General features: G+C 52.1%; 10 protein-coding genes and 1 long non-coding RNA gene across 35 annotated transcripts; 5 read left to right on the top strand and 6 right to left on the bottom strand.

Annotated features, from left to right (window-relative positions):
- Nucleotides 1-17,790: 17,790 nt before the first annotated feature.
- On the bottom strand, nt 17,791-22,448 carry CHEK1 (checkpoint kinase 1). 3 transcript variants are annotated; one of them, XM_066981176.1, is made up of 12 exons: nt 22,320-22,448; nt 21,662-21,885; nt 21,481-21,545; nt 21,343-21,412; nt 21,083-21,271; nt 20,171-20,317; nt 19,999-20,094; nt 19,817-19,925; nt 19,317-19,494; nt 18,447-18,578; nt 18,269-18,370; nt 17,791-18,076 (listed from the first exon to the last, which is right to left on the bottom strand). In XM_066981176.1, the coding sequence occupies exons 1-12, from the start codon at nt 22,388-22,390 to the stop codon at nt 17,981-17,983; spliced, it is 1,479 nt and encodes a 492-aa protein (XP_066837277.1). In that variant the 5' UTR covers nt 22,391-22,448; the 3' UTR covers nt 17,791-17,980. The 3 variants fall into 3 exon arrangements, with proteins under 3 accessions (XP_066837277.1, XP_047919582.2, XP_066837278.1); XM_048063625.2 differs by having other exon boundaries at nt 20,171-20,275; XM_066981177.1 differs by lacking the exon at nt 21,662-21,885 and having other exon boundaries at nt 22,320-22,437.
- Nucleotides 22,449-22,595: 147 nt separating this feature from the next.
- STT3A (STT3 oligosaccharyltransferase complex catalytic subunit A) lies at nt 22,596-31,871 on the bottom strand. Of its 3 annotated transcripts, XM_066981102.1 has the most exons (19): nt 31,721-31,739; nt 31,014-31,101; nt 30,577-30,700; nt 30,217-30,277; nt 29,226-29,347; nt 28,649-28,794; nt 28,331-28,421; nt 27,547-27,653; nt 26,966-27,130; nt 25,992-26,172; nt 25,289-25,444; nt 25,019-25,110; nt 24,126-24,281; nt 23,806-23,994; nt 23,615-23,731; nt 23,438-23,540; nt 23,167-23,355; nt 22,973-23,088; nt 22,596-22,887 (listed from the first exon to the last, which is right to left on the bottom strand). In XM_066981102.1, exons 3-19 carry the CDS (start codon nt 30,662-30,664, stop codon nt 22,849-22,851), a joined length of 2,118 nt encoding a protein of 705 aa, XP_066837203.1. In that variant the 5' UTR covers nt 30,665-30,700; nt 31,014-31,101; nt 31,721-31,739; the 3' UTR covers nt 22,596-22,848. The 3 variants fall into 3 exon arrangements, with proteins under 3 accessions (XP_066837203.1, XP_066837202.1, XP_047919557.1); XM_066981101.1 differs by lacking the exon at nt 31,014-31,101 and having other exon boundaries at nt 31,721-31,871; XM_048063600.2 differs by lacking the exon at nt 31,721-31,739 and having other exon boundaries at nt 31,014-31,255.
- Nucleotides 31,872-33,367: 1,496 nt separating this feature from the next.
- On the bottom strand, nt 33,368-44,347 carry EI24 (EI24 autophagy associated transmembrane protein). Its single transcript, XM_066981103.1, has 11 exons — nt 44,222-44,347; nt 42,066-42,213; nt 39,262-39,407; nt 37,443-37,503; nt 36,498-36,564; nt 35,601-35,725; nt 35,101-35,220; nt 34,851-34,962; nt 34,292-34,403; nt 34,045-34,119; nt 33,368-33,735 (listed from the first exon to the last, which is right to left on the bottom strand). Exons 2-11 carry the CDS (start codon nt 42,105-42,107, stop codon nt 33,576-33,578), a joined length of 1,020 nt encoding a protein of 339 aa, XP_066837204.1. The 5' UTR covers nt 42,108-42,213; nt 44,222-44,347; the 3' UTR covers nt 33,368-33,575.
- Nucleotides 44,348-46,453: 2,106 nt separating this feature from the next.
- On the top strand, nt 46,454-46,807 carry LOC136786725 (uncharacterized). The gene is made up of 2 exons (XR_010826207.1): nt 46,454-46,590; nt 46,670-46,807. It is a non-coding gene; the product is annotated as an uncharacterized lncRNA (long non-coding RNA).
- Nucleotides 46,539-49,332, bottom strand: FOXRED1 (FAD dependent oxidoreductase domain containing 1). The gene is given in 12 exon segments (XM_066981250.1): nt 46,539-46,900; nt 46,981-47,085; nt 47,169-47,298; nt 47,401-47,552; nt 47,647-47,711; nt 47,830-47,931; nt 48,030-48,124; nt 48,206-48,324; nt 48,409-48,519; nt 48,600-48,698; nt 48,700-48,827; nt 49,208-49,332. Coding segments are annotated over 12 exon segments (1,485 nt in total). The 5' UTR covers nt 49,332; the 3' UTR covers nt 46,539-46,645.
- Nucleotides 49,333-49,589: 257 nt separating this feature from the next.
- SRPRA (SRP receptor subunit alpha) lies at nt 49,590-58,586 on the top strand. The gene is made up of 14 exons (XM_066981249.1): nt 49,590-49,782; nt 50,226-50,309; nt 51,642-51,805; nt 52,096-52,256; nt 53,164-53,317; nt 53,776-53,929; nt 54,282-54,388; nt 54,591-54,709; nt 55,038-55,124; nt 55,494-55,666; nt 55,755-55,968; nt 56,051-56,214; nt 56,338-56,436; nt 57,288-58,586. The coding sequence occupies exons 1-14, from the start codon at nt 49,657-49,659 to the stop codon at nt 57,414-57,416; spliced, it is 1,935 nt and encodes a 644-aa protein (XP_066837350.1). The 5' UTR covers nt 49,590-49,656; the 3' UTR covers nt 57,417-58,586.
- Nucleotides 58,587-58,736: 150 nt separating this feature from the next.
- FAM118B (family with sequence similarity 118 member B) lies at nt 58,737-71,677 on the bottom strand. 6 transcript variants are annotated; one of them, XM_066981251.1, is made up of 9 exons: nt 71,519-71,605; nt 70,846-70,894; nt 65,837-65,914; nt 63,390-63,642; nt 62,508-62,735; nt 60,978-61,106; nt 60,129-60,414; nt 59,445-59,504; nt 58,737-59,200 (listed from the first exon to the last, which is right to left on the bottom strand). In XM_066981251.1, the coding sequence occupies exons 3-9, from the start codon at nt 65,905-65,907 to the stop codon at nt 59,187-59,189; spliced, it is 1,041 nt and encodes a 346-aa protein (XP_066837352.1). In that variant the 5' UTR covers nt 65,908-65,914; nt 70,846-70,894; nt 71,519-71,605; the 3' UTR covers nt 58,737-59,186. The 6 variants fall into 6 exon arrangements, with proteins under 6 accessions (XP_066837352.1, XP_047919404.2, XP_013044057.3 ...); XM_048063447.2 differs by lacking the exon at nt 71,519-71,605 and adding an exon at nt 68,964-69,026 and having other exon boundaries at nt 70,846-70,953; XM_013188603.3 differs by lacking the exons at nt 70,846-70,894; nt 71,519-71,605 and adding exons at nt 68,964-69,026; nt 70,210-70,327.
- A 2,105-nt stretch (nt 71,678-73,782) lies between these two features.
- Nucleotides 73,783-77,470, top strand: TIRAP (TIR domain containing adaptor protein). 2 transcript variants are annotated; one of them, XM_048063630.2, is made up of 6 exons: nt 73,793-74,009; nt 74,182-74,271; nt 74,911-74,999; nt 75,718-75,772; nt 76,135-76,740; nt 76,926-77,470. In XM_048063630.2, exons 4-6 carry the CDS (start codon nt 75,766-75,768, stop codon nt 76,970-76,972), a joined length of 660 nt encoding a protein of 219 aa, XP_047919587.2. In that variant the 5' UTR covers nt 73,793-74,009; nt 74,182-74,271; nt 74,911-74,999; nt 75,718-75,765; the 3' UTR covers nt 76,973-77,470. The 2 variants fall into 2 exon arrangements, with proteins under 2 accessions (XP_047919586.2, XP_047919587.2); XM_048063629.2 differs by lacking the exon at nt 75,718-75,772 and having other exon boundaries at nt 73,783-74,009.
- Nucleotides 77,471-78,823: 1,353 nt separating this feature from the next.
- Nucleotides 78,824-103,167, top strand: DCPS (decapping enzyme, scavenger). The gene is made up of 6 exons (XM_066981259.1): nt 78,824-79,153; nt 79,775-79,943; nt 89,305-89,450; nt 95,589-95,702; nt 100,594-100,704; nt 102,712-103,167. The coding sequence occupies exons 1-6, from the start codon at nt 78,839-78,841 to the stop codon at nt 102,976-102,978; spliced, it is 1,122 nt and encodes a 373-aa protein (XP_066837360.1). The 5' UTR covers nt 78,824-78,838; the 3' UTR covers nt 102,979-103,167.
- Nucleotides 103,168-108,365: 5,198 nt separating this feature from the next.
- Nucleotides 108,366-132,473, top strand: ST3GAL4 (ST3 beta-galactoside alpha-2,3-sialyltransferase 4). 11 transcript variants are annotated; one of them, XM_066981256.1, is made up of 13 exons: nt 108,366-108,479; nt 116,113-116,253; nt 120,093-120,168; nt 127,292-127,370; nt 128,775-128,844; nt 129,257-129,337; nt 129,418-129,515; nt 129,901-129,961; nt 130,263-130,358; nt 130,479-130,668; nt 130,799-130,942; nt 131,302-131,445; nt 131,647-132,473. In XM_066981256.1, the coding sequence occupies exons 2-13, from the start codon at nt 116,219-116,221 to the stop codon at nt 131,731-131,733; spliced, it is 1,161 nt and encodes a 386-aa protein (XP_066837357.1). In that variant the 5' UTR covers nt 108,366-108,479; nt 116,113-116,218; the 3' UTR covers nt 131,734-132,473. The 11 variants fall into 11 exon arrangements, with proteins under 11 accessions (XP_066837357.1, XP_066837355.1, XP_066837358.1 ...); XM_066981254.1 differs by having other exon boundaries at nt 128,775-128,856; XM_048063528.2 differs by lacking the exon at nt 108,366-108,479 and adding an exon at nt 108,548-108,663 and having other exon boundaries at nt 128,775-128,856.
- A 1,132-nt stretch (nt 132,474-133,605) lies between these two features.
- KIRREL3 (kirre like nephrin family adhesion molecule 3) lies at nt 133,606-450,636 on the bottom strand. 5 transcript variants are annotated; one of them, XM_066981245.1, is made up of 17 exons: nt 450,430-450,634; nt 238,117-238,194; nt 214,626-214,775; nt 212,454-212,603; nt 180,774-180,931; nt 177,204-177,354; nt 172,602-172,707; nt 156,662-156,810; nt 156,133-156,260; nt 153,602-153,728; nt 149,336-149,436; nt 149,029-149,227; nt 148,123-148,158; nt 144,973-145,080; nt 141,808-141,917; nt 134,711-134,797; nt 133,606-134,285 (listed from the first exon to the last, which is right to left on the bottom strand). In XM_066981245.1, exons 1-17 carry the CDS (start codon nt 450,488-450,490, stop codon nt 133,842-133,844), a joined length of 2,343 nt encoding a protein of 780 aa, XP_066837346.1. In that variant the 5' UTR covers nt 450,491-450,634; the 3' UTR covers nt 133,606-133,841. The 5 variants fall into 5 exon arrangements, with proteins under 5 accessions (XP_066837346.1, XP_013044091.2, XP_066837347.1 ...); XM_013188637.3 differs by lacking the exon at nt 450,430-450,634 and adding an exon at nt 255,368-255,494; XM_066981246.1 differs by lacking the exon at nt 148,123-148,158.
- Between the last annotated feature and the right edge of the window lie 77,717 nt (nt 450,637-528,353).

The following is a 528,353-nucleotide window of genomic DNA, read 5'->3' as shown; positions in this document are numbered from 1 at the left end:
CTCAAAGTCCCCAAGCTGCCAGAACAGAGTGGGTGCGGGCACCTTCCATGGAGAGCTGAGGTCAGGAGGAAATGTTTTTTAGTGAAGAAAGCACCCAAAACAAAGTATGAGTCAGGCGGTGAGTTAAATCACTACACACATGCATTGCATGGTCAGGGAAAGCCGAATAAGCAGGAGATATGGGGACACCAAAAGGCTGGCACCTGCCAGAAGAGCCGAAGCCTCAAGCATCGCCCTGCAGAGAAGCCTCTGCTGGGAATTTGGGAAGAGCCTGGAAGACACCACACTGCTTCGGTGGCCGAGATGTACAACCTCGATCTCTGACACATATTTGATGAGTGGCGAGGGTTAAATACAGGTGGTGAAGATGGCCCTGATGGAAGGTGTTTGTGATGGAAGACGGACATGATAGAAGATGGCCCTGACGGAAGGTGGTGAAGATGGAAGATCATAGAGTCATAAGTCATTTAGGCTGAAAAAGACCTTCAAGATCATCAAGTCCAACCACCAGTATCACCTACCATGTCCCATCACAAAAGTGTGTCCCTTATGCCACATCCACATGTCTCAAATCCCCCTGGGAGTGGAGATTCCACCACTTCCCTGGGAGACTGTTCCAATGTTTGATCACCCTCCTTGTGAAGAAATTCTTCCCAATGCCCAACCTAAACCTCCCCTGGCACAACTTGAGGCTGTTTCCCTGTGTCCTATCACTTGTCACCTGAGAAAAGAGACTGGCAGCCTCCTCGCTGCAAGCTCCTTTCAGGGAGTTGTAGGGAGTGATGAGGTCTGACACGGGCCAGGGTGCAGGCCCTTGGCCCTCTTGGCTGCCTGGGCACACCGCTGGCTCGTGTTCGGCCGGCTCTCGACCAGCACCCCCCAGGTCCCTTTCTGCTGGGCAGCTTTCCAGCCACTCTTCCCCAGGCTGTGTTGCTGCACAGGGTTGTTGTGCCCCAGCCGCAGGACCTGCCATTTGGCCTTGCTGAAGGCCATGCAACTGGACGTGGCCCATAGATCCAGCCTACGCAGGTCCCACCCAGACCCCTCCACAGCGCCCTCCGGCCCTCAAGCAGATCAGTGCTCCCACCCAACTTGGTGTTGTCTGCAAACTTACTGAGGGCACGCTTGAGCCTCTCATCGAGATCATTGATTAACGTGAAAACAAACTGGCCTCAGTACTGAGCCCTGGGGAGTGCCACGTTGACGAGCCACTGACCAGATTTAAGCCCCTTCACACGGACCCTTTGAGCCTGACTAACCATGCACTTGTCCAAGCCACGAGCAGCCAGTTTCTCCAGGAGAAGGCCGTAGGAAAGTGTCAAATGCTTTGCTAAAGTCCAGGCAGACAACATCCAACACCTCTCCCTCATCCACTAGGTGGGTCATCTTGTCACAGAAGGAGATCAGGTTAGTCAGGCAGGACCTGCCCTTCATAAGCACATGCTTATGACCACTCATTTGTCCCATATGTGCTGTGTGACGGCACTCAAGATGATCTGCTCCGTGACCTGCCCTGGCACTGAGGTCAGACTGACAGGCCTGTAGTTCCCTGGGTCCTCCTTCCAGCCCTTCTTGAAGGTGGGCCAATCTCCAGTCAACTGGGACCACCCCAGTTAGCCAGGACTGCTGTAAATCATTGAAATCATTGTAAATCATTGTACAGTGGATCCTGTACAGCCCCATAGACTTATGAACATTCAGATGGTATAGGAGGTACCCTGAGAATAACTGGCCTTGCGAATAAAGACTGAGGCAAAAAAAGGCATTGAGTACCTCAGCCTTGTCTTCATCTTTCGTCACTGTGTTTCCCCTCACATCCAGTAAAGAATGGAGATTCTCCTTAGTCCTCCTTTTGTTGTTAATGTACTTATAAAATATTTTTTATTGTCTTTACTGCACTAGCCAAATTGAATTCAAGTTAGGCTTTGGCCCTTCTAATTGATGTCCCTGATGGAAGATGTTCTTGATGGAAAATGGCCCTGATGGAAGTTGTGCCTGATGGAAGATGGCCTTGATGGAAGATGACCCTGATGGATGATTGCCTTGATAGAAGATGGCCCTGATGGAAGATAGCCTTGATGGAAGATGGCCTTTCCCATAGCAGGATCCAGCAGCCCTCAAATTCAGTGGCTCTAATATAAAACTTCCCCAGTCTAGGAATAAAATAAACACTAGGAATAAGATAAACACCAGGAATAACCTAACCAAGCACTGGTTGGAGGCGCTCATTGTTTTCCTCCCTGATGCCACATGGATGGCCTGGCCTGTTGGGATGACTCCAGATTCCCATTATTCAAGCTGTCGCGGAGATTATTAGAAAGCATTTCCCACTCGTATAAAAACCAGATGCGCTTTGTCACGCTGCAATTGCGCCAGGATTTGAAAACAAAAAATAACAGGGCTCTTGACATCCAGTGGGGATAATTACTCTTTGCGGGGGAAAAACAACAGGGAAGTGAAGGGGCTGAGCTTGGGAAGCAGCCTGGGCGAGCTCGCCGCGTGCCGGTGTGCCCCTGTCACCCCCGCAGCCCTGTCCCACAGCAAAGCCTCTGCAGGAGAAGATTTTGGCGGGGAATGGTAAAATTTGCTCCTTTTCTTCTGCTTTGCCACATCGATGCCCCCTGAGCCCATTAGGGAGACCCAGCTGCTGCCGCAAGCGCTTACATCACCCAAGCAGGAGCTATTTGCATGATAAAGCCCTCTTTGGGGGGGGAATTGCTGCTTAATTACAGAGCAGCAGTCACTTTAATTAGCATGTCTCCATGCTCCCTGGTACTTTGCATGGATTCAAATGAGCTGCTCATTAGGGACTGGTGCTAGGACAAGCTACGCCCGTTAGCGGTGTGCTAACTGAATTAACCTTGGCAGGGCCCTGCCTTGCACCGCTCCCAGGAGGCTTGCAGGAGCGTGCAATAGCTGCCAAAAAGGATGGCTAACCGGAGCCATCCCTAGGAAGGGCTATTTGCACCCAAAATCCTTATGAATGACAAATCAGCTCCAGAGGCAATGATATTTTGCTTTGACAGCCTGGCTCTAGCAGCAGCACCACGCAGGGACCCAACACGGCTTTGCTTGCACAGATGCAATGCACCCACTGTGGTACCTGGTGTTTTTTACACCGGGACCATCATTAGTCCCATAACTGAGTGCTTGCAAAGGGGGAGCAAAATCTGGCTAACATCCTCACCCCTGCCGCCAACTGCTGTCGTCGTACCAAATTGGGAGCAAATCTAATTACTGGAAGGCGGCAGGGCCATGAAAGCGGATGAAGTCATCTGCTTTCAAAGGCGCCGAGTGACACCCGGACAACGGGGCTCCCTCTAATCCCTTCTGCAAAGATGCAAATGGGTAAATTGGGATCCCGCCAGAGGCTGGTGGCTTTGTCTGGCAGTAGTTTTGTAAACAGCCTCGTGGGGACAAAAAGGCCGTGACCCACCAACCTCTGTGGTTTCTTGCCAGGTTTTGGGTGGCTTTGGGCAGCCAAGTCTTCTTGGTGTCTCTCCCTGTTGCTGCTGATGGCTAGGCTTGCATGAAGCTGTTGATTTTACTTCTGTGTTTCCACTTCACAAAGGCAAGTTTTCCTCCTTGCCAAGCATTGCTCTCCGTGCACCCTGCTGCTTTTGCTTTCTCCCCACTGGGGTTTGTCTCTCGCTTCTTACTGTTCCCCATGCCAGCTTGCCATCCCACAGGGCAGAAATGGGGCCTGCGGGCACCTACTGTGCCCCAGGATGCAGCTGAGGACCCCCAAAAAGCCACCTTCCTCCTTGCGGGCCTGTGTCCAACGTTGATCACTTCCAACCCTTCCCCATGGGCCCGGCAGAGGGGACCGTTGAAGGACGGGCAGCCAAAGAGATCATCATTAATGAGGCAGGGGCATGGTGCTGTTACGCAGCCCCAGCATTAGCGGGGGCTCTTTGTTACCCCCCAGGACCGATCTCATTGGCAGCAAGCAGGTAGTTCAGTGTTCGGCATGGCCAGGGAAGGCGTGCCCCCCTCCACTCACAGGGAGGGTGATTTTTCTCTGGCTGCCCCGTAATCTGATCATCTTGTCACGGTTCCCGGGAGCGGGGCTGCTCGAACAAAGCCCTGGAGCATCCTCGGCTCCCGCAGCCGGGGGCTGCAGCTGTGCCTCGGAGCGTGACCGATTGGGAATGAGCCTTCGCAGCGCGTCTAATGCCGTTTGGACAGGGAGCCTTTCATGCACTCGTGGGAGCGAGGCCCCGCCATTGAGCTGGCAGCACCCCGTGCTCCAGCCCTCGCCGCTCCCACCCTGTAGGAGACGCACAGCCGCCTGGCCCCGCAGCGGCAGCATCCTCGGGGTGCCACGGGCAGGGCTGGGGAACGAGGGACACTGAGCACTGGGGGGGCCAGCTGGTGGAGGGGCAGGCTGTGGGTGCAAGGTCAGCATGGGGGGTTGAGGGTGGGAGATGCTCCTTGTTTTCCTGAGCTGGTCCCCAGCACCCCATGTTGGGCCCAAGTGGGTCCCTCATCCTGTATCCCATCACCCTGTCCCCAGCAGGCACCTTGTCCCAGCTCCCATCACTTCCTCGGTGTGCACAAGAGCATTGGGTCCCCATCTCGTCACAGAACCTATCCGTGGTGTCTCCACTCCGCTGTACGCTCTGTACTGTTCCTTAGAGTCAGCACACCAAGTTCCCCTAGTGCGATAGCGTGTAGATGAGTGGTTGGAAAGCTGCCTGGCAGAGAAGGACCTGGGAGTATTGGCTGATAGTCGGCTGAATATGAGCCAGCAGTGTGCTCAGGTGGCCAAGAAGGCCAACAGCCTCCTGGCTTGCATAAGAAGCAGCGTGGCCAGCAGGGCTAGGGAGGTGATTGTGCCCCTGTACTCGGCTCTGGTGAGGCCGCCCCTCGAGTGCTGTGTTCAGCTTTGGGCCCCTCGCTACAAGAAGGACGTCGAGGTGCTCAAGCGAGTCCAGAGCAGGGCGACGAGGCCGGTGAGGGGTCTGGAGAACAAGGCTTACGGGGGGCGGCTGAGGGAGCTGGGGGTGTTCAGCCTGGAGAAGAGGAGGCTCAGGGGCGACCTCATCGCTCTCCACAGGTACCTTAAAGGAGGCTGCAGCGAGGTGGGGGCCGGTCTGTTCTCCCACGTGCCCGGTGACAGGACGAGGGGGAACGGGCTCAAGTTGCGCCAGGGGAGGTTTGGGTTGGGTATCGGGAAGAACTTCTTTACCGGAAGGGCTGTGAGGCGTTGGGACGGGCTGCCCGGGGAGGCGGCTCGGGCACCCTCCCTGGAGGCCTTTAAAAGACGTTTAGATGTAGAGCTCAGTGATATGGTTTAGTGGGGGACTTGTTAGTGTTAGGTCAGAGGTTGGACTCGGTGATCTTGGTTCCATCCTGGTTCCCATCAACTCAACCCAATTCCTAATGGGTACCTATTCCCAGTCCCCCTATGCCCCATCCCAGTCCCCATTAGGCACTTCATGCTAGTCCCCATCACCTTGTCCTCGTCCCCATCAACTCATCTGAGTCCCTAATAGGTACCCCACCCCAGTCCCCATCACCCCATGCCACTTTCCATCAGGCACCTTGTCCCAGTCCCTATCGCTCCATCCCAGTCCCCACTAGGTACCTTGTCCCAGTCCCCATCAGGCTCTACCAGGGAGGGTTTGGGGACCCTGCTGGGAAAGGGAAAGTGTGTGCCAGCCAGGTCCTGTTGCCCCCTGGCTTTGGGGCCAGACTGTTTTGCGGACAGGCAGTGTCTGTGGGGTCATGAGATTTATTGCTCCCACCTCCCTCTGGTTTCAAGCACTTGACACACGGAGCGTTTTCCTGCTGGCGTGAGGCTTCCGATCCGAGACGCGCTGCCCTTTCAAGTCCTCTTCAGCTACATTAAGGTTAACATCAGGGACAGAAAGGTCTGTAAAAGCCTAATGTAATATTTACGTGCAAACAGCTTCTGCGGTAGCAGCAAAACCCTATCAGTCACATCACCGGTGCCTAGAAAAACACAGCTGTGCTCAGATGGTGGCAGAGCGCTGCTGCCGCCACAAGATTTATTGGGGCTTCCCTGTCCCCGAGTCCAGTGCATTGCGGGCAGCCCCAGTGGTGCTGGGGCATGGGGGCCTCTGCGTGCGGGGCTCCTCCAGCCCCCACGGCCTTCATCCTTGGAGGTGGGGTTGGGTGGCATCGGCTAATGGACCTGCCCTGCAGCGGGGTAGAAGCGTGTTGGGGGGGAACTGAGGTGGGGATGGGAGCGGGCAGGGAGATGGTGACAGGTTGTGGGGGGCGTCAGGAGGGAGCAATGTGGGGGCCACGCGTCACCTGAGAGAGGAGGGGAAGGGAAGATGGAGAGATGAGAAAGACAAGTTAAGGGGATAAAGAGAACAGGATGAGAAGAGAGAAGATGGAGGGAGAATAGACCAGTCAGGGTGAAAAAACAGAAGATAAGGAAAAGGTGAGGAGGAGAAGGAGAAAGAGGAGGAGAAGGAGAAGGAGGAAGAGGAGGAGAAGGAGAAGGAGAAGGAGAAGGAGAAGGAGAAGAAGGAGAAGGAGAAGGAGAAGGAGAAGGAGAAGGAGAAGGAGAAGGAGAAGGAGAAGGAGAAGGAGAAGGAGAAGGAGAAGGAGAAGGAGAAGGAGAAGGAGAAGGAGAAGGAGAAGGAGAAGGAGAAGGAGAAGGAGAAGGAGAAGGAGAAGGAGAAGGAGAAGGAGAAGGAGAAGGAGAAGGAGAAGGAGAAGGAGAAGGAGAAGGAGAAGGAGAAGGAGAAGGAGAAGGAGAAGGAGAAGGAGAAGGAGAAGGAGAAGGAGAAGAGAAGAAGGAGAAGGAGAAGGAGAGGAGGGAAGAGCTCAGATACACCTCACCATACCTGAAGCTCTCATGCTGCTGCCCCCCAGGTGATGGGGAGCTCCCCGGTCCCATGCGGGCCCCTGCCGACCACAGCCCCTTCCTGACACACTGGGTTTGGTCACCACCTGCGGAGGGACACAGGGGGACACGGGGGTACATGGGGGGGCCCTCCCGGGGGGGCCCTCCCACAGGCTGGCTCCTAACGGGGGTAAAAGCCGAGCGTCTGAAAGTCTCTTTGCACGTGCCCCAGGGTCCTCCTGTAAAAACAGAGCTGGGATGGAAACAAAGCAAAACCCACTTTCCTCCTCAATTGAGCAAAAACTTCGCATTTTTTTAGGGAAAAAAAAAAAAAAAAGACAAAATCCTTCTGAAGCCAGCATTTGCCTTGGCGGGACATCTTCGCTCCAATGGACCTTCCCCTGCCCGGGGACGCCGCGGCCACGTGCGGTGCTGCGGGAGGAGCAGGGGAAGCAGTCCCCGCTGTTGGCCGCCACCGCTTTGAAGCTCGCGGGGCAGGAAATGAAGAGCTGTCTTCAAACAAAAGCTCGCCTCCTCCGGGATGGGGAAATGGGGAAAAAGGAGACAATTTCCTCCATCTCCCCAGCCAGCTTGTGGGGGGAGATGGGTTTCTTGAAAGGGGATGTGCAGCTTGCGAGCACCTCGAGGCTCCTCCAGCCAGCCTCGGTGCTGCGCCGTTTCTTCTCCTCAATGCAGCCAAAAATACAAATGCATGGGGGGGGGAGTCGGAGGGTGCTGGAGCTGGTTGCGTGGAAGGGACACAAAGTACGCCCCCAGCTCCTGGCCTTGGGGCTCCTGCCTGTCACCGGCCCCTCTGCAGGTGGCGGCTCCTCCTCTCCCTCAGGTTTTCTGCTCATTAACACAATTAGGTCTCATCCGTGCTATTTTTATGGGGATTCACTCTTTTCCCTCCGTCCTTCCCCCCACTGTATCAGTTGGCTCCACAAAAAATATCACAGCTCCCCATGAGCTTTGCCAACCATTCACTTAAGGGGTTAGGTGATTTTCTTGTTGTTTTTTCTTTTTTCTTTTTCTTTTTTTTTTTTTTTCCCAGTGAAAAGTGGCTTTTTGACCCAAACACACATTTTCATAGAGAAGGTTTATTTTGGCTGAAAGCCTTTTTTTTTTTTTTTTGTGTGTGTGTGTGTGTGTTAAAAAGAAATATGGGAAGGCAGCGCTGAGCGGCTGGTGGGAAGGAGGCTGCACGAGAAAGGGTCACTCCTGCAGAACATGGGGGAGGAAAAAAAATGTTCTGTTTGTGCTTTTTCATCAGAAATACCAATGAGGGAGTGAATCATTCCCAAAATCCCCTGTCCTGTGCTGTGTCTGGCCCTGCCCGGCTGCAGCCGCCGAGGGGTGAAAGCCATCACCTTGCCCTTGCTGACGGATGCTGTGGGTCACCCCTGTGCATTTTTGGGGCTTTTTCTGCACATCCCTCAGCTCCTCCGGGTGTGAATTTTGCTTTGGTTTCGCTGGAGGGGGTCAGGGCTTTGTGCTTTGTGATGCTGAGCTGCTTCACCCAGCAGGGTAAAAGGCAAAAAGGCAGCAAGAGAATGGGCTCTCCCTGCAGCAAGCAATAAGAGCACTTGGGTATTAGAAAATATTCTTTTTTTTTTTTTTTTTTTTCCCTTGATTTTTTTACAGCTATTATAGTAGATGGGAAAACATTTTGCCCAGTTTCACTGCATTTTGGCTGTTTAGCTCACAGAGCTGCTCTGGTGCTGGGTACTGCAGCCATAAAATCCTTCCCTGTTTCCTTTTTTTTTTTTTTTTTTTTTTTTTTTTTTGCTATTTTGAGACAAAAGAAATGAATTTGCAGGAATTCGGCTTGCACCAGAACTTGGGGGAGGGGAGGGTTGGCACCCTGGGGCAGAGGCCATGTGCCAACTGCTGGTCCAATACCACAGCTTGCCGGGTCCTGGGGACTTGCCTAATCCCTTCTCCCACCGGTTTAGATTTTGGCCACGGCAGCACGCGGTGACGATGCTTTTTTTTTCCCATTTCCTCATTTCTACATTATCTCCTTCATCCTGATCCCATGGGCCCCGTGGTTTTGGTGATGGGGAGCGAGACCCCCAGGTGGCTGCTGCCAGGAAGGAGCAAGGAACGGCCCCAAAGCAGCGCTGGGTTTCTCGGGGCACTGGGGCTGCACCCACAACGAGCCCGGCCTTGCTGGGGGGGGGGGGGGGGCGACCTCACTGCACACCCATGGCAGGCCCTGGGGATGCCAAAGGGTCTCTGCTGCCCCCACGGCGCACTCCTGCCCCATGCCCTGGCACCTGGAACTGGGCCGAGACTTGCCGTGGGAGATCTCCAAGCCTTATTCCTGGAGGCACTTCAGGAGGGCGCTGCAGGTGGGTTGCCTCCAGCCGCGTCTCCTGGATGTACCTCAGGCCGGCGCTGCAGCTAGCTTCTTCCCGGTCACGTCTCCAGCTCCGTCGTCTGGATGAGCTTCAGAGCGACGTGGGGAGCTTGTCTCCACTCCTGCTCCAAGCCCTTGTTCCTGGGTGGACCTCAGACCTACGCAGGGGGCTTCTTCCTGCTCCTGGTTTCAGCCCATCCCTGTATGGCCCTCGCACTGACATTGCAGGTAGCTCATCTCCAGCCCTGTCTCTAACCCCATGTCCTGGTTGGACACCAGAACTGTGTTGTAGATACCTTGGCCTCAGCTCTGTCTTCAGCCTGGTCTCTCAGACCTCAAGCCAACCATGTAGGTTGCTTGTCTCCACCCCTATCTCCTTGACAGACCTCAGACTGATGCTGAAGGTATTGCCTCTCCATCCCCAGCCCCTGAGGGACCTCAAACCCATGTTGCAGGTTGCTTTTCTCCATCCCTAGCTCCTTGAAGGACCTCAGACTGATGCTGAAGGTATCTCCTCTCCATCCCCATCTCCTGAGGGACCTCAAACCCATGTTGCAGGTTGCTCGTCTCCACCCCTAGCTCCTGAAGGACTTCAGCCCAATGTTGCAGCCCATCTCCACGTCCCCCAAGTTGCCCGGCTGCCCCCCAGCCCCAGCCACCATCTCACCTTGCCCTCGGCGCCCATCCCCGGCTCCGGGCGCCCCGCGAGGGGCTGTGCCGCAGGAGGGGCTGGAGACAGGCGGAGGGGAAGGAGCGCCTTCCAAATTGACAACATATGGCCGTGCCTTATCCCAGGGCCCAGTAAATAGGTCTTTCATGCTGGGCCGGTTGCCATAGGAGCAAACACGCAGGAAATATCCCAGATAACTCGAATAGTGGCGAAAACATATGTTTTGGATAAAACCCGGCAGAAAATCGCCCCATTTAACCCCTCCAAGGCGTTTTACCCGCTCAGCTTTAAACCCTTCCCCCCCTCCCCCCCCCGCAATGCATGTACAGGGTGGAGAAACTGAGGCACACCCTGGGTTGCACTAGGATGGGCATTTTTCTTGCAAAACCAAGCTGCAACTGCTGGCTCCAAGGAGTGGTTTCACTGCCTCCTCCTCCTCCTCCCTGCAGCCGTGTCGCCCCTTATCAAGACAGATGCCTCCACGTGAGGCTCTGTGCTCGCTCCGCACGCACTGCACTTTGATTTGCCAAGGAATTTGCTCTGCTTTTGCTTTTTTTTTTTTTTTTTTTTTTTCCTTTTCAAGCCTCAGCCAAACCTTCTCTTATCACATCTGGTGAGCAGCAGCCCCTCCGAGCGCTGCAAAGGCGAGAAAGGGAGGCCGAGCCCCATCACCCGCCAGGGATGTGGCCAGAGAGAACGGGCCCTGTGCCCCTTTTGCCACTTCACAAAACAAATTTCATCACACATCTCCCTGCTGCTGGCAGCCCTCACCTGCCGGCTGGGCTTTGCACCCACCTTCCTTGCAAAGAGGCATTTTTGGGGTGCTAGCAGGAGGATTGAGCTGGGGGATAAATGGCTGGCAAGCAATGGTGCAGCTGGCACTGGTTCCTATGGCCCCGGTGCTCTGCTTGGTCTCAGGAAGGGGAAAGCTGAGGCACAGCGTGGGGGCAAGGCTGAAAAGCTGCTGCCGGTGTCTCTGGGTTCTGCAAAGTGCTGTGAATGTGTCTGCATGCCTCAAACACCCCTGGATGATGCAAACATCCCTGTGCACTGCAAACACCTCCAAGCACTGCAAGCATCCCCACAGGCTGCAAGCATCCGAGTGAGCCACAAATATCCCCATGCACCACCACCATCCCTGCATGCACGAATGTCCCCGGCACGCTGCAAATATCCTCAAGCACTGCAAGCACCTCCACGTGTTGCAAGCATCCCTGCACGGTGCAAACAACCTCGCAGGCTGTAAACATCGCTGCGCGCTGCAAACATCTCTGCGCGGTGCAAACAGGCTGCAAACATCCCCGTGCACTGCAGCCATCAAACAAAATAGGCTGTGGGGCAGTGGCCCAGCGAGCAGTGGCTGCGCGCATTCGCCTTGCTGCAGTCCGCCCGACCTGGGATTTCTCCTGGTGCTGTCGTGTAAATACTGCTGACGGGAGGAATGTGAGAGCACGGAGAAGAAATCCCCTTCCCTGGTCAGAGCATTGCCCCACTGCTTCCTCCCTCGCAGAAATCCCCCAAAATGCTCCTTATCCCCTCTCATTCGCCTCCGCAATTTTTTCCCACCTTTATTTCAGGACATCCCTGCCCACAGCTGCTCTGCAGATGCAATCCCAACCTCATTTTCCCTCCTCAGCTGGCGCTTTCATTTTTTTTCCCTTTTTCTTTCTTTCTTTCTTCCTTTCTTTTTTTCTAAACGTTCAGTGCATCTCCCGCCGCCTCCTTCCCCCTCCCCAGCTCTATTATGGGTTTGTGAGGTTTAGCAAAATAAACACAGCCTAACCATAACCCTCCTAATGTGCTAAATCACTGGAAAAGCCAAAACAGCTTTGCAGGGTGGCTGAGGGCTCGCGGCAAGGCAGCGGCAGGCCCCAAGCTGCTCAGCCCTCCGAGCAGAGCACGGCAGATGCAATTATTTTTGTGGCTTTGTGCCCCTTCTGCTCCGCTGCCCTGTGCAGCGCAGCCCCACGATGCTGTTGCGATGTGGGTCCTTGGCTGCAGGTCCCCTCAGCTCAGGGGGGGGACCAGAGGTATTTTTGAGCCCCACAGCCTGGTAAAACCAGCAAGAAAATGCTAGATTGAGGAGGGAGCAAAGGAAAGAGAGAAAACCCTGCAGGGCAATAGGGAAAAAATGTATTTTCCCTGCCAAATCTTTGGCCTCGCTTTCCTCCCCATCCCCAGAAAATCCACAGGCAGAGCGTCCCAGCGGGGACCAAACACCCCTTGAAAGCCACTTAAAGCTTGAGCACCCCCCCCCCCCCCCCCCGCCCCCCAGGGGCATTTTGCCTGTTTCTGTGCTGTTTTTGTGCTATTTGTTGCTGTTTTCCCCCCGCTCTCAGCTTTCTTCATGCCGCGTTCAGGTACTGGCCAGGGGTTGCAAAGTGGCCGGGAGCTCTGGATGTTTTTTTGGGGGGCGTTTCAGGCTGCTTTGGGGTGAGAGCACTTTCTCCCCACCCTGCCCAAGAATGTTTCTGCTGATATTAAACCAGACCTGGAGGCACTTCGAGCGAGCCGACTTCCTCGCCAAAAAATGACCTCAGCCTGCATGTTTGGGAGGCTTTCACCTATTTCAAGTGTTTTCTCTTTCCTCCTTCTCCCGCCCATGGATGTGGGGTGCTACAGCAGTGCTGACTCCCCCTGATACTGGGGGATTGCAGCTTTTATCCCACAAAACCCTCTCGGCTGCTTGCAGAAGGTTGCAAGCAGCAAAACTTGCAGGTTTGTGCAGGAGGCTCCTGAGCTGCTTTCCCCACACGGGCTCCCCTGCATTTTTGCTTTTATTAACATGGCTGGGGCTGTGTTGTAGAGCAGGACGCGATGCTGGGTGCTTTTTGACACCTGCAATGGTTTTGCAAGTGTGAAGCCATAGCCTGAGCCTCAGTCCAATCCCTAGGGCACCTCTGTGGTGGGGAGCGCTGAGGAGAAAGCAAGGAGAGAGTGCTTTAAAAAGGAAAATGCTGGATTTGGGTGGTTTTGGATGGAATTGCTTCATCTTTATTTTCGCCTAGCTTAATATTTGCTGCCAAGGGGAGAGCAGCCTGTCTCCCCGGGGAGATGTTGCAGCTCATCAGAGCCAGCGGTCCCCGAGACACCCAGCTGGTGGGGGCAGCTCAGAAACTAGAAGCACTTCTGCAGGAAGCAAACCTGTTGGATTTCCAGTCCCTAAAAGGCTGATGTTAACAGGAATATTCCAAATTTATCCCTAAAAACAGGAGAGGCAATACTTCTGACATTCCCACCTGCCCAAACCTGTGCATCCTCATCTGCAGCTGCCTCCCACACCTCCGCCCTGCACCCCGCAGTTTGCACCCCGTGGAGCAATCTGCTCCACGCATCCTATTCTTGCCTCCTGGATCTGCACCCTATACCCTACATTTCCACCTCTCACCCTGCACCCCATGTCTGCATCCCGTAAATATATCCCACATCTGTAGGCTGCACCCTGCCTCCCGAACTCGCACCCCTCATCTCCATCCCGCAGCCGAAAATCCTGCATCTGCACCCTTCATCCCACGTCCTGCGTCTGCCTCCCCGCGCTGCACCTGCCCCCATATCTACGTCTCGTACCCAGCACCCCGCGTCCTGCACCCCAAAATCCCGCATCCACGTCCTGCCCCCTGCCCTGGCTGGCCACGCAGGGCAGCTCCCGCGGCCCCATCCCAGCCCTCGAGCAGGCGCGCAGTGCGAGTGCCGCGTTCCCGAACCAGCACGAGTGGGGCACGGAGGTTTCCCTGTCCGCAGGGGCTCCGTCCCCCCCCCGCGAATCACCGCCCCGTCACATCTGGCAGACAGATGTGGCCGCACGGGCCAGGCTCTGCTGCCCAGATGGGGGACGAGCGGTGCAATCCCTGTACGGGCCAGGCACACGGCCTGAAAGCAGTGGTGTTTCCTTGGGAATTTACACCTCCTGCCCTGCGAGGTCCCCAGGCGTGGCTGGGCCTGTGCTCTGGTGCCCTGGGGACAGAGCATCCCTGTCCCGCATCTACATGCCACATCTGAATCCTAAATCCTGCTTCTGCATCCCCTGTCCTAAGTCCTGCACCTGGCATCCTGCATCTGCATCCTGCTTTCCACTCCTGCTCCTGCATCCTGTGTCCCACACCCTGCTTCTGCACCCTAAATCCTGCTTCTGCATCCCATGTTCTGTGCCTCGTACCTGGCATCCTTCATCTGCATCCTATCTCCCATGTCACCTGTCCTGCATCCCCTATCTGCATCCCAAACTCTGCTTCTGCATCCCATGGCCTACATCTGTATCCTAAATTCCCCGTCTCACACCTGCACCCTTAATCCTACATCTGGCCTTTCATCCCGTCTCCTCCAACCTACATCTGCACCCAAAATCCCAATTCTGCAGGATCCCCTATCCTATGTCCTGCACCTGCATCCTAAATCCTCCATCCCACATCCTAAATTCTGTATCTGCATGTAAACCCTACTTTCCACATCCTGTGTCCTGTCTGCATCCTAAATCCTGTATCCTGAACCCTCCGTCCCACATCTGCATCCTAAATTCCACTTCTGCATTCCGCATCACGTATTCTGTTTCCGTGTCCTGCATCCTACATCTGTGATCCTGTGTCCGCATCCTAAATCCTGCATTCACATTCTAAATCCTACTTCCCACATCTGGATCCTAAATCCCGCATCCTGAAGTCTCCATCCTGAATCCTCCATTATCACCCTAAACCCCACCTCTGCATCCCCTAACCTGCATCTTGTAATATACCTCTAGGACCTCGCATCTCCATCCTAAATCCTCCATCCCATGTCCGGCATCTACATCCTAAATCCTGCATCATCCATCCCACATCCTGCGTCCTGCATCTGCAACCTAAATCCTCCATCCCGTCCTAAATCCTGCATCTACATCCCAAATCCTGCATCCTCCATCCCCCCCGCCAGGACCCCGCAGGGAGGTCGCAGCAGCCCCGCCGCGGGATGCGCTGTGGCCGCCGTCTGCTTTACAGGCACTCGGGGCTCCTGACGGCAAAGTAAACTGTGGCAGCCGGCGTTTACCCAGCCCAAACAAGCAGCACTTCAGCCTGTTTAACGTTTCCTTCCCCAGAATTAGTGGGGAGGTGCTGAACCGCAGCGAGGGGCCGCGGGAAACCCCCCCCCCTTCCCACTTATCGCGCGGAAAAGGTGCCTTCATCCAGCGTCTGTGCAAAACGAGGGAAAAGCAAAAAGCCAGGAAGGAAGGGGCACGTGGCGGATGCGCTGCCTCGGGGGCCGCGGTCGGGGTTCGCACCCCGGTGCGGGCTCCCGCAGGGAGAGGCGCTGGGGCGCCATGAATTTGTGATGAGCGGCCGCGGGAGCTGCCCCCGCCGAGCCGCGCCGCCCGCGCTGGCGCTAATGTTGGTTTAAGGCATTTTGCACGCTCCGGTGCCTCTCTGAGAGCGCCTTGTCCCCGGCCCCTTGCTCCCGAGCGAGCCACCGCCGCCGGCCCCGCACAATGGGCGCTTTCAGGGGGCCGCTGGCACGGGGCAAGCCGCCTTGCGCACCCCCCTTGCCGCGGCAGCCCCCGGGGGGACGCGCTCGGAAACGAGGCGCTCGGCCCCTGCGTCGCCCACCGCGACGCCCAGCGCACGGGGCTCAGACCCGTGGGACGCCCCAAAACCCTGCCAGCGCCGAGGAGCAGGGCGGGAGGACGGCACGAGGGGAACAGTGCGGGGCTGGGCCGAAGGAGCGGGTGTCGCCGCGTCCTGGGCCGCGGGAGGTGACCCTGGTGCCGTGCCACGGGGACGCCGCGGGGGGAGGCACCTGCCTGCGGCCACAGCCCCCGCGTGGCTTCGTCGCCGCACGTTGGCCACGCTTCCCGGCTCGCGGCCTGCTGGAGAAAGCGAAGGGACAACAGCAGGAAAACGAAGCCAAAAATCCCGGGGCTGGGGGAACAATCGGCGCCGAAAACAATCCTCGTGGGATGGACGGGCCTGGCGAACGCGCAGGGGCAAGGTGGGGCGCGAGCGCTGCGCGCCCCCCGCTCAGCAGCACAGCCCCTCAGCCCCTCGCAGCTCCGGCGGCGGGACGCGCCCTGTGACCCCCAAAACGACCTGTTTATAGCCAAAACAGCGGCACGTAATGGGTGAAAAATGCATTGTCGGGGAGGGGGGGGAAGAAGACTAAACATTTTTTTTTCCCCAAAAAAAGAAGCCAAACTTCTTCCTTCACAGGGGACGAACTTCCCACTTGTGCAATGAGTTGTGTCTGTCCCAACCCCCCAAAAACCTTATTCCCAGGGCGCTCCCAAAGCTTCTCCCTCCCCCCCACCTCCCCCAAATTACAAATCCCCGCCAGGCCCACCAGGGAGCCTGGGGGGAGTGAACCAGAAAACCCTGTATTCAGCCTAATTATCCCCCCGGCTGCAATCTGTGATCTCTGGGACAATTAAAAGTGCTTAATCCCAGCTGAAAAGCAAACAAGGTCGGAGGCGGCGTCTTCCTGCTTCCCCCTCGCCCGCTGCCGGGGTCTCGCTCCTGGCTGCAATATAAATATGCAATTAAAAATCCCCAAAAGGCCTTGCTAATTGCTCTGCCAAAGGGGGGGTTCCCACCGAAAAAAAGAAAAAGGTCTGGGGCCAGGGCAGGGAGTACTAAAAAAAAAAAAAGGGGGGGGGGAACAAGTGAAAAGGGCTTTTTCCACCCCAGTAATTGAAGCCAAGGCAGCTGCTGGGTTTTGGGGATAAATTGTGGTGTGTGGAGACATCTTGGGATGGGTTTTTGGGGGGATGCTTTTTTTTTTTTTTTTTTTTTTTTTTGCCGGGGGGGTGTGTGTGTTCCCCAGGGGTTAATCTCCAGTCCTCTCGCTCCAGTGCCAAGGACCCCTGGCAGCTCTCAGATCATTAACCCTGCAGAAAAGCAATTAGGGAGGCTGGAAAACAGGGCAGCTGCTGCCCTGAGAAAACGCAGGAAGGGGGGGGGTCAGTCCTGAGCCCCCAGCCCCAAGATCTTTGGGGGTGCATTAACAGGCTGCTTTAGGGCCACTCAGCTCGGTGAAGATCCCTGACCAGGCCTGCTGGCTGAGCACCACGGCGCCATCAGTAGGTTTCAGAGTGAACGAGCCTGTGCTCCGCCAGGAAGCTGCCTGGTGCCAAATGAGGAGGGTGGGTGTACGCGGACATCTTGAGTGCATTAAACGCCGATTTAAAGCAAAGCCCTGCGTCACAGGATGCTGAAAAAATGCTGATGGGGCAATGCTGTGAGCAGCTCCAGCCAGCCTGAGCACAGGCTGCTTCACGTCCCCACCCCAGCATTTTTTTGGGGTGATTTTCAGCCAGATCGGTGCCTGGATGAAGAGAGCACATGGAGAGGGACCTGCAGGTCCCATGAGAGCTTAGCCTGCAAGGGAAAGGCTTTTTTGGGGGGTGGAAGACATGCAAAAGCAGCTTTCCTCACTACAGGGAAACCCCCTCCCTGCTGTTTGCATGGGGCTGAGATTCCTCCAAATGATCCCAAAAAGGCAATATTGCACCCAAACCACCCCCAAAAAGATGGAATAAATATACTGCACCAAGAGCCAAGCTTGCAGAGCGGCGGTGCAAAACAGCCCCCGACCCCAGAGAGGATTTTGGCTGCAACTCTCAGGGACAGGGGAAACAACTGATCCCATGACTGGTTTTTATTGAACCCATTTCCCTGCGCTCTGCCAGAGCCAGGGACTTGCATGGATCAAATGCGGGGCTGTACAGACGAGCCCCCCCCTTGCACTTTAGGGACCCCCCAGCACCCCATGCTGGCTGTGGCTGGACAGGACCCATCGCACCCACACCGATCCGGCCCCCTTGGCAGGGTCTGGCCCCCCCCTTGCACTCACCCAGCCAAGAGGAGCCGTTCTGGGTGCCCACCGCCTCGCAGCCCAAACGCAAAAGCACTGCGATTTTGGCCACTCTTTCCTAAATCCTTTCCAAGGAGCGCAGCCGCTCGCAGCCAGAGGAGCTGCTGTTTGATCCCCAGGCTTTATTGAACCTTTAAAAGCTGCGGCCGGCACAGAGCCGTGCTGTGCCCTGCAGGCACCGTCCCCAAGATGCTCGCAGCGTGGGGCCCTGGCGTGTGGGTGCTGGGGGGCCCTGCAGGAGCCCCCTGGGCGAGGAGGAGGAGGAGATGGAGGAGGAAGAGGCAGATGGGGCTCAGGTCACAGGCAGCCACACTTTCTGGGTGCTGACAATGTCGCTGAGCTTGCCTTTGATTTTCAGGAAATGCCGCTTGAACTCCAGCCCGTCGCCCTGCGCAGGGAGAGACGGTGGCTCGGTGCCTTGCACCCACTGTGCACCACCCTGCACCCCCCCGTGCACCACCTTGCACTCCCCGTGCAACAACTTGCACCCTCTGTGCACCTCCTTGCATTGCTTTGCGCTTTCCTTGCACCTGCCACGCACCCGCTGTGCACCCACCCCGCACCCACCACCAGCGCCCACCTTGGAGAGGCGGAAATCCACCAGAATCTTGCTCTCCATTTCCACGAGGTTCACCTTGAAGATGAGCTTGTTGTTCCTCCTGTCCGTGGTGGAGATGGTGACCTGCAGGCGACAGTGACGGGGGGGCCGTCAGGGCGGGCTGGCAAAGGCCCCCGCCCCGCCGCGGCCCCGTCCCCACCTGGTTGGTGCAGCTCCTCTTCCAGCCGTAGCCCATCTTCTCGCAGACCTCCTTCAGGCTGCGGTAGGAGCCGTCGGCGTCCAGCTTGGTGAAGAAGCGCGTCATCCTCTTCACCAGCCGCTGCCACGGGCTCTGCGGGCACAGCGCATCCCGGCGTTACGGGGGCTGCCAGGCAGCACCCCCAGCACCGCCGAGCTGCGTCCCCACGGGAACGCCGCCCAGCTGCACCCCTGCGCCCGCGCTCCCCCCTTCCACCCGCCCCAAACCCCGGCCTTGCTGCCTGGCTGCAAGCTGGTGCACCCCCCTCCCCGCATCCCCAAAAGTGCACAAACGCAGCAAAGTTGCATCCCCGGTAGTGCGAAGTTGCATCTTTATATGGGAAATGTTGGCAAGCTGCACCCCCTCATGGCAAACGTGGCGAGTTGCATCCTGGCACACTAAATACCGCGAAGTGCAATCCTGAATACTGCAAAGTTGCAGCCCAAACACTTTAAATAATGCAAACCTGCACCCCTAGTGTTGCAAATTTGCTCCACGCTACTATAAATTCTGCAACATTACATCCCAATTATTACAAATGCAGCAAACTGATACATATATATGCTGCAAAGCTGTACCTCCCGGTACTACAAAGCTGCATCCTGGCAATACAAACACTGAAAAGCCGCACCCCCAGTATTGCAAAGCAGCATGCTGATACTATAAATACTGCAAAGGTGCATCCTGAAATGATAAATATTGCAAAGCAGCATCCCCAGTCCTGCAATGTTGCACCTTAGTACTATAAATCCTGCAAAGCTGTATCCCAAAGATTGCAAACTTGCATCCCGATATTATAAATACTGCAAAGACGCATCCCAACGGCAGCACCTGCGAGGAGCCCGGGGTGCCGAGGAGCTGGCTGTTGACCAGCATGTGCTCGGGGCAGGCGGGCTGCGAGAAGCTGATGCCCTGCACGAGCTTGTCGATGCTGCCCGTCCCGCTGTCCCAGAGCGCCGCGCCGGTGCCAGGCTCGGGCTGCGATGTGGAGTAGCTCGCCTTGTCCTCGCTGAAATGCAAGCAGAGATGGCACGTTAGTGCCTGTAGCTATCGCAAACGGTGACGCCAAGACTGCAAAGGGGATAATACACGACTGTGGGAACTGCACCAATAGGTTCAATTTATATTGTAGGATTTTGCAGGACTGTCTCCGATTGTGCTTGCACAAACAGGATAAGTAGGGGTCCACACACGCGCTAGGTTGGTTTCCACCACACCTCCTGCTTACAGAGTTACAATACACACAAGAAAAGCTCCTGCTCGCACAAGGGTGCACGCGTTGCAAGGAGGTGACATGTGGCAACTACACGTGTGTTTGCAAGCTCACTCACCCGAGCACACCCTTCACTGGTGAGAAGTCCATGTCGGAACGGACGTGCTTGGAGAAGGCGCCGGGCGAGTCGGTGACACCGCCCGAGGACACGCGAGCCCGCTTGACACCTGCCAAAGGAGGAGAAATCCAGTAATGTGCCCCAATCTGGGGCGGAAAGCACGTTTTCCCCGTGCCCCTTACCCTTCTTCAGGGGCTTGCAGTACCACCGGTCCTTCTTGATGTCGGAGATGGTGATCCTCGCCGTCGGGCTCTCCGTCAGGATCTTGTGCAGCAAAGCTGAGGGAAACGGGGCAGAAATAGCAAACGCTGCGTGGCACCGGGTGCTGGGTCCCGCTGCCTGCCGGCTGCCTACCTAAGGGCGCCGAGTCGATCTTCCTCCAGGGCGGGAGGTAGGTCTTCCTCTCCTTCCAGTCGCTGTACTCCTGGCAGCTGTCGCTGGGCTGGTCCCAGGGCAGCTCTGCCGGCAGGGCAGACCCCGCTGCGTTAGGGCAGCACGGCCCTGGCCGGTGCAGGGCAGAATCCAAAGGGGAGAAGCAGAGGGAAGGCCACAGCCAAGAGGGATTTGCGCAAAGGGCTTTTGCAAGGGAGCGTTAATAAATGCGCTTTCCAGTGTGCTTTTAAAAGGGTGTGACGTGCAGAAGCGCACAGCGTGTAAAGAAAGGCGTTCCAGTGTGCAAAAGCCCTGCAGTGCGCAAAAGCCTGGTACAGCACCAGATGCGACACCACAGCGATCAGCTGCACGAGGCATCGCCGCTCTGCTCCGCGCAGCGGGCGCTGCTGGGCAGCTTTTGCTTCTCACAGGAGTTTGGGGTGAGTGCAGCACGGCCACCCACCAGCCAGGTATGGCCGCAGGTGCACAAAAAGCTGAGAACTGCCCCGTGCAGACGGCAGCGCTGGGCTGCAGCACTGGCATCGGGCAGCTCCCAGCTCCCCTCTGCGACCACCTCTCTCCAGGCGCTTCGTCCCCTTCCCCTCTGCATTTCCTCCACCTCGTATGCCCACCACTTGCATCTCCCCACGCATCTCGTGTCTCACCCTAGGCATCTCGTGGATGCCCCCGTGCGTTCCATACCTCCCCGACACGTCTCGCACATCCCCCTTCTGCATCTCGCGCACCCCTTGGTGCATTCCGTACGTCTCCTCTATGCACCGCGCACACCACCACGCGTCCCCCCCGTGCATTTCATGTGTCTCCTTCTGCACTTCCCGCGCCCCCCCTGCCTCCCACCACTCCCTGCGTGCTCCGTGGGTCTCACGTGCCCACCTCCGGCCAGCATCGCTGTCAGCACCACGCCGCACGCCCACACGTCCACGGGCTCGGCCCTGAACTCGGGGCGCCGCAGCAGCTCAGGGGCCACGTAGGGCAGGGTGCCGCACATCTTGTTGAGCAGCCGCTCGCGGCCGTTGTGCTTGAAGACGGTGGCCAGGCCAAAATCGGAGATTTTCAGGTTGTCTGGGCAAAAAGAAAAAAAAATTGGTTAAAGGTGGGCAAGTGGCGGGCACCACGCTGCCCCTGGCACGCACCTCGTTCGTCCAGGAGCAGGTTCTCTGGCTTCAGGTCCCGGTGGGTGATGCCCATGCTGTGCAGGTAGACCTGGGGAAGGGGAGCAGGGTCAGACGAGGCGGGGACGTTGCTGCTGCTGCTGCCGCCGCCGCACTCACCACGCCGGCGATCAACTGCTGGAAGAAGCGCTGTGCCTCCGGCTCTGGCATCCCGATATCTGGCTCTGCGGGAAAGCAACACCACGGGGATGGGAATTTCAGTTGCCAGCTGCGCGAGGGACAGATTTTTTAACGCAGGGCTTTAAAAACATGCAGGTACATTTTGGAGCGTGCGGCGTACCGATGCGGTCAAAGAGCTCGCCGCCGCTGCAGTACTCGAGGAAGAGATACTGCGTGGCACCCTCCCGCCGGTGCCCGTAGAACTTGACAACGTTCTCGTGGTTGAGCATCTTGTTGATGCAGATCTCCTTCTTGATGTTCTCTGGGCAGTCGGCCGCCCGCTTCATGTCCACAATTTTGACAGCCACGGCTTCCTCAGTGCGGCGGTTCACCGCCAGCTGCACCCTAGGGGTGGGAGTCAGGGGTGGGCGCAGAGCAGCGTGCAAGGGGTGCAAGGAGAGCGCACGATGGGCGTGCAGTGGGTGTGCAACGCAGCCACAAGTGGCAGGCAGGTAACAGGCAACGCGCGCACAAGCAGCCAAGCAACAGGCACACAGCGGACATGCGGTTGGCATGCAACGGGCACGCAGCAGGCGTGCAACAGCCGAGCAGCAGGCACGCAGCAGGGGCGCAGGGGGCACGCAACGGCTCAGCAGCAGGCAGGGAACGGGCGTGCAGGGGGCGTGCAGGGGGCGTGCAGGGGGCACGCAACAGCCTCGCAGCAGGCAAGCGGGGCAAGAGGCCGGCGCGCACGGGGCTGGCCGGGGGCACGCAGCGGGCGCGCGGGGGCCGCGACGCGGTGCGCCAGAACCTCCCCAGCCCGGCCCGGCCGCACTCACTCCCCGTAGGCGCCTTCGCCCAGCGTCTGCACCAGGTCCCAGTCCTCCACGAACGGCACCGGCCCCGCCATGGGCCCCGGCCCGGCCCCGCCGCGCGCCCCGTTCCCGCCGGCGCGCCCCGGCCCCGCCCCGCCCTGCGCGCGCAGCGCCCGCGCCCCGCCCCCGGCCCCGCCCCCCCCCCCAATTTCCCGCGAAATGCCCGAGAGCGGCAAAACCGCCCCCGGCCCCCGGCCCCCGGCCGGCAGCGGAGTTGGGGAAAAAAAAGGCAAAAAAAAAGGCGTTTTGGTCGTTTTTCTGTAATTCCCCTTTAATCAGCCCTGGCGAAGCCGTTACTCCTGATTCGGTGACAGTATAAAAATCCCAGCCGGGCACGCTGGGCAGCGCCGGCCCGGCTCCTCCTGCGCGTATGAACGGTATAAAAAGAAAAAAACAAAAAGACAACCCCCCAAAAAAACAGAAAATCAAAAATATTTCTGCTTCACAGGCAAAGGCTGGGTCAGTGCGGTGGGCGGCTGGGCCGGCGGCGGCTCTACGTCCTGGACAAGCCGCGGTTATCCAAATCCTTCACCTGCAAGAAAGGAAAGGCTCAGCTGTGGGAGCGCCGGGGTGGAATTCCACCTTGTCCCACACCCGGGCTCGTTCCACCACCGTACTTTGTATATTCGGACCAGCCAGTGCTCTGTGGTGTACGCCTCCTCCAGCACATCCAGCTCAAAGTCCTTGTTCCCGATCTCAGCGTTCCTCACCCGGTCGTAGCCCGGCGGCCGCTCTGCAAGGGACAAGAGGCAGCGCTGTCCCACCACGTCCCCAAGGCCTTTGGGGCACGGCGGTGGCACCGGGGACTTACTGGCCTCGGTGTAGACCTGCCCGAAGCGGTAGTAGCACATCTTGTACATCAGGCAGTTGAGTAGCACTGGGGAGCCCTCTCGGTCGACGCGGAACTCCCCCGTGGGGGTGTAGTAGTCGTGCTCCTTGATGTGCCTGCCCGTGTCCGTGCTGCCCCCGATGCGCACCATCCACAGGAACTTGTTGATGTCTGCAAGGCGACGGGGGACGAGGCACTGGGGGTCAGAAGCCAACAAGACACTGGGGAGGGGGAGAGCGCTGCGGGACCTTACCGTCGGAGGAGTACCCGGTGAGGCCACCGAATATCACCAGCACGTAGCTGACATCCAGCTCCCTCATGATCTCGTAGGCTTTCTCCTCCGTCGATGCCATTGCCTGGAAGGGACGCAGCGGCTGTCGCGCCATGCGGAGCCCCTGGGGCGGCGGGCAGGCACAGGGCAAGCACCTACCTGACCGACGCGGGAGATGTGCGTGTTGTTCCAGGTGTTGTTGTCCACCAGGATGGTTCGGTTGGCCATGGCGGTGATCTGGTAGCCGTAGTCCCACCAGGACATCACCTTGGCGTCCTGCACCCAAACACCACGCGTGCCATCAGTGCCTCGGCAGGTGCTGCCGCCCACCGAGGCTGACGCGCGGTTACCTCTGGCGTGTTGTGGCGCAGCCAGTAATAAGCCTCTCTGAAGTCATCGAAGATGATCCTGCTGCCGTCCCCACCGCGGGCGGACAGCACGATGGACGGGGAAGAATACGCCTCGCTGGTCACCCAGGTCGAGTGGAAGGTGTAGGTGATGAGAAAGAAAGCCATGACCAGGATCATGCCGCTGGCAACCTTGTAGAGCAAACTGGCATCAGCACCCCAGGGAAGAGGCCATCAGCCTCCGGCACTCATCCCCACCAGGACCAGCGGCCGCTTTCCTCTCCCCCGCAGTTCTCCCCATCACGAGCTGGCGCAACACTCACTTCATTTTTGATGGGGTAAGTGGAGTCTTGCTGCTTTTTGCTCTTCTTGTCTGGTCGGCTGATATCCAAGTTCTTCATGTATGTGGACAGCACCTGAGAAACCCCGATGCCGGAAAGGATGCACATCACCGGGGCCAGCACCAGCATCAGACGCACCTGCGGGCAACAGCAGGACAGTCAGCGCCTGTCGGAGAGGAAAGCTGGGCAGAAAGCAGAGGAACAGAGAAATTACATGCAGTCCCTCATCCTGCACCTCAAATTCAGCGGTAACAGCAGCCTTGAGAGAAACCCTTGGGTGATTTTCTTAGAGGACACAGACTGGAGGACCAGAGCTGCTGCAAGGGAGGTTCTCTGAAGTCCTCAAAGTCAGCCAACATGCAGAAATGACCTCAATTTAACAGCCATGGGCAATCTTTAGGATTATTATGTGGAGCCAGGAATTAACAGATACCTCCACACACAGAAATCAACTTGTATTGAGGGCTTGGCAAGAGTGATAACGAGCTCATAAGCAGCCGTTTGTCTTCAGTCCTGCCTGGACACCTGGAGAATTTGTTTGGTTTTGCAAGTCAGCTATGGGAGACCAGGAAAAGCATTCACCCGCTCCTCCCAAGAGCGGGTCGTAGACCGCAGTGCTCAAAAGGACACGCATTAATGCCCAAAACAGTAAGTTTTGCAACGTCATATTCCCTCACTGCACAGAGGGGTACATAAACCAGCTTTAGGGAAGGGAGAAAAGCCTCATGAAAGTTTCAGCTGCTCAGGGAAGAACAGACATTACCAACAAATTCAGAAAAAAAGCCAACTCCATTAAGACCATCTCATCATCCTGCTCGTGCCCTGGTCACACCCGTGACAGCAGATACCGACACTCCGCAGGCAGCAGCCCTCACCATTACGGCAGAGAAGTACATGCTGGTCACACCGTACATGATGATAAAAATGCGGGCATCTGAGAGGTTACTGAAGCAGTAATAGAGACCAACTGCAAAGAGAAAACAAATAGGTGAGATTCGCCTCAGCAATCTGCTGCCTGAAACAAAACCCAGCTGGCAGAGGCAGGCAGCACACCATGACCCGCTTCTGCTCCGCATGGCTTTGTACAGCGATTTAATAAACCTGGGGTATGCCCGAGGGTCCGACCACAGCAGCACTGGGCTCACCTGGGAACATGAAAACGAGGAGCTGTAGGTCAAAGTAATAGGAGGACCAAGTGGTGGGCTGGTGCTCCGAGACAGAGGCGATGATGGGAATGTTGTTCTTTGCATAGGAAGGATCCAGCAGGGAGTAGAAACGTCCCGTCCACGGAGAGATTTTCCCTAACAAACAGGATAAAGTCACGATCAATCCCAGCGCAGCACAGCCAGCAATGCCCATACGTTCACTCCCAAGGGAAGCATGTGCAAAGCTGAATGAGCAATTCTCATTTAACACCTCCGTTACTCAGAACTGTTCTTTTAAAAAGGAAATAAAGTGCAATTTTATCCTAAAAAGACTCCTCCCTCATCCAACCAACACTTTGTAGCATCTCTATTACTACAGATCAGCATTCAGCTTCTGAAGCATCAGCTCAGCAACCCCAGTGAGGTCTGAGTCACGGCAGGTTTCTCTGCATCTCGCACCACCTGGCACCCAGATCTTACGGCTGCATTCTAAATATTTTCTTGCTAATGAACACACTGGGGCAAGTCCCATCCTCCACGTTAGAGAAGAGCTTGCAGGCACTGAAACCACAGTGCAAGCAAATAATGCAAAATCATGACCAACAGATTGCACGCTCTTCAAAGTATCGAAAGGAGGCAAAGCCGGCAGTGAAACGCGCTCATCATCGCCACGAGCGGGGCCTTGCCGGGGAGCTCGGGCTACCTGTCAGCATCAGCACAGCCCCGATGGTGAGGAGGACAAAGCCAACCAGGGAGATGACGCTCCTGAAGAGGATTTCAAACTGCTGCGGGTTCAGCTTGCTGCGAAGGTAGTCTACAAAGGCATGGATCTGACACAAGCCAAAGACGCCAAGGGCAGCCATGTGCTCCGAGGAGAGGACAGGCTGCAGGCAGGGGAGAGCATAATCAGACACCGTGCAGAACGACAGCTGAGTCGCACTCGATACCAGCTTTTTTTAAATATATAAACAAATCACTTCTCAGCAAAATCACTGCTTAAGTCATAGGAAGCCATCCCCTTCCCGCAGACAGTGAATGGCACAGCTGGTGCGAGTCACTTTCTTATGTCAGCTGTAATTCCCAGATAAGAATTCACAAGCAAAAAAACTGAGAGCTGAACCTCATGCTTGTAACCTCTCCTCATGTTTAATTTTTTAAGCCCAAAAGACCTGGATTCCACACGCCAGGCTGGTAAAGGTGAGCAACAGGCACTACCTTAAACTGGTTCTCTTGAAAATGCAGATGACTGCTCAGAAAGAGCGCGCATTTTTCCTGCTGTACTAAGATGCATGCTGGCGTGAGCATTCCCTGCACTGAAAATGGAAACTTCTTCATGAAAGACAGCCAGTGCCAGGAAGGTTATCAGCAGCTTATCGCTTTTAAAGTCATCCAGCCTGCCCTAAATCAACAATAGCAGTACAGCCACGTTCTTCTCACTCTGAAGAAAGGCTGCATTTCAAAGGCAGGCAGGCACCACCAAAAGCTGGTCGCTGCGGATGTTGCTGTTTGTTACAACAAACCTGTGTAACAGCGCCTAGACTTCGAAAGTCTGTCCTACCCACTTACAAACTCCGTGGCAAAGGCAAGAAGAGAAACCAGGTGCCAATTCACAGTTGTTCTGCTACAACCCACAGAACTATGACCATCCTTGCGTCTCCAAATCCTTCTGTTCCCCACCTGAAAGCCAACAAAGGAGATCTGCATAGAGAGGATCGTTCCCAAGCAGTAGACAGTGCAGTAGGCTACGTAGATCCTGTGGGAGAAGCGTCCGGTCAGCATCAGCACAAGAACGTGCAAGGGGATCAGGTTAATCAGAAAGACGTAGCCGCCCCATGAGGAGACCTGGCAAGAGAAAAAAAAAAAAAATGCAAGTTCCAGGGCTGAACACACTGCGTGGCAGGGCTCCAACAGAGCATGTTTGATTTTCCTGGGGTCACACGCAGGACTTTCACTCGGCTGTAACCCTGAGATCCGCTCTCCCCAAGGAGGACACTGTTGACAGTCACAGCTGTCAGAAGCCCAGATTTTTCAATGCCATTAATAAAACCTTGCACAAAAAATGTTACGGCATTCAGTTTTGGTGGGTGGAAATTAACGAAGACAGCATTCGTTTCTTTTTCACACTCAGTCCCGGACAGAGGTTTAGTTCCCTGACTGCACAGACATGAGAACTGCACGCCGTACGCTTTCGGTCACCGTACCAAGAGCAGTCACCCCGGAGTCAGAAATACCTCGGTGCCATGGAAAGGAACACTCACCATGTAGAAATAGGCAAGGGCACACATTGCTGCCCAATAGATAGAGCCCGTTTTTACAGCTTTGATCCACATGTAGTAAGTCAGCAGCATACAGAATATGGCGATACCTGGGTGGAAAGACATGGCAAGGTCAAAGCAAGCTTACATCTGCCCTGAAATGTCATTTAATCCCTGGGGCACACCAGAACACTCTTATCACATTAAAAAAAATACATCTATCTTTTCGCTGTTTCGCCAGAACGTGGAACAGCACACCTTGCACAAAGAGCCAAGGAAAATGGTTTCAGTATCTGATTTCCAGACTGAAACACAGCGATGTTTGTGTCATACTCTAGGTAACAGCCTACGTGGCCTCTTCTGTCTATACCAGCTAGCCCGTCTGGACACACTGACTCCTCATGTGGTCCCGAATAGCTCAGCTAGGGGAGCGGAACCTGGATTTTCCTCTGCCCTAGGTGGCAGCAACAAGATTGCTGCCTCTGCCAGTCCCAAAATCATTGCCAGAACCAAGACAAAAACCTGGGGGAGCTGCTGAACAGCTCTAACGCTAAGCAGTTTGTGGAGGTGGCAAAACTCTTTTTGACTTGCAAACAAGGATATTTGCAGAACTGGGCGTGGAAACACTCTCCCTCTTCTCAGCCGAGAACAGCCACCCAGCTCAGAGCAGCGCAGTTTGGTTAGCGCATCACAGCTCTGGCACGGTTCCTTGTCACACGCTGCAGCACCTCCAGCAGCAGCTCCCAGCACACAACAGCCATTACAGGTTTCCCTGCCACAACCTCACCTTCATTATCGTAGGACCCAGCCACAGATCGAGAGATGTATCCAGGCACAACTGCGATCATGGCAGCGGCAAGGAGTCCTGCCCCGGCATCCTGGGAAACAGACAGAGGGTAGGAAAAGCCGCCAGCCTTTACGGTTCCGGTTATCTACGCACAGACGTGCCTCGAAGGAATGAACGGAAGTTGAGCGTTGGAATGAAACTTCAAAACAGATCTTCCATTTTCCAGGAGCTGTCAGTTCTGAGCAACAGTCTCCTCTACAACAGCTAGCAAAAAGGCACACAGCCCGCCCCCAGGGCACACCCAGACCTTCCCCGTACCTTGAGTTCTTTGGTGAGGTGGTAAGTCACTATGGTGGTGAAGGAGGAGAAGAGGGGTGCCAGGAACACGCAGACATTCCGGATGTCGATGGTGATGTGGAAGAAGTGCAGCACGTGGTAGATGGCCGCCGATGTGATCATCAGGCCTGCGGGACGGACACGACACCGTCAGCAGAGCACGGCTGGCTGGCTCGTGGCACCAGGGTGCCATCTGAGCAGGGCAGACAGAAGTTTTGGAGGGACGGAGCAGAAAGGAGCTGCTGCCTGGTGCACCTTGATGAAGGGCAACCCCAAACCGCCCTCCTCTCCCAGCTGGCGCTCTGAATGAAACCCAGATGCATTTAAGTGGAGCGTGACGCCACCCAACTGCCTCCGAACGATGGCAGCTCTGCCTCGCTGCGATCAGAATTGCATTTTGCTGCTAGCGGGTGAGCGAAGGAGCCTGACGTGTTGCTCTCTGCACAGAGCAGCTGCAGGCACCGCTCCGCTCCACGTACTCTAAACGCCGCTCCCAAATCTGCACCCTGACAACTCTGCATTGCACAAGGTGTGTTTTAGCAGAAGCCTCCTGGCTTACCTGGATAAATGGTTCCACCGATAATCCTGCCCAAGGGGTACCATGCTCGGTCATCAAACCAGTTGTGGAATTTATAGAAGCCCTCCTCTGCCAGGAATCGGGTCGTGCGGTAGTTAAAATACCTGTAACAGCAAGAAGCACTGAGCACCTCCGCACCCAGGCACTGGTGTGCTGACCGCTCACGGCGCCTCAGGTTACAGTCTCAGCTCTTCAGGAGCGTTCAGGAAGCGGGGCAGCTGTGGCAGGCCAAACTGCGTGCCCAGCACTTAGCGGGTTATAAGCGAAACTCCTGATCAATTAATGGGGAAAGGAAACCGCTGCGCGTGCTGTTGGTGGTGAATGCTGCCTGTGCACCTGGTGTTTCTGCAGCAAGCCACGTGTCTGGGCAGCCTTCTCTGAAGTCTATGGGTAAGACAGCGCTCTGAGGGCCGGCCACGCATTCTCTGCGCAGATGGAAGCCTCTCTGCCTCCAGGCAACGGCACTTTGCCACACGCCTTTGTTTTACTCATACTGAGACACCATCAGAAAGAGCAGGGCCACAGGGGATCCTCCATCCATCAGCACGGGCACGATAATTTTACTCCATTTTGCCTCTGCTGCAGAGTATCGCCTTTGGTCCTAGCAAGTTTAAAAGTCATTTTGCAAAGGTGGCATTCTCCCTGGCTTCTGATTTAATTGGCAACAACCCTGGGACAGCAACGCAGGTGGTACTAGGAGCCCTCCCTCCAGGCTCAGCTAGAGAACATCCCCAGCCCAGCGTTAAAGCCGTGTCGGGCGATCGCCCTGACTTAGATCCAGACTCCAGAAAGAATCCTGGGATCTGAGAAGTGAATTTTGGGTCTGGAAAACTAAAAGGTAGCTGTTTGTACTGAACAAATCCTCCATCCTCAAAGGGGAACAAACTGACACCAGCAAACAGCACTCAACATCCACGTGCTCCGTAAGAGAAAAACCCAGCAGGTCCCACGGAACCAGAGAGAAGACACTTACGGGTCAAACTCATGGATGACACTTTCAAATCTTAAGACAGAAAAAAGCCTTGTGGAAAAAGCTGCAAACACAGAAAAAAAGACAGAATGAATCTTCAGCATTTGCAGGGCCAGAGTTGCATTAAGTTTATCCGCTTTGTCGCTGGATAAAAATTGTTTCTGTCTTAAATCGGTCATTAGAAAGACGCGGTTTCCAAAGAGCAGGTACTGAAAGAATCACAACGTTCACTGAAATCGCACTTTAATGGCAGGCGGGAGCTTGGTGACCTATGAAAGAACAGAAGGAGAAGCAGAGGCAGTTCCCCCCCCCCCCCCCCCCCGAGTCCCAGCAGCCACCCCGTGTGCCCGGAGGCAGACTCACACAGCACCGCTGCCATCGACAGGATGAGGAGCTTCAGCAGAGTGTCCTGCTTCTCGTAGGAGAGCCGGAGAAACCCCAGCTTGGTCATTGTCACATTAAAGGCAGCGAGAGGACGCGCGAACACCTGGACAAGAGCAAGGGGGGCGATCAAAGGGCGAGCCGACCGCAGCCCCAGCACACCCCCGGGAGCGCCACGACCCCCGGCCCCAAACGCCCCGCTCCTGCCGCGGGCCGCCAGCCCCCGTTACCCCGCCAGAAGCCTTCACCGGGCCGCGTCCCCCGCCCCGACGCCCGGCCTTCCTCCTCGCACCCCTCTCCCAGCCCAGAGCCGCCTCGGCACGCGCAGGACCGAGCCGCAGCCCCTCATCCCCCCCCCCCCATCCTGCCCGCTCCCCTCGCGCCCAGCTCCAGCAGCCCCCGGAGCAGCCGCTGCTCACCCGGCCAGCTGCCCCGGGCCTCGGCCGAGCTCGCTGCTTCCCGCCGGGCACCGGGCGTTCCGTCGGGGCAGGGGCCGCGCTGCTCTACCTGCGCACGGGACGCGACCCAGGCGCGAGCTTTCGGCGCCGGCACCGACAGCGCCCGGGCGGCCCCGGCGGAGCGGTGCGGGACGCGCAAACCCCGCAGCGACCCCGAGGCGCCGGCGCTTGCCCGCCGTTGCCCTGCAGCCGGGCTGCGCGGCCCCTGCCCGCCCCCGCCGAGTTCCCAACGCCCAACGCGTCCGTGCCGGGGGCCCGCCGGGCCGTGCCGGGCCGTGCCGGAGGAGCGCCGGGGCTTTGGTCTGACCTCCTGCGGCCGGGGGCAACCCGCGGCGCCCGGCGCTACGGAAGCGAAACCGCGGCACAGGCGACGCCTCCCTGCCCCTACGCGAGCACAGCCGGTCCCGTAACGCGCCGCCTCCGCCCAGCCGGCCCGGGCCCGGCAGGCCCGCCCCAGAGCCCCCCGACGGCCCCGCGCCCCCCGCCGAGGCCGCCCAGCCCCGGAGCCCACCGCAGGCCCGGCGCCGCCCTCCCGTCCCCTCCCGGTGCCCGGGGCGCAGCCGGCGGCCGCCCGCGGCCCCGCGGGCCCGGCCCCGGCGGCCCTCGCTCCCCCCCGGACCCGGGGCCCCGCAGCCCCCGGCCCCCCCCCCCCCGCCCGCGGCCCTCACCCTGGCGCCGCGCTCGGCCCCGCCGCCCCGGCCATCCGCCCCGCGCAGCCCTCCCGCCCCCTCGCGCGCCCCATTGGCTCGCCCCAACGCCACTCAAGCGGCGCCGCCGCTCATTGGCCGCGGGGCGGGGCGCGTCGGCGGAGGGCGAAGGGCGAAGGCGCGGCCGGGCCGTTCCGATTGGCGGAGCGCGGGGCCGCCGGGGGCGGGCGAGCGCGAGCAGTGACGTGTCCGTCCCGGCTCGGGGAGCCCCGCGTCACGTGGGCGGATGCGGAAGCGGGCGGCGGCCGCCACGTGGGTGCCGCCACGTGGGGGAGGCGGGGCCAGGCCGGGCCGGGGGGCAGCGGGGGCGCTCTGAGCCGGCGCCGGGAGCCGCCCCCGGCTCCGCGTGGCCGAGCCCTGCAGCCCGACGGCCTTTACGGACCTGCAGGGAGGGTGCCCGAGCCGCCTCCCCGGGCAGCCCGTCCCAACGCCTCACAGCCCTTCCGGTAAAGTTCTTCCCGATACCCAACCCAAACCTCCCCTGGCGCAACTTGAGCCCGTTCCCCCTCGTCCTGTCACCGGGCACGTGGGAGAACAGACCGGCCCCCACCTCGCTGCAGCCTCCTTTAAGGTACCTGTGGAGAGCGATGAGGTCGCCCCTGAGCCTCCTCTTCTCCAGGCTGAACACCCCCAGCTCCCCCAGCCACCCCCCGTAAGCCTTGTTCTCCAGACCCCTCACCGGCCTCGTCGCCCTGCTCTGGACTCGCTCGAGCACCTCCATGTCCTTCCTGTAGCGAGGGGCCCAAAGCTGAACACAGCGCTCGAGGGGCGGCCTCACCAGAGCCGAGTACAGGGGCACAATCACCTCCCTAGCCCTGCTGGCCACGCTGCTTCTTATGCAAGCCAGGAGGCTGTTGGCCTTCTTGGCCACCTGGGCACACTGCTGGCTCATATTCAGCCGACTATCAGCCAATACTCCCAGGTCCTTCTCCGCCAGGCAGCTTTCCAGCCACTCATCTCCCAGCCTGTAGCTCTGCTTGGGGTTGTTGCGCCCCAGGTGCAGGATCTGGCACTTGGCCTTGTTGAACCTCACACAGTTGGCCTCAGCCCATCGGCCCAGCCTATCCAGATCCTCCTGCAGAGCCTTCCTTCCCTCGAGCAGATCGACACACGCACTTAGCTTGGTGTCACCTGCAAACTTACTGAGGGTGCACTCGATCCCCTCATCCAGACCATCGATAAAGATACTGAACAGCACTGAGCCCTGGGGGCACCACTCGTGACCGGCCTCCAGCTGGGTCTGTCTCCATTCACCACAACTCTCTGGGCCCCGCTACCCAGCCAGTTTTTAACCCAACGAAGCGTACGCCAGTCCAAGCCACGAGCAGCCAGTTTCATGAGGAGAATGCTGTGGGAAACGGTGTCAGAAGTCAAATTTCCCCCGAATTCACCCCAAAAACCGCCCCCGGAGCCCGCTCACAGCAGCCGCCAGCCTGGCTGCGAACAAGCTGCCGCCCGGCCGGATTCCTCAAGTGCCCCACGGGAACGCGGCACACCGGGGCTTGCGAACCGTCCGTCGAGGGGAAGGGAGAGATGGCACTGGGAGGACGCACACAGAACTGCCCGGGGAGGGCAGCGACGCCAGAACACAAGCACAGGGAGCCCGGATTTTCCAAACTCACAAAGGTGTTAAAAATCCAGACTTTTCCCACATTTCCCATCTGCATGCTCACGGGGGACACCGCACCGCCACGCAGGCAGGGCTTTGGGCAGTGGGGGACGTGCGGGCACCGTGGCAGGCTGCGTCCTGCCAGCCCCGGGGGCCTTCCTAGCAGCCGAGGTGAAGGCCGTGCCCCGTCGCACCGCCGGCTGCGGCTCAGTGCCCCAGAGCAGGCTTGTGTTTGGCAGGAGATGGCTGGGGGGACAGCAGCCGGTCCGCGGAGGCGCTGCTCAGGGTGGACTGAAGGTAAACGGTCTTGTGGAAGAGCCTGTTGCTGAGGAAAACCACCAGGGAGAAGAGACGGAGCTGGAAGTGGCTGGAAGGGAACGGAGCCGGTGAGCCTCCCGCCTGCCGACAGCCCGGGCTCTCCCTGATGCCACCCCCGCGCCGGGAAGCCCCCTCCAGCCCTTGCGCTGCTCGGGGCAGCAGCCGCCCAGCCTCCCTCTGGGGATAAGGGGAATTGACCCAGCTTTTAGGTGGGTACAGGAAGCCCAGCACCGCCGTTCCTTCATGCTTTCGCCCACCGAGCACGGGCAGTCTCTGTTCTCCCTGCGCTGCTCCCTATTTCCCATCCGTCTGTCCTGGACCTAACACCAGCACGGAGCTTCCCCGGGCCGCTACTTACTAGGTTTTGCCAGGGGTCTTTGCTTCGTTGGCGCTGATGATGAACAGAGGGAAAAGAATGGAAAAGAGGCAGCCACTGGAAGAAAAGAGAAAAGGCAGCTCGGTTGCTCGTGGCCTCAGTGAGGACCTCTCTGGTGCTGTGGATGAGGGTGAAGTTCTCTGATGCAGGAAAGGAGGGGAGAAGCGTATGGGCTCTGGGTTGGGAGCAGGCGGCTCCCCAACAGCAAAACACCCTCCTATAGACTCACCTGATGATGTAGGACGACTGCATCGCAGTGAGAAAAGCCAGTGGTAAGCCAAATCCAAAGTAATAGGGCCAGTTTCTCTCGATGTTGGATAACCGTTGGTGCATTTCAATTCCTGGTGAGAAGAAAATCCCACAGAAATCAACCCACAGAGTTATCACGAGGGGAAAAGACCTTCATTACGCTTCAGCCCTTGTAAAAAAAAAAAAAAAAAAGAAGGAAAACGAACAGAACAGCAAGCCTTTCTTTCCAGTCTACTTCAAAGAGCACGGAAATACTTATAACGGTTATCCAAAAGAGCAAACGGACAGGGAGAAAACAAACCACGCCGTAGCAGCAAGACAGAGAACAGCAATAACCAGCAACAGCGACTCCTGTCAGCTGCTGTGGGACTGCAAAGCAGCTTGCTCGCTTCTTTGCCACACGCAGGGCTCCTGCAGCTGCACCCGTCCTGCTGGCGGCCCCCCCGCGTGCCGCTCGAGCGGGGAAACGGCCGCCTAGCAGCAAACGTTTCGGCCCCGTCGGCCTCGCAGGCGGTGCCGAGAGCGGGGGCAGCACTCACCTTTGTTAAACCAGCGGTACTCGAAGCAGTAGAGAGAATACAGCAGCGACATGTGCAGGAGGCTGATCAGCTGGCCAATGATATCGATGGGGAAGAGGCTCACTATCATCCCCTGGGAAAGAAAAGAGCAGGTGAGCGAGGGGTGCTCAGGGCCCGGGGGGAGCAGTGCGCCTGCCGTTGCCCCAGAGCACGGTGCGGGGCGGCCCAGGCAGGCGTTGGGTTGTTTTCTGGTTCCTTACTCTGGTCTCACCTGGATGAGGAACAGTGCCTGCAACAAGAGGTTAAACAACATGTCAGCAATGATTTTACTGACGCTGGGAAAGGGATGAGGCTTTCTGCCAGAAACTTCAAAAGCTAGATCTGCAATGTCCTGCAAAAAGAGAGAAGGGGACTTCAGTGAAAAGCAGTTAAGACGACAGACGACGCTGGTGAGCTGTGGTTGCCCACTGAGAACTCCCCCGCGGCCCCTTTTCAGGACGGGATTTCAGATTTTCTAAGATTCTTACGGCCAAACCAGGAATTTGCCCCCCTTCTGTGCAGAGATGCCAAAACGGCAGGTGGTCCACACAACTGGCTCGTGCCATTTCTGGGCCTGACGCGCAATGTTTTATCTGGAGCCAAAACGCCGTCCCCCTACCACCAGCAAAAGGGGCTGCAGGGTGCCCTGGGGATTTACTCCTGACTGATCAAGCTTTAACGAGGACGTTCCCATCGCTCGCACGACACGCGGTCAGTGTTCCCGTCACCTACCTGAAACCAGATGGCATTGACAACCTTACTGAGCACAAACAGGGGAAGGACCCAGAGGGCGCTGAAAATGGAGGTGAGAATGAACTCCAGCCAAGACCAGACATCACCGTGTAAGGAAGGGTCGCCTTTGAGAGATGGACAGGGAGAAAGGCACATTAGGAACCCCGTCATTTCAGATCACAAACCCAACAGGTCCCTGTCAAAGCTTCCTGGCACAGCCATCTCTGCCATTGTGAAGTACTCCTGACTGTAGCACTCAAGGAAAGGAAAAAAACATTTCTTCCTCCACCCACTTGCTTTTTATTTGTTTGCAAAAATATTCTGCATCTACTGACAACTGTGGGTACTGGGTGGCAAAAGCAGCGGGCTAGATCCTAGCACAAGAAGGGTTCAAAGGCTGTTGTCAGCCCTTCCAGTCTGTTAGCAGAATTACCCATCTGTCCGATTTTCTATGGAACAATTAAGCACAGCCCTGCTTAGCGCAGCCTCTGTGTGGTTTTCAAGCCTCATCCATACATTTTTGCAGTTGATGACAGAAGAAAAATTTCCTTGTTGTTTCAAGAAAACCAACGCGCCCAAGTCCCCTCAGGAAGGGTCCTTCCTAGAACCCACCCCACAAGTTGGCCTTAGTAAAACTTCAGGTTTCACCAAGATGTGAAACGGAACAGGGGAAGGCAAACGGAGGGCTCGGCCCAACCTCGAGACAAGCTGCGCTCTCCAGTCCTGCCGACCGAGGAGCGTGCCATCAGCGGGGTGCCCGGCGGGGAGAGAAACAACGCAAGGAGGCAAGCACGAGGAGCAGCTCACAGGACAAAGCCTCAGCGCTTTGGGATGAGCGCTGGGACTCCCACGGACTGCCGAGCACCCCTGAACGTAGAAACCGAAAAAGGCACTTACCAATGATCTGTGCTGTGACTGACTGAAGTACGGGTATAAATACTCGGTAGAACAAGAAGAGACTAAGCTACAGGGAGAAAGAAACAACAAGAGTTCTCGGTGAGCCTTCGCACGTTCATTCTTGTGCTCTTTTCTGCCACCCGGTGCAGCGAAACCCCAAAACTTCCAACTACGCCCATGGCAGCAACGCACCTAAAGGCACTGCAGCCCCTCCTGGTGCCACCACGACTCCAAAGCCCCGCGGCCTGCCTGGCAGACAGCTTCCTGCTCGGCACCTAAATGGCTCAGCCTCAAATGAAAGCTTTATGTCCACACATCCTGACAGCAAAGGCTGTGACTGCTGATCTGAAGGCAGACCCTCTGCCTGCTCCACGCACGCCTTTATACGGGCAGTGATCCATCGATACACTGGAATCTGTTTAAATGCAGCCAAAATCTGTGACTGAGCGCTTTCCTTTTAACATTTCCACACTGACTCCTCATACCCTGCCACAGCCTAATGGAAAAATGCAGCTGGTGATTGAGTAGGTTGCAAAGTGTCTGCTCCGTTAAGAATTAGCCTCCTGAAACGTACTGACAGCCAGGGCAGGGTCACAGCTGAGGAAATGACTCGAGATAACAGTATTCAATTTGGTAAAGCAATATCCCAGGCTGCAACAGAGGAGGAGTTGAATATTCAGGGAAAAAGCAGCCTCAAGGACCTGGAAAAGCAGCTGGGGTTTAATACACAGGTTTCCCAAGAGAGCCCACCACTTCAGCCCTATGCTGCGCCCCTTTAAATACAGCGTCGGGACCCGGGAGCGTAACGGCTCCTCTCGGTCCAGCCTCTCCTACGGCCTTCCAGCCGCAGGGCAGCCAGGCACCACTGGAAGCTTACGAGCCCTGGAGGAGGGCGCCGGATTCCACAGCACGTGAACACAGAAAATAGCAAAGATACCCACTTACCCAGAACACGCCTCCGTTCCAGGCACAACACTGAAATATCCGGCTCACAATCCGGGGTTCACTGGAGAGCGACAGGACAGAGAGAAGTGAGAGAGACACTCAGCTCCTGGGATCCGGACAAATGGCAGCTGCTTCGGCCCCGAATTTTGGGCACCGACGTAGCAGACACCTGAAGACATTCCTAAGATACGCAACTCGATGCCAGCAGCACACCTGATTTTATCTGAACGCTGGAATTGTGCAAGAAATCCCAGCACAGACTTGCAGGTTTCAGCCAGCGTGTGAGCTGCAGTTCTACAGGTCTGCACCAGGCAGACGTTCAACCTTTAAGAATTCCCCAAATTAAATAAAATCCCCCAAGTAAATGAAATAAAAGGAGCCATGCTTTTATTTGGGGTTTCTTTAACGTATCCTTGGAATGTCAAGTTAGAGAAACAGAATTTTAAGCATTTATTAAAGATCTCGAGCTTTGTTCTCCTCAAACCCTTACTGCAAAAATATTACAGATTTTGGGGTGCTTTTTGTTCTTGGAAGAGGCCCCTTCAGCCGAGGGTGGTTTTGGCTTCTCTCTCTGCATATGACACATGTCTACGGATACACAAGAGAGAGAGCAGCTCCGTAGGACCCTATAGTGGAGTTTTCCAATCAGTTTCTGCTACCAAAGGAATATTGTTACAAAGAAAAAACAGCAAAATAGGACTGCTCTGTCCCCCTAAAATAAATATTAATCCTCAAGGGCAGCACCTATGCAAGAAGGCAGGAACCTCTACGGTCGCAGGAGGGGTAAGCTGGTCAGACATTGGAGACTTCTCCATCATCTTTAGACAAGGTCAAACCACCACTGAGCCAGGCAAAACAATTTGTAAATAAGTCTTGAACGGCACGTTACCACCCAAATGCGACTGCAACAAATGCCAGCCCAACTGTAATCAGGCCAGTCGAGAAACATCTCAGTGCAGTCTGGGAGTCAGCCACAAGAATAGATGCTGGTTTGCTCCCACGCGGATATAATTCTGGCATTCCCAGCCTTAGTGGATGCAACTGTTCTGGGTGGCTGCAGAACACAGCAAGGCTGGGAAAATGTGAGGCTTCATCTGCCCCGAACGCGTTACGTGGATGAGAGACGTGCTCTGAGCAGGCTGCTGCTGCTTCCCAACTCCGAGTACCACCAACAGCAACCGTCTTTGAGAGGCAGCAAGAGAGGTCAGTGTTCAGGAAAAAGAGGAGGCTTAGAAATCCACGTTCTTTTGGCTTGGACAGCTTCACACCGCAGAGCACGTACCTGCTATCGCAAACTGCCCGCGGCATCTTAATTCTCCAACAGCATAAGGAGCCATCTTACCTCATGGTACGAGCTCCAAAGTTTTGTTACACGGAGTAGAAACAAGGGCATTTCTCGTCATGGTTTTCACACTTACTGGTTTTGCACTCAGTACAACTGGGTTTATGAATCGTGTTTCTGCTGCGAGCCATCTGCAGCCGTCAGTAGTTCAGCTTTTGCTGACGCTCGGGTTGCAGGTCTCCAATGGTTCTGACACTTTCACGGAGATCTTCACGAGTGCGGGCAAAAATAACGGCTTTATTTCTTAAACCCCACTTACCTCAACTTCCCTTTCAGCCAGCCTACTGGGATATGATGGGCATTTTGGAGAAAAAAAAGCAGAAGCCCTGCCAAATCACTACGACTTGCAGAGGTTTTGCAATTCAGGGGGCTCTTCAAAGCTCTGGGCAGTTGCTCTCTCTCCCCGCCCTCAGTAGCTGGTAGATGAAGAGGAAACAAGCAAATTATCCGATCTGTGTCATCAGGCCCCATACTCACTTCTCTTGCTTCCTCTCTTCCATGTGAAACCTCCGCTGGGCGAGCGCGCTGTTTGCTCTCCTTCGCCTCTGCTCCTCCCTCTTCTGCTGGATCCGGGCATCCAGCTTGGAGATGGTGCATATGCCCCAGATGGAGTCCTTGATTCCCTGGGGACACGAGGAAAGCGCGTCAGGCTCGCCGTTCCCCAGAGGGGGCAGGAGCGGGACGTGGCTGACCCTGGCCATCCAAACCTCCTGGTTACGGAAAGGGACACAAACGCGTGCCGAAGGCATGCGCACAGCGCTGCACGGGTGGCTGCTGCTTTAGCAGCTCCTCTGTCGGGGAAGGGCTGGCAGCCCAGTACAGAGAATTAACGGAGAGAGCTCGTTACAGGACAGGGAGGGGGCTCACGGCACAAGGACGGAAGCGAAAACGCTCCCAGGACAGCAGTGCTGTGACGCATCCAGATAAAGCAATCCGGAAACAAAGCTTTTCTTTCAAAGAAATGCCAGCCGTGCTCAGCAACAGCAGGAGAGAGAAAAGATAAACGGATCAGACTCCAGCTCAAAACCAGCCGTGTTTTACGCCAGCCGCTCCTCGCAGAAGACTCTGGGCTCTCACCCTTGAGAAGACCGAATAAAACCTCCTCCCAGCTCCTCCTTAGGGTCGAGGTGGATTTGCATCAGCACTGCCCTCAGCCCACACTCCCAGCCGAGGCTGGGGAGCCCTCAGGCCAGCAGGACAGGGATCTGGGGGGAGAGGTGAGGGAGCAGCCCCCCGCTTGCATCGCCCGTCGCCCTCAGATGGGAGAAGGGCGAAGGCCGGTCGCGCTCCCCGGCGAGAGGGGGAAGCCAGCGCCAAGGCTCAGGCCAGCAGCTCCGTCTGTTCCCCACAGCCCGGTGACCTGAATCACCACGCGTTCCAGCAGCTTTAGGAGCAGCACTGGAAAGCCTTTTATTTATTTATTTATTTATTTATGGGTCTAAAGGTGCGATTTCTCATCAATCTCCTCTATTTATAACCCTGGCAAAAGCCAGAGTCAGAGCTTTCGCAGCCCATTTGTTTCCTGTCTGGCACACTGCACTTCTTCCCCTGCCAGCATTTCTAAGGCCAATAAAATATAATTACAGAATACTTAGGATGTGCAAAGTCCCTGCGGCCTGACTGTACGAGCTTGATGCTTATTCCCTTACAAATAAAAGCATCTGTCTTTGTCTCAGAAACATTCTCACATCAGCCACATCCGTGCAAGGCTCTAGGGAGCGTCTGAAAAGATTTCCAATGCCATTTCTTTTTCTTTTAACGACAGATTTGCCACAGCCGGCAGGGTGACCGCTGTGACTGTTACATGCAGGTGACTCTTACTGCTGCAGCGACGGCTGAGCCCTGCGCACATCGCTGGTGGCTTGAGGCCGAGCTGCCTGGAAGGACGGAGAGGGCTGGGAAGCGGACGAGTCGGCAGGGCTCCCACCCCAACAGACATCGCGGGCACCTTTCACAGCCTTGCTGCCGCACGGCAAGCAAAACAAAGCAAACTGTTAGTAGAGAAGCGCCCCAAAGTAAGTCTCTGCCTCGCTCCTCATTTAAAAGGCTCCTCTCGCTACCTTCTGGTGCTCCTCAGGCAGCTGGCTCCAGCCCCAGCAGGTGTCACTGCCACCATCACCAAAACCTCACACCAAAACCAGGACCGTGAGGACCCCAGGGGTCCAGGAGGGCGCCACTGCCTGGGCGGCTCACGCACCGGTTCGGTCTGCGCAGTCCTTGACGTGACGGCGCAGGCCTTGGAGCCACGCACACGCCTGACAAGCTGCAGAGCAAGGCGCTGCTCGTACCCGGTGAGGCAGGAGCTCGTTACGCGGGTCGCTCTCCCCGCCGCCTACGGACGGTGCGAGAGCACCCCAAAACGACACGGGCCCTGCTGCCTCACGCGGTGGCCAGGGCACCGAAAGCCTTCGCTCGTTTCAGTGACGGGTGCCTGAAAGCCGGCTGCGCCTCGGCATCACGTCACCCGGGAGAGGCAGCGGCACGGGGCAGGAGCGCTGGGCTCCCGCGAAGCCTTGCTGCCGTAGGGCAACCGCCCCGTTCATAGGGGCTACCAGGGTGACTTCTGCCCGAAGGAAATCTGTCCCAGGCTCGGCCTGCCCTTTGTAACAGGCGCACAGCGGTCACCGGGGGAGGAAATTATTCTAGAAAACACTTGCTAAATAAAGCCCAGGGAGCAAGCATCCCGCAGCCCCAGCGCCACACCAGCTCTACCTGTCAGCAGCGAGCAGAAAGCTCGCCCACAGCACCTCTGCCTTACAAAATACTAACCCCGTACATCTTTCCTTATGAAATCGGGAACGGACCGATCGGCCTGCACATACCGGGTGATTTTGGGTAGGACCCACTTATGCCATGGAAAAAAGAACATCAGGAGAGCACACAGCACACCAGTGCTGGGAATCGAGAGCGGTCAGCTGCGCTGTGCTCACCTACGTGTGGCAGTAACTCCCCAAGCCCACGCTGCACTCCTTTAGGACGCTGGCACTGTCCCAAAGCTGGCACGAAATGAATCCTTCCTGGGACGTGGGAGAGAGAACCGCTTCCAAGAAGCCGGGCAGCCAAAATGACATCAGTAGGATTCTTCTGACAGCATTTTCCAGGGTATTGCACAGATTACTGAAGATGTCTTCAATTAAAATACAGCTGGAGCCCCCTTGCTTTCAAACTCTGTAACGTCCCCTCGAGTACGGCGGAGGGAAGGCACTCCCTGCTGCAGACCCACCACCCCCACAGCAAACAAGAACGGTCCCTGCGGCGCGGGGCCTGGAACGCAGACTTACCCTGACCAGGTCATGAAGGAAGGTTTTCACACTATCTGCCATCTTGACTCCAGCATCACCTCTGGTTCCCAAACTATCAGCTACAGGGAGAGGGGAAAAGCCGAACCCAAGCCTCTCTCATCATGGAGAGGTGGAAAACGGATGGAGTCTGTGGAGAGAGAAAACACAGGACTGTGGCAGGCACAAACACCGCATCTCGGCTGACGCGTCAGTCTGAGCACAGTAATTACAAGCCAGATCACACCCCAGCAATCCTCAACAGACAGAAGTATTTGGCCACAGCAGCAGGACGTTTCACCCTCCTGTCGGCACGTCGCCTGCTGTTTTCTGATTGAGAAAGCACTTGAGCTAGAAAGCACAGCCAAACAGCCACACGCTGCGGCCACCGCACAAGCACCGGCGGGAGGAAACGACGGGAAGGTTGAAAACACTTCACAGAGCTGAATGTTTCCTCCCAAAGGCTGGACAGTCGCACGACAACCCCAGCAGCTCTGCTTTACGCTTCTACAGAACGATCTACACAACGATCAACAAGCCTAAGCTAAGGCGCGTGGCCAGGAGAGGCAGCCGATGCTGGAGTGGCGTGCCACTGTCTGAAGCAGGAAGAAAATTCCCCGCCTGCAGCTCACGCCCTGCAGCCTCCTGAACCAGCTCTCTGGCAGATTAGCAGCAGCCTCACCACCACCGTCTCACCTCCATCAGCTCCCCTCGGCGGGCTGCAGCGCACCAAAACCTCGGGCACGACACCCGCCCGAGCAGCCCCGTGCACACCCGACCCCAACGCCGGCTCCTGAGCGCCCGGCTCCAGCCCTCAGCAGCATCCCAGCGGGCAAGGACCCTGAGGCGCGCGGCGCAGAGGGGATCTGCCCTGGTAGTTTTACAGCACCGCACGTTAACGACTCGTCCCGCAGACTCCGCGCTCCTAAGCGCCAGCACCTGCCTCAAAACGACACGCCGTGCTGCGGGGTGCTGGAAGGGAAAGCTGCCGCGGCCAGGCGGGGGTGAAGCCCACCGGGGAACCGCGTCCCGCACGGGGAGCAAGGGCCCCGCAGCCGGTGACGGGTGCCTCTCGGTGTCAGACATCAGGGCCCGGCAGGAAGAGCCAGCAGTAGAGCAGCTACGCTGCAGGTGGTTCGGGTTGTCAGCTCGGCGCGGAACAAGCGATCTCAGCAGGAACGTGCGGGCTGAGGACGGCTGTGAAACACGCGTGGCACTGCTGGCTGCCCCAGGAGTCAGGTAGGTTCACCGGGACAAGGGGCACGGGGGTGCTTTCTGTCCCAGTGACACGAGGCTGCCGACCCAAGGGCGACACCACCGCAGATGCACCTCTTTTCCCTTAAGCGCATCCCCTGTGCACGGCTCCTTTAGGGATTCTGTTTGGTTATTTTTAAAAGCACCCAGGCGGGATCCCGAGGAAATCCTTTCCGTGCCTCGTGACACACGGCCCCCATGCTCTTACACAGGCTTTTACTACGGACGTCTCTTTGGACAGGTACAGAAGCATCCTTGCTAAACTCGACACAGCAAGCTTGAATTTAAGGCCTTACATCTCCGTGCCTCCTCTTCCTCAGGGGTAAAGAATTCAAGGTCCACAATGCGAACCCGACAGAGGAGGGCTGCTCCCGAACAGCCCCAAGAGCCCCTGCTGAAGGCACAACCCGCCCCAACAGCCGCCTGCCAAAAACGCACCGAGCCCTGCGCTCCTTTTAAAGCGCCGCACGAGCGCAGGAAGCACCCGAACTGCGGCCCGAGGAGAAAAAACCTTCGCGGCCGACAAAACCCGATGCTGGAGCCCCCCCCCCCCCCGGTAACGGCCGGAGGATCCACACCCGGCCTCTCCCCAGGACACGGCCCCGGTCGCCACCCCCCGCGACCCCCCGCCGCTGCCCAACGCCGCCCGCGGCCACCCGCGGCCCCGGAGCGCGGCCCGGGGGCGCAGTCTCGGGCCAGGGGCCGCCAGGGGCCGCCAGGGGCCGCGCTCCCCCCGTGAGGCAGCGGAGCCGTGCCGGGGGGCGGCCGGGACCTCAGCGCCGCGGCCCCAGGGCCCCAGGTTACCCCCCCCCCCCGGGGCTCGCACCCGCCTCAGGGCCCCTCAGGGCCCCTCAGAGTCCCCCAGGGCCCCTCGCGGGCCCCCCGAGTCCCCCCCCCTCACTCACCGCCGGGCCGGGCCGGGCCGCGCGGCGGCGGCAGCAGGGCCCAGCTCGCGCCGCCCCGGCCGGGAGGGGAGGGGTGCGCATGCGCCGCGGAGGGAGCACGGGGGGGGAAGGGGGGCGGTGGCACCCGGCGCATGCGCAGTCCTCAACGCAGCTGCCCCGGCCTGAGGCGGGGGGAGGCTGGGGGGGGGGGGGGATAATGGGGGATAACGGGGGGTAACGGGGGGTAACGGGGTAATGGGGGATAACGGGGGGGAATGGGGGATACCGGGGTAACGGGGGATAAGGGGGGTAATGGGGGATAACGGGGGGTAACGGGGTAACAGGGTAATGGGGGATAACGGGGGGGAATGGGGGATACCGGGGTAACGGGGGATAAGGGGGGTAATGGGGGATAACGGGGGGTAACGGGGTAACGGGGTAATGGGGGATAACGGGGGGGAAATGGGGGATAACGGCAGTAATGGGGGTAAGGGGAGTAATGGGGTAACAGGGTAATGGGGGATAATGGGGGGGAATGGGGGATAACGGGGGGTAACGGGGTAACAGGGTAATGGGGGATAACGGGGGGGAATGGGGGATAACGGGGTAACGGGGGATAAGGGGGGTAATGGGGGATAACGGGGGGTAACGGGGTAACAGGGTAATGGGGGATAACGGGGGGGAATGGGGGATAACGGGGGGTAACGGGGTAACAGGGTAATGGGGGATAACGGGGGGGAATGGGGGATAACGGGGGGTAACGGGGTAACAGGGTAATGGGGGATAAGGGGGGTAATGGGGGATAACGGGGGGTAACGGGGTAACAGGGTAATGGGGGATAACGGGGGGGAATGGGGGATAACGGGGGGTAACGGGGTAACAGGGTAATGGGGGATAAGGGGGGTAATGGGGGATAAGGGGGGTAATGGGGGATAACGGGGGGTAATGGGGGGTAACGGGGGGGAATGGGGGATAACGGGGGGTAATGGGGGATAACGGGGGGTAATGGGGGGTAACGGGGGGGAATGGGGGATAACGGGGGGTAATGGGGGATAACGGGGGGTAACGGGGTAACAGGGTAATGGGGGATAACGGGGGATAACGGGGGGTAACGGGGTAACAGGGGATAACGGGGGGGAATGGGGGATAACGGGGGGTAACGGGGGGGAATGGGGGATAAGGGGGTAACGGGGGATAACGGGGGGTAACGGGGTAATGGGGGATAACGGGGGGTAACGGGGGGAATGGGGGATAAGGGGGGGAATGGGGGATAACGGGGGGTAACGGGGGGGAATGGGGGATAACGGGGGGGAATGGGGTAACAGGGTAATGGGGGATAACGGGGGGTAACGGGTTAATGGGGGATAAGGGGGGCAATGGGGGATAACGGGGGGTAACGGGGTAACAGGGTAATGGGGGATAACGGCAGTAATGGGGGTAAGGGGGGTAATGGGGTAACAGGGTAATGGGGGATAATGGGGATAATGGGGGGGAATGGGGGTAACTGGGGGGAATGGGGTAACAGAGTAATGGGGGATAATGGGGTAATGGGGTAACAGGGCAAAGGGGAATAACGGGGAAATGGGGGCAGTGGGTAATGGGGTAACAGGATAACGGAGAGCAATGGGGGCAATAGGGGAATGGTGGGGAATGGGGGATAATGGGGATAACGGGGGAAAAGGGGAAATGGGGGATAACGGGGGCAGTGGGGGGCAAGTGGGAAATGGGGTTAAAGAGGGAATGGGGCAAAGGGGGAATGGGATAATGGGGTAGTGGGATAATGGGGGGCAATGGGGTAACGGGATAAGGGGGGCTATAGGGATAATGGGGTAACAGGATAATGGGGGCCAATGGGAATAATGGGGGGCAAATAGGGAACGGGAGGCAACTGGGTAATGGGAATAATGGGGGGGGGAAGGAGCAATGGGGTAAAGGGGCATTGGGGCAACAAGGGCAAAAGGGGGATGGGGAAAATGGGGTAACGGAGCAATGAGGTAATGAGGGGCAACAGATAATGAGGGGCAAATAGTAATGGGAATGAGGAAATTAGGGTTATTGGGGGACAATGGGGGAAGGGGGTAATGGGGTGTAATGTATGGCGAATGGGGTCAGTGAGGGGGGTGGGGGGCAATGGGGCACTGGGAGGCCACAGGCAGGAGTGGGGCCGGACACTGGGGGCGATGCAGGGCCCTGGGAGGTGACGGAGGCATCGGGGTGATGCGAGTGTAACGGGGGGGGTGGGGGGGGGGGGGGGGGCAGGGGGCAGCTGCGGGGTTCGGGGCAGCGGGGAGGCCTCAGCAGGGGACACGCAGCCCCCCCCCGTCACCCCACGCAGCCGCACCGTGCATCTCTTTATTTCCACCACGGGCCCCGCAGCGCCCCTTTTTGAGGTGGGGGGGGGCTCCCGACACCCCTTTTCTTTTTTTGGGGGGGGGAGCTCCCGGCTCAGACGATGGCCGCCTCCCGCAGGGGCTCCCCGCCCAGCAGGCGGCCGGGCGCCAGCCTCTCCACGTCGATGGTGCCGCAGCGGCCGTGCAGGAGCAGCTCGGCGGCGGCGCGGCCGGCGGCGGGGGCCTGCTGCAGCCCGTGCCCGCTGAACCCCCCCACCACGAAAACGTTCTGCAGGCGGGGGTGCCGGCCCAGCACCCCGTTCTGGTCGAAGGCGTTGTAGTCGTAGTAGCCGGCCCAGGCGCTCCTCAGCTGGGTCAGAGACGGGGCGTGAAGAGGGGTGCGCCCCCCCTCCCGCCCCCAAGTTTATTTTTGGGGGGGGGGCGCCCTACCTTCAGCGTCTGGAAGGGGGGCACGCGGTGCGCCAGCCGCGGCCAGACCTGCTCCTGGAAGAAGCCGTGGTCCACCTCCAGGTCCCCCGTGTCCGGCTCTTCCCCCTGCGCGGGTGACACGTCAGAAGGGTGTCCTCCCCCCCCCAAAAAAAACCAACCCACACTGCCCCCCCAGCCCCGGGACGCACCTCGGGGGGGCTCATGCCCCCTAGGAAGTTGCCGGCGATGCCCTCGCGCCGAAAATAGGCCCCCGAGGTGTCGATGAGGAAGGGGCACTCCAGGCCCGGCCCGTCGGGGCAGTGCCACACGTAGACGTACCTGCGGGCGCAGCGCCGCGTCCCCTCTCCGTTTCGGGGCTTCAAAAGCGCCCGAATAGGGGCGGCGGGGGGAAAAATCCCAACGTTCGGGGCCGGCACCGACCTCTTCCGAGGCTGGATGGGGAGGGGGGGTGGGGACCCCCCCGGCAGCCCGGCGGTGGCCGTTTCCAGCAGCTCCCCGGTCCAGGCGCCGGCGGCAGCGACGACGATGGCGCAGGCGACGGGCTGCTGCTCGGGGCTGTCGGGCAGGCGCACCTGGGGACAGCGGGGACAATGGCGGGGGGGGGGACGGGGTGGACCCCATGCTGGGGATGGTGGTGGCACTGGGGGGGGGGGGGGGCACACTCACGTTGACGTATTTCACGCGGTCCTGCGCCATCAGCGGCATCTCGTCCTCGGCGGGCATGGTGAACGCTGGAAATATGTGGGTTTTTTTTTGGGGGGGGTGCGGGAGAAGGAGATTACAGGCGTCCCGGTGCCCGGCGGCGGCGGCAGCAGCGGTGACCGCGGTGTCACCGCGCCGGGGGCTCACATTTTGCCTCCCCGACGCAGCTGAGGACGCCCAGGGACATGGCTTTCCTCCGGAAGGCGTTGAGGAGGGACCAGGGGTCGAACCAGCCCTCGTTCTCCAGCCCTGTGGGTGGGGGGACGCACAGGGGCACACAGCCGGTGGCACCGCTGTCCCCAAGCCCCCCCCCCCCCCGGCTGACACGCAGCGCGGCCCCCCCTCACCGTAGGACGCCACAGCCACGTCCTCCGTGTTGATCCAGGGGAACTTGGCCTTCAGCTGGCTGGGGGACAGCAGGGCCACCTTGGCGCCTTCCTCCCTGGGGACAACGGGCATCGTGTGTGTGTGTGGGGGGGGTGACAACACCACGGGGGGGGGTCGGGGGGGGGCCAGGCCTCACCTCTGCAGCTTCACGCCGGCCTCCAGGGTGGCAGCGCCTCGCTGGGAGGCCAGGAAGAGGTACCCCGAGGGCTGGAACTGGAGGTCAATGGGGGGCTCGTTGGGCACCCACAGGTAGTCCTGGGGGGGGGGGGACACAGCCTGGTGAGCGAGGTGTGGGGGTGAGCCCCCCCCGCCGTATCTCCCCCCCCCCCCCAGACTCACGTTGATGTTGCGGAGGAAGGCGGCGGAGAAGAGGGACAGGCGGATGTTCTCGGGCAGGGAGAACTGCTGCCGGATGCCCCCCACCGACAGGACAGTGGAGGCCCGGGAGTACTGTGCGGGGGGGGGCACACGGGGGTGAGAGGGGGGTGCCTGTGCCCCCCCCCCCGCCCTCCCAAAAGCCGGGGTCTCACCGTGGGGTCCCGCTCCACCACCAGCACCCGCATGCCGTGCCGCCGGTTCTCCAGCGCCTTCAGCCAGTAGGCGACCGCCCAGCCCAGCACGCCCCCCCCCCACCACCACCACGTCCGCCTGCTCCGGGGGGGGGCAGCTGTGGGGGGACCACGGCGGGTTCCAGCCCCCCGGCCCCGGCACCTGCCCGCGCAGCGTCCGGCCCAGGCGGGACAGCGCCGGCCCCAGCTCTGCGGGGAACGGGGGCCGTGGGGGCGCAGCGCACGGACGCCCCCCCCCCAGCCCCCAGCCCGTTCGGAGCCCCCCCTGCCCCCCCCCCCAGCCCCCCCTGCACCCACTGGGACCCCCCCGTCACCCCCCCCGTCACCCGGCCCCCTCCCCCCCTGCCCCCCCCAGCACCCCACGTGCAGGTCCCCCTGCCCCCCCCAGACCCCTCCCCGAGCCCACTCCGCACCCCCGCCCCCCCCCCCCCCCCCCCCACTCCCCCTGGAGCCCCTCCGGGCCCCCCCCGCGCCCCGGCTCCCGCCCCCGTTTGGGTCCCCCCTGCTTCCCTGCGACCCCCGCCGCCCCCCCCCGGCTCCCCACGACCCCAGCTCCCCCCCCCCCTCACCGCGGAACACGTCGGAGCTCCGCGGGGCCGCGACCTGCAGGGGCCGCCCGGGGGCCGCCCCCCCCCGCGCCCGGGGCCCGATCCCGGCGCGCAGCGCCCGCAGCGCGCGCCCCCCCGGCAGCATGCCGCCCGGCCACGCCCCCTCCCCGCCCGGCCACGCCCCCTCCCCGCCAGGCCACGCCCCCTCCCCGCCCGGCCACGCCCCCTCCCCGTCAGGCCACGCCCCCTCCCTCTAGGCCCCGCCGCCGCCGCCGCCAATCCCCGCGCGCCCCGCCCCGCCCCGCCATTGGCTCTCCGCGCGGCCCGCGCCCGCCTCCCCTCCCGCCCCGCAGCCAATCGGCGGCCCCGCCGGCTGGAGGGGGGAGGGGAGGGGTGCCTTCCGGCGGAAGTACCCCGAGGGGGGCAGTGCGACGTGTGCGCGCAGCCGGGCCCGGCGCCCCGCCGCCGCCATGCTGGACTTCTTCACCATCTTCAGCAAGGGCGGGCTCGTCCTGTGGTGCTTCCAGGGCGTCCGCGGGCCCGCCGCCGCCGCCACCGCCCCCGTCAACGCCCTCATCCGCTCCGTGCTGCTGCAGGTCCGGGGGGCGCCGGGCGGGGCCTGGGCAGGCCGCTGAGGGGGGGGGCGGGACCCCCGGGACCCCCTCCAGACCCCCCCCCCTGGGAGACCCCCCGTCCCCCCTGGGGCCCCCCCGGGACCCCCTCCACCCCACCCGGGACCCCCCAACCCCATTGGGCCCCCCCCGCGCTGCCCCCTCCCATCCCAGTCCCCTCCGCCCCCCCCCATGTCTGTGCACGGCCGGGTGTGCGGGGGGGGGGGGGGGAGGCTCTGCCCGGGGGGGGGGGCACCCCCCTAGGGTGGTGCTGGGCTCGCCGGGAGGGCGGCCCCGCCTGGCAGCCCCCCGGGGGGGGTGGGGGGCCCTGCGCAGGCAGCGGGTGCTGGGGTGGGAAGGGGGTTATCGGGGGGGGGGGGGGCCCCCGCACGCAGTCAGGCACTCAAGTGGCCGCTTCCTTCCCGCAGGAGCGAGGCGGCAGCAACTCCTTCACCCATGAGGCCCTCACGCTCAAGTACAAGCTGGACAACCAGTTCGAGCTGGTGTTTGTGGTAAGCGGCGCCCGCGGCGTGCCCTGCCGCCCGGGGGGCTGAGGGACCCCCGGGAAGGGGCCGTGCTCAGGCTTGGAGGGGAACAGGGACGCTCGGGAGAGGTTCGGGGCTCGCTCAGGAGCTCCGGGAGGGCTGGAATACCAGCTGGCGCCTTCCTGCCGGGCTTTCTGCTGCCCACCCCAAACCTCCTGAAGCCCTCGCTGGGTGAGGAAGCTCGGTCAGGCCGGCATGGGTGGCAGCTCGCGCTTCGGAGTCGAAGCTTTCCCTGGGATGTCCCGTCCCTGGCGTTCCTCCCGCTCTGCCGGTGGCACAGCGCTGTGGAGGAGGTGCTGCCCGTTGGGAAGTGCCGCAGCTGGGCCAGGCGTTGGAGGGAGCACCCCTGGGATGCGGCGTGAGCCCTGCGGGGCACCCAGAGGGACGTGGAGGGCGCGGGAACGGCCGCATGTGGGGCACGGGCAGCTCACGCCTCCCCGCCAGGACAGCAGAGCCCGTGCACATGGGGCTGGAGAAAAATCATCCGCAGCAAGCTGATGCTTTTGGCACACACCGCCGCGGTTCGACTCCCCGGATGGGGTTGCTTTTGGTTCTGGGGTTTTTGGGACGAGAGAGGCTTCCCCGAGGGTGCTGGCGGTGTCCTGCCCGAGGGCCGTGTGCTGTAGGGTTTGGTTTGCTGGGTGAGGCCCGCGGGGTGCGACGCGACTGTTTCTCCAGCCACGCGGCGCTGCGGTCCTCGTCGGTTTATTTCAGTGTCTGCGGTAGGAGTGAGACGTAAGCGCTGCGGCTGGGGTGGAAGCCCCTCGGGGCGTTAGGTCCTAACGGAGCTGCAGTGCAGAACAGCCCCCTGAGGAGCCCGCTGTGACCGCACCTCCTGAAGGGAAGCCAAACACGTGTGTTCGTTCTTGCGCTTTAGGAAACGTTCTGAGCTCTCTCCTTTAAGCGCTCTCGGCCTGGCCTCAGCGAAGCCCCACAGCCTTCCCCGGGCGCCTGCGTTAAGCACAGGGCTTCCTGGTTTTTTGGTGCAAGTCGCTGTTGCTGTGGAGCATCCAACCCATTTTTATTGGTGTCACGCTTCAGCGTGAAGCTCTGCGTCGTGCCACTTCTGCTTCTTCGAGGGCACGTTAAAAGCTTCAGAGGTTATATTAGAAAAGGTAGCCTGAAGCTTGCATCATCTGGTTGCTGAAGTGAAAGAACCTCCTGCCAGGTGCCCTAAATCTGGGAGAGGTCGTGGCCTCCTCCTCGCCAGCTGGGTGTAAGGGCGGTTAAGATTTCTCGCGGAGTTTCTGCGTGTGCCGCTTGCGTAGGGCGACCTCTTTTCCCTGTGCTTTGTCGCAGGTGGGCTTTCAAAAGATCCTGACTCTAACCTACGTCGACAAGCTGATAGATGACGTGCACAAGGAGTTCAGAGACAAGTACCGCAACGAGTTTCAGCAGAAAGGCACTCTGGGCCTCCTAAACGGCACCTTCGATTTTAAAGATGACTTTTTGCGTCTCCTCCGGTAACGAACTTCCCTGCCGCTGCAAAGCTTCCCCGGGCTCGGTACCGCGCTGCTCGGCGCGGCGGGGGCTGTGTCCGCGTGGCTTTCGCTCCTTCCCCTGCTGGAAGTGAAGGCAGCTCTGCGGGCGATACCCGGGGTTGGGAGATCCGTTCTGCTTTCGTGCTGCCCGCTGGTGAATGCCCTGCTAACTGGGAGGGGCTGAGCCCTTTGAGGTTGCCGTCCAGAGCAGAGGTGGTCGTGGGGACGGGGGCCCAGAGCTGGAATTCGGGCTGATGCGCGCTGTCCCGCAGGGAAGCGGAGGAGAGCAGCAAAGTCCGAGCTCCCACCGTAATGAAGACATTTGAGCAGTCTGTGAAGTCTCAGAAGACCGTCAAGTGTATGATAGAGACCCGAGGGGAGAAGCCAAAGGAGAAAGTCAAGACCAAGAAGAATAAAGGTTCCAAAAAGGAGGGTGAGTTGATGGGAAAGGTAAAGCGTGCGTGTACCTGTGGGGTGTAAATATTCCACGGCTGCGAAATGCGGGTCACGCGTGTCCCAGCCTGCGCTTCGCTGCTCCTTCCGCATCCCCGGGGCGCTGCTCGGGGGCCTCTGCTCGCAGCCGAGACGGGTTCGTGAGGGGAAAGCCCTGCTTAGGAAACCTGACTTCTTGTCGTGACTGAGCCTGCTGGAGTTCAAGCGGCGTTTGGACAGCGCTCTCAGGCGTAGGGTCTGGGCTTTGGGTGGCGCCGCGCGGACCCAGGAGCTGGGCTCGGGTCCCTTCCAGCTGGGGATATTCTGTGATGCCGTGCTGCCCCGCTCTGCGGGAGAGCGGGCGCGGTGCAGCGGGAGCCTTCCCCTGGGCTTGGCCTTGCCGAACTGTCCCGTCGGGGGAGGAGGCGGCTCGGTGCCCTTCGGGAAGCGATGCAGAACTGCCAGCAAGACTTTAATTGGGTGCGTCTCGGCTCTGCCCTCGGGAAAGGAAGCGGGGAGCACATTGAGGAGGGCTGGCGGTGTGAGATGCAGCCCCTCCGCTGGGACAGCGACAGGCAAAGGCCGTTGTGGTGGAACGGCGCTGTCGGGTCGCCTGTGCTCTTGGCTCTTCCGTGGGGAGTGACGTGTGCGTGTTGTACGCACAAAGATGTTTCGGGAGAGCCGGTTGCTCAGCTGCCAGTCTTGGGAGGACCGTATCCCAAACGCAGCCGCCTTTGGGCCAAAATAAGGTGCTCCCAGTTCTTGAGGCTTCTGAAATCTCAGAGGTGAGGCTGGAGCAGGCCTCTCTCTTGACAGAGGAAAGCCTTGCGTGGCGTCGGTGCGATGCTGGGTGGTGGCGGCGTTGCCTGTTCTGCAAGGCTGAGCTTGTGCTGGGCTCCGTCCCGCAGGAGCGGAAACTGTTACAGCATCCAGTAAAGCAGCCCCGGGTGAGAAGCAGCCCTCGTCAGCTGGGGACAGGGAGGAACTGACCAAGGATGAAATACTGCAGAAGAACCGGGAAGAATTCTTCAAGAGACACATGAAAGCAGGGGAGAAGTCCAGGTGGGTAGCGAGGGTACGGACAGGTCGTGGCGAGCCTGCCTGGGCTGCGGACCAGCTCCTTGCTGGTGGTGTGTACAGGAAGCTCTGTGCCATCCCTCAGCCGTGCCTGAGCCTCCCCTTCCCTTAGTGACCCCGAAAGTCATCCCGCTAACCATCAGACCGTGCTCAAAGTACAGTTTAGAGTTCAAAGTGTAGACCTCGTGTGCAGGTCCAGGTCTCTTTTTGGCGAGGCTTTCCCACTGTGAGTAAAGGGCGCGTTGGTGCCTGGTTTGGGTTAAAGCGGCCTGCATCAAGCGTGATACGGGACTAAAGTTCAGATAAATAATCTGTGGGGGCCTGGCATCGGCCAGTTCTAGCTTCGGCTTCTGCCTTTTGGACGCCTGGGCTTTGAATTTTCATGGCTTCTAAGGAGGCGTTTGCTCATTCTGAACAAAATGTGTTTCTGGTCTTTGTTTTAGCAAGTCTCCGAAGCCCGATGCTCAGAAGGAGAAGGGGAAGAAACCCCGAGTGTGGGATCTGGGGAACTCTAATGCCAAAGTGCTCGATTACAGTGACTCCACTACCAATGGGAACTCGGAGGCCTGTCCCGTGGAGGAATTTGACCCTGATGTGGTAAGAAGCCAGGTCGCGGTGTCTGCTTCAGTGCATTGTTCTCGAATCGGCTGGGCATCACGAACGCAGCCTGGGCTCCACGGCTGGCGGAGAGCTAGAAAAGGGGATCGCGGCGCCCAGCCTCGTGAGTGTAAAGCAAAGTCTAGAGAACGTTTTCTCCTGCTGCGACAGCAGCAAGCAGCACCAGTTAGCGCACGCTGGGTCAGACAGCTGAGCCCTTCTGACGGGGATCTGCGTAGAGTTGCTTCTGCTGCTGACTGTAGTTGGCGTCGCTCCTGGTGGCGGTGAGGGCAAGCCAAGAGGACACAGTTGGGCAGCTGCCGCTTCTCAGTGCGCTGCCTTCCCCTTGCAGGCCCTGGGGGATCGAAATCGGGAGCCCGGCCGCCTCTATGACCTTGAATACGAGAGCGATGAAGAAGCTGAAGAGGAGAAGGTTATTCAGAACACTTCAAAACCCAGGTAGGAAGCTCCTACGGCCCCTGATTGCTACGCACTCCTCGTTTTCCCTCTCGTAACTCATCTTCCAGTCTAACCAGTAACACAGTGGAGACAAACGGGTGTGTTTGTCAGCTGCGTGACAGGCTCGTGCGTCTCCCTGCTGCTGGCAGTTGCACGCACCGCGCCGTTCACACCCGAAGGTAACTACTGTGCTTCCCTGCAGCACAAAGAAGGGGGGCCTTGGAGGCATGTTTGGCATGCTGAAAGGCCTGGTGGGCTCCAAGAGCTTGACAAGAGAGGACATGGACCCGGTTCTGGAGAAGATGAAAGACCATTTGATCGGTGAGTGTGGGTCTGCTGCGTGTGGGCTGGGCTGGATGGATCAGGCAGGCCAAGCTGGTTCCCGAGCCCTGTGCTTAGGGAGGGCTCCAGAGGGTCGGGCAGGGCCCACGGTTTGGGGAGTTGCTGCTCACAGGAAATGTCGCAGGTTCCTGCCTTGCCCCTGGGGGAGTCGACAGCAGAAGACGACAGCAGTCTCGTCTGGAGGGGGGACCCTGCCGCTCAGCCTTCCCTTGATCCATCAGACTGCCGGGGCTTGGTGGGACGCTGGTGTCCAAGCGCGTGGCACCTGTTCGGCCCCACTAACCCCGATCTCCTCTCTCTCCCAAAGCAAAAAACGTGGCGGCTGAGATCGCAGTCCAGCTCTGTGAATCCGTGGCTAAGAAACTGGAAGGGAAGGTGATGGGAACGTTCACCAGTAAGTGGCCGCACTGCACTCCTTGCTCTTTGGTGTGGGAGGCTTGCTGGCCTCCATCTCCTGCTTCTCTGACCTGGTGCTACGTGGAATTGGGCAGTCCCGGCAGCTGCTGCAGCTGTGCTGCTGTTGAGTTTTCTCTCAAATAAGCGTGGGAGGTCCAAGCTGCGCGAATAGGCTTGACCCCAGCTACTTTGTAAAGAGGGGGAGGCCTGTGCCTCCTGCCAGCTTTGTTAAACTGAGCAACCATCTACGGTACTTTGGAAGCCCCCTGGTGTCCTCCTGGCCTCCTAATGTTTGGGTTGGGGCTCAGGGCTTCCCTGGACTGCTTTCCAGCCGTGACAGCTTCTCTTTGTATCTCCTCTTTCCCAGCGGTGACCTCAACAGTGAAGCAGGCCCTACAGGAGGCTCTAGTGCAGATCCTGCAGCCCCAGCGCCGTGTGGATGTCCTCCGCGATGTCATGGATGCGCAGCGTCATCGCCGGCCCTACGTGGTCACTTTCTGTGGTGTCAACGGTGTCGGGAAGTCCACCAACCTGGCCAAGGTAGGGCACGGTCCTGCCGGCTCCCTGGGACGGGGCTGCTGAGTTCAGGCCACGGCTGCTGACGAGGCTTTCCCGTTGCTGGCTGCAGATCTCGTTCTGGCTCATCGAGAATGGTTTCAGCGTCCTCATCGCCGCGTGTGACACCTTCCGCGCGGGAGCGGTGGAGCAGCTCCGCACGCACACCCGCCGCCTCAACGCCCTGCACCCCCCGGAGAGCCATGGCGGGCGGACCATGGTGCAGCTCTACGAGAAGGGCTACGGGAAGGACGCGGCGGGGATCGCCATGGAGGCCATCTCTTACGGTGGGAGGAAGCTGGGAGCAGGAGGGGCTGTCCTGGGGGCCCTGGGCTTCCTCCTGCTCATGCTGCCTCCCCCTCTTCCCAGCTCGTAACCAGGGCTTCGACGTGGTGCTGGTGGACACGGCGGGCCGCATGCAGGACAACGCCCCGCTGATGACCGCTCTGGCGAAGCTGATCGCGGTCAACGCTCCCGACCTGGTCCTGTTTGTTGGGGAAGCTCTGGTGGGAAATGAGGCCGTGGACCAGCTGGTGAGTGCCGAGGGTTTTCCTGCAGGGCAGATGGGGGCGGGAGGTGTCCGCAGGTTTTGTTGGAGGAGTTGTGGACAGCGTCGGCATCACAAGCGCATTTCTTGGATGCGTTCTCTTCCTCAGGTCAAGTTTAACAAGGCGCTGGCTGATCACTCCATGGCCCAGACGCCCCGGCTCATCGATGGAATCGTGCTCACCAAGTTCGACACCATCGATGACAAGGTAAGGAGACCGCTTTGTGCCCCAGGAGGGATTTCCTTTTAACTGGAGCCTTGCAGAGCTGGTGTGAGCACCCGTTGGTGATGGGAGGAAGGAGAGATGCAGTCAACAACCGGGGCGTTTCTGTGCTGTCCTGGATGCAGTTCTCTGCATGTAAATGCACTGCGATCACCTAAACAAAATTTAAGCGTACTGACTCCTGTGCCTCTGGAAAAATGGCTGTGAGGCATCTCAGTTCATAAGCATTCTTGCAGCGGGTCATACAGGGTTGGGACTGTGCGGATCTGGACAACAGGAGGCGGCTGTTTGATGTGGTTCCCTGAGGAGGCAGCACTGGAATAGCTGCAGCAAGCAGAGGGATCTGCAGGGAAGAGCACCGCAAATCGGGCCTTCAAACCCCGGATTAAATGCCGTGCGGAGTAACAGCGCTAAAACCTCGTGGCAGGGCGAACCTGCTTGTGCAGCATAAGGACTGAAATCCAGAGAAGGAGAAACCCTGGTGGGAGGCGAGCTGTGGCTGTAGGTGGTACCGATACCTGGCTCGGCGATGCGTGACGCCCCACGGGGCCTGCGCCACTGGGAGCAGCCTGTTGGCAACGAGCAAAGCAGGCTGAATTGGCTCTGCGTCTGCCTGTTCTCTCAATTCCAGCGTTTCAGGCTCAGCAATTCTGATCTTTGTTGCGTTCTCGGGCCCTTATTTTCCTTCCATGTCATGGTGTAGGGTGAACTAGAACTAGTTCTCTGGAGTAGCAGGCTCTGTACAAGCGGGAGGAGTGGGGCTTTTTATTTTTATTTTTTATTTTTTGGAAATACAGCCCCAGTTGGCCCTGGCTAAAGATGCTTGTCCTTGGCAGGTCGGCGCTGCGATCTCCATGACCTACATCACGAGCAAGCCCATCGTTTTTGTTGGTACTGGACAAACCTACTGTGATCTGCGTAGCCTTAACGCCAAGGCTGTGGTCGCAGCGCTCATGAAGGCCTAAAAACAACGATTGCACCAAATTGCTGTCCGCAGATGTCTCAGAAGAACATGCTTTACCCCGTGACTGACTAGTCTTTCCAGTGTAGTGCAAAACAGAATGAAGGGACGCGGGCGCGAGCGCTGTGCTTCCCCTGCCTGCCTGCGCCTCCTTCCACTGGCTGCGTGAGCGTGAACTAGGACGGCGGTGTTTCTGGTCGTTGTGCTTACTCCAGTTAGCTCCGTGCTCTCCTGCCATATTTATTGACTACAGTTTATTTTTGGATAGAAGCTGTCTGCTCCAGCTGGAGCACTCGTACCTGGTCAATGCCGGGGCTTCGCCCAGCGCCAGCCTTTCCCCGGGTCCCTTCATTCTGTTTCAGTGACTCGGCCTCCCTCACACAGAGGCTGAGACCAGAGCTTTGTATTGTTCATGCTGTACAAGTGGCAATGCAAGGACTTGCTGTGCTTTGGGGCTGTCCAGTTGTTAGCAGCAGCTGGGGGCTGTCTGGGGGGTTGGTGGAGGTGCTTACTGAGCCTGGGAGCTCTGCTTCTCGTTTCTAGACCAGCTTAGGGAGGATGCAGGCTCGTTTGTCAGGCTGGAGGCAGGCACGCGGCCCTGCAGGCTGCGGAACAGCAGCGTTAGACCATCCGACCCGTCACAGTGCTGCTAGCTTGATGGTGGCAGCTCACCAAAGTTGATAAACCAAAAATTGCGACAGCCCGCCCCTGTGCTGGGCAAGCAGGGGCTAGAGGGGGGATGTTAAATTGCCTTAAGGGGTCCCGATTTCTGTTGTCAGTGGGATTCTGCCGCAGGGCACCCAGGCACTGCATGTTGTGGCAGGAGCTGGGGAGCTGTGGCAGCTTGGTCTGATCATCTGAGTTGTTCTCCTACCAGCCAGAGGGCGACGAGCCCCTGCGTGTCTTCTGCCTGCTGGCCTCAGTGTTAATTGCTGCCTCAAATACGCTAGCAAAAGGAAAAAAATACTGGAAGACAAGGGTGGCTGCTTGCTGCTTCCCTGCGCCCTTTCTCCCCCTTTAGAGTGCCTCTTGATCCCGGTCTAAAGTGCTACACTGAATAATACAAAACTCTCTTACAACGTCTTGTAGCTCTGTCTTGCAGATGTGCTATAGTGCAATAAATTGAATGCTGTCTGCTGAGAGACATAATTTATAAATAAACTTCATAATTTGTTTTCTGTGTATATATAACTTGCCTTCAGCAAGGACGCTTTTCTCCTCACGGGGGAGACAACTCCTGCCTCTGGCTTCAGCCTGCCGGAGTCCAAGTCCCCGGCGGGCTCTGTGGAAGGTCTGAGCACAAACACGACACCAGCCCCCGGGGTAGCTGAACAGGCCTTTAATACGAGCTTCGACATACAAAATACTGTACAGTACAAAGGAAGGACTAGAAAACTAGAGCTTCAAGTAAAAAAAAAAGCTCAAGTTTCATTTTAAAGTGAAAGTACAGAATACAAAAGCACTAAGTGTGACATTACAGGAGGCTGCAGTTGAGGTGGGGAGAAAACAGTCCCCAGGCAAACGCACCCTTGATTAAAAAAAAAAAAGACAGTTACTACATTAAATCAGGCAGCAGTCTGAGGAACCGGCCCAGCCCTCTGCCTCGTGCCTGATGCGTCTCTGCGAGTCTCAGTGCGTGTGGGCGAGAGCAGGAGCTCTGGACGGGGCTTTGCTCCTCCCCTGCACTGACCCGGGAGGCTGCAGGCTTCCACCGAGCTGCCGGCTCCCGTCCCGGGGAGGTTCTGCGGCACTGCTGCTGGGGCACGGCCGACGCTCAAGTGCTGCGTCCTGTGCGGAAAGGCAAGGCTCCGTGAAACCTGCACGGGGCATCCTGGGCTCCCCTGGCACCTGGGGAGGCTCCGGCTGGGCGGAGTGGTGAGAGGGCGAGGGAAACGCCGCAGGGCAGGCGGGACCTCCCTGAGAGCCGCGCACCGGGGCTGGCTCGGGAGGGCAGGTGGCGGTGCCCAGCTCTGTGCCCCAACACCCCGCTGCGGCCGAGGCTGCTCGCTCTGAGCTCGGGGGAAAACCTTACCTTTTATCTCGTCGTGGGCAGCGGCAGAGCCGTTCAGCTGCTGTCCCTCCTTAAGCAGACCTAAAACGGAGCAGAGGGTAAGCACCAGGCGGAAAGGTGAGAGCATCAGAGGTGCCGAGCCCGTGTTTCTCTGGGAAGGCGGAGGCGCTGAGAGCGCTTCAGAAGTGATCGGTGCCAGGGATCTGAACGCAGCACTTAGTGCTGAGCAGTTTCACGTGACAGGCTCTCCTGCCTGGGTTTCACCTTCAGAACACGCACCAGCAAGGCTCTGGCTAGCAAACTTGTTTCTTTTTTCGGATTTTTATGATTAGTGAGATCTCTCATATGTAAAAGCATTAGCTTGGTCTGCACAGCACGCAGGTCACTGAGACCGAACTGTGAGACTGGAACGCTCTTTCCTTTCACTAGAAAGGGAATAAACAACATGAGCTACACCTCAAAAATTGAGTCTGGATGTGTTGGAAGCAGTAGAGCTGTTTTCACTGTATGAACATAGCTGTGATTGTGTGAAAGTAAGCCCCAAATCCAACTGCGGTTGCAGACAATTCGGAAAAAAAAATCTTAATGAGTAATATAGCACAGAGAAAAGGGGTCACGCTGCCTGCACTCCAGACATCACAACGACCATCAAGAACCGTGCTGCTGGGACAGGATGTCACCCGGCACTGCCTGCAGCCCCTGTACCTGTCCGACCCCGCATGGCGATCTCACTCGTCAGCCTCTCGAAGTACTCGGGCAAGTCTGCGTAGTCATCTCCATAGGAAATCACTTTAATCCCTTTGTCCAGCATGTTCTCACGGAGCTTCTTGAACTCATCCACGTCTCCTCGCCGCACAAGCATAAAGTGCTCCAGGTCTGACTTGTGCTTCACAGCTTCTAAAAACAGGGCTTGAAACGTGGTGTCATCAACAGTCCAACCACAGCCCAAGAAGAGGAATGACTTATTTTCATACAGCTTCTGAATCTCTCGCTTTAAAAAAAAAAAAAGAAAAGAGATGTTCTTAGTAAAGGCAAGTTTTATCTTCACAAGGTGAAAGACAGAGTACTGCTTCTAATTTAGGAGACTCTTCAGGAGTGTCACCATTCCCTCAGCCCACATGCAAATGTGGCGAGGTGTTTTTGCAGATTAGCTGGCTACAGCAAGTTGCTCAGGACTTTGTCCCCTTTGTTCTATTTAAGAAAATCCAGGATTCTGATCACCCTGCGTGAGGCCCGGCTCTAAACTCATGTTTTACGCTCAGCTGAATCTTTGCCCGGTTTACACACAGGCTTGCCAGGGGCTGGAATGGGAAATGGAAGATTTGTACATGCAGAGTTCTTAAGATATGTAACCTCAAGTCAGCGAGCGCATGTTCGGAGGAGCTGCAACAATCGCGAGGTTTAGCGAGGGGCAGGTGACTGCTCTGGCAAACACAGGTTGGGGCAGGCTGGAAATTGTTCCTCGCTTTTTGACCCAGTGAAGCTAAAGGAAAAAGCAAAAGGAGCTTGTCCATCCCTGCCGGTGTGCCGCGCAGAGCCAGCGAGGTGCCTCACCATGACCTCCGTGTTGCGCAGCACGTTCTGGTACCCGGCTGGGTGCAGCACTATGCCGCTCGGGTTCGTGTACACGCCGTGGATATGCAGGACGCTGAGCTTCCTCTTCTCTTGCGCCCACTCCAGCACCTGCACAAAACACGTGCCAGAAACGTTAGCGAGAGCAGACAGCTCAGCTTCCACCAAGTTGCTACGGGGATATTCCTTACTCAGGTCTCCTGCGTCTCCTGTTCTAGGATTGCTTCCTACCTCTTCAAGCGTTGAATTATGTGCTGTCAAAAAGACAATTTTGAGAAGCTTCTCAATGAGGCAGCTTCTTTTTCGTGTTACATCTTATCTCCTCAAGGGGTCCCGAGTGCACATCACAGCCTGCAGCGGCAGCCTGTTGCACTTGTTTGGTTCAACGCTTCAGCTGAACGGCTGATGCCACAGGAAGAGACCCAATCAATACACCGGACTCAACAGAAAAACGGGACAAACTCTAAATGTTGTGTCAGCATGTTTCACGGGACTACAACGTGCATTTCTTGGCCCCTCTAGGCTCTGGGAAGATCTGAGAAAGCTCAGCAGCTGACCTTCATTCCAGAAAGCCACTTCCGTGGCTGTCCGCTTACTCCTACAGACTGCAGCCCATTTAAGCTTGCAATAATTAGAATGCTTATTTGTATCGCTCTAAGTCCTTCCAGCCATGTAGGTTAAGAGGTCACACAGGAAACGCGAAGCACAGAAATGAGTCAGAATGGAAAGAGACTAACAAGTACTTCACAGCACCCCACGGTGCGTGTGCACCAAACAAAGACACCGTGCTCTCCACGAAGAAAGCCCGCAGCGTGAGGACGAGGTGGGCAGGCGGCGGGGAGCGCGGGCTGTGCTGTTCCACGCTCTCATTTTCTGCCTGACCGCAGGCCTGCGGCCGCTGGGTAAGGAGGGAGGTTTGTCCGAGGCGAGCAGCTACAAACCCAGCAGCACGGCGGAACAAGCTGCAGCACAGGGAGGTACCGCACACGGAGCCACTCGGCCGTTTTGGGAAGAGCAGGGAGAGTGGGAGGGATGGGGGAGGATGAAAGCCCCCAGGAGCTGTCTCACAGGCTAGGGCCCTGAGAACGCTGTCACGACAAGCACTCATCGGTAAATGACCAAAATAGGCCGGCTTTGTTTCTCACTCGGGGTTCCTGGGTCAGTCAGACCTGTCAGTCCGAGCCTTATGTGGAAGCAAGGCTTGCGATACTTCAGCAAGGCCAAGCCACAAGTTTCGGGGACAGAGATCAAAGAAACGCCTGGCTCAAAGGCTCCTCCTGAGCAACGGAGGTCAGCCAGTGAGCGCGGCACTTCAGAAACAAGCCTGCATCTTCATGCCTCTGCTCGCTGCCCCCAGCTGTCAGAGCCTCTACATGGAGTTCGTCTAACAGCACGTAAATTCCCAGGGACAGCACAACCCCCTTACACGGGCATAACAGCACACCCCGCCGCTGCGCTGCCCTGTGCTGCCCCAGCTCAGTCCTGACTTCAGGAAGAACCGTCATCTTTTACCTTCTTTTCATCCGTCAGGTCGAGAGACTCCAGATGCTTCCCCTGGTGCGCCGCATACAGTTCCAGCAGGTTATCAAAGTTCGTGGTTAGCACGAGCGCCCCGTTTTCCATTAGGTGAAGCACAGACTGAAGCAGCTGTTTGCCAGAATCTTCCATTTTAGATTCCAGGTCATCAAACACCTCGTATAAACAGTCTTTGAAAAATGTTGAGCGAACATTGCTTGTGCGCTGAGAAGCGGAGAGAGATTAAGATCAGAGCCTGGTTTCTGTTAATATTTCATGCCAAATGAACACACACAAACTCCCCACGTTTCTTGAAGGACTCTGCAAAGCTAGAGGGCCTTGCAAGGCAAACACAGTGCACTTCTATCACATTTTTTTTCTTCAGGTTGAAAAGCAAGACCATGAGAACGTTTGAAAAGAGACATTCATCAGAGCACTGCTCCATCCAGACTCATCAACACAGCTCTGGGGTCAGAAATAAAGGAGCGTCACTCTCCACAACTGACCGCTGGGATTTCCTCTTGCCCTCTGGAGGCTCCCTGGCACGCTCATCATTACATATCCAGAAGCTGGTATGCACAGAGCCTGAGAACGAGACCTAAGCAGGCACAGGAGGGCACACGGCTGTTTAAGGGGACACACAGGCGCCTCTTTGTGCTCCCGTTTGCTCCTGACGGTGCATCGGCCGTGCAAATGCAGATGTGGCTCAGAGTCATCAGGCCCAAAGCACCGCCCCAGGAACCCAGCGCAGTACGAGCCCTTGCTCGGTTCCTTGCACATACGGTGCTCGCCGGAGGACTGGCGGATTTCCAAAAGCCAGTTCCTACGACAGGGGTGGGAAACTGGGACATTTACGTACCCTGCTCTAAGCACACTCACCGGAGACAGCTTCTGGATAAGGTCATGGGCAACGTGAACCAAGTTCTTGTCTTCGTGGAGACACTTCTGAAACCTTTTGCTCTCTTCATCTTCCAGAAGATCAAAGTCAATAGCAGCATCCAGGAGGGCCTGGATCAGCCCCTTCCAAGACTTCAGTGCTGGGACTTGGGGAGCGACCGCTGCGCTAATTCCTGTCCCAATCACCAGAACAAGCTCCCGAGGCTTCTTGGTTTTTAGGCTTGGCAGCAGCTTCCTGCAAGAGGGGAAAGCAGCACAGCTGGTAGCATCACACACAAGGGGATGTCCTGGGTCACGGCACATGCACACCAAGGACAAGACTGCCTAAATTTTGCATCAGCACGTCCACTGGGGTTCTCCGATAAACAGAGGAGAGGCAACCCGGTGTCCCCTAAAGGCGGAGCCCAGCTCCACAGGTCGGTGTCAGATGCTCACGGCTGCACGGTACGGAAGTGCGACGGCACAGGGAGGGCCAAGGCCGCGCAGCACAACTTCGGAAGCACAGCTAAGTCACTTGAGTTTTGCAGGTCGGGAGGGCCAGAAGTCTTGTGAATGACTGGAAGCTAACAGAAAAGCTGGAGGCACTGCAAAAGATGCAGCAAGCAACACAGAAAGTTGCTCGTCGATGTAGGGGCGCTTTTAAGGCATGGGCCGGTTTAAGGCCTCGTCCCGCATCAGGAAAGCACACATCAGAGCCCTGTGAGAGGAGCGAACGCAGCCGTCACTGTGCCCAGCCCAAACAGGTGCCCGACACCACAAAGCTTCCTCTGCCTTTACGCGACAGGGGCCAAGGGGGGGCTGAAGACAGCAGCCCTCTTTAGAGCAGCACAGAAAAAAGGAAGCGGGGGCTTCCTCCCAGCGCTCTGCCCTGGAAAGGCCCTTCCCACACCCCAACCCTCCTTGCTGAGAGGACTGCTAAGCCTGGGCGCTGCTGTGCCAGAAATCCCTTCCCTGTTATGTTTTCAGTGTCAGCGGGACACCAAGGCCAATCTTCTACAAGGCCACGTCATAAGAAGAGTCTAATCGAAGGGCTGCCTGGCTATATGCTCCTTACCTGCTCCTCCTCCGCTCTCCCTTGTTCCTGGCCTTACACCTGCACCGTGCTTTTAAATTTGATGCTGTCAAACTTCCCTTAAGTGGAGGTACTTCTCCCCATCCTGCTGTGCCTAAAGGCAGCCTGGCGGCGAGCTGCTTTTGTGAAGCGGGGAGGGACTGCAACTTCCCGGAGAACCTCGGCCTTGAGCAGAGCAGCAGCGCGGGGAGGCAGCTGGCTTGGAAGGACTGCTTTTATCTGCAAACATGTGATCCTCTGCAGGAATGGGAAAGGAAACAGACACCCCGCAGATGGAGCTTTGCCTTTTCTCCTCTACCGCCTAAGAAAACAAACGAGTTAACCTTTTCTTCGGAAGGACTTCACCATTAGCTGCTGCGAACCAGTTCTAGATTTAGCGGGTTTTAGTCTGGGGACTGCAAGTCTCGCCTCCAAACACAGTATTCGTGCTAATGAACTACTATAAAAACACAACTAGAAACTTAGGTGCTGAAAGCCAACGGGCAACACATACCCAAGAAGAGACATTCTTTTCCTGCGCTGACAGACTCGTGATGTCCTGAGCAAGGACAAACGCCCGCCCAGCCTCTCCTGCTCATTTCATTCACTGGGCCAAACTGGAGACAAAGGCCAGAAGAGACAGAAAGTGTATTCCAGCCCTCCGGAACCCATAAATAAACCAGGTGCGTGGAAGACAACTCCCTAGATGAATCAGCCTCTCCTTTGCGGGTGTCCACCATCTGCAGGTATGTCTTAATGCCAGAGCCGAGCCCATCACAGCAGCCGCAGTAACGACCTTGGCTGGAGAGAAGCGGAGGTACGCCCGGAGTTAGCGCCATGCTCAAAATGGAGCAGGTCCCCACGCAGAGCACTGCAGGATGACCTACTTATCAGCACAGGCCGCCTCGAGAGGGGAATTATTTAGCCCTCACGTGCAGCGAAGTCCAAGTAATTTGAATAACTGCCAGCCCTCCTCGGAGCCACCATCCAGGCGGGGTGCAGGAGCACAACTGCCACAAAGAGGCCTGGTGCTGGGGGTGGGCAGCACCTGAGTGAGGGTTAACACCAAACAAAACTGCGGAGACAGCGCAGCAGAAGCAAGCTTTCTGTGCAACCACGCATCCTGCCTGAGGGGTTAAGAAAACAAGCAGCAAAGCAGTTCCTTGGCACATGCTTGGCATTAAGGCCTTTGTTCCACGCAGGGCAGAAAAACACTCGTTAGAGGGCAGGGCTAGAGACAGCGCACAGCTCGGCTCAGCAACTGGAACGGAACGACTGCTAAAGCTTTGTGCCAAACATCATTCTCTTGAAAGAATGATGCAAGATTACAGAAAAAGCTCTTAGGAGAAGAAATTCGCTGGAGTACAGTTAAATTTACCTGGGCTTTTTTGCAGGTGGCATCCCATCTTCCAATAATGTGTCTTTACCCAGGCTCACGGTAGAAGCCATCCAGTTTCTATAGTAGACAAATCACCACAAGCAAAGTCACTACATGCACGCAACCCAACGCGGAGCACACCGCAGGTTTTTGTTCGGCCAGCTCGGAAGGGGCAGGTAAACACCCAGCTTTGTTATCTTTATGACACCGCCTTTGGGCCAAGAATCGCGCTTCCTTGGCTCTGCACTTTGCACGTCGGCTCTCGTCCGCCTCCTCAGCTTCTTTTACGACCAGGTTTGCTGAGAGCGCCTGGCCGCTCTGTCCGCAGGGCGCCGGAGAGCCGGGAGAGCCGTCCCGCGGGCGGCGTGCCGCTGCCCCTCGGAGCCCAAAGGGACGCCTCCGGCGGCGGCAGCACCCCCACCTCGCCGTGCGCAGCGCTGCCAGCCCCGTCGAGGGCTGGGCGCCGAGACCCCGGCGTCCGTCGTGTGCCGGCACCACGCTCCTGCCCCGCACGCCCTGCGCGCCGCAGGGCCCCGCCGTCACGGTTACGAAGGCGGCTGAGCGCGCGCCGCAGCCTTCGTTTCACCCTGGCCGTCCTCCTGTGTCCGACGGCCCCGCACCTGGGGGCGGCGCCGGCCCCCTCCCGAGATGCTGCGTGCTGGAGAACTCGCTGCCTCAGGAGCGGCAGGAGGGGAGCAGCACAAGATCTGCGCTGGCTACAAAAGGCTGCCGAGAGGACTTCATTCTCCAGCGACGAGGGAAGGATTATCAGCCCGCCGTACCGCTAGACGCGGTGGGGTCCGACCTTAAAGCCGACAGAAGGGAGGCCACGTTCCCAAGAACTCTTCCAACAGCCCATTACATAAAATACAGAAGGCCTGCCAGCAAACGCTCCTCTCCCACTTGCTTCTCCAAAATAAGTATTCAAACGGAAAGAAAGCAGAGAGGTCTATTCGCCCCTATCTGTTGTTCCTGCCAATTGCAATGACGAGTCCAACAACAATTCTGGTTTCTGTTAAGCCAGCGGCAGGCTTTTGCCAAATGGGAAGGTACAAAAGCAAGCGGCCTGCAGTGCCGGCCCCGTCCAGGTACTGCAGCCTCTCGCTGTCCCGCAGCCGCAGGGAGAGCCGAGCGCTTGCTCTCCACACGATGCACCTGCAGCCTCTTCACCAGCTCCAGGAGCAGAGCTGCAGCACTCAGACGTAATGCACAGGAAAACCCTACCCAGGCAGGAAACCTCGGCCGGGCTGTAAGCGTGAGCAGGAATCACGTAGGAGATTGCCCCAGGCATCTCGGTAACTCGTCTTTTCGCGCTGGATAATGGGAACGGGACGCGCCGCCGCTCACAGGAGCAGTGCTGACAGCGTGCTCGCTGGCCTGCCGTTTGTCAGCCCTTCCGAAAACCTGCACCGCAAGGCAACGCCTGGCGGAGGGCAGCTGGAGAGCCGGTCGTGGCACTCTGCCTCCTGAACCCCCACCCAGCACACGCTGCCCGCCACCTAAATATTCACCTTCATTGTGCGTTCAAGCTCAGATTTAAGAGCAAACTTTTAAAAAGCACTCGGCAGGTGAGGAGTCAGGCTCCAGCCAGCCGGGCTTACGCACCCCACACTTGGGAGCTCCTCCACCGCACACCCTTCTGAACGTTGTACCCTGCGTTAAACCCATGGCAGGGCCCGACTGCACCTTTACGCTGTTCCAGGAACCCCGACAGGAGGCTGTCTCCTGCTGTTCACCCCCCGTGCCCCCCCGACACCCACCCGGGCAGCCGTCGGGCCTTGCCGAGAACTATTTCGGGGGGCAGCTGCCAGGGAAGCCCACGCTCTGAGCGGCGCTGCCTGGTGGGCGGGAGGAAGGAAGCGGGGACCACGCACACGGGCACTGCTCGGGCAGACGGTCGGACAGGCAGTGACGGGGAGCTCACCGCGAGCGGAGGCAGCCAGGGCAGGACACAAAAGACCGAGGGGAAAAAGCCCCGTCAGGAGGGAAAGGTCTCCCAGTTTTGCTCAGGTGATCCTTCCGGAAGGACAGATTGCTTCGCAAAGCCAGCCAGGTTTTAATTAATGGCGTAAAGAAAGAGCAAACATTTCAGATGAGCTAGGGACTAAAGCACAGGCCCGTCGTGAACTCGAATATTTAAGGAAGTTTGTACAAAGCGACACGCAGAGCTCCCAGCGCTGCCCGCGTTTGCCCTCGCTTCTCTCCTAGGCAGCACACGTATCAGCCACGGGTAAAATCCTCCCCAAAATACCCGTTCCTCAACTGGTTGGGTTTACAGATGTAATTCACCTTTATACTGGCTTTACGCTGCAAATTATCTGTTCTCTGAGACTCAAAACCCAGGCCTAGCTATAAATCCCTACCCGGGCCGCCCCGTGTTTTGCTTGCTCACAAATTCGCTAACCCCTTGCCCCACCACCGCTCGCATTTTGCTCCTCTTACACGTACGCAGTATTTGGAACAGCACAGGGCGGCTTAATTTTTAAGTGACTCTAAAGCATTGAGGACATTTCAAAAGTCATTTTGAACTTCGGAAAAAACATCCCTTAGAGTTACCAAGAATTAGCTTTCTAATACCATGAACTTCAGTTTTCATCTCTACTTACTGCAGATAACCAAAAAGAAAGAAAAAAAAAACAAAACACAAACAATGTCTGGACTTCTCCTGTCTCCAAAAAAGTGCTGTTTGTTCAGAGCTTTAACAACAGCAAAGCTCTTCCTAGCTACAGATTATTTCTCTCAAGATCAAGTCTTGGAAATTCAGCCAGGAAATGTAAATCTCCGGATTTGCAGCCTGGGAGAGGGTCTGCTCTCCTGGGGGACAGATCTCGCAAGCACAACCACGTTCTGGCCAAGGTAACTAAAATTAAATAGCATTATCTCAGAGCACGGCACCACTGCTGCGTGGAAAATCCTGCACAGGGCACCTGGCAGTGACCGACTGTGCCGTGAGCGTCCCACGGAGAGGACGGAGACGGGATCTTGCAAGACAAGAAGCACTTCTCCAGCTTCCTCCTTGAAATGTCCAGAGCTCTCCAGGTACTTAGACTGCAGTAAGCTGGAGGCAGCACAAACACCGCCCTTGGCTCTCCCTCCCCCTCCGCGCCTCGGAAATTTGTTAATTTACCTTAGAGCCTCTGAGGTACAGCTAGCTCCTGCTGACTGTAGGAGGGAGTTTGCTGATTCATCGCTAAAAGCAAAATAGCGGAACAGAAGGCAAGAAAAAACAGTTAAGGAAAAAAGAGAGAGGGTATAATGTCACTTCCTACTTTTTAATGGAAACAAAGGACCGTGATGAACACTGAATCGATGCTCTGTGCTCCCGGGACAGATTTTCCCAAGGAACTGTTATCTTCAAATGATACGCAAGCTGCCGGCACTGAACAAACCTTCTTCCACAAAAGAAGCTTTAAGGACAACAATTCCATGTTTAATACAAAGACGCATCCAAGGAGACAGCTGTGAAACACATGAAACACAAAGACCTAGCAGAGGCTGTGCCAAATTAACGCTGACATTCGCAGGGTATTTATGTACAAAACACCCACGCTAACTCGATCAAACAAGTGGATCGGGAGGGACCACGCTGCAGGAGGGACCACGCTGCTCACTGCTCGGTGTCACTGCTCAGTGTCTGGCCCCTGGGCGCAGAGCCACCCTGGAAGATTTACGAGGTATTTTCTCTCCGCACGCAGCACCTACAGGATGGGCTGTGGATGCCCTCTGTTTGCCTGCACACTCAGCAGCCAGTACACAAGTCAACTACACTTGAGGACCTGAATATTTAAAGTTTAAGCAAATTAAAAAAAAAAAAAATGTTCTTCCAGCTCGGTGCTCTTCAGTGAGGAGCTGTTCCGTGACAGACTCACGCTGGGCAGCATCCCCTAAGGGTGCTGCTGCACGCAGCTGACAAGATATAAACACACAGAGCCCTGCTGATTAACGGTATTTTAACACCATAAGGTATAACCAATCGCTTCCTATCCATTCTAGAGATTGAAAAGTTGAGTTCGTGGCTGCGAAGGCGCAGGGTAAAGCAGGAGCCCTCCAACGTTTTTGGCTGGGCCCAGCCGCCAGCAGCACACGCAGCAGCAGGGAGCAGACCCGGCTCCTTCGATGGGCACGCCTCACACTCCTGCCAGCCCTGCATCTGTCATGGGCTCGAAACTCCGGCGCTGCAACATCCACATATTAATCCAACAGAAACGCTCAAAGTACAGAGCTAATTAGCGAAGCAAGTACAAATCCTCTGCTCATCTATTATTTTTAGCTCCTTTGAGAGCCACCAGCGGGGGCCCAATTCAGAACTGCTTTCTAAACTAAGCTGCTTTAAGACGCTGGGAATAAGGCAAATATTATAGTTTAAAACTCGCCATGTTTCAGGTAGGAGAACCCGGAAGGAAGTCAGCGAGCTGTCCTTGGCCGATTCCTGAGCACTGCCCTTCCACACAGGCGCTGCGGTTGCAGCAGGCTCACGAGACCCTTCCTTTCCTTCTGACACCCATGGCAGGGTCAGACTGCAGGCGCAGCGGGGACCTGCCAAGCGAACAGAACAAGCCCTGCTCTGCTTGCACCGACGCATGAACCCTCTGCCTCCTCTGATACCAAGTCAAAGCGACACCCAGCAGCCGAGGTCTTAATTAATAGTGCAGTTCTTCGCATGAGTCGAATTCCCCCTGGCTGCATTAAACGTCACCGACTGAAGCCTTCAGGAGGTCTGTACCCTAACAACAACGCCGCACGGGACAGCGGCTGATGGGCTCCAGACGAAGGCATTCAGACACAGGCTCCCCGTCTTGGGGCTGTGCCCAAGGCCAGGCTGGATGGGGCTGGGGGCAGCCGGGGCTGAGGGGAGGTGTCGCTGTCGCTGCCCGCGGGACAGGGGGGGACTGGGTGGGCTTTGAGCTCCCCCCTAACCCAACCACTCCGTCGGTCCGCCGGCCTCGGGCAGGACCCACCTGGGGGCTGGGGCTCGCCCTGCCGCAGAGCCCCCCTGGCAGCCGCCTCACCTTTCCTCCTGCGTCGCCCCCTCCTCGCCGCCAGCTGCCTCCGCTACACCTGCGGGGAAAGGAAAGGAAGAAGTTCTTTTCAGCGGGTGGCCGCCCTGCAGTGTTTTCAGGGGGAAACACTGAAAGGAAAACAAACAAAAAAACCACGTTTTGTGCGGGGGGGAGGGGGGGGGCAGAAGGCTCTCAGAGCGGGGCGGCTGAGGTGCGGCACCAGGATCCCCCCTGGCCCCTCAGGTCCCCCCATGTCCCCTCAGATCCCCCCCAGTCCCCTCAGATCTCCCCCCGGCCCCTCAGGCTCCCCCCCAGTCCCCTCAGGTTCCCCCCCCCCCCATCCCCTCAGGACCCCCCCATCCCCTCAGGTCCCTCCATGTCCCCTCAGATCCACTCCCCTACTCCCTCAGGACCCCCCCCGTCCCCTCAGGTCCCCTCAGATCCCCCCCCCCCCGGCCTCTCAGGTTTCCCCCCGGTCCCCTCAGATCCCACCCGGCCCCTCGGGACCCCTCGGGACCCCCCCCTGCCCCCCCCCCCCCCCGCCATGGCGGCCCCGGGCTCCCCTCAGCGCTGCCGCCCCCCCCATCCTCGCGCGCGACCCCGGCCCGCCGTCACCACGGCAACGCCCGCGCTGTCGCCATGGCAACGCTCCCCCCTCCCCGCCCTCCCTCCCCGCACGCACCTGGCGCCGCGCGCCCGGCCCCACGAGGAGACGCCCGGCCGCCGCCGCGCCCCGCGCAGGCGCCCCGCGGCCCCGCCCCCGGCGAGCTCCGGGGGCGCAGAACGGAAAGCGATTGGCCCGCCCCCTTCGCCACCGCCATTCCATTGGCTCGTAGAGAAAGGGGCGGGACTTTCCTCCTGGAGGGGGGGGGGGGAAGGGGGCGCGTGCGTGAGAATTAGCTTTGTTCTCACGAGACTTCGAGGAGGCCTAAAAGGGGCACGCGCATGCGCATGGCAGTTGGGCTCTGGGCACGGTGCGGGGAGGTTCGCTCTTGTGCCTGTCCGCGCGAGGGAGCTGGGGCCGGGTGGGGTAGGGGGAAAAAGCTGCCAGTTGCTGGGCACCTCGCGTGCTGCTTGGGCCCAGGACGGCCCCGCGGGTGCTGGGTGCTCCTTCGGGGCGTGCCGGTGCTCGGGGTTTGCAGGTGGGGCTGGTTCACGCAGCCCGTGACTCACCGTGCCGCGGGGCACGGCCTCGGGCGTGGTGTGGGGCCTCCCCGCCGCGTGCTGGGGTGGCAGCCGCGGTGGAACCACTGCTCCCAGGTCACGTCTGAGTGAACACGTTTTTAATATCATTAAGTGTTTTTAAAATTTTACTGAAAGTGCTGTTTAAAGTAGAATACTAGTAAATATTTTTCAAGATACTGTGGAGCTGAATAGCCTCTGACCTGGGTTATTCCATAAATAAAGGAATGGAAAATTCTCATTTAGAACTCATGGTGTTCTGTTGTTGTTGTTGTTTGTCATTTTTGAGGAGAAAAAAAAAAGGTTTAGTAACGGACCAAGCGCTGCCACACAACCTCTTTTCCTCTTGGAGGAATCCCGGCAGGCGTTGGCTCCATTTCAGAAGCCTTTGAGCGTTCCAACAGCAGGAGGGCTGAGCGAAGCGGCGCGGCGTTAAAAACCTCGCCAGCTGCCCCGGAGCGCGGCTCAGCCCTGGGTTCCTTCCATCCCCACCCGCCCCGTGCTCCGCGGTGCGAGGGGCAGCTGGGTGCCCGCGGGGCTCACAGGGAGGCGTTTCCTACGGCACGGGGCAGCGGCTGGGGGCTGCCCCCATCGCCCGGCGGGCGTTGTGCCCGCCGATTGCACCGGCCGGTCTGTCCTCTTGCTGGAAGCCTTGGGTGAGTGGAGGTGGAAATACTGCTGGAAGAAAGCCCTGCCTGACAGCTCCAGGCGGTTGCCAGCATTGCGGAACCAGCCCACACCCAGCCACAGCTCCTCGAGGACCTGAGGGGCGATGGAGCTCCTCGAGGCGATGGAGACCCTGCGAACTGGGAGGGCATGGCGGGGCAACGGGGGCCGGCCCTGACAACCCCCCTGCTCACCCATTCTTGGGTTGCTTTGCAGGTGGAAAAGCAAAAAAATCCCCCGAGCACGGCTCCTCACCCCCCCGGTAAACCCCTTCGCCCCTTGCAGGCTCCACCAGCGGATCGGAGCTGACAGGTGCCTGAATTTGGGGTAGGGGCTGAGTGGTTGCTGCTGAGGGGGCGCAGCAGCCCCAGGGGCCGGGGTGTGCACGGCGTCCGTCGTTCCGCTCCGGGATGAACGGCGTCAGAGCTGCTGAGCCCCTGCAGGAGCTGCAGGGCTGTTGTGGTGATGCTGAGGGCGGAACCGTCCCGCGCTCGCCCCAAACGCAGGGGCCAGGGTGAAGATGGGGCTGAGGCCGTCGGCTGCTGCTGTGCAGATGGGGGCCTTTGTGGGAGCGGTGTTGGGAGCTGTGCTTCGTGGCGGGGATCAGCTTAGCTTGGGGCTGGGAAAGCGCCAATTTAAGCGTTTGGAGGTGGGCTCCTGCATTGCCAACATGGGGGTAAACACCCCAAAAAGGCACATGGGGGGGGACATCTGTGCTCTCCCCACGGCAGTGTGATGATCTCAGGTGGGATGTGGGGATCTCTAGTTTGTGTGGGGATTGTGGCGGAGAAGCACCTTGTTTGCTGCCCTCAGCTCCTGCTTTGCGCAGGGCTGCTCTGCCTGAGCTTGCTCGCCCCTGCGCAGCAAGCAAGGCAGGGGATTAACCCCCCCCACACCCCCCAAGCATGTCTGTAGCCCCCCCACGTTCCTCAAGGCGAACGATTACAAAACCTGATGTCAGGCAAGGCAAAACATGCCTGAGCTCGCATCTGTCTGGCCGTGCCAGTTTTTGGCACTTGGAGCCAGGGACAGGAGAAGGGGGGCTGGGGAAATCGGGGCCCCTGGGGGATGCGCGGGGGGACGGAGGCCGGCTGCCAGCCCCGAGGCGCCGTCCTCGCCTGTGACCGTGCTGGCAGGGATGGCCCCGCCGTGGCGGATGTGGGAGGGAGGGAGGCCCCGGGGAGGGCTGGCCTCCTGGCCGAGGATCGCTGCCGACTTCCCCTGCCTCCGCTTCCGCACCTGAGCCGCCGGCTGCTCCGCTCGGCAGCGGCGCCCCAGCCCCACGGCGGGCCCCGGCGGGACGGGGCGGCTCCTCCACGCTGCCGGTGGGTGCCCCTGTGCCCCCCTCGGGGCGGAGGGGACGGGACGGGGCCTCCGCCGGGGACCACGGAGGGGCGAGGAGGAAGCTGCAGGGATCGCTCAGCCTCGCTGTTCGCGGTGGATCCCATTAGGCTCCAGAGTGAACGTGCCCTACCTGACTGCTCCTTTCCCACCTAGGTGATCCTGCTGCCTCCCGCAGGCCATGCTGCCGGCCCGGGGCTGACGTATCCCCCTTCCCTGTGCCGGTGCCTGTCTGCTGCATCCCAGGTGGGTGTCCCCAGCTCCTGGCCCCGCTGAGCCGTTTGCGGTCTGCTCTCTAAAGCTGCGCTCGCGCTTTTTTTGCTATTACTAAGCAGGGGCTTGCCTGGGGAGTGTGGTTTCCGTGGGCGAGGTGGTGCGTGCTGCACCACTGCTGCTGGGGCGCTTGTGGGACCGTGGGCTTTGCCGGTGCTCACCCAACACCGTACTCCTTTCTTTTTTGGGGGGGAAAGGCTCTGGTGTGACTCAGGGTACTTTATTTCGGAAGAGGTGATGCAAGCATGGAAAACTGCAGAGCGAGGGGAGGTGTTGAAATGAGCAGGGGCATGCTGGCTCCTCGTGCTTGTCCACCTCCTCTGGCTGCTGCTCGCGTGCACGGGAGCGTGCCCCTCACCTGGGTCGCTGCGGGTGAGCCCCAGAGCATCCCCGATGCCTCTGAGCCCTCCCCTGGTTTTCATCCTCACCTGGTGCCCACTGGGCACAGGGAGCCGCCAGGTTCAGATGTGCTTTTTTTGGGGGGGAAGCACCCATCAGGCACGAGGTGCCGGGCTGAGCATCACTGAGGGTGCGCAGATGCAGACCGCAGAGAGCAGCGCTGCCATTCGAGGGGCATGCGGGGGCTGATCCCCTCTTCTCCTGTCCCTACAGGATCCTCTCCCATCCTCGGACTCTGTCTGGCCCCGCTCTGGGAATGAGGGTCTCTGCCGCCCCTCAGCTCTTGGCATCGCGCGCTGCAGGTGAGGGTCTTGCCCGGGGAGGGTCCCAAAATGCGGTGCTCGGGAGCAAAGCCCTGGGAGGGCAGAGCTGGGGGGGTTCAGCGATCGTGAGGGCTCACAGAGACGCTGCTTAAAGGCGTGTCTGGGGCCAGGTCCCAAGTGTTGCTCTGCGGGAAATTTTGGGTGAGCGTGGGGTCTGTCCCCGCGGGGGCTCAGCGCCAGCACAGGGAGCGGTGCCGGTGTTTTCTAGGAAGGCTCGGCTCGAGGCTGGAGCCTGGCCGGGTCACACAGCGCAGGCGCGGAAGCATTGGGCAATGCCAACGCGTTGCTACGGCACGCGCCAGCGGCAGGCAGGGAGGCAAAAGCTGGGGCTCCCCTGCTCCTCGTCCCGCAGCAAGGAGTTTGGGGCGACAAATCGAGCTGACCGGCGGCTGCCCCGGCTACGTGCCCCTCCCCAAGCCCCCTTTTCCCACCCGATCCCCCAGGCTGTGGTGAGGCACCCGTGTGCAGCCTGCGCTGAGCACAAGGGGAAGTGAGCCTGTTCCTCTGTTCCTTTCGCTGAAGCGTGTTTAGAGGAATTGGTCCCCTGGGGCGGGTGCTGCGGCTGCATCCCAGCACGAGAGCAGCCCTGCGTGCTTTGGGGACGAGCCCCCCGCAGCTGCGCCTCTGTGGGGTGCCACCAAGCTGAGCGTCCCCGGGCGCATCGTGCTTTCTCCCCCCGCCCCGTTTCTGCCTGCAGGAGAGGTTTCATGTGGGAGATCGGCGGCTGAGCGGCACGCTGCCTGTTATGGCTGGTGAGCGCGGGGTCGGTCGCTTTGCTGGGACGGGGGGGAGCTGGGGTGGGGGGAACCGGCCCCGTCTGTGTCTGCTGGCCTGGGGGAGGCTTCGCTGCTCCGCCGTGGGTGAGGAGAAGTGGGGAAGAAGCCCCGTGGCTCTCCGGCAAAACGTGGGGATGCCCGGAGCCCGGCAGTCGGGTGGCGGATCGATGCGAGAGCATCCAGACTTCAGCCGAGTGCTTCGGGGCGTAAGGCGAAGGGCTGCTCGGGGGATGCGGCTTGGGGTTCAGGGTGGCTTTTTGGGGCCAGGCTTGAGGTCTGGCACAGCTCTGAGATTTCCCCCCCCCAAGAACCTCCCCGCTGTCCCCCTGCCTCCACAGGGTGGTTTAGGCGGCTCCTGCAGAAGCCCAAGCAGAGCTCCAGCTGCACGGGGAGCGGTCGGAATGCCAGCACCGGGTGTTCGGCTTCCTCATCACCCTCCTCCTCCTCCTCGGCCAGGAGCTCCAGCTCCTCCGCCGGCGCTGCCGTGGCTCGGGCTGGCTGCCCGGCACCAGTGGACATCAGCAGCTCGGGCAGCGCCCGCTGGGCCAAGAGCTACGACGTGTGCATCTGCCACAGCGAGGTGGACCTGGAGTTTGTGGAGGAGCTGGTGTCCTACTTGGAGAGCCAGCCGCAGAGCTTCCGCTGCTTCCTCCAGCTGCGGGACGCCGTGGCGGGCAGCGCCATCGTGACGGAGCTGTGCGACGCCGTGCAGAACAGCCACTGCTGGGTGATGCTCATCACCCCCAGCTTTCTCCAGGACCCCTGGTGCAAGTACCAGATGCACCAGGCGCTGGCTGAGGCCCCGATGGCCAACGGGCGCACCATCCCCGTGCTGAAGGACATCGACAGGAAGGACTACCCCAGGGAGCTGCGCAATCTTTACTACATCTCCACGGTGCTCAAGGAGAACAGCTTCAGGCAGATCAGAGACACTGTCCTGCACTGTGAGTACCCCTCGTACCGTGGGAGGGGACGCTGCCCGTCTCCCCAAATATCCCTTAGATGTGGAGTGGGGAGGGAAAGGCCACAGGAAAGGGCTCGGTACTCGTGCCCCGTTCTTGTAATTTGTTCACGTAGTTTATCGGAGATCCATCAGCATGCTGACAGGGCCTGTCCACTGCCTCCGCAGACCTGGAAGAGCTGTGCCGGAGCTCTGCGAGCGGGACTGAGCAGTGACACTGAGGACACGGGCACCTGGGCGAAGGTGGAGGCATCTCTGTGGGCATTTCAGAGCCGTGGAAGTCACTGGGCACGGAGCTACCGGAGCCTGGGGATGAAGCAGCGCCGCTCGGGGCAGACCTGGGACCTGAAGGCGGGGAAGCCCCCGCACCCATGGGCCAGCAGCAGCTCAGCGTCTGCCACGTCCCCATGACGCTGCCAGGCTGCCGTTGCGCCTGCGCCCTGCCCTGCTGCCCCGCCGTGGGGTTTGGTCTCAGTGGGGACGAGGATGGGGACAGCGCGTTTCTTGAGGTCACACAAACACTAAGCTCCCACCTAGGGTGGGTTCAGCACACGTGAGGGGTCCTCAGCATCCTCCAGCGTCGTCCCCCAGGGGTGAGGATGCTCGGGGAGGTTGGACACTCCTGTACCCTGCATGAGCTGACATCACTGGAGCGTGTTTGCACTGGTTGATTCAGGTTGCGCGTGGAGAAATGCACAAGTTTTATTTTTTAATCCCTGTCTGATGTGTGGTGTTTTTTTTTTGTTTTCTGTTGTTTTGTTTTTCTTCACGTGGGGGTCTATAAGGAGCCCTGGGTGGGTGGCTGGCCATTGCCTGGGTTGGGTAGGGAGGCCCTGACACCTCCTCGCACCCCGTGGGAGGGAGGGTGCTGTGGGTGCTGGTGGCTCCTGCCAAACACCAGTTGCAGGCACCTGCAGGTGCATGGGGGTCTGGGGCCACGGCTGTGGGGCTGTGGGGCCACGGGGGTACAGGCTGGGGGCTCTAAGGCCTGAGGCCACAGGGCCCTGGGGGCCATTGGGCTGCGAGGCCTGGAGCTACAGGGCTGGTGCTGTAGGACTGCGCTGATGGGGCCTGGAGGCACGGGGCTGCGGGACTGTGGGGCCATAAGGGTCTACGAGGCTGGAGATGTAGGGCCGGGCCATGGGTCTGTATGTGCCCACAGCCCCGTGAAGCTGGAGCTATAGGCCTGGGATATGGATATTCATGTGCCCAAGGAACTGTGAGGCTGGATCTATGGGGCAGGGGCTGTGAGGCGTGGAGGTGTAGGGCTGGTCTGTGGGTGTATGCGTGCCCGTGGCCCTGTGAGGCTGGATCTATAGGGCAGGGATATGGGTGTATATGGTCCCACGGCCCCATGAGGGTGGCTCTATAGGGCAGGGATATGGGTGTACAAGGGCAGGGCTATGGGTGTACATGGTCCCATGGCCCTGTGAGGCTGGATCTATAGGGCAGGGATATGGGTGTACATAGTCCCACGGCCCCATGAGGCTGGATCTATGGGGCAGGGGCTGTGAGGCGTGGAGGTGTAGGGCTGGTCTATGGGTGTATACGTGCCCGTGGCCCTGTGAGGCTGGATCTATGGGGCAGGGCTATGGGTGTACATGGTCCCACGGCCCCGTGAGGCTGGATCTATAGGGCAGGGCTATGGGTGTACATGGTCCCACGGCCCCATGAGGCTGGATCTATAGGGCAGGGCTATGGGTGTACATGGTCCCACGGCCCCGTGAGGCTGGATCTATAGGGCAGGGCTATGGGTGTACATGGTCCCACGGCCCCGTGAGGCTGGATCTATAGGGCAGGGCTATGGGTGTACATGGTCCCACGGCCCCATGAGGCTGGATCTATAGGGCAGGGCTATGGGTGTACATGGTCCCACGGCCCCGTGAGGCTGGATCTATAGGGCAGGGCTATGGGTGTACATGGTCCCACGGCCCCGTGAGGCTGGATCTATAGGGCAGGGCTATGGGTGTATATGGTCCCACGGCCCCGTGAGGCTGGATCTATAGGGCAGGGCTATGGGTGTACATGGTCCCACGGCCCCGTGAGGCTGGATTTATAGTGCAGGGGCTGTGAGGCCCGAGATGCCGGGCTGGCCGATGTCCCCCCCTCACACCCCCGCAGCTCCTGGGCCGGCTCCGGGGCGCTGCGGGGAGCCCCCCGGCCCGGCAGGGGGCGCAATCGCCGGGCGCGGCCGCTCCCTTTCGGCGGCGGCCATGGCGGAGGGCCCGGAGCCGAAGCGGCGGCGGGCGGAGGCCGGGGCCGGGGCCGGGGCCGAGGCCGAGGCCGAGGCGGGCGCGGAGCCGGGCCCCGGAGCCCCGTTCCCGCTGGGCTCCGTGCGGCTGCGGCGGCTGCTGCGCGACTCGGCGCGGGAGAAGGCGGCCTTCGTGCACGGCCAGGTAGCGGGGGGAGCCGGGGGGAGCCGGGGGGAGCGGGGGGAGCCGGGGGGAGCCGGGGGGACCGGGGGGAGCCGGGGGGAGCCGGGGGGAGCCGGGGGGAGCCGGGGGGACCGGGGGGACCGGGGGGAGCCGGGGGGGACCGGGGGGAGCCGGGGGGAGCCGGGGGGGACCGGGGGGAGCCGGGGGGAGCCGGGGGGGACCGGGGGGAGCCGGGGGGAGCCGGGGGGACCGGGGGGAGCCGGGGGGAGCCGGGGGGACCGGGGGGAGCCGGGGGGACCGGGGGGAGCCGGGGGGACCGGGGGGAGCCGGGGGGGACCGGGGGGAGCCGGGGGGGACCGGGGGGACCGGGGGGAGCCGGGGGGGACCGGGGGGAGCCGGGGGGGACCGGGGGGACCGGGGGGAGCCGGGGGGACCGGGGGGAGCCGGGGGGGACCGGGGGGAGCCGGGGGGAGCCGGGGGGACCGGGGGGAGCCGGGGGGACCGGGGGGAGCCGGGGGGAGCCGGGGCAGCAGCTTTAAGCTGGCAGGAGGGGGGTTAGGGCCGGTATCGGGGGGCTGCTCGCCGCCAGGCGTCCCCGCGGGGCTGCGGGGAGCTCCCCGTGCCGATTTCCGTCCGCTCCAGGTGACCGGCCCCTCGGGAGAGGACACGGACGCTGTGCTGATCCTGGAGAAGACTCCCTTCCAGGAGGAGAAGATCGAGGAGCTGCTGAAGAAGCACACCAAGCTGGAGCTGCAGATGTCCAACGACATCTACAGCACGTACCGCCTCTACCCGCCCCCCGAGCTGAGCGGTGAGTGCGGCCCCGTGCTGCGGGCCCCTGGCCGGGCTTGGCCCCCGAGCTCTTCCCTGCCGGCCTGCAGGGACCCGGGGCTTGCGGGTGCGCTGCCCGCTGCCAGCCGCTGCGCTCCTCGGCCCGCGCTGCCCCCGGATCTCCTGAGGGCCTCGAGCCGTGCTCTGAGGCAGCGCAGCTCCCCCCCGCCGGTGCTTGCGCTCCCCGAGTTTCCCGGTGCTTTGGGCACCGCGGTGGGCTGCCAGGTGGGCAGCTCTTCGATCGCCTGCCGCCATCGCTCTGCACCTTGCTGTAAAGCTGAAGGCGGCCTCGTGTGTCTGGAAGTTGCCTGTTCTGTTTGAGATGTCGGGTAATCTCTTAGCTGTCATCCCTCCCCATAAGGTATGCTTTGAAAACATCCTCTGCAGAACATCTGTGTGAACTCTTCTCGTTCCAGGGTGTCATCTCCTGTGCTGTATTTTCATTGCCCGGTGTTGCCTTGTAAGGACAGGCAGCTAATGTGATGGGAATGGGAATTTAAGTGCTGGTAGCCCCTGGTGTCTGATGCGTGCAGGCAGACACCTGGTGTGTCTCTGCCTTTCAGGCTGCTCCCTGGTGATTTCACACATCCCTGCGTTACAAATTCCTGATTAACAGCCGAGTATGGCGAGGTCAGATGAGCAGGTTGAAGACATCATGGGACGGTGTTGGCCTGTGAAATGGATTTTCATTGCCATCGAAAGTCTTCTGTGGCTGCGGCACCCTTCAGCTGCTGACGGAGGGGCATGCTTTCTTGGTTGTCCTGGTGCTTAGATTTAATGCTGACGTTTGTTTTAACTCTGGAAGTGCAGTGATTAATTATGTGTCAATGCTGCTGTAAATGTGATGATAACCAGACAGGTTTAACGTAGTCAAAATTAATCAAAGTGGTAGTCTAAAGTAAGAAGTTGTTGTGGTCCCAAATCAGATTTTCAGGGCAATGCACGTGTCTTCCCCCAAATACTGCTATTTTTAGTGCAGCTTCCATTGTGTTAGGTGGAAGCACTGTCTGGCTTTGGAAGCTTGCGTTTTTCTGCAGGTAGCTTGAAGTTGGAAGTTTTGGCCTTAACCTTCCAGCGGCAGGAAACTACGGCGGTGTGCTGGCTGCTGAGAGTGCCCTGGGCCGTTGACAGGATTGTGGAGCCGAAGGCTGGCAGCAGCTCCCACGAGGTGGCATTGCAACGCTGAAATGCCGGGACCTGGCTCCAGCCTACAGAGAGCACTGGGTGCTCGTGGCTTGCTTGCGCTGTCTTGTTACAGGGCTGCACGACTCCGTTGTTGCTCTGACAGCAGAAATGCTGTTACAGCTTGATGTCAGGCCAGCAGCCGTGCGTTCGGGTGCTTAACAGCGTATCTGGGGAGAGTTAACCTTCAGCCACCCTGGTAAAAGTCACTTTCCTCCTGTGCCTGGCTTATCGGATGTCTCCTCCTGATCGATGCAGGTGCAGTTATCTGGCTCCTGACCCCGTGGCGAGGCTGGCCCTTCCTTGCAGGGTGTTGTGATGCTGTGTTGAGTTGCTTTTGCAGGTATCTCGCTTGAGATGCTCTCAGGCAGCTGCGCTGGCACCCCAGGACACTGAGCACTGGAGGAAACAGGTTTGGGAGAAGAAGGAAATTGCCCTTCTGAGTTGAGTCATGGCCCAGGAAGGGAGTTGACGCAAGGAGTAAAGCTAATAAACCTTAAAATGAAGGATGAGGAATTTCCTCTAAGGCTGCGCGCAGTGCCAGGGCTTGTGAGAAATCCCTGGACATCGTGTGGAGACCTCGCAAGACCTGGCTTGGGGTCTAACTTGGTCTCTTGGCTGTGGTGTTAGGGTTTTACCTCCTGGCGTTTGCGGGTTTGCACTTCCGCATGGTCTGAACGCAGTACCTTGCAGAAAAGGTCAAACTTTGTTCTCGCCCAGTTCCACTGAAAAGCCCTGGGTCGCTGTGTCATGCAGAACAGGAATTTGCCTCGGGGATTTTGCGGCTTCCCTGCCGAGGGCAGCCAGGCCCCCAGACCGAACTCCTTCCTTTCCGAAGGTGGGGCGAAGCCCCCTTACAGCAAACTGCCTGGGCCGAGCACCGGACAGCTGCCGGTGGCCGGTTCGCGTCTGCACCCAGGCTGGAACGGGGCGCGCCGACGGCGCAGAGCAGCTCGTGGGAGGAGCTGTCTGTGTCTCGGTTAGCTGCCTCCGGGTCTCCCGCTTTGTCAGAGCACATCTCTCAGTGTCGCCTTCGTGGTTGAGAGACCCCGGGAGACTCCGCGTTCAGCTGGGGCTTCCCGATAGCCGAAAGCGGATATTTTCATCACCCTTTTCCCCCCTTGTCGTTTAAGCCACTCGGCTGCTGTTTCGTCCAGGGACTAAAGCTAACGCCAGCTCCGCGTGATGAAAGCTTGTTTTGTCTTGGTAGTAAAAGAGCCTGCAAGGCTGGGCAAGTCTCTTTGTTTGCACGGCCCAGCTTTGAGGGGAAGGTATGGAAGAGGCAAGCTAAGAGATGCAAGTCACCTCGAGCAAGCGGCTTCCCTCTGCCCTGGGAATCAGAATTTCGGCGTGCGGCAGCCGCAGCTTACGGACGAGCTTTCTGGGGCTGAGAGTGTGCCAGAGGGTCCTGGCTGGGGGGCGCGTGGAGACAGAGCTTGTGTTCGTGCAGGAACAGGACCTCATCCTCAGCGTGCTCTGCTCACCAGGCTTACTGGCCGCCGGGACAGACACTTGGTGGGCAAAATGGGAAATAACGTTTGAAAACCAGTTTGGTGACGGTGTTCGTCTGAAGCGCGACCCAAACCCACCCCGTTAAGGAGAAGATAATTTGTCAGTGAGTTTGCTGGCAGGGCCGGTGGGAAGCCCTCTAATCATACCTGGTCTAATAATGAAAAAGGAAGTGTTTTAACTTTGTTCTAGGCAAGCCAGTGGGTGCTGGGGGCAGCTGTTTGGAGATCAGCTGTGTGGGTCTGTGGGGCAGAGCTGTAAACGCTTCCCCGTGTTTGCAGCACAGCGTAACACAGACTGATGGGGAGGGCGAGGGAAGAACGTACCTCTTGCTTAAGCTCTTGCCGTGCTTAAATATCAGTGCGGTGCTTTCCCTGCCCCTTGCTCCTGCCTGGGTTTAACAGGCAGCTGGTGTCTGAAGGCGTGAAATGCTGGCAGAGGAAACCCCGGCCCGGTGACCAGCGGGGAGGGCAGGGGCTGCCTTCGTAGCAGGGGAAATAGGGCTTTCATCGCAGTGCCAAAGGAGCGATTGCAAAAGCTAGATGCTTTAAGCAAGGCGTTCCCTAAGAGCATCCAGCTCCTGGTGGTGCGTTTGCCCAGCTGACATCTGTTCGGGAAGGAGCGGCTGCGTTTTCCAGCGCGGCGCAGCCCCGTTTGGCCTGGCTGCTGGCGGAGGTCGTGTTCGTGGCACCGAAGCCGCGCTGGCGTGATTCAAGGGCTCTTGTCAGCCCTGCGCTGGAAGGAGTCTCCGTTTGCCGCACGCGGCGGCGGCTGGCAGGTGTGCAGCTCCCTGTCACTAGCCTTTCCACAAGCACAGCCCGTCCCCGCGCTGCAGACTGAAGCTCACCAGCTCATAGTCTGAAAATGAACGCACTGGGAGACGCTCCGGCTCTCCGACACAGGGTGGAGAAACTGTGGGAGAAAGGGAAGAGCGTGGAAGGCGGTGGGGAAACTATTCAGTCATGCAGGAAGTGATACATATTCCTGCATTCCTGAGCCCAGAAAGCGTCTGGTTTCAGGCAGCAGGAGCTGGAGAAACTTGCATGAGCTGCACCGGGAAGGTCTGCGTCTCCTGGCGTCTGCAGCGCTTCCAGTGGCCGTGTTTGCACCCCCTGCCCGCCCGCGGGGCTTGCCCAGCAGAGCGAGCCGCCCCCTTAGGGTGTAAATATCAGTCAGAGCCTGGAGCAGTGCTTGGGCCGGAGGGGGGTGTTGGGTGGGTGCAGAAGAAAGGATAGAGAAGGGAGGGCTGGTGCGGGGGGCGGTGGGAGGCGTTACCGTGCTTTGCCCCAGTTTTCAGGAGGTGGTGACTTGGAACTTGTCTCCTTCCCACGCTGTGACTGCCGCAGCCGGGGCCCGCCACGTCCTCCTCCGGCCGTGGATGAGAAGCAGAGGCCGGACGACCTCGGCAGGAGGCCCCGGCAGCGCGCTTGGCTTGCCCTGGCACGTGCTGGCCCCGGAGACTGCGTGAGCTCTCGAAAGCCTCGTCCTCCGTGAGCGCCTTTGTGGTGTTCTGTAAGGGAAACCCCAGGCGTCTGTGAGGGAGCGAGGCGGGACCCGGTCAGGGGGAGGTTACGGCAGGTGTTCGCCTGCAGCACTGCACAGCGGTGATGGCAGCCAAAAATGAAGGATGTTCATGCAGGGGGGAAAGGGGGAGGCTGTACGTCGTTCAGTGCGGGTAGGTCTGAGTTAAAAGGAGGAGCTGGGGACAGTGCAGGGAGATGTGTGCAGCAGGAAAGACGTCGCAGAGGAAAAACCTGCAAGAGCGCAAATGCAACTTTCCCTTCAGCTGCCTGTGCTGGGCACTTACCTTGTGTAGCTCGTAAACCAGAGCACCACCTCAGCTCGCTTTTAGCGAAGGGAAGAAACAAGTGCCCCCACCCAGAAACAGAATCAGGTTGTTCCTGCCCCACGTGCTTCTCTCAACTCCTCAGCACACTTAAATTTATTTAAAACACCCCAAAAATAAATTGCAATGGCCCATTTTAATACTGCCTCTGAGTTTCTTGAGCGAGATGAGAGAAACGAGCACAAATTATCTCCGCGTGTCTCCCTGACCTCTTCCTCACTGTTTGCACTGGTGTGAAGTCTCAGGACAGCTTGAGCCATGCAGCTGACTTAGCTGGTTCACTTTGAAAGCACGGAGAACCCGGGGCAACGTGTTTTGTCCTCTGCTTCTGGCAACAGCTCTCTTCAGTCCCTTTTGTCTGTTAAGATTCCCAAATTGAGCTGGCTAGCTCTTTTTTCGTGTGTTTGGTTTTGTTTGTGTGCTGGGTTGTGTTTTGCTCTCCTCTTTGGCAGGGGAGGGGAGAAGTTGTTTGGTGCTAGTCCGGCTGAGCTTCGTTTTCTTGTGGGCAAGGAGCCAAAAGCACGGAGTATTCCCTCAGACACCCCCTTTGCAGGGTGAGCTGCCCAAACGGCTGTCGTGTACCACTGGAGTACCTCTGGCATGCGTTCATTCAGGTTCCTGCAATTAGACCTCTTTTTTTTTTTATTATTATTTTTTTAGGTACCTCCAGCTAATTGCCAGGCAGTCCTGACTTCCAGAGTAAGCCACAGACGTTTTGTGGCGTCCTGGGGCTGGCATTCAGGAACACGCTGGCTGACGTGACTCAGATGCACGCGGAGACAATCGCTGACCCTCTAGCAACCTAAAAACCACACGATGTGTCCAGTGATTTTTTTTTTTGCCCTCTGTTTCCTGGCTAGTTTGTGCCCATACGGCATCGTACGTGGTATTTTAATGCATGTGGAGCCTGTCAGGAGCAGGGCAGCTTTTAAAATGAAGCATGAGCGCGGTTGGTCGCCCGCAAATGGAAAGACTTAGCAGCGAGCGAGCGTGGTCTCGCTGGCATCTGTAGCGCGGATGCTTTCTGTGGCCGAGCGGGGCTGCAGCGTTCGCATCCTGAATGCGAGTGCTTGGGCCCCTAATGAAAGTCAGGCTCCGAACATCTTTCAGGCAGCTTCTCTGGCCTTAGTCACTTATGTTAATTAGCAGTGTTGGGGCGTTCCAGGGCTGATGAGACCTCTAGAAGGGAAATAATCATTAATGAACCGCAATTTCTTCCCTCTCTGCTTTTCAAGACATCTGCTGCTCGACCACAGCTGTGCGTTAAGGGTTCCTCTGATCTCGCGCTGTTTTAACGCACATGAAGTGGCCGTCTCCGCCAAGAGTGGCCGCCCCCGGCCTGGGCGGCAGCAGGGCCTGCTCCTGCGGGACGCGGGGGCGATGCCCGGCAGCGCTGCGGCAGCGCGGGCGCACGTGTTGTATTCGTCGCCAGCCCCGGCGTGCGTTGGTTCGCTGGACTTCCGTGCTCTGGCCTTGTTTCGGGATATAAAACTAGCTTGTGGAAGCTTCAGCTGAAGGCCGATCTTGGCATTTTGTCTCCTGCCTTTCTGTTTTTCCCCCAGTGCTTTTTTTTTTTTTTTTGTCTTTTTTTTTTAAGTGAGGAGTGGAGGAGCTGCAGCCTCGTCTTCTGCTCTTACATCATCCCACTAGAAGTGCTAATCGAGTCCTGGAAAACAACCTTGTTTGAACATGTGTATGGTGGGAATCAGACCAGACTGCCCTTGTGGTTTGCATTTTCATATTTCATGTTACCAGCATTTTCCTGTGGATTTCATTAAGCTGGGCTTGGCATGAAATGAAAAGGCAGTCTCCCAGCTTGTGCAGCGCTGACCTTAAAAAAACCAGAAACCAGAAAACAAAAAAGATTCCACCCTGATCCTGGCTTCGAGAGCAAATGGATATTTACATTCAGTGTCTGGCTAACGTATAGACGTGTATAAAGCTCGAGGCACAACTGGTTGGTGCCCCGGTGAGCGGCTTGGTGGGTGGTGCGCGGCCCGCGGTCTTTCTGACAGCGGCAAAAGCCGTCGCAGAGCCTGGGCAGAAGCTGGGAGCCGGGGCCCGTTTGCTCTGAACGGCGGGACTCCTGCCCCTTGCTGCACGCAGATCTGATTGCTGCCCCGGCTCTGGTTCGAGCCGCGAGGTGTTTTTCGCCTTCCAGCATGACATTCGCTGCCAGCTTTCCGTCGGCTGGGGCGGCGGAGGCCCCCGTCGGTGCCGCGGCAGGCTCTGTCGCGCACCCGGCCGCGGGCAAAGGGGGAAAGTCTCCGAGCGTTGTGCCGCCACGCGAGGCGTGCCGCTGCCAAGGTCAGAGCCGCTGGGGCGGGATGCAAGAGCGCCCCTCGCCGTGTAACGCCATGGAAAGCACATCTCCAAGCTTTAATCTCAAGGCAAACAGAAATTGTTTTCCTTCTGTTAAACAGCTAAGCGCTCTCCGCTGGGCGGCTGGTGCAGGGGAACGAAGTGAATCATCCAGCCCTCTTCCCTGAGCTCATCTGGCCACGCTGATCAGCCATTGTTTGCTCCAGATGGGTCCCTCTGTCCTCGGCCTTCTGTCCTCAGGGCTGAGCACCCGTATGGCCGGGAGCTCTGGAAAAGGAGCGGTGCCAGCCCTTATCTTGTCCGCGTGCTCCCGGGAAGTCATCAGGGTCTCCTTCCTCCGGAGGGACGCTGCGAGCCGAGGTCTGTGCCGAATGAATGCTGCCAGTCACCCTGCACAAGGAGGTCTTGTTCCCGCAAGTCGCGTTTGGCACAGGGCATGGGCCAGCGAAGAGCCTTGCCTGCGGGGCAGGGAGGATGGCCTGGCTGTCATACGGCTGCTCACGAGAAGTACAGAGCTGTCCCTAGCTCCGCAGCTGAAAGAGGCTTTCAGAGGAGATGAATGGTCCTTTCCACGTTACGTTTTGCATTATGAACGGAGGAAGCTTTCAGGACGCGGGGGCAGCAGCCTGCCGCGAGCCTCGTAGCCTAAGCTGGGTGCGGTGGAGCAGGGCAGGGTGCTGGGGGCCGGCTGGGGTCAGGGTGTGATCGCCTGTCATGGCAGAAGTGCCTATTTCTCCTACTTCTCTCTTCCTGCATCCCTTCTGCTGCCTGCTGTGCACACCGAGGGTGGTGCTGCTGTCCCAGCTGCTCCGCTGCTTGAATTCACGAGGGGCTGATGAGGTGCCTGTCCTGTTCTTTCTGCTTCAGAGCTTTTTGTTTGTTACCCAAATGGAAGAAACTCTGTCCTAATCTTGTTCTCTAGAAGCAGACAGCCGTGGTGTGCTCTCAAACACAGCGTGCATGTGCTCAGAAGGACCCTCCAAGCTGTATCAAATAGAGTTTTGGCTCTTCGACTCCTGCAAAATGAGGCTGCATCATTTTGGAGCTGGCTGGGGAGCCGAGCTGCTTCAAGTCTGTTTGCAATCAGAAAGCAGCTCTAGCGGCCTCCCTCTGCGGGAATTTGGGCAGCTGGAGTGAAGCTACGCACAAACTAAAGAACAAAACTTTTGGACAGGTAGGAGCGGGTCCGCTCCGGGGCTGCGAGGCCCCGCTCCCTGACATTGCTGGGGTCTGTCCCTGCCTCCGTTAGGGGCAGGAGCTAGGGGCTGCCATGGGGTTGACTGCTGGCACCTCAGCTTTGGTGTTTTGGCTCGGCGCTGCAGCCCTGAGACAAACCCTGCTCGAGGCAGTTGCAGCAGGATGGAAGCAGGGGAACAAAGTGGGTTTCGGGCTCCCCCAGGAGAGCAGCTCTCCGGTGCTTGAGTAGTTCAACCACCTTCCAGTCTGCGCATGGCCGCGCCGCCGTCTCCCCAGGTCTGGCTTTCAGCTGCCGCTTCCAAGCACGCTGGCGTGTCCCCGGACGGCTCAGGAGGCTTGGCCAGCTGCTCCGCTCTCCTGGTGGCCCTCTCGCTGCGCCTGAGCTTCCCAAAGACCTCAGGAGGCTCCTGGCTTCGTCTGGAAAGCGCCTGCGTCCCACGGCGTGGGTCCTCTCCTCCGCCAGCGCTTCTGGTTGTGCCCAGTTCCCTCTCCCCATTTTCCAGCCGACTGCAAGCGCGTGGGGTGGGCTGGGGGCTGGTTTCCCTGGCCGCGGCTGAGCCGAGGTGGCGCAGGCGGGCGTGCTGGCGTTACGTGGGCCGGATCCAGAGCAGGCTCAGCTCCATCTTCTCGCAGCCTCGGCTCCCCTGTCCCGGCCTGCCAACCCCGCCGGTGGCTTTCCCGAGGCGGTCCCTGGGGACGGCGGCTGCCCCGGTGTTCCCAAGCCTGGCGGCTCCTCATGCCAGCCCCTGGCATAGCCCCGCTGCGTGCAGCTCACGTGGTGTCTGCTTTGGTGGCTGGAGAAAGTTGCAGAGTGCTTGCCTGATAACATCTGGTTAGCTTCAGATGTAAGAATGAGGAAAATGCCCTGGGTAGCGTTGTTGTGCGCTGTTTCTGTCCTAGTTGACTGCACACAAACTCTTCCCTGGGAGCCCCGGATCTGTGCTGATGCTGCTGATACGTCTGAAAAGTGAGCGTGGGAAAAACCTTTTTGCACAGAGTACCCTTCCACCTGAACTGGAAATACAGGCTCTGGCTGTGCCGTCTGCTGCTGCTCCTTGTCTGCAGCTGTACCAGCCTCCTCTCCTTTAGAGCAGAAGGAGCCCTGCAGGTTAAAGCACTTGCCTGCCTCCTGTGTCAGCTCCCCCCTGCTATTTTAATGGTATCTTTTTGAAATGTGTTAGTGTGGCATTTATTAGAGGGGGGAAAAAAAGGATTTATCAGGAACTAAGGGGAGTAACTTGGCTTTCACCTGTGATTATAACTCAGCAAAAATGTTTATTTCTAGAGATAAAAACCACTGTGGTGTACCCCGCCACAGAGAAACACCTGCAGAAATACCTCCGCCAGGAAGTGCACCTCATCCGTGAAAGCTGGGAGGATTACAAGAACATAACGCTGCCCTTCATCCAGTCCCAGAGCTTCAGCATCCAGGTAGGGGCACTGCTGCTTCCCCAAGTTGCTGTGGCTCTGCATCCCTCTGCAGAGATGGAGGAGTCTGAAGGAAGAGGTGTTTCAGGCAGTGGTGTGTCAAACACCATTTGACAGCCTCGACAAGGTGGGTTCCAGTTGTGCTGGTGCTGGAATGGGTTTGGATGGTGGGAATTGAGGGCAGGAGAAAAAAAGCTCAGTTCTCAACCTGTTTTTTTTCTTTTTTTTTAGCAGTCTTGATTTTGATATTCTTGTCTGCAGCCTGATGGCTGCTTCCTGGCACCACAGCCGCCAGAGGCTGTGCCTGCAGGAGCACCAGCAGCTGCTCAAGGCCTCGTGCATTGCAGTTGTGGCATGCTGCAGTCTCCGATTCCTGTGGCCAAACCAGAGCTGAAAATGTGCCTTGAAGTCAACAGATTCTGCAAAGCCTGACATTTGCAGGAGCCTTAGGGACAGGGGCAGGGCTCTGGCTGTCTTTGGTCTCCCTCTTTAACATATTGGGCTGTCAAATATCTCCTCAGAAGCCCATACAGTCGTAGAATGGTTTGGGTTGGAAGGGACCTTAAAGGTCATCCAGTTCCAACCCCCTGCCATGGGCAGGGACACCTCCCACCAGACCAGGTTGCTCAAAGCCCCATCCAGCCTGGCCTTGAGCACTCCCAGGGCTGGGGCATCCACAACTTCTCTGGGCAACCTGTTGCAGTACCTAACCTCTCTCTGAGTAAAGAATTTCCTAGAATTGTAGAATCATTAAGGTTGGAAAAGACCTCCAAGATCACCTCCCCGATCCTGCTGGCTGCACTGTTCCTGACACAAGCCAGGAGGCCTTTGGCCTTCTTGGCCACCTGGGCACACTGCTGGCTCATGTTCAGCTGAGCATCAATCATCACCCCCGGATCCTTTTCCTCTGCACAGCTTTTGAGTTACTCTGCCCCCAGCCTGTAGCGCTGCATGGGGTTGTTGTGGCCAAAGTGCAGGACCCGGCACTTGGCCATGTCGAACCTCATCCCTTGGCCTCTGCCCATCGACCCGTCCTGCCCAGGTCCCTCTGCAGGGCCTTCCTACCCTCCAGCAGGTCAACACTTCCCCCCAGCTTTGTGTTGTCTGCAAACTTAGTGGGGGTGCCCTCAATTCCCTCATCCAAGTCATCAATAAAGATATTAGAGAGGACGGGCCCCAACACCCACCCCTGGGGAACACCCCTGGTGACCGGACACCAGCTGGATTTCACTCCGTTCACCACTACTCTCTGGGCCCTGCCATCCGGTCAGTTTTTAATCGAGCAAAGCGTGTACCTGCCCAAGCCACGGGCTGCCAGTCTCTCCAGGAGAACACTGTGGGAGACCGTGTCAAAGGCCTTGCTGAAGTCTGGGTAGACGACATCAACAGCCTTTCCCTCATCCACCAGGAGGGTCACCAGTCATAGGAGGAGATGAGGGTGGTCAGGCAGGACTTGCCTTTCGTGAACCTGTGCTGGCTGGGCTTGGGGGGTTTATTCTGCTCCACATCCCAGATTTCCAGATGAGGCTGAGTACCCCGAGGATAACCGGACTGACTATTAAAGATAAATGTGAAGAAGGCATTAAGAACCTCAGCCTTTTCCTTATCCTCAGTAGTTGTGTTCCCCACCGCGTCCAGTAAAGGATGGAGATTCTCCTTGGTCCTCCTCTTACTGTTAATGTATTTCTAAAAACGTTTTTTGCTGTCTTTTACCACAGTGGCCAGGTTGAGCTCGTGCTGGCCCCCAGCTTGCTTAGCTACCGTACTTCCTTGAGGCAGTCTGACCTTCTGGGTAAGCTCAGCAGTGCTAAGCCAGGCTCTTTCCCCTAGGCTCCTCCAGTATAGCTCTCCTGTTCTGTGGCATTTCTGCACCATTACAGAAAAACGTTTCCCTTGGAGGTGTATCCGAAGTGTGTTTCCCAGGGTTTCTGGAGGCTTTCTGCGTTGGGATGTTCCTTCTACAAGGGTGGTTCCCTGGGTGTTGGTGCTGTTTGCTGGGCCTTTCACGTGTCTCTTGGGTGTTGTGGAAATGCGAAGACTGAGACTGTGCCTGGTTTCCTGCATCACAACTCGCTCGTAGTGCTTTGCATACAGATACTCTGCCTTTCAGTCCTCTGGTCCATGTTCCATGGGGAGAAGCTGAATTTCAGTCTGCTTCTCGCCCCAGGCAGTGGAAATGGACTTGTTTCTTCTTTCATCTCCTTTTTGACCACTCCTCTCCCTACCTCATCTTTTGTCTTTAGAAGGAACACAAGTCTGTAGGGACCAAATCATGCCAGCCTGCGCAGCCTGTAATGCTAGGCTTACTGAGTAATTGATTACTGCTTTTTCAGTGCATTAAAAGAAACTGATTGCTTATGTATCTAATCTGTGCAGCCACTGCCGTGAAAGGGAAACCAGGAAGCAACCTGAACAGCTTTTAAAGCCAGACGGTGGCTTCTGCGTCCTCTCCCCTGTGATGCTGCCTCTGCAACTCACTGATGAGGGAAGCGTGTGCCCTCTCCAGCTGACTGCAGGTGAGGGTCTGCTGAGGCCATCCATTAAAAATAAACTCCTTTGTCTCAAACAAAAGCCAAACACCAGGCCTTGGCTATCCTCTCCCTACACCTTTGTTCTGCTCTCCTGAACAGCAGCAGAACAGTTAACGGGGTTTGCTGTTGTGATGCCTGTTCCCTAATCACTTGCAGATGAGCATGAATCTTGCTTTCTGCATCTAGTGCCAGGAGGCACCTTGCAAACTGCAGTGTGCACTCAATTGCTCCTCACCGCTCGCTTTTTTTTTGCTCCATCGTTCAGCTTTCTTGCAGCAGTCAGGCTGCAGCACCAGTGATGTACAGGAGGCATTTATTAGCTGGAGAAACAGGAGAGTCCACTTGCACCCGACAGCAGCTTGCACAGATGTTTTCTCCATGCCTTTGCTCTGCAGGCTGTGAAGTTCCCTGACGTAGCAGCAGCCTTCAGAAGTTGCTTGAGCTCTCTCTCTGCCCATTCCACCAGGTGCTTGTGAGCTGGTTTCTGTGCTAGGTAGGTGCGTGGGAACACGCTCTGGTTACCACTGGGAGCAGCTGCCTTAGCTGCGCTGAGAGATGTCGGTCAGCATGGTGTGACCATCAGGCCTTGACCTCTGTCATTTGGTAGTGCAGTTTCTTGTCTTTAAGTGGTTTTGAAAAGAGGCAGAGGAAATATGAAGGGTAGCAGAAGTACTGGAGGACTACAGAGGAGGCTCTGTTTTCTGCCTGGAGAACGCAAAGCGTGGATACTTTCAGCATAATAGTTTTATTGTGGTCCCAGCTTCTGGACATGTGTTGTCCTCCCCAGGCTTGTGCTGGAAACAGCAAGAGCAGCCAGCTGATCACTGCTGGTCACATGAGGCAGCACTGGTGTAAAATTCAGCTCATCTGATCAGCGAGCTTATTAAGGTACTGATAGCTTGGCACTTCTCAAAAGAGGAGGCGTGAAAAAGTAAACGGCAAACTTTCATTTCCTGCAGAGCTTCCTGCCCTGCTTTTCTTCTAGGGTCACAAAGCACAGCGATCTTGTGACATGCTTTCCAAAATCTCTTCGAGGATCTGAATTTCTCTAAGATGTTATTGCTAGGGAGAAAAGACCAGAAATTTAAGCAGAAAAAAAAGGATCAAGGGAGGAGAGGTTCGTTTGTCCCTAAGGAGATGTATTCAGGTCAGTTCACAATGATCCTAAGTTTTGATTAGATTAATTAAACTCCTGACAGTTCCCAAAAGGGCTGTCTTTTATCCTGAGCATCTGGCATGCACAACAGCCACTGACCCAGCTCGCTTGGTGTGTCTGCAAGACTGGCAACGGCTCCGTTCTTCTGTACCCGCCTGGGGTAACAGAAATGTTCTGTACCTAAGCTTGACGGGAAGATGAGCGTGGTGGTGATGAGTGTTGTGTCTGGTTTAGACGCCTGTCCATATCCTAAACACTCCCTAACACTAAAACAACTGGGGGTGCTCTTTCTACAACCTAGTTGTCTCAGTTAGGATTTCTTTCTTCAGAGACTGACTGGGGGAGGAACAATTGGCGTTTCAAACTAATCTCAGCTTTCAAAGCCTAGCCATTTCCTACCACCTTGCCCTATCTTCTAGAGACCTGGTTAATGTTGGAAGCCTTCAGTAAGACCCCAAGACTGTTAGCAATTAGAGGAAACCAAGTCACAGTGCTCTCTGTAAAACTTTTCATTTGGCAGGTGATGTTTAGAGCAGGTGGGCAGCTTGTTAGCAGGAAAAGAAATCCAGATATAAAGATGTTTTCTGCCCATCTTACTTTGCCATTTATTCCTGCCCTCTTCCATTTCATAGCAGAAACTTGTCTTGCCTCTGGATGGTGCTTTGCTCTGAAGGTACTGCTGCAGGGGGAAATATTTCTCTGTGGGGTCTGAGGTCCCACGTCCTTCTGTTCTCCTTCCCAGCAGCCCAACTGGAGCTGGTGAGGAATGTAGGGGGATAACCAGAGCAAGGATTACAAGCAATCTGGAGGTTGAAGCTTTAAATATAGAGACAGAAGAGTGGCAGGCTGTTTTCTAATCAGTCAGGAAACCAAGAGATGTGCATTGCCCAAGAAAACACAGGCCTTTCGTGTTCACCCAGAGAGTGCTGACTGCCAGCAGCAGGAGCTGTATCCAGCCTCAGGCTTGCAAGCAATGTGCTGCTTCCTTTCCGAATGGAAAAATCAGCTGAGTTTCCTTTCCAGAGCTAGTTGTAAAGGTTTCAGCAGAGCGTGGGAGGTAAAAGGTGTAAACAGGCCCAGAGCTGCATGCAGTGCCGTGAGAGACGTCTGCGGAGCCCCAGACGAGCTGACTTCAGCCTCTGTCGATCTCGCTAGGGCCTGGCAAGCTCCAGGAGTGGCGTTGCTCATGCTGGTGAGGAGCCTGCTCTGTCTGAGTGCTCGTGCCTGTTTGCTGCCAGATGGGGAGCGCGGAAGAGGAGAGCTGCTGCCCCTCCGGGGTTTTTGTGCTTGCAGCGGTCCGCAGCTGTCTCCCCAAGTGGAGAAGCAAACGTGGGCACGTGTCCCAGTGGCAAGGGAGAGACCTGGGCTCTGGGGTCTGCGCCGGGCTCTGCTCTCGGCTTGCTGGGGTTAAACCAGCCAGGTTGGAGCCCTTGGCTGCGTATTTCCTTCTGGGTGCTGAGTCAGGCTGCGCCCCGCTGCCCCGAGGTAAGGTTTCTTCACCTTCATTGCTGGAAGGAGGAAGCCTGTGCTGCCTGAGCTTGCTCAATGCCCTAGCAAGCAGCGAGCCTGGCTTCCTTTTCAGAAGTCTGTTCTTGTTACAGACAACCCATTAATCAAAGGTGCTAATGACAAGCAAGACCATCAGACGGTAATTTGGCACAACCTGCAGGAAGAGCTCAGGAAGGTGGTATTGCAGACGTTCGTGTAGCAGGGAAGGCGGCAGCACGATGTGCTGGCTGGAGAGCTCAGCTCTTAGCCAGCTGAGTCAGCCTGCGGGGCTGGAGTCAGGCTCGCTTAAAAACATTTAAAACCATTTTTGGTTATGGAAGAAAACGGGCTGTCCGAGCAGCAGACAGTAAGTTCTGTGTGTGAGCGTTCCCATTTAGTAAGAATTTGTTTAGCGTTAGAGCTTGGGGTCGGAGCCTGAGTGTTGGGCACCTCAGACCGAGGACCCGCTCTGGGACCTGGCGCACGCTCAGGCTCTGGCCAAGCAGCCAGGTCTGGCTGCAGGATACTGGACTCGATCCTGTCGGGAAGAATCGTCTCCAAATCCTCTTACAGGCAAATGTAACAGTTTTTATACTGGGCTAAACCGTCCCTGTTCAATACCTCATCTCCAGCTGTGGCCAATTCTTAATGCTTGAGAGGAAAACAAAAATCCCTGAATAATTTAGCTAGCCAGCAGCGTAGTGCCATGCAGTGGGGTCAGGGGGGTATCTTTTGACTGAAGTGCTCGTAATCGCCTGGAGTTTGTTGGAGTTTTTTATGGATAATTAACTACAAATGTTGTTGGCCAGGAATTTATTTGGTCTTTTTAAAATCAAGTTGTTGATTTTTTTTTTTTTTTTTTTTTTATATTCTCCTTGCAGTAAATACAAACTAATCCATGAGCTTGGGTTAAATGTGCCTGAGTTTATTTTCTCTGCTGGTTTATAAATCACGTTTCTCTTTCAGTGGGTGTATAATATCCTGGAGAAGAAAGCTGAGGCTGATCGAATCATCCATGAAAACCAAGATCCCTGCAACGGCTTTGTTCTAGTTCCAGATTTTAAGTGGAATCAAAACCAGGTTTGTTTGCTACTCTTGTTTTTGAAGGGATGCTGCTTGTTTAGAGGTAGTACAGAGGAAGTGTCCCCTTTTGTATTACTAATAGCACGTTAATGAAAGTTTTAGTAGGGGAATGTATCCTTCCTGTTCACACCGTCATTAAGCAGTGATGCTGCCAGTGACTCAGGGCCTTGTATCGCACGTGGACACTGCACTGCACAGACTGTCCTCACTCCTGCTCAGTGATTTATTTATTAGCTTCACTTTCTCTTCCCTGTATTGGCCTGAGTATTGTCATGATGTGTTTGAACCTAAGTCCAGATGCCTGTTTGTTCCCGATGAATTCATTTGTTTGGGTTTTTGTAAGCCTAAATGTGAGGCATAAATCAGTCGGATGTGTTGTTGTCCTCCGATTGTTCCCATTAACTCTCCTGCACACGATATCAAACAGATGGTTGTTAGCTTATGAGCAGCTGCTTAACCCCTCGCTGGAGTGGCCACTTGTTGAGATTCAGAGGTTTTAGCCCAGGCTATAATCCTAAATTGAGTGGCTCATTATTTCCTTTGACTCTGGCTCAGCTCCTGCAGTACCTCCGTGGCCTGGAGACATCAAGGGCCACGGCGTGCCTGCGGAGATGAAATACCCGACGCTCAAAGAAGCAAGGCTCCAAGCCTGCACCCGTTGACTCGCTGGAGTCAAAAAGTCCTTCATGTTTCTGATCCTCAAAACTTTTCCGCGGGTGGCAGCGAGGGAGCGTTACCGTTTGATGGAAACTTAGAAATGGGAACTGAAAATAGTCCTGCCTGTGAGCTGTTACCACAGTGCGATTCTGTGCTTCTGCGCTGAGCGTGGGCCAGGGGGAGGCCGGGAGGCAGGGGAATCATCTCTGGTCTGCTGCTAAATTACTTGGGGGAATGACCAGGTGGGTACACGTACGTTACCGCAGGGTAGTCCGTATACAGGGAGAATTCCCCACACATCAGCTATTCCAAAAATCCCTTGCCAAGTTGCTGTGAGTAACTGAGCCTGAATTTCCACCTGTTCCCCCAGAGGTGCGACCTTCAGCGTGCGAAGCGGGCGCCACGCTGCAGGCTTGCAGCCTTGCTCACGCCGTTCAGTGTCTTTACTTGCAGGATGGTGACAGCAACACTTAGTGATCCCAAAAAGTTAATTTGCAGCAATGTGCCGTCCTTTTCCTCGCTCTGAGCAACGTCGTGGTGTAAATTCTCACTCACTGGGACCAAACCGAGTGGTTTGGATCAGCATTGGAGGCAGGTGGGCTAGAGGTTGTACTTTAGTTTTCTCTGCTGTACCCAGGTCTCAGAGCTGGTATGGTTAGGGAGCACTTAGATGGTAGGATTTGTCTTTAGGGGAGGTTTATCCATGCTGCTGTTTGCTTTTTTTTTGTGAGCCAAACAGGATTTTCTTGGTTTCTTCCCCGTGGCTGCCCTCGCCGCTTGCCCTTGCTGCCTCTGGAGCAGCACAGCAGCTGGCCCTGGGGCAGAGCCTGCCCTTGAGCCCCGACTCCTCCAGGCTCTGGGGGAGGACTGGGGAGGTGTCAGGGGGTTCAGCGCGTTACACGTGGGTACTTTCTTCTAGGTGATGGGAGTTGTTGATAGCTGGGTGCTTCCTGTGTTTTAAAAAAACAGAGGCGTGGACTCCTGGATGATTTTTGTGATTCTTTACCCTGAGAGAAGGGCTTGGACTTTATTTTCTATGTCCGTGGCGTTCAGGATTTATAGCCCCTCATGCTGAATGTCTCTTTCCCAGGCAGATGAGAGAGCGTCCCAGCAAGGGGTGTTGGCTTCTGTCTCTGAGCCAAGATATTTCTTCTTGGCTGCGGGCAGCTCCAAGCCACGGCTGAACCTGGTAGCCTCGAGGTTTGCTGCGAGCACCGGTTCCTTCCATCCTCCTGTTGGATCCCACCAAACAAGCAGGGCTTGATGTCGCTGCTCGCAGGCAGGCGCAACATCCCACGCCTGGAAAATGCAAACGGGCCGGTGAACTGCTGAGCTTGCTGTTAGCCGTATACAAATGATTTTAATTTGAGAAAAATGTTTCTGCAGCAGGGGAGTTCCTTAAGGAGGAGAAGCTGCGGAGTAAGAGAAGTCTTGTTTGTGAGCTCTTGGTACAGGCTTTTGTGTGCAGCCTGGCCTTTCGCGTCGAGCAGGGTACGTGCATGGCTCCCGTTTGGTGAGGCTGCCGTCAGGAAGACGAGGACTGTTTTCCCTACCTTGCAGGAAGCTGGGTGTGCGCTCAGCAAGGAGGGTACGGCTTTTAATTTAGTCATCCGCATAAATAAATTGTATTCTGACAGACGCTGAATGCGTTCGGGTCCAACGTGTCTCAAGTCCTAATGTATTAGATTAAACGTGGGACCTGTCGGAACAGATCTCATCCCTGCAGCTGCTCTTCAAAGCCCTCGGATGTTCAGATTTCGACTCATCTCATCAGCACGCTCTGCCGGCGGCGGCTCACAGCCGTAGGCTACTAAATTAAATTAGGGAAGCGAGATAGGGCTCCCAGCAGGACTCGCCGAACCTCCGCAGAGCACGGGCTTAGAATTCTGTTCGACAGTGTCGCCTTGTGCTCTGCCTGCAGATCCTGCAAATGCACCTGTAGTTATTTCAGGCTGATGGATGGGAGGAAGGTTTTCTGTTTGTGTTTTGAAGTCTTCCCGCTTGCTGCTGACCTCCTGCAAGCGGGAACGGCTGCTGCTAGTCAACCTGTCGGTCCTTGGTGGCACTTTGAGTTTTCTTGGGTCTTTTTTTTTTGCCGCTTAGCAGCGCAGCGTTTGCCCTCGCCGATGCCCGTGAGTGCGGGTTCGGCCCCGCCTGCAGGACCAGCCTTGCCTGGCGGGGTCCAGCGAGTGCTCCAAGCTGGAGCGTCCCTTCCTGCCTGGTGCCTGCCCGCAGCAGTGGGCCGCGGGACAGGCTTGCTCGGCTGCCTCGACCTCCTCCTCCTCCTCCTCGCCTCTCGGTGCCTCTGTCCACCGTTGAGCCGCAGGCTAGCGGGCGGCTGGCCGGGATCAGCCGGCCATGCTTAGCATGGGTAAGCTGACACCTAAAAAAGACTGCAGCAGCGGTTTGACAGCTTGGCCTGTGCAGAGGAATCAAGTTCTTGTTAAACATGCGGCTGGGAGGCCGGTTTTAGATCCCTCTAGCTTTTTTCCTCTTCTCAAACCCGCAGGAGCCCTGAGGCGTTGCCTGAAATGGTGCCGTGCATTACATCACTGAGGGCCTTTTTAGCAACAGGCTTATTTGTTTCAAACAGTAACATACAGATGTTGTTCTAAGGAGAGGGGATGTTTGCTTTTCTCCTGCGAGCCAGCTCTGGTTTGAAGAAGGCAAACTTGATACGCCATCTTTTTTGGAGCTGTGCACAGGGCTGCTCTGAGAATCAAATCAAACCATGAGAATTGCTTTGTTGGCTGGATGCAAATAAAAGCTTTGTATTTCGAGAGTCCCAAGACAGGGTTCTGCAAGCATCTTTTGGCATAAACATCTGTTTCTGAATAGCCAGATGGGTTTCTTATAACCCTGAAAAGATCTGCTGGGTCTTGGATATCTAAACCCTTTGCTTTAGTGTTTATATCGTTAGAAAACCGCTAAGTAACCTGAAGGAGACAGGGATTAAATGCTGCAGAGAGGGGTTGTTTACCAGGAGGATTCAGTTTCGGAAACAGAGGCAGCTGAAGATGTAGCCTCGGGCAACTGCTTGCCAGGACACAGCACAGCACAGAGAGAGCACAGGTAGATTCAGGCGCGGGTGACGTGCAGCTGTGGATATTGCTACAGAGCATCTCTGTTACCAGCGGTGCGTGAGCCTGTGTCGTGTCCTTCTGGCGGCCTCTGCCTCTCTGCACGGGCCGATCCCTATAAAAGGGGCTCCATCTCCGTGTTTGTTATCCCCTGTGCAGCAATGCCACACGGTGATCTGACTGAGCGTTTGATTTTTATTTATTTTTGACATACAGCGATCCACGACCCTGTGTTCTGTTAAACATTTAATTCGGTAAGTGCTTCCGGAGGTGCCAAAGGTCTGGCTGGGAGCTGCTGCGCGGCCGTGTGTCACGGCAGCGGGGCTGTCAGGTGGATGATTAGATCCTGAAAACGGTTATTTACAGAACGGGAGCGACTGGAAAGCGGCCCACTGTTTGTGCAGTGGAAATATAGGAAGCTTTTCATTCAGAAAAATCTACAGTCACAGTTCTGGCCGCTGGCATGCAGCGTAAATCCTCGCCGGGGCGCGGAGATAAGCTCCGCAGAAAGGCTGCGCTCAGCGCCTCGGGCGCTGCAGCCCCGCGCAGACCTGGTGCCTCTCCTGCCCTGTGCTGGGGTCTTTAGTCTTGCTGCCTGCTGGGACAAGTGCTCCTGAAACGCTCGAGGAGATGCTGGAAGCGGGTTATTTCTGTGGAAGGTGGCGGTACTTGGGAAGTCTGAAACGTGGGGAAGCAAAGGGTAGAGGAGGCTCGGCGACTGTTTTAGTCTTGGAGCAGTGAAATAAAACCCAGTGACTACACGTGCTGTGTTTACGGTAGAAGAAGTTTGCTTGATCTGCCTTTAAAACCGAGAAGACATTTGTGATCGTGTTGTGCATTGTCTGGGAGAAAGCTCCTGTCCTCTGGTTGTTACTGTTCCAACAGCTGAAAAAAACAATTTGTCCAGAAGGGGTTATTAAAAACACGCGGGGTTTGGGGTGAACGCATCTCGTACCGGGGTTCTCAGCTAGGATTCCTCCCAGCTTAGACGTTGGTTAAATAAGACAGCAGGTAGTGAGCACGCGTGTGTGTCTGTGTTGTGACACAGCGTGGAAAGCTCAGGTTAGCGTGTCGGGGCCAACGTGCTCAAGCCTCCGCTGCTCGTTCTGTTGTCAGCCTCATCAGCATCCTCTGTCTCTGCTTGTCCGCAGCTGGACGACCTCTACTTGATAGCCCTCATTCAGCGCCGGGACGTTAAGTCCCTTCGGGACCTCACAGGGGAGCACCTGCCTCTGCTGAAGAACATCCTGCAGGAAGGCAAGGTGAGTGCAAGGGCAGCGGGCGCCTGGGCTGCTGCTCTGCTCTGGTCCCTGCCTGAATTCCCCGGCAGTCGGGGTGGCTGCGAGCCCAGACCTGGCAAAGAACCGCCTGCAGACCAGCAGCTGAGAGATGCTAACGTTGCCCTCCCAAGGTCCTTCCCGTTATTTTGCTGCAGTGCGAAGCCCTGTGCCTACCAGGGGCCATCCGTTAATAGATGACGGTGACTTTCCTTGCAGCCGCGTGCGGCAGCGCTGGGAGCGGAGGGGTGCCTGGGGACGCTGCTGTGCTGGGCGGCCACCCGAGGGGGGGCACGCTGTGCCGCAGCGGCAGGCCGGTGGGTCTCCCTGGGAAGCGCTGAGGGGGGAATGGAGCACTAAGGAAAAGAGGGCGCTTTAAATCCTGCTTCGTGCTCTGGCTTCTGTGCCCTTGAGGCCGGATACATTACCGGCGTGCTGGGCTGCTCCAGGCACTGACCAGGGCTCGGTGCCTAGCAAAGCAGCGAGTCTCCGTAGGGCCATGGGAAGCGTTTTCTGGTTTCCTTTCCTCCTCGATTTAGCCCCTCTCATGGGAGATGGTGGGGGGGAGGTGTGAATGCCTCCCTTGCCTCTTTCCCTTCCTGAGACCAGAGCAGAGCCTGCCCTGTGGGCGATGCGCTCTCTGTTCGCCTTACAAGGGCCTGTCGGGTTGGGAAACCCCTCCCAGCAATGCCCTGCCGAGCCTGGCCGTGCTGCCCTCCCTGCATCTCTTTCTGGAGACCCTGGTGGCTTTTCTTTCCTCCCGCAGCCACCAGACACCCGTTTGTACGTCACCGCGTGGTGCTGAGTCCTGATGTCGGAGCTGAGGCTCTCCTCCGTAGCTCGAGAACAGTGCTGCCTTCATATTGCTGCCTTCGGCCTCACGCTGTTATGTCCCTGGGCTTGTGTGCTGGCGTGGCGCGTTCCAGGAGAAGGAAACATCTTTCTGGAAGGGGCCGGAGAGGTGGTGGATGTGTCTGGGAGACCGCCCGTCCCTTTGGAGCAAAGTCTTGCTCTTCTTTAAGAAGAAAACACCCTCTTCCTTTTGGCAGCCAGGCTGGGAACAAAGTCTGACCGCTGCCTGCCTTGGAACTGGGACTGCTTCCCGCGGGCAGTGAGCGCCTCACCGCTCCCCTCTCGGGGGTGCTGGATATTGCTCTGCCCGCAGCGCGCGTCAGGAGCTGAGCTTGTCCTCCTGCGCTAACAGCTTCCTTTCTGACCCCTCGGCCATTTTCTCTGGCCGGTGACTTTTCCAGCCCAACACCGGGGCATGCTTGGTAATGGGCCGTATAGATCGGTGTGTGATAGTTCCTCTTCCCTTCACTGCATTCGAAATTTGGAAACTAATTGCACTGGGGAAAACAGAGATTAATTAAGAGATTAGTCAGGGGATTGCAGCGTGCTGAGCAGCAAACCAAGCCGGTGTGTTGGAGTTCGCTGTTGCTGTTTATAGCTTTAATTACACTGGCTGGTAACGGGATCCTGTAACTTGCTGAGCGAGCTGAAGAGATAAGGGAGGAATGGAAAACAGCGAGAGCGGAGAGCACATGCCGGTACGGAGAAGTGGGGCAGCCGGAGGATGAGGGCTGGCAGAGAAGAGCTCTGCCCTTCCGAATTTCCCCATCTCTCTTGCTGGGAGGATGGAGGAAGCAGAAATTGCTCCTTTTTGTCTTTCCTCTGCCTAACAGGGCTCGGGCTCCCCTGCTCCTGGCTGCCAGACAGCAGGGCGTGTGAGCGGGGCTCCCCTCTTGGTGGGGTGTTTATTTAACAGCTTCCTTTGATGTTTTCACTGCCTGAACCTTCTCCACCCATTTCAATCCTTCTGCAGACTCATTACTAGCCAGGGAGTTTGCCTGTAACTCTCTGCCTTTCTCTCCTTATTTGTGGCAACTGGGGGCTCTCCTTTCCGTCCCTTTGGGGTCTTTATTCCCACCTGCTCCCCGTCACCCATGCCTTCGCTGCACGTTGCCCTTCCTGACCTGTTTTCCTCCTCAGGAAGCCATAGGAAAGCGCTTTGGTGTGCCTGGATCCCAGCTGCGAATCTACCTGCACTACCAGCCCTCCTACTACCACCTGCACGTGCATTTCACTGCCCTGGGCTACGACGCCCCGGGCAGCGCCGTGGAGAGAGCCCATCTCCTGGCAGACGTGATCGACAACCTGGCGCTGGACTCGGCATACTACCAGAAACGGGCCCTGACCTTTGCCCTGCGGGCTGACGAACCTCTGCTTAAGAAGTTCCAGGAGGCAGGGAGAGTGTGAACTGGCAGAGCCAACGCGGAGTTGCTTTTGTATCTTTTTATCCTAATAAATGCGTTGTGTCTTTTTTTTTTTTTAAAGGGTTTTGTTGCTTTCTTTTTATACTTGGGTTTTGTACAAATTGGGGCCGACAGCCCATTGCTATGGAAACTGTTCCTTCTGCTTAAGTCAATTAAAACCTTGATTGAGTAAGCCTGTTGGTGTGGTGTTTTTACCAGACACGTAGCAGTGGCCTGGGCTCCTCCGGGACTGCGGGAGGGAGTGGAGGGATTTGGGCAGGAGGGTCTGCGCACATCCATCTTCTCCACCCAGAAGACTGGCCAGCAAATGCGGGGCTGGTGACAAAACCGAAGATGGTGCCAAGGAAGGCCACTGTCCTCAGAAGGCTTCGCTTCTCTCCCGGGGGCTCACCCCCGGGAACAGGATTCCGGCTTTCCTGGGGCTGGGAGGGCTTTATTGCTCCAAGTGAATGACTAAACCGAGTCCTCGCCCCTGCCGGCCAGATGCAATGGGCTCCGTGGAAGGCAAATGTGACTTGCCTGATCCTTGGCCTTGGAGCCATCACTTCTAAGCTGCTAATTAATCATACGTACAGCTTAAATGAGCTCACTTGAAAGGGCAGCCCCTCCCTGACACGGGCTGCTCAAGGGTTCGCTCAGATTGCTCAGCACGCTCGATTGAAAAATCCTGCTACTCCTGCTCCTCCTCCCCCGGGGGGTGAATCCCTCCTGCAGCCACAGGGTCCGGGAAAGGAGCCTCCGGGGACGGCCACGAGGCCAAGCAGAGAACCGGGCTGGTGTCCAAGCTGTGGTGATGCCGGGGGGCCACATCCCCGCGGGAAGGGCTCCGGGAGGAGCTCCTGCGGGTGAGGAGCGTGGGGTGCGAGCTGCTCAGCCTGCCCGCCCAGCCGCCGGCTTCTCAGCATCTTCACTGCCGGGCACAGAGCTCGGAAAGCCTCGCGAGTTCCTGCTGCCCGAGAGGGCTCTGGTTTCTGGTCCGTGGGTAACTCGGGAGGTGATTGCAGGAATCGTGTTGCTGTCTATCCTGGTTATTTACTCCTCGCAGCACACCAGGGAGGTCTCAGGTTTGTTGTTGTTATTATTTTTCTCACCCCTTACCTCTGGGGGAAAAAACAGATGCAATTTGTTGTTCCCAGGACTGCTCTGTGTGCCACGGCGCTGCCTTGCAATGGGGTGGTCCAGAGCCTGATTGCAAGTAGCGTCACAAGAGATGCCCAGGGCTCTGTTCTCATCTGATTCATAAAAATTCAGGTCAGGCAGTTCCCTGGTACCTTTTAGCAGCAGGGAGAAGCAAAGCGTCTGAATGCAGCCAACTCTTGTCAGATTTGCTTATTCCTCTGCAAAAATGCGGCATGTGGCGAGAAAGCCAGGGTGAGCTCTGAGGGGGGTTTCCTTCGTGCTACACACGGATCCACCCATCTCCTGCAGCCTGGGCAAAGCAGAGCACGTCTCTACCTGGAGCAGAGTTGATTCAGGAACCAAGGAGCTGCCGCAGCAGCACATCTGGAGATGGTCATCGTGGCTGACTGTCCCCTGGTTCTTTGCATCCCTACGTTTCAAGTTGTTAAGGAAAAGGGATGGTTTTCCCCCTTGTGTTTTGGACACCAGAGCACTTTCTGTTCCAAGATCGAGCAGCTCTCAGTATCTGTGGGTCAGGGAACACCGCAGGCCAGCGCAGGCACGGAGATGGTTAACCAACAGACGGGATGAGCCCGTCATCCAGGAAGCATCCCTGGGCTCCGTTCTTCAGGTATTAAAAAAAGCTGCCTTGAAAATAGACTTGGAGGACTGCGACAGACGACGGAGCAGCCCATCTTCCACAGACCATCTGCCTGCTCCCGCTGGGGGCGGAGGTGGCGGCGAGCGGCGGTGCCTCGTGCTCTGGCGGGCAGGAGCTCGGGGCAGAGCTCGCTCTGCGCCCCGCGGCCGAGCCGGGACGGTGGCGACGGGCGCCTGCGTTCCTCCCGCTGCCGCCCCCGGCTGCGGGGCCGCGAGGGGCAGGCGGCGCGGGGACAGAGCTGGATTGTGCCGGGCATGAATCGCCCCATTCTTGTGCGTCTCGAGCAGATGCCGGGAGCCTGGCGGAGGGCATCTCCCTCCTGCTTCAATAGATCCGCGCTCGCCGGTGCGCCCGTCTCCCCAGATAGATTGCAGCGTCTCCTGCCTGGTTCCCAGCCCCTTAGCTCCAAGCCTCCTCTAACCCCACAGGCGTGCTGAGCCCAGAGCTGTGATTTCAGGGTCCAGGCTGGCACGCCTGCACTTGCACAGCCTCACGCATGCTTGGACTTTTTGGGGTGTTGAGGATGAGGTGGGGTGTTCCCCCCCAGGGAGCAGCAAAGCTTTGGTTTGCGGGCACAAGGCACAGCTGCGTAGGATGGGGAGGTGCTGGTGGGGGCGGTGGGCAGCAGCTGTGGTGCCAGAGCTGTCCCCCTGCCATCCTCCAGCCCACACGTCTGCGGGGCAAGGAGAAGTCTGGTTATTCACAGCCTCAGCCTGGGCATTTTCTAAACCCCTTTACTGATGTGATTTCCTCTGGACCTTTGAACAGCTTTGAACTGGGTGGTATGGAGCACACTACAAATTCACCTTCCCAACAGCCAGGATTTTATATTTTTTTGCCTTTCTCCTTTAAATTACTCAGCACTGATCATGCTGAATTAATCTAACTGGCAATTTATCCTTTCCGCGCTTCGTAAATTAAATATTAGGGCAGGGTGCAGTCATTAGCAATGACTAACTACCCAGCAAACACTTGTGGCATTCTGCTAACCCAGCAAATCCGTTTCCAAAAACGTGTATTTTCTAGTGGGAGAGAAGCACTGCACGGTGCTCCCAAATGATGGTTCATGTTTTATTATGACAAGCTGGCTTTAAAACGCATCGTCTGCTGGAGGCAATCGCTGCTCCCTCGGGTTGCTTCGGCTGGGTGCTGCCGCTAACACCCCGCTGCTCCCTGCATCCTGTGGTGTCCGGGTGCAGACGCTTTGGCCAGACCTTGCTTTTGGGTGTCCCCAAGGGGCTCTCCATCAGGAGATGCAAGCGGGCAGCACGAGCAGCCCCGCTGCCCTGCGGCGTGCTCTGCGGGTGCCCCGAGGCTCCGTGGGGTTTGTTGCTTTGTAGGAACCGGAGCTCTGGCTGAGGGCTGGGCGCCAGGCGGAGTCCTGCAGATGAAGATCCTCCTCCTTGCAGGAGATACACCTTGGTTGTGCTAACGTCGCGCTGCCAGACCAGATTATTCCAAGGAAAGGCACGAGATGATAGGACGAGAGCTCCAGATGAGCCCCTGAGGTCATGCTGCACGGTGCTGGCGGTCCCCAGCACTGCATGGAGCCGTGCGTCCGCTCGTGGCTTTCCCAGCACAGCCGTGCTCGTGCCACTCATGTCCCATTCCTGCTGGAAACATGAGGGCCCTTGTGACCCCTGTCCCCCCCAGCGCATCCTTCACCTCCTGCCACTGCCTGGCCAAAACATCCGTGCTGGCTGCAAGGGACAAGGCAGCTTTTTCATCTCGTCCAACATTTTGCAGTGACCTGGCGTCCCTTGGGGGCACATCGTGCCGCTGCCTTGCCCCTCGGCACAGGCGAACTCGCCAGGAACCAGCGAGGGCTGCGAAGCGATGGAGAAAACCTGGAGCTCAGCGTCAGCACAGCTTTTCTCCCAGCCTCAGTGAAGCCTCATGCACGTCAAGATCCCAGCACGAGAGCACAGCAGCCGAATGGGACCACATTGCCTGTGCCGAAATCAGAGGCTGCTGCTGTTTCTCCTCCCTGGACAAGGCGGCGCCTGCGGACCGAGGCCAGCACGCCGAGAAAGGCCCACAGCCACCAGCATCGGGGGGATGGAGCTGGGGACCGGCAGGCTTGAGACTATCCTGGGAAGCGAAGCTTTGCAGCCGTGATGCTCTTTTAATATTCTGTCTTGGGGGCATGGTAAAAATAGACATTTGGGATGCATTATTATTGGTGGAGTTTTATTGAACGCTGTTTATTGTTTTCAGATGCAATAAACCTAGCAGGGGAACCCAAGAGACTGATGGATCTAAATATCCTTCAAGCAAGTCCCAGCTCCCCCGCTGAGCTGCGGCCCCAATAATTACCCCCGGATCAGCTGCAAGCCGATGGTAATTAAGGCACAAGTACGGATGGCTTGGCTGTTACCATTGGCAAAAGCCTCTCTGGGTGAATCCACCTTCTTGGATCGATTCTCACCACGAAGGTAACCCCATTGCCACGTATGCCGAGACACGCGGCATGCGGGGAGTAAGTGGCTCAGGGGACAATGCACACGTCCTGCCAGAAGTTACCTGGGTGCTGCTGGGCTCCGTGGAAGCAAGCACTGCTGCTGATCATCAGCAGGGAACCAAGGCAGCCGTGGTGGCTGCAGCATTTGGCGGCCACATCTTTGTGGTCTATTAATTCATTCCCCTGCTGTTCCGTTTTCAAAAAAATTGTGTTTTTTTTTTTCTTTAGAGCTTTGCCGTTGGTGTCGGCTGTTTTCTGAGACAGCAGAGAACGAGGCAAGGCTGCTCTTCAAATATCGATGCCGTTGCTCAGGGAGCCCCGGCAACATCAGCGCCGTCAGCTCAGCGGGTGTTTTACCGGGGGGCGCGGTTGGCCCCGGACACACGGGTCTTCGGATGGAGACGTTGCCCTCCAAGCTGTGGCCTCTTTCTGGCCCTTGCGATAAAGAGGAAGAAACCTGGCTGGGCTGCGCCCTGCCTGCAGCGGGAGCTGCCTGCTGCCAGCCCGCGCTCCGCAGCCGACGGCTCGGGTTATTGCCCGGCTGGAGATCAGCATTAACATCGCTGCTCGTCTCGGGGATTAGAGGCCCGGCAAAACCGACCGGCGCAGGAGGATGGCCTTGGAGCCTCGGGGGGACGAGCCCCGGGGGGCCGGCCGCCGAGCGCGGCGTGCCGCGGGGACGAGGCGAGGCGCGGGCGGCCGGGACGGAGCCAGCGGGCGCCCGGTGCTCGGCGGGGCCGCCCCGGGGCCCCCCGCACCCGACGGTGCGCGTGTGGCGGGGGAGCCAGGCCGGGCCGCCGGCAAAGGCAGCGGGCGGCGGCCGGTTTCGAGCCCCGCGGAGCCCCCCCCGCTCCCGGTGCCCAGCGGGTTTGGGCACCGCCGCAGACCCCGAGGGCGGGCGGCCCCGCCTGCTGAATTTTCGGGCTGCTAACGGGGTGTGTGTGGGGGGGGGGGGATGAGCGCACCCTCCCCTTCCTCAGGCCACCCCCAGAGCTTTCGGGGAGCCGCCCGGCGCCTCCAGGCGCGCACCGGGAGCGCCCCGCGGGCAGCGGCCCCGCACCCCCCCGCCTCTGCCGGCGGCCCCCCCGCCTTCCCCCCGCCCCTTCCCTCCCTCCGCCCCGCAGCCCAGCCCGGCTCTGTGCGCAAGCGTGCCCGGGGCCCCCCCCGCAGCCCGGCCCCGGCTTAACTCCGCTCCCCCCCGCCCTGCCCGCTGCGGAGCCCGGCACCCCCCGGCCGCCCCATGGTGAGTCTGCGGCGGGGGGCGTTGGGCTCGGGGGGGGCACGCGCTGGGGCTGGGGGGGGCTGAGGGGAGGGGAGATCCCACCCGGTCCTACCCCCCCCCCCCCCTTTTCCTGTGTAAAAGCCCGGCGCTGAAGGCGCTGCACAAGGCTGCGGCTGAGCCCTGCCCCATCTCGCCGGCTGGAGAGGTGAGGGGGGCCGGGGGGGGCGGCTTTCGGGGTGTGTGTTTGGGGGGGCGGTGCAGGAAGCCCCCGCCGCTGCTGGGGGGTGCGCGGGCAGCGGGCGGTGCCGGCAGCAAGGGCACAGCAGCCCCCTGGGCGCCGGGAGGCGGCTTTGTTGGCTTCGTTTTTCAAGCCCTTCCCAAACCGCTTTCTCCTCCGGGACCCGGTGCCCGAGCGTGGCGCGGCGCCCAGGTGCGATGGAAGCCGCATCGCGTGCCCGGCGCCGGCAGCGGGGAGGGCGAAGCGGGGCCTTGCGCCCCCCGTGCCCGGGGCAGCGGCCCCCGGCCCGCCGAGCAGCGCCGCGCCTGAAAAGCCCCGGCCGGGCTCTGGATGGATGTCCCGACGTGCTGCTTCCAAGGAAAACGAACAAACAAACCGACCGACCGGCCCTGGACACCGCGAAATGTCCGTCTGACATCTCCGGGCGCTGGTTTCCGAGGGCGCACGCGGCAGCGATGCCAGGGCGCTTCTGGGGCAGGTCCTCGGGGTCTCCGTGCGAGCGCACAGCCCGTGCTCTGCGGGTGAGGCAGCGTCTGGGGGGCTCTGCTTCTCACCGCCCCCCAGCCGGGCTTTGGTGCTGCTCCAAAATGCTCCCGGCTGCCCCGCGGAGGGGAGGACGGAGCTGGCACCCACCCGACACGCTGGGGATGGAGAGCTCGGTGCCGGCCCTGGGCTTTGCTCTGCCCGTATTGCTAGCGCAGCGGCGTGGGCTGAACGGGATCTGTTTAGGCAGCAGAAGCCTTTTCCCACCCCTCGGCATCCCCCGTCCGCGGAGCCTGGGAGCTGCGGCTGGTGGGTGCGCTCCGGCAGTGCCTCCCGCCCGGTGACCCCAAAGCCGCATCCCCGTGCGCCCGGCCGGAGCGTGCCCCGGGCACCCTGGTGTGGGGGGGCTCGGATGTGCGAAAGCCCATCCCGCCCCATCGCGTGTGCCTGTTCTGCAGGGAGGGCTCATTCCCATCGGGACGTGGCGACGCTCGCTCCAAAGGCAGCAGAAAAACAACCAGCGGGACTTCTGCCCACCGAGCGTTCGCCATCAGGTCGTTTGCCGCGTGAGCCGAAGGGGTTTCATTGTTCTCAGGGGCCTGGAGTGGAGAACAAAGGAAATCTTCCTCCGGGGGCTTTTGTTTGTGCTCCTCCGTGGGTTGCTTCGCTGGGATGTGATGCAGCCGGCCCAGGAAGCCTCGTGGCATTGCCTTGCTTTCCCTGCCCGGGTCACAAGAGCCAGCGAGGGGCCGATGCTCGGTGCGTGGCACCTGGCCCTTGGGCTGCTGGTGGCTCCCGTCCTCCCCTCATCATGGTACACGGTGCGGGATGAGCTAATTAATGCCTGCCGGCGGCGCTTTAGGGAAAGCCCTGCTGAATTTACCTGTCTTCTCTGATGGGTGGCTCTGCCGGGATCTCCCTCCTACAGCTCCCCAGGATAAAGAGGCTTTCAGCCGAGCAGGCAGATTAAATCACAGGCTCTGTCAGCCGCCTTCGTTGAGGCTTCACGTGGTGGCAAGTGGCTGGGACACAAGGGACGCCCCACGCAAACCCCTGTCCGGCTGCAAAACCGACGGATCTGATGGTTTAAGGACACGTCCGAGCTGTAACGAACTCCCGGCGTCATTAGGAGCTGTGGCTTGGGAGCAGCGTGGCTTGCTGGACTCTTCCTAACCCTTGTGCTTAATTATCTACATCATTAGAGGCTGCTTTCTCCTCCAGCTCCGGGCAACAATTTAATAGCAACTGCTACAGCAGTGTGCCGAATCCCACAAGGATAGAGGGTAATGGCTCTGTAAATGTAAATACGTGAGGAGGAACGCTGTTGGCACAGGCAGGGCTCTGTGTCGGTGCTAACATCGCCTGCAGGCTGCCACAGGGATCTGTGCGCGGGGCAGGGACTGCCAGTGACCGCAGCGTCCTTCCAGCCCTGCGTCCCTTCCGTCCGTCAGGGGAAAGCCCCTGTTTAAGCCCTTTTACAACTTTGGAATGGCCGTACTGATGTCTTCGAGCCTGGATTTTTCCCGCTTGTGTCTTTCCCGTGCTTACAACCCGCGGGCACGGAGGCGGGAAGCCCGGCGGCTCCCGTCGGGATGAGGAGCCCTTCCCGCGGAGGTGGCTTTGGTACGTGTCCCCTGCCAGAGCCCGGTGATGCTCACCCGCACGGTACCACGTGGCCCGGCCCCGACGTTGCAGTGAGAAGAGGAAATGATTTTACCGGTCACACCACTATCTGCAACTTCTCGTTCTTGTTTTTCTTTGAACTCAGCTCCCCACTTTACTCTTGCGCTGCTTGGATGCCTTGTGCAATTTCTTTCCTTTGGCTGCAGCCCCCGCGGAAGCGTGCGTTTGTTGTGTGTTTTCTAGGAAAATCCTGCGTCTTCTTGGAGGTGGGGGGGAAGGGCCAGTTCCTGCTGATCTCTTGTGCTTCCAGCTGCTGACCCCTTGCGTGTGACCCTGGATGGGGCTGGAGGTTTCCTCTGAGAAAGCAAGGGGCAGCCGGATGCGGCCGTGGCGGTGCCGCCGGGTGTGCTCGGTGCAGGAGCGAGCCCTGGCTGCTCTCGCCGACCTTGCTTTGGACTCGCTGCCGGCTGGGGCTTCGCTGAGCGAAGCCGAGCGGCTCCGACCTGCTGTGGGTGAAGGAGGCGCGAGGAAGGAGGTGGAGCAGGGTGCAGGTGGGGTCAGCATCACTTGTGAGATGCTTGGGGTTTTCCGAATGCCCAAACCACCGCTCTTACGTGCCACTTCTTTCTGTAATGTGGGCGTGGGTGTCAGCACAGAGCCAGGCGTTGTGTTTATTTTATTATTAATTTTTTTTAAGGTGCATATTTATGTGTTAGCCATGCAGAAAGGCACGATGGAGGTGCCTTGGTGGGTGCACTGAACATTGGCTGCTCCGGTGGGGCTGGGGCCCCCCCTGAGGTGCAGGGACCTGTGCCGGGTCCTCTCGTCCCCCGCGTCGGTCGATGCCCCGAGGTGCTCAGGGGGTCCGGTGCTGCCCAGGGACGTGGGCTCGCAGCTCCAAGCCCTGAGAGCGAGCTGGGGCTGGAGGAGCAGCCGGCAGGACTTCTGCAGGCGGTGCCATCGCCTTCGGCTGTCCTAAGGGCTGGGAGCCGGCCGCCTTGTGGGAATCGGGGCACCCTCGCTCCTGGTGCAGTCACGGTCGTTTTAAAGGATGCTGAGCTGGGGGAGGACCCTCTGACACCACGCCTGCAAAGTTATGTCAACAAGTGCAGACTTCTTCCTCTTCTTTTCTTTTTCTTTTCTTTTTTCTTGGCGGGCAAATCAGGGAGCACAGAACCGCCCCAAATCGCACCGCTGCGTCCAGGTAGGAGTGAGATGGGCGCCGGCTGCCTTTTGTAGGGGTTCGTTGCCGTTTGCAGGCATAAAACTGCGCGAAGCCCTCTTGTTGCTGGCTCTCTGAAGGGGGCTTGAACCTGAGCTCACGCCGTTGGAATTCCCCGCTGTGCCGGGAGAGGCTCCTCGCCTCCAATCGCTTCCAGATGCCGTTTCCACTCCTTCAGCTGCTCCTCTTGCAAAATGTCTCCGGCCACCCCTCCCCGAGCTGCCGGTGGTGCTGGGGCCGGGCTCAGCATCCCCGGTGTGCAGGGACGCCTTGGCTGAGCCTGGCGTCGAGCTCCCTGCCCCCGGCTCATCGGGGTGATGGGATGAGCCCCTTTGGGCTGTGGAGCCCGGAGTCAGACCCCGCTCTGCGGTTTGTGCCAGGGCTGGGGCTGTGAAGCTTCTTGCAAAATTTCTGTCTCCTGCTGGGAGCGAGCGCTGCCGAGGAGGGGGCTTTGCTCCGCTGGGAGGTGCGGGGTTGGAGTGCGGAGCCGCCGGCGTCGCGCTGGGTTTCGCAGCCCCAGGGCGATGCTGTCCCCTTCCCTGCGCGCCCACCGCCGCGGTGACGCTCGATGGGCGGCGCGGTGCTGGCGGGGACGCAGCTGAGTGCAGGGAGAGAGCCAGGCACCCTCTGCTAAGTAAGTGCGCCGGGCATGTTCCCAAAGCACGGAAATGCGGGCAGGGGCTGTGATCCCAGGCTGGCCGAGCCCTCTCCCTGCCGGCCTGCCAGCTGGGCATAGTTTTAATTTCCTTTTAAAAACACGAGCTGGGCTGGAGGCCGGGGCTGGCGGAAAGCAGTGGTCTGCCTGCAGCCGAGGCGCCACGGCCGGGGCCGGCTGCGTCCCTGCTGGGGATCTGTCACCGCAGGGACGCAGGCACTGGGCTGGGGACTGAGGCTCTGGTGGCGTGCCGGGGCTGGGGGCAGCACCGCGGTGCCTGCCCCAGGGCATTGGTTGCGCTTTGGGGGACAAGGGGAGGGCGGCTGGGGAGGACGAGCGTCTTCCCATCTTGGTGGGGGTGTTTGGGGCCCCCTGCCTCTGCTTCTTGCCGTTCTCAGCCCTATTTCAGGGGAGGGAACGATGGCGAGGGAGAGGAACCAAATCCACCTTGAGGGGCTTTTTTTTGGGGCACCGCTTTGAGGGTTTGCTGGGGAACTGGAAGTTTCGCAAAATGGAGAAATCCTCCTGGGGGTGGAACTGACTCCCCCAACCCCTGCTTGTCCAGAAACCAGGCTGAGACCCCCTGCCTGCAGGGGGCACGTGCCAGCCGTGCCGCCAGCCCGCAGAGCTTCTCCAGCCCCGCAGCGGGGCAGGGAAATGCCAGTGAATCGTTGAGGATGCCTGATTTGGTTCCTCGTCCTGATGCAAACTTGCATTTCTGGGATTTTGCTGATGGAAAACGCAGCTCTTGGCCTTTTCCATCTCTCTCCTGGATTTTCCTCGCTGCGTGGTGCCCGAAAGCCTTGAGCCCTGTTTGTTTTGCTCTAAAGCTGCAGGCGAGCCCTTTGCTTCTCGGAGGGTCGAAGCACCACCGATTCCCCGTTTGCTTTGGGTTTTGTCCCACGGCGTGCTCTCCCGTTTCGAGAGCCAAGCTGAAGAGCCCGCAGCCCTGCCAGGGACAGTTAAGCTGCTAATAAAACAGTCTTTAATTGTGGTGATTGTAAGGAGATTATTTCCCTGGCCCACGTTCAGCTCGGACAGTTGCTTTGCGTTGTCCCCTTCCCTTGCAGCCAGGTTTTCCTCCCCGGGACGTCGGGGCTGATTTTCCCTGGGGCGTTCCCGTGCTGGGTTTATCTCTAGCTTTGAGGCGGCCGCGGTCCCTGGTTCCTCCGTGGTGTTTGTGGCTTTTGGGGTGCTGGCTACCCGCAGCATCCGTGCTGGCCGGTTTCTCCGTCCTCCGCCCTGCCTGCACGCCCTCCCCAGGCACGTGGAGCTGGTTGAGCAATGCCATCGGCACTCTGCCTCCCCGGGGCAAGCCCAGTGTGCCCGGAGCTGGGTTGGCCCTGCTCTGCGTCCCCTTGGGATGCCGCGATGCTGCTGGCCCGGGGTCTCCCCCATCTGCTCCCCGCAGGGACCTGAGGGCCCCAGCATCCCTGGCCGGGAAGCACCTGAGGGTGCCGGTGGCGCTGCTTGTGTCCACCTGCGGCTTTTTGGAGGCGGCGAGGACCGTCCTGGCCACTTCCCTACCGCCGGGTCACGCCCAGGTGTATCCTCGGAGGGTGTCCAGCTCCTCTCCACTTCCTTCCCTCCGTAGGGCAGGGGACATGGGGACAGGCGACTCCCCACGCCAGGCTTGGGAAGCTGCAAGCTCAGATTTTGCATCGTCCATCCCCGAGCGGCGCCAGCGCCTCCTGCTTTGTCCAGCCTGGGGCGTGCAGATGTGCGCGGAGCCGCCCGCGCCCGGCGAGCACCAGGAGCTGAGCAGCTTCACGCAGCGCAAGGAGTGAGAGGGACTGGGGCGAGAGTGGTCGGGAGAACTGGGGGGGCCGGGGGAGAACGAGAAGTAGGAAAAATGCCCTGAGAGAGGGGATGCGGGGGCATGCGCCGCCGCCACGGACTGTCAAAAAGTGGAGAATTAGAGAGATGGAGAGCACGGGGGTCGGGTGGGCTGTGGGACGTGGAGATGGTGCCAAAGCTCAGGGGAGTGAAGGGAGGCGGGGGTTAAATGGAGCGCTGCCTCCTCGCTGAATTAAGCTGGAGAACAAGGCGTCAGCGCAGCCAGGAACTGCGCCAAGGGCTGGAAAGTCCTCGGGCCCATCCCTGTATGATAACTGCTGCGGCTTCCAAAAAAAAAAACAAAAAGGAATCACAAAGAAAGGCCTGGCTCCATCCCCCGAACGTGTTGTGGCCCGGGCTGGTACCTGGGCTCTGGACCCCAGCCCGCGTTCCCAGAGCAAGGCGCAGCTGCCGTGGAGCTGGGCTGCAGCTCTCCAGGCCTCATCGCTGCGTAATTAACAGTGTAGCTGCTTGATTCAATCTGCATTTACAAGTTAAATTGACAGATTATCTGTATTATGTAAATGCACATTTAAATCTTAATTATTTGCCTGGCTCTCCTCAATGCGTTGGATGTCTGGAAATCAGCCGCTTTGTGCTCGCTGGGTTGGGGATGCTCCTCTCGTGTAAGCACGGAGCTTTTCTAGGAAGCATCTGCGTAGAAAACAAAAATAGTCTTTTTTTTTTTTTTGGTAGCAAAACTTAATTTTAACCCCGGTGCCATGCTCAGCTGCTGCTCTGAGCGGAGATTTTTGCCTGATGTGGGGCACTGCTGGCTGCTGGGCGATGTTACGCATTGCTAAACAGGGCCGACTGCACCCTGACTGCAGTTCCTTGTGCCTCTTCCTTCCCCGGCGATGCTTTTTTGGGATCCCCGGCTGTCATTACTCCTGCGGCCGGGAAGTGGCCAGATGCTATCCTTGTTAAATAGCTGCTAAATGAATAATCTCCTGGATATCTCGTGCGCCATCATCGCTGTTGCCTCCGTCGCGGGGCGATAGCGATCGGGATGACGTGACGGATGTGCCGGGCTTGGAAACGCTCCTGCCGTGCCAAGCAGAGCAGCGGTGTCCGGGCGAGGATGATCTCACCTGGATCGTGTTCCCCTCCCCGCGCGGCTCTTGCTCTCCCTGGGGAGGTAATTTTAAACGAGGGCAATGGCTCAGTGAGGGTCTCGCGATGGCGCTGGAGCACGGACGGACGGACAGACAGACAGACGTCTGAGTCGGTTCAGGTCTGGCCGATGCAAGGAGGAGACTCGCTGGTGCTCGGGCTCCTCTTCCTCAAGAGGTTGTTTGGGGGGGGGGGGGGGGGGGGGGCGGGGGGGGAAGCAAAAACATTTGGAGGTTTTTTGGCAGGGGCTGTTGAAAAGGCGGCGTGAGCGCGAGGAAACGCGATCCTTCCTCCCTGCCCCTGGGAGACGGAGCCGAGCCCGGGGGCAGCGGGGGTGGCACCGGGACTGGGTGCCCGCACAGCCCCCGGGGGGCCGGCACCACCGCGTGCCGTTTTCCTTCCAGCTTGGGAGCGCCGTGGGGAAGAGCAGCCTCACGGGGCGTGCGCTTCATTGTTTGATTTTTGTTTTTGTTTTTTTTTAAAGAAAGCTACTCGATTCGCGATGAAGAGGGAGCGCAGTTTCCAGGAGCAGCTTGTCCTGACGGAGCTGGGGAGGAACAAGCAGTCGATGAATTAAAGATGGGTGGAAAATGAACAAGGGAAAGTGCAACCATCAGCTGGACGGGTAGGAAAACACCGAGCCCGTTCAGGGCTAAACAAATCATTAAGTGTGTGTCTCCTGCCAGGCACAGCAAGGAAAGCTGGGGTTGGGTTTATTCTGTAGCATCTCTGAGGGCTGCAGGCTGGGCATCAGCTCGTGCCAGCACTGCAGAGGGCAGAGATTGCTGATTTTAATCTTTAAAGCTGGGCTGTGCTGGGGAGGTTTTGGGGCAGTTGAGCTTTTGGCTCCCCGGGGGAGGCTTCTGCACGGCGGTGATGCCGTGTCCTCCGGTGCTGGCGTTGGTGGGTTTTTAAATGTTGTTGTGAAACTCGAAGGTGCAGGGAAGAGCAGATGATGTGATGAGAGCTGCGGTTTGAGTCAGTCAGAGGGGTTGTGGTGCTGCCTTGAGAAGGCAGGAGCCGGAAACCACCGGCCATATAAGCCATCCGGAAAGGATGAAATACGTGGTGGGGGGTAAGGGCGAGCTGCCCCTCCGCACCGCCTTTGGAGGTTGTTGCTTGCACGCGGCATCGCTGGGAAGCACTCAGCACCCATGGGGAACGGGCGCGCGGCACAGCCTGCTAGTGCAGAGCCCAGGGAGGAAGAGGAGCAAAATTCGGCTCTTTTTTTTTTATTTATCCCCGCTGTTGTCCATGGGGATGCTCCCCCCCCCCGTGCAAGCTGTAAGGACGTTCATTTCCTGGCCAGGTTAGCTGCGATACTGGGTCACGTCGCCTGCGGCACGTCGTGCTGCCGGGGTCCCTCATGGCATGGCATGCCGAGATGGTAGCCCTTGGCCGGGGAGGTGCCCGAACAGTGTGTTTTTGCCAGACCTCAGGCTGGGAACAACTAATTGCGCTGGTTAACAATGGGAAGCCTTTGAGGAGAGGAGGACGCCAGGAGGTTGATGCAGGGAGCCTCCTCTGGCCCTTTACACCTGGATTTCCATGTGTGAGCCATCCCTGCTCCCTCCTGGGCTGCTCAGGAGGTGACGCAAGGATGCAGGACCCCGAGCAGGGCTGGAAAACGCCACAAAGTGGTTGTCCTGTGGGGAGAAACGATCATCTGCAGCTTGCCAGCATCCACCAGCAGTGATTGCTCCCGGCCCTTCTTGTTGAGCTGGAAATACCTGATTTCGGCAGATCCTCCTGGAGCCCTGCTCCTGCTGAGCAGTTTGGGGAGGCTGATGAGCCTTAATGGGCTTTGATCTGCTGTTACGAGCCTGCTTTGCTATGGGGTCTGCCATCCGGACGGACCCACCGGGGCTACTGCAGAGGAGGAGGCAGCCCCTTGGCCCCCCTCGCAGGTCCGAGCATCCCCGTCCTGGTGCCATGCCACGCCGTTAAGTGCTTTAGCAGGAGCTCTCAGGGGGGAGTTTAGCCTCATTAACAAATCCTATAATTCATGGTTCTAAATAAAAAGACTCTGGCTGCTCTGGTCCTGGCTCGCCTCCCTGCATTAGCTGCATCGCCCTGGGGCGCTGGCTCACGCCTGCTGCTCTCCCTCCGGCCGGGACATCACCGTCTGGTTATCCCGTGCTGTTTCCTGGGAAATGCAGGCGTGCCCAGCTGTTGCACAAAGCTGCTAATCCCCCAAAACACAAAGTCAAATCTGTGGCTGCTCAGGTGAATGCAGGGCTGGTTTGGCTGCTGGAAGGACGCTTGGGCAGGAGGGCTGCTTGCTAAACGGTTTGGCCACTTGCAGCGTGGCCCCAGGTGTGTCTGGCTTGGCTGTGGATTGTGGCAGGCTGTGCTTTATGTGCTCCCCGTACAGAAATGCAGGGTTTGCAGCTGGGTGAACCCCTGGCTTTTGCCAGCCCACCTGGGGACACCCCCAGGCCATTTTCTGTCCCCTCCATCCATAGGAGTGCAGAAAGGGGCTCCTGCTCACCCGGAGGGGACAGCATCACGGGGAGCATCTCCTCTCCTCCCATTCTCGCTCTGTCAGGCGCTCTCGTTGGTGGGGAAAACCCCCTCCAGCGGGGCCGGGGAGGGAAGCTGCACGTCCTTGCGCCGGTCCAGCCTTGCTCCCAAGGGCATCTGTGGAAAGCCCAGACCCGCTCCGCGCTGGGAGATGAGCACCGAACCCTGCTGGTGGGAGAAGCTGTTGGTGATTTCCTTCCTTGCCTTAGTAAATACACTTTCGCTTTCCTCTAGCTGGGATCTAAAATTAGCTGGGAGTTGCGCAAGTGAGCAGCGTGCGGTGCTGCGCCGCCTCTCCTAGCCCGCGTGCCCCAGGGAAGCGTGGCAGCGCCGGCGAGCACCGCGCCTCTCCCATCTGCCTTCCCCAGCTGCAGGGAGCTGGAGATACAGGGTAGGAAGAGCTAAGAGGAGCGGGGAGAGGACGCGGTGCCCCCCCGGTTACCCCTGCACAACCCACGGGGGCAGAAAGCCGCGCGCTCACCGCACCAGCGAGGAACAGCGGGGGCGATGTATGGGACGCGCTCCTGGCGCAATGCGTCGGACTTAGCCCTGGTGTCCGCGGTGTGTAGGAGCACAGGTAGGAAAGCAAGGAAGATGCTTTGCAGGGGGGTGCCGGGCACTGGGAGTTTTTCAGCCCCCGTAATCCCAGCACTCAGCATTTCCCCTCCGAGCACGGGCTGGGGCGTAGCGCGGTAGAAATCTTGGCTCCTTCGGCAGAGGGAAGACGTGGGACGGGCCCCACTCGCAAGCAGAGGGAAGAAAGGCCCTTTTGTTCGGTGCTGGTGAAATGGGATGTTTCGTCACCACTTTTTTTTCTATTTTTTTCTCTTTTTTTTTGTTGTTTTCTTTTTCCCCTCCAAAACTGAATTCTGCCAAAATCGCCTTGATTTTTTGTGAAGCGTTTTGGTTTTGATGGAATGGCGTTATCCAGTGGAAAACCCCAGGGTAGTGGCTTCGCCCCCTGGGACGGAAAGCTTTCCTCTGCAACCTGGGCCAGCTTTGCCTTGCCCCGTGCGAGCAGCTGCCGTCTCGGCCCCCTCTGGGACCACCCGAACCCCAGCCTGCGCTCAGGAGAGCGAGGCTGGCCCACGCCTACCCCTAACCGAGAGCTGAGGGCGGCGGTGGGCTCATCCCAGCCCTTGCCGCAGGCTGCGGCTGGCCCCCTTTCCCCCTTCACCCCACCTGGCTCCTCATTAGCTGGGGTAATTAAGCCAGATGCAGAACAGCTGTCCCTGCCCTGCCGCGAGGAACGCGGTTTCTCTTTCCAAAGCGGCGCAGCAGAAGGGTTTTTGTGCATGGAAACTTCTTGCTGGGGGTATTTTTTTTTTCTTCCCCAAACTGCCTGCGGTGGCAAGGATGCTGGTGTGGCGCCGGCGAGGATGTGGAAATTAGAAAGTTTGGGAAAAGCGAAGCTGGCCGCGAAGCCATGGGGCTAGAGAGAGCTGGAGCAGGGCGGTGCGTGGGGAAGGCACCCGAGAGTCCCGGGGGGCGGGCAGGGGCTGGAGCCCCCCCTGCCTTCTGCAGGAGGAGGCATCACTGGGGACCTGCCAGGGTCTCTGTCCGCTTCCTAAAAGGCCGGGTGAGTCCCCAGAGGGGATTTCAGCAGGAAGGTTCAAGAGGGCTGGGGAAATCCAGCCGCCCCCTCGGTGGGGATTCCTCTGTAAAGCAGCCCAGAGAGGGGCCCGTGCCGGCGCTCGGGGGCGGGGGTGGCTCTGTGGCCGTGCTCTGCCGCACACGATGGCCTGCCGGGGCGGCTCGGGGCAGCCCCGCGTGGCTCCTGCACCCTCGTAGCTACACAAGGGTGGGATCAGCAGGACCCAACGCATCTGCAGGCCGTCACTGGGATTTTTTGGGTGCGTGCTCCCCTGAAGCCGAGTGCATCCTGAGCGTCCTTTGCCCGCTGCCGTTGCGCTAAGGCTCTCCCCGTTTTTCCTTTGCCAGGGGAAGAGAGGATGGACCCGTAGACCCCCAGCCCTCGGAGACCCTGTCCCCTCTGCTCGCATCGCAAGGACGGACCGTAAGTATCCACCGCCTCCTTCCTGCTCCGCGTGGTCCCCCCGCAGCATCCCCGTGCGGGGGGCACCCGGTTCGGCCCCTCCCGCTGCAGGGGGGGCACCCACTGGGGTGGGCTGGGGCCAGGGGGCCGTGGAGCGAGGCTCTGGGTGCAAACGGACGGGTGGGCTGCAGGCGCTGCCGGGAGGGTTACAGGGCACCCTCCACTGCCGTGGGCGGCTCCAGAGAAGGGAGCGTGCGTGGGGGGTGCTCAGGCTCCCCGGTGCGTGTGGAGGAGTGGGACCGAATCCCCCCAGGTGCTGCATCCCGGAGGCAGGGCTGGAGGAACCGATCAGGGAAGCTCCTGCAGGGGTTCTCTTACCCCAGCAGTCGCTGTTTGCCTGCACAGGACAGGATGTGTGTGCCGGCACGGGGGGAGCCCCCGTGGAAGCCGGGGGGCAGCTTGGCGGGGGGCTGAGGTGGCGCTCGGGGGCTGCACGGGGGTGGGGACACTCGCCCTCCAAGGGCACGGCCCTCCCGCTTCCCACGGCTCGTTTCACCCCTTTTCCCCCCTTGCTGTGTTGCCACGGGGCGCGTTGGCTGGGAGCTGCCTCCACCTCCCTGGTGCTGTGGGGTCAGGGTGAGGCAGAAGCCCTCGAGGCACCCGCCGGTACCCCCCTGTGGCTCCCTGTCTCCCCCAGCTGTCCCCAGCTGGCGGCCCGCCAGTGAACGCAGACGGGATGCTCACCCGGAGCATTTTATTTTTGTGTAAAATAAGAAAAGAGCGATGAAAGCCAACGATAAGACCTCCTTGCTGCACAAAGAACCGAGTCGCGGCACTCGCCAGCCTCAGGCGTCATCGAACAAATCCGAATGGATCAGACGGGAGCCACTGCTGTCCTGCAGACAGCTCTGTGCCCCGCGGTGTGGAGGATGCCGGTGGCTGCAGGAGGGTCAGGGCGCGAATTTGGGGGAGGGGGATACCCCAAAGGCTTCAGGTGCTGTGGTACAGCCGCTTGTTACGACTGAGTTTGAGCTCCCGAGCTGAAATCTGGCTTAAAACCAGCAGCATGGAAGAGCGAGTGGGTGAAACTTGTGGGAGGAGCAGCCTGGGCTGCTTATTTTGGAGACCTGCAGCCATGTGAACGCTCGTCCGACCCGAGCCTCTCCCCATGGGGCTATTTGCTCTTCTGGGAGAGGTCTCAGTGCTTTTTGTAATCGTGCTGAAGAGAAAATTTTGGGTTTTATTGACCCTGGATGTGCCATGGGCAGCCAGGGCAGCCCAGGGGTGACCTCTAGGTGCTGTTTGCCAGCTTCCAAATTGCCTTTGTCACAGGTAAATATTATGTTAACGCTCATCTGCCAACAAGGGTTTTTTCCCTATCATAAATCTTTGGTCAGTTTTTTGTTGGGCTAAGATACCACGGGCTAAGAAAACACTGCCTTCCCCATTAGAAAGCTATTGAGATTGTCACAAAGAGCATTTAAAACGGTCTGGGGCTCTTAAAATGTGATTAGTGGTATCTGCCCCAGACTTGCGGGCTCGTGGTGGTGTTCAGCCTCCCAAGAGGATCCCTGCGTTTCCTTCCCAGCTCGGAAAAACCCCGAAGGCCCTGCAGAAGCCGGCTGTGCTGCCGGTGCGTGATCGCAGCCTTTCTGCGGGGTTTTGCCGAGGTGCGCTCGGGATCCCACCAGCAGCTTTGAAAAGCGAGCAGCCCCCGGGGTGCAGGGCGCTCCCGTGCGCCCCATCACCACCTCCGTGGAATTTCCCTCCGTCCCTCCTAGGAGCCAAGCCTAAGGGGACGGCTGCTGCTGTCCCAGCTGCGTATGGGGTGCTGGGGAGCTGGCTCTGCAGCAGGGAATCTCCCCATCCCTCCTCCTCTACCCGTGGCCGGGTCGGGGCGAGCAGTGGGAAACAGCCTAAAAAGCAGCGTTGCCTGGCGGGGAGATGGCTTTTCTCACACTTGGGGCTTCTTCCACCCGAGCATGGGGTGCAGAGGTCTCACCATGGCAAACACCACGCTGCAGCTGGGTTATGTGGCTGGTTCGGTGCCGTGCAGCCGTCTCCTGCACCTCTTTTTGGCAAACCAGCTTGCATTTCGTGCACATCCCCTCGTCCGTAGGAGGGACGGGCATCTCCTCCCGGGTGGGAGCTTCTTGGTCGCAGAGCCGGGCGTCGTGGGGAAGCTGATGCAGCGCGGGTTTAATTCAGCCTGGATTTAAGCGGCAGCCAGCAGCGCTGGAGGTGCGCAGGAATTACAAGAGCAACTCTTGAGCCGTTCCCTCTCTTGTTTCAAGTACCGCAGGGGGAGAGGTCTTGGCAGCGAGGGTGCTGCCCAGCTGCCAAACGCCCTGGCAAGCTGGAGAGCCGGGGGTGCCGCCTGTCGGGTGGCCCCGCCGGGAGGGGAGGGCGCGGGGGGCTGCGGGGGCGGCGATGGAGAGGCCGGGGCACGCAGAGGCAGCGTGCCCCCAGCCAGGCTGCGTGGGGGGATCTGACATCTGACGGATTCCTCTGGTAATTGGGGCCGTAAATCCCGCAGAAAGCTGTTTGATTCCGGATCAGCGCCTGAGCGCTCCCCTGCACTGCGATGCGCGCGCCTGCTGCTGCCAGCACCTGGGGCTTGCGGGGCGGTTTCTCGTTAGCTCGCCTCTCCTGGAGGTCTCGCGGCGCAGCTGAGGAGGGGGGTGAAGAGCTGGGATCAAAGCCCCCCCACGTGGGTTTGTCCCTCTGGGGAGGGTGCGGAGCTGTTTTGGGGCTCGTGGTGGTTCAGCGTGCGGGTGATGGATGGGGGAAGTGATGGTCCAGCTTGGGGCTGGGGGGTTTGTGCTGTCCCGCGTGTCTCCGTCAGGTCTCCGTTGCTAAGTGTGAGTCCCTGGGGGCTGCCAGCGCATCCCTTCCTTGGTGTAATCCCCTCCAAATCCACCTCTGCTCCAGTTTCATAAAACCCCACGTGTTTCTGGGGTGACCTGCTGGGGATGCTCGTTCGTGTTTGGCAGCACAGGGGAATTTGGAGCAGGAGGTGCCCCTGCTCCCGCCGAGGCTGGGGACAGTGGGAGGTGTCCTCTCGCCGAGTCAACCATTGTTTTCCGAATTTCTGGGTTACCATGGTAACACGCAGGTACGGTGTGTTTCTTGGGGTGGTCCTCGGCTGCTGGTGGGATTGCGTGGCGCCGGGACAGGGTGAGGGCATCACACTCCCTCCAGTGCTTGAAATGTATTTTTTTTTTTTTTTTTCCCCAAACGTGGGCTGGGAGCAGCGTGGCCAGTGCCTGCTGCCGCTTTGGTATTTGCAAATCCAACACAGCAGAAAAACGCAACCCTGGAAAGCATCTGCTTTCCACTTTGCAGCTTGCTGTGGTGCTGAGCCCATAAATAAGACGCCGGGGTGCATCCCAGCCCAGGCTCCAACAGCTGGGTACCCCAAACGTGGCGGGGGAGCAGAAAATCGTGCCAGGCGTCACCCGGGAGGTGCAGCCGCAGGGATGTGTGGGGGCAACCGCTGCAGCCCCGAGCCCTCCTCCTGCTCTCGATGCTCTGAAATCATTAATCGCCTAATTGCGGTCCGGGCAGGCGTAACGGCAGGCAGTGAATCGCAGCGTGTCGTGACAGCAGCAATAGCTGTTTTGTGCCCGGCTGCTGCAGCTTGCAGGGCGCAGAGGGAACAGAGCCCCTTCGCTTTGTGTCCACAGGGGAGTTTGCGTGCAGCAGGGGTCTGGCACTGTGCATCCACCGGGTACAAGCCCCACGGGGCTTCCTGATCCTTGCAAACGTTTTGCGCTTCCCTTGTGCTCTCATCCGTTTGATCCACGCTGGTTGCTCTTTGTGCTGAGTTGGGGCAAGAAACCCTGCGCTGAGGTTTTAACCCGAGGCGAGGGCGATGCTGGCGTGGGGCTGGGGAAGGGGAGACCTGGCTGCGAACGCAGGCGATGCATCTGGCGGCGGCAGCGCTTTCAAGTAATCCGAGCGGCGATAACGTTCAGCCTGGGGGTGTTGTGGAAGTAAGTTGTGCAGACATCAAAGAAGGGGGGTTTTCAGCTGCCTCTTTGAGGAGAAGCCCCAAATCTCGCCCCGCCGGCCGGGGATGCTGTGGGGCCAGCGGGATGCTGGAGCATCCAGCCACGGGACGGGACGGGGGAGCTGGCTGGGTTCGCTCACACCTCCACGCTTTGGGGAGTTTGGGCTGCGGATCTGGCACTGCCAGGCTGGGGGAGGCTGAATTATTACCAGAGCCCCTCCTTTGTGGCCTTGGCTGGGCGTGCTCTGTTTTGCTCTGCATTCCCCAAACTGCTTCACTGAGCAGTGCTTGTTTTCCTCGGAACTATTTAGTTGTGTTTGTCTTAGATTAGCTTTGCATAAGGCCCAGCTTGTGCACACAAGCCTGAAAAAAGGATCATAAAGCCTGGAAGGGGAAAAAAAAAAAAAAAGTATTTCAAATAAACCATTATGTAAAAGCAAACAGTGGGGGTGAGAGCTTGCTTTCCCGGTGTCGGAGCATCTCAGGCCGGTGGGAAGGAGAAGCCACTCGCTGCACGGCTCGGCTGCCTGGGTTTGGTGCTGAGACAGAGCTTGGAAGTGGATGGTGTGTGTGTGTGTGTGTGTGTGTGATCAATTCGGGCCACAATGCCCAGCCCTAGGCTATAGCATTGGTGCGGGGGCACCCGAGGGGCATCCTCAGCCTCCAGCTGCACGTTTTCCCTCTGCGATTCGGTGGCTGGTTTTTGCTTGGAAAAATAACCCCAAACAAAACTCTTGCAGGCTTTTTACTTTTCCTCTGATTTAAATCTGTTTATTTTTCGCAGTCACAATGGGGGAAGTAGTGAAAGCTGGGAGTGCTTGCTGTCCCGATTGCTGCCTGGGTCCCTGGGAGGCTGCAGCCTCCGGCAGGGTGCTGGCCCCACTGGGCTCTGCTTGGCCTCAGAGCCAGGGGATCCCTTCGCAGGGGACACGCAGGGACTTTGTCCCCGAGCAGAAGGCATGCGTCAGGCTGGGACCTGCCATCTTTTCCTCCCTGCTCGCTCTGGGCCTGGGGATGCAGCCGTGTCCCTCTCCCTCCCTTCAGATTCCTATTGCATCCCTGCTGCTCTTGCAAGGAGGGGTTTGCAGTCCTCATGGGGTGGGATGGGTTTTCCAAGTGTGCGGGGACTGCTGGCACTGTGAGCTGGGGGCATCCTTGGTTTTCTCATCCTACCTTCTCATCCTACCTATTTTTTTTGGGGGTATTGACACCAGGTGTTATCCAACAGTTTATCTGTATTTTGTGGAGGAGATAAGATCCAGCACGAGACAGGTAGTTTCCCAAAGCGCAACACCTCTTGTTCTCATCCCTTATCACCAATATCGAATGCAAATAGTTTTCTGTGCTTTATATCCTGCCTTGTTGCTTGCAGCACCATTTAGTTGTGCTCACTGCTCTTTCTTTTCCGGTGCTGCTGATAAGGGAGGTAAGAGCCTGGCTCCTGCGGGTCCATCTTGGACCCTGCTTCCTCTTTTCCTTCCTTTATTTTGCTAGTGATGCCCCGAAAGCCCCAGCAAACACCAGCTGCACCATCACTGCTGCGCCAGGCGGGGGCCGGGTGATGGGTGGCCACGCTGGCGCTTCCTGGGGCAGGGAGGCGCGACGTGCCCTTGAGCGGCGCTGGGTGCCCTCCCGTGTGACTAATCCCTCAAGCGCCTCCTTGCCCTCTTCCGAGAGGCAGCTGGAGACAGGCCGTGCTCGTTGCGGGGTGCCCGAGCCGAGCCGTGCCCGAGGAGCTGCCGGGAGCCCGTCTGCGTGTCGCGGGTGGAGCGGGAGCCGTCCCCGGGGAGCGATTGATCGGGGAGCGGGGCTTCCTCCGCGTCCCCTGCTCGGCAGGTGGTGCCCGAAGCTTCTCCCTCCTGGTAAGTTCATTCTGCGTCCCCGCAGCTCCGTTGGCACCAGTGGCCAGCCCCGGTGTTTGCGTGGCAAAGGGGTGGCTCGCCCCGCTGCCCGGGAGGGGGGCTGGTCCCTCCTGCCTGCTGTCACACTTCCATCTTTACGATACGTCTCTTTTACAAAGCCTCTGGGCTTTCTCCAACACTGGCTGTGATGCTGTGAGAGCCACTGGGATGTCCAGGGGCATTTGGGGAGCATGGCCAACACCTGCCAGCATCAGCAAGATGGAGATTTTGACGAAGTATGAGTTAATTAGGGGGCAGTGTCGGGGCATGAGCCATCACCGAGCACCCAAGCTGGTGATCGGGGCTCGCTCCGCTAGCAGGCACCCACCCCGTGGCAAGTGAGCATCACACACCACTGGGGAGGGCCTTGTTAGTCACTTCAATTAGCCACAGGAGGTGGCTAATTAGGGAAGCCTCCAGCTGAGATGCTCCCGCATGACCCGGGACTGGCTTTGACCACAGCCGTTTGCTGGCTTCTTCTAGGAGCACGAGGGTTTGGAGGAAGAAAAATTCACCCCGTTTCCAGTGCTGGTGTGTGTGCTAAGCTTACGGCCCCCCTGCCACGGGGCTTCCCCGGGCTGGGATGCTTGGATCGAAGGCGTTGGAGGTTTCCCAAGTATGTGACGTGCTTTGCTCTGGGGCTGTTTTGCTGCTTCTGTGCTTTCTGCTTGGCTCGGTGGGGCCGGGCTGATGCAGTGGTGGTGCTAGTTGAGAGCCCGAGCTCAAAATTCCCCCAATTCCCCCAAAGTCATGTGTTAGCGAAGGATGTGCTTAACCTCCCCCAGGGTCATCGCTGTGGGCACCGAGGGTTAGAAACTAACCGAGTGTTAGGGCACGTTGTGGTTCTGCGATGTGAGCTGCAGGCACAAGCTCACTTTTCCTCTTTAACTCATTTTTCTTTCTTAATCTCTGCGTTCATCCGTACGGTGGAGGCTCCTCGGGAACCTTTTTTTAATCTCTTTTATAAAATCCGGGTGAACCAGCTATAGAAATGAAACCCTTGATGGATGTGGGTCAGGGAAACCCGTATTTAAGTGGGAATAACCCAGGGGGCAGCCGCCTGTGGGGAGGTGCGGATGGGTCCCGCTCCTCCCAGCTGGAGGTGGTAGCGCCTTGCGGCGTGGGATCCCCTGGTGGGCAGGGGGAAAGCCTTCCCCATGCTGTTTTTTGGGGAAAGGCCTGGTTTTGCCTGGCAGGTCTGACACAATGCTTCTCTCTCTCCTTGTTCCAGGTGACCGGCGGCAGCCGCGATGAGAGCTTCGGCCCTCAGCTGATGCCTGCCCTGGCGATAAAGATGATCAACAAGTCCCGTGAGTTCCTGCTGCATCCCCCCAGACCCCTGCTGTGTCCCCCCCCCCTTCCTTCCCCAGCCTGCGTGTGGTGTCGAGCCCTTCTCCTCGGGGATCCCCAGCAGGGATGGAGTCAGGGGCCCCGGAGTTTGCACTTGAACCCAGGCCCGTCGGGGGGCAAGGTTGCTGTCGGCTGCAGCTCTCGCAGGGATTTTCTTCGGGTGCGACGTGTGTCACCGGCACAGCCGCGGGGGAGTGAGCGCCTCAGGGTGGCCTCCGCGGCGATGCCTGTGCCGTTTGGGGACAGGCTCACGGGGCTTCGCTGGGGGCTGCAGCCCCTCCGTCTGGCAGGGGTGCTGTTTGGGTGCTCCCCCTTCTTTGCCTGCAAACACAGCCCCGTACCCACGCACGCTTGGTTTTCTTTTCTCTCCCTCCTCCGCCTGCCCTGCCACCGGCCCCCCAGAGCCCAGCACCTCTTGGCACTGGTTTGGGGCTGGGGGTGTGTGCCTGTTTGTGGCAGGCTTTGCCCTTCGCTCGTTTGTCCTTTGCGTGCACCGTGCCAGCATCCGCGTTGCTCCTCCAGGTGTCCCAGCCACCCTCGGGTCAGTGTGAGAAATACGGGGTGGAGCGCGGGTGCGGGCACCAGAAAGAACAACATGTTTGTGTCGCTTTTGACGCAAACCGTGCCAGTCGGCACGAGGAAGAGAGGTGGTGAGCTCTCGGCCTGGCCCAACAAACCTTTGTGGTTTGGACTCCTGCCCTTGGAGGAGCCGCTCTTCCTGGGGACTGTGCCAGCAGGGCCCCCGCCGCTCCCTGGGGACGTGGCTGGGCACGGAGAGAGCGCGGCATGGAGGGGGGCGTTGGCCAAAGTCAAACCATCTGGGTGATGGGTCTGCCAGGACGTCCTCAGAGCCCGGGGGGATGCCGCCGCATCCTCAGGGCCTGCTGGTCCTGGTTGTTTTGTCCCCAGGGGCGCGGTGCCGGCTGGCTCCAGGGTGTGAACATTTGGGAGTGCGGCACACGAGGCCAGGAGCACCTTGTGCAGCACGTGGCTGTGGCGGGGACTGCAGGCGGGCGCAGAAACTGAAATGTTTCCTAATGCTGACATCCACTGGCCATGCTGAACATTTCTGTCAGGGGTGCTGGAAAGCCCACGTGCTTCATGCCTTCAAAGCTGGGCAGGTTGTAGCTGTGCAAAAACCTGATCGAGGAGGAAAATCCCTTAGGAAGGGAAGAATGTCCTGCATATCCCAATTTTCCTTCTCTTTCACCCTTTTCCTTGCAGCCTTCCCTTGGTATTGCCACATCCTCCTTTCCCTGTTTCCCTCCCCGCTGGGGGGGCGCGGGGCCAGGCAGGGTCTTGTCCCCTTGCCAGTCCGCAGCAGCCTGATAACATTTTCTGTTCCCCTCTCTCCCGGCACACAGGAGGGAAGATACTTGGAGTGCTGGCACTGTTTCTGGTGATGGTGTGGTACTCGATATACCGGGAAGACAGGTACATACAGCTGTGAGTGTATTTTTTAAAGTTTAAGGGCCTCCTGCCCTTTCCTTTGCTCTTGGGGCCAGGAGCATCTTGGTCCCCGGCAGACCTGGAGCCCGTCCCTCGTGGGGGACAGCTCGCTCCCCACGTCTTGCCGTGGAGACAACTGGGAGAGGCCCGAGGTGGGGTGGCAGTGCCCTTGGCCCCTTCTGGAGGAGGGGGGCAGATGCCAGGTCCCCCTGTAGTCCCAAAGGTGCCCAAACCCCCGTGGGCTGGACACCGCCAGTATCCTGCCGGCAAGGACGTGGGGTGTGATGTGCCCCACAGCCGGGGTCTGTAGCCAGTTCTGGTGTTTTCCGAGCTTCTGGAGATGGGTGACAAAGGGAACCCTTTTAACTGGCACTTCTTGTAACTACTTCCCTTGCAGCTTTTATTTCCCCATGCAAGAAAACAAGACGGTGTGCCCTGTCGGAGAGGTGGAGAGGAAGGCGGCACAGCTCATAGGGAAGTGAGTAACGGGGAGGGGGCCTGGGGGCCGCGGAGCTGGGCCCACCCCCTCGGTCTCACTGGCCCTTTGCTCCTTGGCAGCTACACGAGGGACCACCCGCTCTTCTTGCAGCTGAAGGACTACTTCTGGGTGAAGACGCCGTCGCTCTATGAGCTGCCCTACGGCACAAAGGGCAGCGGTAAGAGCTGCGCGGCCGCCTCGGTGCCCGGCGGGCCGGACATCTGTCCGTCCGTCCTGCCTGCCTGTCTGTGGGCTTCAGCTGCATGACTTGCTTTGGGGTTGCATTCACATGCATATCTGTCCGTAAAATCACCTCCAGGTTGATCTTTTTGGCTGTTTTTCATTCCGAGCAAACTGTGTCAGCTTGTGTTGAGACTTTAGGGTGTTCCTGCTTCCCCACGTGTGTGTTCCCTACAAAAGGAGGGGTACATGTTTTATTGATCCCTGCTGAAGGATGGTCCGGGGGGCTGGGATTAATGCCCATATAGAGCCTGGCGGGTATGGGGCAGGCACCAGGGCACTGAGGTGGCCATTGTCACCTTCCCCTTGCCATTGCTTTGCAGAAGACGTCCTCCTGCGCTTGCTGTCGGTCACCAGTTACTCGCTCCCCGAGAGCATCCAGAGGTAATGCTGGGGAGGGGTTGGGGTTTTTGTGTCTCTTTCCACGACTGCTCTCCTCGAGGGAGCAAATTTGCATGCACTGTTGTGCGAGGGGTGAACTGTCCCCTTCTGGCTCTGCTTGCCTGGTGGCATCACCAGAGACCTGGGGACCAGCTCAGTGACCTGGGGACCAGCAGGCACGCAGGGATGGTGAATGGAGCACGGGAAGCTTTGTAGTCTGTGCAGCACAGGGTCAAAAACCCCTGTGAGGGTTAACGACCTCTTGTTGAACACATCTGGTTCAGAGGGTGCTTTTTGCTCACAGCCTGAAGTGCCGGAGGTGCGCGGTGGTGGGCAACGGGCACCGGCTCCGCAACAGCTCCATGGGGGAGACCATCAACACGTACGACGTTGTGATCAGGTACAGCCCTGGGCGTCTGTGTGACGTTCACCCCTGCCCAGTGCCACCCGCAGGTGCTGAGCACGCGTCGCTTGCTGCCCGATGTCCCCACGTCCCGTGTCGTCTGTCCCCGTGCCCCAGGCTGAACAATGCCCCGGTCCACGGTTACGAGCAGGACGTGGGCTCCAAGACCACCATGCGCCTCTTCTACCCCGAGTCAGCCCACTTCAACCCCCGGACAGAGAACAACCCCGACACGCTGCTGGTCCTGGTGCCCTTCAAGCCCATGGACTTCCAGTGGATGGAGGCCATCCTCAACGACAAGAAGAGGGCAAGTGTGATGGGGACCTGGGTCCACCATGCCCCCGACCGTGCCAGGGCCCAGCTCTGCCTGGATCCCGCCCGCCGCAGGGGGTTCAGCCCTTAGTGGGAGGGCAATGGGCATCTCCATCCTCTTGCAGGTTCGAAAAGGGTTTTGGAAGCAGCCCCCGCTGATCTGGGATGCCGACCCGGAGCAGGTGCGCATTCTCAACCCGTACTACATGGAAGTTACTGCTGCTAAGCTGCTCAACCTCCCCATGAAGCAACCGCGGAAGGTCAAGCAGGTGAGGGGGGTGGCTCCGCATCTGTTGAACGTCTCGAGCGGTGCCGAACGCAGGCTGCTTTGGGGTGTGTGTGTGTGTGATCATTAACAGGCTCAAACCTGACAAAATGACGCTTTGTGGACGCTCCAGCCCTGGGAGTGCTCAAGGCCAGGCTGGATGGGGCTTTGGGCAACTTGGTCTGGTGGGAGGTGTCCCTGCCCGTGGTGAGGGGCTGAAACCAGAGGATTTTTAAGGTCCCTTCCAACCCAAACCAGCCTGAAATTCTGTGCTGCACCCTGGGGGAGGATTGGGTTTTCCTAGAATCATAGAACAGCTTCTGGTTTTGGGGCTGACCCAAAGGCTTCTCCGTCTCCCTCCAGAAACCAACCACGGGGCTGTTGGCTATCACCTTGGCTCTCCACTTCTGCGATCTGGTGCACATCGCGGGCTTTGGGTACCCCGACTCGGCCAACAAGAAGCAGACCATCCACTACTACGAGCAGATCACGCTGAAGTCCATGGCTGTAAGTGTCCCCCCCTTTCCACTTCATGTCCGTGACCTCCCCCCCCCCCCAGTTTTACAGCCCTGGGGAGCGGGAGGGCTCGGATGAAGGTGTGGGGTCAACTCAAAGCTGTCCTGCGCTGGGGGGGCCGACAAGGCGGGGGTGCTGGGAGGAAAGGGCACGGCTCCCCTCGGGTCTCACCACCCTCCCGGTGTCCCGCAGGCTTCGGAGCACAACGTCTCGCACGAGGCGGTGGCCATCAAGCGGATGCTGGAGCTGGGCCTCGTCAAGAACCTCACCTACTTCTGACGGCGCTGGGGCCGCGCAGGGTCACGTCCCCGTCTCCCCCACCTTGCAGCCCCCCAGCGGTGGCCCTGGAGGAGCCGGGGGGAGGGGGGGGGGGCAGAACATCGTCACCACCTCCCCTGGACGCTGGGAGCAGGGTGCAGGGGGCTGGGGCCGCGCTGGCTCGCGGGTCCCCGGGGGCGCAGGGAGCCCCTCGGCTCTTCCCCCCCCAGCACAGCCAGGGAGGGGACGCGGGGACGCGCGTGGCACCGCTGCCAGTGACTTTTCTTATGGAAACACTGAAGATAACGAGGACCTGAGGGGGGAGGGATTTTGGGCGTAGGTGGGGGGTGGGGATGAGGGCACGGGACCTCCCTCCCAGCGGGACTGGGGGGCACACAGGAGCCCCTCTCTTTAATTCCCTCGTATTCGGACGAGGGCCCTGAGGAGGGGCTGATGTGGGGGTCCTGGGGGCGTCCCCTGGGTGCAGGAGCCTTTGGGGGCTGAGTTGCTGCCTCCTCCCTGCCCTGGGCACCCCAGTATTTAATTCCTTCCCCCCCCTCCCACTTTTTTATTTTCTTTTTACGTGTTGGCCCAGCCCCGTGCCTTAGTGCTGGCGCGGGGGCTCATCCCCGCAGCCCCCCACCCACGGTGCCTGGTGTCGGGGTCCAGGGTGGCCCGTGGTGGGGTGAGGGGGACGGGACACGGAGGTGACTCGGTGCGCATTAATTTAATTAATTTAAAAGATTATTTATCGTGGGGCCTCCCCAGGTGCACTTCTCCCAGTGGCCTTGGGGTGGGGGGGGTGCTTTTGGCTCCAGGGATGCTGGGATCAGGATTTGGGGGCTCCCCCCCTCTCCCAGGGGTGCCTTTCCCCACCTTGCTTGCCTGGGGCCCCCCCTGTCCCCGGTGAGGCCGGGTCCTGCAAACCCCTGGTTTGGGGGGGGGGGGGGGGGCACCCTGAGACCCATGGACCTGGGGGTGCCGGGGGGCTCCCGCTGGCTCCCAATAAAGGTCCTGGTGAGTCCAGGCTGGGTCTTCCTGTGCCAGGATGGGGACAGGGGCAATGGGGAGGTGAGTGGCACCCCGGTTGTGTGCAGCCCTGCTGTGTGCCCCTGGGCCATGTCCTGGTGTCCCCATGCCCGTGTCCAGGTCCCCGTGTGTGTCCTCAAGTGTCACTGTGCCCAGGCTGCGTCTGCGTGCTCGTGTCCCCGAGTGCCCCAGCCCCTGTCCCTGTGCCCACAGGCACCCCAGCCCATTGCTCCAGGCTCTGTCCCCGGCACCGTGTCCTCAAGTGTACCTGGGGGCCGTGTTCCTGGGCTCGTGTCCCGGTGAGTGTGTCCCCAGGCGTCCCAGCATGTGTTCTGGGATCCTTGTCCCTCCCCACAGAGGGCCCTTACCTGCTGTGTCCCTGCTGTGTCGCCCCACGTCCTGGCTCCTGCAGGGACGGAGCCGCAGGGCCCTGCCAGCGGCCGCCCCCGTGCCTCGGTTTCCCTGTGCACCGAGCCCCCGCCGTGGGGTCCTCACCCCCACAGCCTCCCCACCCTGGGGACGTCACCGCACACCCCAAGCTGCCGGGGGGAGGAGGTGTCACAGCAGGAAGAAGGGGCACGGGAAGCGGCAGCATCCTTGTCCTCGTCCCCTCCCGGCGCGGCCATCAGCCCAGGCGTGCCACGAGAAACACCTCTTATATTGCCCGCGATACAGCGCGGCGAGGCCCTTCCCGGGGGCGCTCGGGGGGTCCCCGTCCCCGCTGGCGTGTGTCCCCCCCCACCCCCCATCCCACCACCACGGGACCCCCCCGAAACGGACTCTATAATTATGGACACCGAACACCAAGAAGGAAGGAGAGGAGCCGGGGGCGAGCGGAGCGGGGAAGCGGAGGCGAGCGGCTGGGTGGGTGCGGGGGGGGGGCGTTCGCTGGGACGGCGGCGGCCCCAAACCCCCCCCCCCCCCCCCCACCTTTTGGGGATGGCGCCGCATCCTCGGCGGGGTCGTGCTCAGCGTGCAGTGGTCCCGTTCCCCCCTGGCACGGCCCTGCCCTGGGGGCCGGGTCCCGGCTCTTCCACCACCGGCGTGACCGTCCTAGAGCGGAGAGCCCCCGGCCCGCGCCCCGCGGGCGTCCCCGGGGTTCAAACGTGCGTCTGCATCCGCCTCTGCAGGGGCCGGCTGGGGTCCGAATTTTGGGACGAGGACTGGGAATGGTGGGAGGAGGACGCGGAGGCTTTGCTGGCCTTGTCAAACTGCACGTAGCCGTCCTGCTTGCCGCTGCTGCTGATGCTGCTGTCGCACTGCGTGTCGAGGAAGGAGCTGCTGTCGCTCATGGAGCCGCGCTGGAACTCGCGCTCGCACAGCTCGATGGAGCTGCTGCCCATGCCCAGCACGAAGCGCTGGCTGTAGTCGTAGAGGCGGCTCTGCCCGCTCAGTGTGCTGTAGATGTTGGTGAAGGACATGCCCGTGGGCACCCGCTGCTTGCCGGCAGGGCGCAGGTCCGCCGGGCAGCCCGACAGCGAGATGGTGGGCGTCGAGTGGTGCTCCTTGAAGGTGTTCACGCTGTAGTAGCCGTTGGTGGGGTCCTGCAGGGGTGGCGTGGTGGTGTTGGTGGGGATCAGGGGCACCCCAAACTCCCTCCAGCTCTTTGGGGTAGGACGGGGATGCCCTCCACCACCCAGCCTGGCTGCAGCATCAGGGCATCCCCCTGTGCGGCCAATTCCCCCTTCTTCCCCCCCCCATCCTGGTGCACACCTTGATTTTTTTTCTTGTCCCCAGAGAGTGCTGGGACCAGCAGATGGCACCGGGGGTACCGCAGCATCCCTCCTGGCAGGGGGATGGAGGTGACCCCGGGAGCCAAGGGGTGGCACAGGGCAAGGGAAGGGCTGATCCTGCCCCGCGGCTGGCACAGGGCCACACCGGCACCCGGGGGACACGGAGGCACCTCTGTCTGCAGGGCTGCGGACGGAGGGTGGCCGCTGTCGAGGCCGCGTCCTGGGGCCTGGCTCACCTTCAGGTTCTGAAACTCCTTCTCCTCCTCCTTGAGCACCTCGAGCTGCTTCAGCACCGAGTCCTGCTGGAACTCCCCCCGGTCCATCTAGGAAAGGAGGCAACCGGGCGTGAGCACCCCTAGCCCCGCTCCCGGGGGTGACTCCAGGAAAGACTTGCCCAGGGCCACCCCAGCAGGGCAGCGTCAGCACCTCTGCACAGCTGATGCTCTGCTCACAAGTTGCTTTCTTCCCCTCCGGCCAGGACCGAAAAGGCTGAGCTGATGCAGAAGGTGAATTATTCACAACCGTTGTGGCTGTGAATTGCTGACTGTGACACCCCTGTCCAAAACAACCCCCAAAATGTCTTTATTTATTTATTTATTTATTTTCTCCTCCTTTCCCATCCTTTCCTCCTAACCTGAATTTGGCTGCTAGACAACAACTCAGAAAAAAAATAAAATCCCAGATGGGTTTTGGCATGTCCTTAATGCCATAATTAATGTGAAAGCCTTGATTTTTTTTTTTTTCTTAAATTCTTGACTTTGGCTTCTCTCAAAAGATTTGAGGCCCGGAGGCTTTACCCGGCCTTGCTGGGACTGGTGCCGGCAGGGACCGGTCAGGAGCCGACACCTTGGGGTTGATTTCTGCTCGCTGCTGCTCTCGGGATGGATGCTGCCGCCTGGGCGCACCGGCCTCACCAGGGCAGCCCGCTCCTCCCCGCATCATTACTTCTTCTTTTGAAGGCTGACCGCGACTGGGGGCAATGTATGCATTAATTAGAATACGACTTTAATTATCCGTACTTCAGGAAGGTGGGTCTGTGCAGACGCTGAATAATTATCGGCCAACCTCTCAGCTGCCTTTTAGCTCTGCCCGCACGGATCGCGCGGCTCTGGCTCGTAGAGGTGCCGAGCCCCGGCCCGCTCGCAGACCCAGGGCCGCACAGCCGGCCTGCCCGACTCCTCCGTCTGTGCCTGCTCTTTTTTTTTTTTCCTCTCTTTTCCCTTTTTAAAATGGTAAGTGCTTGTGGAAATTCACCCTACAGCGTTTTCTGTTCATCTTCTGAAAGCCTTTGATATGGCTATTAAATGCAATAAATTGAAGTACCTGAGTTTTTCTGGGAAAAAAAAAAAAAAAAAAAAAAAGGCAAGCTTGTAAGAGCCATTGATTTAGTAGGGTAAACACACGTGTCACCAAGCACGAAACTCAGGGCGGCTGAACCTGCAGCAGGAGGGGCCCCTAAATCCCTGCAGCCTGTAGGACGTCTGCAGGAGGCTGCACGTGGCCGTACAGACCGTGCCCAAAGGATTTCCCAGGTCCCCGCTGGAGAAACCCCTTCTCCTCCCACATTTTGCTAGGGTTTGGTGGTGACGGGGGGCTGGAGCGGGGCAGGACAGCACGCCCGCCAAGGCAAGGTCCCACTGCTGCCTTGCAACACCAAAGTCGCGTGGTGGCAGGGGTTTGCCGGGGTCTTCTAAGGCATTTCATGGTGCCTCTTGCCATGGTGACTTGGGGCGCCCGTGGAGCCCGTTGGGGACCTGTCCGTGCCCAGGGCTGGGGGTGCTGGGGGCCCCCCCCGGGGTGCGGGGCTGCAGTGAGCCCCTGCACCATCAGAGGGCACTGGGTCCCCGCGCAGCACGCGCAGCCGTTCATTTCTAATTCCCAAATTAAGCCATTCATTAACGTGACCTTTATTAAAGCCCGCGCCACGGCTTAGCTCAATGCAATCTCACGCTGTCAATTAGCGGGCAGCGGGGCGCTCGTTTGCGTTCCTTCCTCTCCTTTTGATCCCTGGGTAAACAGAGAGCTCGGGAGTGCCTGACCACGCTCATCTCCATCCCGACATCCGACGGGCACCGGCCAGGCCCGTGCTGCTCCGGGTCGGCCGGGAAATCAGCCAGAGACAGGCACGAGCCCTCGCCTTTCTCCATCCTCGGCTGGCAAAGCTCAAGCACGACCCTTTAACCCAGACCTGGGCAGGAACAGGCAGCTCCTTCCCAGCTCGCCCAAAGCGAGTGTCTTTTGCTGCATCTTTTTATTTTATTTTATTTTATTTTTTATTTTTTTTCCCTGCTAAATGGCTTCTGTATCTTCTCCATCCCTCTGAGTACAAAAGGGCATCTGCTGCGGAGTGGGCAGCGCTCGGAGTGCTGCGTGACTATCGAATGCCACCCGAGCTGCTGTACATAACTAGCTTGTTAATGAGGAGGCTCCTCAGTCAAACAGGTGGCTACACGTCAATACGCAGAGTGGGGACAAAAGTTAACTCCATCACCGCTATTAATAAGGATTCTGAATGCACAGACAGCAGGGGAGGAGGAGGGTAGAGAAGAATGGCCAAAGCAGAGCAGGACACGGGGGCACCAGCTGGGTCCCCATTTCCAGTGGGTCCCATCCGTGCCCGGGGCAGGGCAGAGCTGGGCTTGAGTCCTTCCCAAGTGCCGACGAGGGCCCAGCCACCCTGTGCCACCTGCAGGCTTTGTCTGGTGCCCGGCTGCCCTCCTGACAAAGCCACCAATATGCTGCCGTCCTTCGGCCGCCCTGCTGCCGTGCCGATGGCTGGTGACAACGCTGCGCGGAGCCTTGTTGGAGCTGAGTGCCTGCCAGCCCCTTCCTGCCAGTGCTGCTCGACTCAAGGGCATGGCCAGATCCCGGGGACAGCGTGCCAGCTCCTAATGCCGCCTGGCAGCACCGGGTGCCAGCAGCCTTCAGCATCCCAAGACCAGGGTGCTGCGCTTACCCTCTCCCCCTCCCCAAAGCCTCACCGGTCCCTCTGGACCCACGTGGCTGCGGGGTGCGATGCACGGCATCCGTAATCATTTCGTGCCTCAGTTTCCCTTGCTGCAAAAGACGCCCCACTGCAAAGCAACATACCAGGTTTGCTACGCTGGTTCCTACAGCCATCAAGGTGACTCCTCAAGGCCGTGCAAGGCAGAGAAATGATTCTTAAATATTAAAATCCCAGGCTGCTCCCTTTGCTGGCAAACCCGCCTCGCTCACCAGGCTGGGTGTGCTCCAGCACCGCGCTGCCTAATCCTCCGCATGCTGAAGCTCTCCCTCATTTAGCTCCGCAAAATGAAGCCGCTTTCATCTGGGATGGTGAATTCAACAGACCGGATATTAAATTCTTTGCTTTCATTACGGGAGACAATATGTTTTTAAAACGGGTCTCCCTGCGGAGCCCCCAGCTGGGTCCCAGCACAGAGGCAGGCGATGAACCTGTCCGTCCAGGCTGGCGCGAGCCCTGCCTTGGGGGGCACCCCCCCTCCTTGCTCTGGGTTTAATTATAATGTTTCCTGCTTGTTGGGTAATTGGATGACACTCAGGCTTACTTTGAAACTTGCACAGGTCAAACCCTAACGGAGGCAAGGGACGCTGCTTAACAGATTCCTGAGATGGCAACTTCGGCTGCTGCCGGTGGGGAAACAAGCAGAGGAATGAACAAACCCTGCTGGGATTTCTGAGCTGATCAGCCCGTCCCTGCCAGCCCGGTGCTGCTGGTGCTTCCCAGTGCGCCGTGGCGCTGGCCGTGGGGTGCCTGAAGCATTTCTTGGGGAGAAAGGCAGAGGCACGATGCCCTGGCAGCTGGGCTGCGGGTAGAAATGAATCTTGCCCTTAAATTTCTGTTTTTTTTTTTTTTTTTTTTTTCTCTTCGACGTGGACCTGAGCTGACCTCCTGAGCCAAGGATGTGTGCGCTGGTGGCTGCGGGTGTGACCAAAGTGGGGATTTGTCCCATGGAGCAGGAGGATGGGGACACAAAGTAAGTGGAGCAAGGAGAAGGCCACCGGCCTGGTTCTGTTGTTTTCACCATTCTGCCTCCAAAGCGATGCCTGGGCCCACCTGGCTGCACCGGACCCCGCTTGATTTGGGATGCTCTTGTGTGTCGGTCCCTTTGGGCTCAGCTCTGTTATGCGTATCCCTGGCAGCAGGGACGTCTCATCCCGCACCTTCAGCCCCATTTCACAGGCGGGGAAACTGAGGCACAGCCCCTAGTCCGCCAGAAGTAGCAACCCCGTCACCGAGCCCTGACAGCGGATGAGGCTGAACCGCATCGGAGCTGACGGTGCCTCGCTCCTCTGCTGCCCCTCAGCGCGGCCAGGCAGCGGCGGAGCCGAACCGGTGTGCTGCCGCCGGGCACCCTGGCACGTCGGGGCTGAACGGGACAAGAGACAAAGCTGCCGCTGCAGAAGGCGTGCTTTTTTTTTTTTTTTTTCTGGGATCACACGTGTTAACGGGAGCTCTTGCCCGAAGCTTCTGGTGGCTGCTTGCTTGCTGGCCTCTTTGGGCTGGCAGCCTTCCTCCGTCTGAGGGGGGGGGGGCTGTGCTGAGACAACGTGAACATATGCAAATCAGACAGCATGACGTGTCTCCTAAGGTGTTAATGAATTTACAGATGCATGAATAATTATTTGTGAAAAGCACAGAGCACTGTGGAGGTCACAGATGGCTGCAGAATAACAAATGCAATAACGATTTTCAGGAAAAACTAGGGGGAAAAAAAAAGAAGAGTCGCTCTGCAGCCCCAAACACTTCAGCAGAGCAAAGCCCCATCCATGCCACAGCTGCACCTCCACTCCCGCAGGGTATGGGACTGGGGAAGGGGCTGATGTGGAGCTGCCTTTCATTAACATCTGCATTAATGATCGCGCTGCGCCAGCGCCTGGTGTGCTAATGCAGTTCGCAGTTGATATTAAATTGCAAGGTGTTAGGAACATTGTTGAGGGCAAGGAGATAATTTCAGGTTCCACCGTGGGCAGGAAATATCCCGGTGAGCTCAGGAGATGCAAACGAAGGAGCAGCAGGGGCCACGGTGCTGGTGCAGGGAGGAGGGAGAGCAGGAGGGGATGGGGTGAGCAAGCAGGGCGCTGCAGCGCGTTGCCGCCGCTCCTGCCAGAGGGGTCTCGTCACCCACCGCTCGTTAGTGGGTGAGTTGTGCAACTTCATGTGCCGGTGACAAACGCGGAGCCCGGTCAGGAAGCTGCGCAGCACCTGGGCCGGGGCAGCTCACGGCCCGAGGAGGCTGCTCCCGGCAGCGAGCAGAGGGAGCAGGGCGAGCACCCGAGCAGGGAAGGGAATCTGGGGAGTGTTTGCTGGGGGTGCTCTTGCCGAGGGCAGACGAGGACAGGGAGGCTCCGGTCCATGCAGTGGAGGGGTTTCGATGTCTTCTCACCTCTGGGGATGTCCCGGTCAGTGCCAAACCCACACAGAAACTCAGCATCAGGCTCAGAGACTTTAGGCCGTCTCTTCCAGCCTGTTGGACGATGTTGCTCTGACAGGGCAACATCAGCTCATGTGAGCTTTCAGCTCATGTGTCTCCAGGAAAAGCCCCTGGTTTTGGCCATGAGAGTGGGGAAATCTCCTCCTCCCCGCAGTCCAGCAGCCAGACACGCTCACTGCTACGCTCTGTCATTTTGTACCTCACCGTGCTCGATTTTGCCTGCCTTGGTTGCGCTCAGATAGCTCAAATACAGCATGCTGCAACCAAATCACCTCTCAGAAATCTTTCTGATGAGCTAAAACACATGAGCTCTCTAAACCTCTCCCTGTAAGGCATTTTTTCCTGCTATCAAATCAATGTTGTCATTTTTTTCTGCACCATTTCCATCCTGCCAGCATCCTTATTGAAACGTGCTCAGTGCCGTGCCGCGTTGCTCCGGTACCAACCTCATCAAGGGCACACGTGGATGCAGAATCGCCGTCTGGCTCTGGCAAATGAGCCAAGCAAGCGCTGCACCCTGCTCGCCCCCGCAGTGTCCTGCAGGCTCAGATCCTGTCCCTGGCCTCCCATCACCATCCTCATTCCCATTTACCGCTCGTCACTGGTAAGTGTCACTCATCTGTCTTCTCTGCTGAGGCTTCCAGCGTGTTGATGGAGCAGCAATTGGGCAAATTCGAGCATTTGAGCAGGATTTAAGCAAATCTCAGCCCTTCCTTTGGAAGCTCCCCGACAGCGCTGTACAGATGGTGACACAGGGTCCCACGCAGAGGAAACTCCTTATTCCCCATCATCTCTGCAGCACGGTCCGAAACCAAAGCCCAGCCTGCTCTGCCCTTCTGCTGAGCAAAGCTGCTTGGCTGATCTAAAAAGGACCCCCCACAACTTTGCAGACCCCTTTCCTTCTTCCCTGCCTGGAAAGCAGAGATCCCACTTGCAGAGGTCACCTCTGCCTCTGCTGGTCCCTCCTGGGCAAAGCCCCTCTGAGGATGAAGCTCCCAGCACAGAAACCTCTGTGCTTGGCTGGCGGGCTCCATCTCCTCCTGCATCCTCGCTTGCTGTACATGTGCACTGCCCAGCAGGGCATAGCGATGCTTACAACTGCTGCCCCAAAATCCAGAGGGCAAAAAGAACCCAGCAGCCTAGAAAGCAGCCCCCGCTCTCTTCAGCCCTTTCTCCCTCTCACATCTGCTCTTTTCTCTGACCTTTTACAGCTTCCTGGCTTTCTTTGGCTCGGCTCTCCTCGTCATTTGTTCGGCTTGTATTTGTCACCTACGACATGACACCAGCAGGCAGCAGGTCGGCCTCGGATGTGGAGAACAGAGGTGCTGGCAGTGAGGGGAGCAGCCCTCTCACTGCCCGTGGGGATATGCCAGTCCTGGGCCGAAGCTGAACTCACCGTGGGGATGAATTTCCTGCTCATCAGCACCCTCCCCTGCCACTTCCCCAGCGGCAAATCCACGCCACGCTGGGCTGGCCACACACCGCTGGGTTAGCAGTCTGCAAACCACTGTCTGCACGTGCTGCTTTTGCACTTATTAATATCTCAAACGTATCCAGGAGAGTGCCGTTCGTGCTGGCTAATTACTTTATTATTATCCTGTGTTCACCTACTGTGTGCCTGCTTGCAGTTTGCAGCACTTCCCCCCGCGCGAGGTGGCAAACTTGCTTTGCAATTAGCCCCACGGGCAGCTGGGCTGCTGCAATCAGCCTCAGCCCGTCCGTGCTCCTCATTAGCAAAGTTTCACCTGAGGAGCTTTTACTGCATGGTACCTCAAGAGGAAGGTTTTTGGATGAGCATCTTTGCCCAGAGAGGGGATTATGGCGCCGCACTGCGTGTGCCTGCGCTCGTTACCATCAAACCCGTTAATTGCTTGCGGGGAGGGGAAGGAAACCCTTACCATCAGCTGCTTGATCGTGGGGTGCTCCTCCGTCTCCCTGCCTGAGGCTGGCTCCTTGTGCACAATCTCCACGCGGATATCGTTCTTGGCAGAGACCACACCTTTCAGATCTGGGCAAAGAGGGAGACGGAGAGGGAGAGGGGTTAATGAACGCAGCCGTGCTCAGCACCCCCAGGGACCGGTCTCAGTGCACCCCTAACCCCAGCTCAGCGAGTGCATCCAAGACTGGGGAGAGCGATGCCGGACTACCACAGGGTGCAGGCGTGTGAAACTTTCCCCAGCAGGGAGCTCAGATTTCTAGTTTAACTCCCGTGGGAGCTTGGTTAGTCTCTGCTGGGCCGCATCGGGAGCCTGGGCTGCTCAAGCAGTCAGGGGATGTTTGTCCAGACTGATGGTCTACAGCTCGAGGAGCACACAAACCACTCCCGAGGGGCCCAACAGCTCTTCCCGTGCACTGGGAAGCCCCTGAGAAAAGCCTTGGGGAGCAGCCACCAAAGGGAAAGGCCAAGCAATTAACAAAGACGAGGCCAGGGCTCTGGGAGAGATGACAAAACCGCCCCGGCCGCTGCACCAAGCAGCCTGTTTTCATGCAGGGCAAGGGGAAGATAGAAAGTGTGTGGAGAGACTCTGGCTTCCCTGAAGGTGTCAGGCATGCTTTGAAGAAGTCATTTTAGAAAAATTAAACCAAAGACGGCGAGCAGCGGGAAAAGAAACGGCCGTGCGGATCTGAGATGAAAAGCAGAGATGGATGCAAATCCGAGCAGCAAGATGCCAGCAGCTTGTGGCTTTGACGCGGGCGCTCGGGCCCTGGGTGCCACGCTGGGCTCCTGCTGCACCACCCCTCCTGGCCCCAAGGGGCCTTGGGGCTTTCGGATCCACCACGGCGTACGCAGCTGGCCCCTGCCTTGGGGCTCCATCCTTGGGCTCCATCTTCTCCCCTTGGCATCCCTCAGCCTCGGTGCCTGCAGCCCTGCTGCCACCCGCGGGCACCTCCAGGCTGCGGGGCTTTACTGGCAGGTCTTTATTGCTCTTTGCTGTGGCTCCTTATTTCTTTCTTTATTTTGGCTGGGATGACATTCCTGGTACGGGAGCCTCCATATTTAATCACAAGGAAAAGCTAATTACTGTCTTGCACATCCTCCCCCAAGAGTGTTCCCCCTTAAATAACTCTGGGCTGTTATGCCACCGAAGATACAACAACAGATGTGCCATAAAGTCTTTTTTCCTTTCTTTTCCAGAAAACAAACAGCCCCCAGGCTCGGTCTGTCTGTGCTTGCTGCCGCTTTGCTCTCCCCAAAGCTGGGGTCGCCTCCCCCGTGCCACGGGCGGTGCAGGAGGTGCCTTCCCCGAGTCACTGCTGGGTCACCTTGTCCCCTCCGCGGGGAGCCACAGGCTGCGGGCTTTGTTTGCCGGCTGCTGCTTTAAACGATGCCACCGCGCTCTCGTATTTGTCCTGGGAGACAAATCTGCAGTCATCCAGGTAGGAAATGAGTCCCTTGCCCTGCATCAAAGCGCTCTGCTGGGCCCATCAGTCCTCAGCTGGTCTCTGTGATACCTCTGCAGGTGTCACGCCGCTAAGTCCTCACCTCCCCTTCCCGGCACGTGGCCAGAGCTCCCCACGGGTACCGGCCGCAGCGTCGCGTGCGCGATCCCCCCAGTGCAAACACTCCGGCAGCATCTGCAAAAATTGCACACCCCAGCAAGTCCTGCCCTGCCCGCTGAGGGGGGTGCAGGATGAGTCCCTCCAGGGCTGGCCGGGGAGGTGGGAGCTGGGCAGCCCAGCACCCCCTGCTGAAGACCTCCCCGGGGGGAGCTGCACTGGAACCACGGTGGAGGAAAGGGGCTCGGAGCACTGCCACGCCACCACGTCCCCGGTTCCCTCTTCCCCATGTTCATGCTCCCATCACTGGGGAGGAAAATGCCTTCTATTCCTGATTCAGCCTGGGAATCTCCCAGGGCCATTTTCAAACAAGCTCGTGGAAGGACGAGCGCCGCTTTGTCCCCCAAAGCCCTTCCCTTCCTCTGCGTGCATCCAGCCTGTGAGTGACCGCTGCCTGAAACCGCCGGCGATGGCTCCCAGAGCTGGCACGTGCACCACGTCTCTGATCTGTTGTCATGGCATTCGCGTTACGCCGTGTGTCCTGCAAAGGGCCCCGCACCATCTGGTTACAGCCAAAAAGGGGGATATAATGAACCGCATGCTCTGAGCACCGCAGGGTGCGCGTGTCCGCACCGCGGGGAGAGCACGGCCGATTGCAGCCGAGCACTGACGTGGTAACACGGCTTGGCCTCCTCTTCCAGGCACTCGAATTGCCCATCATTGTTGAATGAGCTCAGCAAAACTGAATTGGCAAGGTCCTAGCATCACTGCTGCCCGTCAGCAACCCTTCCCAAAAAAAGCAAGATTAATGACGGGCCAGGTTTTAATTTGTTAATACTTGCACAAGTTGCTAATGCAGTCTGCAAGAGCTCAAAACGTGGGGAATTGAACAGGGAGAGGCATCGTTACTGCTCTTAAAATTAAACACATCTCTGCTGTGGGAGGCTGTGCATTTGTACCCAAACCCAGGAGGAGCCAGGGCTCTTTGATTGCTTTGCAAATGACGGGGAGAAAGAGAAGGGGAAAGCAAGGGAAGAAAACCCACTCTGTTTCCTGCATGCGTCTCCCAGGCTGGGAGCATCGTCCAGCACCGCGCGCTCTGTCCCGCTGCCCGAGATGCTCCGGATGCTCGCACTGCTCTCCCTCATGGTTCCAGGCCTTTTCAGTTAGCCAACAATCGTCCTTTAATTTCCTGGTTTCTTTTTAATGAGGCAACATGATGCCGCTCTGCTTACCTCTCCTTCCCTCTGCCTGCGTCTCTAACGTCCCTTTAGCTTGGACTCCCACCGCAGCTGGGCGTCGAAAACCGCGTGTCCCATGCAACACCCCTCAGCTGCCCGTAATTCCCCACCCAGAAATACACACTTTATGTCAGCAAATGCACTTGAAATAGAAGCAGAACGAAGAAGGTGCAGCCCGAGGAGGCTTTTCAGCAGTGGCCTGGCACACCGGGGCGCAGGGAACGTCTCCCTCCTGGACAGCTGATGGCTCCGGGCTGCTCAGAGCGGGTCTGGCACCAGCCCTTTGCCTCCAGTGGGTGGGATTTGCGTTCGCCCCGCACTTACTTCGCTGAGAGCGGGCGCAGCAGAAGGCGACGATGGTGGCCATCAGCACCAGGAATGCCACGCCGGCCCCCACGGCCACTCCGATGATCACCGCCATCGGCACCGACTCTGCAAGAGGAAGGAGAGGGCGGCTGACGCCGTGCCGAAGGCAGTGGGGTGGCTCTCCCCCTCTGGCGAGCCCCCCCCCGGATATTGGCAAGTGGCTCAGTGGTGAACCTGGGGGAGGGTTTTGGGTCCTTCCCCGCTCCCCCCGCAGCTCTGCATCCCTTGTCCCTGCGTGGCACCGTCTGGGGAAAGGGACCGAGCCTGGCTCGCTCCCCCAGCCCCAGCTTGCTGCTGCTGGCAATGGGATGGGGAGGCGAGACCTGGTGCCGCCGCGCTCCCTTGGTCCAGGGAGCAAAGCTCATAGCTCTGCCACTGCCGTGTGCTGCAGTTCGGGCAGGCTCTGACCTCTCTGTGCCTCAGTTTCCCCTGGGTGGAGGGAGGAGGAGGGAGCCAGAAGAGCTAATTGCGTTCAGTAGTGCCACATGGCTCAATGAATGAACAGCTATCTCTAAAGGGCTGTGGATGGAAAGTGCAAAAGAAGCCAGCCTGTTAATATTATTGAGAAAGAGAAATGGCATCAGAGCCGGCTGGGAGAGAGGTTACAGAGCAGGGCTGGTGAAATACAGGGGGACGGAGACCAGGCACCGTGCCCGCCTGCCAGAGGTGACAGCTCAGCTCTGCGGAGCAGTGCTGGAAGGTGCTGGCCGTAAAGTGTCTGGGGATGGATTAACCCAAGCGCCATCCGTCACGGCCTCTGCCTGCTTCGCATCCCAGCCTCTTGCCTCCTCCCTCGGCTTAGCAAGTTTGGGAGGGAAGGAGGGAGGGAAGGCAGCCCACAGGGGGTGGGCAGGGCCTCCCACCCCACAGCCTGGGGGCAGGGGTTGCTGCTCGCCGCCTCCCGCCTGCGGCAACTTCACCGCTGGGCTCCCAGCAGGGATTTCAGGTGCAGCCCAGCCAGCAAAGCGGATTTATTTGCACGGATCCAGGCTCGTGAGGTGTGCAGGGAGGGGAGGTATGAACTCACACCGATGGCGGAGGGTCGGGTGCTCAGCCCACGAGCTGTGCTCCCTCCCTGCTCGGTGCCGCCAGGCGCTCTGCCTGCTCTCGGGGTGGCTGCCAGCACCGGCACCAGGTACCGCAGATTGCCTTCACCACCTGCCTCACTCAGAGACCTCCCCGAAAGCAGCAGATGCCTACAGGGCCCCTTTTCCTGTTATTTCTAAGCACCCCTTGGCCTCTTGTGAACCCGCTACTGCCCCAAAAGGGGGAACCCTTTCCATCGCAGCCGGGTGAGCCCGCAGGAGCCATAACCTACCTAGTGGGGGGTTAAATCTGTGCCCTGAATCACACCTAAGGTGGCACACATGGTGCCTGGCAAAGCAAGGGCTTTCATCCACCCGCTGCCCTCGATCAGTGTGAGACCAGAGCATCCTCCCTGCTTTGGGGAGCTTTAGGAGGCAGGAGAGGGGTCAGGAAGCACAGCGTGTCCTGCTCTGAGCTGCTCCCTCCCATGGCAGCGAGCTGCTCCAGCCCGTGAGGGAGCATCGACGGCTGAGCGTGCCCTCGCCACCCTCCGGCCTGCCTCCAGCGCAGGCTTTCTGCTTGGCCCCTCTGCCTTGTGGAAGGATGGGGTGAATTTCGGGAATGGGGGGAGGTGGTCTGGCAAAGCGAAGCCCAGCGGCTTGCTGGGGGACAGAGCTGGGTGATGAGGAAAGCATTTCATACTGTCCTTCGGGGTGGAGCTGGTGGGGAGAAATGGGAGAAATGAGCTCGTCTGGCCACCTGGAGGCACGGAGAGGACACCAGCCGCCCTTCTGCTGAGACCACTGGGACTTTCTGGGCGGCAGGTAAGGCGCCCTCTCACTTTTTGACCACAAATTCACCCAGGACCTGATCTCAGCACCCTGATGGGTCTGAGCCCTATCTTGAGAACTGCCGAGTGACAAAAAACCACGCTGCTTGAAGTGAGGCTCTTCTGCTCGCACTTGGTCTAGAAGGAGCCTTTCGTCTTCCCTGCAGAGCTTGTTTAAAGTGATGAAATTTGTGGTTTATACTGAGGCTTTTCAGTTTTTATCTCACTCATGAACTTTCTGCTGGGCCTGCCTGTTTCTGGATTTGTCACTTGTCACCGCGGCTGGGCCAACAGTAGCGTGGCTCCGGCAGCACTTGTTCTGCTCCCTGGTCAGCCCCCCCAGCCTGCTGACCGCTCACCGCCACTGCAGGGCAAGAGTTTCCCTGGGGCCCCCAGGTGCTCTGCGAGCCCAGGCTCGATCCGCAGATCCCCAAGGCGCCCATCCCCAAACCCTCGTCCTACAAGACACCAGCTGACTCGCAGCAAGAAGCCTTTGGGCCTTTCTTCTCCTGGTAGCCCGATGCCGCCTGCCAGGTGGTGCTCCTGACAGAGGGGGTAACTTGCTGCAGGATTTTGGCAGGTTTTTTTTTTTTTTTTTTTTTTTTTCTGCCTTGGCTCTCCCAGGGAGATGTGGGGCAAAAGGGTGAGGGGGCAGGAGGTGAGCAGAGAGCTTACTGGCTCTCGGCTTTAGGGCACAGGATCTGCAATTCAGAGCTGAGCGAGCATGAGCAGTGATGGTGAATGATGCCACTTGAGGATGATGGAGAATCATGCAGGGGATGGGGCGGGGAAGGTGCCTGAGGCTCTGCTGGGCTGCAAAAAATGTGACTGCAAAGGGCCAGAGGCAGGGCCCAGTGGCTGTGATGGCAAACCAGAGCCCAGAGACAACAGCAGCGTGACCCTCCCAGCAAGCTGAGCAAAGCTGATGTCTGCAGACAAGCCTGGAAACTTGCAATTCCCCCTCTGGCTCGCCCCATAACAGCATTTATGCGATCCCTTTAGATGCAAAACATGGCTGCGTAACATTATCCCCCTCTCAGCGGCTGGGTGCTGGGGCACAGAGAGGCAGGGCGGCTCGCCGGGGTGCACGGAGCCGAGCGGAGACCGGAGCGCCCCGCTCGCCAGCCCCTGCCCGCACTGCCCTGCACCTTCCCTAGGCCCTGCCTGCCCTGCTGGGGGGAGGACGCCGGGTCCTCAGGCGTGGTAACGGCTGGGGACAGTTCACATTCACCGTCAGCTCAGGATTTCCGTACCTGCTTGAATACCAGCTCCTGATTTCATTTCCGTACCTGTTTGAAAATAAAGCAAGTGTCCACAGCCGTGCACAGCCCAAGCGCCCATGCCAGCCTTGGGAGCGCTTCCTGCTCCCAGCGCAGGTCCCCCTGAAGGGGATGTCCTCTGCCACCCCACAGAGTCCCCTGCCTGGGGCAGGGACGTCCCCTTGCAGCAACACCCAGGTCTGGGGGCTCAGGCGCTGCCCGGGACCCCAGCTGGCGGCCGAGAGCTCCCGCCGGCTGGCAGCCGACCTGGAAAAACCACTGGCTCTGTTTGCATTGGAAGAAGCCCAAGGCTAATTTTAAGGGGTTCATTTAGCTCTGATTTAATCTGGACGGCAGCCTTGCCTATAAATCACAGCTTAATGAGAACAATCCACCTGCCTGCCCTGGCATTTAATAAAACAGAAGAGGACTGGAGTCCCTCCAGGAGCTAAGTGTTCCTTGCCATGGAGAGCCCCGAGCCTGGAAATCCCCCGGCCACCCCAGAAATCCCCCGAGGGCAGTGGGGTTCGGCAGGAGCATCTGTTCCCATCTCTCTATGAATATAAATGATCCTGCAGGCTGCGGCAGGGGCATCGCCTTGGGCTGTGGGGCAGGGAGCAAGGGGTGCAGGACTGGACCATGCTGTCCAGCATCAGCAAGTGGAGCTACGCTGGGTGGCAGCGGCTTTGCAGGGCTTTTCCCACCTCCTGCCCCTCTGCCAGGAGCTGGTACCCTAAGGATGCAATCCGACACGGCTGGAGTGCTTTCTCCATCCTTCCTAGCTTCCTCTTTGACATCCCAAGGGCTTTTCGGAGCACATCCTGCCTCTCGCGGTATCTCCCCGCTCTTGCAGCCCGGCCGGGTGCTAACCTCCGGCAGCCCCCCGCCAGCGATGCCCACCTTGCTCTTTGAGCCGGATGATCTCCGTGTCGGAGCCGAAGCTGTTCCAGGCAGTGCAGTTGTAAATGGTTTGGAAGTCGGCCCGGACGATGTTGCTGATGGTCAGCGTGGAGATGACGCCCTCGTCTGTGCTGACTGTCTCCACCGTGTAGCGCCCGGAGGTCCCAGACTCCAGGACGTTCTCCTTCCAGGACCAAGCCTGCCAAGCAAGAGTGGGGTCAGCCTGGGGCAGGTGCTTCGCCCACCTGCCGGGCACCCTACGGCACAGACAAGCCCCACGGGTCGCTGCTCAGAGGGTGCTACTCACAATCCGGTCTGGCGGAGGGGTGCTGCGGATGAAGCACTTGATCTGCCCTTTCTGGCCGTGCAGGGCGTGCTGTGTCTGCGTGCTGGAGATGATGGGGGGCCCTGCAAGAGAGAGGAGAGGAACGCTGGCTTCACACACGGGCAGCTGGCGATGCAGTGCGCTGCTGACAGCCGGAGGTGGCAGAGCTGCCAAAGGGCACCGGGCACGGGGAAGGACAGAGGAGCAGCTCCCTCACCTCCCGTGGTGCGCTCAGGGCACGGCTCATGGCACAGAGGGGGCTTTGCTTTAAAGCACTGCTGTTTTTTTTTTTTTTTTTTTTTTTTTTCCGGCAAAGAGCCCTAAAAGCAGTAGGGTGTCCCTATCTCTGCTGCCGCATCCCTGGTATTGGACTCGAGCACTCAGTGGAAATCTCCTTGGCAAACCTGGCTGCTTGCACCAGGAGCCAAGCAAGAGCCCAGCTCACGTGGTGTTCCCCTCCTGTGAGTTTTTTAAGCACAATTAGACTAATTGCTCCCCAGGGGCTTAAGGAAGCAGTAGGGGGGTAGGAAGTGACAATCACTACAATTACCCCAAAACCCCAACCTGCATTTTTTAATGCACTGCAGGTAGATGTGTGTTTTTACTCTGAGGTCCATAGATGGGTGGCTCCTTGGGTGTGATGCAAGGACGGTGAGAGCACAGGGGTGTGCTGACGGGGCATGCTCAGCCCCAAGGGAATCGTCTGTGTCCCTCCTTGGTGGAAGAAGGTTGGGAGAAAAGAGGTGGGAGATGAGAGCGGGCTTGGAGGGCATTACCCGGAGGGAGCAGCAGCAGAACTGCAATCCTAATTGCTCTTTATTAGCCTCCTTAATTACAGCAGATTTGCACTTCTATGAGTGGCTTTCTGCTGGCATCAAGGTGGGATGCAGGCAGGGAAAGCGAGGCGGCAGGGGCTGCCAGCCCTCCCCATGCCCTGGCTTGGCTGGTTGGGTGCTGGTTGTGGGCTGTGGCCTTGTTTGTCAGCCTGTCCCTGAGGTTATCAGCAAGCACCAGCATCTCATCAACCCCCCCCGGACGCAGGTGTCTGGAGTGACGCTGGCCATGTGCAAACACTCTGCAAATGCTCTCGGGCTCTGTCTGAGCAATCCCGAGTGGAAGAGCTGTGGCAAGAGTGGTGACAGGAGCCCGCACAGGGAGGCCAGTGCAGTGCAGGATCAGGCAGAGCCTTGTCCCGAGCCCAGGTCTCCGTTCAGTCAGGGTGGGACAGCTCACAGTGCTTGTTCTCGCTCCCATCCATCAGTCCTTTGTGGATTTGCAAAACATTTCCCTTTTTTTTTTTTTGTTTTGGACCCTGTGGCTGATGTGTTCCTCTAAGAAAGTCTCAGCGTGTGGGGTAAAGTGGTGAGAAACAGATTTGTCCTGGGCATTCCTGTCCTGTGCCCCTTTTTATCTGTAAAAAAAATGACATTTCGTTGCTGCTTTCTGCCCAAATGGTCTTCTCAAAGAGGTTCTTCTTGGCACACGCTCTCCTTTATCCACCTCCGAAAACCTTAGAGGGGCTGGCCTGGGTCTCTGGAGAGTCTGCCTTACCCCTTGCTTTGCCAAGATTTTAACAAATCCCTTGGGGCTTTGGCGGCTTCTGTCAACACGCAGCAGGACCCCGCCATACACCAGGGGCGGCACAGGGCGCGTGGTGTAAAACTCCTGGCTCCCTCACCTCGTGCTAGGTGACGCTGCTCACCTACACTGACGGCTGATGAACCCACAGCCAACGGTACCAAAAGCAGTGATGGGGTCTGTATGCCTAAATTAATAAAAAAAGCTGTCTTCTTTCTATTTCAGTCATTGCATGTTACTTACAAATTCTGTGAGTGCTCCAAGACTGGGTGACACTAGAGAAAAATGGCTTAATAATCATAAAAAGGATCATTTTCCCCAAGGAGAGTGGATTTTAAATGGCACAAATGCCAACGGCTTTGGGTTTTATTATTGCTTGAGGAGTTCAGAGTCAAAGGCTTATCATCACGATAATAGCAGATGACTAAAGACCATTTGTGAGATGAACATGCCCGGGAATAATAGCACAGAGCTGCAGCCTCGTCGCGTTCGTGGCTGGTGTTTGATTCTCCACTGGGCTCTGGCTCCCTGTGAAAGCTGCCAGTCCCTGGCTTGGCATGGAGCTGAGCTCAAGACTGCCTGCCGGCAAGGAAAGGCTTTAAACAATGTTGCTATGGATATAAATGGCGGAGCTATTGGTTGCGGTTATTTTTAGCGTGCCGGTGCCAATTTGTTTGCGCCATCCTGGAGGCACACACAAAGGAGAAGGCGGCTTGCTGGCTCAGGAGCATCGCAGGATGGCCGTGACTTCTCCATCCTGCTCGAGCCCATGCGAGCCGAGCCCTCCCAGTGCTGAAAATGGTTTGATGGGAAGCGTGGCTTGGTCCTGCAAAGCCTCATGGCCAGGAGAATGGAGCGGCTTTGGCATGCGCGGGGCTGGAAGTCAGGCTGCTGCTGATTTATTGCAGTGCCACAAGCTCCTTGCTGCCTTCTTGCCTCTGTTGCTCCAGCCCTGCCAAACACAGCCCGTTTGCACAATCCTCCTGCCCACTAGCGAGGCTCTGAATCCTATCTGCATCCTTTCACGCTCGTGGCCTTGTTCCCCGCTCCTGGGGGAAGGTGGCTCCGTGCTGCTGTGGCCGTTCTGGGAGCGGGTGCGGGTGCAGCCGGGCCAGGCTGGTGGGCTCAGGGTGCGTAGCTGGGTGGTGGGATCAAGCTGGGTGGGACGGAGCCCCACCGTCTGCGTCCCTGTGCTTCAGGACGGACCGACCCGCCAGGCTGTGCCGCCAGCCCAGACACTTCCAGATCCCTAACCTGACCGTGACGAATCCCAGACTATGGGGAGAGGCACCCGATGGTCTCGAGACAATTGCATCACCCACTGGATTTAAAATCACGTGAAAATAGGAGGCGTTCAACTTCCCCTCTCAAATCGTAGTGCAAATGGCTTTCAGAAGGTTTCATTAGCAGGATTGGATGTGCCGTGCCGTGAGATGCTCCGTTAGATGCGCTGTGCTGTGCTGACGGGGGCTGCAGATGCTCCTGGCCCCGGGACGGGCACCACACCTGGGGACAGAGCTCCAGGGCTCTTCTCCTTGCCTGGAGGGTCAGGAGCCCACGGCGGCCCTGAGGCATGCGGCTGTCCCCTGGGGGTTGCAGCAGCCCCTGCCAGCAGGAAGGGGTGCTCCCGAGGGGCTGCCCCACGCCGTGCACCACGAGCGGCCCCCAGCCCGCCGGGCGCCTCGCTCCGCGCTCACGGCAGGCAGCGCCTGGTAGGTGCCGGGAAAGGAGCAGGTTCTTTGTTTGGGCTAATTTGTTGCTTTGTTTTCTGCAAGCTATTTTAATTGTAATTAAAACCCAGCAGCCGGCAGGGAAGGAGCATGCAGGCGTCGAGGATCTGAGTGGAAGTCGAGGGAGTGGTTGGGTTTCAGCACCCCGCTGCGTTGCCCTTGGCTTCCCTCCCTAGCATTATCTGCATTCAGAATTAACGCTGTGCCACTTCCCTGCTTATTTTCCTCTCTTTGTGACAGTGAGCGGGGACTGAAGCCTGCCAGTTTGTCACGCAGGTGAGAGATGATGCAAAATTCATTCTCTGTTTATACCATTTGCAGCCCGCCCGGCTCCTTCCCTTCATGCAGGACACATCCAGGCTGCAATTCGTAACCGGCTGCTGCGGGGTCCTGGCCAGGGCGCCCTCAGCCTGCAGGGCTCTGGGGTGCTTCCCAATTCCCCGGCGTGGTGAGGGAAGGGCCCGCTCTTGGCACTGTGCCGGGCCAGCCCCATGCAGCCACGGGGGGTTCGTGGCACTCTTTGCTCCCTTGGGTGCTCCGAGCGAGTGATTATGCTGCCAGCCTCAGATCCAGGCTCAATTCCCAGCTCTCTAGCTGTACAACAGAGACAACAGCGCTCTCCGACCTTGCAAGGGTTTTGCAAGATAAATCTATTAAAGATTTAAAACGCCAGCTCCCAGCTACTCAATAACCCCCCGTTGATAATACGGAACCAAGTGGGTCTTAGCTAATGTTTTTTTTTTTTTCTTTAACCCATGAATCTCCACGGAAATCAGTGCAACCCCCAAACTGCTTGTGCTGCCCACAGGGCTGGAGCCTCCCTGATCCCACCCCTACAGGATTTGTTCCCCAAGGGACTATCCAAGGGGGTGATTCCACATGCACCGCCGCAAGCTGGTGAGAACACCGGGAGGAATAGCAAGAGGGAAGCCAGAGGTACCGTTGACAGTGAGCGTCACCTCGCGTTCCCCTGCGCCGACCCGCGGCACCACGGCTCGGCACACGTACTTCCCGGCGTCTTCCTGGCGGACGGACTTGAGCGTCAGCTTGTTCTCATTGCTCAGGACCTGGAAGAGAGGAGGGGGCTGCTTTCAGGGTGGGCGATGGGAAGTCGAGCAGGAGATGTGGGTTACAAGCTCAAGGCAGCTCAGGGAAAACGGGGATAAGTGCAGTTTTAAATGGCGTGGAAATAGCGCTGCTGTTGACAAAGGAATAAGGGAACTACCAAGTCTGGGGGGAAATACAAGTCCTGATCCATTCACCTGAATTCTTACAAGCTCCACTTTCGCAAGAAGTCCCACAAGAGCTCAAGACACAAGAGAAAAGCTTTGGTGCTGTTTCCTGGGAAAGCTTTGGCCCAGCCGCCTTGTAACCAGGAGCAGAAAAGCCTTGCAGAGAAGCGTGCTCCACACTCGCAGTTCCATGTTTGCAGGGGCCAGGCCTCATTCAGGTGCAATTTCAACCCCAGAAGTGATGGGGGGGGGGGGGCAACCTGGAGAGCTGGCAGCCCCCTGGATGGCCAGGAAATTTGGGCTGGGTGTGGTGAGCCCCAGCTGCATGGAGCAGACCGGCTGCAGCCTGGTGATCAGCCACCCTGCCCTCCTGCCCCAGCCATGCAATCAGCAGATTCGTGAAACCCTGGCAAGTGCTGAAGCAGAGGTATCTGGCTGAGGCCATCAGCAGAATCCCTGCACTGGTGGCATTTAAAAGATGTGGCTTTTGAGCAAGTGCTTCCAATTCCCATGCTGGAAATGCATGCCCCGGGGGCTAACTCCTCCTGCTTGCTCTCCTCTCCCAGCACTTTGCAGGCGTGCAGGCTGGGGCCAGCCCCTCACCTCCCCATCCTCCCCAAACGCTGCAAAGTGCTCATGGCCAAGGGCTGAGCTGGAGCTGCTCATCTTCAGTGCGGGCAGAGCAGACACAGCCTGCGAATGCAAATGTTCCTTGGGAAAGCGCTCTTCCTGTGCTCAGCGGGAGTGCAACAAGGCAGCAAATGATCTGGGTGACCCTGCAGCAAGGAAAAGGGGACCCGGCAGTGGTCAGAGCCTCAGATCCCATCTGAGCCCACTGGTTTAGCACTGGTTATGCAGATACCCATGCAAACGACTCCAGATTTGCAGATCTCTGGAGCAAAGGCCTTGCTTGGCCTCATCCTCTCTTCCATCTCTGATTTGTTTCCTTCCTGGAAAGGAGAAGGAAGGGTGGGAATCCTGTGGCAGGCTGAAAGTGGAGGGGCTGGAGAAGAGCAGCCCTGACCCCACACCTGACAGCCAGGGCTGTGAGCTGGGGGGGTTACAAAGCAGCACCTCCTGCCGGCCTCCCCAGGGCTGATGGAGGTAGCTCTGCTGAACAGCACCAGCGGCTCTGCTGTGCTAAACCAGCTGGTCCTGAGCCCCGAGGCTCCAAGCCAGCATAGTTTGGCCACGTGGAAGGGGAGAAGGCAGCGCTGCATGCTGACGGACAGGCCCTGGGGCACAGCTGGGGCTGGGCAGGGTCAGGAAGCCCCCGTCCCCCCATACACGGCTCCTTCCACTGCTCTGTGAGTTCCAGCAGCTTCGAGAAAATGAAATAGCAGCTTATGGCGTGAGGGCACTGCCTGCCTTCAAATAATGGTAACAACCGAGAGAAACAACAGCCACAGCCGAGGGATGGGAAGCCACCCAGGGATTACGGACCCAGTGGGATTCCTTAGCTAACTCAAGCTATCAGCTCTCCCAAGTCTGTGATTGCTTCCCGGGAGATATCCTTCTCGGAGGTCATGGTGGTTTGGGAAAAGCACGCCGGCAGTGAAGGCAGGCGACTGCCTCATGCACGCATGCAGCATTGGTGATGCCCGCTCTGCACGCCAGGAGCGGAGGCGCGGAGGCACAGCCCGTGCACCTCACCCGGCACTGCCTCATTGCTTTCGGCACGCATCTGCCTGGATGAAGCTGAAAGATACTTTCAGACACAAGGCTGCGTGCCCCTCACAGGTGGGTTTCACTCCTCAGCCCTGCTTTAGCTTAACGGGCTCTGCTCAGCCCTCTTGTTGGTAAAGCGGGGATCAGAGCCTCTCGCGCCTCCCTGAGCTGCGGTTAGTATTTGCAAAGCTCGTTACACTTCTCAGGACAAACAGGACGTGGAGAAGCCTTCCAGGCCAGACCCAAGTGAGCAGAGTTGAGCACATCGGGATGGGGTCTCCTGGTCTTGCCTCCTGAGCCCTGAGCAATGTCACGCTGGCCCTGCCAGGAGCACGGCTGTGGTCCCCGCATGGCGCTCAGTACAGAGCGCTGCCAGAGCAAGGGTGAGTGATGCTCTGCCCTCTGCTTAATCCTGGTTCAGTCCAGCCTCTGCAAACCCACCCTGTGGGCAATGACCCCAGGACGGGGCGGCAGTGATGGCACCCTGGCAGAGCTCCGGCTGCCCCTTTGCCCTTCCCACCCGGGTGCCCCGCCAGCCTCGTGCCCCCAGCGCCCCGGCAGCGACTCTCACCACGCCTGAGCCCCGCTTCATCCAGACGATGGTGAGGGAGGGGTTCCCCGTCCAGGCGCAGTTGAAGACGGCGTCTGAGCCCAGGTCGACGAGGAGGGACTGCGGTTCTGTCGCCATCCTGGGCCCGACTGTGCAGAGGAGACCGGCGTTACCCCCGGCGAGGGGCTGTGCCACGCGGAAGCCCCCAAAGCACAGAGGTCTCGGTGCCGCAAGAAGCAGGGGAAGGTCTCCACACACCCACAGGCCACAGCCATGTAAAGCCCCCAAGTGCAGCGCATCCGAGACAGGAGCTTGCTGCAGTCCTGGCACGGCCAAGTGCCCGAGGAGCCCCCAGGGCTGTGCAAGGCAGGAGGAGAGCATGGCCCCACCAAAAGAGCCTTTACAAAGCCAGAGCTGCAAGGGAGCCCAGCGAGTCCCGGTCGCCCTGGGCCTTCTGGAGCTGCCCCAGGAAGCTCACATCCCCTTCCCGTTTGTTTTCAGCAGCTCTGCTGGCCCCGGGAAGGCAGCCTCAAGCTGGCAGACTACTTACAGTAGACGTCCACGGTCCTGCTGATGTTGGTGCTGCCCAGCGCGTTGGTCACCTCGCAGGAGACGGGCTCGAAGAAGAAGGTGTGGTCCACAATGGTTTCGTAGAAGTCACCGGATGCTTCCTTTATCACCTGGCCTTTCTTCGCCCACCTGTCAGACAAGAAAGAGCAAAGCGGGGTTGTGGTCTCGTGCTGCCTGCCACTTACACGTGAGTGATGACGGAGACCAGCACACAGCAGCCCGTGGGGTGCCAAAGCTGCCCTGGACTGTAGGAGGGGTGTACCCACAGCCTCGACGTTGTCCTCATCAAAGGACTTCGGGATTACAACCACAGCTCCTGGAGAGGAGACACCAAAGTAGTGTGTATGTATATCCCTACTGGAAGCTTTCAAAAATCCACCAAAATTGCTATTTCCCTGTGAAAACCTGTTTGACTGAAAATCCACCTTATTCCTTAGGACTGTGGGCAACGAAGAGTTCAGTGACAGGAGGGGTGGGACAAGGACAGTCTCTGCTGATAGGGAGCACAATGTCAGTGCCTTGCCAACCAACACTGCTGGTCTTCCCACACCAAAACCACGAAAAACCTTTTCAGCTTCCCCCGGCTTTCACCTTCTTTCCCCTTTTCTTCTTCCTTTTTTTTTTTTTTTCTGTCAAAGAGAACTTTATCCCTTGAAGGCAGCTGAATTCGCATCACCCTGGAAAGCCAAGCTGGCATTTGCAGCACTGCAACTCGCAAATTGTCTTGGAGAACAAGCTGTCAACTCAGCACTTGAATTAAGCTGCTGTTTGCCAAACCATGAGCAAATGTGACCGAATGGGGCACCACCTGGCAACCTGCCACTGCGGCGCGGTGGGGAAGGCAGGAGATGCTGTCAGGCAGCGCCAAACTCCAGCCGTCGTGGGAGGAAGGGAAAGCAAGCAGAGACGCAGCCTGCGGAAGACATAGCGAACCTCCCCCAAGGACTGACAGGTAAACTGGAGGGGGAGAGGATTTCCCCGAGGAATCTCTGATGCTCTCATCCCGGTGAGGCTGTCCTCTGGTGGTGCTGGGTGACGTGGGGTGCTCAGGGAAGGTGGGGCGGGTTGGGGAAAGAGGCACAGACTGTGCGGGGTGGGAGCCCAGCGCCAGCACTTGGCACGCTCTGGTTGTGCTACCGGAGCAAATTCCCCCTGCACCAGCTAGCGCGAACCTACTTGGAGCAGGGAAGCCAAGCTGCAGGCTTCACCCACCAGCTGACGACACGAGCATTTCGGGAGGGAGGCACTGGCGGCAGAGATGTGAGCTGATCTGTACGCACTTATCTGCTCTCTCCTTTCATTTGTTTTTGCACCTCTAACGGATGCTGACCGGCCACTGCAGCTTCCCTACCCTGCCTTCCTCCACGGATTCCCCCTTCATTAATGAACCAGGAGATGTTGCTTTGATCTCTGGGGCCTGTGCTTGACGAGGGAAGCTCCCTGTATCAAAAAAAACCACAGCACAAACAACACCTTCCAAGTGCTGCTCCATAGGGCTGGACAGTCCACCACCTTCAGGTGATGCCGTTCTCCTCCCAGAGGGACCAAAACCCAAGCCTCTGCAGTGGCCCAGGAAAACACACGCGAAACGACCCTGCGCGATGCTTTATGTGCGTGTTTAAAACCCATCGCTTCTGCAAAACCGGCTTTCCCAAGCGCAGGGTTGTGTCACAAACAGCAATTTTTCGTGCTTCAGCAGAGATCAAGGTTCTTGCTCCAGTTTTCCAAGGCTTAGTACTGCTAAATCGATGTGGCTGAACAAGCGGTATGGATCTTTTATAATGTCAGATCGGTTTTTAATAACGATGGCTGATAACCCTCCTGTAAAGCTGCTCATGATGTGCTTGCAGACAGCCAGAAGGTAAGGTACTCCTGGTTTTAACAAGCCCATAACATGCCTTGCTCACCTATTAACCTCTCAGTAATTATTTATAAGCAGGATGTAAATAAAATGTAGCCAAGAAGACGCAGAGAGTGTTCAGGTCCTGCCTGGGGCCAGCCACTCGGCGTGGCTGCACCGCCTCGCCGCCTGCTCCCCAGCAAGCATCCTCCAAACCCACCCGGGGAATGCACAGGGGGGAACCCGGCTTCCCCCTGCCAGTTTTGTTCCTCTTGACCCCCTTGCACAGCTCATGGGCTTGCTAAGCCTTGAGGGCAGCGGTCCTCAGCTTTGATTTGGGGAAGGCAGCCTGCAATTTCCACCTCTGCTACCTCTTCATCAGGCAGGAGCAGTGCTGGTGAGCCTGGTTCAAAGCCTCGCAGGCGATTTTCTTGCTTGATCTTCACCTGCCATGAGACCCCTGGTTGCTGGTAGCTTGCTCCCTTTGTGGCCGTGCTGGGATGGTGCTTTGATGTCCAGCTTGGCTGGGCATTTCGGCCAGACCCCGGCCCACTCCCCTGGCCCCCTCCCCTGCTTCACCTCTTCACAACCTCGTCCCGACATCTCCCCAGCCTTATTGCACCCAGACTGGTGCTCCCTGTTCCAGCACCCCTGGCCGCACAGCTTCCTCAAAGGCATTTCCAGTTTGCCAAACGTGCCACCACGGGTCCATTCCAGGCTATACAAATTTACCTCCTTTACTCTCCGCGTATTACGTACCCACTAACTCAGCTGTCATTTCTGTTGCTGCTTTTCTTCCACATTTAAATCCACATTTCAGAGGGGTTATTACAGGCAGCAATAAAAACATAGCGGTTAAGGAATAAAGAAAAAAAAAACAACACACCCTCCTGGGTCCTTTTAACATTTAAATATAAGGTGGGGGGGCTTTCCTAAGGAGGTGTTCTCCAGAGAAATTGTATTTTTCTTATTCCATTGATCGCTTCCCAGCTAGGAGTGCAGGCAAGCAAATAGAAAAGCCCAGTTTGGGACATGATATCTCACGAGCAATGCTGTGGCTTTGCTGTGGCTTCCATAGACCAATGTGCATTTAGCGACCTCCCTGGTTTCTGAAGGAAACCTGCTGAAAGATGGGAGCCCAAGCTTCTTCCCAAGGGACTTTTACCCAGCAGCTCCACTGCTTCCCCGCCAGAAGCGAGGCCTGTGTTTCTGCTGGGCTCACGGAACCTGTGATGAGCTAAAGAAGAGCATTACATGCCCTGTGGCTCGCCGGTATGTAGAGGAGCAACACCAGCGAGCACTTCATCTGGCTGAGCTCGCCGTAGCAAAGAAATTCCTGTCTGCAGCGAAAGGACTTGTAATTCTTCAGTGAATGGCATGTGTGAACAAGCTGTTTAGGGGAATTTGTAGCCCTGTCATGTCGCAGCCCTCCCGAGTGAAACAGTACTGGCTCGGTGCTGCCTGGATGAGTGAGGCTTTGCCGATGTGAACATGCAAGCCTGTCTTCTTGGTGTTTTACCTGCTTCCCTCCTCTGCCCCTGAGACCCGGCCACCTCCCTGACCCCTCTGGCCAGTGATGCTGTAGGGAAGCGAGCTCTGGCTGTGGCAGAATCGCGTTTGCTCCTTCCAGAGTGCCGCCCCCATCAGCACCGTGCTGGCCGTCACATCAATTCCCCTGCTGCCAGCCTGCAGCCGTCCACACCCATGCAGCAACACTTCCATCCCTTCACATGTCCCTCTCCAACATGCCATTTCCAGTCACGACTCTGCACAGACTCAACTCATCCGTGTGCAAGAAGACCTCCCTGAGCCCCATCCAGCATCCAAGGTGACGCCTCGGCCTTGCAGGCAGCTGGGGGAGCAAGAGGTTGCAATGATGCAGCGCAGAGCTGCAAGGAGAAGTCCTGGAGAGGCTGCAGGACTCATGCACATGCTTATTACTGCAGGCCGTGAGCATCCTTGCAGGCAGGATTTGGCTCACCACTGCCCTCCAAGCGCAGCCGCCAGCAGCGCTCGTGCCCCTGGGCAGCTCTCCCTGCAGATGGGCCGCTCCCATCAGGTGAAGCCCAGGCAGGAGGAGTGTTGTAATTTTTAACTAACAATGCAAAAAAAACCCAAAAAAACAAAACAGTTGCTTGCCATATAAATTGTGTTTACTAAGAGTGACTTAAAATAGATAAATATTTTCTTGGACGCGTTTTAATTGCTTAATAAAAGCACCGAGAACACCCACAAATACCTTAAATAAATGCATGGCTCACGGAATGAATTAATTAACATTTCATTCCTGCGAATGGCTATTAATTGCTACAAATTGCTCAGAGAATGGGTTTTGTTGTTTGATTACCAGCAGTGCCGTCAATTGCTAGGCTGTAACGTGGCAGTCCCCGCTCATCCTCAGGCAGGAGCTGTCCCCCCGCGTGATGGCTGCCCACGAGCATCGCCCTGCGTCTTTCTGCAGCTCTCCAGAGCCCTGGCGGCCCCTGGGGAAGGACCTGTGATGGGGTGGTGGAGGCGGAGGCTTTTCCATGGGTGCACCTCCTGTGAGTGACAGCCTCGTGAGAAATGATTGAGTGAGCAGCGGGGCTCGAGCAGCCTCACACTGCACCCCCCCCAAACGACCGTGGCGTGATGCATCGCACAAATTATTTCTTTATGAAGAGCAAATTTCCATAACGGTGCTGTATGGCGTTATTCCTCTCCTCATGCCTGCTCCCTTCCTAATGAAGACGTGTGGGACCGAGTCCCACTCAGCCGTGTGCTGGCCGTGCTCTCCCTGTGCCGACGCGCGGGTCCATTTACCAGTAGCAGACCAAGCCCTGGTGACAGGAGGGGGACAGGGGAGTCCTGGAGCACTTGGAACAGCCCAGCATGGAGTCAAAGGAGTGGCTGCTTGCACGACACCCATCCTGCAACCCCTGGAGATCACCGTGCCAACTGTAGATATAGATATACTATTCTACAGCGCCAGGTTCCCTGCTATGCTTGGGTGAGTCCATTTTCTCCCAGGTGCAATTAGTAATTAACAGCTCTGCTAAAGGGCTCCAAAGGTCTCCTTCTGGGGTTTCACTAAGCAGCTGGCAGGCGTAGTTCCCCTTATTTCGGAGCTCACAGCAGAAATGCTGCTGGAGTCATTAGCGGCAGCCCCGGGAATTCCTTGTCCTGGGTTCCATCCCCGAAGACTTCCCAGCTGGAGCTGGAAGCAGCGGCGATGCTGCACCCTGACGCTGAGCTGAGCTCGCTGCCAATGTTACTAATCTCCCTCTTCTTCAGAAACAAATAAACAGCGAGAAAAATTGCCACCTTTACCCAAATTTCAGGAGTGCAGGATGTCAGGCTTCAATTCCAGACAAGGACATGTTTGGTGTCTGATTGTGCCTCCTGCAATACAAGGGTTGCTGCTACCAGGGTCTGATTGTTTTTCAACACTCCGGGGTTTTGATGATAATAATAATACCTCGCTGTGCGGAAGAAACCTCTGTCTTGATTTCCTGTCTAATCTCAGCTTTGGTGTTCCCCCTCCTGCCCAGCTGGCGATGAGCCTGATTGCCGATCAGATGGCTTCAGTCTTCAGCTGTCTCCTCGTGGTCAGCGGGATCCCAGGGTGGGAAAAATCAGTAAGGGGCCCCCCAAAACCCCCCTACAGGTGGGCACGCTGGGCTCAGCTCTGCAGAGAGCCCGTGGTGCTGGTGGACGGGCTGCGCAGAGGCAGTCTCCAGAAGGCATCTTGGTACCAGACTGGAGATGGGCAGGAGCACCTCAGGACCCCGGGGTCCTGGGGCACGGGGGTGCAGAGGAACCGGGGCGAGGAGGGGGGAGGAATCTGTGTCACTGGAACAGCTCATACATGTTGCAATTCACTTTGGCGAGAAAACAGTCAAAATAGATGCTCGCTTAGCTTGGCGATGAGGACAAATCATGGAGGGGAAGACATGGAAAGGCACGTTGGGCAGACATGGAAAAATGACACCTGACATTGATGCCATCTTTATCCTCAGGCTTAGCACAGAGTGAAGGTGCTGTGCAGTGAAGCTGTTCGAACCTCCACGGTCCTGTACCTGTTATTTTCCACCTCAAACCATCACCTATCACACCTTCACAGCTTCACTCAGGCTCTCTGCCTCACTGTGCAATTCCTTTGGGGCTTGCAGGAGAAAACAGTGGTAAATGGAGACAGAAAACCCCAACCCTTCATCAGCGTAAGAAATCTGCTGCTGGGGGCATCTCAGAGGCAGGGGGAGGACCACATTTCGGATTGCTGAAGGCGCCTAATCTACATGCTTTGGGGCAGATGTGATGATGGGGCGGGCAGGAATGGCTCATGCTTCCTGGGCATGGGATGCTCGCATGGCTGGGGTTTTCCAAAGTGACCAAATCCTGAAGCTCCTCTGAAGGCTTTTCCCTGAGCTTTATTTCTGGGAGGTTTTCAAGGGCTTTGTGGTTTCATCTCTGTAGTGTGAGAGGGCTGCAGCAGCACACACCAGGTTTCGCTCTTGCTGGCACTGAGAGAAAAAGGACCTCGGGACAGGTTTACACGAGGTGGTCAAGCCCAGGAGGAGGGTGACCAGCCTCGGAGGTGCCCAGCAGCCAGGCGATGGTCCCCGATGGCACACGGTGTCTGCCAGCCCCTGCTGGCTCTCCAGCCCCAGCTCCGAGCAAAGTCACTGAGCCCCCTAAAGCCCCACGGCAGCTGCTGTTGCCACCCTACTGATTGGGCTCATGTTAAATTTTGACATATCCTCAGGTTGGTGCAAGGCACAGCTCCTTGTCAGGTCCCCAGAAGCCCTGCCAGGGTGGTTAATTTGTCAGAGCTGAACTGTGTCTAGATCAAATGGTGTGGGTTAGGATTACCAGCAGAGGTGAGTGTGCTAGGAGATGTGCGCCCCAGGTGAGGATGGGGACTCCTGATTACGTGGACATCTTCTCGCAGTGATTTCTGTGTAATCCGACATGGGCTCCCACTGGCTGAACCCGGGGAGCTGGCAGCTCATATGGAGGAATAATAAATGATATGCATTCCCTTTGTACTAATGCAAAAATACAGGCAACTTATGGGCGGAGAAGTAGAACAAAGTTGCAAATTTAACAAAATATCTTCTCATTTTGTCACTATAAAATTTCCCTACTTTCCACCCATCCATCCATCCGCCCATCCATCCATCCGTCCGCCCATCCATCCATCCGTCCGCCTGTCCGTCCATCCATCCATCCATCCCCATCCCCAACTTATTGCCAAGTCATTCTTCTCAATGCCTCTTGAGTCCCCTTAGAGCACCCTGGTAACGACACTGCTCACCTGAGCCTTCCAAGTCATGAGAAATCAATCCAATGTGGCAGCACACTGATAAAACGGACTGACCTGTAAGGGCTCTGTGATTACCTACCGACTTCTGTATAAAGCTGCAAGAAACATTTCAAGGAAAAAAAAAAGAAACCTCAAAAAGCAAAAACCATTAAGTCCTTAATTACACACTCCAAAAGCAAAGCGGAGCTAAGCAATAAGCATTGCGTGATGCTTTACAGACAAATGGCTTTATAATCCCGTGCCGACAGCTTGTGTTCTTCCTTTGCTTTCATATTTACCGACAGCTTCCAGAGAGTTTGCAGAGGAACAGAAACCCAAGGATAACTCCAGGACCTGCAGTTAGCAGACTTACTCCATGGCCTGACACCGGGTGAGGTCAGAATCCCTTTCCAGTGGGATCCAATGGGTCTATTTTGGGATGTCAGCATCCACTGGGGTTTCTCATCCTCGTGCCATACAGCTCCGATGTTGGGCTGCATCTTGTATCCATCCTGTCAGCTCGTTTAAGCAGAAACAGCATTTCTAATGAGGCTGCTTGGGGAATTAGCCTAATGAATAACAACTGATGCCAACCGCAGTCACCAAAACACCCGCACCTTTAGCAAAGCCCTGTCCCCATCCCTGGAAGGACCGGGATGCTTTCAGCACACCCTGCCTTGCCTGACCTGTGCCATGTTTCCTACCCCTGGCATTGAAGCAGAAAAACCTCAAAGAGAGCTGAAGGCCTCTTAAATCAACGTCTTTTCCAGCTCGGAAGCTGTAAGAGGATTCATTATTTATATGGCAGAAACACAAAAGCTTAGCATATTTTAAGCTGTCTGAAATGACTTCAAGGCAACTCGTCCGCTCTCTCTTTTTTTTTTTTTTTCCCTAACAAAACACATTGAGATGTCTCCGAATTGAGCAGTGGGAGGAAACCCTTCAGAAAGAGAAAACAGTGCAGAGGGATTGGGGGAGAGAAAGAAAAAAGCTGTGATCTAGATGGGGATTGCCAAGGAATGCCCACCGGGGGTGTTCCCTGTGGGATGCTGGCATAACCCTTAGGCAGACTCCTTGCCTGACACCACATGGAGATTACGGCAGGCAGGGAAGCATCCCTGGTACTTCACCGAGTACAAGCACACATGGCCATATCCTTCAGAGGCAGCAGGTGAGGAGGTGCTGAATGCTGGGTGTCTTTTCTTTTTTTTTTTCTTCTCCCCGTTTTTACATTTTCAGTTTAGTCACAGCATCTCTAATTTCCTTAGATCTGAAGCCACCTCGTGAGACTGGAAGGGAACGATATAGAAGAAAGATGAGGGGAAAAAAAATGCCAGTAATCTTGTAAAAGTCAGTTTTGAAAAATCAATTTTCTTGTGTGACAAGATTTGCTTAAGGCTTTTCGTTCTGTGAAATCAGCCCATCATCCTGCGGGAACACATGAAGGAAGTGGCAAGTGTGGTTTGGAATAACTCAGATTAAAGACTGCTAAATTAGGCTTGAGGAGCTCCCACCTCTCCTGCAAGGATGCGGCCGGCACAGCCAGCGATGCTCGCTTCCCAGTCATCTCCCAGTGCCCAGCAGCCTGTCCCGAAGGAGAGGAGACCAGCGGGCCCGGGAGAACTCAGCTCTTGGCTCGTCCCGAACAACGTGGATGTTTAGAAGAAGTGTTCGTAACTTGGCTTGCTAAAAGACATGGGCTTTGCTAACGCCCAGAGACCTGGGTGCACAGCATGCTGGAAATGAGATGCCTGGGACACCTTGACCAGGAGGTCAGGGCGCCATCAGAAGTGATTGCCCAGCCTTTAAGCCATCGCAAGGCTCTTTGGGCTTCCTGGACCAGCCGGCCCAGGACCCACTGGCCTGATCTTATCCATGGCTGTGCAGTGAAAGGCTACAGCCCTGCTCCTGCCACGTGCCAGCGAGGAGAGCCCTGCTCAGCCAGAGGAGATCCTGCACATGCTGCTGGATGTCTCCTTTCAGCTGGAATGGACCAAATCGGTTTTTGTTTCGTTCCCCCTCCTTGATGTTACTCTCCCTCACTTCAGGAAAGCCATCGTGTTTCTCTCTCCTGTTCATTCCTGCTGGTGGTCCTGGCTGGGATGGCCACAGCCGTGGCTCACCCCAAATCCCAAACCTCTCTGCTCCGGCACAGCAAGCCCCCAGATCACATCAGCAAAACCCCTCTGCCAGCCCCTGCATCACTGAGGCTCCACCCAACAGCAGTTTGGGCTGGCTGCTTCATCACTCATTTAATTCTGTTCCTTTAATCACTGCTACATCAGGAAGCGATGCTCAGAAGTACAAAGCACTTTCTTCCCCCCCCCCCCCCCCCTCTTTTTTTTTGCTTTCCATCAGATTCTCCCTCCTCTATGCTCTCTCCTCATTAGTCTGAGCTGCCTCTGAGCGTCTCCCACACACTTGTTCCCATTACCCTGACAAGGCAGGGAAGGGGAAGACAAATCTCCCTGTCCCCACACCGTGCGAGCAGAGGGAAGCTCCACAATTCCCAGTGTCACCTGCAGCCACCACCACAGCAGAGTCCCTGCAGCAGCCCAGCAGCAGAGAGATTTGGGCCTTTTATTTTACTTTATTTTTTTTAAAGCCTCTCTCTCCCTGTCAGAGGGAGCTGGCAGATGGGGCTGACGCGTCATGGAGGAGATCTGAAGAATTCATTTCCCGTTACTTTTTTATTTCCCCAGCTTTCATTTTCACTTCAGAGCAAAGGTCCAGTTGTCTGGGAGGAAGCTACAAAGACAAACCCGGGCAGGAAAACAGAGATAGCCAGGAAAAATGTTACTGTGCCGATAACTTGAGACCTCCGTGTGCTTTGCATTCATTTCAACTCCCACTTCAGCTGCATTTCCCTATGTCTATAAATTAGATTTACTCTGTCGCTGCTGTGAAATGCCTGAGGGCCCCTTCCCCACGCTGTCTTCTCCTGCCTCCCTTGCCGTGTGTGGCTGTGGGAGGCAGCAGGAGAGGTGGCAGCCCTGCCGAGGGACAGCGTGTGGCTCGCAGCATCCTGCGCGGGACCGCTGGTGGCTGTGCTCTTCGGAGGAGGAGGGAGCAGATGGGAGCATGGCAGCTGGGGGAAGGAAGGCTGCAAAAACGAGGGGCTTGGGGGGATAATCCTGTGTGCTGGTGTGAACGAGCAGTTTCCCCAAGGTGGTTTGAGGGAAGAGAGTCCTAGCGTGCCACAAAATGGCTGCAAAGACAGAGTGGCCCGAAAGGGCAGCACTGGGATGCTTTCTGCCCCGATGGGTGCAGGGCAGCGAGCCCGTGGAGCTCACACCGTTCCTGCTGCCACCGGCTGCTCTGCAGTGTGTTTTGAGCCCTTGGCAGCCCCTTTCAAGTATTAATAGAGATGTGACTGTCATTTAATATGAGCTTAATATTGCAGATCTCCCTTAACTGGGGGGACAAAAACAGGTGCCAGTTATGCAGTGGTCCCAGTGATAAGAAGCCCTGGGGAAGGCAGAGTACGGGGGGATGTTCATGTTTGTCTTGGGCCCCTCATGGATGGGCAGCGGAAAGTAAGGAAAACAGCAAGCTCTCCAACTCCCAGAAGACATTTTTCAAAGCCACCTGAATCCGCATGAAAATATAGGCAGGTCTTCCAGTGCCAGAACAGGGAGCACAGCCCCTGCTGCGGCTTGGCTGCAGGCAGCACCAGGCGTGCCCATTAACTGGGTCGTTTGCCACGTCTCCATCAGAAGTTGCCAATGAAATGCATCATCCTGAATATCTGCATCAGTTTTCCATGATCCAATAATCCCTTCTGGCCTTCGCAGCTTATGGATCTGTGAACATATTCTGCAGCAGCTAAATAGAAGAGGCAGCGACAGCTTTGGTGTGATGGAGGAGCACTGAACTTAAATCTGCCTTCCCTTGGGCTTTCACCTGGGACCAGAGACGTTGTGCACACCCACCCAGATGCCCAGCTGGCCAAGTCAAGGATCACATGGACAAAGGATGGACCAAGGATGGAGAGCCAGCTGGAGCAAGATCTGCTCCTGGTGCCCGGGGTGATTTCTCAATCCAAACTCCAGCAGGCCTCCCCCTTTTTCCCCCAAGACCAGCAGCCAAACTGCTCAGAGACCTGCATGTAGGCACAGTGCATGACACTCAGCCCTCCAAGCTGCAACACAACAGACCTCAGAGATGCCTCCTTCTAGGCAGCCAGCTCCCTGCGCACCTCTCCAGCAGAAGGCAGCAGGGTCTGGACTGCCCTGACCTCAGCAGAGCAGCCCTGCACGCCTGGCACTGGCACACTCTGCACCGATTCCTGGCTGCACTGCCTTCCCCCTGCTCCCAGCTGCTGGCTTCTCCCAAGGCAAAAAGCGAATGCCAGCAAGACCCCCAGAATGGGGTCAGACTGCAAACACGCAGGCTGCGGGGTGTCGCAAGCAGCTACAAACTGCTGCACAGCAAAATGCATGGCAAACATCTGGGCTCACAAGCAGGCTTGCCCGGGTTTGCAAGACTTGTTCTCATTCTTTCAATGAGCGATCAGAATTAAGACAATATGTGTCCCTGCAGGAAGGGACCAGTCCAGATCTGCTGGAGGTACTCGGACTCTTCATCCTTGCATCCCCCCCTGAGGCCTGGGTGGGAAATGCCCACCCTGCATCCCAGCCAGAGCTGGAGGTGGGCTGCGGAAGCTGGATGTTTTCCCTGCTTGCCCCTTTGCAAACGCAGCAAGCACATCTTTTTGTTTTCCCTTGCGCAAGGCAGGACACCACCTCCCACCAGGTGCGTTGAAGCCCCACTGCCTTTAAAGAAAAGCTCTTAAGAAGCAGCTGAGTTCAGATTAATATTTGATGAGTGACAGCGTGCTGTTGGTTCAAAGATAAAGCAGTGTTTTCCAAACACGGATGTCCTTTCTGCAGTGCGGAGCCCGCTGGGCGAACAAACATCGCTCCCTGCCCGCCCTCTTGTCACAAGCTGGGGCATGGGAAATGGAAACCCAGGCGCTGGTGTTCCCCACGCTGCTGCTGCAGAAAGGTCTGCGCCCCTTTGGGCAGCTGGCACCTTTGGTTTCAGCCCAGCGTGTGCAGGCGGAGGTTGCTTGGACTGCACTGGATGTGGTCCTGGCTTCTGCTGTGGGGTGGGGAAGAGGAGCTGGTGGAGCTTCCCTCGGGGGTCTCTTTAAACAGCTCCTCCTGACCTCTGCTTCTGCTGCAGCGTCGCCTGGATCTTCTGCCATGCCCCGTGCAATTATGGAGAGGCGTGGGTGTTTTTAAATGGCATGTTCGCTCTCTCTCTCTTTCTGTCCGTGCTTGTCTGTCTGTCCCTCACCCCCATGCCTGGGTATTGCCCTGCAGCCCGGCTCTGTAGCTGGTGCTGCAGAGTGGCTCGAAACGTCCCGTTCCCCCCGTGACTGCAAAGATAACGTTATTTGCAAAGGTCTCTGCTAGCCTTGGGGATGAGAGCACTGTATCAATGCGCCAGAGTGAGGTATTTATTATTGCCCTGCCTGTAGCAGTTCCCCATCTCACTGCAAAAATAATCATCATCAGAGGAGCCCAAAAGGCTGAGGGACTCTGCCTCTTGCAATATTAAACTTTCCCATTTTCTTCTGCCACTTTAAAGATTCTCTTTCTTACTGCAAGTGATAAATAATAACAGCAAAAAAACACCCCACAGACACACAACAGACATCAAAAGCCAAGGGAAGATTGGCAAATAGAGAGATCTGAAGTGAGCAAAGAGGAGGCCTGGTTGTGAGTCGGTTCACGTCGCCCTGACTTCTGTTGCTTTCCATTAATTTCACCCGCCATCACAGGTGGCAGAACAACGGCGACAACTAATTACTCTCTCTCGCCTTCCCTTTCTTGCCCGTTTGCTTGCAGCAAAAGAGAGTCAGTGAATTCCCCGATGGCCTTGGGGCTTGCTCCCCACAGATGGGGGCAGGTCGGGGAGGTGCTGCCCAGGCCCCTCAGCCCTGCCGCCGCGCGGGTGCGGGGTGCGCAATCCCTGGGCCACAAAAAAACCAGCCTGAGGCTCAGCATGGCTTGTGCACCCATGCGACGCCTCGCCAGCCTCGCTCGGCTTGCTTTCGGTGACAGTGGCTGCGAGTGACAGCGCAGGTGACGCTGCAGGTGAAGGCACCTGCACCAAAACCCTCTGGGGGAAAGGATGCTCCTCGTGCAGGAGCTGCTGCTGTCCAAGGGCAGGGCTAAGAGGAGCTGAGGAGCCGGGTCTCTGGAAAGCAGAGCCCAGCCCTGCCTGCACAGAAGCACCCAACGCGCTGAGACGCCCGCAGGTTTTATGGCAGAGGGCTTCTGGCTTTTCCTCCCGTCGGACAACGCCACTGAGGCCAAATGGAAACGTTTCACGGAAACCTGTCAGTCTTGACAAAAGGGAATTAACCTCTCCCAGAACAGAATATGCTGTAACTTTCCACTGTGACTCTGCGAAAAGATCACTCATTTCTAAACAGCTTTTCCTTGTGTTGAAAAAAAAAGAAGTATGCGATGCATTATACAAGAGAAAGCACGAACAAAACCCCGTGTCCTGCGGACGGGGGGATGTGGCAGTGGCATTGCACGACAATGCCATGGTGTCGTGCAGATGCAGAGCAGGGGGACGGCTTGCTTGCATATTCATAGCAGAGACAGCTCCACGGAGCTGGCTGTGGGTTTATGTCCAGAAAAGGGGATTTATGGTGTTTAGACATTTTCCTTTGTGTTCAGAGCTGTTTACTGACAAACATATTGGGAGGTATTAAAAATAAATGTCGGCTGCCGACCACGATCTGATATTTCTGAGGCTGAGGGAAGCCATAGGAAATATATCAGCATGTCTCTCCCTGGGGAGAAAAAATGCCACGCTTTCTGTTTCCAGTCTACTTTCTAATCTTTGTTTTTAAGGCAGCGTAAGTTCATCCTGGCTCACGCTTTCCACCCTTGCAGCTCCCGGTGCAGGAACAGCAGGCTGTCCTCTCTCTGTCCTCGCTGGGATGCCCTCAGAGCTTCCCACATCCCTGTGCCCAGACGATGCTCCCGGAGGTGCACAACACCAGACTTTTACACCCAACGGTGCCGCTGAGGCTGCTCGCTTACTCGGGTCACCCTGGGTGCTTCAGAGACACGGCTTTGGTTAATTAAGGCACACTCTTGGCATTTACAGAGACCCTTTCTTGCTGCTTCAGCTCCGGACAACCTCTGTTCCTAAACTGAAGCTCAAAATCTTCCCAGCTGGGATATCCCACTCCGAGCTGCAGGGCTGAGACGTCTGCTGCCTTGACATAGCTACTGGAGAGCTCTGGGATCTTTGGGAAGGGAAATGAATCGCCCCGATCAATCAGAGCCATTAGACGGAAGGAAGCCCCGCCGTGTGCTGCTGAATCGTGTTTGCTTGTCACAGTGGTAGGGAAAAAGCCTTGTGTGATGTTAACATGTTAAGGGAACTTAAGAAATGAAAACCCCAAAGTGCTTGAATTTTTCATGCCTCTTTTTTTTTTTTTTTCCCATAAATATAAAAAAAAAATCCCTTTCATGAGAAAACATAACCCGAGAAAAACGTGCAATTAGCTTTGCTATAAAAGTCCCCCACGAAAGGAACGACAAAGTGCTTTGCAGCAAGGCGGACGCCCCTGTGGCACCAGGATCAGCACTGCCCAGGGAGGGTGAAAGGATGGGGCCGTGGGGTGGGAGGAAGGCACGGAGCGGGCTGCGGGCGGCACGAGCAGCTCCGCGGGGCTGGGACCCCCCTGTGCCCAAGTGGGACACGCACCCGGCCTGCCACGCTCCTTTTCTTCCTAACTGTAAATATGGGAACGGGGCTATTTGTATCTTTGACATTAATTGACTTCTGAAATTAATAACTCCTCCGTGTAACCAGGAACGCAATTATGACTTTGTTGTGCTGATAGCAGATATCCAGCCGGAAGGAATCGTTCCTACCAGCAAACTCGATTGTACTAATTAAGCTGTACGAGCCTAACAGGAGGCGGGTCGTGGTAGCCTGTCCCCGGAGGTGCCTCCTCTGTTATTACAAACCGAGGCTGTTGCACAAACACCACCGACTCCCTGCGCGTGCCCGCACCCAGCTCCGAGCCCGGAGGGGCTGTGGTGGGACCTGGTGTACTGCGAGATGTCTCCAGGTGGGATCAGGCCCCCGAGGAGGGATGGCAGCCCCCCCTGCTTCCCTCTCCAACGAGGCAGGTGCTGGGACACGGCACAGCGAGCCCTATGCTTACAGCCCTGCTCATCTCGCCCTGCGCAACCTTGGTGGCTGCTGCTTGGGAGCGACCAGGTGCGGGCACGGAGCCTCTCCTGCCCCGACCTCCCGTGGGTTCTCCTCTTCCTCCACCCCTTCTTGCCTCACCAGTGCCCGGCTGCTGCCCAGCCCCTGCAGCTCCAGCCCACGGCCCCCTTCTGTGCCCTGCGCTACGCTGCTGGGGCTGCATGTGGCTGCTTAAGGGTTACACAGCGATGGCACTGGAGTGGTATTGTTCAAACCATAAAAGAGCGTGCACAAAGAGAAGGAATTTTCCAATTTTCCCCATAAAAGACTTTTCACTCGGCACGTTTTGCTCATTATGTCCCCGAACAGATGGCTCCGCTAGCTCTGTGCCAGGCCTCCAAATCCAGCCCAAAGCACCCGTGCGTCCCTGACTGAGGGCTTGCTGCGTGCATCAACCTCACGCAGAGCACCCGGAGCCTCCTCACCTGTGAGCCCCAGCAAGGTGAGGACAGCTGGGGGGAGCTGGGCAGCGCTGGCGAGGCTGTGCTTTGTGCGGGGCTGGAGGGGGATGCACGGTGACAGTAAGAAGGGAGGGCGCCTTACCTGTACTGCGTGACGGCCGGGTTGGCCTTGGCAGAGCAGTGGAACTTGACGGTGTTGTCCTCCAGGACCGGCTGAGGCTCCACGGACAGGTTCACCAAGGGGGGGTCTGCAAAGAGACAGCGACAAGGTCACACCGCCAGCCAAGGTGGGCGCAGCAGCCCTGTGCTACCGCGCTGCCCGCGGCTCCTGAGCCTGGGAAGCAGAAGGCAGGTGTGGGAGAGCACGGCAGAGGCTCTGAGGCTGCTTCGTGCCGTGATTGAATCCTCAGGGCTTTGTAAGGCTGGCTGCAGGCTGGTGCTGTGCACAGAAAGCGCGAGCCCTGGGTGCAGATCTGCAACATCTGGGTGCAGCCTGCAGGCCCCATGCCTGCCCCACAGGGGCTTGGACACCACAGAGGCGTGGGGAATAAAAACCCTTTGGGCTAGAGAGCTGTCCTCCCACCAAGACAGCAGCCAGAGCTGGTTTTCGGCTCCTCAGCAGCATCCGATCCCTCCTCCAACCAAGGATGCTCTCCCGCTCGCTGCAGCCCAGCGCCTTCCCTGCTGCCACGCCACGCACACCGCTCGGCGTAGCAGCTCACTTCAGAGCCATTAGCGCAGGCTCTGATCCCCGTTTAAGGAAATAAACTCGCCTGCTTTGAAAAGTTCCCATTTAATATCTTGCTGCGTAATGACGATCTTTTGTCTACCCGCTAACTTGAAAGTGGCGTTTCTGCTCTTTCATCAGCCTAATCATCTCTGCCAAGTCCTTATTGGTGTCACAGGCCTCTCGGTTCTCTCGGCTGCTGCTCTGCTTCTCTTCTCCTTTTACATGATAAGCATCTGAGTGCTTTAGCAGCAAACAAAATTTAGAAGAGGACGGATGAAAGAAAGTGAGAAGAGAAAAGGGTGCAGTGTTGTGGTGGATAATAAGAATATTCAGAGCGGTTTTAATTTTTCATGATGTCTCAGAGGAGGTGCTGGACATCCAGCTTTAGGTTTGAAGAATGAGACCTCATCTGAGGGAAGAAAAAAATCTCCAGGTGGCATCTTGGAGCTCTCCTGTCTGCCGAGGCACCTGTTACAGGCCACCGTTAGACACTGCAGTGCTAGAGGAACCTCTCCAGCCTTGCCAAGAGGCTTTCCAGAAGGTGGAAATGGTGCTGAAGGACCAACCCCTGCAGGCTGCTTCGGGGCTGCGCAGAGGAGCTGAGGGGCCCCCTTGTCCTTAAGGTATGAGTCTGATGCAGCGTGATGCGAAAATGCATTCTGAACTACCTGCTATCTGCTGCCTCTCTCCTCCTCCTAAATATCTCAGCGACGTCTCTCCCAGCTGGAGCATCCCTCCCATGCTGCAGCTTCACAGCCACGTGTCCCCCGAGGGGAAAACAACGGCAGCGAGGGGCTGCTTCACTGGGAGCCTGGCCAAGCTGGGGTGGCACGATGATGGTCAGCGTGCTGCTCGGATGCCGTGAAGCCACAGCTCTAACACAAGCCTGAGCAGCTCTGCTGTGTTTAACCACGGAACCGCTCAGGTTGGAAAAGACCTCTAAGATCAAGTCCAGCCAGGGGTGAAAGCTCCCCTGCCGCTGCTCCCTCTGCCAGCATCCTCCCCCAAACACAAGACAGGGTCTTGCTGGGGAGATGGGGCTCTCCGGAACCAGCTCAGCACCTTCGCTCGAAGGCACAGGCTCTTTCTGGGCATCCAGAGGTGACAACAGCTTGACCGCCACCTCTCCTCTCCGTCCCCATCCCTGCAGATCCTGCCTGCAGCGCTGGGTACCACGCTGCAAAGCGCAGCCATCCCTCCTCCGCTGCGTCCCCACCTCCGCTGGCCCCGTGCTATTTACACAGCCAGAGCCCGGCTTTGTCGCCAGCAGAGCCACCTGCCTTTTTGATGGGAAATTATGACGGGAAATTATAGGTATTTTCAATTTACCCTAATCTCATTTTAAAATGTGCAATTCAAATGACAATAAAGATGGGCGCAGTTGGGAATATAAATGAGCTTCACTAACATAACAGCCCAGAGATATATAGTGCGCTCCTAATTCATTTGCAGGCATCCTGACACTTCCCCATTGTTATACAACAACAGCTAATCACCTTCCTTTGTTAAGTATGAATCACACTTCTCTTTAGTAGCTTCCCCATTGTTTGATGGTTTAGTAGCTGTGCCTACGATTTACAGAGGAGCCTCTTTGTATTAAAATGAGCCCAGCTCCCTCCTTGCACTCAAAATAAAAAATGTAGATTAAAAAGAAAAAGAGCAAAGGAAATGAATTAAAGTCTTTGATCTTCCCTTTCGCAAATGGGATTGGGCTTCCGAACGTTGCAGGAAGGCTGGTGAGCTTCCCCACGAGGCGGCCGGTGCTGCGAAGAGCGTGGGTTTGTGTGTGCGAGCGTGTTTGGGGGTATGTTAGGGGAAAAAAAAGACACAAATTGTAACTCATCAGGATGTAATTCCACATGCTTACAATTATAATTCCTGCCTGGCTTCTTGTAATTAATTTGAGATGGAATCAGAGCTGGAGGAGAGCATGCATGCAAGTGCTGGCTGGCGCAGGTACCGCGCGTTGCCGTCAGCAAGCCTCCTAACTCAGCACCTGCAAAATGAGGGCTGGCATCGCTGCGGGGCGGAAAAGCCTCTTCGGGGTGGGCTCCGGAAGCTGCGAATGAGCAGGGATTAGGAGCTGGAAGCAGGCTCTGATGCCTCTTCAGCTCTGGGCTTTCACACTCCCCGATGGGAAGCATAAATGGGAACAAAACGCTGCCACGCTGCAAGGACCAGCACAGCACCTCCAGCGGAGCGAGGTGGCCTGCGGGTTGCTCGTCACCCTGGTCCCCAGCCTGCCACTTCTGTTCTCATACTGCCACCTCCTGCAAAAATATGGATGCGGTCAAATCCCTTCCTGCCATGAAACGAAGGTGTAAAAATGAGCAACTACACATGTGTGTGCAGAGGCTTGGAGCAAATGGCTTTGGATAAGCAATAACCCTGCTCCTCCCCATCCTGGCACGCTGGATGTGAATTTCCATAGAGCCACTGGGCTCTGGCAATATAAATAGTTTATGGCATATCAAACTATTAAACATGATTTTAATCCCACTTGTGATGTTCGGCGCGTAACTCACAGGAGGCTGACTTTGATGTGGCTGGTGGAACAGAAATCACATTGAACAGATGTTCCAGCTGGAGTCGCTTAGTGTTTCCATTACAGACTCTAGCTTTTTTTTTTTTCTTGGTTTCTTTCCCCTTGCCTTTTTTCTTTTCTTTTCTTTTTTTCTTTTTTGGAAGGGGATAGTGTTTATGACTCAGCTGTCTCACTGCTGCTGAGGCTAAGACTGGCAGGCAGGTCCTGTGCCCACACGAGACTGATGGGATCCAAACTCGTGCTTCGCATCAGCTGAAGCAAGCTGTTCCTGCTGCCACGAGTGCAAGCACCTCAAACACCTGCACAGGACACAAACCCTGCCTGGGTGCTTCTGCAGAGTACAGGCTGCTTAATCCATCTTGGCATTTTTCTATCCCTCCATCACCCATCCAGCCCTGGGAAATTGATATCCTCATTAGACCCCATTAAGAACAACATACTTTTAATAGCTGGATAGGATATTATTATTATTACTTTCACAGCATGGAGTATTTAATGGCTCGGAGTGGAAATCGGTGCTCTTTATTTGGTCTTTCTCTCTTCAGAGCAGATCCCATCAGGATCAGGGATGCAGCTCACGTCCCTTGCCCCGTACTGTACAGCACGGAGTAATGATGTCTCCGGCTTTGCGTTGTTTGTGAGAACGTGCGTGCATCTCCAGCTATTGTAACTGTTTGCTGGCTGTGAAATAACCCATGCTATTATCTCATTTTATCTGGCTGGTTCTGTCAGGACATGCTATAGAGCGACCCAAGAGCCTGTTAATCTTCCGGCAGCAAAAGCTGGGAGTCTTAAATGGTGAATTTTCTGCTGTGCTTGAGTTTGTTCAGGCAGTTTTAATTGGACTCTGGAAAGCAGCTGGCATGCTAATATTGAACACCCTGCATTTGCAAATTGTTGGTAAATACAGCTGCAGGAATTGTGTGTGCAAATGAAGCCCGGCTGGAGAGAGGTCAGGATGTGCCTGAAAGCAACAGCTATTGCAGAGGAGGGGAGAGATCTGTGAAATGTGAATTTTTGAGGAAGGAAGGTTTTCCTTCATGGTTTTACAGAGAAGTGGCATCGCTCCCCACACACCTGTCCCTGCTGGGTGGTGGCTGACACCAGCTGGATGTCACAGGAGGGAGGGCTTCCACGGAGCACTTTGGTGTGTCTAATGTGCTATCTAGATGGAGAACAAGACAAAAACTTACCCCTGAACAACTTGCAAGCCTGGAAACACGTATTTGTCCAAGAAATGCGTGCCAGCCAGGCAATGCATGGCTCAAAGAGATGGGCACAAGATGCAAAAGCTGGGAAGCAGCTGGGTGTTGTGTGCATCAGGTGCCCCAGGGAGCTCAGGGGAGATGAGCCCTCGTGCCTCTCTGCACCAGTACACCCCAGCGATGGGGAACGCCCCGCTTGGCGGCCCCGGTGGAGGCAGCGGGGAGGCTGGGGTGACACGGGGCTGCGGTGGCTCAGGTACTCACGCTGGATGTCGATGGTGACCGAGGTCTCCTTCCCGCTGGGAATGGCTTTGTTGGTGGCGCGGCAGACGATGCTCTCTCCGTTCTCGATGTCGGAGGGGGCGATGAAAAGGGTGCTCATGATGCTCTCTCTCTTGCCATCACGGAGAAGGGTCTGCAAGGGGAGACAGGGAGATGGAAGAAGGAGCTTCCAACAGGAGAGCGGCCCCTTCCCTGGTCAAGAGTCACACACACAGCCAGGCCTTGCTGTTACGAGTTCGCCAGCCAGTCTGCAGTCATGGCTCCTCCAGCTGGAATCTGCCAAGAGCCCTTAGGGGAATTGCACAGGCACATTTTGCTGCGCTTCCCTGGGAACTGGGCACTTAACTCCCATCTGCTTCCCTCCAGCCCTGCTGTGCCTAGACCTGAGAGCCGCAGCTCCGGTGACATGCACGTCACCCCCGGCCTGGGAAAAAGGGAGCCAGGGGACAGACACGGTAACCGCCCCCTCCAGCCCGCCGTCACCTGCTGCACCTACACCAGGCAGGTGCAGAAGCAGCCTGGGCTGGTCGGGCTGCAGCTCCCAGCCACTTTGTGCAGGGATGTGTGAGTGGTGGCAGCTGCTGCCAGCAGCACGGGGTGGATCCTGTGCAGCTTTGATCTGCTGGCGCAGGAGCCCTGCCTTATCCTCAGTGAAGTCCTAATCCTCATTTAAGTCCTTATAGACTGATCACATCACCCTGTCACCTCGTCTGTGGTAAACCAGACTGACCAAGCCCTCTGAGCCTCTGAAGATGCTGCACGGTTTCCAATATTTTAATCACTCTCTGACCCCTCTCTGGTTTATCAGCATCCTCCAGGGACCAGAAATGCCAGAAACATGACTTCACCCAGCCATTGATAATAATGGCAAATGCCCAAGGACACACCCAGCCGATTCTGGACTTTTCCAAGCAGTTTTTCTCCCTTAAGTCTGTATCCTCCAAGCTTTCACTTCACTGTGTAAGGCAAGTGCTTTATGGAATTATAAATAGACAGCAGTGAGACTGATGTTTTCACCACTTGGGCTCAGCTGGATGTAGCCCTCTTGCTATAGGTTTGCACCTCCGTCAGGCAGTGGGCAAGGAATGGTGCTGACAAATTGACACCATCAGCTCAGAAGCTGGACAGACGCAGCACCAAGACCTATCAGAACAAGATCTTTGGGATCTGAGGGCCCCAACAGACCTTAATTATCCTGACAAACCTCATCTGGGGCCTCTATCCCACCCACAGGTCTAGGAGCTGAATTTAATCTCCTGCTCTAGCTCAAGCCATGTTTTGGGGGTGCTGATGTGGACTTCATCTCCTGGCTTGGCTACAGCCCTGCTTCATCTCTGCGGGCTTTCTGGTGACTGCTGCACTGTGGCTGACCCTATTATGGTCATACAAACCTGCTCTTCTTGTGCCTTTGCTGGTGAGGGTGCTGCCTGCCTTGCTGTCACCCTGCCTGTCCTTCCCCTGCAGAGCAACCCCACTTCTGCTGCTGAGGGTGCTGTGAACCCCAGGCTGAGCACTGTGGGTCCTGCCTGTGCAGAACTCACCCCCACAGCACCCCAGAGCTCTGCTTCATCTTCAAACCCTGCAGGATCCTACAATACCCCCTACGGCCATAGGGACCATTTCCTGTCCTCTTCAAGAGGGAGCAGGGTGAGGGTTTGGGGTTTTTAAGTCAGATCTGGCTAATCCGTGCTGCCTGGCTGTGACTGCAGTGGGGCTGCATATTAATCAGCTGGTGGATTTGAAATTCAGAGAAACAAAGGAATTATCACTCAGTGCAAATGGTTTCAGGCAATCAGTAACCTGAGCAGTATGTCTTCTTGGTTGACTGGAATATCTGGATCAAATGAAGTCTGGGTTGGATTTTAATTTTATTAGAGAATAACAACAGAATAAAACTGAGGCCCAGACTTAAAGGGAACTTCAAAAGGGAGAGGTTTCTTGTACGTCCCAAATCAAAACATCACATTTCATAAATAGCTAAAACTGCCCATTAGCTTTTCTGTGGGGTCTTTTTCTTTTTTAACATGACAAGGTTGAAAAGGTCTCAGAAATGCTTGCTGTGCTCAAGCTGGGATTTCTCATGCATGCATGGGTGGATGCGGTGATGCTCGAGGCGATGAGCACTGATGCAGCCCACACTGGCTGACCACCTCCGCGTGCCCTGCCCTACAGCTGCACTTCCCTGCTCATGGCAGGGAATTATTTGTGGAAGGTCCTCCTGGAAATCTCCGGTGAGTCAGGAGAAACTGGGGTTCAGCATCCCCAGATCAGCCAACACCACCTCTGCCCCCGGAGAAGGGGCTGACGTCCTTGCAGAGCAGGACTTGCCACCCAAACCACCCGACAGCTGCTTTAGATGCCATGGAAGTGCCTGTGTGGCACGTGAGATGGAGCTGCTGCCTGAAAGCTCAGCTCTAAAAGGCTTCCAAAAAAATCTTCTGAAGAAAAACAAAGAGGAGACACCCTTCCTTCTGTGCTACCCACTGCCTGGGGGTCTGAAAGGGAAATGCTGGCTCCCCAGGGCCAGGTCTGCACAGCCTGCAGCGCAGAGCAAGGCTTGGGTTGGATGGAGTAAGTTACAAACAATTGCACGTCAATGGCCTGGATTTTAATTAATTTCACTTGAATTAAGAGAGGGCGAGGTCAGCTGTCTCTAGCTTTAATTAGCGCTGCCGCTTGCATAGCGCACAGGGTGATGGGGGCAATTCTGTTCATCCCCACCAGATACGAGGAGGCAGCTCAGCTTCAGCTGAGGTGTCCGCGGGCGCTGTGGGGCAGCAGGGGGGAGGACGGGGATGCTTTGGCTCCTCTGCCCTTCCAAGCAAGCTGGGATGAGGCTTCCCAGTGGTAGAAGAGGGTGAAATGTTTATTAAAAAGATCTTCAGGAGCTCAAGAGGAATGCCTCTGACTCTGAACTTTGAAGTTGCTTGCATTACAAATGGCTGTAAACTGACCCATTTTGTGCCTTGAATTTTGTGCTTTAGAAATTTTCATTAGAAATGTCAAGTGTTACTGAATCTTTAGCACTTACCAAGCATCAGGCTTTGATAAACAGGAGAACATGTGGGTACCCATTCCGAGTACACTGCCGATTGCTCTTTGATGTTTTCCTTTATGACCCAATAAAGGCTTTCCATTTAAATTAAAAAATGCCAACAACCCTGACAATTTTTCATGGAAAACTGCAGTTAGAGGCAGGGACGTATGCCACTGCAAAAAAACTTCTGCCTCAGAGCTTCTGCTGCAGCCAAGGGCAGTGCTGGCTCTGCTCCTTGAGCACTACGAGCGTGACACCCAGGTGGGATTCCTGGGGGGAGATGCCAGGTAATTCAGAAGCTATGTGAGGGTGCAGAAAGCCAGCCAAATTCCAAGCAGAGCCTATTTCAGTGACATCTTCCTGACTGTTGGATGCTGCACGGGGTGATGTGGGGTGCGAGGCAGCTCTGGCACTGAAGGCACAGCCCTGGCTGTTCTGGGGCTGTGAGAAGGAGCCCAGGCCCTTCCCAAAGCAAGAAAGAGCACGGTGCACATCCCCACCCCGTCCTGCCTCACCTTGGAGTAGGTGGCTCCGTTGATAACTTCTCCGTTCCGCATCCAGATGATGGAGGCAGCCGGCTTGGCGTTGTCTGCGTGGCAGGTCAGGTTGAGGGGGTCTCCCGCTCTCAGGCTGATGATGGGTCCCCCCATAATGACGGGGTCGTCTGGAGGAACTGCAAGGCAATGGCATGAAGGAGGCAAGGTCACTCACTAGCATTAAACCACCAGGACTGGACCGGGACCTCTCACACCTCCAGCGGGGTGCGATGGGGACAGGGGCAGCCCGCCACCCATCGCACCGTGGGACGGCTTGCAGGTAAGGGCTCTGCCCCAGATTTGATCTACAGCAGCAGAAACCGGCTGATGTTTTAGGTCACGGAGGGATGGAGAGACCATCGAGCACCTTCTTGTCCGGCTTTGATCTTCCTTTTGCTTTCGCTCATCCTCTGTGCCACCCTCTGGCTGCACAAAAGGTGAAAATCCTCTCATTCGGTCAGAGACTCCCTCTCGCTGCTGCAAGTCTTTTAAGCGTCTCCCTCCATGAAAGCAGGTTTTGCCGGGGGTATCGAGGAGACATTTAATATCTCAACCTGCCTTTGAAACTGTCTCGGTCTGACAGCCTGTGCGAGGCTGCATCCTCATTACAGGACATGGCTTTGCTGGCATCGCAGCCGTGGACATCCCTGCTTTGTGCCAGAGAGGGGTGGAAATGGAGAAGCAAGAGACAAGGAGCATGGTGATTTTTTGGTGTCTAGCCTGTGAAACCTGGCATCTGTAAACACCACCGGCACGGTGGGAAATGGGGCTCTTGGGGGCTCACACAGCATTGGAAAACCCGCAGAAATGCAGAGGTGGAAAAGCATCCCCACTGCGGCCCCTTCTGTCCAAGCAGAGGAGCTCATGCTAGCCAAGGGTGGAGAAAAATTGCTGCTCCAGATCCAGGTCAGAGGAAGGTAAAGCACCTGCAAGAGCCTCCTGCCCTCTCCATCCTTGCAGAGGGGATGCTGCTGGGTGAAAACTGCCCTTTTTTCCACAAAAATGGAGCTGCCTGTCATGGGGCTGTGCTCTCCGAGCGGGCTGGCACCGGGCTGAGCTGCACAGCGCCAAAGCCCTAACATCCCCGAGCGGGGCTCTGCCGCTGCGCCTGAGCTGCTGCTGTTAGCTGGCCGGGGAATAGTCTTCAAAACTCCTCGCTGGCTCCTCCAGCATGGGCCGAATTTGGGAGATGGAAGGGGATTATTTTCTCTGACAACTCAAAGGTGGCTGCCCGCGTCGGCGCAGGATTTGCAGGCGAGGCAGATGTGCCGGTTGCACACAAGGCTGGTCACATACGCATCTGCCAAGCACTCTGAGTAATGGGATTTTTCAGCTCAGTGGGTGGAACCCAAGAACTGGAGGAAAAAAAGCGTTTCTACATGGATCCAGAATGTACATTTTTCAGGCTACAAGAGTGAAAAATGTGAAAATCCGTGTTTTGGGTTAGTCAAGATACATCAGCCCCTGGAATATGAGAATGTGGAAAACTCGACTTCATTCTGATGCTGTTTAGCTGTTAAGGAAGCATTTTAACTTTAAAAAAACAGCTATTTGATTGAATTCATTTATATTGTTTTCAGAAAAAAAAATACATGTTTCTCAGCAGTTTTTTTTTTCCCCTCACTGACGCTATTAATTGAATTTGACCTCAGCTTGTGAAATATTGGAAATTCATCTTGTGGAGCTGGGAAGAGGCCCAGCCCACAAGCCTTGCTCTGAAGAGCCTTTCAGAATTAAACGGAGGGACTTTCACGGGGGCTGTTTAATATTCCTGGCTGGTCCCACCAACTAGCTAGAGCCTGAAGCGTCCCTTGGCATCCTCTGGCATCACAGTGCTCCCTCAAAGCAGTGCAGCTGCCCCCCAGCTGCCCAGTGAAACCTGGGGGGAGGGACAGGACAGGGGACAACCCCATGCAGGTATGTATGGGACCACCTGACTTCCCCGTGCCAGAAAGCCTTTCCTAACCTGTGTTGCTCCTGTTTCACTCTATTGGATCAGCAGCAAGACCTGGGGAGCTGCTGAAGGAGATGAGAAGGAGAGAATAGGTCCTGATTATGTCTTCCCAAGCAGGTGGTTATCATCCCCCGGTTATTCATGTGGCCATGAATTATTGATTGTCTCCAGGCTCACTAACCAGGGGATCTGGCTGGGCAGGAGAGGGTCTGATGAATAGAAATCAGCAATATCTCTCAACAGCTCTAACTTCTGCAAAATGAAGGATGACGATGCCTTCCCCACTCAAACTCCAGCCTGGGAAAGGAGGAGAAGAATGGAAGATGAAAAGAGAGGAAGAAAGAAGGGGAAGCAAGAAGCCAGTAGCATAGAGCCATGATCCATTATTCATCCCCTGCGCTCCCAGGATTGGTTGTTATTATAAGGCACCACTACAGAATCCGGTCTCCTAATTTTTAATCACGTAGATGTAGAAGTGCTAGCCTTTCTGATTAACGCAGGGATATAAATAGGAAGGGTTGTTTGGGGTTGTGGGTTTTTCATTCCTGACAGCAAAGAAAAGGGAGTTAACCTTCACATGCCTGGAAAACTTAAAAAGGGAAAAAGAGAAAAGGGATGGATGAGCAGGCTGTCACTGGTGGCTCAAGCCCATGAGACCAAAAACAAGCCAGAGAGGTGGATGAGGCATGGGATGCAAGCCCAGACTGATCTCCAAAGAGACAATGCGCTGAGACCTCCTGGGGTGGGAGGCAACCCCAGCAGATCTCCTCTCTTCACCGTGCACTCAGGACTTGAGCTGGGGAGCTGTTCTTTGCCTGACCACAGACAAGGCTTTCTGGAGGCAACATAACTAGCTTTCCATCGTCAAAACCATGGGTTTCTGTCAAAACACAGGGTTTGCTGAATGTTTTGAAGCCCACAGATAGGCATTAATCTGTTCTCCACAGCTGTGGGCTGCTTGGATGAGTACAAACAGCTTGGGGTCTCTGCTCCTTACCCTTTGAAGTGCTTTGGGAGAAGCGTGTTTTACAGCACATCAACATAAAGAAATATGAATAAATGCGTGCTGCTCTCGGACTGTGCGCTCAGCAACTTCTTCAATTAGTTGGCTAGTTAGAGGCCTTCCTGCATACAGCCCTACCCAGCAAGCTTTAATAGTCTGATTAATCAACGAGACCATGCAGAATTATTCAGTGCTGAACTGGTACCCCAGGCTAACACTGCAGCTCTGACTAAGAAATAACATAGATGTCTCTAAATACTCCTGGCCGTTGGACAGCTGGACGGCATTGTGGCAAGCAAACAGAGCTCAATTATTAGCAATATTTATTGAGATAACGGGATCCTCCAGGCAGAAGTCTTCTTCTGCAAGCAGAGAAAGCAAAAAAAAGCCCTCCAGCTGCCAGCACCTCTTCCTAATTAACACTGGCTGCTTTTTTTGTTGTTGCTGGCACCTCCTTGCCGCTGGGTTTGTGGACGCAGGAAGCCTCTTCTCCAGACAGCGTTAACATCCAACCCTGAACGCTCCCTGGTGGGGAACGGCCACCCAGCTGCCGGGATGGAGAGGCAGATGCTGAACAGCCCCTGAGGACTGCTCTGAGCAATATAGTGGAAGAAACGTTTGGCTGATGTGAGACGAGTGTCCCCCGAGGCGTGTGAACACCTCCCTCGGGTAAGGGATTGCTCGTGTGTTGCTTTTCTCCCCTAGGGGGGTTGCAGTTTCCGAGGCTCTGGGCTCATCTCCTGTGTTAGGCCAATAACAGAGTCCGGAAGATGCTCTCAGTGATCACAAACCACCGGGAGGTGGTTGCCAGCCCCAAAACTGAGGGTCCAAGCACACAGTGGAGACCTAAAAGCATCCCCAGCCCCCTTCAGGGGTTTGCTCGCCCTCGCTGCTGGGGGTGCCACCATCTTCCCAGGGCCCTGCCCGCCTTGGTGGCAGCTGGAGGGGTTTGGGAGCTTTTCTCCGGCATGGAAGCATTTGCGTATTCAGATGCTGCTTCACAGGCTTGTCAAAGAGGCATGTTTGCCTCTTGTAGACAAGTCAAGCTTATGAGGGCATCAGAGTACACTTGCTCTGGGTAAGCGTACCCAGGCACTGTCCTGATCTGCATACAGCTGCTTGCTGTGTGGAATATTTTGCAATACGAACCCCGCAGAGTATTTTCCTTTGCAAATCCAACCTCTGCTCCCTGTTGGGGTGTTCTGAGACCAGGTTTGCTGGCTGGCAAGGAGCAGGCTTTGGCCTCAGCCTCCCCCGGAAGATGCTGTCTCTCTTCAAAACAGGGATGTAGCAAGACTGCTGGGGTGACTCTGGAAATCAGCTCAGTGTTGATGATATGTTCAGCAAACCAATGAGTTAATTAGCTGCTGTATCATCTCTCGTCTCTGCTTGGGACTGGCACGTCCTGATGACCGCAGGGGCTGCCTCCTCTTTGAGGCTGATGCCTGTCCTCCAGAGCGCCAGGGGCTGTTTTGCAGAGGCTGCTGGCGTTGCTCTGCGAGATGCTGGGAGGGTCGCAGAGGGCTTTGGCCACATTTGGGGATGTTGGGCTGAGGATGCAGGGAAAGGATGGGGGGCTGTTCAGAGGAACAAAGCTGCTTTCCTACCAGGTGAGATCAGATGGGATCGGCTTGTTTCATTTGGCAAAGTGAAGGCTGGGAGAGACTATGCCTGGCTGCGGTGGATGAACTGGGGGAGGCTGGGAGAAAACAAGGGAATAAGCAGGAAAATCTGGGCACTGGGAAAGAAAGAAGGTTCCTTGCTTGATCAAACATCCAGAAGAGCTTCCCAAGAGGAGGAAAAGGGGCTAGAAAACTGCTTTTAGGATGGAGCTTGCTGCAATGGATAAGAGAATCCCCTTATAGGGATTGTGTTTCTGGCAGTAGGTTTCCAGCAGACTGCCTGGGGTCTCACTGTATTATCAGGCCCGAAGAGTACAAATTGTGAAGACCTAAACCACTGCAGAGCAGCTTACAGCTACATGAATGTTCAGCTTTTCATTTATCAAGGCTTTACACATTTAGGATTCAGATTTCCAGCAGCTCTTCATGGCTAGGAAGGATATAAACAGCCTCTGAGGTTTTGTCCGATGCTCAAAGGCTGAGATTTTGCCGTGTCTGAGTGCTGCTGAGGGTTATATTTCTCAGGGCAGCACTGTCATGAGGCTTATGGCAAAACTGTGGGGCTTGGTGACCTGAGCTCTGGAGCAAACCTAATCTTGCACTGCAACTGCATCCTCCCCTTAACCTTCACGATGTCTGTCTGCTCCACCTCTCCCCTTCCCTTGCACGTAGGATTGCAATTCTTTTGCAGATGAGAAGCCTGGCAGGTAAGGAAAAAAAAAGACACGACAGAGCAAGAGACTGCTCTGAGCCTGCAAACAGGGTCAATTGTAGGGCTGAGTCTTCTCGAAGCATTACCAGACAGATTTTCCTGTGAATCCTTACATCTGCGACCTGCAGACCATTTCTGTCTGCAAGCTGCTCAGCAGGATGAGGCTCAGCTCTTCTGTGAGGAAAACAACCTACGCCAAGCCGCCTGTGTCCTCTTTCCCTATGTGAGCTCTACTGAAAAAAAAACCTCAGCCCATGTTGTGCACTGCCAATTTACAGGGGCCATGCTGGCTACAGTGCAAACCTTGGCATCGCTTCAAAGCATTCAGCCCTGTCCATGTGCCACCAGCCTCTGGCCCTGCTGAGACGCGTGGGATGGATGGGCAGCGGCTCGGAGGGTTCCTCCACATCTGGCAGGCAGGCAGGAGCCCTCCGTGCAACAGATGGCACAAAATCCTCCCCCCGTGCCAAGCACCCCAAAGACTCCGACCTTCCCCACGCCCCTCCTGTGCTGGGCTCTGGGAAGGGTGGCGATGGGACGGGGCTCTGGACAGCCTGAAAAATGCAGGGCACCCGCGGGTGCCCTCTGAAAGCTGCCTGGCTGCTGCGGAGCGAAGGAGGAGAGGAAACAGATGCAGGCAACCAGCACAGCCTGGGGAAAACACGCTAAAAAATAAATCAAAAGCAACAAGGGGAGCAAGGGAGAAAAATAGTGATGAAAGTTTAAATAGCGCATCTCTTTCTCGGTCCTATTTGTCTTGTGGCTCTTCGTGTGTGTGTGTCTGAGCCGGGAGAGCGTGGGCGGGTGCCAGCAGCGATGCCGCCTCTCCATCCCACGCAGGGGACAGGGACATGGAGACCCCCGCCAGGAGGACGAGAGCTCCGCACACCCTGCATCCCCGCTCCTCTCCTGCTGCACCTGTCTGCCCATCTGCCTGCAGCCGAACGCGGTGCACAGACCCCCCTCACATTAAAAACCTCACCGGAGGCAAACGGTGCAAATACCATTTTTCCCCCCCTAGTTATTTATCTCGGTTTTCATCTAGCCCTGCATTTCCCAGCTTGGTTTGGGTCCGCAGGCTGGGTTTGTGGGGTGGGACAGCACTCTGCTGGGGTGTGCGGGGCCATCCAGCCCCGGGGCGCTTCACAGCCCTGGTTTTGCCCAGGTTCTGTGGAGCCCTGAGCGGTGAACGGGGAGGGCAGCCGCCGTTGGGCACTTGGCTATTTCAGACCGAAGAGGTCTTCAGTCCCAGATTCTTTCAATTTTTAAATACTGCATTTTTCCATCATGCTGGAATTAAACCAAATTTCAAAGTTCTGGAAGTGAGAGCAGGCTCTGGGCAGCACGAGCTGTTGGAGGAAACACGAACAGGTCTGACACAGGATAAGTGAGCATTTGTATTCCACTGAAAAATCTTTTCTATGAGAAAAAATTAAAAGTTCTGGCAAACCCCTCTGAGCTCTAATATACAGCCTGATGCTGTGCGGGCAGGCAGGTAGCTGGCCCGGTATTGATTGCTTACTGGAAAGATTCTCTCCACAAAGAGCAAGAAACTTGAAATTTCCTCTTCCAGTTGAAAAGAAAACGTAATCCCAGCACGCGTATCGGAGTTGCCGGTTCCTTGTGCAATTCCCCCTGACCAAGGCACTGCTTGGACGGATCCTGCCCAGCCCAGCCCCAGCTCCCAGCATCATTGCTGAGCGCAGCCGAGCCTCTCCACGGCACGGGGCTTTGTGCCGGGCTGTTTCGCTTTGCTTTTCCCTGAGAAGAGCTGTCCTGGCCCCCAGACTGTCCGGCTTTAAGCCGCAGGGTGTTCAGGAGGGAGGTGGCAGCGTGACCCGCGGTGACAGTGAGTAATGGCTCCAATTCTGCCTGCCAGGGATGGAGGCCGGTCAGGGTACAGCATGCCAGAAGTGCCGGGGGGATGACGGAGGGAGGGAGCGAGGAAAAGTTGTCTGCTGTGTCCTCCTCACCATCATAACACACCCGTTCACTACTGGGATCCCCTGACGTGCGCCCGCACCAGCTTGGGGCCGGCACTCATCCCAACGAGGGGAAACTGAGGCACAGCCATGGGGCCTGCTTCAGCCGCGCTGCAGTCACTGCCACCCCCGGCTGGCTCAGCCCTGCGTCCCCTGAGCCCAGGGACACCAGGGGTGGGACACACGGGGGTCCCTGAGCACGTCCCTCTGCCACTGACACCTTCCACCGCCTCTCAGACAGAAACGCAGGAGGAAGCCCCCCCGGGACTGGTGGTGCCCTCCGCTGCAGGGCGTGCCTGAGCCTCCTCCTGGCAGGGGGGCTCCGTCACGTCCTCACCCACGGGATGTAGGCCAGCACCCACTGCCTCCTCTGCCTCCTCCTCCTCCTCCTCCTCCTCCCCCCCAGCAGCACGGCTCCTGGGTGCAGCCTGACAGATCAGAGAGAGCTGGCGAAAACCTGAATTCATTATTTTTCCCGCATGTCATCTGTTTTCAAGCTGTTTAAAAAAGAAAGGGGGATTATTATTGTTCGTTACAAAACCCCCACCTCGCCGGCCGCCAGTTTTGCAGGGGGAATCCTGAAGCCCTGAGCTTCAGCCCAGCACCCGGGTGATGCTGCTCTGGCAAAGCCAGGAGGTGCCATGGAATTACTGGGATGTTATCGGGGTACTGTCCGGCCTGCAAACCTGCAAAGCAACGAGGCTGAAGGGGAAGGACCCATCCCAGTATCAAGGAAAAGGCACCTGTAACTCCAGCTCTCCTGCCGATTTTCACCACCGCTGCCCCTTCTGTAGGCCTGCAGCTGACGCAGGGGTTTTTTTGCTTTGGGTCTGGGAGGATCATTATTATTATTACTTTTTTTTTTTTTTTTTTAAGGTAAAGGAATGCTTTGTCTTTTCCTCTCCTTGCTTTCCTAAAGGCCACAGCTTTATCACATGCTCTCCCTCAAATCACGTCCGCCCTGCAAAGCAGCTGGTTATCACTGCTTTCCTGCACCGCAGCCCCACACTGGGGAAGGGGGCAAAAGGCCTGGATCTGGCCACCGGGGGGGATGAAGACGATTTACCCCCCTTCACTTCAGGATGAGGTGGCGTGCAGGGTCTTGGGGTGGCGTGCAGGGATTTAGGGTGGCGTGCAGGGTTTTAGGATGCTGCCCATGCTGGGCTGCACCCACCGGGCAGGCTCCGACCTCACCTTTGATCTGGGCAGCCACAAGAGGAGGAGGGGTGCTCTGGGTTGTGCTTGGGCACAGACACGCGCTTCCAGGCGCTGAGCGAGCTGTTTTCAGCACAGATTGAGTGTCTGCCTGTGACCTTAAAGCACGTGCTGGAGATGGGCTGGTTGCAAGCAGACGAGGACAGCTGCAAAGCTGGTGGCAGCTGGGTGAGGGGTGCTGCCTGCAGCTCATCCCCACTTGAGGCTGCTGAAAATGAGGTTGAGCCATGTCTGATCCCTCGTTTTCAAGCATCTACCAGCCCAGCTCAGGGCAATACTCCTGTCGGCTGTTCAGCAATCAGAAGTCCTTGGAGCTACCTTGTTCCTAGGTGGGGATGGGCTGCACTTCTTCCTCGTGCTCTTTGCATGGGAGGTTCCCACTGGGATATGTGGCTGGGGTGTGCAGGAGGAACCCAGGGCAAGCTCACAGCAGGGAGACCACCAGGAGATGGAGATGTGTGGCTTGGTGGTGGTCTTAGGGTAGCACCTGGACAAGGTCAAAGTGTTGCTGGTGGGGTTCAGGCATTTCCCGGGATGCTGGAGGTCTCGCAGGGCTGGAATCTACGAGCCCTGCGGAATCTACTGGAATCTGCTCCAATCTGGAATCTACTCCAAGATCTCCCATCAGGGACCAATTTCAGCTTTGCCATGGATTAGCCAAGCTTGCACGCCAGCACAACACTCGTTTGGCTCCAGCTCTGCTTCTGTCCTTCAGCCACAAGAGCAATAAGGGCAGAGCAAATCGTTACGGATGTAGCTGGGAAGCATCAGATGGGGCTGATCAATGCATGGCGGTGCCTTATCTCTGACACTGGCCGGGGCCAGATGTTTTGAAGGAAACCAGAACAGCCCTTCCACGATCAATCGCAATGTTCCCAGCACTGACACATGTCTCGCCCCCGCGGAAGCTGGTTATCAGCCGCAGCACAGCTCAGTTGCACACGGTTTGGGAAAGGTTCGGTCTCCCAGCCGCAAATTTCAAATGCCCTTGTCTGCCCTCCTGCCCTGAATCCCTTCCTGAGATCATTCAGCCCTGCATACACTGCTAGCAGATCCCCTTTTTAAGATAAATTACCCAATTCAAACGTCTGTTTGGAGGGCATTCCCCCCGGCTGCTGCTCGCTCTCAGCTCCCTCCTTTGAGCGTGTCCCCACGGCACCAAACCCCCTAATTCAGCTTGTGCTGGTAGCCCGCAAATTGGATGGGGGGAGGAAGATGGGGTTGCAATGGCAGGAACCGGTGTTTGCTCAGAGACACAGCAGAAGGACCCTGAGGATAATGGCTTTGACTGCTAGTTTGCTGCATCCTGGTGTATTCCCGGAGAGGAGCACAAAGATACAGGTGTCCCCTTCCTGGAGGACTGGGGTGCATTTGGGCAGCACCTGGCAAGGCAGGGGGGGGTTCCCTTGGCTTCAGCCCAGCAAAAGCAGCAGCAGAAACGGTGGGGCAAACAGAGGAAGACAGCCAAGAGAAAAGGGACTGGAAATAGCGTGAAGGAAGAGATAACAAAGCCAGCTGAGCCAAAGCAATTGCAGCGGAGAGCAGAGCCAGGCTAATTGCGTCCTCCCTGCAGCAGTCTCCTCCCAGCCCATCACGCCTGCTGGACCCCGATGCTCACGGAAGAAAAGCGCACGTTACGGTTCCCTGCCACCCCCCGATAAACTGAACCTTGAGGATGCTCTCTTTATGAGCAGTTTACAGCTTGACAACTGTTAATAGTAAAATATCAAGATGTGAGAGGTGCTCCGAGGCTCACTGAGGTGAGGACATATAATTTATTAGGTACTGGAGTTCTCTGCTTGCTGTGGGACGAGGAGTGTCCTCTGCTTGCCCCTACCCTGGGGAGGCTTGGAGGAGGTTTGGGACCCGTCCCTCTCTCTGCCACCAACATACTACCCAGGGCTGGTCCAAAATCTGCTCGTGAATGTTGTTTTTTTTTTTTTCTCCTAAATAGGATATTGATTTTTTTTTTCGTTTTTTGACTGATGGAGTGTTTCAGGGAAAATGTGTGCTTTGGTGGAATTTTATTCCTTCTTAATTAAGAACTCAATAGCAAAAAGGCAACAACCTGTCAGCAGGGGACACGCTGTGGGCAGGGACTCTCACGATCCTGCTCCTCTTTGGGAGCGAGGCTGGCGGAGCATGGCACGGGTTTGGCCTGAGCTGGGAAATGAGGCGAGGAAAGAGGAGTGAGCACAAGGGATCTCTGTGACAGCTCCTGTGAGCTGCTGCGGCAGAGCGGAAACAGCTGCTTTATTTCCTTCTGATTCTTTTTCTCCCCTTCAATTCTAGATATTTTTCCTCCCCCTATCATCCCCGAAATGCCATGGGCTGGAGAGCAGCGTGTCCCCGAAGTCTGCTCTCCTCCTTAGACCGCCGACGTGACCGCTGCCAGGCGCAGTGCTAACTGCGTCTCTGCTCCCCAGACAAGCTATCTGTCTGCTCACCGAGCCCGCGCTCAGTTTTGTCACAGGTCCAAGCAAATACGACCCCTGTCAGCCATGGCAGAGCAGTCTCAGAGGACACAGGACAAGCTGCGAGGCGATGCTATTTTTGTTGACGGCGTACCAGCTCTCCATCCCCTGGGGGACCCTTGTTTTGAGGGGCTCCATCAGACCTTTCACATCATTCCCACTCTCCAAACAGACTGAGCACAGCTCTCATTTAATTTGACCCACAAATGGCTCCCGGAGGTATTAATAAAAGCTGGCGAAAACAATAAATGCCAACGGAAAAAATCAACACAAGCAATGGAGCCCCGAGGCAAGGCTTGCAGGATGCTCCAGCATCTGAGACGATTTGGATGCCTTCTTGATAAGGCCAAAGACAGTGACGGCTGCTGTAGGTGTTGATATGCTCAGCGTGTCCCAGGACACGTGCGGAGGGCTGCAGGAGCCCCCGTTACACTGCCATAGCTCTGGTGCAGCAGAAGATGGATTTCCCTGGCAGGGTGCACAGATAGAGACGCTACCGGCATTACCAAAAGCATCCATCAAAGTCCCCCTTCTGCCGCCTACGGTTTTAATCACTCGGGCCGCTCACCCTCGGCTGTGGTCGGGCGATGGGGAGAAAGAAAGGGGAAAAGGAGATGGGGAAGAGTGAAGTCCGTGTATTGGAGGCAGCAGCTGGATGCGCTGGGACGGGTGTGCAGGTGCGAGGGTTTTGTGCCTATTGATGTTCAGTGGCCAAAAGGAGAAGTTCAGGGTGTGCTGGCTGGGAAGGGAACACGAGGAGAGAGGATTTTGTAGGGAGCAGAAAGGGGAAGATGTGCTTTGGGCAGGTTGGAGAGCTTTGCACCTGGTGGGAAGTGTCTTGCTTTCCATTCTGGTTATTTCCGAGCTTCTTAGGAATTTAGGTCAACTTTGTTGAACAAAAAAGTGCTGGTTTAGAACAAAAGGGGGATGGCTGGCACATGTCAAAACAGATGTTTTGGGATTTCCCACGCCTAACCTTTCATCTCAGGAAAGCGCACATGAAATGTGTGAACTCCTTCTCGAACGCAAATCCCCTGCTGTCCTCTTCCAGCCAAAGCTTGCTTTGCCAACTTTGACTCACACAACAAATTACTCCAGGTGAATTTACCGGTGATTGAAAAAAAGTCACTGAGCTCCATGGATGTTCTGGAAAGCCGTGACTTTATGAACTCTCAGTTTTGAGGATAGCCTCTCTCTCCCAAGCAGAGGATTTGGAGGCAGTGAGACGGGCAGGGTGGGTTGGCCTGGGGGCAGCAGGCTGGGAGATGGACGGCGAGCAAGAAGCTGCAGAAAGCTGGGAAAGTGGGGACCCAAGTGATGTCGGGATGGGAGTCGGCAGGGAGTGATATCTAATAATTAACTGAAAAATTGATGAGGTTCTGAAGCAGAAAGGCAGCTCAGAGGTAGGTGAGAGAGGGCTGGGGAGGGCTGGGATGGTGGGAGCAAAGTTCTACCTGCTGCCAGAGGGGAGACCCCAGACTGGGCTTGCACACAGGGCGTGCTGTCCCGGCGGGATGCTGGTCCTGCCCATCCTCACACCGTCTCCGGGGGATGCAGTGGCACAGCAGGACACCAGTGGCAGGGGATTGGGGAGCATGGGTTTCCATGAGTGGCAGGTGCACGTTACGCACGTTTTCCAGCCTGGAGTGCCATTTCTTTTCCCAGCACACCATAACGGAGTGAAAAGTCACCCGGGCAGAGGCAAAAGGTAGTTTTGGGTCCGCAGGGCACGTATCCATGTAACGCAGGAGAAAGGTTGGCCACCTTTGCCTAAGGGACTGGGAAGTGGTGAAAAGCAGGAGGCACGGCCGTGCTTTCCCCAGACACAGGGCTCCTGCTCTGAGTCTGCGTGGGGAGGAGCTGAGGTGGCCAAAATGCATAGGAGAGGAGAAAGTCCCATCTTACCCAGCTGGCGACAAACAAAACAGCTTGGCTTGTGAATATCTTCAACGCACTCCAGGCAGCAACAAAAGAGTTTGTTTGTTGTTTACCCACTCAGAGAGGAGATAAGGTCAGGAAATTGCAGTTGGCTTGCTGCAATCCTAGAGGGGAAAGCGAAACTAAATCTGGCAGATGAATTACTCGCTATCGACTGCTCTCCTTCTCAATTATTACTCCATTTTGTGAGAACCTCCAAAATACATAAAAAAAAAAAAGTCCCACCAGGCCAAAGTGATGCTCTCTTGCAGACAACAATGCTGCCTCGAGGGGACTTTCAGTACAGCCAGGGCAAGGCTGCTCCCAAGAGCTGGTGGGAACCCCCCTGGGGAAGCCCCAGGATGATTTTGGAAGCACGCAGCTGCCATCAGCCCTGCGATGCAGGTGGGAAACCCACAAATGGAGATCCTGGGACTGCCCCTAGGCTGCCTCGGTACAGCTGGATGCAAAATGCCATTTGCATTGGGTTCAAGTCTTGAGTACATTGAAATCAAAGGAACATCTGCTGCTGTTTCATTAGGCGCTTGTTGCACCAGAGCAGGGGGACGGGAAGGGGCTGCAGAGGGGGACGGGGCTGGACGCAGCACAACCTGCCTTGCTCTCACACTGCCTGCGGGTGTGAGCCCTGTGCTGCTTCCAGGATGGTGGCACCTGGCAAGCTCTGGGCATTTTTGGGGCGAAACTACTGTTTGGGTGAAACAATCACTCCGGAGAGGGGGAAAAGAGCGCAGATGTCCACCTAGCTGCTCCTCCCCTCCCCAGAACGGGGTCCATCCACCCTCCAGGAGAGCTTTCGGGGGCTTTGATGGCTTTTGGGAGAAGACACATCTTCCTCGGCTTCTGCTGGGCAGAAGGGATGGGCAGCGAACATATGCAGCTGCCTGAGTGCTACCGAACACGTACCAGCTGCACCGTGCCTGTCGCATCATTTCTCACTTTTCTTTCAGCCCAGCTCCTAAATCCATTTGAACAGCGGAGGACCAGAGCCTTTCATCAAAGGAAAGCCAACACATTTCTAGTCTGCAGCACGGCAAAGCTTCAGAACATGACCCTGGGATACTCCACCAATAACAGCAGCAAAGCATTTTTATTTTTGCTAGAAATTCCCTCACTTCTTCACACCATCTCAAGGCTTTGGGGACCTGACATGTGGCTCTGGAGTGCCTCTTGTGCAGCGCAGCCGTTTCTAAGCCTCCCCGCGATGGCATTCATCCACTGCCTCTGAGCAGCAGGTTCACAAACAAACCCTCGCCTCAAATAAAAAAGGTTATACACATCTGTAAACAGTCAAACACGCATCAGAGGCTGTTTGGGGATTGTTTGTGAAGAGAAAACACGGAGGAGGTTTTCTTTTGGGCTGCCCAGCTCTGGGCTGGGGCACGCGCTCTTTCTTAGCCCACCGAGGGCGCATCCCCTCTGCTGCACCCTACCCGGGCCAACACCCCATGGCCCGTGGCGGAGTGGTGGCAACTTCACTTCACTTCCAGCCTTGCAAGTGAGAAAAGACCCGATCTGTGTAGGAAATTTTGGGCTGCCATGAACACTGCCTTTGGGTTTTTGGGAGCACGGACCCTTGATGGAGATACGGGCAGGACTGTGCTGGGGGCTCAGAGAGCTTCTGCAGGCAGAGCTGTCCTGCTGGAGCAGGGACACGAAGGGCTTGCTGGCTGAGTCCCAAATCACCTACACACGTGGACTGTGCTGGCACCACGTGCGGGCGAGAGGCTGGCAAGTGACAGCTGCCACCTCAGCCCTGATATCGGTCACTAAACCGCAGCCCTCCCGGGTCAAAACAAGCACTGTGACAGCCTGCAGCACGGAGACCAGCTTGCGAAGAGAATGGGCTCCCCTCCCTCCTTCCCTGCTGGCCTGGGGGCTTTGGGGGACCTCAAAGCACAAAAGCATCCTTCCAAGTTCTGCATTGCCTCCACCAAGGAGTGGTCCAGCACGGGCACAGCGCAGCCTCCTTGTTGTCACCCTGCTGCCACCCTGCTGCCACCCTACTGTCACCTCCCAGGGACCCCCACAAGCCCATTTTCCACCCCTACCCCACCCCAGCCAGTAATTAGCTTGTAATTATTTCTCCAGCTATTCATCTGCAACTAAAGCATGGTCTCGCACCCCAGATGGAATGGGGATGGCACAGCCTGACCGCTCCTCGCCGTCCCCTCTGTCCCAGAGCCATCCCCACACGTTGCAGAGGTGCGGCACTGAGCTCTGTGGGGTGCCCGGTGCCGCGAGCATCCTGAAAAGCCAGGGACTGCTACACCGATTCCTACATCCTCCTTTGCTCTGTTCTTGCAGCCTCGCTGACCTGTACATGCTACGGGCCTGAGCAGAAGGCAATTAGGGCTGACAATGCACTACAAAGGCTGGCTGGAGATCCGAACCAGGAACAGGGTGTTCAGCATCGCGGAGAGGTCAGGACAGCAGCAAAAGGAGCAGGGGTGTGTTAAGACAACATATGATTCATTACAATGGAAAAAAGGCTGCTGCTCCTGCCTTGGGCTTATTTCTACCAATTTCATTAACTCTCTGTTGAGCCATGTGAATACAAAGGTAGGCTGAGAAATGGGGCAAGGAAAAATTGGCTTCTGTTGTGCCTGGAGTGGGGTTGGTTTCTCCTCTTTTAGACCCTCCATGAAGCCTGGGATGACCTGAATTGGTTTAGAAACCCAGCTTGAAATGGCTTCCTCTTCCCAACAACCCCTTGCGTGCTTTTTGCAATTAAAAAAAAATCATTCTTGCCAGATTCTGAAAACGATTTGCAAGGAGGCATTGTCCCTGAAGCAAGGAGCATTGTTAATTTTCCCCTTCAGTGCAAGAAGGCTGCTGAAGGGGTGAGGAAGCGCTCAGGAAAGACATCCTGGCCCAGCCCATAGACATAGCTGGCTGATTCCCAGCTCTTCTAGACATTCGGGTGTGATGTGAATTGGAAGCACTTGTTCTCCTTCTCTGGTTCTGGATTAGGATGATTAGGAATTAGGATAATTCAGCTGCCTATGTGGGAGGAGCAGATGTGACCCATCGCACACCACTGCCACTTCTCCTCATCGCCGACTGGCTGGATATCTACAGAGCATCAATGCTCCCAGAAATCACACTCGGTCACCAGGAGTTCAGTTTGGGCTGAAAAAAAAAAGCCTCATATCACAGAGTCAGAGAACATCCTGAATCGGAAGGGACCCACACGGATCATCGAGTCCAACTCATCATCTGATGATTATTTTGTTTGGCCCAGTGCTATTAAAAACCCACCACACTCCTCGTTGCGTTGTCACTTTGTAAGTCACTTTGGAGTTATTAAGGCGCCGTAAGTAGGAGCGAGTGCTGGGTTTAGCATCGCTGGGGGAAATCCACCCCCCTTGATATTGCGATGAGAAATCCTACTCCCCGAGCAGGAAGCCCGTGATGGGCGCTCCGAGCCAGCTTGCCGCACAGCAGCGTGCGGGCAGAGCCTCTGTCATTGAAGGGGGCTGCAAACGCCAGAGCTTCAGTGCCCAGCCAAAGGTGTGGGGTGGGCCCTGCCCCATAGCAGAAGCAGTGGGGCAGTGGGAGACGGGAGGAGCACAGGAGGGAAAGGCGAGAGCCGGTTTCACACAGGGGCAGACCGGAGCCGGGCGATGGTTTGTCACCACTTTCAGTATCATTTTGTCCGTCAAGCGACGCAATCAACACGGAGCATTAGGAGCGAACCCAGAGGCAAAAAAAAAGAAAGGGAAATAGATGAAAAACCTGGTATTCTTAATTTACTCCAGTTAATTTTAGCCTAATTTGTTCTTTTGTAAATATCGGCCCTTCTTTAATAAGTCAGCGTTTGCCACGGAGGCTGCGATTGCAATGCAATCACCCAGTGCATCATAAAAGACTTTTCTCTGCTAATTGTTAGGAGGAAGCAGAGCTATTCTGCGGCAGGTATGGGATTGCAGAGAGAGATAATTATAACCAGATCTAATTAGTAATTATAGCAAACCTCTGCTAGAAATGGGTTTTAGTTAAATATGCCCCTGGTTCTCCCCGCAGCCTCCAGTGCCGCCGCCAGCAGCACGAGGGGTGGGTGTTGGCTCCCAGACCCCCATCCTCACCCCATGCTTGGGACCCCAGCGCGTGACAGTGAGCCTCAGCACCAGCTTCTAACGAGGGAAGCAAGCTGGAAAAATGCAGTGCAGACAGCTGAGACAGGAGAGGGTGCTCTCAGCGCAGCAATGGAGGCACAGAGAGGAGTGGGGGTCCTGCTGCTGGGGCTGGGGGGAGCCGCACCCCACGGAGGTGCTGCATCCTCAGGGATATTTTCTCCCAGAGTTTGCAGCATTAGTGGGAATTGGGAAAGATGTAGAGGAAGGGAAGAATAGCAGACAGGTGACCCAGAAAGCTGGGAGATGGGTGCTAATGGCCGATTTAATTTCTCAGCTAACACAAAACCCCCAAACCTCTCCTGTGGTGCAACACGTGCCCTGCCTGCAGCAGAGCCTGCAGGAGAGCCTAGGACCAAGGCACCCCACAGCACGCCACGGGACATGTCCAAGCCCACGGAGGCAAATGTCGACCTGCACACCCAGGGCAGCAATTTTCAAGGCAGGTGGGCTGAAAATCAAAGGTTTCACTCTGGTGGAAACCTTGCCCAAATCAGCTTGCTTCCAGCTCAACTGCAGCAAAACCCTGGGTTCCAAAAGGGAAACTTTTCAAACCTCTGCAGTTTTATTCCTCCAGCCCTCTTGCTTCCTTTGCACCAGTCAGAGGTGCCTCTGAGCAGCGCTTTGACACAACGCACCTGGAAGCCCCGCCTGGGGAGAAAGCCACAGAGGAACGTGCAGCGAGAAAATGGAGCAGCCTGATCCAAGGAGGCTGTGCAGGGAAATCATCGCTGAGGATCTAAGGGGAGGCTTCCCAAGGCTGTGAACCTTCCTCCAGCCCTCCCAGAGCAGTGGTTCCCTCCCACGCCACCGCTGGTCCATCTGCGAGGGCAGACCTGGCCTGGACGACCCAAATTGCTTCGGAACAAGGAAGGAGATGGGGGAGGAGAAAGACATGGGAGGATTTAAAAGGAGCACCCAGGAAAACTGCCTGCCTCCCAGGATGGACCATCACCTACCCATGTTAGCGACAGAGGCCTGGGAGGAGATGTCCCAGCACAGGCACTTCTGAAAGGCAGGGCTGCAAGCAGCAGAGTATTTAAACATAGCCAGCAGAAAGACTGCCCGGATAGCCTGAAAGGATTTAATCTCCGATATCTAGGCTTTAATTACTGGGCTGCAGCCGTTCTGGCCCATAGGAGCCTGAACTGCTGCGTTATTTCTGAATCTAGTTATTTCCTCCCCAGCAGAGCCATGACAGGGGCTCGCCGGGGCACTGCGCTCACTCACAGCTGGGGCCGGGATAACTAGGGCAGCTCCGTGGGACGTCGGCAGGATCGTTCCTGCACATCTCAGCATCACTCCCAGCAGGGAACAGGCACAGACGCATGCGTCATGCTTGCGTGTGTTGAGGAGGGACAACGGTGTGAGGAGCGAGAGGGACGTGGAGCGGGGATGTCACTGGGCAGGGGGACGCGGGGCTGGGGCTGGGCTCTGCAGCTGGAGCCTGCCTGGTGGGAAGGGGCTGAGGGAGGACGGGGATGTGTGTGCCCGTATGGCGAGGGTGTGGAGAGCCCCAGCAAGGAGCGTGCAATCACAGCGCAGACTGAAAAAGAAGTTGTGGAGGTTCATCCACCCCTTCATGCTGCTGCGTTGAGAGGGGTGCTAATCCAGGAGATGGATTAGAGAGCAAGCTGCTCCAAGAGCAAGCTGCTGCCCCAAGCAGCAGAGATGCCTCTCTCCTTCACCCGGATTGCTGTCTCTGCGCTGCAAGCCCCCCGCAGCACGTCGCCACAGCTCAGCCGCTGGCTCCCAGCACGTGCAGACGAAGGGACCCGACGTTTCAGGGCACACGTGGCCGGCAGCGAGCCGTGGTGCTGCTGCGGCTCCCACCTCTCTAATCAGGGCTCCTCGCCCCCCGACGGCACCGACCTTGATAGCTTCCCAGCCCAGGCTCTATGGCAAAGTGATTCAATTAAGCCCTGGTTCACAGAGAGTGCTAAAAAAATAATAAAAAAAAGAGAGCGAAAGAGCCCAACAACAACAAAAAAAATGCCCCCTTGAGAATAATTTTCTTCTATGGATTTTTAAGACCAGCGGCTGGAGAATCACTTTCTCGTTTTTGTGCTGTCTCTCCAGTCAATAAATAAGGGGGAAATAAAGGATTTCAGAGAAAATAGAATGCAGTCAAAAGGTAAATTGTGGTCTTAAAAGCCCCTAAGAGACTGTCACAGACTTTGAAATGTTTCCTAGTTTGAGACCATTTCTTCCTGACTACATGGTTTCCGCTCCTCAATTTGCATCTCTGGGAGGTAATCTTTAAAACTGATTTTCCCCTGGTTGCATTTCATTGGCAAAGAAACTAAACAGGCTGCTGCATTACAGTAATAACATCAACATTTCAGCCACCTTCGCCTTAATTATTTCTCTGTCTTGCCAACAGGACCAGTTAAAAAAGATTTATAGTTTGGCGAGGAAGGAGGGGAGGGCAGGTTTGTGTGTGTGGATGGGTAAGATAATGTGGAGAAAACGGTTTCTCCCTTGTTACGTGTCACTAGTAAAAAAAATAAAAAAAATCAGGAGGTAAAAGGTTTGGGCCATTTAAGAAATAATAATGCCAGCATTTCACCTGCCTCTTGCTTAATTATTTCCCTCTCTCAGCTCTGCCACCTGAACCAGTTTAGATAAGATTTTGGCGTGGATAAGGAGGAGGAACCTGTACCTTCTGAAGCAGATAAGCTGCTTTTCCAATGTAAAGAAACAGAATACAGCACTAAAGCTTTCCTGCTGTCTACTCCAGATTTATCAACAGCTTCTTCGCAAAAGTCTTGGGACTAAAATCTTGTGAAGTTTTGTAAAATATTACTGGAAAATAGCACTTGAAAAGGAATAAGAGGGAAGGCAGGGCTTGGAAAGCACCTGGCTCTGGCCAAAATCCACTCAAGATCACCCAAATTACTGCCAGGGGCCAAGGGGGGGCTGGCTGGTTGCTGCGGGTATGTGAGGATGAGCCCGGGTGTTGGGAGGGATGCTGCTCACCGAATGAGCAACTGGGAGTCTCTGCTTCTCCCCGCGCGCACTGCACAGTCTATATTTATTACACAATTTTCACCCTTCAGTGGCTCGGATGTTTTGCCTGCATTTTGTTGCTGACCCTCAGGCCAATCCTCAAAACAATATTTGCTCAGGGTTTTGTGTGCGCGTGTAGCTTTTTTTTTTTTTTTTAAATAAAAAATAAATTCCAGGCGGGTGGAAACTTCCCTTCTTGATTTCTACCAGCACTCTCCTTTATCATCTCGAGCTAATGGGATGCTCCTGCTTCAGACCACTGCACTGGGGCTGGATTCGGCCCCTCAGAGCTGCCCTGCCGCCTGCTTACGCTGATAAGCTCCTCCAGCATCCCTCTGCCCGGCCGTGCCTCCCCACCCCGCCTGGCGCCTGATTATATTGGGTCTGCATGTGTAAGTACAGCCTCCTGCCATCCTAATCATCTAAAGTGGCTATTTGAATAACAGTTGTTGGTGCCTGTAGTTTCCTGTAATTTCCAAAAGGAAACAAATCCATGCAGACTGCAATTTTGTGCCTATGAATTTTGAATGAACGTCTCGGAGAGCCTTGTGCAGGGACTTGATTTCTCTCCCCCTTCCTGCCTCTGCCTCCTGGACCCAGCCCGCTGAGCCCAGGGGCTCGGTGGAGCGGCTCCTTGTAGGGCCAGGTGTGGGGCCAGTGATGCTTGATGTGGGAAGGAGCATGGAACAGAACAGCCTGAGTTGGAAGGGACCCACAGGCACTATCAAGCCCAGCTCCTGGCTCCACAAATGACGATGAGATGGTGGCGCTCATCCAGCAACGCGAGGATGGTGGCGGGATTGTGCCCAGCACCCTGGTGTTCAACAGGACCGATGGCGCATGGAGGCAGGAGCATCCCTCAAACCTCAGAGATTCTGCCAGGTGCCACCTCCAACCTAAGCTTGGGAGGTCGTCCTGCACCCACAGCCTGGAGGCTCCTGCCCTGCCGGAGATGCCACCGCCAGCCTGGCTGTCGCTGGGGCAGGCTCTTCGGCTTCCAGGCCTGAGCAGCTATCAGACATTTCTCCTCCAGAGCAGATTTTCACGACAGCGACGATCCCTATTTATAACCTTCTCCCTTCCGCCTTCCCCTCCTGTTCTGCTGTGTGCAGCTTTATGACAGCGAGGGTTCTCCTTTTTATGACATTGTTGTTTTTAAAGTGTTTTTATCACCTGATTTTATTACAAAATTACCGTACAGCACCCCAAGTACCACAGCAGTGGGGAGGGAGAGCAGTGCTGGAGATGCAGCAACCCTCTCCTGAACAGCTTGCTGCCTCGCTGGGAAGTGGCTGTGATTTGGTGATGGATGGAGTGCTTGTTATCCAGTATATTTTTATCCATAGATATATAAAGCACTTTGTGATCCCAGTGGATACAAGGAACTATATAAATGTAAATCATTATCATTATCATTAAATACCTTCTGCATCTTTTAAACCTACCAGTTGGAATCAAACACGTATGGGGCAGCTGGTGTCTGGGCTTTAGCCGGTGAACCAAATGCAGGAGGGGTGATTTTTTCCTTTGTTAGCAATTAAATGTGATATCATAAAAGACTTTATTTTCCCTTTGCAATTTTTCATGCTGCCTCTTGATTTGAAAGTCACTTCTCGCCCACTATGAGAAATCTGTGCAAGCTCCCCTAGCAACAACCTGAATAAGAAGCAGCTGCCTCGGCTCCACCGATGCTCCCGCACTGCTGGGACCCAGTGCCAGCTGCATCCCGCAGCATCACCGGGGGGTGATGGCCATGAGAGCATCCTCCCCACGAGGCTGGGCCTCAGGGAGCAGCGCACGATTGCCTTGTGATTTACGACTGGAAGGAGAACAGAGACTCTCGTGTCCAAAAGTATGACTCGGCAGCATTTCTGCTTGGCTGCTGCCCAGCCCCAGAAATAACTGACCGCACGAAACCGCCTTCTCTTGGATGCCATCCATGTTGCAGCCATAAGTGCAATGAACGCGGGGCACAAGGCAGATCGTGTTTATAACCCAGAGTTTCCTGTTCTGCTTTCCCCCAGGCCTTTCTTCCTTTCCGTAGGATCTAAGCCTGAAGGACTTGCTCAAGGTCGCACGTGGAGCCCTTGGCAGCACAGAAGTGAACTCGTGTGCTTCTATCTGGGCCATAAATCATTGGATTCCCTTTCTGCCCACACCACCAGGACAGCACACAGGGTTTTCCCACAAGTGCTGAGCCCGTATTTTGTCACCAGACCCATTGTCCTTCCTGCATCTCCAGCCCTGCTACCTGTGTGCCTGGCCATCGGCTCCTGGCAGCTGCTGCCTCCCATGACCACCTCAACAGGAGCTCAACCAACCACTTCTTGGGTTGCTTTCCAGTCCCAGAGAGCCACACCAATGCCCAGGAGAAGGACAAACCCTACAGAAGCAGCTGCTGAACTGCTGGGCAGCAAGGGATGGATGCTGCGGTGGTGGGGAGTGTTTGGGGGTGTTTGGGAGACAAACGCTGAGCTGAAGCTCGCAGGCATGATGGCACTCCCCAGGGAAGGGTGTTCTGCTGGCATGTCCCAAAGCGAGATGGTTGGTGCAGGTCCAGGCTACGCTGGGTGCTGTGACAAAGCCCCCTGAGCCCCTGAGGACCAGCAACCCATAATATTTCATTGTCCCTGATCATGACAAGCAGGAGGGATGGAGTTGGAAAGCTCTGATGTGTCATGGGTTTGAGCCCTGGCCTTTAGCCCATGTCCCTATTAACCTGCAAGCAGCAGCTTGCAAAAGTTCTGCAATATTTAGTTAAAGGAAACAAGTTTTTACTAGTTCTTGTTTTTCTTTTCCTTATATATATATTTTTTTTATTCTCCCCACTGCTCATAAGTTGCAGCCTCCTGATGCCCAGGGGAGATCTTCCATTTAGCTACCTTTTCCTTTCTCATTTCATGCTGCAATGGAGATTCATCATAGGTGTTAAATCCACAATTTGCCGCCAATCCCTTGTCTCACCCTGCGGAGGTCGGGGTATGGGAGCCCAGCAGCGCGGCTCCGCCAGCCACAAAACCGCGCGCTTACCACGGCTCTCGCCTCCTCCGCACCGCTGCAGCTCAGCACCCGCATCCTTGCCCCGCATGGCAAACCTCAGCCATCTGCTAACGAATTACCAAAGCACTCATCCCACTGCAGCTCTCAGCACCTTGGCAGGGGCTGCGGGGAGCCTGGAGCCAAAACTCTTTGCTCACCTCGGTGAGGAAGCATCCGGGCAAAGGCAGACTCTTGGGAAGCAGCGGGGATGTTGCTGCTATCCCGGATGAACCTGAGGTATCTGCACGGTCAGCTCCTGATGTGAGCACCCTTTAATGTCAAAAAGGGACTAAAAGCCCCTTCCAGAGGGCCATTTGTCCAACCTCTACTACAGCATGAGGTGAATATCCTGGGGGAGAGGTTATTTGCTCATCAGTTACAAAGGACATCCACAGATGAATCATTAAGAGACGGTTATCCAATTTTGAAGGCCAAGTCTGGCTAAAAGAGGCTGCTAAGGATGCCACAGCCCCAGAGCAATCCCTGTCCTAGCCTCGGATGGGAAGCTGACATCTGTCAGCCTCTCCAGCAGGGGCTTCAAGAAGCAAACACTACTCAGGAATGCCAGGACAGACAGCACTGCAGTGGATCCATAACAAAACCAGAAATTTATCCCTGGGTTCAGCAACCCAGTTCCCTGGGAGCCAGAACCACACCAGTACGCACGTCCCGCTGGGCCAGCCGCAAGCAGCAGTGTGGGGCTGGCAGGCAGCAGGAACGCCCAGGCTGCTGCTGTCCTGCACCCTTCTCCCGAAGCCTTTTCTCTGCTTTCCTGGCTGTCCCTGCCCCTGCTGAGCCTTGGGCTCATTTTTCATCTAGGGGATCGATAGGAAAGCGGGGGCTGTCGCTCAGGTGATGTCACGCTCCGAGGGCCTCATTCTTCTCTGCCAGCTGCCGAGGGAGAGGGAGACAGTGCCGGTGTCAGGTCGCTGGCAGCCCCCCGGCTCCCTGCAGGGACACGTCCCCACCCAAGTGGCCGCCCACGGCCGTGACCCCACGCACGTGGCACTGCAAGCTGCGCCGTGCCGGGAGGGGCGCGCTGCACGCCCGAGGCCCAGGAGGTTTTGTGTGTGTATGCCTGGTGCAGATGCAGGGCAGTGTGCGCAGGATACAGATGGGGGAGTTTCGTCTCGTTGGCAAGAGAGGGAGGAACGTGTGTGGGTGTGCGAGGCAATGGGAGCTTTGCACATGCACACGCTTGGTCTGTGTGATGCAGCACGCAGCGCAGCAGCGGTCCAACAGGGCACAGTCAGGGGGGAGCCCACCACTGTCTCCATGTACCTGGAGGGAGGGTGCAAAGGAGGACCCAGGCTCTGCTCGGTGGCACCCAGGACCAGGCCCAGAGGCCCCAGGCCCAGCCTGGACCCCCGTTGGCTCCCCCTGCCCCTCGTGAAGCTCCCCAGGCCCTGGGCTCCGAATAGAGCAGGAGCCATGAGATGCTGTGCGATGCCAAGGGGGTGGCAGAGGGAGCGCTGCAGACTGGGGAGGATTTGGGGTAAGACGCAGAGAGCAGGAGGAGGCACGGCGCAGCAGCGCATGTGGTCAGCACGTCAGGATGGCGGGATTTTGACACGCAGCAGGAGGCCTCTGCTTTTCGGCCTCTTGCTTTTCTGAGCCTGACGGCAAGCAAGAGCACCCTGTTAAAATGATGTGAAATTGGCGGTGCTGGAGCCCTTAATTAGGTTTGCTGCCCATTGAGGCGCACACCCGGGGCCACGGCTGCTCGGTGCTGCAGGCTGCGCAGCCTCACCTGGCCCAGAGGCTCCAAAATGTCCGCGCTGGTTGTGGGCCTCATTAAGGTCTGCCAGCCTGGCCAGCACAGAGCAGCAGCGAGGTGAGCGGGTCCCCAGCACCAGCTGCGGACACCTCAAAAGACGTTTGTCCCACAGGCAGCACCGTGCCCACAACATGGGCTGGCGTCACGCTCAGCCACCCCAGAGTACAGACAGACCTGGCACATCATGCAGAGAGGGGGGACACATTAAATGCTCCCCCCCCCCCAGTTTCATGGCATCTTCGGAGCCACCAAGGCATCCAAAGAGACTGAGGATGGGCTTTTATCAGCTCTATGTGCTCTGCATCCATCAGCTCAGTACAGAACGCAAGACTCACCATAGCAAAGCCAACCGCTTCGTGCTTGATAAAAGCACGGGTCAGGCCCTCCCTGCATCGAGACAAGAAATCTTAGATCGGTGCAAGAATCCTGACATTAATCATTGCTAAATGCCTCTGCTCCGATTTACTCTTTGGTCGCTCGCTCTTCAGCATGTGGGTAGGAATGCTGTTGCAGTGCTGAGGACAGAGGCGAGGTGAAGGGTGACAGGAGAGGTGGCATTGCCGCTCGGCCGAGGGACGGAGTTCGGGGAACACACGAGCCTCCAGGCACACAAATCTCACTTCCTCACCCAAGCCCAGCCCTGCGGCACCCAGGACTAGACGTGTAGACCATGATGGCTTCCACAGCATCGACTAACCCCGGGGCTCAGGGCTGGGAGAAAACCCGAATTTTGCAAGACTGCCCCTAAAATGTCGTGAACAGACCACATTGAGCCTGGGGCTGATCGAGCGGCGGCACTGTCTGCTCAACGCTAGGCTACTCACTCCCAGTTTAATGGTGCGATTAAACACCAGTCACTGCTAAGATGCAGTCCTGCCCTGCTGGGAAGGAATATATTCATCATTTTAAATGGATTTGATTTGATTTGATTTTTTTTTTCCAGTTCCTGCTCACACAGTGGCAGATTACCCATGCTTCTTTATCAGACTGGGACAGGCTTGATGCCCACCATGGTGCTGGCAAGAGCAGGGCACAAAATGGGCTACCAGTGAAAGCTCCAAATTTCCCAGTATCACAGAATCGTCTAGGTTGGAAGAGACCTCCAAGATCATCTAGTCCAACCTCTGCCCTAACACTAACTAGCAGTAGCTCCTGGTAAGGTCCCTCCAGCATCCTTATGGCAGTGGCTTTTCACATTTTCGTGGCTACTGGAACCCCGAAACGTGTACGTCGTGCTCTACATCTGCGTGACAAACACAGCAGAAGGGCAGGTGTCCCTTTTCTGTGAAACCAAGCCCTTCATGTATTTGCCACACACGTAATTAGTAAGACATTATTCTGTGCTAATGAAGGCAGCAGAGCCCGAGGCCAGTGGCTATGTCCCCCATGGCACATTGACCCAGCACCACAAGATGGGCTTCCCAGGGATGGAAGCCCTGAAGGTTTTGTTCATTCCCTTCCAAGCAAGGAGAGCAGAGCTGGTGCGGATGCTTGCCATCTTCCTCCTCCTCCAGACAGGGTGCTTGGCACCCAAGCCCCTCCAAAAACTGCATGGACACCCATGCGAGGACACCTGTCCCTCCACCGCTAGCAAGAGGAGCCAGCTGAGTGCTGTAAACTTAAGCTGCTCAGACACGGCATCAAACATTTAAGTTATTTGGGATTTGCACTCGATTGTTTGATGTTGCTGCCTCATTCTCAGTAGAACCGGTTACTATTTCACCACTGAAAATATTCCCAGCAGAAAAGGTCTTCGTGAAGACCAAAAGCGTTTCAAGGTGAAGAGACAATCTGGAAGAAAATGATTGCATTTTCATCCCCCCCCTTTTTTTTTGTTCCACATTGACATTCTGACTCTGCATGCTGTTTCAGGCTGAATTTTGCATTCAAAGAATTTAATTCTGTTAAAAAGTACAGAAAAATAGTTGAGATAGTTCCAGGCTGGACCGGTTCTGGCTTTGAAACATCCCCTATTCCACATTTTCTCATTGCAGCTTGGCATTACAAACTGATACTGAAAAATGGCCTTTCCCAGGCCATAACCTCTTCATTTTCTGATCAAACTCTGCTAAAGAGCAGGAAAGCTGGGAAACGCAGATGTCTCAAGCTGCCAACGATCATTTTGGTAATAGAAACAGCTTACTCTGCTCTGCAGGGGAGGGCTGGAAAGACTAGGCTAGAAAGAGACATTAGAATAAAATAAGAAGGAAAAAAAAAAAAAAAAGAGGAAAAGGCTTGTGATTGAATGGGAATGCACTTGGCACCCAGGTGACCTTCCTCTTCTGTCCCTGGCTTGTGCCATCTTATAAGACAGGAGCTCTCACTTCAAATTAACTTAATCTGTAGCATTAAATAATTCATGTTGATTTAAGAAAGCTTCATTTCTAATGGGACACACATGAAGGCAGAGTTAATATTGGAAGAGGCTGGGGGGGGGGGGGGGGGGCGAGAATTAGACTATTAAAGGTGAATGTACGAGTTAATTGCACATCAGTTACTCACTCCTCGGTCTCCGTCCTCACACCCCTGTGGTCCCTTTGTCCTGACTGTCAGCAGGCTCCCACCAGCATCCCTCTGGGACCGACCCTTTCCCCACGCCGGGCTGTGGAGCCATACAACCCCTGAGTTTTGGTTCCTGCAGCCTTTTCCTGGCTTCCCGGCACTGCCGGACAGGCGCAGCGAGCCAGGGCTCACCTCTTCCCCCTCTTCTCCTCCCTCCAACACTGCCTTCCAAGCTTCTTGCTTGGTTGCGTTTGAGAGCTGGGAACTCAACACTAATTAACGTGTCTGCAAATCCCAGCTCGGCTGGCAGGGCCTCCAATTCGTTCACGGTCCCCCGAGTGCAGAAGGCTCCATGAGCTAGCCCTCTGGCACCTTCAGCTACACGGCTGGCAGATGCATATTTTAACAACACACATCTGTTGGCTATATAATCTCTTGTATTTGCCCTCGCTGCTCCCAGCTTTGATGGAAGACCGGAGGGAAGTCTCCGGTGGTTACAGCCAAAGTGTTTGCTTTGCAATTTCACTCGATTGCTGTCTGATTTTATTTTCAAATTTCTCCAAGTCCTAATCAGGCTCTTACTTTATTTAATTAATACCCCAGCTTGGTTAAATAGATCATAAATTAAGAAACCCTGCCATTAAAGATGTGCGAGGTAGCAGAGAGCCCTCCAGTGGCTTCTGGAACCAGCCAAACAGCCCCTGCCCTCCCAGCACGTGGTCCTGCTGTGGGTCCAGGGACTCCCTGAAGCTCACGGTGCATCTGAGGGGCTTATCCAAGCAGCCTTGGCAGTGCTGGATGACCTGCCAGAGGTCCCTTGGTCCTTTTGTGAGGCACGTGGATGCCTCCACATCTCCCAGATCCCATCTCCTCCCTGTTACCAGCTGCTGCCTTCCTTGCTGGGGCCGGTGTCCCCAGGATGGAGAGCGGTGGCTCTGTCCCTGGGGCAATGCAGGCAATGGGAGGATGGAGGACAAGCAGGGAATGAGGCTCTGCACCTGGAGAAAGGCGCTCCTTCTGCTTCAGGATGGGTTAGCCAGGTACCCCAGCAATATCTGTGCCTGAAACTCTACAAACACAAGACTTCTCCCAATGCTGATGACACTAATAAGCTCATCTGCTTGAGTGTTTGGACTTCTGAAGCTATGGAATGATCTGTTCCACTACATTTAACCATGTAGATTTGAAAACAATGTGACAAAATCTTTAATATTTAATTAAAATATGGTGTAGCTCTGCATCTGAGCAGGGGAGTAGGAGGCAGCAGACCCGTAAAGCTGTTGTCAGACATGAATGACAGCAGTTGGAAACCGAATTTGGAGGCAATATGGGATTTCTTGATACCAAGAAAGTGGAAAAGCTGGCAAGAACGGACAAGGCAGCACCAACCCATGCAGAAAAACAGGTGAGCAAAGGTATTTTTCAGAGGACAACGTTTGGGTGTGACAGAGGAGGATGGGGTGAAATGGCCCAGCACAGAGAGCCCTGAGCCAGCTCCACACTATGGGCTCTGAGCCACGAGGACCTCACAGCTCTGCAAAAGGCTCTCAAGGAAACTGTTTGCCATGTTGAGATGTGCATGGTTTGCATGCTGGGGAGGTCTTGGGGATCCCCTCCTGCCCATGCAATGCCTAGGGTTTCACCAGCAACCCTGGGTGAAGCTGGGCAGACCGCAGTGATGTGGGCTTTGTTTCATGTCAAAGATGAAGCGTGAGAAGTCCCGGTGTGGACAGCCTGGGCACCTGCAGGAGGATGCGGTGCAGAACGAGCTGGAAGGGCTCGTGGCTTGGCCCAAGGACCTGATCCTTTTTGCAGAGCTGTACGTAGCTGTGGACACAGAGCTGCTGATTATTTGCACAGCGGTGTAGCTTTACAGCGGCCACGTACACTGCTTTATTGCATAATAAGCCAGGTAACAGCCACAGCACATCGCCTCCTTCTGTAAATGCTGCAAGAACCCAGGTGAATAAAGAGAAAGCATTCCCACCGCAGGGGTTACGAAATCATTGCCAGTCCAGCACCGTGGGTGGGGGGCAGCCGGCTGCTTCGCTGGCAGAACCGTGAAGCTCCACTTCCACACGGATCCTTTGGAAACGACAGAGATTCCAGGAGGGGGGTCTCCATCCCCTCCACCTGTCAGGATGTTGGAGGTGTGAGCAGCATCCTCCGAACGGGGGCTGCTGGAAGCCCAAGCCCAGCTCCCCTCCCCAGAGGCAGAGAAGGGTGCTGGGGCTTGCAGGAGCACGGCCTTGAGTTGGGTTGGGTTTTGAGCAGAAGACTTTTACAATTCTAAGGAAAACCGTCCCTCTGGATTTAAAAATCAGCCCTGACAGCAATCAGAAGTGGAGAGGAACACCCCACATGCGACTTCTTCAGACGAGACAGATGATGGCATCTGCTGCATCGCTCACCTCCCAGGCAGCCAAAACTTTGGAGATGCACATCGCTCTGGAGACACCTGCTTCACTCACAACCAGCACGGGCTCCTTGAGCCTGCACACCCTGATCCAAACTGCAGAAAAGGGTGCTGTGGTGCCATGACCACCCACAACATGCATCCGGGCAGGGTGCTGGAGGCATCTGCCCGTGACGTGCCACCTCCCACACCTCCCCGGCCAGCCTCCAGCTTCACCAGAACATCTGCACAAGTGCAGCCGGAGCGAGAAATGGGCTACCAGTGGGTTGCAAACCCCGTTTTCTCATTGATCGGGTTTAAATTGAATGTGCTGTAACTTTAATTTTCTTAAAAGGAGAGCATGCTGCAAACATAAGTTGCTGAACATCTTAGGTAAATGTACCAATTAGCAGCTACCATGTATATTCACATAAACATTAACTACCATCTATTCAACACATTCCATAACCCCAAAGATAATAACGATTTCCTTTTGATCCACAAAAACATCTCTCTGCTCAATCAATGCTCTGCAGCAGCTCAGAGCACTGACGTACGCCTGTGCACCCTGGGACTAAATTAGTTTTGAAATATTTAGCTCTAATTAAATAACATTATTTCTTTTGTCTGGCTCCAGCAACGTCTTCCGACTTCGCAGCAGAAGGAGGCAGCCCCGGCGAGGGAAGGAAAGGCGGCACAGCTTGTGGAGGTTGATGGCAAGCGAGGAAGCCTCACCGGCAGCCCTGCGTCGCTCTCCCATTTATTTCCAGGCTTCGCTCACGTAGGGATGCATGTCAGAACTCGGAGCTGCTGAGAAGAGTTCACGGAGCAGAAGGATGGATCGAACAGAAATCGTCACCATCGGTGGGGGCAGGGAGGGAGGAGGCGGTGGTTGGGGGAGTCTGGGGACAGGGAGCTGCGCAGGGTGGCACAGGGAGAAGACCGAATGGAGGGGATGCTACAAACCCTAAGTTACAGCTCATTTTCTCGGCAGTGCGCAGACTCCTGTGAGGTATGCCTGCATCCAGCACTACATCCTTAATTCACTTCTTTGGCTGCTTAGCGCTAATTAGCGTTGAGCTGACTAAAGCCACTAAACCTCTTGGTTTGCATCCTATGATATTTTCCCCCCAAAATTAACTAAGAAAACGACAACAGCACCAACAAAACAAATCCAAACTTCCATTTTAACAAACCTAAAAACCATCAATACTTTCACTTTGGACTTCAGTAATCAGGATTTATATCTGGAGGCAATACAGACAGAAAACACTGTTCTATGTTCAGGATTTTCAAGAAAAACAAAATTGCATTCATTTCTCTGAAGCCACGTCCATACTGGGAAGTTTCACTGGTCCAGCCTGCCTTTTCCCAGCACTCCTGAAAAGCACCCAACGCACTTTTCCAACCCGTCAGCAAAGCCCCTTTTCCATCTCCCACCCAACAAGGGGCTTTGTAAGATGCTGGGAGCAGCCCCCTATTTGCAGTCCCATGCTCCATCCCCCTGTGCTGCTCACAGGAAAGATTAATCACCAACAAGTGCACAATGATAAAAGATCCAGTAGGAAAACCAGCTTTTCCTCCTGGTCCTGCACACAGCAGCATCACAGCCAGGGCACAGCATAACGCGCTGATGCCCCTGACACCCCTCATGGCCTTAAATGTGTGTACATGCCCTCCTGAAGGGACACCTGGATTTGGAGCTGCAGTACCAAACACCGTGCCTGTCCCAGCACTGCTCTGCTCCCTGAACACCTCCCTTCGCTGTCGCTCCTGAAATCACGAAGCATTACTCTCACAACGGGCTCTTTTCCAGTCATCTTGATTTAACAACACAACATTTCGCATCCGCGAGGCAGGAAAACCCCCAAATAAACTCTGAGTGACGGTGAGCCTGGACTTACCGAGAACAGTCAGCCGGGCAGGTCGGGATCGGATGGCTGCTTGGATGGCCTGACATTCGTAGACGGCGTCATCTTGGAGATCAGCTCTCAGGATTTTCAAGTGATGCTCTCCAGACAGATGGTCTCCTACGACCAGATAGCGTGGGTAGCCTGTTGGACACAAAGCATGGGTCAGTGGAGCCCAAAAGTGAAGGGCAGACAGTGTGGGGGTAGAGCCCCAGCCTTCCCGTCACACCAGCAGCTTCGTCCCCTCTGTGGCAGCCAGCCCAAACAGACAGAGAGGCCTCCCAAAGCCCAGGGAGAGACTGTGGCTTTTGCCCTAGCTGTTCAGAAAGGAAGCACTGATGATGAGCATTAAGCTGAAATCCCTAGCAAAAGGACGGGATTTGCATAGCCCGGGGTTTGCCTCTATTTTCAGAGGGGCGACGTGCCCAGCTGCAGGTGGATCAAGGCTTCTGCTGGGCTGCGAGATGGGCCAGACCTGACCTTGGGCCACCCTTGCAAAGCCATGCGACAGCTAAAACTCAACGTGCAAACATCAGCCTGCTACTGGGGCTGCTCACCGGGATGCAAGCACAGCCCATGCTTCGGGGCCAGCCCTTCCGCCACCTCCGGCTCCTGCGAGCCATGCCACGGCATATCTCAAATTCCTTACGCCAGGTTTTTACGCACATGCTCGGGTTGAAACCCTGAGATATTTCCACTGTTATGTCTGTGTAAAGGTCGGGCAGGGGTCTCCCTTCACGGGGGTCAGCGAGACACCCGACGGGGCTGGGAAGGATGCTGCAGTCAGCGCATCCCTCCGCCTGCTGGTGATTAATGCGCTGGGGACCGCAGGCAGCCTGGCACACTCTCGTGTTTTTGTTGTTTCGCAAGCTATCAACAGCAGGATTTGCTCTCCTGAACCGCGAGAAATACAAATGATGGGTTTGTTTGTATTTAGCTAATTAGATGACTGGCTGAGCTGGTAGCGTGCAAGCTGGCAGTTCCTCCTGCTAAAGCAGCCCCAGCTCTGTTAATTGTGGAAGTCATTCACATGAGCCACGTACTTCAGTGGAGCTGTTGTCACCCGTCCGTGTTGCAAGGTCTTGTAGGGAGAGATCAGCTCTCTAATGTATGGAAAAGTTGTGGCACTGAGCTTTGAAAAACATTTGAAGAGGGGACTGCTCACTCAGTCAAGTCTGAGAAATGAGTAATTATACATACAGAGAAAAAAAACAACAAAAAACCACAAACAAACAAGCAAATAAAAAAAAAAAGGAAAAAGCAGGCATTGCACTTGAGAGAAGAGCAGGGTCCCTGGAGACCGAGAAGCCTGATTCCTCCCTTGGTTTCTGGCTGCTGCTGCCTGACGTGCTGCATACCCTCGGAGCTTCCCCAGGCTCTGCACAGTCCCTGCAAGGGCTCAGTGCCCTCGCTTCTGACTCTCGAATGCCCATTTTCCCTTTGTTTTGGGGAATATTAAAAAAAAATCAGCAAAACATATAGAATTAACTGGATCCCTTCTCCGTGTTTGCTTCAGGCTTCTCCAGGTGCAGTAAAGCCATTCATCACAACGCACGCGTGGGATTAAGTAACAAGAAGTCTGGGGAATTTTGTGACCAAACTGTAATTTGCCAGAAGTACTGCTTAAGGAAGCCACAAGTGCTTGTGGGCTCCGCTGGCTCTCAATAAATACATTTATCCAAAGCAAAGGCTTTTGTTTTGAGAATGTCAAAACAGGCACTTTCAATGTTTATGAAGCATTTCAGACTGCATTTTGGAAACAGGACATTTGTTTCGAAAAGCCAACCCAAACCAAAGCAAGGCTTTCCAAAGGTCACACCTGTGGGAGACCAACTGTTTAGCTTCAAGCCGGAATAAAAGTTTTTGTTTATTCCAAGTTTTGACACTTGTGTTTGGGCTAGCTGGAGGGTTTTGCAGTTCAAGTGAAAACACTCATTATTCTCAAAACAAATATTTGTTCTGAAGCTGTTAAAGGGAAACTGAAGCCGGTTTTCACTTGCTCCAAGCATTTATTTTCTTTTTCCTTAAAAAGAGGTGTTCTTTAACCAAAATATCTATTACACTCGTAGTGTTTTTTATTTAATTATTACTTTGGGGTGGGGGTAGCAATGATCTGCTCTACCCAGGCAGCTTCTGCTGCCCCAGGAGGGCAGTGCCACGACTTACTTGAGAGATCCCGTCCGACTCCAAGGGCGAGCCCGTCTTTGATCCACAGCACGATGCCATTGTACTCGGGGATGGCGCACAGCAGTGTCACGGGCTGCCCGGCAATCACCACCTGGTCCTGGGGCTGCTGCGTGAAGGAAGACGCTTGACCTGGAGAGGGGGGCGAGAGAGCGGGACGAGGCTGTCAGTTCGCCAGGGGTGGGCTCCAAAAAATTTACAGTGAATAAAAAAAGGGGATAAAAAAAGCCCTGGCAAAGAGGTGCCAGGCATTTCCTCTAACCGTGTCATTCAGGATAGCTACTAGTGTACTGTAGCTGTCAAGATCTAAGGACAGAAGGGCAGCAGGTTCTCAGGAACCAGTGATATTTTGTATTACACCTGATACAAGGGGACACCGGTCCTCTGCTCTCCCCTTCCCCTTCATGTGCTCCCTGAAACCAGGATGCACAGCGGAGAACCTGCTACAAACCACAGCGACTCGGAAGATCTGCCTGCTGCTCTCCCCTCTGCTACCAGGCCCCCAGGCGAGCCCCTGGTACGTGTCAGGGGCTTCACACACATCGGGGGATGAAAGGACGCGGCAGCAGAAGTTTCAGCTTCAGTCTCCCAAGACACAGAACGCTAAGCAGCCGAGCTCTTAGGGATGACAACCCCCAAACGCAGTGGTTTAGCACGGCTCTCCTCTCACTTCCACACCCTGAAGGAGGCAGTAACAGTTCGAAGCCCTGAGGACATCTCCTGCCATGGCCGAGATGTCTCACCCCTCCGAAGAAGGTGAAACTTCTCATTTTCCACGAAAAGCATGCCGATTCATTGTAACCTATTTCACGTCAGGGTGTGCTAAGTGCTGGCATTACGCTTTATTTTCTCTCTTTGAAATCCATCATCATTCCTTGGCTTTGTCATGACTGAAAACCATTCCAAGTGTCAAGTCCTTCTGTTTTTTTTTCCCCCAGAACAAGCGCTCCACTTTCCAACCAGGTGAGGTGTAAACCCAGGTGCCCATATGCAGCCCATCCCTGGTGTTCGATGCAGGCTGGGGCACGTGTCTTGCAAAGAAAATGGTGCAAAAGCAAGAACAAATGCTGGCAAAGCAACCCTAAACCAAACGTGGGCTGTCTTAGAGACAGCTTGAGCGCTAGCACAGGGATGTAGTGCTGCTGTCTGATGCTGGAAGGCCTTAAACGCAAAGGCAATTCAGTATGTATTCAGTTATCAGTATACATCAATCCAATATCTGCTCGTTGGGGTCTCCTTTGTGTCAGCTATTTGATGAGCATCTGAGAAGTGCTGCTGCCTTGCCAGTGCTTAAAGTCCTGCTCTTACTCTGGACATGGAGAGATCTGAAAAGGGAGAAGTTGGGAGAGTGGCCTGACTGGACTGCAACTCGCTGTATTGCCCTGGGGGTTTTAAAGATCAGGAGACTTGCTGCGTGTGAATTATCGCCCTGAAACAGGCACAGAACAAGAAGCCCACACCCGCCAGCTGAAAGGCAGCTCAATACGCTGCGTCGCGCTGGGCTGCAGAAAAAGTTGCTCTTTAAAATCAATGTGTTAAAACCAGGACAGTCTCCACGTGAACCACCCTAAATCAATTCAATCCTAATTTACATTAACTCAATTTAATCATTCACTGATGATTAATCCTAAACCAAGGTTAAGTGTGACACAAGTTCTTGCAACTAAACTTGTTTTCAAATGAGTTGTTAGGCATTGCCTACAGGGCAAAACTGCAAAGCTCAATCATTTTCTAACTCGTGCAGTTAAACCAATGTAAGCCCCCATGTGAATGCTTATATTTCATTTAATTTATTGCAGCTTAACTTAAACGTGTTCCTAGACAGCTGAAGATGTGCAGGAAGGAGCACAGGCATCCTTTCTGGATTTCTACCCATGTACATACAACTGGTTAAAAAGCTCTCCGGATATCTTGGCAAATCCAGGCAGATGTCGAGCACCCATGAAATCCCAGGGATTTCAGGAGCCCCATCCCCTCCAGCACCCACATACTTGCAGAGAAGTCTGATTTTCATCACCAGTGCTCCAGTAGGTCATGGTCATGCATGCTCAACAGGACGGGTCTGCTGCAGAGCGGTACCCCACAGCAGCAGCCTCAGGAGATGCCACATGCTGCAAGGCACGTGGACCTCCAACACTAGCAGAAACGCTTGCTCTTCTGAACTGGGATTTAGAAACATCATAGGAAATATTAATCAGCTCTATATTCTATTCAGACTCACAAGGACAGGTGCTACTGAAATAATAGGAAAAGCAGGGATGGGAGAGAGAAAATTAGGAAAGGAAGCAGAAAAAAGTGAGCATTTTGCCTTTTTTATTTTTTTTATTTTCCGCCCGCTAACTATGTTTTCATGGCTCACTCCGTAATCTTGACAATTCTCAAGGCAAGCTGGGCAAGCAGGGACAGTGCCAGAATGCAGTAATAACCAAAAAAGATTGTTTTATCGGCGAGAATTATCAGGTTGTCAGCTGGGAGCTGCAAGAGTTGTAATGAGAAAGCAGAAACACAAAGTGGTGTCCATGCCCTCTGAAAATGTCCATTAAGCAGAGGTTTCATTCGGTAATTGCTGTTGGAAATGAAGCCCCCCCCTTTTATTTTTTTTTCTTTTTCCTTTCTTGATCTGTCTTAGAGAGCAGCTGATGACCATGGAAAATTAGAGCGAGAACATGGCATATGTCTCCTGTCTTTTCCTTCCCTCTGTTTGTTCAGTGTGAAAAATTGTCACTTGAAACCCTTTTTAGTCCAAGGCTCCATCTCGGCTACAAATGTTACAGGCTCAGCCTTGGTCACAGGGGAGGAGAGAAGGGGGTAAGGACGTTAAGAGCATTACCTGGCCCAGTCCCTGCTCCACAGCAGGATCACTGCTCCCTAAATCACAGATAAAAAAGCTAAAAAAAAAAAAAAAAAAGGGTACCAAAAGGCAGAGCTTGACTCACTTTCAAATCAGCTTAAAGTCTGATTACTGGGTTTAACTGGGTTTGGAAGATCAGAGACCTGTTCACGTTACAGCTTTCAGCAGTCTTATATCTTAATGTCAAAGGAGCAAGTAATTTGCAGAAAAGTTTTAAGGGAGATAAGACACTTGACAGAAAATAGCTGAGAAGGGGGAAATTGGGAAAGGATGATTTACAAATGCAGGTTGAGTGGTTTCAGCTACGAGAAGCACTGAGACACGTCAGTTTGTCGGTGCTTTGGTTTCAAAGCAGGGTTCTGTGACTCCAAGGACAAAACAAAGCAAAATGAGCATTTCATCATCATGCAATGCTATGGGTCCACAAGAAGATGTATTTTCCAGAGGGTTCCCATACACTTCCTGGACACCAAATAGGGCAGTAGCCAAAAAAATACAGTCTTAAGTATAACCCCAATCCCAATTCAAATCCTTGCAGAGGAATTAAGAATTGGAATTGGTCCAATTGAATAAGAATTGGTCTTGGAATTAAGACCAGAGCACTTGTGGGCGAGCCACCAAACACTGCTCTCACTGGAAGCACCCTGCTCCTCCCCAGTGCCCACGGCTCTCCATTTCCAGCCTCCAGGAGACATCTCCACCACCTTAGCCCAGTCTAGAGACCCAGTTTACTTCCACACCTCGTCTTCCTTTGTTCAAGAAGACCAGCAGACTTCCAAAGGGGGAAACAAGCCCACGGATGCTCAGCTTCCGCGAGCACCGCGGGTAGAAGCACGGCGCCGATTCTGCCCCCCAGCAGCATCCACGCTTGTGTCTTCTGCTTTTCAGGGGAGATGCACTGAGCAGAAGCAAATATTAGGACTCTGAATTCATTGTTGATTTTTTTTTCCCCCTTTTAAAAAAAGCAAAGAGACATGCAAATAAGATGATAACCGTGCCTCCTGGCCGTGTTCCAGTGTGACGGCAAAGCCGGAGCCTGCCGGGGCGGGTTGTCAGCAGCGGGGCGGTCTGCTGCTGGGGGGCTTTGGTGCGAGAGAAGGTGCAGGGGACTTGATCCCCGAGTCTCATCTTCTCCTGCCTGCTGGCTTTGCTTTGCACCCTGAGGAGCTGTTTACAGCCCCAGCACACAGCATGAGCTGCTTTGGCTGGCCCTGCGGTCTCCTCCTGCCTTCCTGGAGGAAGTCTCTCTAAAACAAAAGCAGGGGGCACTTCTGCAGCTATCGTAATCCTAAACGCCAGGAACAAAACGGAGAATAAAGGACCTACTGTGAACAGCGGGCAGGCAGTAATGCTAACCCTGCTTTCAAAAATCACAAGCGGGGCCTTATGAAGTCACAAGCATGTCATAAAAGTGTAAGAAAGAAAGAGAGAGAGAAAAGAGAACCGCTTTAGAACTCTTTATATTTCCTTAATGGATTTTGCACCTGTGGCTCCTGCTTTTCAGTGTTTCTCTCTAACGCTGCCTTGTTCTTTCAAACAAAAGCTGAGGCTGTTATGTTTGTGACTTCCAAGGGAAATCGCGCCACCACTGACGCAGCATTTCCAGAGGAGTCCCAGTGCCCCGCGTGGTGAGAAGGACCCAAATCCCAAATCCCATCTTACAACCCAGAGGATTCAGGGAGGCACCTGCACGAGGACACCGCCAAGACCGTCCACGACAGAGCAGGACCTTGAAGCTCCTTCAGCACCAAGGCCCAGAGCAGCGACCGGCTTTCTAAGCCCTCTGAAGACTCCAATCTGTTTGCACGAGTTCTTGCCTGAATTATTTCAACTTGCAGCCTCCTGTGTAAAAACCGGCCTGCCTGCAGACAACGTGCTGCAAGAAGAGAGGAGGCAAGTGGGAACAGCAGATAGTTAAATTTTCATTACCCAAGAGAAGTGAGTATTGTAATAAGAAGCAAGGGACTTAGAGCGGGAACAATGACTCATTAGAAACGGAGACACCATGGCTCCTTTTATGTAAGCGGAGCTTTGAATTTCCATTGTGTTTTGAAAAGAATTATCTCTTTTTGTTGAGGAGGGGATGGAAGTGGTGAAGGAGGCCTCTGAAGTGCCTGGTAAAGATGCAACTGTTTAGAAATGATTGGGGGTGACTGAGGGACGTTGCCCTTGTCCCACTGGGCTGGGAGCTGATCCTGCCCTTGGTGTGGAGCTGCAGGACGTGTGGCTGGAGGGCGAGCACGGCGCTGGCCTGCCCCGGTGCAGGGGAGCTGAAGGCCGAGGACCACACCATGAGGCCCCTCTTTGGGATGTAAGGGCATCATGCCACCAAGCACCTGCCTGGAAGTCACGGCGTTTCGGCCCATCGCAGGGTTGGTTGCTCCGGGACAACGACACGACGCCTGGAGCTGGAGCTGTCTCTGGAGCAGGGCTGCAAAGGCAGGATGGCTGACCAGGGACTGTCTCCACACCTGCCCCACGCAGCTCCTGGTATCGATCCTGGGACAGATGGGCCGGTTCTGCTCACGCAGATGGGTCCTCCTCTGGGAGCCGAGGACAACAGACTCCCTGCGTCAGGCCCATCACGCTTTAAAACACACGCCTGTATTGATTTTTAGATGGCTAGGAAAGGCAAGCAGACAAAAGCGGTACATTATTTACAGTGCTCTCAGGAGTCGTCAGTCACGGGGAAGCACGGCGCGAGCAGGGAGAGCTGCGCGGACGCCACGGTCCCTCATCATCACCTTGCCTGTCTCCAGGTCCCCCCCAGCGCAGTGCCCATGGAAAGCATCCCCAAGGATGCTCTGGGGCACAGCAAGGATTTCCCCAGCCGGGGACCAAGACAAGCTCTTCTCGCACCTCCAGAGGAGCTCCCCAGGCAGGAGCAGCTGAATCCCACCAGTGAAGCTGTGGATGCAATCTGGGGCAAGGAGACCTGGAGCAGCCCCCTGAGGGAGGGCCACATGCTGGTGATGGCCAGAGCCATGTCTTGCACTTCTCTGCTGCTTCCCGGGAGGAAAACAACCATAGCTCGAGCTCCTCAGTTGCATAGCACTTTCCGTTATTTTATTTTGTTTCCCGGGGGAGGAGGGGGAAGAGGAATCCGCTGGAACAAAAATGTCAGTTTGGCCTTTTTTAGTTTGACTACAGAAGTCCAGCTCACGTGGCTTCAGTACTCCCGATGTTGCTGAATTATTCAGTTTGAAGGAAAAAACCCACCCCCCAGCCAAGGAATGAATCAGCTGTGCGGAAAGGCAAGCAGCAGCCTACTTCTCGCAGGCCAGCCGGGACCCGGTGCTATTTGTGTCCCCTCTCCCGTGGCCACGGGTGCCAGGCAGGGAGCTGGGCTTGGTCCCTGCTCACCAGCCAGAGAGGTGGCACCCGTCTTCCCCTCGGAGTGAGCACAGCAATGAAGGGGCTGCAAAGCCAAAAAAAAGCCAAGCCGGGTGAGGGTGCCAGCGTGGAGTTTGGGGACGACGCTCAGCTCATCAGCTTTGCCTCAGCGTAACCCTTTGCCTCCCAGCTCCAAGCCAGCCTGAGCTCATCCTGCAGCGATGTCAGATATTTCCCTAACGCTGCTTAGAGAAGAAACATCAGCATCCCACTGTGTCCACTAAGCAGCTTCAAACAGGAGACAAAGAAATTCTGAATAAGATAGTAGACCTTTTAGAAATCTTTTTGTCTATTAGTCACACAGGCGAGAGATCTGAACTATCGAGTATTGCACTTGCTTTGATACCCACACGAAATCCCAGTACTGCTTTCAAAGTCACTGTGAGTAGTTTGATCAGCCATGCAGAAAGGGCTTAAATGTCATCGTCTGCTCTGTTATTAGCTACCAATTGGGAAAGGTGTAAGAGTATACTTACCGAGGGATATTTATTGGCAACCTCCTCCCAGCACCAGCTCTGAGAATTACCTCTTGTGAGATTAAATGCCTGTTCTTGGTAGCTGCGCTGATAGAAAACAAACTAATGGGCTGCATCGAGGAAGGAAAAATAAGCTGTTCCCAAAAAGCATTGTTCAGGTGACCTTAGGGACTAGATTGCACTGAATATTCAGGCGCAGGACACGCGGCTCCTGGCCCTTCTGCTCCAACAACCTGGCAAATACCTGCTGCCCAGATAAAGCAGGGCCCATAGGAAGAACTGTTATCTTCTGTTAGACAAGATGACGGAGCTGGGAAAATAAGAAAGAGATGAGCTTTGGGGCACGAAGGACTTTTGCTGGGTTGGAGACAGAAGCAGCAAACTGAATTAGGTGGCGTTTTGCCACTGGGGCCAGCACGCTGCGGGATCCTTGTCGTGGCTGCCTTGGAGCTGGTTCGCTCCTGCGGCAGGGGATGCAGGGAGGCTTTGCAAGGGGCAGAGCTCACTGCTTTACCAAAGCTAACAGCTGAAAGGAGAGGTGCATACGCAGTGCAAAGCGCCCTGTCTTGCTCTTGTTAGCAGAGAGGAAGAGATTTCCTCCCATTGATCCACCTGGAGGCTCCAGCTCCGGCTGAAAATTGCCAGCGACTCCACGAAGTGTTTAGTTATCAGTGCTCCCGAGGGGAATAATAAATTACCATTTGCTCTTCTGTCAAGGTGTAGCTGTCCTGGCACGGCTCCACAGCAGCTGTACCGACACACGAGGGAGGGAGCCGTGAGAAGAGGTGACGCCTCGGTACCCCCTGCCAAGCCAGCTTTCTCCTGGTACCTACGGATGCTTTCCTGATGCTCACCACATGCAGCTGACCAGCGGGGCTTGCTGAGGGGCCAGCAGATGCTCAGCTACAGGAGCCCTGCCTGGATACAGAGCGAGCTCCCTACAAGCACCACTTTAATGCACAGGAGAGAAAAAGGGACTTTTCCATCTGAAATAACAGCTAATGCCCAAAGTGTCTCTTCTCCCCAAACCTTCCTGATAAAATCCTTTAGGATTTTATCCCATGTGACCTGATATGTCTCACAGCCCTGGATTACACCCAGTCAAGGCGGGTGTACCTCACCTTAGCCTACCCTCTGCTCCCAAGTCGGGGCTGCTCTCTTGAAATACAGCCCCATAAATCTCGTCTCATCCTCTAGTTAGAGGGCATGCAGGACACTTGTCCGTAGGACAACCAGAAGGATGTATAATCCATTTCACAAATGATTTGGAGATTTCAAAGCCTGGCTCAGCTCCCACAAAGAGCAGAAGCGGAAAGTTGTGCAGTCTACAGGGCGGAAAATCAGACCAAAGAGCTTGCCCTGGGTTGCACGATGTTTCGCTTCCATCCTCGCCTTTCACAATCAGTTATCAAACGCTTTGAGTAGCAGAGAGAAATACGAAATGAAGAATCACTTCAGAACAGAAAATGCAGACATTTAATACCAAAACTACTGCAAGATTCTCCTCCCGTCTTCCACCTTCTACTCCAAACTGCAAGCCTCACAATGAAATGTGGAGAGGCAACTCTATGAGAAACTTTGAGTGTGTTGCTTCTGGGGGCTCCTGGCCAGCCCAGCCCCGTGATATTACAAAGGCATCAAGGATTCTCTCCAGCTCCCTGCTGTTCAGCTGAGCTGAGAAGCTGGGTGAGATTGCTTCAGGTTGTGCTGCGTGAATTAGCAAGTCTAACGATGAAGTGGAGTGAGAATTAGCAGGTTTCTGCTGTAATTATTGTTTGTTTGGATTTTTCCGAGTGGAAATGATTGTAAATATGTGCACTTTCTTCTTCTTCTTTTTTTTTTTTTTTTAAACACAACATTCATATTCAGGCTGTTCTTTAGAATAATTAGTTTCAACTCTAAAATTAAGCACATGCAACACACAAAAAAAAGTGCTGGGGAAAAGAGAAGATAGGAGATGCTGTGATGAACAGATTTGAGCAGAGCATCAGCCGCGCAGGAAATGTTTTTGTGCACATGGCTATCCTTGTTACCCAAGGAAGGTGCTTAAAACTCATGCACTTTTCTATCTATACATGAAGGCCTACGAAAAATTGTTCCCTTCCCTGAAAACCATTGCTGCCACAGAACCCCTAGACCCAGGGAATGCCTAAAGAGTGCACTTATCCCCCAGCTTGGAGGGATGAATGGCATTTTCAGGGGAAAACCCAGTGTTATGGAGGAGGGCGGTGACCAGCACCAATGCCTACAACAGCCGAGTCCTGATTTTGACTGGGATTTACCCAACACAACCAAGCTCCACAAAAAGAGAACAGAAACATGAACTCAGTCAATATTTATAGCCCTGCAACTGCTCCATCATGTGCACCCTTGGCAGTGGCAGGGGGACGTGGCACTGAGCACTGCTGTCACCGTGACTGCTCTGCTTCGCTGCCGCAGGAGCCGGGACCACGTCGGAAGGGGCCTCAAATGTATTTATACACAAGGCTTCACTGTTTGTTTTTTACTGGCTCCTTTTCAACGGTCCCCACTGCAGAGTCAATGGCTTGCTTGTGCAAAACCCCAGTCCAAGTGAAGATGAGCACATTCTGGCCTGCTGAGTTAATTAGCAGGTAATGAGAGATGCTCATCAATAAACCCAGCTGCTTCTGAACCCCCTCCTGGGTTGAGCGCCATGCCTGCAGGACAGAGGAAGCTCTCCATCCCCTGCCAAGCTCCACGTGGCTCGCTTAGCTGATGATGTGCTCTCTCCCCAGCCGCCCTGCAGCAGACAAACCCCCTCCCGTATGCAGCGAGGCAAAGCTTGGCGAGAGCTCACACAACCAGCACGACAACAGAACCGTTTTTCACTCAGGGATTTTCTGGGCGGGAGATGTTTTTCCATCTGGTTTACTGGTAGAGGATTCCCTGCCTGGAGTTGAGAGCAGGTAGTGTAAAGCTGGGAGTCGAAAAGAAGGGAAATTGATTAGTGTAATATTACGCTCCCTTACAATGGAAAATTCTCTCCAAGAATCCCCCCTCTTGAAACCTCACGTGTCCACAGCTGAGGATAGAAACCTCCAGGAAAAAATAATAAAAAAGCCTCTTCTGCACGTCCATCCACAGCAAAACCCCAATGCGGGTCCCTCCTGGGGCTGAAATCCCAAGGAACAGGCACAGGAGAGTCCCCAAACGGGTAACAGCCGTGTGGTTAGCCAGCGCCGCCTCCCTTTCTGACTTGAGGGAAAGCTTCCTGCCTTCGATGAGGCAGGGACGTAACCTGGTTAAGGCCTCAGAGGCAGACACATAACCATCATAATAATTTTTAAGAAGCAATGTGCAACACAGCGCCTTACGGACTCCTATAAATTACTCGGCACCCGGCTGCCAGCTCAGCCCAAGCTCGATATTGCCTGCAGTAATTATTTGGATCAAATGCAGTTTATCTGCTTCATATTTGTGTTTCTGTGCTCTCCGGTAACTTATAAATGTCATTGCAGTGTTTATTTGTTATAATGAAACTTAATGACGTTTGAAACCAATGGCTGCGGTTGTGGGCTGCAGGTTTCAAGTAATCTCTTCATCTCAGGAGCAGGAGGCCCAAAGATAACATTAAATTACCCTGTAGGAAAGGAAGATGCATGCAGACAGATATTCAGGCCGGTGTATTATTCATTGGAGAGATGACTAGCAATGAGCCACGGCGCCGAGGGCTATGGGCTTCCATCACTGTCACCCAGCGGAGGTGAGCGCTCCTGTCCGAGGGGAGCGCGCTGCCGAGCCGTAAGCCCAACCCCGTCTCCATCGGTCTGAGCAAACCTTCCTCGGCACAGCTCGCGGCCAGATGCCCGCACAAATGGCTGGCGGGGAGGGAGCGAGGTGCTGCTGCTGCCACACAGCCGAGCTGGGCAGGGGAGGCTGGATTCGGGAGGCTCCGAGGGGAGCGGAGCACAGCAGCGGTGACACCCTGTCCCCACCGGCCAGCTGGCCCTGAACACCTTTCTCCTTCCACATAAGACCCAGAATAAACTTTTCTTGCCTCTGCTTGAGGCACAGCTCCCTGTCCTCCCTCCTTCTGAGGCCATGAATAATTTCCTCCCTTTGTTTCTAGTGCTGTGTGTATTTATAGACTCTGGTCGTGTCTCCCCTCGAGCTTCCTCTAGACTATATAAATTCACCTCCCCCAGCCTCTCCCCTTGCTCTCTGGTCCCTGGGCCACTCCTGCTGCCACCATCAGCATCCTGCCCAGCTTTGCTCCCTGGGCTGCAGAGACTGGTGCCGGTCACACCGCAGCCCACGTGGAGCTGCAATTACCAATGCCTTATTACCTCGGGATCTGCTGAAGCAAAATGCCCGTGGCAACAGCTGAGAACATCTCTCCCTCATCTCCCTCTTGCTGTCAGAAATGCCATGGCACCCAGGACAGCCAGCACCAAAAGAGCTTTAACCCCTGCAGCACAACCCAGCTCCAGAGCATCAGGTTTATGAGCTGCTTCCCACCAAGCGGGCACCGAGGGCTGATGCTTCAGCATCTGGCCAGCAGAGGCTCAGCACCTTGCTGTTTCCCTGCTCCAGAGCAATGCAGCATTGTGAGCTGTCTCTGCAAGGGCAGCGAGGCAGGGGAGAGCAGGCTTTCAGGGAAACTGCACCTCAGCTGCTGGTTCAGTGAAGTTTGGCTTTTTGTATTTGCCTGCTTCTCCTACACGAGGTCGGATAGGTCTGGAAACACGCTGTGCTGTGGCCAGCTGTCCTCAGCGGCACAGCCTCTTCCTTCTGCTCTGAAGCTAAGCTGAGAGATGTTTCTCCTGCACTGCCGTAGTCCTCTCTGCCTCCCAAAGCTGTTGTGCAACCCAGTCCAAAACAGCCGCGGGATGACTGGGCTTCAGTCATCTCACATGGTTTTAGGGAAAGACTGTTCCCACCAAAATACTCCTTTGGAGGGATGGCAGACAGTGCCTATGCCACTTGGTGGTCTCCGCACCCTGCCACCAACTCAGGGCCCACCCTGCTCCAGCAGGTGCTGCAGGGGGCTTGCAGCACTGGGAGGTGATTTCCGGAGAGGTCAGGCACTGCATCCCAACGCCTGTCAACGCATTATTCAACCACCAACAGGAAAGAAAAAAAGAAGTCTGGGTAACTTATTTGATTAACCTCGTTTGACCATCTGGATTAAAACCAGAAGGTATTATTGGCAGATGTGTTACCTGATGACAACTGACAAGAGAAATTAGTCTTCATTACTCACACTCCTTATGCGACCAGCTATACGGCACCTCTGGCAGGATGTCACCCCGACAGCTCACTTGAGACCTCACCTCCGAGCTCAGCAGGAGCAGAGAGGACCCCGGTGCCCCCCCAGCCTTTCCGGTGGGAGCGCTGCAGCTGCACGCACCTGCACAGGGCTCCTCGCAGCACCCAGACTCCTTCCAGAGGCCTCCCGGCCGCAGGCAGGCTGGATGTAACCTTGCTCAGGAGCTCCGTGACATCGATTAATGGGGAGGAGAGGATGGTGCAAGGCCACCTGCAATGACCTTGCCTGCGCACCCTCGCAAAGGGAGCTGGCTCTGGAATAATGCCACAGCTCGGCACGGGGGGGCTGCGGGCCCTGCGGCTCCTGAGCAGCTATCGAAACAAACAAGTTGACAAATGAGGCTGCTTCTTAATGAAGCTGAAGCCAAAGTCAATACTCGGCCCTTCTATCAGGGCACAGATCAAAGATGGTCTCAAGGGCAAGCGACCTTGGCGGGGGCGGGACAGCTGTCACTCGGGGAAAGGGATGGCACGGAAATGAGAAGGAGCAGCTCTGGAAGCTGCTGCTGGAGAGGAGACAAGGGCAACCTGCAGAAAAAGATTTAGAAGAGGAGAAATACAGAAGGCTGGGGGAAAGCCTTTCTTCCAGGCCTGCTATGCTCTTTCAGCAATTAAATCAGGTTATTAGGATCCCGGTGATCTTGTCCTCCACCAACACTGCTGCAAATGTGGAGCAACATCCTTCTAACAAACCCACATTTCTGGTGTTTTCTCTGCAGAGGCTTTCCTTCTGCCCACCACAGCTGTCCACATAACAAAGTGGGGAAGGATCAAGTTTTCCCCATCTATTTTCAAGTATTGGGGGAGGTTTAAAATTTCTACTTCAGGTTTGGTATACTTGGGGCGATTTTCTGCTTTAGGAAGGACAGGGAGGGAACCACAGGCAGGAAGTGAGAGGAAGGAGGAAAACAGAATAGTACAGAGAATTATATTCCACAGAAATATAGCAGGTCTTCCTAGGTGTAACCCAGCTAGAGCCAGCCCATTACAGCAGAGAGGAACCCATCGATGAACACTTGCAGAAGGAGCCATTTGTTCGTGCTAGAGCCAGTCCTTGCCAGCCAGATCTGTCCTGCAGCACCTTTGGCTCCACCACTGTCCACTGCATCCTCTGGGCCACTGCTTTAGGAGGGCCCCTTCCCAAGCAGGGCAGCCTTGCAGCAGGGAATGACTGCGAAGACAGGAGCTCTTCTGAGGACGGTGCGTGAAAGGACTCACTTGGGACACCCCAGGTCTGCTCCCAGCCTCGGTGCTGGTGTGCTGCGGACAAGCCCCATTGCTGCTCTTCCATCCCTCCTCTGTAGTTGGCTCGAAGCACAGATTCCCTAGGGCTGCCTCCCCGTTTGCACGGCACTGAGCACAACGCTGTCTTCACCATCTCCAGAAACCTCCACCGGCTGCTCCGCTCCCCCTGCTTCTCTTTGAAAGCTCCTCAGTTCAATGCTGGTCTAAGCTGATGGCAACAAAGACCTGGCATATTTATCTCCAGGTCAACCTAAATATTTCATTTAGCTTCTAAAGAAGTCAATTCCTTTCTCCCTTTCTTCCTTCCTTTATTTTAAATCTCGAAATGCATACCGTCTCTCATGAATATTGATGAGGATCATTAGTCACTGAACATTTCACTTCCCTTCTCTTTTCTCCGTCTATATAAAACCTTCATCTTTGTTAAAGGGGAAAAAAAGCCCATCTCACATTATATCTCTGGATGCGTGTTAAGATTAGACCCATTAATACATTTATAGATTGGGTAAATACCTATGGGAGCAAATACTGGGCATAAAAGGATATGTACATACAGGCCGTGAGATTGCTACTGCACTGGAGGTAATTGTTAAGGTTGTGGTTTAAGCTCATTTCTTTGTGAAGGATCACAGTAACAGCCCCGGGTGCTAAATAACCATCGTGCTGGCTGCCTGGCCAAGGGGAATTTCTCTCATTCCCCTGCTTCACTCATGCTCTCTACCTCTCCTGCAGGTTTTTTTGACCATGCCTGTTCCTTCTGTCTTCATCAACCTCACCCTGAAGGCTGCTGATGGACTTCAGTTTTATTTACTGAATACAGATGGCAGGGTTTGGCTAGATACAGCAAATAGCTCGGGGTGAAAAAACAGGACTTGCAACATTCAGTTCAATGCTTTGCAGCAATATTTCACTATTTCCTTATGATAAGGATGGATTTTTAGACGGGCTTAAAAGAAAAGCCAACCCCAACAACACAAGGTACTTTGTTGGGAGTTTTGCAGTACCTTTCAGTCAATGCCAACCAAGTCCCACTTCACTGTGAAATGGGAACAGGTTCATTGCGTGTTGGCCTGAAACCCACAGTTTCCCCCAAATTCATCACTGCAGAGTGAAATACAGCTGCGTTGCTCTGATCCACCTGGCAGCTCAGACTGCGGAGCAGAGGTGATGTTATGGGACCTAGCGACACACGGGGAAACCAGGGCGTGTGACCAGCTTTGTCACGACTAGTTCTCTGAGTCTTTTCACAGCACGCCAAAGCAACAGACTCTTGTGCTTGCAACACCAGAGGGGTTTCATCTCCTCAGTAACCTCACTGAGCTCCCACCCTGCAGCCTGGCTTTGGCTGGAAGCACCCTGGCCATGGCCACAGCAAGTTTCTGTCCATAACTCCACGGTAGATTTACTTCTGTTGGCTTGAGAGCTATTTTAGTGGCAAGCCTAGCTGTTTATCAATACAGAGCACGTGTCTCAGAGAGGGACTTACAAGGCTGCAACAGTTTTAATTGATATTCTAAGCTACAGTAACTTGGTAGTGCTTTGTTGCTCCATCGTGTGAATCTCCAGCCCCAGCTGAGCCTGCAGAAGCACACAGGACCTGCCTCCAGGAGAGGACGGTTGGGGATGCAGACCAGGCAGACAGGGATGAACCCCACGTTTCCTTGCAGCGCTGGGAAGCCTCTCAGTGCCTTACAGAGAGCAGTACTGCATTGCAGTGCCTGTGCGCAAGGAGGACTCCTACGAGAGGCAGAAGCAAGCTCTTCCTTTCTCCAGGCTTGGGTAGGGACATACTGACACCCTCCTGCCCTCATCATGCCGTCGTGTCAATGCCAGGAGAGCTTACAGGAGGATTTATGGCATCATCAGAACTTTACTTAATGGTATAGCCAGGCCCGCATGTCCAGGTTCAGGTCTGGTGGACACCATGTCAGCGGTGTGACCTGTACTGCTTATGAAATACAGCCTGCCAGCAACCTCTCTGGCAGGGTCCCTATGGACACCGAGGGAGGAAAGCTAAATAACAGACCCCCGGGCTGCAGCAACAGCTCTGCAGAGAGGGAGAAATTATCAACAAATACACACGCTCAAAGGTAAACTCTGTGGGTAGCCTGGAGGCAGCGCAGAGATGAGAAAGCTGGAGTCACTGCCTTCAGAGCGCTGCCTTGCATCTCCTTTAATTCATGCTCCCTCTGTCCCATCGACGCTTTAAAAATAAACCACTCCAAAGCCAACAAAGACAGCAAGCAACACAGATGGCCAGACTTCACAGGGTAAAGCAAAGCACAAACTTATCCCTGCCCTTTTCCATGTAAATCTTACTGGACGAGACTTTTCCCATTAAGGACCTGCAGCGCAGCACAAGGACACTGGGATATTCTTCACCCCCCTTAGGTATCAGTCTATGCTTACTAACAGCGAAGATCCCTGGAACACCTTCAGCAGGGCCTCCATCCCTGCAGGACGGCGCTCAGCCTCCACGCGGTGCCCGGCTCTCCCGCACACCCCGCAGGCTCTACGGGACGGGAATCAGCTACGGAATTCCTTACGCCAGCACGCGGGGCGCGAGGAAGTGCTGTGTTCATTTATTTAAGATTGCACAGCAATAGCTTTCCACAGGGGACTGCGACTCGAATCAATAGATAAAATTACACCCCTAGCCCATTAACTGCTACAACCCCACCGCTACCATACAACTCACAAGGCTGGTGCCAGATCTATAACCAGCGGGGCTCTCAGCTGCGTAGGCATCAGAGGGTGGTACCCAGCTCCTCTCCAACCCGAGAGCACTGCAGCAGCACGTGGAGGAACCTGGAGGCAGGAGTTTCCTATCCTGTCTGAGCAGAGCCGTGCAGGGCACGTGGATCCCCCCATGGAGCATCCCTGTACGTGTGCACAACGGATCTTACCAGAGAGGATTTGGCTCACAGCAGTGCTGAGGTCCTGCATTTTACACAGTTCTCCAGCTGGCCTGACCAAGGCAAAGCCTCCCCTGACACCAGACAGAAGCAGCTTGTTTGTTGTTTTTTTCTTCAGGTTTAACTTACATCCCTGCCTTGTTTAGCTAACAGACACACAAAGCACCAGAGAGATGTCAATGAGACCTCTGCTGATAACAATGCATCTTTAACAACTTCTGCGGAGCTTGCTCCATCCACTCACCCCTTCCTTCTCAAATGCCTTTGTCAGATAAAGAACAAAAGGCTCAATGCAGCTTATATGGGAAGAAGCCTTCCCTAATCAATTGCGATTGTGTCTTCGCGGGCAGACACGAGTGACAACGCTCGGGGTAAGGCGAGCTTTCCTATCACAGAGCTGCCAAGCCCTGCAGGAGACAGCACCTTTATTGGCAATGACAGCAGAGTTAGCAGTGCAAAATGTGCACCAGGCTCCACGAGGAGCTTTGGAGATCAGCTGCAGTGGGTTCCAGTAGATTATATGCCATGGATCCCATGGCTTTTAGCAAAACATTTGGGGAAGTCCCATTTCCAGGCTGCAGACTGGTGCCAAGAGGTCCTGCTCATTGCCCAAGCCTCAGAGGGCGAAGTGGGAGGAGATGCTGGGACCCCTCAAGTTGTTTAGGGGCTGATGAGCCCTATTGTGTGCAACAGCAGGCTGAGCCAAAACCTTTTATTTATTTTATTGATTTTTTTTTTTTTTACAGGAGTGATGGGGGTTGGCTCCGATTTATCCTCGAGACTGAGAAGGATTTGTGCTCAGCCTGTGCTGCAGTGGGTGTAAAGTCACTTGCAAGATCCCACTTCAGACTATGTGTCCCCATAAATCCAAGCAATTCTGAGGCAGCAACTGCCTCGCTGGGCTGCTAATGGGTGGCATGAATACGTCATTGCATCTCAGTGCCACTCTAATAGCACGTTTTCCTGGCAGGAAACGTTCACTGAACCCTCTTTGAACTACTGCAGGCAGCAGAAGTGGTGTTCAAGCAGAGACATTTGGAGCAGAGAGACAGCAGCTTCTCTGAACAAGCCATTTTTTCCCAGAACAGCAGGGACTCCATCCCAGAGTCCCAGCTGGTTTCTCTCCAGGCAGCAATATGGGGCCTGACAGAGAAGAGCTTTGAATCAGACTGGCACTGAAAGGATGCTCAGCTTTTGGGAGAGAAAGGCACAGAGTTTCTCTGCTTTCCCCTGAAGAAGGGCACGGCGGTGCAGCTGGAGCAGGGTGGGACTGAGCTGGCCGCAGACCCACACCCAAATGAGAACGATGCTTCCATCCTCTGTACCTACCAGTATGCACCAGGCTTCAATATTTAGGACACATTATAAAGACTAAACCCTATTTTGGGTTTAAAACCATCTTTTTTCCTCCTCTGCTCTCTATCCTTCTTGGTGTTGGACTCTCCGCATCTCCCGTCCCAGCACCCTGCCAACCCAAACGCCCCCCCAGCACAGGGCTGCTACAGAAGTACCCGCAGCCTTCATTCTTGCAAGAGCTGCAGATTCCCTCTGAGAAGCTATTAAGAAGCAGTCGAATAGAGCAACCTTTCATTGACAAGTCACTCGGCCCTTTAAACGATCTCCAAATAGTGTTTTCTTTTTATTGCTTTCTGCAGTTTAACAGCCTTGATTTCAAGTTACTTTGGCTTATGATAAACTCCAGATCTATAGCGCTTCTATTCTTTTCCTCTTTGGTCTCTCTCGCCCACTTCTTCTTTATGTTTTTATTAAAAAAAGATCCAGGAAAACAGATAGCAGATTAAAAGGGAAACAAATTGAAATGGGTCAAATGTATCTTGCTTAGATGACAGCCACCCCATTAGATACTTTTAAACAGGACAAATAATCTGTTCAGCAGCACAAGTGGGCTTTTACATTTATTCTAAATTACAAACCAAATGATTGCAGCCTCAAATGGAAGCAGTGGTTAATTGCACTAATATCTCACTAATTCCAGCACCAAGGAATGGGGAAAAACTAACGATTTTCACCATTTTACCAATTATTCAATTTAGACCAAGGTACATTATGCAAACCCTGGGTTGAGCTTCCTCTCCATTTTGTGATCTATGACAAGGACTGGAATTCCACTTATTAATAATGGAGGAGCTACAGTTATTCTAAGGATGGGTATGAGATAATTATAAGCCATAAAAAACAGCTTTCATATGCACACACAATTCTCTCCCTGCGCCTAGCAGAACTGAAACCTATCTGCAGGCTGGAGGTAGGCAGGAGCTGGAGCCCATAAGCCCCATCCAGAGACACCGCTGGATGCTCCCGAGCACAAAGGCACAGCTGGTAAGGCAGCAGAAGCGGGCTGCATGGAGGGATGAGCTGCCACGCGTAATGGAGCCCGGGGGTGGCTCTCCTTCCTCCAAGCATCACTGTCACTGCCTCGCTGGGCCAACCCTGACCTGCGTCCTGTACTTGAACCTGAGCTACGGGGATCAACACCACCTTTTGGGACCTCTGCCTCTCTCCTCCCCCTCCCCAGCAAGAGACATCAGACAGAGCTTTGCTTAGTCCCAGCACCCTTAACTAAGACCCCAAACCTCCTCAGCAAGGGGGCTGAGGGGAAGCTCGCAGTGTGGAGTCCAAAACTTTTAAGCCGTTTGTAATTCCCCAAAACCTGGGGTTTGCCTTACACTAACCATCAGCCCCACAACGTTCTTGTCATCCTTAGAGAAAAATCTCTGGCTGCGGATTCAGACAGCCCCTAGCTGGGCAGATTTCTGGAGCCATTACCCCACGAACGGGATTTGCTAAGCAGCGCCCTCTCCCAATTAAACACAGACCAGCTCTCGCTGCCACACAGAGCTGCAGCCCTGCAGCAACAGCTGCTGGCATCCCAGTGCTCTGCAAAGCGCACGGAGACACCTTGAACACAGAAAGCTTCTGAGCCCCGGTTCTGCTCCCAGCCACGATGCAAACAGAGGGGTGCTGCTGCCAGCAGCTCCAGCACCGAGCCCTCTCCTTGCACAGCAGCCAGCACTCCCAGCCACAGCGGCTGAGCCCAGGGAAGATGCCTGCAGGTTAAGGTATAGATTTCAGCCTCATGCTCATCCCTGATTGATGGCATGGATGTAAGCAAGGCAGAAAGTAGGGACATCAGCCAAGCAGGGAGGTAAAGTTGTGGCTTTGTCCTTCCTTGCACACAGACCATTATCCAGAGCAGGAGGATGCTGCTGTGCCAAGCCCTTTTCTGTCCCATTTTCCAGCCATGCCCGCTTTCACAGCCTCAGACAAGGATGAAGCACGTCCTTCCCTCCATGCAGTGACAAATCTGAGTGTGGGGCCACCCTGCAGAGATGCACGGGAGGACCCCAAAGCCACCACCGTGCCCAGAAAGGGAGGTGAGAGGCGGGGAGAGGCTGCAGGCACCTCCAGCAGCCGACGGCTGGTGGGAACAGGTGGCGAAGGAGTAGGCTGACACCTCCAAGCACTTAATCGTTCCCGTTAGTAGCTTTATGAATGGCAGCCAAAAAGTGCCATAATTGCTGCTGCAACGCTTGCTAATGACTCGTGTTAGATCTGGCGAGAAGTCAAAGGCAGGAGAGAGGAAGAAAAATAGCAGGAGCAGGATCAACGTGTGAGCACCTGCCTTCGGCCACCCCAGAAGAGAGCAGAGAGCCCAGCTTGGAGACTGCAGCGATGGAAGGGCAGGGACTAAACGTGATGGGAGAGCAGGGAAGGGTTTGCAGCACAGCCCTTGCCTCCATCTCCAGCTTTGGGAAGGGAAGATGGCTGAATGAGGTGGGGAAACAAGGAATTAAAAAAAAATAGTCCCAATTTTCAGGTTAGTCAGACGCTTCTTTTCTTGGGGGACTAAAGCATTGTCAGCTTTCTGCTCCAAAAGTCACCGTGAGGCAGGGGAAATCACCAAACCCTGGGGAAAGCAGGGCAGCTCAACGTGCCACCAGCTTCAGCAGGAACCCCGTTTTCTGCTTCGTGCTTCGAGACGTCCTGCCCAAGGTACGGCTCCCACTAACCCACCACTATGGCCAGGGGTGGAATCCAGCCCCGCGTGCACAAACAGCATGCTCCTGCCGATTATGTATCTGTTTCTGAATGTTAACAAACAGGCGGCAGCATCTGATTGAGTGGGTTATTAGCAGAATGAAGACAGATGGCGGAGGATTAACTCTAAAGCGTCTTTATTGCAAGGCCGTCACTGCAGACAGCTCTACCTCTCTCCCTCTGTCTACAACTGTCACCGGCTTAATTCCACCCTACAACTCACAGCCGGCACCAAGCAGCAGTCCCAGCACGCCAGCAAGGAACCGTCAATCACAGCAAAGTGATGGGCACGTCGCAGCCACACTGGAGCAACACCCTCCTACACCTGCCCCCAAAATGCACCCAAATCCAGCCTGCTGTCCCGGCTCATGCTTTGCAGCAGCGATACAGCATGAGGCAATTGCAGCCAATGCAGTGCAGCAACACCAGCTGTGGGGGGACTGCTCAAATCAATTTTGCTTTGCACATCACCACCAGGAGCACCAGAGGCTATGCTGTTGCTTTGCAGCTGCGAGAGATCCTGGCACCTCCTCCAGACCTGTTTATTTTGGGACCCAGGTTGATATATGGCAATATGAAGAGCTGATGTGCGTTAACTAACGCTAATGGAGGTGAGTTCTTGGACATTTATTTTTGCTTCTCACCCTGGAAGACAGCTCAGCCAGAAGAGCCTGCACCTGCAATCATGTTAACGGATGTGCATCGCTTGCCAGCTGGGATGCAGACAACATAATGCTAGCAAAACCCCTCACTGGGCATGGCCACAGAGCATCCATAAGACACAGCATTTATTTTACCCTGCTGGGAGAGGTTGCCACTGCGGTCTGCAAGTGCCCAGCCTGGATCCTGTCCATGGGGACAGCCAAGAGTAACGTTTGCCCACCAGAAGGGCTTTAAGACCAGCCGCTCCCCTCCAGTTCCTAGCAGATGCAGCCCAGGATGGCTCCGTACCAGGCCTGCAGCCGTACAGCGCGGTGCAGCTCCTCCACACCGACAAGACCTCCGTCTAAGTCCTCTTGTGCTTCTCTACCTAGGAGCCCATTCTGTAGATGTCTCCATTAAGTGACAGCAAGGTTCTAATGATCCCTGTAATTACCCATTTCCACTACGATGGAGACCCCACACCTCGTAATTATCTGATTGCCCCACTGCCTGCCTCTGCTTTCAGCTCCTTCAGCTGCCCTGTCATTATTAATAGGGCTATTCATTAGCACCATAATGCAATAAAAGAGGAAAAAGTCTCACTTGGCAAAAACACGAAGGGGAAGCTGTCTCACTCCTTATCCCTGCAAGGTAACTGGCCCAAAGAACCTGGCTCAGGTACGTTTGGCAGGGAATACCTCTGGGATGACCAGACATCTGAAACCCCCTTCTGCTCCCACCAGCGCTCAGCCCGTGTTCTACAGCTTGAATCCGTGCTGAAATCTAAAACCCAGGAGGCTTGAGGTCTGCAGTTGTCATCCAGAACCATTTCCAGTGAAAACACGAGTCCCAGGCGGTCTTTGTGGCCATGGAAATCCCCTGACTTTGTGTTCATTTTTTTTTTTTTTGGCAGATTGTACCTTTAAACATAATGGCCCTGCAGTCTGCGGGGGCCAGAAACTCATCTCGAGGCAGGCACGCTTTGTTCCCTTCCCCACACAAAGGCTTTACTTTTGGCCTTTCATGTGTCTTTGTTCTCTCTCCACAAAGCCATGTCAGGGCTGAAAAGGGGGCTTGCTCTGTAGGTGGATGCAGGCTTTGAATCCCAAAGGATGGGCTGGGATGCCCACGCGCAGCACCTGTGAACATCCCAGGGGCACAGCCAGGCAGCCTTGGAGAGGCTCGAGGAACACAAAAGCAGCCAGAGATTGCACCTTCCCACAGCACTCGGATGAGGCTGTGCCGTCCTTTCTCCCAAGGGGCAGCCCCTTCCTATTAAAAATATTCTAATCAATGTTTAAAAAGCACAGGATAATTAACAAACATGAGGTGAAAGCTTGTGAAGTGCTTTCTCCATGTTATCAGCTCGGTATCAGGACCCCTGGGGAACAGAGGGAACCTTTGATCTTCTAACTGATATTCAAGCCATAAGTTTGCCTCCACTGGAGCTTCACCCCATGCAAGCTAATGCACCTTTTGCTCTCACGAAGGCAAGGCTTCCTGCAGGAGCAAAGACCCCTATGGCCAGTCGCTGGGCATTATGCCATCCCACACACGCAAAAGAAAGCACAGCAGGCAAGTCAGCCCACCTTCTGCCCAACCAACCCCCAAAACAAGGACTGAGCCCAACTCGGACCTTTTTGGGTTGAGCTCGCCGTCCCCAGCAGCAGCCCCACTCTGGTACACATCCTCAGCATGCACCTTCCGACTGGCCCAGCCCTGGGACCTGCACCCCCCTCGGATCCAGCATTACCCAGAGGTGGGGCTGCACCAGGGTCTGCTTCGGAAAAAAGCAGCCAAGCGACGAAGCTACGAGAAGCAAGGATGCCGATCCTTCCGAGCATAAATAGTTTTTGTTTAGTTATTACACTTCATAATTATTTATGGTATTTCTATGGATTAATCAATGCTCATAAAATACCTGGGGGATGACTAGAATATAAAACAGGGAAACTTTAGCGAGATCTCTGCCTCAGCACAGGGGTTTGACAAGCAAAGCAACTACGCTTTTGAGAAGGCACAGCAGCCCTGATCTCAGGTGAGAGATTTATCCAAGCAAACGCCGACAGCTTTTGAACACAGCAAGGCTAAGCCTGACTCTAATTGACTTTTGTACCTCTGCCACCAATTAGCCAGACATTTGTTTGGCAAGGAAGTCCATGTAAGCTCCAGGATGTTGCAGCTTTAGGGATATTAGGGGTGAAGGTAACCAGAGCATATCCCCACTCCTCTCCAGTGGGGTCAGACGCACCAGCTGAAGACAAGTGCTTTGAAGGTGTCCTGGTGAGGCACCACCACCCAAGCAGAATAAAAGGACTAGAAGCAACGATTGCTGAAAGAGCTTCCTGTGCGACAAATCCCTTTCACAGGAAAAGACAGTGGATTTGGGATGAATGGAAGCAATAAGCTCCTGCTCTTCTCTTGCTACTTCATGCAGGGGCTTCCCCTGTCTGCTTGCCCAACAAGACGTTTCAGAAATCAAAGAGGAAGCAGGGTTTTCCCCTTGGGGCGAACAAGAAGTTAGCGTGTTCCTAGCAATAGTGAATCCTTGTGATGAGACTGCTAAGGAGGAAGGATGAAGAGAAGGTGGGGAAACCGCTCACCTTCAGTCATCCTGCGGTACTTCTCCTTGTACATGAACCCCAGTACTAGGCAGCATCCTCTTCCTGGGAGCCCCAGTTCTGCAAGAGAAGAGAGAGCCATGTTAGAAGGCTGGGGACAAGAGCAAAATGGGGATGCTGCAGGGAAGGAGTTCTGCCAGCTGCTTTGCTCAGGGGAAGCACCAGCGACGTGCAAGCCGCTGGTCCCAACCCAACTGCATCCAGCTGACTGCTCTGCTCAGCCACACGCAGCCAGAGGCAGGAGGGTCACCGTCCCCTCCCTGTTTCTCGAGCGCTCCTTTCTATTGTGCATAGGGAACAAGCTGCATCTTCCCATGCACCAGTGTGCTGCAAAAACACGGGCTCTTTAATCCTGGTCTCCCTTGGCAGGCACGGCAGCAGATGGGACGTGGCCCTCCAAAGGGAAGACAGAGCTGGCTTGAGGCACCTCGCTCTTCGGAAACAAGCGGGTGACCCTACAAGCGGTAAAGTGCCTGAGTCCAAGGAGGCCTATGCCTTTGATGCCTTGATTCCTTAATGGGGTTTTCTGACTATCGACAACCAATAGAGAAAGATCTGAGCGTGGCTTCTCCAGAAGTAGGCTGCGTGCACGTGTGCTCTCCCTACACGCATCTCAGAGTGGCAGAAAGCTCCCCTTCTTCAAACGCATTCTGTGTCACAGCGGAGAAAATTAAGGTACCACGTCCCCGCCGCTGCCTGCCTGCGGACCTGCCGTGCTCCTCGGGGGCTGCCGTGCTCCGCAGGGCCCCGCTGATCAAAGCCCCTTTGATGTTTACTTAATGCGGCTGTGGTCTCCTCGGAGCCCGCTATCCGAGGATGGGGCACTCGGGAGCATCGCGGAGCCGCGAGCAGGAGGGGAAGGCAGCAGAGCAGGAGCGCAGCGAGGGCTGCTGGCAGCCTCGGCTCGAGCCAGGCAGCACCACGCAGGTTGGGCTTTGGGCTCCATGCCACAGGCTAGGGTTCGCGCTGCACAGCTGGACTGCGTTGGAGCAGGAAGGTTGCTCACCACTGTGCGATGTGCAGGGAAGATGCCTGGAGTCACACAGCACTGCGTATGCAATATCCCTCCCTAGGGCTGCTAGCTACTGTGGCATTCTGGCAGAAGAATCATCCTCCTCCTCTAGCGTTCAGCACCTCGGGGCAGAATTGGAGCCCAAATCCAGAAGACACCGATGACTTGTGACCCCCATGGTGCTCAGGGTACAAGCAAGACAAGTTAAAAACGTTTATCTAACTTTAACTAGGATCCATCTTGCAAGAGCTTAAGGACCAACAGCTCCTGATCCCATGACAGAGGTCATCAGCATCTAGCCAAATAAATGCTATGTTCTGTCCCACTAAAGGAAATGGCCATACAAAATGTCTATCAAGATGTTTAAAGTAAGCCAAAATCTAGTTGTCCCTTAAATTCACAGTCACCTAAAGTCAGACCCCAGAGGGAAACGGACATCCGTGGGCAGCGACACACTTCATCTATCGGGATGATTTTGGAAGTGCTCATAATCCTCTCACTAACTATAAAATGTGGTGACCAACTCAGGTGTAGATGCTTAAAGATTAGACCGTTCAAGACAGGTGAACTGACCACCCACATTCTCAGCAGTTGCTTGAGTCAGAGTCCTTACCATCAGCACGAGGCAACCAGCAACCTCCTCCCGGCTGCTGCCGAGGTGGCAGCCAGCCCTCCTGCTCCTCACGCTGGGGGTGATGTGATCCGTGTCACCCCGCACAGCCTGCTCTAGGGCCGCAAACACACCCAGAAAGGTGTCAGCTTGCAGAGCGTTGTGTTCAATACTCCCCGTTACTGTTAAGCCTGCTGGTTTTAGGTGAAGGACATTCAGCGTGGGCTGCCTTGGTTAGGGCTAGCTGACAGCTAGAATCAATAAGACCTCGCTGAACTTCAGGTGGGTTTCCATAGAGGACTGCATGATACCGTGAGGACGAACACCCTGCGTGCATCAGCTGCAGGCTGCCGATAACCTCCCCAGCCTCTGGGGCTGTTGACACAGAGCCTGCAACGCATTTATGCCTTTATTGATGGAAAAGACAAATGGCATCGATTCCTATTGAGCTTTCAACGAGCACCAAGCTATCAAAGTGCAATTAAAACAACACAATTAGATTAGCGTCACACAAGACAGCGCAGTCCACAGCGGGATTGAGCAAGCCAGCATTGCTGTCTTGCTAATTTCATCGTGCATCGTACAGCCCTGCACATGCACAACTGTTTTTTTTTTCCCCCCCAGACTTGGAGCCCTGGCATGGCAAAAGCTGCCATAGTCTCTGCAGCCAATAAACAGCTGCAAGAGCATCCTGAGCCAAAACTGAGGGGAATGGAGCTGGGACAGGGGCAGCAAAAGGTGCAGCTTACTTGGGGGGATGAAAGTCAACCCAGTGCCCAAATTCAGATGTCCAGCTCTCATCTTCCAGGTGCAGGGAGAGAAATGCTCCCCAGAAAGAGCCTGTGCTTTAGAGGTGATGGCAAGGGGCTACGACTGAAGACAAGGGCTGTGGTACCCAGTGCCCCAAGCACAACTTCACCCTTGCAGGAGGGAGGGATGGATCCGTGAGATCGGGGTTGTCACCCATCCAGAGCCTGGATGAGCCCCCACTGGAATGGGTGTTGCTGGGCCGTTTGCCACCCTGAAGGGTGCTATAATTAATGCTTATAAAACACTTTGATATCCCATGATGAAAGGAGCTATACAGGAGCACTACATTATAATAATTCATACCATAAATTTGTGAGAACATGCAAAAATCTTTATAGCTAAAGGCACCTTTAAATACTTGAGAGTGCCTTTAAAAGGTAAAATACTTCAAGATGACTCTGATGCCTACGGATGTCTCACCACTTCACAGCGTTTAATGGCTATCTAAAAGCTTAAATAGTGAAGCAGATACCCCAGCATTTTAAATGTTCTGACTTTAGGGGGCTGCTGAGATACCACTGAAAAAAGAACATTTTAACCCATGGATGTGTGGCACCTACCTCCTGAAACAAATCCCATCCACTTCCATGCAATGACAACCAATTTTTTTCTTAGCATAGTAGGATGAGTTACAGCTGAGGTTTGTCACCCTGGCCACTTAGAAAAAGTGTGAGTTTAAGTATTGTGTTTGGAAAATACACGGCAGAAGTACATTTTGACTCAAAGAAGTATCTGCATTGATTCATCCCAAAATCTGTAGAAGAGCCACTTAGACAAAGCAAAAGCAAGTCCAAGCCATGTGTTGTCAGCATTAGGGGCAGCAAGTGACAAAGAAGCAAAATCCAATGCAAAGAAACAAGTTCAGAGAATGAATCAAGTTATGACTTCTAGGAAGTGACCTTTATGTGCATCTTAGGCAACAGAGGAGGTCAAGCTGGCTTTGGGAGAGAGATATCTTTTCCCTGGCCCAAACTATGGAATCCTGCTTTTTCTCTATTTCCCCCCTTCATTTGGGATTTCCTTACTCACTCTTCAGGCAGTTCTCCCAACGAAAAGTCAGAAAGGGATCCAAGTTTCTGATCAACCAGTGCATTAAAGGCTAACACTGCAAAGAAGTAATAAAGGTTTACTAACACAACTATAATGTGTACTATTGTGTAGCTGTATTCCACCAGGAATGGTAATAAATGTTTAATAGCTCAATAATACCTGTTTAATAATTTTTCAGCTTATCCCGTCGAATTGCAAGTTTATTAAAGAACGATAAACTTTATAATCACTGTAAAGGCATAATTGCGATTCCATTGCTTATTTAATATTGAGTTAATTATATTACAACTAAGTTATATTTTCCCATACATATTAAATATCAATTAGCTGTTTTAAACTATTGATTTGTATTTAATTAACTATGCTATTATATACCAATTAAGCTCTTAGAAGAGAAGCAGAAACAGCTGGTCTCTTAAATTAAAATTTAAAAACATTGTATTAAAATAAATATCACGTTTCTATTTTTTCATGTTTTCCTTCTGCAGAGATGGCAATTTGCTATCTGTAAATATTTTTTCCAGTTGCATGTTATATGTATGAGCTTCGTTCTGACCTTTGCCTTTCCAGGATGGGAAGGGGCAACTTGTGTGGCAGACGGCCACCACGTTTGGGAGTGGCTGACACTGGGATGGGAAAGGCAGAGGGCTGGAAAAGCCCCCTCTCACCTGGGGATCTAAGAAGTCAAGAACTTGGGTGTGAGCTCCTGAAAGAGCATGAAAGGCCTGGAGGAAAGAAGCTCCACACCTTTCTGGTGGTTCCTAGTTCAGCTACCAAGGGCGGTAGGAGAAGATCCTATCACCAAATCCAAGAGTTCTGCATTACTTTTAAAAACACTTTGAGAAACCACGTGCTCTTGCTTAGAGGTATGCTGTCCTGACATGTCAAGTCATCTTCTATTGAATTCCTTGCTAAAAACAAAACCAACCAAACAAAAACTCATTACAAACAAAAAAACCTAATTATTTCCCTGGTCTTTTCTGGAAAGCCCTAAGTCTTCCAACGTTCTTGGCTTCACCAAGGTAGCAATGATTCATCCCAGCAGCTAGAAGAAGTGTGTGAAGGAGCATTTTCTTCACTTTTCAGCACACTGCCCTCCAGGTTCAGTAGCCATCCTGCTTTGCTCATGGTTTAGATTTCTTAGGCGTGCCCATGACCTCTTCTTAAGCAGTCTTTGCTCTGGGCACCGACGTGAGCTGCATCCTTCCCCTCCAAGTTCTCGTTCTGCCACAAGGATTGGCTTCGAGCTTCTTCCCTCGCTGCCCTTTGCGTCCACAAGCACTGCTGAGCAATCCAAGCCACTGCCTCGTTTCAGCAGAGAGCAACTGGATCCTCCGGCATCCAATTTGTATGTTATACCATTAAGTCTGCAGAGCAATCCAAGGTCCTCAGAGATGAAAAAGCTATACAAATGCAAGTTGTTATTAAATCTGTGCCTGGTTAATTTATAAAAATGTATTAAAAAAACTAAGAGGCTTCCCAGATGAGAAAATGGGCACATTACTGTTTGAAATATGAATGAAGTAGAGATCAGTGTTAAATGCTGTGGTGATATTGTATTTTATTCTATAGTGCTCTGCAGAAAAGTTGCATTTATAAACCCATTTATTGTGTTATGTACTTGCAAACCACCTTGTCATCCATTTATTGCACAAATAAAATCTTAAAAGCAGAGGATTAGTTGAGTGTGTCCCCTTGGGACCACAATCTGACTTTAAAAGGATCCATCAATGAAGGAAAACAGATGGAGCAGAGGTGTTTGCCAGCTCATTGCTCCAAGACGTAAAACGCAACTGCGCAGAAGGGCTATCCTCTCATGGGCCCCAGACCTGCAAGTCCTGCCCATATTAACGAGGGAAAACACGTACAGCAGAGCTTGCAGAAACCATGGCCCCCCTCAGGAGCCAGGGCTGGCCAAAGATTTCGAACAGCAAAGTCTCCTCTCTCGCCACCATGCAAAGGTGAAGACCACCTTGGGGAGGATGGTTTGACTTTGCACAGTCAAGGAAATTCCTCAAGACTGAAAACTGTGAAATCTCTCTGTAAAGGTCTAAGTTTCCTTTAAACAATACTAGAGAGAGGCGTGTATCTATACCAAGGACACAGCAGGAGCACCAAAACAAGCCAGCCCTAGTGTTGTCTTACCTAAAGGGAACTTCTGGCAAGTGTAGTTCTTGAAGACCCTCTAAGGCTTCTACCAACCATGCTTTTGGGTTAATAAACCATAATAGAAAATGACAGGATACGGGTGGGTACACTTACTTTAACTGATCATATTTCAACCCATTGAAAAAACAGAGCCTCTCCCAACCCAGGAGCTTCTCTTGGACAAAGTTTTGGACAAGCGCACACCTGACACACCACAGTACGCTGGCATCCAGCTACCCAACATGCCCCGGAAGATCCCAAAACCAAGAGAAAGACTTGCAAAATAACAGTAGTTTCCAAGTAAGAAACCTCTTATGCAGTGTGATCTCCAAGAAAGACCACCAGGAAGGAGCTCTGCCCTGGTATCAGGCAATTAAAAATTACTTCTTAGCAGGAAACAACTGGCAGAAGAGGAAAGAATGAAGAGGGACTCATGCTGCTAGGCAAAGAGACTTATTTCCCTCTATTCCCTGGCTATCAAAGGGAAGAAAGGCAGCTCCAGGTTGCAACTCAGCGTTGAAGTGTTTTGAAGAGGTTTTTCTCTCTAGTGGCAACGTGGAGCTTTTGGTAACCCAAAGTTCAGTAAACTGAATTAGTTTTTATCCCCCTCTCTCCCCACTAGTCCCCCATCGTTGATGCCCCTTGTCTGAACCTCTTACAAACCTACTGTACGTGGGGGGGCACCAAGCAAGTGAAAAAAGATCCTCGCAAACCTTGAACCCAGTGATTCTTAGGATTTTGTTTTTCCTCTCTGAAATAAAGAGGTCTGAAAGAGGAGCTGCTACAGGAAAAAAAGTTTACCCCAGAGTAAGAAAGCCTTCAGTACCTGAACTTTCTTGCATAAACAGGCTTTCATACCTTTGTACGCTCAGGTATGCATTTGCACTAGTCAAATCCTGTTAAATGCCTTGCGTTGATGAGGTCTTATGGCAGCAAATCCCACACCTTAACTACACCTAGCGTGCAGGAAAAGTACTGCGTTTCCCCTTGTCAAAATCATAACATTCATACAGTGTTTGTTTTGTTCAAAAGAAACAAATAAAAGGTTCTGTAGGAACAGATGTTCTCTTTACCAGCAACAACATCAGATCATCTCCTGATTGCTCTTCCAAGAGCACTGCTGGTCGGAAAACCAGTGCAGCGACGTCACCCTGCCAACATCACACGTGGGCATCGCATGAGGCTTGTGGGGTTGCCCACAGTCACAAACCCTCCGGCAGTATGGGCAAGAAGCCATAACCTGCACCTTGAGCTTGCCACTTGCTGCCTGCACGCTCTCCTGCTCAGAAGACCACCACGGGCATGCAGCCATGCCCACAGCAATGCCCCCACCCCATGCTGCGTTTTACCATCTCACAGGCACAGTTCAGATGGTTCCTCCCAACCTCCTTGGCTCACGCTGTATTTTGCGAGAACAAACCGGAGCCCTATCCTGCTGCCTCCCCCATCCTTCTTGACTCGCATGCTCTGAGGCTCCTCTGCCTGCTGCACACCCAGGACCCAGCCCCCTAGAAATACATCTGTTTTTTAGTGGGGCTAGGCCAACTCATCTTTATGACAGACTGAACCGGTACTTAAGAGCTTCCTGGGGGTTTAAATCTGCTTTTGACCAAAGTCCATGGCGTCCGCTGCTCCGTTCAAGCCACAAGGAGCAGCTCGTGCCTGCAGGCAGCAGCTCGTCACAGGAAGGTCAGAAACAAGACTTCTGGAGAAATTTGGGCAATGCACAAGCACCTCCCCACACACTCCCCAGTCTTTCCCAGATCAGCCCCCAAAACCATGACACCTCCCATCCACACCGTCCTTCCAGGAGGAGACGTGCAGACCACGTTTGCTGACCCCAGCGAGACTCTGCCTCTGTCAGGGCCACCAAGGCCACTGGAGGACAGCCAGGTGATGGGGACATCTGTCCTGGTTGTACCAGGAGACATGTACCATACAGACCTTCTCACGTCCACTGGGGCTCAAACAGGGAGGGCAGAAGAGGAAAACAGAGTCTGAGCCTCCTCCCTTGCTGTCTGCCTGCTCTGCCACCCCCAGGCATCTCCTCTCGCAAGCCCAGGGCACAGATGGCCCCAGGCTGTCTGTCACCAGCCCCCACGCTCCACTTGGCAGCAAAGACCCAAGCTGGCAGTCACCTCAGGACACGTCTGATGGGGCCGGTGGTGGAACCAATTCAGCATTACAGCCATCTTCCCCCTGTGCCCCCCACGAAGACAAGAATTGCACATCCAGCTCCCCAGAGGGGGACAATAACTGCCCTACCAAAGAGGTAAGGAGGGAGGACCGGTCTGAAACCTATCACAGCCATCAGGACAGCAGAACTCCTTCCTGCAATGCCTCTCCCATTGCACTCGATGAAAGAGGCTCCCCAGGGAATCCAAAGACCCTTCTTATTCTGCCTCCAGCAGTTGCACTGGCTCCTGGATGTGCTCCTGCTCTCCAGGAGGGCTTTCGTAGTCTCTAAATCAGTCTGAAATCCGAATGAAAAAGCTCAGAACAAAACAGACAGGAAGAAAGATGCAAAACCAGGGTATTTCGGTTCCTTGGGAACAGAGTGCTTTATCTAAAGACCTGATTTCGTCTCCAAGCACTCTGGTTTCTCATTTCATCAAAAGCCACTGCACTGTTCCTTGCCTCTGCTGTAGGACCCCTGCACATCCCATGGCAATCCAAGGAACATTAGCTACACACACAGCACAGCATCATCCTGAAGTCTGGTGAGAGGATCTCATACCGAAATAAACAACACACCCAGTGCTCTCCTGGCACAAAGAGAGCTTCATTTACACGTAGGCCCAGAGATCTGCATAAAGCAGGAGGCACTCTAGCCTTACAGCCCACCCAGATCATCCCGTAACATTTCTGCTCAGCTACAAGGAAAGCTTGGCACTGGAAACTCTTTGCAATGAGCCCTTAAGTCCCCACGTGGGTCTGACAGGTTGTGGGCACACTGGAGCAAAAAATAATAAGAATAAAATCACAGCACTGTAAAGGTCACATCTATTATAGCGCTATGGATCAGCAATGGCTCCTTGCACATCCCACCTTGAAGGCATTTCTGGCTGAGCCATCCATTTTAGGAGGCTAGAAAGACAGGGGAGAGTATAGGAAAGCACAAACCTTGGGAACACCCAGCAAACAGAGCTATCCTCTGCTTGACCTAGAAAACCATCATCAAACCCACCTGCCCTGGATCCACCAGACCCTCCTATGAAGCCCACTGCCTCACATCTCCAAATCCTTCACATGCAACCGCCTGACACCCTGGACAACCACACTGGCTCCCCCAAGACCAAGTACTGTGGCCCTTTAAACCCCTCTGAAGGCAGGGAAAGCACCGAAGTGTAGTTGTGCTCTCATTTGAAGATGAGACGAGAGAGCCAGGGAACCCTGCAGTCCTTCTATTACTGGGAAATCATGCTCCAACCTCGCAAATGCCATTACTCCTGTGTATCTTATAATTAAATTGTATTTGCCGGTTACCTCACAGCATGTCTGCAATTCTTGTGCATCCAAGGCTTTTTTTTTTTTTTTTGATCTTCAGCTTCTATTTTACTTTCCCCTCCTTGCCAAGCCTCAGCAATTTCAGAAAACTCCTTAACCTGCCTCCTGCTTGTGAGGTGAGAAGGCGGGCAGGAGGCACGCTGTGCAGCACTGGTCTGCGCTAAGCCACCTCCTCGTGGGCCACCCAGCTACACGAGAGCTATGGTGTGGCCCCAGTTACCCGCCTGCTCCCACCACCAGCAGGGTGGTCGAGTCGAAGGAGACCAGTGATGTGAACAACCCACCCTGAATCAGATCTGCACACACAGGTGAACCCCTCAAGTTATTTAAGCTCCCATTTAAATCATTAGGAGGTTGAAGCACCTAAATATCTCGGGAAACCTCACCGATGGTGGTGTAACTGAACTTTTGGAGGTGAATAACTTGGCCAAAGGAGCAGGAGATGGAGAGAGGAATCCCAGCTGGGGGTGCTTCTGCAGAGAGCGCTGCATCAGCTGGCAGCACCTCGCTGCAGTCCCCGCTCCTGCTCTTTGCCTTCTGCTAAAACTTACTGAAAGAGCGCGCGGTGCTAAGCTGCAACAGGCAGGCAGCAGGAAAACAGGTCCCTACCCCCTGGCAAAAAACAAGATGCCAATTACAGGGCAGGGGAGGAAGCTGCAAGACCGAAGGGATCAGCTAATCACTGCGCCTCCATCCCTTCCTGCGGACGGCTGCTTTGATTGGGGTATTGAGGCTCTGCAGCGTGCTGGCGGGGAGGGCTTTGGTCACATTCAGCAGCAGGAGAAAAGAAAACAAGTGGGCAAATTTCGGGCTGTGGGAGGCTGATTGCTGCCCTGCCTTGACCACATTCCTTCAATAGCCCAGCAGCAGCAAATTCGGGCCCGTCGGGAGAAACAAATCCATCACCAAGACTGCCAGGCCACGCAGACGTCCTGCCACAACTGCGGCTGCAGACAGTGCTGCTCCTGCTGCCGTCTGCACCAGCCACCTTGCCTGGACCCAGGGAAGACACTGAGCATCTGCAGCTCTAGCTGGAGCATCCAGCTAAAATACCAAGCCTGCAGCATTTACTTTCTCTCAAGACCATCCCAGCTCCCCTTTTAGAGCACTATCAGTTTCCCTGATAATTGACCTGAAAGCTCACCATTTCTGCAGCCGGCCCTACCGGGTGCATCCCTCCACTTGCCGTGCTTTTACACTGCAGACACATTGCTAGTGGCACTCACCAGCTTCAGCAAAAAGGCTGGGAGTTCACAGAACATTAAAAACTTCCTCTGCTCCTGCAGGGGTGATTATTACAGGCAAGAAGAGGCAGGAAGGTAAGCCAGAGGAAATCAGTAGGGGAGGGATTAGCACCCTGCTCGTGCCCTCATGCATCATGAAGCGCGCATGAGCAGCAGGGATCTCATACACTGCAGTCCCCCCCTCACTATGTGCCTTGTCTGAATCAAGCCCAAGCTCACAGCTGATGCCCTTTATGCTTTCACACACCTTCCTCCCTGCTACTACACCTCGTACCCACTGCCAAGCCCTGTAACTTATTGTGAGCAGTTTGCCTTCCGCTGCCAGGGGGGCATTTTCCTGGTGTTGGTCATAAGGCAAATGATATGTGAGAACAACTCCCCTGCTTCCCCCGGTGTCAGCACGCTGCTCCCGAGTGCACACTCTCTCCATCCCATTAAAAGTAATGGGGTGAGATTGTCCAGCCCATTACTTTCAATGGCTTAGTTTCAGTCAGACAGCCTAAAGCTCCTGTATCCTCAAAATAGCAAGCAGAGTGGCTCCAAAACTCTGCTTCATTATCACGTTGTGTATTCCTGCTTGCCAGAGTTTAATTGGAAAGACAGCCAAGCCCGCGTTTAGGTTTGTTAATTGCTGCAGGAGACACAGGAGTATGCCTTGCACCGCTGGCAATTATCTCCTTGCTCAGCAAATTTTGTTTTTAAGGGGATGACTTGCAAGGTGTGAGGTTTTACAGAAATACCCTAAGTTCTTTTAAAAGACGAAGAGAGAAACATATGCAAGCACAGCCACGGGAGAGGCACTTTATGCAATGGTTATGTGCTCCAAGATTCAGCTGGTCCTGCTGCTGCTGCTGGAGGGAAAGTACATTTCCAGGAAAAGCTGGCTGGGGAGAAACACAGCTCATGCAAAAAGCCAAGTGCAAATCGTATATTTAAGATGCATCACGGGAGCTGTAGTTTAGTTCTGAACTGTAAGTCCAATAACATGCTGAGGGCAGAGACAGGCCAAAAATCAAAGCACTCTGCTTCCAAGACAGTTGGATATTGCAACAAGCTCAGAAAGCCACACGGCAAAACACCAGGGGAGCCTGAGAAATCCCATTTGTGGTCCCATTTTTGACCTTGCCTTCTGCTCCGCTTTCATTACAGCCTGGCAGATCCTGACCACACAAAGCCCTGTGCTTGCTTCTCACCTGGGGACAGGACCCATTAGGTACCCATCCATCTATCAGGGCGCTGAAATAACAACAGCCACCTCTATACCTAGAAAAATCTGGGAGGAACTGACCAGGTCGATGGTCAACAGAAAGCTTCCTCCAGCGTTAGACAGCAGGAAGGTGCTGAGGTGACACTTCTAGGCAGGTGGCAGAAGTTTTAAGCACGACATGGCTTTCTTTCTTGCCGCTGACCTCACCAAAGGGAAGACTCTAAAGTGCATCTCTGCTGTACCAAACCCGCACGAGCTCTTGGTGTGGCCTCTGCGGATTTGAGGCCGTGCCCTGTTGCATTGCTGAGGCTATCAGCTGCTGCTTCAAAGATGTTAACATCTTGATGCTCACAGCCCTGTCCAATCCAGGACAGACGGTAATAAATTTTTCAGTGGTCGGAGCACAGTGCAGTAACTGTGTGATTAGCATCTTTTTCTCCACTGCACATTTCATCTGTAAACTAAGATTAAATACCTGGAAGAAAAAAGCCGCAGGAAAAGGGAACTTGAATATGTTTTCACTGCAGAGCTCACACGAGTGAGCGAACAGCTCAGATCTGAGGTCAGGGGCAGCTTGTTGGGGACAGCTTTCCCCACTCGCCGATTTGAGAAATCCAGTTTTCAAAGAGATGCTCTTTCTGTCAGCACAGCAGCACCTGGAAATCCTTCTGACCCGGCAGCCGGCCTGCAATCCCCTCAGAGCGAACAAGGGGAGGAGAACCGCTCCATTTCCTGCCTAGATTTGAACTCTCAACTCATTTAAACCAAACAAAACCTATTGCAACTGCCTGTCAAGCCTCAAGAACCTCACTTTCCTCCAACCTCAGCCTGAGATAAAACAAGGGAATGAGTTTCGTGTATTGCACGGGAGATTAGGAATGGTGCCAGATGTTGAGAAAAGGAAGAAATCATCAGCTACAAGGGCAGCAACCATCGAAGCACCGTTCTTCATCACTGCAACGCAAGTACAAGCCCAGCAATGCCAATAAGGGACCCCAGCTGGCAAGCAGTTTAGATCACCGTTAAAAAGCACACTTTGTTTTGGAGTACAGAGTATTTAGAGCTAGAAGATTATTTTTACGGGTTGTAAGCCCTAAATCACCGAAACCTTCCTCGATCCCTACAGATCCAGCTCTCTACAGAGTCAGCAAGCTGTTGTGTGCTTGTGCACCCTGCACATGCTGTGCTCGTCTCTAGCACCACATTTTAGTTCTGCTCCCACATCCAACGAGGGGGTCCTGCGTACAAAACGCTCTTTTTGGTGCAGCCCAAGCACAAAGCGAGAGATTCACTTGTGCTGAGAGGGAAAGTCAACGCGATTTGAGTCCTCTGGCTCCACTTGTAGGAAAATCTTCTCTTGAGCACAGAGAATCCAAACGTGCTCAACAGGTTAGACTTGGGGTCAGGCAGAGAAATATCCTATATATCCTACTGGGCCAGAGACAGAGCATGACACAAGGCTGTCACTCGCCCTTCCCCACAGGTGGGGCAGCCCCTGGTCCCCGTGCTGACGGATGGGCACACACCACCCGCCTTCCAAAGGACACCACGCGCCACCATTGTGATCAATAATGTATTATTCCCTGGTTTGTGTCTTCGTGTTTATTATGTGTAAATAGGGATTTACAGTGATCTGCATGCGTTCGTTTAACGCGGCTGACACCCAGTGCGTGAGATCTGCCAGCCACCCTCTCAGGACCTTCGGAAAAATGAAACGATGCTTCCCTGACAAAGCCACCTTCGTGAGTGAAATGGGGAAAGAAAGAAAAAAATGAAATAGAACAAGGACAAAGTAGAGAGATCAAAGACATAGCATGTGTGTGGAACAGAAAACATAGCAAGAAAGCCAGTGCTGGGATTCGGAGTCATGCCAGCATTGTTGTGAAGGGAACATTAAACAGCGCTCTGATCTCGAGTCCGAGGTGCTACTTCTAGGAGGAAGAGGTTGGGGTGGGGGAAGAAACTTTTCCTTGAAAGGCATTGGCACACCTATGCAAAGTTCCTTCCTGTTTTATCTTCAGCACAGAAGAGCAGAACAGACACATATCACCCTTTGCAGTTAAAATGAAAAAAAATAAAGAAGTCTTTTATCCCAAATCCATTTATCTGAAGAAATAAATTCCGCTGCTGCCTGCAGCCAGTCACTATTTTCCAGGTGGATAGCTTTCTTGCTGGAAAAATGAGCAGAGCAATCAAGATAATTTGCTAATTCATTTCATACAGTTTTTTTTTTTGAAGTCTAAATTGCAAGCTAAAACAAACCCAAGTAGCCTAGTGTTTTGTGTCAACATTTTGTTCACCAAATATCAAAGTAATGCCGAAATTCTAAAGCAAGTTGCTCATAGCGGGATCTGAAAACGCCCACCTCCAGAAGCTCTGCAGAGCTTCCCAGAGGAAAGCAGCACCGTGGTTGCACCTAGCAGCCCGCAGTGCCTGAAGGTCTCACGGCCCCGTCCCAGCAGCACCGCTCTGGTGCCTTTGCCCGACTCGATGCCAGCGCGCAGCACGCTCATCCTGGGACATCTGGGGGAGGTGAAGGGGTGACACCGCTCCCACCCTCCAGCTGAAGCCACCAGCCAAAATGCAGCTGCTTGGCTCATCCAAGACATTGTTCTCGGTCACAGAAACCTTCAGGTGCAGACCCGCAAGGTGCGAGCAGCCGCTGTGCGCAGGTTATCCCAGTACGCCCAACGCCTGTGCCTTTCCTAAGCATCCACTCAAGCTCAGCTTGGTATTTCCATTTCAAGAGAAGGAAACGCATACCTCCACACCATAAATAAGCCTCCAAGCCAAACATCATTCCTCCCAGCTCTGCCAAAAACTCCTTGTGCAGCCTCATGTGTGGTTATTTGCTCATAGCCTAGCTGGGAAAGAGCAGCTGCAGCATTCCCCTGCCTCCGAGAGGAGGCAGGAACCTCAGGTTTTAGCATGCACGAGGCATCCCGAAGCACTGCTGGGCTCCTGTGCGCTGTGAAACAGCTGCCACGTTCCACCTCAGGACTTCTGCAACTCAGCAAAAAAGGAGCCCTTGCACAAAAATAGATAAATACTCTAAATACTGTAGAAAACAGACCGGCACCCATTGGTCAACAGCTGCCTGCTGCTTCGGCATTGCCCCTCGCTAGAAGGGGCTGCATTAGAGGAAGCAATGATCATCACCATTAAATGCCTTGATGGAAGTCAGGCATCTGGTTTTTGGCATTTAGTTGATGAAACAAATAAGGGTGCTTCTGGCAAACACAGAGGGAACAACCACAATGCGATCGGAGAAGCTGGAGAGGCTCCAGCTTCCCTAATAGCCCTCCTCCTCTCTGCCAGCTCTGGGGCTTTCCACGGGCGAGTCCTGCAGCACATCAGGCCACTCGTCACCCCCAGTGCCATTTTTCAGGAAGGCAAATCCCCTCCGGAAGGCAATTCAGCCCTCCTGGGGTGGGAGGAGATCTCCACCAGAGAACGACAAGCACACAGAGAGGAGCAGCCCCCCGGCCACGCACCCCCCCTGCAATCTGCTAAGAAAAACTACGGCTGTCCAAGACACGCTCGCTGCCTGAGGAACCTTCTCCAGCTGCAGGTGTCCCCTGGGGGACTCTGCTGTCACCTGCTGCAAGGACAGAAGGCAGAACACCTCCATCTCGACGCGAGGCACCTCATTGCTCCATTACCTGTCATCCCTCCCATCACTCACGTCTCAGAGACGCATCCCTACCCAGCGCAATCAGTTTGCATAAGCCACCAAACGGGGCCATTCCACCCATTTAAAGAGGTGTACAGCCTCAGAGGTGTTCATTTAACATATTTCTGCCTTCTAGATAGCTTTTACTTTTCACTAAACTGAAAGCACAGTACAATATATGTGACTGATTAGGCTGTGTAATACAGTTCCTGCACATTTAGATTAGGAATGATTATGACTTAAATAAAATAGCTGAGCACAATTCTTATTGCCATCTATTTCCTCCCCCCCACCCTCTTCCAAACACAAGACAGCAAGTGCAGAGCAAGTCTAGAGGCAGGAGAAAGATGCCAGGATCCTGCTCTTGCTCTACATCTTGTGTGAGAGCATTCGAGGCCCAGGAGCACCGAACAGGAAAAGCATTTAATTAGCGTCAAGACTGCATCTTTCACCTAAACATTCCTTGAACATCCTCCCAGAGAAGCCACTTTTCTGCAGCGAGGGGGTACCCGCAGCCCTACGGCCCTCCTGGGTGTTCCAGCACAAGAACCATTTGGGGAAGGAGGAGGCAAATGCTTCCTAGCAGCTGGCAGCTTCCCAGCAAACATCCAGAAACTGGGTGCTGCAACCCCGCATCGTACCGGGCTGGAGAAAACCTGCCCTGGGCTGCAGGATGCTACACCACAGCATCCCAAAACCTATATCCTTAAAGTAGGTATTCACAGCTAGCTTCTATGTCTGAACTTTTTATGCCTGACCCTAGTACCTTCCTGCTCTCTGGCCCACCGACAAAAGGAAGGAAAAAGGCAGGCACTGCCTGTTGCAGACAGGGTGCTCCCTCCATGTCCCCAGAGAGCCACCCACAGCCTCCCCCAAGGGAGGAGATGGGGGCTTCGGACACCTGTACCCATCAGACTTTCAAGTGCTGGCAGCTGCCCCACATTGCAGCTATGCTAACCCTGAGGGAACAGCAAGGTCCTGAGCAAATTTAGGGCTAGATTATAGCCTGGCTGACTGCTACTAACCTGCTGAAATGAAGGTCGGCGCTGGTACTTCAGGGTGTGATTTTGTTCCATTTATTTCTTGATAGGAAAGTGATGGAGAGTGTAATTACTGCTGTACTACTGCTCACAAGTTGCAAATGTCCTAGCCCAGGAAACTAAAGAAGCGCTGTAGGAAGGAGGAAGAGAGGGAAAGAGGGGTGTGGGGCTGCCCTTGCCAGCTCCCCCTCTGCAGAGGGAAGGGAAAGGAAAGGAAGGGTTACCCCCTGCCTCCAGCAACTCATGCGTGGGAGATGCTGGAGGGGGCACACAGCACCTGGCTGCTGGGGTCCTCTTGGTTATAGACACCAGCATCCACAGCCTGCTCTCAGCTGTGCTGGTGCAAGCCTGCCAGCAGTACACCTTGCATCTTCCACACCCTCATCCCTCAGCCTGCTTGACGCCTCGCTGCTTTGTTCCACACCTCAGCCCAGCACACACCCTACAACACTGCTCCTGCAGGGTGTAAGCACAGGGGCCACGCAGCTGGGTCCCACTCTGAAACCCCCCAAACCCACCACCAGCCCCTCCCTGGTCAACTAAAGCAGCTCCAGCAGAACTCAGCCAAAGCCTGGCTCTCACCTCCCGGCTACTGCACAGCACAAACTCCTAAGCGAGCCTCCAGGCTCAGGAAAACCAAAGCCACCTGCTCCGAGCAGCAAAAAGAGGTCCAGGAACCTCCAGCAGAACAAAGGCTGCTTGAGCTGCTCCTGCTGGCATTGCCCTTTACTGCCCCATGGACCAGCTCCCAGCGCACACCTACACCAGGCCACAAAAACCTGAATTACTGAGCAGGCACCGTCAGCACGAGCCACAAAGAGAAAAACCTGGCTAGAAAAGCTGCTTCCGCTCTGGTCGCTCATGGACACACCAAAATAACCACAGATACATTGAATAACTCTGCAGAGAAGAGGTTATCATGCAATACCTACCCTCCAGTGTGAGGTCATCATGCAATGCAGGTCTTGGGCTCTCATCTCATCTCTGCTCCTCACAGCACCAAAATATTGCCCCAAATAACAGCCCTAGTGTCCCCAGCACCAGAACGCTGCAGGAGGAGCAGGAAGACGGAGCCGCCTGTGGGCTCTCATTAGCTGAGTGCCAGCACCTGGGTCTAACGAGCACCTCCGCGCATCCTACCAGAACCTTCCACCCCCCTGCGTCATTTTGGGATGCAGCACCACCTGCCCAGGGGCACTGCCTCCTTGTGCCCTTCCTGTGCACCCAAACACCCCCTGCACCCCATCATCTGCTGGAAGTGTTGAATGGTGCTGGGGCAGCCCTGGGGACGATGCCCATGGCCCCAGGAGAGATTTCCCTAAATCTGGAATCTGGGACCACACACTACCCCACGCAGCAGAGACGTTTGCTTCCAAGGAGGCTTCCCTTCCCTTCCACTAGCCCTTCCCTTCCCTTCCCTTCCCTTCCCTTCCCTTCCCTTCCCTTCCCTTCCCTTCCCTTCCCTTCCCTTCCCTTCCCTTCCCTTCCCTTCCCTTCCCTTCCCTTCCCTTCCCTTCCCTTCCCTTCCCTTCCCTTCCCTTCCCTTCCCTTCCCTTCCCTTCCCTTCCCTTCCCTTCCCTTCCCTTCCCTTCCCTTCCCTTCCCTTCCCTTCCCTTCCCTTCCCTTCCCTTCCCTTCCCTTCCCTTCCCTTCCCTTCCCTTCCCTTCCCTTCCCTTCCCTTCCCTTCCCTTCCCTTCCCTTCCCTTCCCTTCCCTTCCCTTCCCTTCCCTTCCCTTCCCTTCCCCTTGTATAAAAATGAAGGGACAGATAAATTGAGATTTATGGAATGCCAGAAGAACTGTTTCTCCCCCCCCTCAATTTTTTATTTTTTTTTCCCCTCCTGCAGCAATTGTTTGAAGGCTGCAGATGGAGCGCTGAGAGCAGCTGGGATCTCCTTGGAGAGAGATTCAGTAACAGCAGGCTGGAGGGGTGAGGATGTGTGTGTGTGTGTGTGTGTACAGCACCACCATGGCAGGACCCACCGAGGCAGATGATTGCTAATTTTCCTGTTCTTTGTGTCCATCTTACCCAGCAGTGACCTTCCTCATCCTTCTGCAGGTAGCACCTGAGCGTGGTCCAACCCAGTTTTGGCCATTCGAGCAAGGAATACAGCTCCGTGCATGGGGCTGTGTATTTCTAACACTGTGTACTGGAAATCTAAGGGACACCGGGAGTGCTGGTGCCCTCTTGATGCCAGCTCCCACAGGGTTTTCTGAGGATGCCAGGCACAAATGGTAGTCCCTCACCGTGCTTCTGTCCTGCACGTACGGGGGATTCCCACTGAGAACTCTGCAACCCGTCACTGCATCCACCTTCCTGGTCCTAATTCTGGAGCCGGTGTGCCCATGTGTCTGAGCACCCTTTCACAAAACCCTTTGTCCCTGGCCAACATCGGTGTCGGTGCCAGCACTGTGGATGCGTGCCAGCAGCTCCCGTGGCATTGCCCACAGGTGCCCCAGCCCCGCGTGGCACCGCTCTGGCTGTGAGCACAGGTTTGAGCAGCTGCACGATGGCAAAGTTGAGATCAGTTACCCCAAAAACTCCTCCAGCAGGTCTCAGCTCTTTGAGGGAGTAAATAAAACTCTCATTTTTCTCCACCTCAGCTGTTTCATCTTGTCTTGGTCTTTCTTCTTTCACTCACTCTCATTTTTTAAGGATGGCAATTTTTTTCAGAAGGGTTTTGCCTATTTTTTTATTCTCCTATTTCCTCCCCCAGACTGTCTAAATTTAGCTGTCACTTTACACTTAGCTCAGTGTCATTTGCCCACATCTCTACAGGTTCCAGAGTTTGCAAATAAAAGCCTTGCCAGTGCAGACAGTGCTGCTTACACACTTCTGGGAGCAAGCACCCTTCTGCAAAGCAGAGACCTGGGGTTCTTACGGGGCCGAGAGAGGGACCGTGGTCTCCAAGCTACCATTACCACAGCCCCATAACTTCACATCCTCCAGCATCCCGCTGTGCAAACAGCCTCTGCATGCAGCAAGAGCGCAGACGCACGCCCCGTGCCCATGCCAGGGATGCCTGCAGAGGACAGCACGGACACGACCACGTCCCTGTGCCTGGATGCAGGCACACACAGGGGAATATGTCCGGCACATGCTCCTGGCTGCACATACACGACACTGCCTCTATGGGCAATACCTACTGCCATTTCCATGAAGCGTGTACCTGTAGTCAGACACGCACTGCTTACATGGCAAGTGGCCACAAACACAGGAATAAATCTATTTCATGAACATGCTCCTTGTTCAGTCCCTGGTTTCTGCCTTTGCTGGGAGTCACAAGCTCTTATTGCATTATCACACTGTATTTTCTATATTGCTTTTAAGCTGTTCACTGGCTTCACTTTCCTGTGGTTGTCTTACACCCCCCAAACCCCATCTCTCTCTGTAGTTTCTCCTTTTTGTGTCACCACTCAGTGATGGGAAGCTATGTTTAATATCACATTTTTCCTTCCAAACATGCAAATGCCCAGAACGGACCTGAAAACCGGTGACTTCTGACCAAAGCAACGTGATTAGGAAATGCAGATTTCCTTCTCCCTGAAGTAGCAGTGATTGGAGTCAGGTTCGTGTCACCTCCGCAGACTGGCTCTGTCAAGCAACTGCCTTCAACGTTTCTTTTGCAGAAGTCTCATTGATTGATTGCTCCCTGCCCTCGCGGTGATGCTGCTGTCACGCCAGCCCGCTCTTGCCAGCCTGAGGATTATGGCAGCAGGGTTCAGCCCACGCCAGCCTGAGGCTTGTCGCTCAGCTGAAATCTCCTACCTTGCGGTGCAGATCTGCAGCACGAGCAAAGTGACAAGTTTGAGCTGCCGTCAGCAGAGGAGCCGCCAGTCTCATCTGAATAACGGTGCCCAAGTTTAGTTTTTAATTAAGCCCTTGTGGGTTCCTTGAAAGGTTGGCGATGACACAGTCGCCTCTGAAGCTGGCCCGGGGAGACATCCGGAGCCGGCACCAAAGCGTGCCTCCTCCTCCTCCCAACGTGAAAGCGGGATCCTGCGAAAGGGACGAGTTCTGCAGAGGAGCAGAAAGGGGTTTCTGTGACTCTGGGGGATGCCAGGAGGAAGCCCGGCTCCTGCTGTGCCTTGGCTGTGGCGAGGAGCTCATGGCCCTGCCTGCGGAGACGTCGTCCCCACGCTGGCCGTCCCTTCAGGGTATCGCAGCCACGAGTGCCATGCTTCATCTTGGATTTATCGCTGCGGTCTCCGCAGATGCTGACAGGGGAGTGCTCTCCCTTGCATTTACGCCGCAGGATACACAGCTGTCAACTATCCTAAATTAATAACCCACAGCTACTGTCCAATAAGTCCTAATATGCCCCTACCCATGTAAATCCTAACAGTAAACGTGCAGCTTCCCCTCCCCATCCTGCCCCACAATATTATATTTTAGTACTGACTGGAAGATTTCCATCAAACAATATAAACGCATTTGTCATAACTCTTCACAGTGGCTGGTCTTCTCCGAGGAAACAATTGAGAAGGAGCGATGTTTAATTCCCAGTTCAGTGGGATTCACAGCGTTGTGTTACTCGAGCTTTGTTTCCTGCATGCTTCCTTATCTGTTTTCTTTCTTTTTAGGTTGGAAAATCCCCCAAGCGCGAACATTTCTACCTGGATTGGACTCACCTCTAAATGAAATAAAAAACTCATAGTTTTGAACTGTTTGATCAAAAAATTCAAACCAAATGATGACAAAGGATTTTTTTTTTAATTTTATTTTTCTATTTTTTTAAGAAGGGATTCTGCATAGGGAGAATGCTTTTTCTCCAGTTCAAACGAGATGAAGACTGTCCATTTTCCCTACCAGTACTATTGCCATCTTAACACGAGGGTAAATACATGGGGAAAGTGGGGAGAACCAGGTTCTTGGCCAGGAAAATGAGACATGAGGGCCCCCTGGGAGGAAGCATCACAGAATTAGCACAGGAAAGGGGAAGCACAGCAGAGCCTGAGGGGTGCTGCTGCTCGTAGAGAAAGCATCAAAAAACAGAACCCATTGCCTAGTGGCAGTTTGGGTGATGAAGATGGACAGAGGAGGAGGAAGGCTTCTGCACTGCACTGACAAAGGATGGGTGAAGGGCTGCCTGAACACCGCGTGTAAGCGATCTGCAGCCGCTGGTGGCCGTGGCTGGTGTCCCTGCTGCGACATCCCGCACCTCTCACCCCAGCCCTGTGGCACTCCCCGGCCTCCCCCGCTGACAAAGCCACCCCGTGCAGCCTCAGCAAGCCTTGCAGGGACCGCGTGGGGTGGGAACTGACCCCCAGCACCACCTCCGGGGCTGTGGCCGCCGTCACAAAGCCCGAGAGCGCTCCTCCAGCACCTCACGCTTTGAAGAGCTCTCGGCATGGTGCACGGGTTCGGGTCAAGCACCCTCACTTCCCACCTGTCCCTTCGCTCCTCGGAGGGGACTCCGGCTGGTCTCATCCTCCGCCAGATCTCTCAGTGTCTTTTTTCATTCCTACTTCTCCTGTGCCTCCAGCCAACCATTTTAAGGGGCAGATCAGAGGATGCAAAAAAAGGCCTAAATCCTGTTATTATTTACACACCGCCACTACAAGAAGTTAAAAAAAGGAGAGGCTCAGGTGTATTTTTTTCAAAAGAAACTATGAGTTGTTTTTTTTAGAAACAGAAATAAATAGCAAACTGCTTGTATGTCCTTTCTATTTGCTCCCTGGCTCTGCAGAACGCAAAGGTTATGTTTTCCAAATTTTCTCTGCCACATTAAAGACCAAATAGTCAATAGGAAAGAAAGCGGAGCTCCTCGCTTCATGCCGTGACTCCAGGAGCTGGGGCCTTTAGAAAAGCAATAAGAATCACGGGACGGATGCTCTTGAGTATTGGCAAGATTTGTGAGTAAGTACAGAACTTTATGGGCCTTGAGATCCATTTGTCTTAGGATCCTTCAAAGGGGACTTTTTGTTATCCTAAATATAACTTGCTTCTTTTTTGGAGTACTTTTTCATCAGGCAGGCTCAGCTTGGCTTGTGCTAAAGCCTGGGCACAGGGCACTGCTGTACATACGCCCTCCCACACTGACAGGGCAGATCTGGAGATCTGTCCCTCTGCTTTCTGTGGCTGTAAATGGACACCCAGCGATGCCCAGACGCATGTGTCTTTGTGCGGGGCTCACAGCCACAGCTCTCTGCATGCCCCAGAGCTGTTTCTGTTCCCTTTCTCCTGCAGTGGGCCAAGTGCACAGAAGAAGGGCTCCAACCCCAGGGGATGCAGCTCTTGGGATCCTTCCAGCAGGGAGCAGATGGCGACTGCACATGAGCGTTTCAGACATCACTGCGATTATGGATGGGCTCACCTTAAGAAAACAGAGAAACCCATTTGTCGTCCTCCTCAAACCCGTGTCTGTTCTCCCAGCTGACACAAATCAGCCTTCCCTCGTCGGCATGCACAAACCCCCATCGCTTCGGCTCTTTGCAAGCCTGAAGGTGAGCACGCTGCAGGGAGGATCCCAAACATCACCCTATTACTGCCAGGCACCGCGCTGGTGACTCAGGCCATGCTCTTCTACAGGGGTCCTGTGCAGTCCTGCCCAGCTCTGCAGTCCCACCAGACCCTCACCCCATGGGGACTGCTCCCGCAGGCAGCCCACGACCACCTCGCCAGCCACCCCGGCCTTTCATTAGGAACCAAAGCCATTCCCTTCACCCACTGCTCGCTCTTATTTCCGCTGCCTTTCAGCAGGGAGAGATTTAGGATCCATTCCCTTGTTTAGTAACATCCATTTGTAACAGCGGGATCACTGGGGAGCAGTCAATAAGCGCTACGCCGGCCCATCCCTGCTAACTGTGCAGCAGTTTGTGCAGAATATGAAATATATATGGCTGCCTTCACCTAATCTAAAACTGTATCAAATGGCTCTTAACCTTGCCCGAATGAATTCAATTTGGCTACCGGATGCGGATCCAATTCCTTGGGCTAGAACAGAAAAATCACTTACTAACGCAGTGCTCCCAAGGGACTGGCTTCTGAAAGAAAACTCTGAGAGATTTCCAGTTCGCTAATCCCGTGATAGCTCACGCAAGACAAATCTGGAATGATGAGGTCTTTTCGTCAAACACAAGCAAACTCCAGGAAACATGGGAAGAGCATTACAAGTGCATCGGGGTGGGGGGTTGTTGGCAAAGCTCAGGGGAGAAGCGACGTGCTAGGAGAGAACATTGCATGGGCACAGGACAGCGAGGTGGCACAGGAGGATCTTTGCGTCTGTGCTGAGATTTGGCAAGAGAACTGGAGAGAACAGGGTGATGGGGAAGCAGACTTCTCACAGGTGAGGGGGACAAAGCGTGAGAGCCCCAGCGAGGTTGCTGACTGGGGTGGGCAGGAATGGAGAGCTGTCCTCAGCACGCCCAGACAGCTGCCTTGGCTTGGGAGACAGCAAAAGCATCACATCCCTTCGTGCTTTCCCAACTCATCCCAACACACAGCTCTCTGTCCCTCTCTCACAAATAGTGCCAGCCACCAGGTCCTGATGGCAATTCCAGCTCAGAGAGGACCTGCCCCAGGCCTGCTGTCCAGCGGTGAGGAGCTGCTGCTCCCCCAGATCCTGTGCCACAGTCCCTCCTACCCACCCTCATCACAAGTGTAGTTCTGCCCCTCCATGTGGCTCTCCATTAACCTCATTCAGATCTTGCCTCTTCCTTCCTTTTATCCCACTGGTTGGCCTGGGGTGCAGGCAGCTATGGAAAACCCCATGACTAGCATCCCTCTGTGGGCACACCTGCCTCTTGCTGGCGAGGGGTGCTCCAGGCGATGCTTTCCTCTCCAGCATCCCTCTCCCCCATGCCAGGACCTTGGCAGGCAGGAGCCAGCACCGCGGTTTGATTTCCCCGGGCTCGGGAAGCACCGCACAAGCTGAGCCGCGCTATTGACTCTGCTCGCCGTTAATTGAATTGTCTTGTACTACACTTTGTTTAAGCCGATGAGCGATGGCTCCCACTCGAGTATCCGGCTTGTGGTGAAATAAGGTCAGAGACAACATGCTCATTGTCAACCCCCTGGCCTCCCAAAAAGCTGGGGGGGCCCACTGTCAGGTGCTGGCAGGAATCGATGGCTCTTTTCTCCCCGTGTCTCCCCATCCATGCAGCGATGCTCGGGCGCTAAGCTGGGATGGCTGCAGTGGGGATGTGACGGTGGCGAGGAGGAAGGGCACAGAGAGCTGTTGCACGGCAGGAGGAAGGAAGGAGGTGGCTAAGGGGAAAAGCAAGGAACAGCTTCATTTCTCCAAGGCGGGCTGCCCCCTCGGCACAGCTGGGCTGTAGCTGGGCCGCTGCCGCGCGGCGCTGTGGCTAATGAGGCATCTGCTCCGTCTGACAGGCGGCATCTGCTGCCGCTCGCCTCCTCCTGCCAAGCTCCCAGCCGCCGCCGCGCGGGGCTCACCCTCGCTCCCGGCCAGGTGCTGCCATCCAAAGCCACCTGCGCTGCCCCGGGCATCCCCGCAGCCGGACAGGCAGAGAGGGGAATGCTGCCGCTGTCGAGGGAGCGAACACGGCAGACCCTCCAGGGAGAGGCGGCGGGCGACTTCACTCCAAAACATACCCATGTCCCCCTCTAATTGTTAGTACTGAGCCACAAAATGCTATGTTTACAGTCTCTCCTTTTATGTTTTCTCCCTGTTTACTGTCACTTTGAGTGGGTGGCTGGGGCTGCGGTTAAAATACAGCATTCAATTAATGCGGGAGCCCCGGGCGGCGTGGGGGCGATGCTCTTGCAGCCAGGGGAGGGGGCACCCACTGAGCGCTGGCTCCTCACCGAGCTCAGACTTGGCAGCTCAGCCACGGACGGAGCGAAAGCAAAACCCGAGAATGGAGCAATCTGGAGACGAGCAGAAAATCTGGATTCGGATCTGGCTGCTGTAAACCAGAGCAAGGCCCTGGGAAAATGGGCTTTTCCTTGGCAAAAAGGGGTCTCTTTAGTAGCGGAGTCTCCTCCCTGCTGTGTTTGGGGGCTCTGTGGTGCAGGCCAAGTAAAGAAGTTGCCAGGTTTTGTCAGTAAGATGGAGGTTAGCCATTATTTTTTTGATGGGAACCTGTTTCAGTGCTGCCGGAACCTGCTGTCCTCTTCTGAGCCACAGAAGCCCCTTGCTAAGGGATACTAAATTATAAAGGCAAAAAGCTTTAAATCAAAGTCTTGATCGCTCCTGGTCACCGATGACCCCGCAAGTGCTTTTGTAATCACAGAAGTGGAAATTCAGTATCTAAATCAAATCCCAGTTAATTAAATTCCCAGTCGACACTCGATATTTTCGCCTCATTCATTTCCTGACCTGCACGGCTGTGCAACCGTGCTGTGGTGCACGGGGGCCAGAGGAAGCTGCAGCACAGGACGTGGGTAGGGTGTTGGGGCCAGTGGCTGCACTGGGCTCCCTGTGCCTGCACCCAAAAGGGGGGTCCGAAATCCGCTCATGAAGTTCATTAGGCACTGAGAGATTCATCAGAAGTGAGGCGAAACGGGCAACATAAATCCAAGGGCAGTTTGAGCATCTTATCTGAACAGCAGCGCTCCTGCTTCATTTTTGCCGTCTTTAATGAAAAAATATGTGTTTCAGGGAGATACTGGCATGTCATTAAAAGTAACGGAGTGAATAATGCTGAGATAACTGGGTCAGACGAGTGCTGGGTGTAAAGCCAAAAGGACCAACTTGATTTCCATACGGGAACACAGGACATCTGGGCTTTGCTCCAGGCTCTGCGACTGAGGCTCTTGACTCTGGATGAGGAGTTGCTGTCCCTGTTCTGCCTCAGTTTCCCCACTTACACAGCAGCACTCCTTCCCATTGATACCATTTAATTACTCAGCTCAGCCTTTCATAGGCAACAAGTAGGACCTAAGGGATGATGCTTAGCACTCCCTGAGTGCTCCTCAGCTGGAGAAGCCCCGTCCTGTGCAGCGTGTGAGCACTGGCTCCACTTCACACAAGGGGTGAGTACGGAACAGGTGAACATAACGCAGTGCCCGAGCAGAACAGGAGACAGAAAGCAGACCTGGACGCCCAGCCTGGCCTCTCATTGCCAGCCCTGCAGTGCAGTGTTATCTGAGGACCTCATGCAGCTCAGCCCCCACCCCACCGTGATGTGCTCTATACCTACGTGATGTCTAACGTCACAGGTGATACTCAACACAAAAGCTGGCAGAACATATGGCTGGGCAGGGGATGAAGCCTGGTTTTTACTGCATTTTAATCCAGCCCAACTCTTCTTCTCCGCCAGGATCCCACGCAGCATCTCCTCGCTGACCGGGTCCCCATCTGGCTCGCCTCCTCCCTGGCTCTGCACCAGCAATACGCCTGGCCATTAACTGAACCCACTAGTCTCTAAAATTGGGACTCCACCGAGTAATGTCTTAAATCTGAGGCCCTCCCTCAGTATTTCCATATTTTGGAGGTTTAATGCATTGTATTTAATGTACTCAATTTGGAAGCCAGCAGGCAATGCAATTTTCAGGTGCATGCAATGTGAATAATGAAAGCCTCTCAGGCCCCGGCTCTCAATCCACCTGAGTCCCTGGAACTGCATTAGACAAGGAAGAGAGGAGACCTGTCCAAATGAAACTCAGCAGCTGAGGGAGAACGGGCACAAATGAGTCGAGGGCTGATGGATGAATTTCGGGTGTCCCAGCCAAGCTGGAGAACACGCTGTGCCGAGCACACGCTGGGCACACCATCTCCGGGAGACATTTAACTGGCCTTAATAATGTCAGCATCCCTTAATGAAAATAGTCTGTTCCACTTAGTAAGTACAACGCACTCCCCAGCCATCAATCTGCCTGGCGCGGGGTTTTTGGGCAGGCAGCGCCGGGCAGCCTGGGATCTCTGACTGCGCTGACCCCGCCGGCACCGCAGAAGCTCGTTAGCGAGGCGGCAGCGAGGGGCAGAGGCATCGGCAGGCTGCAGGCAGCCTCGGAGCTGGGCAGAGGAGGGCATCCTTCCCTCCTGTACCTCTCCAAATTAACCCCAGCTTCTACAGATCGCCCAGTCCGCTGGCAGTGTGGTTACCTGTATTACTTACGAGCGTCCCCCCAGGAAGATGGGAGAAGCTGGTGCTGAAGGCTGGGCTCATGCAAAGCCCTGCAGCAGGTGGGCTGCCGTGCTCACATCCCATTAACTTCCGAGCCTGCAGGAACCTGCTCTGAGGGTGAAAGCGAAGCTGCTTTCCTTGCACAAAATGAATATTAATTTCAGGCAGGTATTAAACCCATAGAGACAATTAACTCCATTGCAATGGAGTGGAGTAAACATCTCGGGGCATTATTATCTGCATGGGAACCTCATCCCCTGGTTCTCTGGGGAAAGAGCAAGAGGCAGAGGAAAGTACTCTCCCTGGGAACACGTGGGCTGAAGTGAGAGAGAAAATCTGGGGTGCAGAATGAGCCAAAGATAAAGGGCTTGCAACTGCTGGAGAGGAGCAATGTGGGAAACCAGTCACCTTGCACAACAGGACCGCAGCCCATAATTGGGACTGCCAGGCACTAACTTAATAATGTCGGTAACAACAGTGTTAATAATGGATTCGGTAGCGTGGGATCTGCCTTTGCTGTGCGATTGGGGTCCTTAGGAAAGCACCACCAAAGGGAAATTGAAACTATTGAGCAAAGCAATAGTTGAAACTCCCCCGTAACTTCCTCGGATATCATGATGTAACTTGAAATCTGCTTTAGCAATTACATTCCTCACAAGATCTGAAGTGGTGGAAAGAAGAATTATAATGATAATATTAATATACAGTATCTTCCTAGCGAGAGTAAGTCATTAGGCGGAGAGCAGAAAAGATGCATAGACAGAAACAGATGGAAAAAGAGCTACATCAAGAGTTTAAAGGGAGGCTTATAATAAAGAAAAAAGCTGCAAATTCTAAGTGGATTAGTGAAGGCAGGCTGCAAAGGGAAAGTGAGAACTGCTCCATGCCGCGCAGGACAAAGCTGCTCGTGCGCGGCGTGGGAGAGGGGGTGGATGGTGGGAAGATAAGCGTTGGGTGGCCGGACACGCACACTGTGGATGGGCTTCACCCATGTTATTTCAGCTGCTAAGACGCTCTGGGTTGTCCCAGCTCTTTCTGCTCAACACAGACCTCTGCCGGGCGAAGCATCCTGCCTGCAGCCCCCGATGGAACGAGCTGGGCGTGATGCGTCTCAGCCTGGCAGCAAGGCCCATGAGGATGCATCGTGTTTGCTGAGGGGAATCTAAAGGCAGCGTGGCCGAAACGGTCAATGTCATTTCCACAGCACCCTGGGAGGACACCTGATGGACTGTCATCCAGTCCCAGCAGAAAGGGGGGGAATCCGAACACTGGAAGGACACGGGGCTTTCACTCCCTCCCTCCAAAGTACAGGCACGTCTTACTGCTGGCCCGCGGCCATCAACCCACAGGTGAGCTCGCTAAAAGCATTGCTCCTGTCTTTGTCTTCATGCTGCTCTTTGCACCTCGCTGTGGCAATGAGCAGGCCAGGCACCTGCCAAGTGCCTGCTTTTCCTCCTCCTCCCAGCTGGCAGGAGCCTTGATCGCACACACGGACACACACACACACGGCAATGAAAAATGGAGGCGTTGGGTTGTCCACAGTGCTTGCAATGCTTCCTCTGTGCTCGGCGCATGGACAAACACAGCAGCAAAACGAAGCTGTCCCATCCCCTGCCCTCCAGCCTTTAGTGATGTGACCAGGGGTATGAAGCAATGAAATTTGGAGCTTGCCTCTGTATTCTGCAGTGTGATTTTAATGATTTTGGGATTCAGTCCTGGCCCTCTCTTCTTCCCTGGCTGCCCTTGAGCAGCTGTAAACCTGGCAATTTCACCACCTACTCACAAGAGCTGGGTTCACACTGAGCCCCGTGCTCATAACGGGCTCAGCATGCTTTGGAAAAGCAGGCGAAAAACAATTGCAATAAGTATTTGTTTCTTCCACTCCTTACTAAAGCAGCCCAGATGACTCACTATACATAATACACATTAAGGACCGCAGTCTGTACCTACCATGACCATCAAATCCCGAGCAGTGGCCAAAGAGTTCAGCCAAGGCGTCTCCAAGGGTGGCTCACCATGGCTTTGGCTACTTTCTGCTCTCATATGTCCAATAATCAAATCGAGATGCTGAGCATCCCTGGGAACACAACTGCTAGAGGAAGACACAAAATACACAAAACACACAAAAATCCCGTCTTCTCTGCACCATTACCCCCCAGCTCCTGAGTGCACGGTGGCACGCCTGGGGACAATTACGCACGAAGATGCCACTGCCGCAATCAGGAGCTCCTCTGTGTCCCTCCAGGCCAGCCCCTGTTGATTTTGGAGGAGTAGATACTGGCAGGGTGCAGCGGGCAATGCTTCACTGTACGAGCTGAAGGATGGAGACCCCCTCTGCCACGCAATCAGCTGTCTTCATTTTTCAACCCGCTCCGCAATCAGCCAATTGATATGCAATTATCTGCACAACACTTAGCTATACGTTACTCCGTTATTGTTATCTTACTTGATGTTCCTCTGCTGTTCCATGCCAGATAACCTTAATTTTTCCCCATTTGTTCCAGCGTATAATTATTTGTTTGCAATCATTGCCTATTAGGTAGACGAATACTGCAAAGAAACAAACATTTTCCCTCCATAATGCAGTCCTGAAAAGTTCTAATACGTTATTTGATCAAATAATCTTCGCCATATCAAAGCAATGCTATTTTCCCTTCAAAACTATGCATTTATTAAAATGTAAAGTAGTCTGATCATATTGGGAGTGAAAAAATAAAAATAATATGATGGTCTTTTGCAGGAAAATATTGCATATTTATTTTGGATGACTTCCCCAGAATTTTAATTCAAGCTTTTATTTATTTATTTCCCTTCCCTGCCAGCCAGGGACTAAACCTAGGGGGTTGCTTTTTCTTTTTTTAAAGCCCTGTGTTCGGGACTTTAATTTCACTTTTACGAATTGCTTTCAGCTTTCGATTTACGGCAGAGAGCCTTTTTTTGCAGAATAAGATGCACGCAGGAAACAGAGCGCATCCTTCTGCTGGAAATGGAGGGGCTGACACCGGGGTGGGGTGGGGTGGGCAAACTGCTCAGAGGAAAAAGAAAACTCCGGGCATTTAGGTGGCGGCTGGACTCCTGCCAGGGCTGCTCAGACCTGGGCTCTCTGAGCAGCACTGTGTTAGATGGAGAAGTACATTTTAAGGGGCTTTACAAGCCTTAAGCGTCCATTGCTCTCTGGCTCCAAAGAGAAGGGAAGAGATGGATTTCCCAATCCAAGCGCTCAAATAAAATGTGATTTATGCCCCCACGTCGTGGGACTGGCATAAAACAAATAAATAAAAAATCACGAGCACTTTTAAAAAAGTAAATTTTAGTGCTTTCTCTTTGTCTCCCTTCCAAGCTTTGAGCTTTTAAGCGGTCATATTTTATAGCCTTCCCTCTGCAACTGCAGGGGGAAGTGCGGGTGCCCCTCGGCTCCTGGGGGTGTCCCTTAGGGACAGCCCAAATGCAGGGTGGGCAGAAGCAGGGGCATGGAGAGGATGAAGAAGCCCAGCGAGTGCCTGCCCCACTGCTGCCTCTGTGCCTGCTCCCGACCACAAAGTCACCCCAGGTCCCAGCACCCCACAAGATTAACAGCTGCCCGCAAGGAATTAATATTTCAGGGGGATGCCAAAACCACGAGACCTGGGGTATTCATAAATCTCCCTCTATCGTGCCAGTTCCAGGCAAAAAGGCTCTTTTTCATTGCACAGATACTCACAAGCTGAAGCTCCGCTGCAAATGGACTAAAGCCCTCTTTGCAGGGCGGTTGTTGCGTTGCTTGAGCACCATGCCAGCACAGCCAGCCCTGGGGCAAGACGGAGGGGCACAGCACGGCACAGAGCAACAGCAGAAAAGGGCAAGGGGTCCTCTGGCTAAACTGAACGCAAGGGAGGGGTTTAGGCATGGCCACACTCCATGCTTTTGCAATTACACTTCTAGCCTGATGCACATTTCCCTGGGGGCTGCACAGGAGCACTGCCACTCAGGTCTGACGCACACGTTCAGCCTCCAGCTCAGCACCAGTCTCACCAGAGCCTCATCCCAGCGCTCGTCAGCACAGCAAAGCAGCTGCATATGTCTAAGTAAATGGGTGCATTCAGCTCTGTGCTCCATGGTAAGTAAGAAGAGATGTTTGCAACAAAAAGCTGCCTGGTTTACACCAAATAAGCACTCTGCTTGCTGATTTCCCCATGTAAGCTCCCCCACTGCAACTCCCCTTCTCTCTGCAGGAGCTGCTGTGCGCATCTCGACATTGCCTGGTGGATTCCAACCATGCAGGGTGCAAGGGCTGCTTGATGCAAGATGCTAAATGGTAAGAGGGAGTAAAATGTGTGGTTGGTTTTCTGGATGAACACAGCTTTCAGTTTCTTACAGCAACGCCCCATCACTGTTTTAGTGCATTAATAGGTTGTTTAACAAATGCAGTGGGGGGCTTTTGATCACAGCTTTCCTTGCACAGGCTGGAGTGCCGACGGCTGAGGAAATATTACAGGGGAATTAAAAAGACTCCAGCGTGAAGGTTAGCCTCGTAAGAGGTCAGCCCTGTGGGATGGGAAATGAGATGCTCAAAGGCAAAAGCCCTGCAGTGGCTCACACAGGGGCACTGGGCAGGACGCGTCACCGCAGAGTGCAGAGGTCCCCTGTGCCAGGCCGGGCTTCACATCAGGTCTCCACCTTTGGCAAAGTGGCTTCGAGGACTGGATAAAGGCACGTGAGACCACGAGCAAGGCATTTGCTGGCAGGAGCAGGTAGTTACGGCCTGTCCCCAGGATGCTGCTGAAGGGGCAGGCAGCTCCTCCTTGCACTTACCCTACTTAACCTGCTCCTCAGAACCTGCACCGAGAGCTGGGTTCCATTCAGCTGCACAGGAGCAATTCAGAGAGAGTATATTAAATTAAGGTGGTCCGTTTTAATATAATGCACCATAACCTGGGGGAGAGCAGCCACTCTTTTGATTCCACCTACTTAATAGGTAAAGAGAAAGTCATGCAAAATATGCTTATATTTTCTAAACCACCATAATATCTTGCAATTAGGGTCCAAGTACATGAAAGATCATTTTTAGAACTGAGACCCTCCAGGAGTTTCCATAAGTGTTTGCTTTTTGCTGTGGTGGGGAAGATTGCTTGGAATAATATAATTTCGTGTGTTCAAAGACTCAAGAGTAAGCTGAGTGGGGAAAGGGAAAAAAAACCCACCAACTAATGGTAAATGATATCTTAAAAGCATGGGAGAGGTTGAAAAAGTGGATCCATGCAGAAAATAATATACTATTATTTAAAAAAGTAAATTGCTAGAATGACACTCTTCTGCAATTCAGTCTCCACAAAAATCATCCTGGCTGAATCCTTAATGTACAAGGGTTTAGATTTTTTTTTTTTTTTTAGTGACATGATAAAACCTGCAGAAGTATCTTAGTTATTTACCAAGTGATTAAACCACAGTAATTTATGATGGTTTTACTAGAACACTGTTTTCCTGGTTCTTCCAGGGTTTATTGCCTCCAATATAACATACCCCCCCTTTAATAAACCCCATTGCTTTGACTCTATTGCCTTATATTTTTAGATTTCTTTTAGCGTTTTGCATAAAATTCCAACTCTAATGGGCTTTATAAAATGAGATGTATTGTCATGGATCCAAGCCCTTATGAAGATAATTATCTTGTCCATTTGTGTTTTCATTATGTTGAGAAATATTTTTCCTCTCCCCCCGCAACATTTTATTCCCTAGCCCAAATCACAAGGGTCTTTTATATTTTTATCTTCAAATCCTTTTGCAATGAAAGAAGGAAGCCCAGCCTCCCACCACCATCCGTTTCTGTTTGATGGAAGATGGTCCCTGAATCCTAGGGGGGAAAAAGCTTGGAACAGGGACATTTGGGGAACGTGGGGGAGGCCGTGGTTGGGCAAAGAATGAGGTGAGAAGTGGGAGGGAGGTGAGAGCCGGCTGATAAATCCGGCTGATAAATATTTCGACTGTGATGGGCTCAAGCTTGCACGAGCACCAGAAGCTGTAAGCAACTCAGTGAGGTCCAGCAGGGCCCCAAACATCTCCAGGCTGCCAGAGATGGCCTTCTCCATACGAACCACTAGCTCTGTGAGGGTGAGTCTGTATTTGCATGTACACTTGCACAGTGCCTGACCCAAGGGCATGGTGGTTGTCTATTTTGGGGTCTTTATTTACATATGAAAAGGGTTGATACCGACAGCTAGGTGCCCCTCTCTTGTGTGCTTCCAGGGGCGACTTGTGGCTCTGGGGAGCCAGCATGAAACACGAGGCCATGCCAAGTGCTACGCTTCGGAGAGATTTTCTCCTGGAGAAGCTTCACTGATTACCCATGACAATCTGGGCCTTTCTCTGGCTTTTTTTTCTTGAAGCCCATGCATGTTGTGCAGAAATGGGAACATTTCTTCAAGAGAAGCTCCCTTGGAGCTGGAAAAAGCAATCACGTACACGGGAGCTGGGGATGGCAGCTGTACTCTTGTGCAGAAGTAGGCTTGGGTATGTATTTGTACATTCCTGTAAAATAGGGATGTTATTTCCACTTGAGATACATCCGAAACTCCTTGCAGAGCAATGACAATTATTGTACAACAACAACGTGCAAGCCGTACCATTCACCTGTCTAAAAGGGCCCATGTGTACAGTCCAAGACGAACTGGGAAATAACTTCCATCGATTCAGAAGCACATTGCCAGCAGGAGTCATGGAGACAATTGTTGTTTCAGGACCAGACCCAGGGAATTTCCAGATTTTTCCCTGATTTACTTGGGTGCAGTTACACCAAAGACAAAGATGTTTCTGGTCTTAAAACAAAGGAGCCCGATGTCTGGGGCTGAGGCAGATTTTTCCCCAAAGGTAAAGCACTGACGATGTTACTTAAGTCACCCTAACAGCTCTGCTGGTCCCATTAGCGGTGCTGAAATTGTGAGGAACAACACAACCCGCCCCAAACCACATAGCAGGGAGCAGCAAGTGGCCCTTGCAGGTCTCACAGCTCCCCGTGCCCCTTAGGGCACTCGTGGGCTGTGCCGATGGCACCACCAGCCCTCAGCACAGGTTCTCACCAAGGCAGCTGGTACGGGGATGGCTGAAAGCGCTGCCTGGGCCAAGGCAGAGGAGGTGAGCGACACCGGGAGGAAAGCCAAGCCTCCCACCCCTGGGGATGCTCGGCCCCAACAAGACACCCGCATCCAGGTGACAGCCACCCCATGGGGGGGTCCTTCCTTCAGGGAGGACAGCTGGCAGAGCCCGGGCTCTGGATTTGCTCGCAGGAAGGGGAGATCCCTCTGGACCAGCCCGGGGACAACAGCCACAGACCTTGAACATGCCAGACACTTGCAGGGGCGAGCGGGGCCCGGTGCTGTCAGCACACGCTTCCTTCTAATTAAAAGCCGTGGGAGTGCCCCCCCCTCTCTGCTGTGACTGACGGTGCCAATTCGGCCGTGCTTTAGATGTGTCATATCGTGGTACATCACATCCTAATTAACACATCTTGTCAGGTCCGGCGCTGGCTGCAGGAACACGCTTGCAGCAGCTGTCACTGGGACCCAGCGGAGGGACCAGGGCCTCCTGCTCCGGCAGCAAGGTGCTGCACTGGTGACTTTCTTTAAGGGAAAAAGGGCCGAGCAAGGGTCTAAACGCAGGATTGCAGGGCGATGGTGGCTTTCACCCTGGTGGCCACCTGCACTCCTAGCATGAGGTCTGGGTAGGAAGAGGAAAGCAAGCGTTGCCACCCCATCCTCCCCCTGCATCGAGACAAAGGCAGCATCCCGGAGCGTCGGTCCCCTGTAGAAGCCCTGCAGGAGGGATGGAGAAAGCGTCTCGGGGATGGGAAGCAGCCACGTGGCCCAAGGTCACTGCCGCCTCGGAGGCGCTGAGTTTCCAAAGAAAGCAGGCTTGACGTATGCAGGATATGAACCTGTGCACCCTGACTCCTGCCGCTCCGCTAATTATTAGGCAAGACAGCTTGGCAAGCGTGAGCACTGAACCCAGGTGTCCCGGCCTCTCGGCTCTTCTCGGGATTAAACATTTAACGATGCTGGAGACGGCGGCTGCACGCAGCCTGAGTGCTGGCCCTTGCGTGAACTGCCTCGTGCCCCTGCCCGGCCTGGCATCACAGCCAGCCCCTGCAAAAAGCAGCCAAAAAGGGGGGGGAACCACAGAAAATGAGGCTTTTGTTGCCTGCTTTATGGGCTTTCTTTTTATTCTGGATCTTAAAATACATCTGGTTTCCTTGCAATGAAAACAGCACGTATGCAGCCCAATTTGGAAGGGATCATTAGCACTTTAATTGAAATTAAGGCACGGACCGGTGGCTGTGAAAGGTCCCGTGGCATTTCTCAGAGGAGGGTTTGGGGACCCAGGCACTGCCCAAACCCCACCCTGCTGCAGTTTGTGGGGATCGGGGACGGAGTGCCGGGAGCACAGAGCCAGGCGTTCACTGCAGGATGCTCGTGGGCTCAGCCAGGAGTCAGCAGCCCTACAGCTCCAGTGAAAACAGTGATGTGTGGTGGGAAATGCAACCCTGCACGCACCCCACGTGCCATCCCACCCGGCCAGGTGGGTTTGCTGTATTGGAAACCAAACTCACAGCCAAAAGGGGACTGTTCAAGTGAGTGCAGGCACCAAATAGCTGGAATTTGTAAATCTTTGATAACGAGTGTTTAAAGGGTGAAGCCTAATGAAGACATCCAGAAACCAGCCACAAATGAAGGCGGGATGTGGCTTTTTAATTAAAACTCTGATGCCTTTTTATCTCCTTCCCTCTCCCTCGCTTTCCCCCCTGCCGATGGAGGGGATTTCTCAATCTGAGGCCCATGCTGTACAAAAAGCTCAGCTTTAATATTCTCTTTGATTAAGTGGGATTTTTCTTCCTCCTCTTCTGGTGGGTGCTGCTGTCATACTCTTTGGTTAGGACTTAAAGGAAGAGGGGCCCTGCCAGCAGTAAGGCGAGTACCTGCAGAGAGGAAAGGAAAGCACGGGGCCAGCCGTGCTCCTGAGAAAATTAAAGCTCGGGGGTGCCCACGTGCCTTTCAAGTGCCAAATGCCACTTTTGGGTGACAGGCATGACCCAACGTCTCTCTCTTCAGCATCCTCTCCTACCACTGAGCAATATCTTGTCATTTAAGGGGTTAAACAGAGAGAAGATCAGGCCCATTTGAAGGGATGATGAGATGCTCTAATTTGATTGATTTTTACTGAATTCATGGCACTTCTCATTTGCAGTTTCCCTCCTTTTAATTAGCTGATGCTTGTAGCAATCATATTCGATTCTCATTACTTAATTAAATAAGGTCCTCCACCTTTAGGCAGTACTGGGAGACGGTGGAAGAGACTGGCCGGAGGGAGGGCTGGACGGGAAGGGGAGCAACCTCCAGGCCCTCCTCCTTGTTGGCAGGTGGCTGCTGAAACAATGAGGACCTCAGTGTAATATCTATTGTCCAATCCCCTACTCTGGCCGCAACCTGCTCGGCAATACGGGTAACTGAAGATTAAAAGGGAACAGAGCCCGAACTCTCTGTTCAGCCCCCAGAAGGTTTGCATCTGCTCCAGGTGCATATTCGGGAGCTGGGCTTGATCGTTGCATCAGCACCAGTGGGATTCAGATCACAACCAAACCACAGGAACATCAGTGTTTTTGCCATCCCTGTACTCAGCTAAATTTCCATCAGAAATAGAGCACACGTGGCTATTCCAGTCCCTGACACCATGGCAGCAATGTGTAGCTGCAGGAAGAGCTACTAAAAAAGTGATGAACTTAAAATACCTTTAAAACAAACAAACAAAACATCCAGCAAACTGCCTGTAAACCAAAGCCTATTAACTAGTGCTGCAATTAAAGGATGGCATTGGCAACGTGGCATTGCTTCTCCTTGGTAGGAAGTAACCAGGACAGACGCATTGGCAATCACACCAGCTGCATTTCTCCTCCTTCTCTGGTGTTATTTCCTTGCCACGTGGCTCCCTCTGCTTTATATAACCAGGTTTTGACATTTCTGTGTATGCATCCTATCTCTGACATAGGGTGCTCGATGGTCTTGCCTTTGGGGTCACCTAAAGGAAGCTCAGCCCCATGCACTGGGATGCTGCTACAGGGCCAGCCCAGAGAATAGCCACTCCAAAAACACGCACAAATGCCCCGATACACATATTTGCAAATTCTTAGCAGCAGATCCTGGAAATGCTCCCTGAATGACAAGTGCAGCCAGACACCTGGGCATCTTTAGCCCACGTCCGTGGTTGTGTTGGCACCTACTAAGCATCACTCGCTTGAATTTTGGTATATGCACATAGACAGGAGCTGCATACATCACAGGCACTTGGGGTGCTGGTGATGCTCCGACAAGGGGACAGCCCTCAAGATACAACTCATGTTAAGTTTGCAATAAAGGTAAATTTCGTGTAAAAGACTCCCTGGTCTCACAGGAATTTCTGAGGGTCTTGGTTAATTTTCTTAAAAGTGCTTTGAGATCTGGAGATGAAATGGGCTACAGAAGTATACTAGGTTATTATTATTACAGATTTCCATTTGAGTCACCAGGATTTTCCCTGTTGGAGCATAATATATGCCGTCAATTACAGGAGAGCAGCATGAAGCTGAATAGGACCCTGATAATGAGGGGCTCTTTCATTTCCCCCGCGCATGCACAGACCAGTTCAGAGGCTGATAAATGAAGGTCTCCCCCTCCACAGATGGCATTTGAGAATTCTTTCAGCAGAATAATTTTATGGTTCTTGACTCAGGAAGTCGGTTTGAACTTTGGTTTTGGAGATAAAAGGACTGACAAAGCATCCCCACAGGACGCCCGGACTCGTTTGCATCCATAAATGTACAGCCAGCACCACAGCCCTCTTCCGCACGCCAGGAATTACCTTCGCTCAAAGGTTTTTCTATATTCACTTATCATCTAATGAGCAGTGCAAGAAACTTCATTTCTAGAAGGAGAGAAGGGGTAGGAGGATAAAAAAAAATAAAGTCCCCTCTTGGTGGATACCTCTAAATGGGATTCGATTTCTGTTGCTTTTTCACATCCTGCAAAAGTTAAAGAGGCACAGAGATGATGGCAGCGCCGGCCCTGTTAGGTGGAGATAGGTTTGGAGGGAGCGCAGGCGTTGCAGAGTATTTGGGAGGTGGGAACAGGCAGGAGGGACCTGTCCAGGCTGCCAGACTGAGGAGGAGCAAGGGGAGGAATTGCAACAGGGGGGGAACGGGCGGGGAAGCTCCGTCCCCTGTTCCTAACCTCCCTGCAGAGCCCCTCCTGCTTTCTGCTGTGCCCGCAGGTCTTTCGCATGGCAGTGCAGAGGAAAAAGGGGGTCCCAATCAGTGTGAGCTCTGGGGGGACACCACGGTTGTTTCCACTGGCCATAAGCATGGACCCACCACCCGAAATTAACCCCAATTTGTACTGCCACAGAGACCTGTCCATCACCAAGGAGCTCAGTCGCCCCAGGCAGAGACAGGCAAGGATTGTGGCCATCGGCATCCTGCTGGAACAAACCTGTGCTGACTCCTGGCTTGAGCTGATGAAAATCACCAGCCCTCAGTATTTCAGGGCGAAAAAAGCGAGGAAAAAAAAAAAAGGCAAAAAGTTGGAGTTTCATAAATGCTGAGCTTCTGTGCATGCCAGCTTTCTAGTAACTCAGACACCAGTAACCACGTCTTCAGACACTGGTCAGTGCTCAAATCTGGATGAAGTCAGAGGCAGAGATTGCCCAAATGGGGCAAGGGATTTAGCACCAGTTTGAGCACTTGGCTTCACTGCCCTGCTTGTGAAAATCCCCCTCCATGCTGGCAGTTTTGCTGCTTCTTTTCTTTTAAGAAAATTTAAAAAAAAAAAAAAAAGGGCATAAGCAACCTCCTTATCTTGGGGGCCTGAGTGCATTTTGTCACCACTACACAGCATCGCGGGGCAACAAGCCTTCCTCGCCAAGTTTTAGCTCAGTGGGCTTTGTCCTCCCAAGGGAGCTTGTGTAGGCGTTGCTCTTGGCAACTACCCATCTTCTAGCAATAGCTGTATAGAGACCTTTGTCACTTTATTCAAGGGAGACAGGCTATAGCCCTGAACTTACCCGCACGCATCCCAGGCTCTGAGCACTTTAGCTGGCAAAGCAACGAATTACAGTGATCTAACATAGCCTTCATACATTAAAACTCACCCAGAGTGCACCATTAATCTAATTATCCAGAAAATATAAAGGGAAAAGGCTCCTTTACACTGCTCCTCAAGGTGAAGAATCGCCAGCACTTAATTTTGGTCCTGCAGTAAAGCAACTTAACCGTGATTTTGTCTGAGTTATTGCCACAGTTATGGAAAGCACGGGAGCGGTGAAAACATGGATTTTCCCATTTATCCATCCCACGATTGCCATTTGCCTCTCTCCAGGCTCTGGGGGGCTTTGCTGGAGTTGGCCCTTTTGATTTCTCTGATGTTGACCAAGCCTGGAGCAGATGTGGGGACCCGGAGATGTGGCAGCTCTAGGGGACTGTGGGGGGACTTGATGCACAGAGGCTCAGAGCTGCAGCCACAGCCCCCTCTGAAACAGCTCCACATCCCATGGAAAACATACTCCTGGAGTTTGTCTCGCTGCCTTTTAAGCTTAGCAAAAGACTCTCCCTGACCGAGGCTGTTATTTTCCACAATTCTATCTAAATCCCTTAAGCTCACAGGCCCTGCTGCCTCCCGCTTCCCAACGTGCACTTAACTTTCCAGGTCTGCCTCCGACCTGATTTTGCACAGTCCTCGCTCATTCTTGACATTTTGGGGTGGATTATGCCTCTCGAGAACAGCCAAATTACTTGCGAGCTTAAAGGTAAGCACACGCTGGAAAGCTCAGGGGCATCCAGACCTTGAGAGCAAACTGCAGTGTAGTCCCAACAAAACACAACCGGCTTCGCAACTCCTGATCCTGCGCCACTTCACAAGGCATGAAAAAGCAGAAGCCCAGGGCGATATTTTGATTCGGTTGGGGGCTTGGACACCAGCAACCTGATCTACTTACCCAAGGTTTGCTTGAGCAGCAGGTCTGTGCGCTCAACCAGGCAGTAAAATTAGTATTCTTGGCCAGGCTGATTGCGTTCAAATATATTGCTGACATCAATCACCTCTTCCCAAACTCATCTGTCTGGATCAGTCAATTACAAACTTATTTTCGAGCCGTGGATACTCTTATGAGATAGACTTAGGGAAGGAGCTAAACTCATTTAGGGGCTGACCTCGCTGGCGAGCTGTTTGGCAACATGGTTTAATAACTTCTCCGGTCTGCCCAGCACACGGCGGGCTGAGGCCACGTCCCGAACCCCTGTGATATAGGTGCTCAGTGCATTGCAGCATGGCTCCTATGGAAGGAGCGTGCTGCAACGTCCGCATGAATACAAAATAAATTCATTATGGTCTGTTCCGTGTCCATGAATATGAAGTGAATTTATAATGCTAAGACAATTAACCTTCTACCTTTCCGAGCCTGTGGATGACTTGCAGCATCTTTTATTACCTCCACCACACAAAACGCAAGCACGAAGGATGGTTTTTCACCCAATAAAAATGTTCCCATCCTTCTTTTCTGCAACCCCCCCCAAGTCAAAAAATGCCATTAGTGAGGCTGGCCTTGGTTTGTCCGCCTTTTTCTTACTAAGAGGTACATAAATAAAATAATAACAGATGATTAATAACACCGAGAGCTTTCCAAATATTAATGAATTGATCTTGTTGCTCGAGAAGAATGGGAGAGTTTTAGATTTAAAGCTTTGATAGATTTTCTCCTGAGAAAGCACTGTGATAAATACTGAGTTAAAATGCTATTGTATCTGTGTTGCTAATATTAAGTTCATGTGTTCATAGATTTGAAAGCACAGAGGGAGAATTATGTCACCTGCTCTGACTCATAATGAAGGCCATCGACGTTCTCCCAGCAAAACCAGCAGGATTTAGTAAAACTGAAAAGGCGCATTCCCGGGGAAGGACTCTCGAGGATGGACAGCAACCCCATTCTCACACATCCTCCGTTAGAGACAAGCCCACAAATGAGCCCGTCAGCTCCGAGGGAAAGGAAAAGCCCACCAGCCCTCCTGTGCAAATCCCCAGTGTTGTCCCAGCAGGGCTGGGCTCTTGGCGGAAACCAACTCCAGCTTTTGGGTTGCCTTGTACAATTACTGCTCTGCAGAGCTGAGCACCTGGTAGCTGGGGAGTGCCATGAAAGGACCCTTAATGCACCCCCAAAATCCAGACCTCCGGGTTAACAGGGCAGCAAGTGCCACGCTCCTGCAGCCCAGCGGACACCAAGTCCTCTTTCCGGGTGAAAAACAACTAAAAGAGGGACTTCACAATTACGCAAACAAGACAAAGGTCTAAGCCTGCCCCTGGAAAAGAGCTTGCTGCGTCCTTCCCTGGCCCAGCAGTGTGCAGAGATGATGCAAAGCAGGGTCCCGGCTAAATGCACCCAGACCTTTCGTGGCAGCGCTAATGCCTGCGCATACAGTAATTAAGGCTGAATGTATGAAGGTTGAATATTGAACTCTCAAGTCCGTGAAGGTCAAGCTGTATGCTACCAGAGAGGCAATTCATCCTAGATCTGTAATAAGGTCTCACATCTGACCTATTAACTGAATGTTACATGATATTAATAATCTCCCTACAGATTGGGCAGAGACAAACAAAGGTAGAGTCTGCAGGCTGATTTGCTGGACATGAGTTAATCTGCAAAGATAGAGCTTAATGCAAGCACTCTAAAATGCACAGTAAAACTGATCATTTTTTAACTGAATATGCTTTTCTTTGATGAAACTGTGTGTGCCTCACACTCTACACATGCCTTTCCATGTAATAAAGATCAATGAATTATTCATGCCAATATTATTAGTCCTGTATATAGGACATTCTCCTACAGATGGGCAAGTTCCTTCCAATCAGAAACCTCATCTGTTGAAAGCTGAAGAGTCAGGTAATGCCCCCAGATTGTTGACACCTGGTTTGAAACACCTCTGACTGGAAACACTCATACTTTTCTATGGGAAAATCAGGGAAATTTGGAAGGTTTTGTCTCTGCTTTCTCAAAGCAGAACATTTGGATTTTTTTTTCTCATTTGAGATTATAGATATATATATTTAAATTTACTTAAATTTAATGTAAAGCTTTTAAAGCTTTTTAAAAGCTTATTTATTTATTTATTTATTTATTATTTTTTTAAAGCATCACAAGGCAATCCTTAACATCCAAGCATTTCACTTTAGGTTCAGAAATATGCTTCATTTTAGCCAAACCCTAAATGTTTCTTTTTCATGATATCAAAGGGCTTTGATTTGCTTTTATTGTTTTATCTTAATAATCACGATGCCATAAACCAGGAAGGAAACATGCAGACCCTATCAAAGCAATGGGTATATTGATACAGCAGTAAAAGAATTGTTTTTTTTTTTCTTTCTTCTAACAAGCATTTCCTTTTGCAAGAAATGCCAGCTCAGGCAAATGGCGCTGTGTTGGAGCATCCTACAAAAAAAATAAACGCCATCGTTCAGCGTGCTCTGTCTGGGAGGAGAAATCTCCCTGGCAAGCAAAGTGCCCGGGCTGCAGCAGAGCTCTGTGGGCTGCAAGGGACAATTGCCTTGTCTGTCCCTTGGATGACTCTTGGCTCCTGCAGGTTTCTCTCCTAAAACTGTGAAAGGCATTGCTTGCACCCAGCTCTCCGGGTTAAGAGCAAAGCCTTCCTCCCTGCTCCAGGGGAGGAGAGGATCTCTCATTTGCACTGGCCCCCACAGATGCCAGAAGTGATGAGAAATGCTGCTGCCTTTGTTCTGGGTGGTCACCTGAGCTCCAGCACAGCACGGTGCTGTGTCCTACCAGCAGGAGGCTGGAGAAAGCCCAGTGGGGATGGAGCACTGCAGGGAGAGCCTGCACCCCACCAGTGCCACCAGCCTTGCAAGGGGCAAAGCAAGCGTCGGTGATCACAAAGGTTTGTCAGCCAAGAGATTGGAGGCCTTGCAAAGTGCAGACGATGTTCTGGGATGTTCAAGCAGAAGCCCTCCGTGACTGCATGCGAGTTGAGCATCTTGAATCAGGCCGTGAGAAGGGGAAGCCCGACAGTTGCAGGGCTGAGACATGCCAGTGTTGGCATTCAACCAGCTCGGCTCCAACAGACCCAACCTCTACAGCAGGGCAGGTGTCCCAGCGATGCTTTCTCTTCCGCTTCAGCAACGCTACCGCTCCCTGCAAAGCCACCTCTGATATCTCCGCCCCTCACTGCAATTACTGCAATGCAGATATGTGCTTCATTAGCCAAAGACACCACAAACTCACCCAACCTCTTTATGGCCAGCCACTGTGCCATATGAACACTGCATGGACAGGGCAGGCATGCGCCTTCCACACCTGCTTTATTTCCAGCTTATGTTCTTAACTCCCTCACCTCTTGCATTGGAGGAAAAGTGACAAATCGATGGCTTGGGTCCACGGCAGCCTGAGCAGAAAAAAGATTTTTTTTTTAAGCGGTTTGATTTTCCAAAGAACCTGCCCTCAAAGAGCTTCAAAAACAGAAAGGAAGAAAGAAAGGAAAAAAAGCTCTCAGATGCCAGAGTAGAAAGAGGAGCTCAGCGCCTTGTACAACATGATGAGCTTCCCCCTGGCCATGGTGTGCAATAATCACACGTCAGAAAAGCCCGGCGCTGACAACCTGCTTGAGCTCAACAGCAAAGGGGAGGAAAGTCGGAGCCGCCGGGGACAACGCTGCTTGGGCAAAGGGGGACAGAGCACGTGTGCTCGCAGTGCTGGCTCCCGGCACTTGAGATGCCTGCAGCCCCCACCGGTTCTCACGCCCCTTTCTGAGCTGCCACTCACAGGACTTACACAGGAAAATGGAGTCTTCCACAAAAGAAGAGGGTTTTGTAGTTGTTCTGCAGCTCCAATCACAATCCTCTCCCTGAAACATCATTAAAACTGTTTTACAGCAACCAGAGATATCTTCAGCTTCCTGCCAAGGTCACTGAAGGCTATTTTCCATGCTGAGCATCTCTGGCTCCGCTCTGTATGACAAGGGTGAGGAGGGCACTCTGCTTCCTTTAGCCCCAGGCTCGCTGGGCTGAAATGCTTTTCTAACAGTGGGGTTGTCCTGGAGCCCACCGCCTCTTTGCAGACCCAGCCCATCTTCTACGTCCATCGATTCAATCCCACAAACAATCCTGATTTTCAGGGACAACCAGATTTTCATGGGACAACCCAAACCCTCTCCTGACACAGCCACTTGCTCCAGCATGGGGTGAGGATGCCCTTCCACCAGTGGGAAACAACTCTGCACCCAGCTGCTCAGCGTGCTCCTCGCTGGTCCCTCCGAACTGGGGCTTGTGGCCCACAGAGGAGGGAGCTTTGTTAAGTCTGTGCTTGTGGGCAGGGGAGTTAGGTGTAAAAGCTGGCTTTAGGAAATGGGAGAAAAAAATTACAGAAAAAAAAAAAGAGCTGGCACACAGAGACAGCTGCAGCAGCGCACGCACGCATGCCAAGAACACCGCTTTTCCAGAAAATGAGGTTTTGATTCCTTTTCAATTTTGTTAAAAAATGACAAATAAATGTCTTAATATTAATAAAGAAAAAAAATAGATCTTCCCTCGGTGTGAATATATAATGCGATTTGACATACAGAATGGAATTAAATTAGCGAAATACAATGGGCTGGAAAGAAGATCTGCTTTCCCTTAGAAGATTGGCATCGGCATGGAACCAAAGGAGGGCATTTCACGCTGGGATGCAGCAGACTATCGCTTGTCTCAGATCCCCATCAGCTCCGTGCAGCGGCCAAATCCTCAGGTGGAGTAATTTGGCATGGGCCCCTGGCCACCGGTGCAGCAATGCTGGCTCCTGCCAGCTGAGGATCCGGCCAGCAAAGCAAATTGCTAATGGGGAGATGTGATCACATTCCCTCGGATGGAACAACACCGCTCTGCTTATCAGTTTGTCTCAGGCATGGACGTGGGAGGTATTGGGAGCCTTACGGGTTGAAATCTCCAGGTGCAGAAGGTAAAAGGGACCTGAGTTCAGATGGCCTTGGAAAGTGGCACTTCCTCATCATTCCTGGAAGACATCAGGGGTGGAAAACAGCCTTCAAGGCTTAACATGAAGAAACTGCTAGAGAAAAGATGACTTGCCCCATAACCTGGAAGGCCACCCGGGGCCAGGGGACTGACCTGAGAACTCTTGCAGAGGTTTTGGTCATGAAGGTTGATATTAGACCTCAGTGGGCAGTTTTGCATTCATCGGCGGCTGTCCCTTCGTTGCGTTTATACTGGTGCCTGTTTCCCCTACGGTACTCATTTCCAGAAAGTCTGATTTAAACGACAAAGCAACAAAAGGGTGAGAGTCAAAAACCACGCAAAGGGAGTGGTGAAGGCATCTAACGGTCCTTCCTTCTGCAATTCCGAGCCTCTGGAGTTTGGTTCCTCTGGAGTTTGGTTCGTTGCTGCTGCACCAAAAGCCACTGAGTGCCCGTGATGTTCTCCCAGCTCGCTGCCACTGCTGCCCAAGCCAGCACCTCACTGTCAGCCCGAAGTACCCATTCCCTATGACCTCGCAGGCATGCTGCATTGTTGCAGTTTGTAATAGTGTATTGATTAGCCAATCACTCCAAATTTTAGTACTGTGCCTACCAGATAATTAAATTATCTGCCTTTGTTTAAATTGTAATTTTATTTACTCTTGATTCTACTATATAAAATTCTGCAGGCTTACGGAGTGTTATGCGTCTTATTAGCGCTTAACTCCGGTGCTAATTTTCAATACTCCATCACCATGAAGTATTAAGTAATTGCTACTGTTTATTCTTTGTGATTGCACCGCACTTTGGATCTGCACACAGCATCGCAAGTACCCAGCATGGAGTGCAGCAGGCACCAGCCCTGCTGCTTGGTGCATCCAGCAACAAGCTCACGCGCTCGGCGTGCGCTGAATATGATTTCCCACTTTGTTTTTCTTCTCTTAGCCTGGCTGGCACACGGTTAGGAAAGATTGCATTGTCATGCACGCACCCTGGAAGGCGCAACCAAATCCCTCAATTTATGTAGCCGGGTCCTTGAGTGTAGTTACGCACTAACACGGGGATTGCCAGAGGCGCAGAGCTCCGGCCCATCCCCAGGGGCTGAGCAGCCCCCAGCACCCCCAGCCACTCGCAGTGCCAAATCCAGCCCCACTCAGAGCAGCAATGTGGGGCAGCTCTGCTGCACGGAGGGGAGGTGGTGCAGGTAAATGTTGGGTGAAGGAACTGGGAAGCCTTCCCCAGGGCGTATTGCTGGCTGTGAAAGCAGCTGGTGCTCTCAGCAGCGATGGTTACTGCAAGGGGAGGGTTGCACCGTGTGGAGAGGTGAGCAGAGCTGCCTAGCCCGGCTGTTTGGAGAAAGTGTGGGAAGAACTTGGAAAAAGGCAGCCTGCTGGCCCCTGGCCCTGGGGCGAGCACAAGAGTGATGCAGCTGCCTCCAGAACGAATGCAGAGATTTTTGTGGGTTTAGATTGGTGAGACATGAATTATTTTTCATAATTAACAAGAGTGTTGATTTTACATGGTAGGTGTTCAGGTACTCTGGTGATCCATGGCTGTTAAACACCCAAAGGTAATTCTAAATGTTGTTGATCTATGTCTATTCTCAAGGGATGACTAATCTACATTTCTCTTCTCCCTCTACAATTAATCCCTGGATAATCTTATCTGCAAACACAAATTCGGTACCTGGAGGCAGATGATTCACAGATCTGCAGCAGAGGTTCAGTTCAGAGATGGAAAGCTACCTCTCTCTGAGATGTCTCACTGTCAGGTCGAGCCCACCCCAGCTGCTGCAGAGCTCGTTGTGACCATGCCTCCATCCCCGTGGACGTCAGCATCGTGCTGCAACCCCGTGTCAGCATCACCCTGGTCCCACAGAGCCCTTCTGCATCCCTTGCTGCCACCTCATCCTCTTCTCTGACCTTTGCAAATGCAAACTCTCCTTGCCCACGTCCAGCCTGAATCCTACTGCAAAAAAAAAAATCCATACTGAAGCATGCTCTGCCCTCCCCTCGATGCCCTTCACCTACCCCCCCCTTCTGGAGCCCACTGCACCGCCCCCGTACACCCGCTTACTGCTGTCCCTTTCCCTTGTGCTGGTTGATGCTGCACCTCCCACCACCCTCCTGTTCACACCTTTGAGTGCCCACCTCAGGGCTTCCTTCCATCCCTCCCATCCCCGAACAGCAAAGCAAAGCCTTCTCCTGCTCTCCCTCATGCTCAAATACCTCTCAAACCTGCTGGCTGGCTGGGACTCCACAAAAAAACAATGACCCCCCGCATCACCTCCTTCATCCCCTGTGTTTTCCGTACACCGGCATTCCCCCTGCCTCCTCTCTCTGAAGCTCTGTGGCCAGCGGGCTGCTTTACCTCGGCACCGGCACCGTGCTTTGTTCTGCAGCACGCTGAACAAGGAGGATGCTGTGCTGCGTGAGCCACCACGGTCACACAAAAAGAAATAATTATGAAAACTATTAATGCACTCGAGCTGCTGAGTGGTGAAAAATTAGCTAGTCATAGGGGTAGCAATGGTACACCTTAATTCTGGAGGGGGCAGGCACAGAAATCTCCCGGTGCAGTCAGCCTTGCAAGCGGGGCAGGCTGTTATTGCTGAGGCCGGGCTGTGATAGCCCGTCAGCATCCCGCCGTGCTGCGAGCGTGGATGCCCTCGTTTCTGATCTCCTTAAGCACAGCCATAAATCACAGCGGGCCTTGCCGAAGCCCTGTTTAACAGTGGCCGATTTTACAAGGCATACAATAGTGCTTCCCTGTGCCTCAGAGACCGTAATTGAGTCCTTAGGATAAAGCCAACTACTTTGGTCGCACTTTAAAATAAGTGTCAGTAGTTCATGCCTAATTACTCCTGAATTAGCTAGGTGATTCATCAGGTCTGATTATGAATGCATAATGAATTTACCAAATCTACATGTATTAGTGAGATATTAATTCCATATGAAATCCCACAATTCATTCATGTGCCATTTGTTTTCATTCCCTTCTTTTAATAAGCTAATTAGTTCAAATTATTTGTACTTCACTAAAGGCTCGAAACACATATAAGGAATGATTAGCTTAAAACTCAGTAAATGGGCAAGTATGGAGCCTACATTAATTATGACGGAAGGTTCATAAAGAATTATTATCTCTCAGCCATCTCTGTTTTCAGTAATAATAATAATGTTTAATCGTGACAAGTGGATAAAACATTGTGAAGCCCCTAACTAATGCAGCTCTACATGAATTACTAAAATGAATATCTTATAGCTCGACGTTTGCCTTTGAAGTTGAGCTCAGCAGAAAGTTTTGTCTCTCACTGGTGGAAAACAAGACCACAGCTTTGGGGTGGATCCACCCATTTCCCTTGCTGAGTCTCCCTTCTGTACCCTGCATGCAAAAGGCAAAGAAAAGGGGCTACAGCAGAGGCAAACCCCCCACCAACAACCTTGCCTACAACAAGAGTCGGGTGCAAACACCCTGCTTGCACCCCCCTCCAGAGCCATACAGGTTTGCCAGGGATGAGAAGGGCTTTGGATAAAAGGGAGGAAGAAAAAAAAAAAAAGAGAGAGGATTAATCCCGTTCAGGGGGAAATTTTTTTCCCAGTGTCAAAGCTCCTTCACAGGAAGATTTCCTCTTTCTTCTCTCTTTATTTTCCTTCTCCCATTTATTTTTCTTTGAAGGGAGAAAAAAACCTCCTGCCGGCTACTGCTCTCCGAAGTGGGTCACAGGGAGGCTTCCAAATGAGTCCTGCCAAAGTGTTAAATGCCTCGGTTCACTGGAGACTTGCGGCCTGGCAAACACTTTGTTTGTTTTCACGCAAACTTTGACTCGCTGAGAAATGTCACCCGGCCACCCCCCGGCCATCCTTCTTCCCCTCCCTCCTTTTCTTTTTGAAGCCAGGCAGCGCTGGCTCCTCTGCTTCCTCCCTTCTCTTGCCGCTTTCTCCTCTTGCTTTTTTGCAAGGCTGTTGCGAAGGATCCTGCCGGAGCCTGGAGCTGCCGACACCCCCTGTGAAGGACGTGGGCAGGGACACGGGTGGATGTGGGTGTGTGTGGCTGCGCGCATGCAGATGACCTGGTATTTGGGGTTGTATACGAAAATGCATTTCAACCCCAAAGATCTGCTCTGCTGAGGGCCCCTGGGATGCACAGAGCCCACCGTGGCTGCAGCACCACGCCCCAGCTGCATGTCCACATAGCCAGGGGTTGTGCTGGGAAGTCTGGGGCCTGGAGAAGGGCCGGGCGTGCGTGGGAGCCGCAGGCAATGCTCGGAGAGGTGGCAGAATGGGAACCAGGTCTCCTGGTCCTGTTTGCAGAGTTAGGATGAGAGCGACTCCGATGCTTGGGCTGAGTTACGTGCCCTTGAAGCAACCGACTCTACTACATGGCCGAGCCTGAAGGGATGCTGAAATTCCCAAAACCTAAGCAGGTAGGCAATGCAAGGCCATCAAGGAACCCATAGCCATCACTAAAGTCACCCTCGATTTGCACCAGGCTGCAGAGGCTGGGAAAGTCCTCTCTGTTTTGAAGTGAAGATTACTTTCATGGCATTGCAGGCCCTTGGGCCTGATCCTGCCCCAGTCCTCCCTCTGCTCTTTTGCACTGGAAAATTGCAACGTACCTAGTGCTACCTGCTGAGGGACACCTTCCCCCCCCCCTGTATCCTTTCAACATTATGCACAGAGAGTTTTGGAGATGAACATATATATTTTATTCATTCACACTCTAAAATCCAAGCCTAATGTCTTGGGGGAGAAGAAAATGAAAGTGTACGGGGAAGGCAGGGGGGAAATGCAAGTAATTGATTGATCGACTTCCAGGTACTTTGCTCGGTAGCCCCCGGAGGTGAAAGCCTCCCTTTGACTCGCAAGACTCAAAACCCATCGATCTCCTCTTAAAACTCTTTCTTCGCATGCACAGCATAGGTAAGCATTGCTGTGTGCGATGAAAGATGTACAACACGGTGATCAAAAAGAGCACCCCTGTCTATGGCAGGAGAACCATGGGCTCAGCGGTGCGGGGCCAGTGACGTGCGCTTTGCACTGGGAGCCAGCCAGCACAGCACCGAGCAGACATCAGGCAGGAACAAAGCTGCTCCGGCTCCCAGGAGGCGTAAAAACATGTGAGGCTTCAAGGGAGAGGGGAACAAAGGGAAATACGGAGGTTTCTGCAGGACAGGCTGGCTCCTGGGTCATTTGCTTACTCTTTTGTTGGAACTTATGCTTACTGTTTTCTGCAGAGCAGGAACCCGGGCTTCCGGAGACTTACAGCAAAAAAGTGATGGGGAGCCTTGACTTCTTAGAGCCTGGAGGTGACGGCATCCTAATCAGCAGGCAAACCGTACTGCAAGCTGCTCAGTGCAGTTCAACAGTATGCAACACAGAAACCCATACAAGCTGTGTGTATCCTACAAACACCGCGCCAAGGATCCACATTTAGATCTTGAACCACTCTTCAGAAAAGGCTGCAGGTGAGGTGAACACGACCGCAGTATTTAAGCATCTAAAATGACCAGGATCGGGTGATTTGGGTAGAGGTGGGCAAGACATCCAGCCCCAGCATCCACCACCTCCAGTCTAAGTGGGTAAGACGGCAGGATTTCTGCCCAAAGAAACCCTGCAAGTGCCACCTGGGGTGAGTGTGTGTGCGAGACAAGGTGGTGGTGCTGGGTTAATGCTGAGGGTCCTCAGCAAACTCTAAAGCCAGCCTGCAGTGAAAACAAACAGAGCTTTGTTTTCTTCATTAAGTTTCCCTTTAATGACCCAGTTGTTTAGGGCAATTCAGATCAGCATACTGCGGCCTCGGGAAGCTGCGCCTTGCAGCACTGCGCTCTCAGAAGTGCCAACACGTGCTCCTGTGATGGCCCTATGTGACTGAGGCAAGCAGACTCAAGTTTGGTCTAATTAATTCTTTTGGAGGGGTTTTTCTTAGGGCTTCCCCCCCTTTTGAAGAAGACCTAACAATCTCAGCAGCTGTGCAGGGTTAAAGGGTTTTAGGAGCTCTCCGCCAGGCAATCCTACAGTGACACAAACCCAAGGCTGGCATTACGCGACTGCAAACCCACCCCCGAGATAGGGGCCTGCTGCCCCCAGGACCCCCAACCTCACAAGGGTTGGTGCGGCCACGCAGCGAACCACAGCAGCAAACACATCCTTTGATGGCCAGCCTCTTCCAGCTGCATCCCCGTGCGTTTTGGGGACACAGCAGCGCTTTGCACAGGGGGAAAACTGCAATAAAATGGCAGAGTGCAGCAGCTTGCGCTTGCGCCGGGAGCTGGTGTTCCCTGTGATGGATTTCCCAGGGGCAAACAGCAGCAGAGTGACTGCTGGACATCCCAGTTACCTCCATGAGAGAGCAGAATGGCTTGGGCTCTGCATTTTTGGGCAATCAGGGCTCCCAGCCCTTGCGTGGACGCAGGGCAATGTGGAAAGCCAAAGGGAATTATAGCTTTTTCTGCAAATGCTCAGAGCAGCCCAAGATGAGATAAACAAGATAATTTAATTTGTCAATATCTTCTCTCACTTCCACTCCTGCCTGTTCAAACACAAGCAGCATGTGGCATAAAAGGCACCCAGACGGATTACCCTCCGTTTTGGGCTGATTTCCTTGACACCCCTGAAATAGCAGTGCAGAATCTGGCCAGCGCAACACACCACCACGGTGTATAAAATATTCCAAGCAAAGAAAAATGTACAATAGGAGGTTAAAAGGAATAAAAGCAATCAGGCAGTCTGCCATTAATGAATTCAATAGCAGTAAAGCCCATTTCCTTCTGCTGGTTTTCTATAAACAATTTACAGAATAAATGTATTTTTGAGGTATACAAATTGGTCTGTATTAAGATGCTTGATAAACAGTTTCTGGGTAAAGACAGGCTATGAAAGCCATCAAGTACTTCCTGAAATGCTAATATATTTGTGCGAGCCCTCACTTTTAACGGAGACAAACCACTTGTGCTGAGAGTGAGTTAAAATCCTGGGTGAGGTTTGCAGAAGAGAATTACGGCGGAGCTGGAACGAAATCGAAAAGACTGTATATAATTAGATGGAGACACACAGTGCCACTTGGTTCAACACTACCTTGTATTTGGAACTTATATATATGTATTACTACGTATAAGAGAAGACATTAATAACAAAAAGAGCATGGTATCCAGGCAAGAAGTTTTTCCAAGATGACCTGGCAAAGTTGCACTGATTTCATCGCAGCTTTGGCGTTCTTCTCCCGGTACGAAGTGGTAAAATGGTTTCACTATTGTTTTAACAAAAATTACACTTAGACTACTTGAGGCTCTGTTGCAGCTTCAGCCCCTAAACAGTGAACAGTGCTTTTCTTCTCCCACCTGGCTTCCAGGAGCTCACCCTGCAAGAATTACTTCCCTATAAGAAATCGCTCTCTCTGATGCCTTTCCTTTCCCTCGGAGAGGTTTTGAGAAGTCTATAAAGCAGAAGGCGGCAGTGAAAGCAGCCCAGGAACACAATGAAATTCTAATATTGGAGCAGCTGTGGTGGGAAGAGCAAAGGACATTGCTTAATGTGAGAATCATGTGCTGAGCCTGCAAAATTCAGGCTGCCACCATCTCCGGGAGTGGCTGGTGTTGGGGGGGCATGCTGTTGGCAGCAGGACATTTACCAGGGACTGGAGCAGGAGTACACGAATGCACCTTTGGCAACCTTTAACTCTTAAATCCATCATCTCTTGAAAATACGATACAGCCTCATCGTGTTTTGATAACTCTGTGAGAGCCTGTAGACATTATGCTAATTCCTAGGGAGCGCTGTGAAGAATAAGGCCAGGACACTGAAGGCAGGGAGTTTATAATTGCTTTTTAATATATTTTCTGAATTCATTGTGCATGCGCTATCTGTCCCAGGGGCTGAGCTGGCAGAGGGGACAATGTCAGGTGGAATAAATAGGATCTCATAACTTTAGTCATTCTGTATTAAATAGCATTGAGCAGCACAATAAACAGAGAGACTGGGAAGCACATGCAATAAGGAAATAATTCAAACACCGTGCATGCAAATCTTTCTCTCTCAGATCACCCTCATTAATCACCTCATGCTCATTTATACACTTAAAGAAGCTATAAACAAAGGCAGAGATGGTTCCTCTCATTATTAGTTTTTTTTATTGAGTTAACTTCCAGAATATTTTATAATAATAGTCACGGCTGGTGATGGAGTTGCCTGCTCTAACCAGCTCATAAAGTTCCCTCTGCTCCTCCTGTCTTTTTGTGATATAGGTAGTTATACATGATTATGAAGCTTATTGAGTAAAAGAGGGAGACATGACGGCAGCTCTATCATTTCTCCTGCCCCTGGCGTATTTGTGGCTCTAACAGGCACTAGGGGTTCAACATTTTGCTATAAAGACAAAACAGCTGGGGAGAAAGAAGGGGGGAAGATGGATGAAGCCCCAGGTTCAAAGCCAAAGCCAAATCAGTTGTTCGTTCGTGGAAACTCCCTGCAACCTCTGCGCATCTCTAGCCCCCCCCCAAAACTCAGAAGAAATATTCGGAACTGAGCAACCCTCTTTTTGCCTTTGCTGAAAGACTTTGAGCTGTTTTGTTCAACTAAACAAGAATTTAAGACCATGCCAGGACCACAGCACAGAGTGTCTATGACCAGACAGTGACGTGGCGATGACTTTCTGCAGGCTACATCGTTAGAGGAAAGTATTTCTGATCTTTGGTGACACTGCCAGTGTCACGCAACACACTCTGCTCCCTCTCCAAAGAGGCCATGACTCATGTTTTAATTATTACTTGCTGCTGTTATCTTTGTTAACCAAAACCCACCTGCATCTGAGTTAAAAACACAACAACAACAACAAAAAACAAGAAAGAAGCTGCAGACGATTGCTGTGTCCCTTTGGGGTATCAGCAGAAGTAAGGGAATGGCTGGGGCGTGGGGAAGGGAGGGCAGCCCCTTCCTGAGCCCTGACCCCCCCTCGCACTCCCTTGGCATGGCTCACTCCCTTTGCGGTCCCTAAATCCCGGCCAACACATCCTGGAGTGCCTCGTACATAACTCTGTCAAGTAAGAAGATTAAGTGATGTTAACTTTGTCTAATATGAGGCTCGGCAATAAATTTCATTAGAAGCTGCTGGAAGCGGGCAACTGCGCCGCTGCGGAGTGTCAGGTGGTTGGCAGCGCTAACGTATATCTTGGGGAACTTATCATCTAATTATAAAGGATAAAGCATATTTTTTCAGTGTGGTTACATGCGGTAATGAAGCATGCAGAAAGCCACGCAAGATAGATGGGCACTTTCACTGCTGAAGCTGAAAACTTGCTTAACTTAATAGTCTATTTATTACGTTTATTCCCTGAGCATACATGGCCTGGCTAATGTCTTCCAGTTCATCCCGTACTGTGCAATTAAAACTACAGCAATGTGTTTGTATGAAGGGGACCTGGAGTGGTAGGGAGCAGGGTTTAATGCACAGGGAATAAGTAGAAGTTAAAGGAGGGTGCTGCAAACCACCATGCAAGCCTGCAAGGGTTATTTTGGGTTATTTTTGTGCTGCCCAGCACCAATGGGAGCTCCTGCATGGGCATCCTCAGCTTTTGGTGCAGCAGTTTGCAGCCCCAAACAGCGATCAATGCAGGGGGCATGGGCCTTCCCACCATCCCCTGCCCCACATGGGAAATTTCTAGGCAAGCTTGACTCCCCTGGGTAGAAAATCCTGCTGAAAAACAGTTTTGACGGACATTTTGCAACCAGACCTACTTATCCTCTCTTAATCCATTTGTCACAACAATTGCCGGAAAACTTTTCTCTCCAGCGCCTCCAGAGCTGAGAGAGAGGGATGAAAAGTAAACTTATGCAAGGACAGAGGTTTAAGCATCCCATTAAGATTAACTTATCTGCAGTAATTGATTTAACTAGGGGATTTTTAATGCTTTTCAAAGTTTTTCAGAAGACGGTTTTGCAGCAGCCAGCAGGAAAGATGCTCCTAAAAGAATATGTATAGCACGAGAAGTCCATAGCTAAGACTTTCTAAGGCACTGATTCCAAGGGATTTAATAAGAATGTAATTTGTATAATTAACCATTCATCACTGTCAATTTCATTAAATGAATGCCAGAAATATTACCTTCACCAGCACAACCTAACAGGATTGGAATATATTATACAAAAAATGAACACTTAGTAGGCTTTTTCCTCTCTCTCGCTTTCCCTGCCTGGGCTCTGTCTGTCACAAGGAGATTTGCAAGGCTGTGAAATAATTTAAAACACTAGTAAATGAAACCGACTAAAGAAAATGTGTGCATTTTGGTAACTAACCCTCATTACTATGTATGAAAGTTCAAGTCAAAATGTTTTCACTTGTTAAAAGAAAAAATATAAATGCCTGGAGGAGCTGCCGTCTGCAGGGCTGCGATGTTTCTGAGCCATCTGCTGAGGTCCTCCAGGCATCTCCTGCAGGCTGGAGGCAGCTGGCTCAATGCCACAAGGGCAAGAAAGGGCTTTTTGGGGAAAAAACACCTTCCAAAAAGTTAGTTTTGGTCACTTCCATTTAGAGGGACAAATGACTAGTGGTTTGGGGAAGCAGCATTATAAGAATTTAGCTTGCACATCTCATTCACTTCTGCTGGGTAGGGAGCAAACCTCCTCAACCTCCATCTCCAAAAGAGAGATTATTCTCTTCCAGGCAATAACAAAGGAAGATTTCTTGGGCAGGTCTCATGGTTTTCCCATTGATCAGCCATTAGAGGGCAACATCGCACAAATTCATCACAACATCAAAGCAAAACCAAAAAACACACCAAAAGAGGATGGGGGGTTGCAAGCATCCAGGGGAAACGATTTCCATTGGAGGCATGTGGAGAAGGATTGAGATTTTTACCTTTGGACATGTTTAACAACCTCCTCAGATGTGAGAAACGGGGAGGAACTGGGAAAGCGAAGTTGGCCTTTTTTCTTTCCTATGGGTTTCTGTGCCTTTGTCTCGTTTGAAATGCAAACGAAGACTTTGTGAAAATGTTCATTTAACAGGTCTTGGTGGCTGAGATCACAAGGAGAGGAAAGAAGCGGTGAAGGAACAGCTAGACAGACAGATGGGATGCGGGAGAGATGAAAGGATGTTTGCAGACCAAGAAAGTGAACGTTTCTAGATGCTTTTTGGGATAAATTCACCACTAGTGCACAGAGGAGACTTCAGCTTCATTACAATTAAGAACAAGTAATGAAAATAAATACCAGTGATATTTAAAGAAGGTGAAACCTCAACACATCTACAGTATCACGCTACTAGCGGCGCCAAAGAATGGTTGATAACAAAAATTGATTCCTCCCCCTCCCAGCCTTACAAAAATGTCTAGCTTTCTCATGAAAATTGATAAGTGACCTTTTTTGTTGCTTTATTTATTTATTTTTTAATAAGATGCAAAGTTAACTCCTCACTTGCAGAAGCCGAGTTCCCGTGTTTCTCCCCAGAGAGCTCCGCAGAGCCCATGGGACTGCCCAGAAGCAAGGTGTCCCCTCTTTGTCCCCACATGTCCTGAGAGGCCATGGCTATTTCTCACGACAATTACATTTTTTTTTTCTTTCTTTTTTTTTTTTTTTTTTCCATTCAAAACAACAGTGTGTTGCTGCTCTCTGGCTTAAAAATCCAGAACAAATCTACATTTCCAGTCAAAATGTCAATTCAAAACAAATGTTTTCATTTAATTTCCTGTTAAAATATCATTGCTGCTGGGTTATTTTTGGTTGGGGAGAAGGCTTTGAAAAACAAGGGCTTGAAATTAAAAAATAAGTCCAGGTGAGAGGTCTGTTTCCCATGGCATTTCTACATGTGGTCCTGAGACAAAAACACTCGTCCCAAATCCCCTTAGACTTGCAACAGCAAGAGCTCGAACTGGAACGAAGATTCTCTGCTTGAAGCTTCTTCTGGGAAATCTGTGGGGTTTCCAGGTGGATTTATGTCGCCTGCTAAAAAACAGGGGGATGCTGATGGGATGCCCCATATGGGGACCCTGCTTGCCTGCTCTCAGCAGGGGCCTGAGCCGATACATGGTGGCAGGGTGAGGGGTCTGGGGCTGGGCGTTGTGTCCCCAAGGAATGGGTCCTTATCAGGGTTGAAGGGACGAGGATTGGTGGGACAGCCCCGATGCTTCCATGCAGGCACATGCTTATGTGATTTGTTGAATGCTTAAATACCATAAAGGCGGTGCCAGTAACAACCCAACCCGACAAATGGCACTATTTATCCTGTACCCCCAAGGGATGCAGCGTGACAGAAGAAGGGCGGGAGCTGTCAACCCAGCTCCTGTGAAAACAGCTTCACTGCCTCCCCCCCGGAGAAGCTGGCAACCCATGGCTTGGGCAGGTAACATGCTTTGCTGGGTTAAAAACTGGCTGGATGGCCGGGCCCAAAGAGTGCTGGTGAACGGAGTGAAATCCAGCTGGTGTCCGGTCACCAGGGGTGTTCCCCAGGGGTTGGTGTTGGGGCCCATCCTCGTTAATATCTTTACTGACGACTTGGATGAGGGAATTGAGTGCACCCTCAGTAAGTTTGCAGATGACACCAAGCTGGGGGGAAGTGTTGACCTGCTGGAGGGTAGGAAGGCCCTGCAGAGGGACCTGGGCAGGACAGGTCGATGGGCAGAGGCCAAGGGATGAGGTTCGACATGGCCAAGTGCCGGGTCCTGCACTTTGGCCACAACAACCCCATGCAGCGCTACAGGCTGGGGGCAAAGTAATTCGAAAGCTGTGCAGAGGAAAAGGATCCGGGGGTGATGATTGATGCTCAACTGAACATGAGCCAGCAGTGTGCCCAGGTGGCCAAGAAGGCCAACGGCCTCCTGGCTTGTGTCAGGAATAGTGCAGCCAGCAGGATCGGGGAGGTGATCGTCCCCCTGTACTCTGCTCTGGTGAGGCCGCACCTCGAGTGCTGTGTTCGGCTTTGAGTCCCTCACTACAAGAAGGACATCGAGGCCCTGGAGCATGTCCAGAGAAGGGCTGTGAAAGCTGGTGAAGGGCCTGGAACACAAGTCTTATGAGGAATGGTTAAAAGAGCTGGGGTTGTTTAGTCTGGAGAAGAGGAGGCTGAAGGGAGACCTTATTGCTCTCTACAAGTACCTGAAAAGAAGCTGTGGGGAGCTGAGGGTCGCCTCTTCTTGCAGGTAACTAGTGACAGGACTAGAGGGAATGGCCTCAAGTTGCACCAGGGGAGGTTTAGGTTGGAAATAAGGAGACATTTCTTCTCAGAAAGAGCTGTCAGGCATTGGGACGAGTTGCTTATGGAGGTGGTGGAGTCACCGTCCCTGGGGGTGTTTAAGGGAAGGCTGGACATGGTGTTTGGGGACATGGGTTAGTGGGTGATGGTGGTAGGTGGATGATTGTACCAGATGATCTTGGAGGTCTTTTCCAACCTTAATGATTCTATGATTCTAACAAGCAGCACCCTGGACTCCAGCCCCCACATACACCCCAGCACCTATGGCACTTCTGCCCGCTCGACTTTCTCAGCTCCCCACCACTTCTTTTGCCAGGACTGCTGCAGACCCAGCCAAGGGCTTGAAGGCCAACCCTATGATGAGCACACTTGGCACCCGCCTGCGGCCCGAAGGTGGGCCCTGAGAGGAACAGGCCCTGTTGCACACAGATTGGGTTTGGGTCATCTTGGCCATCCCTGTGCTGCCCCATCACGCCATCCAGAAGATTCCAGGCTGCCCCCAAAGGCACAGCCTTTTTACAGGCACTGCCCTTTGCCCCATACCGCGCAGAGCCAAGCAGGAACACGCCCTGCCAGCTCCCTTCCCTGCTGCCGTGCTGACCACGGGCCCACCGGGCTCCTAACAGCCGTAGTAATTCACAGCACTACACAAGACAGACAGTAATATCGAGGTTGCTATTAAAATCTTTATGATTTTGCCATTGCAAGAATACACGTTGATTTGCAAGATGATTATTATTACCACTATTTTATTTCCGTTTTAAATCCAGGAGGGAAAGCGAAGTGAGGCAGAAGTTGATCATGTCAGATAAAGCGCTGAGGAGAGAGGAGCAGAAAGGAAGATTGGATGCAATGTTTATGAGGTCTGTCTCTTTTTGTTCGCCGCTTCCCATGCCTCTCCGCTGTCAGCTCCAGCAAGCCAACCTTTTGATTAAAGACGTCAGCCGAGAGAAAAGAGCTGACAGCAGAGCAGGAGCATCCAGAGCATCAGAAGGGTCCCCCCCACCCCAGTCTGGGCATCACGAGGCGGCAGCTGCCATCCCGGGCAGCAATTAGTACACAGCAGACGAAGTGACACGGCCGGGACACAGCACGCGGGGAAGCTCACAGCACCGGCTTGTGGGTGTTTGTGGGGCAAGCAAGACTGCATCTGGGAACGGCCCTGCGTCCTGCTGGTGTTGCTGCAGGAGCTCAACCCTTCCCCGAGGCTGATGTGTGTGGGACGGGTGGAGGGAAGCAGGGGGTCCTCCCCCGGCCCTGGCGCCAGGGGACGAGGGAAGCTGTGGCTTCATATTCACCAGTGAAGGATGGAGTGAGAAATAAATACATAAAGGGACAGGAGAGAAGGATTTACTGCCTGCTAAAGGTGCAAAGCATTTAAATTTGAGAGATAAATAATTTTATTTATGTTGATGCCAAAGTAAAGAAGATACATGACTTTCTTAAGAATAACTCCCGTCTCCTCGGGCTGGTCAATGCTGAAAGGCATGTAATGATTTTTTTTTTATTATTTTGATTTTTTTTTCCTTATACTTGAAGATGGATGTGCACTAACGGCTTCATATTGTCACAGCTGTAAATTAGGGGAGCAGGGAGAGATCATTTCGTACCCATCTCTCCACCTCCCGAGCTGCCTCATCAGACTTCTTCCAAACTCAGGCTGCAAGCTGCGCTTCTCCTTCCAGAGAAAATCCCTCTCTCCGTTAAAGACGTTCAATAAATTCCCCTTTTCCCACTCCTATTGTGACTGTAAGCACACCATGACATAAGGGGTATTGACTGCTAAAGGTTGACAGCATGTAGGTGTAATAGATAGGGAAAATGGGGAAAAAAGAGGATGGAGTGGAACCAGGGGCAAGGGGAAAAAATACATTCAGAAAAAGGAAAAGAAAAAGATTTGTGGATTTAACTGCCTGGAAGTAGCAATATTGTGGGGATTTTTCCCTGCTGGGCTCGGCAATGCCAACAGCTCATTTGTTGTGGAACTGGGGGAAATGACAGCAAACAAAGTGACCAGGATGAAAAAAAAGAAAAAGAAAAAGAGAGAGAGAGAAAAAAATGAACTGTGGTTGAAATGATCAGTGGGGTGAATACAATCTCGCCTGCCTCTCCGGCCTTATCTGGCAGCACCACTCATGCATCTGAATCACAATTAAATTGCAGAGAGAGAGGTTTTAATGTGGTCCTGAGAGAAAGAAGTGTGAACTCAGGGAGCTGGGGGCAAGCGCCGTGGTGCTCAGGGCTGTGGCAGCACTGGCACCAGGAGGCTGCAGTGTGAGGCGAGAGGAGGTTCCTGCTGGAGAACCACGATGGGGAACCCCTGCGAGGGCTCCCGGCAGCAAGAGGAAGGGTGGGAGAGCTGGAGAGCACTGCTAACCCCCCTGGCAGCCTCGGCGTTTGTTTTGGTGAAGCACCACTTAAAGAGCAGCGGGTTTGCGCGCGAGTGCAGCAGCGGGCGCCGCAGCTGCCATTTACAGCGCGAGGCGCAAATGAGTAAACACCCTCCCACGTTCCCTCTGCGCCTCTTGGATTGCAACGGGAGCCGAGTGGTGCCAGAGCACATCACGCCAAAATAAGCCTCGTCTGAGAAAAGATGGGGATAGCCGCTTCTCCGCCCGCTTTTCTCTTCGAGGGCTTCTCAAAGCCGCTTCTTATGCAGGGAGAGGAGACACGAAGGGCGTTGCAAGCTCTGCAAGCTGCCCATGTCCTCTCTGCCTTCCCCAAAAAGGCAGATATGACCATGCATGCTTGTCGCAGCCTTAAAATAATGTGAAGACATTCGACCAGCCTGTTGAGGAGGCAGAAGAGCCCCTAATGCTGGCCAGCCACCCAGCCCTCACATTCGCAACCCTGGGACCAGCAGCAAAGCACCGCGGACATCATGTCATGTTTAGATTTCACACCGCCATGATTCCCTACCACCGCTTTTGCAGATAGGATGAGCAAATGAAGAAAGACAGCTGTTCACTGCAAACCCGAGCAGCACCCCCGAAAGCCAGCTGGGAGATGGGGTTTGTTAAACCCCCGGTGCTTCTTCTGCCCCACTTGTTTCTCCATGTCCCTGGTGCACACCACGGACCAATGCACGAAGCTCCCTGGTCTTGTGGGATGTTCCCCCCGACTCTTCTGGCTATTGCAGGCTTTATTTTAGGAAGCAGAAAGGTCAGGGGAATGCATCTGAGCATACAACAGAAATCTCAACTTCTGCTACTGCTGCACAACCAGGCAGACACCCCAACCTCTGGGCACCTCCGAGCAGCAAAACCTGCCCTGAGAAGCAGCATTTCAGCTCCTCTGCTCCCCAAAGGCAGGAGCAAGAGGGAAATGAATGTCCCCTGTAGCAGCAGCAGCAGCAAGCACGGGCTCCTTGTTATGAACACTGCAACTTCATCAAGCGATGTTCATAAATGGTGAATTCCCTTCCCACGTCCTGGATTATTGGCTGCTCCCACTTTCCAGACTGTGCTTGCTGCCAGCATAATTTGATGTCAACTTAAACCGTGCAGTTTACTGAATTCTTATTTTATTTCTATATCTCCCTGCGTATATGTATTTATGGGACAGAAAGGAGTCCTCAGACTTGGGTAGCCTCCTAAAGTCTGGGTGGGATTGTAGCAAAGGGTTTTGACAGGGCTTTTAAGATACAGCAGGAGGAGAAAAACATATACACATACAACCCCAAACCCAGGCTTGCGTGTCAAAATCAGCTTTCATTCAAAATATGCTGGCATTCCAACTTGCTGTGTGTTTGGTAAAAAGCTGAGGGGAACAGAGCATGCAGTACCTTGCACGGAAGCAAAACTTGGTCCCAAAATATCAGGTTTTGGGTTCAGATTGACAGATGCCCACCCTCCAGTGCCCTCCTGTGCTCCTGTGCACCACAGCGGAGCAGGGGTGGGCACCGTTACTGCGGCAGCTGGGCAAAAGCTTTCATGCAATTCAGCCTCCTCTTTCCCTGGGAAAGAAAAGCTGACGCAGTGTTTTGTGAATCATCAGAGTACTCTGCTTTCAGATTTATTTATTTTTTCCTAATTCAGAAAATTCAACAAATGGCCGGTGGCAATGTTTTCAAAACGAAGCGACTGTAACATGAAAAATAAACTGTTGAGAAATAACCCCTCAGTGCTGACGTGAAATGTGCTAACTTGGTTTAAAAGAAAAAAAAAAAAAAAGGTGTGAGCCATCCAACATAATTCCCATTTAACCCTTCAGCACATCAAATACTCCAAACAAAAACCCAATCATCACAAAAGCAATGGTTTGGGTTGAAATTCGGTTGCAATTCGCCATTCCTTTTGCTGATGTCCTTGTGAGCTGCCTGCCCCCTACAGCTGCCGAACATACTTGAAAATGTCCCCGGCGAGTTGTCGAAACCCAGAAATTGCCAGATCTCACCCCAAAGCAGGCTCCCAGGAGCTGCTTCCCCAGGGACACCCCCACGCATCCCCGGCTCTCCCTGTCCCAGCAGCAGTTTGCCTCCTCTTACAAGGGGAAGGCGTTGGAGCGATGCAGGTAAGATCTGCGCAGCCCGGCCGTCATTTGGGCAAAACAGCGAACAGCGCAGCTGAGGAAGGAAACAGCATCGCCAGCGTAAAAACTCCTCAACGGCGCGCAGATGGGAGGGAGAGGGTAATCTTCTGGAAAAGCCTCTAATTGTCTGCCCACACTAATAATTTCTGTGAGCGCTTCCCCCCTTCCCCCTCCCGCGTGTAATTACACCACTCCATCTGTCTATCAGCAGGTTTTTTACAGCTCCTTACGGCAGCCGGGCTCTCATCCTCACAGCCAGACGAGGTTTTTCCGAAGATTTAAGGACGCTTCTGACACGCGTCCCAAAGACAAGGCTCTGGGGAGTGCAAATCCCTCTCCCAGGCCAGCTAAGACTCTATTAAAAAAAGTCATATAATCGCTACAAGCTCCATTACGGTGTCAAAGCAGGATGCACGAGAGGTGGAGGGGGCTCTTTGCTTTCCAGCAGTTTGGTATTTTATTTTATTTTTTCCTCAGGAAACCCTCCGTTTCTCCCTTTATTACCCTCACCGTACCCAGGAAATCTGGCTGATGTACAATAGCTGTGGGAGCTGGTGCATTATTACAGGAGCATAGAGTCTAGAAGCATTGTTTTATGGGTAGAGCGTGGTTTGGTTCATTTTCTCCCTTTCTTGTGCCCCTTCCCAATGACAAGAGGCTGAGGTTGAGGAGATCTGGCTTCACTGGGTGGCCTCTGCATATGTGGGGCCCCCTTTGGCTACCGAGAGGGAAAGTGTGGGGCCTTTTGGCCCACAAACTTCAGACAAATCCCAGCACCGAGGACTCAGCTCCACCTTGCTTAGAAATAACCCAGCAAAGGCCACGTCCAACCTGAAACAGCCTTGGGAAGCGGCAGTCTGTGTCAGGATGTCTCTTCGTGAGAAAAATAAAAATACACGCATATGCATAAAACCACAGCGCACTGAGCATAAAAGGTCTGTTTGAACAAGGCATAGTTAAATTATCTCCGCATATTTCAATCATTTCGCAACAGCAAGGCTCATTTTTCAACATCATGGTCCATTTTTAGGATAAATGAATTGCATGATTTGGTGGTGGTGGTTTTTATTTATTTTTTGACTCCCTTCCACAAGGAGTCTCTTGATGAAGCATGTCAAGAGCTATCCATCCGCCCATCTACCACGCAGGCAAGCCCCTGGGAAGGGAAGGGAGGCAGCCAGATTTCACTAGAAATTAGGCTGTGCCCTCAAACTGCCATTAGTGGGACAGAAAAGAGGGGTGCATCGCTTCAAATCCACCCCAAGATGCTGAAGGAGGGAGCCAAGGGTGCTGCTGCCCCTGGAGAGGTCGGGGCTCTGCAACCAGCCCCTGGCAGAGCTGCACCACTGATATAAACCTGGTTTGGGTTTGTTCTTCTGTCCCAGACTGACCTAGCTGTATCAACACAATAACCACAGGCAGACAGGGCAGAATGCATGGCGATACATCGGTTTAAGGACGCCCAGGAAATATTTAATTTGAAAGAACTGGACTGGAAGAAAGTGCAATTGTTACCATGTTTGCATCGACTCAGACTTTCCAGAATCCATTTGTTTTACCCCTGAAGGTGACTGCACTCCCACCAGGGCTGCATCGACACGATGACTTGACAGAGTCCCCTCTGACTGGGCTTTTTGAGGGCTTTCTTTTCATCTAAGTCAGTTTATTCAAGCTTCCACCTTCCCCCCTCCCCCCCCATTTTTTTTCCAGGACAGCAAACTTCAGAAGGGATTCTCTTAATCCATACCGCTAATTGGATGCAACAGCTCTCCCTGACTGTCAATAATAATCCCAGCAGAGTCTAGCAATCTGATGGCAGCGTGATCTAACACTTTCTGGCAGCAATGCTGGGACAGCCCAGGAGCTCCCAAAGTTTCAGGGCTGGACACGACTCTTTCTGGAGACATCAGCTTGTTCCTTCCCAGTCCTGTGAGGCTTGGTTAGACCCCAGCCCCTCTCCTCTTTTTGGAAACCCTCACCTAGCCTGGGTGGTTTGGTTTTGTTTTGTTTTGTTTTTTGGTTTCCTCCAGGTTGCTAGCACTGGTGATTAACTACTGTGGAGCAGGGCTGAGAGGAAAGGGGAGCTGGGGAAGGGAGGCTGGAGGCTGCACCGAGCAAGGCAAGACCAACGCTGGTGTCTCGCAAGTTGTGTGGGGACAACATGAGAACAGTGGGGAGATTGGGCTGAGGTCTTTGTGTGCGGGATGTGGGAGGGAGAGCGGAGAAAGGCATCAGGCAGGGGGTCTTTGGGCAGAGATGGAGGCTCTTTCCTCATTCCCAGCAGGATTGCACATTCCCAGGTAGAGAAAGCAACACAGACATTCCCCACCTCACTTGATGGACCCCTCTATGCACCCAGTCACCACAAACCCTTCCCTGAGGCCAGTTCCCTCCTCCATTTCTTTTCGCCCTGCCTGAGCTGCTTCGGCCGCCAGGCATCAGGCAGACACCCAGGCTGGCTCTGGGGCACGTGTCCTGCCCAGCACCCTGACCCCGGCGGCAGACACTGGCAGGGCAGCCAGGCTCGTGCTTCTGCCGATCTGCCCTGCATTTCCCCGGCACGGCTCGTCTCTGCACGTTCGGTTATAAAAAGGGGCTTCCTGCTTGAAAGCATCACCTCTGCCTCCCCGCATCCGCCTCTCTCACCGGGGGTGGCAGGGGCCCATTAACCTGCAGCAAAACAACCCTTAACAGATGAAAATTGCACCTGTGTGTTCTCAGCCTCCTGGAGAGGCCTTCATGCAAACAGCAACACACCCATGTTCCCCCGAGGCTGCAGGGAACGCAGTGGTTTTCTTCCCTTTGCCAGCACCCCAAGAGCAACCCTGCCCTGCTCACCCCCAGCGCTTCTCGGAGGGAGCCTTGGAGCACGTCCCGATGATGCCAGCACCCCCCTACGGATTTGCACAACTACAAATGAGCCCAGGGAGACGGAGGAAATTGTTCACAGCCTTTGCCACCCTCCCAGGCAAGACACAGGGCAGCACACTGTGGGGTGCGAGGCAGGAGCAGCCAGCGTTCGAACACCTGGGTCCCCTCCAGCGCCGTGTCCTGCAGCTCCGACACCATCAACTGCACTCGCACACCCACCCATCTCCCCAGCCCACAAATATATATATATATGTATATATATGTATACACACACATTTATCCCTGCAGTCGTCATGTTGTGTTTTTTTTTTCCTTCCCCCCCCTTGCTAATGTTTATCACATTTTCTCCTGGCAAATTGCAGCTCTGCATTGCTTTTGAAAGGAATAAAATGAGCCTGTGAAGTCAAGCATCGGAGAGTATCAAAAGTCTGAAATAAATAATATCAGAATAATGATCCTCTAATAGCACAGATTGTTTGTTGCTGTCGGTTACATTTTTTTTTTTTGGCTGTTGTTGTTTGTGCTGAAAGAGCACCCAGTTGGGATCCTTGTTTCCTTTTTAAAAGCTGCATTAAAAGGGGAAGTAATTAAATTTCGATTACAGCCAGCAGTCACTCCCCTGCCTGGCCTCCCATTTCCTTGCAAGGCGAAAATGTACCCAACAACAACATTTTAAAAGATGACGCTGACCCTGGAGGAACCAAACTGTCTGGATAATGGAGAAGGGAGCCTTTTGCCTTCGGAGCAGCAGAACAAAACTTCAGCCAGAGCAATTGCCGTGGCTTTTTGCGAGCGGCACGGCCTCCTCCGGGAGAGTACCGCAGTCACGCAGATGCTTGGAGGGCTTTTCTTCCCTCCTGTGCATTTCCAGCACTGCGCTAACAACTTTTCCCAGCACTAAACATGATTTCCAATGAATAATCAAGTGAAAGGTGAGGCTGGTAATTCTCCTCCTAACGCAGGGGAGCAGGATGTTCGGTGGCAGCCCTGGGATGGAAACAGGGCCGGTACCGGCAGAATAGCTCGCCCAGCACGCCGGCTTTCCCAGTGAAAGGAGAACGAGCCCTTAAAGCTCCAGTTAGCGTCAGTGTGGATAGGAGCTTGGGGAAATCGTTCCTTAAATGGCACTCTCGATGAATAACCATCACCTTTCATATTTATTAAGGCACAACCTCCTCCCCCGAAGGCTGGAGATGTGGGCTGGGAACTCCCAGTGTGCCAAGGAAAGACGGGTGGAAAAAAAATAACCCACATGTAATTAAGTGTCTCAAGTAAAGAGTTGATTTAGATTTAATAAGAATGTTATTCTAAGTCAAACAAATGCCAATTGATTATTAAGAACCTCATTACTGGAGTGTAACACCTGTCACCGCCAGGTTTTTTTCTCCTTTTTTAGCTGCAGACTTGTTAAATCTCAATAAATACCATTTTAATAATTAATTAGCCTCTAATTAATAGACAATAACCGTTGAGGAAGGTTGGTGTATCCTCCCGCGCTGAGCATGAGCTGCTTGAGTGCTAAGGCATGATGCAGAGCAGGCGTTCAACGCTTTGGTCCTGCAAGGTGCTGAGCACCCGCTGCGCCTGCTCTGCTCGGGGTGGGGGACGGCTGAAGCGTCCCTTGGGATCGGCCCTGGGAGCCGGGATGCTGCACCTCGCAGAGGCACACGCAGCTCTGGAGATGCTGGAAAGCCTTGTCAGAGCCTCACCAAATTTTCCGGAGCTTGAGGGACTACCACTAGAGCAGCCAAAAACAAACAAACCAAAACCCAAGAAATTATAGAGATTTGTTTTGACACTTCAAGAAAAAATAACAGGGGGGCCTTTTCCCCCTTTAGTTTACTTTTCATTTCAAAATATCCCTCACTGTTAGTGAAACCTGTACACAAACACTCGTTGCTAAGAGGGAACATTTCATTTGGGAGTTGAGCAAAACGCTGCATTTGATCTCAACCTCTTTTTTTTTTTTTTTTTTTTTTTTTTTGACTAGTTTGCTGAAAATCACACAGAATTTTCCTTAGACTCAACGCACGGCAAATTCCTCCCTAGCCTCATCCCCGGTATTTTTACAACCTCCAGCAACCTGCAAAGCTGTTCCTCACCTGTTTCCATCTCCCCCTGTACCCTTGCACGTGCCTGCTAACGCCGCGCCTTGGTTGGCTGAGGCTTCAGCCAGCTTTCACCCAGGGTTCAACATCAGTGCCAAAAAAATTGGTCTTCGGCTCTCGGGTCCGGGTGAACATCCTGACCACAACAACAAAAGCTTTGTGGATCAACCCGTATTTACAGAGCACACAGTGAGGCCCTTCTCTTCTTTCTCTTCCCTGTTCTCCTGTAAGCCATAGGAATGAAGCAGATCCCCAAAAGCCCAACATACCTATAAACATACTTATAAACATACCTATAAACATACCTGTAAACATACCTATAAACAATGACAGGGAGGGCAAAAGGCTCGTGCACACCAAGTGGAGCTCTTCATGCATGTGAAGTACTCCAGCTGCCCAAGGAAAAGGACATCTGAGGCATTGTATGGCAGCCCCAAAATGCACAAGGGGCTGGCTCCTTTGGGCTTAAGGGGTCTTTCCATCCTTCCTGGGGTGACGTTCTGCTCAGTCCTTTATCCCCAGGCAGATAAAGGACCTGGTACTGGGCGGAGATGCCCTCAAAGGCTCTGTTCCCCACCAGGTCCTGTCCAACAGGTATTGCATGGATTTGGCCAGCTAAGGGTTACCTCGTTATTTCCTTCCTGATTTATGTAAACTCTTGCACTGCGTCCTAATAAGAAATCAGTTCCTGTCATCATCTTTATTTCTTATTCCAGGCTGCAACACTAAAACACTTCACGGTGATTACAAATAGCAAAGTTATTTTTTGCCAAGCCTTCGCATCGGAACTTAATAGCATGGTGTAATGCCACCCCGTGCTGATGTGTGGCATATTTAATATCCATCTTTCTTAGAAATAACAGTGTTCTGAAATTAGAAGGGACTTTAGCAGCGAAATAATTAATGTGGATAACTATCATAAATGCCACAAATGGAACAAATACAGATGGCAGTGAACCATGATTGCTAATACTCTAACCTGTTGTGACAGATCTTAAAATATTGAAACCTTTTTACCTGGAGGTCAGTGAAAAAGAAAAAAAGAGGGGAGTGTCTCTAATCACCTTGTCCCTCCTCATTATCAGCCACCCAGCCCATAAGGCACACACTTTACGTGCCCTCCCAAGCCTGCTGGACCCCATTAGCATCATGCCCTCGTTAGAGGCAGGTTTATCAGCACTGGAATATTTGTGGGTTAGCAGCAGATGTAGCAGCAGAGATTCCACACGGTCCACTTTGCACTTGGACTTCCACACAGACATGGCCAGTATTAAATTGAACCCACCCCATACAGCCCTTTTTCTTGAGACAAACCCTTGCAGCGTGCCCTCGTCAACCCCTCTTTTTGGGAAACATCCCTTCCTGCATCCATTTGGTGGGTGCTCTTTGGGCCAGGTAACTTCGAGCTCTGAGCAGGCACTGGGGGTTTCAGTCCTTCCCCTGACAGTATCTTCCTTCCTTCCTCACAATCATCTCCATTAAATCAGTAGCAAGGGATCTGAGGGATTTTCTCCTGCATAGCCCCATGCTAAGGCAAAAACTACCCTGACCCTGAGTCGGGATGAACTCCAGGACGGACGGCAGTGTGGTCCTCGTCCCAGCACATCGCGGCGCACGGGGCAGCGCGTTAGACGCGATACAACGCTGCATCATGCACACAGTGCTCCCGGGCAAGCACGTTACTGCGACGCTTGGGTAAATCCTTCAGGTTCATTTCCCCCTCACCAGACTCACCGAGGAGACGAGGGAGCCTGTGATGGGTGACAGCAGCGATATGCCCTGTGCATTTGCATGGTGCTTCTGAGATAGAAGATGTGAAATCCAAGTTGTTCTGAAATGACATGCAAGGCTCAGCTCCCCTGTGCCCCAGACACAGTCATTGAACAGCACTTTGTACTTCAGCAGCACCAGCAGAACCACATGAATGCTTGACACAAAAGTGATGGACCCTGGACTAATGAAAAGTAAAAACATTGCAAATTCCTCACCTCCTGAAGCCCCTTCAACCCCACGCGAACAGCAGATTGCATCCCCTGGGGTACGTCTCCCAGAGCTCATATTCAAGCATCTCCAAGACTAGGACTTCCGCTGCTGCATGGACACAACCTCGTGTCAGGCCTGAGAGCTGAGTCACCAAGAGCAGCAAGGCCACCACAGAGCACCTGGACGCTGCTCTGCATCCCAGGTACCCGCTGAGCATCCGACATTTCAAGCTTAAATGGTGCTCAGTGAGCACGGATACGTTCGCCCCTAGAAACCCCTCATCTGGTGCATGCAATGCACCACCGGTAGGTTGCCTCAAAACTCCCTTCTTCCCCCGCGTGAGACGGGGGCTTTGCTCCCGCTAGCAGCCCACTGGGGCAGGGCAATGCAGAGGCTTTAGAGCCCCACCTGAAGCCTTAACAAAGGTCAGCCCCATCTGGGTTTTGTGGTAGCTGCTCCTCATGCAGCGGCACGGTTTGCCCATCTGCTGAACTCCCCCTGCTAGAGAGCAGGGACGGTGCTTTCACACCCAGCCAGCCCCAAACAGACACTGGTCTCCTTGCCTGCCCCTTGGCAAGCAAACAAAGAAGCAAAGAAATGTGCGCCGAAGTAAAAGCCAGAGCAGAAAGCAATTTTCCTAACTCGTTTGCCTAAGGGACTGGATATGAGCTGCGCTAGGTGGCAGATGGGTACCCTGGGGGCACACCGCTCTGCTGTGCACGCTAAGGTGTCCTGGAGAAACTCCCCGCCCTGCGAGAGAAGAGGAATAACCCTTGCAAACCTTCCTCCGAGAGGGAAGCAGGGCTGCCTCCCGTGAATAGCCCAACAGCCGCAGAAAGCTCCCCTCCTCTTCACTTCCAGAGAGTTTCCTCGTTAAACTCTCCGCACACACCAAACAGGAGAGCAGAGCTGGCCAAGGGTTATTTATTGCGCCAGCGTGAAGTCACTGAGGCAGGAGGCGAGTGCGAAGCATGACATCTTGTGATGTATGGGTTAGGACAGCTTGGTGCTGAGAATGCCATGAAGTATTAATCTCAAGGAGATGCTACTGAACTCGAGAGAGACTTAACATCAGCGCGGAGAGATCAAAGATATGATATCTCTGGCAGAGCGCGCTATCAGAAGTGATCATAAGAAAAACAAAGGGGTCATTTTAGTGCCTTGTGCATTAGCAGAGTGACTCGTAGCCTCCGGGCAGAGGCAAACAGCAATTTTTCCTGAACCAAACCAACGTGCACATGGGATTTTTTGACATTTCTTTACATCTCATTGTGGGCTGCCAATAAACAGAGGCATAATAACGTCAAATCAGTTTTCCTTTGTAACTCGTGAGCTGCCCTCGCTATTTTTTCCCTTTCAGAGCTTTCCAAACAGCCCGTGGTTCAAACTCTTAAGACCTCTAAATGCAGAACTTCAGCAGTAAACGAATGCTTAAGCATTTGGGTCAAAACAACATCTGCATGCTGGGAAAACTCTGATAGGAGGCTTTCAGCCACAGAATTTGTGAGAGGGAGAAAAAGGAAATCCTGCCCTCGCTAAACAGACAATTATGTTGAGAAAGGGCTTCGCATGGTATTGAATTTTCATCTAGGCACTAACAAATTGATTATGGTTACAGCTAGTTGTTTCCAAAAGAAAATTACGTTTTTCCTTATGGAGGGGCAAGGAGTTTGGCTAAGAAAGAAGAAATTTGCTCTTTCACTTTCCTGACTGCTACAAAGCATCAATACTCCAAACGCCTGCGGGCTCAGCCTCAGTCTCTGCCCCTTCAGCTGATGTTCACAGTGGCAGGGGGGTGTCAGCGAGGGACCAGGGCTGCGCCCCCCCCCCCCCCAAACATCTGCACCAGCAATACTTTGGGATAGCTTGCCAGAGGATCCAGGCCACCACAGCAGATCCCAGCCATGTTTGAAATCCTCCTCTTGCAAGGGGATGGGGAGAGGTCTGTCCGTCCGGCGCTGGGGACTGAGGTCTCTGACTGCCAGCTGCTGCGGGAAGGAGCGGCAACGGGGACATTTCACGGGTGAAGCTGTGACGAGGCTCACCCCAGCTGCCTGCGCTGCTGCCGGGGGATTTCTTGCCTGCCTGGAAAGCTGCAGTACCCTGCCCAGCCTGACGTGGGGATGGGAGGAGGCGTGCAGTTGTTCCTCCTGCGCCGTGCCTCAGTTTCCCCATCTATAAAGCAGGGTTACTGTCGTCCTCTGAACAGCAGCGTGGGATCTGCTGTGCAGAAGGTTGCCGATGAGTTTGCTATGAGACAACTGGAAAATCTGGAAACTCAGACTTCTGGAAAACTAAACCTTGTAGGAAGTCAAACCTTCATGCAGGGAAGGGACCTCCCAACCTTGAAATATCCAAATAGCGCCTTATGAAAATACACAATCCAGTGATAAACTAGCCTGCCTACAATTTTCTGCTCTTTCCCTCATGCCTCATCCCCTGCCCAGTGCCCACAGGGCCTCCCCTCCTGTGACCACATGAACCCACTGTTGCATGGAGTGAAGGCATCCGACCGTACCTGCACCTCTCCGCAGCCCGCCTTTTAACTCCCCAGTTTTGTCTGTAGCCGCCTGAACTTTCAGGGGGTCACTTCCCAATGCTTTTTAATTGCTTCCATTAGGTAACACCATGCCCTGAAGGCTAGTCAAGGAAATCCTCTGTAAATCACAGCATTATCAGGACTAAGGAGAATTCGTCCTCCCCAAGGACAGAGCTATTGTAGTCTTTGTACAGGCGAGGGCAAATGGCACAGGGAATAATTAAGAGATTTGCTCTATAGCCCAAAGGTGTTCAGCACTGGAGTCGAGACAAATCTGACACTGATTTCTGGCCCTTAATTCAAGCCATGCTGCTCTGCTGACAGCGATCGGTGTGAGCAGAGCCAGGGCGGGGAGGTGCTGTGTCGTCTCCGTCTCAGGAAGGAGCGCAGCACCCATGACGCTGCTGCTCAGCTTGTTTCGTGTGGCCTGAGTCCTGACCTGAGCTTTCCAATTATGTGATAGGTCTTTTGCTATATTCAGGCATTAACACAGCGGTACACGTTGGGAGTGAGCGTGCTGCAGAGTAGAAATGGAGTGGCAGGCATCGCCAGGAGCAAAGGGGTGGCTGCAAGCTAAGGGGGGCCCATGAAGGTGGCGCTGATGGTGATTTGTGCTCAGGACCCAACCCAGGTCATTTAAAACTTACTTGGGCAAAGCCAGGGGAAGCAGAGAGCAAGGTACAACCTGGGATTGGTTTCAGGGGGCAAAATCATGGTGACCACTGCCACCTAATTGATAGGGCTGCAGTCCCACCATGGGGATGAAGAACTGCGCACATCCCTGGAGAGAGGAGAAGCTCCATCCTTACTCTGGCTTCTCTCTCTCCAGAAAGTCTTCCCAGAAAGAAACCTGCTTTTCTGGCAAGATCCAAGCTCTCATCAGCTTCCTTATGCCAACAGCCAAGCACGAGTCCGGTGGCCTCCTGGATTGTCACATACCATAAAGACCGAATCACTGCTGTTCTGCTTCCATCATCATTAATATTCTTAAAAGGTTCCTGGAAACACATTTATACATGGCTACATGAGCTGTTTCTGCATTGACTTGCAATTTAAATGCGAGTTTTACCTAGGCTTTTGATGTGCTGTTTACTTTAATTATTGTTCTACCCCTGTCCGTGTCTTGCCACGATGTCATTTAATATTTTATACATCTCCCCAACTCCCCTTTCTGTCCCCAATGAGCACGACTCCACATCTTCCTCCGCCTCCATCCCACCCCACAACTTGCTCTTCTAACTTTTCAGGGGCTGGCTGTAAACAAGATGTGGCATGTCGCTGAGATTATCCTCCTGTGGCGACTGCAGAGGGGATAAATAAACCAGTAAACAGCTGCTTCCCAAGCTGGCACGGCGACCTGATGCCAGCTAAATGCAGAGGCTGACTGACAGGTGCGTGCTCCTCACGCTGGCAGACAAAGGCACTCAACAGCCAAAGGGAGGGTCAGATGCAAAGGCAAGGGGAAAAAGTGTCCACTCCCCATGCATCTCTCAAGGATGCATTGGAAAATGCAGGAAATCCACTTTTCTCATGCCTGGCAGCAGCTCTGCCCTACCAGCTCGCTCCAGCCACGCAGCTACGCAACCAGTTCACATACAAGGTGCCAGAAGATGGCACTCAAGAATGCGCAGCTCTGTTCCCGGGTTTACCAGCCCAATAAAGCTGACGATGTCTCCCTCTGGCTGCTTTTATATCAGCTCATTACGCTAGGAAAACTTCAGCCTGCGTTCTGCACGTTGCTAACATTAGGGCTGTTAATTAGATATTCTTCCTCGGTTCTTTAATGGCCAATCGAGGACACCTCTCCACGGGCAGGTGCGGGGGGATGCGAGTATTTCCGTCTCATTGCTGAGCTGCCCGGACACAGCTCCAGCTGCTCCAGCTGCCCTGGAGCAGAAGCCGTACGGGACCCCAAACTGTGCTAGGGCCAGGCACCATGCTAACGTAGCAGAGGAGACCCCGGCGCCCTGGAGTGCAGACAGAAGTTTCCACATCCACCTGCCTCCCTCTCTCTGGGCGTGCTGGAGACCCATCACTCCGAGGCCAAAGCATATCTAGCATATTAGGATTGTATTTTCAGCAGTGGGACTGCAAATAGAGCAAGCCAAGGGGCCCTAATCCACAGGATAAAAAGGGAGCCACACAGGGCCGTGATACCACCTGGCCTCTGATAGCCCCTGTGAATTTCCCCGGGAGGAGCAAGGTGCAGGAGGCAGCCAAAGGACAGCGCAGGGAAGAGCTAAAAAAAGACTGATGGCAAAACTAACCTTAGAGCATCCTGCCCTGTTCTGCGGGCCTGTTGGGACCGGCGCTTTGTTCACACCTAATACAGGCTCCAGGCCATGGCCGGGTGAGCAATCAATAACGCTGCAACGCAACGGAAGGCTAAAAAGTCTTGAGGGACAGAAAACCGATGCTGAACTCCAGGTAACATGTACTAAAGGGGGGCGGCGAGGCTCTGCCCAGGCAGCTGTCAAGCCAACAGAGCGAGAGGTGAGACTGAAATAACTCACTGCAAGACATCCTGGCTGGGTGCCGCGCTCTCCCCCTTCTCTGCTTCTTCTGGGTGAAACTGCTGCCAGTGCAGTGGACTCTGGATTTGTGCTGTCACTGCTCTGCTAGGCTCCTGTGCAAGGCATGCCTCCCCCAGGTTTTGGGATCATGAAGTCCTTCCCCAGGCCCTGATAAATGTGCCCTTGGATTTATGCCTCTGCAGGAACTTAGCGCTGTCAGGGCAGCAAACCGGGAGCAACACCAACGCACCCCTGCCACCAGGGTGGGATGCTCCAAGCCTTGCCAGAGCCCATAATAAGCATTAGATGAAGCGGATGCAAAGGCTGGGCTTACTCGTTTTGCTCAGCACTTGATGGGAGGAGCACCTAGCATGTCCAGCACGAGTGCTGTGGCTGGCGTCAAACACAGCGGCCAAAGGGAATCAGCAGGCTGGAAGAGCCTCATGGCAAAAACGAAGGAGGGAACGGAAAGAGGAGGAACATCAGAGCAAGTAAGGGCTGACATGCAACTGGCCCACCATCACCAGCAGAGTAGCATTATCTGCAGGAAGGTGTAGCTTCATCTCCAGATGGAAGAGTAACATTAACACCTTGACCCGACTGGTCTCATCCTGACATCCGCAATTTCTAGTGTTTTCTGGATGCAGCAGAGCATCGTTTTGGGCTTTCCCTCATTAATTATTAACCAATTTCTCTGCTTTCTCTTTACACATGGGCATACCTTACCTTCCCCGGCGTGCCCCGCTCCTGCATGGCTTGCTCTGCATGGGTGGGAGGAAGCTGGGCTCCCACTCTGCCTTCAGCACACTTGCCCACGGTTCTGCTCAGTAATTCTTGGAGCGTTGGACAAATTAATTTATCACTCAATAAAATTGCATCGAGCATTAATGAAGCCATTTAGTATTCACGCAGAACTTCTCTCCATTTCCACAAGTGCTCCATTGTAGTTCAGCATTTGTTGGGCAGTAATTAATGGTACTTAATCCTTAAATCCTTAAATTGTTTCTAATTTGGTAAGCAGTAGAGTTGCGGCAATCCATTTCTTTGCTGCCTTCCTCCCATCCGCCTGCAGCACCTCCTGACTTCTGTGTGGTTGTTGCAGACCCTCCTCTGGGTTAACCACAGTGTGGAGACCCTCGCCAGAGCCTGTCGGAGACTTGCTGAAAGATGACTTCATCTCTTTTATACCCGTTTCCCCATTTGTGTAATGAAGGAAAATGCTTATTTTCCCTTACGAGGGTTAGTCGATAGCACAAAGAGTTTGGAGCTCCTAAACCAAAGTAATCGATGCCTGGGAGAGCAGAGATTTTCATCTTTCGATCTCGAATGTGTGTACAGAAGGAAGCTGGGGGACACTGAGGCATGAGGCAGTAACACCTTCAGTAAGAGAGGGGGAACCTTTCAATTCTTGCTTTCCACGCAGAAAGCGCTGCCTGTTCAACAGGAGATGAAGCAAAACCTGCTGCTCTGCAAATTTTATGGAAGTTCAGAGCACATCTCCACGCAGCCACTGAAATAAATAAATCCTCCTAGAGAGAGCAAACAAGCTTCCCCGATATGCAAGCATATGCAAAAGCCATATTCTTTTATTTCCCTGTGTTTTTCTTTGAAGACAAGCGGAGTTTCATGTCGAATGGCAAAGCAGAACTAATAGCGATAGAAGTAGCTCTTGCAGACGCAGCTTTCAGTAAATAAGAGGAATGTTGGGTCATTCTCTGTGCCACACCTCCCCAGGGACTGCATAAAGAACAGGTAAGCAAACCCCAACAGATATTTGCTTAACCTGCTCCTAATGAAGCTGCCAGCGAAGGAGAGTGCCTAACACCCCGAGCTGCCTGTTCCTGTGCTCCGGCACCCCAACAGAAAGCATTTTTCTCCCCTTTGATAAGCAAACATAAATCTTTCTTTCTGAAAAGAAGTTGATTTCTTCTCATCTTTTCACTGCTCTGAGTGGAAAACAACTGTTCAGCATCTAATCTATAACAACTTCTTTCCTCGAAGACCATCACGTCTGCCCTTATTTCCAAGGCTTTGCGAAGCCCAACGCACTCAGCTCCTACTCATTGACAGCTTTTAAACATCTTTCTTTTCTCCTGCTCTTTCCTGGGTTTCTTTGCATTTTTCTTGCAGTGCAATGTCCTGATCGCAGCCTTCCTGAATGGTTGAAAACACCCCGTGCCAGCTTCCTCCAACAACTGCCAAATATTTGGTGTTGCTGCTTTGTTTGGTTTTCTTGTCCTCCAGTGAAAGTAAGCAGGGGAAAGAAAAACAAGAAGGGAGGGGAAATACCCAATATTGGTATTGGTATTTCCCAATAAACCAGCCGTCATTTACTTAGAAAGCTGAACTAGAGAAGCTGAACCAGCCCTTTCCCACCGCCTTTTCTTGCCAGATCTACCCTAGTCCTGACCCCACCATCAGGCAGGAGGGAAAAGATGACATTAGGACAGATTATGTACACACGTACAGACAAAACCGCAACGCTGAGGACAACGTATTTTAATTTTAGGTGCCAAATCCACAGCCTTTGTGTAAGTCACCGCTATGGGAATTAGATGGAGAAACGCAGACGCATTTCTTGCACTGACTCTTTCAGCAGAGGTAACCTCCAACCATCTCCAGAAAGGGACATGAAAAGGTCTCTGGTTTGCAGCCGCTAAGGGGATTGGATGAGAAGAAGCGCTTACAACATTTTTTGACACTGCACTTTGATCAATTTGACGGATTTAATATTAGAGAAATATTTCATTTTTCAATGCGGATGGGAGAAAAAAATCTAATCATCCATCCAGCAGGCCTCTATATTTGTCATAATTCACTGGAAAGAAAAGAAAAACTAAAATCCCCGCAAACCTCTGATTTAAAATACAACTTAACCTGAGGTAATTTCCATCATTAGTTCAAACTGTGCGATTTTCACTCTCTCCTTATTTTTAAAGCCTTTGTTCTGTTTTTCAAGGTATTATTTAACCAAAGCAGCATCTAATTGTGTTTTCTCTCTGCATTCATTTTTAAGGAGGTAATGAACGCTACGGGGGAAACAGCACAATTGATTAATGCCAGGGAAGGCAGATGGGGCAGAATCAGAGGCACACAATAAAATAGGTTTTCATAAGTATGAGTGAAGAGGAAGAAAAAGAGCCACTGAGAGAACACCAGGGAGAGCTTTCCAAATGCCACCTCCACAAGGTGACACCGAGCTTTCCTGGAGGAGGCACCCCCTCAGTAACACCAGACAATTAAGGAATTAATGGGATGCTGCTCGATTCCTTGGGAGGCAAACCAGGTCATGGAGACTTGAACAAAGCCAGCTCTAATGAACTCGATGCATTCATCAGTGGGATTTATACCAGGAGAGACTGGCTGAGCTTTGTAGCATTTATAGCACAAGTCAACTTATCTTTTGAAGGCATAAAAGATGCTTCTCAGTATCCAAATCTTGTTACTGTAAAACATCTTAAGGAAAATAGACCTGATAATGCCTTGCTGGCCACGTCCTCCACCAGCATTAATCGACTTGGATGCACCGGGGGCAAGAAGATCCATCTTACTAATCCGGGTCTGAGATCTGCTTTGAGGTGCTTGCTCTGCCGAGAGGGGACAATGCCGAGGTCGTGTCCTCATTCACTTCCTTATGAGAAGGATGCTTGCCCTCGCACCCAAAACTTTCCAAAATGTTCGCGTTTGTAAGGTCTCCTCTGCATTGTCAGCTGCAGCCAGCACCACCCCACTGGATGGGAGCAAGGAGAACAAGGCCAGCTTATGCTCAGCTCTGAAGGCAGTCAGAGCTGGGCAGCAAGGGAAAAAGCCTTCACTGCTTGCTTCTCGTCAGTTGTTCATGGGACGGAGCAGAGGTCTGAGAGCTCTTCCGAAAACATCACGCGGCCCTTGGTGTCTCCTTTCTCCTCCCACTCCACTTCTCATTCCCTTGTGTCTGTAAAATGGAGGATGGCTGGGGAAGAACAGCACGACCATTCCTGGAAACAGGGCAGGTTCCCGAGGACAGGTAGAGCCAAGCATTGGCCATAACATGCATTGAATGGCTGGTTTCTGTTTATCTAGTTTCTGGTCTCTCTTGGCAAAAAAAAAAAATAAATATAAAAAAAAAGAAAGTCAAAGTCTGCTTGAGAAATGAGGTCAACAGGAGAAACACCCAATTAGTAGTGTTTTGTGGCTGGATGTGGTGTGCCAGCTGGGATTTGGGGAGTTGCAGCGCCTCAGGAAAAGAAGGGAAGCTTAAAATAATAACATCTCACACTCGGATAGCATTTTACATCTTCCTGGTGTGACATGAACTTTAATTAGCTTGTGAACTGAGACATTACTGGGCAAGCAGCGGATCTCCACGAGGTGCTGTCGGTGCCAGGAGCTGGGAGCATGCGCGCAGCTGCAGGGCCATGCACGGTTTGCAGGATGGGCACCGCCAAGTTTGCAAGGTGGGGAGGGAAACTCCTGCCAGGGGGACGGCACAGCGGTTTGGGCTTTGAAGGGGTGAGCGCAGCTCTGTGGCCAAACTCCAAGACAACACGGCTTTGGTGGATGGGAGCTCACTGCCTTGGAGGGTGTAAAACAGCCCGGGGCTGGCAGGCTGAAGCCATGGGAGGTGCTGGAAACTCGGGAGCTCAACCAAGAGAAGCAGCCAGGGACGTACTTTTGTCTTTCACTGGAAACCAGTCCGAAGGAAATTTCCAAAATCGAAGCAGGGGAGGGAAAGGGAGAATGGTGGTTTTCCCTTTAGAAACATCTCTCTCCCAGAACTGTTTTGTGTCAGAAAATGTCATGCCTTGTGCGATTCCTGACCAGCTGTAATAGTAGCCAAGAGAAATTAGAAGGCTGGGCAGTTGATGAGGTCTCTCCTCATTAGCAATCCAATAATGTGGCTAAAGGCTTGTTTATTCCCTACATCTGCGCTACTACCACATTTATCATGTTTTCTGCTTGTGGCTGGTGCTCAGAAGAGTGTAAGAGCTCATCCTGATAGGATATGACAACGTTTCTCTTGGAGCCCACGAAGCTACTGCTTGTGCTTTTAGTACTGATGGCCTGGGGTCGGCTCCATGCTGATAATTTAGGCCAAGGGGGCAGCTACATGGAACCAAAACAGAACCCTTCGGTACAAAATCCAATTAGGAAAGCAAGTGAACAAACCCCTTCGTGCTGGCAAAGCTGCTGGCAAGGCCGGGCTTGGAGCCGCTGCATCCCACGAGTGATAAGCAGCGTCCACAAAAAGACAGTGAAGGTCTTGGTGTGGAGCCTGATGGAAGGGTTGATGCCCAACCTCAAAATCAATAATTAAATTAATGTAATCAATAATTAAAGCTGGTGGCAGTCTCTACGTAGGCCAAGAGACGGGTGAATAAGAGAATTTATCCCCTCTCGCTCCTACCTCCAACGCTTCCAGCACTCAGAGGTACCTGGGCTGGAAGACACCTGCCTGACCAGTGAGCAAGCACCCGGTGGCTGAAATGACCGACAGTAAACCTCACGAAAACATCCTATAGTAGCTAAAGTGATTAGCTTGGCTCTAATGAGTATCAGATCAACCAAAACTGAAATTGCCGTCCAGCGGGAGAGTCAACATCTGTTTTTAACCCGAGTTACCGAAACAATGATACGAAAAATTAACCGACGAAAGCATTATTTGGGAAAGGGCTTCAGGTCATGGGGACATTAAAAGTGAAAGAAAAGAGAAGGGCATGAGCTCTGCTTAGCTGTCACAGCTCCTGCCTCCTGGATGCTCAACTCTGTCAAGCTTCTGCCCTCATCTGCTAATCTGCTCACTTCCCCAGTAACGACCTGGTTTTCTTCTACTGGAGACAGCTTTAGCCCGGGGAAGTTGTGGGAAGCAATAAAAAACTAAACTGTTTCTGGGTCACCACCAGTTCCAGTCCCTGGGGGGTTATTTAAACAACAATTTCTTCCTTGCCTCTGTGAAAGACAAGCCTTGGTCCCCAAAGGTTATTCCATCAATAACTCCTAAACCATCTTAAGGGTAGCAGCCTTATCCCCAAAGGGCTTTTGAAACCATGTTGAAATGGCCTCGTAGATCACAGGTTTTAGCTGTGCTGACGTATGTAAGCAGCAAGAGCTGATGCTCCCGAGGTCAGGGCAATGGGACCCTGCTCTGCTTGGGGCAGGGTTTCATGCTGTCCTACGCAGCAGGCGTGACCCCAAAACTGGCTGAGCAGCAGCCCGACCACCTTTGAAGATCTGGGTGTGTACAAGTGCCTTTTCTCTTGGCTTCACCTCACCCAAAGACGCACAGAAGAAATGCTCTTCGTCACCTTCAGCTGAAGGCTTTTCCTTGGGTGGTCAATTAACCTTGGTGGCAACAGCTCATTTTGAAAAAAGCAGATAACCACAGTAACACACAGCAAAATTCATCCCGAGAGCAAGGAGAGAAAGTTTTTGCTGAGCTGCGATGGGACGAAGGGCACCGTCAGCTGCCTTGGCCGTGGGGCCAGGCAACAACATCCGCACCCAGCAGCCGACACCTACTGCAGTCCCCCCCCAGAGTGGGGATCCGCATCCCTGGGAAGCCCGGTCCCATTCCCATTATTTTGGCTGCTGGAGGCCAGAATTCACCTTTTGCCGAGCCCTTGCCCTTCTGTTGAGACTGTGAATAATTGCTTGCATTCGTACAGCTTTTCTGCAGGTGTTTATAGACATCAGCTATCTCCCCTTGCCTTGGGTCCTGACTGCATGCCTGTACAATCTTGAGAAAAACCTCCGGCAGCACACGACTCCATTCCCCTTCTATAAACCCCCAAACACACCTCCCTCATCAGTTCCTTTTTCTCACAAGCATCGGCTCTTCTGAGCGAGCATGGTGACCTGAGGAGGGTCCAGCGCCTCGCCCACGTGCTGCTCGTGGATGCTGCTCAGGCACAGGAGGAAAAAAAAACAGCCAGGAGCAGAACCAGGCTCAAGCAATCTCTTTGTGACACGATGAGTTTGCTGAGAGACATAACACTGCTGTAGAAATAAAATAAAATAGAATGAAATAAAAGTAGGGGCATTGTAGAGCATATTGTGTCCTGACAAACTTTTTGATGACTGGCAAAAGAAAACGAACAGGCTGCAGGCTCAGGGTTGGCTGCGGAAGGGCATCTTCTTGCAGTTGCTTGCAGTTTTTAATTTCCAGCACATGTTTTTTTCCAGCGCGCAGCAGCAGAACAGGTGATGCACACATCTGCTCACAGCAGGAGTGCTGGAGAACAGGGACCTCTTGCAGCAATTACTTTCCAAAGGCCTGACCCTGCAAACATGGCCCGTGAGACCACAGGCCCACACAGGGCCTCGTTGCAGGAGAGGGGGCTTGCAAGGAGAGGTAGTGAAGCCAAAATACAGCCAGCACCGCCGAGCAGCAAGGCTTCCACTGCTGCTTGCCCCATCCCCCTGCACGCATTGAGCAACGGCGCAGTGCTTTGCCTCCCATTTTCACCTCCCGTTTCCAGGGACGGAGAGGTCCCGAGGGAGGGAAGATAGTTTGACAGGTCAACCCCCAGGCTGAGATGAGAAGAGTAAACTGCTGGTTTTCATCTCCACAGCAGCAGCAAGATGCAATGGAACACCAAGCGCTGTGGCATGCTCTATGCACTCTCACAGTCACGCCAACTCACTGGGGTTTGTTTCCCTGATAATGTCCAAAGGGCCACTTCAGTTCTAACAAGGTTTTCGCACTGAAACCACTGGAAGCGCACAATCGAAACCAACGCACTGGAGCTTCAAGGTTAAGATTTCCTGGCTGCCTTCCTCACTGCTGGTGAAGCACTGAGGAGGAAATTGCTTTCAAATGAAAAAAAAAAACAAAGACGAGTTAAAAAAAAACAACGAAAATCCTGATACAAAACCTTCAAAGTGCAGTCAGATGTGCCCGTGCATGAGGCTGCAGCCCAGGCGCCTCTTTCAAGGGCACAAGCCAGGGTCTGGAGGCCGCGTGGCTCTCGCAGACAGGCACTTCGTCCTTCTGCTGGCTCCGTTCTCCCACTGATGGAGATGAGCTGCAAACTGGAGGTGGGGGCTCTAACTCTGACTGCAAGCCCTGACCCCAAAATTGCCCGTGCATTCCTCCTTATGTGAAAACTTTTCAATCTAAGTGCTTTCCAGGATGGAGACGTCCCATGGTGCCTAAAACTGGCCGGGGAATGGCCATGGTTCAAAAGGCACAAGCTTGCAGCACCAGCCTGGCTGCTTGGCTCCACTCCTTGCTGTAAGACCATGGGGGCATCTAAATCCCATGTTCCCTAAAATGCTTTAGGGCTGTGTGTTATTCTGGAACAAGCCCTTGCTGGACCTGAAAAATATTATGAAAAAACAAACAAAACATACAAACCAAAACCAAAAACAAACCACAGCGCCTTTCCAGGGGAAAAGAAAAAATACATGTGTTTTGACAAATCTTCCCTTGCCCATGACAGACTACTTCAATGAAATGGCTTTGAATTGGCCCAAAACAGACATCTGTGAAGACATGTCACGCTGGGACTCTCGCCCCTGAATAGCCTAGCAAATCCCAAAGCTGGGAAGACAGCAAGGCCGTCTCTGACTCAGCACTCAGCCTTCCCCATCAGGACAGATCCTACGTTCTCATTTGTCTCCCATACATTCGTTAGCAGACTCACAGCTCCATTCTGTTTAGATGATATTTATATTTCTCTAATCTACTGCTTGTGATGGATGAGAAAGAGATTTCTCCTTACAAAACCATTTACAATCGAAAAAAGCCACAAGCACAATATAGAAGTTTTGAGTGTGTCGCTTTAGACAAATAAACATATCTTCTTTTTCTAAAACATCTAAACATCTTGTATAGGAAATATTAGATCTCAGTTGACTGGAAAATGAAACTAGTTTTATGTTCTCTTCCAAAGCCTCTTGTGATATTACCAATATTTTTTTCCCCTGTCGAGAATAATGGCTTTTCTACAGGCCAGCAGATAGGAAAGTGCTTACATATATTTCTAGATGCAAACGCTTCCCTGAATTACCTTGTCTTAATGTACTTCAGACTTTGGTGCAAGTTCCTTGATGATTCCGGGTAATAAGAGCCGGAGGAGAAAAGCCATGTTAAATAAATCAGTCACTTCAAAAGCAGTATAAGATGATGATAAAGAAATCCCATGGGAGCCCATGCAGGTCTTGGGAAGCAGTTGTTTTAGAGCTGTTACAACATCAGTAACCCTATGCAACGTGGGCATGCCAGCAGAGGCAGAACCATTCGGGTCTGAGGGTTTTTATTTTAGCAAGTTCTTGCAGATTAGGGATGAAATGCAATGGGTCTGCTCCAAATGCAACAGAACCACCTAAATTCTGCATGTGGCTAAAGCTGTATCTGCTTGGAAAGTGTGGAGATTTTCCCAACTACGCTTTTGGCAAAATTTGACTTTTTGTTGGAAAACTGAGAATCCCAAGCCATTGGCATTAGCTGGCAAGCCAGCCTGGACTGTGTAGGTTTCCCGATGTCTCCTCCCTGTGCTACACAGCTTGGCATGTAAAAATCACAGTCCCAAACAAAGCACCACTATTTTTCATCTGCAAACTGAAAAACAGCAAAAAAGTAGTTCCGTAAAAAGAAAATAAAACAAATCCACAACAAAAACTTCTCAAAGCAGGGACACTATTTTCTTAAAATCATGTTTTGAAGAGCATCTAATTTTCAGCCATAAAAGGTTTCAGTGGAAATGCTGGACTAACCACACAGAGAAGCCTCTGCACAAGGAAATGTTTCAGTTCCCTTTAAGATGGCAATTGCAAAACAAAGGGCACAAAAAATCCTACATTGTCACTACTTATCATTCCTGGTTAACAATATAAGATATATGATAGGAGCAAAACAATTTGGTGGCAGAACATCATAAATGAAGTCTGTTTTCCCTGGAAACTGCATAACCATTTGAATTAATTTAATTTGAAATATCAAATTAAATTAAACTGTAGAATAATCCCCAAGGGAAAGCATATTTCATTTACAATGTCTTCTGATAGAGTATTCCCTGCCAAAAGTTTTGCTATGCATCTGGCTTTGGATCTAAATTTATTACATTAGCTCTGGGAAGACTTTTAATAGAAAGTGAGATTAAAAGGGAGAAAAAAAAAAGAGGAACTTCGGATGGAAAAAAAAGACCCCAAGCCTGATAAAGACCGAAAGAAGTGCTGAACATGGATGAGTCAGGCTTGTTGTATCTCACCTGGCTTTGCTTGCATTGGTTTCAACCTCCCATCAAAAGGGAACGAGACGTGCCATTAAACAACTTTAGTGCTGAAATTGTGTGTATTTATATGCACAAATATGATATCTTCAAAACTACCTGACTAGCTACAACATCTTCTTAAACTTGCCAGCCAAGCTAAAAGCAACCAGCAGGGGAAAAATACAAAAGGGTCAGAAGATGATGAATGGAGAAAGATTATGTGCTTTCTAAATCAGCTTTGAAGGGCAGAGACATGAAGGAAAGCACTTTCCTGGTCAGGTGGAGCCAGAGCAGGATTTTCATTTCTAAAGAGAGTAAAGGGGAAGAAAAAAATCTAAACCCAACAGAAGAACAGTGTCTTATTAGTAATAGCTACCTTGCTTTTTAAATAATCTCACAGATAAATACAATCTAGGACAGATCTCAAACACTCGCTGGTTCAACAGGTTGGGAGGAGGGAGGTGGTGACCCCATCAGTTTTCAAAATATAGGTCACACACAAAAGCAGCACTTACAAAATGAACGGTCTTGCTTTTCACGGCAAGAAATTGAAGAAAATTGCAGCCAGCAGCCGCCTGTAGGTTGATGCAGTGGGAATAATCTCTTTCTTTCTTTCTTTTTCTTTCCTTTTTTTTTTTTTTTTTTTTTTTTGAGTTTCCCCTGCGAGCAAATAAAGAACAGCAGATGGTGGCATGGAAGAAAGGATTTACTCTAAACAAACAACCCACACCCTCTAAGAAAACCCCCAAACCAAAATCAAGCACCTGTACCCCTGTCCTCTCACTTCTCCTGGCCCCCTCAGACAAGTACCTATGCTCAAAGGTATCTTAATCAAATCAAAAAGCATTAGGACTTTAATCTCCAGCACTTTAGTAACCTCCCAGTTTGTTTTAAATCTTGATTGGAAGAATTATCCTGACAAGAAAATTAGCAGTAAGTCAATAAACCTGTAGCCTGGAGATAGAGCTGTGAGTAACCAGCGAGAGAATTCATTTGATCACGCACTCAGACGCGCCTGAGACGATGGACTGACTTGGCTGGCAAAGTTCATTATGATTTTAACCATGAAACCATGAAGTGCAGGTAATCATATTTAAAGAGATAAGAAACACACAACCAGAGCTGGCCTTAGCTGTGACACAGAAATTCTCATTTACAGCAGTCACGGGTGGAAAATCAATACCCACTTTTGGATGCAAAAGGAATGTCAGACTTGACAAAGCTTCTTTGGATTTTATTCCCTCCCCACCCCCTGTTGCTTCTGAACTCAAAACCACGGTGAGATTTGCGTGCTCGCTGCATCCAAGGCTCCCCCCAGCTTGGCTCACAACTCCTCGAGATTTTCTCTGGCAACAACCTCATTCCATCTATCCTTGTCAGAGCACATCTTCCTCCCCATTCCAAGCAAATTGTCTTCATGCCACTTACTTGCAATTCTCCCCTGCCTCCCTTCTCCGTGCACATAACTGTATCGTACTCCATTGCCTAGAGGGGAGTTCATATTTGCACTCAAATTGAGGAAGCCTGCTCAAAATATACATTTTGGGAAGAGGACAGATTATTCCCCAGCTTAATACACTTAGAAGGTGATAGGGAGGAGATTTCTGTGGTGCTGTTTTTTTCCTTTGCCCTCTGTAAAACCCCACAACGGTGAATTATTTGCAGCAAACTGTTCAACAGGCTCTGACGTTTATGAACTTACCATGCTCAAGCCTAGTTATTTATGAACTGATTCTTTATGTAGCATTCTTTGAGAAACGGTTGATGCAAACATATTTCAGCCTTTGGGTTGCTCGCAAATGATTCACTGTGATATCGCTGAGGGCACACGCATTCCCTTCGCAAAACGGGTCTGCCTTTGATACATGGGCTCAGGGTGATTAAACATGAGTGGTTCATTAAGAGAAAGAGCTACAGCAGGAGACAGAGAGAGGCTTCCATGCAGCTTGGGTGCCAGCTTACCAGAAAACACCCACAACCTCGTACAACTCCCCCTCTTTGGCTGGTACCTGAGATGGAAAGGTGTCCTCACGCCTTCTAAACCAGGCAGGGCTCCTACCACTGCTGACGTGGGTGGCTCCCATGTCCCCAGGGACCTTCCAAGATGCCTTCACACGCCTTGCTGACATGCGCAACAGAGCCGGAGCACGTTGCAAGAACAGCCAGGGAGCAAACGAAATGGTCACAAGCGATTCATGGTCAGTCCACGCTCCCCTTATTTGCCTGTATGAAAATGGGACTTGGCTGTCGGGGATTCGCTGCTGACTCCAGCAACAGCCAGTGACCTGATGGACTCACCCACCCAGAAGGTGGAAGGGCCAGGTCCAAGGGCTTGGTACAAGCTGAGCGCAGCAGCAGCCAAGTGAGAGCCACGGGAGCTGGCTGCCATGGGGCCGGGCCGGCTCGGGCGCACCTCGCCCCGTGCTCACAGCTGGGAAGCAGAGGGACGATGCTGAGACGTCCTGCGGGCTTGAACCGCAGCTTGCAAAGGCAAGCAGGGTGGCAGAATTTAAGATGTAAACTCTCCGAGATGGCCGTCAAATTACCAGCAGGCAGAGCGGTGTGATCTATCTTTCAAGTAAGATTCTCGTATTTTTGAACACCACATTGCACGCACCGCTTCTGACTCGAAGCCCCGCGCCTCTCTGAGCACCAGCAATCAAGCAGAAAGTTCTGGGGCAAGCTGTGAAATCTCTGAAATGAAAATCAATTCCATCTCCATTTCACAGGGACTAATGTGGCATTTACAACATAAACAATCGCTTCTGTTAGGGAGGGAAATTAAAAGCTGCGCTACATAAAAAGGAACAATGTTTAAAGTTCTGGTGGAAATGAGCAGTCAGACTGGAGATAATTACAAAAAGGGTGCCGGGCATGCAAGCACCGGAGGCGAGGAAGGCAGTGATTTTAACACACAGCTTTGCTGCCAGCTGAGCGAACTGCCTCGGGGTCAGTGCAAGGTGGCCCTAACACCAACAAAAAAGAAAAGCTGGTGTGAGGTGTGCTGGGGGGAGACAGAGGATGGAGCTGAACTTCACAGGACAGCCAGGCTGCACGAGGAACTCTCATCTCAAATAATTAGCAGCAAGCTCCTCCTTCCCAGCTGGAGGTAAGCCTCGCAGGGTTTGAAAGGAGCCCAGGCTAGAGCGATGCCAGAGGCTGCGCCGAGCACTCCACTCTGTGAGTCAATATTGCTTTTACCCCTGCCAGAGGGACAATATGGCTAGAGGATGCAGGCGTCTCATGCAAACTCCTCGTACTTGATTACCAAAGCGTTTCCCTTTCTTTTCATCAAAGGGATGAGATGAGGGCCATGAGCTAGTCCTGGCTGGATCTGTGCTGCCATGTGAGCAGATTTGGGCTGGAAGCTGTGAGTGTTTGAACTGTGACAAGGATGAAGCGGTGGACGAGCATCTTGAGAGTACGGCTGGGTGATGCTAGCTAGGATTTTAATTAGCTTTAGTACAAACATCGGGAAGTACACAAACACGGTCATGAGAGGTGGCTGCCTGCAAGAGAGGACTGAACATGCCCCAGGAGGTCTTTCCTGGTGCTACGCGTGCAGAGTCTCATGACCACCTCCAGTATACACAGCGTTTTCTAACGCAAGCTGCAGAAGGATTCAGGGTATCTTTTCCCTTCTGAAGACTTTGCTCTTTCTTTGCACACAGTCAGGTAGGACCTGTAAGAGCCTCGAAGCAATCCTTGCATTCTGCGCAGCCCTGATAAAGCAGCAGCCTGGTTTGCAACACCACACATGAAAGGAGATGGGGATGAGTGTCCAGGTGACAGCAGTGACAATGCCTAGAGGAGGAGGAAACACCACCAGAGAGGACTGAGTGAGCAAACTGGGGCTGTTTTGTCTGCAGAAGAGACGGCTGAGGACAGCCACAGGAATAATCTTCCAACATAAAAAGCCGGTGTCAGAAGGGAGAAGAGCTAGTCTCCATGTCCACAGCAGATAGGATAAAGAATAATGAGCTTAAGTTGCAGCAAGAAAAAGTTAGGAAAGACATGAGAAAAAACTTTCTATGGAAAAGAATAGTTGGGCACAGCCTCCGGCTTTACACAGCCCCCACCACTGCAGGCCATTAAGTATGGCTTAGACAAACCTCTCCCAGGGATGGCAAAAGTGCAGAAGTCCCCACCTGGTAGCAGGCAGAGGTGCTTCCTGCTCGGCTGAACAACTTCTGTGTGCACCCACAAAAACTTGGCTTAAAAGAGCACCCACTAGCATGGCAGCATGGCGAGGAACAGCAAAGGCTTCAAGGCTTTTGGTCCCGTACCTCACCTGTGCCGGGAGCAAAGCTTCTCTCTGCAGGATGATATTTAATCTGAGCACAGCAGAGACATGATGCTTTTCTCCCAGGATTACTCTGAGCCTTATTTGCGCACCCTAACATGCACTGAGATCTCCTGATGAAAGAAGCTTATTCTCTCTTATTCTCTCTGGTTGAGGATAACCTATTTTGTAGGAAAAAAGGTCTTTCTATGCAGAAGGGGAACAAAAAAACACAAAAACACCAACCACACCGCCACCCAACAAACAAAACCACAAGGTCTTAATTTCACTGGGAATGTGGAATAGCTTCGGGCATGATTGGCTCACAGATGACACCAGATCATTAGACTGGATGGCTTGATTTACCTTGATCAGAACAGCAATTTAGTAGACATTTCTTTCCAGAGAACGCTAATCACTTTTTTCCCCTTTCGTGTGCACAAAATAAGATTGAAACGCAACGTACAAATTGCTTGCCACAGTCCAAAAAATGCTAATAAGCTGCAAACATCTAAATCATGGCTCGAGACCTGGCATGATAAGGTAAGAAAACAGTGTTGGTGCATGCAGAACTATTATTTACCAGTGTCAGAAATAACTATCGCATTTACATAGCTGTGAGCCTGCATGACAGCTTCTTCCGGGAAACTGCTTTAGCTGCAGAAAAAGCTGTGACTTGAATGAATTGGGGATTTTTTAAACAGCAAGAAAATATGAACCAGGACGCAAGCTCTTAACCTTTCAAGGTCTCTGCTCAGTTATTAATCCATGTTAAAATGGGGAGAAATGGTTCTTTACCAAACAAACAAACATACTTTTCAGTGCCCTCCTAGGCTGTGCTAATTTCTGCCGTATTATTAACTCCAAATACAGATGGCGGCACGAGCTAATTGAGCTGATCAGAGCTATTATGGTTTTTATGATAGCAAGAGTTCACTGGGAAGACCACTGATGGGAACCTTTGATGTCAATGGTCTCCTCCCTCTCTTTGCTCCATGTAGGTCACAAGCTCTGTAGCAAGCATCGTCTCTTAGCTTAAGGCTTCCTGCTTTCTGCACCAGGACCTCCAGCCAGGGTGGCAAATTGCTATTGACCCGACTGATGCAAAACCACAGATCGGAGACCAGTGAGGCCTGAGATTAGCAAGACATGCTCCCCTCATAGTCCCCCAAGCCCTCAGTGCCTTTCCCCAGGATGGAGGAAATCCCACCCCAAGCCCATCTGTAAATTAAGGTCGCCGAAATGCTGCTGGAGCAAAATGCACAGGACGCACCGCTCGGCCTCCCCATGGGGTTTAGGGACGTTTGGTTCAGAGCAGCTCCTGGAGCGAGGGCAAACAGTGATATGCCATGGTGCCCACTTGGGTGGAGAAGTGTAAAAAGCAATGGGAGGCCTGAACATGATCAGATCCCCGGGACACTGGCTTTTAGCAGATGTGCAAGAAACACACAGCTCTGCTCAGCCCCAGCTGCCAGGGGGGGTGATTGTTGAAAGAACCCAGACGCCAACCTCTCCCTTATGCCATGGGGAGTTTTCTATTTCAATGGAGCTGGCAGACCAGGAGAGGAGGGGAAATCGAGGCATGAGGGACAGGAGCGGTTTGCTCCTGTGCATCGCTCCTTGGCTGGGAGCAGCACCCAGTCACTGGGAGGGAGCCAGTCTGGGCCATGCCTCGCGCCGCTTAAATCAGCGTTTGGACAAAACCTCCTCTGTGGGTCCAGCAAAACCTCCTCTGTGGGTCCAGCAGCGGCAGGAGCACGTGCTCCGCAGAGCCTCAGAACCGCTGCCAGCTGCTTTCCCTTCCTCCTCCCCAGCATCCCCTGATCTTTGGGGAACTGTCCTGGCTCCCAGGGCATGCTGTGGCCGCTCTCCCAGCCTTTACGACACCCTCCAGGCCGGCAGCTCCAGTTAATGCTTAGATTTATATTTTCCTGCGACAGTTCTGTTGAGAGAGAGGCGGGGGGGGGGGGGGGGGGGGGGTGGAAATGCCATAGTGATTTGCATTACCCTAGGGAAATAGTGGTCAAGTTCATGTATAGATTTACAAGGCTGGGAGTATATATTGACTCAGGCTCTCCAAGGGCTTGGGCTTGGGCTGAAGGAAGGGACAGCAGAGGACTCTTATCGCGCTCACGTTACTGTAAAGCCTGGATTGGCTCTGCTGAAGCCGAGTGAGGATTTACACCCCTACAACCAAGATCAAAATCTGGCCCTGACTCCAGTAAAACCAAGTGAGCTACTGCGGAGCGGGGCGCTGCCACTAACTGCCTTCTCGCCGCTGCAGCCCAGTGGAAATACCAAGTCGTGGAGCAGAGCTGGTGGGAAACGCTTCCAGGTCAGGGGAAACCCGTGGTGCCACCCCATCCACAGCAAAGGGAACAGGGGAGAAACACCGGCTCCAGCCATGGGAACTGTTTCCTTTCAACAAGGAGGAGGAGCAGGGTTTGTAAGGATGCAATGGGAGGAACCAGGATCTTCCTTCCCTCCCAGCAGACAAAGCAAAGCAATAAAGCCTTGGCAGGAGCTGGAATAAAAGGGTTTCTACACGAAGGTGATGTAAGGGTAAGACAGACCCTGGTTTCCCTCTTGGCAACGAGCCCCTTAACTCTGCAGATGAGTTTTTTGAGCAGAAACACCACCTGAGCTGTGGTTTTGCTCCTCGTTCCCCCAGCCTGGAGAAGACAGTGAGACCTCCCGCTCGCCCGCCTCACCAGACCTGCGGACCCTGGAGGGAAGGACGACTTCCCAGGGCAGCTCGCTGGGGAGCGAGAGCTGGTGGAGAGACGCTGGGGAGGCTGAGGGCATCGCTGCCTGCACCTCCTGGACTGGGCACTGCTCCACAGCACACCCCTGGCTGCAGCTGAGCTCGCGGCATCTCCGGCCACCCCCTCTCCGCTCCCCCGTCTGCTCTGCCCCAACCCTCTGCCACGGGCAAAACGAGGTAAGGCTGTGCGTATGCTCACTGATATTTCAAATCCCCCAATTAACAGGAAGATAATTCGTGCGTTTAAGCATTAAAAAGGTACTTAAATCAGATTGAATTCCGCTTCGTTATTTTCCAGGATTCAACTCCCGCTCCCACGGCCGGAGGAGGTTTAGCAGGCAGCCACCGCCGATAAGCCTGCTCCTCACCCACCTCTCCTGGCCACCAGAAGCCCCGGCCACCCTGCGCTTGTCCATCAGTGACTGGCTTTGTGAGATCAAACGATATCATCCCATTCCATGTATTCCAACCTGATATCGCAGCACAAGGTTTTTAAGCTAATGGCAGGGGTATGTCCCTCCACACATCAAGCATCCCTTTCCCTCCACCTCAGCTAGGCACGATACTACAGAAGGGAGAGTTAAAAGCAGCAGAAAGAAGGAACAAACAATTCTGCACGCATTACCTTTTTACAAAAAACATTTCAAAGGCTAGCTGTTTTAATCTCCCTTATAGCAGGTTTCTATGTTTCTACAGTTTAACAGGTTTGTGGCTTCTGCATTTAGCACTGGAATAAACAATGATCCAGAAATTGCCAGGTCACTGTTATTTACTTCTGCCTTTAAAAAAAACACAACAACTTTCCATTCAGCTGCCTTGAGTGGGCTATACTATAATTTTCCTTACTGTCTCACACTAATGAAGGCAAGAGGGCAGGACCATCGAGTCAGATGGTGGGAAAAGAAGCCCAACAGCCCTGTAGACTTTTGTCACAATATTAAAACTAAATCCCACCTGTAACAGATTAATTTGCCTGGTCTTTGGCAGCCTGACAGGGAATAAAGACAAATGCTAGAAATCCAGTGCGTCACTGCTTTTAATTACAGCTGTTTTTCTCAGCTGGCCTGGTGCAAGGATTATTTCCCTAACTGTATGTTTTCCATGCAATTTATGATGAGCAGATAACAGGGACGGGACCAGTGCAAGGGATGAGGAGGGGAAAGCAACCCAGGTGTGTTTGTGCTGCCCTGCTCACAGCCAGTGATCTCCCCAGAGCTGGGATTTATTATCTATCGCCTTCTGCGCAATGGGTCACTGGTGTCCCGAAGCTGCCCCCAAGAAAAAGCGATGTGCATCCTCGCAGGACAGCTGTGAGCAGCGGGAACCGCAGCAGCCGATGCATTAGCAGCTCCCGACAGCTCCGGTGCCATAGCAGTGACCTGCCAAGGCTGCACTGGCAATGACAGCTCGTGTCAAATTAGCACACGCTGGGACGAGGGGAGGAGGCAGCAGCCGCATCTGGTAATCCTAATAAAGGGGGGGAAGTCCCACCCGACGAAATAAAGCCAGACACAAACTGTTCAAAATCCCCAAGACAGACAGACTTCCTCAGATGGCTTTGACAACATGCTGGAGCTTCCTGCTGCCGAAATCAGCACCGAAATGAGTTAATCGCAGCTGGATAAACTGCTGCAGCCCTCTAGCCGGGGTCTGCTGACGTGCTCCCCACGCGCTCGTCGTGCTGTGAGAACCAGGGCAGCAGCGAAGCTGCTGGAGGGGCTGTGGTCAGGATGTCTTTGACAAAATGGGGCTGCATTGGATTAGCCCAAGGGCGCCTTCCCTAACCCTGGCCCTTCCCCAGATTTTGGGCTAAACTGTTTCCCGTGTCGAGAGCCTCCAAGACAAACGGCTGCACCATATTCCCTGACCCTCCTAAACTTGTGCCCTGGAAACATCCCACTGCCTGTCTGCTCCCCTCAAAAAACTCTTGTTTTTCTTGAGTTAGAAGAAATCCTCTCTATTTTCTTGCTGTGAGCTCGCACAAAGATTTATCCAGACCCTGCCCGGGAAGAGGAGCAGAGCTGCACATCCCAGGTCACCCGGCAGACGCAGCAGAGAACGAAGCCCATGCTCCAGGCTGAGCTTCTGAAGAGTGCACAAGAGTTCGCAGCTCTAAATTTAAGCTCTTTCTGCAGGTTGAGCTATTAATTACACTTCTGGAGTGCTTCATGACAGTGCCTATTCACTGACTGATCTCTGCCACGAGGCACTGGAATAGCACTGGATAATTCATGAACAGGGAGAAGGAATGAACATTTACAGCTAGTTGGGAAATTTGCTTCCACGAGAAAGCTCAGCAAAAAGAAATGGAGGCGCTGAAGATTTTACTACATCAACAGTTTTTCTGCAAGTGTTTTGCGGAAAGATGGTAGGTCTCAAGAGCAAAGAAACCTTGGTTTAAACACAAGGCATCAAATTTTGGCCAGAATTAGCAATATGTTCTTTCCCTGATATGCTCAAATGGTTGATTGAATGCAGACAGTTCCTGCTGAAAGCCTGTGCTAAAAAATATATATATTTTCTGTGGGAAAGGCAAAAAAAATACAAAATCTGCTATCAACTCAACTGATATTATGGGGGGAAAACCCTAATTCCATTTGTGCAAGTGTACTCAAACATCTATATTACACATGCGCAGGGTGGTTACAGGAGAGAGATGTGAAAAGTCATCCCCAAAAACTTGTTCCCCCCCACCCCACCCCTTTCAATAACAGGAACCAGGCAGAGCAGACGGGTGCTGGGACCCCAGAGCTCTCCTCATCGGCTTCTGCCTTTGCTCTGTTTTCTGCCCTCGCTGCTTGGCCTTGCCCTTGTTCCTGGCTAAGAATGGCTTCAAAAGCCCATGGAAAAATCTGCTGCTGTTGTTGCTCCACGCGTCTCCAGCGCTTTTCAGGGATGGTGCCGCAGGTGTTTCTTTTGGGTGAGAGTCCTGACACCCGCTGCAAATATTAAGGAATCTGCACAGAAGCTACGTTCTGACCGATGCAATCAAAGAGGTCTTGAACCCCCAGACCATTAAAAGTAAGGGAGCGTGTGCCCAAGAGAGAGAGAGGAAAAGAGAAAAAAAAACGTCACGCCTCGCACTCCTTGCAGGAAACAGCGAGGACGTTTCATTACAGGCAGTTTTGCACAAGTTGATGTCTTAAATTTTTTACGGCAGCCACGGGCATGGCAGGATCTGGCAATATGCCACCTGTGATCAATTTGCTACCTGCAAAGAAGGCACCTTTCTGAAAGGAAAAAGAAGGAAATAAGAAAAAAATAAAGCGATGTGTTTAAATGCATACGCTTAAAACATGCCTTCGGGTGTCAGCACGCCGTCCTGGCTCCTCCGGCTAGCTACACGCCGCGTTGTCTCACACCCAGCCAGGAGATGCCAAAAGCAGGGCTCGATGAAATAACGCTTCATTAAGGGCCTTGGCCGACTCCAGAGCACCGGCACAGCAGCGTGCCCGCCGTGCTGCTGCCGGAGCTCCGCGTCGGATGAGATACGAGCCGGCACCTTGTACATTTGGGTTATTAGAGTCAGGAGAGCACCTCCGCGGTTATTGCCACGCTCCAGACCGACTCTGCTGCTCTGCATATTTCGCACTTGGCTGCAGGCTTTGCTGCCTCGCGTTCCCCTTCCCGTGCAGCCGGTCGTCCCTGCCGAGCCCCTGAAGTGGCTGCGTTTGGTCATGACAAAAAGCTTGCGTTTTAGCTCCAGTTTGTTCCATCATGTCGTAAAGTTTACAGCCTGCTTGAGGGCCCTTTTCACATGAAGAACGAGCGCAGGAATGCCGGATCAACGCTGCCGCGCGGCAACGCACACAATAGAGAACACAAACTCCAGTTGAGATTTGCCAGAGATGATGGGGAATTTAGCCTCGCAGCTCCCATTAATTTCAATCACAGCTGCGGTGATGTCAAGCACATGATTTATCGTGACTTTCACAGTGGTTTATATTACTTTTCAGAGTAAAATATTGCCGTTCTTTTATCTAAAAACAACCCCCTCTCCCCGTCCTAGCCCTATCACTGGCACATTAAGAGCATTAATAAAAGTGATCTGAGCATTAATAAATTAACAAGTACCTCACACGCTTCATTATTAAAAGAGATGAGAAATTACAGGGTTGTTCAAGATGTTCGACCGAGTGGGGTAATAAAGACCCGAAGCCAGCTTTGGGAACACAAACTGCCAAAGGGGAGGGCAGGGACAGGTCCCATAACTGCGACTTTCCTTCAGTCTGGGTAAATGCACCAAGTGTGGCTGTTCCTCACACGCGTACCGCCAGGCTGCCCCTTCGGCTGGTTGTGTATCGATGCTGAACGCTGACGTTTCTGGCATTCAGCTGTAATGCCACAACCCGATTCCGGGTTGTGCTGACACAGAGGAAGAAGAAAGGAGACCTTCAGGAACTTGCTTCTGGAATAACTTTTATAATTAAACCAAGCATCGGGTGGAAGCTTTTCAATAGCAGTAACTTTCCATACCTATTGGGTCCTTCTAAAGAGCCCATTCATCTCACCATCTAAATGACAAGGTAACTGTTTGCACTTATCTAACTTCTTTACACTCAGAAGGGTCCCAAAGCGCTTCTCATCGCCCATCTCTGGGATTCATTTGCCTAGTCCTGAGCCACACTGATTCTGGTGCAGAGCACAGCGGCTCTTCAACCACGAGAATTCAAGGTGGGAGGTCAAGAATAACTCAGCCACCTGAAACTGCAAAATAGGGGAAAAAAAGGAATTTAGGGAAAAGTGATGCAGTTAAAATAATATAAAATTTGACCCGAGTCCATGGGCACCATCTCCAATCTTCTGCCAGAGGTTCCTTAGACCACGCCGTGGCAGATGGTTATTTTTGCAATTTTTAGTTAAAAACAACCCCACACATACACCAAAAAAATCCCATTATTTGCTAGGTACAACAGGAATGGAGAACTACCACCCCTGTTGGTCAGCATCTTGAATTTCCTGAGTGATTTCCCAGCCAAGCTGCTGAGCAGGGAGGACCCAGGGGAACTGATGAGGACTGCAGCCCCGGCTCACGGAGCTCCCACCCCAGGAGCCTGAAAGGGAGCTGCCAGCGTGAAAACTCCCAGTGAACTCGAGCAGGTAGGAGAGGAAAGCTGACTGATGGACTTGGGAGACTGCGTGGGAGAGAGGGTCAGGGTTGTGTGTGTGCTTTATTTATTTATTTTTATTTTGTATTTCTTTAAGTCAGCACTTTTAATTACTGCCATGGCTCAAAATAAACGTCAGCCCTAGGTGGGGAAGCTTGACAGAGCTCCTTTGTATTTTGTGTTCGCTGAGCAACCCTTCCTGCGCCGCTCACCTGGTGGGGAAGGTTTGCTCGGACCAGAGTGACAGCAGATAAATCACCAGCCTTGCTTGCCATCTTTGAAAAATGAATTTTGGGGTCCTGCATTTCTCATCAGTGCATCTCTCTTCCTGGCTGCCTCCTTGCCAGCACAGGAGGGCTGTAGGCTATTTTAAATGGAAAGCCGTAACAAATCTGTGGCTGCATTCATCCAGGCAGCACTGGACAGAGCTGGGCAGCTGCTGGGGTTAAGGCAATAGCTCCTTCCACGTGGGATGATGTGAACGATGTAGCCAGGCTCCCTGGAGAAAGCCTGGGCATACTGACAAGAGCTGCTGTGGCCAGCAAGGTGCTGTCACCCGAGACGAACTGAGCTCGATGGGACGGACCAGAAACCAACAGGCACCACCAGCAATACGGTCGCCGACTGCCACGTGTGCGCCACGTACCTGCCCGACTCTGCGAGGCATGCACGCCACCGTACTAAAGAAAGCTTCTCGTGGGGTTCCCAGAGGCGAAGCCAGCAGGTGTGGGATCTGTTCGGCTGCGCGCATTCGGTCCGACAGCCAGGCTGCAGGCACGGGCACTGCCTGTCTCCCCCCCGTCCCCACCACACCAAACCACCCCACACCAGCCGGACCCGCTGGCGAGGCTGCAGCCAGGTGTTTGAAACAAAGGCTAGGGAGACCAAAATTAGGTCAAATCTGCTGACGAGAGAGGAGTAAATAACAGCTGCTATTCCGGGGAGCTTTTGTTCTCTCTAAAAGCAGAGCAGGTATCTCTGCAGATCCATCTCCTCTCGTTCCTGCCGAAGCCGTGGGTTAGGCATTTTCGTGGGAGCAAGGAGGCTGTGGGGAGGAGGGGATTTCAATGCACACACTCGTGGAAATACGTAGTTGAGGCTATGAACAACTGATTAATGGAGCCAATCAACGAACAATAGTGAGAATTTTATTGAAAGTCTTTCCTTGCAAGTGTCTGGACACGAACTGACAATGTGGAAGTGTACTGCTTCATAACTGGATTTTTTTCTTTGCTAGCGTAATAAGAAAGTGGCTAATAATAGGAGGGAGAATATTTTCAAGGTGTGTTTTATTATCCACTTATCTCTGATGCTTGCCAAAAGAGGTCTGAATATTCCTCAGCACATTTGAGACTTTCTGGCAGGGGAAAAAGACTGATGAGGGCTATAAAGTAGGTAGCTAATGAAAGCAGCTACATCTAAATGCAATATCTGGGTCCCACAGTAGAAATTTTCTGCAGGCTGGCATCGTATCCCTCTGTGGCTTGGTGACTCCAGCTAAGTGGAATGCTGCTCTCTGCCACCAGCTGAGAAAGGCCACAGGAGGTGGGTTTAGCTGAGTATCATTGGCAGCGTTGATCTAACTTTCTGTTAAAAACAAGTTCCATAAAGCTCCTCTTTTCCAGGGGGATGCAGGGGCAGGGAAGGCAGCAGCCTTCAACAACAGTTATTTGAGGAAAAGAGAAAACAGACAGCTTTTTTTTTTTTTTCCCTTTTTTCCACAGGAAGGAAAATAAGGTACTATAAATGCTCAGTTACACTTATTTTCTCCCAAAACACCCAGGAATTACCTGAAATCCCACAGATACCAGCAGCAGCCCACATCCATTCAAGCAGTGATGAATATGTAACAGTGCCCTATGAGTCCCCCGCACAAAGGGGAAATGGTGTTTTTTGGCTCATTTCTGTTCTCACAAAGCTACCTGCCACACGAGCTGAACATGCAGAAGCCAGAGATTTGCTTTATATGCTTTGTAATACCAGCCGACAATTGATAGAGATATATACTTATATATAAATAAATAAATCTCTCTCTATAAAAATCTATCTATCTATATACAAGGCGTCCAAAAGAATTACTTTACTGAAAAACATGGGAGATGTTGATGGTAGCAGAAGCTGTCATTATAAAGGCACAGAGATTTAGCACTGCTGGGCCTTAAGAAATGCTTTTCCACAGTTGCAGCCTCCCTGTGCTCAGCTCTATCTCTTCCCCTCGTCTGTGCAGCCTTAGAGCAGATGCAAGCCCTGGTATCTCTTAACCCTCCTCGCACATCATTCAAATTCAAGTAGTTCCTCTGTAACATGCTGAGCAAAAGCTTACCACCTCTTATCCAAAGCTTTCAATCTCATAAGAAATATTAAAAGGCAAACATGAAAATTACAGGAAAAGTAACCAGAGGATCGTAACCTGCTGCAGCAATGGAAAATCCAATTGGTCTTGAGTACAGCTGGGCTGATGCAAAATGAAGAGGAAAATAAGTGTTGCTTAGCCCTGTCTCTGTTAAATGCTGCTGTGCTAGGGCAAGAAGTGGAAGGCAAAATCAAAAGATAGATGAAGCCTTTTGTTTGCAAAGTTGCTGGATGCACCATGCACTGCAAGGGGAAGGTGCTGGGTCCATTTATCCCTGGAAAGAGCAGGAGGATCTTAGGAAATTGCAGAGGTAACTGGCAGGGAAGGAAATGAAGGTGCCTGAGGGGCCACTGGCAGCACCATGGCCCTACGAACACCCACTCCAGGTGCACGTCCCGAGGGACCATCCCCAGCTGGAGCCCGAGGTCCTGCTGACAGCCTTACCCCGGGTCGGCTGCATCAACCTCTTGTGCCTCAGTTTCCCTCTCAGCCAAATCATTTAAATGCTGCTTCTTTCTCATGCAGCACTTCAGATACCCTCAGTCCTAACCCGAAGCTCTCCTTGCACTGACACCTCCCCAGCCAGTCCCAGACCCACCAAACCTCCTGCCTCAGTTTCTGCCTTACGGAGCTAAGCCAACAAACCCCGTTTCCAAACACCGCCGCTCCCTTTGCCACGCACGGGAAAACGACTTGCCCGTCAAGCTGTGCAGTTGCAGTTATCAATTCAGCACTCCGATACGCTGCACCACTTAGACGCATGCAAGGTCTATTAGTGATAATGAAACCAGGGAGCCTAATTCCCCACACAAATGAACTTGGGGAAAAGGGGATTACATCTCCTGATATGCACAAAGTTGAGGTTCTGGCATCAACAGCTCTGTTTAAGAGGCTGACCTCATTCCTGCCTTGTAAACAAGTTTCGAAGTATGAATAATAATATAAAAAAACTCATTTTTCTTGCAGAATGATTATATTGTTTTATTATTTTTCTATTCATGCTGCCAATAATAAATCACATTACCCAAGATGTTCACATTTATTATACTATTTAGAGCTCAGTGTAGCTGGCGTGGTTTTGTATTAGCACTGTGTTACCAGAGCGCAGATTTTTGCTAATAACTTTGGAGTCCCCAGCACGTACCTTTCATAAACCAACTCATAATGAAGAAAACACCCCTGCATTAATAACGCCATCCAAAATCTCAGTGTCCTGCAAGGGTCAGCAGGGTGGCTTTGGGCTACAGAGCTACTGCAGACCTTGTTAAAGGAGAAGGAAAGACCGGGAGGAGGGATACGGCAGAAAAGGGGCACACACAGCCCCAGGGGCATGCTTGCCTGCTTCTCCGAGCTAAGCCAAGAAGCAGCAGAGAAAGCTGAATTCCTCCAACGGTTCCTCTGCCCACTTAAACTGCCCCTTCGCTCTGAGCAACGTATGTACCCGTAACAGTATTACCCCACGACCCGAAGACCCGCTTACAGTTGTGAACCCCGAGAAAGGGTGGAGCTAAGTGAGCTAGAGCAGACGGCACAAGAAACCAGGAGATGAACTTCTACCAAAGCCTACATTTCCTTTCTGATAAGGAGGCTGCCCTCTGGGCCACAAACAGCTTTAACAGTGACGCACAACATCTCACCCATCTGTCTGCACTCACACAGCCTCCTCAGAGGATTACCAACAGCATTAAGAGGTGAACATGGGCTCACTCAGCCCTCAGCAGGAAGACTTTCTCCAGAGGGCAGTGGAAAATAAGTTGAGGTACCAAGAAGGAACTTACCCAGTAGTTAGCAGGTATAAAGAAAACGTGTATACACAAATCCAGTGTCTTGACCACAGTATCAACATCCCTTGGTGCTAGTGCGGTGGGCTTTGGGGATGTACCTTCTCTGCTTTATTAAAGTGCAGTTTAGCACTTCGGGTTTGTCTCTGCACGCTCAAGCCCAGGGCTCGCTGCACGATAAGGGCAAGCAAACCTCACAGGGCAGCGGTGCACTGCAGCGAGCAAAACAAAACCGAGACCTGGCTGGTGCATGCGAGAAAAAGGGAATCATATGGTTGAAGAGAAGAGTAATTGTAGTGGAAATTCAAAATCACTTCACTGAGCCCATTTCATGCCATCATTCCTGCCCTTGTAAATCAGCAGCAGCAGCAGCAAATTTATTCCTAAACAACAACAATCCTGAACGGGGAGGAAAATGAAATAATTGTGTTTTGACCAGCTTGAGACAATTCCTCTGCATGTAGATACATATTTATAAACATGGGTGTCAAGTGTAAAGCACTCCATCACGCTCATTATCTACTTCAGCGTGCCCATCACCAGCGAGAGCCGTGCAGCACCGTGAGGGCAGCAGGAGCTCCTCCTGCAAAACTTTGCCAAAAATTTGGTATTCACATCCAGTGCTCACAGAAACCAGAATAATTAACCAGGGGAGCAGCAGTGTCAGAAGAGCCTGGGCGGAGCGTTGCCCGTGCACCAGAGCCCCATGCCGGGGCTCTCCTGGTTTTGGCATTTTCCTGCGCTGGCCCCAGCAACTCCAGGCTCATTCCTATGCATTTACCTTAGCTCTGCCAGGTCACCTCTGTCTCTGCTTACAGCAGTCCTTACTTCACACCCCTTGGGCCATGCACCATATGTTGCGTTTCTTTTAACCTCAAATATCCACGAGGCAGATGCAGCCTCTGACTATTCGTCCATCTGTAGCAGGAGACGCTCAGCCAGTCCAGAAGGAAATTTGCTGGAAGAGACATTGCTCAGACCCGCTCCAGGCTCCCCAGGTCTTTACAAACCTCCGATTCATCCAGCTTTCAGGGGACGTAACAACCTGTATTGCCTTTGGCTACCTCATACTCCATCCCTTGATCAGAACACAATCAATTGGTGGAAGAAATCCGACATGAAATCACTTTTACCATCCCCAGGAAGTATCCCCGTCAATCCTTCTCACACGTCACTCTGCAAGTCCCCGGGTGATTTGGGGGTCCCCTTCGCCTCCACGTTACCTCACTAGCAGCACTGACAGCCTGCGCATTGCAGAAGAGAGAAGCCAGCAGCGAAGACCGGCTTACAGAGGAAAGCAAAGGTATAGTACATTTGAATGACAACTCTCGAGGTACATAAATCAAAGCCTTTTCCAGGGGAATATTCTGCTTTTTTTCCCCCCAAGTATTTGGCATATGATGAAAACAATATCAAACTTTGTCTGTCTCAAAGTTTTCTGCAGCACACCTCAGCTCCTTCCCTAACAGTCTCTACTCCAGGTGCTGGATTGCCTTTATGATCCCCACTAGGTCTAGCAGCCGGAAAGCCTTCCAGCCTTTTTCCTTCTTATTGATTTCACTAATTATTATCTTCAGTTTCAGCATTGTTTTCTTAATCTATTTTGACAGCCTCGTTGGTCCATCAATCAGCGTCTCCTAAGTACTTTTGAATTTCTTGGCGAATCTCAACCAAACTTGACAAGGGATGATGAGATTCACTGTTGGGGGGGGGGGGGGGGGGGGGGGGGGGGGGGGGGGAGGAGGGGAAAAAAAAAGGAAAAAGTGTCTGGGTGAAGGGAAGTGAGCCTTCCCTCTGCAGCTGAAGAAATGAAACATACCCTACCTCTTCCCCCCTCGGCACAAGTTTCTTATTCCTGCACCCTGTTAGAAGGGGGAGCGCGGTGCTCTTCCCAAAACAACAAAACAACATTGGCAACAAGATGACGAGAAGGAAAATTCAACTGAAATAAATGGAAAGAATTCATTAGGATGTTTGTTTGAAAAATATTATACAGATAGGAAAGAGCTGCTGGGGGGGAACAAACATCATCTCGATTAGCATTCAGCTGTGGTGGAGTATCACAAACATGCCTCCTATGAGAAGTTTGCCCTCTGAGCCTGCTGTGCCCAGAATCTCAAAATAGACTAAAGACAATTCCAATTTTTTTTTTGTCTTTTCTTTCTTCAGCTTGAAAACATCATGCAATGCCACTCTGACCTTCAAGTTTTACTTCCACTATAATGAGCCCCGCGCATCCTTTTAGCAGGGTCCATTAGCGGATCTTTGACGTGACGCTTGTTCCTCTGGCCAAGGAACTGGGGCATTTCCTTGCTTTTTGCAGGCACTGTCCATGGAGCTCCTCTTCCCAGCCTTCAGCGCCTGGCTGCGTGGGCTTGATCATGTCCAGATTTAATGAAGCAATGGACTCCGGAGGACCAGGGAGGTCTTCTAATTCCACTGAGGATGATGGACTGCTGGAAAAAAACACCTGAGCCCACAGTTTGCTGGTGCAAGCTTTGGGAAATGCAAGTGGCTGTCATTTGGACTTAGGTGGACAAATGAAGTCAGGGCACTGATGATATAGGAAATTTTAAGAATAAAAATTAATGCCAGTTTTTGCCTCACCAGGTCGCCCGGTTCAAGTAGGTGGTGCAGGACAAGAGGAAAACTCAGCAAAGAGCTGGGGACTGGGGCGATGCGAAGCAGCACTGAGACAAGCGAGCAGGACAAGCAGGCTGCTCTCTCCCATGGCAGAGATGAATTGCTGGACCGTTGGAAGCAAGATCCTCCTCCCTAATTAATACGGTAACACACATACTCCTGTTAAAACCGAGCCCTCTGCTGCCATCATGACCTGGTCAGATGACATCTGTGAGAGGCTGCTTCTGAGCACTCTCACCACCCTCTTGTCCTCGCATTATGGCTCCTGGGGCTGTTTCAGTCTCTTTTCCAAGGTGTCGAACATCCCTGCACCGGACGGAGGGCTGCAGCTAGCTGTGATTTCTGTATTGCATTTGGGGGCCAGATGCAACCCACGATTATCTGAGATGGTTTCACTTCACGTACTGCAAACAAAACCTGTGCTCCTATCTCCTGCTGCTCGCCTTCAATAAAGGTGAGAACACTAACAAACAAACACATCGTTGTATTATTGCTGTTGCTGTTATTCAATTATTAAGATAATTACTTTGCCAGCTCGGTCACAACAGTGGCTTTTACCAGCTAGTAATGCTGCTTGCTTTACAGTTGCAAGGACAGATAAGTGGGTGAGATTTACACACAGGATGACAGTCAGCTACATTACCTGACCTGATAATTTGCACTTTTGGAGCCCGACTGGAGCAAAAAAGGCCACTGCCTCTTTTCCAGCCTGCTTGTTTCACGTTCACTTTGGTTTCGCTATCAACTAAATGCACTCATGGGTAAAGACTCCTCAGGGACCTGTGAAACGTTGTTACAGCAAACACAACATCTATATTTGTTGCCACAGTGATGGCTAACGGCACTGGAACGGAGCACGGGCGCTTTGCAGCAGGACACGGCAGGCTGATGCATCTGCAAAGCGGGACACAGCGGGGGCAGTGGGAAATGCAGTCCCAGGTCTGCCGCACCCAACGCAGGGGTTTTAGTGTTGAGGAATTCTTGCTCTAATAAGGAGACACCAAGGAGAAGTCTGCATCCCATCCAGGCTACAGTGATGATGGAGACACCCGGCGAGCCTGAGCGCGGCAGTGCCGAGGTCCCTGCACATGGAAGAAATTTTGGCTCGGGACCATGCAATTCCCATCCTAGCCATCAAGACTAAGTTCTGCAGAGTGCAGAAGTCTCCAGGATGACCTTTCTTAGACAGATGCTAGAAACCTATTACTGAGCGTAAGCCAATTTGCTCTGCAAGTGTAAGTGGCAATTTTCTTTCTTAAATACATTACAGCCGAAGGTAAATGGCTATAAACAGAAAGTTACTTCTCACTCCCTCCTCAGAGAGCTCTCCCCGTGGTTATGAGCTATGATCTTAAAAAATGTTGTTGTGAGACACCGGCAGCACGGGACATGGTTGTTTTCAGGTAGTGACTTTCATGCCTAGTTTTTATTAAGATGAAAAAAAAAAAGATTAAGTGATCATATCCGCAGGGGGCAACGACTTCTTAAAATATCCTTATGCAGCAGTTTTCACAGGGAGTGAAAAATTAGGAGCAAGGCGCAGGTCTCTTGAATTTTATTCTGAGTAGGTGCCCTAGCTGAGGAACAGCAGCTTGCAAAGCATCTCATGAAAATTCAGCGAGATTGGGTCACGATCTGAAGATTACGAGAACACTTCAGTACCATGAGCTGGGGCAGCGGGAGGAGACACGGAGACCGCCACGTGCTGCTCTGCAGGAGGCAGGGAGTGGAGGGACACTGATGGCATGGAAAAGAGAGGTGGGTGCCACGGTAGAAGACCAGCCCTGCCTTCCCACCACCTCGTCCAGTCCCAGGAGAGCAGCTTCTCCCCATCCCCACCTGGGAATCATGGTGCCCAAACTAAGGTGTCTTCCCCTCCCAGCCTTTCCCAGTGCTTCCTTGGGATGCTTGGCAAACAAACCTGGATTAACCCTCCTAATTAGAATCCCTTAAAAGCGGTGTGGGATTCCCTTCCTTTCACTGAGCTCATTGGTCTTTCCCACCCAGCACCTTCAGCTATAGCACGTACCTCCAGACAACCTAACAAAAAGGCAGGGTAATAACACAATACACCTCAGAGAACATAATCCTTCTCATCTATTATTTTGGCCTGACATTTCTGTTCATTAGGAGCACACTGTACACAGGCACCGTACATCTTCATTGGGAACCCACCGTTTCTATTAAATGTAATTATTTCTCCCTGCGGCTTGCATGCTAAAGATGGTTACTAAAAAGCAAGTGGCGGCTACAGAAAGGTAGCACAAGGCTCTCTCATTATAGACGTATGCTGCAGCAGTGTCCACAAGTTACCTGAGACCAGATTCACGGATTTTCTAGGTTTGCAAGACTACCGGGATCGGCTATTTTGGACCCCAGCCTCCGCAGCACATCAGGGCTTCCTCGTGTTCTCGCCCGCTTGAACTACAGCACCTGGACGCCAGCAAAACATCTGGTTTGCACTGAAAGTTTGCCAATAACAAAGAATCTACCATAACCCCTGACACACTGTGCTGAGTGCTAATTAGCCTCCCTGTTAAACAGTGCAGTGTTTACTTTCCAGTCTGAATTTGTCTGGAAGCTTCGACTTCCAGCTACTGGGTTTTATTACACCTTTGATGGCCGGACCAAAACAACATCTTCCTAATCATGCTCTCCTGCGACAACAAGGAAAGCTGTCCCTATCTTTCAACCTCTGCTGTGTATTATCCAAGTCCAGAAGCAGAAAGAAAATATGGGTAAGCCAAGTCCTAACCAGATCTTTTTCTTTTTATTTTACGTCCAAATGACTTCCTACCATGTAACATTATTTTGTCTGAAGCACTTATTTCATTTATAAAACCACTTCCAGCTTGACCAAAACAGGAAACATTTACAAAGACATTTTCATAGTGGTGGCACATCCTCTTCTGGCAATTCCGTATCAGAAACTTATGCTGTCTTCCTTTGAAATGAAATGCTGAAATGAAAGACTGCAACCACTCTGAGTTTTATTTTGTTATTTTTATGTTTTCACAACATTTCAAAACACTGGCATTTTGTCATGTTTGGGGATGTAATTGCTGTTCTTGAATAAAGAGGGGAGCCCAGATAAAGTGTTTCAACAGGAATTTAAGATGGTTAGGGTTAGATGAAATAAATTTCACCCTTGGTACCAGCGATGGTCAAGTGAGTAAGAAAACAGCATCCATTAGTAGCTCTCTGGCACTGGGACTCGTCTGAGCCTTTTCAGTTCCCAGAACCTCAAAGCTGGAAAAGCAGTTCTACACTTATTTGGTGGAATATCTTTATTCAACCCTAAATGTAGGCAATCAGCATTAGCTTGATGTATTCCAGCCAGCAGCGACTTGGGGGACCGACTTGAACAGGAGACTTCATGAATATTCCACAGACTGACATTTGTTTGCAGTATTTGAATATTTCCTAATAACCAGGGAAAAAAATGCATACCAGGAGGCCAAGCTCATGAATGCTTTATAAAGTCAGGTCTCCCCAGAAATATCATAAATGGCAAACATTACTTGGTACACACAGATATGCAAAAACTTTCAGGTTTTTCGCTACCTTCCCTCCACTGGGAACCCCTATTTGAGCCGGGTCTGACAGGCAGCATCACCCACCCCAGCTCCCCTGGGTAGGACGGAGAGGTGGCCACAACTTCCTGACACTTCTGACATCCTTACAGGTTGCTTTTTAGTGGAAACATAAAATATATGACTTACAGTGGCTTGGTATCCCACTGGTAGCAGCTTTTCCATGGATGGAGAAATCCCTTCATTAAGGGGAACTCTTATCTCTGAACGTCAGCCCTGACGCAGCACTGACAGAGCATTTCATTCTCTGGCTGCTCTGTCTTTTCTCTGTGTTCATAAGTTTTGCCCCACAAAATACAACTTTTTGTCCATAACATCCTGAGTACTTGACCGCAAGGAAAAAATACACACAAGGCAACTGCAGTCATTAAGGCTATATATACATATACCCTCTAGCTCCTCCTCAGTGACCCATATTTAAAAAGGACTAATAGTTCATCATTTTTCCAACCCTGCCCTGTACTTGTAGAGGCCAGCTAAATAGATTTTCATTTACTACATAGTTCTCTCCAACCAGTCAATCTTTCTGGCCTTATTTATTCTTTTACAAAGTCAGATGATCGCTATCTAATGCTAATATTTCTTTGTGCTGAAGAAGTACAGGGATTACTCATAAAATCTCTGCTACTGCATATTCACAAGAGTAAAGAGTAGGATTTTCAAAACCTATTTGGCATCGGCCTAAATCTGCCTTTCAGAACTCTTTCGTGACCAAACTGGTCCTCCAAAACACTTCTTGTTGCCTCAGCAGCTTCACAATTACGATTGTGCTGCCCTGTTTGAAAGAGATCGTTTCCAGCTCCATGGTTAATCTAGTGACCTACAGTGAAGTCAGGAAATTCAAGACCTCTTAAAATATTTAAAAAAAAGCACTGAAAAGCTTCAAAGTGGTTTGAAGAAAACAGGACAAGAAAGATTCATTCACCTGTAGATATCTCAAGTCAGACACTGAAGAATGAATCAGTCACCTGAGATTTCCTTTGCAGTCAAAAAAGAGAAATGAGCGCTGTTAGTAGGAAGTCTCCTCAAATGCCTATTTTCAGATGAGACAAATCATCCTCTGAGGTTGCCTGTTTCTATCCATTGTCTAGAAAAAAGAAAACCAACAACCCTTGGACTACAAGCTTCCTAGCTCACACGTAGCTTCCCGACTTTCAGATCCCACCCGAAACATGAAACCACCTTCAGTAACACCAGCATGAAACACTAACAAACCGTGGGGGATGCCTGGCACCAGCGCTCTATTTCATATGTTTTCCCTGCATTCAAGTGATTCCCCAGTCCAGCCAAGGGCTTATCAACTGCCCCGAGCTGTTATCAGCAGACGTACCTCTGTACCAAACTAATGCAACAAGTCAAGGATTAAGTCACTCCTGGCATGCAAGCTTCATGCCATAAAATGTGTTCATGCATCCTGGTAAGGACGTCCCAATGGACTCTGCTGCCATGGAGGGCTGTGAAGCAGAGGAGGACCAGCATGTATTTTACTGCTGTTGCTGCTGCTCACTCCAATTTTGGGTCTGACTTTTTCCACTCTCTTCCACTTGAAAAAAATTGACTAATTAGAAGCTCAACCCTGAAAACTTATTCAGCAAAACCCCTACAGCATCTCCAGTAGGAGATCTGAACTCAGTGACCCCAAGTACCGTGCTCTGCAGGTTGACAATATGCTGAATAAACAGGTATTTTGGATTTCTTCTCCTTTACTTATAAATCAATTTTAATTACGGTGACGACAACATCAGCAACAAAACTGAGCCAAACTGCCGGGCCCATTCTTCTCGCACACTAACTATCACAAATTAAACGGTGAATTGTATTGCGCTCAGGGTATTGTCATGCAAACGAAGAAAAACAACTTGCTTTCCAATTTCCTCATGCAAATATAGACTGAATTGTTGAGACACAGAATATATTTTGCCATCTCAGTGGTTCTGCAGAAGATAAGAGGAACAGCAAAAGTTTTGCAATTTGTAAGCTGGCAGCTTATTAAATAAATAAAGAAGAATACTGCCCTGCAAAACCAAATGTTTAAATAACATTACAAGTAAACTGTCAAGGTCAGCAAATAATACATTTAAACAATCTTGTCTTCCTTTTGCCTTTCTGCAAAGACTATGCTATAATTTATGGGTTTATTTCCTTTTCAAAGAAATTTCTTGATACAATCTCAAACTATTAGAATATTAACCACTATAAATAAATAAATAAATAAATAAATAAATAAATAAATAAATAAATAAATAAATTGGAGTTAGTAAAACTTTCCAGCCTGATCTAGCATGAATAGTATTGCATGGGTGGAACGGTGCTCTGCTCTCACAAAGCCAGTGCCCATACCTCCGTACCGTGATGTAGGTGGCACTGGAACAGCGTTTTCTGTGAAGCTCAACTCCTCCTCAATAATTGTGTTAATCTGGAAAAGGCATGCAGACCAGGCCTGCACGTGCAACACCCACCATAAGAAGAAACAAATGTCTGTAGATATTCTGAAGAGCCAAAGGCAGGAAAAAAAAAAAAAAAAAGAAGCAACTCTCATTCTGCAGTGAAAGCCCAGAACCAGCCATTATTTTTACCTTTTCAGGACTAAATGAAAGCTTGGGAACAATTGTACAAAAGCCTGGGCTCTCCTCCCAGTCTCCTTACATGTTTCATCTCCATGGCTCCAATTCTCAGTCTTTCCCTTTTGTTCCACATCCAAGAGCAGCTCTTGCTCTTACAGGACTTATCTCTGTGCTCACACAGCCTGTGTAATTGCTGCACTGCAGGATACCCCTTGGTGGGTGCGTTTTCATGGTGTCACCCACAGCTATGGACAATGACACTGTGTAATACCACCCACAGCCGTATGTCGCCCAGAACTAGGTGTTTTCCACCCTGAAGTCACCCCACACCTATAAACCCAAATCCCCAGTGCCACGGACAGCAAAAGGTGCCAAACCCTCAGAAAAGAGACCCAAGGGGCAAGGAAAGGAAATGCTTCCTCCTCCCCTAATTGCATGTTCGCTTGCTCCAGCACGCCGTGCCACTAGGAATAAATTCATGTCTTTCTTAATAACAGCCCCATCAGGTTTGGTAGGAGGGAGCTAGCACCGAGCTGCTGACCGTACATGGTGCATGGATAGAAGGAGCAGAAGGAAGGTTTCTGCAGAGCAGCTGTCAACCCCGTTTGTTTGCCGGGGACTAAAAGCATGTAATTCACAACTTCTGCACGCTGGTGAAGTTATCATTTGAAAGTTGTTGCTCTGCAGTAGCTTGACAGCCTAACAATACAAAATAAATCTATCACGCTGCTTTGGCGAGACCAAATCCTGGGAATGTGCCGCAACAGCAGAGAGCAGTGATAAGTTCTCGTAACTTACAGCAACTCGGTGCTGTCCTCATTACCATATATTATCTTACTGCACACACAAGAAACCTTTCCAATGGACTTCACTGTTGCTGAGCTTTTATTCCTTCCTCTGCGCTAAAGCTGAAAGTACTTTGTGCAAGCCCAAATCCCTCCTGATATCACTGGGTTTGAAGTGATGGAAAGCTGCAGTGCTTTTGCCGGTTTTCTGGCCAGTGCATTGGTGTTAGCAGCAGTTTCTGGAGTCTTGTGAAGAGGATTCACGACTGGATGTTGTGCTCTGTGATGCACCGGGTCTTAGCGCATCGTCTCCTGCTGGTCTCACCACGTCAGGCCAGCCCAGATAGGCTTTGTAGCAGAACAGTGGCTAAAAGGAGGGGGAGAAACTCCTGCATCAAGGGGAAGAGCAAAACCAAGACAAATGCACAGACTTCAGAGACAGGGCACCAAATTAATCAAAGTGGACAGGGAAGGGAAGAGTTCTCCGTGTATTGGTGGGATCTTGGATGCACCACTGTGGATGAGAAAGGACAGCAAGACGTCTTCATTTCACCTGCTCATGGAGACAGATGCAGCGCGTGCCAGTATGTATAGTATGGACTTGCGCTGAGATACTGATGCCAATAAGGATGCATCCAGCCTGTTAGCAAAGCCTGCCTGATGACATTTGGTGCCTAATCTCCTGCAGCTTGTGCAGGATGGGGTTCTGGAAGCGTGTGTCCATGCCCACTGCTCTGCCCAGAACATAAGCCCTCGTCTGTTGGCTAAAGCAGATCTGGATCTCAACTTACAGATATCAGCAGGCAATCATGTAAACAAATTTGGCTCTGGGGCCTTTACAGATATAAACATACCGTCTTTTAAAAACTGACTCTGGTTTTCCAACTCAGGAAAGCTCCTCTTCAAGGATGCTGAGCCCCTGGCCAAATTAAAGCACCTAATTTCACCCCCAAAAATGAGCTGAGTTGCTACGGGAGCTGCACACATCCTCCTTGTGCTATTCAGCAGAGACAGCAACTAGCATGAAGGGTACACGAGTGATTTTCTTCCAACCAAAGGACATAAATGTACAAGGCTGAAAGCATTAGACTCAACTGCTTGATGAAAAAACTCTGCGTCTCCCCCATGAAACCTGTTTTATGATCCTGCTTCCTCCCCCTCAAGGTGAATTTTGGTTCTAGAAAGACGTTCCTGGGAGCCAGGACCATCCATATATGAGTGGAACAAGGATAGCACAGGCAGGACAGCACAGGCTTCCCACCACCCTTCTCACATGCCTCGACTTCAGAGCTGCAGCACTCATCCAGTCCTTCAGGCCAATTTTAAGTGAAAGGCTTTTTGAGGTTTTCTGTTTGGGATTTAGGGTTTTCTTTTGTTTTTCCTTCACACAAAGACTGATTTTACCGGCACACGATGCATGCAGAACTTGCTGCCTTCCTCAGGGGATGGATGAGCATCTTCAGGGACCAGGAGGCACCATCTCCATGGCCAGCTTAGCAGATGGCATACCTGCAGGACAGCTACATGCTAGATGTGGTTTTGTAACACAATTTTTTATCCACCTGGAACTGAAGACTTTCAGCCTTTTCTTTTGCCCCTAAACCAATTGTATGACTCCAGCAACTCTCAGTAAATCCGCATTTAAACTTGATGTTTAAGTGCCTTTCCCAAACCAGAGTCCAGGACTGAGAGGTTAGATTAAGTTTAACTCTTCTCCTTGTTCCAACAAGGCTAGAAATCACCCTGCCAAAATCCAGAGCTGCATCTCTCACAAAAAGCTGGGAGAATCTCACCCAAATTCCCTCATCCTCCAAAATCAAGCTGTAAGTACTTGTTTCTGTTCACATCTTCTGCATGAGCAAACCTTTGCTGCTCTTGAAGAACCCCAGTTTCCAGAGATTCTAGCCAACACAGACCAAGACGTTTGGTTTGCATTTAATTGAATGGAGTTTTCTGTCCTTGATTAGGGGATCAGCATACGGCTAGTGATTCCCAATTTATTCCTATTGCTGGATGCTCAGTAAGCAGGTGACAGCCGTAAGCATTTCTTGACAGGTGCTTGGAAATCCAATGCTCCGCAGGTTCTGTTTCCCTCCTCTTAATGGGATGCAAAGCTCTGTTTTCAAAGGAATACGCTAACATTTTAAGCTCTTTTTGTTAGTATAAATGATAATGTAGTCAACACAAGGGCCTCATCTCTCCTTGAAGTGAATACAATTCATATTCACTTTAACACACATGCATCGGGCTCAAGAATAAACCTTAGACCATGGAAGATCTTGTGCCCAGAGAGGAGCTGAGGAAGGAGCACCTGAAGCTGTCCTCCACTGGTTAATGACGGACTTGAGGCCTCTTCAGGAAATCATACAAGCGAAATCAGCTCCTCCTTTAGTGCGTTGCAAAATGAAATCTTTTTGTTTCAGTAGATTTTTTTTTTTAAGATGAAGTATGCAATAAACGATCTTAGTGAGGCAGAGTGGTCAGGGTGCTGTCCTGGAGGTGAAGAGACCTTTGTTATGGGCAAACTATGGGGAAAATTCAGAGTAAAGTCATGAAAGACAAAACCTTTGGGTCATTAGGAGCATGGACCTCTCCAGGTCCTTTTGTTATCATTATTTAGGCTCCCAGTGCTTACCCAAGCTTAAGGAGCTGAATTACCTGGCTATGTTGGCCTCTCTCACAAGAAATTCCTTCTGCTGTCTCTAAAAGACATTCAAGGAAAATATATGAGAGATGCTCAGATACAAGAAAGAGTGGAGGCGTAGAAACCCTACAGGTTTTTCTCCTTGTGAGGTTTATGAAACTGCTGTTCTCCTTGTTTTCAGCGCACGGGTTCCTTATCACACCTGGTTTACATACAACCCACTGACAGATTCAGAAACAAACACGTCTCACTGCTCTGGGATTACAAAGGAAGGATCAATTCCATGCTGTCAATTCCTCCGTTTCATTAGCGACTGATTGGGAGGCATCAAATCCTGTCTTCCAAGAGTCAAACCCGTAAACAAGACAACATTGTTAAAAACAACTGCCAGATGCCAGCGATTGCTATGAGACCGCAGCGCGAATAACAATTTTGGAAATAATTGAGCTATTTCTGTTGGCGGTGAATGGCATGCCCACGAGCAGGCTGAAGCCTGCACCCCGGCAGGATAGGCAAGAAAGATTTCCAAAAGTTATTAAAAACCTGGAAAGATGTTTTTCCTTACTGGGTAACAAGGAAAAATGGTGCTGGAAGGAGAAGAGGGGAATCACTGGGAAAAAATGTTCTTCCGTCCTAAGCTTTTGATACAGCCTTGCCATTTCCAAAGCTGGGGAGATGTTGGCTAGGTTCCTCATGAAGGAGTAAATTCACCCATGTTTTTCCCAAATGCACCAACTGTCATGACTGTCAATTCGGCTCGCTTTCATGGAGATTAAAATTCGTTTGTAAAAGAAGAGAAAAGCAAAAAAAAAAAAAAAGAAAAGAGAAAAAAGAAGAAAAGTAAAAGAAAAGGTATTTAATTGGCAACTGAATTCCTCATGAAACAAAGAGATGGATTCATGCAAAGAAGAATAGGGAGAGCTGTTTTGATATCTGAATTTTAATGACTCCATGGCATCCCTATTTGTTATGTATCTGCTTTCGAAATGTCACGGCTGGCTCTAGTGGTAATTACTGAATTTCAACATTTATAGAAAAGCAGCACATACAGTATGGAGATAATTGCCCAGTTGGATAGTTATGAAGGATCCTTTTTTTTTTATTCCTTTCTCCTCTTTCTTCTGTGACTACAGAATTTTGGTAATTATCACCAGAGCCACTTGTTAAAAAATCAGAAAGCAGGTAAACAACAAACACCAATGTAGTTTATTCATTAACATTCAAACAACACATCATCATATTGATCTTGAAATTACAAACTACTGCATCCTGCAGACAGCACAGCTATGCCAACATTTAGTATTGCTGTACATCATAACACAAGACATTTTCTTGATGGGAATTGTTATGTAATAAACACTATTGTGTGCCATTTGCAGGTAAAAATCAATACATAACCAGGTTATAACATCAGCAATGATCAGACCATGAATCATAAGACTTGGTGTGGATCAGATGTTAGCATAAAGCATGGACTCACAAGAAACAAACCCACCATGGCTGCGGCTCTCCAAGGAGCAGGATTCTCTAAAACATTTTAGGTGGTTTCCTGTTCATGTTCTGGCATATGCTCTCTATAGGTGTAATCTCTCTCCGACATGTTCCTGCATCCCTGTTGTGCCAAACCACAATAGATAAGGCAGCTCAGTTCCTACTTCTGCCACTGCTTGTCCTCTGCCATAGCTATCACCTGAGTAAATTTTTCCTCTTTTCTTTGCAGGAAATATTATCTCCATCTAACAGACAGGAAAATCAAGACATGCAGCCGTAACAAAACGCCCTTTATTTCATTCAGTGCATCACGATGAGGGCTGTGGCGGCATTATATTCTACATCTTGCATGTGCACCACCTGAAGAGTCACAGTAGCATTTCAAAGCAGAGACAGAAATGTTGGCTCAACGCAGAAATCAGGCTCAGCTTCAAAAAGCCAAAGGCTTTGAGCTTTCAAAATGCGGGATTTTGGCATGTCCCCATCTTTAATCAGAGTGGCACACAAAGAAAACCTACCTGCTTACCAATAGATGTGTGAGAAGTAAGGGGTATGGGTTCAGGAAGGTAAACATACACGTATATAATTAAAGGAGTAAAGAAAGCTAATGATGGAGATTCTCTTGGCTTTTACAAAAACAGGAAAGGATCGACCATTATATATACACAGGAGATAAGTGGATACAGCACAGATAAGAGTGACAGAGGGAAATTGGAGGCAGAGGAGGATAAGAAGCTGACACTGACACTTACAATATTTACTTTTGCATCTCTGTTCGCAAATGAAGAGGATGAGGATTTGCCTAAGTCAGGGATCAGATCCCCAGGGAAAGGAGAAGAGGAATTAGGGGGTGTGCAGATAACACATGAAATGGTCAATAAAAGCTTAGGGGAACTTAAAACTGTCACAAAGCATTACAGACTGGATGGTAACGTACACACGTGGGATTTAACAAATAGGGGAAGCCATGACAAAGCAGGACTTCAGCCTTATGGATTTCCCTTAAAATGGGTAAGACGGGGAACACAGAGTGCAAGCATTTGGACATTTATACAAGAACCAGTGATCTCTCAAAGACCCCATTACTCCGACATCTCTTTCTTGGCGTTGCTACAGACAGTACGATGGATTGTCTAAGTCACTAACAGCAATGTTTTTTTTTGTGGGAAAAGTCACTAATTTCACTGCTCTGAGCGCTCATCTTGAAATGCTCTTCCCACCTTATTTTTGTAGTATTTGAGCCTCTCCAGAAGAAAACCAAAATCCATATGTTTTCAGATGGGTAGCAAACATCTAAATCTTATATATCTTTCAGAAAAATCAGTTATGAACCTGCTTTCTCAAGCCATCACTCAATGAGACAGTCATAATCAAATCCATCTTTGTTTAGGACAAAATGTAAGCTTTTGCTTAAATTAAAAAAAATAATTAAACACCACCAAAACCAACACATGACCATCACTCAAGCTGAAGAAGTGCCTCCTTCAATCAAAATCTTAATGCATGCTGGGGATATATAGACAGTGAAGGAATCAGCTGCCCATCGACTGGGAGAAGAGTACTTATTTAGAAGCTAATTTTTAAGGGGAAGGAAAGGCTTGAAAATGCCCAGGTTCATTAAGAACAGTCAACATGATCTCATGAAAAGCAGATCAATCCTTATTAACTCGTTAGAAGTCTTTGAAGAGATTACTTGACTCAGTGGGCAAGTGAGCATGCAATTGGCATGCATCTCTCAGATGGACTGGGAGCGTCTGATAAAGTCCAGCCCGTGAGGCTAATACTAATGGTGAGCGTCTGAAGTGCCTGATGATGAAGAAAATGAGAAAGTCAGGTGTAAGGTGCAGGAAAGAAGATCCACAAGGACATCTCACAGGGTCACAGACTGGCCCTGCGATGCTTCATGAGGCACACTAGGAGGTAGGTGAGAAGGAGCAAGTTTTATAGCCCCTACTGCCCACAACCTATAGGATAATTTAACCACTTTATCATCTGGCCTAGACACACATTTGTACTGTAACACCAAGCCCTGTCCATTTTATTATGCCTTCTGGCTTTCTGTCTAGCCCGCAACTCATCTATACGACTCCTTGGAAGGACTAAGCATCCTTCTCCTGCTGGTATCAAAGCTAAAACTTCTCCTGGAGTCAAGAAGACAAAGGTCTGGCCAGAAATGCTGACAAAAAGGCTGGATTTGAAATATTACGCATACTAGCCAGGACCCTAAGCGTGGACATCCTTCTCCCTTGTCTCGCACCAGCCCAGGTCTAGCAATGCATGATGTTTTGGAAATACACCCTGGTGTTATTCCAGAAGGAACTGGGGGTGGGTAGATAGTAATCAAATAACACCGCAGAAACTTAATATCACTCAGCCATCATTAAGGATGAACGCTATCCGGATGAAGCAGTCAAAGGGGATAATGAGGTGTGCAGTGGAGGAGGCTGGGAGCCTGCCAGACAGTGGGAGGACGCCATTTCCTATCATTTTTCATTGGTAGAATTGATAGATTATGCCTCCAGCCTCTCCCCCAATTACACATTAACCTCAATTAAGGAAACCTCAACCGATCTCCTCAATGAACGAAAGAGTCATTGGATTTAGCTAGGATGGAGGAACTTTGCCTCTCTTCCTCGCCCCAGCTGATGCCCTGTTTCCCCAGGGCAATGAGCACAGACCATTTCTTGTGTCACCACAGTGCTTTCACTGGGCGCACGAGAAGCTGAGCTTGTGCCTTGCCCCCTCCCTCCGTGCAGCCACGTTCCCATCCCTGCAGGGAGACATCCACACCCTGCAGAAAGGGCGATGGTCCAGCCAACCCCCCCCTTCCAACGGCTGCTAAAATCCCAGGCAATGCCTAGATTGTGCCTGCGTGTATGGGTCACGCATAAACCCCTGTGAGACAACGGCAATGCCAGTGATGGGCACGTGGTGGGACAGAAGAAAACAGAGTTCTCATGCGTGCAGCTCATTAACTTGACTTCAGAAGGTACGTCCCTATAAACACCCCGCGGAGACGCACTGCGCTGCCAACTCCAATCGTACTAGACAACAGAGACTCCCCTCTCTCACACCTGAATAAATACCCTAATCACAGAAAAAGCTTCAATCAGAGCTTACAACAATCCCGCAACACAAATCCATACAACGCCAGCTACATTAATGCTCGCAGTATGACTTGTTATCCACAAAGGAAACACTGCTGTGTGATAATGAAGGCATTCGATTGGGATTTCTAGATGAGCAACAAGAACTGCCTGCTTACTAGAGCATGACACTCCAAGGCGGGATGAATAAGCTGTTGATTGCTTAGATCTAAGTCACCTGTGGCTCCGTGTAGGAGTCTCCCCTTGCCCACCACCACCGTCTACTGGCTGGGATGGCCGCAAAGCCAGAGCAGTGGTGACTTCCTCATGTTTTTCGGCCAAGACCTGGGTTTTCCAGGCACGGGAATCATGACTGCATTAGCACCACTGCCATGAAATTCAAAGAGGTCGCAGGATGTAGCAAAGCAGAAGTGCTCACTGAAGAGGACCATTATCTTGATTAATTGAGGTGAGATAAGAGCTGTATGGGGCAATTTTTACCCATTCTTCTATCAAGAGGAACAGCTCACCTCCGCAGGCTTGCGAGCAAGCATTAATGCTTTTTTTCCCCCTGCTTAGGATTCTTCAATAAACCACAGTGGCATTTCTGCCAGCGCAGGGTCAGAATTACACTGCACAGACTCATTGTCTTTGCGAGAACAGTGTGATCTCTGCAACAAAGGCACTTTTCGCACTTGGAGTAAAATTATGGAAATTCATGGTTTTGCCTGACGTGAGGCTGGCAGAGAAGATGACATTGTTTGACTTGACCTCTTCGCTGCTGGCTGCAGCTGCACGTTAAGAGACAGGCCTGCCTGTGCACCATCAAGCATCGGTGTTTCATCTCACCTTCCTGGCTTGGGATGTAAAAAAGCCCTCAGTGAGAGTAGGCTGAAAAAAGCCTAATAATTCTCTTGGCAGCTGGAGTCCGGGCTGGAAGCCTTATTTCATTGTTTTCCTACTACCTTTCACTCGGAAGAAATGGAAAACGTCAGAGAAGTTTGAAAACCCTCTTGTTTTCATGTTCTCTAGCATAGAAAGAAAAAATGAACTTTCATCTTCCTTCGAAGTTGATTTTAGGTTAGCTTTGCTGGGGCAGTTCAGAGCACCAAAAATACATACATAGATAGCTATATATATGACCATCGCATATATGTGACCATCATTAACAGGGAAGAATTTGGGGTTGAGTGAAAGCAGATGAAGGAAGCAGTGTTTCTCCAGGCATCAGTCTGCCACCCACGGGTTTTTCTTACTTTCTCGGCACAGATGTAAAACATTTCAAAAACCCAAGGGACATGTTTGGAGATGGTCTCCATTCACTGCCTATGAAAATGGGATGCTTCTCCCCAAAACACCAGCTCACTTCCACCAATGTACGTCAGCAAGAACATGACCTCACTTCCTTTTTGGAAAGAATGAAATGTTTACACAGGTAAGGAGGGTGGGGGCAGTCAGTGCTAAAAAGGAGCAGTTTGGGAAGGACAACAAAAACTTCAGGCATTGGGTCTTAGAGCAATTTCTAATAATTAAGAGTTAGAACTAGACCCGTCCGGAGAGTAGATGACCCTCATCTCCACCTGCTGCAGGATTTTCTTTGGTCTTTCTTATAAATATCTAACACGGGCCACTGGCAGCAATAGGACACGGTGCAGGGGCAGCTCCCGGAGAGCACCATACCTGCCTCTAATTACCTACCTGACTCTAATTGCTGTCCTCCCCGGCACCTTGGCACAGAGGGGAGAGGGCTGGAGGGGCCATCACCAATGCCCACCCTACCACCAGCAGCAAGCCCAGTCCCAGTGCCTCGGTGTGGTAGGGTCACTCTCCTGGGGTTTCTTTCCCCAAAGCATAAAATGATACCCCCCAAAGGTTACAAACCAGAAGAATGCCGCTAATGCACTTGGCATGCATGGCTACATGGGGTAAAATGCACCTGTAACTCCGTACTGTACATTGCTCATGCAATTAGCCAAAATGTTTCCTAAAAGCACTGAGCTTTTTAGGAAGGACCAGCTGAAGAGCCGACAGGGGCTCTGCACCATATACCTGTAGGTGCTTTACTCCCCCTGCCCCGCCCTCGCCTTTCAGTATCATCACTTCTTTAAAAATAAAATCAACTTGACACTGATTAAAGCTGAAAAACCCCACCAGACCAGTCCTCCATGTGCCTGACTCCAGGGCCCCTTGATCAAATTGTTTTCCCTTTCCCCGCCGTTCCCGCGAACTCCTCCACGCAGCTCGCTGTGCCCACGAGGGACAGGGCTGGAAATGGAAGCACAGGTTTCCCCCCGGCCCCCAGCTGTCAGCGGCGGCTCCGCGAACACCAGATCCACGCGCCTGTCCTTTAGGAGCCAAAACGCAGCTTCAGAAATGGAAATGAAAGATTTCCTTCCTCTTCCCCTTGCTCTCCCCGCATCTTTCCCCTGCCAAGCCTGCTACAAGGCAGGGACTGAAAGCAGTAGGACTGGCTGAAAATAGGAGAAAAACAGGCGATGCTATTTCAGCTGAACCAGTCTGAGAACGAGGAGGGGAGCCTCTCCAACAGGACGCCTGGCCCTGACCCCAGCAATAATGCCTCGAAAACAGGGAGGCTATTTCTCCCACAGGAAATGAGTCCTGCCTCAATTAGTAGATTTTCCAGCCCAGATGGAGGAGGATTATTATCTACCATAACCATCAACGCTGCCTTCACCTGCAAAAACCCTGTCTGGTTTTAACCCTTACCTCTCCTTTCTTGGCATGTCCCAGCTCTTTGGGCTCGCTCCCAAAGCGGTAGCGAGCAATCGTGCTGCTTGCAAGAGCATCCCCTGTGCAGGGGCTGTGTCACCAGGATGGTAGTCCAGCTACCCATGTGCCCCCCAGGTCAAGGCCTGTCCCATCCGAACTGGGCAGCACTTTGCCTGCAATCCTACTGCCCTCTGCAGGAGGGCACAGAAGTGACTTTGGGAGGGTCAGTGCAGCTGTGCAGACAGCACGATGGCTCCAAAATGAGATTCAACCCGGCACTTTAACTACCAGACCAGCAGCACCATGCAGGAGTTATGCATCTTCTCTGCTTTCTGCTTTTTTACCCACCAAAACTCCCAGAACCCCTCATCAGATCAGTGACACTCCAGGAGGGACGTGTTAGTTTTCACTGTGCCCTTTGTAATTTGGAAACTCTCCATCCAATACTTCAGCAGGTCCTTCTCCTTTCCAGGCTGATCAGCCCTGGCTTGTAAATATGGTGAGTAGCTGCAACAGTTGCTGCTTTATGAGCTCAAGCCTACAGCTCCTTTAGGAGGTTGGGGGAGAGAGGGGAAAAATAATACATTCTGCTGCCACTGGAAACCAGATTATTCCCCAGCCAACACGCAAAACCCGCTCATGAATTAACCACCTCTTGCTAATCACTCCCACTTGATATTTATCACGGGTATGTTTCACGAGATGAATCCTGTCACCAGCCTTTGCAGGCAGTTGCCAAGTCCCAGGAGCAGCTGCAAATTTTCATTAATAAAATTTTTGGGTTCGCTTTGTTTGGGCTGGAGACTGCCACTTCCCATCCTGCCACCCAGTAAGTACGAGACAGCATCGTTACCGAAAGCCGCGTGCGGAGAGGCTTGGAAATTTTAAATGAAAGCAGATGTTGAGAAATGCCATTATCCAGCACATGCTACAGTAAATAGCATTAACATTTCTAAGCAATGGGCCCTGGAAATTGGATGTTGCGAGCATCACGTTTGCAATTAATATAAGGGACTTCTCCCGCAGCCCTTGTACAGGTGGCGAGGCGGTGAGGTCTCGCCTGCCGCCGTTAGCACGGAGGTAACTAGGTGTGAGGGATGGAGGCTAAATGCTCATCGCCTGCAGCCTCCTGCACGCCAGCAAGCAGCAACCGCAGCGGTCGCCTCAAGTGGAGCAACCTCTGCAGCCCCACAAACTCAAAAGCCAGGTATGGAGCCTCGCAGAGGGGAAACGAGCCTGTCCCAAATACATCAAGAAGCTTCACTGAGAGAGTGGAATGTCTTGGCGAGGGTTTGGTAGCGGGGGGCTGCAGGGGTGGCCTTGGTGAGCAGAGCCCAGCAGCTGCCCCGTGTCAGATCTGAGCCAGCTCCGGCTGCTCCAAAAGGGACCCGCTGCTGGCCAGAGCCAAGCCGTGAGCTACGCTGGTTGGGCCTCTGGGAGAGCAGATTGAAGAAAGGGGGGAAGAAAAAAAACAACAACAACAACAAAACCCACACCTGCTGTGCTCCAGCAGCTGGGAGAGGGGAGCGACAAGTGCAAGAGAAAGAACCCTGCAGCCACCAAGGGCAGTGCGGCAGGAGGGCAGGAGGTGCTCCAGGCGCTGGGGCAGAAGTTCCCCCGTAGAGGCCCCCGGTGCAGCAGGCTGTCCCCCTGCAGCCCACGGGCACCACGGAGCAGATCCCCACGCTGCAGCCCGGGGAGGAGCCCACCCAAGAGCAGGGGATCTGCGGGGGCTTCTGCCCGTGGGGGACCTGTGCTGGAGCAGTTTGCTCCTGACGGATGGACCCCGTTGTACAGACCCATACTGGAGCAGTTCTTGAAGAGCTGCTGCCTGTGGGCAGCCCCTGCAGGATCAGTTCGGGAAGGATGGCATCCCGTGAAGGAGCGGCAGATGACAAAGTGCTGTGGTAAGACGTGTTCCCCATTTCTCCTTCCCCTGAGCCGCTCGGGGAGAGGATGTAGAAGAGGGTGGATGGGGGGAAGCTGTTTGTAGTTTGCTTTTAGTTCTCACTGCTCTACTCTGTTAGTAATAGGCAATAAATTACATTAATCTCCCTTACACTGGGCCTGCATTGTCCGTGGCTGTAACTGGTGAGCCATCTCCCTGCACTTATCTCAATCCACTTTTTTTTTTCCCCATCCTATTTTCTCCAACTGTTCTGTTGAGGAGGGGGAGTGGACTGCACGGTGGTGCTGAGCTACCTATTGGTGTGAAACCATTACAGGCAAAAAAGCTAACGAGTGCAGAATATGCTCCTTTTGCCATTCCCAATGCTCCCTTTGCCATTCCCAAAACCCAACATGAGGGCAGGGAGCCAGTACTGAAGTTGGCTGTCCCAAGCACTGTCCCAGGGCAGTCAGGAGGGCTGGGCTTTGCTCTGCACATGGTTCACTTCAACCAGGCTGAAATCCTGGCACTGAATCCTCCCAGGTGCTGGCTGTGGATGCTGAGCCATTAGCTGAGTGCTAAGGGAAGAGCCCGGAAGCTCAGGTAAAGGTTTCGGTCTGGATGAGCGCTTTGCACGTCGGGCTCACGGTCACCCTTTCAGGAAGCTCTGCTGTTTACAGCAAGAGCGTCCTCATGCAATAGATCAGTTCCTTGGAGAGGTCAGCTCTCACCTGTTGGGTCAGCTCTCTATTCTCCTCCTGGCACTCAGGATGTCCATGCTTTCAACAAGCTGATTCCTTTACAACATGCTTTATTAAGCCCACTAGTGCATTTCATTGTGCCCATGTGCGTGGAGCAGCATCGCTTTTAACAGGGATCTGGGTGAATAGCATCCTCTTGCAATACACCAAGCACGCTTTGTTAGGGTCTGAATTAAACCAAGGGAATTCAGTTTAAAGTCACAAACGCTGCCTTTAAATCAAGGTAATGCCTGTACGTGCAGCCAGGAACCATCTCTTCCCACCGCAGCTACCCCGATAATAGGATTATTCGAGTGCTCTTATCAAGCCTCCTCGACGCTTTGTTCCGACCGCTTCCACACAGCAACCGTTTGTCACAGCACGCTGCTCCCTCCTACGCAGCGGCAGCACTGCTCCTGCAGAGCTTTGCCCCTTCCCTTCCCCACCAGGAGCCTGCTTTGAAGGCCCATATGATGAGTAAGACCTGGCCTATATGATGCAAAGGCAAAGGAGAAGAGGCACGAAATGAGGGGGCAGCATGAGCAACTGCTGGAAGCAAGCACAGAAATCACAGCTCAAGCACGGCTTGAGTTGCCTCACCAAAGCACGCTTCCCGTTGCTGTCTGCCAAACACTAGCAGGTTTTCTCTTCCTACTTACAAGTCAAAATGCTGGAAAATTGAGGAACAGAGGAAAAATATTTGCTCGTTATCCAACCAATTAGTTGGTGGTAAAGACAGTGAGCAGAAGCTAAGTCTCCTAAGCACCACATTTTTCCTTTAAGTGCTGTAAGCAAGCTAATGATTCTGCAAAGTGCTAGAAAAAAATATTGTAAGCTACGGTATTTTTGAAACTGTGAAAATAATCTGGAATGCTCTCTTGTTTGTGGTGTTTGGTTTTTTGTTTTTTAATCTGAAAAGAAGTGATAGAAATCTCTGGATTCTTGGCTACCGAGCTTTGGGAAAGACATCCCAAAATGCTTTCCTCTGTGTTTCCTGCTAGTTGTAGCAGGCGGACCTTCATGGAGAGTGCCCCATAACACCTAGCAACCTCTACAGGCATTGCATATTTCACACCATCCCTGCTATTTAAGGGGTATATTAATATTCCTCGTGTATTGGAGGGATGAGATGACCAACTGCCCTGCAAACACGCGGGGGGTCCCCGTACTCCCCAAGTGCTATCTCAAAGTGGGAGGCACCTGAAAATTCTCTTTATGTTCACCAAACTCCTGATGTGGCAGTGGTCACGTTTAAGAATACTGTGCACACACTGCACCACCGATTACCCAAGAGAGAATTTGGTTTGGGGTCATTATCTGTTGCACAGGGTGGGAAAGCGCTTCATTACCAGGTCCAGATTTGATACCACAAACCTCCTCACTTTTCCCACAGGTTCTGACCGAAATGCACACCTAGCACTAACACATCATAATCCTGATGGCTTTATATCATGGGTGTCACATAGAATTCAAATTATTTATTTCACTATCCCCACATCCCTCCCAAGCTGCTTCTGTCCCAAAATTGCCTCTTATATTTTCTGTATACAGATAGTAATAACTAAAATAACCATGTGGATGGATATCATGAGCCTGGAAGGTAATAAGAGGCAATGACTCCAGTGACTGAAATGAAGGAGAAAGACAGTTAATGAAATAGAGATGCCTACCAACATGTTTTAAATCAATTCACAGAGGCAATTTAAACAGCCGATCCTGTCATCATGTTTAAAATATGTCAATTCTGCTACTTTTTCCCCATTTCCCTTTTGGTGTGGTTTCTTTCGTTTTTCCCTCATGATTTAAACAAAAAATAAATAAATAAAAAAAGAAAAACTCACCTCCTTGGGTTCACAGCTTCAGCTTGCAGAAAGACAAAATCTACTGGGACACAAGAGAAGTAACTCCAATGACAGAGTGCCCTGGTTAGAAAATTCCTAATAAATCACCAAAAACAATTGCTGCTCCAATGCCACGTTTGACAAATTGAAAATAAATTGCATCAATTGCATGGGAGCCAGGAGAGCCCAGTTCAATATTTTCTCCCTAATACATCTACAGGTGCTAGGGAGGGGAGACTTTTTTATTTATTTTCAACTCCAATCAATAGCTTATTCTTCTCCAATACACCATGCTCAGTGATATTTAGTAAATACTCAGCCCTCCTTGTTATTAACGTGTCCATGCATACCAAAACATAGCATTTCCCCTGTTCTGTGCGGTGCAACCATTGTGCCATTCAAACACACAATTATGAGTTTTAAGTGAAATAATTTGAAACCTGAAGTTTTTATTCAAAGATTCTTCTCCACAGGAGCACCTCCACACACTCCCTCACCTCAACTCCCCTCAGAAAAGAGCAAAGTCAACTTCTCCAGAACCCACTCTTGAGGTGTGCTGGTTTTTCACCCGTCCAGCACTGCCGATAGCCTAGCACCACTGATGCTATTTCTTTGCATTTCTGTAGCTCCAACAGGCCCCAGCTGTTGGGGCCAATGTATATATTGGCCATGATTTCAAACAGGAAAAAAACAAACAAACAAACAAAAAAACAACAACCACAAAACAAAACACAAAACTCTTTTGGACCCTACTGATACATCACCATATTCCCACCTACGCCCACTGTCATACAGGAATATCAGGTGAGGTCCAGGTGCAAAAGGGCAACAGAGTGATCAGTCCTACATAAAGAATATCATACCCAAACCTCTATGCGGACACAGATATATAAATTGAAAGGTCATGGTCAGACAACGTGATCATTCATTCTAAATTAATGGTTGTTGAAGTTAAGACTAGTAAAGCACTCCTTATGCATACTTGTTAGACCATTTCATTTCAGGACCTACAGCTTGCACACAACAGCCTGTTCTCCCTTAATAAGGAGACGTTGGATATTGTGATTTCTCTTTGCTGCTCTCTGGGTGGCCCCAGGCCTTATTTTGCTGCATGTTATTCATAGATGGGATATTAATTTTCTCCTGGGTTTTCCTGTGGTGCTCATCGCTGCAGCACCTGAGTGCAAGCAACTCATTAAGCAAATACTGCCCCATCCTGTGCAGGGAGCAAGGGCACAGTCCTGTGGAAAAAAACAAATAGGCTGTGATCACGTAATTAAGCTTCTGTAATTAGAGTCTCTTATAATGCAAATATAGACTGCTTTCAGACATAGACACCTCCTCTCCCGGCTGCATGACCCTGCAGGTTGCATGGAGAAAAGACAGACCCTGCTCCAGTCGACCTGGCAGCCTTAAGGCTGCGCGGACAAGGGACACATGGGACATCCCAGGACAAACTGCCTCCCCTGCGGGTTTTGTCAGGCAAATCCAGGCAGTTTTGATTCTTCTGAGCAACCCATTCGCATTGAATGTGACAAACACATGTGATTCTTCTGAGTATCACACTCTCAACACCAGGCCCAATGCAGGGAAGAGATTTTTCTGATGTGCAAGGATTTTTCCAAGGTTAGAAAAGTATTTTTGCAACCCCATAAAAAGCACCAGTCCCTCCCCCAAATTGCTCAGTGTCTGGAGCTATGCATAGGTCTTTTTTACAAAGCCAGGGAAGATGTATTTTCCCCCATTAGCTTCAGCCTTGGAAACTATCAAAAATATTGGCTATGATTTTAAACAGGAAAAAAACCCAAAGCACAGAACAGCTCTGCTGGCCCCAACTCTCCTCTTCTACCCCTCCCTGCAGAACAAACAAAGCCTGCGAGCCTGAGGAGGACATCTGGCCATGGAAATTTCAGCCCAAACAGTTACAGCTTGGCATGGTTACAAGCAGTGGAAAGCAGAATCTTATGTGAAGTGGCAGGCAATCTTAATAACAGGTTGTGCGGTAACGCAGCCGTACACAGAGAGATTTGCATAATGTGCAAGTCCTTGAGATATCTGCTACTACAGGTTTCATACCCTAGATTTCATACATACAATTGCAAACATTTAATTCCTGACTGGGACCTGCTAGAAACAATTTTTGACAGTGCTAAAAGTCCTCGCAGTGCTATGTCAGTGCATCTTGCCCGGCTGCCAAATGCATAACCCCCCAAAAAACATGGTGTCTCCAGCCCTGAGCCCTCCATACGGTGCCATCGTCCTTAGGGCACGTTATGGTCCCAGATCTGCGGGGAAGCCAAACCCGGTCCATCAGAGCCTGGCCCGATCTGTAGATACCAACTTGTGCAGCTGGTATCTGGAAAACAGGCTACAAGGTGGCCCTAGGGAAAGGGTCCATTGCCCACATCACTGACAGGGATGCGGGGATCAGTTGGGGCAAGCAGCCCCAAGAAGGAGCTGGATGCAGATCTTGCACTCCCCGTTGATGGCACGGAGCAGGGAGGGCTGCTCACCCCATCTTTCCCCCAGGAGCTGGTAAGCTGCCCTGCTACAAATCCACCCATGGCAATGAGCTCTGACTTGCTCAGAGACCTCAGTGAACCAGACCAGGGCCCCCCAAGGACAGAACGGTGAAAAGGCTGCCAGCAAAGAGCTCCAGCATCGCTACGGTTCCTGCTCCAAGAGAAGTGGGCTCCACCACGGCCCCGCTGAATAGCTGTGCCTCTTCCATTAAGGGAAGCATAATTCTGAGTCGCTGAATCCCCGGCAACAAGCCCATGCAATTGTGTTTGTGTCTCTACTCAGGGTAAGAAATTAGTTATCTGCCTAAAACAAGCAGGCAGTTTCAAATGCTGTATTTGTGTAATTTGCATGCCTCAATAATGTTTTATGTATTATGCTGCTTATAAGCTAAAATGTACATGCACGCTCCTGCAAATTTAGGTAAATTATGAATAAATTAAATCTTATCTAAATAAACAAGTGTCTTTTTGAACAGAAATGCAAGCTGTCATGAATATTTAAGTGGACAAGGATAAATCCTCTTCATACAGTGTTACTTCAAAGAGGATTTTAAAGCTTCCTGATTTTTAGTTAGGGGAAAGTAAAGAAAAGAAAAGAGGAGGGGAAGGAAACCTCAGGCCCAGCTCTTCTCTGGGGAAATCACTATTGAGAGATCTGGCCCTGTGGAGACAGGCAGCGAAAGCTCTTTTCAGGAGGCCTGTGAGGGCTTTGCTGCTGCTCTTGTTTCGTGCTAGGGTTTGGTGGGATTTTTGGTAATTTCCTACTAAAAGAAGACTTTGAGACTGTTTTTGCAGAGAAGAAAGCGTGGTGGAAAGCAGCATGGAGGCTGGTGGAGAAGCAAGGCCAAGCCAGGAGGAGCGGGGAGCAGCCTGGGCAGGAGCAGCAGGGCCGTGGCAGGCTCTGTGCGAGGGCAGCAACCCCCGGGGTCCCTTTCCCTGGCCACACAGTGGAGATCAACATGCGAATAAGGTATCACGGAAGAGCCAGATCATCTATCTTATCTCCCCGCCAGAGCCGATCCCTCCTAATTGCTAGTCCGCCCGTGCTTAGCCCTGGTCTCACCCACGACACCAGGGGGCAATGTGAGGCTTAATTAACTGAAGTCTGTAAAGAGCTCGAGATCCTCAGATAAAAGGTGTTATGGAAGGGCAGAGTGTTATCAGCTGGAAATAAACCCTGGATAATCTTCTTTCATCCAGAACTAGATGTCTCTTAATAATGCCCCGTCGGCACTGCGGCGGCCCTGATTAAACCCCATCTGGCGCTCCAACAGGAGGTGTGCAGGAAACCAGGGGGCTGCAGCTCTCAATTCATACTACTTTCCAGCACTCATATACATCCCCTTGCTGTCTTTGACCTGGGAGCCTTAAGACAGCTCACAAAAGGATGGACACGGGCACACTGAGGACAAAAACTTGCAGTACTCAGCTGGTGAGAGAAACACCACCAGAGCACCGAGCCATCGGCCTGCCACCGGCACAGAGAAGCAGGACAGGACGCCTGCTACAGGGGAATATTATTCACATGTTCTCAGGAATGACAAAGGGAAAATTGCTCTGGGGTTTTAGCTGGTACCTTGGAGAAATGCAGTCAATTTTATTCAGGGAGGAAAAGAAAAAAAAAGAAAGTAATAAAGGACCTGGTTAGCTAGATTCTGCTTTAGGATGTGGAGGTTTGCTTGTGTTCATGTTGGCTCTAAAGCATTGAGGACTGCAGGACCCTCGGGCACATGTGAAATAGCTCTGGGAGAGCTTGGCCTGGCACCCACCAAATGCCCAGCTCCACCTCTCAGCACTAAGCACCTCCTGGGGAGCCTGGCCAGAGAGCTCCTCGCCGAGCCACAGGTGGCCGTGGAAAATGAGCAGCTGGTGCTGAGGGCTGGGGCGCAGCAGGGACCCCATGGGAGCTCCCCCGCCAGCCCCCCACGGCTGTCCCCAGGCTGCCACCGCAGCTCTGCGGGGCCCCTTCACTCTGCACCTGCACGGGGGCTGCTGGCCACCCCTCTCCCCAGCGGCAAAGCCACCTTTCCCACTAGCACCTGATCCTCCAACATTATTTTGCATGTGAGATGCCCGCCTGTCACTGTGGTAGTTTAAGAAACAATAGTCAATAAGGACAAGCTAAAAACACCCCTAATGAGCCATTTCAAAGCACACTGGGGTTGCATATATTAAGCGAGTGTGTATGGCAGGGTTATCATTTAAAGGTGTAGAATAAGCAAGCTGGCTTAATAATTAATGCGTGTGTTATTAGGAGATAATGGCAGTGGCACTGGAACGTGCAAAGCAACTAATGCCATTTCAGGCTGAGCAACAGTAACACAGAGACACTTAATGAACTGCTAAAAGACACTGCTCACAGTGCACCCCAGCACCAAAGTGGGGTAAATCATCACATCAAATGACCACAGCCCCAGCGCCAGCACTCCCAAGACCACTTCAAACCCTGCGCTCTCCTTTCCTCGTGCTCCCCTTCCTCATGCCACCCATTCTTGACACATGGGGTCACTCATTCCTCCCTTGCCAACAGGCAGGGATTTTGCTGTGCGACCGAGCAGAGCGGGGAAACCAAGTCCTTGTCCAAGCACCGAGTCCTTCAACAGCAGCAGAGGGGCAGCAGAAAGTGCATCCCTGAATGAATTCCTTCCTCCCCCCAGCCCTTAGAGATGTTCTCATCTTTCAAGTTTTGAACAAACTGGGAGGAAAAGATGAGGGAAAAGAATAGATCTTTCTTTAAGGCCTGTTGGCTTGTCAGATCTTAGCCTTTAAATCAAAGCAATTTTTGGAGTCATACGAAAGCAAAAAGGCTTATGAAATTGGTACAATTGGATTTTTTTGTTCATTTCAGTGCATTCTGCATTCTCACAAGTTACATGGATTGGTTTTGTTTCGAGACACTGGATAACAAAACCAGAGGCCACTGTCTCAGCTCAGCCTCCCAGAGAAGTCGTCAGTTTTGTCCTTCCTGAAGGATCTCCGAGACTCATTTACAGAGGTACTTGGTGGCCTCCCACCTGCGCTATTTCAATTCCACGCTAATGAATTAGTCCCAGTCCTCGTTCAGCCCCTGGGGAAACAATCTCATCCTTGTTTCAGCTCAGCTCTTTATGAAAGGCGTAATTACAGTTCTAGCTGGGGATTTTAGTCCCGAGTACCTCTCCGCAATACCCATTTGCTTCCACCCCTGCAAGGAGACAACAGCACATGCCTAGAAACAGCAGCTCAGCGCAAGCACTGCAAATCCCCTCCTGCCCTTCAAAACCGAGCGGCTGTGACACCCTAGGAGAGGCTCCTGCGTGCAAGCAGACAGGATTTGAGCTCGGTCTGGCCCATCCTCCAGTGGGAAGGCAAATTGTTGTGGTTAGCAGATATACAACCATGCCTCTGAATGCAGGGCCATTGCTTTCCTGCGTGTCACTCCTCACAATGCATGCAACGCTTCCTATTCCCATTAACTCTCAGCAACCTTACACAGGAGGTACCAGCAGCAGTAGCAGCATCTGCTCTCTTTGGAGAAGTCAGGGCTCTGCCAGGCAGTTCTCCATGCCACTCTGCTATATCCAGCCATAAGCCCTGAGGAAGAGAAGTTTGATAGCAAAAATGCTGATGCAGTCGTAGCAACAGAGCAGCACGTGGAATGGGTCTCTCTGGAAAGCTGTTGAGATAGCTTCTGCTTATCCGGTTTTGTCCCCCCATGACATTTAATCAATCAAGCTAACTTGGGAGCAGGCTTGGGGGGGAAATCATAAAGATGTGTCCCATTTGCCTTCCTCCCAGCTTCCAACAACAACAAATTTACAGCGGAGGGAGGGCAGGGGAAGATGAATGAAATCACCTAAGAGAGGGAAATGAGCAAACCCAAAAAGGCAAGGCCTTTATTTAAAAATATATAGTTGAGAAGTCTAATCACAGAGCACTCAGCTGTGAGGTCTATCCATTATCAAGAGACTGACAACACATACCAGTAGCCAGTCTGGGAACTTTACTTAATAAATCAAAGCTGACAAGCACTCCCAAACTGATATAAAAAGGCTCTTTAATGTCTGTGACCTGCATAAGTTTTATTCATTTTACTTTCTAAAATAATAGATGAATAGCAATCGAAAACAATCTATTCTCCTCAAGCGGAAGCCATACGTCTTTATTTTTCAAGTGGGTAGGGAGGCTGGTTATGAACAAAGAAAAGCCCCTGGGAGGGGATGCTCACGATGGAAAGGTGCATGTGCACCATAGGCGCCTGCGATGAGGACAGTAGGCAAATTATCTTGCAGCCTAATGAGCACAGGGGCATTTCTAGCTTTCTAGGGAGGAAGGGGGGCGCGGAGCCACAGCAGGAGCCTGCAGGAGGGTTGGTTTAGCGGACTCCCTGAATGTGTTAGGGACCAGTCCTCAGCCTTACTGAGCCACCCATCAAAACACAGCGAGCACTGCTGAATTTGACCCTGCGGTGAGGAAGCATTTACCCAAACCATGCAAGGTGGATATGTAAGGAAGCACTGCCAAAGGGGGGCTCCTGGGCTGGAAAAAACCTTGAGGTCTCCCCATCCTGCTGCCTCAAGGTGGGATGAGCACTGCACGCCCTCCCAGTGCTCAATCAATGCTTGTCTGCATTGAGGAGCTCAATTAACAGCAACCCCCAAAATCTCTCCCAGATGACTTTATGGAAAAATGGGACCCTATTTTCACTGATGTCTTAAACACCTCTCTAACCGGCTCATGTCCTCCTCCAAATGCAGCGCACCAGTGGCATTTCCAGTTCAGCGTCAGCGAGGGTTTCGTCACACGCAGATCAATAAAGTCACCAGCCAAGGACAGTTTATTGCCTTAGGAAACAGCCGTCTGTCCCTTCCCCAAACAACCCATTACGTTCAGCTTTTCCTCCCCACAACGTAGATCTCTACATAACCTAACCCTCACTGAAATGTCAGCTTTCTCCCTCGCACAACAATTTTCATCTCTCACCTTCCCACTCCTACGTACATGTGCAAGTCAAAGTTGAAACTGGTTTTAATTCTATCACAAGAACCATCGGCTAAGCATATCCCAGCCTGGGCTACAGAGTCCCTGTAACATGCAGAGAAGCCAAGCCCTCGGCTCGGTAATGAAAAAGGCACAGGGCAGAGCTCAGCTCCTGGTTTCTCCCCACATGCAGATGCTCCGAGGACTCATTTTCCTTCAGACCACCTCTCTGACCCAGTACAGTTCTTTCCCCCTTTCTGAGCGAGTTAGCAGCTACCAGTAAACTAATCCAAGTAATTGTTATTGACATGTTTCAGGGGCTGGTCGGCTGCTCAGCTCCACATATCCCACAGCTGGGCTAAAATAGCTCCAGATGCAAACAGCATCGCTGACGCCTGTCTGAGCACCCAGCTGGGGACCAAACGACGTGACAATCAACAGGCTCGACATTTTGGGTTCCCATCCAAGCCTGCAGCTCCCCCCTTTTCTGCCAAGCAGGTCTTAATGATTCCATGTTGCAGTGCTCCTGCCAGCATGTATCCCTGCCGCACGTAAAGGATGCTTTTATATCCTACGTTTCCAGTGTCAACAAAGTTTCTAGGAAAGAGTAAAGAGCTTAGACAGAAGTAATGAGCATCCCCAAGGGTACAGATGACCATCACGCCTCCAGAAGACAGATGCTACAAATGAAGGCACCCTGCTTAGCTAGAAATGTTGCTTCAAAGAATAGCTACTACTGCTTTGGAATTAGTAAAAACTCCCTGACAACTTAGACTATCAGCTTCCTTGCATTGTTGTTGTTTCAAAAAAAAAAAAAAAGTTTCTCAACTGCTATCAATTTCGATCACATTATGTATATTGCAGCATGGCAAAAAGGAGATTTGAATTGCTGCGTGTACGTCTCTTCCCCCACCCCAACTCTCGGCTTTCAGAAGAAATAAGGTTTGATCTTTTCAAATGTAAATTAAGCAATTTGCAAAATATGTATTTTGGCATATCGGCAACTTGGCTTTCAAAACAAACTGGGGTTTTATTGATTCCATGAACCACCACCAGAGTTATCTGCGGACCATAATTTTCAGCTTTAATGAGAAGAGATGCTTTTCATTTAGAATAATAACTGCCGTGCTCTTATGTTTTGGCCCATGCCCTCCTCTGCCATCACTGTCTAGCTCCAGGGACGCGGTGCAGCAGAAGCATGGAGGGATGCTCCTGATAGCCTGATCCAGAAACCTAGGCCAGGCAGAAGGGAGCCTTCCCTCAATGTTAATCATCCTTAATTCGCATCATGGCTACAAAGTGGTTGGGAGGATTGGTTTGGAATAAATCTCTATCTTTCCCTGAAAGTTTGATCAACTTCCAACCAAACCAACTTTCCAGTGATGAAAGGGACCATAAAACAGCAGCGCTACTCACCGTGTTATTTTTTCCATGGACTCGTGCTCTGCTTAGCTCGGGGAGCAGCACTGCCGTAACGCTGACTACTGCATCTTTCTTCATCTCTGCGCCTATAAACTTTAATTAGTCCCCTCTCTCCACATCGGGATGGGGAGAGCAGATGATTGCCCATTTAACAGGCGGTAGAGCTGTACGGGGGGGTGGCTATGTGATGCGCCCCAGGTTCCCCTTCCACTCCTAACCCTCTGTGTGCCCTTGCAGTGCCAGCAGGACAGCCCTCCCAAGCCCTGTGCTACAAACGTGCTGCGACCCACGTCGTGACACCACGGGAAATGCCTGGCACGGGGCTGCCATGCACAGCAGCGCAAAAAAGAAAACCAAGTGCCCCGACCTCAGTTCCCCCAACGTAACAAACGTGAAAAAGGCATTTTCAAATATTTTTTTGCCAGAAGTTTCCATTGTGCTGGGTGACAGACCCCCATCCTCGCCAGATGCCTTGCTAAGAGAGAGTACCTGCTCCTAAAGCACAGCTTTAACGGGAACAGGGAAAGCTGATTGACAGGAGGGGTCACCAGGGAAAATTTTCTCTACCTATGAAGCGAGAAGAGCGATTCTGCTTTTATATCCCAGGAACAACAAGGATAAGCTTCTTAACAACCGTGGGATGCCCAATGCTCCATTAAGACAACATCCCAGCAGACTAAAGGATCAGACTGAATGCAGGAGACCAAGGAACATATTGCGCTGAAAATAAAATCCAAAAGGAGCAGTTCACAGTTCAGCAAGGAGTCTTGGGTCAAACTCAGCCTTTTGGGACATTACATCCTGCCCTTCCACAAATGTTGCAGCGATCAAACACTCCCGATGCACAAGAACACAGGTGGGAGCAGCAATGAGAACAAGAAGAAGCCAAACCCCCTGAAAATCAGGGGATTATGCATGGTGGGTGTCCGAGATGGATACACTGCGCCGACGGCGTTTCGGCAATTGCCTGCCTCCCTGCTGATCTGCAGCCCAGGAAATTAGGCTGCGTGATGACAGCTGAGATTCAGAGCTTTATTAAACATGATACCGGGAGATATTTTCTCTTCCAAACTATCTCAATTATTGAGTTATTTCAGGTTTGCTCTGGCCAAGCATGGCACAGAGGCAGAGTGGAAGTGGCTTTCGCTCCAGCGAAGCTCCCCCAGGAATTCACTGTTAGGTGAGGCACGAAGCTTTTTGCAAAGCCAGGGCAAGCTGGAAAGGGCTTGGGAAGCGGTTTCAGCAGCCTCGCTTAGAGCCTTGGCACCAAGCATCTCAGAGCTGGGAAAGGCACTGTGGCTCCTGCTTCAGTGCCGAGGTAAACTGAGGCAGGACGAGTGTCATCCTTGTCCTAAAGGAGAGGTGACGCTCCCAAACACGCATGAGTTCCTTCATTTCTCGTCCCTAACACAAAGGGCGCCCCAAAAACACCGTGGGAGGAGAGGTGTGGGGTGAGCTCCAAGCACAGCACATTGGATTTCCAGAGAGCCCCGGGAGCTGCAGCTGTGCTGGGAATTGCTTGACTTGGGCTCTTTCTCTGAGGAGCTGCAGCACCCAGCCCAATTCCAACCGAAAAAGTGGGCAGGATATAGAAAAATGCACAAGCTAAGGAGTTGGAGACATGAAAAATATTTGTGAATGTAAACAGTGCCAAGCAACTAATGGAGTTTGCTTTGTTTTTTTAAATCCAAACATTTTAGTGTCAGCACTTCCGAATTAAAGTAATTTGACGTTTTAGAAATAAATTCCTTTCGAAAGAGCATTTTAAATTCAAATTATTCTAAAAACAGAACGCTAAAGCAAACATGAGGGTTAAATAATCCCAAAACCCAAAGCAGAACATTTTGCATAGTTTTACAACAATCTGCTTTAAAATTTATTTTGTGAAAAAAATGTACTGGAATGCTCCTGCCGCAGTTTGACCCATGTTATTAGTTTTTTCCTCCAAAGCTTTTGGCTCAGCCACAGACCCGATCTATCCTCTATTTAGAGAGACTGACATAGTCAAACCTCCCGTGGTCAGTGCGTACCCTTTGCCCAGGCATAAAAGAGCCTATTTTCAGCTTGACCCCATTAACACGGGCACAGACCCCCCCACCTCCCCACCCCAGACTTCTTCAATAGTAACATGAATATCAATAAAGCATTAATGAGCAATTTTCCCAGCTTCACCGGCTCTTACTGGAAATAAAACCTGACATCCCTTATGTCATTGACTACCTCTCATTTACCGGCTCGCCTGCGCTGACAGATAACCAATAGCCTCTTGCATTCGTTCGCCTCCCAAAATAGCAGGTTTTCACCATGGACCTTAAGCTGTGTCTGGGCTTCAGCTCACACTTTGGCCAATCTCGGATGATCTGAATCCCAGCCAAGGAATATTCAAGCGCTTTCCTTTTTCTAAGGGAGCAGCTAAAGGCTCGCTGATCGCTGCCCCGGAATGCAGGCAGTGGCCAGCTCACCGCTGGTCCCTGCTGGAAGAAGGACACAGCCAAAAAAAAAAAGGATGGGAGATAACAGCCTGATGCAGAAACCAGTTGTATGCTCTCAAACCAAGGATGCCAGCACCCAGAATGAGCAGTCTGCAACATCATCCACCTCGATTTTGGTTTGCAATTCGCTGCTAAGCTTGCGTCTTCCTATGCTGATCTTAACCGCTGAGCTCACAGCGGCTGGGGCTCAGGTGAGAAATAACAGCACCTGCCTGGCGAGATGGTCACGTCCCCGGACAGCATCTCCCCCTCTCAGAGACCTTCCCCTCCTGAGGCGAGACCTGTGGTGGTCTCTGATTCCCAGAGAAGCCAACCCAGTGCTGCCTAGCTCAGGACTTCGAGCAAGACAGATGGGTTAGATGATGCCTCCGGGTTCCCTTGAGCCAGTTTTCTTATTCTGCATTTCTCCAGGTCCAGGAGGAACTCTGCTTCCAATAAAAACAGCTGATGTGTGTCTAAGCTTCCCTAAAGCCCTCCAGGGATGGAGGGCTCACATCCTCCCCACATAATCTGTCCCAGGGCTTCTCTTTCCTCACTGAGAAAAGGATTTTCCAGATGCTCAAGCTAAATCTCCATGACTGCAATTTAAATACATGCCTACTGCTCTCCCCCCTCCATGGTCACTCACGATTCCCCTCTGCTTTGCAGCAGCCTTTGGCTGCTCCGTGCTCGGCTGCTTGCAGACCACCCCGGAAAGCAGGAGAGAAGGTGTTTTGTTGGCATAGGAGCTGCACGACCTTGCAAAAAAAAAGAAGAGGGAAAAGAGATTTGGCTTTTAAATGCTATACAAGAGTTTCATCAGCAGGGGGAATGGGGTGGTCTGGCAGGGTGAAAGCACTGGTTGTGGCTGGAAGGTTTGGCTGGCCCCGTATGGTAGCTGGGTCTGGGGAGGACCTGGGAATGCACGGAGAAGGCTGTTCCCAGGGAAATAAGATATTAAAAAGAAAACAACATCAAAACATGGGAGCCAGGGACCTGTTCTCCTTTTTGAGTCAAAGGTTTCTGGTTGAAGAGATTTTCCTGCTCTGTCATTACAAGAAACGTCTGCAAGAAATCTCCCCCAGCGCAGAACCATTTCCTGCACCGAGACGGGATTTTTTCCCTTCCCCTTCCATACATCATTTACAACATACTGCAGCGATTTACCAACGTCAATTTAACTCCCTAACACGCAGCAAAAGAAACAGCTACAGATGCGTTTATTCTTCATTTCTCCGAGAGGCAAGCGAGCATCTCAGTCTGCGGCCCCCAACCCTGCCACGAGCGACCTTCCCTGCTGCAGGCAAAGGGAGCAGCAGCCCTGCCGCAGCCCTGCGGACCCGGTGCCACGGGGCCCATCGGGGCCCCCGCTGCTGCCACAGAGCTCTACCCCCCTGGTTGTGCCCGTGCTCGGATGCAGCCCTTCCCTGAGCCGTGCAGCGTGCCGGGATGAATACGCTTAGATCTGCTTTACTCAGCACGGCGCGCCACTTCCACTGAAGGCAGGCGTCACACCGGCCGAGTTAAAGCTGGAAATCCTACGTGTACAGCTCCGTGTGCTGTCCGCCTTCAGTCCAGCAAGTGGGGGAATGCAAGCCAAACGCACACCCACCTGTGTCCCAGCCCAGCTCCTGGGGGCAAAACTAAGCAAGCCGGGGGTGAGACTGGCTTTGAGCTCCGATGCTGCCCTTTGTCCTCATCTATCCTGCCCTACAAGGGAAAACCAAATGGCACGGCCCCCCGAGGATGCAGCTAGCTCCTCAAGCCGACAAGAGCCCAAGGGCGAGCTGCGGAGCTTCGTCTTGTGAGAAGAAATCCACAGAAGTCAAAATTTCTCAGAGCAAGAAGGCAGTTTTGACACAGTTTTCATTTAGAGAACTTTTTTCCTTTTGCAAGGGAAAACTGCTTTAAAAATGTCAAAACACTTGATTTATTTATTTATTTATTTGGAGCAAAATGACATTTCACTTTGAAATGTCAGTTAATTTTTAGCTTTGAAAGTTTTACAAGATGAAACAGTCGAACTGATTTATTTTTTTTTTTTCTTTTGACAATATCAAGGCGTTCTCAATGAGCCTGGCTGGAACCTGTTTTTGGAGGGAAGTGCACGGTTTGAAGAAAAAATAAAAAAAATCAGTGCTATTCCAAACCTTTAAAACAACGTTAGAGAATAACAACAACAAAAAAAAATCATTTGGATTCTCAGAAGGCAGAGGAGAAAATTGCCTGCTAGACCGTGCTTTATGCCACTTTGGTATTTACAAGTTTTACTTGCAGCAATTAAACTTTCTGAATGGATTTCAGTGATTGCTAGCTCAGAATAGAAAACCTAATGCTGCTTCTCCGATTCTCTTCGCCTTCTTAATCCGAGGAGAGGCGGGAATCGTTGATGCTGCTGCAGGAAGAAAACAGGCTCTGGAGGCGGGGGCTCACAGAAAAACATCCCCAGCTCACTTCGGAGCTGTCGAGAGCCCCCCGCCAGCGCTGGCAGGAGGACACGGGCAAGCAGATGTGTCCCTTGCCTTGCTGCCAGCACAGCCAGCAGCCCCCCGCCTCCTGGAGCCCATCAGCCAGGACGTCGATGGCAGTGCAACGAGTGCTCAAATCGCGGCCGATCCATCCCTCTTTCGCTGTTAAATAGGAGGAAAAAGACCCAAAGAGATTCTTCTGGCGCCAGCCCTGGCACTAAGCCTGGCCGTCAGCACTGTGATGAGGGGCTTTAAAGGACAGAGAACTGTGGGCTCCCCAGGTCGCTGGCCCAGCTCTCTGCAGAGACCAGGGAGGAAAGGAGCCCTTCCACATCCACAGGCTGCGTGGCAAGCTGGGGGTGTTTAAGATAAGCACGTGGCTTCCCTTTTCAAGTTCCCTCCTTCAGATTCCCACTGGGCAGATGAACAAGCTCTCCCGAAGTCTCCACCAAGCCCAAGGTGATCGTTCCTGCTAACTCTCAGCTCCACCAGCCCAGCTTGGCTTGTTTGGGTCCGTGTTTCACAGCAAAACTCTGTGTGACACAGCCAGAGTAATGCGGCCCCCCTCTGGATGCCCGGCCCTTGGGACATCCGAACCAACAGCTCCACTCGTGATTCGCAGAATCGCAACAGTTGGGGAAAGGCCTGGTCCAACCACCCCTCAGCCACCAATGTCACCCACCAAACCATGTCCCCAAGCACCACGTCCAACCTCTCCTTGAACCCCCCCAGGGACGGTGACTCCACCACCTCCCTGGGCAGCCCGTCCCAACGCCCGACCAAATTCCAGCTAACAGGACCCACTTCTGTGCGCGAAATCACTCGCACAAATCAGGTTTGTGATTCAGCGAAGCACTTAACTTGCATGTTCTTAACTCCCATTGATTTCGAGAGCCAAATGGCTTTGCTTAAGTACTTGCTGAAGATGTTTTGGCCAGAGCGGGTCCTCTTAAAGCACTGGCAATGACCCTAAGTGGATTGCAAGGTGGACACGCGCGCAGGAATGAGATAATGCTGTAAACTATGACCCTGGGTAAAAGCCAAGCAAAGTCTGCAGAGCTCGCTGCCTCCTGCCTACAGCTGCTCTCTGGTACTCTCAATTACAATCCCATCAGCCCTGAAAGCCACGTAAACGCTGCACATAATAATCGCCATAGAAATTTAAAGCCGGCAAGCTTTGTCAATGAATAAGTGTTCCAAAACAGTAAATTAATAAATTCCCCTGAATCCATAATAGATACATCTTTGTTCAGCCAAGGAGCTTTGATACAAATTGTAGCTTTTTAGGACTGCACTGTCAGAAGCGTAATGTATCACCCAAGAGTGGATCCGAGTTCAAAAGTACATATAATAATATAATTAAGATAGCTTGACAAGAATGTATTTTAAAAGTATAAAATACCTGCAGGTATAATGGCTTCATAAAGTCTGTCAGATTTACTTCTGCTGTGAGGAAATTTAAAATGGTTTACTCTAATGCAATGCAAATTAAGCCAAGGATATTCATATAAAGCAGTCCCTAAAAAAAATCCGGTGGAGAGAGAAAAGAATCAGGAGTCAAGAGCAGCCCAAACAAGGCATTTAGCTTTGGAGGCGACGCGGTTGCTCAGTGTATCAGGCACGACCAGGCAGGACAGTGTCTAATGCATCACTTTCCCACTGGCTGCAGGTAGGCACAGCAAACTGATGATCCTCCTTACAGGTTTTTCTTATTATCCCAGATTCCTCACCTAGCATTACAGCACTGATGTGTTTTATATAATCATTTGCAGGTGGAAAGTGATTTTCCTTTTTTTTTTTTTTTTCCCCCTTTTCCCTTGCTGCACCGAAAGCTTGAAATAATAGAAATGTGCAAGTGAGAAAGAGCGTGCAGAGGATGGAAACGGAACCCAACCTTGGAAAAGTTTCAATACTTTCATCTTTGGGCATCTCCTTTGCAGTGGCAGGCTGGGGCTCAGTGTCAGACACTTCATGGCACTGCATACCAGACCCCTGCTGCCCTCCAGACAGCCTCTGCACCCAGCAACTTAAAGCAGAGTAAATATTTTCCTGATTTCCAGGAAGAAAAGCCATTAAGAAATCAATAGCAGAATACTAATAAAATACTTTTCACTTCTCAATTTACTTCTCTCCAATGGTTGCGTTCAGGATTTAACTCTGAAGCTCTCCTGCCATGCACAAATATCTCAGATATCACAGCCAGGGAATGACTTCTCCCACCTCCTCACTTTTCATCATGTTGATTTTTCAGCATTTCACTCACTACAGACGACATGAACTAGTCCAATTGACTTTCTGACTAGAAGATGATGTGTGCAAATGCCGCCATGTACAGCACATGAGACTTGGCTTCTCTCCTCTTTGATCAAAATGCTTTTATGCCTCAGTTTCCCCCCTCATACAACAGAGACTTCCCACCTCCCAGACCCTGATGAGATCTGTTCAATAGAGCAGCTAACAGCTTTGTAGGAGTCTTTCTTCCCATGCAACAGAACTGCTTTGCTGCGGTTTTCATTCATTTTCCCATCTCAAAGAAAACATATTTTTAAGCTTTAATATAATGCTTTAGGGTGTCTTTATTTTTATTTTTTGCTTCACCATTTTCTTGGTGAAAACAGATTTACGTTCAGTAACCAACTCCAAGAGGTAGGGCTTCAAGAACACAAGACGTTAAATATTAAGAAACTCGCAAGCACCAGCAGTGCCTACGAGCGTGGAACAGCCCCACTCTTACCGCCGTCTGGAACGAAGTTGCACCTCCCTCTCTCTGTTCACTCTCACCCGAAGCTCTGCCTGCCCCCATGCCTCTCAGTGTGCCATAACCAGCACAGTTTTTTAGCCAAAACGGCTGAAGAACAGGGAACCTAAACATTCTGCTAACGCTGGGAAGAAAGCAGAGAAGTGTGGAAAAGAACCAGGCACCCAGCATAAAAAGCCAACAGCCTCAGCACCCGGCCAGCCCTCTTCGCTCTCCTCTTTTATCCCCAGCTCTCCGCGGCGATGCCGGGTGGCTGAGGCACAAACCTTGCCTCGCCGTGCTCCCCACCGTCCGGCACAGCCCGAGATGCGAAGCGGTTCGCAACAGACAGGGAGGGAACGGGCTCGTCCCTGTGACAGGTGGCAAAGTGCTTCGCTGCAATCGCTGCTGTTAAGTCGCAAAAAAACAAAGATGTCAAGAGTCTATGGGGAGAGCTGGGAGGACGCAAATCAAGATACATTTCCCAGAGTCTATGCCAGGTGGAAAAGGGAAGTGTGAGCTGATTAAATCTGTGCTCGCGTCAGATGGGGAGAGGGCTCCTTCCATCTGTTAGCTCACCAGCGAATCCCCTGGCTGGTATCACCGAGTTATCGCGCTTTGGCAGCCACAGGTTAGCAGAGACTGTGTTTGGGGAGGTGCACGTGTGTCTGGACGTGTACGTTTGCGCACACCTTCCTCTGCGTAAACAGCTCTTATCTAGTAAATTCAGAAATGGAGAGAGAGAAAAGCACACTGATCCCAGCTTGGGTGCCGAGATTTCCTGGATTCCTCTCTTCCAGCTGGCCATGGGATGATTTCTCGCCTGGGCTGGGCAAGCCCCATCTAGGCAAGGCCTTCCACAGCTCGAAATCTCCAAGTCCTTCCTTTAACACGGTGACGTTTTCCATTTCCATCTGCAGAGCAGGAACATGGATGCTTCCCTCCCCATGGCTTGACGGTCCAATAAAAGTCTAAGTGCCACTGAAACCCTCGCAAAACACTGCCATGGGATAAGCAGCACTGCATTTCCCCTCTCCATGGCTTTGGGAAGGCAAAATACCTCCTGGGACCACAGTGGGAGTCCCATAGAGGCAGCAGCAGTGACACAGCAAGCAAACAGGCACGACAGCGATCGATTGTCCCCCGTCTGTGTCTACCTTAGAAAGCATTGGCAGTAAGAAGAGACACAGCGGCCCTGGCAGGAGGCGGCAGGACCACGCTGGTAACCCCCCAAGCTTGCTGGTTTCACGCACATCGCCATGACCCCACGTGTCCCCCTCAGGCAGCCCGGTGAGGGCAGCCTGCAGTCGGCTGCTCGCCAGCTCTCTCCCAGTGCTACCCACACCACGGGCTACAGGGACCGGTCCAGCTCCATGCTGTGTGCACGCCATGTGATGCTTTGTTCCTCCAGCTGCTGCCTCAGTCTTACCCAGAGAACTAGCCTAGGTAGCTCCCTTTCTCTCTCTCTTTTTTTTTTTTTTCTTTTTAAAATTTTTATCAGATAATTATCATGCTCCGGAAGTCAATGCTTTATCAACAGACTAAAAATATACTCTCTTTGCATTTGAGGATCTTTTCTGCTGAGCGCTCAGTCTGACATCGCTTTCTATGAGGGTTAACGCTAAAAAAAATGCTTCCCTCTATTTCAGCTTTTATTGGCAATCCATTCTCATTAAGCCAAACACATTTGTCTTCATAACGTGTACTTCACAATTACAATATCAAAGGGTTCGTATCTACATAATAAAAATGATCTATAGAATAATACAAGGGGAAAACATCATAACATAATGTTGTTATTAATGAATCCAATGGGACGTAGGAAAGTGATATTCCCATGGGGCAACTCCACGCCCTTCGCTACAAGTTATTATGAACTGTGGTAGGCTTCCAGATTGGCACCAAAGGGTAAGGAACAGAAGATGGAAAATAAATTAAACCAATAATTCCCCCAGTGACAGATGGAGAGCGGTGCATGCAGGAGCAGCATCTACGGAGGGCTGTCTTCAGCGAGACTCTGCCCACAGCACCCGAGGTGCAGAAATAGGTGCACTCGCCCAGAAGCAGCACCAGCCCTCTCTGCAAGTCCCATGCACAAACCAGGGTGCGGTGATGCTCCTCTTTGCCTAGAGAGGGGCTTGGTGGTCCGCAGGAGCTGCTGTTTGCTGTGGGCTAGTGCTTGCTGGGCATGTTTTGGGAGCTAACAGTCCGAAAATATGGGAGCAGGGACTGGCAGAGCCACCAGTCCAGGCTGCTGCCATTACCCAGCAGCTCCGTCCCGACAGCACTCGGTGCTGCAAGGGGTGCTCTTATGGAGCCAACAGCAGAGGCAGGGCAAGGCTTTTCAACACCCGACTGCTTAAATTCCTTTGTGTCTCCCAGACAGGATTCAGCAGAGAACCACTGTGTTGATTAAGCTGTATTGTACGAGATCACAAAGAACAAGGAGGAATAGAAGGGGAAGGTTCCTCCAGCCAGCGAGGACGTTTTGGTCCACAAAAGTGGGGGAGGAGGAAATAACCCTAAGCAAAAAAGCCAGTAAGGCAGAGCTCATCTGCGGTAAATAGGGAGACACTGCAGAGATTCAGAGCAAGAAAGGGGGATTAAACTCCACAGGCATGTAGCAAGCAGAAATAATAATAATTAATACTAACAATAGCAGGGAAATGAGAAAAAAACCAACAACATAACAAGAGATTTAAGTCAGGGGTAAAACAAGACTGAAATGGGCTTCTTGATGTACCCCGTCCACCCAGACCTCCACCCAGAGCAGACTGCACTGTGCTGCCCACCCAAACCTCTGCAATTGTGTCCCCGAGGGTCTGAGCAAGACGGTCCCCCCTCCCTGACCAAGGCTTGGGAGTCCCCTGGCTCAAATTTTAGAGCCAAAATAATAATATAATAAAGAGCTAAGCCTCTGAGCCAAAGTTTGTCATTCAGTATATGTGGTCCCATTTGTTTTCCAGCAAACCGAGAAGGCAGATTTTATATAAAAGGGCATATTATTGACTATCATTGGCAGCTTCACGCAAACTCTAAGAGCTTAACCAAGATGCATGGTTGTCAACATCAAAATACAGCTGGAGAAAGGTTTCCTTTTTGGAGGAATCAAATATTTTTGGAGGTATCAAAAATACTCATGCACTCAAATGCAAAAAAAAAAAAAAAAATCAACACCAAACCTATCAACATTTCAGAAATAGAACCTAACTGGAAGAAAAACTTCTGTGAGATTAGACAATCAAGTCAGTGACAGCAATTCTTCTCAATAATTCTGACACACTGCATGTCTGCTGCCTGCTTTTTTCCCCTCCCCTCTTCAAAAAGACCAAACACAAACAGCATTTGAGAGCAGCCATTTCAAACTGCGAATTGGAATTTTGGACGTCAACAATGTCAAACCGCAGCGATCCAGCGCTTACCAAAAGTCTTGCTGCGTGACAAGATGAAACTGATTTTTCCTGCAAGCCACTTGCACAGGGAAGAGGCAGCTGGTTCCGCGCTCCCTCCTCGCCAGCTCTCGTGTGCGGGCAACGCGAAGCACGTTGCCCATCACCAGCAGCCCAGGCGAGGGAGAAATTCAGCCACCGAACCCGGTGCCTGGGAGCCTCTCACTGTGAGCTACTGCTTTTTTCACAATATTCATTTTATTGAAAAAGGAAATTTATATAAATATCCCTCCCTCACAAATTCTGTTTATAATCTAGGTGAATAACTATTGCTTTAGGAGAGTAGAACTGCTGACTCCTTTATTTTTGAAAAATGTATTAGAAAACCTTCTCTTTATAAGAAAAAATGAGAAAAACAAAATCGATAGAGTATGAAAGAGCATGAAAAATGCATTTTAAACCACTTTTTCTTTTTTTTTTTGGTCCAATGTTGCTTTCCTGTAAAGCTTCTGCAGAAACACATATTTAAATGTAAATGTCCTGAAAGTAAATGGGTGAGGGCTGAAAAGATGAATAGGAATCACGAGCCACTTGTAATGGCTCCTTGGAATAAGTAACGGGATAAACCGTGATGGGGAGGCTGGTGCGTGGGACTCCCCCTGCTCTGCCTTGAGCAGGAGGGTATCTGCACCCGCACCCTTGGAAAACCACGGAGGGGCTGCTACTGCCTGAGTTTCTCAGTTCCTCAGGTGTATGAAGCTGCGTGGCACTGGGAAGACACCCCGAGGCTTCTGGACAGAGCAGCCTGGCCTGAAAGCTGCGCTTTGCTCACAGCATCCACAGGGATGGAAACGATTAAAACCCAGGGAGCTGCTCCCCACAAAAGGGGAGAAGGCAGAAGGTTGAACGCAATGCCAGAAAGACCCCTCTGCGTTGCAATCACAACTTCACCCACGCAGACAGCACTGGGGGGTGACAGCCGCGGGTCCGCGCATGTCGTCTCCCCAGCAGTCGCTGCAGAAGCCAGGGGCCGATGCGGCGCTGCCCTGTGCCACCCCGGAGCGATGCGGAGACCCTCGGCACGGCCCGGGATTGCTCCTCCAGCCGTTCGACTTGGCCTTGGCAGCAGGGCGGGGAGATTAACCTATCCAGGCTGCACTAAAGGTGTAATAGCAGATCTCATTTCATAGATACTGTATGTAGGCCACAAGCCTATAATCATAATAATACAGATGTTGGATACAGATGTTCCAGGCGCAAGCCGGGGTGCATCCTGTTAGCGTATTTATTCAGTCTAGTGCTAAAGCTGAGCTAATACCAATCTCCTTAGAGGATTAATAGACACTAACATCGCATTATCAAACCATTAAACACACTTGGAAACGCGCGCCATTCTGTCCGCCTTTAATGCTTCTTATAAAACCCCTCCTCCCAGCAAGGCCAGCCACGCCAATCGCCCCAGCCAGCACCTGGAGCTGTGGCTCCTGAAGCAGCGATGGGTGGCCGAGCCCCTGGAGCTCCTGGAGCTGCTCCAGGACCCCTCGGACCTCTTGCTACCCACCGCTCACCGGCGGCTCCTGCAGAGAGGCTCCCAAGGGGCGCAGCTTTCGCAGCTCCCAGCCCCAGCAGGTGCTGGCTTGCAGCGGTATGGTCTGGCACCGCTGGCTGAGATGCCAGCAGTCCCGGGGAACAAGGCAGCTGGCTTTGGGGGAAAGCTGATGTGCTCGGGTGGTGGCAGCTATAAGGTGGTGCAGCTCCTGTCCTGCACGCAGTGATGGGGTCAGAGCCGCTTCGAGGCAGGCTAGTCAAGGAGAAAATGCTTCCACACATTACTCCCCTTATGTGAAGCTGAAGAAAGGAGAGAAAATTTGCTCCTACAGAGGGAGATGTTTCCCTTTGGAAGTGGAAGCCATGATGAAGGGCAGAAGACAGAAGATGGGAAGAAATGACTGCTAAGGCCATTTCTCACTCTTTTTCCTTACTGCTATCTGACAAGAGAACAGGCATCTCAGAGGGTTTGGCCACAAAGCTCCTCTCATGAACAACCCTGAGAATTCTTCTCCTCTCCAGCTGAGGCATTAGAAACACTGCCTGCCCGTAGGGAGGACTGGGGTTAAGTACATTATCCCACCAGAACCGGGGACACAACCGAAAACTTGTCATTCTAGAGTCCAGACGAGCACTATTTGAGTGAAAGGAATAGTCCCATCAGTCACCAGTAGAATGGGCTCATATTATCTGGACTTCCCAGCAAGGAGGAAAGCTGACTTGGCCAGCACATTGCATCTGAAATAACCTGAAAACGCACCACGGCTAGCAATTGTCTGATTGACCACTTTCACCTGTTTTATTGTCACACACATGGGTTTTTTTTCTACCTTTCATTCAGGTCTTTCAGTGTCTATCTCGCAAGATTTATTGACTGAACATCAATGAGACTCTCTTCCTTACTTGGCTCCTAGGAAAGGAAGAAAAAACCTTTGGAATTATTTGTATTCTTCCATATAATACCTCTTTCAGAGACACATCAGAAAAGTCCTTTACAAGCGAGGAAATAGCCAATATTTTAGAATCTAGAGCGAGGCGCTTCAGCTAGGCTCACTTTATTGTAAAATTAGATGTCATTGTGAGAAGTACTGATATAAATATAAGTGCAAAAGGACCCTTCTGCTAATGCAAAAACCAATGTAACAATGTGCTATTTCTCCCAGTCATCAAAAACTTACCTTGATAGCTTAGCCCATATAATACACAACATATTTACATCAAGCATTAAATAACTATTATGCAAAAAGTACTGCACTCTAATATCCAAGCATATTTATGGAAAGCTAAATTATATTGCCAGGTTTATTTTAGACCAAGAAAGCCCCATGGGGAAAGGATATTGTGCATCTTAAAAGGTAAATGTAAACTCTTCAACAGAAAGGAGCCTTTGCTGGAAGCTGCACATTGTACCTGGGTAAATCTTGGAGCAATTACACAGCAAAGTTTTCTTTGATGAGGCAGAGATGTGATGACATGTAATTACTTTTTCAATGCTGCACTGTGTGTTTATCAAAATGTTAATGCAAGCATAATAACAGGCTGTATGTTTGTGCCGAGAATGTCAGAGCCTCCAGATGTCAATCACATCTGAAAATAAAATTGCAAATAAGCAGGAAGGCTTGATGGCACAACTGACAGCCCAATACTCAGGCGGCTGACAAGCACGCAGCCTCCCGCTCCCTTGGTGCTTTGTCACTGTAATGCACCTAATAGAACGGATATTTCTTTTATTAACCTAAATGGAATAGGCTGGCACTAAAATGAAATAAACCATGCATATCCATGTACAGAGGGAGTCTGTTAATAAGCACTTCTGTAGGCAAAGTTTGATGGACTTCTAATTTCCCCTTGGCCCTCTCATTCTCTTCAGGCCACGGGAGATGCTACCGGGCTTCTGCGGCTGCAGAAACAACCTGGAGCACCTGCTTCCCATGGAGAGGAGCAGAGCCTCAGAGAAACCTACAGCCACACCAAGAAGCAACGGCCTTGTGCGAGCCACTGCTGGCAGCGATCCCCAGCCACAACACAGCCACAGATTTCCTTTTCTTTCTTTATCTGCCTCCCCACACTCTGCCCCGTCTTACCTCCTACCAAAATACCATTTTTTTTTCTCTGTAAGAAGAAAAGAATACAACACAACTAGAATGCTTTTACTGGCTACAAGGGGCAATGCTTGGATTTCCAGCTCCCATATGCCCAGTGTCAAAGCATGTGCTGGAAGGACAAATTGTGAGAGCCAGGTGCTCCCTCGGAGCCTAACCAGGACAATAATCAGCGGGGTAAGAGGGCGGAGAGCTTTGTGAAAACACACTAATAAAGCAAGCAGAGATAAGGGTAGAAGTGGAAGAATGCTCCCTGGCCTTCACAAAGCCCTCTGCCTGGGGAAGCAGTAATCTTGCAGAACGTAGCGGCAGCATTTGGGCCCCAACATCCTGAAGGTGGTAAGCATCTTCGAAATACAGCTGACAGTTGCTTGGCAACTGCGGTTACAAAAAGATTTTCAAAGTAAGCAGTAGGCTGAGGCCAGCGTATGGAAAGTTTAGCATCACAAGCAGTCAATAATCCCGGGTTTGCTTCTGATAAGAGGTGCGGGAGAAGAATTTCAAACAACTCCCCTAAACACAACGAACTCCTAACATGGCTTCACACGAGGCTGTTCAGTCAGAAGCAACCAACGACGGTCGTTGGGACAAGGCAGTAATGGGCAAATCATCTCCATCTTTTCCGAGAGGTCACTAGCAGAGGCGTTGTGCTCAGGACCGGGTGTCAATAGGACACCGAAGAAGAGGCTGTTTGCAGCCCCACTCTGCAAACACACAGCTGTGCAAACCAAACGCACGCTGCCAACCTGCTCACCTACCTGGCTTTGGCTCAATACATTCAAGAGTTACGGATCTCAAGGCTTTGTGCATCACAGCAGCGGTGACTAAAAGCGCCGCTTCAAGAGCAGGAGGTTTCACGTGAGCTCCTGCCTTTCAGGAGGGATGGAGCAGTTAGCTGTGAACAGCAAAGTATGCAACCAGCTCTGCAACCAGCCTAAACAATGCTACTTGAAACCATCAAAAGAACCAACATGTCTTATGACACTTGAGCAAATGGGATACTCAAAAAAAAAAAAAAAAAGAGAGAGATAAGAAATAGCAAAGCTCAAGTATTTTCCATGGTAAGTGGCTTAATCCTCAAAGGAAAAAAGTGAATAGCCACTTGTTGAGGGGGGAGATGGTGAACTGTGCCATGTGCTGATTCCAGGTTGGACAAAGCATTGAAATATTGGTTTCATTTTTCTTCCAGCACAGTGACAAAATTGCTTAGCAGAAAATTATTGCCTTCAGAGGGCTGATGGTGATGGCTGATTGAGCTGATGATGTGGAAATCGCACCTTAGATCGGTATTAAAAAAAATAAAAGAGCAGAATAGAATAAGGGAGAAAAAAGCAGCTTTTACTCTCTCCTTAGCTGTTTCCCTTTTCCCCTCCCTATACCAAGAATGATTGGCAACAGGCCTTCAGCGGACCACTACACTAATACCTGGGACATCTAACCTTTTATCTGTGGCTGTGGCAGCTGAAAAATGAATCCTAATTTCTATTTATGCATTTATTTTCCTCCAAGAGGCTTCAGAGCTGACAGCAAATTGTGTCATTTGGACACTGACACAAAACTTGCAGCACCGGAAGAATTCACCAGGGCCTTGCAAAGCCCATCATCATCATCATCACCACCACCGCCGCTGCCACCACCTCAGGAGCATCCGATTTAATGTTTGGAATACTGCTTAATTGGCTCCTTGCAGGTTGAGCCTGCAACATGACAGCCTCAATACCCTGACTAAAAATAAAGGATAGAGGTTTGTCAAATGAGGTCTTGCAGACGCTTCTAGGAAGCTGCAGACACTAAAAGGGATCTAAGAACTGTCTGACAAGGCACTTCATCTCTTGCTCGCCCATCTTGCATTCCTTATAGCAAGGGCCTTACAATGCAAAATGTATTTATATTTTGGTGCCGCTCTCAAAAGCAGGTGTTAGATAATTCAGTAATTAGTATGCACATCTAACTTCATCGCAGCCTCTGTTGATCTCTCAATTATAGTTAGCTGGGTCCTCTGAAGTTTGCAGTAGTTAATTAGAGCATTATTGAACAGGCAGGCTCTGCAGGCAAGCTTCACAAGTGGCTGACAGCTCAGTCCCACGTAGTCCTTGACCCACACGCATCCGGATGGAGATGCGCAGGGACCGGTTCTGACCCTACAGCTGGGCATCCCCCATCGCAGCGAGCCAGATCCAAACCAGCAATAAGCAGGCCAGCCTGAAAAGCTCTGTGTACTGGTTTGCTGCTGTTAAATTTAGAACATTGAAAAAAAAAAAAATATGTAAAACCCACCAGCACCAGTGAGACAAATTACGGATGAAAAACATCATCCATACATCATTCTGTGCAAAATCTATTGCCAGGTCCCATACATGGGAAGAACGTGGTGCAGGGGAGTGTGGAGAGGGAGAGCTGAACAGCGGGACGCAACGCAAAGAAAGTTCAAAACACGGACATCGCATCTGAATTGCTTTGTGTTCTCCTCAATACCTTAACACCGACAAATTGTTGCTGGCAGGTTGAAAACAGTTACTGGTAAATAATTGAAGGTGTCATGTTATCTCCAGCATCAGAAATCTGTTTTTCAGAAACTCATGATAATCACTAAAGTACAGCTTAGCATTTATCCAATAAATATTAGAGAAGGTGTGTGTACATCACCTTAAATTCAGACAGCAAGCCTGTTAGCTGAAATTTAGGGAAATTCACGTGAAGAATACATGAAGTGTGGGGAGGGTACTCTGCAATATGATCAAAACCAAGTTTTTCAAACACTTCTCTTTGCTCTAACACTGGCTGATGATTTTTACAAGAACTTCCTGCAGAAGCACAGGCCTCTTGGGACTCTGCAGAAAGTATTGTCCAGGTACAAGGTAAATAAACAGCCTAAAAGGCAGCACCTGCAGGGATCTTCAGGAAACTCCAGAAATTCATTGCAGAGGATCATGGTCTTTGATACTGACGCACAACAGACCGCGAGGATGTACAAATGCTTTCAAGTGAGGAAGTGCAGAAACCAGCAAAAGTGCAGTTTTGAGGCAGTAAAACCCCCGCAAACCTCAAGAAAACAGTCGACGTGAATGTGAAGGAAGCTCCCAGCCACGCTCCCAGGGCTGCTTCCCGAATTACCAGCGTGGCCCTGCCTTCTCCACCGTCACGTGGAGGATGCCTTCAAAGCACATTTCTGCGGAGAAGCACCATTACAGCGGACAAAAGGCCCACGTGGCACATTAGGAGCTCTGACACCTGCTATCAAGAGAAAGTACATTTCCAGGTGGCTTTATCGCTGACCTCCATATGGAGGTGAGCTCCACGGCAGCCTCTAAGCAGGGCTGAGGGAAAGGCATAAACAAAAAGCCATGTTTGGAAAAATTAAGAAAGCAATTTAGAAGTGGGTAATTAGATCTCCGTTTCGTGCTGCACTGGGAAAATTAAATTACTTTTTTATGAAGGTGTGTGTATCAGCTCTGAGAGTGTTGTGGGGAAAGATTATTTTTCTAATATTCTTTTTCCCTCCCCCCCCCCCCCCCCCCCCCCCCCGTCCCCCAGCTCTCTGCTCCTTGCGCATCCGAGGAAGTGGCACTTCTAGCCTTCAGCTGTGGCAGGCGTTCATCTCCAATAATTGCATTTGCTGCATAAATTGCCAGCGACATGGAGAATAAAATTAGTTTAAAATGAACCCAAATGGCGAATCTCAAACAAGCATCAGATGGAAGAACTCATTAATCCTCATTTCAGAAGGGGCAGGCACCGGGCCCGAGTAGGCCTTGCACCCAGCAGGAGGGCAGGCTCTCTGCAGATGGTGGTGGTGGAGCTGCCCCCCGCAGGGCTCCTTCTGCCCATCTTCTGCATCCAAAAACCCCTCAGAGGAAAAGACAACCCATGGGCACCCTGCTCCGTCCCCATTTCCCCTTGCAGCACGCTTGTTTGTTTTTTTTTGAATGCCTTCCTTGTCCCGGGCTGAGGAAGCCGAGTGTCGGTCCCCCCATGTCCGTTCTCCACGTTGGATTTCTGTGCTGCTTTTGCTGACTTTATTTAATGAGGTTTATTGTTTGCGCTGCATAATTTTCAAAGGCATGTCACCCACTTCAAGATCGCCTTCAGATCTCCAGCTTGGGAAAGGGGGGAGGGTCCTTTGAAGGCGCATTCATTAATTCAGTAGCTGGTTTCTGCATTTAACAGCACACGTGTTTGAAGCACACAGAAGCCACTGTGGAGACATCTAAAAGGTGTCCCATGGTACTGCACATTAGAAAGAGCGATTATAAAACTGCTAGGCCTGCCATCCTTCCCCACTTTGTAACTGCAATCCAGATATCAAAAAAAGAGTCTGGAATATCAAAATATCACTGTCTGGCTCTGATGATGACTTCCTAGGACTAGAGAGCACATGGAACAAAGATTTCATTTTAATTATTTGCAGTTCAATGTTTCCTAACCTGGTTATTGCTACAAACAAACAAGCAAACCAAGGATCCCCACCAGGACAGCTGGGAAGCAGAGGTGGCACAGAGCTGAGAAACGAAAAATTGTTCCAAAGGCAGCAGTTCAGGTATGCATAGCCATTTCCAACAGGAACGTTTTGTCTGCACCTGTTCTTGCTTGCTGTTCTGAACATGGTCACAGCTGATTCTCTCAATGTTAACCCACCACCTCCCCCTGTAGATGCACTTACGGTGGAAACAAAAGTACTGGTGCATAGAGACAGCATCCTGGTCACACCAAATCTTTATCTGCTCCTTTCCTGTAGCATCTGCCCACTTTCTCCAGCTTCCCTTACACTACGTGTACTGCTCACCAGCAAGGCAAGTTGAAGAGAACATAGTTCTCTTTTATTCATCCAGTCATTAATTACCTGAATATATGAAAAAACAGCCATTCCCCACAGTGAGCACAGCCTCTTGCAGAAATTATTCCTTGGTCAAGCCATCACTTAGCTTATTTATAGAGAATTCATACTAAGATCTCTATCCCCAAGAACAAACTTCTAGGTTTGGGGAGAGGACACACAGGGATTTGGGGTTAAAAACCTCAGCACTTGCTTTCACTTTTTATTGACAGCACAGGAGACCACTCGGATCCCAAATCCACAGCTGTAGCCCTGTGCCAGGCACTTGGATCAGCCGCTTGGCAAACCCACCACCAACTACTACCTATACTTCCCCATCCGCTTTCTCTGATGTTCCTACCCACAAGAGGGATCCAGTGGTCTGATTCCACCTTATGAAGGGCCCTGGTGAACCCTACAGTCACAACCCACGTACAAAAAACTTTGTCACATTCAGGCACACAACAACAGCTGCATTAACAAGGTGCCAACAAAGATAACTAAATTACTGTAACTTATTATCCCCATGCTTTTGTCTTCCTGTTTAAAAATGGGGGCTAGCATAAGCGTTGGTGGGACCTGCCATCAATCATGCATTTATTTTATATACTTCAGCAATATGTAGCAATTAGTAGAGGTAACACTAATTAGATTATACATTGTAATGCAAGTCCCTCTAAACTTAAGTCATAACATACCTAGATTCTAATGACTGCAAGGTCATTTTGATATTCTGCATAATAGCTTTGATGCTAATGAATACATTTGCTATGCATGGGAACATCACGTTTTCCCTGGGTAGTTTTTACCATTTACCAGTGGACACTTGGTTTAAATTGCTGCTGAGCACAACATGGTCCAGAAGAAGCCACCTAAACACCTAGACTAATTGCAGCGCTACATAGCTCCCAAGAAAGCAAGACCCCACAACAAACCTGCTCCAAGGGCAGACATATGCTTGTTTGAAGGGATTAGCTTTAGATTAGAATGGCATGAGACTCCAGGAGGCAGAAAACTTAAATTTGCTTTGTGCTTCATAATGGAAAAAGCTGGAAGACAACAGGCTTACAGTCAGATCAGTGCTGTTCCTGCGTCTTGCCCATCGTATATGACAATCTCCTTACAAGACAGCACAGCATCGTGCCATGTCAGGAACCAATGGTTCATTTCCCTCAGATACCACTGCTGGAGCCAAATAAATCAAAAAAAAGGTGGCATTCAGCAAAAGTAAATTCATCTAAAGATTTGAAAACAATGTTCATAGGCTTTATAGTTAGCTTTTTAATTAATTTCCTTTTCTCCCCTAATTACTATGCAAGCAAAGACAAATTCTGCCAGCTATAATGGTTTTACTGAAAGCAACTCGATTATTCCAAGACTGATACCACCCATGGTTAAGGGCCGGGGATTTCTGGGAGTTCCAGGCTTGAACCTGTCGATTAGGGAAAAATCACGATGGTCCCCACGCAGCTGGGCTCGGAGTGGGCTCTGTTACATCTCGTGCACGGGAGCATCAAGCACCGCCACTGGTAATTCAACCAGCTGTGCAACACTGGTCTACCTGGGACACACCTTGATTTCAGGGAGTTTCTTCAAAAAAACTAGTAAAACAAAATCTGCACCCTGTCTTCAGCACACCATGGAAATGCAGTGGGAAGCTCTGCATCAAACCAAGAGAGCAGGGGAGCACAAGGAAGTTTTGAATTGCTGGCTGGAAGCTGGGTATGGCAGGCCCTAAAATCAGAGCAAACAAATATATCCTTATGACACATCTATTGAACTTGGGTCAAAAACAAAAAACAACAACAAAAAACCAGCCACTCTGTGACTCATTTTACAAGCCCTAAGAATCAATGTCTGCAGTAACTAAAGGACTTTACAGGTAGTTGCTACAGAGTTCAAGACTACACAGCGTTCAGTCTTTAAGCTCTGAGCTTTGCTTTCTGACAGCATGGCCGGATGGATCACGCCTGGCTGCTGGCCACATGGGTCAGAAAGTCCACGTTCTGCAAAAGCTGGAGGTATCTCCTTGCATAAGTCAATGGGCTTGAACTTGCTATGAGAAACGTGCCAACAAGAGAAAGAAAAATACATTGAAGGGGGAAAAAAAAAAAAAAGGAAGAAATTCTTCTCTATCCTTCCCCACCCCGACTGCAAGCTCCCTGGGGCAATGATTGGACTTTCTGATTTTAAAAGCAATTTAGGCAGATCTCCCTACCCATCTGGATAGAAGATCAAGGGCAGGTAGACAGCTAAATCCTTCAGGCTGCTTTGTGAATCTCAACCCATGTCTTTCAGTGTGACTTAAGCCAACACTCTGCGTACATTGCAAGCACCAAAATAATCACGCCAGCAGGATTTTGAAATTCAAAGGAAACCTTTTTGCAAGCCGCAGACCTAAGGAAGTTTAGAGGCTGCTCTGCCGCCTGCCTCTTGGGTTTGACGCATTGGGGAGAGGGTGCTGCAGTGGATTTGTTGGCTGAGCGAACAGTCTATTCTCATGCTCAGATAATGCAGAAATAAAGTGCATTTGTAACAGACAACAAAAGGATTATCCCCCGTTCATTTCAAAGCACCCTTCATTCCACTCAGGGATTACATTTTCCTTTACTTATCTTGCAAATGGTTTTTCATAAGAGCGCGTGGCTTATGGCAAATACCAAAATGTGGTTGGGACAATGAAAGTGTGTACTGCAGGAGAGATATCCCATTCAGCAGTACACACTTATGGCTGTAATCTACTGCCTCAGAAGGGCCTCTCTGCTCAAGAGCAGAGGCACCGAATGGATCAGCTTCGAAACCCCCAGCACACTTCACATTTGGGGGAAGTTTGTTACAAGTGCATCTTCAGCTTTCACATCTCGTCGTAGGATGAGAACAACAGCACTTTGCGCTTGTCTAGTCCATCTGCCCAGAATGTCAAAGCACTTCTGCAAACATCAATCCCATCCAGTAGCAAACAAAATAACAAAAGCATGCTTTTGGGCTTGCTGAAAAGTAATAGCTTCATCACTTTTCCACATCTCAGAAACCTGTGCACCATGGCAAAACTCAAGGGCCTACCACACACGAGGGAACACAGAGAAATGGAGGCAAAGAAGCCTGAGAGCCTGGTGTAACCACCATACATCTCCTTTCTGCAGCTGAATTAAGCAGCAAGAGGATTCAACAGGAGCTGTGCCCAAGGGAGAGCCACGCTTCAATGACCAACATCAGGCTAGAGACCACTGGCAAGAGCTTGGCCCACATGAGTGGGCCAAGATAGGTGCAGCTCACCCAGCTCAGCCTCTGGTTACAGCCAGCTTCTTGCTACACTAACAATAAATCCAGAATTTCTAGCAAAAAATAACAAATAATAATAATAAAAAAAATAACATGGGGATGTAGGGAGCAGGTGGTTTCATGCTGTCTGTAAATCAATGAGTCTAAGAGAGTTATGATTGATTTGGAACTAGGGAGGAGACACCTTTCACGGCTCTGAACAGGATAAAAAACATAGCTTCTGCTTATCCCATCCTGGCTTACCAAGCAAAAAGGGAGAAAAACAAGACACTTGCCATTACATTGCCATTCAGCCAAAAACCCTTTTCTGTTGGTTCCCCCGCCATAACAGAGAGCATTCAGTTCTCTCTCCTGTCCTGCTGTTCCTGATAGGGTAAATTACAGCATCATCGAGGAGCTGTACGAGCAACCCCGCTCCTCACTGCTGCTCCCTGATGATTTATTCCCTGCGGTTATGTGCAGCACCCCCCCAAAAAACAGCCTGTATTGCCATGTCCTAAGAGAGATAATAGGGGCATAGGTGTGTAAATAATACTACTTTCTGCTGCGAGAATTTACCTTTCCCAACAGCGCGTGAGATGCTCCCTTTAATAACTAAGGGCAACTGGAGGCAGCACAGAGTGGCACACGGTGCACGGGAATAAGGAAAAGTGGGAAAATGTCATACTGCAGCGCACACCTGGTGGGCTGCAAGCAGCCCGAGCACCGCAAGCTCGTCACCGTGCTCCCGCACGGCAGCACTGATCCTAACAAGCCCTGGCTCTCCAGTGCAGTCCATGAGAACCGTAATTCCAGGCTGCAGCTGATATGCAATTGGCCCCATTTGCCTTATCATTGATTAGACGTTTTGTGCTCTTTGTTTATGCAACTGTTCGGTCTGGTGTAAGAGCTATGGGTCGTCCCCCCCCCCCCCCTTGATGGATTGAAATTTTTTCAAAGAAAAAAGAAATCCAGACAATATGACCACACTCTGCAAATCAATGCATCTTGTGGATAATAACACTTGAGATTTATGTAACACTTAATGTTTGCTAAGTGCTTCACAAAAAAATAAATTAACCTTCAGAACTGCATCGAAATAGGTAAGCAACATTAATACAGCTTTACCGCAGGGAGAAACTGAGTCAAAGGGATTCAAATAGCAGAAGAAAAGTGCCCGATACTGCTTTAACCACTGGACTGTATTGTCATGAGGACTCTACATCAATCTGTACAACCTTACAAGTTGCACAAATTAAAGGTTATGCTACAGATGCCCAGTGAAACTGTTTTAAGACAAGAGACCTAGGTTTAAGACATGCTTCGGACTAAAGCCATGAGAAAACATCTGAAAAAGTAGAAGCCTTGAATGACTCAAGACACCCCTGGGTCGTGGCCCTGTTTATAACCATCCAGGCATAGCAGGAGCAAAATGACAAGCTCAGCTTGGTTGATTTAGCCGTAGAGAAAGACGGAACCACAGAGGAATACCAACACAAAAAGTGCTCAGACCATCCCTCCTGGGAGGCAGGCTCCTGCGCTCCCCACGCAGTGCTTTAGGAGAAACAAGATCTTGCACCTTCAGCACAGCTGGCGCCTCGCTACAGGTCAGGGAAGGAGCAGCTGGAGCATCCACACGCAGCCGGGGAGATGCTCCATGGCCTACAGAGCCTACAGGTACAGAGGAGCCTGAGCCCTGGGCACAGGGCCCTGCTGCCTCCGTGCTCCCCATTAACGGAGCAAGAGGAAATGTGCTTACACCAGGCAGGGCCCTTTAGAAAGCCACGGTATCCTGCATTCCCGCATGCAGAGCTCACTGCCCCAGGAGAGACAACAGAAGAGCACTCTCTTATGCAAACATGAGATCAACTGTGCTTTCCACAAGACGGATTGTTTGTGCAGATGTTGGTGCTCTTCAGAGGAGTTTCTACTTGAAGGTGAACAGCAGCACAGCTCACTTCGGCAAAAGCTCATTTAATTCTCATCATTACCAGGTCTCTAACGTATAACTGATCCTTAGCTCATATGATAACTCGGGCACCAACAGCTATAGCTAAAGGGACAGAGTCCTGCCTCCACCCCAGAAAGCAGAAACCAATTCAGGTGAAATGGGAAAGCCACAGCCCAAGACAGAGGACATCTGGAGTTATTTCTCTTCCCGCAGCCCTGGGGCAAAGCCTCTGCTCTTCTCTGCTCCAGTGCCCCACACATTTCACAGTTAAGTACACTAACATCCCAGTGCTCTGGGGAACCGCATGTTGCTCTGAACTGAAAAGCTTTCCTCAGTTTTGCTCATCAGTCCTGCAAAAGAAAACAAACAAACAAACAAAAAACCTGCTGCTGCTGCAAGCTGACTTTGGGTTATGTTTCTGGCCTAACTCAAGGAGCTGTGTGTGATGTAATTCAAGGCAAGACCCATCCCTAGGGGGGATTAAACCCAAGGTAAGACTGATTTTTGAAGCACAAGCATGAGCACAGTGCAGGCGTCAGAGACATACCCAAAAATTCAAGGTGGGCTGAGCTTTAACAGGAAGCTCAGAGGCTCCCTGCTCCGGTGGTACATCATGATACCCTGCATGTAAAATGCATCCATGGACAAGTATCCACCCCGGTCTGTTTTTTTTGTTGTTGTTGTTTGTTTTGTTTTGTTTTACAGCTAACAAGAACTCTGCAAAGCAGAACTGGTCTGTGATGCGGATGATTTTCAGATGGAGGCTCCCATCCTGTAGTCGTTGGCTAATGTTGAGAAAACACAGGACTTTCCTATCCGATCTTCCAGCTTAGCCAGCACACACCCACATCAAAGCACAGCACTGCATAACGTGAATGGCTCTAGTTTTTTGCAGAAAAGATGAGCCCACAACTTGCTGATCCTGGAGCAAAGCAGGCCCAGAGAAGGAGGGGTTGGAATGCACGCCAACCACAGCACTATCCGCAGAGCAACACGAGACATGACCCCTCACCTCCCCAGCCTCTTCTTCCTCCGAAGGGTTAAACAAGTCAGTAATTAAACAATGATTTTGCCATAAGTACTGGACTTCAGAGGCCTACTTTTTCCTTTTTTCTTTTTGTAAAAGTAAAAAAAAAAAGGGGGGAAAAAGAGATTTAAGATAATGGCCTTTTTCTCTTCAGAATAAATTAAGCTCAAAGATAGAGAATCCCATTACTAATGCCTTTTAGCAAAGCCCAGGCATTCTTTTAAAGTCAAACTTTAAAGTATAATGTGCAGTGATCTCGTTGAAATCTTTCCTGTAATGATATTTAAGTGATGGCCAAGTATATCAGTGGGTTCAGGAGAAGTATTGATTGCATATCTTCAAGGGGATGAGCCACTGCAGAGAGCTGTGGCAAAGGGAACGCACGCTGATGATTTAAAAGATGCCTTTAAAACCACACACGCACAGTTGCTAGTAACTAATTATTCCAGGAGTCATGACAGAAAAAAAAGAAAAAAGGTAAAGAAGTGAAATCAAGGCAAAGGATCCGCCTCAAGGTGGGGAATGTGGGACATGCAGCTCTGATGTGATAGGAAAACTTGCCCCCATCCCTTCTGTGCACCCTTCCCGAATGCAATTTAATATTCTTTTCAAATTCTTCTTCCCTCTTTTGAGGTGGAGGAAAGCTGACAAAAGCACGATCTTCATATCTGCTTGAAGAAAGAAAAAAAAGTGCTGGGGGGAAGCTTTCAATCCCTCCTGTATATGCTTGTTTAAAAAAGAAAAAAAAAAAAAAAGCCCATCCCTCATGAAACCCCAAACCCAAGAGGTATCATACCGTGCACAAACAGGCGGGGTGGTCTCACCTTGCGCACAGCTAGATTTGGGGGGTACAGGCTCAGAGCAGTCCCTAAAGCTGCATATGGGGCAGGCGGACATCAGCACTTCCACCCAGTGCACTGGGGACCAGGGCTGCAAAATCAGAGCCCCCCCGTGCCCCATCCAGGTCTCTAAGGGCAGGTGCCATGATTCACCATGGAGGAGAACAGCCCAAGCAGGAGGCCGGTGCCCCCACCGTGAAGCGCTGGGAAGAGCCGCCTGCCGCGTGGCAGCAGCCTCTGAGGGCACGGGGAATTTATAGCGATGCCTCCCCATCTGCTGCTGCCTCCGCAGCTGAACCACCGCCCCGGGGATGCAATGCAAGATGAGCCCCCTGCGACTTTAAAGGAGCAGGTTTGTTGTAAAGCTGGGGGGGGAAAAAAAAACCCTCCGCCTGCTTGCTCTGTGGTTGCAGTTCCCCATCCATCCCCTCGTCCCGAGGGATTCAGGGGGTCTGCTCCTAACCCCTGCCCAACTTCGCAAATTATCAAAAGGGAAAAAAAGCAGATAGATAAGACACAGAGCTAAAAACCTTGAGGTAAACAGCCCAACTAGATAGGCAGGCCTAGCCGTACATGCTGTAGAGCTTTTTGGCATGCACTATTTTACATGGATGCAATCTTGACCCACACGTGTGTCCTCAGGCTTAAATGTTTTAGCCAAAATCTTTCTAACCAATCCCAGATTTTCTAAACTGAAGTGTAGCACTGGTTTAGTCCTGCATCACGTGTACACATCAATGCATCAGCTGTAAACTTTTGCTTTCTTAATGCTTTTGGCCTTCTGTAAAGCAGTTGTTATTACTTTAGGTAGAACTCTAGAAGAGGTTAAAGAAAACACGCATCCACAGGTAGGGGTGAGGTGTAATCAGCTGTGCTTCTGCAATTAAATTTGAGCAATTTAGGCGTTACTGCCCTTCCAGAGGCGGTGTGATCCTGTCTCAAGCAGTTTGCTGCTCAACCAGCAGTCCCTAAAAGAAGCAGCAGAATAATGTGCCATGTAATAGCTGCTCCACCCTAAACATACACCCCCTCCCCCAAATCACTTTCCTTTGTAGGCCTCCTGAACACAGACACAACTCAAAACTGTAAGAGAAATTCCAATGTCTTTAGCCCGCTATCAAGATAAACCAACTCATGCAATGGGGAGTCAGCACCTGCCCTAGCACCATTCTGTCCCCACAGGAAGAGGATACCAAGCTGTCCTGAGAGCTGAAACCAAAAGGCAGCGCCTCTCCAGGCATTAATTACCGCCTTGCTGCCTGACAGGCACAGAGGGGCCTCCCCTCCCTTCTTCTGAACGTGCTTTTGATTTAAGAAATCACCATTCTAGAGATACTGAAAGCCTAACGGTCATCTACTGTGCATTTAAAGGGGGAAAAAAAAAGTGGAAGTCTCTTTGGCAATTACCATTCCCTGAGAACTTCAGGCTCTCACTTTTTTCTGGTTAGCAGTACAGAGATCAGAGTTACACATTTATTAAGAAGAGGCCACTTATGTTCAGCTTGGCACAAACACGCTGTCTGTGGTGGTGTTTAATTAGAGATTAAAGCCAAGGAAGTGGATAATCAGGCCTGCTAATGAATCAGGAAGCTCAGTAAGGCGAAGAGATGAAGATTCTGCGGCTTTGCTTTATCCATCTTTACTTCCTGCTCCTTCAGCCTAGAATTGCAGGCTGGGATGCCTCTGAGCAGAGCGACACCAAAGCTTTACTCTGCCATATGGTCCAGGTGAAGGCAGAGAGCCTCCACGGCATCAGGGAATATCCACAGCATGCTCTGAGACACCAAAACAAACAAAAAATACATCAGTTATTGCGTTGCTTCCAGGGAGCCCCAACAAAGGGGGAGAAGTTTAGCTTCCGTAGCATGCTGCCAGCAGGAAGGTACAATATTTAATGTAATTTTTATTGGTTGGACACTGTATGTCGGATGATGCATTTCAAGCCTCATTTGGCACAAAATTGAAATGGTTTAAGTCAACATTCAAGGTAAATGTCTGAATTTTTATGGCCAAAGGCCCCAACTTATTATTATTTGCTTCTGTGCTGTTGGTTAAATTGAGCTTTCGTATATTTACTGCATCAACCTAAACTCTAATCAGACTGATTGCTGGCGGGGATATTATGGCTGGGAAAATAGGTCTTTTGCTGAGGCAATAACAGGGTAACAGACTTTCGCTTGCAAAGTCTTTCATAAATAAGAGGTCATATCTAATAATATTTGCTTAAAACTTCTTAGCAGAGCTTCTGTTCTCAGCTGCTACTGGCTTTTTCGTTTCAGCTTTAAATAAATACGTGGGTATATATTTGCTGGGAAGAACAGAAATAATCCCCCTCTCCTAAGCCATCATCTGTTCTACCACTGAGCATACGCAGGAAGATTGGGGCTATTGAAAGAATAATGAGACAAGAAGTCAAAGTTTATTCAAGGAGGTAACACAGAAAAAGTTCATCATCCAAAGCCTCCCGGAACTGGCAGCACCCACTTCTCGCTGTCCATCCCCAGACACATCCCCACCTAGCAAGCGCATGCATGTACACACGGGACATCTCCGACCCCAGCTCGTGTCTTCCACCCTCCTTCTGCAGAGGTAAAGCCACTGCTACTGCCCAGATTGGTTTGGACACATGAGAGCATGGTCTCAAGGAGCACTGCTCGCTCTCTCAAGGAAACGGAGCCAGATGAGCAATTCTGGGCACTACAACTCCCTATTCTAATCAAAGCCCGAATGCAGTGATCATGCAGATGTTGATGAAGAACTATCATTTCCAAGAAGAGGCCAGGTGGGTTTTCCAGACCATCATCTGGCCTCTGGATTCAGCAGTGATACAAGTAATCAGTCCAGCCAAGTGCAAAGGATACATGACTTCTGCACGAGCCAGGAGGTACTGCAGGAAATTGCAAGGATACACAGCCAGATAGACCTATCAAATGAAATATTTCCAGAAAACTGAGAGAGGACCTTGGATTCAGTGAAACACACACAACAGACTGAAATGGAAACAGACGACAAGGGCCAGCACCCAAAGCTTTTTTCATCCAGAAGAATGTACCACTAGAGCGACATCTGCGAATTACTCTTTGACATCACAGAAACAGAGCTAACTCTACTCAAAGACCTGTGGCAAGCTCCTGTCCCCCAGAGAAGGAAGGAAGAAATACTTATAGTGCTTCAGGCCAGATCCAGCAACCAGCCCATTCCCCCAGCAAGCAACTGCTAAAACAGCAAGTCAAAAAAGATGGCAAAAGTCTTTAAAGAGGTCGTGGCCAGGAGCCTGCAGTTGAGTGCAAGCACCAAGTCAAGACGCACAAGGACAGATGCTGCCTGACTTCTGGGGAGAGGGAGGGAAAGGGGCACTGAAGCAGAGTTTCCTGATGCAAACACGTAAATGTCAGTAAGCAGCATGGAGATGAAACAGGCCTGACAGATGGAGCCATCCTGGTTTTTGTTTGTCTCCAAAGTTGTCAGTTCAGGTCTCCAGGTCAGAAATCATTTTATCTGTTAAACCATATGCTTTGTAGAACAAAACGCCTGGCAGACTTCAAGGCATATGTATTTTAAGGAGCACAGTAACATGCTGAACATCTCTACACACTTGCTTCCTATTTATTATTACTGTGCTACAGAAGAGGTTTTCTCCTCTTGCCCTGACTGTAGTCTGCAAATCACTGTGAGAAAGAAAACCACCAGTTCACCCCACTCTAACTTCACCATTTATAAATATCCTGTTCTAAAAATCCAATATATAAAAAACCCCCGCAGCATTCACCACAAAAGCCTGTACATGAACAGCAGCCACTTGGAAGCAGCAGCAGAATAAATCCAGCACATGCCCATCCCAGGATGCCATCCCTCCTCACGACCATCAGGCATTTGTGCAGTTGAGGGTTGTTTGCTTGCAGCAGAAACCTTGGTTTCACTCAAGGTGGTGCAACTTCATACAAACCCCAAGTCAGGAGAGTAATTTCCAGTCCTCAGCTCTCAGGGGATAAGAAGCAAGGTTTTTGTGTTTGGTTGCAGAATGCTTCTCCAGAAACCCCACAAAATACAGTGGAATTTTTCAGCTTAGCGTGACCCTTATTGAACACACAGCAGGGTCTGAATGGGACAAAAAGATGCCTCATTCTTTTTGCTTTGGTTCATGCCAACCCCTTTCTATGAAACACCCCTTGGTTTATTTTAGGCTGCTGCAATCCTGCAAGGTCCGAGCCAGACACTGCTTTCTGACACTGCACTGAGCTGCCCACAGAGTCCAGGCAACACATTTTCCCTCTCCTAAATACAAATAAATAAAAATAAATGATGGACAGTCTATCAAACTGATTAGCCAGACACAGATAAAGCATCCCCAGGAGTCAGGTTCATGGCCATCAACTTGGGTGCTCAGAATAGATGTCCAAGACAAATCTCCAAGTACTAACTCACTGCCACGCTTCAGGGCCAGGGGCTCAAAATGCACAAGGGATTTGGGGCAGTGTAACAGATGCCGCTGAAGGTTGCTTGATGAAGTCACATTAAACCATCTTTATTTTTCTTCAGCCAATAACGCAAAGTCTTTAATCCCAGGTTCTCGACAGCCTAATTAAGTAAGTAGAGAGGGATGGATTTTCACCAGACAGATCAGTAGGGCTTCTCACCCCACCCAGCCCAAATCTATCCCCCTTCTGATGGAGGAAAACCACTCCGAGCAACACCCAAGGTTATCGTGGCAGGGCAGTGGAGGGATTTAATCACCCTCTGCTGCAAAGACATGGCTTATGCTTGCTGATGTGCCTGCCTGGAGCAGGCAGGGGCTCACTGCAGGGGCTGAGGGAGTACAGAAGGGCAACTGCTGCTTCGCACACACTTGGGTCTTGGTGACAGAAAAATGCAGTGGCAGGTTTTCAATAGAGATAATCAACTTCCTACAATTTTCTGCTGAAAAGTGGGATTTGACTGACAAGCAGACTTGTGCTAAAGAAATTGGGTTTTCTCCCTCTCTTCACCCTTCCCCCCCCCCCCAAAAAAAAAAAGAATCATAGAATCATCAGAATGAAAACATTGACAAGTTGGACTTTCTTTTGTCAAGAAGGAAGCAAAATCCTGAACTATTTAGCTGAGAAGAAAGGGACTTTGATATGCTGCTATGCTTTATCCCCAGGACTCCTAAAAGGCTTACCTCCTATCTGCTACCTCTTACCTTTAGGCTGGCTGAGACACTTGCCAAGTATTGTGCCTGGGCAGGAAAAGGCTCAGGGAATGGGGTACTCAATATCACAATAAAACACAAGAAAAGAAAAAAAAAAAAAAAAAATAAAACAAAATGGCTCAGACTGTCTATCTTTTGCTTGAGCTGCCTGTAGGGGAACAAAAGCATCTCTCAGAACTGATTTATGAAGAAGCACATTAGACAGCAAAGGAGATTTTGGAGACCATCACAATCTGACCCCAAAATAGAGACTGACATGGAGTTGGCCTGCACTCTGAAACCACATAAAGCTTTCTCTGCATACAATACAAGATGTGTGGAAGACATGCAGCCCCAAAACCACACAACGTTCCTGGAGAACAGAAGCATTTGGGGGTTTGGCTGAAGTATTTCAGTGCCTTGCTATTATTAAATGAGTAGATTTCCGTGGAGATGAAAAATAAACAGTACATTTCCTCACTCCCTATCTCATCGGTTTCAAATACACACTGCAAATAAAATCCTATTTCTAGCAGTCTCTGTACTTACCTTGGACTCTGTGACATCTTGTTGCGTACATACGTAAGGTGATGCACCTCATACAGCAAGGTGACATGCTCAGTGGACGAGGGAAAGGCTGTGGATGCGATCTACCTAAACTTCAGAGAGGCTTTGGACACTGTTTCCCACAGCATTTTCCTGAAAAAGCCGGCTGCTCAAGGTCTGGACGGGCGTACGCTTTATTGGGTTAGAAACTGGTCGGGTGGCTGGGCCCAAAGAGTCGTGGTGAATGGAGTTAAATCCAGCTGGAGGCCGGTCACGAGTGGTGCCCCCCAGGGCTCAGTGCCTGGGTCAATTCTCTTCAATGTCTTTATCGATGATCTGGACGAGGGGATCGAGTGCACCCTCAGTAAGTTCGCAGATGACACCAAGTTGGGTGGGAGCGTTGATCTGCCTGAGGGCAGGAGGGCTCTGCAGAGGGGTCTGGATAGGTCGGACCGATGAGCCAAGGCCAGCTGTGTGAGGTTCAGCAAGGCCCAGGGCTGCGTCCTGCAGCTGGGGCACAACAACCCCGTGCAATGCTACAGGCTGGGGGGAAGAGTGGCTGGAAAGCTGCCCGGTGGAAAAGGACCTGGAGTACTGCTGAAGATGAGCCAGCAGTGTGCTCAGGTGGCCAAGAAGGCCCACGGCATCCTGGCTTGGATCAGAAATAGTGTAGCCAACAGGACTAGGACAGTGATTGTCCCGCCGTACTCAGCTCTGATGAGGCCGCATCTTGAATGTTCAGTAGTGAGGGGCCCCACACAAGAAGGATGCTGAGGTGCTAGAGCACGTCCAGAGAAGGGCAACAGAGCTGGTGAAGGGTCTAGAGAACAAGTCTTATGAGGAGTGGCTGAGAAAGCTGGGGGTTGTTTACCTTGGAGAAAAGAAGGCTCAGGGTAGACCTTATTGTACTTTACAGTTACCTTAAAGGAGGCTGTAGCAAAGTGGGGATCAGGCTCTTCTCCCAAGTGCCAAGTGATAAGACGAGGTGAAATGGCCTGAAATTGTGCCAGGGGAGGTTTAGGTTGGACACTAGGTCAAGTTTCTTTACTGAAAGGGTTGTGAAGCATTGGAATAGGTTGAGTCACCATCGCTGGAGGCCTTCAAGAAGTACATAGCTGTAGAACTTAGTAGCATGGTTTAGTAAGGTTAAAGGTTGGACTAGATGACCCTAGAGGTCTTTTACACCTTGAATGATTCTATAGTTCTATATATCCATTTCTAATCCTCACTCATCTCTTGGAGTTTTCTAAGACTCTTCTTCCTTCCCTAACTGAACTTATTTTTTAGTATTAGAAAAAATACAGAAAAAAATGGTTATTCCAAACTCAACAGTAGAAGTGAGATACTATCTCCCTTATAAACGATTCCTTGCAATCATCAAGAGCTCCCCAGACAAAAAGCTGATGCACACATACAGCCAGCCCTTGAAGGATCTGCTAGCACCCAGCCTGTGGAGTGCAAAATCAGATCCAACGTGAACCACATTTGCTTCACACCTGCATAGCCACGTGAAGTCTGTTAAAAGCCATTTGCAGATTTGCGCCCAAAGCAACAGCCGGCTCCCTGGAGACGCCAGCCCTCGGGCAACCCTGCCTTCGCAGCAGGCATCCCGCAGCAAGCTGCAGAGGGGCCACACAGCCACACGAATGCCACAAGCTCATCCTCATTGCCAAGACCTCAGCAGCCCTGCCAGCTGAGAGGGCATGGATTAGGAGATGGCAGACCCTACCTGAGGCACTAGCGAGTTCAGGAGCAAACCCCAGGCAACCAGCAAGCCACAGGCCTTCTACCACTCATTTGGTGAGAGGTTTCAAGTTGACAGAAGTCCCCTGTAACAGATCCATATTGCACTGTCTGAGAGGCCCTGTGTTTCACTGGCATGCAGCAAAACAACGTTTGGGCTGCTGTGCCTAACACTAGCAGGCTGTGGGGCTGGCTTTGTGCACGCGAGGTTGGGGCAGACTAAGAGTATATTTTTTCCCCTCTTTACAGGCTCCTTTGTGCTGACATAGCTTTAACTAATTACCAGATTGCCTTTCACAGGGCACTGTCATACCCTCTGAATGGATAGCCTGTTAGGACCAGAAATACTCATTACTGTAATAAAACACTGCAAGCCATCATCTCGTAGGTGGTATATCTGCACCTTGTAGAACATCTACGGTGGCATGGATCTGCATTTAATGTGGTATTTTATCTTGGTGTCATCCAAATCTCCTGCCTGCTGAGTTTTCAGATACCAAAGCGAACAGTGAGGAACATCCATTTTTCAAGCAGCAGAGATGTTGCTCCTAGCCCCAGAGGCAGCAGCACCCAGAATGCATGCCAGCGCTTGAGAACAAGCCTGGATTGGAGGTTTCAATGCCATCGCAAGCCTTACACCAAAATCACACCTTTCAATAGAGCTTAAACCCACGTTACATCTCAGATCCCAAATTAGCTTAATTTTTAGGGCAGAAGGCTGGTCTTGCAGTTAAAAACTCAGGGCTCGAACACAGCTGCTGTGAATTGAAGTCCTGAGTAAGATTCACTGTGACCTCAGACAAATTATTTTCCATTTTCCATCATTAAAAAAAGATAACACTACCTTATATCAAGAGAACGCAGAGATATTTGCCAGATCCACATGCATAGCAGTGATAAAAAGGATATCGGGACCCTGATAGAGACATTCACATGGAGATTTTGAATTCATTCCAGTCTGAAATTCAAAGCACAGCTGCCCCAAACTGACATTTTCATAGAGCTCAGGTTTTTGAGGGGGTTTTGCAAATAAAGAGGTAGACAGGGGGGTAGACAAGTAATTTTGCAAATCCGAGCTTTGTTTGGACAACATCTTCAGCATTTTTACATTTCATTGCAATAAAAAAAAAAAGTCCACATTTTGGGTTTCTTTATGATTTCAAAAGTAAGTATTTTGTTTATACTAAATGCAAGAGATCAATGTGAAACTTCATTTTGCTTTGGTGAAAATAAACCAAGGTATTTACTATCCATCCAAAATAGATTTCAATTCCCCCAGGGCCCTCAACCAACTACCAAAACAGAAAAGGCCCTAATTTCAAAAAGCTATGCATTTTACCTCAAAAGCTTTACTGCTAACATTTAGTGCTCAAGGAAAACAAACCAAAAACAATAAAACCAAAAAACCAACTACCAGTGGGATACAGAAACAGTCCTAGCCTTTTTACTGTAAAGGAAAGAAGAAGAAAAAAAAAACTTCAGACACTCTTCTGCATACCCAGAATTGCACGGCAAGTCTAAACCTGCGTGCTAGCACATCCAGACAAGAAAAGCCCTGAAGCACGAATTAACTCCAGGGAACGTGAAATCCCAAAGCTGGAGACTGACGAGCAAAGTCTGGACACGGACATCGATTCCTCTGTTTCTGAGGTGCTTAGGAAGACGCACATTCATAAACAAGATGTTTCTTCCAGCCACAGTGCTGAGAAAAGGAGGAACACGTTTCCCATTGATTGTCCTGCTCTGCTTTTACAGTGGTGTACAGAATCTCCCTCTTCTGTAAGGAAAGTGGTGTTGATGTTTTCACGTCTCATTCGTCTTACTAAGCCATCAATCAACAAGTCAATAATTGGTAAACATGCTTCAACTTTCAACTTTGGCTTCCTTGAAGGAATAGTTTCACTAGCAGCTACTTCAAAATCCGTTAGGCAACTACTTCACTGTTTCTTTCACATGTTCATCACTGTCAGTAAGCAGTTCTAAAGCATTTTTGCTGTGCCTTGAATTCAGTTTCTTCAAATTGGTCTCTCAAGTATTGCATGTATGAGTTCAAAGGCTTGAGATGTTAACAGCAGCAACACATCTTGGCATCCTTCTGTACAGTCTTACTTGAATTTTTTTTTTCCAAAGAACAGAAACTATTTCTTAACAAGTCTTCCTTTTCTACTGACATGAAGCTTTACGCTTTGTGCCTCCTTGCTGATCTTGATCGCCGGTCAAAGAATCAAAGCCTGGTTCAGGCACTTCCCAGCCCTTGCACTGCTGACCACAGAGCTGTTAACAAATTTAATCCTAGGGAAGGAGAAACACTTTCCAGCTGTCAGCAGCCAAAACAAAAACGTGCACCACTCGCAACAAGCCAAAACGAAAAAACAGTTTGTATATTGTGTGCAGAAAGCCAAAAGCCAGCTTGGGTTAATGAGAGTCCCACAAAAAAGAAAAAAAAAAGGAAAATCTAGAAACACAAAGTTTTCAGCCACCCTGCAAAACTGCACAGGGTCCTGCTACTGTGTGTACTTGTTTACACACCTGACCTGCAAGCAGCTGATAAACAGACACCTTTGCTTCGCAAACACCTTATCTCAGGATGTGCAACTCCAGAGCTGCAAACTATGAATAACTGCCAGGATTGTTCTGCCTGGAGCTTCATCGTTGCTATAACTCAGGGTAAGATTAAGCTAATCATCACGGCTAGCGGCAGGTTTGCAGCCCAGCCTCAATAAGTAACGTGTTACTTCAACTGTTTCAAATAAACGCAGACAGGACTCTTCCCTCATCAGCGTTGTCAAGCACTTACAGATAAATAGGAATCCCTCCACCAGCATTTTCCCGTTTCCTCCTGTACTCCTCACAAAATGACTCAGGCTGGCTAAACAACTCTGGAGCTCCAAGGTAATTTTCATTGTACTGTGATCTGACCGTCTCCTCAGAGCAACGAGACCTCTCAGTGCCAAAATTTAACAACTGCAACAATTCTCCTTAACACCTCCTGCCAGCATTATTGTTCATCGCTGAATTGCTTCATTAATTCCAAGTCGATACAACCAGCTTCCTTTTGTCAATCTCTGTATATTAACATATAATTTCAATGTTTGGGACCATTTTCAGGCTTGGAAATGAGATTAGCTTGCAGTGATTACAATAAGTTCTCCAGGCTGGGCAAAATAACTAGTTCACAAAAGCTATTGATTGATCTTTGCAATGGTAAATATAACCACCATTCCCAAATTACAAGTTTAACGTTACACCACTCATTTTTGAAAGCTGTTTGCTTTCAATATCTTGCTTTTGTTTTCTCACCAAATAAACATAGGCAGACTTCATAAAAATTGCAGTCCTGTTTCCAGAGGGTTGCAAAGCCTTTACTGTATCAGTAGGAATGCAATTCCCTGCTAATGGGATGTCAAAACTGGCTATGTTGAAGGACATGAAGTGCACGGCAGCTGAGAAATCCTCGCAACATTTGCTGTTAACATTCCCTTCACCACTTGCTGTTGCAATCACACGTGACATCATCAACCACAATTAATGAATTAGACTTGTCAGAAGGAATATTTTTCAGCAATAGGACTGGTAAGTGACGCTCCCTGCGGAGCCGGTTCCAACAGCAAAGGATTGATTCAGCTGGGGGAGATTTATGAGCTTACCCTTTCCTTCGGAGGCTCTCCTGTGCTGCATCACTGCAGAGGAGGGCTTCCAGAGGGCACACGGCAGATACAAAATAAAACACAAGAGTGACCTGGTGGGACAGTGGCAGTAGACTGAAGACTGCTTCGCACGTGGAGGTTCAAGTCCAAAACGATCCAGTTCATCAACACTTGCCAGGCAACTAGATGCAAGCGCACGCTGCCATTGAGCATACACGGAGCTTCCTGAAGTGGGTCGTTTGGTTTTTGATAGTCATGCAACCAGAGCTCAGCGATCTTAATTGCGCACGTTGTCCCTTCGACATCGCCTGAAGGGCCTTCAGAGTCTCACGTGGCCAAACTGTGAGGTGGCTTCATCTCTGGGACCTCACTGATCGACAGCATCAACAAGAGGAGCTGTAAAACCCCAAGGTCTGCAAAGGGGGAACTGCACTGGGGACTAACACCAAATGCCTCCTCAAGGGGTGGGAGAGATCCAAAGACAAACCTCAGGAATCACACGCTTGTCTCAGGGATACGTAAAAATCAGTGAAATCAACTGACAGGGAACCAGAAGTCAGGGCTTTATGGAGAGAGAGGAAACTACTAGTGAAGTGGAGATCAAAGATGTGCAACTGACAGAGCTGCTAAGGCTCATTACGTCTGGAGTGAAATCAATGCCACTGAGCTTACTGGGCGTTTTGCTAGGATCTCTTGAAGTTTTACCCAAAGCCCCAGCTCCATGGGTCGGGTGAGCCCAGTCCTCTCGGCTGTCATTTTAAAGTTTTTAATTCTCATGAGTGAGAAGTGTAGAGATGTGATCAATCCCCTCCAAAACAACATCAGGAGGAAAAAAGGCTGAGAGCACCCTCAGTATGGACCAACAGAAGAGCTGCACATAGACCTCGGCTGCAGTGTGGTTCTGCACCCTCTGTACAATGGGGAAATAGCTCGTGCTCCCTCCCTGGAGATGTGTTTATATACATGCATTTGTTGTTTTAGTGCTCAGGTCTCAGGCAGTTCCACGCAATCTATTTCTCCTTTTGTTTATAAAAACAAAAAGAGCATGAAAATAACAAACCAAATCAATAAAATCATGAGTTTCGTTCCCTGTGGAGCTCCTCTGACAGGCATTTCTTCCCACCCAAATCAACCTCTATTTTTCAACCTCCAAGCGAAATGACAATGCTCTGCGTTATGCTCTCCCCTCTCCATCAGAACCTCCCCCTTTGCCCACCCTGCTGTCCTTCCCAGCACCATCTCCAGTGCCCCCGTGTCAACAGGTCCAAGTCTGAGCAGCGTTACTGCTGGGGCATCACCAGAGCAGGCTCAGCAGGCATCACAAGCAAGCCCCAAGCTCCCCTCCTGGCTTTCCCTGCGAGCAGATTCACACAGCAGCTTCCTAGGGCAGACACAGCAGGGAGGCAGGGGTGTGCCCTCCTTGCTCTCCCCTATGAAGATGCAGGCACACGCAGTAATTAAAGATAGCTAGTGCCTGGTGATTCGATCCACCACCACCCCAACAACAGGACTGAACAGCGCCCTACAAAGTGCAGCAAGTTGTATCAGCACCAGGTTAAACAGCGAGGTGAGAGAGAAGGTGTGAACGTTTGGCAAACATGAACCTTCACTCCTTCTGTCCACAGTGATGCTGAGCATTCAGAGCTACCTCCATCCACTGACACAGAAGAGAGCATGGAGAAGGAGATCCCCCAGGAACAGGTACCTTGAGCCCGGTGATACAGTCCCAGATCACTCTGCCCCGTGGACAACAGGGTTGAGCAAGAGCCATACAATAGGAGGCTCTGATTCTATATCCAAATACAGCCCAGTGCTTTCCAAATCCAAAATGCAGAGTTATATTTGCACGACGTTGCCTACTCATCACCGTAGAAGCGTCCTCCCCAGGTTCCAACCCAAAGCCAGCACTTGGGCAGCCCCAGCGACTCCCCCGTAGCATACCAACTCGGCTCAGCAAGAGAGATGGGCCAGAGCCGAGGGAGCTGGAAAGGTCTGCAATTGCTACAACAAGGACAGACGGAAAGACGGACAAAAGGAAGTACAGCTGCCCTGAAACATTTTCCTCCCATGGGCAATGCTGTGGCCAGCAAGGCTGCATTGAGATTCCTCTCGGTCCCGGCGCGGCCGTGAGCTGCTGCCTTCTCTCTTTCGTGCCCGAGGCAGTTACGGCTCAGAGCCTTTCCCTTTCATGTTGGAATGAAAATATCATGATGTACAAATTATTATTTTTATAATTAATTATGCAGAATAACTAAAGTGAACATGACTTCAGCATTATGACAGCTTTGAAATTTACCACTTTGTAAATTAATAAGTAATGAATCCTGCTTGCTGGGTATACATTTAAACTAAGCGAAGGTTACCTAAACAAAAAGAGAGGCTTAAGCTAATTTGGCTATAACAGAGTGAGAAGGAGCCTCATAATTTTTGTTGGCAAGGAGGAGAGAGGAAAAGGCACCTCTTGCCTTTTTCCCTTTTCAAGTGAATGAGAAACACTGGCGGGTATGAGATAATCCCACTCCACACAACTTCTCTTAACCAAGACTGACTCAAATTCCCCCAGACTTGGCAAGAACCTACGGCCTTGCTGCTGCACAGCCAAAGCCGAGAACAGCAGACAAGGTAATGCCTGTAAACATGATTTATTTAAACAAGGCAGCCAGATTCAGGAAAGATTCCCGTGTGAGTGATTTCCACCCCCCTCTCTCTGCGTGGCTGAGCAGAGCTGGACGCTCGCTGCTTTCCCATCTGCGAGCTGAGCCCCGCAAGCCAGACTTTGACACCGCAGCCTTGGGCTTGACCAATGCTCTGAGCAGACAAGGTGCAAGGTTATGAAGGTAAACATCCATCTGCAGCACTTAATGCAGTGTTTGTCGCTGAGCTCCTGCCACCCACCGCAGGGACACCCTTCAGCTCTCGTGGCCCTGCAATATGTGGGCTGGGGGGCATGGCCCAGCCACCTCAACAGCAAGCCAGAGCGTGGTCCATCTCAGCCCTGAACTCCAATTCCTTCCCACTAAATCTGTTAGAGACCAAAGGAGTATCATTGTGCAAGTGCCAAGTTTTGGCATTGCAATAGCACAGTTCTGCAATGCACAGACCATATTTTTTTTATATCCCCCTCCCCATCCCATCTGACTGAGTGTCATTTAAATCACTCCTGCTAAACTGGCAGGGCTGTGCCTGAACAGCAAAGCCTGGAACTACAACTGAGAGATGACCTTGGCAGTCCGGGCAACAGTAATTAGAGTAATTAGCAACACATCCCTAGATGTCAGCCTGTGAGCCAAGTATCTACGGGACACCTGTGGTGCAGGATGGCGTAAGTTAATGACCAGCCGCTCTGGGGGGGCATTTTTCCCAGGCTCTTGCTGCAGCTATAAATCAGTGTGCATGCAAGAGAAGGCAAGCAAACAGCTAGTGCACGGCCCCACAAACAGCAAACTCTTCCTTTCTCCACCTGACAAGCCCCTGCAGTTCAGGAGTACTTTGCTTGTAGCACTAGGCAGGTCCAATATAACTCCCAGGGCACACAGAGCTTTCCACTGGTGCCAGAACACACAGTTATAGGGGACAAGACAGGCTACATCTACGTGCTTCCCCAACAGCAAAATTGCCCGCCTAAAAAAATGTAAACACAGCCCTGAGCAATGGAAGCAAACGTTAGTTTCACTCCCAGAGATGCCAGAGCCATCTCTTCAGCAGGGCAACGTGTTTTCAGGAGTCACAAGAGGTTCAGAAGAGGCTGCCTGGTGCGGTATCATTTCCAGTCACTTCTCTGTGCCAAGCACTGCAAAGTCAGCTAATCTGCGGAGGACAGAAGGGGAGAGAATCTCTAGAAAAATCACACTCAAGAAACCTGGATATTATGTTCAAAAAGTGCTGGTAAGATATTTTGCAGTAGCCAGCTGAGTTGGTTATGCAGACTCAATTATTGACAACGTGCTAAAGAGACGACAGGTGGCATCTCGGCACGTGGCACATGCCAACGGGTTTCAATGGAAAGACTGTTAGCGGAGTTCTTCCTCCTCCCTAAGGACCTCTCATTTCCTTAAGAGGGACTGGGAAATAGCTAATATAATCTGCCTGTCTCTGAACACTGCTGCATCACTCCGTGATTTGCCTGGTGGCTTCTGAGTACTGTCTCAAGGAACCTGAGCAAGTCCCAAGGACTGGCACACACGCATCTGAAAATGGAAGTGTTTATAACAAGCTGCATCTGTGTGTTCCTTGGGATGCAAACAGCCTTGCAGCAACCATAGCTATGCTTCTTTCCTCCAAGTAATGGCCCTCTCCTAGCAAGCACAAAACCTGTTATTTTCCTGCTCAGCCCAATGCAGGACGTGCAGCCAAGTCCCCATCATCCCCACAGCACATCCCTCTGCTGAAGGACGACAAAGGCTGCCTGCAAATCCTTTGTCTCCACGTAAAGTTTGGATTTCAAGAGACTGACATTTCCCAGAGGAGAAAGCAGCCTCGCCCACTAAAGAAGGCCCATCAGCAACTCTCATTTTGTAATGGAGAAGGCAAAGACGAAGCGACATAAAACCGGGTCAAGAACTGCAGCTGTGGAGCTGCGAAAGAGCACAGGTCAAGCCCCAGCGCAGCATTTGGACAACCAGCCCCAAGGGGAGAAGGCTCCCCCTTATTTTCACTAACGTGCTTTGCCATCACCAGACAGGGACCGCAGCAGCCGAGGCAGAAGGCTGGATGTGCAGGCTGCTTGCCGCCCTACAAACCAGCTGAACCCCACTGCCTCTCAGGCAGCAGTTGAGAGCTGTTCATCCCCACTCCTCTCAGCATCTGATGCTTGTTTGATTAATTCACATCTGTGCCACTATCAGCCGGGTGAGGAAAGTCATCAGCATTCGACAACAAGGCCAAAGTCTCATTTGGGCTGCATCATGCAAAGCAGCTGCCTCCCTCGCCCTGCCACGGAGACGAGCCAGCAGCCGGCAGAGCTGGGCAGGCAGGCAGATTGCACAGAGATGAAGTTTAAGGGTGGGTGGCTGCAGCAGATCGGTGGGATTTAAGGATTAGGGGGAGCGGATTGTCAGCTTCGAGGAGGGATCAGCGTGAAGGCTGAGCGCACGAGCAGATGTCGGTGATTTCCCCCACGCTGCTGCTCCCCACCCCAATGCCCTCCCCTGCACACGTTATCCCCTCTCAGCATCACAGATCTCCCCTCATCCTTTTTTCCCATTCGCCAGCCTGGCTCTACAGAAGCCAGCTGCACTCCCCCAATCCACTCACAAAAAGACTTAATGTGAAAGATTAAAGGTGTCTATCTGGTTGCCTTCCTCCGATTCTTTTGCTCTTTCTCTGTAACGCAGGTGCCCCCGTCACCCCACCGAGACTTCCCTATCCCCACAGTCTTGGTGGCAATCTCACCCGCACAGTCATCCTCCTCCTTGCCCAGGGAATAGCAGGTCCTTAAAATGGAAATGAGGAAAGGAGGTCCTTCCTTTCTTGCTCTTAACCTTTCCCACCCAAACCCCACGAGTTCTGTGGGGCTGCCCACTCTCCTGCTCCCAGAGCATCCCACAGTCTCAGGGAGTTGCAGCAGGCACGGCGAGACCCGTGACGCCAGACTCGTGTGTCTGTTTACATTTAAAAGCAGATCCACAGACAATTCACTCCCTGCAACATTGGCAGCAGATAATGAGTCCCCAAGGCCCCTTTTTTCCAACAGTTTCCTACAAAACCCCCACGTTAGCGGCTTTCACAGTTTGACCTCTCTCCCTCCTTGCTGAGCAAGCTGGAGCAAACATGGTTAATGAGCCAGCCTTCTGCAAGGGCGCTCGGCCTGGAGCTGAAAGCATTTCTGCTGCAATCCAGAGGACAGGACGCATTCATCACTAGGCCAGGTAGCCCCAAGGCTGGGATAAGAAAAGGCATGGAAGATGTGGAAATAGCACCAAAACGCCTGCGATGAGCAGCAGCACCGTGAAAATCAGGGAGCGGGTACCAGGTCAGCACAAGACATGCAAAATGGAGAAAGGCAGGGGGAAGGAGCTTCACAACAGGGCCACCTTGCCCCAGAAGTCTTCAGGCGGGGGTGAGATACCAGCTGCACGCCACGGCAGTTTCCCAAAGGAGCTGAAGGGGATCCAGCACTCACCTCACACCCTGACAGCGGGGAAGACGGGAACGGCTCGGTGCTGCGCGAGGAAGGGCCCTGGAGCTAAGTCACGGCACATAAAGCAACCAGGCACAAGTTGCCAGCGTCATGCAGAGGTAGAAAAAAATAATGCTTAAAAAATAGGATGGCTACCACCCATTCCTATGGCTGAACCAGGTTCCCCCCTGGTTGAGAATTATAATTTAAGGGGAAAGAAGGCAGGACAAATAAACAACTCCGAGCCTGTGTTGCTTATACAGTAGACAAGATTTAATAGACAGAGTGTACGGAATCTTATCAGCACAACTCACGCTCAATAGTGCAAGGGAGGGCATCATACATTAGCTTGCTTTGACCTGCAGGGTCCTCAGTGGGAATTTTCTCTACCACACTGACATTATGTTGTTTAGATGCTATGCACATCTCGCCTGCATGGAAACATGCTGACACTTTGGAGGCTTTTGAATACAGAGAAAGAGCAGAAATAAAAAAAAATGTCTGGGTCGCAAATGTTTCTCTAATAGTTATAGATTTAATTCTATGGTCTGGAGGGAAGAGTAGGAGAAGCGATTATTCCTTCCCCCCCCCCCCCCCCCTCCCTTCTCAAAACATGGAGGGGAAAAAAAAAAAAAGCAAATTACTGCCCTAGCCTGCCTTTCTTCAATTCTCCGGTTTTGCTGTAGCTTTCTTTCCTTCTTACCTCCATCAACATATAAGGACCCAGCAAAGATCTAGCCAAAACTGTGGAGAGTTTAGCTTGGATATGACATTCCTGGGCACCCCTAAGGAATAAGTTAACATTGAATCTCTCAGTGTAGAGAGCTGAAAAACCAGGCAAATTATTTGCCCAGCTGCCCTGGTGTTTTACATCCTCCAGAACTGGGTTATATCCAGACAGGAGGAGAGGTTTACATATACTTCCACCAGAAACTGCTTGTAGTCCCTCAGATTGCATACTTCCCAGTTGCTTTCATCTTGAACTTCAGCACCCAAGTTGAGGTGAGAAGAAAAAAGACGGTAACTAGCAGGACATCTTTGTGTTTCCTCTCATCATGCAAAATTGACAAAAACAAAATCCCCTACTGTCCCCAAATGCCATCAGAGATGGGGGGAAAGAAAAATTGGGAGTCACAAGTTGGGCAGTCTAGATAGGGGGCTCATTTTTTCAAGAAAACCAAGCCTCATGCTGCTCCCCTAAGGCTGATACAGGAGGAAACGTGACCAAGTGGAACTGAGCTGAGAAACTCATGGGATGATGACTGCAAAGCCTGTGCAGGTTCAAGAAGGGCCCTTTAAGCCAGAGAAACACCTGCATAAGGGGAGCATGAGAAAAACCCAATGCTCCCCAGCCCACAGGCAGGCAGCAAAGAGGAGCTCAAGGTCTATGAGAAGTGAAACCATCACCGCAGCAAGTCCGCCGGGCTGGGGGAAGCCCTTTGAGTCAGTGAGCAGCACAGTGCCAAGGCAGCACGAGGAGGAGGAGGGTTTACAGAGATACCCAGGGACTGCTACCACCACATTTGTCAAGCGGGCGGATGCCAGGCGCAGCGCAGCCACACCAGCCCTGCAAACAGAGGAAGCAGCAGGCAGGTGTCTGGCACTGCCGGGGCTCTGCAGGGAGCCGTAATTGCAAGCAGCCACCTGGGAGCAGGAGAAGAGCGCCAGGATTCCCTGTGCCCAGAGGTAGCCTCGTTCATCTCCATCAGGCACAAATGGGCTGCTCAACCTTTAAGCGCTTAATTAGTTTCCTTTTTGTTTTTAAAGGCAACATTTGGGTGCTGCTCTCCCCTGGAACTGGGCATGATGGATGGGCTGTTTGCGTGGGCACAGCAGCCCAATCCTTCAGCCTCAAGCAGCCAGCGTGGTCCCACACACAAGCACTTCCGATGCCAGAGATCCTCCCTGGTGGCAACTGCCCAAGTGGCTGGACTTCACCCCCACTGCTCCCCAGGGCAAGCAACCGGTCCCAACCACCCCCAGCATCCCCCTGCTCACGTTCGGTCCCTTACACAGGGCACACGGCACTTGGCTTTCACACTAAGCAGGGGAGCAGAGACTTCTGCTTCCACCCTCAGCTGCCCAAACCGCAGGTCCTGGTCACTGCTCCCTGCAAGCTCCCTGCTCCAGCCCTCAGGACCCACCTTTAAAAGAGAAATCTGCCTGTGCCAGAAAGGTGGATGAGAGCTGAGGAACAAATCTGCTTCAGCTTGGGTCACGGTAGGTCAAAGTGATAAAAAATAGATGTCTGAGAAGCCACCAACTGGAGATTGAATTGATCTTCTGTGCTAGCTCCGAACACCCGGGGAACCCAGGGTAGGCATGCTGAATGCCCACAGATCGATGCAGAGAGAAGCTCTCACACAAGCCCTCAAGTAGCTGCATTGCTACCCCGCAGTCCTCAGCACTCAGTTGTTTTCTTTCCTGCTCAATTCCTCATAACTCATTTCCAAGACCTCCCCCCCCCACACACACACCTCCTTCCCCATGCTTTTCCTCTTAGATAAAAACAATGTGGCTTTTTTTTTTTATTCCAGTGGGGTTCCAGCTAATAAAAAGATTTATAATTAAGCCAGTAGATTTCCTTTTGCTATGCTGTCCTGGATTATGAGAAAGTATATTTATATGCAATTATGAAATGAACAGTATTTCTTACCCAAGTGAAGCTTTAAAAGTCATTATGAATCCATTAACTCAGCAGACCTTACAAAAGGCCTTCTCTGCTCTGGATTTATTTTAATTTAAAGCAGATAGGAAACTTTTCCCCTCCCTATTTTTTAACCCAGCTTTTCTGCAATAGAGTTGTACCAAAATGAAAAAGATGCATCAAATTCCGCAGTAAGGGGCCAAACTCTTGGCAGGCACAGCTCCGTTGGGCTCGACACCACTTCAGCTACATCCAGACTCTCTGCCCTGCATCCAACTGCGCTGCGGCCCCGAACACACCACCTTATTCTGAAACATGGGAAACAGGTAGGAATTGGAACCTTTCCTGACTGACCCTTCATTTGCTTAAATGCTGCCTCAGCATCATTGCATGCATCTTTTTGAAGCTTCTCTCCATGGTATCAAAAGGGAAAGAGCATGCTGCTACACACAGGAGCTAGCTGTGATTTTTATTTATTTTTTGCTTCCACTGCAAAACATCACCAAAAAGATCGCCAGTTAAGTATTTTGTGCCCAGCAGTCTGGGACACTTTAGAAGATTTAGAAGAGCCCAACTCAGAGCTGGAAGACAAGAAAACCCCACTGGAAAAAAACAGAGAGGAAAAACTGCTGCAGGGACCTCTGGTCAGGGAGCTGCCCCAGCACCTAGACTTGGGTGGAGAGAGGCAAGAGAGCTTTAATTAGCATGTGTGATCACAGCCAGGGCTTCACAGCAGCTGTGACTGGCAGCAACCCATTGCTCCCCAGCACCATGCTGGGGCACTAACTCATCCGGCCCTGGCATGTCCTCAGCTCTGTTCACATCCCCGGCAAAGCTCCGGGAAGGGAAGCAGGCTCCTGCCCTCCTGCTGCTTGCAGCCCTCCTCCACCTGCAAGCTTCAGTGATGGAATTGGGCACTGCTGGGGGTGGGCGTAGCAGCACTGCCCACGTGAGGACAGTGGGATGTGCAAGCACAAGCACAGGTTTCAGCAGCTGTGGCATTAATTATAGGGAGGCCTTCTTTTGGCTCCCCAGCATGGAGAGGGTTTCATCATCCCCATCTCTAATGAGGTCCTTAGTGACCAGGCTCTCAGAAAGTCCTACCTGTGCCATCCGTACTGCTGCTTGACAAGAAGGGGCTGTCTTTGGGATTTTAAACAAGTCATCAGGCAGAAGAATGGCAGGCGCCCAGCAAAATATGTTCAAGCCGCAGCCATCTTTCACCATTTCTTATCTACACACAGGATGAGGATGGCTCATTTTACTCACCTTAAGAGGAAATCCATCTTCAAGTCACAAAAAAGAGGCTCAGTTACTATGGCCTTTTCATTAACATGGTGGCAATAAAGCACAGCAGCATCCCCTGGCTGTCATATTAAAAGGATCTGGGAGGAATATTAAAAGGGAATTTGCCTGCAAGCAGAGGCAGGGAAGAGGGCAACCCCACGGTGAGGCACCACTCACCGCTCCACCACCTGCTCACACTCCACATGGGGACTGCCACCAGCTCCTCACACACCCGCAATTTCCCACCAGCTCCTATCAGCCCAACAGAAGATTTGTTGGAACCTCATAATGTAAGAACTGGGTTTACACATCTACCCAGCTCCTTATTGCCCCGTCTTCCTTTTACTTGCAAAATACAAATCGTTACTGGCACATGGGAAACTGGTACGGATGGAAAGTACTTGGTCATGGGTGTGTTGCTAGAAGTCAGAGACACCCCAGAGAAGACAACATAAGCATGACAGGCTCCAGCTGAATTTGAAGGCTCCTTCACAGTGGGTTTGCAGAGACGGAGCAGGATTCATCCAGCATAGCTCTGGAAGCAAGATCCTTTGTTTGTCAGTAACTTTAGGGTTTATGGACCAAACTGTGTGCTTTTTCGTGTCATTCCAAGACAGGTCTCCAAGCAAGGTTAGATAAGCCATGGGACACAAGTGTTCCTTCCCACTCTGTTTGCATGTTTCCTCGGGGTCTCTCTCACTGGAGCAAAAACCCACCTGCTGCCAGGCACTTTTTCAGGGCTCAGGACCCACAGCCACACTGCTGGATGCTAGGAGGAAACCCCACGTTAGCTCCAACCACCAAAAGACCCTTGAGCTATCCGGAGGGAACAACCCTTCACAGGGGACACCAAGAGTCCCCTTGGACATCGTGGTTGGCCACTGATGGGGCTCGTTACCCCAAGTCATACAAGATCCTCCCAAGCTGGGCACTTCATCGGCACCTCCAACCTCTCCAGGCACTCACCTCCCTGCTGTCTGCTCCAATCACAACAAGGCCGTGAGTGTTTTCAGTCCTCAGACGAATTAAATCTCCCTGACAGCCTCGATCTGCCTCTAGTTCTCCGTGACGCTTTCACTTCCAGTTGGCTCCATGAGCGACAAACCTGCTTTGACACCTCCACTGTTTCTCAGTCTCATTTTCCCCGTGTGATCTGCTTCCCCCTGTCTTTGTCATGCACTGTGTGACTTTTTGCACTGACAAAAACGTTCTGATCTCCTCCTCCTGCACCACCCGCCAACAATTCTCCATCTATGCTGTTCTCTGGCCTTTCAGATATTTAATAAAGCAGTCATGTAGTAAGAATAAAAAAATTAACCAGGGCCAAGGAGTTCTCTGCAAACTGACTGCTCTGGATTTAATTTGGGGAATGTGGTCACAGTTAGTTTCATTTGGCTTGCCCCTTTGCCACATAACACTTGTTTTCTTAGTGGTTTGTTTGTTTGTTTCCCCCCCCCCCACACACACACTATTCAGCTTGAGCAAAATTCTCCATGTGCTTTACAACATGAGGTACAGGGCCCTTCACTCTTGCTACCATTTTAATCCCTGTTTGCAATTTACAGAAGCTTTGGCTAAGGGCGAAAGGTTCTGCGTTTCATTACGATGGCACACAGGGACCTCTGCTAACCTGTGCTGTGCAGCACTATCTTGACACAGCACGGCAGCTGCACTTAAAAAAAAAAAGAGTTCGCTATCTCAGATATTACCAGTTCTAACATCTATTCCCTTATGTTAGCCGCAAGGAATAGCAATAAGTCCATAATGAACTTTAAAGAGCAGCCATGTTTGCAGGTATTCCGGCCACAGGTACTCTCACCACACTCCATCCCCAGCTCCTGCTCACCTCCTGGGTCTCAGGGTCTTGTTTGCTTCCCTCCGTGATGCATTTCCAGAAACACCGAGTAACGATCCACAGGAAGAGATTCTTGCATTCTTGCACCTCCTTTTTTTTTTTTGTCCTGCAGCTCTCTGATCACTTCAAAAGGAAACAAGCTTTGCTATGTCCATGCTGCAAAAGGGAGAGCTCAATGCAGAACGCAACGTCTGGTGGAAAACCACAGGCCCCAGGCAGGTAGGTGGCCAGCCAGACCCGGCTGCTTCCAACAATCGATGTGTCTGCGCTCTCACGCCCACCTGAGGAAAATCTTTTTTACCTTCTACATATGTCTCTGCCTACAGACGTAGGCAACCTTCTTCTAATAAAAAATACAATATGCTCAGAGCACAAGTTCATATTTAACAACACAACCCACACCTTTTTATAAATCTACTTCATTGTGCTGAAGTCTCAATATAATCAGAGATGACTTAGTCACCTGTTAAACAACCACCACCAATACTGCTGTGACTATGAATCTTCGTGAGGCATCTATGGTGCAGGCACACGCTCCTGTGTGCCACCTCCTAACACTCTTCCTTGCAGTTGCCCACTAACAATGTGAAAACACGGTTTGTTTAAAAGAAAAGGAGGAGGTCAGGTAGCTAAAAGCTCCGAATTTGACCCCTCCTGTCCCATTCATAGCATTTTAAAAAGAACGCCGGCTTGGAAATTATGCTATTAGCAAGAGCTACCGGCTGTTAGCCCTGAAAAAAAAACATTTGCTTTCTCTTGACAAATCCGACGGCGTGCCAAGCAGCGTCCCTTCTGCTGCTGCAGGGCATTAAATGAGTTCAGGCACCACGCACTAGTCAGGGTCAGGATGCTGGAGCTGCAGCCACCAAAGGAAGGGCTTCAGAAGCAGGAGCAAGTTGTTCGCCCGCTGCTTCCTACCTCGGGTCATTGGCAGGAGCAGAGTCCAAAAGCTCTGGCTCGGAGGCACGAGCCCTTGTGACTGCTGGGGACTGACAGAAAGTCCAAAGCAGGTCCCAGGAGCGCAGGGGCTGGAGCTCGGTGCCTTCCCAAACTGACCACAGCCTCTCCCGGCTCTGGGGGCACTCGTTTAACATTTAACAGCCTCAGCGGTCCACCCCTTCTCCAGCTCACGTGTGCACAGAAGAGGAGTTTGAGCTTCTCTGTCTGAAGTTCGGTTTTAAAATGCAGGTGGCGCTCCGCTGGGTGCTTCCAGAGGAAGAGATTTACAAATCTTGGCATGTGTTACCTAAGCACTCCCTGCTGCACCCAGCCAGGTTTTCTCCCATAGATTTTCCTAGGTAGGCAATAGTGAGAACACTGGAGGCAGAAAACACATCTTTAAATTTCCCCAAGCTGTCTCCAGGACAGACAATCCCTTTAAGTGAAGCGCAGGGACCTGAAGCTGTACAAAAGCAACAAGGTGAACCTCCTTAGCACAGGAGCCTGACAGACGAGTGCAAAAGGCTAGGATTTAACTCCAGGTAACACAACAGACTTTGACGCGTTACTGGAGGGTGAAATGCAACCTCTTTTAGCGACCTGTTGCACACAACCAGTTGATCTCCCAGCAGCTAACAGAAAATGCATTTAGACTTTGCTCTCTAAATGGTAGGACTTCCTTTCTATACAGTACAACAAACGAGACAGATATGAAACAACATGCACAAGGTCACCTAAGGAATTAGTTGCAGAGCAAGTAGCAAACCTGAATCCAACCATGAAGCCTACTTAGCCCCAAAGCCACTAGTTAAAAGACATATCATTTATCAACTTCTATCAAATTAGGCAATCAGAACACCATAAAGTCATGCTTGTGGAGCATTTTTTAAAATGGCAGGAGAGGAAATGCAGCTTCTGAGAGCATCTCAGAGAAAAGGCAAAATAGTGGTATAATAAAACAAACTATTTAAAAAAAACACCTCATCTAGTATTTATCTACGACTCGACAGTCTTCCTAAATCTAAGTGCAACACGGTGGTAATGGGTATCTTAGACATAATTTAAAGTGTTGCTGAAATTTCTTACATGCAGAAAATCAGCTGCTGAGATCAAAGGCTGATGCATCTAGCGACTCTGTCTGTGACAAAAGAGAGATTTCTAACAGTGAATTACAGTGTTAAACAAATTGGGCTCATCTCCCCTAAGAACGCTTCCCTTCGTACTTAAGAGTACAAAGTTTGTTCTATATAGGCTACTCACAAAAAATAATGGGCTGTCTGTGCAGTGACTCATACCTAAGGAAATACCTTAGAAGACTGCTGAAAAACAAGGAGGAGAAATACACCAAGAAAACAGGTGAAAAAAACAGCCTTCCTCGCTACTGCAGCCTGTTGCAAGGCTGTGGCTGCCAGACAAGAAATTAGGGAAACCCTATGAAGTCCTGGAAAACTTCCATAAACATGCCTAGGTACCAGAAAAAGCCGTACGAGTCATCTCCACCCAGCCTCTACACAAACATCTCCTACCCCAAGGAAATATCTGCCCTTACAGCTAAAGATGGATCACTGTGTCCCTCAAGAGATGCAGTGAAACCTCAAGAGAATTAGGAGACCACTGCAGCATCCAGAAATGGCCACGAGGGGAAATGTCCCATCTCCAGACACGCTGTAATTCAGCCACTCGAGAGGATATGACAATGTCCCTCCACAGGGGTCACTTTAAAAGAAAGTTTTCCAGTGAACATGCGAACTCCCAAGTCCTTCCCCAACAGCACAGGGGTCACAGCTGGGCACATCCTTGCTCTTTGGAGGTTCCTCCCCTCCACCTCCGTGTAAATAAATAAAACCAGCCTCCCCCTGCACGCAGCACAGGTATGGTGAGGGGGGATAAGCAGAAGCATCCCCTACAACACAGGTACCTTCCCTGGCTTGTGGATGACTTCTGCTACCTGAAGGCAGATCCTTTGTTCCCTTCCAGGCTGCAGATGGCACTTACTCCTCCTGGCACTTCCTGGCCAAGTCTGCTTAAACAACAGAAGCTGTGGCTTTTGTTGCAGGTTGCACATATCTGGAGAATTGCTCCCCCCCCCCCCCGGCGTGTTTTTCTGAACCACAGGCATATTTGTATTAACAATATAAGGAATTCTTTGCTGGGTTTTCCCCACCTGCTTCTTACCCTGAATATCAAATAAACAGGGTGAAACATCCACGCCTGCCACCTACACGGATGCTCCAGTTCCTCCTATCAATAGGAGCAGAGTAGGCTTGGTTTCATTTATTTTCTTTACAGAATAACAAAGCAATTCTGAGGCGTTCTCTGCAGGCAAAAGCTACCTTCAAAGCACGACAACCAGTGAAACAGTGCCGTCTCGGCTCTTTGAGGAGGGCCCATGCAAACAGCAGATGGCAGGGGGAAATCCTACCCCCTATCACTGCTGGGGGCAAAAAGCAGCAGGTGACAGGAGCAGACTGAGGTAGGAGTTGCTCATCCAGGAGAAATCGAAGGTAGAAAGCTTTCTCCATCCCTGAGATGCTCACGGGGTTATTTTTGCACTCTACCAGACATCAGGGAGGCTTGAGTTAGCTAACAGCTTTCTTCACTGGGTTGTAGAAGGATAGGCAGGGAAGGAAGGCTCTTAAACAACCTTACAAAACCCTTCTGGGATGCCCAGGGGCAGGAAGAAAAAAATAAATACTGCTTTACTGCTCCCAAACTTAAACCAAGGCAAGATCACGGACTGCCCTGCACTGTCCATGAGACTGAGACATCCGGGTCCTCCATCCTCACCACTGCTTCTCACTCCATTCACTGCTGGAAACTGCTCCTGTTTTTCCTCTGCCTCTCCACCGTCTCAGCCTCCCTCACCCACGATGCCTGCCTCCACGCCTCTGTCAATTCACATCCCCCGACCCGTTCAACCTCCTCCTATAGCCATATCTTTCTCTTTGGGTTAGCGCTGCTAACGTCAGAATCATTCCATCTGACAAGGTCTCCGCTCGTCTGCATCTCCCTTGTCTCCTTGAATCTCTGTCAAGGCCTTTTCCACATGTCTAAGCATTTTAATGACATATGGTGCTGGAACTTGGGGGAGGGAGAGAGGGAGCGTCACTCAGACAGGAGGAAGAAAAATTTCTGTTAGGAACTGGACAAAATGCTAGGGCTGAGGGGAACATCCTGGAAGAAGACTGGCCAAAGGAAGCACCTGAAAAAGATACTCTTACAGAAAGTGGGTCCACCACATTATTTGGTTTGTCTATCAGCTTGCCCACAGTAGCTAATTGTTAGCCCAGATAAAATTGCACCTTTTGAGGGTTTCTCTAACTGGAAAGGCCGATCCTGCTTTGCTCCTCTGCTCCAGCCCCCTACTCTGCAGGCTATGCACTCACACTTGTCCTCTACAGCATTCCCCTGGCGTACAAAGCTACCAAAAGCTGAATCTCTGCAAGAGCTGCTACCCCAGGTTTCAGGGCCCGATCTCCAAGCCCAAGCGAAGAACAGTCCTGATGTCGCCTCCCCTCCAGCAAGCTTCTCCTGGTGCTGTGCACTTCAGATGATTTTTCTCAAAGCCCAGTCTTAACAGATCCCAAAGATTTCAGATGGCTAAGAAGCCCCACAAGTCCCCTTAAGATACGGTATTTAGCGGAATCCTAGAGGATTTGTCCCTAAGTAACTGCATTTTGCCTTCTTATAATCCTCATGGGTTTTAATTCTTCTCCACTTGTCATAAACCAGCGAGAGCCGTGGCAGTTTGCTAAGATGGCAGCCTCTGTGCTTCATGCGAGCACTGACCACGCTTGTAGCAAATGAAGTGATCTTGTCTCAAGGGTGTTTCAGTACAAAAGACACCAAAAGACCAAAAAAAGGGCAAGAAAATGCACTTACATCCAGACTGCTACACCAGACACCCAGACTCTTGCTCCAAGACGGAGGCGACAGTAACACCAGCTTTTGAAAATCCTTGCCTCTTTAGGAGCCCTAATCCTATTGCAAGCCAGCTGAACTTCAGCTCTTAAGTATTTTGGCAAATCCCATCCATGGCAGATTAGTGAGCAAGCCAGTAGGAGTCCTTCACACTATCCCGTTTTGGGAGGAAGGATCAAGAACTTGAAAACACAGCTGCACAGCCCTGAACACTCCTGCTAACCAACGCAATGCATGGAAGCAAGATGCGGAAGAGATGCATCTCACGTGTATGGATGGGTTATGCCTTTCCACTTGTATTCGGTGACACCGCAACATCTGTTGCTTGTTCTCCATTCCTGGCATATTCCTGGGGTTTTGGGAAACTTCACAAGACTTTCTATCTACTACAACTGTGAACATGGCCCACACGGTCCCAATCTGGCTTTCACATCTGTAAAACATTGGAATAGAGGGAAGCAAAAGTAAACAGGTGCAGGCACACAAGGCAGGGTCCAGAAATGTGACAGTAGGCACCGAAAGTTGACTTGGGAGAAAAAAATATTATTTTTGGTAAATTGAGCTTTTAATCTGCAAAGTATCCAATGAAACCAGCATTATTAAAAACCCCAAGAAAGCACCCCAGTTCCTAGACTCAAAACACGACCCCCAAAATTCTAAATAAGGTGCTCCTGCTGCCTGGGTCCTTCGCTCACTGTGACACAGTTACATTAAAAGCAAATAAGTCAGTAAGAAACACTAGACAAAACCCTCATTTGTCAGATGACAAGAGGGAAGGATAAGGATCCTCTCCAGGAATTTATCAAGGAAATGTGTTGAGCTGTGCAACTTTTTTGAGGAGGATGCTGAAGATAAAGCAGCATTCCACTTGAACGCATACACTGATCAATGAAATATGAAGCAGAAATGACCCCTCCCTTTAACACCCAATATCTCCTAGCACCTGATTTACCATATCTGCCAAGGCCAGGAAACAGGGATCACGGCCAATACTTTGTCCTGCACAGCTCCAGTAGTCACAGGGAAAATTGCTCTAACCTTCCGCATTATAAAGCGAAACCCAGAGCTCCCATATACTTTTCTAATACAGCTATCTGCCTGCCTTCCTCTTGGGGGGGGAGGGGGAATATTTTCAGAGTGCTCAGTGTCGAACAAAGTTTGTTTGAACTAGACTTAAATCAACAGCAACAAGAGCAGCGCTAAGCCAACCTCAAGCACTTGTGAAAACACTCTGCTTTAAATAGTGACTCTTCAAGCTTTAACATCATGTAAAGCTCAAGAAGATTTTATGGGCCACTGAAAGCATCTAAAACCTTGGCATCCCATTTGCAATCCAAACAGCTTTGCACTAGCAGGACTAAAGTAGTTTTTAAATGCAAGTGTGATGCCTCAGAAGCAGAGCTGGAGCTGGCAGCATTTTCAGCGAGGAGCCCTGCAACAGCCCCAGTCCATACAACTTTCCTGCAAGCCAAGCTGGAAATCACCTGCACGTTACCCTAAAGAGAGGTACCCTATGCTTTGTCAGCTTGGACGTAAGCCTACAGGTTTCTGGCCGTATGGCGACTTCTAAGCTGGGTGTGGAGGTGCTCCGCGTGGTACTGCAGCTCAGCAGTCCACCTGGATGCTGTTCCTATCCGTCACTGACACAGGCAGGCTCAAGATGCAGCACTGTGCTGGGCTAAGCAGGCACTTTGCATGCTCCAAATTCATTAAAGTCAAATACTCCTAAGACTTTTACACATGAAAAAGCAGATGAACGTGAGACAGAGTGGTTCAATGCAGTACAGCCAAAGTTTTTTTAATGAAGGTATATTTACTCAGCAGAGCTGAAGGGCTGCTTCTTCACAGCAGGTCAGAGGCTGCTATGCAAATAATAATAAATACTTTGCACTTTTCAAGCACGCTTTACCCAAGAAGTGCTCTGCAAGCATGAACTGCACTAAGCCTCACTGTATCTGGAAGGCACAAGAAAAAACAAGAACAGCCACTTTACCCAAGACAGAAATAGAGAAGCCTCTTGGGTGGAAAGCACAGACCTTTGATAGTACCAACAGCTTTCCTGGCTCCCCTACGAAAGTGCTCTTCCACAGCTAACCTCACATTCGTGTGGTTGGCAGCTTTCTAGAAACAGCAGCTCAATATCGATTCAGAAAACAGTCTTGTGCGGTTCATTACTCCCAACAGATTTCATAAGGGTTCCTGCCTGATGCCTCAGCTGCTTGTAAGCCAGCTAAGCCTGGAAGATCTGGTGCTGGTATAAAATAGTAAAGCTTCTTATGAAGCATCTCATAAGAGACAAAAGCCATCACAGGGACAAGTTCCTCAAGCCTACAGAGATTCATGACTTAACTGGCTTTCCAGGGGGCCTCCCCGGGATGGAAAGCAGGGCACTGGGGACCAAAGCACACGAGGGGATGAGGACAGCCCCGACAACTCTGAGGAAACAGAGGCAGCTGAGAACAACTCCACACGCTGCAGCTCCACAGACGTAAGAGAAGAAAAGCAGTAGCTAAGGAAGGCTGTGGTCAGGGTAGTGTTACAGAAAGACACAAAGGTTGTGTGAAGGTCTCATAGTCTCCAAAAGACTCCCACATTGGGAGCCCTGTGCCTCTGTAACGTGCCAAGAAAATCTTACAGAAACAGAAGGAGCAGTTTTCCTTCTTTGCCCCCAAAGACAGACAGGAGGGTCGGGACCCAGTGGCCACAGGATGGAAGAGGAGGGAGATGGGCAATGCCACGCTGCAGGGGTTACCTCTGGCGGGCACCGAGCAGCGATGGCCAGGTAGGTTTGCTCCACAGGACACAAGCACGGCAGTGCGAGTCTTTGACGTGAGATGACAAAACGTAGCCATACAAGAAGGTTCCTTTTCACTAAAGTGCCTTCCAATTCCCTCACTGGAGGGAGAGGTTGGGTTTGAGATACAGACAAAATCCTACAGCTGACTATGGAAGTGGCAACCCACAGATATAACCCGCGGGGAACTGAGATTTGTATCTCAAACAGCAGCAGAGCCCCGAGCTGCCTACTGGAGCCAGAATCACCGTACTTCTAGGATACAGACTTATTTTGAGATCAATACCAAGATTTATTGATCCAAGAAGGAAATACTGACTGGCAAGAGAGCCTCGTCAATAACAATCCCAATGGGTAATAACTTTTAACAGACTGAAACAAAATTCAGTCTGAATTTTGTTCTAAGGCCAAAGCCCAGTTGTCTTTGCATGCTGATTATTGTAGCCCGGGAGCAAGCCAGGGACTCTGCTATCGTGTCGAAATTCACACTGACCATCTCAGATGCCAAAGTCTGGGACAGCACATCACTGCTGAGTAAATGAAGAGAGAAACCCTATTAGCTGTTAACACTGATCTGTCTGGCACAGGACAAGCTGCTAATATAGAATACCTTGAAAATCATAGCAAGAAATTCAACCTGCACAGTCAAGGCCAGATTCAGGTGTGTAACATGGTGATGGCAGGAGTTCAAGTACTTAAAATGTCTTTTCAAACCACACAGCAAAATTGTGCTGTCCCCTTCCTCTTGGAAATGGACTCTACTGAAAACTCAAGGCAAGGAAAGGCAAAAAAAAAAAACCCTCAGCTTTGCTTAGCTGAGGCTGGGAGAGTTGGTTACAACAATTTCCCTTCATTTGTCAGCAAAATCATCGGTTGTATAGAAACACAAAAGGGAGTTTAATTACCAAAAAGGCATCTCCAATATTGGGATAGGGACTGTGGAGAGATTCAATACCACACTTTAAAAACTAAGAGGCTAATACATTGAATCCAATATTTTGGAGGCAGCAAAATCTCACCTTCAATGGCACTTTGCTGCTTCAGGGAGGCAGCAGAGATTTCTAAGGTGCTGCAGATCCATAAAAAGCACCGAACCCTGCTGGCACCAACTTTTATATATATGTATGTACGTATTTTTATTGTGCAGGGTGAATGGCTTGCTTCGACTGGGCAAAAAAATAACACTGCTTCAGTCAACCACCTCTCAGATCCAAACCACCAAACTGCAGAAGTGCCATCCTGTAGCTTCAGGGAGCAAGGAACAGCTTCTGCACTCAGCAGTACAGCAGGTCTGACCTGTGTTTACAGGCTTCTGGGGAGCCATCATCTAAATTCTCCCTTTATTCCCTTGTCAATACCCGTAAAACAGTTTTAGAAGAACAAACAGCTCTTTCTGGTCCCACAATACTTTGAAGAGACTCAGGCAGTCCAATACTGCCTTGGGATACCTCATGCTGAGCTTACCCCAAGGTACCGAGGAGCTGCAGAAGGAGGTGGGAGGAGAGGTTTGGAGAGCAGGGGTTTTCCTCACTGCTACCACCGGTGTCCGGGCTCAACACTGCCAGCACCCAGGGAAGCAACTGGCACAATACGAGAGCCCTGAAAGAAGGTAATAGGGCATACAGCACTGCGCAGACAAACTGTTTACCGGCTTTAATATTTAATTGTGCAAAAATGTAGAGAGAGAAGCTGGGGACTCGGCGCTGCAGACAGATACGTACACACGTCAGGTGCTCTGAGCCCTCTGTGCCGAGCTGTGCACCTCAACGAGCCAGAGCACCTCCCAAGCACAGGCTTGGATGTGCTCAGGGTGTTTACCACCGCCGGGCACAGCACAGAGGGAGCTGCAACGCCAGCCCCGTGGGACCTTTGCTGCCTCTCCCAGGCAGGTGCTGCAGCCACGCAGGTCCCAGCACACAAACACACGTAAGTGCCAGCTGCCTCACCCTCTGCACCAACCCAAAAGTTCAGTTTGTAAAGCAGACAGAGCACTGCTCATTTGCAGGATGGCTTTGCTCGTTCACAAGACACTCCTTTGTTCAGGGCCTGGATTGAAGGATTACATGCAAGTGGGTTCCCTCCGCCCTAAAAATCCCAGTGGCTGAGCCATTGGGTCCTGTTGACTCTGCTTAAAGTCATTCACCTGTTCCCAACAAAGGGCTTTCCACTAATATCTGCCTTTGGAGACAGCCTGGAAGAGCACAATCGCTGTCAACAGACACTCAAAACCTTTCTTTCCCCTTTCCAAAAGGGAACCCAAACAGCTCCAAATAAGTCCCTGAACAGCCCTACAAGCGCAGCGAGGGAAAAGCCTGAACTATTGTGTGACTAAAGCTGCTGTTTGCATTATATCTCTGCATATGGTCAAACTCTGCATGGAAATTAAAAGGAAGGCTGGCTCCATAAATATTACAGTGTGAACAACACAGAGGTCTTCGCTGGATTATCACCGCTAAAAGGAACTGCAAAGCATCCAACTACACAAATGAAAGATGTTAATAGAGCAGTCCCAGCGGAGAGGAAGGCTGTATATTATGTGGAGCTGCTTTCACATCCTGCAAAATGTGCAGATTTAAATAACGTTCCCCTTTCACACAGAATAAATCTCAGCATTTTCCATGAAGAAGCGCAGTGCTTGCCTACCCCAGCCTACTTCAGTGGGCAGATGGCTTAAAGGAGACGAGGGTGATGGATCGAAGACCTGACATGGGTGTCTCATTTGATGCAACAGCACTGAATAGCTCCTCCAGATGAGGCTGGGCTACAGCATGCCTTCATATGTTATCTTCCTACCAGCGGTACTCTTTAAATGCAAAAAAGAGGGGTTAAGACAGATTTTTCTCTCCAACCTTTTAATTAAGCCATTAGTCTCTTCCCCCTTAACCCACACAATGAAAGGAATGAGAGGCCTGTCTTCAGAGGAGCAAATGATTTCCCTGGAGTAATGAAGATGCATTATCATACAGAAAAAAATCATTAGTTGCTATGTCCAGGCCAACGTTACTGCTCAATTACTCTGCTAAAACAGAGAGCGCCCTTCCCAGCACCCCAAACACAAACTTAGAAGTGAGGCATCCAAACGTACGTGCGCAGAGAAACATCACCTGTTGAGAGAAGACCTGAACCACTACAGCAGTACAACTCGAATTATTTTTACAAGCCTTTGCTCACTTCACCTATAAGGCACCACAGCAATGGGCAGCAGATCACGGGAGGATTTTCCCTAAGTGCAATATAGCAGTGACAGAGGGCCTGGGGGAGTTTTCCCAATAACACTGGGAAGGTCTCAGATATTCTAGTAAGGATTCACCAGAAATCAGCTCCCAAATCAGGGAGCCAAACGCAATGGGAAGCACTAGAGTGCCTCTTGCAGCAGGAGACATTTAATAACAGGAAGGAACCGCTGATGAAAGATGATCAACAGCAGTGACCCGGCATGTCGCTGAGTCGCACCATCAAGGAGGCCTCTCCTGATGAGAACAGACCGCGTTAGACTCAGGTTCAATGCCAGGGCTGACCCAGCTGGATTTGTTGCAATGCATGCAGCATGGATTGTCAGCTTGGAGTGTTTTTTTTTTCCCCCCCCTTCCCCCCAGAAGCTCTAGGCTAGCTGCAAAATACTATTCACCCACAACTTAGCAAATCAGGATGATCCAACTCAGAATTTCCACTCTTCATCGCCCCCAGGATGATTAATAATAAGATTTAGTCATCTAACTAGGGCCCCATTATTCCTTCAAATATATAATTTCAGTCCTTCTCTCACCTACCGAGATACCCATTAGAAAAATGACTCATTAGCTCTTCCCCCCGCATCTTTGGCGCACTACTCCCAGCATACAGATGTGGGTCAACTGATGCTATTCACAAACTCCCATCAAACCCATTCAGTCGTGCAGACTGAAAAGGGGTGGTGGGGGTGTCAAAAGCAAAAGTGTTTTATTTAGACATTTTCCCCTCTACATGAAACATTTGGACTTTTTTCCCCCCCAAGACATTTCCCAAGTAAATTTACTTTAAAAAGGTTTTTTAAAGTCTGAACAAAGAACATATCATATCAGATGAAATGTTTTATTTGACCTGAAACAAATATTTTCAGTCTTGTTTTCAGCTAATCTAATATAGCATTTCTTCACTTTTTCAGTTCAGACTGAAAAAAAAAAAATCAATTTCAGAGCTCCATACACAGCCCATTCTGTAACAGTTGTCAAAAAGACTATAGCTTATGTTAATATTAAAATACTGCTTTAGTAATTTATGAACATTATCTGGAAAGCTAAGGCACAAATTAGCTGAGATGAAGCAAGTTACCCAAGATAATGCATTTTGACATTAATGCCTTTCTATTGTTCAACTAATTTTAAATAGATATAGGTTTACACTGGAAAAAAAAAGTGGAAGAAAGCCTGATGGCTTATACAGGTTAGATATGATTCCCAAAAGTGTTTCCACCCATTGGTGGGCAAAGCACACGTCTGTGCTAAAGGTGCTGCCTAGGTAATTTAACACAGCGTTTTTCAAACCAGGGCGACCATAAGGAGGTGTCTAAGGCAGAAACACTACTCCTCCTAAAAATAAAAGCAGCTTTAGAAAAAGCAGGTTTGATATTACCTCCTGACCAGGGGACGAAGCTGCAGCTGATAAGTACTGCCACAGTCTCATAAGGTACCATTGTAATCTCACTCCACCCGGTGTGCAAACCACCAAGAGCGGTATTGAGAGGAGCCAGTGGCTTGGAAAGCTTTGGAAACCACCTGAAATGTGCACTGGTGCCGGATAGCTCAAAGGTCACGTCTTCAGCTGACCTCTGGACCGACTGCATTCAGACGCTCTGTACAACTTCCTACATGTCACACCAAAGGTCATCCCAGGAGTTTTGAACGTCCTTAACCTGTGGAAGTCATGCAAAAATTGAGTTCCCAGACTTGACTACTGCATGCGTCAATTCTTTGCACGGCAAGACTGTGATACTCCACTACTCGGAGAATACACAACACGAGGCTGGTGACCTCCAGGACCACCTGGCGATAGCTGCCAGGGGTTCACACACACACAGGATGGGTGCTGAGCTGCACAAGGAGCATCCCGCATTACAGCAGCAACGCAGCGAGCAGGTATCACGGCTTAATTTCAGGCACTGATGCTGCATACGGCAGTTGCTTTAGTTAAATGCAAACTAGCAATCTCTGCCTTCACATATGACAATTGCCATGTGATTTCTGTCTCATTAAGCTCTGAAATGTAAAACAAATGGGATTTATGTGGCTGCTGCTTGGTGTTCACTTGCACAATGTCAAGTCTTGCCTCTAATGACTCTCCGGTCTCATCTCTGTCTTGAGATCATTTCTGTTTGGCTTGTGAGCACACAACGCCTAATGGTTTCCCATCCCAGGCTGAAATACAACCTGGGGAAAGATGGAGATGGGGCAGTTCTGGCAAGGAAGCCCCCTGTTCTCTCCCCTCCTTCCCCCCCTTGCTGTGATACAAACCAGCACAATCTCTGCCAAAGAATTCTGTGCCTCAGTTTACCTTATCTGCCACTGTCAGGTGCCCAGAGCTTATTCAGCTGTCAGCCCTCAGCCCATCAATCTAGCATACTTCCATACAGCAAGCTGTATCCTGCATATAATAACAAGTTCTGAAAAGCATTTTTTCATAAGGCTTGGATGAGAAGAGCTATGGACAGCATTTTGGAGGTATTGTGGATGACTGGGGCCGTAGGAGCACTATCCCACACACAAAATGAAAAGAAAGTTAAGGGTTGGTTACTGTGCATTCAGTTCCAGCAATCCTTCACTGCGGTATGGAGAATACACCCAGCACAGCCCATTGCAAACTCATTATTTCTGGTAAATTTAACAAGTGGCACAGGTAATACAGGATGACCGATGCTTAAGACACGAGGATTCATGACCACAGGACTCTAGAGACTTGGCTCTGATCCTTTTCTTCCAATTACAAAGGCCAAACACCCTCTGACACTCCACGGGCTGGCAGCGCCAGCTAAGTCTGCTGTTAGACCCAGAGCATCCGCAGCAACACAAGGAATCAGCACTTGTCCCGGAGCTGGGCCAAGGGGATTCATTAAACCTCAAGATTTAGGTTTACGTCTATTAAAATGTTAGAGAGCACCAGCCTCCACTTAGAGAGGAAATGCAGCAGCCTGGAATTAATGCTGAATTTTGCCAAAAGCAGCTAATATCTTGGATGCCCAACCTCAGCCACCTTAACATGCATCACATTTAAGTATTGGTGGATTTAAAGGTGGCTCGAAGCACCCTGGATCAGGCACCCAGAGGAAGAAGCATCTCCAAGCTCTGGTGGCTGCTGAGTCCTCCAGCCCAGCACCCAGATCCCCTGCCACAAGGCCACCTCCACCCACAAAATGTTGTCATCTCGGGCACAAAACACCTTGCCAGGCATGCAGAGAACGCGTGAGAAATTATGATGCAGGTGGCACAGTACGGCACAGAGGAACTGTAATATGGAGAGCCTGCAAAAGCAGGGAGAAACAACAACAAAATGAGGTTTCTATGGGAAGCACAAAGCCGGACATTGTTTGGCACAGCCCCGCTCCACAAGCCGAGGCAGAAAACCTCATACAAAAGCAAGAGCTCCCACTGATGCCATTGTTAAGCTCTCAGAGCAGAGATTTGTCTGGAAGAAAAGCAGACCCTGTGACAATTATTTATCACCACGCAAACATCTTCGTCCTCGTCTTTTGTTGGTGCAACACAAGCCACATGTGTCTCGAGCCAGGGGAGAAAAGCTACCAGCAGGATCAAGGAAGGCTGAGATTAATCTGGTTTCATGTAGATAAACTCGAGCAATCGGTTTTAAAATTAATATTAAAGTTGTAAGTCACCTTTGACTATATTAAAATATAAACTGGAACATACAATAAGCCCCAAATAAGCCCCACTGGCAGTAAGAACAGCTCCCTTATCAACCTCTAACATCCCCCGTACAATAATAACTGGATGCCAGACTGCTCGGAGAGAAGCTCGCTCTCCTGGGGCAGCACAATGTGACCCAATTCCTCCTGCCACTTCTGATGCCCTCGCTTGGCCGTTTTTCAGCACGCCAGCAGTAAACTCAGCTGCAGCAGAAGTCAGCTGGGGAGGGAGAGCTGGCACGGGAAGGCTGAGCACTCAGTTTCTACAGTGGGTGCATCTGCTGCAGAGAGCGGCATGGAAGGGGAACGCAGAGGAACGTGGGGCTGCGATTCAACAAAGCAGCTGGGCTTTGGTGTGGGCTTTTCCTCCCCAGTAATGGCACGTAGTTTGGGGAACCCGTTTTCCCCTCGCCCTCTGCTTCCCCTTCTCTACCTGACAGTTTCTCAAGATTTCTAAACTTTCTCCTCTACTGCTGCCTTTGACGGAGGCCAAAATGCTCTCATCGTGGGAGAAGAGCACGGGCGAACCAGAGCAGCTCCACATGGCAGGAGAGCAGGACTGATGGGGCATCACCAGCAAAGCCCATGTGCAGCACCCCGAGGGCAGCAGGTAGCTGAGGCCAGCAGTGCCCCCACCCCCCCGAGCACTACTGCAGGGTCAAGGAGAGGAGGAGGGGGGCAAGCTCTGCTCATTCTGCCCACGGAGCCACAGCCAGCATCAAGTGGTTGCTGCTGCCTACAAGCGGCTCCGACACGGCTTCACCTCATGGCACATCGGTGCCTGCTCCCAGCTGGCACCAGTGTGCTCTCAGAGGCACTTCTGGCTAGTTAAGGTGACACCTTACAGCCTTTGGTCTCGATGGACAGCGCAAAGGGTTCACGAGGGCTGAGCCAAGTGCTGCTGGAGCAGGGACCAGCACGGGAGAAAGTCGGCTTTGGGGAAAAGTGAGGGTCTTCGTGCTGCTGTCATTGATGGAGCTGCACAAGTTGCTTCCCAGCATGCTGCTGCCTGCCTGAGAGGGCTCCAAATAAATAAATAAAGCCAGTGCCTCATTAGCATGCAAATGTATTCAAGCCCCCATTTCAATTTGAATTCTATGCATATGATCAGAGTGCAGAATGCAAATTATACAAATGCACCCATATGAAGAAACGAGCGGAAGCTCTGCATGAAGGGATTAGGTCCAGACTGCTTCCCTCCAAAGATTACAGCGCTGGGGAGGGCTTTTGTCAGGGCCCATCCTTTAATGGCCACTGGTCACGCAGCGCTGAACTTTGCCTATGAACTGCTTTAAAAAGCAGTGCTTCTCTGGCTTCAGCTGGTGGAGCAACGCCTTGCTAGAGACGAGCTGCAGGGGACAGGAGGTGTGTGGACAAACAGAGCCCAAGAAGCAAGGCTTCAGCAACGCTCCAGCAGGGCACTCCCAGCCAATTGGTCTGTCCAAGGGACCAGGGCCCATTCGTGCTGGCCTGAGGGGTCTGGAGATGCATCTCACCCTGCTCCAGCAGCACCCAAAAAGGCAGCAGCACCTCCCCAGCACCTCCCACCTCTCCTACCAAGAAAGGGCTACGAGCCAGGGGAGGGAGGTGGGTCTGAAGCAGCACAGATCACTGGGAAGGCCATCACCACTGCCCATCCCCATGATGCTAGCATCAAGGGAGATGATGCTTCCCCAGTCTTAAAAGGCTTAACATCTTCCCCAAGAGCTTCATATAGAAAAAAATCTGCAAAGTGTAGGAGGAGGAACAGCAGTGCAGCTTGGAAGGTCCTCTGCAGTCCAAGGTCAGACGAGAACCCAAACGCACCCCAATTTCAGCAGGTTACAGCTCTGAGCTCTGCTCTAACACAAGCCTCGGGCTCTTTCTCTGGGCTTCCTGACCCACTGACCCCATGGTGTGGGAAATTGTGCTCCTCGTCGGCCCCACAGCTTGGGCAGAGCAGATGGGAGTCTGCTTGCGCTCGCTTCTCCCTCCTACGTGCGCGAAATTCTCAGCCCACCATTTATCGTATTACATTTTCATTTTAAAGTAAATATCTGTTTTCAATTAGTACTTACTGTGAGGGGCATGCATCACTGAGAACACTTATTTCTCTTCCTTTCATTATTAGATTAGAAGTCGCTCAAGTTTAACTACATTTAACAGCAGCGGGGACGTAACTGTTCTGCAGACGCTAATCCGCCTCCCACCTCCGCCCCCCGAAGGGCCCGATCCAGCCAACGCAAGCTGCAGCACCAAGCCCCTGCACCAAGGTGCTGGTGTGCCAGCCCGCCGCAGCCCTGCTGAGCCTTGGAGCCTGCCTGCCAGCTCCCAGTATCCTGCCTCGTTGCTTTCCCTTCTTGCCACAAAACCCGAACCCCTCGTGATTTGGTCTGTGTAGCCACGATGCCCACGTGGACGTCCATGGGGCTGCATAAAGTGACTAAAACCCAGAGCAGCAGAGGCTTGCCCAAAGCCACACAAAAAGGGATCAAACCCCACGTAGCCCAGACTGGCATCTACCTGCTCATTCATCCCACCTCCACTGGTAAGCAGGTGGGGACGTGGCTAGCCAACATTTTTTTTCCAAGTCTCCCGAATGTTCCCAGCCTCATCTTCATCCAGCCAAAGCCTTTCCTGCCCAAAAGAGCATCCCTGCTGCCTTCTCAGCTCTCAGCCAGAGCACTCCCAAGCATAATAGTACTATTAGACTTTGCTCATTATGCCTCATTTTTATTACATGGCCTCATTAAGCTAAGCCTCTGTAATTTAACTGCATCTCTTGGTCTCCACACGGGGGCTCCAGCTGCGTTTGTCGTCAATCACTATTAAAAACACAGGACAAAAATTACTATTACGCCCATTACTGCCCATCAATCTCTTCAATTGCCTCTTAAGGTCCTGTCTTTACCTGCTCAATGCACCAGGGCCAGACGAATATCATTGGCGCCTTTTTAATATTTCCATATTTTCTAACAATTACAAGCAGATTTTAAGGGGCTTTTGGTGAGGACCAAGTAGGGCCCGTACAGGTACACGACGTCCTGCTGGCGCACAGAGCATGGGTAGAAAAGCACACAAACAGACCAAGGGAAATCAGCTGTGTCAAGCCAACACCTAACTGCACTGAACCTACACAAGATGCTTTACAGATCAGGTTAACACTGTCCTAGCATTACGCGTGCTGTGACAACTCAGCATGCCGTGCAAGCTATCATGGTGGGTTCATCGGGCAGGTCCAAAGGCAAGAAGAGATTTATATCCATCCTATTTCCAAACCCCAGGGAAGGGTGGCCAGGAATCGTCAGTCAAATAGCTTCTTCAACAGCTTCCCACTCCCCTTCACCCATCAGACAAGTGGCACTCGCAACAGTCAGTGCACTGAAAAGCACCTTGCCAAGCTCAGTGTTAAGACTGCAAATATCAAAGCGCAATATTTTGACAAGTCCACCTCAAAGTTTCCAATCCACAATTCTTGGACATCTCCTGTTCGACAGCAAGTTTCAGAAACTTCAGCTTTTCTTCCTGATTTCGAATGAGAAGCTTCCACTGGGACAGCAACTCTGATCCGCTCAAGTCAGCAGCAACTTGCACAGGTTACAAGCACTACATGGATTTCTGTGCATGCCTGGGAGAAAGCCAAACCGTAGAAGGAAACCTCCCTGCTGCAGAGAAATCAAGGTGGTGGATGAAGAGTTCCCTACAAGCACCGATGCACAGACCTCATCAGAGAGCATCCAGCCATATGGCACATGCACAGGGCACTTCTCTCTTGAGCAAACGGATATGTTTTACACTCTTCCCCTACTTGCTCCCAGAAAAAAACTGCTTCGCCTGGTCATCAGGTCCCCCTTCTGGTTTGCTTCCACCACAGAAAGTGGGGGAAAAAAAGGCAGATTTGGGAGATCACTGATACTACACAAGAAGCTGCACGAGCGAAGCAGACACCACCTTGACGCAGTCGGCAGCTCCCAGAGAAGAAGGGGAAGGTGAGAGGTGTTCGCTATTCAAAGGGAAACAACCTCAGGAGGAGGCTTGCATCCAAAGCGTGGCAACGCGAGCGCCCTGCCATTTGCCTCTCTACCCAGCCCATTTGATGGAAGGGGGCTTTGAAGACTTCAAGGGGCACCGTGTTCCCTAGCTTATCACAAGTGTCGATCTTAAACCAATATTATCATTTTAAGTATGACCGGAGCAAGAAGAATCTTCAGAAACTGTTCCTGCTGCAGGAGATAGACGCAAGAACCAAAAAAAAAAAAAAAATAATCCCTCAGACTTACAACACCAAGCAAGACCCCAACTCGCGCTCAGCCCAGCAGTACTGCTGCTGCCGCTATCATCACAGATCTGTCAGCAGGTGACATTTACACTGCGCTGGGCTTGACAGAAAAAGGCCCTTCTGCTCTCCCATGAAGTTTCCCCCTCCTGCCCTTTCTGAAGCGTACATCTCAGCACCATTGACACTAAGCCCCTACGCTGCAACCCAAGCGAAGGGGAAGGAACATTTTCCAAGGGGCAGCAGGCAACACAGACAGCCATCATCTCTTTCAAAAACAAAGAAAAAGACTCCTACATTCACCTACAGGAGAAACCCACCCCAGAAACCACATGGGGTAGGCACCCACCCCACCGACCAACGTACAGACTTGACCTCCGCATACCAACCAAGCAAAAGCACGTGGTAAATCCTCCACCTCTCCAAGGCGGGAGCAGAGCACGGTGTCCCCGATGCGGTGCTCGATGAGGACAGCTTTGGGCACCCGCAGCCTGCGATGGGCTGCCGCAGTTATCCCGGCTGCACTCGGGAACTGGGTTTGTGCAAGTCAAGGCTGAGGGACAGCAGGGCTGAAGATATTTCCCTTGGGGAAGCTTGTGAGAAAGGGAAAACCTTGCCAGTACTGCCTCTCAAGTACTGACAGAATATGCCTATCTTGAGGTTACCAGGCAATTTCCATTATTATGAGTACAAATAAAGGAAATCACAAGAAATCTACCCTCTGCCAGTAAGGCAGGCTTCAGCTTAGGCACAAGGAGTTAATTTACAGCCACTCAAAGCTTTGATATCTTAAACCTTTCCAGTCTCTGGACAAGACGAGGAATAAGCATAGACAGTGTCAGACTGTGATCAGGAGGACAAAACACTGCAAACAGCTGTGCCTAATTTTAGCATCTGTTGGTGCTGTTTCTTCAGCACTTGGGGAGGGATGGGGGGGGGGGGGCAGCCCTGTCACTCCCAGCTTATTAAAGACACAGCCAGAAGGAGAGAGGAGTGTTAAACCTCACCCTGAGATTAGCTCATGGAAAAGAGTAAAAGAGTAAAAAGCCACCCAGCAAGGCACCGCTGACCAGCGATGGCATCTGCTCACTGCAGGAGGTCGCCCCGTGCCCCCTCACCCCCCACTGTGCGTGGGCTGTTTGTCACCTCCGTCTGCCATGCCACCAGGCTTGGGCACAATTGTCGCTGGTGGGTCTGGCACAGCCCCTCACTCCCTTCCTACACCCTCACCCCTTCTGCTTTTTGAGCAAGGTGAAGGCACCTCCACCACTGCTACGTGCTGCTCCCTGCGAGGGTCACCCCACGATCTGCCCTATTCCTTAGGGATTGATAGGAGACATGTCCAACCGTGCTAGGGGGCGACCAATGCTCTTCTCCCACCGCATCCCCAGCAGCATCCCTGCAGCCCAGGACGGGGAAGGGACCGGGGTGCCAGACACAGGCTTGTTGGACCCACCAGGTCTCCTTGTGCCTCTCCAAAGGAGCCCGGCGCTGGCAGGTCGGAGCTGGCTGCATGGCTCCATGCAAGCGCTGCTGCTGCCACCGCCAGGCTGAACCGAAAAAGTGAGGATACAAACTGCATCAGCTCTGCCAGGTGACCTGCTTTGGTATTCTAAATACTTGGGCACTCCTACCCCTGCGGACCCCCAGTGCTCCCTGCCCGCGGTCTGAATTTAAGACACCCCACACGTCCACGAGCTGCTTCTTCAGCGCTATAAACGCGCAGCCTAGCGAGGCGAGAGCCGCAGTTAGACACAGCTCCATGGACCAGCAGCAAAGCCTCCGACTGCTCACAGGGGCTCCTAGGACACGACTGCGATCTCTGCTCAAGTCACCTGGAACAACAACGGCCAGCCATTAAAATACACACTCCACAGGGTAGCAAGCCCACACGGACCGGAGGCAGAGAGGCACTAGAGGAGCTGATAAGGCTCATCTGGCTGCTAACGATTTTGTCTCCAGTTATTCTCATGCAGCTGGGAACAAGCAACTGTAGTCAGCTACTTGCCAGCTGGGGAGAAAGCAGCAGTTCTGCACTGCTGGGGATGGAGACTTGTCCAGCTCAGCCCCCCACCGTGCTCCCACATTTTCTCTCCCCGCTGGCAGAAGGCACAAAGCTTGCCACAGACCCACTAAGTCAGCATCCAGTGACATCTCCGGGTGACTAGTGGAGATGCAAAGGGAGAACTGGTAAAGAGCAGGGCTTCTTGCACGAGCAGCTTGAGAAAAGGATTTGAGCTTCTGCTGACAATGAAGCAGCACCTTAATGTGCTGGCTGGATTTAGTTCCCTTTAAAGCAGCCAGGTCCCCTTGCCTGCTTGGCAGAGAGAAACTATTGCAGCTGAAGGTAGAGCAGCCAGAGGTTACCATCTCCCCTCATCTATCTTCACATGCCTAAGCCTTGCCAGCACGGACTAATGATGGCCCGCACCACAGCAGCTTTGGGAAGCCTTCAGCCATAGGCAAGTGTGGAGCTTACAGGCGGTGCTCAAAGCACAACACATTCCCCCCTGCAAAGCAGACAACAGCCAAGCCTCAGCTCTCAGCCCCACTTCCCAGTGACAGCAAATGGCAGCCAAGCAGCTCCCAGTTTGCACTGGAAATGGCAGAGGCAGATTCATCTGGGCGCTGGTGCCTGGGCACATCTGCACTGGGGTACACGTGCTGCGCCAGCATCTCCACCTGCCCGAGCCAACATCGGCCAAACCAAGTTTTCTGCTGCGGGCTGCCAGCCAGCGTCAAAGAAAGGCTCTTTCCAGAGCAGACCTGCTAGCCTGGAGGGAAGACATCTCATGCATCCCCTAGCTCCCCATGCCGTCACATCCCCAGCTGGAAGGGGGATCCGCAGCCCCCATCTCTATCCCCTGGGCACCCAGGTACCGTCACGCAACGCGGCTCCTTCCAGCCCAGGCTCGCAGCAGAGGCGTGTGAATTCCCTCCTGTTGTCGCTGCCACACCGGCCATTACGCAAGTTTGGCTGTCTTAACTTGTTGCAGAGCACACAAGTGGGGCTGACATTTATTTAATCCTCATAGTAATGTTGACTGTGTACTTACTGAAACACCTCATGCTTATGGAAGACATTTGTTTCCAAGCAGCTTATGCTAAATTGCAGTGATATAAAGGAAACACTTATCCAATATTGACATTTACTGACTGGCAGCATACAGCTTGAATACTCATTTATGCTAGTGGAGGGGGGCAGGGTAAAGCCTGAGAAGGAGAAGCATCTTCTCTCTCATCTTTTAACGAGTTAGGCAATATTAACACATGAATACCTACCCAAAACATAAGGTGGGACTACAAACCCAATGGCTTCTCCCACTCACTCCCTGCCTGGGGGAAAATAAAGCAATACTGGACCCATAGCACAGAGCTTTGATCCTTCATCCGACAGTAAGTTTAAGAAACTTTATCCCTTCCACCCTCAGTGCACATTTAATCTGTAATTAGCAAGGTTCCTGTAGCTCACAGCATGTGTCCTGCTCAGTGGCACACTTCCAAAAAAAATTACTGAACTTTTTGTGTATTTCCCCTCTCACAAAGACAGGGTTGTTCACCCAAAGAGCACCTGAAATTTTTAGTCCTTAGGTGCTGTAGCATCCAGCCAGACCCTGGCACACCCAGACAAGGCGTACACGACATGGCAGTGCCACGTGCCATACTGAAAATGACAACAACGGGCCCAAGAACGTGAACTCACGAGTACCCAGAGGTGAATTATCCACGAGCTGACCACATACATATCAAACCTGTGCAGCAATTCCACCAAGCACAATGTAATTGGAAAAAAAAGACAGCATCTACTATCCTAGTTGAAAGTCCGATGTGCTTGCATCAATGGTTAACGAACAGCAGTTATGGCAGAGCCCTCAAAAACAATTATATCCTGCTCCACCACGAGAGCCCCAAACGGTACAGACCAAAAGCTTGCTGTAGCTTCCATTGCAAGTGGGGGCGTTGAACGAACACACTAAGACAAGATCTCATCCTGAAGTTGGCATCTGAATTTAACAATGCAAGTGTTCCACCTCCTACTTGCATAGCATGTGACAAAAAGAGGCAGGAGCCTAGAGCCCGCTGCCAGAGGTACAGCTCAAAGATTATTTCGGCGTTCAGCTGCTTAATGCAGCACAGTAAGAGGAAGAGCCATGTAACAGCCCAGTGACCTACAGCTCCTCCTGGTCCACTTTGGAGGCTGCTACTGCCTCCAGGGAGAGGCAAACACGATCTGGGTCCCACCAGCAATGCAGCAAACAACCAGCCTGACCACACTCAAAAGGCATATCCAGCTGGCAGGCCACCGTTTCCAAGACCAGAACCCAGTGCTAACTCTGTCCCACCACGACCCACAGATCAGAAGTGGAGGTTCTCCTCTTCCCTCTCCCAGTAGCCTGGAGCAGAGGCATGCCCCAGGGTGCAGTGAAGCAGGGGAACAGAAACGCTCGAGTTCTGGGTGCATGTCAGAATCCTGCTGTTCAACCCTTACCTGGAAGCAGCATCTCAGTCTTTGAACTTAGTTTCTCCCCAGCCAAAAGAAGTCCTGTGCTTTTCCTGGCATGTTTGAAGGTAATCCCACGGGCCATGGACTCAAACCCCCCTGCAGGAGCCGGGACCCCTGCCAGCCCCAAGGCAGGGCAGACCACCTTAAAAACTTGCAGCTTCCCCAACTGCTTCAAATCCCAGCAAAAAAGCTGGAGACTGATTTACAACCAATTTGTTTCACTACCTATTGATTTATAAAATAAGCTTGCGCACAGTCACTGCTGTTCCGTGTCTCTCTGTCCAGAAGCAGCACCCAATGAAGTCATGGGAAGACTGGCGTTGCTCCTGAACAGAAGCTAAATTAAGGCCTTCATCAATTGTTGTTATAAATTCGCTGGTCTTAAAAATAAGTTAACAAAAATAAAGGAGAGAGAAAAGCTGTTAAATCCTACTGGAAGGAGCTGGGAAGCGATGTAAAGCCAGTTCTCCAGCCGCAATTTCATCCGGCCCCTCCACCCAGCATGCTGAGGAGCTGAATGCCAGGAGCACGGCACAAACTTACAAAACTGATCATTAAATCAGAGGTTTGAAGTGAGCCACGCTCTCCCTCACAGTCTGCTTGTAAGAAAACAGTTTATTCAAAGACCTTGATCCTCAGCCAACTCACAACCTAAGGTGCACGTCAGCCTCTCCCCTTTATTTACGGCTACAAAAGAAGGAAGAGCATTAAGCCTTTTTATTCTAACATATGCAGTCCGACTACAGAGAGCCTGGGAGCTGGTGACACGCAGCGCTGGTAACCTGTCAGGCCTTTCAGCACACGCTCCTGCTCTGACTGGTGTCCCTGTAAAAGGACAGGAAAGCCCCGAACTGGCCGCCACCTGCCCAAAATGTGCTGTGCAAGGTGTGCAAACTGCCCTGAGACGTCCACGCCACCTCAGAAGGGGAAGGCGGTCGGGGATGCAGTGTTAGCATCAGGGCAGGTGTTTCTCCTCGCTTTCCTCCCTCTGGCAAAGGGCACCTGAACAAAGGCACGGCTCCTCCCTCGTGGGCTTTTCAAATCTCTGAAACCTTGCAAGAAAGCCAGCCTGAGCAAAGGTGGCTGCGGTCTGCCTGTGAATCTCGCTGCAGGAGGTACAGAAGTCAAATGAGGAAGCATGCACGAATTAAACTGTGTTAAAATAGACATCGGAGGAGGCAATCCTGCACTGTTCCCCCAGGACAGAACCACCTGGATGGCACTTCAGTACCACCCGTATGCTTCCCTACCAGCCCCCCAGAGTGGAGATTCACCTGCTGGGTTTCAGAAATGGGCTGAGGCGTTTCCCTTGCAAACTTACCCTGCTCTCTGCAGGGCAGGGGAATCAACTTTAAGGAGGGATTGCCACCACAGACTTCTTCGCTTCTCATTAGCAGGCTCTGCTTTGGCCCACGGTTGCTGAAGGCAGAAGAGCCCCAGGTGCCCCTTGCACTCTCCAGGCTCAGTGGGGAGCAGTCACCAGCCCTTGCACACGCACCCACCTCCCCGCAGGCTGGCATTTTTGTCCCCTGAAACCTTCCTCAGGCTCCCCTGGCCCCAGGTGCTGGTGGTGGGTGGGATCGGTCTGGTTTCACTCATCAGCTTAACTCTGCCTTTCTCACCTGGGGCCTGGTGACAAGCCACTAAAGCCACTAGGAAGCTGAGCTACTGCTGCAAATAACGGGTCCCTCTGACAGAAGATCCTGGTTTGATTGCCAGGAATTTATTTTATGAAAGAACCAAGCGATCTGTGGTGGAGGAAATCTTACCCTGCAACACCCAGAGAGCTTGGTCTTCATCGCCCTGAGGGAAAGCAAACATGTCTTTGGAAAGAGTTTCCTAGACAGGCAGGAATATTCCCATCCAAGATAAATTTCAGATCCTGCCAAATTCATCTAGGTTATTACAATGCAGGGCAGCAAGAGGAGGTGGCAGCTGTGTGTGTGTCTTCAGGGCTGCTCCTTCCCCCAGCCCTCACAGCCAGGCCACTTTCCCCACCCAGTGGCTTCCAGCCTCACCCAGTTTGGATGAGGCCGGAGCACCAGGAGGGCAAGCGATTCACCAGCCAGAGGTAAGGGCAGCTGGCTTCATGGCAGCAGCGATTTCATCTCACAGAAGAAGGGGCACCACACGTCTTGTCCCAGCAGGAGGAAAGTCCTGCTGCGACTTCATCTCGCTTTGCACCAAAGATGTGCTCCAGGCACGGGTCCTGGGGACCAGGCAGAAGAGCAGGTAGCACCGAGGGAAAGACAGCCCTGTGGGAAAACCCCAAGCTGGCAACTTTCAGAGAAAGAAATCAGGCTGCTTCAGACCACGTGCAAGGATGAAAAACACCAGAAGGTCCAGGAAAGGCACTTGGTTCTTCCTGCGTCACCTCAAGAGAGGCACAGAAGCCAGCTGCAGGAGTTCCTCCGCCCTGACCGATGCTCGTGCTCAGAGCCCGGCTGCAACGGCACAGGGCAGGGAGCCCCCAGCACCCTCCCTGTGAGCTCAGCACCAGCCCAAGTTTCTGCCTGCAGGGCTGAAACAGCAGGAAGCCGGCGTGCCACAAGAAGGCACAGGGCCCGTGAAGTACGAACCCAAGGGCACAGATTTGGTGAAGGAAAATGCCCTTCTCACAGAGGGGCTTTGGTGTAAGGGAGGTTGTTGGGTTTCTTTAAGCTAGTGTCTGGACCATGGATCCTGCGAGAGGTTTTCTACAGAGATCATCCTCCCATCCAGGCTGCCCTTGGCTCAGAGGATTGTAAGTCCTGCCTGCCTTATTATGGCAAATCCCTGTAAGCCACTTTGCTTTTCCAGGCAAGCAAATGCAGCCCTGCCTACCCCTTGCTCACAGAAAGGAGCCACTGAAACTCTTTATTGGCAGGGTCAAGCCATTTTAATTATTCCTTCAAGTGAGTTTTGGCCCACCAGCTCCCTCCAGAGCAGGGCACAGCCACCCTCTGGATGCACACATCGCATCCCCTCCTGCAGCCCCCGCTGCTACAAGCCCTGTTGCCCCCCAAAAGCAAGCGCCACATCAGGACACACCAGGGGAGGCAAACACAACATATGCTACAAAATAAGCTTCCGTTCCTACATCCAGGCCACCCTTTCCCCAAAGAACCATGTGGTTTAAGGAATCTTTTGCATTTAATCCTGTTGGGGATCCTTTGCATGGCTTCACCCCAAAGGGAAAAACCACAAGGCTGCCGACAGCCCCCTTCTCATGTACTGCAAGAAGCAACTCCTCAGAGATGCACTCGGTTCTTCCTGCAGGAGCAAACAGCCTGAAACGCTCGCCAAGGCACCGTCTCCCTGCCTCGTAAGCCGGCATGAATAAGCAAGGTACCAGATGCATGCTCCTGACGGTGCAGACGGGGAGACAAATCAACTGAGCTCCAGCTACGCGCAGCAGAGCCGAGGCAGCTTTCGAACACAAGCACTATTAAAAAGTGCATTAGCCCTTATTAAAAATAACGGCTGCAGAAGGGAAAGGGAGGGGGAGAAAAACAGAAACAAATCCCCGCTGGATCTCAGACAAACTTCTTCGGCTCTGCTAGCAAACTGCCATTTGACCTGCAGGGAGTTGAGTTATTCAGGGGAACAGGGAGAGAAACAAGAAGGCCAGGCATAAGCTTCCAAATTGCTTCTATCCCCGGACCTGCTGCTGCCCTGCTGTACCAGGGAGAGTTCAAATTTGTTCAGCCAGAAATCTACATGGAAGACACAGTGGGTTTCTTTTGTGCAGAAGCAAAGGCGAATGCAAACACAGCTTTCTCCCTGAAGGAATATTAGTACAAGCAGAGAGAGGGAAAGAGAAAAGGGGAAGGGAGGGCAGAGCAAGAGCTCAGCATCGCAACCAAGCCAAGGAAGAGAAGCAGTAAGGACAAGCAGAAGTGCAGCCACCTCTAAACACGGCGTCCCTGCCCAGCGAACAGGGGGGAACGCAGCGTATGGTGGGAAATGTTCAGCAGCAGTGTCTGGCTGAGCAAAAAACCAGCTGCCCGCTGAGAAGCTCCACTCTCTCCAAAAGTTTTATCCTTCATTTAATCAACAGATGGACTAGCTGTGTGGGTTTTTTTTTTTTTTTTTTTTTCTTTTTTAAAGCAACCCCAAACCGTACCCTGACAAAAGCAGCCCTGGCTTGGGGACCACGGCAGCGTGCCACAGATGGCATTTGGCTCCAGCACGGCGAAGGGATGAGCAGCAGACAGAAAGGAGCTCGGCTCTGGCTGTAGCTCCGCGTCCTCCACAGGTGACGGATCGCCCAGGGACAGGCACGCAGCAGCACAGCGGATACAGCTGCCCAAACGGCCCCCAAAACCCTTCTTCTTGGGGAGAGGACAAGCCGGCAGCAAAGTTACCGGGGAAATTCCTGCAGATTCCCGAGCTCCTTCCCCGCTCCTGTGCTGCCGGGGAGGTGGGAGCTCGATGCACCCCCCCCCCCCAACGCCCCCAAAAAAATAAAGTCGCAGGGGTTCCCCCTTCTCGGCTGGCTGCTTTCACAGCAACTGTCCCCCCCCCCAGGAGCAAAGCGCTCCCCAGCCCTGCAGCCAGCGGCAATCCCGGGCTGCAGCCGGCCCCTGCTGCCCCCAAAGCCCCCAGCATCGCCCCCCACACCCCAGCATCGCCAACGGGGGGGTGGGGGGGTGGAAACAGGGGGGCTGTTGCTGAGCAATGCCGTGTTTACACACAACCACGATCTAATTAGCGGAGCTGGAGCAGAAATAACTCATTTGCATGCTAAAGATATATTTTTTTAAGGCATGGATGCATGCAAAAAAAAAAAAACCACACACACAAAAAACTCCGCAACCCCCCAACCACCCTCCCCCCCCCTCCGTCCTCCCCCCGGGCGCCGAGCACCAAACGCACCCGGGGGGCGCAGGGGGACCGAGGAGGGGGGGCTCGGAAACTAAAGTGCGGCGCCGGCTCCTACCGTGGCTGAGGAGGAAGCAGGCGAGCAGGAGGAGGAGGAGGTCTGCCTGGAAAGCGCTCATTCCTCAGGGTGGGCTCGGCGCCGGGGGTAGGGGGGCCCCGCTGCTGCCGCTGTCGCCGCCGGCGGGGGGCTCAGGCCGCCGCCGCCGCCCGCCGGCTCCGCTCGCCCGGCTCCATCGCTGCCGCCGCCGCCCCCCCCCCAGCTCCTCCCCCGGCAGCGCTGCCTTGAGTGGCCCGGCTCGGGGAGGGAGGGAGGGATGGATGGAGGGATGGATGGGGCGAGGGGGAGTAACTTGCGCGCAGCCCGGGCTCGCCCACCCCCTTCCAGGCTCCGGCTTTGGTGGAGGGAAGGGGGGGGGGGGGAGGGGGGGAACGTAAATCCCCCCCCCCCTCCCCCCTCCATCCAATAAAATTAAATTCAATTAAATCGCGGTGGCTGCAAAGTTGAGGTGGTGGTGGGATTATGCGGAGGCGGGCGCAGGTATTTCTGCAGCACAATAAGGGAGCAGCGATGCGCGCAGCTCTGTGCCCCCCCCCCCCCCCCCCCCGAATCCTTTAACTTCAAGGGGGCTGCCCCTCAGCGCCCCTCCACCCCCCTACAGGGCAGCCCGTGCTCCTCCAGGTGTGTTTGGGGGGGCTACACTGAGCTGCCCCCCTCAAATCGTGCCCTGGGGGAGACCAAAAATCCCTATCCCCTCCCCCAGGGGACCTCCTCTGCCCGTCCGCTCACACGTGCTGGGGGGGGGATCTTCCAGGAAGGGCACACGGGACTGCTGCCTTGTCTTTTAAACGACCGCTTTTCATCTTTCGGCCTCTTTTTTTTTTTTTTTTTTTTTTAATAGCTAAATTTTTACCCAGCGAGAGTTTAGGGACAGAAAATCAAAATAAATAAAAGCATTTCTTACCACCACGCTTCGCACAGCTGGGGCACCCCATGCCTCCATCTCCAAGTCCGAAAGGGGCATGTGGGCAGCTGAGCGCAATTAGAGAAATGAGCGTTAGAAAGTAATTACAGCTGTGGACTCTAATTACTTACTGCTGTGCTGAAAGGTGAACTTCAAAGGGGGCTGGCACAGCTCTTCGTGCTGCGTCTGGAGCTTCTGCGAGTGCCTGTCTCAGATGGAGCCTGGCTTTGTGGCTACCTGTGCTAAATGGGGATAACTTTCCAAAGCACGCCTGTGTTAACAGGCTAAACCGGGTTAAAACTGCTTTGGGAGCAGCGCAGACCTGGGATTTACTGATTGAAGCTGTGGGGTCTCAGCCTCGTGTGTGCATGCTTTGCTCTCTGTGGGGGGATGCAGTCACCCTGGAAATGATGGTGGTTTTGTTTCTTTGATAATAAATAATTCAAAATAAAATCTAAGAAGTAAAGCCTATTTGATTTTTGTACATGCACGCTGCTTTTCCCATCCCTCCCTGCCTGCGTACCTGCCAACTGCTTTGAGAAAGATGCAGAAGCGGGGAGGGGGGCTTGCAGCCATTGTGTGCCTGCATCTTCCCCTGGGGCTAACAGGGCCGGTGGTACCCTGGGGTGCATTTTCACTATTCCCCAACTTGCCTGGGACAGGTCCCTTCAAGCTCCCACCCTGGCACGGATTTTGGCAGTGGTTGTGGCCACCAAGACGTTTCTGTGTGTGCCACACGAGGTGTCAGGCAGGGCTGGGGAGTGGCGGCGGTGTTGTGTTTTTCTGGCAGCAGTGCTGATTTAAATGCACGTTGAATTACAGGCTAAAATGCTCAATGCCTGATTTCAGTGGGAATTAGATTTCTAAATAATTCTCGGGCTTTCCTGTTGTGTTTTAGTTTAATCTGCAAAATGTTGTTTGCTTGCAGACTACGGGTAGTAATGCGTATTAAGGCTGCTACGCATGTAGGACTTCACTGCGAAGCTTCAGAACTCCATTAACGTTTTCATGGCAATTTCTTTTTCTTTCCCTTTCCACAAAGAATATTATTTCTTGTCTGCATTAAAAACAGCTGAATTTTTAACTTCTAGGAAAAGAGAATAGTTTTCTTTTTATTTCCTCCCCAGTGAAAACATTTCAGCTGGAAAATTCTCATCATTGTAATACTGACCTTTGCAAAGGGCTTTAAATCCTTGAATGAAAGTAGCATGTAAGTGCGAAGTTTTATTAACTGATTATCTCTGCGGTTTTGACTACATTGGTAGTCAAATTTGATTTAGAGGACTAGGCAGTTGTACCGTGCATGTAAAAATCAGGCTTCTGACATAATTTTGGTTTGCTGGAGCAGAAAAAGGGCTGGTGCCCTCCGGCCGCACCTTGGAGCGGATGGCTGCCGGCGGGTGGTTGCCTCCATGTGTGGCTGCAGGAGACAAAACCACATGCAGACGGATCATTTCAAGGCTCTTCTTGGGTACCTCATTTAGATCTGCTGTGCTTTCCACGAGGAAATGAACTGTAGAGGGGTGAAGGCCTTTGGGTGAACTGGTAAGCTGGGGCTGAACAAACCCAACCTCATCTGTGGGAGAGGTTTACGTCTGCATCAGAGCCCCGCGCTCGGTCCCTTTGCATCACCCTTCTTCCAGACCTCGTTGTGGTGGGGCCACGAGGGCGTCCTCCCCTCTGTCGCTGCAACCTGCCCCGTGCAATGTCTAACTTCAAAAAGCAATCCTAGAAACCGGGCAGGGCAGCTGATCTGCCTTCTTTTGAATTCTGAAAGTCAAAGGGGACAAACCAGGCGTGTTTTTTTTCCTCTTTTTTTTTAATTTTTTTTTTTTTCCACCGGTATTCCACATTGAAAAGTGCAGTAGATATGAAACATCGCAACAATGAAAGCAAATACTTTTCACATGCCTTTGACTCTCTTACTTCCAGGCTATTTACCGAGAAGTGCAAGAAACAAAATGTTCTGAAATGCTGCAGCAAAATGGAAAAAAAAAAAAAAAAAGGAGGGAGAATAATATAAAACACGCAAGCAACTTGATAAAAATGAAGCAATATTGACAGAAAGTGGAGTTTTAAACAGCAGGACAACAGCAACTCAGATGGATTTCATTCTTGGGTATTACAACGCTAAGCCAAGCACCTGGAAGAGAGTGGGGGGAGGGAAATAATCACACATTTCCCTGCTTTATACAGTCTTTTCCTTGCATTTTAAACATACACATGGCAAGTGAAGTCTGTGCATGGTCCTGCTGTTAAAACACTGACCGGGACTCGGAGGCTTTCCCTGCTCTGCTGCGAGCTTTTCCGGTGGCCACCTCACGCTGCCTCAGTGTCCCCCCCCCGCACAGTGCTGCTCATGTTTCTTGCTCGTTTGCAGGGGAAAGGCTTTGAAGCATGTTCTGGCGAATAGTTACCAAGCTAACTTATTGGGATGGTGGGATGGAGAAGGGAGCAGTCATCCAGATAACAGCTCCTGGAGCAATGCACAGCCTTTGTCACGATTTGGGGGGCTTCACAGCTCCTGCACCACATGTTTTGGGACTGAGAGATGCTGTAGGGATGCATCAGAGGGCAGCCACCTCCTCAAAGCCCCTGGCTCTGCAATCCCCCGGGGCTCGAGGGGTGTTCGCGGCATTCTGGCACCGCATGCAGCTCCGGTTTTATGGGTGACCCCATCCAGAAGGTGCCAGTCCCTTCCCACGGACCCCCATGGACCCTCCTTGAAACCAACCTAGCAGGGGGCTGGGGACGTAGATAAGGGGCAGTGCCCGGGCTCTTTTTGCCACCTACTTCTTTCTCTCCCTGCCGTGTGGACAGCTGCCAAAAATCTCTGCTTGTGGCACTTGATAAAGCTCTTGTACAGCAGGTCCAGGAACAGCCCGGGGAGAGGAAGGCAGGCCCTGCCAACAGCCGGGGGGGAGAAAGGTGCTGAGGCTTTGGGGGTTAAATGCAAAAAATAAAAGCATTTCGATGACATTTTTGTTTCATGGGGAAAAGATAGGCGGCTTCGATTACAGCTGCAAACATGGCCAAATATCCTGTCCTGTGGGTGCCTTGTTAGGTTTGCCTACCATAATCAAGTTCGGTCCCCCAACCATCCTCACAACACTTTGATGCAGCCTTTTGTGCAGGTTGTTTAATGCTAAGTTATTTTAATGTCGTGCTTTGCATTCAGCCGGCTGTCTGCTTTTATGTCAACGGTCCCCGCGATGCAAGGTTAAAATAGCTGAGTTGAGCCACTGCAATTTTGTGCATGGATAGTCTGAATGCATCTCAGCCTGTTTCTGGAAGCAGGGGGCTGTGGGGCTCTGCAGAGGGGTTTATATTCAACAAACGGGCATTGCTCCCAAGCTCCGGGGTGAAAATGCACTTGGTGCATCCAGGGCCCCCACGGTGATTGGCACCATGTGCACACTCTGTGATCTGAACAGGCACAGCGAGCACCAGAAATCCTTTAAGCAAACCTGTTCCATGAAATTTTCAGCTCCTGTGTCCAGATGTGCCCATTTTTTTGGGGAATCAGCTCTGTGTCAGGCTGTGGGCTGTTATAAGAGGAATGGGGCCAGGTTTTGCCCTGGGCAGTTTGGCCCCTCGAACCTCTGGAGCAAGGTGTCGTCCAGATGCCTGTTGGTGACGGACACAGGGCACTTGCTCGGAGGTTCCCATCCGATCCCGACCTTTCCCAGGCCCCATAAAAATTCCCAGCTCAGCAGGGCCTTGGGGCCAGCCGGGAGCTCCACAGCTCCTCCCGCGGTCTGCAGGAGAGGAGCTGCCTGCAGCAGGATGCCAAGGAAACTATTCAGCGGAGTGCTGGACACAGGCAGACCCCGTCCTCTGTGCCAGTTATGGCTTTTAACATCCTTTTGTGCTGTTTTCATCCCACAAGCTCTTTCAGAAACCTGGCCTGGACTTTGTGGCTATAGAGAAGACTGGCGGATGTACAAAAAAATCCCCTGAAAATGAATGAGTTGCAAAGAGTTAAACGGAACATTTGTATAAAAACAATGAATCCCATTTTTGCTTGATTGGCACTTAATTAGGCCCATGTCCTTTTGCTGCCACTGCAATCAGATTGGAGAAGAATGGGAAGCTTCCACGCTGTTATATTTATCTCAAGATTACACGATTTCAATTTTTTTCAATGCAAAGAGAGGAAAAAAAAAAAAAAAAGAAGAACACAGCACCTTATAAATGTGGCAAGGGAATGATATTATTTAGGGCTTCGAGAAAGTGTGGCTTCCTGGCTGCAGCACAAGGATTAACCTTTTTATGTTAACAAGGGATTGTTTTGCTAAGAAGAATAGGAAAGAAAAGTTCTGTCTTTCAAGTCTGCCAGGAACAAAACCAGGACTGGGGCTCTAAAGCCAGCCTTGAATTTAAGAGCTCCAGCAAAAGAAGAAAGCCAAAGTCCTTGCAGTCTTTACAAGGCAATTTCCCTCTTTGCCTTCGCTGTTTTAGTGCGGCCGGCAGCGGGGAGGCTGCAGCTGCAGCTCCCAGCCCTGCTGAATCTCCTGGGACCTGCCTCAGATAAGCGCTGCCGGTAAATAACGTGCCCGGATTGCAGCGCTGGTACCTGGGTCCGGCAGCATCCTGAAATTCAAAACGAGACAAGCAGAGGAATCAGCCTGAGCAGGGTTTTACGCCCAGGCATAAACGACAAGGCGAGGCGTGCAAAGGAGAGGAAAATGGGCCCGTGAGGCTTTCCGGCTCCTCACTTTCTGGGGAAATTATTTCTTTGTTTGAAATGAGGTCCAAAACATATATTATTGAAAAAATGATTGTTCTGCAGTGCTTTCAGATGCAAAAAGGAGAACCTCTAGGTAACCCTTGCACCTCCTTCCCTGTCTCATCCCACGCCACAAATCCCCCAAAGAACAGGATAGGGGAAAAAACTTTCACCCCAACAGCCTCAAATTCCTCCCTCCCACCCCTCCACAGGGGCTGCTGTCACAGGAGGATGAGCCGTGTTTAGAGCAAGAGTCCTGAGGCAATATTCAGCCCCAGCTTTTGTTCCAGGCAGCTTTCAAACCCCGTGAGCAAGCGAGTGAAAGGAGAAGTTGGCTGCGGAGAGCAAGTGAAAATTCAGCTCGTCCCTGGGATTTGCTCGAGTCAAGGAAAGGCGTCTGTTTTCCAGTGGAACAGTTATTCTTTGAGCAAAGATAGAAATGATGCTATTTGATTGAGGTGGCTAATTACACAGCTTGAAGAGTAAATTACAGCTATCAAATATCCCAGTGAATATTCACTTACAAATAGAGATAGAAGAAAATGAATTTTTTGGTTTGCTGGCAATTTTGAAATAAAAACATTGTCTCTTATGGGGAATGTTAACCAATCCTTTTCAAAATTCTTCTGCAACTGCTAAATTCAAAATACACTTTGTTGGAGGCCAACCAAGCAGTTCACTCTGATAGCCCAGAGCCACTTCTCTATTTTGAGTTTTTGTGTTTTCTTGTGACTTTGGAAAATATTTGCCCCCACTTTGATATTTTATTTTTTTCTTTAGGTGAAAAGCATCAAGGGTCCTTTGTTTCCTCTTAAACATGGAGGTTTTGGGGCCACGCTGCCAAGGTTTCCTTCCCCTGAAGGTCACCTCCACCTGTTGTGCTGTAGGACTGCCAGCCAACCCACACCGTGCCTCAGTTTCCCTGGGAGCACTGCAGGATCCTTGCTGGGCGATGTAGCTAACATTTGCTGGGTCCTTTTGCTGCAAAACTCCTGCAGCAATCACTCTAGTTGTGCTCTGAGTATGTTCCCCTTCACCTCCCCGCTGTGCCTTCAGCCTCCTTCCCTGTGTAATGAAAGGTAAGCGGTGCTCGGTATGTCTCTGCGTGCCTGAAAATTGCTGGGGCCTATTAGGGGAAAAAAAAAAAAAAAAAAAAAAAAAAAAAGCCCATTTTATCATCTTTTCCTCCTGTCTGGCCCTTAGGAAGAAAGCCGAAGCCCACAGAACCCGCCCTTCCCAGACGTCTCATTATCAGCAGCACCGCACGTCCCAAGGCTTCTTGCAGCAAGGGCATCCCAGCACTCTGGGGGCACTCGGGCATCTCTTAATTTGCCCCGTGCCTGCCCTTGTCTCCAGAGAGGGGATGTTTTGTTACGTGCCAGGAGCACGTGCACTGCACGGGGGGACTTATTATCCCATCCCCGCTGGTCGCTCCCGGGGGCTCAGTGCGCGCTGGGGATGGATGCGTGCGGTTTGCAGCCCCCAGGAGCCCACCTCCCTTTGGGGTGTGAACAGGAGGAGAAACAAGAAACAAAACAGCGAGCTGTGTGTAAAATGAATTGCATCTGGGCTCTGATTGTGCTCGATTTGGAGGGCAGCAGCATGGGCTGGCTGGGCACAGCCAAAACGCACCCCTTGGAAATTAAACCTCGAGGGTCTGGCCCTGAGCATCCTGCAAGGTGCTCCCAAAAGCAGGTGGTGCATCCTGGCCCCACCAGCTCTCTGCCACCTCCCACCCTGCTGCAGAGGTAGTGAAAATGCTGCGAGTGCGCTGTGCCGAAAACAAGCACTGGCTGCGCCTGCAGAGCGCACTGACGGAGTTACACGGGCTTCGTCGTGCCGGGCATGTCCCAGGAGGTGTAATTTCTCCCTGATGCATGATAGATTTTGTCCTAGCATGGGTCACAGAAAGCCCAACATTGATGGGTTTCATCTAATTTCAATTACAGTCATTAAAACTTTTGCTCGCACGAGCTGAGCCTTTCCAAAAGCCATCAAATGACAGCCCATTAGAGAGCGGTTATTTATAGCAGGGCATGTTAATTTTACAGGATCACAGACCAGTGATTCAGTGCCTGGCGTTGCTGAAAGGAATCACTCACAGGAATGAGTGTTCGCTGACATAAAAGCACCCAAATCGGCAACCTCCCAGCAGCAAAAGCCCCGTCGTGAATCATGAATCCGCCGAAACCCAGCGGCAGCAGCCTCAGGTTGGCAGGGATGCTCCGCGGGCTGGGGCACACAGCGTGGAGAGGGGATGCAGTGCTGGGTGATGCTAAAGGGGAGAGGTCTTCTTTCCCGAGGTGCCCCCAGGCTTTTCCAGCCCTGGTTTGGGAGCTGCGGGGAGCCCACGTGTTGTTCCAGCTGCTTTCCTTGCGTGTTCGCTGCTTTGTGGTGTTCCTCTGAGCTGCCGGGATGCCTGGCTCTGCTAAAGGGCTTTGCTCTGCCTTCCTCTCCCCCAGCAAAGTGTTTGGAGACACTGTGTGAAAGATGCCAGGGGTGACGGAGGAGGAAAATACAAGAAAATAATAAAACCTCTGGTGTTTAATTGAATCCCCTTGACTTTTAAAGTGCTCCAAGCTTGTAGCTCTCTGGGTGGAAGAACGGGAGGAGTGGTGAGAGGGGGAGAAGATGCAGGACAGGAGGAGGATTTGGCAGACGGTGAGGAGCGCGCACTGATTACACTGGTTGTGGGTAGGGCCCGATGCAGCCCCTGCTGGTGCTGGGGGGCTTGTCCCATGGGCTTTGCCCAGAGACCTGCTGAGGACAGCCCCAAGCTGCCGCTGAGCTCCTCTCCCGGTGCCAGCCTGCGATCGTCCCAGCTGATGTGGACTCCTAGGTGTATTGTGGAGGTTTGGGCCCAAAATCCACCAGGAGAAGGGTCACACCCTCGAGAGCCCCTTAGGAAAGGGAGATTTTCTACCCGGGGTATATTTTTTTTGATGGGCTGGTAGCATCTTCCCTCCCCGGTTGCCCTGTGATAATGCCACACAACAGCCCAGTGGCTCCTCTTGGCCACCTGTGATGCCTGGGGCGGGGGGGGAGAAGGGAGGGAGGGCAGAAAAAGGGGGGATCACTGGGGCTGGTTGCATCCAAGTAAGCCCCAGGGCCCCATAGTGACACCCCCATGGCACCACAGCTCCTGTGCCCCTGCAGCCGGCTGTGTGCAGCCAAGTGCACAGCTTGCAAGAAGCACAGGGGCAGGCTGCAGCACAGGCTGAGGGGGGATTACCACTTACCAAGAATGAATGTGGCAAAAAGACCATAACTGCCCTTAAATATGAACCCTGGGTTCCTCCACACCCATGTCCTTGAGCCACCAACAGCTTCTCCACTTGCAGAAAGTGCTGGCACCACTGCAGAGCCACCTTTCCTTGCAAATCTCCCCGGTCCTGCCCGCCTTCAGATGAGGTCTGCCTCCGACAGAGTTTGGCACAACCTAATTCAAGCTGAGCTGCTGCTCCCCTTCCCCTGCCCAGCCACAGCACCTTGTCCCTGCCAGCCTTCCTCTCTGCCCAACTGCCTAGTTTCAGCCCCCCCCATCACGGTTCTCCCTTTTCCACAATTTCTACAGCACCTCCCGCAGCTCTGACCTTGGCTGAGCCATCTAGGCAATATAAAATAATATGATAATCATAGCAATGATAGCAATAATCATCATAGTAAGCCATGTTATGGCTAGGGCACCTGTCACCTAGGCATGTGAGTGCCAGTGACAACCAGCTATTATGTACCTAGGCTAAGTGTAGTGGTGCCACGGCTGGGTGCTAATGGGAGAGCAAGGGAATAGAAAAACAAACCCTGGCTCTCCGATAGCATTGCTCAGGTCTGGAGGTCAGCCACGCTCACCAAACAGCCCCCCAGGCCTGAATATCTATGAATCGGTGAAAAGAAGTGACATTTTCAAGTGGGTAAGTGTCCGCAGAGAGCCAGGGTGCTTGTGCAAAAGTCCCTGAGTCCTGCGGGTCGTGCGAGATGTTACTGCAGGATCAGTAACGGCAGGGACATCGGCGCAATTCACTCCAGCAAAGGTTTATGAGGAGCAAGGCAGGGGCTTCCTGACTGTGAGCACAAATAGCGGTTAAAACAACGTACCGGGGATGGTGGTGGGCTCTCCCTTGGTGCGAGGCTGTAAATCAGTCTGGAATGATTTGCCCACAGGCTCTGTTTGTCCCTCTTAAGCAAGGAGAGAGATCATGGGATGTCTCTGCTGGAGAAATGATGCTCCGAGTGTGGGGGAAAAGCAGCTGAAGACATGATGCTCGTGGTTGGTTTGCACCACTGCAGGTTTTTATGGGGATGGCTCATGGTGAGTCAAGCAGTTCTGCGGACGGGGAGTTTTCCTGAGTGGGGATGGAGAGAGGGGAGGGAAGGACTCACCTTGTATTCAGGTGCAGAAAGCTCCTTCACGGGATTTTCCAATGCCCCAAAAACCCAGCATAGCAGTTTTTAATGAACAATAAGCACCAGAACTTCTGAAAACCCTCCTAGCCTGCTACCCAGGCACTGCACAGTGCATTTCTTCTTTAACCTGACCAGCAGAAATGCAGCAAGACCGGGCTCCCCTGGGAACGCCTGCTGCCTCAGCCCACCCGCCGCCTTCCCTCTCGCTCTTGTACACGCTTTGCCACATTAAGCCGCTGGAATAACTCCATTGCATGGGCCACTTCACCTCTTCCCCTGTACCTGCAACTAAACCCATCTCCTGCTATTCCCTTTGATGACTTCTCTTCAGCTGCTGCAGAGGAGAAATGCTCGTATCAGCAAACAGATGGCGGCTGAGGCATGTAGCATAAAATATATTTATCAAGGCAAACAGCTGTAGCCCATTTCATTCCGAAGATTTCTATTAAAAGTTCTCTGGAGCTACAAGCTGCTCCGACTCTGCAGCCGGAATAAAGCTGAGGGGACAAATGGCTTTTTCAGAGCATTTCTTTCCCCTTCCTTAGCTCTTTTCTTTGCAGCCTGAAGAAAGCCTGGCCCAGCTCTGCTGGCAGTGCTGGCTTTGAGGAGGCTGGGCAGGGTGAGCAGTCCCGATGGGGTTGTGATGTGCAAATCCGGGGAGCAGCGCAGTGTCTGTCCATGTGCTCAGGGCTGGGCAAACCGTGTACGGACCTGCAGGTTGGATGAACTTTGCACCCACAGATGCCTCTGCCTGAATCTCTCCCAGATCCCAAAGCCAGCTTCCAGCCCCTCTTTGGTAACTTCTATTTTGCTGTTGTCTTTTTTTTTTTTTTTCATTCTGAAGTGATGTTACCACTGCATTTACAAAAAAAGAGCCAGGTTTGGAGGAAATGCAAAGTTTTCCTCAAATGTAAATGGATTTTTTTGGCAGACACTCCTTTCACAGTGTTGTAAAATTCCCAGCTTCTGCTGCTGAAACACTGACAAAACCATGAAATCCCCCATGCAATGGGAATTTCCATATTCCATATGAAATGCACAATCAAAATGCTCAGCTGATGTGTTGTTGACCCGCCCATAACCTGCCCCAGCACATCCCCAGCTGGCCAAAGACATCCCCAAAGGGTGGCTTGGAGCTGCCAGAGCCCTCATGGGCATGGGAGCCTGGGCAAAAGATGTGTCTGGGAGCAGAGAGGGGTTCAATATTGAGAGACAAAGAAAGGTAAAACCATGGAGAATCCTCTGCTTAGTCCATTTCACTCTGTGGATATGATATCTCTTTACATCACCCACTGCTATCCCAAATTCTCCCTGTTCCCCATATCTGCCTGCATTTCTCTGCAGAGCATTGGCTTGGGCTCTTCACCTGGGCTCAGGGGAAGCCGCAGCTGGAGGTGTGTGCTGCACCCATCTCCCACCCAGTGGCCAGCAGCAGCATTTCGGCTTGTCCGAAATGGTCCTAGCAAGTCAGACTACAAACAACTTTTTCTCTTCTCTTTCTCCCTCAAAGAAACCCTTTTTTCCTTTTCTTTTGTGCGCGCCCAGGATCACAAACAGCATATGCGCAGTGTAAAATATTCCTGGCAGCTCCTCCTTTTTAATTGCACGCCGCTTCTCCAGCCAACAGCTATCCATTTCATCCCAAATTCAGCTTTCTATTTTGAGTTGAGTGAGCAGTGGGATGAGAATTCTGCCCTAAAAATGTGCTCAGTGGAATCGGGGTACCATATGGTCATGGAAGTGCTGAGAGCTTGGTGCCTGCCCACTGAATAGGGAAACCGCATGGGAATGAAGTGCTGGTGGGGGCTGTGGGTGTTAGCGGGGGTACAGGGGCTTGCCTGGCTCTTGGGAATCTGTGTGACTCCTAGGGTTATCTCATCCCATCTGCAGAAAACAGCTCAGCTCCTCAAAGGATGCCCTGTACACTATGGCTCTGCTGGTGGTCGATGCAAACCCAGTTGCTGTCGCGCTGGGAGGATGCTCTCTTAGTGCTCTATTAGCACTAGGGTGGGGCCTCATGCTAAACTATTTCCCACATCCCCCTGTGGGCATAACTGCGTGCAAGAGGTGAGAAAAGGAGGGTATAAATCCCCCAGACACCCCACATTCCCATTTAGTACCCTATGAAACACTGTCCTGGAACCTTTGAATGGAAAAACGAACTTGAGCTTGCCAAACAGGCCAACCAACCAAAACACTTCTACCCCTATTCTGAACAGAACTGTGATGGGGAGGCAAAAGGATTGGGAACGGCACACCTTTTTGGGGTGTATTTATCTCTTGGGGTTCATTATTAGAGCCCAATATTATTGTAACCCAATAACACCCAGTCATTCCAACTCTGCAATACTTTTTCAACCCAATATATACGAATTTTGCAACCAAAGATTTTTTTATTGCAACCTAGTGATACCCATTTGCTGCACTCCCACAGTTGCTTTTGCAGGCTGCAAGAGCTTGGCTGCCAGCAAACCATTCTAATGTTGGAATAATTCACGTCTTTGCACTGAGCAATGAGTTGGCCAAGCCTTGGCCACTACTTTGCAGCCCTTCTGCAGGCAACCCTGTAAATAATTATGCCAAAAGAGTTTGTAGCTGGGTGAGTGGATTCGGAAGGTGCTTGGGTGTGCTGAATATGTGTCCTTCTTGCTTCAGGCATCCCAGCGCTTTTGTGGTTTGCAGAGCTCTGGGGAGGACCTCGAGCTACGAAGCATATCCTTGATTTTGGCACCAGGATGCGCACACAGAGGGTGGGGAAGAGAATCACATCTCACCTCCGAAGCGGAGACATGAAGGGAGAGGGAGAGCAGAGAGATCAAAACCATGAAGCAGCAGCAGGAGGCAGGGAGAAGAAAGGAGCAGGAGAACAAGACCGCTCCCAAAATATCCCTCCCGTTTGCTGCGCTGAAGACCAAAAACTCGCACTTGGAAGGCTTTTTCAAGGGGGAGAGGCTGACAGCTTTGCTCCAAGCACTGCCTTGGGGTCCCCGGGGAGCTCGTGCCGCGCGCCCAGAGTGCTCCCTGCGCTTGATGGGAAACGGTGCTGAATTTCTGTGAGATGGAGTTTGGTGAGGCACAGCCTTCTTCGTGGCCTCCGTCTTTTCTCGTTTTTGTCTTTTTCTTCCTTCCCAGCTGGTCGGGGTGAATAGCAAACCTATTCCTAGGGCTGAGGGAACTTATTTTTGAAAAGAGTTTGTAGCAAATGCCAGCTGAAGCCATTGCTAAGTCTGAGGCAAATTAGGTGAGCAGCTTTTGGGCTGAAAAGTGAAAAGAAAGGAAAGTCAAAATGTTTCATTTCTGTGTTTTTCCAAATGAAATGTTTGGACTTTTCATTTCAAGTGCAGCTTTTACATAGAGAAGTGTCCAGCAGGAACTTGAAAAGGGCTAGAAGGTCATTTAACAATGTTTACCTGCCCTTGCTGAATCTTAGCCCAGAGTTTCATTTTGGCTTGTGCAAGACATTTCAGTCTGCACAAAAGAGGCTTTTTTTCCGCCTTTCTGACTCATTGACTAAAAGGGAGAAAAATAGCAGAAAAATGCAGAATTAACTCCATAATCTTCCAGGTGAAACCATCATGGAGCCTGGCTTGCCTCTAGGAAACATTTCAGCATCACTAACCAAAATAACACATAAACTCCCATTTTTTATCCAAATCAAAACTTATCAAAGGTATCCTGGCCAGCAGCAATTTGAGTCCCACTCCCATGTCTTTAAACCTGTATCTCTTGCTTCTCCTATACTTTTGCTTGCCAATACCAATGCTGGAGTGCCTTGGTTTCTGTCCTATCAGTTTTCCCCCGCTGCAACCCCTTCCACTCCTGCATTAATGCCCAGCAGCTGTGTGCGGTGGAAACCCAGTGGCTACAGCCCTGGTTTATGCAAGCAGCTTTGGTGGATGGAGCTGAAAACATCCACTTCACAGCCACCTGCCTGAAGTTTCCTTGGATTATTTGCTGGCTGGGGCCGTGTCAGTCTCCTATCAGACCCTTCCAGCCCACCAGTAGATCGTGCCTTTTCTCCATGTTGCCCTTTAATTAATTATGGAGCAGAGATTTGGCTTATGAAAGGGGCTCCAAGAGATGGTGCTGCCCCAGGGAAACATCATTTCTTTTGAAAACCTTGGGGAGGACTCAAGATCTCAGAGACAGAACGGTTCCACCATGTCTCCTTTCCCATCCGCAAATGTGTGTTTGGGATACTTCTCTATTGGCCAACTGCTCTTCATGGTAAATGTGTTCCCTTGCAGAAACCACCTGGAAATACATCTGAGGGTGAGCTTTCATCTTGCAATCAGCAGCAAGAGGGTGGTTTATTGAGGTGAGAAGGAAAAGCAGCCTTGAGTCAGCCAAATAAATGAATGATTGGTCTTCTTCTCATCGAAATGAAGCCCTGAGAAGAAGCATTTGAGTAAAGTGAACTATTTCAGTCTGCATTTGGAGGGGAGGGGATTTCTCTGAGGATTTATTTTTATAACATTCAAAAAAAAAAAATCAGTGTGACTCAATTTGGACTGAAACTGTCATCTTGGTATGAAAACTCCAAATGTTCCACTTTAAGTATTTGAAACAAAAAATTCCACTTGTCCAAACTCAGAGTCCATTCCCCTCAGCTTTGGTTTTTCCCAGTTCACCTTTCCTCCCGAGCCCTTTCAGACACGGGAGGCTGTGCCTTCCCCCAGCTCCATGTAGGGAGGACAGCCTCCCTGCAGTTTTCCACTCCCAACACATGAGCTTTGCGCCATCCCACACACTCAACATCTGCTGCAGGAGCATCTCGCTGGGTCAGGACCTGCCTGCGTCACTTACTCCCAGTGTGTTGTGACTATGTGTGTGTGGGAAGGGGAGCAACAAATCCCAAATTTCTACAGTGGCATCCCTATATTGGCCCAGCCGCTCATAATAATAACGCTAATTTCTTCAGTGAGGCAACAGCCACTGAATTAGGGAGAGATGCTGGCCACTTGGGAGCATCCTGTTCCCTGCCTTTCAGCATTTGTCAGCAGCGGGCTGTGGGATGCTGGGCTGGTCTCACTCACGTTTGGGTACATAATGGTGTAGGTAAGGGTACGATCCAGCACTGCACAGGGGCTTCCCAGCCCTTCTCTTTGCCTTGCTTTAGGCACTTGCTGGTTTGAATCCCCTTCTTCTCCCCGTAGCGCTTCAGCAGAGGCAACCTGCAGCTGGAAGCCTGCCCGGTCCTCCCCCCGCGGCCCCATGGTTGAAATGGCACCTGGATAATCAGGATGCTTTGCAGATAATTTAAGCTGGAAGTCATTAGGCAGAAATAGCAACCCTCCTGCCACCCCTGCCCCGTGACACTGTCCCCCCCTGGCTGCCCTAAAAGGGAGCTCTGAGTGCCCTGGGGTGGCTGACAGCAAGCGGCAGAAATAGAGGTGTGAATGCAACAGAGCCCAGGGGCTGGAAATAAGATTAAAGGCAACGGGCTTGGAAGAAAAGCAAAATTTAAAAAAATAAATAAAAAAATCCAGGTTTTGTTGCCAGAAGAAAGCCGACACCATCTTCCACCTCCTTTCTTAAAAGAAGAGCCATCACCTCAGTGCTGGACCGACAGCAAATTTGGCAGGGTCTTTAATTTGGCTTGAGGATTTAAATCCTCTTTTGCTGCTGGGGGAAAAGCCCCGGCTGGCACGTGTCAGTTACATCGTGTCCCACAGCCATTCCTGCTGAAGCAGGCTCCGTCATTTCCCAGAGCAGAGGTGAGCAATAATTTTATACGGACTGGCAAATTTTACAGGGACCTGGAGTGGCACCACTTCTCAGACCTGGTGGGAGGCATCCCCGAGGGGAGCCCAGTGCTGTGTGCTTGGTGAAAGGCTGCTCCCAAAGGGCACCCAGGCTTTATCCACAGGCATAAGAGTTGGAGCATTTCTTGATTATTTGTTCCTGTGGTCAATCATCCTCCCTGTCAGAAATGAAAGCCTTATTCTGATATGAATTTGCCTGGCACTGAGGTCCTGCAGAAGAGTTTTCCTTGCCTTCCCCGGCCCAGTATTTTTTCCTTATGAAGCTGCCTGTCGTTATGGGTTCCTTTTTTTTTTTTTTTTTTTTTTCCCCAGGCTCCTCAAATGATTTTTCTCCAGCAGCTGCAATTTTGCAAGGCTTTTCTTTGCCTACCCAGATTTCTATCACGACACCAGTCAGAACCACACCCCACCTCAGGTTATATCTCGAAGCACCTAACTGATGTGCCCCAAACCCAGGGCCCTTCTGCAGCATCACTCCTTCCCAGGGGCTACGTAAAGAAACATTTTCCTTTCCTCTCTGTTTCCCTGTGAACAAGGCACTTGCAAAACAAATGCAAGCGGCTGCCCCTTCCTCAAGCAGCCGTGTCGGGGCTGAAGGGATTAGCAGGATGCTGAGCCAGTGTCCGCGCCTCGCAGCAGCCACGCTTCCCTTTTATCTCGGGGAAGCAGGCGCCTTGGCCGCCAGCCCTGCAGGGATTTATCGGGGTGCCCTGGAGCTGCCTCTTGCTCTTGTGCCGGCTCCTTCGTCCCCACCCCCTTGGAAGGGGACAGGGACATGGAAATGCAAATGGTTCCTCTGAGGATTTGGACTCAGAGATGTTGCACAAGGCTGCTTGACCTTGGTGCAAGGCTAAGGAGATGGGGAAGACCCCTAAATGCTCTTAGTGGTGTTTTGGCTCTTCCTCTGCCTCCCCAGCTGCCAGCCAGGACACACAACTCCCGTCCCTATACCACACCTGCACCACGCATCTCTTCCTTGCTTCTGGCTGCTGACTAGTGGATGAACCTGCAGCGCCTGCAGAGTCCTATCCTGTTCCCCAGGACATGAGGTCCCTTTTTGACTTTCTCCTGTTTTTTGGTATTCCTGGCACCTGCAGACACTGTGGATCTTCCCGCTTTGCTATCACATCTGGATGAAGTGGGGAAAAACAGGCCCTTTTAAAGGGCTTGTGCCACTTTTACAGGCAGGTAGCATGGCAGCTGCAGTGTGTGCAGAATCGTGCCCCAGGAAGCCATGCTATCCCCATTTTACAGATGGGAAAACTGTAGGCAGAGAGCAAGATGGTCCAAAATTTCCATTTGTAGATGCTTGGCTGCACTGAGCACCCCGTTTTCCAGCAAGAACAGGCTGCTCTGTGTGCTCAGTAAACCAGATCCCTGTAAATGCTCTCTGAGAAACATTAAAAATCACTTGGTGCTTTTAAAGATCATGTCCTGTGATATATCTGCAACCACCTCGGAATGATGCTGCTTTGCCCCATATCCCACACAGTGACCCCGTCTCCTAGCCTGACATTGAAGCCCGGTGCCTACCAGGAGATCCCAAAGTGTCTTGCGAAGGAGAACAGCACCATTAACTCCAGTTTACAAATGGGGAAACCAAGGCATGGCATGCATTAGTTGTGAATTCATGTCGTTTGGTCTGGTTTCCCTCTGGGTCAGGCTGTGATGTCCCAGTCTGAGATGCAGACCAGCCGGAGGGCTGCCTCCAAAAGGTTACGGCTGCAGGTGCTGAGCTGCAGTGCTGCTTGGCAAGGCTGTTACGTGCCCCTGCTGGGCTAATGCTGACAAGGGACACACACTTCCTGGCTTCTGGGGGCTTCTGGGGAAAAATGCCTTTTTCCTTACGTTTTCTGTAAGTGTCCACCCTGCATGGGGAGGGTGGAGTGAACACTGCGGATGGGCCCCCTACATGGGAATATCAAAACCCGCTTCCCATATTTATTTTATTCCCCTCCTCCCCCTTTCCCACCTCCATGCTGGGAGAAGCTCCTGCCTCCTTGGCAGGGAAAGAAGAGGCTGGGGTTTGCAGGGTGCAACACAGGTACAGTATTTCACAGCTGGTTGCTTCGTAACGGGATTCTCTTATTGAAAGTTGCTTTCCCAGATCTGGCTCTGATTAGCAGACGCAAATCCTGCCCTGCATGCTGATGGAGCTGTGCAGCTCTTTCCGTGCTCCTCCGTGCCAGAGCAAAGGCGTCGAGGATGGAGGATTTCACAGCAACATGAGTCGAGCGATTCTGCATCCATCTGGGCCCCCAGGTCCGTGTGACCCCTCAGCTGCTCTGGCCCCTCGGTTCTAGAAACTCCCGACTTCATGCTCAGAGCGAGCAGGATGTGGCCCCGGCTGCTGATGCGGAGGATGAGCGGCTGGCAGGTTGAATTAATGCTGGGAGAGCAGATGCACACTTAAACAAACCATCCGCTCGCGAAAGGAAAACAATGACTTAGTACTTTCTAATTACCATCCCAAGTAAAGCAATTACTCCTTATTCACACGTGATTACTAAGAATAGCATAAAATGAATAAACATTTTTTAAAAAGCTACTTAGTAAATTTTCATTATCCAACAAAGTGAGTAAGATATTTATACTCCAGCACAGCCCCCATAAATACAGAAAAGACATTGCTCAGTAAATGAGTGAATTAGTATGGTGCTTAATTACTAGAAATTATTATCAGGTTACTACAATTACTATAAATTACCAGCAGGATGAACCCTTTTATTATTTTTTCAAAAAAAGAGAAATCTTGTTGATATGCTTTATGAAGTCACAAATAATTTTGAGGACTTGGGGAATTAATACACAAGAAAAGGAGAGGAGAAAAGAAAGGCTGGATTGTGCATTATTTTTGATGCTGCGGTCATATTCCTTTGCACATAGAGGTGTATCGGGGCAGGGCTTGGGTTTTGCATGCCGGAGGGTTTTGGGGAGGAATAGGAGTGGGCGGGTGGAAGGGTTGAACGTGGAAGATGTGTGGAAGCAGTGCCCGGGACTCATCCTGCAGCACACACACGTTGAGGGATTGCAGCAGGGAGCTCTGCAGGTCTGCATGGCTTTAGGGGCAGGTTTTGAAAGTTTGGTAGGAGAACAAGATTTCATCTTTCTGCACGTCCCTTCGCTGCTTTCTGCTTGTCCCCCAGAGCCAGCCGGGTATCCAGAGGCACACGGGACCTGTGCACATGGTGGGTGTCACCTTCAGCAGTGCTGAGCTGGGCAGGTGGAGCACCACAAACAGTCCCTGCTCTGCCGTAATTACCTCCCTCATCATTTCCACCCACTTCTGTTGCCTCTGGCTCTGGTTCCCAAATTGAATTCTCTCTTTGCCTCCTGCCCTTCAGCATCCTTTTCTGCAGGGTGCCATGCCACTGGTGTTAGTCCATGTCCTGCATCTCTGGGGTTCAGGGAGGTGGAGAAATGCTGAGGAAGATGTTGCATGAGGTCCTGAGCTATCTGCAGACAGACCTGAGACCTGAAAACAGGTCTAAGCACCTAAAACCTGTCTGCCTATTCCAGCTAGATCAGTGGGTCTAATAAAAGATTTTATCTGTCCCTATAAAGTCTCTCCTCTCCCAGCCTTAGACCAACACAGCTGCAGCCTTCCTGGAGCAGACACAGCCGGGTATTTCACTTTGGGCAACACTTCTACAAAATTGGGTGCTATAAATCCTTCCCGCTTCCCCTTGTGTGAAGCAAGGATAATGAGCAGGACGTGTGAAGTCTTGATCAGCTGCTGCTGGTGCAGCACGCCAGTGTTTTCAGATGAAAAGCGATGAGGGAAAAAAGCGGTTATTAGAGCAGAAGCACATTAGAAAAAAAGTCTGAATTTCCATTACGCCCCTGGAGCTCGACATCTCTGCAAGCCATGGTATTTCCATTATTGCTCTTCTTATTATTACATGTTTTGATTTCAGATACCCCACGCACGAGCAGCTCAGGTCCCAGGGTGCGAGTCCGGGGCCGGGCGGGGATGGGGATCACTCGCCCGATGACACTAATTCGGATCTCGGGGGCATCTCGCCCGTGCAAGCCTGAGCTGTGTCTGTGGGCAGGTGTCAGAAGCCGATGACTTTGTACAGCTCTGCTGTCAGCTCCCCATCACTCAGGGAAAGACACTTGTGTACGGAATCAGAGACACCCTGCAGGTGTTTATGCCTTCATACTTGATAACGAAGAGGCAGAGCGATTCTGCAAAGGGCAGGAGGGAGAATGTGCACCCACGGTTCTAGTGTCTTGGGCTCGGGTGTGCACCCAGAAACAGGCAATTTGCTAACTGCAAAAATTTGCTAACTCCTGCTAACATTTGGAGACGTGTCCGGTCACGGCGATGCAGCCTGATACAGACCTTTCTGCCCCCTCTAAGGACAGGCATGGGACAACGTCTTGGGAAACCAGGTCTAAACAGCCACTGTTGACAGCCTGCTCTTGAAGATAATAGCAGAGTTTTAAAATCAAAAAGCAATGTAGAAATACGCAGTGATTTTGCTCATGCCCTTTGCAAGCTTGGCGCATTTGTGGCACCATGGTGTCAGCTTCGCACGCTCATCTTTGCCTCTGTGGGATCACAAAACTTATCGCCCTTAGAGGAAGGGAGCTGCACCTCCTCCTTGGTGTTCTCCCTGCGTCTTCCTTCCTGCCCTTGTCCTTCACCTTTCTGTAAAAACACAGGCCAGGGTCCTGCTCCTTCCATCATGTAAATGTGAAGGCCAGGATCAGCTGTTAAAAGGAAATAGCATGAGACCCCGCAGGCATGAGCTATCTGCTTGCTTGGATCCCTGTGCTGGGTGCAGGCTCGACCCTCATGGACCTGAAGCAAGCTGAAAGGATGCAGAAAGAGCAGGAGGAGCAAAGGGAAAGGGAAAATAAAGATGTTGCAGATGAAAAAGGGTGAGAAAGGGATTTAAAGAGCTGGCCCCCAAATCCACTTGATGCTTCGAGCTGTGTGAAGCTTAAATCTGTGCTGCCCCATCGCTAAATCCTCACCCATGTCGACATCGTGCTGACCCTGCCTTGCAGAAAGGGCGGCTGATGGCTTTGCCAAGCAAATATTGGCTTGGCTTTAGATCCTGTCCCCACTGACACCATTTCGTCCTTGTAGTGCACTGTGCCTTGGGGTTTATATGTGCATCCCCGGGATGAGGCAGGAGGGAAGAGGAGGATAGGGCACAAAAGCAGCTCTCTCCCTAATTTCTAAACATGAGTCAGCAGGATCCCTGTTTTCAAAGCTGGATGCTCTCAAAGAGGCATTTGCATTTCAGAGAGATCCTGCTTTGCTCTCCCACTGACAGTGTTTAGCTTTTGTTTAAAAGCAGGGCTCCTCCACCGCATTGGAAAAGGGGCCGAGCAGAGGAGACAAGAGGTACGAGCCTATGGGTTTGATCATTTCTTCCTTCATCTCTGCCAGCAGAGCCCCTTGCCAAGAGGAACTTCTTTAAAAACCTAATGCTCATCACAAAACGACAAAGTAGGGGATGCGGCTGGGATGGGCACATGCACCCACATGTGTGCACACACCAAAGCTTTCACAGACAAATGCGTGTTTGGGAGAATTCATCCCCGGGGTTAGAAACTTCCAGGCACACTTGGGGTTAATCACCCCAAATGTCTTGTCCTACTGCCAGATACCTCAAAAACAGAACATCTGTGGGGATGTGGCTTATATATGCTTCTTACTTTTGAGTAGGAGGTTGTTGTGCAGCAGTGGGTTAAAATACATCAACCTTCCTATACTGGGCATCCCTTGCCTTGCATCCTAAATGTCCAGGTCCTGCAAGCTCCCAGCCTGTCCTTGGTGGTGGCTGTACCAGCCCCACTCATGTTGCAGCTTTTGCATTTTTATTCCCTCTTTGCGCACATTTGCATTGTTGGGCAGAAAGTGACCCCTGCTGCCATCTACGATTTTTTTCCATGCATACTGCTCCAGCTCCATCAGCTTCATTCCCAACCAGCGGGGAATTCACACTGATGACTGAGTCACCACTTCTCTGAGATTTTAGGGGTTTTGCACATTTGCAGCATACAGCTTCTGCCAGCCGATTTCCCCCTTGCTGGCGTTTGCAAGCTGCTCATTTTCTCCAGCGTGCCCAGCTTGCTTCACAGCCTCTCAAGATGTCACACGCAGAGGACAGCAGCTCGTGTGCTCCTGCTCTAACGCAGCTGAACTACACGGACACAAACGGCATGAGCCCTGTCCCTGCCACAGCCCCTCTGATCTGCCTGCCATCTGTAATAGGAAAACATAACTTTTCTGCAGAAGAATGGGTGAAAAAAAGGCATGGAGAATCAAGATTCACTTTGGAATTCTGCAGCTAATAATGATGATGCAGAAATTGGGGGAATTTGGGAAAGTTTTGAGGTCATGGGTATCGGCAGCAAATAATGTCATCATAAGAAGAGCAGCACCATGGTTTCATTTTGCCTTGTTCTAGCTGCGCTCCTGATGGTAGGCTTTTACCTTTTTCTTTCCCTTCCTAAAGGTCACAAAACAGCAAGTCATAATATATTTCCATGAAGGCTGAATTTAGGGCTGTGGGGGAGTTTCCATAATGGAGCAGTCTGAGGACACAGTGCAGGACTGGGATGGGCTTTGCTATTGCAAAGATGTCAAGGTTTGGGATTTTGGTTTATATCCCAGGAGGTTTAACCTGAGAGCTCGGGAAGGGATTTTTAAGATCCAGAGACCCAAACCTAGCAGTTTTTATTGCAGAAGTTTATCAAGTTGTGCCAGTTCACAGAAAACGCCCTATATGTGTTCTGGAAAGCAAACTAGGCAAAAAGTAGTGGGTTAGGTTTGTTTGCAACTTTTCACCATATTAAATCAACAATATTTGAACTGAATGTTTTCCTTCTATTTGTGTTGTTTTTCAAATAAAAACTCATTTCTCTGATGCTTGCTTCCTCTACTCCCTTGTTTCTTAAAGAAAAAGCATAAAAATAAAAATATCAGAGAAAAGATCCCCCACCACATCGAAGGAAATCTGTACAACACAAAATTGATTGCTTTTCCTCCCGTTGTTGTTGCAAAAGTTTCTTGGACAGCAAGATGCTTTTGTCCTTATTTCCAATACCAAATCCAACCAAACAATTCCCAGCACTCCTGCTTCAGATGACCACAGCCTGATGTTGCTCTTGGCATTAGCATTCACTGCAAGGCCAGCCCCAAAATCAAACACGGCTGCTCTGCTCTAGTATCTTTTTTACCCTCTCTGAATTCATTGTATTGCTGTAAATCAATCCTATCAGCTCTTGAGTAAATAGAATTGGTTCAAAACATTCAAATAGTCCTAACCACACCTTTTTCTTTTCTCTCTCTCTCTTTTTTCTGAAAAAGAAGAAAAGTAGAACCAATAAAGGTGCCAAGTAGTGAGTAAGTAAATACAAAAAAGTACTTAGTTTTCTGATTTTCTTTCACGCCTGCTGGCCTTCTCCTGATCCAGTTGTTGGTGACATAACAGAGTCCCCACATTTTGCTGCCCACAGTGAGGTTTTGCTGGGTTTTGCCTGGCCGAATTGGGAACAGGAGCGGATGGCATGGGGGACCAATTGCGTCTGCACGGTGCCACCGGGGAGGTTTTGCTTCCCAAGAGATGGTGGTAAAATCTGCATCTGTAAGTATGCTTTTTTTTTTTTTTTTTTGCAAATTTTGCAAAAAAAAAAGCATTTGCAAATCTCATATCTCATGACATCTCTCAGCTCAGCCCATGTCCCCCCAGGCTGGCATCGTGCTTCTTGGCTGCTACAGGGAGACAAAGCCTGAAATCTGTCCCGAGGTCTTTGCCTCTAAGCCCAGCCCTGCTCAAAACGACGCTGATGCACAGGGCCCACTTGCAGTGGGCTGTGTCGAGTCTCCCTTTTGCCAAGGGAGCCAGCAAACCCCCTGCTAGCCCTGGGACACCCCATCCTCTTCGCAGCAAGGCACTGGAGCTCTCTGAGATCCAGGCTGGCAGGGGGAGATCCATTACAGTGTGGGAAGGAGTCAGGAAATACATACATTAAAAAATCCAGACACCAAAGGCCTTATAGCTGGCTATTATTAATGACAATATATTATGGCAACAGTGGAGGCACAGGAGAGGCTTGGAGTATTTATAGACCTAACTAACCTGAGGATGCAGGTGCTGCGTTTTGACTCCATACCACTTTCTCCGCTGAATTTTGTTTCTGCCTGAGGATTATTTTGGAAAGAGTTATTATTATCTCTGATTTATCGCTCCGCACTAGGGGGAACTCTTACTTTCTGCCGAGACAATTACTGAGCCCTTGCGGAGAGCCACTTCAAGGAGCCACAGCCTCTGCTCCGCCACTGATTGCAGCCAGGGTGACGGTGCCTTACCGAGGGGATGGCTGATTAGGCATCAAGCTTCATTCCTGCCTTACCTGCAGATGGTATTTTCATCTGTATTAAATGGGCAGTTGAAAGCCTCTTAATTATTAAAACTGTAGCTTGTGATTTGTTTTGGTGAAGTTTTTTTTTTTCTCTTCTGGGAAGTTTCAACTTTTTTCTCCTTTTGTTTGCCATTAGGAAAAGCAGGCACACATGCATACAGAAACACTTTTTGGCTGCTTCGCTATGTTTTGCTCTTCTCCGTAGCATCTACAGCACTCATTACCCACCCCATCTTCCCAGGCTGATGCAGGCTTTTAGTCTATCTAGAATATAATCAGAATAAAGTCAATTAAGGACAGGATTAGACTGAGAGGAGGTTAATAGGACTGTGACAACAAGACATTTATTCACAAGTCTTTCCCTTTCACCCTTCACTGTCCAAGACTATTTTCCTGAGGCCCATCAGCAATGAGCTGCATGCTAATGTTTCTGAAGGCACGCTATGATCTGTGCGAGGGAAAAAAGAAAAACACCCCAGAAAAGGGGTTTCTTCACCCAGCAACCCTTGTGCCAAAATTACCCCAGCCTTGATGCTGGCTAATTGATAACCCCCTGGGAAATCAGTTTCTGCTCTGTGCAAATATGAGTTTCATCTCTTTGCTCTTCATTTTGCATTGCCCTCTGCCCTTCTTCTCCACAAGAGTTTCAGAAGAAGCCAAAACCCATCATTCTGAGCTCTGGCAGAGGTGGCGAGCAACACCAGCAAGCAAAGCCTTGGTTTTGGGTGGCTGCCAGCCCAGCAGCATGCGTGGGGCTGCACTCCAAGGGAGCATGGCTGGAAATCTTAACCCCCTGCTGAAGGCTGAGCATTGGGTTTTATTTTTTGAGTGATTTTGCCCCACGGTTGCCTGGAGACAGGGATTCAATGGCCAGGAGTGCTTTTGCAGTTTCATGTCCCAATGGTCCTTGGGAAGCGTGCGGGCGGTGATTGCGGTGTGAGCATCTCTCCTACACGAGCTGCTTCACCAAGCACTTTGGGGTGGCCGAGCAGGGCATATTTGCGGCTGCCAAAAGCACTTGTTGTTTCCTCTTTCTGCAAAAGAATGGCTGAAACACCACAAAAAAACAAGGAGTGTTTGGAGGTCAAGAGGAGCTCAGTGTTTGGAGAACCATTGCTGAAGTTGTTTGCATGGATAAAGAGCCCACCTGAAAACATGAATAAACTCTGATTTTTACTAAAGCTTGTCTATAGCTGGAAGTGGAGGGGAGGGGGTTTACATGCAAATTTCTGTCTATTTTTATTTTTTCCACTGTGATTTTCCAAGCTCGCTGGTGAGAACTACACTGGGAGCCAATGGCCCCAGCTGCCTCCTCCAGCTGTGCACATCTGGAAATCCCACTGGGTACCAGCTGCTTTTTTCAGCTGCTCAGGCGAGTATCCCAGCACTCAGTCTCACCACGGTGGGCACTGTAGAAGCCACAGAAGCAAAAATATGGTGCCAAAATCCCAAAGACTTCACATAAGCGGCATAGCCAATGCAGAGTCTGGGAGATGTCCCAAACCAGCCAGAAGATACCTATTTTATGCAGAGAGAGAGACATCAGGACCATGACACTCTTAAGAGTCCAGAACAATTGCAGACAACCTGGTTTCTGCTTTTGGCAGCTCTGTCTTTAATCATCCAAATATAAGATTATTATTTTTGTTGATCCTTGGGCAATTGTTACGTAGAAAACCTTTGGGTTTGTTGGCAGCAGCGGATCTGGCCTTAGGGATCACAAGTGATGGCAGAATAAGTGGAGAGTGTACACACAATGCTATTCTGAATAAAGTTCTCCTATAAGTACTCCTGAATAAGTACTCCTTGTGCCAAGGTTGCAACTGCACCTGCGTATTTAATACTGGAATGGATCATTTTCCCTGTTTTTGTCTAACTTTGTCTCCACACCAACCACTACATACAAATCTCCATCAAATCCTCCTTTGGTCACCTCTTTGCCAAGGCAAGCAGCCCGAGTTATTTAATCTCCCTCGGTATGAATGCCTTTGTAACTTTCCTAGTTGTATGTATGCATGAGGAATTGATTTCATTAAGCAACACAAACTTGTTTGCCTGGTTTAGCTTAATTTGCTCCCTGAGACGCAGGAATATGTGTACCCAGGGCTGGTGAGAGCCATGGTAACTTCTTCTTACTGGTCCCAAATTGTCTCATTTCACCCCCAAAATTGAGAGTATCTGATATATAGGATTGATAAGCTAAGATCTCAGGTCTTCATGCCTAATTTTGGCAGAGCAAATTCACAAGATTTGATGACCCCCTGTGGTTTTTGCATGAACTGTGCTGCAGCAACAGCCAAAGTAAGCTGTGGTGTACACACGGTTTTGGGTGAGGAGATGCTACCTGTAGGTTAAACACAGAAACATTTGGATGAAAGGACACAAGGTCTTAAAGAAATCATGCCAGGAGATGCAGAGACTGGGAGAACCTCTGTACAAACATGCACGTTATTTTCAGTGTCATGGTTGAAGAACATTTCATCCTGTTTCTGTGCTCGAGTTAATGGTTGAGAGAAAGTTGCCCACAGGGAGCAAACACTGAAAAAAAACAAAACAAAATAAAATCATAGCAACTTTCTTGAAAGCTTTTGAGGATTTATTTTTTGGGACAAGGTAATCCTGCTCTTTTCACATTTTGTTTATGCTTCAAGTAAGTGGGCTCAAAATGAGGATGGTTTTACCCTGGCACCCCTTTGCTCCACCAGCTTGGCCTTGCAGAGGGCTGGCATTCCCTGGGTTTTGGGGCTGGACTCTGGCCACCTCTGTGCACTGCACCGCTGGGAAAAAAGAGCAAAAAAATCCACCAAATTCCCCTTGCGAACTTCCTGAAGCCTCAATTCCTCCATCCCCACACTCTTCCCAGGAGCCATCTAATCCACTGGCAGCTGATAGCTTGCTGCTGGCTTCACCTCTCAGGGGAGAGACTCACCCTCTCCCGGACCTTTAGTGCGAAGTGGCACCGTTATCCAATTTCCTCCTAATTGCGCTAACAAGGATGAATTAGGACTTTCATCAATGGGGGCGAGCGATCGGTTTGGAGTCAGCCATGGGCGACGGAGCCAGAGATTAAACAAAACTATCATGTTAATGTCTAATAATACAACAGCAAGTGGAAATTAAGCACAAGACAAATATGCTGTGCCGGCGTCATTGGAGAGTTTGTTCTTTAAACACAACGTTATTTTAAAGGCAATGCTATTATTAGGGCCATCTAACTTAATTTCGTAGGCATAATAGAAAAGTAAATGTGCCGCAGTTGCACTTTATGTGCAATTTCGAAAACAAACCCAAACTGGGGGAGAGTGCTGCGTGTTACTGAAGTAGCCGCTCCAGCTAAATTCCACTTTGATATACGTTAATTACCTCCCAGTGAAGGGACCGTTTCCTTCGGAGCTGCAGCTCTGCGGTGGACAGCTGTGTGCTCCCCACAACGGGCGCAAACCACACGAGAGCTGAACCCCATGAGAGCAGCCACAGGTCCCCTATGGGGTGAGCTGATGCAAAATGCCGAGGGATATTTTACCTCCCGGTGTGCTGTCACCTTGGTGGGAGGGGAGAGGATTTATTCCTTGCTGTGGGTGCACATTTAACACCTGGCTCCTGATAAATGCATCACAGATGATTTTCTTACAGTTTTACTGGGCAAATCTGACCCTTGTATTGCTTTCGTGTTTGTCCAGGGGGAAAATATTTCCATCTGGGGTGATGAAGTTTGTCCCCAAAATGTGGCCAAGCAAATCTTTCGTATAGTGTGCTAGCACAGGTGGTGGGGCACTGCACAGATAACCTCTTTTCCTTGTGCAATGCAATATTAGGATAGATCTAAGCATAAAGCAATACAATCAAATTCCTCTGTATGCATTTTGTTTTCTTTTTTTTTTTTTTTTTTTTTTTTTTTCCAGTGGTGATATCATTTCCTCCTTTATAAAGTTGCATAAAAATTGTGTCTTAGTGCTCTAACATCTCATCCTGCACTTAAGGGAACATTTTAGATGAGCAGCAGCATTGAAAGCCCTCTTTCTTTATTAATATCCAGGTCCTCCATCCCTACTCCTGTGACATTACCCTCTGTTTTATGACGGGCAGGGGGGGTGGAGTGGGGTGTAACGGCCATGCAGTGGCACCAGTAGATCTTGTGCTTTTTGGGTTATGTCCCTTTTGCTGCATGTCGTCTCCCCTGGACCACAAGGGCATAGATCCACAGAGGCATAGATCTGGCCTCATGGCGGGCTTCTGGCTGGCAGTGTTCAGGAAGGGGCTGGTTTGTGCCTAGCGAGAGTCAGGGGAGCTTCCAGCAAATCCCATTGGGAGCCAGCTCTTCCTTGACCCTTCCTGAGCCCAGCTCATGAGGGCCTCAGAGCCTAAAATAGAAAAGGAGAAAGGCTGCAAAACGCTTCCCATCCCATCCTTTATGTCTCATCAACGCTGAAATGCTTTCTCCCCTGGCCGGTGCATTCAGCACATATTAAACGCAATATGAAATTCCGTCTCAGAAAACCCCAGAGATGGCTCTATCGACTGTCCTTTAAATAGAATTAAAATTGACCTGAGACAGATCTGCAAACCTATTGAATTACACAGTCCACCACCGAGATCAGGCTGGCCTTGCAGGAAGAAATAAAGCAGCCCAGGGCAGAGATGAGGTGGCCCCAATGACATTAGAGTGGGAGCCTCTCAAGACGGACTTGCACAAATACACAGCATAAACCAGGCAGGGAATAAAAACTTAACCCTACAGTGGTGATTGCATGAGGTTTGGGGTGCGGGGTGTGCGTGTGTATGTGTAAGTGGATGTGTTGCGGCAGGGCGATGACACGAATCAACGCACAGAGCCTGTCCGTCCCCATCATTCCTCTCCCCTGGTCATGCTTGGAGCTCCGTGCTTAAATATTTAACGTGGCATGAAGAAAAATAAAAAAAGCAAGAGCTAATCTGCTGCGGTTTTCAGAAACCTGTTCCCCCCCCCCCCCCACCCCATGTCCTTGTTGTCAGAAGTGGGAAATGCACGCTCTTGCTTAGTAATGCTTTTCAGCTCCTGACTGGCGTGTGTGCATATTGTGCCTGTGCATCCAGCTGCCTATCTATAGGCCATCTAATGGGCTCCAGTGGGAGCCCGGCCCGTGGTCCGCAAATCAGCAAACCTGGAACCTCATCAGCGCTTCAGGCATCAGTGGCATTTTAAAAGACCTTTATCATGAGTGGAATTAGCAGGATGCATCCCTCTGGAACCTGTTAGCTATTTTATTCACACCCCCTCTCCCCCCATCGACAAAAAAAATAATATGCATCTATTTTGTTTGAAAAAAAAAATTGTCTTGAGGGCATTTGTACTATTCAGGGCTGTGCAATGCCAGGGGACAACGGGAGGTGTTTCATCAGCCTGGTTGGCTGGTTGGGGCCGGAGATATATAGGTCACTTGGCAGGGTAAAAATGAATCACTGTAAGCACGGATAGCCTCCCTCTGCTGGGTAGCTGGCCCTGGTGCTGGCAAGGAGAGCAATGTCAGCCTGCAAGCTGATGGGGAGCAGGTCCTGGTGACCCCACCACGATGGGCATGGGCAGCGGGGCTGCGGCTTGCTGGTTCAGGTGGCTCAGGGCTGGATGTCCTGGCAAGAAAGGCAGGGGTGGCACCGGGGTGTGGATAAGATACTAGGCCGTGGTAACCCAGCTAGAATATCTTCCTGTCCTTCTCTCTTGGGTGCAAGCATTGGCACATGATGTTGTCTACTTGTTCTCCAAATGGGAGAAAATGATGGTGTGGCCTGAGCGCACAGCCCTGATTTATACCTGCGTGCAAGCCCAGCACAACCCAGCCCCAGCCACGGCTATTATTATCTGACAGATCTTAAAGAAAAACTATATAAATCTCCCCTTGTGCCATAAATACATTTCTGCCTAGGGAGACCACGAAGAAGCTCATTAAGCCACATCCTGAGAGAGAGGTATGTGTCATCTGCAGTGACAAGCAATGCAGCCTCCAGTTACCTCGCTAGCCGGGCTTGGGGAGCATTTGCAGAAGTTAAAGGGGATTTAATGCTCGCTCAGGACAGAAGAGGTGAAGATGCTCTATTTTGGCAAGGCAGAGGCCTGGGAAACTGGATTCCTGGGCTTCATTCCCCTTGCATGTCCAGCAGGGAAATAGAAACTATAAACGAGAGGAGTAAGCGTGAGGGACTGGATCCGAGGACTGCTACAAGCCCTTTGTTTAGGTGGGTCACTTTTCCGCGGGTCGGCTTGCTCCTGGGGCTTTTCTGCAGGTGAATGCAATGTCCATATATGAAAAATAAATAAATAAATAAATAAATAAATAAATAAAGAGAGAGAGAGAGAGAGAAGAAGAGAGGAGGAAGTTTGTCCCCTCGTGTAGGCCCAGTGCAGGAGCCACCTGATGATGCTTCTGTTGATGGAGGATGCCTGGGACCAGAGGCCATCCCTGAGGAATTTCACTCCTCTCTGGTACACTTGCCTCTTCCCTTTCCTCCCAGGTGGAAGCAGCGTGATGAAGAGGAGTTATTCAGCTCAATAACCACAGCTAGAGCAACGTGTGTAACACAGGTCTTCTAATTCAAAGAGACCAAAAACCTGGACAAAGTTTTGCTGTTTGCTTTTACACCACCAGCCGGCTTAAAACCTTCTTCCTCGGTCCCCCTATACGTACCAGGCGCAGCTATAGATCTCTATTAGCATGCAACGCGGAGCAGCAATCTCTGTAGTACAAACCAGTTCTCCAGATTGAGAACTTGCCAAGTGTTGGATAAGCTGTAATAAAGTCTCTTGTTGTAAGAGCACCCCGCTGACACAGGCTCTGATCTGAAAGGAGTGGGAGCAGAATTAAATTCCCTCCGCTGAAGCCTGTCCATTATTCTCGGGCATTGGATTGCAGGAGCTGAGAAAGCTGCTCTGGAAGCAATAAGTGCTCACTGCGGAGAGCCCTGGAGTGTCATGTGTGCTTTGCAGGGGGAGGAATCACAGAAGGCAGCTGCAAAACCTCAGAGCCTTGCTCGGCTGCTCAGCCACACGGGGCTTGCAAGAAGGAGGGTTTTTGTGGGGGAAAGGAATGGACAATCCCACTTCGGCTAAAAGAGATGGGAGCTGGAGGGCAGGGAGGATGCACTGCACCTTGCCCAATGCCCACCCGGCCCCCAGGTTTGCTGAGCAGCGACACTCCCGCAGTGCCTGGTGAGTGACTTCAGGCCACATTTTTAATATCGTTCAAAGCCTAAAGACTCAGCCAGGTACATCGTGGGATTTGCAATAAGTGCTGCAAGTCTTTGAAATCCTGCAAAGTGGGTGAAGAATGAACTAAAGTCAAGGGAGCAGAGTAGCACAGACCTTGCACATGGGTGCTGCATGTTTTACACAGGAAACAAAAATCAAAAGGATTTGCCCCAAAGTACCTTGGAGTTTCTGCCTTTTCATACCAAAAAGCCTAAAAAGAAGCTTCGCAGCCTGAAAGGCATTGCATTTTATCCTCTAAATCTTGTCCACCAGCCTATCAGCCCCATCTCCCATCCCTGCTGCCGAGCGAAGAGCCCTCCCTCTCCAGTGCCGGCCAAACTCCTTTATTAAGATGCATCCTGTATCGATGCCCTTTCCTCTTCCTTCTGTGCCATTTCCCTGATCTTTGCATCAGCTGCAAACTTTATCAGGGGTGATGTGATGTTTTCTTCCAGGTCATTGATAAAAATATCAAGTAGCAGCAAGCCGCTATCCGGCACGCACCCTGTGGACTCCCTCCTCGAGAGGTGCCTTTTGAAACTTGTCACCTGGCCAGCTTTGAATCATCCGATGCGTGCCGTGGTGATTTCCTACCCATCCCAGTTTCTTAATCAAGATGTCATGCAGGACCTGGCCTCGCAGGAGCCTGAGTACATCATGCTGACAGCATCACCTTTATCAGCCAAATTTATAACCTCATCAAAAAAAGATATCAACTTAGTTGGGCAAGATTTATTTCCCATAAATCCCACTTGATTGGCACCCTTTATGTTATTCCCTTTAATTCCTTATTAAACAAGTCCCGTACCAGCCATCCCATTATTTTGCCCAGAATCAATGGCGGGCCGACAGGGCGGTAATTACACAGGTCATCTCGTTTATCCTTCCTGCACATTGGCACAATGTTCGTTTCCTTTCAGCTTTCTGAATCTCCCCTAGTGCTGGAGGGTTTATTGGAGATCAGTATCTCAGGCTGACCTATATCTGATTTGGTGGCACTGCCATGGATTGGATCATTATGCATCCCATATGAAGATCACATTATTAATCAAAATTTAAAGATATTACAGCCTTCCCCTCCCCTCCCCCAACTCTTAGGGGGTTTGAACCAATTTCTTATAAACATTGGAGAAAATTGGCAGAAAAAAAGCTAAAACCAGAAACACTCTCATCATATATGTACAAACAGCCGTACAAAGTGCGGTTGCTGCTTTGAAATCCTAAGAGTTTTGACAAAAAGTTGCGCATATGTATATGGATGTGCATAGTGAGGGCTTTCTGTAAACATTTTCATTTTTACTGCAAACCCGGTTTTCTGGCATAGGAATATTTAGTGGCTTGTGTCGAATGCTTTGAGGAGCATACAAGTGTGCGAGCGCTTGCTACTTATGCTGATGGGGCTTTGACGTCGCAATCTTTATTTCTCATTTTAGTTATAGACATTTTCCAGCATCCACTGCCTTTGAACCTATAAATTAAAACTTCCACGTACCATATCATCGCTCCCAGCTCAGTGGAGGACAGAATATCTATCCGGGCATGTTTTTTCCTGCCGCTGCCACAGGTGGAAGCTGTGATATCAGCTCGACACCTAACGCTGTTTGGACAGGAGCGTCAAAGGCAAAGGAAGGCATTTTTCATCAAAGCCGCTGGATTTCTTGGCCAATTTTACGGCAGCTCAGCCAGGGCACCCTGTTTTGGCCCCTCTCCTTTGCCCTGGGGATTTTCAAAGCGGCCTCTGGCTCTGATCTACGTGCAGAGCATCCCCTGCCCTTTCAGAGCTGCTCCTTCAGCAGCGCTTGACAACAGAAGGAGGTTCAGCCCATGCAGGGGAGAGTGATACAGGGAAAGGGAGAGGTATGAAAGGCTTAAAAAAATATTCTCAAGGAGCATAAATTGCATCCAAGCTGATAGAACTGCAAAATAACAAAGAAGCAATATTATACTTTTGTACTTTTTTTATAGGGATGTTTTTCCCCCATGAAACCATTGCACCTGCCTAATGCTGGGAGGGTTTTTTTTTTCTTTTTTGAGCTGATGCTGGACTTTGCCTCTCTTTTCTCCTGAAATGCAACTTCTCTCACTTTATGACCACGAGATGTGGGAAGAATTTTTTGCTTGGGGTGGGAGGGAAGCAGAGGCAGTGATGGGAGTGCGGTGTCTGCGCTACATTCTCACCATATTACAGCCTCCTGCTGCTCCCCTGGGGCTGAGCATCATCTCTCCCCTAACCTGCCAGAATCTCCTGTCTCTCTCCAGGTCTAGAAGTGCTTAACATCTCCATGGCTCCTTGGGGAACCCTTTGAATTTTGGGCCGCTCGTTGGTCAAGATCAATGTCCTCTCCTGTAGCAAACCCAGCTGAAATCATGACCTGGTTCCCCATTCGTCCCTCGCAGCCCCAGAGAAGGCACGGCTCAGGCTGACCAGGTATCGATAGGCTCCCTGGCATCATCAGCCTTGCAGGAAAATCCTTTTCCCAATTCCCCCACTCCTTGTTCAAGGAGTTTCATGTCTGCAAGCATCACGCTGGGTGCTTGTCTCTCCAGCTCCAGGCCTCCCCGAGGATATGACAAGCCAGAACACATTGCAGAGGGAGTTCAAAATTATCTATCGCCAACATCCACTTAATCCATCGTGAGGAGAAGCGAAAAGCTCTCCAGGCCTGCAGGAGCTCTGAGCAAGCCGCCGTTTCTTATGCTGAGCCTGTGTTCCCACTTGTCAGTTTGATTTCTCAATGCTTTACAATCTCTGGTATTCTCGGTGAGGATACGGCATCACGTCCATCACCCGTTATCACTAGGTCCCCGTGTTTCCCTTTCTTCTCTCTCAGCCTCTTTGCAATCTTGAACCAATGAAGAAAAAAAAAAAAAGAAAAAGAAAAAAGAAAAGAAAAGAAAAAGGAAAAGAAGCAGCAGCAGCGGCTTTTCAGTTCCTTATCCGCTGCAGGCTGGATTACATCCAGGCCTCTTGCTATGATCCTTCAAGTTCCTCCTAAACATGCCCTGCATCTCCCGATAACATTAAATCTGCATCTCAGTTGGGTTTATCAGTGCTTCTGAGGACAAGCGAGGCTGGTGTGTGAGGAAGGAGCAGCATTGCAACAGGTTATGGTGTGCAAAGAGATGGGATGGAGCGGCGTGGGTCTGATTTGCTCCCAGCTGCATCCAGTACAGGTGAGAAGCAGGACCACTGCAGGACACCCCCATGTTGGGCTGGGTTACCGAGAACATGACAAATTTGCAGGACCAACAAGGCTGCACAAGGCTGAAGACTTGGTCAAAGCTTCTAGGGATAAATAGTTTGATTTTCCTATCCCAATACTCAGGATATAATTAACAGACCAGTATCCCATCATAGCACCACAACCATTGGTAAGTGAGGATTGGTGGTACACTGAAATTAAACCCAAAATACACATGGGAAGTTAATGAAGCGAATGAAAGTCTTGTTTTGGATTTATTACAGTCAGCAATGATGTCCAATTAAGAAACATCCACTGCATAACCCCAGAAGTGATTTAAAAATAGCAGATATATGCTTCAAGTCATCTTGGGCTCAAAATGAAGGGGAGTTTTAACACTTTCCTTGCATTTTCTGCTTTGTGAGCGCAAGGCATGACTTGAAATGTGTCTCTGTGAGTAATAAGGAAGAGCATCCCTTGGCAACGATGACAAATCATGGCCTGTAGGCCACCGGGCCTCTTGGCCATTGGGGCTATTGACCATCAAGCCTGTTGGTCATCAGGGCTATTGGCCACAAAGGGTATTGCCCATCAGGGCTGTTGGCCATCAGCGCTATTGGTCTTTGGGGCTGTTGGCGATAAGGATTGTTGGCCCTGAGGGTGACTGGTCATTGGGGCTGTTGGTGATCGGGGCAGTTGGAGCAGGTTTATAGTTGTAGGCAGCTTCTCCTAACCTGGTCTTTGCAACGCATCAGGGTCAGAGTCCTGTATGAGCCTCTTAACTGATATAAAGAGAGGCTGAGTTTCTCCTTTATTATTTCATGAAATCACCATGGAGGTGTGGGTGTAGTAAGATGCCTGGACCTAACACAGATGATTTCTAAGGTGCATCTGAACTGAGCTTTCACAAGACTTATAGCTTGTTTTGGTCATAACCCCACTGCAGCAGGTCTTGTGCACTGATGTTATTGATACAGCCAGTAATTACATTTTCACATAGGCATTTTTTCTGTGTGTCTACACTGTGTTTATTACAGACTCTCAATTATTCATTTTTTCCCCTCTCTTGTCATCCCTCCCTCTTCTTCTCTGCCTATTTATTTTTTTCCTCCTGGTCTTATTTTTCATTTGTCCTTTTTTTTTTTTTTCTCTATCTCTATTTCCTGTGTTTCCAGACCATCTCTCTGACCAGGACAAAGGCTCCAGATATGCTGAAGACCAGACCTTGTCCCCATCCCCAGAGGATTTTGGCCAGCAGTGGAATATCTTCTCTCCGTTCAATTTTTTCCCCACCTTTGCCCCAGCCGATTTTTCTGCACTGCCGAGCTCCTGCCACAAACCTCCCCAGTGCCTTTTCTGTTACAGAATGAGAAATAAAAATGTGGTACCGTTGTTACTGCTCATCTATCTGCTGTGCCTAGGTGAATAATGCAAGGAAACATGTATGTATTTATACAGCAAATGGGAAAATACATTTCTTAAGATGAATGAGGTTGTTTTCAGCCTTGATGCACCCAATAAAATAACCCGGTATCAAGAGGGAGGTTTATTTTGAAGTCTGGACGTGTCATAATATCAGCTCCCAACCAGGACTTCAAATTACATAAATCAGAGAGTGGAAGAGAGGGGAAAGTCCGTGAGAGCAGCAAGAACAGGGTGAATATGGGCATATAAAAAGCCATGTGTGAGGAAGCAGACATGGGATATACAAACACAGGGGCATATTAGTGGGGTCTGCTGGATGAATACATGAGATGAGATGGACTTTGACACCAGCCTTTGTCTTCTCTTTCTTTTTTTCTTGTGCATTTTCTCCTCTGTGCTCAGCTCCAGAGCAAATTCCCCTGCAAAACCTCATGGTCTGGGAAACGACAGTGTTGGGCCCTCTTGGTGATGCCTGGGGCCGCATGGACCATGAGCTCATCCCCAACCCTCCAAGGACAGCAGGCCGTACAGAAGGGGATGTTGCTGTCCCCCACTACATCAGCTTCAACTACAGATTCAAATCTCACCACAAATCCTGTGAATTTTGACATTTCCACCACTAACAACCCCAAGAAACCCACGCTAGCCTGACACTGCTGCCTGGGGCTTATGAGCAAGAAATAAGTAGAGTTTTGGTGAGAAAATGGAACATTTTCTCTATGGAAGCCATTGACTTTTTAATATCTCCCCCCACAAAACTAAGCTACCAGTATATAGTGTGTTGGTGTGTATATTTCTGCTTTTCTGCTGGAAATCTGGGGGTGTGTTTGGCATGGCACACTCTCTTCCCAGCTGAAAACTCAATTTCTTGCCAAAGTAAAGTGGGGGAGATGTGGAAAAACCCCATAACGAGCTGTAAGCTTTATGTCACAGCTTTGCCTGGCACTAAAAGAAAAAAAAAATCCTCTGCTGCCTTCCTACAGCCTGGGGAGAGCTTTCCTTGCTTGCGATGCAGTACAGAAGTGTAAAGCATGTTGTGATCTCAGTTTAGGATTACCGTTGCTATTTATCTGCATGGTGTCATCGAGATAAGGAGCAGGAAAAGAGCCCAAGAAAAAGGCAAAAATGCTGCCAGTCTTCAGGAGTACCAGGGCTGAATAGATGCCCCACCACAGCACTTGCTTCACGGTACTCCATTGCTCCCTCCATGGAGCCTCCATGGCTTTGGAGGTAGCTTAGCAACTAGGTTTTTTCTTGGGAAGATGCTACAAAAAGTAATATTTTGGCTAAAAACCTGTGCCAAAAAAAAAAAGGGCTGGCTCCATTTGTGAAGCTGAAACAGATTTGAACTACAAGTGTGCACGGACAAACCATTTCTTGGATGTGGAAAGCCTGTTCGGAGAGAAACAGATCTCCCCACCAAATTTGCCTGCCCTGCTCTGGCTTTGTCCTTGTCACCGCAGCAGTATTTGTTGCCTGCAGCAGATCTGTCTTGCCGTGGATGTCTCACTTACTGGGAAGGCTTCATTCCCAATAATTTTCAGACATTGCTGCCCTCATGATTTATCCCCCTTCGGTTTAGATCTCATTTTTCCCAATTTTACCTTTATCTCCAGGAAACCTCGTCTATTTTAGTGCAATTTCCTCTCTCTCTCTGGCTCACCCGCTCCCTGTAGCCCAAATTTGTCTTCTTTTCATATTTATTTCAGTATTTGTCTTTCTCTCCCTGTGCAGGCTGTGTTCTCAGGATTTATCTCTTCCATTCCCACAATCTGTCTCGAAGTCCGGTGACTTTGCTTTTCCCTCTTCAGCCTTTGCTTTGGGTAATACTGAGCAGTGCCAGGGACTGTGGCATTTCCTGAGGGCTGGGGAAAGAGAGAGAGGGAAGAAGTGGTGGAAGGGGGATGATTTTTCCCTTCTGTTCAACATAGGCAGAGAGAGCCCTTTCTAGACAATCTAGCTGCTTGTTGTAAATGTGCTTTATGCAGAAGTATGTTTGCAGCAAGAGTAGGTCAAAGAGTTTCTACTAAAACTTCTAGCAAAGGACTTGTGTGCAGCAAGGAAAGAAGGAAAACCTGAAAGGTAAATGATTTCAGCTTTTCAAAAAATATCTGTGGGTCTTTTCCAGTTAGCGATAACAAAAAGAAAAACCAAAATTCAAACAAGCAGTTTCAAGAAGTTCTGGTTGAAACAATTAATTTTCCCTCTCTATATATGGCCCAGGGTGACTTTGAGTGGAAACCTATCCACTTTGGACTGTGATCGAAAGTTTCAACAACAATCAACGAAGGAAGATGAAGCCCTGGAAGAGAGTGCGTCTGGGGAAAATCTGCCCAGGGCTACCTCTTCCAGCAGTCTGGGCTTTTTATTGATGGGAGAGCCTGGCTGCTGCCATTCCCATGCTCCCAGCCCTGGCTGCTGCCATGTGACGGATGGTGCAATTTCCAAAAAGGTGCTTATTGTTTTCTCCCCCTGGCAAGCACACAGGGGGTTGGGAGAGAAAGTGAGACAGGGAGCAAACCAAATCATCTCTGTGCTTAATACGCAGAGCTCTGCTCTGCCAGGAGATATGTGCACATTGTTTTCCTCTCTCTCTTTTACCATCAGCATCACTTGCTTTCTCTGCAGTGCTCCTCAAAATTGCCCTTCCCAGTATGAGCAACGAGGCTGTAACTGCAAGTCCCAGTACACTCCTTGCACGTAGCAAGATGCTCAATGCTTCCCTTGACCCTCAGCCACCCCAGCTCCCCATCAAGGTCTCCATTTTATTTCCATCCTTAAGCTTTGCACCCTCATTATATTAAAATCCATCTTGCCTCTATATCCACAGGCATTGAGAGTGTGGGTGACCAGTTGTATTAGTTCTTCCACGTGTTCCTCTTCAGGATGTCTCTTCCTGAAATCCTGTGCCTGTGTGTTTACCCATCTGCTTGGGACTGCATTTCCCCAGCCTGGCTGGAGCAGCCGTGTCTCCTTCCAGTACTTTGCTAACAACCAGACATCACCAGAAAAGGCTCTGCCTTGGATTTGCCCCAGGAACATCTTCCAGGGATGTGACAATTTAAACCTTTAAATGAAAACTAACTAACCAAAGCTTTCCAGTATCACAGCATCACTTTCCTCTGATGCAGCAACCTTGTAATGCATCCATTTATGTGGATCAGAGCAGAGAAACCAAAATAATAATAATAATAATAATAATAATAATAAAAACTCAATTCGAGATTTCCTTTATCCCTTTATCAAAGCTTCCTTCTTTGAAGGAAGCTTACATGCAGATGCTGCCTGCCCAATTTATTACTACGACAACACCAGTAGGAATGAAATGGCAATTTGCGGAAACACAATGGACTATTTACAACCATGCTGCCACCCTAACCATGTGGTGTGTGGGCGAAACGGGTCTTCATGTTTCTAACCTTGTGGAACCTTGTGCTTATTAAACAGGAAGCAAATGGAGAAGTTAGGAAAGCTTTTAATTTTGCAGAGGGCTGGAGAAGGACTGGCAAAGAAAATATAGGAGAAAGATCTCCCCAGGTCTACTTATGGGGTGAGAGGAATTTTTTTGAGCATCATGAGACAATGGGGAGCAGCTTCTTCTAAAGCTTCAAGAGCAGATGGAGCTTGGAGAACTGATGGGTGGCTCTCCAGGCTCAGAGGACAGCTTTTGGCTTACCCAGGATGTCTTTCTGTTGGTTTGGAGAGGTTTGGAGGGACAAGGAGCCCCACCCATGGAGGGTGATGTTCTCAGTGGGCACTTCCCATGGACAAAGTAGTGATACTCCTGGCACAAATGCTGCCTTCATATGGGGCTGCTGAGCAGTCAGTAACTATTATTCCTCCTTCTGAGCTGCTGCTTTTCAATTACAGACACTGAAAGTGGTTATCATCATAATCAGTCACAAATGCAACCAGCGATGCTCACAGAGAGGTGGTTCTTCAATGAAGGAAGCATGGAGACTTTGTACAAACCCTGGGGCACTCATCTGAGACCAGCCTCCATGCGGCTTTTGGCTTATCAAACCCATTCTGTGCTTTTTGGCTTTAGGGAATCAGGCTCCAAAAGCATCCAGCCCCTTGTAAAGCCCAAGGACCTCCAAGCATCCCCACTCACCTTCATCTATTTCCCTTCTCCTCTAACAGAGCAGGATTTCTCCTCCAAAACTTCCCTGTGACGTGTGAGCATAGGTGAGGAGAACATCTCATCCCTCTTCCTCGGTGTCTTCTGCGGGAGCGATCCCAGCTCAGACGTGGGATTTACTGGGCAGAGAGCATATGCCTATGTTTCAATCACATATGATCCACGAGATGCTTTACGGATCTAATTGTCACATATGTTTGTTGTGAATCCGTAATGAAGGGCCAGAGCAGATGGCAAAGGCTGGCTGCCAGTCATGCTTTGGGAATGGTGAATTTCTCTGAAGTGAAGGTGATGGAACAGGATTGGACCAGTGTAATGAAGGATGAAAACCCTGCAGATCGGCTTTTTGCTGTAGGAATCCTTCTTCTCCCTTGTGAAATAGCCCCTCAACTATGACAGGGAATGAAATAAAAATAAAACCAAAACCTGACACTTAAAGCTGATAGTTTCTCCACCGAGCAGCAATTTGGATGCCAGATTTTCAGAGCAAAGCTGGTACAAAAACTCCATACCCCATCTCTGCTCTCCTGCATCCAAAATCCCCCCCATCGAAGCATCATGTGGGAGGTTCAGTGCACAGATCCATTGCCAGCCTGGGGGAAAGTAGGAAAATCCATCCCGAAGGGCACAGTGGCATCTTTTCTGCCTCTGTGAACTAAATTTGTATTACCACGCTACCTGAACTTTATGCAAGGTTCACACTGGCGCTATGCTATAAATACGGCTGAGAAGACACTTCTATTATAACTCACCAATTTCTGAGTCTTGGAACGAGAATTGGTCAAATTAAAAAAGGAAAAAATAATAAAGGGAGAGAGGAGCAGCAGGAGGAGAGATCTCAGGGGGAGAAGATTGCAAAGATTTAGTTTTCCCTGCTCTGGAGATCATCCCAGGGATAGCTCGGGACAAACGCTGACCCGATGAGAAAGCACTTGCACCCGGCAGTAACAGCAAACCCAGCAGCAGAGCGGAAAGCATATTTAGTAGCCATGTTTTGAAGTTAATTAGCAATGGGTAGATCATTAACTACATGGCCCTTTTAATTAGGGCTGCAGGGCTGTTTTTCTGCGGATTGGCACTGATGCTCTCCTCGTGCCAGCAAGGCTTTCGTGGGCTGTGGCTCCCTCTTGCAAGCCACCTCTGCAACCAAAAGGGTTTTAGCAGCCTTGTGCCTGCTCTCCTGAATGGCTTAGGATGCAGAGACCTCTCCCTTGGTCTTGTAGCTCCAGCTGCCAAAATTGGAGCGTGGAACTGCTTTTTGATAAGCGAAGCTTGATGTTACTTTGCTCTGCTTTGCCTTGTTTTGACCTCATTCAGGCTCTGCCTGAACTCCCCTGTAAATGAAATGCCCAGCCCTTACTCACGCAAAAAAAAAAAAAAGCAGACATAATTGATAGCTGTTTTACCATACTGCTTCTTTGAAGTTCTACAAAAACCTCAGAGTAAGAGGTCCTCCTCTACCCTCCCCCAAATCCAGGGAGTGGTTGCTTCTGGGTTCAGCTATTTCTCAGCATCCTAAAACCCCCAACCTACAGTTTATAGAGCCAGGAATGGACAGGGAGGGACATCTCCTTGCTACCCTGCTGGAGGGCCTGCAAAGGACTCGGTCACCCTGTCTGCCCCTTACCATTATCCCCTTTGTCCTCCATGAAATTCCCTTGTGCCTTTCCTTAAGGACTGGTTTATCTGACTGAGCAATTACTGCTTCAGTTCCCCTGAGTGGTTGCTTAGGACCCATCACTGAAAGGGAAAAAAATGGGAAAGAATAAGGCTGTTCTTGGCTCGTGATGGGAATACAGCAGTGAATTTATTAAAAACGAAGAAGATCTGATAAGAGAAGGGTTTCTCTCCTCCTTTCTGCCTTACCTTGAAAGCACCGTCTCCCTCCATCACGTGCGACCTTGGAAGCGCTTATTGGGCTGGACAAGAAAAATCTCCCATTTTCTTGCAATGTCATCCATTACTCAGCTGAACACACAGCCGACAGCAGAAGATGAACAACAACAACAACAACAAAAAATAGGAGAAGCCTCAAAGAGAGCACAAATTAAAATGACTGAGATCAGATAACGAGGAAATGCAGTTAAATTGTCTCCTTCCTTCCTTCCCTCCCAGCCAAAGCCCTGGGGGAAATCCACCCAATTTACCACTCTGGGCCATGCAATGCCATTTTTTTCTGCATACCTGGGGGGAGTGGGGACGGAGCTGGAGCTGGCTGAAACTTTCTTCCCCACTCTCTTCTCTTTCGCCTATCCATTCCTTGACCTCAGCAGTTATCTCCGGATTTATCAACGACACAAGATGGCTTTTTTTCACATCAGTAAACTCCATCCCAAATATAACAATCAGAACGAATCAGAGAAAAATAAATGAATGCCCACAAGCAATGTGTGTGTGTGTGGGGGGGGGGGGAGAACAGTTTTGGTGAGCACAATTTATTCATAAAAAAGCCCCCAAACAACAAAAAAAGCTCTCCAATGCCACAGCTGCATGGCAAACCCTGCTCCTGTCTCACCCTAAATGCCCATGGTTTGAGCTCCGGGTGCCCACTGCCATGCTGGCTCCCTGCCCTCCCGGTTCTCTTACCCTCTAATCTCAGACAGGGCTTTTTAATTGTGGAAGACGACTTTCAAGAGATCACTATCCTAATTAATTTCAGATAGTGATTAAAAAGGAGCTCGTCAATACAGGGAAGGAGGGCTCCTAGAGTTTTCACACATCCCCCTACCAGTCCCTCCATCGCAGCTTCTCCAAGGTTGCAATCGTGCCAGAGCATCAGCCAAGGACCTCGACGGCGCCGCTGTGAATCTGCCTGGTATTAATTGCTTATTTTCCCCTTGGGGAGAATACACTTCCCATCCTGAACCAGCCATGGCTTGTTTTGGCGTCTTGCTTTGTTTTCTGTGTTCCTCTCCTGTTTTAAATTAGCTTCCATTTTAATTAGCAAGGCTGTTTTCTTTCCTTGGGATGCTGAGCCTGCATCCTAGGGTGCAGATCCAGCCACAAAGAGGTTTCTTTGCTCTGTCTGTCTGTCTGTCCATCCAGCCAGATGTAATGAATGCTCCTCTTTGGCAATGGGACAATTTAGCCAAAATATGACCCAGTGCTCAGTCAGGTGGGGTGGGACATGGATCAGGCCATTTCTCTCAGTTTGCCTCATTTTTAAGGATGGAAAGAGATGGAGCTGGGCTGGAGACAGAGGCACACATGGAGCCCAAGCTTGGTGGTGGCTCTGCCCCTTACCCACCATGCAGCCTTGCACGTCAGAGAATGAATTTGCTGGAAGCAATCACTAAAAATAGTATTAAGAAATAAAAATAATTTTATTTCTTTATTTCTGCAGGCAAGAATGGAGAGAAGGAGGGATGCTGTGGGTGAAAGCAGCTCCTGCTCATCATGGTGTTAAAATGGCCGGAATTTTTCTTGCTGTATGGGACGGGAGCCACAAACACCCCTGCATGTGGCTTGGCCAAAATTGCTCCATCCTCTCCCTACCACGGCTGCTGCCCTTGCCCAGCCCTGTCCTCCAGCCTCTCCTCCTGCCTCCATTTGAAACTGCATAAGGTCTGGAGTTTGGCTTAACCCGTCCGCTAGATGTATTATTCATTTTTACGCTTTAATGATGTGATAAAGTTGCTGGAAATAGGGAAAGGCTCATTAAACTGCTATTTGAATATTGAAGTTTGAAATTTTAAGGGAGAGGGAAGCAGCCATACACCTTCTCCCATCTTGTCCCTCAGCATGGAAAGAGACCCAAAATCAGCACCGTCGATGCATTTATTACTGCTGGATGGGCTGGTGGGCAGGAGGGAGTGATGGTGGGTCCAGTATAGAGACCCTGTAGGTTTGGGATTGGTATCTCTGGTGTCCTGCTGAGCCCTTCTGAAAGCACCAAAATCAAAGGAGCAGGGAGGTGCTGGAGTTTGCTTCGGCTTTTTTGCTGGAGGCAACAGGATCCATAAAAGATGATCTGGGTCCTCCCAGCCCTTTACATTTCCAAAAAAAGCCCTCAGAGCACCCATCGCCCCACCAGAAAAGCTGAACTGAGAGGCAGGGGGTGGCTGAGCACAGCAGGGTATGGCCAGCCCCCACCCAAAACCATCAGCGTAAACTGGCTGTGAAGGCAAGGATTGACTGGTCGTGGCATGATGAAGGAGTTATAAGATATGAGACATAAGCCACAGAGGGCTTTATTTAGGGTTTATCCATCCCCTGCAGCCCCCATGACGGAAAACCTCCCCTTGCTCCAAGCCACCCCTTTTTTCTTTATATTTTTTCCTCTCCTCACTCTTCTCCCGCATCTGTGCTCATCTCTGATGATCAGAGCTTGGCCTCCGCTACTTTGATCTTCCCCAGAGAAGCCAGCTCGGTGGAAAATCGCAGCAGCCCCCGCCAAATAATTGCACCTTGACGAGGGCAGAGCCGCCCCCATCCCCTGTGGTGCCGGCGGGGCCGTGTTTAATGCATGGGCTGTGATGCTGAGCAGGATGCTCACCTGGCACCGTCAATCACATCCCACGGCTGGGCACTTATAATCCCGCCCTGCTTTTTAGTCTTCTGCTGTGCATATATAAGGTGTTCTGGGGGGACCCCACGGTGCGAGGTGCTGTACACACACAGATGTATCGGTGATGTGCATGGGGAAAAAGCGGTGACTGATAAATTTGCAGGTGCTGAAAATGGCTTCTCCTCCCCCAAGTTGGTGTTTCACCCATAAAGCAGGTGCCAGGTGGCACCTGGCTGTTGGTGGCCCCTGGGACACCTACCAGAGCAGGCTGAGCACCGGGTGAGCAGCACTGTGGGATACTCGGGGCAGCAGCAGCATGGAAATGCAGGGATTTAGCAACACTGCTGCTGTTTCACCCGCAAATTTCCCCAGATCTGTGGCATGGCTTCATTGGGATGCACAATTATTCTGCAGAGCGGTGGGGGCTCTCAGCCCCTTTGCCATTTGATGTGCCTCTGTCCTGACCCCGTGCCTTGATTTCAGGATGCAAATTGTGGGAATTAGGAAAGAAGTAGCAATACCCAGGGATCTTGTGGAGGAGGATGAATTCTTCAAGGCCACAGATCCCAAAGCTTTAATGGCCCTAAGATGCTGTGGCTTGTCTGATAAAACCCACCATTGCTGAGGGTTGGGAAACCTCTCTGGAACCACAAGAAGAGGTGGAAAAGCTGAAAAACCAACTGCATCCTCAATTCGGGTATTGCTTGCTTCATCACCTAGGCTTTGCTCTTGATGGTTCATCTGCCTGGCTTGTTCATGCTGGTTTGGGTTCTGGAGACCCACTTCTGTATTCTTAAACCTAACACAGTGCTGCGTGAAGAAAGTTCATTAGGAGTCCTGCTGTGCTGACCATCCCCAGCTAATTACATGCTGCCTCCTTAAATTTCCCTTTGCTTGTTTCTATTGGATACGGGATGTGTCTCCAGTTAAGTCTGTCATTGCATTTCAATTCTCATCTCTGCATACACTGAGGTTTGTGCGGCAGTTTACATTTCTTTTTTCTTTTTTTCGTTTTTTTTTTTCCCAAGTGCTTTGAGATAAAAGCATCATGAAAATATGGTGTCATTGTTATGATGATGAGGAGACTATTTGTGATGTGCCAGCACCCTTCTCGTTGGTGTCAAACCACTTGGGATCATCTCGACATCCCCCAGGTGGCATTTTGCTTCCACAAAGCCATCCACTTATGTTAATATATATACATAGAAAGTGCCATGTGTGTGCGTGCGTGCGTGTGTGTAGATACATATATCATGTGGGCGTGATTGGAAAGCAAATTCTATAAATAAATCCCATTATCCTATTACACTGTAATTTTCTGTCATTATCCCCAGTGTGGATCAGATGCATCTGCGGGCTGCGATGAGAGCGAGGGGCTGGGAAGAAGCAAACTTCGCCTCCTAGCAGAGGGCTCCCGGGAAGGAGAAATGGGGCAGAAGTAGGAAACACCTGCAGCCTTGCAAATTAGTGCAAGTCCCAGCCTCTGGGTCACAGCACCCCCAAATCTGGTGCATTAAGCCCCGATGTTCAGCCTTTGCTGATCCCCACCGAGCCTGGACCTGCAGCTGCGGCACTGGAGTGGGCTACAGCCTTGCGCTGCTGGTTTGCTATAATGGTTAATCGTTCATGCATGGAAAAATAAAAGAGAAAAAGTGCCTAATTTTTAATTTGAATAGATCCAGCTTCTGCTTCCAGCTTTTGCTTCTCATCCTGCCTTTTGCTGATGGATTAAAGACATTTTGCCATGCCTGGTGTTTTCTCCCGGAGAAGGTGCTTGTGTGCTGTAATCAAGTCACTCTCATTCTTCTTGTTGATAAGATAAAGAGGCGAAGCTCTTTAAGTCGTCCACTGGAAGGCATTTTCCCTGGCCTTAGGGTCATTTCTGGGCCTTTCTTTGCATTCCTGACCATTTTTCAGCATTCTATTTTTTTTATTTTTATTTTTTTTCCCAAAACTGCGTCCCCTGGGACTGATGGGAGCAGCTCAGTACTGACACCAGCACTGCAGCCTGCACTAAAACTGCCTCCCCAGCCCGTGAAATGCTTTCCCTGCAGCCCTGGGTGTTGAGATTGAAAAGCAGTGCTTTTCTGACCTCCAAACTCCACTTTTTCCAAGCAATTGGTCTCAGAGCTGCCTCCAGCCCCCATAGAGGTTTGGGGCTCAGCCTCAGAGTCCGTTCCCTGTGGAAAGATCAAAAAAAGCCACACCAGAAAGGCTCAGCCTCATTTAAAAACCAACAACAGGCTGTGGGATTTTGATTTAAAACATTTTTGAATAATCCTATTAGCAGAGAGAGGAAACAGGGCTCCTCAAATGACAGACTTATTTTTTTTCCCCTTAACTTCAGGTCGGCAGCAGCTTAAACACACCAGATGAAGCAGATCCACTTCATGATGCCTGTTGTGAATGCAGTATTTTATGGGGATGTATGGGAAGTGGGATCCTACCACTCCCTCAGCTGGATATGGGTTGAATATGACAACCACTTCCCACGTGCCCTGTGCTGGGATGGTGCTTTGACCAAGTACCAAAAGCCTGTGAAAAGAGAAAATGTCTTCTCCTATAACCAGAGAGATGTTGAGATAAGGGGTCTTGGGATGCAGACCCTGAGATCCACGACTTACGTGTTACTTGGATCATATTTCATCGACTTACTAATATTTTGGAGATGTAGCCATGTGGGAAAAGTGCACCCAGAGATTTCTTCAGCTTCTTTTTGGAATTAAATCAGTGAAAACCTGCTGGACATTTCCCACTAAATGAACTTTGAGGATGAGAGACCAAATGCCTTGACGGCATTAAAAACATTTTGCATTCAGAAGATCAACGCTTTGTTCCACGACTCCTGAAAATGAACATTTGAACAGCATCAAATGCTTCGCTTCAAATGGCTGAAGTTCAGCGCCGGGTCAATGGGCACATTTTCTTTCCACCAAGTGGTCATTAATTTCAAGCTTACGGTTTATTGCTGTAAAGGACTAAAGAAGGGAGCGTGCTGCCCGTTGGGCTGGGGCATGTGCTGGCTCCTCGTCTGCTGAAGCTGCTTGCTACTGGCCCTGGGGAAGTCTGAGCATCCACTTTGTAAAGCTGGGAGTTTCTGAGGTCTGGAAAAGCTACTCCGGGTCAGCCGAAAAGATATTCTTTTTATGACTACCTCCAAGTTTATTGCATTTGGACTCTGATGATGGAAGTACCTGGTTTTACAGGTGATGGGATACAAGAAAATAGCCCCAATAAAACTGTTTAAAGTGCTCTTAAATATGCTTAAAATACTTCCCTGCCGCAGCATGTGTGGCATTTAAACTCCCAGGCAAGCAGCCGTGCTGATGGAAAGCTTGTTTGGGGCTGCAGCAGGGATCCGAGCCGGCTCGGGCATTGCTCCCAGCAGCGTGCAGGGGCTCATTTTCCTAACATACACAATTCCTATCTGGCAGAAACAACGCTGTTTTTTTTAACACTGAGCTACGTATAATATGAAATGGACAAAACAGGCGGAATACGGGAATTACGCTGCCTGCCAGCCTGGGCGAGTCAACCTTAGAAATGAAGGTGAGAGATCATTTTGAAGCTATTTTGAGTAAGTTCAAGGTGTGTCATACAGAGATGCAGCCAAAGAAGCACTCAATGCATCATCTCACCCACAACTGTATGCACCACGTATTTTTGTGTGTACCACACAAAAGCTGGATCTGAGGGTGGGGTGGGAGAAGACCAATGGCTCTGTGCTACTCAGCCCTTTGGGCTTGATGAACTGCATGAATTAGGCAGTGCCAGCCCCAAGATACCTGGATAACCCAACAAAGCCTTTTCGTTCTTCCCTTTCCCATGCCCTTGCAAGCAGAAATGTGTCTGCAGAGCCCCAGGAGGCACCAGTGTAGGAAGGCAGCAAGCTGGGTTTGTTTGGGGTGAAACCTCCCCCAACACAGCAAAGAAAACCAGCAATTCTTCTGCAGTGACCTGACCAACGGCCCCAAACCAGCAGCTCTTCTCTTCCCGGCGGGGCGATGATGGGTGGCAATGATGCGCCTCAGCATCAATCACCCACCCCATCCATCCACGCTGCCAACCGCTCTGCACCGCACCCGATAGAAAAGGTTTCCGAATTTGGCAGAGCCTGTAGCTGTTATCGGAAAGTGGGTCATAAATTAAAACCTCTTTTATAATATTTTTTTTTCTCCAGAAGAAATAATTCCACATATAATAATGATCTGCCCCAAACCATCGGTCCCTCTGACATCACCAAAGGAAAGAAGCCAAGGGGCAGCAATGTCTGATAACACTGGAAGTGATGCTTTGGCAGTGAATTTCTACAGCAGACCCAAACTCTTTCTGATTCCCCTCAATTCCAGCCCCCAGTCATTACCTGCCACTCAGGAATCTGCTCTAGTTAAGCTAAAAGGGGAAAAAGACATAAAACCAAGCCACAGCCCAGAATATTTGTTGTTTCCATTTCAGTACGAAGCAGCAAAAGATGCAGTGTCAGAAGATCCTACAAACTGCAAGTTGTTACCTGGATGTATTGATTTAAAGTACCTGTCGCTCTTGATTTTTAAAAGTGTGTTTGATTGCTGGCAGCTTTATAGGATTATGGGTTTAATTGGATGCCTGTGTTTTACTGGATATAAGTGAAATTTATGGCCGTGCTATCTACGGTGTGAAAAGCAGCCCTGTGTCATCCTCCCCTACTCGAGTGAGCGGGGGGAGAGGCAAAATAAAGCATGGGGCAGAGCCTGTCAGGGATATCCATCTCCAAACGGCTCACACGGAGTTAAAGGGACGTTACTGAGGCTGCGGAGCCAGGCGGTGCAAAATTAAGATTTGCAGGAATTCAGACTACCTGTGAGTTCGAGACAAGGCGGTTGTTAATTTCATGATTGCATATTATTTTCGGAAGTGCTGATCTGCATATGGCACATTTGCATAATGCAAATGTTGTCAGTGTTTTTGCAAGGATTGTGATGGGACCCAGGATGGGTGAGATGCTGGTGCCCTGCACTGATTCAAAGAGAGGAAGCCCACAATAAAATAGGATAGCAGTGAATAGGCTGGGTAAAATACCTCGTTGTCCTTGCAGGGCAGATCCTTTCCTTCAAATTCAGCCTCACTCCATCAACTTTACTATGATTTCTTGGCTTGCAACAAATTCTGCCCAGTCTCCTCTGGGATCCCAGGATAAATCTGCCTTTCCGTCCCCGCTGGGCCGTGTCGGGTCCTTGCATTGGTTTCTGACATGCCACAGCTTTTCTATCCCTGAAAAGGGGATTTTTCAAAAAAGGGTGTCTGAAGTCACCCCTTTTTAGGGCATTAACACGCTGCCAGGCAGCCAAATGCCAACCCCCAGCCTTGAGCCAACACTGGGATATTTCCATTGCAATCCCCAAACTTCTTCATCCTGGTCCCAGAGCAGACCCGCAGGGCCCGCAGCATCATTTTCGAAGCTGTTAGTGACCAGAAAAACTCTTCCAAGAGCCACCGAGCAAGGCATATGCCCCCATTCACAGCCTGATGTGTCAGCAATATCCCCACCTGAAGAAAGCTCTGTTCCCAAAACACTCAGGGGCTGTGTGTCTTTTTCCCCCACTTTTCTCACCCATTTCATTTCTTTTTATAACGCTTCATTTCCTATTGTTTTCCTTGCCCAGGTCACTGCTCCAGCCATGCCAATAATATGCAGTGGGCTTTGCTGACCTCCAAGGAGACTTTGCAGCCGGGCAGATGCTGTGCTGCAGAGCCGGGCTGCTCTCCTTGCTGTCTTCTTGCTTTTTCCCAGCCTCTATTTTTCTTGCTCACTTTTTGATGGGAAGTCTTTTCCTGATGGATAGTGCTAAGTCAATCCTTCCCTGGTTCCTGCTGAAGACAGCAGGGGAGAAGAAAAAAAACCTTTTCCTTTCTCTCTCCCTCTTCCATCACCTGAGTTTCCTAATCACTCATGTCAGGATCTCTCCCGCCACCATACCGGCAGGATCTTTAATGAGCAAAGCCAATAAAGACAAACCTGTCTCTTCTGAGCAGATGCAAACTGCCTTTTTTTCATTGCTGCTTGCTTTTCTTTTTCTCTCTCTTTTTTTTTTTTTTTTTTTTTTAAGAAGTCACCAGTACTGTTCAAAAGGGGTGAAAGAAAGCATTGTGCAGTTTCTGCCCGTGCAAGGGCTTTGCTGGCGGCTGTACCATGTGCGTGCACATCCCCATCACCTCCCACACTGCTGCTGCAAGAGAAACCAGAGCAGCCACTGCGGTGGCTGGGGCGCTGCTCTGGACTCATCACCTACATTTTCTCTTCACTGCCTTCAGTGAAATGAGCCCAGCAGCCTGCCTTGGGCTTCATCTCTCCTCTCCAGGAAAGGAGTTCTTTATTCTGGTTATTCAGGCTGTTTCTGCCTGCAGCATGGGGAAGCTGGGAGGGTCCCAGAGCCTTTCCAAGCCCAGGCTGGGCTGACGTAGCAATCTCCATCCCTGAAGAGGGCCAAGCTCATGGCCCGAATCCCTGCCATGACTTCTCTGGCTCCAGGGCCCCTCTGAGCATTCATTAGCTCCTCGTTAATTAAAAGCCAAGCATGCACAATGCACATGCAAAGTGCCACCTTGCAGAAACGCAGCTCCTCTCTGCCTGCATGCAGTGCAGTCGTGTCCTGTACCTGGGCATGATCTCTGCCCGAGGCTTTCCTCCATGGGAACTGCGAGTCCTGCTTGTGCTCACCCTCCGCGGTGAGCATCCCCAGTCCCTGCCCTCTGGCATCAGCATGGAGACACTGTTCTTACTCCAAACCATGCAGTTTGGTGACTGCAAAACCCAGAGAGGACCTTAGGAAGGTGGTGAGAAGACAGCTGGAGCAGCCACCTCCTGCCTGGGGCACTGCCTTCCTGCTCCACCAGCACCCGTCTGTCCCAGCGGAGCCCCAAGTCCCAGCCCAGATGCTGCAGCACCCACTGCACGCACATAAAAAGAAAAGAGGAGCTTTACATCCATTTCTGCTGGACTTAAGGACAAAGCAATGTGTAACTGATGGAGTAAGCATCTGTGAAAAGGTGGGAACAATATTTAAGGCTGGCTGTGAGCTGGTAGGGCTGGGCAGGATGGCTCCAACAGGGCTTAGCATTTCTCTGAAATCATTTATTGCTGGCAAAGGAGTTGTGCTGGCTAGTGGTAGGGCAGTCGGCCACTGGGCTGACAGCTCTCACAGCTCTTTGATCCCTTCTGAAGCCATCACCTTCATCAGAAAACCTGTTGGCCTGTGGTTTAAACACATCTCCCCATTTCTCCGGGGTATTGCTTTTCTTTTAAAAAGGGACTACAAAAATATTCAGCAAATACCCATTGAAAGGTATTGCAAATCAGGTCATTCACACTCAGCAGCATTTTATAATTTGTGTGGGTCTTTTTGTTGTTGTTTTAAAATAATAATTAGTAATAAAATCATGTGGACAAAAGAGATGATTAAACCCAGCACGGGCCAAACCAGCAGCTGGCAGAGCTCTGCAGGGAGCTAACCCAAATTCACCCCAGGTCTGCTGTGCCATCGCTGCTGGGTGGAAAGCACAACGGAGAGAGGGACGGAGCATCAGAAGGGCTGCAGCTCTCCACTCGCTGGGAATAAGCCAGTGGGCACCTAGGAGTTTCAAATGGCCTCAAATGAGGTGGATTCCTTTCAACAGCTGCTTGCCTGGGAGTTAGCTGACTTCTGAGCTTTCTCTTAGAGCTGATATATTGATTTAGTGACAGAATCACAGGGAGAGGTGCTGGTTTGGGTCCTGGGAGAGGTGGATGCAACCCTGGGGTGCGAAAATGTGTCTCCAACCGATCCACATCCAGCTGCTCTATCGCTGCCCCTCGGCTTGTCCCAGTCCAGCGGCGTGCTTGGAGGGCTGCGTCGCTGCCGTATTCCGGGCAATTGAGAAGCGATTACGGGAACGCGCTCACACACGCACGCAGAGCTCATTAAGCAGAATTAAATTCAGAGCGGGATTGCACCAGCTCCGTAATTATTGCATGGAGAGCTGAGACTCGGCAGCCGCCGGGGCCTGTAAAGCTGCCGTTTCTCAGTGCTTCGTGAGCACCACGGTCAATATTCAGGTCGCCTTCAGCTTTCGCATCCAGACTGCATTGGTAAACTGGCCTCCTGCTTCTCTGCTATTGATCTCCTCCGTGACCCAGCCGGGAAGGGGAGGACGCAGCCTCCCAGCCGGCCGCGGGCGCTGCTCCCGACCTGTGGCTTCTGCTGCTGCTAACACTGCCTGGCTTCGTGCTCCACTTCTCCCAGCCTCGCCTGCTTTGCTGCAATGAACCGAGGGGAGGATGAGTGACTGCTGCCCTCCTCCCTCAGAAAATCAGTGTCCCCTCCAGCCAGGGCATGTCTGCAGGTTGCAGGTATCATCAGGGAGCAGGGAAGTGGGACTGGAGCAGGCACAGAGGGAATGAAGATGGGATGGGGTGGGATGACTGCCCTCAGGGATGCTGGAGGGCATAAGGAGAGATTTTCTCACCTGAGAGCTGGCTTTGAGAGAGCTGCCAGGGATGTTGTACAGAAGTAGCTTCATTTTCCATGAGTTTCTCTCACCCTTCAAAACGCTTTTCCAGCAGCTCCTTGCCACCAAGGCCTGCTGCCTTTGGGCTCCCACCTGCTCAGGGGCACCCCAAGGATACAAACCCCGGGCAAAACCCATCATGGGCTCAAATACCAACTGTGCTAGGGAGGCATAGCATCAGCAAGTGCAAAATGAAGCAGAGAAAAGGCAGCAGTTTATTATTTTGTAAAGGTCAAGTGACAGCAGGTGACACCCAAAGGGTGATCTACGCATCTTTGAATTTACCAGTTGGCAAGGAGGATGTTCCGGAGATTATAAATATATATTTATGTTTGCAATATAAACCCAATGTGTAGCAGCAATTAAGATCAAGAGGAAGCTGGCAGGGTATTATAAAGCAGGGAGAGGGAACCATATACAGGCGCAGGTTCTCATATGTATTTATGTGTGTACATTCGCGCTGATCTCCCCAAGCTATAACAAATTGATCCCTGTGGTTTAAGGAAGGCGGTATCCAAATTGCAGATACAAATTTAAATCTTTTCAATCTCCTGTATTTGTTCTCGGCTCGGGGAGGTGGAGGGAGTCTCGCTGACTCCATAAAGTTGCAGGAGCTGATGTGGCACATTGGGGCCAGTTCTGAGCCACCTCATCTGTCTAAGCAGCAGCAAGGAGCCCACAGGGGTTCAGATTTATTGTTTTTTTGGTGAGCGCTGAGTCTGCCTGCATTAGGCAGCCCCACCTCAGCACCATGGGGTGTCCTGGGGCAGAATCCTCCAGATATGAACAGGGAAAGAACCAAACCTCCCAGATTTGCCCAGCTGACCACTATCATAGCATTTAAACTTTCCACCCCTGTATTAAAGTGACCTAATGACTTCTTTCCGCTTGGTTAGCAGCAGATCCTTCCATCAGGTTATCCAGCAAGATGCCTGGGCATTTTTCTGCAAGGCTACAATTAATTCAGGATCCACTGCAGTGCATGAACAGTTGAAGTGATCTTCCTGCATCACGTTACCTTGTGATTCTCTTTGCTGAATCACATCTCCCAGCTTATTGCCCAGAGATTGTGCCCACCTGGGTTGGTTCCCTTGGATGTCTCTCAAACCCCTTTTCACTTGTATTATGTAAATATTTGGATCAAGCTAGAAAAATACATCTTGTCCTGCTTGCATGAAACACACTGAGCAAACACCATTTCTCTCATTTCACTGCTCCTACCATTGACCTGTGACTTCTCTCACTTAATGCTTGCAAGAAATAAGGAACTGGTTGGTGGGTACTGAATTCAGGAGGGCATCAGGTGACCCTATAAGACCCCATAGGTCATGATCCCAAAGGGAATTCAGCTTTGTAAGTATGCAGAAAGCCTGAAATGGAAAGAGGGACTGCTTGAGGCTGTGGGGAGAAACTGGAGCGCAGGTTTCTCTTTGGAGGTTGAAATCCCTCCTAACACCAAGCATTCCTGCGCCCAATGCAAATCTCGTTGAGCAAAGTTTTCCAGGCTGCTCAACTCAAGAGGCTTCTTTAAAGATGAGAGCAGTGATCAAATTACAGTGCTGCCATCCTTGATTTGCTGTTTTGCATGACACTTCAAACCTTGTTTCAGGATATGTACGCAGCTCTGATAACTGTCTGTCGAAGTTAAATAGACATAGTGGTGTGGTCCTCAAACATCTCCCAGTCAGTGTATCCATCTCCACATCCCCTGGAGAGGTGGGATGTGGAGGCACATGCACCCGCGTCTGGGATTTTGGGGGATGCAGCTCATGGATCAGACCCTGCTCAGCACCTCCCTGGGGCATGGCTATGACCAAGTCATGGGTCTGGAAAATCACCTAGACCTGGGGCCTGGAGCTTCCGCAGAGTCCCGAGAGGCTGGCAAACATGGGGTGAAGCAGGCAGCATCGTCAGCCTGCTTCAAATCCTCCTCCATCACATTAACACTATGGTTTGGCCGAGCAAAGCAGAAAGGAGCAAAGCGCTGGAAAAGCTCAGCTCACCCATCTGATGTCCAGCCCAGGTTCTGCCACCTGCGTTCCCACCCTGCTCAGCCTCTCCATCCCTGCTCCCAAAGGCCCTGAGTGATCAACACGAGATAGGCACCTTCGTCCGCTCGGATATGCGCCTAAGTGTTTTAAGTGATGATTTGCCAGCGGACCGGGAGCGGGACCCGACTCGCTCACGCTGTTAAAACAACTCTCTCAACGTGCCGAGTTGCACACACAAAGGCAACCCGCAGCAGGCATCGCGGGAGCTGTCTGCCAGAGCGTCTGGAAGCTCTTACTAATCAAAGCAACATTGATTACACAGAGTTTTGCAAAGGTTTCTTTGCAGGGATGATGCAGGGAGCCTTTCAAAGAGGCAGGCTGTCAGTCAGGGTATGGGGGATGTTAACTGAGGCCAGAGATCCTGCAATATTTTCCTAGATTAGAGATTAACGCGCTCCTAATTAATTTTGATGCTGCGTAATACGATAAAGTTGTGGCTTTTTTGTGATGCTGGGCTAGCTCATAATCCAATCTTTAATTATTATCTTTCTCTTTTAGGAAAAAAAAATAGAAAAAAGCCTATTATGGTATAATGCCAGTTGGACAGCGGCCGTCAGGAAGCCGAGGGCTTTATACATCGATGGAGGCAGTAAATTTCAAGTCTTTCTTTTCATTTAATGAGCTGGATGGTCTGAAGCAGCCAAATGGCTGGAGGTTCGAAGCCGTAAAACCCCACGGAGGCTGGCCAGAGCTCTCCTGCCCTGGTGCCCCTGCATAGGTACCAGCGGTGAGGGGATGGGAGAGGTGGTGGCCGTGCCCCGTGGGCTCTGCCAGGTGGAAAGCCAGGGCTGGGGAAGAGCCACCAAACCCCATCCAGGGCCTGGAAGAGAAAAATGCTTTAAAGTGTTCCATCTGCTTAATTTATTAAAAAGGAGACAGGGAGGTGACTTGATTACCATGCCTAAGTACCTTCACAGGGAGAAAATACCAGATACTAAAGGGCTCTTTAAGCCATCAGAGAAAGGCAGAATGGGAACAAATGGTTTGAAGGCAGAGACAAACCAAAGTTAAGCGACAAATAGCTTTTATCTTTTCTATTTTTCCAAAACACTGAGAGTACAAACCCATTTGGATAAACTGCTAGGGAATTAGGGGACTTTGAGGCTGTCGATGTCTTTGGAGCAAAAAGGGTGACTCCAGAGAGGACACACATTTTTGCCCAGCCCAAAATGCTGAGAGCTGCAGCTTGCGGGAGCCCCCGGGATTTGGGGTGCAAGAGCCGATCTTTGGAAAATAAGCCTGAGGACCTCAAAAGCATCACTCAGACACTTTCCAAAATGATTCAACGAGTGGTTTTCCCATTCTGGCAATCTCAGTGGCCGGGAGATATTTGTCTTCATTTACTACCAAAGGCATCAGCAATGCTTTGGCTTTGTTTTCTCCCTGCAAACAAACAAACAACGAAAAAAGCACATTTGTTTTGCGGGAAACTTTTTAACAGTCATGAGCTGTCCGAGCTGCTTCAGATGGTGGCTGAATAGTCTATCACCCTCCTTTCAGTGCTTGGTCTTCTGGGTATGCATTTGTTTGCTTTTGTTTTGCTCTCAAATAAAGTTGTAGCTTTGTTCTCGCCTTTCCAAACGCCCTTAGTATTCTCAGTGAAAAGCCTGGAAATAATGCTGCCAGCTCCTGCAAGCCTGATGGGAGCGGACACCGATCAGACAGGCGATTCCCCAGCATTTTTTATTTACTAACAACAGGCTCTTATCTCGAGCTGTGCCCAGCTCTGGAAAAACTCCCCTCCACCCCGCCATCCCCCCGAGTCAAAGCTGTGATTTGTGTAACCAGCTCCGCCGTAATCGCCTGCCTTGATCAGAGCTTCATCGCGGTTAGCTCCCACCCGGCTGAATTTTTGACTTGATAAATTGGATGGGGATTTCAGCAGGATCTCAGGGCCTTCCAGGCTGCTCGTTGCTTGGCTGAACTTTGTCAAACATGAGCCGCTGCGCGATCGGCAAGGGAGATGGGGAAGCTGCGAGTTGGAGGGAGCTGGAGAGGCGTAACGTGGTTCTGGTGTGGGGTTTCGTCCAGGGACGGTGGGGTGGGACACAGCATCAGGGCTCCTCAACCAGAAAAAAAAAGACTTCTCTGACCTTCGCTTCTTTACTTATGTCCCTGCTAAAAGCTGCTTTTGGAAACACAGCTCTGGCTTTGATGGACCATGGGTCTGATCTGATAGTGTTGCTCGGATGCTCTTATGTTTCTGAGTTATGGGTGTGCTGCTAATGGTGCAGCTATACTTTGCCTCACCTTCTATAAAAGTGCTCCATCTAAATTCTAATCTTTATCTCCCCCCTATAGACTACATATACTTATGTGCATCTGTTGTTGCTAAATATTTATTTGTAACACCCCAGCAAAGGTCTTTTACCTGCCTATTTACTCTGCTTTGAAGTATTGATCTATAATTACCCGTGAGTATCTTGCCTGTAAACATTTTCCTGCATATGTACTTATAAATACCACTTACCTCTAAATATTACCCTGCATTTTCACCTGTAAATATTACTTGCCAGGAAGGGCCATAGTAAACTTCTTAAATCAGAGAAATGAGGAGCCTCACGCCAGAACATTTTGTGCGAGGTGGAGCAGAGCTGCGGAGCTCTGCTACAAGCAGAGCACAGAAAGGTCGGGCTCCGTGGTGAAAATCTGAGACCCATTTTGTGGTTTCCATCCAACCCCTTGAGAGGCAGAAGCCAATGCTAATTTTTTCCGTGGCTGACCTTAAACTTCACTTCTGTCATTCAGTGTGTTGTCAGGCATAATTAGTAAGTGCAGCAATATCTGAGACCTATTGATAACAATATTAATATACAGCAGCTTTTGTCCTGCAAAACAATACAGGCTTTAGAAACCGGACACGTGTGTATGTATATTAAAGTAGGATATGGATGAGATTGCATCTCTGAAATGCAGGCTGCTGAGGGTTGGAGGAAACATCTTGCACGTGCTATGGAAGGGGATTTTGTGTATGTATATTAAAGTAGGACATGGATGAAATTGCATCTCTGAAATGCAGGCTGCTGAGGGTTGGAGGAAACATCCCACACATGCTATGGAAGGGAATTTCTGGCTGAGAGTGACTAATAAAACACAGGGCACTGGGGCATCCTTAACGACAACCTGGAGGCTATGCAGAAGTGATAAACTCCAGTTTTCACCAAAGAGGCTAATTCCTCAGGTAGGTATTCACTACTAACCCCCTAATTTTCATCTCCAGTTGAAAATCTTACAGCCTTTTTCCAAGAGGTGGCCGGTGCCAAGCGCTCCAGGGAAAGCCACATCTTACTTTCAGCACCTCGCCCCAGCATGTGACATGGAGTGGATGTGAAGTTTGGATTTTGCCCTTTGCGGGGATATTTAGCTCTGAAAAATGAAAATATTTGGGGATGCAGAAGCTTGTGTTCATTATCATAGGCATACTATTTTCAGATCTGCCCAAGTCCATGGCAGGACTGGCCTTAAGAGCAGCCCTAAGGTATATCCCATACAAACAGCTCCTCTCCAGGAAAACAAAATGCATCCCTCCTGCAACTCTGGTGCCTACAATGGGTGCTCTTACTTCACCCCTTGCATTGCTCCATGCCTTGGTGCTCTAGTTTCTGAACTGAGAAAAAAAAAATAAAAAGAAGAGAAAAAAGGGAAAATGCGGGTTTCCATGGAGACAACTATTCTGCTCTAAAATCCGAAGGCAGGAGCTCCGAAAGCTCTGTATCTTTTATTTTGATGCAGATGCTTGGGTTTAACTTCAGGGGAAAGGTTGACTGAGGCTGGTGGCTTGGACCAGAGCAGTTTGGAGGGGAAATTTTTTGGTGTGGGGGTGTTTTTGCAGGATTCTAGGGTTTCCAGTGAAAGATGAGGAAAAAAATGCTTCAATCTTCTACAAAGTGATTTTCCAAGGGAAAAAAATAAAACACACAGGGATGATATAATCATCTGGGGAATAACCCGCATCACCTCAACTCTCAGGGTGCATATAATGAGGATCCACGTGGAAGATCCAGCCTATACCCAGCATCTCAATTTACCAAGAGGGAGAAGAAATGTTTCCTCTCCTGGTCCTAAAGCACTCGAGAATTTAGAGATGCCTTGACGCAGCCAGGAGCATTGGGATGAAAGTAAAGGTGAGGAAAAGGGACCCTGCATGTTTTTGCTTTCCACACATCTGCTCTTTAGGCAGAAATTTCACAAGCTTGGTAATGATGTGTTGGGTTCTTCACAGTGGCTCATGAGCTCTCGATACATTGGGGCCTAATTGATTAGCTTTTCATGGTCTTGATTGCAGCAGCTTTAAGGAATTGCAGGGAGTGAGGAGCAGGAGGTGACAGGAAATGTTAGCACTTTATTTGGAGAGCCAGGCTAATGATTTGTGTGCGGGCAAAAATTAGAATTAATTCTCAGGGATGAAATCCTGCCTTGACAAAAGTGAGATATCAAATCTGGTAATGACATGTCAGACCAGGTGGCGGGGAGCTGTTGCTCGAGGCTTAACCCCTTGCAGGGTTTAAAGCAGCGTGGAGAGAGATACAGTGCCGACCCTTGAAGCTCCTTCCCAAACATCTCCTTGGGGTTTTCTAAGAAACTTGCTTCAGGAAACATGGGCAGGTTGCCACCAAAAAATCAATAGAGGAGTGAAATACCAGCAGAGCCATGGATGACTTCATTTATTTTAGAATTTGATCCTATATTAGATAGGGACACAGTGAAGAGAGAAGGTGGAGAGAATACCTGGCAGGAGAGCTGGGTGAAGAAAGCTTTTCTTGGTTCATCAAGAGATGGACAAGGACAGCAAAAGATCTGCATCTACAATCTGCGTCTATACAGCTATGGCACATACTAACCCAGGGTGACAGCCGGGTGTACGAACGCATATCCCCTAACATGCACAGCCCCAGCGTATGGGGCTGTCACTTTTCCCCAGCATGCTTTTCAGCTTCTTACTGGAAATCCAGGTGGAGAAGTCCTCAAAGTCCTCCCTGGTGAAGAGAGCAAGGGCTCCTGCAAAAAGGGGTGTTGAAACCCCGGTCAGCTGAGGACCTTTCCTTCCCCTCCACGAGGAAAAGTCCTATCAGGAAGATTTACCTGCGGCACCAATCCTGAGCACTGACTGGAGACAGGCAGCTCCTCTAAACTACCCCCACTCTGGGAATACAAATGCTTTGTTTCAATAACATTTAACAGCGATTGCCTCGGCAACCTCTGGCCTGCTGTGATTAAATATTAATATTCTTCTAGTCCGCGCTCTTGTTCTGTTTTTCTCTCTGCTTTCTAAATGAAGCTGCCCACTTTTGGCCTTTCTGCAGAGCACGAGGCTGGTGGGGTTGGGGCACGGGAAGAAACACCACATTAAATCTCCCATCAGGGCCAGAGGTGGGAGTCAGGAGATGGTGAAATTATCATGGAAAACAGCAGAGAGAGGCACTGCGGGGGAGGAAGTTCGGCTCTCTCGGTTTTCACTTTTTTGGGGGCTCTGCCAGGTTGTGTTTAGGTTGGAAATGGGCCAGATGCCACCACAGATGGGTGCCTTGGGCATGTGAGGGTCAGGCGGGCAAGGCTACCACCCTGCCCTTGCACCAGCAGCACTCCTGCTCCTTGAGCCTTCCCTGGAGGAAAAAACAGGGCAAAATGCTGCCCAGCTGCAGGGCAGGACTCTACCTGAAGTCACCTGGGCTTTCGGCTTGGTGTTTTACAGCTCTGCAGGAGCTGGGAAGGAGGCACCTCCTGAGGGCAACTTATCTCGTCCTGAGCTATGTTTAATAAGGGTTAGATGAATCACATTTTGGAGATATCTCCATCTAAAGGCAGACGAGTGGAATTCCACCCACCAGTTTCAGCAGGACTGAGTTGTTTCGGTCCCGTGGTGAACGCAGCTCCTCCATCTATCCGCTTTGACTACCAAGATAAAGCGAGATTGATGGCGTTAAAGGAAAAACACTCCTCGGATGCTGTTACTGACCCCAGCTCACCTGGGCTCCCCAGGTGCTCTGAGCTTTGCTCTGAGCCTCGCAGAAAAAAAAAAAAAAAAAGGAAAAAAAAAAAAACAACGACCTGGGCTACAAAGTTGCTGAATTTAATAACACGTGGGAAAGCGATTAGGCACCGGGCACTAATTCTGTAAGTGCCTCGCTGATGGTTTTGCTGGGTGCCTCACAGCACAATATAACTAATCTGCCGTGCAGCTGCAAGCGCTAATGGGCCATGCGTGCTGTCAGAGGTCCGCCTGTTACAAACAGTGATGCCGGAGTGAATTGCTGTGGGTTTTTTAATGCTGGTAAAAGGGATGAGGGAGGCGGGTTGGTGGCCGGCTTCCTGTGTGTTATGGGGGGGTCTGCCTGATAAGCACGTAAGTGGATGTGGGGAGAAGGGATGTGGGGCTGAGGAGGAGGAGGAGGAAGGTGGAGGAAGGGCTATTTGGCTGGAGCAGGTCTGTCCTTCTGCTCTTGTTCTACCAGATGGCTTCATCTTCAGGTTTTCACTTCTGGACCAAAATTACCTCTCTTTCCCCTAAAATTTCATATATTAGATAAATAGAAAAGAAATTCCCCTAAGCCAAGGCTTTTGCTCTGTTCAGCGCAGGGTTCCTGTTGCTCAGCTCCTGTTGCTCCTGTTCCTGTTCCTGATTTTTGGAGATATATCCCTTTCTTGGGAAAATTCTGAATTGGGTTGCTTTGGGGTTGCCTCAGGGCTTTGCCTGCTCCTTTTGGTCCCTGGGCTCGGCCAGCATCAGGAAACAGCTCCCAGCACAGAGAGCCTGGGAGGAGCCACGGCCGGCTGCAACGCTTCCCTGCTGCCCCTCTCGGCACCTCCGCAGCAGATGATCTGCTTGACCTTTAGATGGGAGATCTTCAAAAATCAGCCAGGCTGATCGGGAATTTAATGCTGATTGAGGAGGTGACTTGGCAGGCTGGGGCAGTTCGGAGCTCATGCTGGCGATAGCTTTCAAATGAACTTCCCAATCACAGCCTTATTTAATCCAAGGGGATCATCTATTGTAGGTTTAATGGACTGAAGTGTCTGAACACTGGTGTCTCGCTGCTGAAGCAGCTTTGACTAAAACCTGAGCTGCTCGGCAGCACTTAAGCACTGGGTGCTGCATCCCAAAGGAGGTGCACCCGACCACGGTGCCTCTTGCTCCAGGCTGCATTTTCCCAGCCTCCAACATCCCTACATCTATGTTTTACAGAGATTAACCAACCTAACAGTGGGTTGAGAGTGAGACCTACAATTTCTTAGGGGAAATTGGGGCATAGAAGCAAACCATCCCATGGAAGGGTTAGCTGAATTGCCAGGAGGCAGCTAGTCCTTTTGGAATGAGCTTGGGACATTTTCTAAAAGTAGTGCAGAAAAACAATGCCATATCAAAGTCTCTGCTCCTCTCAGCCCTGCTTTGCAGGAAGATGTGAACCATTCCTATAGTTCTGGGGTCTTCCCTTGAAAGCATCTGCTCTTGCAACCAGTTTGCAACAACCATGTATTTCATGTTCCAAAGAAATATTTAAAAAATAAAAATAAAAGAATAAAAAAATACATCCACCCGAAACAAACATGTTGATTAATGTAATCAACTCTAATGAGGAAAGGGAAGCCAAATTCAACACTTCATGGTTCTGCTTCGGTTGGCTCTTGGGAGGCAATCCCTGCTCATCCACCCCCTGTATGCCCCCACATGTTGGGGGGCAGCAGGGCCAGGATGGGGTAGGAGAACCTGGCTCCCCCAGCCCCACTGGTTTGGGGTCACTACTGGGTTCTTCTGCACCTTGCCCCCTTTATGGGAAGGCGATGGAGGGTAATTCCCTGACTTTCAGCGTTCAGTCTGAAACAAAAAGCAATGATTTATAATTTACTGCTATTGTGCTGCTTCACAGCGCTCTGTCACTGCGAGCCAGCCATGGCAATTGGGCCTTTGGACCAGGAGAAAGAAATGTTTTTGCATCTATTAGCCCAATAAATAATAATAATAATTACAATAATGGCGATAATAAAATCCATCCCTCTCCCACCTCCCCTCCCTTGTGCACTGTAGTGAGCCAAACTTTTGCTGTTGGTTTATTTATCAGTGGGATTCAGGACGGTTGACTTTAACGCGAGCTGTTGCCAAACAAATCTCCCTGCAGCGTGCTGGGTATTAAAACCATCTTTCATGGATTCAGATCTTGCAAGAGGGACCATCAGAACAGTGAGGAGCAGGACTGGAGGCTCAGCGTTAGTTTTCCCTACCTCCAATGAATTTCTATGGACTTAGCATCCTTGTTTGGTCCCCAAACCCTGGCCGGGAATATCAGGAATGGGCCAAGCCCTGGACCAGAGGGATAAAAGAGCTGCAGCCACCTGTACAGCAGAAAGATCCATCACAATTAACTGCTCTCCTTTGCACACCCTGGACATAAGGGTTTTCTTCATTTATTAGCTGTGCTGAGTCAGTTATTACAGGCTGGGCAATAATTACTGTGTCTGCGCAGGGTAATGGATGCTGGCTGGGGATAATCAGATACCTGAGTGTTGGCAGCAGGTCTGCAAAGGTAGCTCGATCTGCTCTGGGACTTGCTGCTGCTTTTTGCTTTTCTTTTCTGGGCTGTGGGGATAAGGAAAGCAGGGGAAATGGGGGAAATGGGCTACCTGGTGGCACAACAGCCTGAACCGTGCAGATGAGAGGAGTAAAACCTCGTGGTGGGACTTGAGGGAGGTCCTAGCTGCGTGTACTGGGCAGGAAAGCAGGTTAGTGGGGAGGACAAGCTGCTGTCCCAGAGGCCAGAATGTGGTGGGCTTTTCTGTCTCTGATGCTGATCCCCAGCCTGGCCTTGGCACAGCCTTTTGCCATTTGGAGCTTCCTGAATCACATCAACAACGGTCTGCCCTGGGCAAGGAATCAGCCTGTATAACTGAGCTGGGGGCTGAAGGTGACTCCACGATGCCAAAGACACATCTCAAAACATTCAGCCCCAGCAAAGAGTCCCCCTCTGTATTTAGTTAAGCAGGACCCAACCAAACACCAGAGGCATGGCTATCCCCATCCCTTGGCATCCCAAGCCTTAACAGAGCCTGGACATGTCAGAGTCAGGTTCCCTTACAGTGAATGTGAGTAATGCATAATGAGAGCTTCAGAAGAAAACAAAAAAAATCTCTTTCTTAAAATAAATAAATAAAAATGAGAGGAGAGGAGAGGAGAGGAGAGGAGAGGAGAGGAGAGGAGAGAGGAGAGGAGAGGAGAGGAGAGGAGAGGAGAGGAGAGGAGAGGAGAGGAGAGGAGAGGAGAGGAGAGGAGAGGAGAGGAGAGGAGAGGAGAGGAGAGGGAGGAAAGGAAAGGAAAGGAAAGGAAAGGAAAGGAAAGGAAAGGAAAGGAAAGGAAAGGAAAGGAAAGGAAAGGAAAGGAAAGGAAAGGAAAGGAAAGGAAAGGAAAGGAAAGGAAAGGAAAGGAAAGGAAAGGAAAGGAAAGGAAAGGAAAGGAAAGGAAAGGAAAGGAAAGGAAAGGAAAGGAAAGGAAAGGAAAGGAAAGGAAAGGAAAGGAAAGGAAAGGAAAGGAAAGGAAAGGAAAGGAAAGGAAAGGAAAGGAAAGGAAAGGAAAGGAAAGGAAAATACAAAACAAATAAAAAAAATAATGAACTTGGCTCTCCTGACTCCTCCACTGAAGCTTTTCTTTTTATTATTATTGCTATTTCGCTCTCTTTTAATTCCCCCTGGAGAAATGATTTGAGGGACAGCTGCTGCCTCTCCCACCGCTCCTGCAGACAGCCAGGCAGCTATCACACAGCTCCTTTAATGGCCCAGCAACACGTCGTTAGGAATAAACCTAACGCGGAGCAGCAGCAGCAGCTTCCTGGCTAATACCGTGCTCCCAAACAGAGCCCTGCTAACGTTACATGGCGGTTTCTTTAATACAGATCCAGCTGCCTGGGGGAACGATGGCCAGAAGTCACCACTGCAGACAATTTATGATGGGAGATGAATATACGCACTTGTGTGTAGTGAAGCACGCCCAGTCCCCATGCAGTCCCCGTGGGGACACTGGAGGGATGGGTATTTTGAGGCTGGACAAGTGATGGAACTCTGCAGAGAAGGAGCAGGGGAGAAGATGGATGCACACGTGAAGTTGTTTGGGATCCTGGTGGGACTTCACTGCAAGCAGAGTTTAATCAGAGCCTGGCAAGCAGTTTTCCTAAGGGTTGGTGGGACAAGCTGCGGGGAAAAGGGCCAGAATGGTGTCATTTCAAAGCAAGTGGGCAAAATGTAATCATACACTGTAAGGACTAATCCCGGATTATCATCAGGGGTTGGAAGGGATAAACCATATCTAAGCACACAGCTTTCATCCCCCAGGGCTGTGCAGAGCAATCACACGTGGCCCCACGGAAACGCAGCCAGCTCGGGGGTGCACAGCCCGCAGTGTGTGCACGAGGGGGGCACTGCTGCCAAGGGCAGGGGAAAGCTGGATTTCAGCTGGAGACCCTCAGCAGGGGGAAATTCCTTTTTTTGCAGGGTCTTGTGATGGTCCTTCGCCATTTCAGGTCCTTTGCAAGGGTTAACATTGTTCTGCTCCGAGCCCATCCCAAAGGACGTGCTCCGAGCCCATCCCAAAGGACGTGCATTTCGGGTACCCTGTCCAGGTGAATCCGCCCTGGTCTCGTGGCTGGCACCGTGACCACAGGCTGGCCAATGTCGTTCTCCTCCAAGTTTTTCCTCCTTATCTCTTTGGTTCCTCTCCTGAAGTACAAATTGACCTCTCAGAATTTTCTCCTTTAATGCCCTTGTTCTAAAATGTTAATAACTGGTCAGTGACAGGCTGATTAAGCCTTCCTCCCTCCCTTATTTAGATTGGTGTCACTGCACCAGCTCTAACGGAGCCGTAAAGAACATTAACACCCAGTCGGCAGTGACAGGGCAAACTATTCCCTGGAAATTGATAAGGGCTTTTTCTGGAAACGAATTTGGCGCTGGCAAAATAAACGGACACCTCGAGCTCCATCCATCTCCCTTCCTTTAATAACTTTCATTTGTTTGGCGCTATCTCCAGTGCCGATTAATGTAACAAATGTTTTTTTGTCCCAGAAGGGGCTTTTGCAGGGGTTTCAAGTCGGCTGGCTCATCTTCTCTCCTCTCTTTTCTACCTCTTGGTGTGTGGGTGATATTTTCCTCCCCACCTAATACTGGATGGGGTCTGAGTGGTCCAAACTCTGTGCTAATGCCCCCAGACTGCTTACTTCTCTTGTAGCATCGTGTTTGTACATCCACATCATCGTATTTGTACATCCGCATCCACATCCACATCTACATCTACATTTATATCCACGTAACTATATCTACATCCATATCTATATCTATATCATCTATATTTAAATTTATTTCTATATCTAATCCAGATCTGTCTGTCTATGTCTATGTCTATATCAAAATATATATTTTTGTATTCATATCAACATCTATATCAATATGCATATTCATATCCATATGCATTTCATCTACATCCTTATCATTTATATGCAGATCAACCACAACCATGTAATCTATATCTATATCCTAATCCTTCTTATCCATATCCATCTAACATTCCTACAGCTACACCTGGAACTACACCTGGAACTACACCTACACCTACACCTACATCCGCACGTATACCATTCATATCCATATCATCCATATCCATACCATCTATAAAGTGCTGCTTTCCAAAGTCCAGCTGGGCAATAGCTGGTGTCTGGCCACATCTATGACAGAGGTGGCAGGAGCCAAAGCTGCTAAACCTGGCATTTTGGAGGAGATTCACTCTGAAACAGAGAACAATCATAGCAATTGTTTTTTTCCCCTGGGAAGCAGAGTGCATCTAGGAGTTCAGTTTGGGAAACTGGCAGCCCAGAAGCTCTTTGGGGGCTGCTGTTGAAGCGATGCAAGGGCAGAAGCACCCCCAGGACACCATTCTGGGGCTAGCGGACATCTATCTCTGCTTCTGCATTTCTTGCTTGAATTATGGGTCTGACAGTCAGAAAAGGCTATTTCTTTCCCCCCCTCGTGCAGCTAGAAAGTTTGTACTTGAGATGATGCTGTCAAAATAAACCCAAAGCTCCTACTGAGCTATACTTTTCAGTCTCTCCAGGGAGGCAAAAGGCACTTTCATGGGTTTACCTTATTCCATGAAGGGCTTTGCACAAAATCTCAGGAATGAGTATACCCCCACAATGGCAAACCAGGGTTTGGGGGTGGCCTGGTACATGCATGGCTGCTTCTGCTGCACCATGGCTCTCCCTGTTTGGGGTCATAGGCAGCGAACTGGTGTGCACTGAGCTTTGTCTCATTGCAATGCACCAGGTTGCTGGAAAGCAGGAGGGCTCTGGTGGTTGGGATCCCTAATTCAGGTAATGCACCCTATTTTTTGCAAGTTAATGGGATTTAAAACCACTCTTACTCCCCCTCTGTGGGTAAAGGGAAGAGGCTGGAGAATGGATGAAACTACTGGGGCTTTAGCCTGGGATAAGCCACAGGCATGTGAAACATCACTCCAATGTCAGAGCACACAAAAATCCAACGTTGCCCTGATGCCCCGCAGGGCACAGCCTGAGCCTTCCCTGGGACAGGCTTTGAGACATGAACCTGGTGATTTTAATTACCACCAGAATAAAAAGGAGAGGGATTTCTTTTACAGCTGGGTGAGTACTGCATGGGGCAGCCAAGAGTTTTCTCTTTTAATGGCTGTATCCTACTGCTCAGATATAATCTCTTATCTAGCGAGAAATACATGTCACCTGAAAGTACATGTGGTGATGTGCTTGTATTCAACTTCAGGGTGGCTGCACCCTGACCCTTGCAGTGCCTGGAATTGTGAAACCCTCCCCATGCAAAGCCCTGGGCTAAATCCAGATGGGTTGCCTGCCTCCTTCTTTTGGCAAAGGTGAGTTTTTCTCCTGCAGTTGCAACCCTGCTGCAGTGCTTTAAAATATGCGTGCCCCTCGCCAGCCAGCTTCTGCAGCACAGAAAGCTGGAAGAACGAAAAAGTGCAAACAGTAGGGGATAAACTCGGTGCTAGAGCAGCTGGAAGAAAGGAGGTATATGCATGTACACATGGTTTTTCAAAAGTGAGAGATAACGAGCCCTAGGCTTTGGTCAGCTGCTCTGTGATAAGGATGGGGGAGTTCAAATCCCGTTTGGGCAGAATCTTCCAGGAAGTGGCCGAGTGGGAGCCTGAGAGGTGGGTGGACCTGGAGGATGGAAATCTCTCCTGAGGAGAGAGAAAAAAAAAACAAGCACGAGTGCTTCTGGTTCTCTAGGATGAAGAAACTGTGTGCTGGATCTCTCACCACTACTTCTGAGCCACTGGTTTACTTTGTTGGCTTTGGTGGAGGGATTTTTCTCATCCTTGATGACTCTTTGGCACTCAGTCATGTAGAGACACAAATGCAAAATCAAGGCCAGGGTGGAGGGACAGCTTGAAGCTTGTTTGGATTTTGCTATACGTCAGGAGGCATCCAATTCCTTCCTTGTTGTTTTATTAAAATGGTATAAAAAGAAATCCATCCTCCCATTTGCTTTCTCCAGAGCTGGCTGCCTTTTGGAGCAGCATGAAGGTTGGGACTGAAAGCCCAGGCAGTGTCAGCTTCTCTGCCAAGCAAAGCACCAGGGAAATGGGGCAAATTATGACAGAAAAAAAAATCCACTGTATGAAATAAGGCCTTAAATTTGCACCTGCAAATGAAGGAAACACCATTTCTTGATACAACTGAATAATGATAAGGGGTTCCAAGAGTGCCACAAGCACTGTCCTTTCCCCATCCTCATCCTCTGCAACATCACCTGATTGCTCCAAACAGGGAAACAGGGTTGATTTTGAGCCAAAAATCCTAGGAGAAGCAGCAAGTACAGTTTTGAGCTTGTGGCTTTGCTTGTCTCTGAGTCCAATTACAAGAGACAGGGGCTTGGTGTCGACCCCATTGCAGAGCAGTGCAGGGCTTGGTACTGCTGTGCTCCCCTGGGTCCTCATCCTTAGCACTGTGACCGTGCTGGGCAGAGGGGTCCGCAGGCAGGGAAACCTCAGCTTTTATAAGGAGATATGGGCAAGAGGACCTGCATCTCAGGGAAAACAAAAATCGATGAAGATATGTGGAGCTCTGAATCACAGGTCTTCCTTGAACTGTTCTGTCTTGACAACTGAGGGCATATTCTCACTTCTGGTGACCCAAACAAAATGCCAAATGGGGTTTGCCATACCAGATAGGCTTTGCAGACCATTGAAGATATTTATGTAAGAACTAGACTCCAAACAGTTTTTGGCCAGGTTCAGGAGGAACTTAAGGTGCTGCCATCCTGCTCCATCCCGCTCCATCCCACTGCCCTGCCTGCCCTGCTCGACCCTTGTGCTCCCAGCTTCCCTATTTTGTGTCAGTAACTGGTGAAACCCCTTGTCCCATGGTCTGGTTGCTTCACATCCACAGATATCATGTGGATTCACATCCACATAAAGTCTGCCATGACTCAGACTTCAAATATCCAGAAACAGAAGAGTAAATGCCATTGGCTAAATAATGTATATATAAGAACTCCAGGTCTTTCTAGTTCAAACCTAACCAGAAACCTTTCCTACACCTTGTTTCCTCCTGATGCAGAGATTCTTGTGTTTTCCTTCAACGCTTTCTGGTACCAATAACTCATAGAAGGTAGCAGGAGATGGGATTTGGATTTGATTGCTGATCTGATTTAGTCTGTCAACCTGTGTGTCTCTGTGCAGAGATTGCAAGTGTTTCATGGACAATTTGCAATGAAAGAGAGAAGCTTAAGGAATGATTTAGTCCCTAACAGCAGCAATAGTAATAACCGAGCGGCTGGATGTGGGCAGCATCCAGCACGCGGGGTGCCGGCCGCACTGTTCTCCGCGAGCTGCCCTAACACCAGCAGTAGCAGCAGATGCAATGCCAAGGGGAGGAACCTGAATTTCAGCTGGCCAAGTTCCTCCAGCTCCTTCTTTTGGCATGAAGGAAGAATGTGGAGGTCACATTTCCTCTGTGATAGTTTAGTCCAGTAAATGGGGTGATTAATGTTGGGAAAGGAGAGTTTGAGGCCGTGCTCTGCTACGGCTTTCCATCGCAAACCCTGCCAAGTCACTTAACGCCTCCCATTGCAGCCCCGGCAGTGAGGATTGCTCGAGGCTGGAGGCTGCTCAGGCTTGAGAGGAACATGAATGGTGAAGAGACAGCAAATAGGCTGTGCACCAAAGCATGCATCACCTCTCTGGGTATCAGTAATGGGAACAGGCTGCAATCAGATGGTGAAAATCTCATCCCTCTTACACCTGTACGTTAGCTAGTTTTATCATTCAGGAACGATGTGTCTCACCTGAGAAGTCCTTAAGATGACACGTACAAGCTCCTCTCTGATTAAGTGCTGAAGGCAGCTTCTAAGAGGGTTGTTTGGCACTGCCAGCAGTGAGCACATCTCTTCCTGTTGCTCCACCACCGCGGGATGCCAGCACTGGGGGTGTCAGGGGCAGGCTCTGCCGGTGTCCCCAGCCCTGGAGCACGTCACTGAGGGGCTGTGCCAGGCTGTGGGTGACAGCATCAGGAGCAGCCAGCATGGGGTGCTGGGGATATCACTGGGAGGGGATCAGGCACCCACCGTGATAGGGAGTGTTCTCATCAAGGTCTTCAGTGGCATCAGAGCCAAATAATTTCTGAAGATGCTGGAGGTCTTGGCAGCCCCATCCCCAAAGTCCTCATTCTCAAGCATCAACACTTCCTCATCACTTCATCTGAACACATTCCAGCCCCAAATATTATCACATCACATTTGTTACAGCCTCACTACCCACTCAGTAGAAGATGAGCATCTTTTTGTGTATCGCAGCCAAATCGCTCTTCCCTCCCCGTCTGTGTGGCACTAATACAGCCCCCGTGCAGCTCCGCTTTTCATGGGCCCAGCTCCTTTCCACCACCACAGCTCCTAGAAACATTTGCATCCGCACCAGCAGGAGACGTAGCCTCTGCAGCCACCAGTGCACCCAGATTTATCTCTCTATGCTCAAAATACTGTGTTCTCCATTAGAGCAATGGAGCACAACATTCTGGAGGATCTCTGCAGCAAAGCACGCTGTGTGCTGGGCATTTCTTTGCAATCCTTTTTGTCTGGGAGTGAAGTACAGAAGAGTTCCTTGACCTTGGTTGTTGCCTGCGTGTCTACTCCTTGGAGGAAACCTTTGCTCAAAGGGGAACTGGGAAAACCTTTTGCTCAAATACTGGCAAGAAGAGGAGTGCGGCTGTTCTCTGTCTATGATGGCTGACATGCCTTGATTTGCAAATCAATTTTTTCTCAGAAAGGAGCTTAAATATTTCCCCTCTCAAGTGAAGGACAGCCATCAACCACCTTGGTTGAGGAGACTTAAGTCAACCCCAGACAATCTCGACCCACTTCACTCCCTGTAGCCAAGGAGATTTTTCTCTCTGGGAGAGAAGGAACGGCACTGGAGGGGCTGCTCCTGCATTACACTTAAGCTGCTTGCAGAGCGGGGCTGTGGGAGCTGTGCTCACACCCCTTGCTGTGCAGCCTGGTGGGCTCAGGTACAAACAAGGATCCAGCTAACAAGGTACCTTATTCCACAATGAGCTCTCAGTTTTTACATCCCATCTGCCCCAAAGTTTCGGGTGCCTGCACCTGGTGGGTGACACCAAAGGACCCAGGTGACACCATTGCCATTTACCATTGCAAGAGTCACACTGGACACAAACCCATACCCTGAAAGCCCCCCAGGTGCCCTGTCACCCCCATTTCAAAGCCCCCCCCCCCCACCCAGCAGGGATGCCATCCCCAATGCCCCATCACCATGCCAGAGGCACCCAGCTTGCATTAGCCCCTTGCATGGCAAGGCAATGAGAATACACACCCGGAGGGCTTCTTGAGCACATTTCTGATGAAATTCAGGGGATTATTCTGACAGTGGAGTGGCTTTGACCAACCGAGGAGGAGGAGGGAAAAGTCCCCCGGATCTTCCCTGCCTGCAGCATTTTATCGCTGTTACTAAGCTCCTGTATTTGAGGGTGGGCATGCAGAAACACAGCTTTCCATGCACCTCACTGTATTCAGGGGGCTAGAAATGGAGATTTATGGAGACCCACATGTTTATCTAGCCAGTCTAATCTTCCACAGGCACATCCAAATGCAAAGGGATGTGAGCATGCACAGATGAAGGACTGTGCACAGCTGTGGGTATAGACACTCATCTGGGGCATAAGCACATTTGAGGCAGGCTCGATTTATAGGAATGCATCCATGGCAATGAGGATGTGCCCAAACCGAGATGGACCATATCTATATATATTTGTATCAGGGACAGATAGAAGCAAACATGCATTGACTGCATGTTATATAATGCTGGCAAAACACCTTTCGAATTTATCTCAATAAACCAAGCCCCATGCACCTGTACTTATATTTATAGCACTGTGCATGCGTTCCCACCTCAGCCCCGTCCTTTCCAGGGCTCCTACAGACTCTCCCAGGCATCCCATGAACCCCAGGAGAAGATGCCCTGGCTCTCCTTCTCATGGGGCTGGACTGTGTGCCACCAGCTGATAGGTGTGGTTAGTGATCAGAGCATGAGGAATTGGGAATAAGCTGCAAATACGGGCAAAATCACGGCTTTAAGTCAATACACCCCAAAGGTTTTTTTGATCAGTCCATGCATCTACTGGAAATGATATTTGAGGAGGACCATAGTGGTGTGAATTCAGGATTATGTTAATTATATGAATAATTTCAGGTTAAAAAAGAATTAAAGAGCAGAAAACCTTTGAAAATTGCTGAGATGTTTCATCCTGATACCTCTGAAGTGAAAAGCTTTGTTTCAGAAGTGCCAAAACATTTTCCTGCGATATTTCTGAAAGCTCCTAAAAAGCTGATTTTTTCTTTTTCCTTCTTTTTAAAAGGGCAAACCAGAAGTTTAATTAATTGACAAGACCAAACCAAAACACTTGGTTTCTCCAATCATGAAACAAAGTAGCTTGGCTGGCTCTTTCAGCCACTTTAGGTGAAGACATGAGGGTTTTTGTCTCATTGCTTGCAGCGATGCTGATTTTCTCTCATCCAGAGCTTGCACCTCGCTTCCATCCTGCTGGGCTCCCCTCCTGCTGCTCCAGCCGCTGAGCATACCACAGCCTCAGCTGCAAATCCTTCAGCTGTTCCCTGTCTCAACATGAATTATATATTTTTCTTGCTGGGTTGCAGAAAAAATAAAAAAAAAGAAAAAAGAAAAAAAGAAAAGAAAGAAAAAAAAAAGTGGTGCGAGATTTATTTTCTAAAAAGACGCATTTTCTCTTTTGTCTCCATCTGAATAGCAATCGTTATGCTAACAAAGGCTATTTTAATGCCCTGTTGCACACAGAAACCACGATCTTGTTTTTGTGTTTAATTGTCGCACCTGTATTTAAAGCCGGCGACTGGGCTGGTGTTTGGGTAGGGCACTGCGGGACTGTCACAAGCAGCAAATCTGCCACAGAGGCTTTCACCTCTCCACTGCTTTATTTGAATCCAGCCCGAGTGAAAACACAGTCCTTCGCAAATGACTTCCAGCTAATTCCACTCCAGGAGAATAAATTGGAGACAAGAACAGGCTCCAATACTGGGAGAGGTAATTATTCTGGCATGCCACCTTAATTACGGCGGCAAAATGTGAAGCGCACCCTGATCCCTGGCTGGGGTGGGGAAGGGCCCCCGCAGCCACATCGCTGACACATGGGCTATGCGGCACTCACTGGCAGATCCACACTGCTTCCACCTGCCCTGAGCATGGGCTGGGGTTGCAAGGGTGGAGAATGGGCTTGTCACGTCCTCCCGTTGCTCTTTTGCTCTTTTGGAGGACTTTGTGTGTCTATAAAACGGCCAAGGAACACTGGGGTCCTGGCACATTCCTTGCTGGTATTTCCATGCAATTAATTGCGCTGCATCTTTGGTTTTGCCCTAAGCTTCACACATTCCCAGAGCTGAAGCACCCCACTAGAGCAGCTGAGCTACCCTGGCTTGTGCCAGGTAAAGATTTGCCTTGTTTTTCCTAATGAAAAAAAAAAAAAAAAAAAAAAAAAGAAGAAAGAGAGGGGGAAAAAAAAACAAACCACGTTTTCCTCTAAATGAAATGAAACCACTTTCTGTATCTTTATATATCATAAAGGTGCAGGGAAGGGCACAAACACCATTTTTATGTTTTAGGTGCGCAATTCACATTTAACCTGCAGCCATCTGTTTCACCAGCAGCTTGGCAGGCAGAGGGGGCCTGAGATGCTCCTCTGCGGCCGTGTGGAGCTCGCTCCATTCCCACGCTGCTCCGAGGCAGGCGGCTCCTGCCCTGCAGCTCCTGGGTGGGATTTCCTCCCTCTCAGCTGCATCCAGCCCCAAAAGGCTCCCTGGGAGCAGCCAGTAATGAGCCTTTGGTCATTGATGTCCTCGGAGTCCCCAGGGTCGATTTGGGGCTGTAGTTGTTTAAGGACGTTTGAGTCCCTCTGGGGCCAAGATGCTTGTGCCTCCCTCTGGCTGGGAGTCTCTGGTGTCTCATAAATGTTGCGCTCGTGATGCAGCTTTCCTCTGAATGTGGGTACCATAGGACCTTCTCCCTTCATTTCCTAATGAACCATATTTTTGAGACTGATACATGCCTTTAGAAAACAGGTCATCTAGCCACCAGAAGCCCTGAGCAGAGAGGTACACCCCATGGGATGGCACATCTCGTTTCCCACCCGCTTGAGACATCCCACCCCCACCTTCATCACCTGCTAATGAGGCCAGTGCTGCCTCACACCAAGGTACGAAGCCACCACCACGATTCCACCCCCTTGCAATACAGTGCTGACTTCAAAGGGTCCCAAATTTCTTGGCTGTGCAGAGGGGGAGACCTGGAGATGTCCCCAAAAGCAGGACCCTGTCCCATGCAGTGACCATGCAGACATGTGAGTCACCTCCTTGCCGCTTTGTTTCTTCATTGGGGGCACGTTTGGCATGGCACAAGGCAGAGGAAGATGTGGTCCCTGCTGTTAATTAGCATGGCTTGTTATTAACTAATAACGAATGGATTAGTCAGCATCTGGGAAGCTGCCGAGCAGGCAGGGAAGGGAGGGCTGGGAAGCGACCCTGGAGGTGGCTCTTTCCACAGGGCTCAGGCTGATATTTTATTTATCCAAGGGCAGCCAGAGCTGAGAGGACACAGAGCCGTGGGGGAGGGGGGGGGGGGATCTTTTTTTGTAATATCCACATGAACTGGAGCATCGTTTCTAGCTCCTGGCCCCTCCTCGCTGCCACTCTCCCTGCAAAAATCCCTGCCTGTTCCTGCTGCCACAGATATAAACCCAGGCTCGGGATCATTTCGAAGCAGGGAAAGTCTTTAGCGACCCTTAATTAAAGGGCATTTGGGGAGCAAGGGCTGACGAGAGGTGACAGGAGGAGCGGGTGGCTCTGCTGCCTGGATGTGACCTTATTACGCCGCTCGGGCGGCTGCAGGTTGTTAGCGCTGTGATTAACGCCAGGGAGGTTTCCTCGTCTGCTGGCGGTCCTGTAATTGGGGTGATGGGTAAAGAGGCAGAAAGCCAAGCATCCGATGACTTTTGTCTTGGGATGGCAGAGCCGAGGATGCTCCATTCCCAGCCCTGGGCTGTGAGCGCTTCCCCAAGTGTCCGGCCCAACAGCCCAGTGTTGGCACTCTGGGAGCCCAGGCCAGGAGGCTTTGAACATGAAGCATCTTTTTTCATTTTCATTTTTTTCTTCTTCCTTTTTTTTTTTTTTTTTTCTGGATTCAGAAATGAAGCATTAGCCTTGAGAAATATTTCACAAGAACAGCTTGATGTTGACAATTTTCTTTGTGCACGCATATATTTCACACCACACATAGGCATTTCTCTCCACATTTTATATATATATACATATATTGTTTTCAAGATGTTGCACTCCACCTTGGTCTTCAGTGTCTAAGGATTTGGGGGGGTTTCCTGTTCTCTCCCATTTTGTTTCTGTTCCTCATTCCTCAGCTTGCCCTCCTGAAGCAATCTTATAGGGGCATACATGTGCTACCTACACCTGGTTCCTACAGCACTTAAGAAATCCTCTTTCTCTCTGTAGTTGCAGCAATACATGCCATTATACACTATATATTGTGCATTATATTATCTTGCTCAATAGAGTCAGGCTGGAGATGCAATGGGAGGTGAGAGCAGTGGTGCCAGTGGTAGGTCCCATTCCTGCTCCCAGCCCAGTGGGCACAGGCAGATGTTGGATGCAGGGTTTGGGGCAGCTCGAGCCCTCATTAGGATTCAGAGCACCGGGGGAGCGGGAACCTCCAGCCACATCATTCTCTGTCTGCGGGTTTAATCCATAGTATGGATTAACAGGCAGCGAGTTTTCATTTTAATAAAGTAAAACCAGGTTTTGAATTACGGACGCTCACCACAAAGCCATCCCTCACAGCAGGGTGACTTCACACCTCATCCCTCACCCCAGTGACGCTGGGGCAGATCCTGCCCATTTCCCCCTCCCGCAGTGCCTGGTCCTGCTGAGCTCCCCCCAGCTCCTCCATCCCTGGTCCTTGATGGCCCCTGGGGGTCGTGGGGTCAGATGCAGAAACAAATCCCGGGGTATCTCACATGCTCTGCCCCTTTCTGCAGGGCTCTGAGCCACTCGTGGTCTCTGCTTTTAGGTGTCTGGTCTCAAGGGGTTGGGGCAGTTCTCTGGTGCTGAGCCTGAGGGCGCCCACCACAGCAGGGGCAGAACGCAGCACCAGGAGTGAGATGCAGGCACCAGGAGCAAGGTGTAAGGAGAGGGGTGCAATGCAAGCACCAGGGGCCAGATGCAAGCACCAGGGGTGAGATATAAGCACCAGGAACAAGAAAAAAGCACCAGGAGCAAGATCCAAGCACGAGGGACAAGATACAAGCACCAGGAGTAAGCTGCAAGTGTCAGGAGTGAGAAGCAAGCACCAGGGGTGAGAAGCAGGCAGCAGGAGGGAGATGCAAGCACCAGGAGGGAGATGCAAGCACCAGGAGGGAGCTGCGAGCACCAGGAGCCTTCCAGTCCTTGGCAAAGCACATCTCCAGGCCTGCCTGCCCTTTTGTAAGTTGTACAAAACAAAACAAACAAACAAAAAACTGTGCAGGAGGAAAGGCTTGACCCCATCCCCAGAGGTGTGCGCTGCTGCTTTAACCACAGCACCAGCCTCCTTCATGCACCCTGAGGGAGGCTCTGGGGACGCAGCTTCATCGGGTGGCTGAGATGGAGAGATGTCCGGGCTCCAGCTACTCAGAGATGAGGCAGTGAGATAAAAACATCTCTTGCTTTCCTTTCACACTTTGCTGGAATCTGCGCACGTTGAGTGCTGCGATATGGTAGGAGCGATACCGCACACATCCTGGATGTGCCAGAATATGTCCAGCAAAATAAAAAAAAAATAACAACTAAAAAAGGAGAAATGCCTGATTGGAGCTCCAAACACTTAGTGGAAGGCTGTGGTAGGGAGAAGAAGTGGGTATACAAGAGCCCTTCCCAAATGGGAAACCTCAATCCTTCGAGGGCAGACGAAGCTCAGAAAAATGCCAGATCAATTGCACTATATCTTTATTTTTTGTTTGTTTAATACTAATAACAGAAAGGAGGGGAATGGCAAAGGACAAAGCTGTCACACGCCAAGCGCAATCTGACAATGCTAAAGAGATTATCGAAGCCTCAGGAATTCAGTTATGGCTGGAA

Source organism: Anser cygnoides, chromosome 21 (assembly GCF_040182565.1).
Source record: "Anser cygnoides isolate HZ-2024a breed goose chromosome 21, Taihu_goose_T2T_genome, whole genome shotgun sequence".
Classification (NCBI taxonomy): Eukaryota; Metazoa; Chordata; class Aves; order Anseriformes; family Anatidae; genus Anser; species Anser cygnoides.
The sequence above is the reverse complement of the archived record's forward strand: the minus strand, read 5'-3'. Positions and strand labels throughout refer to the sequence as shown.

What these genes read in the sequence shown, in the direction of transcription:
- CHEK1 (XM_066981176.1), bottom strand. Translation starts at nt 22,390, where the DNA reads ATGGCGGGGCCGGTGCCGTTCGTGGAGGACTGGGACCTGGTGCAGACG. An exon ending in GACAGCGATGCTGGCCGGAG is followed by an intron (nt 20,318 to 21,082) that starts GTGGGCACGTGA and finishes TGCACCGGCCAG; the next exon opens with GGCCGTGCTGCCCTAACGCA. An exon ending in CTGCAAGCCCCTGAAGAAGG is followed by an intron (nt 19,926 to 19,998) that starts GTAAGGGGCACG and finishes CTCCTTTGGCAG; the next exon opens with GTGTCAAGCGGGCTCGCGTG.
- STT3A (XM_066981101.1), bottom strand. Translation starts at nt 30,664, where the DNA reads ATGACCAAGCTGGGGTTTCTCCGGCTCTCCTACGAGAAGCAGGACACT. An exon ending in TCTCCTTTGTTGGCTTTCAG is followed by an intron (nt 26,173 to 26,965) that starts GTGGGGAACAGA and finishes CCCTGCCTGCAG; the next exon opens with CCTGTCCTCTCCTCGGAGCA. An exon ending in GCAGGTCTACACCGAGGCCA is followed by an intron (nt 23,089 to 23,166) that starts GTAAGTCCCCGG and finishes TGTCCCTTGCAG; the next exon opens with AGCGGCCGCCGGGCTACGAC.
- EI24 (XM_066981103.1), bottom strand. Translation starts at nt 42,107, where the DNA reads ATGGCAGATAGTGTGAAAACCTTCCTTCATGACCTGGTCAGG. An exon ending in TCCTTCATGACCTGGTCAGG is followed by an intron (nt 39,408 to 42,065) that starts GTAAGTCTGCGT and finishes TCGTGTCCCCAG; the next exon opens with GGAATCAAGGACTCCATCTG. An exon ending in CAGTCGTCCTACATCATCAG is followed by an intron (nt 34,120 to 34,291) that starts GTGAGTCTATAG and finishes CTTTTCTTCCAG; the next exon opens with TGGCTGCCTCTTTTCCATTC.
- SRPRA (XM_066981249.1), top strand. Translation starts at nt 49,657, where the DNA reads ATGCTGGACTTCTTCACCATCTTCAGCAAGGGCGGGCTCGTCCTGTGG. An exon ending in TCCGCTCCGTGCTGCTGCAG is followed by an intron (nt 49,783 to 50,225) that starts GTCCGGGGGGCG and finishes TCCTTCCCGCAG; the next exon opens with GAGCGAGGCGGCAGCAACTC. An exon ending in TAAAGGTTCCAAAAAGGAGG is followed by an intron (nt 52,257 to 53,163) that starts GTGAGTTGATGG and finishes TCCGTCCCGCAG; the next exon opens with GAGCGGAAACTGTTACAGCA.
- FAM118B (XM_066981252.1), bottom strand. Translation starts at nt 71,662, where the DNA reads ATGGAATGGCGGTGGCGAAGGGGGCGGGCCAATCGCTTTCCGTTCTGC. An exon ending in GGCCGGGCGCGCGGCGCCAG is followed by an intron (nt 70,965 to 71,518) that starts GTGCGTGCGGGG and finishes TTTTCCTTTCAG; the next exon opens with TGTTTCCCCCTGAAAACACT. An exon ending in TGCGCAACACGGAGGTCATG is followed by an intron (nt 60,415 to 60,977) that starts GTGAGGCACCTC and finishes TTTTTTTTAAAG; the next exon opens with CGAGAGATTCAGAAGCTGTA.
- TIRAP (XM_048063629.2), top strand. Translation starts at nt 74,954, where the DNA reads ATGAGGGTCTCTGCCGCCCCTCAGCTCTTGGCATCGCGCGCTGCAG. An exon ending in CTTGGCATCGCGCGCTGCAG is followed by an intron (nt 75,000 to 76,134) that starts GTGAGGGTCTTG and finishes CTGCCTCCACAG; the next exon opens with GGTGGTTTAGGCGGCTCCTG. An exon ending in CAGAGACACTGTCCTGCACT is followed by an intron (nt 76,741 to 76,925) that starts GTGAGTACCCCT and finishes CTGCCTCCGCAG; the next exon opens with ACCTGGAAGAGCTGTGCCGG.
- DCPS (XM_066981259.1), top strand. Translation starts at nt 78,839, where the DNA reads ATGCCGGGCTGGCCGATGTCCCCCCCTCACACCCCCGCAGCTCCTGGG. An exon ending in CCCGCCCCCCGAGCTGAGCG is followed by an intron (nt 79,944 to 89,304) that starts GTGAGTGCGGCC and finishes GTTTATTTCTAG; the next exon opens with AGATAAAAACCACTGTGGTG. An exon ending in CCCAGAGCTTCAGCATCCAG is followed by an intron (nt 89,451 to 95,588) that starts GTAGGGGCACTG and finishes TTTCTCTTTCAG; the next exon opens with TGGGTGTATAATATCCTGGA.
- ST3GAL4 (XM_066981254.1), top strand. Translation starts at nt 116,219, where the DNA reads ATGAACAAGGGAAAGTGCAACCATCAGCTGGACGG. An exon ending in AAAGATGATCAACAAGTCCC is followed by an intron (nt 127,371 to 128,774) that starts GTGAGTTCCTGC and finishes CCCGGCACACAG; the next exon opens with GAGGGAAGATACTTGGAGTG. An exon ending in GAAGACAGGTACATACAGCT is followed by an intron (nt 128,857 to 129,256) that starts GTGAGTGTATTT and finishes CTTCCCTTGCAG; the next exon opens with CTTTTATTTCCCCATGCAAG.
- KIRREL3 (XM_066981245.1), bottom strand. Translation starts at nt 450,490, where the DNA reads ATGAGCGCTTTCCAGGCAGACCTCCTCCTCCTCCTGCTCGCCTGCTTC. An exon ending in CAGGACCGTGGACGTCTACT is followed by an intron (nt 156,261 to 156,661) that starts GTAAGTAGTCTG and finishes TCCTCTGCACAG; the next exon opens with TCGGGCCCAGGATGGCGACA. An exon ending in CTGCGCCCGCTCTCAGCGAA is followed by an intron (nt 141,918 to 144,972) that starts GTAAGTGCGGGG and finishes CTCTTTGCCCAG; the next exon opens with ATCTGAAAGGTGTGGTCTCT.